This window comes from Lichenostomus cassidix, chromosome 4A (assembly GCF_008360975.1).
Source record: "Lichenostomus cassidix isolate B80296 chromosome 4A, HeHo_3.0, whole genome shotgun sequence".
Lineage (NCBI taxonomy): Eukaryota > Metazoa > Chordata > Aves > Passeriformes > Meliphagidae > Lichenostomus > Lichenostomus cassidix.
Window position 1 is genome coordinate 1,734,079 of NC_139485.1, and position 567,605 is coordinate 2,301,683.

The following is a 567,605-nucleotide window of genomic DNA, read 5'->3' on the forward strand; positions in this document are numbered from 1 at the left end:
CCAAACCCTCAGGAGCTGTTGGTAACACCAGGGGCTCTTCACAGGACCTGCCAGGTGTGCAGAGAGTTGCAAACCAACAGAAAGGTCATGATGGCTCCCTGTATGCCTGTGGAAACAGATAGTTCCAATAAATATCCGTGGCTGGGAGTGTTTCTGTCCAAACCTTGCAGAGGGGATCCTCCAGGTGGAACTGAGCATGGAGAACCTGCCAGCAAAGCCAACAGCAGCTCTGTCTGGCTGTGCTCGGGATGAGGAACAGGCAGGTTCCAGGCTGAGGGGCTGGGAAAAGCCTTGGCAACAAAGGCAAGGATTAATGGCATGGGAATGCTTGTCTAGGTAAAATATATGGAATTTTAAAATAATTGTTCCTCTTGACTTGTGGCTCGTAACAAATGAAAGCTGCTCTGGAAGTCTCGATTCTGTTTGGCTCCTAGTGCTGGAGCTGGGAGGGACTGGGCTGGGCTGGAAGGCTGAGGAGGTGGGATGGGGAGGCTGTGTCAGGGAATGTCACTCCAGGCCTGCTGGGATGAGGCTTTTCCATGGGATTTGGGGAGAACAGAGGAGCTCGGGGCTTCCAAACCAACCCAGGGATCACAAGGAGTGTGTGCAGAGATCCCAGGGCACTGCAGGGGACAGCTGGGGACACAGCACAGGGAAAGCCCCTCTGTGCCTCATTCCCACCTGGCTGGGTGTCCCCAAGAGCCACCCTGAGCTGGGCATGTGGGACAGAACAGTCAGCCCCTCTGAGGCAGCACCAGCAGTCCCACCCAGATGGTCCTGGATGATGGACACAGAGCAGCCCCAGGGAGCAGCTGGTGTCACACCAGTGTCACCTCAGCATGTCCCCAGCCCAGGCTGCTCCCCTGCCCCACAGCTCCCTGCCTCCTGCCCCACTGCTGTGCTCTCCAGCTGCTTTCCTGCTGTGCTTCCCTGTCCTTCATCCCCTCTGCCTGTCCCCCCTTGCTGCTCACCCAGCCCAAGCAGAGCCACCAAGCTCCACACAGAATCCTTTTTGCCATGGCTGGAAGAGAATGCTGGACTGGCCAAATTCCCATCTTTCCCTCTGCACCAGGCCCTGGCTGCAGCCACTGCCAGCCCCAACCCAGTGTTCCTGCAGAGCCTTCAAGGGGTCCTGCTCCCATCCTTCCCTTCTTTCCTTTCATTCTACCTTATCCTTTTCTTTGCACTCCTTGCTTTTCCTCTCTCTCTCTCATTTTCCTTCCTCTCCCTCCTTTCCTCTCTGCTTTTTTAAAATTTCCTTTTGTGTTTAATTCACTCCCTTCTTTCTTCCCAGACACATCTTCCTGGTACAGCTTGTTCAGCAAACACAGCCTTCTGCCATCCCCCTTTCCCTGCCCTGACCAGCACTGAGGGTCATAAATCCTTCATTAGGGAGGTGATCCACAACTCCTCTGCTCTCTGCTTGCGGTTTTTACCACGTGCTGCAACTTACAGGCAAAAATTCTTTTTTCTCATATGTGCCTGCTGATGACATTCCAGGAATGGAGCTCAGCATGTGCATTCATTTGTGACAAGGCTGTGGCTGTAATGTTGGCCATTGGCCATCAGTTCTGCAGGGGAAGGGCTGAAACCAACCCTGAGTGAGTTATTGAAACAGCAGCATTTCCTCCAAGTGCCATTAATTCCTGTTTTCCTGTGATGCTGCCTGGGACCCAGCACAGGCTGGGAAAGCTCTGCTTGGGCTCTGTGTGCTCATCCCTCACCCTTTGAATTTTAGTAATGAGGGAAATCAGCCCTTCAGCTGTCCTGACCCTGCCTGGCCCAGGATGTGTTTGTTATTCCCCCTTATCTCTCCCACCTCACCCATTTCCCAGCTGCTGAGATTCAACCTGAATCCTGGGCTAAGGACACCCCTAAATCCAGTTGTTTGGGTGCCAAGGTTTGATTCAAAGAGCAGTAAATGGCATCATTAGAGCTCTTTAAAAGTCCAGATGAGCCTTATGGAGCTCAGGTCTCAGCTGGCCAGGACATCCTGAAATGTCCAAGGGCACAGCAGTCATCCCAGATGTGTCCCAGATGTGTTCCAGATGTGTCACAAGCACTGTGAATTAGCAGGGAGCCAGGCACAGAGGTTAAAGCTGCTACTGCTGCTGCTGGGAAAAGGCACCATTCCCAGAGCTTGGAACCTGTGCCACTTTGGAAAAGTCACTTTTAGAGCTCCTGATCATGGAATTAAACCTGAACAGCACTGAGCAATCAGGCAGGAGCTATGAAACCAAAATTACAGCCGTGAGGGAAAATATGGATCTCAAAATAGGGAGCAGCAGGAACTCCCTTAGGAATTGTTTTAATGGGAGGAATGAGACTGAGCAAAGCTCTGTGAGGTGCTGAGAGCCAGCCAGACACAAATCACAGAATCATTGAGGGTGGAACAGACCTCTAAGATCAAATCCATGGCCTTGGCCCCTCTTTCCCATTCCTTGGCCTGCAGCAGTGTTTTCCCTCCATTTCTCCCATGGAAGGTTCCCATCAGCAATCCTGCCCAGCCACGTCTTGTGCTCAGGGGGAAATCCATGGATTAAACAGCTTCCCTGGCTGGGTAAGTGGCAAAGCCCAGTTATGCCTTTGGGAAAGGTGCTGGAGCTTTCCTCTCACCAGGCAAACCCCACTGGAGCTGAGCTGAGCCAAATCCGACAGAAACAGCACAGGGAACACTCACAGAAATCCTTGGGAATGAATGAGTGAATTAATTAATCAGCCACACATCAGGATGCAATCCCAGCACTTCTGTCCACATTGTAAACTCTGCTTTCAATTTCTTGACTCTTCTGCAGGAACCACCTGAGTGCTGAGTCTCTTTCCCTCTTTCCCTTTGCCAGGCTCTCCTCAGTCTCTCCCAGAGCCTGGAAAGCCATGCTGGGGATGCAGAGGGTTGGATCAGTGCTCAGCTCTGGGCTTCAGGATTCACTCAGGAAAGTGGGGAACAAGCAGGCAGTGGTGCCCTGGTTGGGTTTCTGAGGTGCTGAGGTGTGAGGAGCTGTGCCAGGGTTTGCTCTTGCTGGACACCTCCAGATTCCCAGTTTTAATCAAGATTATGCTGGCTACTCCCCTTTTCTCCTCACTTCTCCAGAGTCAGCCAGGGTTTTGCTGGGGACTTTCAGGATTTCAGCCTTTTCTCTGGAAACAAAGCTCCAGCCAAGCTCCACAAGCATTTCAGTGCAGCTTTGCTAGTTAAAAACTCACACTGCCCTAAATGCTCCAGCAAGAACAAGGCTGCTCAGGCAGCAGCATGGCTGCCTGGGAAGGAGGGGATCTCAAGGGCACTTTATTGAGCTAAAAATAAGTTTATTAAAGGAAAACAAAGTCCACATCCAGCAAAGATGCACGAGGATAATGGCGAAGAGATGAAGCCACAACAAACCAGGGGAAAGTCCCTTTTCCCAGACTTTGTGCTGCAGCCACAGAAAGGGTGAGGTTCTGCTGCTGAGAAAGAAAAGGCTGTTGGGAACTAAGTGTATGATAAATGATATCCCCAGGAAAGCCTGGAGTGCAGCAAAGCTCACATTAACAGGCAGAATTAAAGAAAGGCTCCATCATATGAGCCTTACTCATGGCTCTGCTGGCTTTTATACAATTAAACTCCGTGCTTGGGGCTGCTCCTCCAGCCTGTTCTTAACCAAAGCTGTCCCACTCTCACCCTGCAAGGCACATCTAAAATTAGCCACGTTGGCTGGGCAAGAATTGCACAAGCCAGCCACAAATTAGCAGATCCAGTGCATGATGCTTGACATTGTCCAAAAGTCCTTCGTTCCCACTGAAAAATAAAGCTGGTCTGGAGTCTGGGACTTGGCAGGGCAAGGGAAAGCTCAAAATAGACCGAGGCTGCCTGCTCTGGGTACGGAGAGTGCTGGCTAAACGGTTTAATTAGCTTGTGTTAATGAAAAGTAAATTTTGAATACTCTCTCCTCCAGATTTTCAGCTTGCCAAACGTTAAGATAATGCACTTTCAGATGGTTGAACTTTCCCTAAACCCCAAACAGTTGGAAGCTCCACAGGAGCAACAATCACACATGACAATCCATCCATCCCCATTGGGACAGGTTGTTCCCAGGGAAACACAAGTTGGAAAATCATGTCCAGCATAAAATACCTGAGAAGAGGCAGGAAAGGTAAATTCAGATTTTATTTCAGTGAGGGCAGCACCCATTGCCTGCTCAGCCTTGCTGCCATCAGGAGGAAGGGAGGACAAATCTCAACTCTGCATTTTACCAAAGCCCATCTTCACTGACAATGGGAGGAACAATAAAGTTTTCTCTTCCAAAATGAGCAACCTGCACTTTTATTTTCCTCTTCCTAAGAGCAGCAATTTTCACCTCTGGCTGTGGGTTAGAGGGAAAACAGAGGAAAAAGGGCTTTTCTCTCCGAGAGCAACAGAGCCTTTGGCTTAAGGGATCCAGGCAAAGATGCTGAGAAAGTGATGCCAAACCTCCTCCATTCCAAGGGTAATCTTTGAAGCTTTTCCCTCTGTCTGCTGCACTGCTGGTTTGATTTCTCCACTCTCCATCTGTGCTCAAAAAAACACCTGGAAAATGTTCTCCAGGGAAGCCTCCATGCCAGAGCAGGACCTGTGCTGGAGCCTGAGCCAGAAATCAATACAAAACCACAAAAAATCAGCACCACTGGAAGTGTTTCTGAGAGGAGACAACAACTCCATTTCATTTCTCTGTCCCTGTTGTCTCACTGGCTGTGATGTCTGACAGAAGATGGATGAGGGGGTTCTGACCATAAAATAAATCCATGGAGTTGGGCTGCTCCCTGTTCCTGGGTTCTGACGGCCCCTTCAGGGTTTGTTATTAATGGGGGGAAAAAAAGATTGGCCCTTTTCTTCTCCAAAGTGCTGGAAATGCAGAAAATTTGTATTTTTGATGCATCCCAAATTCAGCAGAACGGGGAAGAATTTGATTTTTGCTTTCAGGCAACGTTTGCTATATCAGTATTTCCATTTATTTGTGCAAGTGGCAGCCTCGTCTTCCCTGCTTCTGCTTTGTACTGGCAGTTCATAAAAAGCAGATAAGAGAAACTGCTTTTAGTGTCTGCAAACTAATTTTGTGAAATCAATTAACACGTTAATGAATTAAAGAGTGTTACCATTTTCACATTTCTTCTCCTTGATAATGCCAAACAGTGGAATTGGAGGGCAAAGATTTTCACGGTTTGTTATTGCTGGGAGCTCTGCTAATTATTTTTCCTGCGTTTCTGTCCCAGGAAATGCCATCAAACCAGGGTGAGGAGCAAAGGAACCAAGTAGGGCTCATTCCCCATGTGAAAAACACTCAAAAAAATCCAGGGAAAAGGCATTCCAGATGGAAACCAATAAACCAAAGCCCTTCTGGGCCTTGCACTGCCCAAAATGTGGGAGCAGGGAGGTTGCTGAGAAAAGGAGCTGAAGAGCAGGAGGGGAGGAAGGAGGATTGATTTGGGAGGAGAGGCAGAATATCTTTTCATTGCCATGGTAGTGAATCCTCCATGGAGCCAGGCAGGGGGGAAAGGGAGCTCAGCACAGGGAGAGCTCAGCAATTCCTGACCCAAACCCACCTCTTCCACCCAGTTTTCTCATGACAAGGCTGCAAAGCACCTGGGGAATTGTATTTCACTTTTCTCCTGACTCCACAGCCTCTCTGCAGGTATTTCCCCATTCAGGGGGAGCAGGAAAGCAGATTCACACGGGAAATTATTCCATCGTGGTTCTTATAGACCTGGGGGCTTGAGGTTTCTGAGGGAGAGGGGCATTTGTCTTACCACATTTACAATTGTAAATATATAAAAAACAACTATTTCAGTGCTTGGAAGAAAGTTGTTTCCATCCAGATACCCTGATCAAACCCATCCAGCAGAGCATCCACAAATGGAATTCAGCTGGCAGTAAGATGCCAAGGATCCAGAGGGATTTCATGGTGCAGCATTGTTTTCCTTTCAGTGGACACACACATCACATCCATCACCTGGGGAGAAGGATCCTCCTCTCCATGGCTTTCAGGGAGACAATTCCAAGTGCCAGAGGATAAACCCTGAGATGAACACCTTTACCATCACACCTTTGTCCATGCCAGGGTTGAGGATCAGAGCTGCACAAGCATAAAAGTGCCTGAATTCCCTTCTCCATCCAGACAATCCCTCAGGTCTCCCTTTTGCCAAGTTCCAGGCTCAGAGGGAGCCAGGAGCTGATATGGGAGAGGTGGGAGGTGGAGCAGAAAAATGCATGGGCAGGGGAGAAAGGGCAGAGTGGGGTTTGGTGGTGTTGAATTTCTTAATTAGGACTCTCCCAGTTTCTACTGCACTTCTTGGAAATGGTTTGGGAGCTGGGAATGGGGGAGATGAACCTTCCAGTAGCTGCTTCCTAAAAGATGCTGGCTCAGAAGAGCTGCCACTGGGGAATTTGGGTTGAAAAATCTGCGTGGCATCAGAGGTCTCACCCAAAATAACAAGAAGAAAACAAACACCCTCAGGTTATCAACAGTGACACAGCTGGTCTGGAATGCTTCCCAAAGCTCTGGGAATGGGACAGATTCCCTCCATGGCCAGGAAAATCCCTGCATTTGTCTTGCAGGACCCCCAGCCCTCACCAGCCCTGTACTATTTTATATTCTTCTCAGGATCTTCGCTTGCAAAATAAAACTTCAAAGTTTCACGTATCAAGAATATTGGCAAAAAGAATATCAGGATTTCATGCCAGAAACAACCATTAGAAGGTCACTATTTGCAACAGATGCCATTATTTTGTGCTACTGAGCTTGGAAAGCCAAAAATTGGGAATTTTTCCGGTCCATGCTGCAGCTATTTGTTGTTGCAGTGGTACAAAGAGCAGAGCAGGAGAGAGACACTGCCCATGAGGGAAATGAGAGGGGAGGGATGGGGCAGGAGGGAACAGAGCAGGGGTGGGCAGAGCCAGCACATTCCTGGCTGGGATGTTGAGGGGTGCAAGCTGAGAATCCTGCATGGTGCACAAGGCAGAACAAAGCTACAGAGAGAGCTGTAAATAGTGAAATATCATAAATGGAGAGACCAACAAAGGCAGGGTGCAGGAGCAGTTAGGGGTACAGCGCAGGGGCAGTCTGGCCACCTGCAGGGACAGCAGGGCTGGGCTGGGCTTTGGACCTGCTGGGCTCCAGATTTTGGGGTGCTGGGTGCCTTCCTGCAGCACCTGGGACACACTGCTGCATCCATCCCAGCCCTGTCACACACCAAGTCCTGGTCTATCCCATCCCATTATCCCATCCCATTATCCCATCCCATCCCATTATCCCATCCCATCCCATTATCCCATCCCATTATCCCATCCCATTATCCCATCCCATCCAATCCCATCCAATCCCATCCAATCCCATCCCATCCCATCCCATCCCATCCCATCCCATCCCACCCCATTATCCCATCCCATCCCATCCCATCCCATCCCATCCCATTATCCCATCCCATCCCATCCCAATATCCCATCCCATTATCCCATCCCATCCCAATATCCCATCCCATTATCCCATCCCATCCCATCCCATCCCATCCCATCATCCCATCCCATTATCCCATCCCACCCCGTTATCCCAGGGCAGCACTGCCTGCTCCCGTGGGAAGCTCCAAGGCAGCTCTGCAGGCAGTTGGGTGTCTCGAGTAACACCTCCCACGTGGCAAGGAGGCAGAGCTAACTCCCAGCTATTCCTGGCGCAGCAGCAGATGGAGCAGACAGGTTGTACTTTCCCAGGAAACACTCTGGGGCCATGCAGGAAGGGTGGGATCTTGGATTAGCAAGCTGTCCTGGAGCTGTGCAAACACAGGGAACCAGCAAGGCACCAATTTTTCCTTATCAAGGCTGGTTTTACTTATCATTGGCCACCCTGACCTTTCCAGGTGAGCTAACACCTGACTTCTGTCTCTTGAAGGGGTTGACATTCAACGGTTTAGCACATGAAACAGAAAATCAAGATAAAATCCTCGACAGCATTTCAGAAGGATTGGTGATCCATGGGATGGACTCGGCACTGCAGGGAGCAAATCAGGGAAAGCCTGCCCACATCCTGGGCTCAGGGCAGGTTTGGTCTGCCAAAAACCTTTTTGTTTTTCACAGAAAACATTGCAACCCCACCAGAAGGACTCCCAGAGACGTGGAATGTAATACATGTATACAAAATTGGATTAATGGGGAGGGGAAGGAACTGAGATGCTCCTTTGGTGGGGAGGACCACATGTGCAGAGATTTCTTCCTCTCCATCACCATCTTGGAAAACTAACTTAACATCATGCTCATCTGCTCCAAAACAGCATTTTATTTTACTGAGAAGTATAAAAATGTGAGCAATGGTTCATTACATTGAAATTTAATTCATTAACAATGAGCTGTGAAGGAAAACTGTGTCAATTATGCCCAACTTCCCATCAGGCTCAAAGCAGAGCATTGATGCTGCAGCCAGACAGGCACAGTGAGTCCAGGCCAGATCCTGCCCTTCCCTCCCAGCAGGAAAATGGGGCAGGAATTCCTTCCCACTCACAGGAACAGGGAATGGGAGCAGCAATGCCTCCCCTGTGGAGCAGACACCCCAGCAGGATTTGGGGTCCCACAGCAGGGAGCAGGGGCAATATTCCCTTTGGCTGAGCAGGAGTACATGGGTGACCCCAGGTTTGCCAGGATACCCCCAAAAAGGGAATCTTATTGTTTGAGTTCAAAATCGTTGAGTTCAATATTTAGCAAACATCCAAGAGAGGAAGGCTGTGCTGGGAAGGGCCACAAGTGACCCCAAAGGCTCCAAGTGCACCAAGCCCTGCTCACTGATGAGATAAAAAGGTACAGGGCATTCTCTGGGAGGAGGTTTCAGGGTCAGCTCTGAGGTTTTTTTCGTTTTTTCTCTTTTTTTTTGCCTGGCATGTGCTTTTTTTGCCGTTATCTCTCAGCAGCTCCTGTGTTGGATGTCAGCCCTGTTTCCACTCAGGGGGACAAGGACAGATCACAAGTCCAAAATGAACCCAGAGAAGAAATTTAAGCTCCAATCCAAAGCCCTCCAGACAAGACAAAGACTTCAGTCTCACCTTTGGAGAGGTTTAATTTCAAGTCTCACCTTTGGAGAGGTTTACTTTCTCTTTCCAGCCCCAAACCAACAACGTGGGTTTGCAGCTTTCACTACAGACTTTCAATCTTGCTTTTTAGCAGGTGAAATCTGCCTTTAGACAGGAAGGTCCACATTCCACAGGGTCCTTTTCCAGAGTTTCCTCCCAGTTGCCTGCAGGATGCCACATCCATTGTCAAGGCTCTCAGTCCTGAGCCAGCACTGCTCCATCCCAGCTTTTGTTATCTCACAGTCCCTCAGGGCTCATTAAGGTCGGAATTAGACTGTCCATGGCCCTAATTAGTCCTTCAGCTCTCTGGGAAGCAGCCAGGGCTTTTTTAACCAGCGCTCCTTACCTCCCTCCTGTGATCTGGAGCTGCAATCTTTGGAACTGAGCGAGACAGGCATCTCTCCCCTGCTGCTCTGCCCTGCTCTTAATTGTTATTAATTGTTACTAATTGCAATGGCCAGCACTGGGACAGGCCCAGGGAGGGTGTACTGCAGGACACGATGGAGATGCAGCTTGGACTTGCTTTGGGAGGCTGTTTGCCCAAAGGACAGAGGGAGGGTTTGGGTACAACCACCAAGTGTGGGGTTTTCTGAAGGGCAGGAAAGTTCCACACAAGGGAAGAGCCGTGGGTAGCTTGGAGCTGGAAGAGTGAGGTCAGGAAGCTCCCATGCTGAGATCTCCCAGGAAAAAGATGGACTGGGGAGCTCCAGGATCAGAGCCACCCTCTGTCCCCAGCCCTCAGCAACTCCAAGGACACAAGCAGCTCTGCTACTTAAAAGCTTTACCAGCTGATTCTTGGGAAAAGAGTCTTCCCATTCCCCTGGAGTGACAAAATCAGGAAGTGATCCCATTCCAGAGCCACAGAAAACCAACTGTGCACCCTTATTGCTGCCATGGAAAACCTGTGCCTTGCTGAGCACTGGGCCTGCACTGCCAGACAGCTCAGAAACCAGGCAAATATTCCAGGTTTCCACCATGAATTTCAGAAAAGCCCTGCTGCAAACACTGTTTCTGGAGGAAGAAGGCTGGTCCAAACTTGGTTTGCTTTTTTTTCTTCTTGACACAACTTTGTCACACCAGAAATTTGAACTGTCAGATGTGTGGTGCAGCTTTGGCACTGCTTATCCATGCCAGAGGCTGTTCAGACCCTGATGGGATCATCAAGTTCACCACGAAGTCTCAGTAACTTTTGTTCAATACCAGAAACAAGTCTGAACAGAGAGCTGCAAGTGCAGTCCCACTTTCTCCAGCAGCACTGAAAAATATTGGGAAATGATCCTGGAGAAGCACTTGGCTTCTCTCAGCTCTGTCCCCAGGGGGAAGAAAGCCACCCAAAGCAGAGGTGCAGCCCTGGTGCTGTCAGTGCTGGTACTCCTGCTGGCAGGTGCATTGACAGGGTCTCTGCACATCTGCCTTCAAAAGAAAATAGCTAATTTAAGTTTTGAAAATAGCCTTGGAGTCAAAGCTGTGTCCTGCAGAGGACACATCCCAGGAGCCCTGGATCCTCCAAGCAGGACACAAGATGCCTTTGCTGTGGATCTTATGGCATCTGCCCCATTTGCCTGGCAATCCCTCTTGCTTTCCCACTCCCTTGCAGGGACAGCTGCAGGTGGGGGCACTGCTAAGTAATGCCAATTGTCTGTGTCTCTCTGTTAACCCCCACCTTTGGCTCGTGCCCTCTCTGTCTCTTGCAGGAACTGCCCAGCCAGGCAGGGATTTCAGCACAGCACTCACAGGACTCAGAGGGTCAGAGCCCATCTGCACCCCCGGCTGGCAGGGCAGCTTTGGGATGCAGCTCTCAGCAGAGGCAGCCAGGGCTCACATTATGCAAACAGCTCTGATTAGCACCCCAGCCAAGGCCTGCTGCAATCAGGCCAGCTCATGGCTTTAGGCTTCCCACTCGAAATGAAGTTAAAAATAGTTGGCCTTTGTTTTACTGAAAGCCTGGGCAGTGGTGACCTTTTGTGTCTGTGCAGCCTCTCTGTAATGTGCCCCTTCACATTTCGAGGATGTGCTCGGCTCCAGGAGCTGCTCCTGCTCTGCTCCCTCCACTCCAATCCTTTTAGCTCCTGGTATTTTCCTGAGGAGCAGCCCTGCTGTGGAGCACTGAGCAATTCAGACAGATTTGGAGATATCAAACCATGCTGCCAGCAGGGAAATCCTCCTCTGGCACTCCCAGCTCTGGGCTCAGCCCCTGCACTGCCCCTGTGCTGCTCTCCACACCTCAAGCTGAGTTTGGCTCCCACTTTCTCCTTAGAAACTTGACTTTCCACCCTCTGCAGTGGAAAGAATTCCCAAGCATCCTTGTGGCTCCATTAGGGATAAGCTGAGCTCACATTGTGTCTGAAGAATCCACTCTCTGCACTCTCCCAGCACCATCCCTCAACCTCCCCACTGGGAATTTTCAGGCCTTTAAGGGGTGAACTGCCATGCAGAGACTATTCCTTCATGCAGGCTGGGAATATTTCAGGTTTGGCCAAAGACTGCTGCTAAACTCTCCTCCCAAGGAGCGTTGCAGCACATCAGATTTCACAAGCAAACCCAAACTTCTGGTGGCAGCACCAAAACAGGTGAGTTCTCCTATGGAGGCAGGCAGGAATAGCTTGTGGCCTCACACTTTGCAGGGAGCCACTGAGGATCTGATGGAGAACATGGATATGGACAGGAAGAAATGGAACCAAAATCTAAAAATCTGCTGGTTTACTGACCACAGGAAGTGAAGTGCAAAATACAAAGGCACAGCACAGACACTGCAAACCAACACCAGCCATGGCAGGAGCAGATGCCTCAATTTTGTCACTCTAAAATGTGTCTGTAGGAAGCATTTCCTCAAAGAATCCAAGTCAGAGAAGCATTTATGAAAGCAAAAAATGCAAGTCATCCTCGATACCTCCACCTACAATTTCCCACCAGGCTGGATCTTCTCCAAACATTAGGCAGCAGTGGAGACTGAGAGATGTGGAGGCTTCATGTCCCAGTCCATGGCTGAAGCTGGTCCTGCTTGGAGCAGAAGGATACACAAGTGAAGCTTCAGAGGTCTCTTCCAAGCTGACAACACTCAGTGACCTGGAGAGGCCCCTAGAAACTCCATCTTTTGCTATTTCAAAATGTTCTTCTTGCCCTGTGTTCTCCTGATTTTTCTGCTCTGCCCTAATGGTCATGCCAAGTCTTCTGGAATGTTGTTTCCAAGCAGTTTGTCTGCTTCTCCTGCCCTCTGTGGGAGGAGGTGGTGCTGAAGATCGTTGAGCTTCCCTGAGCCATTTTATTTGGGATCAAGTGTGCTGCAGAGCAGTTCACACAGTTTTTATTGCAGGTCATAGCCAAACAATTCTGTGTTATTAAATTATTTTTAAAAATCCCTATATCCTGTCCTTGAATGTGATTCTGATAACAGCAGTGGTGGAAATATATCAGCCATTTAAGATAATTCCTTTCAAAAAAAACAAGAGTCATTTCAGTTTCTGAAGCAAACACAGGAATAATTTTCTGTGGAAGAAAACAGACACAGATTATTTACTGTCATTGGTGCAGAAAAATTTCCTCAATTACTCCTGACGCATGTCAGGCATCAGCACAGGATGGATCTCAAGAGCAGCTCTAGCAGAACTTCTCTGAAGAAAGATCTCCAATTTTTCCCACTCTCAACTACTGAGAAAATATAAAAACAGGCAGTGTATCCACTAGAGAAAATAAGCAGAACATAATACGAGGAAAAGACACTTGATGGTGAAAACAGAAGATACTGAATTAATTTTGTAATGTACCAGTGCTGTTTTCCAGGAATCAGGGACGACTCAAGAGATACCCATTATTAGGACAAAGGTTAATGAGTTGCAAAGAATTTGCTCACTTTCCCTTCAGCACAATGAACAGTTACAGATGGGGCTGGAAGGATTTGTGGCCACTGATGCCCTGACCCATGGAAATGGCCAAGTGCTTCCCATAAGTGTCTGGCAATGCTGGAAGAGGAGCACTGTGTGATCCCATGGGATCCCTGAGTGTGAGAACTGCAGGGATCTGCTCCCTCCCAGGAGGGAGGACATCCCAGGGCTGGGAGGACATCCTCAGCCTTTGCTTTGGTGGCACCTGAGAGCCACCTCTGTGCCCCTCTTGGAAAAAACCTCCCAAGAGGTTTCCCAGCCCCTCTAGGTGACTCTTTGAGAAGCAAAAAGGTGACAGAATGGGAGGAAGGAGGGAGCTCCAATCCTCTTCAACTGCCTGAAAAAGCTTCCAGACCTTGAAAGGAGAACTGTGCCCCACAGTTTGTGCCCAAGTGGAGAACAACAAGGCATTGCAAGAGGAGTCACACACAAGAAAGGAGCAGGTGACAAGTTTTTAATCACTTCTGAGCACGGAAAAGCCCATGTGACAAAGGAGGAAAACCCCAAAATCAGGAGTTCCATTTGGTGATGCAGGGCAGTTCTCCACCAGCTGTGACTCAATCACTGCCACGGGGAGGAAAAGGAAGGAAAAAAAGAAAAGGACAAAGAAAAAGGCTTCTGACTTAGACTGCAATGCTGGGAAAAAAGAAAAGGACAGGGAAAAAGACTTAGACTGCAATGCTGAGTCTTGCCCAAAGACTGGCCCCAGACATTTTCTGAGGGAAGCTGAACTACTGGAAAACAGAATGCCTGAAGAGCCCCAATACACCTGGCAGGATCTATCCAACTACGCTGAGCCTGAACACAACCAACCTTGAGGGCCAAAGCATGAAGTTTTATGAAACCAGCTGGCAATGCCTAAAAAGAGCAAAGGTCCATGATCCTTCACATGCAGCACCCTCAGCAGCAGAGAGGGGTGGCCCCAGGATGGAGGTGACACCGTGTCCTGTCCCTGCAGGGACACATTTCCATAGGGACATGGCTGTAGGGCCAGGTTTGGGGCAGCCCCTCACACCCTTCACTCATTGCCCTATCAGTGAAGAGCTCGCTGTTGTTTTTAAGCCATTATTGATGTTTTGGAGGGGAGCAAGCAGTGAAAGAGCTGAGCTGGGAAAGCTCTGGGTGGCCAACACTACATTAAAACCCAAAAACCTCAGGCTCTGCCACGCACCACCAAACACCACTTTCTATTAAAATGAGCACTATTAGCTATTTCCTTCATCCTTGGTTACCTTCCAGAACAGCTGATTGCACAAATCAGCCCTGGAAACAACGAGCCTCCCGCAGCAAACAGAGATGTAGGGCTCAAGAGCAGTGAGAGGGGAAAAAGAAAAATCAAATCTCTTTATAGACATCCTCTGGAAAGTTTTAAGGTCAGTTTGCCCCACAGTTCCTTCAGGACAAAGTCCAAAAGAGAAATAGAGAATTGTGCTCCTAAAAATCCCCCTTCTTTCCACTGAAACATTTTTGTTCTGTCCACATCCACTCTCAGTTTACAAAGGTTTGCTCAGCTTACTCCAATTCCTGCCTTTCCGTAGGCATATATTGCCTGTTGCCTTGGGAATTCTTTCACACTTTATTTCCCAGAACAGGCCATGAGGTCGTCATGAAATTCACTCACAGGCTGGTAAATAGATTCATTTTTCTTCCTTTTATTTCCAAAGGTGGCTGATAAACACCCAGTTTGCTGAGCGAATTTCTTAATTCTGATGTGAAAACATGAAACCTTGGCTGGCTGAAGGCAATTCTCAGAATTTTGACTGCCGTTAGTCATTTTGCAGGATAAAAAGCTGTGCTCCCTCCTGCCCCTCCATGAAATTCTGTGCTAAGCAAGCAAAGAGCAACCACTGCACTGCAAGGTGGTCTCTGATTTACAGCGTTTTAATGATGAGCAGAAAGCAAGTGATTAAAATGGTAATACTGCATTCTTCTAGGAACACCTGAGAGAGGCAATCTCATGTTTGTTTAATTAATAATTTTTTGGGTCACATGCTGTTTATACATAGTCCACTCTGCACTTCATCTAGAGCAACAGATTAATTTTTTTTTACCACTGTCCACTTTTAAAAAAAATATTTCCCTCCTATGTGGATTAGCTTAAAATATAACTCAGAATCACAGCAGGTCTTTTCATTTCCATCATGGCCTCACCTTCTCTCTCCATTTTCTCAGCAGAGCAGGAGCCAAGCTGTCCTGAGAGCTGGGTGAGAGGCTGGATTGTTTTGCTCCAAGTGGGGCTGACAGTCATTCCACTTGGCATTAACAGAGATGGCTTTACACATCTCACTGCACTGCTTTTCCAAGAGGGGTAGCCATGGTTACAGCTGGATGGCAATGGTCATTTCAGGTTATCACTGCAATTCTCTCCTCCAAACCACCACAGTTTGCCATTCCAGCAGCACTTCCCTTGGCTTTGCTGTTGAAGGAGAGACAGGGCAAAGGAAATAAAAGATTTGGGGTTTTGTCTCCTTGTTCTGTGCTCTGATCCATCCCTGAGCAACGACACCACATTCTATGCTGCTCATTTCTCATCAGCAGCTGCTCCTTCCCAAAAAGCTTGGAAAACAAAGCTGGCCCAAGCTCTGGGTTTGCACCTGAGCTGTGCAGAAGGGGCTGGAGGGAGCAGCTCCTGCTGAGCTCCCTGTGGAGATCCTGCCCTGTGTGTGCTGACCAGAGGGCACAGCTGGTCATCAGCACCTTGACTTTGGAAATCTTCTGGAAAACAGGCCTGGCCAGTGAGTCACAAGCACTAATTCCGCTCCTCAGCCTTCAAACACATCCATTAATTCGAGAGCTGTTGGTTCTGCTCTGAACTCACCTCACCCTATCATTACTAAAGAAGATTTCTTGGAAAAATTCTCCAACACGTCACCAATTTGTTCTGCAATTTCCAGCTTGTAAACACAATAAAAATAGATGGTCCAGACCAGTTCGACCTACACAGTTCCACGCTCTCATATTTGTTAACATTTCCATGTCTTTTTCAATCAGGGCTTCAAGAAACTTCCTTGAACACAGTAAACAACCTAAAGCCCAAACTGAGCAGCCAGGCAGCTCATAAAGCTAAAAACAGGTTTACATGGACACCTGCACAGGCTTTTTTACACAGACACAGCTGAGCCATTCCTAAACGATTTTTGCATAAATCTGAATTGGTCTACTGGAGAAAACTACAAATAAAATAAAATAAAATAAAATAAAATTAAATTAAATTAAATTAAATTTAAAAAAAAAAAATTAAAGAACAACAAGCAGGGAGACAGCAAGTGCAGTGTAGCTGAAGAGCTCAGCTGGACACACCCTCCAGTGGGGTCTGGAGCAAACTGCCCCAGCACAGAGGTGACCACAAGTCCCCAAACCAATGTCCTCTGACCCACAAATCTCCTCCACGGTGTCTGTGGCTGATCCCTTCCCCCAGAGCAGATCCCAGTCCTTCCTGCAGCCTGGGCATCTCCTACAGCCTGGCTCTGTCTCCCAATCCTCCCCTCAGGTGTGGAATTCAAGCTAAAATTGTCCAACACTTTGTTTCCCACGGCTCAGAGGAGATTTTCTCTCATAAAGCAGTGTAGAGCTGTACTCTAAGTGCTCGTTATTTGTTGACTTTTGGATCAAGCACTGCAGCCTGCAATGTTCAGCATCTAAATTGAGGAGGAGAGAGCGAGGATTCTGAGAACCCCTGTGGAGACACACAGCCCCTGACATTTCCAGGCGCTGGGAGTGGATCTGGCATTCCACCTGGAGCCCTGAGTAAGAACAGGAAACCTCCTGAGCAGAAACATCTCCATTCCAAGTGGAGTTCATCCACTGATAGAGGAGAGCAAAATCTGGCTGTGAACGGAGGGGGAAGCAGCAGTGGGGCTTTTTAGGAGCCCCAGAGGGTCTAATTTGGGATCATTGGAGTTTAAATGGATATTTGTGCCTGTCAGTGGGATCCATGCTGAAAGAGGAGGAATGGGAACAAATCTCCTACACAAAATTGTAGAGTTGAGCCCAGATAAAATACAGAGGGTCAGGATGTATTTACAGGGATATAAAAATAGATTCCAGAGGCTGAAATGTGTCTGCTACAGTAATTTTTTTTTCCTGATAGGAAACTTTCTTCAACAAAATGCTGTCTGATATTTTTGGGGTATTTTTTTACTTCAAACAGGACTCATTTCACACAGATATGGATATCTAAGAAAAAGATTTTCAATCTAAGCTGGACATCTCAGCTTGCTCTGCACAGAGGGCAATGGCAAAGCAAAGTTCTAAGTTGAGAGACAGTTTCCAAGCACCGTCTCTAAATGTCACTTCAGTTTTTTGTATCCTCTGTTTTTAAAATTAGAACTGGGAACGTCGTACATCAAATATCTGCCACAGCAGCTCAGAACAGTGCTGAGGTCAATTAATATTTGTACACTTTCCTTTTAAATTCATTTTTGCCCAGCGCTGGAGATGGGCAGAAATTAGAGGGCGTTTGAAGTTAAGTCTGAGCTCAGAGTTGTGTGTATTTGCACTCAGTCAGAGAATAGAAATAGTAATGGGTGACCTAAGCCTCCCCTCAAGATTAGCCACTGCAGCAGAAAATCTAAATATAGAACTGAGCAAGGAAAGACTGAGAATTACTCATAAAACTTATCTGATGAATACCTGGCACCTCTCAGGAAAGAATGGGGCTATTGCAGAAAACTGGAAGCTGTTTAGAAGCTGCTCAGAAAACTTTTGTGAGCAGAAATGAAGAGGCAAAGTTACTGAGCAAATTATTCATTTGACTGAGGTTGCATTGTTTGAATCTCTGCAAAACTGTAGCCAGGTTTTAAGGAAATGTTAATTGTGGCCAATTTTGGAGCTTCGCTTTGCAGCTTGCTAAGAAATTAAATGTCACCATGTCCCTGAATGTGCTTTCTGAGAAATGAAGCTCTCTTGAAGTCTTTTAAATTCCTAATCTTATTGAGCTTAAATGTTGTTCCTTCAAGTGAAGGCATAATTTAATGAAGTACAGTGTATTTCTGTGTGGCACATCTGAGATGCCCATTTCTCCAGCCTTTTATCACATCAATTTTCTATTCTGCTCCGTTCTGAAATGCAGTGACCACAGAATGGTGCAGCTGAGATCCTTAGGGCAGCGAGGAGGGGGCACAGTGAGCTCTTTATCCTGGATTTCAGGAGAGGAGACTTTGGCCCCTGCAGGGAACTGCTGGCACAATCCCATGGGATAAAGCCCTGGAAGGAAGAGGGGTCTGGTTGATATTCCAGGATCAGCTTCTCCAAGCTCAGCAGTGGCACATCCCAGCAGGGAGAGCTCCAGCCACAGCCAGGTCACAGCAGGCAGAGGGACTGGGGACAGGAGGAGAAGCTCAGGAGAACACCCAAGGAACCTGGAGGTGCACAAATCCATGGAGCTGGTGAGATCCATCCACAGGTCCTGAGGGAACTGCTGGGTGAAGTGGCCAAGCCACCACTCCTTATGTCTAAGGAGTTGTGGTAATCCAGTGAAGTTCCCACTGCCTGGAAACGGGGAGCCACAACCCCATATTTAAATAGGGGGAAAGGAAGAGCTGGGAACTCCAGGCCAGTCAGTGTCACCTCTGTGCCTGGCAGGAGCATGGAGCAGATCCTCCTGGAAACCCTGCCAAGGCCAGGACACCTCCTACTACATTGGGTTGCTCAAAGTCCCATCCAGCCTGTTCTGGAACACTTCCACAGATGGGGCAAATATATGTATCCCCATTAAAATCCCTGTTACACTTAAAACCTTGATTGTAAACTGCCCACCTGCTTCCTGGGAATATTTCTGTGTTGTTCATATAGTGTCACATGGCTCATGATCAAGCCTGATTTGATTAATGGTGCAAGTACTTAAAATCGAAAAAAATAAAAACAAGGAACCATTTCCCCAATTTATCTCATTTTTTACATGTTTGTTTAAGCTGGAAAAATGAACCAAAGAAGAATGTCAGGGACCTGCCTCCAGCAACTCATTTTTACACTGCAATTTTTCCTCCCCCTCTCCCCTCTGCTCCTCAGGAGGGATCATTTCCCTGCAGTGCCAGGGGGCCAGACCAGCAATGCCACATTTCTCACTCAGAGAGAGCAATTCTTCCAGCCTGATGTGCTCCTCCCGAGCAGGGCCTGCTTTGCAGGTGGCACCAGATGGTTTGAGGACCCACATGGCACAGGGCGGTTCTGGGATTTATTCACCAGCTGCTCCACTCTGCTCCAGGTGCTCAGCAAACCTCAGCTTCCCCGCAGTATTTCCAGGGTAATTGGAGGTGTTCTGGAGTGGGGAAGCTGAGGCACAGAAGGCTTCAATCACCAGAGCTGACTGAGGAGAGCTGTGCTCTCCATGCACCACGTCCTGCTGGCTGGGTCGCTTTGGGGACAGCAGCAGCAGTGAGGAGACAGCAGGGAAGGTGCTGAGGAGTCCAAGATGAGCTCAAGGCAGTTTCCTAATGATGTGTGTCCTCCCTAGTGGTGAATTTCTGTGTCAGTGAGGTGCAGGGACAGGGAAGGGATCAATCCCTGGCATGGTGACAACCCCAGGAACAAACAGGGACCATCCTAGCCAGTGCCTGCAGGAGCAGGGAATCACTCGGGATGGAAACCACTCTGGCTGGAGAGCTCAGGGAGAGTAATCAGCCCTGAGAATTACTCACTGTTGCTATCTCACTCCGAGTTCCCACATCATTGTCACCATCGTCTGGGGGAAACGCTGGGTGTTCTTCAAGCGGGAGAAAATCACGAATAAATGTCATGAAAAGATTACAGAGCTGCACTGAGGCCTCTGGTGCTGTGTGAGTGTGTTACCCGTGGAAATCTGACCATGTTGCCATTCCTTAACCCTCGGGATTTGCACTGCCGGTCTTCAGGCTGAGGGAGGAGATGCTGCTGGGCAGGGTGGGCAGGGCAGGGTGGGCAGGGGCAGGAGGGCATCACAGAGCAGTCCCACCTCAGGGGCAGGACAGTGATGACCTTTCTGTTCCCGTTTAAGAGCTCAGGAAACTCTCTTCCAGCTGAGCTCTCTCCCTGGGCCTATGGCTCCCCTTTCCCCATCCGGTTCTCCCCGCATTTCCCCTTCCCTCACAGTGCCCATGGTGCCAGCAGAGTCCTCTCCCCACCCTGCCCTGCCCTGCCCTGCTTCCCCGTGGGTTCTGCAGGGTTCATCTGGCAAATATTCCACGCATTTTTCGGGTGAGGCTCCACCCCGGCCCCGTTTCCTGCAGAGCCCCGCCGGAGCCGTCCTGCAGGCCCTGGAAGGAAATTCAGCGTCACTGCGACGCTTTATCAGCCCCAGACACGGAAATATTGTCCCTTCAAACGTGACCTGCAGGCAGTTCCCACACCAGGCTGCTCAGGACCTCCGTCTCCTTCTCCATATCGATCCCGAGGTGTTTTGGGGCTCTCAGCCGCCCAAAAGGGGCATTTTCCCTGGCAGTGCAAAGCTGAGTGTAAGGCACAAACCTAACAAAAAATCCCTGCCCAGGGACTTATCCACCTGTAAATGAAAAGGGAAAATGTTGTGTGGTGAAATAGAGGTGAGCTAGATGTTAAATTCATCCCTAAATCTTAAATCCATGCCTAGATCCTAAATCCATGCCCAGAGCCTGTGCAGGTATTGCCAGGTCCATCCCGTGTCCTTGCCAGGAAAAGCAGCACTGAGGCTGGAGAAGGCTCGTGTTTCTATCCTCACCCCTCCTGTCTCACAACAGCAGCCAAATCTCAGCTCAAATGCAGTTTGTTTCCCCCCCTGGAAGCAGCACAGCCATGGCCATTTATTCCCAGATCATTCCTCGGCTCATTTTCTCCCCTGTCAAACAAAACCTGTGCTCCTTGAGCACCCAATTCCCTCAGACAAGGTGCTGCTTCCTGCTGGGGGACAGGGATGCTCTCTTCATAGACGCACAGGGATGGAAATTGCCACACAATTCTCATAATTTTCATCATCTGGCTCTACAAGCAGCACAGGTAGAGATATTCTTAAGCAATGATTTTATCATGATGGCATCAGTACCACAGATGTTTTTTTCCTGAGGCTAGACAGCAGAAAATGGAAGATATTGTGTTTCCTTGACTACCTTTCATCTGCTGTAAAAATATAATTTTCCTTTATTAGCTGGTTTCTTTGGTTATTGCAAGTAAAGTAACACATCCTGAGCCCTGTTAATAACTTGTATGTTGGTGGCCTCCCACCTTCTGTGTTTTCTCTCCACAGATTTCCTTGTTTCCTCCTCCTCCCCACACTCCTCTCCCCACATCTCCCTCCACATTTTGAACCAGGAAAAAATTTCTCATTTGTTCACAAGAAGGAGGGAGAAAACATTTAGCAAACGGGTGATGTGCAGGGATAGATTTTGACTAATTTCTATAAAAGCAATGATTTTATTTTAGCTGGAGCTGGGCTGGCCCTGAGGGGAGGTTGAACCAGGCTTAAATTGTTGATCATTGATCATGCCACCCCAAAAAGCCCCTCTGGCCCCACCCTGCCCATCTCCACCCACTGCCTACATGTGTCTGAGCATCCCAGGGAGCTTGGCTGGAAAACCTCCCATCACTTTAAGAGCTCTGGGGACCATGTTTTATGATTTTGACATTTCAGGGCTCTCACAGATGCCTGTGTCAGCATGGAAATACATCTCTGGGGGCTCTGTCTTCTTCCCCATTTTCTTCCATCTCCCCCAAAATGAAGGATTCGTTTGCATTCAGCCTCTCAATCCCCAGATCTTAGCCCATCTGACAGGCCCGGCTTGACTCCTGAAATCTGGTTGCTTTTGACATGAAAATCATCAACACCTGAAAAGCAAAGCTGTGGAAGGACTTGCCTCGAGGAGCCAAGTGTCCTCTGCCATCCCTGGGAACAGGAAAAGCACAGAAGAAGCAACGAGCTCTGTCTTGTTGACACATATCAAGTTAATTCAACGGGAATTTTGTCCAGATTGGAATTTAAAGATATCATCTATTTTTTTGTGCTGCTGTTTTAGATGCAGTAGTTTCAAATAAAGATTTTTATTGCCCTTAAATGATCATTATCTGACACAGAGCAAAGCTCCAGAAGAGTACAAGGGCCATTTAGGGAGTGAAAATGGGGAGATGAATCCATCCCAAGCTGCTGGCCAGGCACTGATCAAGCCTCTGGTCCAATCCAGATGTGTTGGGACCACAGCAAGGACAGCAGGGAAACTGCCACGAGACAGAGAATCCTTATTTTTGTCCTTCAGCCTGCAGGAGGACAATCTGCAGGTTCACTGAAAATTACTTTTCAGACAGTCAGGTCTTTCAGTGTCAAAATTTTTGATGGTTTGTCCGCTTGGAGGGGGGAAGCAAACACTGGATTTTGTCTGTGCTCTCTTAATCCCAGGCACTCTTTTCCTCTCCTGGCAATCTTGGGAAAATCAATTTCTGTCTTGAAAGATCTTTCCTGCAGCTGCTATCAGCTCCTGCAGTATTTCAGGTGGATCAGAAGGCACTGGCCATGCTGGCTCTTCCAGCCCTGTGCCCCTGGTGGTCCCTGCTCAAACAGGAGTGTTCCAGTCCATTGCTCTGAATAACTCCTGCAGCTCTTTGGCTCCAGGAGCTCCCACACCCTCTTTATTCCTGTAAATAACTAAAAAAAAGGTGCTGGTTTTTACACAATCTCTCCAGACTGACCAGGATCACACCAGTGATTCCCAGTATAATCTTACACTTGATGAGATATCTAAAAATATGATTATTTATAAACAACATGCAAATGTAGACATTTCTTAAATATTTGTTCCCAGATGAATTTGCCATCATTCCCCTTCCAGTGAGTGTCCAGAAAAGAACATGCTGCTGTTCCTGCTGGACAGAACATCCTCCTTGAATGGTAGCAATTTTTGGATGCAGAATCCCACTTGCCTGGCTGGGAAGGACAGCTTTTTCCAAAGGAAGGAAAGCCTTTTCTCCCACTGTCTGGGGGGCAGCTGAGAGGGGGACCCAGGGAGGCCAAGGCCAGCCAGAGCCACAGGTCCTGCCAGATTCTGTCTGGGAGCAATCCTTGGATGTTCACAGATTTGGGAGGTGGAATCCCACCTTCTGCACCAGGCTGGGAAGGATGGCTCTTTTCCACAGGAAGGAAACTCTTCCACCCCAAGGTCTCAGGGCAATCGAGAGGCATCCCCCAGGAGACCAAGGCCAACCAGAGCCATCAGCCCTGGCAGCTTTCATCTGGGAGAAATCCCTGGACATTTGCGGTTTTGGGAGGTGGAACCCCACATTCCTCCGTGGGCACCTGGCAGTGAAGGATGGCTTTTTCCCAAAGGGATGGCAGACTTCCACCCTGCCGTCCCAGGAGTAGATGAAAAGAGGACCCAAGAGTCCAAGGCCAACCAGAGCCATCAACCCAGGCAGCTTTCATCTGGGAGAAATCCCTGGACATTCACAGATTTGGGAGATGGAATCCCACTTTTCAGCCTGGCCATGATAGACTACTCTTTCTCACAGGAAGGAAAGCCTGTTGTGTCTTTGAAGACCTCATCTTCTCCCTTTATCTGCCAGGATCCACCAAGAGGGCAGGAAAATTGTTAGGATAATAAGATAGTTTTGGTTTTTTTCATGTGAGTGTTATACCTTATATTTCAGCTAAGATCCTTGAGCCAGGGTTCTGTTGATGGTTTTGTGCCCTGCTACAGAATGCAGACAACGACATGGATGGGAAGGAGAGCAGAAAGGAGCAGTGGTTCCACTTTCAGGAGCACCAGGGGCACACAATCCAGCTGGGCTGCACAGGGATGTGGGGATGCAGTCAGAGCAGGGACACTGCCTGGCTGGAGGTCCCACCTGGGGAAGCTTTGGGGTTCCCAGGATCAGCAGTGGTGTCTGAATCCTCTGCTCCTGCTCATTTATCCCTCCTTTCCACCACTCTTGTCCAGAGCATGTCATCCCATGGAATCCTTTGGCACTGTTCATATATGCAAGGAGAAGAGCTGCAGGAACAAATCACCACGTTTGGATGTGGATTTGCTCATCTTCAGCCTGAGAGTGCTTTAGAGTCAGAGGACTCTCCTCGAAGGCCTTCCTGGCACATTTTATACTTCTGTCAAAAGCACTTCATGCTGATTGGAGTAGCACTGAGATGGTTCCACAGAAATCACCAGGTTGGGGAGTTTTCCTTCATAATTCCAAACATGGTTATTATAAGCAAACGTGATGCAGACAAAACTGGAAGTAAACACCAGCAGGAGTCAAGCCCAAGGTGAAGGTCAAATACAGGCAGATGTCAGGCCAAAGGTGAAGGTCACTGAGGGAACTGCCATGGGGTTCTTTTTAATAAGCAACTTTTCCACTCAGGAAATCCTCAGGTACTCTGTGACTGAACACAGGGGTTGTGAAGGGCATTCCAGTTTGCATGGGACTGCATCAGCCTTGGACAGGAAGCAGATAAATGCAGATTATCTTGTTATAATTCAAAGATGTTGCAGCAAAATCACGCATTTGTTTTTCTCTTTTTAAGCTTCCTGAAATACTTTGTTGAGGCTTTATTGAAATGCTGTTCAGTTCCATCTGACCTCCTGCCACTGTATTGTCACAGAAACTGGGAATAAATCTGACACACAGTGCTCCAGAACTGCTTCTGCTTCCAGTTGCTGTGCAAGGGGAAAACCAACACACGGAATTTGTGAGCTCTCACCTGAGCTTTGCCCTTCAGCTGTGGTGAATGCAAACTTCACTGTCCCATGAGAACTGAGCCTCTCATGCAGCCCCCTCTCTGCAGGAACTGTCACCACCAGGCCAGCAGGACTGATCCTGACACCCTGCACCGAGACATCCTCGAGAGCAGTGTTCTTCCCAGAGAGTTCCACACTCAGGGTTAATAGGCCATGGAAGCAAACAGAAATGGAGAGGAGAAACCCCTGTCAGAGCTATGTTGGCCAGCCAGGTTTCTTCACTGGCTCTGCAGTTTCCCACATGCATTTGATGGGGTAAATCCCCTCTAATTTGGTGTTTTTCATTCCCAGGGGGCTGGGCTGTTGGCAGAAGGGCCAAGGCTGCTTTGGGAGGCCTTTTGCAGTTGCTGCACTGAACACACCTGAGCCAGTCCCATTCTCTTGTAAAAGCTCCCCTAAATCACCCCTCATGTTTGTTGTAGAGAGATAACACTCAGCTTTGGGCTGTTGATCTTCTCTGGGACCCCTTTAATTGCAATTTTCTGGCTGGCAGCCTCACTGCCAATCATCACAGAGGAAGTAATGGACAAAGAAGGAGGAAATCCATTCCTGTGGTGAGTGCAGAGGTAATGCAGCCAAAAGTTTTAAGTCCTCCTCCAAACTGTGCTATCCACACATTTCCTTTTGGCAGGGCAAACCGTTTAACCTCTTTACCTGTTTGTCCTCATCTCCAAAATGAGGAAGGCAGAACTGACCCAGTTCTTATTATAAGTCAAATGGTTTGAAAGCATTTTGAAGTCATTAAATGAAAGGCATTGCAGAAGGACGAGGCGTTGTTCCTGCCACGCTGCCACGGAACACATAACAAGAGGTAAAATGGGAAATCAAGGGAAAGCTGAAATCCCTCCTGAAGCTTATAAAGGTTCATGCTCTGCCTTCAGATTCCAGCGTGAGAAGTGTCCTGAGCATGCTACACATATTTAGGATGAAGAGGTAATTGAGCTGACAAAAAAGCAGCTGCCTGTCTCTCTGCTTGGAGAGGTTTTCACACCTTGATAGCAGCTCTGCCTTGGTGATAAACACACACAGGCTCGGAGGTAGGTCTGGTTCCTTCTCCAAAAGCTGCCTCAGGTAAAGATGTGGCTCAAGGTTTTGTTCTACTTTTCTTTTTCCTTCTTCTTGTACACCTGAATTTGTTACACCATAAAGCTATTAATGCTTCAGGAGGGAGAGTGGTGACTAAAAGCAGTCTCAGGGTACAGGGGGTGTAATTCAGCTCCTGGACAGCAGAGCAGAACTCACATGCACACCCTTTCTGGGGTGCTTGGCTGCTCCATCGTGCCCAGCCATGCTGGAAAAGGAACATTTAATGCTCCCCTACTGCTTCAGCCACTTCTGCCTGCATTTGTCTTAGAACAACGCATTGCTGATGCTGCTAGAAATTCATTTAGGGATGTGTGGGTGCTATTGAGGTCAGGATATGACACCTGGACTTGAGTGCACAAAACACCCTCAGAAGAGCTCATAGGAATTTCTAACTGGAAGAAGCTGGAAGAGCTCATAGGAGCTGGAGGAAGCTGAGAGAGACAATCCCAAGATCCAGGTTTTAACCTGAGAATGAAATGAAATGAAATGAATTTAAATTAAATTAAATTAAATTAAATTAAATGTTGTGTGATAAATCAAGACCCTGAAATTCAAGATCAAGAACCTCACAGATATTCACTGCAAGCCCTAGAAAGGAGAGAGTACAGAGACTTGGTGAAGCTGCTCTGGAAGCATTTCACAAGGGGAGAAAGGCAACCCTAAGATATGGAATTTGTTCCTGAAGACATCAGGGGTGACTTGGCTGTTATGGCATGCAGGAACTACAGCTGTGCCACTCGAGTCAGTCCAACACGTGCCAGCAGGGGCAGCAATGCCAGCCAGAGGAAAGCTGACAGGACTCTTGTTGGCTCTTTAAATACACCCAGGATTCAGCCCTGGCCACCCTGGCTCCACACCTTGCATATGGAATGAACTCATCTTGGCAAACTCAGCCACTCCAACTGAAGCCATTTCAGGTCCCCAGGCACAGCTCAGGGTCAGCTCAGCTCCAGGTGTGGGCAGCAGGTTTAGGATGTGTCCTGTTCCTTTTCTGGGCATCTCTCCCAGCCTGTGGTGTGAAGCTCCTGTCACTGCACACTCCTGCTCATCCCTAACAGAGCACAGTGATGTGAGATTTTATCTGGGGTCTGTCCTTTCCCTGCTCCCCTCTCTGCACAATCACTCCACACTTCCCATTAAACCCCCTGCTCGTGTCCTAAGCAGGGATGGATCCAAGATGTAGAGATTTTTAGTTGTTTTCCTAAGCTGACTTAAACCAAGTGGTCAGAGGAGGAGACTCATGACCAGCCTGGGTGTGTGAGGATGACACCAACATTTGGGACATAGGATTGAGTGTCCCAGGATCCTGGAATCCTGGGTACCTGGAGACCTCTCTCAGGGCTCAGAGCTGGCCAAGCTCTGTTCACTGTGTGGTTTGAATGAGAAGCAAAATCAACCCAACCTCTTCTGAATGCCCCAGACATTACCTGAGCATGATTTCCACATGGGCATGAGCCCCACATCTCCCCCTCTGGTCTCTGTAGAGCTGACCTGGTGTTTCTCAGTGCATTTATTTTGCTGGGATTTACATTTTTAATACAATTCCTTGCTCTCCTGATGGGATTTCCAGCGTTAAAGTGTTTATTGATCCCAGGGAAAACAACTGTCCATGACAGAGGAAAGAAAATTAAATGCAGCATTGATGCTGCTCATCTACAATTCCCCTGGAGGAACTGTGCCCATCCATCCTGTGAGCAGGGGGTGTGTTCTGGATTAAAATCCTACATCCAAGCCCAGGATTTCATTCTAGTGCTCCCTCCTTTCCCACTTCCCCTCTCCCATTATCAAGCAGCATCTCGGGTAGCAAAATATGTTTTATAGGTTTCATTTTTTTTTTATTCTCTTTTTTCGTCAGGGAGAGGAAGACAGTTATGACTGTCTATCCAAGATTAAAAGCTTTTCCTGTGTATTCCTGCATTTAGCTCACTGGAGGCTGTTTTGTTTAGGCTTTGGGTTTTTTTCCAGGATGTTCTGTCTGCCACCAGGGAACCTTGCAGAGCGTGCATCACGCAGTTTGGGTGCTCTGAAGGCTGACCTGGAGCCACTTGGTTCAGAGCAGGGGAGTTGCTTTATCCGCTGCTGGACGGATGTGGAATATATTTATAATCACTCTGTGCAGCAGCATCTCCACCCTGTTCCCATCAGTAAACATGGAACAAGGGCAGCTCACCAAACAGGGCCGGCCAGAAAATATCCACAGCCAGGAGTGACCTCAAAACTGGCTTTTCATGGGAATTTTGCCCAGGACTGGGGTCAGGGTCTGGGGTCACCCCTCTGTTACAAGTTCTGGAGAGCCTGTCTGAGGCAGGGCAGTGTTTGGAGCAGGGTGGAGAAGGAGCAGAGCCCAGGTTAGGCTGCAGCCTCAGAGGAGTTTCCTGCACAGCCTTACCCCATCTTCAAGATCACTTTGATGGACAGCCCTCTGGGGCTTTTTCAGCCCAAATGATTTCTAAATTGTTGAGATGAAGAGAGCCAAATACCTCAGATGACATTCCTGGGAACTGGGCAGCTGGGAATTTGGCTTCTTCCAGCTGGTGTCAAAGCCCAATATTTATTTAAAGCCAGGCTTTATAGTGCTCATTATTACATTTAAATGTTTTCTTTCAGTCCCAGGGAAGGAAGCTGCCAGCTCATCTTAGCCAAACGTGACTCCTGCAACCCAAAATGAATGCCTGATGCCACGGAGCCATTTCTGGGGGGCAGAATGAGGAGCACAGGAGAGATTTATACACTGCAGAGCCAGCCAGCTCTCAGCACAGGCTGAGTGAGGAGCTCAGTGCAGCAAAGATCCAAAGGATCCAATTCCATCCAAGGATTCCAAAGCCAAAATCAGGGCAGGGCTGCACCAAGGAACAGAAATGGCTTCATGACTCCCATGGGAGCCTGCCTGGGACACACAGGACACCCACAGGGGTTGGGAGCCAGGAGCTTGTCCCAGTGACCCCCACCCTGGGAAAAGGGAAGTGAGAATTCCAAATGCCACCATTCTGTGAAGGAGCTGGATTATTCCAGCTCTGCTCACCTGCCCAAACAGCCTTCTGATGGTTCAGTGCACCTGAGCCATCATTAATTCCAGGAATTGATTTACAAATCAATAAACAGCACCAGGGGTGGTGATCACATCCTCTTGGGGTCCTGGGGAAGGACCAGAGGACATTAGTGGGGAGACAGTGCTGAGGGACAGGAGGAACCAGCTCTCCGTGAGAAATTAAAGATTTTCACGAGGGATCAAACAGCTCTCCATGAGAGATTAGGGAGATTTCTGTGTGGGATCTAACAGCTCTTTGTATGGGATTAAAGAGATCTCCATGAGGGATCAAACTGCTCTCCATGAGGAATCAAACAGCTTTCCATGAGTGACTAAAGAGATCTCCCTGAAGGATCAAACAGCTCTCCCTGAGGGATCAAGCAACTCCCTGTGTGGGATTAAAGAGATCTCCATGAGGGATTGAACAGCAGCAGAGGTTGGTGGGTGAGGTGTGGGGGATCTCCCATTCCTGACAGCTGCCAATCAACCTGCAGAGCCTGCACTAGGAGCAGTGAGGAGCTCTTGGATAATTGCTTGATTATTGCTCTGTGATTAATGGGGAATGTCAGGAAAAGTAACCATGGGGCAGGAAGGGGAGGATGGAATATGTGAGTGGAAATGAATCCTGTCATATTTTTAGCTCAATACAGGCCTTGGAAGTCCTGTGAGCACTACAGACACATTCCATGTCTCCATACAAGCAAACAAACAAACAGGATATACTATGAAAATATCATGGAAATGTAATGCAGAAATTTATAAAAATACTAAATAAATAAAGTGCATCCTGTGGCCTTGAGAGATGTTCTGCAGCATTCAGGAGCAGTCCAAAGGCTGGTACAGCTCTAAGGGGTCTCTCTGTCCCCCTTCAGACCCTGCAGAGAGGACAGGCTTTGGAGAAGTCCCTCTTGCAACCAGGAGGCAGAGCATTGTGCACAGCAGCCCAAAACCTCACTGTCAGGAAGGCCAGAAAATCTGTGGCTGCTCTCCCAGCATGAAGAATAACATTTATTCTATTTCCTTCTTCCACATCAGTGATGAAGTTCTGCTACATTTTGGAAGGAAAAGCAATCCCATTTCCCTTTCCCATTTCCATTTCCCATTTCCATTTCCCATTTCCCAGCTCTTGTTGCTTGCACTCCACAGTCCCACATGGACATACAGAAGTTGGAATCTCCCTTGAAACAAACCCCAAAGCCTGACAGCAGCACCTGGCACTTCCATGTGATTCCCAGAGCCAGTCACCAACCTCAGCTCTCACACTCTGGTGTGAGCTCCCCACACCAGTCTGGGAGAGTCCAGGTCCTGGAACAGAAACACAGCCTGTCCTTCCCCTCGTGCTGGTGGGAAGCCTCCCAGCAGCTCCTGGGATGCAGCACATTTTCCCAGCTCCTGCTGAAGCCTTAGGGAGAGATCCCAGTGTGGAAGTTGGAGTTGGACCTCTTGCCATCACTATGCAAAGCAAAGGAAAGAAATCTGTATGCCCAGCTTATCCATAGAACTCATTCCCACAAAATCTCACCCCAACTGGGAGCCTGGCAGGGCTGGTCACACCAGGGGAGAGCGCAGGGTTGCACAGAACTCCATAAAAACCTGTAGGGATGAGGGAGTGTTCTGCTCCAAGGTGTCCATCACTTGGCTCAGGGAGAAAATACACCAACAAAGGCAGAACTCTGGGTTTGATCCTGATCTCAGCCATGGCAGGAATTCCTTTGTTTCTGTGTCTCCACAAGGATGGCTGTGTGTGTCATTTGAAGAATATCTGGTTTATTTATTTCCCATCTTTTCATCCCCACTCTCCATTTTTATGGATCTATTGGCATAGGAGCGAGATACTTCAGCAAATGAGGTTAACCTCTGACCATAAATTACTGCTCCCTCAGGAGGAAGTGGTCATAAAAAAGGAAACAGCCACAGCTCCAGCGGAGAGCAGCAAAGGCAGGGAGAGCAAGGGCTGCACAAATTACAAAACCACCAGCCTCTGAAACCCTCACCAGGGCTGGCCATGCAAATAACAAAGTGTGACATAAACACACACAAAACTGGACTCAGCTTGGCCAGAACAATCCCTCAGATGCCAAGAAAAATAAGCAGCTTTCCCATTTTCCCTGGAGTTTCCTATATCATGGCTCTCGGGGCCTCTGTCACATCAGGGACAACACGTGGCCAAAGACCACAGGCAGCTGAGGAGAGAAATGATCTAATAATCTCTAGCTCTGCTTTTAACTGTCAGATCCTGAGCAACAGAGGGGAGGATAGCCCTTGGGATGAGTGGCCAGGATAAAACCTGAGGGGTTTTTCACTCTGCTAAGAGTGAAAGCCCAGTCGGGTGCACTGTCAGAATTCCATCGTGATTTCCATAACAGAGTTATGGGCTCATCCCACACAGTCTGGGGCTGGGAATTACCTGGGGGAATTTACATGCCTGTCTTGAGAATGTTCAAAAGAATGAGAAAGAGATAAACACCTCCTTTGTTTCTAACTGACCACTGAGGCACCCCAGGCTGAGCTTCTGAGCATGGAGGGAGCCTAAAATCACTGCTGTTGGGGTGAAAGTTGCACAGCTCAGTTGGCAGAAGGGAAAGGAGAAAGGATGGAATTCTGCAGGGCTGAGGGAGATGGAGTTTCTGAGTGAGGGCTTCAGGCTCTGCTGGGGGCTGTGTGCACACATGGCTGCCTCAGGCATCCTGCAAAAGTGTGAGCATGGGTGAAAACCAAACCTGAGCCCAGCACAGGAATAACCAGAGCCAGGCACTTGGGAAATTTGTCTCCGAACCTCTCCCAAACAGCTTCAAGAGCGCTTTCTGCTCTCATTTTCCTGGCTGATAGGAAACTCCCTACAGTTCTCCTAGAATATATTCTGGGTTTATGGGGACAAAACCTTCTCCACATCAACTGACTGGCCAGCTCCATCACTCCTTGGGTTTTTTGTTCCATAGGTGCAGAGGAAGTAATTGGTTCTTTTATCAGCATCAAGTTAGAAACTCTACTGGAAAAAGTTAAAAAAAAAAAAGGTGATATGGAACAGCTTCAAGGCCAGCACTGGCTAATCAAACTGTAAGTTTCCAGTCTGAAAAATAGGGAGGAAGGTTGGGAATGATGGAGGTCTTTAAATTCAAGGAGGATGAAGAGGCAATGAGAGCTGCACTGAGAACCTTGAGGAGCAGCAAATGAAACCAGCAGGTGACACGGTGAAAAGAAGCCAAAGAGAGGTTTCTGTGTGCACCTGGCTCTGGAAAACCTTGCTGTGGGTATGAAAAGCATCACATGCCCTCAGAGGAGCAACAGGGAGGTCATGGAAAAGACACCAGGAGTTATGAAGCCAAAGTACAGCACCTCTCTGCCAGCTTGTGCCAGACAGTCCCAGGCTGGGAAACTGACCCTGGAAAAGACAATTTCCTCACTGCCTGCTTAAATGCTTTCAGTATGAGCCTCTGGCAGGCAGGATGATGGAGCAGATGAATCTCTGACGTGATACACTGTGGATGATTTTATGTTCTGAAATGGTTTTGTGCTGAATGGGGAATCTTACTGGAAGCTGCCTCTCCCTCACCCATTCCTTTGTGCTGTGCCCAACTGAGTCTTTATTTCTTGCTGGAATCCTTAGCTATTCCCTTCCTCTCCACAAGCATCCACAGGCAAGGTTTTAAACCTGCCTCTCCTCCCCTCCTGTGTGAAAACCAGGAGGAATGTGGGAGCCAGAGGGAAGATTTGCTGCCTTTCTGCTGGGAGCAGCTCAGCCTCTGAAGCCGGGCAGGACGGAGGCATATGGGGAGCTGGCTGCTCCCTTGCTCCTGCCTTTCCTCCCCATTTCCAGCTGCTAAAATTGCATTAAGAGAAGGCAGGAGTGGAACTGAATAACAGGACTTTTCAGTGGAAGCAACTGCTAGAGGTCCCAGAGGGATGTGGAAAGGAGGGAGCCAGAAACTCCCCTAAGGTAGGGAAGTGTTCTGTGCACCTTCACTATTAAAATGAGATCCATGCTTTCCCTCCTTGTCTAAACCATTTTCCCCATTTTGTTTCTGTGTTTGGTGAAGGTGGAGGAGTGACATCAGCTCTGCTGTGAGATTGAAGCAGTAAATAATTCTTTATCACCACAGCATTGCAAACCATTGCAAAATCTCTGCTGCTCTCCAGGCTAACACTTGTAATAAGCTACTGCCAAACTGGATGGCAAAAAGCAAATATTAGCAGCTGACCCTGGAATATTTTCCCTGTCATCCAGAGGCATTGCTGTCTTGATTCAAGGAAGAGGACAAAGAATAGTCAAATCACACAGAACTGAGCTGATATCAGAGCTGTAGGAATGCCATGACATTATTTGTCAAAGGGACTCCTAAAATTCAGCTTGGGTTTGCAGGGCGAGGAGGAGGGATTTGAAGGATGCTATTATTTTGTGGAGGATGCTATTATTTTATTACATGATTTTGTATCAGCAATAGTGTGGCCAGCAGGGAAGTGATCAATCAACCTCCAGTCCTGGGGCAGTTCTGGGCCCCTCAGTTTAGGAATGACATTGAGGGGCTGGAGTGTGTGCAGGGAATGGAATGGAATGGAATGGAATGGAGGGATTTAAAGCCATGTGAATGTGGCATTGGGGACGTGGGGCAGTGGTGGCCTTGGCAGTGCTGGGGAATGGTTGGACTCCATGGGCTCTGAGGGCTTTTCCAACCACAGTGACTCAAGGAATCTCTGATTCTGTGATTATTCAGCCATCAAGCTGCAGCACTGCTTTGATGTTCAGGGAACAAACAGAAAAACTCTTCTAGGAGAATGCTCAATGTTTTAACACAGGGTAATAACTTCAGTCCAATTTGGGACCAGACTCCAGCAGTCCATGGCAGACAACTCCTCTGTTGCTCCATTTTATGGCACAGACATTGTACAGCAGCAAAACTTCTGATTGCACCCATCTACACTAATAGAAAACACAGAAAATGATTATAATTTTAAAACAATTTCCATAAAACAGTGTTTGATTTCTACAGAATGCCAGTGCTTTCATGCCTATTCAATTTTAACACAGCAGATAAAATTGGCAGAAATTACCTTGTGAAATGCTCTTTGATCCATCTCTGTATCAGTCTCCATCTGCTAGATTCTGTACCTTGATTCATTTTGAAGAGTCCCTTACTCCTGAAATAGTGCCATGAAAGGGATGGGAGCACTTCAGTGTGCCTCTAATAGAGCAACAAAACCCTGCAGAAGTGCAGCAATAAATCCAGCACAGATGGGGAACAGAAATGTGCTAAACTGCACCCCCACAACTGAACACCCCCAATATTTATCTGTCTCCTTGGAAAGGAGACACGTGGTAGTTTTCAAATGCTGCACTTTGCCTTTTCCACATGAATTATCATCACCTTCATGAAGGAGAGGGGAGGGATATTTCCCACCACAAGTACAGGTGTGAAAGGAGCAGTGAAAAGGCTCTGTCAGTGTTGGTGTTCCTGACTGTTGGCTCCAGCAGGTGGAAATAGAAATCTTCCCTGAAGGAAGGACTCAAAGGACAAGGGGTTTCCTTAGTGCTCTGGGATAATGCTGGGAAGGAAGAGGCAGATCTTGGCCTTGGAACACCCTCGTCAACCCACGGGTGCTGGCAGGAGTCCTCAATGGCTCATTGCCTTCACAAGAAGCTGCCAGGTCAATCCCTCTGCAGGCTGGGGATGTCCGCAGGGAAATCTCACCTGCACAGTGCCAGTTGATGCATCCTGAGCAACCCAGGGAAGTTTGATCCTCTAAAAATCACTCCTGATCCTGTAGGGACATTCTGTGAGAGCAATACGGCATAGAGTAAGGGTGACACACTGTGTGGACACAGAGAAGTGCAAGTCCTCCCCTCCTTCCCAACTTTTTTTCCGAGATTTGGTCCTTTTTTTTTTGAAATCTGAGTGTTTTGAAATCTGAGTGTGAAGTCTGAGGCAAACCCAGAGCAGTCTCAGCAGAGATCCCCTTTGAGCCCCTCCTGAAAAAAAAGGCTGAGGCTGCACTTTCACACCAGTCTTGGATGCAGCCAGAGCAAGAGGCAATAAATCTGAGGATGTCCCAGGACTCTGGAGAAGAGAAAGATTTCTGTGACTTATTAATTGTTGCCACAAACCTGTGAGTAACAAGAGATATGCAGCACCAGAGCAAATGTGCCTTTAGCTGCAGCAAATCCCTCCAGCAGCCACTGTTCACTCAGCGCTGCCTGGGGAAGTGCAGCAAGGCTGGCTGGAGGAGTTAAAGCTCAGAGAAAAAAGGTGAAGCAGCAGTTTCATGCTTTGGTATCATTTTTAAACCAGACTGTGAGTGTAGCCCTTATCTGAAGGATGTACAAGCTTACACACAGCTAAAAAGGTTGATCACAACCCTCGCTGCCAAACACAGCAGCAGAGAGACTGAGACAAATGCTGGGACAAGGAGATGATAAGAGAGGGAAGCAGAGATGAGAAATGCACAAGCCAATCCTCAGAGCCCACCTTGCTGATTTTTAAATCCTTGTTTTCCCTCCTGAAAACCCTTGTTATTCCCACCCCTGTCATTTAGAGTAGGAAATCCCTGCAGTATTTTTGTTCTTCCTGATGCCCAGAAGACAAAGACCCTCTGTGCAGAAGAGCCTTGTGGCATTGTTAGGGCTACCAAGGCTTTTAAAAAATCACTGTTTGCTCTTTCAGTGCTGGTAACCAGGCTGGGAGATGGCAGGTGCCTGCAGAGAACACAGAGTCTGGGGTTTTGAAGAACAGAGGAGCAGCATTTTCTTCACTGTGAGCTTCACCCATTACTGAACAGCATGGGCAGGAGCAAGCAGGATTTCCTGCCATGGGATACTGGTTTGACTGGGCTGCAGCTCCAGTTCAGCTTGCCAGGACCAGCTGGGCTCACCCCATGCCATGGTGTCACGGGAGGCTGCAGGGACATCCTTCTCCTGTTTAATCCCAAAGCACATTCCCACCTTGCCAGGAAATCTGGGATCCTGCCAGGCTGAGAGTCCCTGTTCAGGATAAGCACAGTGGCTGTGGCACTGTAGATCTGGAGCACAACTCCCATGGGAACATGGATCCTTACCCTAGCTGGGCAGGAACAGGACACAGGGATGGAGTGGCTTTCCCAGGAGCACACAGGTGAGCTCTGGAGCAGCAGTTGGAATCACCCCACTGAGCCAGAGGCCATCCCTGCCAGGGAGATGGTTCCTCCCATCCCACTGAGTTTAAGAGGCTGCTGAGGGAGAAACCTGGAGAAGGAAAAGCACCAAATGGGAAGAACATCCCCAATTTCATTTACAGGACAAACAGCAGAATGCAGTTCCCCAGAACGACAAGGTCTCCCTGGCTTTTTCCTTGGGAAGCAGCATCCAAGAAATGCAAGCTTTATCTCAGGAATTCATGGGCAGAGTGTGCTGAAAGCAGGGCTGAGCTGGGCTCCCTGGCAGGGCTGGTGGCTCCTGGGAGACAAAGGAGAGCCTGTTGTCTCCAGCTCTGCAGCCAGGCTGCTCCTGAGCGCTATTCCTGGCCCTGCCCTGACTCACTCGCTGACCTTGCTGAGAAAGGCTCTCACATCCAGCTCTGCCTGCCTGCTAAAGCCATCATGGGCTCCTAAGATTGGATTCTATTCAAAGCAGAGATGATGAGCAAATATGAAATACTTCTGCCTTCCTTCAATACCCAACCCTGGGGGTGAGCAGGAACTGGCCAGATAAATGAATCCTGCTCTCCTCCTAGAAGCTCTCTTTGCATTTCCTTCCTAAATTTTCCAATTAACTGGGTCAATGTCTTGTTTTTGCAGTGCCCCAGGGCTGCACCAACTCCTTCCAGCAAGAGAGGGAAACACCACAGCCTTGAGACAGGTGCTTATTTTCCTGAAGCACTTTCAGTTTATATTCAGGGCTGCTCACAGCTGATTTTTTTCAGTGTGACACCTCCTCTCCAGGTTGTAGTGGCTGGTCTGGGTGGGAAGGGAAAAAGGAGGCTAGAAAAGGTGGTGGAGGCAGAACATGTTTGGGATTTCTGCTTTGAGGTTCCAGCCTGGTGGCTGCAGCTGCTGACCCATGTAAGCACAGCACTCCCAGCCCAGGCTTTCTATTCAGTGTGGGACACTGCAAAACATTTGGAAAAAACTGCACTGTAAACAGATTCCCTCTGTCACTCTACTAATTCCAGCCTGTCCTGTCAAAGGTGAAAGGATTTTTAGAATCTAGTGTATTCATTGCTAGTTATGCTTCTTCATGTAGGTTCAGAGCCAAAACTCATTAAAGGCAGTGGGAATCTCCCCATTCCCTCCTATTCACTTGCACTGGCTTCAGTTCAAGCTTTTATTCAGTCCCTCTTGGCGTGGACAATGCAGATCAGTGATGGCAGCTCCACTATCAGTGTCTTTGTGCCACCAGGCCTCGTCCCTCAAACCTTCAGCACAATGTCCACTTGTCCTCAGCAACTGCTTCCTTTCAGATTTCGAAAAGAAGTAAGTCCATGGAAGAAACATTTCTTTTGGCCCTGCGCTGGCTGAGAGCTCATTTGCAGACAGTTGAGTTTTGGGAGACAGTGTCTCTTTGACTCTCCCCATCCTCTCAGCTCACCAGCCTGCTATTTTTGCCTCACAGGCTCGGCTGGGCTGAGTCATGGAGCTCGTGCTGGTTTACTTTGGAGCCAGAGCACAAACCAGGGATGATCCCAGTGCTAGCCCTATGGAGACAAGGAACATTTACTTGTGGAATCTGACAGAGCCGTGGCAGCCCCATGAGAGGAGTGCTGGGCATGTTCTCGTGGTGTCTGCAACAGGGAGCAGAAATGATTAACAGCACTCAGATCCCTGCAGGAGCAGCAGAGCCTCTCCAGCCGGGCTGGGCAAGCTCTGTGGGGTGGGCAGTGGGACCTGTGGGGCTGAAGTGGCCTCTCCCCCTGGCCTGGCAGGGCAGGGCTGGAGGAACATCTGGCACTGTCCCAGAGGCTGCTCTGTGGTCACTGCAGTCACCAAGGGCTGGGCAACCAAGCCAGGAGGGCTGAGCCAAACCTCCCCCCAGTCTGCATGAGGGGCAGGAGGGGCTGCAGCATTTATAACGTGAGCTTTTCAAACCTTCACACTAAGCATCAGTCCACAGTAAGAGCTGAGGGACAAACTGGTGCCACTCAGGTGCCAAATTCAAGATTTTGCAGTGCAGGACTCCAGCTTTGTGCTGTTGGCTGAATCAACCCCAGCACTTCTGGGATCAGTGGGGATGGAGTTGCATTCATGCAGACCACTTGTGGTTCTCCTGCCTTGCCACTGTCAAGGCCTATCTGTGTTCTTCCTTCCTCTAGGGCTTCTCTCCCTGCATTCCCATTATTTGGATCAGTTCTCACTGGGATGGTGCCTTGGAGAAGTGAGCAGGAACCTTCAGTGGAAGGGGAATGTCTGCAGAAGCACACAAACCATGCTTCTCATTCTCAGTCTGAGTGGTAAGAAAATCCTGCTTTATCCCCACAGAGGGAGAAAGAGTAAGAAGGGAATTAGAATCCAAACTAAAATAAATAAAGTGAGCATTCTTGGTCGCTGGCTGGAACCCATTTTTTCTCACACTTTGAAGTTCGTACTCTGGCAAAGGAAAGGCCTGCACATGAAGTCTGGCCTCTGACTGAGGGAGGTCAGTGCAGGGAGAAGGTCTGGATGAAGGCACCTCAAAGGGTTGGAATATTTTCCTTACCTGAAATGCTGGATGAAACCTGGCTCAGGAATTTCTTCCCCATTAGGTGGATATCTTTGTCCTCCTGCCACAGACTCTGGCAGAACAGAGCAGCGATCAAACCCCGCGCCTGTCTGCTTTTGTTGATGGCTATTTATTTTCCTTACCATTGCCCTTGTTTTGTTCTCTTGGCTCACAAGTCTGGCTGCTGCTCCAAACCAGTTAATTCTCCCTAAGAGCTGCACGGGCCCAAGGCCTACATGATATTTATAAGCTGTAAGGATCTCCCCAGGCAGCCTCAGGAATAAAGGATTCCAGTCAAACAGCAACAAGGAGATGCTCCAAAACAACCTCGGAGAGGAGACACAAAGAGATGGAACATCAGCCATATCCCAAAGCTGAATTTTAAAGAGACACTACAGCTCCTGGAGCCATGGCATGGGAGGTGATTATTCTTTATCCTTTAATCCCCCATGTTTGCAGCACCAGGAGGAAATGTTCTGCTTTCCTCTGTTGTCTGAACATGGGTTTGAGGAGCTGTGCAGCCAGGTCCCCACTTGCAGTCAGTTTGATGGAGGGAAGAGCAGCAGGACAGGATGAGACTGGGGCTGGATGGCCATGGATGCAGCAGGGACAGGGAGGGAGGATGCCAGGATGTCAGGCAGGGATGGATAGAAGGTGACACCAGAGCAAAAGTCCTCATTCCTGATGGTTTTTAAACAAAAATAAAATTTCTTTAAATATTACTTTACCTACACTCTTGCTTCGTTGTTGCCTGTTGCTGACAGGCTTCTCCAGCTTTGCTCTACGGCTTTGAATGATTCATGAAACCCTTTTCTTGTTGTTTTCCCTTTTTGTACAAAGCAGGGAGGCTCTGTCAGTGCCTGTGTGTGCTTCCTGCCCTTCCCTGTGCCACTGTCACCCCACAGAGGACACCAGGAACGAGCCCATGGCTCTGCTGCTCCCACACCTCCTGGGATCCCATGGCCCAAGTGCTGCTCTGTGCCTGAACAAAGCTGGGCAGGAAATGTTTTTCCCAGCTAGAGAAACATTTTGTTCCCATTCTGTGCTTGAGCCAAATGGGGTTTTCTTGAGGCCTTTTTTTCTTTTTCTAAACAAAGGAATAAGTAAGCAAACATGTCTGCAAGGAGCTGATTGAAACAGCCAAAGCCCAGCCAGTGGACTTGCTGAGGACTTTGGCAAGATGTGAAAATGCAGTTTTCTGACCCAAATCGGGCTCATGACCTGAAACCAAGCCTTGCACACACAGGACATCACCTAGTTGCAGGCAATGCTGGGATGGGACTTTCTTTCCCTGGAAATTCCATCCCCAGCAGAAGTCACTCCAACCAGAGCACTCCCAAAGAAGGTTTCTGTTTTGATAATATACCATTTGCCAGGGAAAAATATTTTTATCTGAAAGCTCCCCACCCTGTTTGCCCACAGCCTGACAATGTTCCCTTGGATTTCCATCCCCAAGGGACTGGAGGATGTGTGTGCATGGAAATCAGCCTGCCTGGGCTGTGGGGAGAGGCACAGCCAGCTCTGCAGCTCTGCTGGGGATTAGGGCAGAGATGCTGGCAGTGCTGCTGTCCCTGCAAGGGGATGTGGCAAGGGGATGTGGCACTGGGGGTGGCTGTGTGCCCTGGAACTGATGGCTTTGCTCCTGTTGGTGGCTCAGGGACCATAACCTGTGTGGATCCAGCACCTTGCCTGTCCTGGAGGTCAGAAATGCCTCAAGGCACCTAGGCATAAAATAAATAACAGGTGAATTCATGGCACAGGCAGGCTTTTGTCCCACAATAATCCAGAGAACTGCAAGGCACCTTTGCAATGTCCTCCCTTCTTCCACCACCTCCTCCAGGGGCTTGAATGTACATCATGTGGGACACTGTCCATCCAGGAAGGGGACAAGGATCTGGAACTAAGATCACCAAGGTGGAAAAATGACTTTCAATCCATTGTCATGTTCTGCTTCTCTTTCTATAGGCACAGTTCAGCTCGGGGAGCCCACAGCAGTTCAGCCATGGCTGGGAGTTCCAGCTCTCTCCAGCTGCTCTGGAGCCCCTTTGGAGAGCAATTTCACCCTGCAGGACACTCCTCTGTCAGGATGCTGTGTGCAGCTGGCAGGAAAGGCAGCACAGTGCATCTATCTGGACACACAGAGCAGAACTACCCATCTGAAATTCAGGATCATGTGCTAAACTCGTCTCTTCCCTCCTTTGCTCAGGGAGGCAAACAGGCACCATCTCACTCCGTGCTGGTGCTCATCCCAAGCAGGGCAGAAGGGGACAGAGGGGATGGCTGTGGATGTGTTTGGAGACCAAACAGAGCCTGACTCTGCTGTCACTAAGCAGGGCAGCCTGGTAACACCCCAGAGCTGGAGAACTCCTTTTGGGTTAGAGCCATTTTCCCTTGAAGGCTAATAGCAAGGCTAAAGGCTGGATGCAATTCCAGACCCTGCTCAGATCCACAGCCATCACCTCAGTGTGGGATGAGCACCAGCAGAGGAACAAGATGAAGGGAAGGGTTTCCAGCTCTGGAATTGCTCCCTGCCAAGCTGACAGAGGGATGAACATGACCCATGGAATCCTCTGCCAGGAAGGACATACAGGATATATTCCAAGGGGAATGTCCTGGGGTCAGTCAGGTCTCACAGACTGCCCTGCCTTGATCCTCCAAAACACACAGTGCACATGGAGCATGCTCCACACCCTGCTATTCCAGCCAAACTCCTGCAGGTTGCTGCCTTCCATCCCAGCTGTCTGGGACACAGACACAGCAGCCTTCACTTCCTCGTGTTGGGATTATTTTTATTTAGTTATGGTCACACTTTGAGCCTTTGCAAAGCTCAGGGCACCTCATTAGGAAGGGAAATGACCTTTTCTAGCCCTGCTGCAGCTCCCCTGAGCATGGCGAGGCTGATATTTGTTAATATTTGTAAAGAGCTCGGAGTTCCTCAGATGGAATATCTGTCATGGAAAAATGAGCTGGATTATTACGAGGAGGTTCTGGCCCAGCTAGCAAATGGCTTTTCCCATCTGTGTGAACAGAGCAGGCTGCTGTGCCAGGGAACTCTGCTTTCCTTTGGAAAAGCTCTAACAGGTTGCTCCAGGCACAGGAAGGTGCTCAGGAACAAAATGTGCCCTTCTTGCAACTTTTATTTTGTGTATTTTGAGGGAGAAAATAGAATACTATAAACTACGGACTGCTTGACCAGGTTCTAATACTGAATTCCTTGTGAAACCACACTAGAGGCATTTAATCTCAATTAAAAGATCAATTAGGTTTATCAACAGATAAAAGATTATCTGGGGCATTACACAAATACAACACAATTTATTACCAGCTGGTGAGTAACCTCTAATGAATTTTTAAACACTTCCCCATAAATTACAAATAAACTACAGTCCTATAATTATGTTGGAGTTTTGATTCTCCAGTTAAGTTCCTATGAGATTGCTCTTTACTATTATCCATAATTATTTAGGATTCTGTTACTGTAACCCAGATCTGGGGAAAGTTGTATGTTCTAAAAATTAATTTTCAGCATAGAAAATGCATTTGTCATCTTAAGTATGATCTGGGCATTTGTATGAAGATCAGGTTGAGAAAAGCATTCTTGATTTAATGCTGTGCATGATCAATGAGGCTCCTTGTTCATAGACCTGGAAATATGTGAGGTCTGTGTTCAATTTCTTGTTGAATTTGGGACATTTCTACACCAGGTATCAATTGGGATCCCCTGAAGTGCCCATTTTCCCTTGGATTTGTAGCTCTCTGAACTGGACCTACAACTCCCTTTGCCGTATTTCATGGCAATGTAGAACTCAGAGCTGTTATGTGCATTAAGGATTTCAATTTTGGACTAAACTGAGGCATGGAAAGCTTCCTCAGGCCCTGAGCACAATTCAGTGTCACTGAACCTGCTGATCTCCATCCATAAAAGACCTAAAAAATAAAAGGTCTGAGGCACCTGCTGGCTCTGGCTCTTCTTTTGAAAACCAGCTGAGCAAAAGGAACATAAACCTGCAAACCAAACCCATCACTGAGCCCCAGGGACTGGCAGGGCTTTCCTGTAAGGCCCTAAAGGTGCTTTAACCCCAGTGTCCCAGTCTGTTGGGATTTTTGGGCAGGACAATCTCTATGGAGCTTCCACTACTCTCTCACTATCAGTGTCCTGTGTACATTAAAAGCCATATATCTGCTATGTGCATTGAAACAGCACAGAATAACTTCCTCCTGGTCACCTCAGTGCTGGCTGCGCTTCCAGAAGTGTCCCTTCCATGCTCTGGGACATCTCCTGGGACACTGGCACCAGATTGGAACCCTCCCAGCTGGGCTGTGCTGGCCCAGGAGGCACCTGAGGCTGGAGGAGCAGCCCTGAGCCAGGAACAGACTGTGATCTCCTGGGCTGCAGGGAAAAGGGAGAACATCCACATGGCTGGAGTGCCCATCCTGCTGAGATCCTGCCTGGCACTGCCAGAGCTAAGGCACAGCATGGGCTGGAAGCCTCCATGGATGGGTGGAGCTGTCTGCACCCAAGTGCCTGGAGATCATGCCCAGGTGAGAATCCCATGGCAGACCAGGGTGGCAGCCACGCAATGTAAATAACACCATGAAGTAATAAATGAATACTAATATCTTTGGGTTTCCCTGAAATATCCTATCCCTGAAATACCCCATCCAATTCCTGTGAGCCCCAGGAGCAAGGGAGGCCCAGTGGTGGCTGCCACAGGAGGGGAGGCAGCAGGGCAGGGAGAATGGAGGTGGCATTCCGGGAGGATGGAGGTGGCATTCCAGGGGGATGGAGGTGGCATTCCGGGAGGATGGAGGTGGCATTCCAAGAGGACAAAGGTGGCATTTCGGAAGGACACAGTGAGCAGCAGAAAGAGAGCCCCACAGTGCTGAATAACTGGGGAAAGGGAGGCACAGAGAGTGCGAGAGAGCCTGTTGCTCAGGTGCTGTGGCTCTGTGCTGCCCTTCCCGGTGTCCCGGAGCTCCCGGGCTGTCCCCTCTGCCTGCGGGAAGGTGTCACCACCTGATGGCTCCCGGAGCTCCGCAGGGCCAGGCGATGCTGGCAAGCAGCGGGAATTCATTTCTTTGCCCCATCTCAGGCAGCAGCAACAGGAAATCCAGGAACTCTGTGCAATGACAGGGAGGGAGAGAGTGAAGTCCCCTTGCCTCGGCTGGTGACGTCTCTCCTTCCTCCTTTTTTTTTTTTTTTCCTGTCCCTATAAAGAATCTCGGGCTCGCATCAAACTTCCCTGCGAAAGCCAAGGGAAGGCAGAGGGGTGGGGGAAAGGCAGAGAGCAGAGCCAGGCGGGCTCCGGCCATGCCCCAGCCCCGCTGCCCCGGGCGCTGCGCGGTGCCCCCGGGCAGGTAGAGCCAGGTGGCACCGGGGCAGCTCCTCCTGCCCGCCGGGGAGCTGAGATCCGCCTTCTCCCGATCCCCGCGGCACCTGCACCTCGCTGGAGAAACACATCTTTGCGGCTCGCCCACCTCATCCCAAACTCCGGGCAAAGCGCTGCCGGGAGCAGCCGCTCGCTGAGTGGAGGAAACTTTTCCCAAACTTTTTTCTGCTGGTTTTGCTTTGCTTTTCGAGCCCTTGAGTTACTCCGCACCAGCCGGGAGGGCTGGGGAAACTCCTGAGGCAGAGCAACTCTCCCCTCAGACACCCCAGGGTGGGGGGAAAAAGGAATAAGGTGATCGCAGAAAGGGGGTGAAGGAAAAACTCAGACCCTCGGGAGGAAAGGAAGGCAAGCACAACCCGCAGCCCCACGATGAAGCAGTGAATGGAAAGAACAATTTAACTGGGATCAACAAGTGGGAACTCCTGCGCGCCTCGTCCTTCCCCTCCCTCCCGCTCCAGCTTCCCCAAACTTCTCGCCGGGAAGGAAAACTCCTCCGGCGGACTCGCCTCGCCCGGGACACTCACCAGGCACCGAGCCGGGATGCTGCCCCGGCCGAGAGCCCTGCTGGCCCTCTGTGCCCTTCAGGGGCTGCTGCTGCTGCACGGTAAGAGCCGCGGGGACCGGGAGGGGACGGGGGTGACACGGGGAGGACGAGTCGCTGCCCCCGGCACGGTGCTGTCCCTGGGGAGAGCGCTCGGGGATGCTTTTTGGGGCTTTTTGGAAAAGCTTGTGTTGCTCTTCCGGAGCCCCTGCGCCGTGCCGGTGAGGTGTCACCTGGCGGTCCGTGAGGTGTCACCCTCCTGCGAGCCCCGGTGACAGCGGGCAGGTGCCACCGCTCCGCCTCCCAAGCCAGCTGGCGCCTCAGGTGTCACACCTCCATTCAAACTGATCTTTGGGAACAAAGGTAAAAAACTCAACCTCCTTGAAGGTGTCGCGCATAAAGGTCAGATTGTAATGGGTGTTCCCCCTCGAGGTTGGGCCACTCGGTTAAAAATAGCGAGTTGTGAGCGTTCGCCAGTTTGTGGCGTTTTTCCCTCGGTGTGGGAGGGTTCCTGGTTGTGTTTGAGCACTTGAGGCAGAGCTGAGGCTTTCGAAGGAGGAGCTGTCTGGGAGTGCCTGGGCTATCCCGCTGTCCTGGAGCTCACGATGGAGCTCTGGGCACAGGCATCACTGGCAAACCCTAATTCTCTTGGATATTCCAATTCTGATTCTTTGATATTTCAATTTTTATTCTCGTGGTGCTCCTTTGCTGCCTTCCCCTTCTCAGCCCAGGTGCCAGGTTAGATTCCCTGCTCTCCAAAACTCGTTTTCCTTCCCAACAAACTCCCTGTGCCCCCTGGATTTATTCCCAATTTTCACTGCTATCAGAAAAGGCAAGAGGCAGGTTAATGAGATTTGGGAGAGCTTTTCCATCTGCCGTATGACTTTTCATTATCTCATTAAGCATGAGGATTTTGCTGGATTACTGAGCTATTCATTCATGACGCTGCAAATTGTGTAAGGGAGATGGGCTCTGTTGTTTATTGGGGAATTCCTTCTGACAGAAAGGACTTTTTTAAAATTGTTTTTGGATGGTGGATGCATTGCACAGCACGAGGCTGTTGTTCTTCAGCACAGCATAATCTTTTCATAGCTAAGAGGATAGCTTCTGGAAACACTGCAGAGCATCACTGTCCTTGATTTTCTTGGATTCATTCAGGGATTTAATGTATTCCTTCTGCAGGAAGGGAGTGATGGGCAGGCAGAAGCCCCAGGGAATTTCACATCTTCCCCACAGTTACCTGCAGAATAAAAAGTTTGTGCTCCAAAGAGCTCGTCCAGCTTTTCCAGGAAAAGCTGAAGCAGCAAACCTGGCAGGTGGAAAGGAGCCCCTCGAGCAGGAATCCTCAGGATCCATGGTGTCTGTGCCAACCCCAGGGAATCAGGGAATCAGGGAATCAGCCTGTGCCAGGTCAGCCACCAGTGCCACACCTTGAGCTGCACCTGGAGCAGCACTGGAAGCTCTGCAGCCCAGGGAGGATTCCCAGGATTGCTCCAGCTGGCTGACACGTGCAGGAGCAGCCAGCTGCGTGTTTTGGGAGTTCTAACCCTTGAACAGGCTGGAAAAACTGCCTGAAATCCAGCGTGGATTTTCATGGATCAGGGAGTGTTTGGGAGATGGGAGCAAATGTGCTGTGCCCAAGTGTTCCTGAGGCTCCAGGGTGAGTTTGGGACTGAGGAGCTGGGGGAAAAGCCTGGCTGGAGATGCTGCCCACATTTCAGGGCTGCTCAGGTCCTTACTCACCAGGTTCCTTTCCTAATCATTTTGGCCCTAATAACTTTGGAATTCGGTCCAGATTCCTTTTGCCATCAGTGCCAGGCACAGAGGAGGCCAAGAGAAGGCAGAGTCTGTGACAGCGGGAGGAAGGCAGGACACTGACTGTCCCCACAGGCAAAAGCTGAGGAGGCACTTGGAAGCAGCACTGTGATGCCAGGGGCTTCATTAGGAGGAGATAACACATTAGCAGAGCCTCTGGGTGCCCTCATTAGGCTGGAAGCCAAAGGGAGAAGGGGCCAGCAAGTCTGAGGATTGGGAGAGCGCTGGTGTTGTTGAGGAATTAACTCCTCACCACCTTGCTCTCAGAGCATCTCCAGCCCTGAGCTCAGTGCAGCTCTGCTCGCCCTCCCCAAGCCTGGCTGTGTCCTTCAGCTGGAGGTTAAACCTTCCTGGGATTTGGTGAGGCAGAGCTGTGCAGAGGAGCAGAGGAGGCTGACTCTGATCCGAATCCAAACAATTCCATCTGCAATGCAGAGAGAAGGAAAGCCCTACAAGTGGGAAAGCTGCTCAGTGCCCAGGTATTGGCTCCTCAGCCACCTTCCCCCCAAAATTCTCCAGCAATGAACTCGATGCAATTCTGGCCATTACATTTATCCAGGTCTCCTCTGGAGAACTCCTCAGTTATTTGGGGCTTTCAGCAGGGGGAAGAGACCACACAAACATCATCCAAATGATTTCCCACCTTGCTCTAAAAAACACCTTTAAATACATCTTTAAATGCATCTTTAAATTCCCTAATTTAGTTCTCTGAGTATCATTACATTCCACTTTCCTTGTGCTCATTGCCCAGCTTCTTCTCAACCCCTCAGAGCACTGGTTGGGGTCTTGCTGCTCAGAAATTCCCACTGATGTGGCACTGATGGTGCAGATGCCAACAGCTGGCACAAGTTTTTGGTGTGGAGTGGGATGGTTCACAATCAGCCCTTGCAAAAATAACCTGCAAAGAAATCCTTACACCTTAAATTGTGCATGAAAAATTCAGTATGTTTTGCCCGCTGACACGATCACCAGAAAGCTTTTAATATCGAGCAATCCAAGCCACTTTTCAGGTATTGGAATAAACTCAGCCGTTTCAGTGGTTTAACACTGGAAGTTATTAAAGATTGAAGAATAAAAATTAGGTCCTGCCCGATCGCTTTGAAATTAAAGCGCGTTTGAAATGGATTTTTTTGGTGTTGTTTAATTTTGCAACGTCTTCTACAAATTGAATATCCTGGATGGGCAACGAAGCTTGTAAACACAGAGATTTCAATTAAACCATTTATCAGTGGATAAAAGCTTCAGGAGCTTGGATTCCTCCTGGTTTTCCAGCCAGTGTCCAGCAGGGTGAGTGTGGGCTCAGTGCTGTGCCAAGGCAGAGGCACTGAGGGGTTGCTTTCCCCCCCAAAAAATGTGTCTCTTAATTGGTGTTATTCCCAAACATTTGCTTTGCTGTGGGAAAATGTTCTAAAAAGCGGAGGAGCCTTTTTTAGGATGGTGATATATGAGCCTCCTGCTGAAGCTGCCACGTTCGAAACCAACTGGAAATCTCTTTATACCAATTCATCCATTTAAGGCAAGGAAAAAAATGTAAAGTATTTCTGAATACTCCCTGAACTTCTAAAAAACAGCATCGTGCCCGAAAGAATAGTGAGACAACCAACCAGGCTGTTTGTTGGAGGTTTCTGCTGTAAGAAGTTGCAGTATTTCCTTTAAAAGCTGTACAGCAGATTTATCTGTGCACATTGGTCTGCTCTGAGTAAGAGCAACAAGGTCCATTTGGGTAATCTCTGCCCTTTCACACATTCCCTAAACTGCTCATTTTATGGCAAATTATTTGTACCAAGCGATAGCTCAATCTGCAGCAGCTTGAATGAACACCTCGGCTTGGGCTGAAAACAGAATATTTACATTGTTAATAGGTTTATGCACAAGGTTTCCAAGACCAAAAGGAGATTTCTCAGGTGCAGCCAGGGGAAGGTGATCTGTGCTTTTTGGAGGTTTGCCTCCCAAATCTCCAGTGCAGTTTGAAGGAGGGTGAAAACCTCTCTATCCCATATTTATTGAGGGATGAGGAAAGGATCTTTTCCTTCCCGAGGCATCTGCAGAGTGCTGTGCAGGAAGGGCCACTTGATCTCCAGAAAAGGACAGGGGGCACAGAGAAGCTGCTTTTCAGTTTACACTGCAGTTTTGGGGGCAGCAGCAGCCACCTGCATTTTTTAAAGCTACCCAGGGAATTCCCAGGAGGCAGTGTTGGACTTTCCATGGGAGAACGAGGAGGACACTGAAGCAACAGCCCCATGGAGCTTCATGTGCTCAGTTTGGTATTTCCTCTGATCCACCTTTCCTTTTTTCTCCAAACCAGCCTGATGTCACTGGAATGGGAATTAGGAGTGGAAGTAATTAAGGGATATTGGAGCATCTAAACAGCAGCTAGGATTGAAATAAATGTGTCCCCAGTGCTTTCCTTCAGAAAGAGCTCTGATGACTGACAGGACATGAAGGCTCTGAGTGCCCATCAAGACATTCCTGTTCCTTCTTTGGGAAGAGCATCCAGCTGTCCTCAGTCACAACCCTCAGGACAAAATAAAATGTGTGTAAGAGAGAACTGAGCTCCCCTTTAGGCATTTCTTTAATTTTTCTTTTTAAGGCCACCGAGAAAAGAGTAGAAGCTGCCAAAACCCACCAGGCAAGGTTATTATCTGGAAATGGCATTTAATAGAAGTGCCTGCTTGAGGCTTGCCCCAGGGAGCAGAACTCCAGCAGCAGAGCTTGCAGCCATCAGGAGCGAGGCAGGGTTAGCACAAATCATGGGAATTGAGGTTTCTGCATGAGGTGAGAGCTCAAAGGCTCATCCAGGAGCTGCTTCCTTGGATGGGGAAGGAGGAAGGATCAGGATCAGCCTGATCTCGTGAGGAGCAAAACTGATGGGATTGTGCAAATTCCTCAGTGCCAAGTGCTGGACACACTTCCAAAGGCTGTGCCAATGTGAGCAGGGAATTCACCCACGGAGGGAGCTGAGCTGCTGCCCTGTGCCATGGTAAATTCTGGCTTAGGCTGTTGCTAGCAGTGTAACAGCTCTGCACTCTGATGGACAGGGAGGAATCTGGGAATACTTCGTGATGGAGAGTGAGTAAATCCTTGGGCATCTTTATGAATCACTCCAATACCCTCATCCCCAAGCCCTTGGATTAGGCTGTCTTTGCAGCACATTCTTTTTGTCCCCACTACATCCTACATCCCTCTCCTGCTCTCCCCCCCTTTCCTGGATGTCTCCTAAACTCCCCTCAGGGCTCAGGATTCCTTGAATTTTTACATTAGGAGAAGCCAAGAGGAATTTCTCAGCCCTTCCACAGCAGGGATCTGCACAGTCTCTCTTCTCTGTCCCAAAATGAATTTTGCCTTTACAATTTTTTCTGGTGCAGAGATTTCTGCAAAAACCAAAGTGGGACTGCTCAAGACCTGCAGCTGAATCTCTTGTTTTCTGCCAGCTCCTCACGTTCCTGCTGCAATGGATTTTTACAAGAAATCATTTTTGCAAGTCCCCCCAGTATCTGGAAATGCAGGAGAAAATCTCATTTATGGGATGTGTATAGTCACTGTTTTGTTTCGGCTCTAAGCAGGAAAGTTTTAGCATTGAGTCCTTGACTGGGCAGCAAGGAAAGAACCTCATCTAACCCTGCAGATGATGGAAATCTGAACAAGCCACTTTTCCTTTGTGCCCTGCGGGGAATGGCAAAAGCACATGGGCCCCCCAGATTTCAAAATTCAGCCAAAACCCTAAGTGAAGCCCAGAATGTAAAGGAAATATATGGACCAGCCTTCTATTTTCAGGCCACTTGCCTTTGTCTTCTGCATTTCCACATAGGTTTCCTTAGATCTTCCTGTGTTTTTCTGAACTGTGGGAACGTGATTGCCAAGGAAGTGGAGAGGGGAGTTTTCAGCCCTGCTGGGATTGTTCTTGATTTGAGGGTCAAGGAAGCCTGACCTAGTCATTACCTGTTCCATTTTTACAAAGTCACCACGAATCTCAACCACCTCAGCCAAAATGTTTGCTTCCTCAGAGCCCACAGCTCAGAAATTGCTCACCTGGAATTCTTCCTCACGGATACAGCAGGGTCAGCTTGCAGGAAAAGCACCAAACACCACCGGGGCTACTCTGCCCATTCCTCTAGAGCCCTGAGGAAAATGGGATTGCTCCCAGGGATACTCCACACACACAGAAACAGCTGAGCTGTGAGCCATTCATCCTGTTTGCTCTGAATTCAGAGCTCATTAGCTGAAATCAGGACTGAATACACTCATTTAGGAGTTAAAGCAATTTCCTCCCAGTCCCCAGAAGCTGCAGTGGGGACATGAGTGTGGGTTGTGCTCAGTTCTGCTCCTCAGCTCCCCCACAGCTACTGAAAAAGGCTCACTTTGGCCCCTTGTAGCTACAGGGATCATCCTGAAAGCTGATCCTGAGCCTGGATTTCCCCAGTTTTTGGGCTAGATAAGGTGTTCCAGACCTTTAATGTGCAGACACCTCTACAGAGTGTTCCCCCAGGAGCTGTAAAATGTGATTTTCCCCTCTGCTTCTCCACTCACTCTAGCAGCTGCCAGGAGCAGCTCCCCCAGGATCCATCACACATCCACACAGTAGCACTTGGAAGCCCTTGGAGTGGACAATCCTAATTCCAGGAGCCTCCATGCAGGAAAAGGCTGCTGGAAGAGATTGCCCAGAGCCCTTGGAGCAGGGAGGTGTGTGAGGCTGGGGTTGGAAGGAGGGGAGTAAAGCTCTGGGGATTTTCTGCTGCAAACCTCGAGGTCTCTCTGCCTTTCCTTGCAGGGAAATAAATCCCACAGGTGCCCTACTGGGTCACTGGTAGATCCCCTTTTTAGGGGGAATCCTTTTTAGGATTCCCTTTTACTTAGGGAAAGCTACTCTCTGCTGCTTCACTCCTCAATTGATGCTGATTTGCAAAGATAAGGGAAATTATTTCAGGAGCTTCCACTGCTTTGCTTCTTAACCCATGAGGAATGGCAGAAGAAATAATAAAATCAGAAGAAATCAAAAAAGCAGCTGTGGGGAGCAATGCTTTTCCCAGCTCCCTCTCTGAGGGAAGATCTCTTTTCTGGATGTGGATGAGGCAGGGAAGTGGTGTCAGCTCATGACACAGCAGGACTGAGCCTCGGCTGCTTGGAAGGGCTTTGGGACAATTAAAGGATGATTCAAGTCAATGCAAACAATGATGTCAGCCTGAGGACCTTTGGAACACAATTTAAGCTATTACATGGTGTGAAGCAGGGAGAATCAGGTAACCTCTTGGCCTGGCACATTTTTGCTCGGCAATGGATGATGTCTGGATTATTTTCATGTTCATGCACTCGGGGCAAGCTTTGCCTCTCACTCACACAGGTTTAAGGCTGTGCTTGGCTGAAGACAATAGCCTGTCTTGGAATTGTCCATTGTGTGCCTGAGAACATTTATTTTATTCTGGTTGTTTACACATTCTGTGGTCAAATCTGGGGGAGAAAAGGGCTGACTGAAAGCTGCTCCCTCCCTGCACACTTTATAAAGGTAGAGATCTTACTGATCCTGCTGGAAAATCCTGATTTGCTCCCCTGTGAGAAACCAAAATAACCTGTTTATTTTCTAGTGGCGAAGGGAAGCCAGAGTGTGGCTGAGCCTGCAGCAACCTCTGATGTGTGAGGCAGCATGAGAACCCTCCTGCTATTCTCAGTCACTCACCTAGCATAGATTTTGGCTGCACAGACCCTGTTCTGCACAGGCTCCTGGAGACTCCCATGCTTTAAACATCTTCCCTTCAGTCTGGGCAGATTTGCTGTCGAGTAAGGGCAGAGCAAAAGGGTTTGGCCCAAGAGGAATTCCCAGAGAGAGTGATTGATCCCCAAAATCCCATGTCAGCTTGAAGGGAGGGATTGCTGGGGCAGAGCCTCCTCTGCCTGGGAGCTCCCATCTCCCTCTGTTTTTCCCCATCCCACTCTTTGGGGACTTTTCCAAGGATAATGACAGCATGGATCTCTGGGAAAGCAAGACCAGGCATTACCACTAATGATTCTGTTAACAGTTTTATTACTTAATCCCCTGATCCATCAGCAAGGAGGCAAAGCAAGCCTGCAGCAGGGTGGATTTATAGGTTTGGAGTTGCTGTGGTGTTTCCAGGCTGTGCTCACATTTGGAATGTTCTCTCCTGGCTTTCCCAACCACACAAATAAACATGAGCTCAGTTTTCTGGGTCGGTTTGGGCAATACCAGCCCTGCTCTAATGAGAGAAGTGCAGGGTGAGATGACAGAGCCAGGATGGCACAACTGCTGGGATGGAGGGACTGCCTGGGAAGGGGAATTTGGGAAAACAGGAGGCTGCTGAGCAGGGCTTGGCCATCCAGCTCCAGACAGTGCTGTAAACCCCAGTCCCCATCAGAGTCATTATGTACACAAAGCTGATTTCTCCTTATTATTCCTGTGGAGCCATGGGATTGTTCTGATCTGTTTTATCTATTCTGATCTGTTGCATAAATCAGCCACTTCACCTTTTTTATTGTTTTCTCCTTTGTATGTGAAAAAGAATACTCAGACCCACTTGGTGAAATGCCATTGTTGATTTAATTCGATAAATCATGAAGTCATGGGCCTTCTTCTGGTTACTGAGGTTGTTCTCTATTGAACTTTGTGCGTAACTATGGTGGTTATACTATTATTATTATTATTAAAAATAAATTTACAGCCTTATTTCCTCCTGTTCTGTGGGGCATGTCAGGGCTGGTGCACAATGTCATGCAGGGCAGGCTCCCCACATAGGCACCACAGCATCCCACAAATCCACAAGCACAGCCTGCTGCTCCCAAGAGAAAGGGTTTCCTTCTCCCACCACAAGAATATGTGCAGAGTTTGTTTTAACCTTCTCCAGGACAGAATCTTGGGCTTTCTGGTGGGTTTCTGGCAGAAGGACAAACAAAGAGGAAAGGAGTTTTGTGCAGGTCTCAGTCTCAGTTTTCATTTGCCAAATCTGTCCTGCACTCAAGAGAAAATCAGGGCAGTGCAGATGAAAATTCTGTGCTCAGAGTGGGATTAGTGGAAAAGCTAAAGCCGAGCTGGTTTTGATTTCCACAGAGGAGATTTGGCACAGCCACTGTTCAAGGCCATTTGCTCTTCCACTGCACAAGATCTTTGTACTTTAAAATGAATGTAGACTTTGCAATCCTACCTGGTTTGTGGTCTGGCACTGAGCAGTGCAACTTTGAGCTTCTCCCTGTGTGCCTACCTGTGCCAATTGTAATCTTTAGTCCTGAGAGTCCAGTGCTGCACACTGTGAGGGAAACCCACAGCCTTTGTCCAGTGACCCTGGGACTGCTGTCACAGGTTCTGGACACTTCTGACAGAGTGGAAACTCCTTCCAAGCATTCATTTTGCAAGGGTCGATAATACTGACATCATAACTCCATCAGTGGTATGATTCAGGATAAACACCTGGGTCAATCACAGAGCAAAAGCCTTGCAGAGCCTCATTTTGGGCTGCTGGTTCTTGAATTCCCTGGCTGACCAATTGTCTGGAGTCACCAGAATCTCCTTCAGTTTAAAGCTAAACCAACCAGGCTTTAACAGAGGGAGGAGAGCCCAGGGCAGCCCAATTCCTTTAGTCATCTTTCCTGTTTGAAATTCTTTTGCTTATCTCAGTTCTGGTCTTGCCATCTGCTGCCAGTGAAAGCAGAGTGGTGACACTGGGGCGTGGTGGGATGAAGGGAGAGTATCTCAGACTCTGATCTTCTGCAGTGGAGATGATAACGGAATTCTCGGGATAAAGGAGCTGAGAGGAATTCTCAGCATCCACAGGGCAAAGGTCTCCCTCGTGCTCTTCATGTAATGGTTGCAGTGATGTCCTATAGGGTGCATTGTGCTGCCAGCCTTTCAAAGGCTGCCTGTTTGTTTGGATTCCATATTGTTCCAAGTTAAATGGTAGGAAAAGAGAAACTGCTGCCACCACAACATTCTCTTATAGGTCTATTCATTATAGATCCCCAGAGGAAACTGAGAGTTCCCCTGGACAATGGTCAGATATACAAACGAGCATACATTAACTTTCTGTGCTTCTATAGCTCATTTTGGCTGCATTTCCTTTGCATTCTTAGGAGCATGAATTCAGGCATCGACTGGTTTGATGTCTTGCTCTGCCTTGAACTGCTGCCTTGGCAGATATTCTGGGTGACAAGCAGCCTCTCTGGATCAGAGTCACAGTCACAGAGTCACAGAATCACAGAATCACAGAATCACAGTCACAAAGTCACAGAATCACAGAGTCATAAAATCACAGAGTCACAGTCACAGAGTCACAATCACAGAGTCACAGAATCACAGAACCACAGAACCACAGAGTCACAGAGTCACAGAGTCACAGAACCACAGAGTCACAGAGTCACAGAGTCACAGAGTCACAGAGTCACAGAGTCACAGTCACAGAATCAAAATCACAGAATCACAGAATCACAGAGTCACAGAATTACAGAGTTACAGTCACAGAATCACAGTCACAGAGTCACAGAGTCACAGATTCAGAACCACAGACTCACAGTCACAGAATCACGGAGGCACAGAATCACAGAGTCACAGTCACAGAGTCACAGAGTCACGGTCACAGAATCAAAATCACAGAATCACAGAGTCACAGAATTACAGAGTCACAGAGTTACAGAGTCACAGAATCACAGTCACAGAGTTACAGAGTCACAGAATAACAGTCACAGAGTCACAGAATCACAGAGTCACAGAATCACAGAACCACAGAATCACAGAACCACAGAATCACAGAGTCACAGAATCACAGAGTTACAGAGTCACAGAGTCACAGAATCAGAGTCACAGAGTCACAGAATCAGAGTCACAGAATCAGAGTCACAGAGTCACAGAGTCACAGAGTCACAGAGTCACAGAGTCACAGAATATGTTGAGTTGAAAGGGACCAACAAAGACCTCCTGTGCCCCCAATGCCACCCTGTGCATCCCTGAGAGTGTTGTACAAAGGCTTTTTGAGGAGAGCCATGGAAATGCTTTGGGCAGAAGTGCAGAAGCACTGAGGGAAGCTCTGGAATGGGAGCACTGGGAGCACTGGGAGCACTGGGAGCACTGGGAGCACTGGGAGCAGAGGGGACCAGGCCAGGTCTGGGGGGTCTGTCCCTGCTGGGTGGGGCTGCTGGCAGGGTATGTGCTCCAAACCAACAGAGCTCAGGTGAGGTTTCAGTGACCCAGCTCTGGTCTCCTGCCCTTCCAACAGCCAGGGCAGCTCCCTGAGGGCAGCAGCCACTCCAGCACAGGGGCTGCAGCAGGGGGGATGGAGGAACATCCAGAGTGTCCGGATGGGAAAAGGCTGATGAATCCCAGCCCTGTTCCCTGCACTGAGTGCTTTGCTCAGGCCCTGCACTGAAGTTTTCAGGTATCCCCTCTGGCCTCGAATTCCTCCTTGCAGCACAGGTTTGTTCCCTGCCTATGTGCCTCTGCTCTCCTTAAACCAGCAAGATTGGTCCTTCCCTTCCTCCGAGAAGGGATCAGAGATCAGTGTTTGGAAGAGAAAAAGCAGCTCAGGAACTGCATGTTTGCTTCACCTTTCACTTCCATTGCCAGACAAAAGCCCATCTGAGGGTGCTGGAGGTGTTTGAGGTTATAAGGAACAGGACAGGGATGCTGTGCCAGGTGTGGCCTGGATGGGCAGAACTCAGGGCAGGGACACTCCGGGCTTGCAAAGCTACATTTCTGTCTTGAATTTCTCCTACTGTGGTGCCTCCCTCAGCCCCCTGGTGTGAATAATGGAATACCCATGGCATCCCCACACACACCTGCACTGGGGCTGCAGCCACATCCCAAAGCCTCTTGCTTCTCATTCTGACTGCGTCTTCTGGCACAGAGGGGTTTGCAAAGGTAATTTCCAGCCCTGATCGAATGGATTCCCCTGCTGAGAGGCTGTTACAGTGAGAGGGTTCCAGACTGAGAGTTTGTTCTCATCTCCCCTGTGTACATCCACGCTGGAGGTGCTTTTTGGAGGGCTGGTGGTGAGCCTGGAGAGCAACCCAGGGCTGCTGGGGAGGTCAGGAGGAGCTTCCCCTCCTCCTCCTCCTCCTCATTGGAGGAAGGCAACCCTCTCACACCTACAGCCCCTTGCTGCCTTCAGCAGTAGGAATTGGGTGATTACAGGCATCAGACTGTGCAGAGGAATATTGGGAAAAGTTGAGAACCCAAAGGAGAAATCCCCCTTCTAGGAGTTCCCTTGTTCTGGAACTTGCACACTTTTGGGGAAGAGCAGAGAGATGCAGTTGAGCAGCATCCAGGCAGGGCTCAGAATCCAGCCTGAGTTCCTCCTTGCCCCTGGCAGACTGCTATTGTTGTTGTTTTCATTATTATTACTATTACTATTATTATTATTATTATTGCCATTTGGCAGTGTCCTTTCTCAGCCATGGCTGTTTCTCTACAACAGCTGCACCTCCCCAAACCTGCAGCCAAAGTTTGAGTATCAGCATCCACAAGTTTCAAGGTTTTAAGGTTTAAAGTTTTAAGAGTATCAACATCCACAACAAACATTCTCCCTTTTGGGCCCAGCCCATTGGATTTGCACCCTCAGAGGGTGGGCACAGCAGGAAACAAAAGGTGAGTAACACCCACATACAAACAAGACAACCTATTTACAGACCTGCTCAAAGCTCAATACTAAAGCTTTAATGCTTATATTAATATTTGTTAAGACTTTTTCTTGAGGAAGGGTGAGAAGAAAGACAAAACCAGACATTGTTCCTCCTTGGAAAGAGTTTTGTTTTTCCCAAGCAGCAGATCTCGAATATTTACTTTAAGAACACATTTTTGTGTCCTGTGGGTACAAAACATCTTGGGAGGACAGAGGACAAAAGGAGGCCAGGAGGGGTCAGTGCTGGAGCTGGGCAGGGTTAGGGTTGGGATTAGAGGCAGTGCCAGGGATGGATGGGTTTATCCATGACAATCATCAGCAATTCCTCACTTATCCTGCAGCAAAATTTCTGAAAGCAGCCCAGAAAGGCTCCTGAACTCTCAGCACTCCTTCAGCCACTGCTTTGCTTTTATGTGACCAATATTCTGTCTCTTCTCATCAGAAAATGATCCAATTATTTAAAGTCAGAAAGTTGATCTGCACATTCACTGATAGAAGTGCAATTGCTCAATCTCTTACCAAGCAGTTCCTCCCACTTAGAAGGGAGCAACAAAGCCAAATGCCAGGCTATCCTGGCCTTTTAATTAAGACGAAAATCCATAGGTAAAGCAAAATTCCTGGGCATTATCAGCTTTCCTGGCTATTATTCTCTCTGTCAGCTGGGGCAATCCATGTGCTGGGTGAGCTGCAGTGCTGAGGGTCGCTATCTTCGTGCTCAAAATCAGAATATTCCCAAGCATGTTGTCTTTGGCATGGCCTGTATTTTATCTGCCAGAGCCAATGTTAATGAAAAATTCCTGAAAAATTCCACATTTCAACGCGGCAATGCTCTGCTGGGAATAACAATCTCTTGTGACCTCGTTCAAAAGGAGATATGGGGCAGGATACAAAGCAGGGAGGGATTTCTGACCCTCCTTTCCTCGGGTTTGGGGACCTTGGGCTGAGTTGGAGGTGCTTGCCTGCCTTTTTGAGTGATCTCAGAGCTGGCAGGCTGTGAACTCCCCATGGATCTGTCCCCAAAATCAGGATTTCTCTGCTGTCAGAGCCATGGGGTTGATGACATTGAGAGCTCCTTGTGTGGCACAACAGCCCAGCTCTTCCAAACACAGCAATTTAGAGAGAAATGTCTGGGCAGGAGGGGTGTCCCCTTGTCCCCTTCTGGGACAGTGCTGGGGGTGTCCCTGCTGGAGTCCCTTGGACATAGGGCAGGGAAATTTGTGCTCCATCCCAGCAAAAGCAGCCTGGATGGATTGTCCCACATGGCTTCATCTCCTCGTGCAGCAGACTGGAAAGCTCAGCTCAGGCAAATCAAGCTGTGACAAAAATCCCAAGTCCTGAGTGAGGTGGCTTTAAATCACTGCCACCAACTGCAAAGTGACAGAGCAGGGACATGGGAGGGACTAATTCACCTGGATTTGCATGAACTGAGTTCTCACAGGTTGATTTCCCTCAGGATTTCTGACTTCTGAGCCAGGCCATCCTCCCTGCCCTGGCAAAGCTTCTTGTCCAGGCAGTTCCTGCCATGGGGCAGAACAGGGCTGTGGGAACTGGGGGAGATCCCAACACAGGAGAGAGAGGCTGTTCTCAGAACACCTTGCTCAGGGCCTGCTGGCTTTGTTCAGGTAGTGCAGGTCACTCAGGAAGTGGAGAAATAGGTGAAGAAAGCAAGAAAAAATGGATGGAGCCTCTCTACACCCTGTCCAGCCACGGATCCTTCCTGCCCCAAGCACCCTTGGTGGAGCACAGAGGGCAAAGGGAAATCAAGATTCCCAACTGCCAGCCCTCCAAATTCAGCATATTCCACACACATCCACACTGCCATAAGGCCAGGAGAGCAGGGGAATTCATCCCTCCCTGCAGTCAGAGCCATGGCAGCATTTGCTTTCACCTGTCTGTCACCCCCGGGATGGGCAGAGCCTGGCAGCCACAGATCACAGCTCAGATCAGAGTTAGACCCGTTAGATAAGACCAGCTGCTCGTTCATCCAGCACACAGTCTGGGTCAATGCTCAGCTCTCAGTCCCTCCAAGCTGCCCTCCTGCCCAAGTCCCTCCTTGGGACATTTGTTTTGGTGGCAGTGGCTCAGGAGAGCAGAGGACGTTTGTCCTGTGCAGAAAACATCTGTGCTGTGCTCAGAGTGCTGCCTGCATGTCAGCTCTGAGGGATGCAGAGGGAGGGACAGACTCTTGCCAACCACAGAATCGCCCAAATATTTATCTCTGCCGAGCACAGTTCAGTGGTGGATGTAGCCCAGGGCTGGTGCTGATGGGACACATCAAACATGATGTCCATGAAGCAGCGACAGCACATCTGGCACATCTGTGTGCTGGAGGAATGGAAATAAAAGAGCCAGAAAACTCCAGCTGGGGAGTTTTTTGTGATTTGTGGGCACCTGCACTCCTTTTTTGCATCAGGGGGCTGCAGACTGAGGGACTGTGAACCTTTTTTTGAGAAGGATTTGAAAGAGTGATGGGAAGAGTGGAGGGGCAAAGCAGGGCAGAGCTGCCAACATGCAGAACATTTCTCTGACATTTTATTTCTGGAAGTATCTGATGCAAATGTTCTTTTCCTGGAAAGATTCCTTCTCCTGCCTGCTTCCCCCGCCTCCCTCAGAACGCTGGTGCCAATATTTCTGTTGCAATTTCCTTGCTCCCAGGGGGTTTCCTGCTGGAGATTTCCCTCCCCTCTGTCCTGGAGCTGCTGGTCCAGGTTGGTCTGCACTGTTCAGTGGTCTGGAAGGAGGGTGATGCCTACAGCAGGGTTACCTGAAACAGAGACCAGACAGAGTTAGGAGAATAAAAAGCAGACAAATTTATTAAAGGCTTTTATTCAGGGCAAGCAAAGGTCCCTCATGAGGCTGCACCCAAAATTGGACACTGAGTCAACAGGTCTTCACATTTTATAAGTTCTGTCTTATTAGCATATTGGGCCTTAATTCTCCAATCACACCCTCAGGTGATGATAACAACCATCCCACCCCAATTCACTGTTATTTACGTGTTTTTGGGGCTCCGAGGCAGTGAAAGTGTCCTTGGATTTCCACTCAGGGGAAATGGTTTTGGCTAAAGGTGCTGGGAACAGAGGTTTTAGCATTTTATATGAAGCCCAGAACTACACCAAAGCTACAGATACATGAAGAATGAAAGCCAAAAATTCTTAAGGCATCATTCCCCCAGAATCAAATTCCTGATTGTGTCCATCAGCAGCTCTCACTCCATGCTCTGCTAATGGATAAAATAAATACAACCTTTAGCTGGGCAAAATCTGGCATGGAGGCATGGAAAGAAGCCATGGAGCTGAGGGTGCAAAACCTGCACTGCCCAAAGGATCATTTTGATCACTTTGAAACAAATCACAGTGCAGAGCAGCCCTGGAGAGAGGTTTATCACTTGAACTTCCCTGATTAGCCCAGGACACCAATTTTAGGCACTGTGAAAACAGTGGAGGTCAAATTTACTATGGAGGGCAAGGACCAGTGACTCAATTTTCCTTATTCTTTAGAGTCACTTTTCACCTTGAAGAACAAAAGGTCCCAAAGTCAGAGAACGTTTGTTCTCGAGTCTTGCCAAAGCCTTTTCTTTTTTAATAAACCATCATTAAAATCTGGGCCCGCTGCCTTGACAAAAGAAAAGAATATATTTGTGTACACTTAAGTGACAGGAAAGAGCCTGTGAGCCAGGCCTGGTCACAGATAAAGGAATTCCGGACATTATTCCTTGTGCTCCAAGGGGTTGTGACATGGGATTTCCTCTCCAAGTGGTAAATAGCCCTGCAGTTGTACAGCAGGGTGGGGCCAGCCCTGGTTCCTTTAAAACCAGGAGAGATGAAAGCAGTTAGGAGAAGAAAGAGGGGTTGGGTGCATGAGCACCATGAATCCTTGGGAATTCCTGGGGGGAAATCCACCTGCTCCAAACTGTGCCCCCAAAACCTTGCCAGGGGTTTGAGGTGCTGCCAGCTGGGCTGTGCTTGGGGAAGAACAGCTCCTGTCACAGGAAAAGACATTGAACTCCAAAGAGTGGCCCAAAATCCCAGCACTTTGCATGTTCCCCCTGGATCTGAGGGAGATAGGTGGAATTTGTAGGGAAATGGGTTTGTCTTGGCATCATTCTGGATCCTTCCTGCCTCCTCTGAAAGCTGACAGCCTCCCAGTGCAGGCTGTGGGACACTGAGTGCCCATCCTGGCCTGCAGTGGGGTCAGAGAGGGCACTGGGGGCACAATCCCATAGCTGGGAGCTCCTGGAGGAGCCTCCTGGAGGGATTTGGAACAAAAATGAGGCAGTCGAAGTCTTTTGGAACTGAAAGCACCTTTCTGTCTTTTGCTGAATCATGCCCAGGAGTGGGGAGAGCATTTTTGTACAAAAACAGGAGAGCTGCAGATTTTATCCTGTTCTCATTTTAAATCGAAAAACATCCAACTTTGGATGAATCCTTGCGTTGGGCTTTGCATGGAGAGCTCAGCAAAGTGCCCTGGGTTGGGTGCAGGCAGAAAGGGGAGGAACATGACTCCCTTGATGAGGGAGAAAAGAACATCAAGCTGATTTTATATTTGGATTTCCTATCCTCCCTCTTCCTGTGGCTGTCCTGGAAGGTCAGCAGAGCCTGCAGATCCCAAACCTCCCAGCTACAGCCAGGCTTGATGAGAAGAGGGAAGATTTGCGTGGTGCTGCTCTCCAAATGCTCAGGATTCAGGTCTTCAGTGACAAATGTTCACTTAGGGAATCATCCGTGGAACAGATAAATTAGCATTTTGCAGGAGTGTGCAAATGGAAGGTTCCTGCATGAGCCTTTTCATTGCCTTCTGGTTGAGTGTAGATATCTGAATTATTCTCCCTTTCCACTACAATGGGATCTCATGTCAGTACAGGGAGGCATGTGAGGAAATTGTAAAATCCCACTTGTGAAGTGGGCATGTGGGTGAGGCTGAACTGCTGCTTCCAGCTCCAGATCCAGTTTGGACGTGCTGGGAAGGATCTGCTTCCACTGGGGAAGGGCTGGGGAAGCCATGGCTGTGCCAATCCCCACTGCATCTCACTGGTTGAGACATTGATTCAAGGGGGTCGAAGTGGAAGACTCTATTCAAGTTCAGAACTGGAGAACTCCAAGGAAAAATGACAATTTTCCCTTCTTTCTCTGTGCCTCCTTACCAGCCTCCCACATTTTTCTGGAGACCAGGAAAAAGAGAAAGTTCCCCTGTTGCCTGCAGCAATAAAATACCACAGCTAAAATTCCTCCATGGCTGCTCTCAGGAACAACAAAGACACCGAGATGAATCATGCAGAGAATTACTCATTTCCAAACAGTAAACAGGTCATGCTTAGCATTGTTAACTCCGAATTTTGCCAGGCTGCTCAGTCCCCATGGCTGCTGTGGGTGTTTGGGGAGAGCAGGGAAAATCTGCCACTGCTCAGGAGCAAAATGATGGGAATCAGGCTGGAATTGCACCCAAAATTCACATTTCTGCCACGGGGGTGTGGGGCACATCAGGCTCACCATTAATTCCTGCTTTTCTGATATCCTGGTACAACCACATTCAATCTCTTCGTATGAACTGTATTTTCATGGCCAAAAGCCAAACAAACAAAACCGAAAAATGAGCAACTAGAACCCTTTTTGGAAAGAGTTATAAAAAGCTAAACACATCTAATGCTTGGGTTAGGAACTTGTAGGTTTTAAATAGCTCAAATGAATTAAGAATACCGACAGGGATCTGCTGTCCTTTTTCCTGTGGTGATGTGAGCACGGGAGAGTTTCTGTTTCATCACAGGGGAAACTGTGCCTTAATTTCAGTGCCTTTGCAGGGGGAACTGTCCCTTCATTTTGGTGTCATTTCAGGGGAAACTGTCCCTTAATTCCAGTGCCATCACAGGGGGAATTGTCCCTTCATTTCAGTGCCATTGCAAGTGAATCTGTCCCTTCATTTCAGTGCCATTGCAGGTGATTTTGTAATGACAATTGTAATGACAAATGTAATGACAATTTTGTAATGACAATTTCAGTGTCATTGCAGGGGGAATTGTCCCTTCATTTTGGTGCCACTGCCCCATGTCAGGATCTCTTTTGGTGCCTTGCCTGGGCTCAGAGGACTCTTCCCACTGCACAGATGTTCATACCAACACAGCAGCCCTTGTGAGCAAGCTCTGCAGGACTGGGGTTGATCTACAGCTCTTTTTACTCTCCAGCAGTGTTTTTCTCCTCCCAAAGCTGCTTCCACACTTTGACCTTGCTCTAGAGCCCAAAAGAAATGCCTCACAAGTCTCCCAAATGCTCTCTTTATTCCGGTGGCTCCTGTTTGAACCACTGCTATGCACTTAATGCTGCACAGTTGTTTCTACCCTGAGACCTTCCAGCCAAGGGTTTTACAATTTGGCATCTGAGGTCTCAGCCTGAAAATTCATCTCTGTTTTTGTACTTTCCCCCAAGAGCCTGTTTTAAATTGATATAAACATTTCGATAGCTTAGGAGTGCAACAAAATGCTGAGCCTCTCCTTCCAGCTGGAAGCCAGGAGTGTTCCTTTGACTCCAAGAACTGCTTGTTGTTGGCTGCACCAGGGACTCTCTGGGCTTGGCCATGCAGATCCAGGCAGCTCTGTGACCTCCTGGCACATCCAGGGAAAATTCAAAGCCATTTTGTTTGCTTTCCTGGTGCCTCTGTTTGCCCGCAGTGGGTGTTCTGCCCCCTCCTGCCCTGACACACATCCCAAACCCCCCCATGCTCAGCAAGGAGCACCAGGAACCTCTTGGCTCCCTTCAGCACAGAAATCCCTCAGAGCCACAGTTCACCCTGCCAGGCCAAAATCCATGTGCAGCACCCACAGTTTTAGTGGCTAAGCAAGACAAGAGGGAGCAGAACTCTGAAAGAGAAGCCCAGCAAGGGCTGGCTGTACCTAGATAAGCTGTTTGTTTATTCTGCAGGGTCTCAGATCTGGATTCCATTACTGGGATTAGTTCTCTGAATTCTTAGTGCAGCAAATCGAGGCTGGATGTGTGGATCTGGGATGGAAGGAACCTTTTTAATTGCCTGCATGGATTTGCATTTTTCTTTCATCTCCCACCTAGGTACTTTGCTCCTCCTGAATTCAAATGATGACATTTTTCTTTCTTGGTGACATTTTTCTTTCTTGGTGACATCCAGTTTTCTTTTTGCTTTCATTCGGTGCTCACTGAACTTTCATTATTCTCTTTTTTCTCAGACATTTTCATATAGTTCTGTATTCCTTACCAGGGCTTTGGATCCTCTACAAGAGCTCCAAACCCAGGAGCTGCTTTCCTCATTTAATTACTTTTAGAGTCATATTTGTTGATTTTATTCACTACCCAGCACACAAATTAATTTTCTTGTTCAAAGGGCAACTGCAAATTTGTCTGCCTATAGGAACTGCAATAAACTTTTGGGCTGAAGAGGTGAGATTTTTAGGAAAAGCAAACAGCAGTGTGGTTGCTTCTGCTCTGAAATCAATATTAAAACCAGAACCAGTCTGGGGTTTTATGTTTAAAAAATGGCTTTTCATTAGAAAATTACGCTGTGGCGAGAACGTGGCTGGGTTGGAAGCAGTTTGCCAGGCAAGGTTCTCCAGCCAGGATGGTGTTTCTGGTCACATCCCAACCATGCCATGACCTTGTTGTTGGGATGGAGGAGCAGGATGCTGGGGACACCACGTTCCTTGGTGGGATCCAGGCTCTGCATTCATCTCCCACTCCCGGGGGCTGCCCTAAATATCCGGCTATTTTTAGACCAGTCTTTTTCTGTTGCTGCTTTCCATAATAAGAAAAACCTTTGAAGGATTTGTGTTTTTATCCCTATGCACAAGAGGAATTAAAATAAATAAATAGGTCTTAAATATTTAGACATGAAGAGAGAAGAATTTCCTGCCCAGCTCTGGCGTAGGTGGCTTTAATGTGACCCGGGGCTGCTCCCGGTACCTGGCCCTGTTTGCTTTTCCTGGAAGCAGCTGCACTAAAGCACCTTTAAAATCAGGATCCCACCAAGCAAATCTGCTGTTTCCAGGTCACTGTGAAACCTCCTTCCCTGTGCCACAGTTTTTCCAGATGATGAACTGATGTGTTGCAGCTCAACCCTTTTGTTAGAGAGGGAATGGCTCCAGGCATGGTGGGGAGCCCTGGGAGGGTCTGAGCACCCCAAATCCACCCAAAAGGCAGGGGCTGGCACCAAACCAGCCAGCTTGGCTCTGGGCATCACACCTGGATTATCACCCACCCTCCTCTGGGCTGCTCCAGGCACCAGAAACTGCTGGAGCTGTGGGTCAAGTGAGCTCAGGCGGGAACCTGCAGGGGACAGCAGAAGGGGTTTTTGTCAACAGGCAGCCATGCTATGTGGACTTGATAAATATGTGCAGTGCTAATTCGAAGCAGATCCCTGCTTTGCCACGAGCAGAATTCCTCCAAAGGCTGCCATCACAAACATTATGTCACAGCTGTGGAGAAGCCTCACAAACAGGGGAGCAGCTGGGGTCACGTCAGGGTAAGAGTGCGGTGCAGGCTGCGAGGGAGCGATTGAAGCCTTGCTCCACGGCCTGATGGAGCTTGTCATTAAGAAGGATTTCACAAATGATTTGCAGCCAATTCCCTGGGTCTGATTGGTACTTTCCAGCTTAATGCAAACCAGGGAGGAAACCAGACCTAGTTAGGCCAAGCTGCCCAGGGAGGCTGCAGGCACAGGATAACAAAACATCGCCCGGGGCTGGGGAAATGTGACTGAGCCTGGGCTGGGGTTTAAGGAGATGGTCAGGTTCCCTCTCCCCATCTCAGCAAACAGCTTTTATGTTGTCTCCGAAAATAGCAACCTGCTATCCTTCAAAACAAACCAAGAAAAAATAGAAGAGGGAAAAACCTCGTGAGACAGGCACACAGAGCCGACAGAAGTGGAGCACGGAGCTGATCGAAAACAGATTCCAGCGTCAAGTCCAAAGTCAGCTCCAGCCCATTGCCTCCTAATGGGTAGAGCTAAGGAACTAAGAAAACAAAGTAATTACCCACCGAGCAGATTTCACTGACACTGAGCATTCACATGTTTCTGACACGTACAGCCCCTGTAGTTGTTCAAATCCATCTCTGTTTAGTGTGGCACATCCATTGACTTGACCTCAGTAAGCTCTGGCTCATTTGCTTGTGGATTTATGGCTCAGGGCAAGCTGGTGAAGCAATGCTAACAGGGGTGGGCTTTTGTTCTGCTTCACCCTGCCCATCCACCTTCCCTGCTCTGATTTCAGCTCTGTCCCTCCTGTGGCCTTCCCTTGGCCTGCTCCTTCTGCAGGTCAGTGATTCATCACACAGGAGGACACAGATGTTCTTTACAAAGGAGCCTTTCCATGCAGGCTCCTGTTTTTCTTAGAAAAGAGGGCTGAGGATGAGGAAAGAGATGGAGAGGAGGAATTCACCACTGTGCAAAAGGCCAGAGAGTGGGGATTGCCCATTTTGCACCAGAGTTTGTGTGGTGCTGCCTGTAGGACACAGCAGCACATCCAGGGAGCAGGGATCCCTGCTGGATCAGTGCTGTATCACTGCTGGATCACACCAGCAAGGCTCCAGGGAGGAAACCTTGGGGAATGTGGCCTGAGGAAAGCTGTGGTCTCTCTGAGCAGCTTTTCCATGATTATTTGGGGTTCCCTGGGCAGTCATCTTGCTCGATGGCAAACAAGATTTAGCTCTGGAGCACGGTGAGAGGTTGCTTTGCAGCAAGAACCTCATCTAAATTCCTCTGTCAGCTCTTGGAGTTCTTATCAAACATCCCCAGTGCTCTCTCAGGTCTGGTCTGGGACACTCTGGAGCCCAAAGCTGAGAACATCCACTCTGCCTCTGAGGGAGTACAGAAGAATTTTGGGAGGGGAAGAGCCCTGTGCCCCAAGCCAGGCACTGCTCGGCCACTCAGCAGAACATCAGACACTGCCCACAGGTTTCTGTGCAGAGCTGGAGCTCTCAGAGGTTATTCCATGTGGGTCACCAGTAAATGTTTGCTGAAGGACATCTCCCAACACTTTATCCTGTCTAATTTTAAATATTCCTAAAGATAGGGCTGGCATCCTTGCTTCCCCTGGGAGATGAATTACACAGGCTGATGTAACTCAACCTTGGGAAGATTTTCTTTCCTCTCCCCAGATTTCTGCCAAAGGAAAAAGCAGATAAAGGGTTGCCCTTGGTATCAGATCTGCCATGATTCCAACTTCTCCTGTTTTTACAACAGGTTTATTATTGTAGCAGCTAAAGGCTCACATGTGATCCAATCCTGGTAATTCTCGTCAGCTGGGCTTAAAATATCTTATTTTATTGCTGATCTTATAAAGTGCATACTGTACAGGGCTGAAGGATATGGTATAGGCAATCCCAGGGGTTCCCACCACCCTCATGTGCCAGTGGGTGATGGAAACAGGAAGAAGGATTTGGGAATTGTGGATTTAGTCTGCAGACGCTGGAGGAGGGATGTGTGTGAGCATCCTCCTGAGCTGATACACCCAGGCAGAGGCTGAGTGCTGCCAGAGACCATGGAATGCTTTCAAAGAAATGCACCTTTTGCTAAACCACAGTGTCAGGGGTTTTGTAACCTCTCTCTCTTCTTCTCTGGCCATTTTAGTGTCCCTCCAGGGGATCCATCCCACAGTTTCCCAAAGCCTTGTGCTTAGGATGAATTACCATCACACTTGAATATCAAAGGAGGAGCTGACTTCCAGGACAATGATTTAGCTGGCTGGGTATTTGGAAATGCTGTACTCTCACTGCTGTTGCCTCATGGTACATGGGAAATGCTCCATGGAATTCTATACACAGAACATTCGTAATGACTGTTCTGAGAACTGAAATAGCCAGGCCAGGTGAAGTTCAGAGTCAGCACCCCTCGAGTGGGATGGGTTTGGAGTTAATGCTGGGCAGTGCTCTGGTTTGTGTGCTGTAGCCCAGTGAAGCTTCATTTACTGAGAAACTTCCATTTTCATCCATTTGCTGTGGATTTATAGGAGTGTTGCTATCCAAGCCCCAAAGCTGTGGTTCCAAACCAAGTCTGACTGCCCTAAATTACTGCTAGCAGTTGTTTCCTGGTTAAAGATGTCAAGGCTTCCTACAACCACACACCAGGACAGATTTTCCCCATGTGGGAAACCAATTGTTGGATTGAACTCTGGCAAAAATTTCAGTTCCAAACTGACAGCAACTTGCACAGAACCCTGAGGGAAATCCCTCTTTAATATCTTCTGGTGCCAGTTTAAATCCTGACCTCTGCTGGCAGCTGGGCTCAGTTAGGAGCTGTGCCTGCCTGGGTTATTGCACTGCCTCTGAAACACTGAATTAAGGTATTTTTTAACCTACAGAAAGATAAACCCTGCCTGAAATCTCTCTGTATCCTGCCTGACCCACCTGCAGCTCCAGGGCTCTTGGTGCACCTTGTGGTGGAGGAACCACCACAGACATTTCCAGGCTGCCAATACCTGTGCACTGATGTGATTAACAAGTAAAAATTAACAGTAACTGATCATAGCCACACAGAAAAAGGAAATAATTGAGGTTCTTTTACGCTGATTTCTTGTCACTTCAAAAGGGAATTATGAAAAAGTGTTTAGAAAACATATTGAAAACTTCTCTGCTACAGCTCTAACTTAAAAAAAAAGTCCATTCTCCTCAACAAAACATCCACCCTGGAGAGCCTGACTCTTCTCAGAGTGTAGGCACCCCTTTATTCCACGTTAAAAAGTCTAGTGCAAAGAGTAAACTGGGTAGGAACAAGAGGGAAATGACTGGTGAATCAATAGAGATTTACTGCTTGTTTTTGCATGGGAGGACCTGGCTCATCTCAGGATGGATTTCAAGAGTGACTGATCCTCTCTGTGCACATGAGTAGGTTGGGGAATAGTTCTTGGAACTGAGTCAGCCCAACAATTGCTTTCATTATTTGCAGCTGTACAAAACAAATAAGTTTGAGGGAAATTTAGAGAGGTGCCAAGTGCAATCCCAGTGATGTGTGAGTGAACAGAGCGTTTAGCTGCACACATGAAACCCATGAATTACTGCTGGTGACTCCTCAGCCTCACCTGTCACCTTTGATAAATGAGCAGATCTGATGATCCTCCTCAAAATAACAAAGTAATTAAACTAAAAGTGTTTTAAAGTGCTCCTTCCTCAGCATCCACAACTTTATAAGTAACTACTCACCATGTACAAATTACCTGCAGAGAGGATTCTGATTGGGTTAAAGGCAGCTCAGTGCAAGGTTTGGACAAGCTGGAACCACAGCTTGGCCCAGGTTTGGGGTCTGGAGCTGTGAGGAACTCTTGGGCTGAGAAGCCATAAAAATCTCCAGCTCCATCCATCAGTACTCTCAGAAACCCCCAGGAGTCCACCTTGGTGACAATTCTGAGCTGGCACAGGGACACAGGGAAGCCTGGAAAGGGCTCAGAGGAGGCTGGACTGGATCAGGGAATATCCTGAGCTGGAAGAGACACACAGGATCATCCAGTGCAACTCCTGGCCCTGCACAGACACCCAACAATCCCACCCTGGGCATCCCTGGCAGGGCTGTCCAAACCCTCCTGGAGCTCTGGCAGCCTCAGGCTGTGCCCATTCCCTGGGCAGCCTGGGCAGTGCCAGCACCCTCTGGGGGAAGAACCTTTCCCTGAGATCCAAACTGACCTGACCTGCCCTGGCAGAGCTCCAGCCGATCCCTCTGCTCCCCCTTCTGAGGAACCCTTCCCCTTCCCATTGTCCTGCCCAGTGCTCTGGGGAAAGGGGAGAAATCCTGGCTGGGTTCACTTCCAGTTAAATGCTGGATTGGCTCTGGAGTGCAGGAAGTGCTCCCTGAGCCCTTGGGAGAGGTGCAGGGCTGGGATGGGCAGTGGGAGCTCAGGGGGATCCAAAGCCACCCAAGGGAGGTGTGTCCAGCTCCAGCCAGGGACATCCTGGACCCCCTGGGTGTCCTTGCTCCTCCTCACTCCCAGCCCGGCCTGAGGAATGTGCCCTGGCCTGGGGATGGCTGAGCAGGGAAGAAGGAAAGCTATGTCTGGAGTGCTGATGAAGTCATCCTGTCTGGGAATCGTTGGGAACTCTCACATCTGCAGCCCTTGAGCTTTTCTCAGGAGACCACGCTGGGGGCAGAGGCAAAGACAGCTTCATACCTCACATTTTTTGATTTTTTTCCTCCCCCCAGAGTCTTTAGGGCTCCTTTTTTGTGCATCTCGTTCCCACTGGGTCTGCATATTTCCTAATCATGGAGAAGTGCCAGCTCTTCTCTTTCCCAGAGGAATTGCCGTAATTTGGATCAAGAAATAACAACATTCCCAGCCTTTTTTCCATCGGCATGAGATTACCACATTTCCTAAATACTTCAAATTGTGCTCGAGTGCCTGGCAGATGACTGCAGATGTTGCCACCTCCTTTCCCAGGTTCCATGTTTGTTTTCCATGTAGTTCTGAGTTCCTGGCTTATCACCCAGCCCACAGCAAGGCTGTGTCCCCTCACTCCACAGCTCACCAGCAGCACGGGGTGGGGACATCCCTGTCCCTCCTCGGGGCTCTGTAGTGTCAGAGGGAAAACAAAGGCTCTGATTAATGAGCTGCTGCTGCCCAAGACCAAACAATCCTGACCTGGAGCTGCTTTCTGTGACCTCTTTCCATAAATCCGCGACTGATTCCCGCTGCAGACCATGGGCAGCCAGGAAAGGCCATGGCACTGCAGCTCCAGGGGCTGCACTGGAGCAGGTGAAGCCCAAAGGTGATGTTTTGATGGCACAAACCCCAAAGTGAGCTGACACAGGGTGTTTGTCAGCACCCAGGGCCATCAGGTGGCCTTGCTGATTGCAGGAGGAAGGCAGGGTGACCTGTGCCACCTCAGCAGGAAATGCTGCTGCATCCATGGCTGAGGAAAAGCCTTGCAGGACAAATCCCAAAAGCTGGGCCAAAGCCTTATCTTATCTCCAAACACTTTCCCTACTTAGCAGTTGTTTTTACTGTGCTGTTGTTGACGTCTCCCTGCTCCAGCCTAATGATTTAATTTCTCCTTGTTGTCACTTAGGATCATTTACACCCCAACCACTGCCTCTGACCGAGCTGCACACAACTTCCATCTGCAGCAGGGATGGGTGGGAATTGCTCCCCTCTCTCATGACTCAGCTGAGCAAACACTGCCTTCCCTGGCTGGGAACACAAATGGAAACAGGAATCCTGTTGCTTTGCCAGAGATACTCCGGGGTTAACGCTTGCATTTGAATATCCTGGAGGAATCTTTGCCATCTCTCCTGATGAGTTTGTGATTGCTAATTTAATTTTTGGATGGATTTCGTCAGCTTCTGTAGGAAGGGAAGCGCTGGCTCTGGCCTGGAGGTTGTTAGCCCTGTGCCCACGCTGGGGTTTCCTGGTTTTTTTGCGGTGGAAAACCACAGTAAGAGAGGCTTCTAGTAACTATTGCCCCTAATGAGTGAGCTGAACCCCTGCTCACCTCCTCCTCCAGGAAAAGTGGTTTAGCACAGTGGAGGTGCACAGGAGAAGATGAAGGGTTTAAATCTTCACAGACAAATTATGATCCTCAATGGACACGTGGAGAATTGAGAGAGCAAATAACCTGACCAAAACCAGTTCCCTGGGCAAGAGCTGGGAGAGAGACACTCAAACCACATTAGGTTGGAGGGGAAGTTTCCCCAAAAAAATTCTGACCTACACATTGCCCACCTGCAGCCCATTATGGGGCCTGTGCCCTCTGTACTGACTCAGTTCCCATCAGAGCTCACCAGCCAGCAGAAAAGACAGAATTTGAGAGTTTTATCTCTGACTGACAGCCAAGATCTTCCCCACAAGAGCCTCCCTTCTCCTCTGCTGGGGAAGTCAATGGTAGCAATAACATTTCATTTAGAAGATGCTGCATTGTGAATAGAGAGCACAAAACGTTTCATTAATGTCTAGGAGAATCAAAAATCCTATGGCCAAATTCACAACAAAAAAAAGGGGTGGAGATGGTTCTCTTTAGTTATTTGCTGCTGTCTTTTTAAGCCTTTAAAATAATAGAAAATCACTTGAGTGTTATAAGGGAAAGCTGATTCCAGGAGCTGGAGACTCAATAAACACACCAAATATTGCAAGGCTTGTGATCCAATAATGCTGGCAGGGCTGTGGTGCTTCTCTTTTCAAGGGGTAACCTTGAAATAAATCCTAAGATGATTACAGGCCATCAGTTTAAACACACACAGCTTTGCAGTGAATCCTTGGGCTCTCCAACTCCAGCACAAATAGATTTCCTTGGGGATAAAAGCATGAAAATTCCCTTTCAAACAGGCACCTGCTCAGTCTGAGGTGTGCTCACACTGTGGGCTTGTGCTGAGGGGTCCTGGCAGCTCGGAGGGGAGCACACTGGCATTTATTTGGTGGTTTTCATTTATTTGGTGGTTTTCATTTATTTGGTGTCATTCATTTATTTGGTGTCATTCACTGCTGGAGTCCTTGGAGGGTCTGCCTTGCCCAGGTTCCCATGGCAGGAGGGGAGGGCACAGCTCTGCCTCTGCACACCCCAGCTCCTGGTGTCACCTCTCACAGGGCAAGCTGTGGTGCCTGTGCAGCCCCTGGTGATTCCAGAATGATTCCAGATTCCATTGGAGCTCCTGCTCCAGGCTCTGCCAGGCAAGCACAGCTCACAGCAGCATCCTCAGCCAGGACAAAACACATTGTCTATGTCACCCTCCTTCCCTGACTGAAATCAGCTCCAAAGCTCTGCCTTCCAGTCCCTTCCAAGGGGCCCTGGGACCCAGCTCTGCACAAGGGTGACTTTACACACATCAACAGCCCCTGGAGCTCAACCATATGCACTAACCTCTTTGTGTGCCCAAGCCCTGGTGGAATCCTCCTCTCACCTCCCTGGTTTCACTGCCAGCACAGCAATCTCTGCTCTGCCCAGCAATTATCTCCTTGTCACCTGAAGCACAGGCTGTGTGGCTGTGTCCCCTCAGCTTGCCCCGTGCCCAGAAGGGATCCCTGGATCCCTCAGTCAGGTCCCACACCCCCTGAGCTGTCACTGAGTGACACTGAGGCCTCTCAGCCATCTGTGAGGGCTCTGCCAGGGAGAGCTGCAGTGCCCAGAGGATGCCTGAAGGAAGGCTGTTACAATAAGGAACAGAGATTAAAAATACTTTTATCCATGCTCGCTGCTGGGCCCAGCATGGAGCATCAGGCTGTGCGTGGGAGGGATCTCCCTGTGCCAAGTGAGATGGAGCTGGAAACCATCTGACAGAGAGGTGAGGAGGTCACCCATTACCCTCTGCCTGGGGAGCCTCCCGGGTTTCATGCTGGCCATGCTGCAAAATCAGATTATCCCAGGAAAAGCAGTTTTCAATGTATTTTTCTCCCCTGGATAATGTATCAGTCAACCTTTCACATTTCACTCCCGAGGATTTGTGGTTGTGCTGTGTTTGCGGTTTTTGCCGCCGAGAGCAGAATGTGAAAGCCTGAGCTGAAGGTAGGAATAAAGTCCCAGAGTCAGAAATGGTGCAGTGAGGCTCTGGACAGAGGCTCTGTCCTCACCTGGGGCTCTTTCCAGCCTGGAGATGCTGCTCTGCTCTTGCTGGAGCCAAACTGTGAGCCGAGAGCCAAGGGAGGGCAGGAATGCCATGGGATGTGTCACTCCCAGGAGGAGCCTTCCCTCCCCTCGGTCTGCAGAGGGAATGCTGTGCTCAGAGCTGTTTGCAGCTCTGCAGGAGGCAGCAATGCCAACCCTGCAGGGTTATCTGATCCCAATCCACACTGGGGGATCCAGGGAAGGATGCTGCACCAGGAGCACACAGGGAGCAGGGCAGCTCTACAGGGAATGCAGGGACAGCTGTGGCACTGGGGACTCTGCTTGTGGCTCTCACAAGGAGCTTTGCCATGGTCATGACACAGGAATGACCACTTGCTTTTCGTGTCCCCTGAATCCCTAGGGCAGGACCAAAGTTATTGAACAGGGAGAAGGGGAAGATGTTCTTCGAGGCCTGGGCATTGTACTTTGAGCTGTGCAATCAGAGCAGGACTTGGCCCAGCAGGGCACCCAGCCCTCCCTGGGCAGGCTGTGGGTTTAGGGACAGAGGTGGGGAGCAGGGCTGTAGGAAAGGAGGGGATGCACTGCCAGAACCTCACCTGGTTCTCCCTTGCAGCATCCCAAAGCCTTGGTGGAGCAGATCCCTTTTGTCATCCAGCACACCCCAGGACTGTCCCCAGCTTTGCCCCCAAAATCTCAAGTCTAGGTCTCATGGACCAGGGGAGGTCAAGGATATTGTGAGATCTCACTCTGCCAGTTTGGCATTGTCCTGCCCTCACACAGCCTGACTTGGTCCCCCACTGCTCTCTCTGTTTTCCCCTCCAAATATTCCTTTCTCAGCCCACTCAGCTCTGGTGTGGCAGGAAGGGCACAGGCTGTGTTTATATGAACCCTCTGTCACCTGCCAGCAGAGCCCAGATGTGTGTGTGGCACAGGAACTTCTCCTCCTGTTCTCTGTGGGGTAGAAAAGCACTGAAATTATACTTTGCTTATTCTGTTCCTCAGCTCCCAAAGCCAAAACAAACTTTGGGCAAGAAGTAACTCAGAAGCAAAAAGAATAATCAAAACTTATTAAAGAATACTTTTCTTTCTTTTAGCAAAAACATTGTCAAATATTGTAAAAGCCCCAAGACTCTACAGTCAGAACAGAGTTCAGGTGTCAGGCTGTGACTCTGACAGTGCCACACTTGCTCATGAGAGCTACAATTCAGTCAGAAGCCCAGCTCAGGACATGAGCTGAGCCCCTCTGAGCCCTAAGAACAACTGAAGGCACAAGAGCAGAGAAATAATCTTGTTTCAAACCCCAGGATTCTCGGTGGAAGCAGCACCTGGCTGAAGTCACAGCATCAACAGCCCAGAGCAAATCCTGGCAGAGGCAGTGTCCTGGGAGAGCTGCAGGGACCCAAACCCCCTCAGCTGGCAAATTAATGGCACTTGACAGACACATTTGGAGCTGTTGGCCATATTTTGGGTCATTTTTGCAGAGCTCAGCACATTCAGTCTGAAGGGGCTGAGAAATATCTCAGCACCATGAAAGGACCTTTGCCAAAGCTCAGCCCATTCCCGGTGGGAACTGGCTCTGTCTGGAGAGCAGAGGGGACTCAGAGCCAAGTGCAGGGATGGGATTGCCTGGCAGTGCCTCCTCCTGAGAGTTTGGGGCTGTTCTGTTGGTTCTCAGCTCAGGGTGATGCTGCTGCCTGCATGTGCCATCCTGAGGGGGTTTAGGAACAGCAGGCTAATCCCTAAAAGAAATGGGAAGGGCAGGGCTGGAACCCCCTGGGTGCTCTGCTTCCCCAGCATTCCAGGGAATGGCAGTTTGGAGGTGCTAAATAATGTCCCACAGAGGCACTGGAGGGAGTTTGTGTTGGCCAAACTCCAACTCCTTACTCTGCAAAGGGCTTTGGGGACAGAGCTGCAGTGCCAGCGCAGGGCAGTGGGATGGGTCTGGCTCTGGTGGCCAGCACGGGACCAGCACGGGTCCAAAGGCTCAGCCAGGGTCTCTAGGAAGGGTCAGTGGCTCCAAGGGTGTCCAGCACTGTCCAAGGTCCCCTCTGGAAGGACTCTGTGGTGCCAGGAGATCACTTGGCCTCCTCTGAGTGACTGATGGGAACTCCAAGGCTGGTGGAAGCAGCCAGAGGCTCCAAAGTGGGAGTGAATCACTCCCTGTGCTGAGGCAAAGAGCAGCTTACTGAAATCAAGAGATGAGAGCCGAGAGGTGGGGTCAGGAAAATCACTGTTTCATGCAGTTGAAAAGTTAAAGCCGAGTGTTTCTCTCTCTGGCAGATATGTTATCTCCCTTCTGTGCTGCACATAATGCCTGTGCTGGGAGCCCAGCTGAGCATTGCTGCCTTATCGAGTGCCAGGCAAAGGAGAAGAGAGATTTGGAGAGCAGGAGGGGAAAGAAAACACGGCTTTAATGTCAGAGCTGTGGAAGTGGAGATCCTTATCCGAGCCTGGCTTCTCCTCTCCTTGATTGTGTTACTTTGGATTGGGACAAAGAAGCCAGCCTGGCCAACCTCCACTGCTGGTTCTTCTCAGTTTCACTTTCTGAGCATTGCCTCATTGTGGATGTGCACTCAGATCCTCCCTGGGGACACTTCCACCGGCAGAAGACATGTCCTGGGCCAGGAGATGATGAGAGAGACTTTGTCACTGCTGTCCCTTAGTGCCCCTTGTCACCAGAGACCTGACAAAGCTCAGAGTCACAGACTGCCCTGCAAGCATTGCAGCAACCACAGTGCCCTGAGCCTGGGCTTCAGCTCCCAGGCAGGATTTGGGGATGGTGGTTTGGGAATTGGTGGTTTGGGAATTGATTGTTTGGGAATGGTGATTTGGAAATCACCACGCTTCTGATTTGCCTTTAATATCACAGGAGCTCCCCAGAATTCTTGTTTTCTCTTCTCCCGTTGATTAAAATGCAGTGTATGAGCTCACCCATCAAATTACTTCCCAAGGACCTGACTCCTTCCACTTTCACAGGCATGTCAAATCCTTTTGACACAGATCTGTTCTCCTCAATCTGCAATAATTCAGCAATAAAGCAGAGAGATACAATTGGCACAAACGCAGGTGCTCGGTGTCAGAAAAGAAAGAGAGGAATAAAGGAATCAAAAACCATCTGAGGGCATCTCCCAGCTGAGCTGCACCAGGATAAATGCCAGCGCTGTGTGGGCCCCCAAATTAGGGACTATTTACAAAACAAAGAGTGCCTCGAGTGCATTGTGCTGCTCTGAGCCAGTGAATGGCCCGGCTGAACTAATGATGGTTTCTCCTTTATTTGGGTCAGGTCTCGCCGAGGAAGGGCTTCTGCAGAAACCCAGGCTGAGCATCACAAAGGACCACGTTGTCATCTCACCAGGAGACACCCTAAAAATAAAATGCTGGTAAGGATTGCTCCAGAATGCTGCCTTTCCGTCCTGGTGTTGATGAGCTTGGCCAGCAGAGCTCCTGGTGCTCTGCCAGCTGGGAGAGGTTGGATGGGCTGGGACAGAGCAGGGAGAGGTCTGGGGTCAGCCTGGCCGAATTTTGTGCTCTAAAAGGGCCCAGCAAAGCCCTGAGTCAGCACAGGGGAGAGCTCATGGGATGTGCTGTGCTTGAGGGAAAACCCCCTCTGGAAACAGGGGCAGATTCAGCTCCTCTGCAGCCCAAATCTCTCCTTTGCTCCCTGTCCATGAGGCAGTGACAAACGAGGTCACCAGGAACTGCCACCTAGCCCATAATGTGAGGCTGGAATAAGCAGCAGTCACTGTCTGCACATGCAAAGACCCAGCCTGTTTAAACATAACATGTGCTTGAAATCAGATTTAACCCGGACTTGTGAAGAACCAAAGTGCTGATGCTGTAAATCAGGGCAGCTCCCCAGTCCTGGCACAATGTGTGCCACCAGCCCTGCAAGGAGCAGCAGGATTTTGGTGATGACAGGGAGAGGAGGCTCTGGGAATGGGGATGGAGCTGACACATGAGGATGAAGCAAACCCAGAGCACTCTGCTCTGCCAGAACACACAGCAGCTGCTGGCTCCACCAAGGGCCTCAGACTGAGCTGGATGGAGGTGTTACTTGTTCTGAGTGGGATTTTCACACTTAACTACTGCCAGAGGTGGTTTTGCAGCTTTTTTTCTGAGTGTGGTAGGAGGGAAGGCTGAAGGTAACACAAACTCTCACAGTTTCTCTCTCTCACACACACACAGTTTTTACACCTTCTTGAAAGGTCCCCTCAACTGGAGCCACTACAGGGATGGTTTCCTGCAACACAAGTTACTGAAAACAGTAAGAAAAGCAGTGGGAAGGTGAATTTAAGCTCTAGTGTACACTGACATGTCCCCTCTGATTTTTGTCCCACACTATTTAATTCTGTGTATGGTGAAAGGTGGATTGACTCAGACTGTGTCAATTTGGGATGCCTTCTGCAGGGCAAGGCAGCTTTTTTCCAAATACCTCCAGCTTGCCATGAGGCTGACGAGGTCAGAACAACCTCCCAGTGGTATTTTTAGCTTGGCAAACAGCAAACAAGATGGCAATAAAGTCTAAGCAGTCCTTTAACATCTCGATGGTGCACTCCATAAAACTTGTGTGGACATGAGGTCCCTGGAGTGCCCCAGGCCAATTAAACCAACACTTCCCAGCTCTCCATCCACTGCCTTTCTAATCTGGAGGAACACCCTGCTCTTCTCCTATCAGCAGGTGAATAAATAGTTGAAGGAGTTATTAGCACTTCAGTCCCACATTGCTTTACAGATGCAGAGCAATAAATCCCCATGGCTGGTCTGAGAAACACAAAAATATGTGAGCATGGGGTGGAACACAGAACCAGGGCCTGGAGCAGTCCAGCTCCTTGGCTCAGGCTGTGCAAAACCTGGGAATAGAAGGCAAGTGTGGTTTCTGGATGCAAGATTGCCTGGATCAACCCCTCAGTGGATGTCTGCCCTCCTCCTCTGCCACAGCAGCCCCTGCACATTCACAGGTCAGCTCCTGGCCCAAGGGGAGCTCTGGAATTCTTGGTGCTTCCAGGGGCACTGTGTGGGGCACAGCACAAGGCAGCAGCCCCAGCAGGTTTGTGGGATCATCCCTTCTCCCTTCAGCTCCAGGCCTTTGAGGTCCTTGGCCAAGATTTCCTGGTTCGTGGTGGCCTGGCCAGAGCTGCTGCTGCCACTGCCCTGTGCCAGGGGTGTGAAAATCCCAAAGCAACAGCCAAAGCCTTCACTTTGCACTGGGATAAAGATTTAGATTATAGATTTAGATTGATAGATTTAAGGAAGCCCAGGTGTGAAATTGCAGTGCTGTCCTGCAGAGCCACCAGAGCAGATCTCCAGCACAGATGGACCCCAGAGTGGTGTGGGTGAGGAGGGGCAGGGACATGGTGAGGTGCTGGGAGCTGGGTGTCCATGTGGACTGGCACTGTTCCCTGTCCCAGGCCAGGAGCCACTGGACAGCTCTGGAGTCACTGCTGACGTTGGTGAGGTGGGACAGAGTGCTCAGAAGGACGGGAAGCTGCTCTGACGTGGGCTGGGGCTGTCCAACCACCAGAACACCCACAACCGAGGGCGAGGCTGCTCAGCAGAGAGGATATTCCCACTTTTCCCAGTGTTTTCCTTCAGCCTTGTGCTGGGAATATCCTCAAGAGCTCAGCTCCATGTCTGCCTCCTGTCCAGGAAGGCGGCAGAGGGACGGGCAGGAGCGATGGCCAAGAGGATGTTTGTGTGTCTGTGTGTCACTGGATGTCCTAGCCAGCAGCTCTGCCTGCAACCCACTGCACCCTGCAGGCCCTGGAGCAGGGAGAGCAGCTGGAGTTACTGGATAACTGGGAATTTCACACAGAGACGCACTTTGGGTATCACCATCTTGGTCCTGGATGTCCAGACTGGATTTCTCGCTGGCAGCACTGAGCTGGGGAAATCCAGGGTTCCCACTCCTTCCTCAGCTCAGCAAATGCCAGTGGGAATTCACTGAGGGAGAGGGAGAGCCAAGCCCCTGTTCTCAGGGGGAAGAGTGGTTTCTCTCTGCAAACACAGACAGAGCTCCCTCTCTCCAATACCAACTTCTTCTCCAGAAAAATCCATGGGTGGTCACCCCCAAACCCCCAATTAACAGTTTTGTACAAAAAAGCACCATAACCTTCATCTCATGGGTGTCTCTGGTCCATCCCAGAGAGCTCTGAGAGCTCCTGCTGCCATGGCCTGATGCTCCCAGCACATGCAGTGGGACTGGGATCAGCTGGGAGCTCTGGTCCTGCAGCAGGTGACACCCAGGCCCTGCTTTTCATCCTGAGCTCCATGGAATTGCATTTGCCACGAGCTGTGCTCAGAGAGCAGCAGGTAGGGCAGGTGGGTGGAATGTGCATCCTCTGCCCTCCTGGCTCTGTGTTCTGGCTGCTGTCATGAGGGGAATTGGAAAAAATGTGTCCTGAGCAGATATTCCCAGATTGGTAATCTGATTCATTTCAGGCCTTTCACAAAAACTAAGACTGAGTCACTGCTGATTAAGCAAGAAAGGTGATGCGAAATTACATAAATATTCTCCTCTGTCCATGCAGCCTCAGTGCAAGAAAATAGGCATTAATTTAGCTGTTAAAATATGCAAAGTCCTCCGCCAGGAACAAACATATAATTTTATCTGCTGCTTTCCAATGTTTGAAGTGGCTAAAATACGGTGTTACAAAAACAAACCCGCACTCAGGCAGTGCGTTAGAAGGGAATTTCAGCTTTTCTCCAGGAGCTTGCTGCAGTTCCCACAGAGCCTTTCAGGAATGTCCCCTGCTCTGGGGGACAGCGTGGGGTGACCCAGCTCCATCTCTGATGGCTGGCAGTGCAAACACCCAGTGAACTCCACCATTTCTTTGGGAATGACACGGGTGGGAGTGCTGGGAACAGCTGGCTGGGAAGAAACCCCAATTTTGCCAGAATGCTGAGTGATCTGTGTGTGTTGTGTTGGCAGGGGAGCCCCGTCGGTGAGCTGGCAGCTGAGGGGTGACAACCCGCGGGTTCACGCCAGCAGCTGCCGTGACGTCCCCGGGCTGAGCTGCAGCCAGCTTGTCCTCAGGAAAGCCACAGCCAATGACACTGGAGAGCTCAGCTGTGCCCTCAGCAGCTCCCCCGGGCACCAGGGGCTCGTGGCCAGCATCTATGTCTTTGTTCAAGGTGAGAATTCTGCTTTTTGTCCTTGCTAGCGGCAGCGTGGGGCTGTGGGATCTGCGTGAGGCAGAAGCAGCAATTCAGGGTGTCCAGCTCCCCCTGGCACAGGAGGAGCAGCAGCTCTGACACTCTGGACACCACACAGATCATGGCAGCTGGGTTTTCATGCCAGCTGAATTCTCAGGGAGATGAGTTGCAGAGATTATCCATCCTGTTCAATTCCAGAGCTGCAGGCTGGGTTGTCCCATTAGTTTAGTTTCCCAAGGAACTGATAAACCAACTTCCTTAAACATCCTTTCCTTTAATTCTAAGTTCTTTAATCCTGAAGGGTTTTGCTGTCACAGTGCTCTTCCAAAGCTTCATCCTGGATGCCCAAGCCCTCTCTCTTTCCCTTCCTCCCCAGGCATGAAGCTTCCCAACAGGATTCTTTGTAATTCCTCCCCTCCTACACATTTGTGTGCTGCTCTGTCCTTACATCTGTGAGACATTCTCAGCAGAGCTGGGTGACCACGCTGGACATATTTTATTGTAAAAAAATGTCCCATTGCTCATTTTCCTTCCCTTTGAGCTGCCTCTCCCCCACGTGTCAGAATCACTGATTTCCCACCCAAGAATCAATGGAAGCAGGAACTTCAGAGGAGCGTGGTCCTCTGTGATTAACTGAATGCAAACTACTGAACAAACATTCCAATAATGGGAATTTTTGTTAGCATATTCCCTCAAAACGCTGGTTTTCCTTCAATCTACTTGACCAATGCATTACTAAACACTGAATCATCTTGGATCTTCCAAGCTGAGATTATGAATCCTCAGATGAAGGAGCTGACTTTTACTGTCTTGAATGGGGATGACACAAACTCCTCTGGTGCTGAATAAGCTCAGCCTTCTCCTTCCCACAAACACTCACGGGGATGAATTAATTTCATTTTCCTAGTAAATGCTAAAATGTGGTTCTTTGAATCCTCTTACTCAAGCAAACGCTGCAGAGGCAGTGAGTTAGTCTGCTGGTATTTGAATCATGCTGCAAACCCACACTTACAGCAAACACCAATCTTTGCTGGGCAGCTCTGCCAGCCCCAGGGTGTTGCTAATGATGGTGAACTCACACGAGGAGCGACTTCCATCCCCAGGGGACTCTGACATGCCCACACAGCTAAATCCAGCTTTTGCACCACCAGGTGAACCCACCTGCTCCATTCATGTGGCTGACACTTTCCTGCCTGTTGAAAATAGTCCCTTTCTACCCTTATCCTGCTTTCCCAGCAAGTTTTCCTCTAATTGGAAAGTGGCTTTTTGGCGTTACTCCTTAGTTCCTGAAGTAATTTTTTTCTCCCTTTCTATTTCCTTTCTCTGTTTTTTTCTTGGTGCTCTGAGCCCTGGTTGCTTTATCCACCCTGGCTCTTGTGCTGAGCTGTTTCCTTTCCCCAGTACACCCCAGGTCCAACATTGTTAACCCAGCCCATCCCACGCTCCAGGAAACCCAATTCTCTCTCCTGACTCAGTGCCCTGGCTGCCTACCCAGCCCTTCTTGCTCTGTGGCAGGAGCACGTGCAGGAAATGTTGTGGATCTTTTGGGACTGCCTGAGCACTTTCCTGAAGAAAATGTCCCCAATTATGAAATGTCTCGCCGGGGATGCTCTTGGAACGGAGCTGAGCTGAAAAAATGGCAGGATGTCCTCCTGCCTGCCTCAGACTGCTGTGCCAAGGTTCTCCTGACAAACAGCACCAAATCACCCCCTCAGGTGCATTTGAATTGTCCTGTGTCCTCCTTGCTTTAAAAGATCTCACTCAGACTTGTGTGCTTTAAAAATTATGGAAGGAAAAGTGGGTGGGAAATGCTCCAGCCTGTCCTGTGCACCCCAAAGCAGCAGCTCTGTCTGGAAGCTGCAGGTTCCTGCTGGGATCTGTCCTGCCAGGCTGAGGAAGCTGAAGTGGAGCTATTTATACCCCGGCATGGAGCTGTCCTCAGGGCACGCTCTTCCTGCCATTCAGTTCCTGGGGAGATCTGCTGGAGGCCAGCAGGCAGTCCTGGGGACAAGGAAACTGCTCTGCAGCCAGGGCTCTGCGGGCTGGGGACTTCAGCAAGGAGTTCAGAGCACCCCTAGGGCTTTGCTCGATATTTCAACGTGCCTTTTGAAGGAAATTGCTGTGACAGTGTCTGGGCACTGCTGAGAAACCCATCAGCTGTCTCCAAGGGAGGGAACTCACAGGTCCCTGGGAGTGCCAGACAGCAGAGAGGTCCAAAGCTCATCCCGGTGGATGTTTTGTGCAGAGAGCTCCGTGGGGTGTTCGTGAGCCCGAGCCAGGTGGAGGGAGAAAATGTGGAGCCAGCCCCTGAAGGCTGGAGATTCCTCTGAGGTTACAAGCCATTATTGCCAAAAAAGGCAGGAGAATGGTGTTTTCCCCTCATTCTGGGCCTGCTGCTCCGCACCGAAATGAGAACATGATTGCATCGGAAGCCCTGCTTATTGGCCATGATTTCCTGTGCTGGCTCCTGTTTTTCCAGCCTCCCTGGTGGGGTTTGGGAGCTCTGTCAGGAGCTGGCACCATCAGCTCTCCCTGCTGGGGTGGTGGAGCTGTGACTCTGCCCAGCCGTGGGCTCAGGAGGGACCTGGGGGTGACAGAGGGATCTGCCAGCCTCAGCTGTGCCCCAGCACTGCAGGGAGGCACAGGAATTAATTGTTCCCAAGGCCTTCTCTGCTTCCCCCTGCAGCTGCAAGTCCCAAGGATCATCATTAAAGAGGAAGAGAACCCCTTTTTCCTGCTGCCCATCTCCTTGCTGGAAATGCAGAGTAGCCCAGGGCTGGGACAGAAATAGCTGGGAGTTGTTAACTGTGTGAGTTCCATCCCAGGTCTGAGGGATAATCCCTGCAGGGAAAGGCAGTGTCTGGTCCAACACTGGATGGGCAGAGCAGCTCTGTGGCAATGGAAATGCTGCCACAGCCCCCCAGACACTGCCTCTGCTTCCCTCTGCCTCCTGCAGTGACCTTCCCAGCCAGGGGAGCCTCCCTGCCAGGAACAGACATTTATTCCAGCCTTTGGGATCCCTGGGCAAGGGAAAGGGCTGGGTGAAAATCCAGACAGTGCTCTTGACAATGGCCCCTCAGTGTCTTATCAACTTTATTCTCATATTAAATCCAAAACACAGTGTTATTCCAGATACTAAGCAGAAAACTACCCCAGCCAAAACCAGGTCAGCATCCACCCCTTAGTCCATATCTGTTACACCATGCCAGGTCCCACATCCCACATTTTCCACTACCCCACTGCCTTTCCTGTCTCATATATACACACAGATATCATTCCCAGCTGAAATCAGGACACTGGGACACATATAAAATTTAACATGGCTTAGAGAAGGAGGAAAAAAATGACAAATCAAGCAGAGATTCATTCCACCTTCCCAAAGGGCTACCCCAGGCTCCAGTCTAGACAGGAGTCAGGACTTGCAGCTCTCAGCTATTTGAAATTCTGTCAGTGTCAGCACAGTCACAGTCCTGGGGGTGTCAGCTGGAAGAGCTCCTGCCTCAAATCCTGCCTCAGCTCCGAGCTCCCCCGGCAGCTCCTGGGTCACAGTCAAGGATTTGCTGCACATTTTGTGCCTCTCAGCCAGTGATCAGAGCAAGGAACGAGTGTGCTCAGCTCTGCTGCCTCCACCTTGTGTGACTTCAGTGCTGAGGGGACTGGGGCTGAGCACATCCTGCCAGGGAGGCTCTGGAAAAGCTCAGCCAGGTTTCCCAGCTGGGATTCCTGCCCACCCCAATGGCATTTGCTTTTCCAGACCTGTAGGGCTGGAAGAGGCACCCCCTCAATGTATGGGGCCAGCAGCACACATCCTTCAGCATCTTTTATGCAAAGCAGGGCTGTTATTCTATTTCCTGAAATAATCATGGCCTTGATAGAGCTGATTCTCAAACAATTGCTTCAGGAACACCAGTCCCACCTGCTCTGACTGCAGCTGGCACAAAATGCTGTGTGTGCCCTGTGCTGGCTGCCCAGCAGGGTCTGGGCACAGTGGGGTGGATCCCCAACTCCTGCTTGTCCCCATGTGGTCTCTCTGAGCACACAAACATTTGAACAGTGACCATTTGGACAGTGAGTGCCAACCAGAGCCAGCAGCTGCTGGGCTTTCACCACCTCAGGGCTGGTGTGAGTTGGGAACACAGCAGCACTGAGGGAGGCATTTTCTTCCACCCATTTGGTTCTGAGCACTGATGTTCACAGGAGCACAGTAAACCCACAGTAAATCCACAAGATGCCCCTGCAGCAAATTTGAGTTGTGGCTCTTTCTAAAGCTCGTTGGGCACCATGGAGGCAACAGCCCCAGTGCAGCTCTGCCAGAGCACAAGGACCACAAACCAAATTTGAAGCAAGACATGTTTATGGGAGCACAAATCCTGCTGAGGCCATTCCAGAGGGAAATAGGGGATGCATCTACCTGTCCTGCTGGAGCATCTCCCAGCTGGTCAGCTCCAGAGCAGGGCAGGAGTTCTGCAAGGGGTCCCAGTGTGCCCCAGAGTGAGGTCACTGCAGCCACAGCCCAGGGATGTGCAGCGCCATCATCCTCTGCCCTTTCCCACCACCAGAAATCCAGAGGGTGGAAGTGCATGGAAGCAACACCCACATGAGCTCATACTCTGCTTCTGATCTTCTTTGAAGCTGATTTCTGCCTCCTCAATCCTCTTGACAGTTCACAGAGATAATGCAAAAGTGAGAAGCAGAACTGCAGGGCCAGGGTGACAGCTTTGGGCTTTGGCTGGCTTTTCCCAAGATATTACCAGTGGGAACGGAGCTGGAGCTGCTCTCTTCTTTCTCCCAGAGCCAGGGCCAGCTGGGACAGGCAGATCTGAGTTTCTGCCCAGCAGAGGAGTGGCAGAGCAGTGCTGGGAGGCCCTGGCTGCCCATCAGTTCCATGGAGCACATGGAATCCAGGCTGTGTCCTGTGCAGGAGCCTTGCTGCTGCCCCTGCAGGGTTAAGGGCTGCATCTGAGGGAAGAGCAGGATGCTTTTAGTTCTGAATCAAGGCGTTCAGTATCTTCAAATCATCTCCTAAAGGGTCTCACTGTAAAGCTGAGGAGCCTTGTAGGCTGCCATGAGTGAGCAGCAGTTCTGGCACTGTCAGGGTGTCAGTGACAGCTCCTGACAGCCCAGCAACAATCACAGATCACAGATCCAGTTCCTCATGGATCAAGAATTTCTAAATGAAAGCCCAAAGGCCAAAATCACATGCACTTCCCCCAACTTCTTCCTTCCTATTTTTATCCACTCAGTAGTTGTTAATTGCTGAGCCTTCCCCAAGGTGGGAGACCTGTCTTAATGGAACTTCTGATAAAGCAGGGGAACATTTTCTACAAAGCCAAAGCCTGCCTAAAGTCTGGTGGGGGAGTGAGAATTTATGAATTCTTCTGTTGCTTGAAACATAATTCCAGACAAAGCATGGAGGCTTCTTTTTTCTGTGGTGTTTGGTTGGGATTTTTTAAAATAAATCTTTCCATTTTGCCTTTATTTGCTTGGCAGTGAGAAGCATTTTGTTTCTACAATTTTTGAAGTAACACTTTTTAAAGTAATATTTTTTCCTCTACAAATATTCCTGTGTTTCTAACAGTAATCTCCAGGGGAAGAATGCATTTCATTTGACCAAAACAGAATGCTTCATGTTGACTCAGAATGGCTTCTGGGGGTTTTGCAGTCACTTTTGTTTTGCCTAAAGAGAAAATATTCTGCTTTCTGTTTAATCTAAACATTCCACCACCAATTCTTTTCATTGGCCTGCCAAACGGAAAGGTCTTTTATTTTCAAAGATCCAGTTTCAAAACAAGTGCCTTTATAGGAGTCACTCCTGTACCTCGAGGCAGCTTTGATGGCTGAGCAAGGGGAATTCAGCAGCCCAGGCTGTTTCCTTGTGAACTTCCCAAAAAACTGCTCTGCCCCAAGTGCCACCGCGCTGCTAATGCTGCTATTACTGTAAAGAACAGGTTAGAAACCTCCTCTCAGTGCTTTCGACCTTGATGAAGACAAACTTCATGGGGATTATGTCAAAACATGAACTTAAAGGACCTGTGAAACTCTGCCCAGGCTCCCCAGCTTAGCGATGGCTGAGTGAAGAAAATAAATGGTGAGGGCGAGAGAATTATCTCGAGCTGGAACAAAGTGAGAGGCGAAATGAGAATGTGGAGGAATTTCACGGCCATGCACAGCCGTGAATGACTGTCCTCAAAGGCCATTTAGTGCTTATCATCCTCTGGGCTGACAGCACCTGCAGGGAGAGGCGATGTCAACGCCGGGGCTCGGGATGGGAGACAAATACCTCGAGACAAATTGCTGTCACGGTGCAGGAGACACGGGCAGCAGCGAAAAGCACCCAAAATCCTGTCTAAAATCCTCTGTGTGTGTGTATGTGAGGAGGATGTTTGAGAGGCACAGGTGGGGGGTGCAGTGCTGGGAAGTAAAGAGCCGTAGGAGACATTGAATTGACAATTCTGAGCACTTGAGTCCCTCAGCTTCAGGCAGGACAAACCCTCTGGGAGGGGATTTGAGTGAGCACAACACAATTACAGCCTCCCCCAGCCCCTGGAGAGAGGCTCCTGTTCTGCAGGTGACACTGAACAAGAGCAGGTGGCACAGGGAGTCCTCGATCTGTGTCCTGGTCCTGTGTCCTGGTCCTGTGTCCTGGACCTGTCCTGGATTTGTGTCCCAGACTTGTGTCCTGGCCCTGTCCCCTGGCCCTGTGTCCTGCTGTCACTGCAAAGGTGTGAGGGGACAGCAGAGATTCCCCAGCTGAGCTGGAAGAGACTCTCCCAAAGCTCCTCTGGAGCAGCAATTCATCTCCTCCTGGACAGAATGAGCAGCTGGACATGAAGGGCTTCACTGCCTGAAGGAAACCAATGTTCTTGTAGCCACTTGACCTCTGAGCTGCTTTTGTGTGTTCCCTGCTTGGTTCCCAGCCTGGCTGTCCCCAAGCCTGGACAGTCCCTTCCCTGCTCCATCCCCTGGCTCCTCCTGAGCCCTGCTGGGCAAACAGCAGCAGCCTGGCCTGCCTGGGCTTCCTGCAAACTTCCCCTGCCCTGGGCAGCCAGACATCCAGGCAGAGCAGGGGAAGGAGCCCTGCCCTCTCCTCGGAGCTGATAAATCCTCAGCTCTTGTCTTTCCTCACACATAATGAGCTTTGCAGCCCACAGTATATAATTTTTTTTACTTCTCCTCTGGGAATTGCTGGGTGTTTCTTTCTGGGTAAGATTCCTAGGGCATTTCACCTTCCCAGCTCAGGAGGAACAGATGTGCCAAACTACAGGGAAATGCTCTGTTGTCATCGAGGGTTTCTTTGCTGAGAAATTTCCCCTCTGAGTTCAGTGCTGGTGGCTGTGGAGAGGACAACACCTGCCTTTCCCAAGCCACAGCTCTCCAGATTGCAACACTTGAGTGCCACTGATTTACACCACCTGGAATTGGAGATCTTCCTCGAGGCTGAGGTTATCATTTTTAAAGAAAAGTGACCCTGTCCCTTTTGTTTCACAAAGTTCTGTCTCTGAGAGACTTTTTTACAAGGAGTTAACTGATTGCTGCTGGACTGGAGGTGGTGAGCATGTCTGTAAAGCTGGCAGTGACACTCCTGATGTGCCAGCAGATCATTTTTCCACGCCACGGTCAGTCTGAACCACTGAGGGCCTTCATGAAGGATCCATTTTTTGTCTGCACAGACCATAACAAAGGTATCAGCTGGCAGTTGATTAGCTCAGAATTTATTCTTTGTCATTCTGTTAAGCCCCAGAGCTGAGCCACTTTACATTTGCTTATCTGCTAAGTGAGCAGTCCAGCTGCCTGGAGATGCTGGGAAGCCTCTCCTTCCCAATGGCACTCAGGAGGGGGTTTGGAGCAGAGCAGGACACAGGAGGTTTGAGCTGTTCTCTGTGTCCTGGGGCTCTTTAGTGCTTGATGACTGAGAAACTTGTGGCTGCCCCTGGATCCCTGGAGGTGTCCAAGGCCAGGTTGGACAGGGTTTGGAGCAGCCTGGGACAGTGGAAGGTGTCAGGGTTGGAACTGGATGAGCTTTAAGGTTCCAACCCAGACCATTTTGGGGTTCCATGACATTGTTTTTTCCTCTTGCACCGAGTTCCACAGTCAGGGAGGAAAATAAAGCCTCCCTGGGACATACCCAGGTGCTTGACCTTCCCCTGCAGCTGCCTGGCCCTGTCACTGTGTCACTGCAGGGTCACTGTCCCCTGAAGGCCAAAGCTCACCTCCTGCCTGAGCTCTCATGTCACACCTGCAGCAGGGCAGCTCCACAAGCTGCTGCCTTAATTCCACCCTCACTGCAGGAGCTGAAATCACAGAATATTCCAGGTTGGAAGGGAACCCCAGGGATCATCAGGTCCAACCTGTAAGGGAATTGATGCCTTAAATCACTAGTAAAAAATTTTTAGACGCAGACACACAGTATAGGAAAGGGGTTTTACCTTGGTTTAATAGGATCCCAGATGCACACCGACGAAAAAGCCCCGACGATATTCCTGTATACAATTTATGGACAGCCTAGATTAGCATACCTATCTAAAAGTCTCCAATAAGAAGTCTAACAAATGAAGTAATTGCCCCCTTATTAAAATTGCCCCCCCCCCAAAAGATTACTACTTAGTTTACAAAAAACATGTCTCAGTGATGGGGGCTCTGTTCAAGGTTGTGCGTCATGCTTTTGAGACTGTGGGGATGTTTCGTCTTCCCCAAAGGATTCTGAGCAGGGCAAGGGTACTAGGGTGATAAACATGTAGGGTTAAAATACAGGGACTAAAAAGTACAGGAATGGGGAAGAGTAAAAGGTTATATATAAAGGATATATATAAAGAGAGTATAAAAGTAAAATAAAAAGGACAAAAACCCATCAGGCATCAGAATGGCCCAGATGGGGATCAAAACCACAATCTTGGCTTTATTAGCACTGTGCTCTGACCAGCTGGGCCAATCCCAGTGGCTCCCTCAGGTATCCCCCACAGCTATCCCATGGGTTTAGGGGCTCTGATATTGCAGATGGAAACAGGGAGGGAAAATCCCTTTCACAGGCAGAGAACTCTGCAGGCTTGGGTATGAACTGGACAAAGCAGTGAGATAACACAAATCACAGCCATCTGCTCCAGGACTCCTCCCTGGCTTAGCAAAGAGGAGTACCCATAAAATAGAAAACCTTTTTCTCTTTTTTTTTCCAAAACACGGTGAGAATGATGCCCATGAGACCTGACAGCCCTGAGTGATGAACAATCAGTGCAGCTGAAGCCATCCCTTCCTTTTTCCAATCTTTACAGCCCAGAAACTGCCTCTTGCTGCTGTTAAGTGCACAGTGATTTTAAGATACCATCAAGATTTCAAACAGTGATGGTGGAAGGCCAGATTTATCTATTTTGGCTTCCAGTTCAGGTTGTAGCTTATCTGGGATAGTTTATCTCCAGCCCCTGGTTGGACATATGGCAATTCAGGAGCAGGATGCTATTAAAAATCAATTAGGACTGAAATACAGCTTCTGTCACACACCCTGTAAATCCCTGCTTCCTTAGGTGAGTCAGGAGCACCAGATCTGTCCTATTTGCAGCTGAAAAAAAGGGAAGTTAATTCTAGGTCTTTTGTGAGTCTGAGAATTTGGTAGAGATGAGTCTTGGGGGTAGGGAGAGGTGGTGGAGGAGAATGGAGTGAAATAATGATGTTTTGTCCTGAACAAGAAATATTTTTGAGACATTTTATTCTGTTTTGAGTAGGATGCATCAATCATTGAACAGTTCACTGTTTTATTACATTTTAGGATTACTTAATATTTGCTTAGCTGCCTTCTTTTGATTTATGTTACTCTTCAAACAAACAGTGCTATTCTGAAATTCTTTCTAAAAATACTGGCAGGAATATTTTTAAATTCAGTGCTCCCATCTTTTCAGCCAAAATCTGATGCAGAATTGTGAATAGTTTGGTATCAGGAAGCTCTTTTTTTCCCCAGCAAGTTTCCTCTTGGCCTATATCTTTGTCCATCCATCCCATACCCTTTTCCATCCATCCTATACCTTTGTCCATCCCTGTCATGTGGCTCATTCCTTGTTCTCTCCTTTTCTCCACAGGACAAGAAATAATTGTGATTATATTTCCCCGGACACTTTTTTGCACTTTGCTGCAAATACACAAAAATCTTTCTCTGCTTTTTTCCTTTTACAAATAACCCAAGGATGTCCTTTTAATTATCCAGTGTCCTTTTTTAAAGTAGCATAAAAATAAAAATATTGTCCCATTTGATACCTCCCAGGGTGGTTCAGCTGGAGAACAAGACTGCAGAGGGATTAAGCAGCTCAGGGACAAACACTAAACACATTTTCATAATGTGGCTCAACAGGAGAATTTAGTATTTTTGGGAAAGTGCACAAGACAGTGGACTGAGTATAAATATTTCCTATTAGTTTTGGGGTTTGGACCAAGCTACAAAGTTGTGGTTCAAAGATCATGTTTCTCAGCTCAAGGCTTGATTAGAACCAGCGCCTGCCTGACCAGAAAGGTCAGATGTGTATCTGAAACTTCCCCATTGTGGGGAGATTTCAGCTCTGAATTTTAATTCCAATTAATCTCCCTCACACAGTATTTCTTACAATCCCTTACTCCAAAGCACAGCCAGAATAAACCAACGGCATGGAAGGAAAGTTGGCATGAAAAGACAGTCCTAGAAATCAGAGAAATCATCCAGATCCTTGATTTTTATCTGCCTCCTGTTCAGTGCTCCTCATCCCAGCTCCCACATGGATCCCCAATATTTGCAGTGCCCCAAGTGCCTTTTTTCAAACACCACCATCACCCCATGTGTCCTCTCTGTCCCACACCACACAGCTCCAACCAGCACTTGCTCTCTTTGTGGTGAAGCCCACAGTTCATTTCCTCTACTAAGGACAAAATTCCCACTTCTCAGAGCTCCAGTGGAGCTCCAAACCCCACAAAGGCAGCAGTGCCACTCACTGTGACCATCCCTGCCTTGGGGGGTTTGGGAGGGAGACTGGGCTGGCTGTGGAGCAAAGGAGCTCCAGCTCTGCACTGAGCTGGTTCTCTGAGGGTTCATTCCAAGGGATTTCCATGATATTCCTTAACAAACCCTTTTGTCCTCAGTCAAGAAACACACATTGATATCCCCAGATGAAGGACAGGAGGACTCCCAGGCTCTAGAAGCAACACTGGCAACTTCAGTTGGTAGCCCATGAAGTTTTCCATGTGTCTGCACAGAAATGTCCCATTCTGGGCAATTTCTGGATTGGCTAAATCCAAGGAATTGTCATTGGCTCTGATGTGACAGTGGCACACAAGCAGGATGTCACTGGATGTCCTGACCCTGAGGGAGCTTTTCTGGGCAGTTCAGTGCTCCCATTCAGCTCAGTGGCTGAGCAGTTTTCCAAATCCAAATTCCAAAATGCAAATCTTTTCCCTGCAGACTACAGGAATCCCTTTGTGGAGATGCACTCGGAGCATCCCGAGATCATCTACATCGTGGATGACAAGAAGACTGTGGTGATCCCATGCCGAGTGACCTCGCCAGACATCAGGCCCAAGCTCACCCAGGTGAGACATGGCTTCAGAGCTCACTTCAAGGTCTGGGCTGCCAGCACAGTGGGTAAAAACACAAATTAGGATGTGTAAAGCTGGGTAAATTCAAGGAAAAATAGTAAAGACGCTGAAAATCCAGATAAAGGGTCCTGCTTTTGCAGTGTGTTACACTTGAGCTGGGCACAAAGGTTTTTTGGGCTGAGTTTATCACATATTTTTCTCACCTTGTGGCTTGATGTTACCCCATGAATTGGCAAAGGTAGATGACAAAGCACTATTTTCCTTCAAAATTCTTTCTACAACACCTGGCTCTCTGTGAAAGCTTTTATACCTTGAACCTGCTCAGAACTGTTGCCCATTTTTCCTTCATTTCATCAATTTGAACCGAGTTCCAGCCTTGGGAATAAAAGGCTCCTGCATCCATCCCTTTGGCAGCAGTTACACCTGAATGTCAAGGTTACAGCACAGTCTGGGGAGGCCAAGGCTGTTTGGGATAATACAAATGGAAATTTAAGGTCTGGGGCCTGAGCAGTAATGGAGTCACTCATTCAAAGGGCTTCAGAGCAGCCTGCATGGAGTGAGGAACAGCACAGAGCTCTCCTGGCTCCAATCCTGCATTTTATGGCAGGAATTCTGTGCCTCTCCATTCCCCTGCCAGGCTCGGGAAATCCTCCTGGGAATGGGAGCTCATCCTGTGCCCTTTCCCAGCCTGTTCTGCAGGGCTGTGGGCATGAGGCTGTTCTGGGCATGGCAGAGAGGCTCTGAGCACCTCTGCTCCTCGTGGGAGGGACAGCAGGGCTCTTCCTGCTTTGGAGAGCTCGATTTTGAAATGCTGCCAGCAGGGATTACAGGGGGAATGAAGCTCCTCTCCAGATATCACTTCAGGCTGGACAAGTGTTATCACCTTCCCACCTTGGCTATAAAAATGAAACATCCCCAGCTGATTTTAGCCTGCTCCCATCAAATTCCTGGCTGGAGCAGTGCTGCTGACCTTGGCAGAGTCACCTGAGCCCTGGGATGCCCTTGGAATTCCCCTCTCCACAATTATCTCCTTATTCACAGGCAGCCCAGGTCTTCCTGCTGGCCAGCTCAACCCTCTCCCAGTCACTTCTCCAAACACAACCTCAGCCTTGCTGCTGGAATGAGATCTCCACAGAAATCTCTCCCACAAAAAGTCCTCCCCAAAAGCCTTTCCCCTCCAAGGTGGGAGCAGAGGGCAGAGGGGGCAGAGGGTGAGCACAGATCCCAAAGGAGCATTCCGGGGGGACATCACACCTCGGGAAGCTCCAGGATCCAGCCAGGGATGGGCACCGCTGGATTCCCTGCCTGGGAATCCCACAGCTCTGGAGGAAGCAGGGCAGGAGGGGGGCGGAGGGGAGGATGGGGAGGAGAGGTGAGTGAGGCCGTCAGACGGATTTAGAACATCCTCTCCTTCCCAATTTAATCTCCAGGAGACAACGCGCTTCAAAGGGAGGAAAGGCACTGTGATTTCCTTCAGAGCAGCCCTGACGCTGTTTGTTTGATTGTTTAAATAGATATTTGGGAATATTTCATGAAGATGTGGGCTCTGTGTGTGCTGTTGGAAAGGCCTCTTGAGCAGGGTTATTTTTCCTTCCCCCTTCCTCCAGCCATCGGGGAGCAGAGCTGCCAAACACTGAGGTTCAGCTTTATCACATTTTATTATTCTTGTAGAAAATGGACTTTTTGCCACCGTAAATTAAGTTCCTTATGTTACCATTATACTTTAAAATCATTGCACTTCCTTCAACATGCACAGAGAAAGGTACCTCTTGCTAATACTAAGCAGATCCCAGCTAACTCAATATATCATATTTGTAATTAAGAAACTCATGCTAAGGCACACAACTCAGGCTCTTAATTTTGCTTAACGCGATTTTAATTCAGGGCAAAAAAATAAGCATTTTCAGTCTTGTCAGATCTGTTTAGTCACTCATCTGGTCCAGTGTGCATTTGCCACTTCCAGCTTTGACCTTCATGAGTGCTAAAGCATGATGGAGCCTCAGGACTCAGATCTCTTTGTGTAATTTGTCTTGTTTCTCCTCATGGCTCCAAACAGAGATGCCACAGCTTGATTATTTCAAAAGCATTCACAAGAAATCCTTTTTTCCTGCCACTGGTAGAAGAGACAAAACGTCTCTTCAAAAGACAGTGACTGTCTGGCTGTCCATCCTTCCCCACACAGCATCCCCAGCCAGAATTCCTTTGCTTTTGGTCCATGTTGGAATTGTAACAAGTGACTTTCCTGCTGGGAAAGCCAGAGCTCACTGTGCTTCCTCTGCCCCACCTGCAAACACCTGAAATGGGGCATTTCCATGAGCTCTCTTTTCCTTTCACATTGTTGTTTTCTACATTATAATCCAGCATTTTCAACATTTTTGGAAAGTAAATTACATTCTCTCTAGCAAATAGAGGATTTCTCTGGGTGTTAATAGTAACAATTAACTAATTATTCCCACCAACAAAAGCCAACCTGCTCAACACTGGTGCTGTCCAAGGGTAGGCAGAGGAGGGTTCATTCTCATTAAATGAATTTTTGTTCTAGCTTATTTGCCACATTTGCCTTTTCTAGTCTCCCTTCTTCCTCATAAGCAGAATTTATAGTGTTTTTTCCAAGAATCTCAGAATGTTACAAGTATTTATAAATTTAGGACAAAAAATGCCTGAGTCCCCTTATTTCTGCTATCCTGTGATTTAATCCTGTAAGTTCCCCAGGCTGCTTCCATGGAAATCCATGGGGTGCTCTGAGTGTTTCCCCCCTTTCTGTGTTGTAGAGAGACTCTGACGAGTGGCCACAGAGCAGAGCTTGTAGGTAACTGCAGTCAGGTCAGTTAGTGAATAATTCTGATTTGGGGGGTGTCTAACTTCACACATATTTTTAAAGTCCTGTGAGATGCCAGGAAATCACATGGGATTGGGAGAAAACACCTCCAAAAAGATTACCCCCAAAATTCCTATAAGATGGGCATAAAGATTCGCAGAGAAGGGATGAGGGAAGTGGGTGACACATCGGAGAGGGCTGGGGCTCCTGGATGAAAAACCCCATTAGGATGCCCAAGTTCTGGGTTTCAAAGACACTCCTACCTCAGGGAGGGCTTTTCAGGTGGCTCAGGTTGCTGCAGCTTCAGATCCATGTGGGATTGAGACCACCAAGCCCTCGGGAAGGCTAAGCCCTGCCCTGGCTCTGAGTGGAACAGGAATGCTCACTCCTTGTCTGTTCCCTTCCAGTACCCTTCTTCTGCAGAGATCAGCTTCAAGAGGATGCAGTGGGACCCCAGGAAGGGCTTTGTCATCCCCTCCCACTCCTTTGTGCACTCTGGAATCCTCACCTGCTCAGCCCACCTCAACGGCTCTGTCTTCAACTCCTATTACCTGGCGCAGAGACTGGGTGAGTGCCCAGGGACCCCCCAGAGCCTCTGTGGCACTGGGATTGTTCCTTGGGGGATTATAATCCTGGGGATCATCCCTTGGTTAGCCTCAGTGATATCTGATAGATCTCACTGCTCTGGAGCTGTAGCAAGTCCGAGCTGGAATGCTAAAAGTAAATTCCTCCTTCCTTTTTTTCCCTATTCAATAGAAATTGGATTGGAGCCACTCCTGGATTTGAAAAATGACCAAGTGCTGAGGTGGTACAAACCAGGAGTGTTTTATTCAAACCCCACCAAGGCTTTGTTTGCTTGGATTGAGCTGTATTTACATTAAAACAACTGCTGGTTCAGGATAAACTCAACAGCAGCTTTCTTTTTGCTTCTGGTCATTAAACACGTGTGATCATCAAATAAAAACCTCATTATGCTGCTAATTCATATCTTCACTTTTTTATAGATTTTCTCTTGGTGATTTACTACACCATTTCCCTTGGATTTACAGCTGAGCTTCAGCTCATAATTAAAATCTGAATTCGAAGCAACTAAACATTAAATTTTTGAGTGCTGGGCATTTATATGAAACCAATTAGAATTTATTTTTCTTTTGTTTTCCATGTATGTTTTTTATCTCCTCATATATCTTACATTTACTGGGACTTCATTCCCATTAGCTCATGTCATCCTTCTATACAATCAGCACTCAGCTTTGAACAACAGGCTTGTAAATTTGTGTGGCAGCCAAATAAAAGTCCTGTAAATCTCTCTCTTCCCCTTTTTTTTTCCCCTTGTTGGAGTAATTTTTTACTAAAAAGATGAATGCAAACTTAGAAAACCTCTTAGGTCATCCCAAAAGGACCAGGAAAAAGGACCCTGGAAATCACTTTCTCTGTTGTGATGCTGTCAGTGGTCAGGTGTGTGTTCAGGGCACCAGAAACTGAGGAAACTTCAGAGCTGGTGTGTTCAAGGCACTGATAAATGTGTAAGACCAGGATTTGGGGATCCCATTCAGGAAGGAAAGGGAGCTGGGCAGCAGAGGGAGATGTGGGTGATTATGATGGGGCAGGAGAAACACATCTCATGTCCCACAGAAGTGGATCCTCTCAGGTTGAAGCCCTCAGAAGGATGAGCCTCCTCTGGAAACTCTTACGTGGAGCTGATTAGGGAGGTTGGAACCAAACACAGCAAATGGGAGAGCAGACATTCCTGACTGATGGTGTCCGTGGGATCAGGGATCAGATCCCACCAGCCATCCCAGACTGATAGTGTCCATGGGATCAGCTGATGGATCCCAGCAGCCATTCCATGGTGTCCATGGGATCAGGGATAGCTGATGGATCCCAGCAGCCATTCCTGACTGATGCTGTCCATGGGACCAGGGATCAGATCCCAGCAGCCATTCCTGACTGATTCCATCCATGGGATCAGGGATCAGATCCCAGCAGCCATTCCTGACTCATGGTGCCCATGGGATCAGGGATGAGATCCCAGCAGCCACTCCTGCCTGATGGTGCCCATGGGATCAGGGATAGCTGATGGATCCCACCCTGCTGGGGGCTCTGCAGGAGTGCTGTGCTCACAGCTGTGTCTCTCCACTGCAGAGGGCAGGATCCAGAACCTGGCTCTGAAGGCAACTCCCAAGAAGCTGCTGGTTGGAGAAACTCTGCACCTGGAGTGCAAAGCAGAGACCTTCATCAACGGGCGCGTCGAGTTCATCTGGACGTGTCCTCGGGGCAGAGTGAGTGCATGGAGCTCCTGTGTTCCTCCCTTCCCAAAATTCACAGAGAAAAAACCAAGTTCTTACTTATTCTGAAATTATCCACCCATTTATAAGCTTATCATTGATGGCATTTTTTTGTTTAAATGATCTTAAAACATCTCTCCCCTTCTCGAGCCTGCAGATTAAACTGCAAACCTCATGCTGAATAAACCTGGCAAGAAAAGCCAGGAATGTTTGGTTTTTTTGGGGAAGAAAAACCTCCCTCATTCCTTCTGTCCTGTCTGTCTCACAGTGACAAGTCTGAAATGCAGGTTGTAAGTTGTCAATCTCTCCATCTATTTTGGTATTTATGAGGTAGGAAAAAGCAAAGCAAAACACAACCAAACCTGTGGAAATCAGCCCCAAAAAATAGAATTTAAATTCTGAGTGTGGGGTCTTGAGCCTTCTGTGGATACAATACAGAAGTGCCAAATTTGAAGTAGAAACAAGTAAAAGACTGAGCATTGGAGGTATAAAACCCTCTCAGTTCTCCTAAATAAACCCAAAAAACAACAGAGTGGGATAATTTCCCTAATCAGTTAATTTATCTGAGATTCTACTCATGGGTCTTTTTGGTGCTGAGGATTAAAATTATTGGGTTTTTTTCTTTTTAACTCAGCAAAATAAAGTATCTCTTATAAAATGTGATTCCTAAAAACCGATTAATTCTGATTTAATTTGTTTCCTTAAAGAAAGAATGGGTGGGTTTGTTTTGGTGAGGAAACTACAGAAAATGTAACATAGAATTCATAGAAGTGCAAGCACTACAGTGTTACTGAATTTGTTTCCTGAACCCCATATGGTGGGAAAGAGTTGTTTTTCCTATGAACTCTCCTTATATTTCTAACATTATAAATGTAAAACTTCTTGGCCAAATCTCTGAGATCAAAACTCCTATCAAAATGACAATGCTTTCTAAAATTCTCCAGGAATTTGCATTGGCACTTGGCTGTCACAATATATTATATTTCTGTCATAATAGATTTCTTTTAGAAAGCAGGAGGTTTTTAATACAGAAAAAATACTGACTGTGACCAAAATAAATTTAAAAAACCCTCAAAACCAAAACCTCAGAGCACAGCTCTGACCCTGCAGCAGTTTTCCCTGAGATCTTTGGGATTTGCTCCTGGAGAAGGGCAGGGCTGGGCTGCATCCCCTTATTTCCCTGCCTGCCCAGATTTCAGTACAAAGTGCCACATTTCCACTCTGTTTCTCTCTCTTATTAAACCTGATAATGAAACTTCACACAGGAGCTCTTCCTGCTGATTTTTGCCTTTTATATTATTTATTTCAGTGCTGGGGAGATGTGAAAATTTTGACACAAATCACTGCTTTTCTTTACTGGCAGCATTTGAGAGGGTGAGCACAATAATCCAGTTTTTGCTGCTTTTTGACCCTCTATTTTTATGACTTCCCAGCACCCTCACCCCAGAAGAACCATGGACCTGAGTGATGTGGTGTACAAAGCTGGCAGCAGCCTGACCATTGAAAATGTCACCATGGAGGATGGGGGGCTGTACATCTGCAGGACATTCAATGTCACCAGGCTGGAGGCCAATGTCACAGTCACAGTGTATGGTGAGTGCTGCAGCCACACCACGATGGAGCAGGACCAGCACTGCTAAATGCTGAAAGGACAATGCCAGGCTGCTAAATCCGGGGATGGAAAGGGCATTAGGGAGAAATTCAACCAATTAAAACCTCCATTGATCATCTATAACTTCTGATTAGGCAATGAAAGTCAGCTCCCATGCCTTCAGACAAGTTCAGGAGATACATTTAGATGGGATGTTGGGAAGGAATTTCTCCCTGTGAGGGTGAGGGCACAGAGTGCCCAGAGAAGCTGTGGCTGCCCCATAATCCTTGGAAGTGCCCAAGGCTAGGCTGGAGCAACCTGGGACAGTGGAAGGTGTCCCTGCCATGGCAGGGGTGGCACTGGATGGGCTTTAAGGTCTCTCTCAACCCAAACCAGTATGGGATTCTGGGATGTCTGAGGGAGCTGAATGGTTTTGACAAGGCTGGCATCAAATGTGGTTGCTGAGCCTCTGGAAAATCCATCCTGCTGGCTCCACATGGACAAGAGATGCCCCAAGCATTTCCCACACCACTCCAGGGGCAGTGCAGTGCATATCCTGTTTTCCATGTGAATTCCTTCCCATGGGAACAGCCCTTCCTGGGCTGCACAGGGGAGCTGCAGGACCAGCCTGTTCCATTTGGTTCCCCACAGCTCTGCAGGTCTGTCTTGGAAAAAATCCCATGTGGGAACAGAGCAATTCACAGGGGTGAGCTCTGTCCTGTGGCTGAGCTGCCATTCCATGTCTCCCTGCTCCTTTCTCTTCCCAGAAAAGCCTTACATCACAGTCTCACACAAGAAAGGGCCTTACTACGAGATCACCTCAGGCCACAAGTCCCTCAAACTGGCTGCCAAGGTGGATGCCTTTCCTCGGCCCATTGTCACCTGGTGAGTACCCAGCAGCAGCAGGAATGCCTGACCTCCTGCAGGAATCCTGTCTGGAACAGATGATCACCATTCCTCACAGCCAGGGCAGAGCTGGGAATGCTCAGAGCTGTGGGCTGAGCTCAGCTGAGCAGCTGTGGCTCTGCTCTGGGCTGCCTGAGCTCTGGGAAGTTGGGCAAGCCATCCCTCATTCCCAGGCTAGTTTTCTCTCCTAGCCATGCAAAAAAGGTCCCTCCAGGAAAAATGTGTGTTTCATTTTCCCTGGACACAGAATTATTTGGGAGATTCCAGGAGAAAGCTCTTGGGGAAGGTTTACCCCCAGCAGTTTACCTGTTTACCCCCAGCAGTTTACCTGTTTGCCCCCAGCAGTGGTGGTCAGTCTGCAAGGGGGAAGGGGATAATAGAAAAAGGACATATTTCAACATGAGAAATTGTTTCCCTTCACAACTTTTCAGTAATTTCCTCCAGTCCTGTAGCAGCAGATCCTTGCAGACAGGGCAGTGAATCTTCCTGAGCAAACTAAAGGCTCCACCAGGATTGCAATGGATCTGCTAAACAGGACGGGAAACACAGCAGCAACTCCAGGAGACATTTGAGTCTCTCTTTACTTTTTCATCCCTTGTCCTCTCCCCTGCTCCATCTCTAACAACCCCACCCAGTGCCTTTTACATCTTTAACTGCATTCAGTCCCATGGGACAGCTGGCAGGGGTGTCTGTCCTGGCAGAGAAGGTGGCATTTCCCTGGAGCACCAAGCCATTGCAGGCAGCAAAATGTCACTCAGGGCTGGCCTTGCTGCATTTTATTAGCATTGAAATAATATGAAATCCTCTAATATCAGTGGAATCAGTGGCAGGAGGTGTTTTTAATTGCTGCTGTTATTTAGGGATGGGGATGTTTTGGGACTGAAGTGGGGTCTGACCCCTTCTCCCTGCCGAGGCTTTGTTCCTGGCCCAGTGTGGAGCTCTTTGGTGGCTGCCTGGGACCACCAGAGCTGCCTTCCCTCGCAGCCCCAGCTGTGGCTGTTGGAGGTCTGTCAGGAAGGTTGTTTTAAGGACTGCAGAGGAAGTTTCCAGCATCCTCAGGCAGTGGGAGATGCCCCAGTGTCCTTCCAGCCAGCCCAAAGCTCTGTGTGTGGCAAGGCTTGGCCTCTTTGCTGATCCCAAACCTGCAGGTGGGGTTAGCAGTGGGGAGCACCCTGCTTGTGCAGGTGCTGCTTTCCCACCCTGAGGGAATATTCCAGGCTGGGAATTCCTCACTGACCTCCCTATGGACCAACCTTCTCCAGGTCACAGAATTTAACTTTCTCAGAAACAGTAAAGGTTCACATAGACATCCTAAGAAACAATTCTGTTTAATGAATCTCTTCCTTTAAAACTGGTGACACACATTTTGCTAATCCATGATTTCCCACACTTGGAGTTTCCCATCCAGCTTAATTTGGGTGTGTTGAGGTCCTAGCTGAGCATGTGAGAGGCAATGTTCACTCAGATCCAGTAGAATATCTTTTTCCTGTGTGGAATGAATCCATCCCACAGCACTGGAGATGCAAATCAGTTTTAGTGTGGAAGGATGATAGGGATAACTATCCAATGCAAGCAGTGATTCCAGACCTGCATTTCCCCTGCTGAGATGACCCTTTAGCCCCCCTAATGTGGGTGACAGGATTTCTCAGGGATAACAGGGCTGTGATGGATTTCCCAAACAGGTACAAGGATGGCAAACTGATCAAGGATAACCACACGTGCTACGAGCCAGATCCTCTGAAATACAGGCTGGGAATACGAGATGTGAGACCCAAACACGCAGGGAACTACACCATGGTGCTGAGCAACCCCAAATACGGCCTCTACAAGAACCTCACCATGCAGCTGGTGGTGACAGGTAAGGACTCCATGTGTGTCATTCCTTCTCCTGGGTTATTTCTTCTGGTTTGTGTCATCCTGCTGTGCCAGCCGGCAGGAATGGGTGGCATTTCTCAGGGTTTGGCACTGCACAGAGATCACCACCTCACTCAGGAAGCACTGACCAGTCATTGCAGCTGCTCTGAGGAGTTAGGTGACACTGGGTCATTGAAGTCCCCTCCCCTGGGACACTGCACTGGGACAGCAGCTCCACACAGGGAAGAGAAAATGCCTGCAAAGTGCACAAACTTCCCCTTTGGATAGGTGCTTGGGAGGATATCGAGTAGAGAGGGCTTAGAACTAGGGGCAGAGTTTCCCAAGAGAAGGGCTGGAAGTTTTATCCCCTGAGATTTCAAACCAGCTTGGGCTGAGCACTGGAGAACATCTGCTGGGACAGGAAGAGTCGCAGTGGGGCTGGCGGAAGGAACTGGAGAAGCTGCCCTGGCTTTTCTGTCTGTCCATCATCCTGCTCCAGAGCCACTCTCCCACTCTGTGCTTTCTGTTCTGTCACTTCTCTGCTGGCAGCACTTGAGGGACAGGTTCATTTCCAGGGGGATCTGGAGAAAACCATGGTGTGCACTGAAGTGGCTTCACTTGCCTGAGAGGGAAAATAGATATTGGAATGCCATTTATTAACCTCCCTCACTGGGATCATGGAGGACAGAGCCACTTGGTCTCTTTGTACATCCACTGCCTCTTTTTTGAATTTGGCAATAGAGGTTGAAGTAGGAGTTGAGCAAAAGTTAGCTCTGCTGCCCTTTAAATTTCCCAAGGATCACTTGGGCAGTGAGGTAGATAAAGTTATTGAGACAGGTTTGCTTTCTTTTCCTGGTGAATTCTTCTCTCCTTACCCTCTTTACTCCTAAAAATATTCTCAATTGTCCAATTTTTACATACTTAAGTATTGTTGCACCATGTCACTTCCAGCTGTTGTGTCTTTCTCATTTCACCTTTCCCAAAGCAATAATGCCTTAAAAATGGAGAACGTGTCACTTGGGCACATCTGGCCTATTAAAAATGTTAAATCAGCTATGGTAGGTTAAAAAACCTTAAATAAGACATAGATTAATGTGTGATCTAGGAGTTGAGGGAGCCAAGAACATGTTCACAGTCAGGTCCTGCAGCTCAGCTGAGGAGGAGGAACGTGTCAAGCTGCAGAACTTGTCCACTTGAGATTGTTTTTCCACACAATGGTTTTGCCTCTTCAGAGAACGGAAACGTTCAAAGGAAGAGAAAATTAAGAATGATAATAAACTATCTTGTCAAGGTAAATATTGGTGTTTGCGTGCAGAAGAGAACGTTTCCTTGAGGAGCCGCCGTTCCCCAAATAGGAACCACAAACAAACAGAGCTTTTTTCTAGCAGCAAGATGCTATTTCAGGATTCAGCCAGCCCAGGCTCACCAGTGCAGCACAAGCCTTTCATCTCCAGGCTGTGGCCAAGCCTGGGCCATCCCACCCCTCACAGTGCTGCTCATCCTCAGCCTTGCCAGGGCTCAGCCTAGCAAATCAGCAATAATTATTAATTGCAAACCCCCCGTTTCCCAAAGTCCAGCAGCTGCAGGAGTGTTCCCAACTGTCCTGTGGTGGAGCACAGGAAAACCACACAGCAAGTCACTTTTGTGGGGACAGAAGGTCAAGGAAGGAGAGCAGCCCAGGGGAAGCCCTGCCCAGGGGTGCCTGGAGGCTGCAGGCACAGAGGCTTTGCTTGGCTGGACTGCCACACAACACCAGAATTCTGCCATCCTGGCCAGGCTCCTCCCTGCAGCAGCTCCCTGATGTGCTGGGTGTGAAGCTCTCAGCCCACGAGAGAGGCATTTCACTGAGATTCATGTGGGTAGAGACCAAAAGGGCAAATTTAGCTCCTGAAGCTTCTCCAAACTGCCCTTGCTCTTGTGTTTCCATCAGAGTGCAGAGACAGCTCTGTCAGATCTGGACAGCCTTTGGTTTGCTTTCAAGTGCACTCTGAAGCTCCAAATTGAAAAGCAGACTGGAATTTTCCCCTTAACTCTGCACAAATAACCTGGCCCTCTATCTCCAGCCATCAGGACTGATACCTTGCTATCACATCTGAACAGATTAAATTGCTGGGAGTTTCAGCAGACTCCTAGACAAGAGGAGACCAAAACACACTTTGTAGCCCCTTTCTGCAGGGATTACCTTGCCCAGCACTGAAAGAAACCTCCTCTGAGCTGGAGGTGTGATTAATGTCCCTGCTCAGAGCCACAGGCAGTCCACAATTGCTGGAGCTGGACTTTGAACACAGGGATTAGTGGAGTTGATGGAAAAAATCCTCTTGGGCTTCAAGTGGTTGAAGTATCAGTTTTGCATCGTGTCCCAAAGGTGGAGCCTGCAGCAGTTCAGCACCTGATAAACCTCCTGCTGAGTAATAACCACGTACCCTGAGAGCCAGGAGCAATTTCTGTGTGAATAACAGCACTGCTCCCGAAATCCAGGGCCAGCCTTTCATTTCAGAGGGGCATCTGCCAAAGAGAGCGAGTTCTGATCCACGCTGGTAAAGAAAAGAGAGAAAATTACATAACCAGACCTTGGAATGAGGAGATAAATGTCATTTGAATGTTTTCTGTTGCTGCAAGGGGCCACTGCAGTGCAGAAATGATCAGTAATCACACAGCCCCCTCTTCTGAGAGTCTCTTCACAATAATCCATCAGAGATGTGCCACAGGTCCTCAGCTGGCACTCAGCGTGCTGTGACAAAGCCATCAGCTGCACATTTGGGCTGGGTGTAGAGGAAGTTTAAAGTTAATTTTGTTGTGAATTGTTTTTCACAAACAAAGTACAAACAGCAGCAGGGCTTGTCCCTCAGACTGCACTGGAATCATTTTGGTAGAGTGTTTTATCCCCAATAATGGCAGCAGAGGAGAGCCCTTTAAGCAGGATGAGTAGAAGATCAGAAATGCCCTGCCTAGCCCTGTGGGAAGTGTCTCTCCTGACCTGCAGGTTTCCTTGGAGTCACCTCCTCGGTGTTTCATTGGGAGCAATCCCAGAGTTCTGCCCCACTGCGAGCACAGGGTGTTCCACTCCATGGCAATGAGTAAAACATTAGGAGCTCCTTCCCCCAAAGTTCCATTTGGCCACAAAACTGAGGAATAGCTGCATAGGGATAGGTGGAGAGGGAGCAAACTGGGCAAATAACTGCAGAGCTGCAGGCTGGGAACTGAGAGAACAAGGTGCAGCAAGGAGCTCCCTGGCCCAGAGGGAAGAGAATTGTGCTGCTATTCCAAAAATTCCTCTTTAAGAAGTGGCTTAGCTGTGCCTCTGGTCACCCCTGCTCCCACTGCAGCTGGAATTTAATCTTGCAGGAGCACATATCTCCGTGTGGAGTCACCTTGGCTCATTGTAGGACTCAAGTCCCCAGGAGGTAGCTGATTGCATTTTCAAAACACTCCTTCTTTACATATTTACACATCAAACACTGTCCAAGAAGCGGCGGGTTGCTGTGGTTTTGTTTTGTTTGATTAAATTCTTATTGAGAAAAGCTGCAAGAAAATAATGTCCTGAAGAATTTGGAAGGGAGGGAGCAAGGAGAAGGAACAATCCTAGTGAACAGCTGGTGGCTGAAAATCTGAGCTGGCCAAGAAGGAGAAATGTGGGAGAAAAAAAGTTATTCCGGGCTGGAGTGCAAAGCAGAACAAAACACAAACAACCCCCTCAGATCTATTTCTGGGCAGGCAGACTGTGTCTCATCCTCACCCTTGTCCAAGTCATCTGCGTCCACCAGGGATCCTGCTGAGCCTTTTGGAGCAGCCAGAGTGCTCTGGCCACCACCTGGGGAGTGAGCAGTGTACTGAGGCAGCAGCTCATTCAAAAATGGCATGAATAAGCTCCTTCACCGCTTTGCCTTTCTTCTCTGTCCCAAAGTTTCTCTCCTGTGCTCCCTCAAGGCTCTTCCAGCAAACATTGCTTTGGCTTCCAGCTGCTCCAGCCAAGTGAAGTTACATTCCCTCGTAGAGTCCTTGATCCCCCAAGCTTGTGCTCTATCTGTAAGAAAAGCAGGATTAAGTGCTGGAAATAACCTCCATGGTGGGCAGCAGAAACTCAGGATCCCATGAATTCCCCCTCTCCTGGGAAGGACTGGAATGAAGGGGATGCCTGGTCCTGGCTATGCCTCGATTTGTTACCAGGCAGAAGCAGCTCCCCAGCACTGAATGATGCCCTGCTCTGCAGCCAGGCCAGCTCGTCATATTTTGGTTTATAAATCAAAGGCAGTTCTGAGCCTGAGCTTCCTTGGCTTGCAGGGGATGAGTGGACATCAAAGGAGTCCCCAGTGATCTCCACAAACGCCAGGAAATACGTGGTGATCCATGTGAACAAAAGCCCATCACCTCCCCTGGAGCCAGAGAGGGCTGGAGAGGAAAGGAGCATTGAGGACGAGGGGAGTGCTTGTGTGTGGAAGGGTCTCTGAAATCCCTGAGAAAGAAGAATTTCTCTGGATTGTTCCAGAAATCCAGCTGATGTTTAGGCTGAGGATTCACACAAAGGCTTCCCTCTCCTGCACACCCCAGTGTCCTGCCAGGGCTGGGTTTCCTCTGTGCAGCACATCCAGCTCCTGCCCAGCTCCTTGGAGGATGCTCCACTCAGGAAAAGTCAAAACAGAAAACAGAATTTTCCACCTCCTGGGCCAGCCGAGCAAACTAGAAATCCCCAAATAAAAGCCATCCAGCCATTGTTCCAATGTGTTCCTCCCCAAGTCCAAGGCTTTGCTTTCCTCCTGGATTCTGGAAGCAATGGATGCAGGACAGGTGCTCCAATCCATGCTGCCAGCCTCAGTTATCAGGCACAGACAGGAGAGAAACAATGTTTTCTGGGGGATTCATGAAAGAAAAGAAAAAACGCAGCAGCACAAGGAGCACAAGGAGGCTGCAGTTACCTTTTCCCGCACACTGAGTATGACCAAATCCTGAAGAGTTTTCTCCCTGACATCATCCAAACCCTGCACACTTGCAGCTCCCAGGAGAGCCCCTAATGGCAAAGTCAGATGAGTTATTTTCATTTTGCTGGAAGTGGCCAGAGCAATTTTAGGAAGAGGAAGGTGGGGGCCTGCTGGAGGTGGCCAGAAAGATCCAAAGCATTCCACTCACGTCTTTGCAGCAGCAATCTCTGTCTGACAGCCCCTGAAACCCCCAGTGAGGGGAAATGGCAGCACCTGCTGTCCATGCTGTCCCTCAGCCAAGCCTGCAGGTACATTCCCTGATTCTCCTCCTTTGGAAAGCAGGAAAAGGGGACTGAGAGAAAAATCCTAGAAAACAGCCTGCTCTGCTTAAAGCGAATTAGTTCATCATCACCCATTTGCTTCTGAACTCTTACCTTACAGAATATTCACTTGTGTTTCCATTAAGTGCTGTACAAACATCAGATGGAAGGCTCCCAAGTGCAAATATTTTTTGATTTTTGGGAAAGAGGAAAGAGAAATAGAAAACAACTTGCAACCCCATCAATGGTTTTAATGAAGCCCCATGTCCAGCAAAGTACATGAAGTTGAGACTAATGCTTCACTGGCCTCTCTATGTTATTTTAATGATGTGCTTAATGTGAAAAGTTTTTCTGAAGCCAGTTTAAATGGTAGTGGGGAAGGTGCAGAAACAGCAGTTCAGTCAGAGGTCACTGAAAGGAAAGCAGAGTTTCTCTAAAAGAGGCAGAGAAACTTTCTCCTTGCTGTCCTCTGTACTTGGATGCTCCTCTGGGTGACAGCTATCCAACCCATCGTGGCATCTGCAAGGAATTTAGGGAGACAAGAGTCTTGCAGAGGGGTTAATGTCCTAATCCTTGTCCATATTATCTGCTCCTCATGCCACCAACTGGAGCTAACAGCAGCCAGGAAGGTGAGATTTGCATAATGCTGATCAATTTGAAGCCTACAGAAAGCAGAAGTGCTTTTTGATTGCATTTCCCAGTGCAGCAGCAGGCAGGTCTTTAGTTATTCAGGTCAGCTCTCACAGCAGCAATTGCACCTCTGCAAGGCCAGCTGGGGATACAATCACACTTCAGCCAGGGAGGACGAAAACCCATTTATTTGGCTACATTTAAAGCCATCTGCACTGCCTGCCTTCCCCATGCAGCCAGGGAGCTGAGAGCTTTTAAGGTTTGTTTGGCTTCTGCTTGAGAAAGCTCAGCCTGGGGAGGGCCATGGGCAGGGGTGGGAGCTGAGGCTGGGAGGGAGCAGCAGATCCTGGGGAGGAGGGAATGGGAGGCACAAGTGGGAGAGAGAAGGAAGGAAAGGTGTGGAAAGATGTGCTCTGGCAGTGCTTGCAGAGGGATTTGTACCCTGAGCCTTCCCTGCATGGGCAGGGCAGAGAGTTGGAGCAGAACCCACTGTGCTGCTGAGTGAGCAGAGGTGAGAGGGAGAGCAGAGCTCTGGCTGCAGGGGGAGAGTTTCCTGAGGAGCTCTGCTGGGTGATCCTCAGCAATCCCAGTTTTGGGCTCCAAACCCCTCCCAGGCTGGTGAGAGAGCCTGGCCACAGGGGATTTGTGAAGCCTTGAGGAACCAGCCAGTCTGGGCACCTCTGAAGGGCCAGTGCCACCACAGAAACCAGCCAAGGTGTTCCCATCACCTGTGGAGACAACTGCAGAAAGAGGATTTGCCCCAGCAGTGGCAATGGCAAAGCTTCAGCTGCCTGCAGGGACACAGTCAGGGTGAAATGGCCACGGCAGTGGGCAGAGGGTTGGGAAGTTTTTATCCCAGGAAATATCCCCACAGGAGGACCCCAATTTCCCCAGCACATCCTGCAGGGCCAGGGAGCACCGTGTCAGTGTGGGAGGGTCCTGTCCCCATTGTGTCACCTGCAGGTGACAACACCTCCATCCCCACCTCTGAGGGGAAAGAGACACTGGGGAATGTGCTTCACTCTCAGAGATGGTGCCACAATCAGCCACCACCCCACATTCTGCTGTCAGGCACTGGGAAAGAACAGACAGGGAGGTGTTTTTAGCCAACCCCTCAAACCTTCAAAAAATAATGGCTTGATCATAAATAATGGTTGTTTCAATTGATGAATCATTTTGACTCACTTCAGGGCTCAAGTCATATTTAATAGTGCCATAATTGTGGTGTGAAGGATTTGTTCCTCACTCGTGTATGTTCTTATTAGAATTGGAGCAAGTTGAAGTTATTATTTCTTTTTTAGAAGGACAATTTAAATGACAGCCAACCAAGAATACAGAAAAAATCTCCTGATATTAAAAAGTTGTGATCAACCCTTGTCTCCCCCATACTCTTCAATTTCACACACACAAACAGCAGTCCCCCTGCCCAAGTGTGTAAAATTTTGTTTTTCCAGCTCAAAAAACATAACACAGGAGTAACCTTTCTCATAACACTTGTGTAACCTTTCACACTGAACTTAGTCTTTCTCCAAGTGCAAATCACGCCTTTGAGGTCAGTCCAGACATGTCAAACACAGGATTTGAGACTGAAAAGAAAAACGTCCGAGATAATAAAAAATGTGCTTCTCCCTCCAGGGACAATTTACAGAATTATTTTTATGATCAGAAATAATTTATTGATGGGAAATGAGATGCCAGTTTAGGAAATTCACCATTAGTCCCAACAGTTAGTGAATTGCTCAGGAATCTCCAAGCACTTGGAATTGCCACACCAAACAGGGGTCAGCATTTGGGTTTCTCAGGGGAAATGCTAATCAGGACCTACTGAAGGTCCTTTCCACAGCCAGTGTTTTATGACAGGATGGGATATGGCTGAACCTGCTCCAGTCAATACTCCTTCCATGGGGTGGAGAAGGAAATACTGATGTGTTTTCAGGCAATGCTGAGGTCAGAAGAGCTTTCAGAGCCTGGCCATGAGAAATGCCAAGTGAGTCCCACCAAGACACGGGATCAGCCTGGTCAGTGCTCTCCTAAGAGGGCTGGAAGGAAAAAAAAAGTCTATTTAAAAAAAGAGGGAAAGGGCTCAAGATTGATGAGGTGGGCAGTGGCTCGTATTTACATATCTGGGGCCTCCTTGACAGCAGAAAAAATAAGTGAACCCAAAAAATAGAAATCTAATCTCCATTCACTTCCCAGCTTGTCAGGAGGGCTCTGTGCAGAGCAGCCTCCCTTGGCTGCACAGGGGTGTCCCACGGAGGGACCCACCAATAAATCTGTTTGATTTCCTGTTATGAGAAGCAGACAAAGAGCCACGGCCAGGGATGGGCAGAGCTGTCTGCACAAGGGAAGAGCCTGTGCTCTCACCCCAAACCCAACCCCAAACCCACCCTCTGTGAGGTTAGGGAAAGTTCAGTTCACTTTGGGGCTTTTTTCCCGTTATTTCTCCTTTCCGTGCCTTCCCGTGGGAGCTGGAAGGAGAAGGACAAAGCATTTCTTTCCTGCTGGCAACGAGCAGCCCTGAAAGTGTCACAAAAAGTCTGCTCTGGAGAGATTTCCAGTCCGAGGGTGTGATCTTGCAACCCCTCCAGATGTGAGTAATGCAGTGACATTTTTAATGGGTCTGTGGTTGGTGAGAATTTCTTGGCATTTCTCTCCAAGTGTTTGCTCCACACCACTCCTTCCTTGCTTTCTTCTCCCCTCCATCCAGGGCACATTGCACACACACAGAAAAGGAAGGATTTCACATGAAAAGGCCTTTTTCCCCAAAGCCCTGAGGAGTCACAATGGTGACTGCATTGCTGCCTGATAAGGTTCCTCTCGGGAGGTGACATCAGCACTCCAATCCCATTTTGCCCATGGACTGATCCTGATCCTGCAGCCCCTGGCCAAGAGATGCTCCATTGCATGAATTTTCCACAAGCCCAGCAGGTCCCCACCAACATTTGAAAGGAATTAGGATGAATGTGGCAGCATTGCAATGTGTTTTGTGAAATGCCACGACCAACACCCATGTTTCTGTGAAGGAATATTTTCAGAACTGCTGGGAATTCCCCCACAGCATCAGGAGCCTCACTGGATCATCACTTCTCCCAGCAAAACGTTTCAAAACCTTCACTAGAAACATCACCATGGATGTAAATTTGCTCATTTGCATTTTTGTGGTTTAATTTTTTTTTCTTTAGAGAGACCCAAGATCTATGAAAAGGAAACAGATTTTGATACGATTGTGCGGGTGGAATTGAGAAGCAAACAGAAAATCCAGTGCACAGCAAGTGGGAATCCTGAGCCGAGGATTGAGTGGAAGTGGCAGCCCTGCAACCTCACAGGCACCCTGTAAGTGGCATCCCTAGGGATGAACTTCTTCCTGAATTGTTGGGGAGTTTCAAGTCAGGTTTTCTTCCCACTCCATTCTATTTATCTGAGCTAGAATCACAAGCAGAGGAAAGATCTCCAGGGCTCTGAGCCCAGCTCTGGTTGTATTTGTGCATCTTGGGTATGGCCTGACCTGTCAAATAAGCTTAAAGTGACTAAAGATCACTGAATTTCCTTTACCTTGACCAGCAATGTCCCTCTGACTTTCCCAGACCTTTCCCTAGCCCTGCTGAATGCTGTGAATGTTTGACAAAGGAAAACCATCAGGATTTGTGGGCAGAGCTAACACAGCAGACAAACCTGCTGAAGGCTTGGCTTCCTTTAGTTCCCATATGGATTGATGGCACTTCCCAAGGGCTGTCTGCACTCTGCACACTGAGCACAGCTCCTGTGACAGCATCTGTGTGCCAGAGCCTGGAACAGAGAATTGTGTCTTCCTGGGAACCCTTCTGTGCAGGAGGCTGAGGTGTGAACACACAGCAGTCACTGGGGCAGAGCTGCCAGAGGGGAGGGAGGCCAGGGAAAAGCCAGGAAGCCTTTGGAGATTGGCCTGAAAGAGACATTCCCTTTGCTCCTGCAGTTCCCTGAGCAGAACTCAGGGTCTGCAGAGGGAGGCTCTGGCTGAGCCCCAATTGCTGCCCTGGTAGCCCCAGGGAGCATGCAGGAGCCAGGTCCTGCGCAATTCTGACCTCTTCAGCTCCTCCCTGCCATGAGAGGGATGAAATCAGGTGTTCCATCCATTAAAAAATGAAGACAGGTCTAGAAAGCAAGAGAGAAAATCAATCGCTGGATAGTTCCTTACTTTGTCACCAGTTACTGCTGGGAATGACAAGCCATGAGACAGGGGAAAGCCACAGAGAAGTCCTGTCTCAGGTCCAGTGCTGCAGCACAGGGATGTTGGGTGATCAGTCTCAGGCTGGGATGCCCTGGTGTGCTGCCCGAGGGAGATATCCCATGGTTACCTCTCCTGTGGGAATAAACACAGGGATTTGGTGGCTTTGGTGGCACTGCAGGGCAGCAGGAGCACAGGGGAGGGGCTCAGCAAGGGCAGAGTGGAAACACCACATGGAAACAGCTTCTGCATCCTCTAGGAAAGCCACAGAGATGACCCCAAATCTTTTCCAGCCCTTTCTGTCTGGGGCAGAGAATTGGCCATGAGTGCCGAATTAAACCAGACCCAAACCAGTGACCTGGTGGCAAAGGACCTCACATAACCCTGGCTGCAGCTCTCTGGCTCTCTGATCTTATCCATTTAAATACAATTGCAGAGTGCCTCTACCTCTGCTGGCCCCAGGGGCAGCCTTATCTTTCTGCAGCAGAGGCTGGAGGAGGATTCCTGTGGGAAATGACACAGCCCCCGTTTCCTTCTGTTGTCTGACTTCCTCTCTCTCTCTTTCTCTCCCCCCACTCTGCCTCAGCAGTGCCCTTTGAATCCCTGAGCAGCACCATTGTTCCTCAGAGCTGGGATGTGATTGACTTCCTTTGAGCTTTGTCCCTTCATCCTCGGCACAGGATTGTGCCTCGCAGGAAGTCCCTCAAGACATCTTCTAATGAATCCCTTCTGAGAGCCCTAAAGCCTCCCTGACCAGGGTGGTGCCCCTGTGCTTTGGGTGGGTTTGGCTGATTTCTGGAGGAGTTTCCTGCAGCCTCAGCTCTTGGTCAGCACCTATAAAATTTGATTTTACCTCCTGAAACCCTGTGGTGAGCCCAGAGCCCAGAGCATTTCTAGGAGTGAGCAGGGCTGTGTCTCTGCTTAGTTTTTGCAAGTTAAGGAAGCCTGGAAAGCCTTTTTCCCTGGATGGGGCAGATGGACCTTCCCACATGACGTGTTACACGCGCTGCTCCTTGCCCATGTTCCAAAATGAAGATTGATAACTGTCTTCTGAGGAATGTGCAGCATTAATGGAGCCTTCTGCTCCCTTCTGCTGTTCTGTCCCAGCATTTATCCATTCTACTCCCTCAGCCCACACTTCCTGTTGGGAGCTGAGCAGAGACACTCAGCAACATCCACCTCGCCGTGGTTTGGAGTGACTGGCATTTTGAATTTGGAAATATAACTCATATTAGGCAGATTAAACTCACATGATTTAATTAGCTGTCCAGGATTTTCCATTTTCAATCTTTGGAGAGTTTGGGGGGTTCATTGCTGGTCATGGTCTGATCTTTCTTAGCTTCTGTGAAGGTGCTTTGAAAATAATTTTGAAATGTTGAGCTGAAGGATGGAGGAATTTCATAAAGAAGTAACAGACTACAGCAGAAACAGCTTTTAGGACCTAAGACTATTGGTGTTAGGGATTTTAAGACCTAAAATTATTGTCTAAGACTCTCACTCCAATAATCCCTGCTTACCTTGAACACCCCTCTGCTTTTCTACCTCCAGGTGCAATCCCGAGGGACAGAAAGTTGTGGTTCAGGAGAACACAGTCCTGGGGAACAGGATCAGGAGCATCGAGAACATCCCCATGAGGCAGGGGGAGAAGACAAAGGTATGTGTGGGATGGCCTGGGGATGATGTCAGGGGATGCTCACCCCCAGCTCGTGCTTCCCAAGCTGCTGAGGATTCTTAGCATGCTTGGAATTCCCCAGCGCTGGGATCATCTCACAGCTCTGCTGTTTACAAATGCCGGGATAATGGCAATGATGTCACACACCCTGCTTGAAACTCTCCCAGGACTTTGGGGTCAAAATCCTCTGTGTCTCCCTCAGTCCTGAGAAAGTGTGAGAGCAGTTTGGTGTGAGGGTGCTGGGATATGAACGCTGATAAGGACTCTGAGCTCATTAAACACTGGAGAGCTCTTTTTGCTGCCCCTCTCTGCCCACCAGGTGTGTGATGGGGAGCCCTGCAGGTCTCTGCTCTGATTTCTAGAGTGTGCAGGTCTTGGGCTGCCAACCACCATCTCTGGCACAGGGAAGGAGGGAATCCCTTCCTCCTCCACTTCCCTGTTCACCTTCCAGCAGCACTGGGATGCACTGCCTGTGTGAACTGCAGATATCCCAGCTGGGAATGACCTGTTCAGTGTCCCCCAGGTGCCAGGGGTGGCACTGGGTGATGTTCCACACATCCATGCTGGGAATCTGCTGTGGATCCCCAACCTCCTGGCTCTGCTGGGCTCTGCTGGGCTCTGCCTTGGACACTGGCATTTCCTGGGCTTGGTGGCTTCAGGGGTGGCTTTGCAGCTCCAGATTTGGACATGGATGCTCCAGATGGTTCAGTGCCTAATCCTGCAAGGTGCTGGGCGCTGCAGTTCCAATGCTGCTGTACCTCTGAGCATGGGATAACTCTTGAGTTACTCCTGTGCTCAAAGTTAAGCACAAAGCTAAAGTGCTCTTCTGGATTGGGTCCAGACTAAATCAGCATCTGGCAGGATCAGTGCCTCAGCCATCTGCTCTTTCTCAGGGAGACTTTCCAGTTCTAAACATAATCCAAAGCAGAGCTCTGAAAACATGGAGCTTGGGCTGGGAAGGAGAAAATCAGTGTTCATCTCTCATTCCCGAGTTTTTCCATTGCTGGGAGATATTTATAAATTGGATTTATTTAGATGGCATAGTGCCCCTTAAGCTCTGGTTTTAATGTATTCTTTAAGAATTTTAGATCTTAGGTAAAAGCAACTCCCTACAAAGTGCTAATTATTTAAAAAATTGAGGTTGGTGACATTTACCTGCATAGTTTCTTCTTTTTCTAAGACTTTCTGGTTGCTGCAAAGGCTGACAAGAGCTTTGAGACTGACAGGGCTACCATGTCTCTCCATATATATATATAGACATATATATAGAGAGACAGTCTGTCTAAATATATGATCTGGTGTCCCAGGGCTTAGTTTAAAAGTCTTATGATCAATCTTCAAGCTTTTACGTATTTCATGATTAAAGTTACCAGCTACAGAATTTTACAATTTAGTATATTCATTATTTTATCTCCCTGGCTGGAAACACTGTCTGAGGACTTGTCTATTAATTTTTATGTCCTGATTAAGATTTATTCCAATTAATATAACTGAATTATAGGAATCTCAGGTTTCAGCACTTGGTCTCTCTGCTTACATTAGCAGACAATTCCTCTCCTTCCCTCTTTCTGAGGTCCAAGGCTTGTGTTAATTGGAGTCTTTATATTATAGATTATAATTTCTAAAAAAGAGACTGATGAAAATGTTTTCAGACTTTTCCTTGGGATTTATCAGTTGTTATTCCTACCAGGAATGGAACAGGCTGTTTGCCCAATCCCTTCCCACCCTGTCCCAGCAAGAAATTAATCTGCATTGACCAAGCAGATGGAAAACTAAAGATGTTGGAATCTGAGCTTTCAGGGACTATGTTAGGAACCTGGAATTATCTGAGGCTGGGGATTTTCCTGTGGGATTTCAGCCTGTGCTGACCACCAAGAACAGAAGGTGGAATTCACCTGGGCTCTAGGATTTCTCAGCACCCCCAGAGTTCACCCTTGGGAGCTGCAGCAGCAAATGCTGGTCCAGCCACGTGTGAAAACATGAATTAACTGTTTAGAGCTGCTAAAAATGTGGGAATAACTCCCATGGAATCCAGAAACTTGCCCAAGGCAGGCTGGCAGGGCAGCAAGCAGGGCTTTTCCAGCAAACCCCTGGTGCCCTTTGATCACATGAAGCTCTTCAGACATCTCCTGACAGAAGTGCCATGTAAAATTGAGCTCTCTTGTCATCGTGTTCATAATGATTATTCCGTGAGTATTCTGCAGATGGAGAAGTGAATTTCACCTCTTCCTGCCTTCTCAGGGCTGAGTCTCATTCCTGAGGAAAAGCATGTGGATATTAAGGTTGAGGTTATGATGGACTTCACTGAAGTTTTGTCAGATTGTGGTTGAGGCTGTTGCCTTGTGATAGTTTCATTTTCCCAGTGGTTTTGAGTCCAACTTTTCACTTTGAGACTTAAAGCACTGCATGGCTCCTCTGAATCCTGCTTTTTCCCACCAGGTGTAACACCTGTGATTGCAGGAATTGCCTGACTTTTCAAGTCACAAGGAGCTGGGTTGCTATTTTATTTTCTTTCCTGTTTGCAAAATAACAAACTGGCCTGAGCTTGCGACCAGCAGAAGAGAATAGCAATACTCATGCATAATTCAGGCCTCACTGGGGGGTTCTTTTCATCTCTTTTCTCCCTTTCATGTCTATATGAGAGTGGCCGGGCCACGTGGGTGTTTCTGCTGCTGAAATTCACAACCACTCAAGAAAACTGACCCAAAAATGCCAAGTTTAGACCTCCTGAAGGAACAAAAAGGCTCCATTAGAGCAGTGGGATGTGTGTGGTGCAAAGTGTGTGAGCAGCTCAGCTGGGCTGTTTGGATCTGTCCCTTCAGGGAGCTCCTGCAGCCCTGTCACACCAGGGCAGGGGGACAGTCACACTGCAGGGTTTGGGACACTCCCTGGAGGACAGCCCAGTGTTTCAGGCACTGCCCAGGCACAGGAGCACATGGCACTGTCCCTGGTGGGGCTGGGGAGAGCCTAATTAGGGACAGTAGGAATGGCCCTTTGTCTCCCCTGTCCTCCCAAATTCATCATCTGCAGTCACTGAGGAAATTGCAGGGGGTGGGACTTGCTCAGGACCAGCCAGGATTGCTCCAAGCCAGAGGGTGGCCAGTCCATCCACACTCCAGTTCCTCCAGAGGCACCTCACACCTCCAGTTTTTCCCAATTCCAGCCCAGCCCAGCACCTTGCCTGACCAGCAGCTCTGCCCACTCTGAGGAAGACACTGGGGGAGAAACTCTCCCTGCCAGAGAGGGGAGCAAAGCTGGAAGTTCTCAGCCAACTCCCAGACTTCTCTTATCACTCCCCCTCAGTCCATCCTTTAGCATGTTTTGAGCGAATGAACCCAAATCATGGATCAGCATTGTCAGGCCATGAAAACAAGTGTCCTTCGGTGCCATTCAAGTAGACAGATTAGGAGTGAGCTGAATGTTTTCTGTGCAGGGTCCCTGGTGGAGTTCCTGTAATTCCACCTCCCTGCAGCCACCTCCAGCCCAGCTCTGCCAGAGTCAGACAGCTGAGAAGTTTTCCACCCACGTTTCCCACTCCTCACTGTCGCCCACGGAGAGCTAACGAAGTGAAAGAGAAAGGATGGTTAACTGAAGCTCTCGGAGGGAGGGATTAGACAAGGAAAGAGAAAGCAAGGAATAACAAGAGATATTAATTCGTGCTGGCTCCAGCTTAAAAAAAAAGGTCTTGTTGCTCTGTCCTTACTACAAGATGTCTTGAAACACTCACAGTGCACGGCTGGGGAATGTTCTTTGGCTGCTTCTAAAATAACTTATTTTTATCAGTTTGGGAACATTACAGTGCAGGACATATGGACTTTATTGAACTATTCCATTAGGAGTTTTCCCAGCAGCAAGCTCTATTTACTTGTCAGAGCTGTTCTTCAGACATCAGTCATTTTATTCCTTCTCTTATTGAGTTTTAAACTTAGTTTATTCTTTCCTAGTAATTATTTATTAGCTAATAATCCCTCCTCGGGGCTCGCAGTATTGGGTGGCCCTTGGGTTAAGTAATAGGAAATGGAGCCCTTAATTCCAAATGCAACACAGGCAATGCAGACTGGGCTGTGTGGTGTTTGGTATGCAGGGAACTGCCAGGATCCCATCCAGCTCCCACTAGGAAGATGTCTAGACACTACATGCCAATAATTTGTTATTAATTAGCACCGTCCCAGTGCTGCCTGCACAGGAGCTGAGGGTGGGACAGACCCTGTTGGCAGCTGGGAAAGTGTCCCTGCTCCTCACTAGGACAGGCAGTGGAAGGGAAGCTGGAAACTGCCTATTTCCAGCCTGTAAATAGCTCATTAATGACATTTTCAGTGCAGAGACACAAAATTTGAAGGCAATTAGAGGTTTCACATCAGCACCATTATTGAGGCTTAGCAGAGAGTGCTGCACTTGGGGTTTCTGAAAGGCAGGAGAAGCAGCTGTGGAGTGAGCTCTGCCTTGGGTCAGGGAATCCCAGAGGGGTTTGGGGTGTGAGGGACTTGGAGCTCATCCAGTGCCACCCCTGCCATGGCAGGGACACCTTCCACTGTTCCAGGTTGCTCCAACCTGGCTTTGGACACTTCCAGGGATCCAGGGGCAGCCACAGCTTCTCTGGGCACCCTGTGCCAGGGCCTGCCCACCCTCACAGGGAACAATTCCTTCCCAATATCCCATCTCTCCCTGCCCTCTGGCAGTGGGAAGCCATTCCCTGTGTCCTGTCCCTCCATCCCTTGTCCCCAGTCCCTCTCCAGCTCTCCTGGATCCCCTCTAGGCCCTGGCAGGAGCTCTGAGCTCTCCCTGGATCCTTCTCCTCTCCAGGTGAACATTCCCAGCTCTCCCAGCCTGGCTCCAGAGGGGCTCCAGCACTTAGAGCAGCTCCGTGGCCTCCTCTGGACTCTCTCCAGCATGTCTCAAGCTTTTCTATCCTGGCTCTGATTTCATAAGTAGAAAATACTTCTCCAGGTGCATGGACTGAGCACACATAGGGATTATCCCCTCAGAATTTCTCCACTCACTACTAAAGGTCTCCAGGTTCTGGGATTCTGCCCTACAGAGAGCACACAGGAGCACACAGCTGGAGGGAAAGGCTGATATGCAATGATTTCAATTGATTCATCCTACTACAAGAAAATCACTCAAAATCCTGGATTGCCAGCCCTGAGATCACAGGGAGATCTCTGCTGGATGCTGCTGGTTTGAAAGTCCCACTTTGGAGGGCTCTGGGAGGTGACAGTTCTGGGCCAAATCAGGAAAGTGCCTTGGTCAGGTGCTCAGGTGTGTCACTAGCTGCTGTCCAAGTGCACAACCACTGGAGCATCCAAACAAGAAAATTACTTTCCCTCTATTCCTCAGTAGTTTTTTTTTCCCCAAGAATTTGTCCCCAGATTGTTTCCCACCATCATTTACCATCTTTTTCACCTTCATATCTAGACACAGCTGAGATTAGCTCCAATGAGGTCTCAGGATTGCTATTTGCTCTTTTTTTGTGTGTTTTCCCACCGCCCTGCCAGACTTCTCCTGAGTTATGGAGTTGGAGATGTCAGCATCTGTCTGTGTGTGTATGCTCATCAGCATGTGCCTCTGGGCCACCAAACAGCTTGAGGCATTGCATCAGCGCTCAGAAGAGCCACAGTGTCACCCCTAACACTTTGGACACGTTCCAAAATGGATATTTTTATGATTTTGACTGGCTCTGCAGCGTTATCCTCCACTTCCCATCTAGAGCTGTCACTTAGGAAGACTAATTGCTGTTAAAAAGCTGTCCAAATGTATCCCCTCCTGTCCTCAGCACGTACATTTATATTGGCTTTCGCTATTCCCAAACACAAAACGCTCAGCTCCAGCAGTGATGAGAAGAAAGAGGTTGGTCCTGATTCAGCAGGAATTCCAAAGGCAGTGCTGCTGCTCGGGGCTCTGAACATGTGCTTGTTAACAGCCCGTGGCTCTGGGCCACTGCTCCAGGACAGCACAAGAGGAGGAGGAGCTGCTCTCATATCCAGGCTGGTTTTATAGCCAAGGCAGAGCTATTTGCACATCATAAATCACTCATAGCTGCTCAGCTCTTTCTTTGGTGGACACCAGAGGGAGCTGGGTTTGCTGCTCTCCTTTTTCACCCCTAAATTTGGGGCTTCCCCATTCTTGTGTTCTTGTTTCACCCCATGAAAAGGAAAGACTTCTCCACTCACCCCTTATTCAGCTGAAAATGTTCTCCATTAGAATGTCAAATGCACGTGGGATCAAAACTTTTGGAACTAATTTCCCTGCAGGATTTCAAGTGCCAGATCTCAGCAAACCTTAAATAACTCAGAAAATCCATCCCACACAGCTCTAGACACACTCACAGGACAGCTTTAGGAGGGGTAAAGGAATGTCGTGTGTGAGTTTAGTTTAGGATATTAAAAAGAAAGTCCAGAGATGCTTCTGTGCACTTCAAAGATCTCTCTGGAGATAAGGACAAAGGGCCAGAGGGTGTTATAAGTTTTGATTCTCAAAGGCCCCAGAAGGATGGCAAAGAAAGTGATATTTGTTCCAAATGTGAGGGCTCAGAGCTCCTCAGGTGAATGGCTGCAGGGGAAGCAGAGGAATCCTGCAAAAACAGCTCTGTCTTGGTGGATCAGGCTCTGTTTTCCTGCTCCCAGTCCAGAGGAACACAAGGAATAATGGAAGCCACACTCATTATAGGATATTCAGGATATTCCTGTGGGAGTCTGAGGTTGCACTGTGCCAGGGACATGGCAGTGCCACACGGCTGGGCCTCACCAAGGGGAGCCTGGGGAGCTTTAAGGGGCACAGGTTCTCAAGGACATGTCAGAGTTCAGCCCCAGGAGGAGCAGAACCATTCCTTTCCAATGGGTGAAGCTCAGGACAAGTGTTCTTCCTTCTCCATGATCCTCCCTTGCTGCTTTTGCCAAGAGCTGCAGCACTGGCAGCTTCTCCAGAGCTTCCTTCCTCTCTGAGAGTCCTCTGTATCTCCCAGGAAGGAACCAAGGGGCTCCCAGGCCCAAAGGGGCCACATCCTTCCCTCCCTTCTCTGAGGAGAAAAGCAAAATTCTCCTTGTACCACATCCACATGAATTACCTGCTTCCCATGAAAATGTGGATTCACCCACGGCTGCAAAGCAGGAAGGAGGATAGGTGGATGTGGGACTGCATTCAGATGAATCCTCCAGCTCCTTCTCTTCAGCCTTTTGCTGTTGTCACACAAAGCCCTTGGCAGTGTCTCGAAGGAAGACCCTGTTTTTCATGGATGAGACAGGAATAAAAGGAAGGGGAAGGTTTAGGAATGAAGAGGGAAGAGAATCAGCTGGGCTGAAGATGATGAGAGACCGAAATTCAAACAGGAGCATTTTCTGTCTGTGACCTTCACTTGTTATCAACCAGAAACAACTTCCTTAACAGTTTTTCTACCCTAACACACTCTGTGCCAAGGCTACCCCACCCTCTGAGCCTTTCTTGTTTCCTCTTGCTCTGCAGATTGTGAGCACCCTGACCACGGAGAGCAGCAGTGCCTCAGGGATCTACTACTGCCTGGCTTCCAACAAGGTGGGCGAGGAGGAGCGCAGCATCGAGTTCTACGTGTCAGGTAAGAGCACAGACATCACCCCAAAGGCTGGTGCTGCTGCTCTGATCTCCCTGGGAGTTCTCTGTGGCTGCTGGCCCTGTGTGCTGTGTTTTCAGAGCACTCCCACTGGATCCAGCTCAGCTGGACATGTCCAGCATCAGACCCCATGTCCCTGTTGCCCTTTCCAGCTGCAGCCCCAAATCCCTCTCTGTGTCTCTCTGGTGACATTTAAACACTGTCCTCAGGAAACCTCTGGCAAAGCCTCCTTTGTGCTCTTGCAGAGGCCTGGAGCCTCTCCCTGGCTCAGAGACAGGTTGGTGTCCAAGCAGTCAGACCCAGCAAAGGTGAGGCAGGCCAGGGTGCAGCCCCAGCCCAGGCTGACAGCACTGGGAGGTTGGAGCCCTGCCTGGGCACTTGGCCTTTGCAGTGCCCTTTGTGCAGGGAGGAGGTTCTCCAAAGAACACAAATCCAAACAAATATCTGCATAACCTTTCAACACAGGCATTCTTTAGCAGTGAGATCAAGTTCTACAGAATGCTTTCAGGAGAGATGGCAATTCAAAAAGAGAGGAGAGTCCAGGGACAGCCTTGTTCAAGTGCTCACCCAGAACAAACCAGAAACACTTCTGTGCTCACTTTCCGGATGAGTGGATGTTGGCTGGCAGGATTTGCATCAAAATATCGATTTTTAGAACAAGGAGTGCAGAAGTGTCCTGGAAAGTAAATGTCTGATTCTCACTGCTTGGTTCTTTGCCTGTGAAGCAAGTTGGGAGGGCAGAGCTTGCTCATGGCAGGGATCTGCACTCCTCTCTTCCCTCCATTGCTCCAAAGGAATCCAGCACCTTTCAAACCCTGCTGTCCAAAAAAGGGCTCACCTAACACTGTTCCCATTGGTGTTACACAGAAGTGCCAACAGGAAAAATGCCATCCAGCAATAATGGAGCTGGTGCCATACAGGGAAAGATTTCATCCCCATCAGAGCTCCTCTGTGCTGCTCCAATGGAGACAGGAGAGGATTTCAGCCTCCAAAAGATATTTGCCAAAGCTCTAATTCTTATTTCCTCAGGAAAATGCCCTTCAAGGTGCACTTTTGGGAGCTAAACTTGGTTTTAAGAGATCCCTAAGATGTCCAAGGCAGGCTGAAGAGCAGCTATTAATTTCACACCTCACCACTTCCAAGTGTTGAGTGCCCACATGGGCTGGTCCTGCTGGGAGTTCTGCCAGCTGTGACATTTGGGTGGGTAACCCACAGCCATGTGTTCCCAAGCCATTCACAGAACTGCCAGCTGGGTGACTAAACCCAAAGCTGCAGCAACTAAATAAACCACGAGCACAAGGTCAGATCCAAAGGTTGGATCATCCCGTGCACCTTTCACAACACTGGTTTGTTTTAATAATGAAGTTATGTAGGGGTTTTTTTCCACCCACAGTGAGCTAATATTTCAAATTTTTTATTTTAAGATCAATGTAGCAATGTTTTGAGACACAAGTGTTTTAATAATGCAGTTTTAATTACGAAGGAAATGAATCACTGGGCGAAATCACTGACAGCGGTTCTGGTGGGAATGTTTCCACCACAGCAGACCAGGAGGGGAACAGGGCTTGGCAAGACAGATTTATTCCAGCCTGTGAAGGGAAAACTGGGAGTCTGTGCCATTCTGGGGAAGAGGCAGATGCTGACCGAGCATGACTGGCTTTTAGAAGTGCTGGATTTAAAAATAGTGGTGTTTATGGATTAGAAAGGAATGAAAACTTTCTAAATGTGGCCATCCTGCTGCTAAAGTGGGTCATGCTGCAGCAGCAGAGCAGCAGCACTGCCCTGCTCCTGGCTCCCTCCACCGAGGCTCCTCTCAGTGTGGATCCAGCAGGGCAGTGGGGAGAGCTCTGCAGGTTGTCCTCACAGCTGGAACAGCTGGAGCAGGCTCCAGGTTACTGTCCCCAGGAGTTTCATCCTGTCCCAGTGCTGAGGGACACTCAGGGACGGCCTGGGAGGCTCCAAGCAGAGGAAGCCCAACAGCACAAGGCTCTGAAGTGGTCACTTGATGATCATGAGGGCATTCATTCTGGGCAGGTTGAACCTAAAGGCTGAGCTGAAGGCCTGGGCAGAGCCTGACAGCAACAGGTGGGACTTTGGGACATCTGGGCAATGTTTGTGGCATTTCACAGCTCTCTGCAAAGCAGCTGCAAGTGGTGGCACCCCACAATTCATTCAGCAATTTGTTGATTTTAGAGACCTGCTCTCCCATTATCTCCTGCCAGCAAACAAGCTGCTGCTCCCTGAGCTGTTTTCAAGGCTTTAGGCTGAATTGAGCTTAACTCACTTGTCCCTGGTAAGAAATGTGGAAATGACAGAGAGGTTAACTCCCTCAAAGCCCAGTCCCCCTGGGGCAGGGTTGAGATGTTTTCCCAGGACATGGCAGAGTGTTCCAGGGACACTTCCTCAGGTGTTGTCCTGCCTGCTCTCTGGGGATGTGCTCACTCCAGTCTTGTTTTCATCACCACCACGTCCATTGCAGAAAAATTAATTTATCCCAACGGAATAGTTGTCAGCAACCATTTTGCTCTTCCACTGCAAAGCCCCCACAAAAACTCCCACGGACACCAGAAATAGCCATGGGCTCTATTTTTAAACCATTTCTCTGCCAGCAGAGTTCATTTCATGAAGGGTCAGCAGGGTTTGGAGATCACTCAGAATCCAAACCTTATAAGGGGTCCAACGTGATGAGGATCTCATGCTGCAGTGACAGCCCCTCCTGCAGATGTCCTGACTGTCACTGTCCCTCTGCAGCCCTCTGGAGTGTCTCCTAAAGGGATTAGTTATCCATTGTGTCCTGGCCTAACTCTCATTCCAGGATTTTTGTTTTGTGTCAATCCAATCCAGATCTGTCCCCTGCCTGCCTTTCCCACCTCTGTTCTGACTCCAGAGTTCCCATTTAAGCCTTGGCTGAGCCATCAGATGCTCAGAAATGTCATTGTCCAGCTCCAAAGGACATTCCAGGCAGGCTGCAAGCTCCCAGTGCAGAGAAAAGCTACACTGGTGTCTCCTGGAGGGATTCTCTGCCATGGACAAGTGTTATTTACCTTCTAATCTCTGCTCTGCACCTTGGAAAGGGCAGCTCTGCAGAGCTGTAGGTCCAGAGTCAATCACATTCCAGCCTTTGTCTGGCTGCACTACATTCAGCAGAATGGGATCCCACCCATCTGAAACCCCCAAATGTTCTGGGAATAGAAATGAATTATGATAAGAATAACAAATAATAACCAAAGCCCTTTTTCCAAGGGTTTATCTGATTGCCAAAACAACTGAGAAAAATGGAGTTAAAGATTTCTACCCGAAAGAAAATATTGCATTTCCAGCAGGAGATAAGAATCTGCTCTCAGATAGCAGAACAATGGATGAGCTGGGCTGTTCTAGGATTTTGTGCCACTCCAAAGTGCTCATTCCCGACGTGCTGACAGCATTTCTGACAAGCAGCACCGTGTCAGACAGTGGGGCTCACCCTTCCCTCCATCCCCATCCCCATGGCAGCTCCACCCTGCCAGGCACAGGGCTGGAATTTGGGTAAGAGCAGAAGTTTTGAATTACACAGATGATTGTGCAAAGCGCAGGAAATGAAAAAACAATTAATTCCTTGTAAATACAAATGGAGCCAGACTTGCCTTTGATTTATGGCGCCTTTTTGCCTCCCCCCTGATGGCTTCTTTCCCTCTTTAGCCACGGAATCCCACACGGTGGAGAGGGAAATTCGCAGCTACTACCCTGTAACACAACACCAAAGCCAAACGTTTGGTGACTGCTGATAAAAGGGAAAAGGCCCCACGGTGCATTCTTTTAGCCAACTTATGAGGAGCCTTCTAAAACAGTGGATCTGCTCAGAGAAAGGAAGTGAACACTGCTCAGGTGCAGGATTATGTAAGCAAGGCAGGCTGAGGGATGAACTGACTTCTAATGTGCTCTCCAAGCTGCACTCACTCCCCAGATAATCCAGGGAGGAGGAGAAAAGAGAGAGAGAGCATGAAAAGAGAGAGGAGAGCAATTTTTTTTTCCTTTCTTTTTTCCTTCCACTGCAATGAAAATCAATGAATATTCTATTGGAGCTGAAAGAGCTGCTTGAAAGGCAAACAAGATGGGAGAGAACAGCACAGGTTCCAGCTAAAAATATTCAAAATGCTAAATAAAAAATGTCAGGAGAAGGAATGATAAGAAAAACAAGCCAGGCCTCTGCTCCCAGAATGTTAAGTTGGTAGAAAAAAAACCCTGGCAACTTTCGAGTCCAGCAGCAAAGCAAAACTCTGGAGCATCCTTCAAAACTCAGGGTTTGGGAATGGACACATGCCATTGATTGGGAATTTGCACCAAAATGCTGCAGCCCAAGGCAGTGCCTGATACCAAGGGATGTAGCACTTCTCCCCTGTTTTGGTTTGAGAGATTCAGGAGAGATGGGAAATCCTATTGTGCCACATCCCAGTGTTTTCACCATCTCTCCATTTTCCCCTTTGGAGAGGCTTTGGTGGCCTCAGACATTCCCCCCGTGTTGCTAAGCAGCATTTTGGCCATCAGGAGTGAGCAGTGGATGTGTTACACAGGGCAGCCTGAGCACACAGCTGGCACCCAGAGAGAGCAACTGAGCCTGACAACACCCTGCAGAGAGCAAACTGGAATCCCAGCACAAGGAGACAAGAGAAAAATGACAATCTCCACAGCTGTGGCCTCGGGGGGTCTCTTCTCTTTTTGGATCTTCCGTGAAGTATTTCTGGTGCCAGTCTTTAAAAACCATGAGGCAAAAGCTCATGGGTCCTAGTCCAGATGACTCGTGTAGAAGAGAGAGTTTTAATCATATCTGAGAGCTCCTCTGGGGCTCTGTATTCTCTGGAATATGTGGTTTATTATAAGGCAGATTGGTTATTTTGACAGCCCCATTATTTCTGCTCAGCTGTAGCTTCTGCAGAGCCTTTTGCAGTGGGAGCCCCAGGCAGATTCCATGTGGGATTTGCAGCTGGCAGGAGCAGTGCACACTTGTTCTGCTTTAGCTGCTGTCCCTCTAAAGCACCACCCAGCTCATCCTGCCCTGAGAGAGCATCTCACCAACAGCCTGGGATGGAATCACCTCTCAGATTTAGGGCAAACCTGGTCCTGTTCACAAGGTGGCCCAGAGTGAGTCCTCCCAAGATTCCCATCCTGGTAACATTGATAGAAGAGGTTCCTCATAACTCTCAGCTGCTTCAAAATCCTGATCTAACAGACAGCAGAAGAATTCCAGGTCACTGTGGTTATCCAGGCACTTTCATTCAGGTGGATAGATACCTAAAATTAACAGAATCAAAAGGGAATAAAGTATCTTCCAGCCCCAATCTACTTGCAGGTGTCTGGCAGCTACTGCAGGCTCTGGCCTTCCACTCAGCTTTTCTTGTTTTCAAATGGATTCAGTTCGCCACTTCAAGAAAATTGATTTTTTTTTTTTTTCTGGAGTGAAAAGTTACTAAAAATATAGCAAGAAACAGCTCACTCTTTTGTGGCTAGGTTGGAGTCATGACTCAGAGTGTTTCTCTGCTAAATATAAGGGCCTTAAGGACTTGGACATCATTAGATCAGTTAATCCGTCAGTGATCAAGTAAATATCCACCGAGGCACATGTGAGGAAAATAAATATTGGCACACTTGGAATAAGGGAGAATTGAGGAGACTCTTCAGTGGTGAAGAGGGTGTTGCTCCTGAGGGATGGCAATGGGTTTTATTCCTCTGCAATTAATACTTTCCAGCCCTGACTGCAGGAAAAAGGGAAGAGCTCACAAACACATTTGCTTGCCTGGCTAGAAACAGCCCTTGATTAAACTCTCTCAGTCCATTATCTCCTCCTGTTTATAAGCTTTCAATTCATTAGTTGCAAATGGGATGATTTAGAATGCTGAGGGCTGGACTAGCCCAGGTCAGCACTGGGCAGGGAGAGGAGCCTTCTCTTCCCAAATTCCAGCTCCAGAGCCCGTTTCCACCTGCAGGCATGGCCTCACTAAACCTGACTCATTCATTACTGCTGGGAATCTGACCACCAAGTAGCAACCAGGCAGCCAAAGATCTCCTCAGCTGGCATTTCATTCCAACCATGTTTTCCTTCCTCCTAGATGTGCCATCTGGGCTGCAAACAGCCTCCCAGGTCACAGCCATCGTGGGCACTGATGTCCAGCTGACCTGCAGAGCCTCCAAGTACATCTACACCCACCTGGGCTGGTACTACCCCTCCTCAGAGCTGGCTCCAGAGCACTCAGTGCTCAGGAAAACAGACAGATATTCCATCTCCCTCACTCTGCTCATTCCCAACGTCACGAGGGAGCAGAGTGGCCTCTACAAGTGCCGAGCCCAGAACCAGCACAACAGCACTGACACGCTGGAGCAGCACTCCCAGCTCCTGGTCAGAGGTATGTGACAGGCAGAGTGGCAGTGGGACATGTCCTGAGACCAACTTTATGTTCTGCTTTGGTTTGATTTTGTTATTTATTCCATGTGGATTGACAGCCTGACATGCACAGCACTCACCCAGCTGCTGCTGGGCTTGGATAAAATGTTTGCCTCAGACATAGAGGTGATTTCAGCAGCATTTCATCTTCCCAGCTCCACGCTGGGTGCAGATTTAGAGTTGAGAGAGGACAAAAGGTGTCACCCACCAAGTTAGTGACAGCACAGCTGTAATTTGGGATGCTCACCCCAGATCTGTGTGACTTTGGGACAGCTGCCAGGATGAGATACCTGAATAGATTTGGACCCAGCAGATCCCAAATGTCCCTGGGAAGTGTAAACTCAAGTGACATGTGCCATTTATTGTGGGTAAGTGGGAAGCACTTTGTTGCAATAACAGGATTTTCTTACTTACAGCCAAGCCCCCAACTCCTTTATTTCACTAAGACCCTGCAGCCAGTTCTGTTTGCTGTGGGAAGACAAAGGACACTTCTGCCAGTAGAAAGTCACTGAAAATTTGTGAAGTTTCTTCTGCTTCAGAGTGAAGAAAGTGGGTGATCATCTCTGAGCCTCCTCAGAAGGAAAAGGGCTTCTGGAATGGGCAATGGGTAGATTTATTAAGCATCTCCCAATGGTGAAGAAAAGCTCCTAGCACAGAACTGGAGCAGAACAGAGACACCCAGCAGCAAGTCAGGGGCAGGAGGCAGAGTCCTTCAGCAGCTGAATGAGACAGAGATTTCCAAACTGGCTTCCCTGGCTGGTGAGACCCTGCAGGGACAGAGGTGCCACGAGCATGTGGCACTCAGGGACAGCCCAGGGCTGCCTCCATCCTTGCTGGGGTGAACGAGCACATTCCCTGGGCTGCCTCCCAGTTCCTTCCCTCCACACACAAGCACACACAGATCCTCACCCACAGCTCTGATCCAGAGTGGGAATGATTGATTTCCAGACACACATGAGCTCCTGCCCCTTCCTGAGGTGGGAGGAAGGGAAGGAATCTCCCCAGATATTGGGCAGTGCTGATGGTCTGGCTGATCCCCACAGCACCAGAGCCACCTGTGAGTGTCACCTGCTGAGGCACTGGCCTTGCTCTGCACTCTGCATTCAGGCACTTCCCTTTCCTCTCCCCTGGCAGATATTTTTATTCACTCAGTCAGATTTCCACCTACACACACACCTACACAGCTTGGCTATGGGAAAAACACAGCTAGACTGGGAATGAATGCATCCATGGAGAGCTGGAGTGATGATCACGTTCTGCTGAGAATGACTGGGGTCTGTTATTTGTCTGGCACATGTCAGACAATTCTTGTGGAGAGCACACATGGAAATGCCCCTCCAAACCAGCCTTCCTTCCCCTAGTCAAATATTTTCTGTGTTCTAATCCCCCTCATCTTCTGTCCTTAGTGCAGCTTTGGGGTACTTTTTATGCTGTGCTTGTGATTTTATTCATTGCTGTCCTGCAGCTTTTATAAATGAACATAAAGTGGGAGTTACTGTGGTTGTAGTAAAGAGAAAACTGCACTCCTGGTGGAGGACATAAAACCTTTAGAACTATTTCCTCTTTTCCTCCTCCTTTCTCTTTTTTTGTCTTCACTCTGCATGTGCACAACCCACTCCCTGTCCTCTGTTTGCTTCAGAGGATGAGGAGTTCGAGCTGCAGCCAAACCCTAGTGTGAAAATAAACCAAATAAGCACACCCACTCCTCCCAGAACCTGTTGGGGGATTTTTGATCAACCAAATCTTTGCCACAGCCAGCCCAGAGAGGCCATGCAGGGAGAGGAGGTGAGGTTGCTGACTGGGGGCTCTTTTTCCTTTGTGGCTGCAGCCAAGGCAGCGCCCTACGTGATCCAGAACCTGACGGACCTGGAGGTCAACATCAGCGGCAAGATCCTGCTGGAGTGCAAGGTCAGCGGGACTCCAGAGCCCCAGGTGACCTGGAGGAAGAATGGCTACCCCATCTCAGCAGCCTCAGGTGAGCTCCTGCCCCCCAGAGCGTGTGGGATGGGGGATCAGGAGTGGCAGGGTCAGCACAGCTCAGGATTGCCTGTGACAGTGCCATGGCCTTGGGGACACACAGATCCAGGGATGGCAGAGCACTGCAGGGGCTGCAGCTTGGAGGCTGAGGCAGGGAGTGGGAGCTCCTTCTTCTGAGCCAAGGGCTCCTTCCCAGCTCTATGCCACAGAATGATGGAATATCCTGAGCTGGAAAGGACCCACCAGGACCATCCAGTCTAACTCCTGGTCCTGCACAGACACCCAACAATCCCACCCTGTGCATCCCTGGCAGGGCTGTCCAAACACTCCTGGAGCTCTGGCAGCCTCAGGCTGTGTCCATTCCCTGGGCAGCCTGGGCAGTGCCAGCACCCTCTGGGGGAAGAACCTTTCCCTGAGATCCAACCTGACCCTGCCCTGACACAGCTCCAGGCCATTCCCTTGGTCCTGTCACTCTCACAAGTGAAGAGATCAGAGACCTTCTGGAGGATGTCAAAGACCTCAGTGAGGTCTCCCCTCAGTCTCCTCCAGCTGAACAAACCAAGTGTCCTCAGTGGCTCCTCAAACAGCTCCTCCAGACCTTTCCCCAGCTTTGTGGCCTCCTTTGGATGCTCTCCAATGGCTTCATGTATTTTTTATATTCTGGTGCCCAGAACTGTCCCAGAACTCAAGGTGAGGCCACCCCAGTGAGTATGTCCTGAGTCCTGCCATAAATCATGGAGAATCCCATGTCAGCAGCTGCTCCTGTGACTTTAATTTTGCGACTTGGGCTAGGTAGGAAATCTAGGATCATCCATAATTCAGATCAGAATGTTCTGAGAGAAACTCTTTATAGCTACTGAAATTTTATAAATAATTCTAGAGGGACAAGCATGTAACTCATCCAACCAATGGAAACATAAATAAAATATTTGGAAAAAACACCTCAGGGTAAATATTTCAGCACAGTGCATGGCAAGTTGTGCATTACTCTTGTTAACAACAATGGGATTCACAGGCAGAACACCCAGAAATTCAAAATGTCCCTCCCTTTTGGATTCCAAGCCTGACCCATTTCCCTATTTCCACCCCAATCATTCCCTCAGTGAAACAGGAGCTCTCAGTGCAGTGCTACAAATCAGGAAAAAATTAAATTGGGAAAATGAAATGTAGAAAAGTCTCTCATAGGTCATATCTAGGCAACCTCTTCTCTTCCCACTCCACCTCCAGCCCCTGGCCTGTGAATGCAGGACTGCTCCACACAGTCATTTTTCCAGGGATCTGCCTAACTTGAGTTCCATATTCCACATGTTAGAAGTCCCATCCCTTCCCACAGCCCCAAATAATTCCATCCAGTTCCATGTCGCTGTTGAGCAGCTAGCAGAGTAATGAAGGCACCAGTTCTCAGTGGCAAGAAGGAAGGACCTTTATTGTTTTGATTTCATCATATATATATAATTTTCAAAAGTCACCCAGATTGGTCAGTCAGAAGCCTTCCCCCAGGCCTGATTGGCCAGGCCTGCACTGTCCAAGTTCTGGGACACTGTTCCAATAACATCCAAACTTTATCTTTATTTATAAAACACAAGAAAAATTCTCGTGGGAAAAACCTGTGCTAGCCACAGTTCCCATTTTCCCTAGTGCATCTTCTTGCTATCAGACAACCAGTCCTCCCTTCCCTCCACTAACTCCAGAGAAGCTCTGCCCACTCTAGATTAACAACCACATTTGCTGTTGGTTAAATGATTCCCAAGCCATTTATCCAGGTGTTGAAGAGAAAAAAATAGTCAGGGAAAGGTTGTTGCCAGAGCACAACGAGGAGCACAGGATTAAAATCCCCCTAACAGCAGCACTTGCATGGATGGGAGCTGAGCTTCAGCTCTGTCTCCTGAAAGCCTTTTTGGCAGGGAGGTTAATGTGGTAATGCCTTCAACCAGGAATTTCCATGGAAAACAACACGCTGGTGATTGAGAGGGTGAAGAAGGACGACGAGGGGCTCTACGAGTGCCAGGCGACCAACGACCTGGGCCAGGACAGCACCTCAGCCTTCATCAGAATCCAAGGTGAGCCCAGCCTCAGGGAATGCAGATACTCCAGGGGGATCAGTCACGGCCTCTGGGCACATTCCTAGTCTGGCTGGACATTTCCCTGCAGGTTCTGAGGAGAAATCCAACATCGAGGTGATCATCCTGGTGTGCACTGGGCTGGCTGCCACTCTCTTCTGGCTCCTGCTGACCCTCTTCATCCGCAAGCTGAGGAAGGTGAGAGAGATCCCACCCTGCAGATCCTGAGGATCTGCCTCAGCTCAGTGCAACAGCAGGGTTTAGGGACAATTGTTTGGGACAGGTGGTACAAACACTGGGAAAATGTCCCTATAAAATTCAGTGGTTTCTGTTGGCTTCTCCAGAGATCCCTTGCACTTGTGGCGTTCTCATCCACTTCTGTGGATGTAAAAATGCTGAGAGGTACAAACATCCCCCCTGAGACCCTCATAAATCAGGCTCCTTCCTCTTTATGAGTCAGACTTGCTTGTGAGAATACCAAAAAAAATCCCCTAAATCCTCCAAAACAAGGGCTTGGTTTCAGAACTTGTCTCTATAAGACATTAAAGAAAGATCTGGAGCTGCCTGCTCCAGAAATGAGCTCAAACCACACAGCTGATTTTGTCTCCAGGCCTTGCTCTTTTTTTCACCTCCCTTTTGTGACTCAAAAAAGTAAACTTGCAGTGAAGTTCCAAGGAATTCAGGCCTGTTTTTCCTGAAACAAACAGCAAACAGAAAAGCCAGCACAGCTCTTTGCTCTGCTCTCACCAAGCTGCAGTCCCAGTGCTGTTCTCCAATATTTGAGTAAAATTTCCCCTCCTCTTGCAAATACACTGATTAAATTCACATTTTCCTCCTTGACCTCAGTTTAACAGAGCTGTGGATAACACTGAATTTCCTCTTGCCCTTCACACCTGTTCCAGGCTGCTCACAGAATTCACCCAGCCACAAATTCTCACTTTAGCAGCATCAGACATAGCAATTTCCACCCGTTTTAAATTGCAGTAAGTCATAGCATGAAGTGGGGAACTGTGGAGAACCAAGCCTGCAGAACAAAATGTGGTGAAAATGCCAAAATAGGCTCCAGGAAGTGCAGCTCCTGGAGTTCCCATGGAAAAGCAGTGATTTCCTTTGGCTGATCCAGGTGGAAGACAGCGATAGATGTGTCCTGGGAGTGTTTGCCAGCATCAGTCAGTGCCTCTCCCAAGGGTCTCGAGTGGCAGCCACACACCAACATTTGTGGCTCAGATGGAGAGCAGAGAGAGGCAGGAGGCTGCAGTGAGGCATTCCTGGTCCAGAATAAATTGGCCTGGAAGGCAGGGAACTCCCCAGGCTGCCAGGCAGCTCCCTCCCTTTGGAATTGCAGTGTAAATTCCGGGAATAATTTCTCCCCGCCCTGTTTTTAGCCCGATGCCACAGACATTAAAACAGGATACCTGTCAATTATCATGGATCCCGAGGAGATGCCTCTGGACGAGCAGTGTGATCGCCTCCCCTACGACAGCAGCAAGTGGGAGTTCCCCAGGGACAGGCTGCGCCTGGGTGAGTGCTTTGGGGATTCCAGCTGGGGGCAAAGAGGATTCCAAAGGCTTCCCAATGGCAGTGGATGTGCTGGATAAGCCAGGAGGAGCCTATGGCAGTGCCAGGGTAGTGCCACCTGTGGATCTGGGATCACAGAGGTCAGGTCAGCCTGAATGGAGGGGGAAAGGAGGGATTTGGAAATGCTCTGTCAAAATAGCTACCACCTCTTTTCCTTGGAAAAGGGAAGCCAAACTTGGCAGGGAAGAAAGGTGCCTCCAGGTACTGTCCCTGCCAAAAGTGTGATTTCATTCCCACAGAGGAAAAGGGAAAGTGAATTTGCTTTTGAAGAAACCTATCAATTCATCAAATAATCACTTCCTTATCAACCATCAGAGCTCAGCTTTGAGTTGTAAAGAGCTCTCATGAAAAATGAGCCACGTTTCACTGAACAGCTCAGTTCATTGGCTGATGGAATAAGGAAATGTGAAAAGCTGGCTGTGTTTGTACAGTGAAACTGTAACATCTGTGTGCACTGAGGAGTGCAGGGAAAATATCTGTATTTGTGTGTGCTCTCAGTGCTGCAGCTGGAAAACGTGGAAGGAGAAAACAGGCAAAAATCACAAAATCTGAGATGAGGGTGAGAGAGAGTCAAACTGGCAGAACCAAAAAGCCAGACTCTGGGTCAGAGCATACCAGGTAATACAGGAAAGGGAAAATAAAGAAAGGTTATAATCTTCAATTCCACTTGGTGTAGCTTTTCCATCAAATCAATGTCAGTAACTGAAGGGTTACAGGGTTGTGAGGCCCTGAGTGCTCTGCTGGCTCTCCAAGATTCTGGAGAGATCAAGGTGCCACAATTAACCCAAACTCTGACTTCTCTGGGCTCCAGGACAGCCCCAGGTAGCATTTCTCCCCCCAGTCAAGGTGTAGGTGTCAGCCCTGCCCCCAGTGAGCACAGACTGATTGATCTCCTCTGCTCTCTCCCGTGCTGTATCGCATCCAGGCCATATGGATCCAACCCCCTGGCTATCCATATGCTGCAGGATGGGATACAGGCCCCTGTGACTGTCTGTGCCTGCGTTGTGCCTGGTTGCATGTCCCCTCCTGGCTGAAGCAGCCTGCCCTGGTGCCCCTGGGCTCACTCTTGACTCTTGCTTCTCTAGGTAAAACACTGGGTCATGGTGCTTTTGGGAAGGTGGTGGAGGCGTCTGCTTTTGGCATTGATAAATCGTCAACCTGCAAAACAGTTGCCGTAAAAATGCTGAAAGGTACAACCATCCCCCTGAGGCTGCTCAGGGAACCTGGGGCAGGGAGGTTTGCAGGGCTCAGCTCCCCTCAGTGCCAGGCTCAGGAGGGAGTGGGATTCCATGTGGGATTCCATGTGGGATTCCATGTGGGAGCAATTAGTCATCCTGGATGGATGGAAGGAAGGAAGGAAGGGGAGGGAAAGAGGAGCGAGCTCCGTGCTGCTGCTGAAGCCTTGTATTCTTCGAGGAGGAAAGCAGCAGCTTCCAGGGCTGTGGGGTGAGGAGGGAAGCAGATTACAGAGTGTAATTCCACGAGATAGCCTGGAATTGGAGCTGAGCCTCCCGTCGCTGCCTGGCCAGATGTAGAGCAGGTCGAGGGCTTGGGAAAAGCCCCAGTGCCAGGGGAGGAAATTAGAGACATCTTGCTTGCAGTTATTGAAATGAAGGAGAGTTTTTCCCACTAGGAGATGGGAAGGAGGGAGCTCAGAGTCTGTTCTTCCACGCTGGGTTTGCACAGAGCCTCTGCAGCACTGGCAAGGAGTGCATCAGCCTCACGCTGCTCAGGGCTGTCGCTGCCCCTGAGGTGATTCCAAAGGCACAGCCCATGCTCCCATGGCTCCATCGCTGCTGCATGTCACCATTAACCCCTGCAATGCCACCAGCCACCGACTGCTGCCACGGCATTTGGCTTCTGCAATGCCACCAGCTGCCTCTTCTGGTGCTCTGCTACTCCCATCTCTCTGGAATCTCAAAAACACCCATTTATCACCTCTCTGGACCTCCTTCAGGTCTGGTTCACCCTCTCTATTTTCATCTTTCAGCTCATCTTCTGTCCCACTGTTGTATCTTCTGTTCCATGCCCATCTCCAGATCCCTGGAATATCCTAGAAGCCCCTGATCCAGACATACTCCCATCTCCATCCCAAACTGACTGCCCTGGCCAGCTCTGGGGTTTCATTCCCATCCATGCTGTGCTTCCCAACTGATCCTCATGTCAGCTCTGCCGTGCCACCACATATTCAGCAATATTTGACAGATTCTCCATCGTTTTACACCTCCCTCCCCCAGTGGGGGCAGCTGCCTCCTGCTCTAGTCTGCCCCTCCCCAGCTAACATGCCCATAATTCATCACTTTCATGAATAAAGCAGATTCTCTAGTATCAGCCAACCCACCCAGGGAATTAAAAAGTCTCTGGAGATGCCTGCTTGTCTGCCATCCCAGCACTGTGTGTCATTTCCATGCAGTAGGCTGGGATCTGGTCTGGACTGAAGGCTAAAATTCAATGTACAAGATTGTCTGAGGCACTTCTGAGCTGGCTGTGTGTTCCAGCATGTGCCAGGGGAAATCAGAGTGACACCACCCGTGGACACACCCAGCTCCAGACACTGCTGACTGAAGGAATCTTGGAATAGCTCCTTATTTATGTCACAGTTTGGACAAAAATGATGGGGAATTCTACAAACAGATAAAAGAGGTTGCACCTGTCACACCAAATGAGCTGTTGTGCAACTGTTTCTTCATATTTAAATCTTACATGGTGCAAAGGCAAGGCCAGAGGAAACAGGGCACAGCCTCTCCTGTTCAAATACATCATCCAAGTTTTGGAGAGAAGGCTGGGAAGATAAAGCAGCACCTGAACTGAGGGTGCCTGCCTTAAGTCAGTGGCATTGGCCAGCCAGGGCTGCCCCTGTCAGCTTCATGGCTCTTGCACAGGTATTGGAAAATGCATTTCTTAGACCTTAAAGGGCTGAGCTTTAGCAAAGCTGTGTATTCCATGACACATTTTGGGACACAACCTCCAGCTCTGTGGATTCCCCATCAGCTGCAGTGGAGAGTTGCTCTGTGCTGTGGAAAAACTTGTTCTGAGGTATCATAACCAAGCCCTGCTGAAGTGCCCAGCCCAGCAGAGAGCAAGGGACACATCCCATGTGCTGGGGGGGGCTTGGCTTTGCTAAGCTTGCAGAAGTGAGTCCTGGCAAAGGCTCTGTGGGATCAGGTCTGGGGGAAGGACAGTAACCCTCCATAACCCATGCTCAAGAAAGGAAGAGTCACCCCCAAGATAAAGTGTTATCCCACTTCAGAAAGGTCAGCAGACAATGAAACGGATGAATTATTATCTGGGTGAGAGTCTGAAAAGCCAAGATACTGCAAGTAAGCTGGGTGGGTTTTGTTTCAAAGTATAAACAGGATCTTGCTGTGTCCTGTTAAAAATATCCTGTTGTGTAAAGATGATTTTTTTCCTGTTTATCTCAAGCAGAATGTGCAACTACTAATGAATGCAAGGCTTTAATGTCTGAGCTGAAGATCCTCATCCATATAGGACATCACCTGAATGTGGTCAACCTGCTGGGAGCCTGCACCAAAGCTGGAGGTGAGGAGTCCTCAGGAGATCAGGAGCAAAAAAGAAGCACTTTTCAGATGCTTTTGGGCTGTTTGGATGTGCCTGTGGTGCAGTTAATTCACATACAGCCATTTCCAGCTCACAGGAGAGCTCCTGTGTGATGTGGCCTCATCCCATCCAGAGCTCCTGACCTGTCCCAGCCGTGGTGTCACTGCCCTGCTTTCCCTGGAAAGCTGTTCCCAGGAGGGATCCTGCACTGAAGGGAGGAGGGTTGCAATGAGGTGCCCAACTCCTCCCCGTGGGCACCACTGCTCATTCCCAGGCTTCTCTTCCCTCTCCCTCCCTGCCTTATCAGGAGGATGCACCAGGCTGAGCACTCAGCTCCCTGAGCCTCCTCCTTTCCCAGCCCTTCACCCTCTCCAGGCAAACAGCAGTTTTTGCTCCGTGTGCAGGAAGCTGGGGCAGCCCTGGGGCAGCAGGAGCAGGGAATTCACGGGGCTGAGCTGGGACAAGTGGCTCTGCATCACATAAAGTGCACTCTGACAAAGGGCACCATAAATCTCAGCCCTTTGTCACTAAACATCCCTTCCCACCCTACCAGGCAGAGAATCCACGGCTCTTACTGGGCTTTAACTTCAGGGGAAAAGCTCTCAAGGATGGCAATTCACTGCTGACCTTCAAATCCTTCAAAACCACCCCCAAAGGACAGATTTAGGTGACCTCAGGGCAAGGGAAACCCCAGAGTGAAATAAATGAAGGGGGGAAAGTGAAAGAGATGATGCACAGGTCTCTTGTCATCTGAGACCCAAAACCTTCTCTTTCCCAAAGTTGGTGTCCAGTCACGAGGGAGAAGGAAAACTTCAGTGAGGTAGATGTTGGGGGATGCCAGGGAAGAGATCTTCTCTCCAGCAAGGTGGTTGCAGGAGACAGCAACAAGCAGCCATGGATACTGCTGGAATCTGGGAGCCAGGGATGGGGAACTCCCAGGAACTGTAGCACTCCAGACCCCAAAAGCTTGTACAGGGGCATGGGCAGCTCCAGCTGGGAGGATTTAGGGTTCAGAAGGAGCCAGGAGCCTGCTTGGGAGTGTGACAGAGGGACAGGAGCACTGGGAATGCTGTGATCCTCCTGTGCCGCCAAGTCCCTGAGGTGGCTCAGGACAAACAGGTACCAAACCTGGCAGCAGCACCAAGGCTCAGCAGTTCCCAACCAAAGCAGCCCCAGAGTTCTGCTTGCACTGCAAGAGACACCTGAGGAACTGATCAAAGGCTCTGTTTGTCCGATTTCTGAGAAAGCTTTTCTCCCTGGAGTCCCCCAGCTTGCCATCCTGCAGCCTGCTCCATCCTGGGTGGGAGCTGACCCTCCCTGCTCCCTGCCCAATGCTGGGTGTCTTTGGGGAGCAGTGTGGAGCACGGGGGAGCAGCAGGACCTGCCGGGGCACAGAGCAGCCTCGGGGCAGACACTGCTTTGTTTTCCTCGGAGCACTGCGAGCACAGACTGAAGGAAAACAGCCTTGAGCTCCAGAGGCAGCCGCGGATCCGAGTTCCTCTGGAATTGCGGTGCAGAGCTCAGCGCTCTCCCCTCCCCTGCTCGGCTTTATGTAACCGTGTATTCCTGATGGAGACTGATGTTGAGTATGCACATACATTACTTTAACAAGGTAGCAAATAACAGATTTTAACGCTTTGCCGGAGTGTCTGATGTTCAGCAGTCAGAGTCATGCACGGGGTGTGCTTAACAATGAGGGAACAAAATACGGGGAGGCCACGGCTAGGAAGCATTTCAAAACCATGAATAAATCACCGAGCAGAGCTTTAAAGCTGCTCTGGAATCTGCGTTTCCCCAGGGCATCCATGAGGGACATTGGATTTTGGGTTCTGCAAAGCCAAATCTCTCAAGCACAGCCAGATCACTGGTGCCCTGAGCCCTGCTGAGCAGAGCTCTGGGGTCTGCACTGGAACCAGTGGGATATGGGGCTGTGGGGATTTGGGATTGGTGCTTTTGCAGCCACTTCGAGGTTTTCAGGCTTGTTCCAGCTGCAAGAAGAGGGGTTTGGGGTCCTGGAGAGCCCCAAAGTGTGCACTCAGGGTGGCAGTGCCATAGGGCTGGGGGAGAACAGAGCCTGGCAGGAACCACAGAGAACACCACGGGCTTGGTTCTGCCTGCAGGGATTCCCCATCTCCCTTCTAATGGCACCACGAGCTCCCAGAGGTGCTCCTCTCCCTGTCTCATGCTGTCCCAGGGTCACTGTTCCCTCCTGGCTGCTCTCTCCACTCCTGTGCCCAGGAGGATGCAGCCTGGCAGGAATCCTGCAGAGCTCTTGCCCCAAGGCCAAGTGCAGCTCTCAGCACTTTCCCTTTGAAGTTCAAACTCCTACGTCTGAACCGCAGACCTTCTCCAGGGAAAAAGGTTCTGGACATGAAAGTCTTGCTGTTTGGGATTGATAATAATCCATATTTATCCACATCCCAGTCCCATGAATTCACCTTACCTTACATTTGATGATTACAAAAAACAAAGGTGCAGAATGCAGCTTTTCCCTTCCCTAACATCTCATATTGCAATATAAAAGCATTTCAAGCAGATCTTAAAAAGCTGCAGAATTGTATAAAAGCAGCAATTGCACTGGATCTGCTGTAGTTTGCACAGAAATAAGCAAGGCAGGGACTGACAGCATTTTCCAGGCTTTCAAAACCTTCAGATGAAGTATTTTTGCAACTTTTGATGTAGATCTGTCTATGGCCCTGCATACTTTGATTTCCTCTAGTGGCGTCAGCTCCACCCAAAACAAACAGTTGTGAAGCCAGCAGAGAAAATGAAAACTGTTCCATGCTAGGGACAGAGCAAACCAACCTTAACAGCATTTGGGATTGGGCTGATCAGCCTGAATTGTCCTTGTTTATAAACAAGGAATAAATACCAATTGTTAAATATCAATTCTTGACATCCCATGGGGAAAACTAAGGATGTGTTCCCTTCTTCTCCACATCCCTACTGCTTGTGTCCTTCTGGAGTGTCACTCCTCTGTTTCCTCATTTTTCGCATCTGTATAATAGCAATGTCACTTTTTTTGAAGGGGATTTGGGAGGATAAATTAGAATTACGTGCTGCTTTGCAGTGCTTCAAAACTCATTTGACTTTCACTGTCTTTTTTAGGCCCTTTAATGGTCATAGTGGAATACTGCAAGTATGGAAATCTGTCCAACTACCTAAGAGGCAAACGAGGAGATTTCATTGCATACAAGGTAAGAAAATGAGATTTTTTGTAGTCACAAGGGAGGGAATCAGCAGCCACTGACAAAAGCTGGATTTTCTCTGCATTGGCACTCAGGCAGTTGGGTTTTTCTATGGGCACTTTATTTTCTCACCACATTTCAGTTTGCACAAGCAAGAAAAGGGTTTTTTTCCCCTGCAGGATCTCACTGCTATCCTCTTCTAGCACCTCCTAAAGAATTAGTGCAAATACCCAAACACTGCAGTGCACTTGAGAGAGAGGAAATTATCTGTGAGATACTTCCCAGCACAAGGGGAACAGCAGAGCAGCAGTGAAAAACCAACATTAACTGAACTAGGAAGGTGAAGCCTCCCAAAATACAAACCTGCTTTGGGGATTTTTGTTTCCAGGCCCACCCCCCAAGGGGAGCTCATCCTCCCACCTTCTGCTCATTGCCATCCTCTGTCCCTCCCCTGGGCCAGCCCTGAGGTCTGTTCTATAACAACAGCCTGGATCATGGATCTTGTGCATCAAAACCAGCCACGTGGTTTGGTTCCCAAACAGTTCACTCCATCCAAACATCTGTGCCAGCACAGACCAGGCTGGGACAGCAGCAGGAAGCAGGAGGCAGAAATCAGTGCTGGAAAGGGATGGGAGTGACTCCTCCTCATGAGTATCCAGCATGGAACAGGCTCTGTGCTCCCAGCCCTGCCACAAACTGCAGCCTCACCCAGATTATTTTCCCAGATGATTCCATTATTACTATTATAATTATTAAAGCCATTGTGTGCAGGCAGCAAACTACGTGAGGGACTTGGTGTGAGTGAAGGAGATTTTCCTGGTGCAGTCACTGGGAATTACTTTCTCACCATTGTTCCCAGGAGCTGAGGGCTGGTTGTGCCTCACTCCAGGACAGACACATGTCAGTGCCCATCATGCACCCACCTTGGGGGATTTTAACATGCTTTCCTAAGGCAGAGGAGGCACAGAATTACTGTCTGTCTCTGCTCATCTCTCAGTCTCACCCAGCCAGCTTTCAGCTAACTCTGATGTGAAATCTTGCTCTCAGTGAAAGGGGAATAATAAATAGGAACAAGCCAGGCTTTATTAGTCTGCTCTTCAGGAACATCATGTTCAAATGTATTTAAGCTCATCTTCAGAGACCCTTCCTCCTTATGCCATTCTGCCACGTATTTTGAATCCTTAAAGCTAAAAATCAGGTTTGTGCCATTTCTAGTCCCAGGAAAGCTCTGACCAAGCAGAGAAAAGCCTGAACGAGTCCAACAGTGATTTGACTGAACTGATCAAGAGGCGCCTGGAGAGTGTGGCCAGCACAGGCAGCTCTGCCAGCTCAGGATTTATTGAAGATAAGAGTTACAGCGACTCAGAAGATGATGAAGAAGGTAAAAGAAACCTACCTCACCCCAAATCATTTATTGGGAAGATTTCTGCCACTTGGCTAGTGCCACACACACTGTCACACCCTTCACAAGCCTTACACGGCTTGGCTTGTTCCTGAAATCCCAAATTCTTTCTCTTGCCTGCTCCCCACTCCAAGTTTCTCACAAAGACATTGGCAGCACTGTACTGAGTACAAAAGCTGCTCCTGTTGTGTGAGAGGAGAAATAGGAATGTTTTGCCAGAAGGTTTGTGAGGCCACTCTGTCCCCAGGCTCCTCACTCACTCTCTATAAAATTTCCTTCACTCCCATCCCCAGGAGTTGTCTTCCCCATAGCTAACTGAGTGACTAATGGGTGAGGGAACTTTATTAATCCTCTGATTTTCTGCCTCTGGGTCAGATGTTCCTCACCCAGAGCTGTAACCCAGCAGAGATCTCACATCCAGCACTCAGGGTGGGGCTGGGGCCACCAGCACACGAGTGGCACCAAGGTTTGGAGCTGCTGCTGAGGAGTTTTGCCATGACTCTGATCTCTCCTAGATGCTGAGGATCTGTACAAGAGGCCCCTGACTCTGGAGGATCTGATTTGCTACAGCTTCCAGGTGGCCAAAGGCATGGAGTTCCTCGCCTCCCGAAAAGTGAGCTCATTCAGACTTCTTGCACAGAGTATCTGATGTGAAAAAATCCAAACACGCTTTTGAACCTGAGTAATCTGCTTTTTGCTCTTACATGAGAGTGTTGGAGATCACGTTAGCTGTGGTGGTTAATCAGTAATTAGCACTGGGGGGGCTGTGAGGGAACATCCCTCATGTTCTTGCTGCAGGGACTGGCATCTGCAACAGGAGGGTTTGGACAGAAGGAGTGAATTCAGATTGGGAGACACTTTGTGGAGCTGCCTCATAAATAAATGCAGAAAGGACCCACAGAGAAAGCTCCTTTCAGAGTGGAGAACAGCAGCACTAGTGAAAAATGAGGAGGGCATATCCAGCTATTCCTTTACCTCTTTTGGGTACCACAGGAATTAGTTTGTACTTTGGAACACCTTTCCAAGTAAATGCAGTGTAATCCACGTGCCACAGTGTGCACACAGCTGTGAGTTTGCACTTACCCCACCTCACACCCTCCTGGACCTGCAGTGCCAAATGCAGCTGCAGCTGCTTTTTTGCCTCTCCTAAATCTCCCAGTGATCAGCTAACTAGAAATAGAGCTCCCTTCCCCTTGTTGTAGCTGCAAAGTTATTTCAGACAGAAAAATCAGAAATCTGACTGTAACATTGGCTTGTTCCCTGAGTTATTCTCTCTTTTGCACATGCCAGTTTATTCAGAGCAGATTCCCACTCCCATTCCCCTTCTCCAACGTGCTCCCCACAGCAGTTCATTTAATTCCCCAGTCCCAAGGAAGCTCTGCTGCTGCCAGCTCCAGCAGGGCTCCTTGTCCAGCCTCCCTCTGACCCTGTGTCCTTCCCTGGCAGTGCATCCACCGGGATTTGGCAGCCAGGAACATCCTCCTCTCCGAGAACAACGTGGTCAAGATCTGTGACTTTGGCCTGGCCAGGGATATTTATAAAGACCCCGACTATGTCCGCAAGGGAGATGTGAGTGCAAGGAGCTTGAATTGTTACTCTCAGGTTGTTCCCTGGGGGTTTGGGCAGATCAATTACAGCAGCTCTGGCAACCTGTTGTGTCTCTGGCTTTTAGGCACGACTTCCACTCAAGTGGATGGCTCCAGAAGCTATTTTTGACAAAATTTACACCACGCAGAGCGACGTGTGGTCTTTCGGAGTGCTGCTGTGGGAAATATTTTCTCTAGGTAAGAATGGTTTGAAACCCTTTTTCCCCCCTAATTCATGGGTGCTTTGCTAAGAAAAGCTTTTAACAAAAGGGGTAATGCGAGGCAGTGTTTCTGTTTCACTTAGGACAAGTGCACAGTGCAGATCAGGTGTGAAATAAAGCCAATTTCAATGACAGCTCCACCTGACAAAGTACATGAAACCACTGGGGAGGAGGGAGCAAAAATCCCAAACCCTGGACCTGACATTTGTACCAAGTGAAAGCAACAGAGCCTAGAGATAAATTGCAAGTCTCTGCTGCTGGGGAGGGAGAGATTTCTTGGAGAGCAATGCAGAAGTTTCCCATCAGATCATATCTGCTCCAGGGAACCCCAGAGCTCCCAGGCTGCAGAGCTCACCTGCTGAGGGCACAGTGGCTGCTGCTGCTGGCTGCCCATGCAGCTCAAGCCCACACAATGTTTTATCCCAGCTTAATTATCCACCCCCAAAATCGAAGTTTTCCTAAGTAAGAAAAATCTGTTGTTGGTTTGCTCCAAGAACCAGTGCAGGGCTCAGCCTGAACCCTTCTGGCAGCAGACCAAAGGTAGAACGTGGGCTCTTCTGGCTACATCATTTGTGAGCCACAACAGTTCTGAAAGAATAATAATGATGTTCTATATGTACTCAAGATTTCATGCCAGGGTGCTGTTAGAAATCTCAGCCTCCCTGAGATCTGGTTAGTGTCCAGCAGATAAAGCTGTGAAACTCAGACAAGCAGCCCCACAGACACTTGGACTTGCTGCTCTCAGATTCTCCTAGCAGAGTGGCAGGTTTTGTTTTCCTGAGGGAATTTAGGAATGTCAGCTCTGGCTTTTTAATCAGCATTTGCAGACAAAAGAAAACAAGAAGCATTGTCAACTTAAGCTGCTGGATTTTAAGCAAAACTCTAATCTCCTTCTATCTTTAGTTCATGGATCAGTTGAAATTAATGATTGGGCTCAAGATGCCAAGTGAAAATGCAAAGTCTGGAGCTCTTTCTCTCCTAATCTTTATTTAGGGCTGGCTGCAAAATCATAGTCTGCTCTCAGTCCAAGTCTTTGATTTGGACTTTTCCCTCATCCACATCTGCACACCAAGCAGAAAGTTCACACTCAAGTGGTTAAAACAAGTGGCAACTCCTGCTTTCCCTGGGGCTCAGCCCTGTTGATTTAGGGTGTTGTTATTTGGGGTGACAGCTGCATGGCTCTGGAACAGCATCACCTGCTGCAGGTGTTTGGGAAGACCCCAGAAAGGCAAGCTCCAGAATCACCAGGAATGCCCCAGTTTTGGCAGATTATCCAGGAAGGTGCTTTAGCATCAGCCAAGCTCAGGGGGACAGGCTCTCCCCTGGGCACCAAGGGAATGGAATGCTGGTGAATCCAAGGGACACTGCAGGAACAAACTTTGTATCATTCCCCAAGGTCCTGACAGAGTTTAACACATGGGAATTTCAGGTCATTTGGCCTTTAATACTGAACACTTTTACAAATTCAAATCCAGGCACTGAAATTCATCTCTATTTTAATCTATTTAAAAAAAAAACAATTTCTCTGGGTGCTTTCAGCCCCTTTTCTAGATGCAGGTGCTTGCTTGGCACTGTCCCCTTCTGCATTTGGAATCTCTCAAATTGCTGCAGGGTTTGCCACCCGTGCACAGTCTCTGCCCTGGCTGTGACGTAGATCACAAACTGCTTTTTCAGTCGGTGGCACAGGCTCAAAAGGAGTCATTTTCTCTCCGAGGGTTTTTCATCCAGCTCATCCAGGCATGCCTGTGGTTTGGCACTGCTCACATCTGCAGCTCAAACGATAAATATTTAATTAAGGATTTGTGTCACTGATTGAATTCGCTCCTATAAAAGTTTTACAGATCATTGAGAGCCAAGAGATGGAAGTTATTTGTTGGTGCCACGGGGTGTGTTTTGGCTCCCATTTACAGCTGCTGATCTCACTAGGTCCCACAGACTTAGCACTCCCTAAAAAAAGGGAAAAACACTGATTAGGAAAATGCAGAGTTTAGTTTGGGTCCTTGCAGGGTCAGAAGCTGAGTGAAGGACAAAAGGCTTTCTCCAGAAAGGCTGGCAGACTGGATCTGCTGTGGTGTTACACAGGGAAATCAGGACTTGAGGGAATATTAATTTCCATCTGGGGCTGAGTGTGCAATGAGCTTTAAATTATTCAAATGGGGTCAGCACACCTCGTGTCAGGTGGTGCCAGCAGTGTTTAATCCATGCTGAAATCACTCCTGGTGCAGAATGTCGGTGTCTCCTGGAATTGCAATGTGCACTGCTCCAAAAGCAATCAGAGATAATTATGTAAACAAGCAGCGCCTGGTAGTAACAGCAGCATCTTATTATCCCCCTAAAATAGAACCAGGATCAAAAGAGGCTCCCATATCCAATGCATGCCACATCTTTGAGCATCTTGGAAGAGATTTCCCCTAAGGAAAACATCATGTGTAGACCTTACACCATATGTTCCAGCCTACATTTCTCTCAAGCTGTCTTAGCATTCCAAATCCAAGTTATTTGACTTATCACATAGTCCAGATGAAGGACATGCTGAGTGGAAGTGGGAAAAGGAGTGTTCCTTGCTTTTATGATCAGGGCTGCCTCCAGCTGGTAGGAGGCCAGCTCTGGTCAAAATATCAACTTCCAAAAGCTCCTGCAATCAAAAATGAATCACAGAATGATGGAATGTTAAGGAGTTGGAATGGAGCTTGAAGATGATCTGCCTGTCCATGGGCAGGGCACCTCCCACTATCCCAGGTAGCTCAAGGCCTTGTCCAACCTGGCCTTGAAAGCTTCCAGGGATGGTGCAGCCACAGTCTCCCTGGGCACCCTGTGCCAGTGCCTTATCACCCCACAGTAAAATATTTCATCCTAAAATTTAACTTCAATTTCCCCTCTTTCTATTTGTCCCCCTTACTCCTTGTCCTGTCACTGTTACTCTTTGCCTTCCTAGTATTTGCTCTCACCAACACCTTGCAGTTGATATGATCAGTGCTGTGATCAAAGAGAGAACTCAGATGGTGAGACCAAGTGGAATTCTCCATCTGTGAGAGGAGCAGTTAGTTACCAGGTTATTCCAGGCATAATGACAGGCCAAAGGCCAGGCTAGGAAGGAAAATCCAGGTCTGAAGCAGGAATGATGTACTGACTATCACCAACTTACATAACTCCAGGAAACACTGTCAGTCCTGTGCTCTGCTACTTGCACACCCAGGGAATTCAGCTGTGCTGTGGCTCAGCAGCCCTGAGCTTTGGATGTCCTGGGAACCCATTTGTGCTGAGATGTCCTTTTAGGAAATTCTGGGATCTCAGCTCCCCAGGGCAAGGTTCTGCACACTGAGCAGCCAGACTCACAGAGGAGAATAATTCTGGAAGCAGCCACGTTTTGGCACCCTCCTCACTGCTTTATCCAAAAGATTTCTGCTGTTCTTGTTGTGCCCCCAAGTGCACTGCACATGGTGGTGTTTCCAAAGGGGGAAATATGCAGGAATGTTATAGACAGTAAATCATCCACTGATTCCTCCAGGGCTGGATACAGATTCCACTCAATCCCCTATGTTAAGACTTGATTAAATTGTTTCCAAGTCCATCATCCAGCCTCTGGAATGCCAGAATGTCCAAGACAAGGGTTGTGCTGCACAGGAAGCCTTTACTGAGGAAGGAGGGAGGGAGGGAAGGAGGGAAGTTACAAATCTTTTATTTCTATCACAGTAGGTTCAGTAACATTTCAAACTTCAGCTTAGATTTCTCCTGAATTTCACCTGTGAGGTCTGGATTACTCAGATGCCAAAGCTCTTTCCCAAACTTTTGTGGGAGTTAACACAAAGCTCCCAGCCCTTCACAGTGCTCAACTTCCCAAAAGCAGTTCCAGTTGCCACCAAGCTGTCCTCCCAGGGTTCAGCTAACACTTGAGTGGCACTCGAGCTCAACAGCACTGAACACACAGTCAGGAAAGGGAACAAGGCTGAAAAGCTGCCAGGTCACTGTCAAGGGAGTTTTCCCTTTAGGATAATGCATATCCAATAGTTGGGGAGGGAGGAGGAGGAGGAGAGGAGGGCTGTAATTCCACATGTGGGGTTGAACTGAGCTTCTGGCAGGAGCCAGGTGCCCACAGCCCCCTCTGCAGTTACTCACAGGAGTTCCAAGGCCATGGAGGATAAGCAGGAATTACTCCATGTTTATCCACATCAGGCTGACAGTTGGAAAACACCAAGTATCCCCTTGAATGAGGTGGAACTTTTCTGCCACTGACCAAGAGACCATTTAAAGCCTCAAACTAAGAAAGTTTATTTCTCCTCCCTGTTTTACCTTGGAGTGGTCCTGACTGTATCACAAATGCAGAGGAGACAGCATGATTGAAATCTCTGAAGAGACAGAGTGAGTTTGTGACAGAGACATTTCCAAATAAAAACTGTAGATTGTGAGTGACTAAATTGTAGATTTACTGAGCTCCTGTCATCGCCAGACTCTGGGTAACCTCAGCAGAGATCTGCACCTCCCTGGGCGGGGAGACAGGGACTGTGCCATCCTGAAGGCTCCTCCTCTCTCCCCAGGTGCCTCTCCATACCCCGGAGTGCAGATAGATGAGGATTTCTGCCGCCGGCTCAAGGAAGGGACCCGGATGAGATCTCCAGAGTATTCCACTCCTGAAGTGTAAGAGCTGCTGGGTTGGTGTTGGGAGCTGATGGTGTTGAAGTGGGGAGGGGGAAGGAGCCCCCAGCTGTGTGTTTGATTTCCTGTAAAGCTGTGGCTGTGTACATTTGGGGTGTCTGATAGCTCAGATTGATGCTCAGGATGGCCCAAGTCAGCCTGAGCTTTGCCAACAAGAAGATGACCAGATGCCCTGTGCCAGCTGTACTTCCTGGGGCTCAGGCTTCAGATTCTGGGACAGAAACCCAGAATCCATAGCCAGGACTTACTTCAGCAATATCAGCATGCCCCAGCAGCCAGACTTTAGGTTAGGTGAAAACCAAGAGCCTGCAGACTCAGCTGAGGCAGGACCATGGAAGCAAAAAGCTTTCCACATGGAAAGTAAAACAGAATTTCAGCATGTGCAGATCTGAACCTGTCTTAATCCCAAGCTATCCAAAGGCTGGCCAAACCAAGCAGCAGTGGAATGAAACAGTTTGGAAGCAAAGCTCCAATCCTTTCCCATTCTTAATCCCTGTTTTTTTCCCCCAGCTACCAGACAATGCTGGATTGCTGGCATGGAGTTCCCACAGAGAGGCCAACTTTCACCGAGCTTGTGGAGCGCCTGGGGGATCTTCTGCAGGCCAATGTGCAGCAGGTACAGCAGGGACAGCCTTTCTTCAGGAAATGGGGACATTTGCATGTGCAGAGGTGAAGGTTATGCTGAGCACTAATATGAAATTTCACTTCCTACCAAAGCCCACAAGCAAAATACCCACTGGGATGAGTAAAGACAATGTTAACTACTCAAATGTTAATTTTGCTTCTGATTTTCTCCACCTCCTGAACTTTCTCCCTCATTTCCAAGTTTATGTTCACCAGTGCTCTTAGGAGCTTTACAATTATGCAGCTTCAAGCACAGAAAGTCAGTCATACCATTATTAATTTCATAACAGTTAAACCAGTTGTTTTCTTCTTCAGTAAAAACAACCAGACCAGTTATGCAATTGTCAATTTAATTGAAGAAGAAATCAAACACTCTCCTCCAGCTCCTTCCTGTTTGTAAACAAATTTAGTGGAGCTGAGTTGAAGAGGGCCCAGTCTGCAATATGAAGAGCTTGTGAGTTTGATTCTATAACCAAAGTAAATTAAGGAGACATAAAAATGGTAAGGAAATAAGGCACTTAACTGCCTCTCAAAATTAAAAACAAACAAAAAAAAAAGAAGCACAGGGAAATTTGGACAAGTAGTTTCAGGAGCTCAAGGCAGAGTCATTCCTGAGGATTACTGCAGGGGGGTAATGATAATGCAGAGCTCATTAGCATGAGCAGCAGCAGTTCCTGGGGAGGACAAGAAATTCAATCCTTTCAGGCTCCCATTTGAAGGCTTGGCTCTTCCCAAGCTACAGCTCCTGAAGCTGAGCAAACCCAAGCAGTCTGTCCATGCTGTACATGGGCAATTGCTTGTGACCACGACTGGAGTATCCCAGTCCATGTCCAGCCATTCCACATCACAGCATTCCCAGTTTCCCCACACAGAGCCTCCTGTGCAGTAACTCTTGGATCATTCTAAGTTCTAACTCTTGTGCATTCTAAGTTCCACAACTTCCACAGGGTGTGAGGAACATCACAATCACCTCAAACACACATCACAGAGTGAAGTTAAAACAAAACCTGGTCCCCTGTCAGCACAAAGCTCTGAGTGATACAATAACCTCTTATATGTGAGATGTGGCACAAAATGAACTTTACCAGCTTTGTGCTCTTTTCTGTTATTAATTTTACAGGATGGCAAAGACTATATTCCACTGAACATCACCTTGGGTCCAGATGGAGAATCCAACTCCAAAACCTGCCCTGTGGAAGAAAACTTGAACAATGGAGTGAATCGCTGGAGTGCAGTGGAAACTGGGTGAGAAAAACAGACACAGGATGGGGGGAAAGAAACGTTTCACTGTCTGATGTCCTCTCTTAATCTGGCTGGTTAAAAAATCAGGCAAATTCATCAGGGTGTTGGTTATTGGATACAAGAGGTGAAAAAAGAGAAGTGTTCCAGGCAAGTGGGCTGTGTGAGGATGGAACTGAACTCCAACTGGTGCAGCATCTGCCTGGCTTTATGCTGACCCCTCCATTGCCTCTTTCAGCAGCAACAGCAAGATGAGACCCCTGAGTGTGAAGACATTTGATGAGGTGCCAGTGGAAAAGGAGAAAGTGATGCATGAGGTAAGAGAGGTGACTGCATCCTTCCCCTCCAGGTTCACAGATCACTCGTCAGCAGCACCAGAAACACTCACTGGAGCTTTTCAAATCTGTTTGGTAGGAGAGAGCTTTAAATCAGGCAGGAGATTTGGCCCTGGCATCTCACACAGGGGGCTGGGTGACAGCAAAGAGGGACCTGCATTTCTCTTAACAAACAATTTCAGAGAACTCATGTGTGATTGCCCTGGCTTTGATCAGGCTAAGGGGCTTTGTATTACATATTTCAAGATGGTTTCCCACCATAAGAAAGTGGCAGCTCATTGAAATGAAGCTCTTTGAGGGGAATGTGTCCAGAACAGATTCTGGCTGGCAGAGACAGCCAGTCACTTGGTGAGGGTGAAAGGGTTCAGTTCTGGGTAGACAAGACCAAAATTCAAGAGCCTAGTCTTGATTCACACAAAGGGCTTTAACCCTGGATTTTCCTCACTCCAAGTGAATGTATTTATTGCTAGTTTAATGCCATTGCAGGGTGGGAGAGTATTAAAGGGTTTCATTATCTGTCCAGGGCAAAACAAATTCATTACAGAATGATGGTTCTGCTTGCTGGCTTCCTCTGAAATTACAGCTTGGGTTTGCTGATTTAAAACAATCAAAGAGCTCCCCAAGAACAACTCCTGAATTCCCTCTGTGCTTCAGGCACTCCCTGGCTGCAGCTCCATGTCCCCACCTGCTGCCCCAGTGGCACCTTCTGTGTCCCCAAGGAGGGACCTTTGCAATGCCAAATGCTCCAGGTGGATCAAAGTTCAGGGAAGATGTTTAAATCCCTCAGGAAAGCTCCTGACAAAGGAGGAGAAGCCTCAGGGGGTGAGGAGCAGCTAAAGGAAAGGCTCCAGCTAAGTCCCTCTTGGACAGAGCCATTCCTCAGACCTGCTCCTAGGGAAGTCTCCAGCTCCAGCTTCTCCTGGAAATATTTCATGTCCTTGACAAATGCAGTGTGTTTCTCATTTGTTCTCTGCTGAGCACAAATTGAGGCCCATTATTGCCTCACATTTTACCAGATGGAATTCCTGTCTCTTTATCGGTGCATCTCAGGGATTAGAAGGCTTAGAAATTTCCCTGGCTCCTGCATCTTCCCTCTTGCAGGATAAAAATCTGTCCCTGTGAATCACACGAAGACATTTGCTAGATCAATCCAGTCTCAGTGAGAGATTATTGCTGCCAGCATGAGCATTACCTGCCTAAGTGCTCCCTGTTCATGGCATTTGAAAATAAGCCTTTACATGAGGGGTAAAGTTTCACAAAAAGGTGATAATACATCAAGAGATCAGAAATAAACGTGATATTTCAAGGAGGATCTTTTAAATCAAAATCATTGTCTGATCTGCTTTTGGACAAAGCAAGAGCACTTGGGCTATTAAAGTTTTCTTAATGATCAAGCCCTGAATAGTCATTAGGTCATTATTTCAAAGAGCTGCCCGGGAGCTGTCCAAGTGCTCCAGCACACCTTCCTGCCATTGTGGCACTTATCTGCAATCTCTGGGGAGATTCTTTTACCAGAGAGTGTCAGCAGACTGCAGAGCAGCCCTCAGATAAACTGTCCTGGGCCACATGTTGGAAAGGGAAACAGTGGAGATAAAAACCAGAGACACCCTGGGTCTTACTGAGGGTTTGACACACCTCATGAATTCAGGATTTCACTGTATAAACTCATTTATAAACCGATCTTTTTAACAACTGATAGATGACCAAAGCATGTGTAAAAAGGCTTTTGCTTGTTATTTTTGTTTGATGAGATGATTTTTTAGATCTCCATCAGTTTGACTGGTAAAATAAGACTAAACAGAGTTTCACTTGTGTGTTGAGGGCAACAGCAGACTGTCTTGCTTTTCACAAATGCACATGTGCAACTTTCATGTGCAACTTTCCAGCATCACAAAATATTTCAAATGCAAAGGAACCCCCAGACCATTTCATATTTTAAAATTGCTTTTAATGAGGGCTGTCATGTCTGTCTGCTTGTATAAACTTAGCACCAAAAGCTTGATTTAGCTGCAACCTCGAGACTCAGCTTTCAGTGCAGCAGCATCACAACCCCAACTTTAACACCAATCCAGACACTTGTGTTGGACAGCTCATAAAAAACCCCATAAAGGCCAGGGCTGTAAATCTTTGCAAAGCACTTGCATTTGCAAAATGCTACTGAACTTCCACTTCCCTCAAATCCCAGTGTTTCTAATAGTGTATTTCCAGTAGGTATTTAGGGAGCTTTTCCTCGGAGGAGCCCAGCCAGAATTATTGGATATATTCTTTATGAATCTCAGTCTATTCATATCTCAGCTATCCTACGTACATGGTGCCCATATGCCATGCTTAATATCAGCTTCGAGTTTGAAAATGTCAAATTATTTTCTGATACGTTCATGTTAAGGGTGCTCTTTGGAAATACAGCTCCAAAAGTTTCCTCTCACAAAACCAAGGGAAATGTTCCCAGGCTCCAGAGCAGCATTATCAGGAACAGAGGGACAAAACTTGATAACACAGGCCTTGATAAGAGAATATCCTGAAGGACTGGTGGCTCCTACACCAAGCCCAGCACACAGATTCCATTTTTCCCTGATGTTCCCTTCCTTTTGCTCCTCAGGAGTCAGACAGTGGGATGGTGCTGACATCAGATGAGATCAAAAGCCCCAAGAGGTTGGAAATCCGTTCCTGGCCCTATGGGATCATGGCTCTGGCGTGAGTACTCCGGGGGATTTCTTTTTCAGACAGTTCTTCCAGTCAGAGGAATGCTTTGGAAATTTGCAATTTTGTTTCTGATGCCAAAGGGAAAACTGCAGGATATCCAGGCAAGTTGAAAGGAGATGAACTCTGAGTTTCAGTCCCATAACCAAGAGACCTTGGCTAATGTGGTTTGAGATCAGGGGGCAGCAGATTATGCAAATGGGAAACAATAGGAGGAAAAAATGAGAATATACAGGTCTAATTTAGCTGTATGTCCACTCCCTCCCCAGTGTTCTCTCCCAGGGATGGAACAAAGTTTGAAGAACTCGATTTATTAATCCAAAACCTGACATTTGTAATTGTACCAGTGGGTATATTTAACTCAGACAGAAGGAGTGGCATCTTTGCAGCTCATGAGATGTGAGTCAAGTTAAAAGGCCTCTAAAGAGCAGCCTGGGCTCTGCCAGCAGTGCCTTTCCCAAAACCCTGCTTGCTGCATCTGCTTTATCATCACTCTGAGACAGTCCTGCAGAGAATTCCCTCAATCCCAGCACCTCCCTGAGCCCTGGCTGGTATTGTTCACACCTGCTTTACAAACAGAGCCTGGGACAGGGTTTGCTGGGTTTTTATCCATTCATAGGACAAGCACTGAAGAGTCAAAGCAGACTTTTAGCTTTTTGCTCACAGTTCTCTGTATTTCCGCAACAACCACACAGGCAGAGAGGTGAGCCAAGAGTGAAATAGGCTTTCTCCACCTTCCTAACAACAGGAACCCATTTTACTGATTCAAATGTCAACATGTGGAATTTCAAAGAATAGCTGCCCAAAATATTAAACAACATAGTGATGAATTCTTTGTCTATTAATTAAGCTAATTACTGACTTGCCTAGAGTTTCCTCTGAAATCTACTGAGATTTGTATGAGTTTTCTCTGTACTGAGGAACTCCATGACCTTTCCCAGCAGAGCTTGTTCTACACCATGTCACCCCTTTACTGCATTGAAGAGCAATAAGGGAAGAGAATAAGCCTGGTGCACTTCTGGAAATTCTGGGAGAATTCCCAGGAGAGGGCATGGTCAGAGTATGGCAGTGGTTTGGAGGAGTTGTCTCTCACTCAGAGAGAAAAGCAGATGCAAGGGGCTTGCCTTGTCTTTTCAGCCCTTAAAAGCCTCCAAAAAATGATTGGAGAGAGGGGAGAAAGTTTCATAAGGAAGGGAAGACAACACTAACAGGGAGCATGAGAATGCTTGGATTGTGCTGGACAGGAGTGTGACCTCAGGAATGTTGTTGTCCAGCAGTATTTTCCTGCAGGGCTGGAGCTGGTGAGATTAGCAGAGATCCTCATGCAGTTCCATGTTTTCATCCTCTGCACACACCCAGAGCATCCCTGCCAGCACAGCCCATCACCATGGAGACCAAATGGCAGCAGCTCTAAAAACAGGAGCTGTGTGACTGTGATGCTTTACCTGGGCTGATTCCCCTCTTTCCTGCATGATGTCACACTGACACAAATCCAACTCACACACACAATCCTATCCCTGATAGGATTTATCCTTCTGAGGGTTTCTGTCAATCACCCCTGACAGCTTTTCTCTGTGGCATTTCTCCTGTTTGGATAAAGGGTTGGCAGAGGAAGGTTGCCTCTCTGCCCCTTCTAGGCTTTCTCCTCAAAATCTGAGAAGTCAACATCCAGCCAGATGTAGAAACACAAGAATTCCCTCCTGTTCTTTAGAGATTTCCAGGAAAACCTTCTGAACTGCTACCAGGCCCCCTGGGAATGGATGTGAGGCTCTGTGGGATCACTGAATCCCTGCCTGACCTCACCATCTGGGCTCTCCCCACTTCCAGTCCACACTTCCATAGGGACTCCATCCAGCATGAGATTCCTGAGCCTTTCAGTGCCAGGCAGACCCTGCCAGAGCATCCCAGCAGAGCCTGCACAAGCTGGGCTTGTTACCTCCTGATTCCCAGGCCCCTGGCGACCATGGCATGGACAGAGCTGTGGTTTTGCTTGGCCACATCCTTCCCTGAGTGTTTGAGGTCCAGCTGAGAAAGCTTTTTTACCAGCTGCCTTTTTATTTTGTGAATCTTGCAGAGCCTGATTGGCACAAAGAGCAGCTTTACCAGTGCAGAGCACCCCAAAGCCTCTTGTTTGAGGACAGGACACCCCTGGGTGTTCCTGCACTGACAACTGGACAAACAAGCCTCCAAAGGCTGTGGAATAATCTAGAGAGGTCAGAAGGGAGTGTGGGTTTAACAGGGGAGATAAAGTCACCCATGGTAATTGTGTATCTCTCTCTATCAAAAACATTTACCCTGGATGCTTTTCAAAGTCTTTCTTTTCTAAAACAAAACTGTTCAAAGGCTTAGCATGTTTTCTAAACCAGGGTGGCTGCATTTATTATTTTTGCCAAAATCTCAGTGTTTATTTATCCTGCATTCATTCCTCTGTTGAGTTTAAAATTTGCCAACAGCACACACCATGGAGTGTCAGTGTCAAGAGTTTAGTGAGGATAAATCTGATACTCTGGCCTGGGCTCACTGTTAGGCTGGACTAAGCAGTCCTGAGCATTTCCTGCTGCTAAAACAGAGCAGGAAAGTTCTGAGCATTTGATGCTGCTGAAGTAGAAAGTCACAGCAGTAGCTATAGTGAGAGATGGAGAGATTGCCTGGGATAACAGCACTGGAATCAGCATTCAGGGAAGCACAGAGGGGATTTAATGATGGGATGGCTCTGGTGTCAGGTTCCATCTCACAATATTATCAGCCTACTGCCAAGCATTGCTTTAAAATTCTCCCAGAGACTCTATAATCAAGTTATTGTTTGAAATGACAAAAGGTTCGATATCTGCTCAGTTGTCCTCCCCCAGCCCTTCCCCTTCTCCCCCCCAAACCCAATTATCCTCTGTTGCTAGGATGTGAAATTCCTGATCTGGTTCTGGCCCAGGTGCACGACATCAGCTGAGGCTCAGCTGATGCCTCTGGGCTCTGGATGCTTCATCCCCATCCCAGCTCTGAGGGCTCTGCCTTTGCCAAAGCCAAGCTGGGCCTGAGGCAAGGCAGGAATATTGAATTGCTGGATTTTGCTCAGGAACATCAGGCATTGGTGTCCAAACACAGGGTGCACAGCAAAAATACAGCCAGCATTGGGCTGGAATCCTTTTGCACCTTCTCAGTGAAATGAGGCATGGCAACATGTTTGCTCCAGGGCAGAATGCAGTTCAGAAAATCAGAAATGTATTTATTGTTGTGTCTTCATGCAGCACCTTGCACTGTGACCTGACCTGAGCTCTCCAAACACAAACTTGGAATGAGCAATGAGTAGCTACTCAGGAGTTATGTAAACCACTTTTTCTTCAAGGATTAAGCTCTGTGCTTCCAGTAGTGAGGACTGGAAGGGGAATTGTGAAAGGCTGTGGGTTTGACTGCAGTGTTTTCCATGCTATTGCTTTTGCCCAGGGGCAGCTGAGCAGCCTGGCCACACTGTGAGGGGACACCAGGGTGGCTTTGGCCTGGGAAAACTTTGTCACCTGCACTTTGTGTTTTGAAGTGGTTTCAGACAGTGAATTCCTGAGCCAAACCCCTCAAACTCTCCTTGCCAGCAGACTGCTGCTGCACTGGTACTGCCAGAGGGGAGCCCAGGATGAAATTCCTACTGCACAGCACTCAGTTGAAAATGGATTAAAGCAAGCTGTGAGTCAGTCATAGCTACCAGAAGGGGAAAAAATAACCCTTTTATTTCTTTAATTGCTGAAAAAGTTAAAATGAAAAAAATAACCAGTCTTACTCTGAGCCTCATTAAACACCTTTGAAAGCTCCTACAAAGCCCTGAAGCTCCTACATGTTATTAGGAGATGTAGTCATGAGCCAAACTGCTCCACTTGGCAGCAATCAGCCCAATTTCTCATCTTTCCCTAAACACAGTGTCTGAACACGGCCAGGTTTCCTACATGGACAGCAAAGTCTATTAGTTTTTCCTACTGAGGGCAAAATCCTTGGGTTTCTGATTGCAGAGCACTGGAGGGAGTGCTGCACTTGGGGCTGGAATTCCTCCCTGCTCAGGAGGATTTTCCTGCACTCATCTCTTTCTCCACACTCCTCTTCAAGTCATTGACCCCAAAATTTAGATTAACAGAGACTGGCTCCTTCTCACATAAAATAAACAGCTCTGGTAATGATTTCCCAGCTCTTTGATGATTTCAGTATTTTTCTACCTCCAAAATCTCTGGTTCATACAGTAGGAAGAAAAAGCCTCAGTAGGTCACTCAGGCCTTCAAGCTATTGCAGGATTATCCTCTGTGGTGTCTTCTAAACAACTCTGGCACCTTCAGAAACCTTTAAAAAGTTGGTGGAAGATTACTTAATACTCAGACTGTGTTCCCAAATGGGACACCTTGTGCAAGGACAAACAAGTTCTCAGGGTGGTCACTGCAAAATGGGACAAGTTTGGGCCAGTGGCAACTGAATTGCAGCTGAATATTGTGGTGTTCCCACCCTGACCCTCAGTGCTGTGCCATGGTGGGAACACTGACAAGGGAACCTGGGCTGGGGCAGTCCCAGCTCTGAGCACATTTATCAACACTGAGCAGCACTGTGGGGTCAGGCAGAGGCAAAGCAGTGAGGAAATACCTCGTGGGCAGTGCAGTGCCAGCCCAGGAGAGGCACTGAACCAAGTCATGGCCAGCTTTTAATGAATTCATTTCATTACAGAACCATTATTAACTTCTGGAGCTGCAGAACTGTGTGATTGATCACACCTAACACCTCCAGTCAGGGATTGTTTTTGGGGGGCTCAGGCAGAAGGTACAAGTGGCCCAGGACATCCTGCTGTCCCCTGGAGCCCCAGGCACTGAGCACAGCTGAGGCAAGGCTGAGCTCTGAGGGGCTGTGGAAGTGTCTGAGGAGCAAATGAGATGCCAAGGCCAGCTGGAAAAGGGATGCTGCAGCCTCATCCCCAGGAGCAGCCTGTGCACAGGCAGAGCAGACACAAGTGTCAGCAACAGCAGCATGAAAGGGGAAAATGCACAGCCCCTCGGAGAGCTTGAATTGGGAAGTGCATTTGGATGAAAGGAACAGTATTGGAAGTTAATTGCATTTTGGTCTGCCATTAGATAGCAAATGACACAACTTCCCTCTGCCCTAACTCATCAGCTTGCTGCCTTTGGAGCAGATAGGAGATATCAGCCTTTAGGAGTCCTTCAAAGCCCAGCCTGATTTCAGCCAGAGGCAGAGTTATCCCCAGATATCCAATCTCCTGACCCACAGGGGCAGGAAACCAACAGGAACACTTGCTGGGAGTCTACAGGGGGCTGAAAATTTCCCATTTTGTGGCCAAAGTAAACCCTAATAACTCAGAGATATGCAAGCTGGGGGCCAAGTTAAACAGATCTTTTCAAGCTTCTCCCTGTCGCCAGTGACAACTTTAATACCTGGCAAATTGGAAGCCAGAGCATCCATGGGATTGTCTGACACGAGTCAATGGAAGTGAGCAGCAAAAAGAGAATTACATAAATAAACAGTGAGGCAAAGCTGTGGTTCCACTGCTCACGTCAGGGAGGAATTTATCTGCAGACAAACTGTGTGTAGAGAATGGACAGCTGCCAAATGTATAGATGCATAAGGAGTTTCCACTCATGTTTTGATCTGGACAATGAGGAAATACTGAGTCCTGAAAGCAGAGGGTGCTACATTTTTGTTGAAGTTCTCAGGCTTATTATTTATTTTAGGATTTCTGCTCTGCCACTCCACAGGTTTGGTTTCAATGCCTTGTGCAGGTCTGAAAGCACAGGAGCAGCAGCTTTGCTGTATAAACTCTGCCTCTGCAGAAATCACAGAACCCAGGTTCATCCCAGCCATGCAGGACATGGTGGGTTGGCTCTTCAGCTCAGCTTCACTCCCCAAAGCTGGAGATGCAAATACCCCATGGAAAGGCAGCAGAGCACACCGAAATCAGACCCAAAAATCCAACAGCCCGTGTCCCATTGCAGCTGCAGCCATGAGTTATGTCTGAATTTGGCTGCACAAGAGCTTTGTGGCTGATGTACAGAACATCACCACACATTCCCCTGCAGCAGAGAACTGCAGGGGTAGGTAATTCACAGATGGAGCCTACAGGCTGCTCATGTGGCTGTGCACAGAGGAGAAACCAGGGTTCTGCTCCAGCCAGTGCTCTGAACACCTGGGATCTTTTCTGAACCAGAAACAATTTTAATTATTTTAAGACACTGACTCAGTCAGTGACAATATCTGCAGCTTGTGGGAAATCTGAAGCTCCTGATGGGTTCCAGATCCCCTAAACATGACACACACATAGCTCCTGTCCTGGAGCTGCTACTTTCTACTCATGGCTTTTGCTCCCCTCCCTGCAGTTGCTGGGTCTGGTTTGTTCCCTGGAGCAGGAACTGCCTTTGCTTTTATTCCTAAAGCACACCAGTGAGCCCACGAGCAGCTGCTGGGGACTGGAAGCACTGCAGAAGTGCCAATAAAATGAGTGTAATGAATTCTACAATTATTTGATGAGCTGTTGACTATTCAGATTTGCTTTAGGGTCATTAAAATGTAACTTTATCCTACTTTAAACTCATATGAAATACACACACCAAGTGCTTGGGCATGGCTTGATTTTTAATTCTCCCAGGCAGATTCATGTCATTCTGAGCTGGGACTTGAGCAGAGCTGTAATGAGTCTGTGATTGAGGTTCCTTCCCAAGAGCTGCAGTTAAAGGGTCCTGAGCAAAGTGCAGCAGCTCCAAAGCCATTGTCACACTGGGATCCTTTGGAGAATCACCTCTAAATTATCCAGGCCTCTTCCAATGAATTGCTCAGATGGCAGAAACCAAGGTTGACAAACATTATTTTTAAGGCAGTCTAAGTCTAAGTCTAAGGCAGACAGAAATAACCTGTTTAGTTCTCCACAAGCCTTGCTGTTCCTCAAGGTCACCTTGTGACACAAATCTTCTCAGGATTCTCCTGCTTTTAACCCTCAGGTTGCTGCCTGTGATGGAAGTTGCTCTGTCCCACACCTCCATCACCTGGAACAAGGGAAGACAGGAGATGAAAGCAGCTGGAATGCTGCAAAGAGCTGTCCTTCAGCAGCCCTTGCTCAGGAATGTTAAAGGGCTGGGGAATATAAAAGGGATTTTACCCTGCCCTGCCTGAGCGTGTTCAACGCACACTCTTGCTTTCAGTATCGTTTTAAATTAGAGTCTGTCAGAGATTATTCAGGGTTTCATCCCTTATTATACTTCAAGAAAAGTCATAGCCTTCAGTTGTGCTTTCAGAAAAGTCAAATTTTTACTGACCTGTGTCAGAACAATGAGGGAGGATATTACTGTATGGACAGGACAGGTGCCTTTACAAGTAAGAGATCTGTAGTGCACTGAAATGTGCTGAGCTGAAAGGACAGGGCAACAGAGCTCCTCCATTTACTCCTAAATCTACTTTTAAAACATGGAGTTGTTTAAAATATCGATCTCAGTTAAATGTCACTGCCCTACAGGGTGCCACAGAGGTAAATTGAGACTTTTATGTATTTACTTTTTAATTTTGACCGTTCATTATGGAGGCAGGGTGGATATACCCCAATGTCTGTTCCCAACAGGAGGAGAGCTGTCAGCAGGAGCAAGGAATCCATCCTATCCGACCACGAGACAGTCAAGTACCAGCCAGCAGTGCAGGTGGAAGAGGACACCATGGACTTATCTCTGGAAGACTCTGTCCTGCTCCCCATGGATCCCAACCTGGAATGCCACAGCCCTCCTCCGGATTACAACTCCGTCATGCACTACTCAGCCCCCCCAGTGTAACCAGTGCCCCCAGCACGGGTTGCACCTCTCAGCCTTGCCAGGTTCCTGTGCCTCCAGGGAGCCTGGAAACAGAAGGGAATTCTGCCAGGATCATGCTTCACCTGTTTCTTCAGGCACATCTCGGATGTGATTAGAAACTATTTAAGAGCATCTTCTCTCTTATCTTTTAAAGCCTATTGCAAGACCTGCAGTAAATTAATAACATTCTGTCTATCAGAGTTGTAGGTAGGAGCTGTAGCCCCAAACTGCTGCCCCTCTTTCCCCCTGGCTGGGGCTGTTCTTTGGCACTTGCAGATCCACAGATTCCTGCATTCCCATTTCACTCCATAAGGGTCTTGCCAAGCTGCTTGGGAACACAAGATTCCAGCTCCTGGCTCTGCACACACCCTGCAGGGATTGGTTTTCAAAATATCTTGAATTTGATTTCAAAATATCTTGAAATCCAAGATATTTTGGTTGTACAATACAATTTGGATGTAATAATTTCCACTGCCCAGAGGATGCACTCCTAAAGATGGCATGGCCCAGGGAAAGCTGGTAGCACGGGTGTTCCTGCTCTTTTGGGCCAGTTAAATCTGATTCCCTGGGCTTTCCCCTTGTTCAAACAGCAGTTTAGTTAGCAGACATGCAATAGGGAGCCTTGCTGGAGATGCATCTGTAATGATTGCTAGGCAAAACCACTGCCTTAAGTAAGAACCTCGTCAACCAGAAGTTCCAGCTCACATGCACACATTGGTGTGAATGTGCATAAAACACTGACCAACAGCACAAGAGTTACACAGAAACTCACACACAGCCTTGAGGCACCAGCAGGGCAGCAGCATTTTTATGTTTCCTCTCTGCAACAGGCTATTTACTAAAACAACACACACAACAAAAACAGCATTTCCTCTGGATTCTGTGGTGGGTGCCCAAGGGTTTGACCCTGGAAATACTCGCCTGTGTGACACACATTTATCTCTGGCTGCCTTGCCAAGGTAAATACTGGTATCATATGCAAAGCCCTCTGCATCTGAACCTTCCAGGGTTCAGGGTAATTCAAAGCTTTGTTGCAGCAGGACTGAAAGGATCACAAATTCTCACGTGTGAGAGATTCTCAGTGGGTTTCCCCGTGGCCCACAGCTGGGTGTGGCAGGGACTGTCACAAGTGTGCCCAGGTGCCCTGTGTGCCCTGTGCATCATCACAGCAGCCTCAAAAATCAGCAAATAATCCTTATCCTTTCACGGGCTCTGTAACAATCAGAGTTGGCTTTACAAATTTAGGAAGGGAAAGGTCTCTAGGTTGCAAATAGAAAAAGCCAGGATGAGCAAGATGTTCATTGACAGCGAGGGCTGTAACCTCCCGAGTTACAAACTGATCTATCAATGGCTCCCTGGGCAGTTTCCTCCAAGCTTTGCACAACCTTTTCCTTTTCTTCCTTGATTTGACTTCTTTGGCAAAAAAAGGAATTTTTCTTCATGATTCAAGCTAGAGGGGGGTGAAATCCAACCCTTGCAAAACGATGATGTTCCCTTGGCAAAGACAGCTGCACAGCCTGGCAGCAGCACAGGAAGCTTTTCTGGATGAGTGCTTGCAGTGGGCTACGCTGAAGGAATCACAAACAAGCCTCAGGTATTATCAAAGGGGAAAGCAAATCTCCAAACCCCACACCATGTTAACTGTGAATGCTCAAGCATCTGAAGGATGGGCTCTGGGGAACTGCACTGCTCCTTCTCCTTGACTTCAGAGGTGATTAGTAATCACCTGCAGTCTCTCCAGAGCCCCCTGCTCATAGTGCACCTGCCAGCTAGGGGTGGGCTGTAGTTGCTTGGTGGTCATTTTGCACTGCTTTGTGTTTTAGTACCTATGTATTGCATAGAGCTGGTCAGAGAAGAGAAGAAACTACTGGGAAAGAATTCATCTGGTGAGCCCCAGGAAGCTCATCGGATCGGCTTTGTTTCAAACAGTAATTAGCTATCTATAGCTCTGATCAAGTAATCAATCACTGCTTGTGGAAATAAATTATTGATGAGGCAAAAGGCAGAGAAGGTGCAGACAGGGTGTGTGGCTCTGCTGTTGATGGCCTCAGCTGGAGATGTTTGTTACTCACCTTGAGCTGCAGGGTGAGGAAACAGCATTGAAAAACTTTTGCTTATGGACTTTACCATGTAGGAACAAAAGCTGTGCTCTGTGTTCTGAGGAAGAATGGGGAACTCTGCTGGGTGAGCTGAGCATGTGGCCTCCCTCTGCAGGATGAGCTGCAGGGTTTCTCAGAGAGCAGAGGCACACAGAGGCTCTCAGGAACACATCAGCCTTTCTGTGGCACCTGAGATGAGCTGAACAGAGCCCAGGCTGCAGGGCTCGAGGTGTTCAAACCCCTGCTTGCACTGACAGCCCCCAAAACCGAGAGCTCCTCTGCAGTGGCAGAATTGAGAACATCCTGAGCAGACCCTGTGGCCACTTCCCCTCCGAGTGTTCCCCAAACTGAGGTTTGGGCAGCTGTTTCCAATGTTTATTTTGAGTGGAAGATGTTATTCCTCCTTATAGTAAAATGTAACAAGCAAAAGTATTGCCTGAAAAGTATTATTGAACATATTGTCTTCTATTTTATTTACTAATATTTTGTTTGTCCTTCTCTCTCCTCCCTTAATTTAATTATTGTTCTCTTCTTCCAATTATGTATATAGTGTACCCTGTAGCAACAAATATAGGATTCATTTATATGGTAAAATTTGTAACATTTTAGTCCAAAGAGCAAGAGATACCCAGATGTAACAGAGTTAAGGATTGTACTAAACATTTCACTAATGCTTGCAGGCCAGGCTCCAGTTTACAGTGCCCCACTAGTGCCATGGCACAGCAGCTCTCTGGGCTGTGAGTGTCTCTGCCTCTCACTTCTTCTCCACATTACTTAGTTTCAGTTAGGAAACAGGAATCTGGAGGAATTTGGCAGGTTTATCTCATTCCTGGAAGTGTCACCGTGTGCAGCTCATGTTCAAGGTGAGGGATTTCCACTGCCTGGGTTTTAATTGGAGGCTGGTGGATTGGCAAGAGGATCAGGAGGGGGAAATTGTTTAAATGATGTGATGTTTATTATTTTGTCAGACTTCTCAGGGATTCTTACTCAACTCCTGTCTGCCAGCTGCTTTCTCTAACCTGAGCTCAGTGGGATCTGTGCTAACATGTCCCTTTGTTCCCTTTGATGGTGCTCTCTCCTGCTGCTTTTGTGCTCTTGGAAGCCCAGAGAATCAGGGCAGAGGAGCTCAGAGCTCTCCGTGGAATTGTGTTTTCTCCCCTCCTACAGTCACCTCTCACTGAGGTGTCCAAGTGCCTTCACCTGCATGTTCTTGTTCAGGCTGGTGTTTGGAACAATCTCCTGTCTCCTCTTTTCTCTCATCTATTTCTTGGTATTTGCGCTCCCATTCCCCTTGGATTGCTTTGCTCTGCCTTTCCCTAAGATCAGCTATAGGATCATTTCACTCTGCTGTTTATCCTGTGCTTGCAGAGGCTGAATAGATCATCTAAAGCGAGCTTTTTCCCATTAAATTTTCAATATATAGCCAAGGAAAAGTCGTTTATATTAGCTTGTCTGGAAGCCTCTTTGTGTCCTTCCCTGAATGGGAGAAGCTTTTTAATCTACTGATTTTTCAATATTGATGTCTGGAGCAGAATGAAGGCTGGTGACTGTGTGCATCTGATCTTTCCCAGAGTCCTTTCCTCACACAATGAGGTTTCTGTAAGGTTATCCTCACAAGAAGGAGGTCCCAAGCAGGCTGCTGAGCCCACAGGATCTGCTTGGGATCTCAAGGAAGGTCAGATAAAGCTCCAAGTCTGAGTGATGTGTCAAACAAACCCCCTGAGTGCTGAAGGTGAACACACCTGGGGCTCCTGCAGACCTCAGCTGCTCTGCTTGACATCCCCCTGACACAAACCGTCTCTCCTGCTCAGAGAATGCCCAAGATAACCCAGAGTATCCTTGGATTTGCTCTCTTTTATACTGCAGGGGTTGCCATGTAAGCCTGGAACCAACCAGTTAGCAGTTTATGATTTATTATCCTTCCCGTCCTGCCTGCCTTTGCAGATTCCAGCTGGCCTCTCCCAGCTCTGGGGATGTGGGATGTGCTCCAGGCTCCCTAAATCCCACCACACCAACTGGACACACCAGGAATTGCTGGCAAGCAAATAGCTACAGAACAAGATAAGCATTATCAGGTTTTCCTGAACGCAGGAGTTGCTCAGGATCACTATCATACTCACAGATCAGCCTGGAGGTTTTTTTCTTATCACACAGTGAATGAAAACCACAAAAGGCAGCAATAATTCTTTTGTCCCTCCCTGAAAATGTAATGGCCAAACGCTGGGATCCATTTTTCCAGGTGTTTACTGCACCACAAAAAAACCCATAAAGAATTTTGCCAAAGTCATGACCCCAACACCACCTTACCCAGGTAGAATTCAGGGAGGAGTTTGGGATTTGACCCTCTCAGGAGTCAGCAGTGTTCAGGGACTATGGAAGTGTTGAGCCCAAGCACTGGGTGGTTTGTTTGACAGTGTTATTTCCATATTTTGGGAACATAGAACAGAAAACTTGCTGGCCTGGGTCAGTCAGGACCACAAGGGCTGTGGTTACAGGAAGAACAGTGTGGGATGCACTGAGCAGTTCTCCTGGTAGAACTCAACTCAGTTTTCCTTAGACCTTGAGTTGTCAAAGCAGCTACTGAAAACTGGGGAAAAAACCAGTAACTTGGGACCTACAGAAATAAACCAAGGAAAACTGGGAAAAGCCAGGAACTTGGGACTTCCAGAAATAAACCAAGGAAAACTGGGAAAAGCCAGGAACTTGGGACTTCCAGAAATAAACCAAGTGCCATGTAATACCCAAACCACCAAGGAATGTTTGTCTGCCATGTTCCTGTCTGTCTGAAGAATGTATGCACTGAAAACAATGCTTTCTTATGTAGTCAAAAATTGTACTGTATCTATTAATCAAAAAAATAAAAAGACTCTATATTTATACAGCCCAGGGCTCCTTTGTGTCATCTCTTGGTTTGAAGAGCATTGTCCTTGAAGCAGAATAAAAATAAATAATTCAACAGTTTTGAGAGGTTTTTGCAAGGCATAGATCTCACCCAAATTTCTACAGGGGGCTCCAAAGTTAGGATGGAGGCTGCCACACTCTCCCTGCTCAGAGGGAACTGCCCACTGCATTTGCTTAAATAATTCACAGACCTCCAAAAAAAATGGGCAATTTGCTGGAGAAATGCACCAAACCAGCTGCTGCCAGGAACAGTCCATGGAACACACACACTGCTGTCTGGGTCCTTCTAAAATATCTCAATAAATGGGGCTGAGAGAGAAGAGAGAATCCCAGCTCTGCCTTCTAAGGACAGCCTGTGGTCAGCAAAGCGTGTAAGTCTGTGAAGGTAATCTGCAGAACATGAGGGCATGTGAGGCTTGTTCTGCCTCAAAATTCCAGAAATGGTGTTGGATTTGGCTTACCATAATATCCTAAAAAGAACACAATGAAATAAATGCTTCCCGATACCATGATGATGCTGTTGAATTCTCATTTCAATAAACTCTGCACTGCTGAAATACAGAATATTCCATGCTGTCTTTTTGTAGGGAAGGTTTAACATTCAAAATGCCAAAGGGAAAAACCTCCCAGCTCCATCCAAGTGCAGCAGACCTGCTGCCATCTTCCTCCCCAGCTGGCTGGTTTCTCTGGAATACCATTTCCCATTCCTCTTTCCACTTTGGTGGCACAGCGGGTAACTACCAGCAGAAAAAAATGAGATTTTTTTTTACAGACTGACAAATAACAGTTTCTACTCATGGCTTAAAATAAATACTGGTATTAGGAAAGAAAAAAAAGAAGTGTGTTAGAGTTTCAGAGCCATTCTTCCATTAGCAGCCTTAAAAGTTATAGGGCTGTGTATTTTGCCAGTCACATTAAAAACTATGAAGCACTCAAGTCACTTCAAACATTTTAGTGTCTCTTCATTCCCCGTTCCAAACAGTCCTAGAAATAAGTGTCTAAATTATACATGTCATTTGAAATGCAGCAATCTCCTTTCATCCCCATAATGAGCCAGAACATTCTTCTCTGTAAACTAAAGAATGTTTTAGTTCCTTATATAAGGCATGAGTCACGGCGAGCTCGGCGCTCCGCAGCCTCCTCTCCACGGAAACCCATGGATTAAAGAGAGGAAGCAAAATATACAAAATTAACTCTGATTTGCTTTTAGCGCTAAATGTGAATTATTAATCACATCCAGCTTGAGTTACACTTGTGGAAGGGGCCTTGTTACGGCAGAGGCTCGGAAAAGAATTTGGGGGGAAAAAAGGCCAATGTTGGGAATGCAGAAAAGGAAGCTTTACTCTGAGGTCTTGGCCAGGGGATGGAACTTCTCCATCCCTTATTTTTGCTGTATGGGATGGAAAAGATCTTTGTTTTTACAGCAGCAGCACGTAGAGGGGCCAGATCAGAAAATCTCAGCCTAAAGTATTGAAGCTTGGTGGCTTTGGGTGATAAGAATCCCAGGAGAAAATAGAGACTTGCAAGAGAAAGATTTAGGATTAAGATAAAGAGATTTGGTGGTGGTGACATTAGAAAGCTGAGGAGAGAATGCAGCTGATTTCCAGTCAGGTCTTTATTCCTTCCTCCCACAATCAGACTTAACTTGAGAGGCTTTATAAAGTGCAAAGGACTCGAAAGAGCAGGAAATGCTGCTCATTTCCAGTGCTTTGGGCACACTGAGGCCATCAGCAGTAGATGATAATGTTGTCTGAACCTTTGCAGTGTCCCACAGCTGTCAGAGGATCCCAGCACACGTTCCACGGCCAGCTTGTGGTGGCACACGGAATGTCCCCTGCTGGCTGCACTGGGATGAGGTGGCTTTGTGTGGAGAGTGGCAGAAGCCCTACAAGGGCCACAAAACACCCATTCTTTTGTCAGCACTGCAGTCAGTGATGAGTGGCAGGTGTTCCTGCAGCCTGATGAGATTCATTAGAACTCTGAGAGGAGAAACTGCTCTGTCCAAACTGCTCCAGGGGCTCGGGAAGCAGAACTGAATCCCAGGGCATGCCAGCTGGGGCAGTTCACCTCTCCATGTGCACTGAGGCACACAGGGAGATCTGGCTGTTTCTCTCCTCTCTGCAGACAGTGAGGACTTTACTCCACATCTGCACCAACCACAGGGACAGAGGAATGTGGCTTCTAAATGCTCCTGTCCATCTTTCCTTAAGGAGCCTTTCAGAGAGGGCTGTGGCTCCCAGGAAGTAACAGGACTGAAGCTGTCATAATATCAAATGCCAAATGTCAGGATAATGAAATAAATGAGGAGAGCCTCCCATATTCTTCCTCTGAGTTTGTCACTCATGATGCTCACCCTGAGCACTGATCCACACACAATCCCTGGGGCTCATTCCAGCCTCTTCTTCACGGAGCAGAAATAACACCCAGTAAAGAAGAAATGTTTCCTCTGAGCTTTAAGCTGTTCACCTCTTGAGTCCAGAGATTTTTCTTCAGAGTGTGAGTTCACCACAGAGGAGATAAAGAGGTGGAGTTATTCTGTCAGTCCTTCCCAGGCCTGTGAGCACACAGGAGTAGCTTTAGTTAAAATGAGAACCTCCAACACTCTGTGAAAAACGAGTAATGCTTGTAAACCCAGAGTAGGGAAGGGTAGGAATGGATGTCCACAGGGTGCTCTTGGCTAAATCCATGGTAAGGATACTACAGGATTAAGTCCATCCCTTGCATCGTTTGAGGGCAAACTGCAGCCCCACGGGTGGTTTACTCAGCTGAGTGATTTCACTCACAGTAGGATGTGACCCATCCAAACAAAGGCATAAAAATCCTCTTTTCAATATTAACAGTGACATTAAGAACCTTATGACATTCACTGAGGCCAAACCCTGCACTTGAGAAGGACTAAACCCTCTCTGTGACACATTTTGGGACTGACTGCAGGGCCAGACCCTGCTCTGAGCAGGAGGGTTGAGTTCAGACCTCCTGAGGTCCCTTCCAGCCTGAATATCCCAACAGCCAGGATGAGTTATTGTTTCATCCTCCCATGCAGTGAAATCACCAGGATAACCCCAATCCCCACAGGGCTGTCCTTTCCAAACAGCAGAGATGGGCTTGGTGACTCACCTGGAGCCTCAGCACAGCTCTGGGAACCATGGAAAGACTATTATCTGCTAATAATTCATGACTTTTTGTCTGCATCCAAACAAGAGATGTGGCAGCACTGATCTCACGTAGCAAAGGGAAACAAAACAAATGACATCCTTCTTGTAAAGACAAGCCTAAGTTGGCTTTTCTAAGAAAACTCCCAGGCAATTTTATCTTACAGATACTTCGTAGATACTCTTGTGCCTTTTGTTTTTTCTTCCTGCTCCTCTGCTTCTCTCGTCAGATAACACTCCGTGTTCTCTCATGCCAAAATTGATGCATTTCTCAGACCTAAATGGAGGTATTAAACATTAGCTAATCATGTCCACTGTGCTAATTGCAATCTGTCCACTTCTCTGAATCTCTTTGAGGGAAAAGATTCACAATGCCATCATCCTCTGGCAGGACAAGTCTCCAAAATCAAATCAAATTTCTGAAATCATTACAGAATGTTTTCAAAACCCTGAGTCTCTCCATTGCAGATGAAGCAGGAATATCCTCTGATGTCATGTGGGGGAAAGAGGCCCAAGCACCTGTCAGTAACACACTGATCCTTGTCTGAGTCAGACCTGATGAGTGTTTCTCCTTTTACCACAATTTTTTTATGTTCGCTGTTGTTACTGTGAAAACTTTGCAATTTCCAGCTTTTCCCTCTTGTCTTTCTTTCTTTCTTTCTTCCCCTGTAACATTGTTAAAGAAAAATTCAAGCCTGACAGCAGGCAGGATCAAAGATATCAGGAGCATAATGAAGTCCTTGTTTTCCCACTCAAGAAAACTTAGCCCTGCAACTCCCCCATGTAAGGCTGTGCCTGCTGCCCTTCAGGAGGAGCAATATTAGCATGGCTTTTTAAAGCCAGGACTACACACTCAGTGATCCTCAGGGCCAACACAACAAACCTGGCATCTCTGGACACTCATCGTGGAGCAGCAGTTGTTATTTTTAAACTGGACCATTGTCACAGTGAATTCCTCAAAATCCCAAAGGTTAATTTGTTTTTCATAACTATGCATTAAAAAAACCAAAACAACAACAGAAAAAAAAAAATAAAACAACAACCAACCAAGAACTTTATTATTTCCTGTGAGAGTTTTGACCTTTTATTCATGTATATTTTTCAAAGGCAGCCTTGCACTGTTTACGCCCCAAGCCAGAATGTCACAAGCCATCTTAGCAGGGAGCAGAGCCACAAAGACAAGCAGGGTAAGGCAAGGAGAGCAGGTGGAAGGGGGTGAGAGTCAGCAATGTGGGGGATCAAGGTGATGGGTTCCTCAATCTCATCTGCTGAAACATGTGGGATGCACAGATTTACACTTCTGTCTCTCCCCAGAGCCTCTGAAAACCAAAGCCCCTCGTGATGAGGCCAAGATGAAAGTGTAACACACTTTAGAGCCCATGAGAGAAGGACAGGAGGGTGGAGTGGAGCCAAAGCCTCATCTCCTCAAGCACTGCAGGAGCAGGATCCAGATCTGGCCTGCCTGATGGATTGGCTCTGAAGCCAAACAGCACTGGAGGTTAGGCAGCAATTCCTCCTACTGTCAGCATGACTCATGGACAGCTCAGACACTGAGACCTATTGACTCAGCATCCCTCCTCTGCTGAATGATCTCCTCTGTGCTGCTGGAACACTCCTGGGCCTTGATGTTAATCTCTGAATCTGTGAGATCCCAGGTGCCTTCAGGATGTTGTAATAAAGGGGATGTGCCAACAGATTGCAAAGAAAAGCGAGGCTGTCTTCTTCTTCTTCTTTGCATTTGGACATGATTTCCTTCCAGGAAGGAAAAGTCAGAAGCTGAGGAGAAAGCAGGTGCTGTTCTTCAGATGATGCTGCAGAGCTGGCCAAGGTGCATTGCTCCTCTCTGGGAGCAAAGATCTGCATCTCACCAGAGCCAAGTCCTGCATCAAATCTCCTCACAGAGCCACAGAGCAGCACTGACCTCACAGCTCTGTGTCTCTGAGAGCAGATATTCATCCCAGTCAAGAAAAGAAAAAATCTCCACTTGATAAAGACAGAAAATCAGGTTCCAGATGTAGCCAAGAACAAATTTTACCTATTTGAAATACAGGCAGAAATTTTCTCTGGGCTCAAGCAGACCACAGCTCTCTAAAGGAAAAATGTAATCTCATACTGCCCTAAATCATGCTCAGTAATTCCCTCCTCACATTATCCCAAGGCTGGGACAATTAACAATAATCTGTTTATTAAGAGTTCTTTTAGCACACAGGTGTCAGGGAGTTCTTTAGTTCAGCAAGACTAACACTCACTCAATGGGGTTTTGAGTTTAACCCCATTCAATAAAGAGCAATATTTTAATGGGTTTAAACACTAATTACTCACTGAGTAGTTTGTGAGTGAAGAACAGTGGAACAGAGAATGCACATCCTGTTCATGCTGCCCTTCTCCAGCCTATACAATGGGAAAAGACCTGGAAAAGGAAAGTAAGTGCTCCTGGGAGCTTCAAAATCCGTGCAAGGCAGCAGGATCTCAGTCCTGTGACATGAATAAATTTTGCCACATGCAGGATTTAGTGAAGTCCCCTGACACCCAGCAGACAGAGCTGCACTGCTCTCTGGATCAGTGCACAGTGCACAGTGGATTCCCTCAGACAGAGTGCACAGTTTGTCCTTCAGAGCATTCCCTCCTTCCCTGGTTCCCTGCAAAGTGCCTAAGGAATGGTACTGCAGCAGGATTCTCATCTGGAGTGAAAATCCAAAACAGCTCCCACAAAGGCAGCAAACCACAGCAGCCCATCACACCATGGCCTGCCTTTCTAGTTTTTCCTTATTTTAGCTCCCCTCCACGTGTCTGGGGACTGGGAAATTTAGAAAAGCCAACCCAAATGACAATGTGGGGAAGCAGATCCAATTTTCTTGAAAGGCAGGCAAAGGCTGCAAAACATTCTGTGAGCACAGCACAAGTTATCTCAAAAAAAAATTAAAAATGCCAATAAAGGACAGTATAAATCCCAAGATGGACTCATGAGCCTTCAATGAAATCTGGGAAGAAACACTGCATTGGCTGCTGGGGTTGACATTCCCACACTCCAGATCCACCTCACCATTCCCAGTTACTCCATTGGGTTGGGATAGCTCTTTACTATTGATCTGGAAGGATCAAAGGTATTTCTGGTTATTACGGATAACTAAAATATTCTCTCCTAAAAAAAACCCAAAAAACCCAGGTGCAGAAAAGTTTAGGAGATCAGGGCTGGCCTAGACCAAAGAGAGGCACAGGTGGTCTTTGGAACAGCTTTTAAATTTTAGGCAGCTGGTTAATTCCTCTCCCCATCTTCAAACGGGATTGGGAAGTCATACCAGGATGAAATTAGGAAAATGATCCTTCAAGAAGACAATTGGAATCAAGTTGGCAAAACCAGATCTTATACATAGAAATTAAAAGGTCTAAACTCAAATTTTTGCCATGAAGGAAGATTTCTTTTCTCCAGCATGATTCTGTACTTCAGAAGAAATGAGCACAAGATATATTCCAGATAAAGGAAAACTCCCATAAAAGGAAGAACTAGTATTGAACTTTTATTTTAAAATCCACATCCTCAAAAGAGACATGAAGCATCATATGAAGCATTTCTGGTGTGAAGTTGAAAGAAAACCACTTCCCAGGAGAAGGTTGTCACACATGCCTGGGAAAAATGCTTGTTAGGACTCTATTTTAATGAGGGATGAAAGGGATTGCAAAGAGAGTCGATGAAATTTTAACACAGCTTCAATATTTACATTTGCTGGTGAACATAAATTGCTCACAGAACGATTGAAAAATGTTATAATGACACTTCATATTTCAATATTGTTGTTTGCCACACAGATAAAAATGTGTATACATTTGCAAAATATTTCAAGGGTTTGTCACTGGTTCATGTGTCTTACAGAGCTGAGAAAACGTGTAGAAACTTAAAAAAATCAGTAAAATATCAACTTTGATCAATTTGGAGTAGACATTACTTGTAAAGTGAGGCACTCATCTTCACAGGACGGAGAAATTACCATAGCTCTTGCCTGGAAAAGTTATGGATTTTGGGTATGGATTTATTAAATTGCTCAGAGTTTTGTAGGTTTTTTAGACAAAAGAGCCTGTGGAGGGGAAGGTTTGTTTTGTGTTAAATGATGTCTGCAGAGGAAAAGTCCTTTAAAGAAGGTTTGCAGAAGGCAAATAAGAACAGGCTGGATTTTTCGAGAAGAAGATGTTAAAATCTTGAAGTTTTTAGGATTGAATATCCATACAGAGAATGGAATAACTGACTTTTTTAGGGAGAAGTGTAAGGTTTCATCTCAGCCACTTCAGTGCACATCTAAAGGGAGAGGAGAGTCCCTTTGCAGCACTTCAGTTGAACTCTGCCTCTGACAAGCCAGACTCAAACCCTCCACACAAAACCAGCTGAGAAATTCCAGCACCAGAGCTGGGAGCCCTGAGAAATGCTGAAATCCAACTCCCTCCCTGTCAGACTCTTTTGAGTGCTAATGGAAAGCTTTGAAGGCATTAAAACTGTCATCTGCCTTGGTCTCTTCCCCATGGCTCCTGCCACAGATGCTGACAATTCCTCCCTGAATTTCCAGCTGGAACTAAAGAAGTCATTGCAGACTGGGATAAATTCAGTCTGATAAATTCAGTCTGATAAATTCAGTCTCAGCTCTATATATAACATTATTGATCCAGGATATATCACCTTTCTGGAAGTTCCTCCCTAAAATCTGATTTCCCTCAGATCTATTAGCTTGCTTTTTAGTATCTGAACAGCTTTTGGTCATTTATAAACAGTTTTTGCTGCAACAAGGCCATGGCAAAGATGAATCCAAGAGACAACTGCAGTGTAAAAGAATATTTCAAAATTCCACTGAACCACCCCAAAATATCCTGATTCCTGTTATTTTGTGTTAATTATGAAGCAGCATGGGACATTCACCCATTTAACTTTGACTTCCATTTTCAGGCAAAGATTGGGGAATATTTATATAAGTAGGGAACCTTACACACCTGAGGAATAAAAGGCAAAACAGTATCAGTGTTCTCAATGTCTGTTTCTTAAGGAAAAGGAGAGATGGAATATCACAAATACCCACAAGCAGACATGCCAAAATTCATCCCCCATCTACAACATGCTGAAGCCAGAGCAGAAATCCACCCTCCAACACATTAGTCCTGCTTTGGCCATTATTCAAACAGGATGCTGGAGGTTTGTCCATCACTGTATCCCTGTTGCACCAACACAGGTAAGGTGGCTCAGGATACAGAACCCACTGTAAAAGGGATTTAATTCCTGGAACACACCTGGGAGTTTATCTGGGACATGCCAAGAGTGAGAATGTTCTTTCAGCCCTTCCACATGAGTGATGCAGAGGACAGAGAAGGAGCTGATCCAAACCTTTCAGGGAGATTGATTCCAAGGGGTGTTAAATACTGGTTAAGATTGCAAACCAGCCCAGCCTCAAACAGTGGGATGCACAGAACAAGGATCTTGGCAGACATCACTGGGGGCTCACTGACAGCTCTCAATTCCCTGATCCAGATGTGAAAGCATTGGCAGAGACAGCTGGAAAGAGGCAGCTCACTGATTCTGCATTAAGATGCTGCAGCATCTCCAGGACACAACCCAGGCGTTGCTGAGGCTCATTTTGCTTTCTCTCCACGGAGCCCCAGGAATTGATATCTGTGGATCCTCACAGCTGCCAAGGGAAGCAGGGGCGGCACAGCCAGCGCTGGGAACACACTGACATTGTGCCAAAAGTCAACCCAGAAGTGCATGGAGAAAGTTTCAGGGGTTTATGGGGTGGAAAAGGGTGATTAGGGTGGGAAAAAGAGAATGTATGATGTCCCAAAGGGAACAAGCAAGTGGCAGCAGGCAGGGACAGAGTGACCAGGGACAGCAACAAATCTCACACACTGAGGTGCAAACACCCAGACAGGATTCTGGGGCAGCCTGGAGATTTGGGAGTTCTGAGGTTACTGAGGGTGGGGAGTACAAAGAACTCTCTTTTCACCCAACACCTGACTGTGCTCCATTCCTAAGGCAGAGGTTAATACAAAGAGTTTAACTTTTCCCATATTGTTTCCTTAAAGGATTTGCCCATCTTTACTCCCCAGTGTCTAAGAAAAAAGCACTCTGAACTCACAGGGATGCTGTGGGAATCACTGGTGACATCAGCATTGCTTTTCCCACCACCCAAGGACAAGGCAAGGTTTGTTACCAATCAGCTCTAACCACAACAAGTTCTTTACAAAATGCAAGCTTTGCTATCACAGCTAGAAAATTTCAAAAATTCCAATAAATCACCACCAAAATATCCTGATTACTTGACTGGTTAGTCCACCTGACTAAGCAGTCAGACTCTGGAAAGGCAAGAGGGAAGTGAAGAAGAAACTGGAAGACTGGACGAGGGTAAAAGACTGAACAAACCTCTAGTTAGTCTGTAGAGGGGACAATATGTATTCTAAAAGTGTCAAGTATCTTCAAAATATTAATTTTGGAAATAGGAGGAACTGGAGTTTTGCACTATTTTGCTAAGTTAAGTTTGTTAATTAAGTCATCATTTCTGATGACGTGTGCAATGCTCTACCAGGTGTCTCAGGATGCCACCCACAGCACACAAACATCAAACCAAAAATACCTTTCTGAACTGTTTATCTGAGTATTCTCTGACAAACTGTGACAAAAAGCACCTCTCAGTTCCAGACTGCAGTTGGAATGGGGAAAGGGAAGGCAGGAATAGCTGAACCCACCTTTGCATTGTCCATCAGTGCAGACCAACCTCTGATTGCTGATTTCCTCCTGAGCCAGATTAGCAGATTTAGATGTTGCATCTTCCCTCTGAAGACAGAAGCCAGCAATAGATAATCCCCAAGAATGGCTGGCATGGAGCAGGCAGCAATCCTGGCCTTTCTCAGGATTCCCAAAATGCCAGCAATGTTGAGATGAGTCTGGGGATTCCTGGTTTTTATAAGAGTTTTTGTGCACAGAAAAAACACCTTTAATTCATAAACTCTGAAGGCTGTTGTCCACGAAGCAAGAATGGATGGATGCAAAGGAATTCCATTCTTTTCCTTCTCTTCCACAGTACTTCCAAAGTGTCCTTGCTTGAAATCTTCTTGCTGGCAATGCTTTTGTGAGGGTGCCTGGAGGCTTTTGTGCAGGCAACAGCAGTTTGTCATTTCAGCATCCACTCCTGCCCTTGGAAATTATTAAAATCCAGTACATCTTTGGAATGAGAAATGAAATGTGTTCTCCAACAAGCCCTAAAACTGCTCATGTTGCTGGCAGCTATGTTAAAACAAGGGTGTTCAAATAAAATTCCTATTAAAAAAAATTGAATTGAACTTTTCAATGGAATTAGATTTTCCTGAAATTTTATTAGCTGGCAGGTTCATAAACTACAACAGAAACAAAGCAGGAAAACCAAATCATTCTTTATGAGCTATAAAAAGATAGCAGAGGGGACAAAAAAGGGGAATCTTTTGAAATATTAAGTCTTCAAATGGGAGTTTTATCTTTCTGACAGTAAATGGCTCCTGCAGATTTGTTAAGGTTATAAGCTCATAAACTGTGGAGTAAAATGAGGTCTCAGGTAAATCCCAGCAGCATTCCCAGCTCCATTCCCATCCCAGTGCAGGAGGGGATTAACAAACCCCACAAGCCATCCATACTCAGGCACTGGCTTTTCCCAGGATTCCCAGAATGGCAGAGTGATCCCAGCAAAGTGCTCTGGGAACAGCAGAGCTGGCATCAGCTGTGCTCAGCAAATATTCCCCTGGGGAAGGAGGTTGTGCCTCAGCCATGGCTTTGCACACTCCATTCCTGCACATCCCAGCTCTCCCTGCTCCTGGCTATTCCCTGCTGGAGCCCAGCCTGGCCAATGAACTCCACCTGGAATATCCTCAGCTCTGTCACACACCAAAACAGCCTCCATGATCTAAAGGTCCGTCCTGGCCTTGCAGCTCACAAACAAGCAAATAAGTCTAGGCTGACTTCAAAGAATTTCCTTTTGCCCCTTGCAGGATTCAATCCTAAGGGATTATTTTACTTTCCCTCCTCCTTCAACTCATTTCCAGTTAAAAGCATTTGCTTCACCTGTTCTCCTCAAAGTGCCACTCAGTAATTCAAACCACACTGCTCTCTAGAAGAGACTGCATTCCAGAGCAGGGAAAATCACCCAGTTTTCTATAAGGAATTTTGTAGAGAAGAGTGCTTCAGTCTGAAAAGCACTGGAAAAATAGATTGTTTTCAAAGACTTAATTGAAACTACTTTTGAAGGGCAAAACCCAATTCACTGCCACCCTCAGTGCACACACTTCTCATCCCTCCAGGATCACAGGTTGGAAACACTTTAAATTGCTGCTCAGCAGGTGAATCCATTGGACTTATAGGAATATACTAAATATAAACAGCAGCTTCTCTTTATCAGCTTTGGTTCCGTGGCTCTGGACTTACTCAGCAAAATAATCCAAACAATGGCTTTGCCTTTGGGAATTGGTTGCCATAAACAGACAAAGGAGAAATTAAACAGTCTGAGGTCAGGCAGTCCTTTGACCAGGGCACAGGATTCAAATGTGTCTAAAAAAACTCTGTGTCCCTAAATAACCACGAGCATCTCTGAAGCAGTGTCTGCATTGTTTGGGAATGAAGGGAGCAGCTCCTAGTGGAAGCTGGGGATTATGGAAGAGGATAAGTGGTCATTCAGCAGGGTTTACATCCTCTTATCTTAGTCTTATATGGTAGAGATAACGTTAAAAGCTTCTTGCTGTGCCCTCATTAATAATATCATTAACAATATCATTAACACTAATACAGATTAATACTTTTACCAGGACAATCTTCCAGAACAGTTTGATTGTGTTTGAGGAGTAATTTCAAGCCAATCCTGTGTTTTCCCTGATCTTATGAAAGGTTCTGACTCTGCACCAGCTCCACCTGCAGCCTTCCAGGAGCAGATCTGGGCAGAGGAAAACCAGCAGGGCACGAGAGGTACAAACACACTGCTGGTTGCTGTTCCTACCCAGTAAATGCATTTATAATTCCAGATAATGACAAAATTGCATGAGGCCAGTGAGGGGAAGGGTTGCTGTGAAATAACCTCTCCAAAGAGAGCACGGAACGTTGTTGTGCTGAAGCTGAGGGTCAGACTGTCCTAACTCCCAACACTTGTGCATATTCAGCAGTGACTCATGGAATTATGAGCCAGGGCTGGTGACCTGCAGGAATGCAGGAAGAGCCAAAAGAGAGCTGAACGTTTCTGTGGGTAATTAGAACGTCCACATTTAGAAGGGGTCAAAGGAATACAATATTAGAGGAGAAATAACAACCCACTGGGATGCAAAGTCAGAAAACATGAGAAAAAAAATCCCAAAAGTGGCCTATTACATTTTCATCTGGTTGGCAAATCTTTGCACCTTTCTCTGGGACTTGTGGTCCTAGAAAATGCTGGGTATTAAATTGTCCTAGGTTGCAATATAGATGTAGTTAAGTATTCTATTACCACCAGCTGTGGGCCGTTAGCTGCTATCACCTGCTAATGACCCACCCCTGATGACAGGCAATGGGCCATCCGTTAGCTATTATCAGCTGCTAATGACCCACCCCGCATGATAGGCAATGGGCCATCAGGGACCCACCGTGTGACTCATGGACTTATCTCATCTCATTGTGAAATGCTCTGCCCAGGAGGGAGGAGCCAGGTGTTCCCACCTGGATATAACCTGGCCTTGGAACTGCCTGAGCTAGCCCTGTCTACTGGGTTCCCAGAGGACCAGAGCTACCACTGGATCTTCAGCTGGAGACTAGACCTTCACAGGATCACCACTTCAACTGGACTACTTCAGTTGGACTGCTACCACCACCCTAACAGGGTGTTAGGTTGTATCTGACTTTGTCAGTGCTTTTCCTTGTATTATTTCACTTATTTTTAATTTCAATCTTGACTTGTGATCTCCCACTGGTTTGTTTTCAAACCAAGACATAAATGCAGCAGCAGCTGGGACAAGGAGTTTTTTTGGACAGGTTTGAATCCTCTGTTCTCATGTAACAAGTTCAAAATATTCACTGTGAACTGAGAACTAACTACACATCCTGACAGTGAAGAAATAACTTTCTCAGAAGCATCTGGGAGTGCTCCAGTCTGGACAGTGAGGGTTCTTGTACAACCTAGGATAATCCAGACCCAGCCCTGATCTGGAACACTCAAGGAGAATTTGCAGATCCCAACCCAATGCCCTCCCTTTTCCCTGTATTCCCACACAGATTCACACCTGGATTTAAGAACCTGACTCCTTAAAACTGAAGGCCACCCTTTTATCATGGAAGAGCAAAAGCAGGAGCACTGGGAATACATCCTTGATGACACAAATCCCACCCCTAAGGCTTTTTCTCTGATTGAATTCTTTCTTCCCTGGTATTGAAGTCAAGCAGACAAATGGAAGAGCTGCACTGAGGAAAAAAATCTCATCTGCATAGAGAAAGACTCACAAATGCATTTAAATATCATCTACTCTGCCATTCCTCCAGCTTGGTACCAACTCAGGACTATTTCTCCAGGCACAGCTCGGCTTTGCTCTCAAAATCCAGGTGAGCAGTCATGGAAGGGTTTGGGTTGGAAAAGCCCCTAAAGATCAGCTGGTTCCACAGGCAGGGATAACACCCAAACCCAGACACAGTCCTGCTGTTCCAGTATTTCCCTGCCTCTCCCAGCACCCAGACCTAAGAGTTTGCTGTTTCCCACACCCAAAGGCCAGCAGAGAAGGCAATGCCTGGAAATATTGGATTATTGAAGCCATTTTGTTCATTGTCCCAAGAAGCTGAGTATTCATTTGCAGCTTCCCAGGAACATTGATGCAGAAATTACCCCAACTGTGCATGGTCTAACTGCAAGGTGGTGCTGCTCTGCAGATCAGCTTCCTGATGGGTTTGGAGTTTTCATCTTTTCTGGGGGACAAGAAGCCATTGAGGAAATGGCTGTGATTAATGTCTTGTACACTGCCTTTTGAGGAAGGGATCAATACATGTCATTCAGGAAATCTCAACACCATGGAATCATGGAATATCCCAAGCTGGAAGGGACCCCAAGGATCATCCAGCCCAACCCCAGCCCTGCACAGACACCCAACAATCCCACCCTGGGCATCCCTGGCAGTGCTGTCCAAACCCTCCTGGAGCTCTGGCAGCCTCAGGCTGTGTCCATTCCCTGGGCAGCCTGGGCAGTGCCAGCACCCTCTGGGGGAAGAACCTTTCCCAAAATCCAACCTGAGCCTGTCCTGGCCCAGCTTGGGTAAGGGAATGGTGTGAACAGCACCCATCAGGGGGATTTCACATAATTAAGGCAGCACACACTGTGTGATAATTCAATGTCCAAAACTTCTCATATTGCCTTCATTAAAGACACTTCATTCCTGGGTTCTTTTCTGACTTCAAATACTTTTGAAAATAACAAATTCACTGAGCTAAAATAGAGTTTATGGACTCTCTGAAGTCTGTAAGAAATGGCAATGTGATTTCCTCTCACATCACTGTAAATCAGTATGAGCCAACCAAATAGTTGCTCACACAAAAAAAGGGAACCAGACCCTCATTTTAGGTTTCCTGACCATTTGTGAACCCTGTTTGCAAGACCAACAATACATAACTGGGCTTCAGGCATTCTAATCGAGCCAGGCTTTTCTTTTTTATCTTAATTTATTCAGCACCCATAAAGTCTTCCTGTGGTTAATTAGAGAACTCACTGAAGCCTGTCTGAAGGTTTTATAAATATGAACACATTATCTCTTCTTGTATCTCCTTTTCCTGCCTATTAATCTCACAACAATTAAAGTAAATGCTTCTTCAAGGAAAAAAGCTTCTAGGAAACTCCATGCTGAAAGGCATTAAATATTCTCAAGTTCATTAGTAAAGGAAGGAATAACCCTAAATGCTACAAAACCAGTGAAAAAGTAGAAGAGAGAGAACATGTTTGAGAACAAGCTGCTGATTTTACAGCAGGATGTGATGTTACACCAGTATGATCATTAACTGTAACTGGAAAGAGATGAAATCCTACCTTGGATAAATTATTTGAAAACCCCACAACACTGAGGAGCTCCTTTAACTTTGCTCTTTGTGCACCCAAGGTCTAAGGAAGCAGAACAGATCCTGGAAAAAACTGGAACCAAAATAATTCATGGCTTTTCCTGGAGATGAATTTGATTTTCCAATAACTGAGCTCTAGTGAGAAAAAGTTCAAGTTCAAAGCTTCTACACCTCAAAACAGAATTAAAAAATCAAGGGAATTTTTGGGTAGATAAAAATCTTTGCTTATCCTGCACTGGCCCTGAGACCTTCAAAGGCACCTGGCAAAGGAAATGCTCTGCAAAACAAATCAATCCCTGCTGGACCAAAGCAATCCTGGTTAAAGCTGTAGGGAGGATCCCATGCTATGGCCCAGCACTGCCACTGCTGATAGGAACTGGAATATTTCTGAGATAAACACTCTCCAAAAATTGGCACAGGGGTTCTGAGGGATGCTCCTTCACCAGCACATTTTGTTGCCTGCTTGAAGGAGGTGTTTGAGACAGGAACAGGGGAGGGGATATGGAAAAGACCCATTATCAACATTTACTTGCTCTTCCACAATTCAGTGGAGCAGCACAAAGTAAATTTAGCTCTGAGAGAAGGCTTCATACAGAATCCTGCAGAACTCAGTTCCTCTCAACAATATTGAAGGTCAAACGTCCTTGGGAATCAAGAACTGCTGTATTACTAAGGATAAAGATCAAACACAGCTAATAGTCAATCTCTAGAACATAATCACAGACAGTGGTTGACTTGATTAAACAACTTCTCTGGTCAATTCTGATTTTGTGCATTTAAAAAACTGCACTTTAAAAAATTCCACAGACAAGTCAAACAGATTCAAGAGGAATGGCCCTGAAAATTGCTCCTTGTGTAACTGAATGTTGCTTCTGCAAAATTCCCTTGTGGTTTTATGTGGAGACAGAATCCTTCAGCACTTCCTCATCTCAACTGCTCAACAGAGGGATTTTTTCAAGCACTGCTGTGCTCCACTTCATCAACACCATTAAAAGGCAGAATTCTTGCATAACCCTGTCTATCCATAGACTTCCCCTCACTGGGGAAGGAAGTTTATTCTTCCAGGTAAAATTGGCACTTTTACAATGAGGCTGGATGAAAATGCATCCAAAAAGAGAACCCTCACTTCTCTTCTTGATTTTTTGTGGTGTATTGAATTTACCTGATCAGTCCAAAGCATGCAGTTGGCTGGCAACCTGCTCAAGTTCATTTTTTCCCCAGTGCAGAATGAAGATTTCTACAACACAAATAGTCCTCTTACTTCTGGGAGCTCAGCTAGATTAGATTTAAAATCTTGGGAAAGAAAATGAGCTTCAGACACAATCTTGACAGCAAAATAACAATGTCTGAGTTTATGTCGGCTGTTCAGAGGCCACAAAATAAACACTGGCCTAATAATCTCATTAGGCACTAATTCCATGAGCTGCCCATGCCGGGGATGACCTCACTGATAAACAATTCCAAGTATTTCTTACAGCCTCCTTGGACTGTACACTGGAAATATCAGATGAAAAAGGGAAAGGATAGGTTTGAATTACAGTGGCATAAGTAAGTTCTGCTGCTGTAATCCTACTTCTCTGCTATTTTTATAATCACAGGAGTGTTCTATTTCATTTTCCCCAAGGTGAATGGCACAAAGGCATATGGAATAAAATGAATTTGCCTTCTTTAGGACTATTTTATCATCTTACTTTACCAGACGGATAATATAAATCTCTTATCTCCTGCACAGCAAATCTTTGTAGCCTTTATTCTACATTTTTGTGTATGTAGCCATATACACAGTCTCATACATACAAATTTAAACAGTGAGAACACTATTTGAAGAACCAAAGAGCAAAAAAAATGAGGAGGGTTATATAAAAATAGTCCTGATTACAAAGGCAAACAGCAACATTACCATAAGGGCAAGATTGCCTCGCAATGTGCATTTATATTAACTCTTTTTAATAGATATTTCCTCCCATTTTCTTTCATTTCAAAAGCTGAATTTGAATTTGTTCTCTGTATTTGCTCATAGAATAAAAATTTGTCAGAGTTGTCACTCACTCTGTCACCACTCTAGAGAGAAACTGAAGTCATTACTGAACCAAGAGCTGACCTGGAACCAATGATTCATTTTTTAAATTTACATAACCCTTCCCAGCTGATAAATCATTACAGAAACAAACACAGATTCAGAATATCCAGATAAACCATTCAAGAGATTTGTTTCAGTGAGAAGAGAGTGAATGCAATTCTGGGATGGGAAGCTGAATCCCAAAATCTGTCACTGCAGCAGAACATTCACCTGGCAGGACTCTGTCAGGGTTTGAGGACTTTTGGCAAAGCACAGCCTCAGCAGGGAGAGGTGAAAGTTCCTGAGGTTCTGTGGGCAAAGGGAATCTCTCTGGTCCCAAACCCTTGGCAAACTGCAGGAATGACCAGAGGTGGGAATGACAATGACCAGAGGTTTGTCCCCCACACCTCAGGGATGTCCCCAGAGGCACGAGGCTCAGGAGCAGCCCTGCAATAGCTCCAGCGCCAGAGAACAAAGCAAATCTCTGCCAAACGTGATCCCAAATCCTGGCCAGAGCCCTTCTCTTCTCTCTGATGAGCAAGTCCTGCCTCTCCCTGCACTCGGGGCAATCCCTGTGTGCGACAAACTCAGCCCAGGTGAACTCCAGCTCCTCCCCCAAAGGTGCTTGGGTCCTATTTCCAAAATAAATACACTTCGACTTGCTGTTTTTAGGGCATCAAGGAGACAAACGTGAATTAACTTTAAGCAAAGCAACATTTCTTGAACAGAGGATTCTCTGCACCTGGGATGAAATTTTGGGAACACCTGGGACAAGTTCGCTGCTTCCCAGCCGCACGGGGGGAAGGAATCAGGAATCCTCCTAGTCCTGGTCCCTTCCCCGGAGCCCAGCTGAGCTCCCCGAGGGTGTCCCGAGTTTCCAGCAGGGCCAGGGTGCGGGAATGCCGCAGTGCTGCCCGCCAGGAGCGGCTGGAGCAGCGCCGGTCTCTCAGGGACATCTAACGGTGGGATTGGGAAAGTCAGAGCATCCTGCATCCCGGGCAGAGCTCTCGCTGCGGCACTAACCCGGGAGAGCTCCCTCGGGATACAGGAATCGCTGCTACTGGGATGTGACAGGCAGAGTTCTGCAGCTGGAGCATCGCTTGGGTCCGAAAAAATCCAAATCAAAAGCCCAGGAGCACATTTGAGAAGAGGCTGCTGAACAGCCAGGAATGCCCAAATTCCGGGCTAGATTTGCATGTTTCATTAAATTGATGCTGTTTGTTTGTGTGACCCCATGGAGGCTTCTTCCCGAGTGTCTGAGCAGCCTTTGGAAGCTTTGGAAGCACTCGGGCGCTGCTCAGGCAGCGATTCAGAGGTGACAATTCTCTCTCCCCAGGAGTCCCTGTGATCCACACCCGAGATTGGTGTCTGGCAGCTCAAAGGGACAAGCTGACAGACGATGCCCCTTCCTGATTCACAGGAAGGCTTCAAATGAGCAAAGAGAAAAGGATGGGAAATCAGGGAAACACGAGAAACCTATAGCTTATCCACCCTCCTTCCTTTACAGTACAGGTCTATTCAAGATACAATTTCTGAATGGAAAAGGTAAAAATAAATTATTAATAATAATTTTTTTAAAGGTAGAATTAAGAATTTTAGCCTGATCTGGAGCAGCCCAAGCTCAAGCCCTGTCCTTTCTGTTCCTCAGCCCTCATTTCACAAATTGAGCTCCCTGGCACTGAAGCTGTGCAGCCTCTGCTCCCACAGCCTGGCAAGCTGGGCTTGGACATTGCATCCCAAAGGAGCTTTGTGCCTCTCTCTTTCTGAACTTTTGTGCAAACAAGTGGGAATGAATTCAAAGGCTTATCAATACCTTACTTGCCATTTTTTGGTGAATCATTAGAAAGCCCAGCTCCCTTCCTCCAGGAAAACCCAGTTTTGCCAGGCCAGGGGCTTTGCCTTTCTCCTGCAGAGCCAGGGTGGGTGGAGTGTTCTCAATATTCCATTACCCAGCAACTTTAATGATCCCTTTCTATCTATGGTTAAATGTCCTTCTTCAAGACTGCAGGTGCTTTTGTTACCGTGGACAAACACAAAGTTTTAAAAGACAACCTCATCCCTCACTTTTGTTAACCCCTAGGAGAGGTGATGGAGGGGGAGAGAAGCAGGAAAGCTTTGAGCTTGTAGGAAATAATTTTTCATTCGGATCTTTATGTTTAAAAGACTGGAGTTTTTTGTCATGAAGTATTATAAAATGCCAAACTCCCCAAACAGTGATTATATTTAATGAAAAGCAGGCTACTGTGACCTGGGACTTACCTCAGTATCTAATAATTAAGTTAATTTTAAAACATTGGCTCAAGATAAACCTGCAGCTTCAAAGGGAAATGAGAAGTAGATGAGAAAGTTGTTGGAGCAGCATCACTACTGTAAATAGGGAGGTCCAAAATGGGCTGAATGCAAAAACTCACATGGAATGGCATATAAATAATGTTTGAGGCCCTGAAGTCACAGGGAACTTTAATATTTTGGGGTCTGGGTTGAGTTTTCTTCAAAATTGTCTTCTGAACTGCAGAAGACTGATGAGTAATATTTAATCTCCATGTTCTGAGGTGGGATTTAAAAGTGCCCTCTGGACTGGAACTAATTCAGTGTAACACAAGCACAGTCAAAGCAATGGAAATTCTGTCCTGACACTGCCAAACTGGCTGGGGGAGAGTTCAGGTGGAAACTGCACCTTCTCTGCTGTACAATGGGCTTCTTTATTTCAGTTTCCAAACTTCTGTGGCCAGGGCTTTGAAGACAAAGGCTGTTAATTGAGGTCTAGGGGGTTGGAAAGAAAAAAACAGCAAGAAGACTCCAAATTTACTTTATCAAAATGTTACGGAGTAAAATGAAATGTAATTAAAGTAAAATGGCCTGAATAATTTTGCTAATAGTCAATGCCTTTCTTTATGGGACAGCTGGTGCTTTCTTTTAGCTACTATTCTAATATTTTCTGCTCTCATAATCACCTAGCTCAGCTAAGGCCTGCACTGGTGATACATGAGGTATCTCTTTGTATTTTGGGTCCTTGTAATAAGTGAAAAGGTTTTAAAATCCTAAGGAATTCACTCATGCAACAGGCAGAGTAGTTCAAAAGGGAGCTCACTGTGTTTCATCTCTGTGCAACTCCAAATTTCTCCTCAAAGATGGAATGACTTCAAATAGACCTTGAGCAAAGCAGAGCAACTGAAGTTCCCTGAGATAAATATTGCCCATCTGGAATTTTGAGCTGCAATGGGCCTCAGAGGCTGGAAATGAAATTCCTCCCCCTGGAGAGGACAACATGTGCTGGAGCCTCATCCATTCCCAGCTGGAATGTTAAAGTGATCTGCTGGGGGCACTCTGGACTGACGTTGCAGAAATGGTTTTTAATCTCAGGGACAAACCAACCACAGGCTGAGATGTGTCCCATTCCTTGTACACAGCAAGTTTCCCCATTCCTTCCCGGAACAGCCATTTCCATGAAGATCCCTTGGAGCCATGAAAGCTGATGTTATCTGCTTTCCCCTGGGTTGGGTTTGGTCACAGGGATTTTATCTGTTCTTTCAGACACAGCTGCTGTGGACTGAGCCCAGGATTTATTCTGGGGTAGGACTGAGCACTGCAACTTCCACCCAAACCTTCTGCCAACACCTGCAGCCTGCAGGGGACAGGAGCTGCTCCAGGATTGAATGTAGCACCTGTAGATCTCAGATTTACTGCTCTTCAAATACAAGATTTCTATGGAGCACCACAAGCCTTTAAAGGAGCCTTTAAAACTGTTGGAGAATGAGGAATTGTTAAAGGCACTGATCTTAACTCATGAGAAGTGCACAAGGGCCATCTCAGCCTTTGCCTCCACCCCTCTCCTGTTCAAAGAATTTCACTCTGTCCAGGTGGAAATACTCCTGACTTTGCCATTTAGCTTTGCTGGGCACCAGCTAGAGAATGTTGTCAAGCTTAGCCCTAATCTCCTAAGAAAAGCTGCCCTGATCACCTGTGAGGAACTGTTCTACCAGTGTGATGTGGAGTTACATCTGAGCCAAGTTCTTAGAGGTAACAAAATCCAGTTGGGTTCATTGTGCTCTCCTGGCTGTTAAATAAATCCCTGGTCAGCCTTCCTCTCTAAATATGCAATTCCACTGCACATCATCTGTGCCTGAGGGAGCAGCCAGAGGGTTTGGGTATGTGCAAAGTGCTTCTGTCCAGCAGGGCTGACACTCCTCTGCCAGTTTGAAGTCAAGTGATGTCCCCTGGTTAAGGCACACAAACAGACCTGACAGGTCAGGTGCTAAACTCACAACTGCTCTGCTCTGCACAGCTTGAGTTGGCACTGATTACTTGCTCACCTCTCAGTACTTGTCTATTTTTTTTTTTAATAATCTGGATCCTTGTTCTTAAATTGTCTTAGAGGGAAATTTTTGCTTTCTAGACTTATTGTAACCTATTGGCTAATTGGGATGTCAGGTTTGTCATTGCTTCAGGCTGTGCCCTCCCAGGCCTTGACACAATCTCATTCCAAATAGTTCAGATAATCAATGTTTCCAGATTCTATAAGTTCACAAACATTCTTGCTTCTGATCTCTTCTGGTGAAGAGCAGCAGTGCATTTACAAATGCACACAAACCAGTCCACAAAACATTTTTTGATACCTTGGTATTAAAACTACCCTTGGTAGTTCATGAAACATTGCAACCTGACTGTAAGGATTCCACTTGTATTATTAGCTGGTAAAAAATGAAAAATAAGATTATCCACTGCATCTGACTGATTGACTTTAAAAATATTTGGAAGGAGTTTTGTCTACAGTTTGTTATTGATATTACACTAATTACATTCTTCCAACAAAGAAGACATGAAAATAAGAAGAAATCCCTCCTTTCATCACAATTCCTCAGACTCCATCAATGCTTTTGGTGGCAGCAGAGGATGATTGCTGGTGCTTAAGCCCTCGGTGGGTCTGAACAAATTTCATGAAAACTTGGATCTGTTGTAGATTTTCTGCCTGAAATTGGCCTCCTGTCATTTAACAAGTAACAAAATTGAGAATAGCTTAAAACTTCATTGAGCAGAGAGAGAAGGTCTCCTGTATAGGAACTGAATTGTATTTTGAGGATCTGTGGATTAGAGTTCGCTAACAGGATGGTTTGTCTCTTCCAGGTGAATATTCCAGTGCAGTTTGCAGTGGTTAATGCTTTGTCCTTTGGCACCACCGCTGCACTTCAGCTGTCTGACTTCCCCATTTAAATGCAAATACCCTCCTTGAAAAGGCAATGCCATAAGTTTAGCAGAATCTCCAGCTGCTCCCATTGTGATGCCTCTTAATCAGGAAGAGTCCTGCACAAAGGTGACTGACAAGGCAACTCCTTCATCCCCTGGTGACATCAAAATAGGTCACTCCATAATTCCAGAATGGTTCCAGGCACTGAGTTCAACAAGGGCTTGTCAATGAGATAATTCAGCCAATTCTGCAGCTCCCCTAGTTCAAGATAAATGTGTTCCTTTATCTGCAGGTTTTTTACTATTACTCTTCTTAATGACCTGAATTACTTCTCCAGTTTTAAAGATGTACATTTTAAGCGACCTGGCAGATTTCACATCCTCCCACTTCATCCTTTGGATCATTTTTGCCTCAGATTCAGCCAGGTGTTTCTGTACTGGGTACAGCCTTTGCTCTTGGTTGTGCCCACAGGGAAAGGATAGGGAGATAGAATGGAGAAAAACTTAAAGTATCTATTTCTGCCCATGAACCCAGAATATTTAAAATAATTGACTTGATCAGTGTCACTCTTAATTGTGTGTCCCTTCTGTGCACATATCCTTTGACTAACTTCAGAGCAGGGACACTCCTTTGTAAGGGCAAATGGATCCTGACCCTACCATGTTGTTCAAAATTAAATAAATGCTGTCTTACATGGTAAAACTTAGTAAGAATCAAAAATATTTTCTTCTCCACTGAATGTACCTAATGTCCCCATTAGAAGATGCAGTGCCAGGTAATGGATCAAATTCCCTCTTGGATACAGCAAGGAACAGTGGTTATTCTACTGCTTATACACATGCAGGTTTAAGTCCTAATGCCTTCTCTCAAGGTCCCAGCCTTCACACAGAGAGAACAGGTTATCAGGATATTTATCTTGGGTTTATTCCCTCTCTAACTCTGGCCTAAGCAGGTCTGGGCCTTGGAATCCTGGAGAGAAAGAGGCCAAATTCATGAGGTGTCATTTATCCGAGGCTGAAGAAGGTGAAGGGGAGAGAATAAATCAGAAGTTTGGTGTTAACCATGTAATTTTCAAAGGTAACTTCACTTTGAATTGCCAATGCCAGCTCCTGGCACAAAAAGTTTGGATGTGGATGTTTGACTTGGGCAGCACAATCACCTGTAGTATCTCCTGAGTAAGGAGGCACATCATTGCCTGCAGGATTTCAAACACCATTGCCTGCAGGATTTGGAACATCACTGCCTGCAGGATTTGTAACACAGTATGGCTGTTTTGCTTCCTACTTCAGACTCAGTGAGTTGTTTCTGCATAACACATTGAAATTCCTTTTAGATTAGCTATTTGTGTGTTCATCAAACATTTATTCAAAGTGATCAGGAGAAACTATTTCCTTATCCCTGGACGCACCACAAACACTGAGCTAAATCTGTGAGGAACAAGCTGTTGCTGCCACTGAATCACTCCCTAGCTGCTGCTACTCAAGCCCTCCCAGAGGCAAACTAAACCAATTCCCAGATGCTCCCAGATTCCAGCATCTGAATGAACTTCATTCCAAGATGTAGTTTATTTTCCATGGTTAGGTTGAGGCTTGATGTAGTAAAGATTTTAGCAATGCACTGAGTCATGCTGGACTCTAAAACCTCTCTGGGGTGCTCTGTTGGTCCCTAAACTGATAAGCCAGGGTGACTTTATCATCTCTGAATCCTGCTCCAGGAGTTTGGGATTCAGGACTCACAGAGAGAGAGGCAGGGACAAAACTAATCTTCTCAAGTGCAGACAGAGAGGATGCAGGAGGAAAGCAGAGGACACACAGAGGTAATTTCGTCCCAAACAGAGATTTCAATCATTCTAATTTGGCCCCACTAATTACTCCAGTACAAGGTTTATTTTGAAATACAGGATGAAGGGATGCCCCATGAAAAGGAGAGGCTTTGCAGATATTACTGACCAAAGAGATGTGACAGAGCTGCTTGAACATTAGCATCATTCACAAATTACTTCTGAGGCTTGAAATACATATTTGTTTTCTATGGGGATGTAAGAAACTGTGACTATAACTGTGTTAACCTTCTGCTGCTCCAACTGCAGTCTCCTGAAAGGCACAACTCTCCCTCAAGTAAGGCAAAATGTGGATTTAAATATTTATCCGTGGAATGAACTGCATTAGTTTAAACTTAGAGGAGGTGGGAGAGGATGGACACTGCAGAGCTGGAGGTGGGACAGGATGGACACAGCAGAACAGGAGGTGGGACAGGATGGACACTGCAGAACCAGAGGTGGGACAGGATGGACACAGACTCCTGTGGCTGACAATCCAAGAAGGGAACTGCCCCACCCACCACAGCACTGCTGCCTTTTGCTAACAACAACCTCCAGAGACCCAGGAGGCCAAAATGAGGTGCAGCAGCTCAGCTGACCCCCGGAGATACCATCAGTGTGCAGCAGGCAGCTCTATATTTAGTGACAGGTTAACGTCACTTGTCACACATGGGGATGCACTTTACCTCCATGGTGTGTTGGAGAGGCAGATAAGCTTTGCCTCCACACCCCTCATTCTGTGTTTGTGAAGAGTTCTCTGGGCTCAGCTGCATTCCTCATCCAGCAGCAGAGGAAGACTGGAGGATTTCAAGCTGGAGAGTGCAACAGGACTTTCCTGCAGTCTCTTGTTTCTTCCCTCCTCATCCAGGAGCTCTAACTCCCCTTGGCAGCTGTGGGGCCAGGGACTCATTTCCCTGGAGCAGGGCAGCTGCAGCTCAGTGGGACAAAGTCAAAAGCATGGATGGTGTTTAGCCTGTGTAAAATAAGCCAGAGGCCTTGAGGTTAAGCCTTCTCACCACAGCAACACCTCTGCCAGGGCCCAGGAAAGGCTGGCTGTGAGTCCTTTATCCCCACTGCTGCATTTCTTAAACAAAGACAACCAAGTGATGCTCATTCCCCACAACCCTCTCTCCTAAGCTGGCTTGTCAGGTCTGTGCTTGCTGCAGTGCCCACTGTGGGGAATCACTTGCTTCAAATCCTTTGATTCAGAGTGTTCCTGCAGCTCCTTCAATCAGAGCACTCTGCTGGCTTTTGTCCTTGCTGATCCATGCCAAGCGGGGCCTGAAACCAGCACCAAACTACCCAGGGCTGTGCATTGTGCCACAGCAAAATGGATGGCTTTTCACCCAAGCAATATCCAGGCACCAATTGCTCAAAAGAAAGGTTTATTTTTTAATATGGAAGAAGATGTTGGCATTCTGGAGCAATTAGAAGGGAAGGGCACACGAGGGAGGGAGTCAGATCAGCAGGCACAGATTTCACCATGGCAAGGTTGTTAAACGAAATGTGAGAACTGAGGATGGAAAAGGGGAAGAAATGTCAGAATTTAACAGCATTTACTCAGATACACTCAATAATCTGATAAAAAGTCATGCAAATGCTCAGTCCTCTCACCTACAGAGTGATCCAATGTACTGCCTGGTGTTTATGTTTACTCTCCCACTGAGAGGACTAAGCACTGTTCCAAACCTCTGGAATCTCTGTTCTTTTAGGGGGATTTACTGGCTGGGCCAATGGCTTAGGATTTAATGCCTTGGGAATTCTGTTCTTTGTTGTATTCCTGTTCTTGCTGTGTAGTTTCTAAATGAAGGTTACTAATGCAGTTCTTACTCTGGAGAAGTACCAAACATATTTTCACTAGAAAGGATGGCAAACACTGCAAATAACTCCACCTACAATATATCTGGCAGTTGCTATTGTCAACCTTAAACAAATGTTTCTCCAAAAGACATTATGTAGATCTCTTTATGTATAGAGCTGCATAAATTAGTGACCAAAATTAGCTCAAGTAGCTGATAGAGAAAAATATTTCTTGCAGGCAGGGTCAGCATTTGACTAGGCTGAGTTCCAAATAAGCTTAAGCAACTCATTTAATAGGAATAACTCATTTAATAGGAATAAGTACACACTGGAAACAAACCAGCTGAGAGCTTTTGCTGTGTGGCACAGACACATCCAACAGTATTTTTGTCCTGCACTTCCCACAGTGGATCTGCTGTTTCTCACACGATGATTGTGTCCATCTCTCAGCTGCAAACAGGCAGGGACAGACTTGACTTGGCTGAACTGTCAGGCCCTGTAAGAAAAACTCCTCCAGATCTCAGCTATGTCTCAGATGTACCCAGCTTCCCAGGCATGAGTTTTGCAGTGCTGATGGTTTCCAGCTAAAAACAGAGATGAAATGTGGGGTTTGCTTTAAAAATGGATCGAAGGTACTGAAATAAAACACCTTCTTGTCTCCGAGCTGTGACTTGGAGAGTTGTGGCTGTCTGGGACCTGCTCAGAATGCAGTGTTTCAGTGTGCTTCTGGCTGTGGGGGAGTTCTGAACTCTGTAATGCCCAAACAATTGAGGGACTGGGATTTCCACAGCAAGACTTTGAAGAGGAGAAAGAAAATAAAGTGTTTGATTCACACTTGGAGGCAGGGACTTGTGGACTATCAGTCGCTGGGGTCCTTCATGCCCCAAAGCCAAACCCACAAATGGATTCTGTTTTCTGCTCTGAGCATGAAGAACAGCTCTTTCTTTTAGATGGTCAAAAAAAGCTGTGAAATGAGGGATATGAAAAAGGAGAACACAGCGTCTCAAGTCCAGGATGCTTCTCATCCCTGCAGCAGCACAGCTACAGATGGGAAGAAGCACAAGATGTTGGCCAAGATGCCTTAGAGCTGGCAAACTCCATGGGAGTAGAAGTTCAGAAGGAATATGACTCAGGTTCTGCAGAGAAAAGCATGAAAGGAAGATTATGTGGAACAAAATGATGCTGGGAAGGTGGAGTGGATGATGGGGATGAAGTGGAACACTACAGTCAGCTGAAGAAGCACTCATGCAGGACAAACAGTGAACAAAAAATGGTAAAAACATCAGAAATCTCTCTCTGCTACAATTTAATTTCTTCCCTGTTTGGTGGTGGGAGTTCAAAGCAAGCCATGGGCCAGGCAGTGCTGCTCCCTGGTGCTGGTGCCAGGCTGTCCATGGGCTGCAGACACAGTCTGAAGGCACTGCTCTGGGATTTTAATGTGCTCTCTCCCTCCACTAATAGGTGCTGACAAAGTGAAGCAAGCCAGAAGCTGAATAATGAAAAGTAACATAATATTGAAAATATGTAACTTATTTTCTGCCTGTTCCTTAATATCAAGCTAAAATAGAGCCAATTTTCTCAAAATGTACTCCGATGTACCATCATGTCCCCAGAAGTTAGTGGGCTTTGTGGTTTTGCTTTTTTTGGATGTTTTTTATTTGGGTAGTTTGTGGGGTGATATTTTATTGTGTTTGATGGGATTTTTTTTGTTTGTTTTGGATTTTTTGGTTTTGTTTGTTGGGGTTTATTTACCGAGGAATTATAAAGAAGCTTCTTCCACAGAGATGTTGGAATTTCTCCCAAAGCCATTCTCCTGTCGCAGAACTCAACATTCACAACCCATAGAAATGTCACACAGATCCACTGTGAACATGACTCCAAATGCTTTATGAGGATATCTGCTGAAAACAGATTTTGCTGGTCAGACTGCTCTGCTCAGCTGAGTTACTCAGCCAGGGGTAAGTGGTACCAGCAGAGTGATTTAAATCCAAGTATTCTGATTTGCTTCTCCTAATCTGGATCTTCAATTGAAATGTCCAGTGGGAGAGTAGCTGGGAGTCAGGTGGGTTTGCAGAAGTTGCATATTGTCTGGAAATTATGAGGGAATGCAGCCATTCCTGGAGGCTTTGTGGGCTCAATGAGACTTAATCCCTGCTGGAGACTTTACTTTTGTTTCCTAAACACCTTCATTTCCTTTCAGAGGAATCAAAATTAACTAAATATCACAGTTTGAACTGAGCTTTTCCACTGAGCAATCTTTTGGGACAGGGGAGCACCGAGTTTGTGGCTCATCCATCTGTATCCTCAAGGAACAGCTGCAGGAAAATCTGTAAATCACAGATACAGCCTGGGAGGCTTTCCTATGTCCCCAACTGCAGTGATCCCAGACACCCCTGCAGGACTGGGGACAAACCAGGGGTGAATATTCCTGCTGAGCTCCTCCATGTCTGACCATTCCTGCTGAGCTCCTCCCTGTCTGACCATTCCTGCAGAGTTCCCCCATCTCTGACCATTCCTGCTGTTCCTCCATGTCTGACCATTCCTGCTGTTCCTCCATGTCTGACCATTCCTGCTGGGTTCCTCCATGTCTGACCATTCCTGCAGAGTTCCTCCATGTCTGACCATTCCTGCTGTTCCTCCATGTCTGACCATTCCTGCTGTTCCTCCATGTCTGACCATTCCTGCTGGGTTCCTCCATGTCTGACCATTGCTGCTGAGCTCCTCCATGTCTGACCATTCCTGCTATGTTCTTTCATGTCTGACCATTCCTGTTGAGCTCCTCCATGTCTGACCATTCCTGCTGAGCTCCTCCCTGTCTGACCATTCCTGCAGAGTTCCTCCATGTCTGACCATTCCTGCTGTTTCTCCATCTCTGACCATTCCTGCTGAGTTCCTCCATGTCTGACCATTCCTGCTGAGCTCCTCCATGTCTGCCATGCCACAGGCATGTCCCTGCACTCTGCAGCATCCATGTGACACACTCCATGGCCCTGCAGGCACAGAATTCCTCCTGGGAGCCTCTCAGCAGCTCTGCTGCCACATCAGGTCAGCTCGAGGGACAGACAGGAGTTGGGGCACAGCAGCATCTCCCCTCTCACTCCTCCCAAACACCTTCCCAGAACTGTAGTGAAACACTTTGTGCATGTGGGGAGTGGCTGTGGGAGTTAGGTCCTCACTTCCAATGCTATCCAGGGGAGAAGAAAGGCAACTCTCTTGGGAAACCCCCCAAAAAGGGAGTCTGGGCCTTGTCAGGCTGTGTAAAGTGCAAAGGGTGAGTTCCTCAGGCACAATGCTCCTGGCAATTCCCTTTTCCTCTCTCCCAGAGCTTCTCCAAGTGCTGCTCCACTGCTGTGACATCTGACTTTGAAGCAGCAGAGTCATGAGTGACACAGGTCCTTACAGCCCCTGACATGGACATTGCCATTATGTAATCTGTGTGCCAGCCCAAGTTTATTTTTACAAGCATTTCTGTGCCCTCTGTAAGCACTTGGCAATTACTGGTGACACATGCTCCACGATTTGGGGACATGGGATTGAAAAGGACATCACTGGTCCACAGAGTGCAGCCTCCTGCATATAATTCTGTTAATGAGTTAATCAAGCTTTAATTTAGGACTAGGGACAGTCTGCCTCTGCTGCTCCTGCTGAATTCCATTCTGGAGCCCATTCCTGAGTTAACAGGAGAGGTGTTGAGGTGAGGAGATGGACACTGAAGTTGTTCTGACAGTTTTGTTCTTACTTCATAACTTTTCTTCATTCTCTTCTTCAGGTTCAGAATTGATCAGAACAATTCTCCCTGGAAATTTGATTTTCATGGATTATTTTCTACTTTGTATCAATTTAATTAAATACTGACTTAAAAACTTTAAAACATTAATCTTGAATCATTTCAAGTCTAAAAACTGAAGGGCTTTTTTACTCTTCTGTTTATTTTTACATGATTTCTTATCTCAACAAGACTGTTGCTAAGAATAACAGATGCAAAGTGGGAAGGTGTCTCAGTATGCAAGAAGAAAGCATCTTGCTCTAGAAAAAAAGAAAATCATCAAAATAAGCAGCACACTTTGCTTAATCATTGTTTCTTTGTTGCAGATCAGTTTAGTTATAGGGTTATTAAAAAAAATAAAATAAAAAAACTACCCAGCCAGACCTTCAGCTTATACATCTGCAGGTAAACTTATTTTGTATTTGCAATCAGTGTTCAGGGACAGTCCTTTGTGCAGGTTGATTTCTCCTCACCTGACCCCAGGAAGCCTGGTGTAGGCAAACATCAGGCTAAGGACTGTTTGCAGTCAGTGATTCCTTCTGATTCCAGCATTTTGGGGTTGCTGTTTGCTCATGTTCACCCAGCCCAGCCACCAAGAACCAGAGTGTGCAGAATACCAGGAATCTTGGTTTGCACTGAGGCCACAATTTGGTTTTCTGGAAACCAGGGAAGTATTTCATGACCACATCTAAATAGATGATGACTGCAACTATGCTCCCCTGCTATTTGGTAATAAAACTTACTATTTCTCATGTAGATGAACATCCATCTCATCCCCTACAAATTTAGAAATTCTTTTCTCTGGAAACACAACCTTTTAATGCAAAGGGAGGTTAGGAATAGGCATTTCCAGGAGTGTACCAGTATTTCCCAAGCTTTGTGGCACAGGTGTAAGGATATAAATAAAGCACATAAAGCAGCTCACAGCACTCAGTGACCATTTAGGAATAACTTTCCCTCTGGAGATGGAATATGGGTAAATAAAAGCTGCACTCACAGAACAAAATCCCTCAGTGTCCTCACTGCCCACAAGAGTTCAGAGACCCAGCAGTCCATCTCATCCCAAAGAGAGGCTGCTTCTATTGGATTTCCTGTTGAAAAGGCTGAGCATCCTTAACCTCACACAAATGATTGCTTTCTCTTTGATTCTCTTTGGAGATATAAGAGGATTTGATTTGAAAGCTTTGAAGGTCTGAGCTCTGCCCTGGACTGGCACTTTCTCTGTCCCCCCTCCAGCTGGTGATGTCCTTCCATCTCAGCTCTTAGGTGATGCTTCTGTTCTAACTCTACTGCTGTCTGATAATTGCTACTCAATCAATTATGTTCTCTCCCTTTTTTCCCTCCCACTTTTTGGCTGCACTATTAGACTGCGAGCTCTTTGGCAAGAGGAATGAGAGTTACCATCTGCCTGTGCAGTGAGGAGCCCTCTTAGACACAAAGAAAGAGAAATGCTTATGATAGCTCATCAAAAGATCAATTAATGGATGTTAAGGCAAAAAACATTGAAGAAAGGAATTCCCAACTTGTCCCAGCTAAAATTCCACTTTTGTCAGACAAATACCATCAAAAACTCCTCTGAATTACTGGGGACCCTTCTTGAAGCTGCCAAATGTTTGAGCTGCAACTGCAAATCTGGTAAATCTCTCAGTGGAAGGGCTGAGCACTGAGAGAAGCTGGTTCCTCTGTGAAAAGGCTGAGGGAGACACAAGAGTACAATTGAGAAACATCCTTTCAATCCTGGTAGCCAATTACCTCAGTAATTACACGGTAAATGTTCAGCAGAACCCCTACTCCCTACAACAAAAGCTACAAACGTTTCTCAGCACTCCACAGCAAGCTTAAGCCGTAAAATTTGTGACTGCAAAGCCACAAATCACAAATGTAAAGGTTCAGTTCCACAAGAGCACTGGATAAAATATTAAAAGCCACAATATATAATACAAGCTGTGTCTCCTGCTGCCTGTCAGTGAGAGGGTGTTACCAGGCACTTCTGCACACCCTTGCTACAGAATGAGACATCTGACTCCCCAGCAAGTGCTGCAGACTTTCAGATGCTGGCAATCAGTTTTATTCATTTTTACATGTCCCAAACTGCCAAGCTCTTGGAACAAAAGATGATGATAATAACAGATTAACTCTTCTCTCTTTTCTAGCTCAGTCCAGGGAGCTGGGGGTGGCTGTCACAACATGGTTTGCACAATATTCTTTAACAACCTGCAGTTAGAAAATCAAATATGTTTTTCAAATAATGATGGCAGTTGCTCAAAGGTAGATCTCTGAGTTTTTATAAAATAGCAATTCCCTTCTGCTAAATCCACACAGGTGAAAGGAGAAGAGAAGGAGCAGCAACATCTCATTGCTTCCCTCTCAAAGAAGCCTCAGCCAGCATTAGCACTGATCCTATCTACATACCCAGGCAATGAGATCCTGGGGACTCAAAACTGGAGTCCCTAAATTCTGAAAGAGGCAATTAGCTTTTCTGTGCCTAAATTTCTCCTCTTTTAAAAATGGGAATTAAATGCAATTGGTAAGGAACATGTGAAGATTAGAAAAGCTGACTTGCTGTAAAGAGTGGCAAACAACTACTCAGTACATAAAAAATAGGCTGGATTAATGGATTTGCTCTATAAGCAAATGCCTAGAAACTGCTCCTGCAAGTCAAATATCACAGCACTGCCACAGATTCTCCTTTCAAATTGAACACACTCCCTGTGCACTTGGTTATGGAGACACAGTTGGTCAATATGGACAAAATAGTCCCAAATGTACCATGAGAACCTGCTGCATTCATTAACTCATCAGGACAGCTTCAGGCATCCTCATTTCCTAGCAGAGGAGGATCTAACAGGATGAGGATTACAGTGGCACACTATTATCCAGCATAAACTTCCAGATGTGGGGGAAGTATTGCTGCCACTTCTGTCTCTGATGATCAGCAGGATCCCTGCTGGCTCCTCTTGGCCCTTAAGGACACGACTGGGAGGCTGTGCTCCCAAATAAGGGGGAGGACGCCCAAAATGCTGCCCAGGACTGGCAATTCCACCTGGGAAGCCCCAGAGGTGGCACTGCAGAGGGATCTGATGCCACAGCAATGCCTGGGGGACTGGAGCAATTTTATTTTCCACTCAGTTGGCACTGCTGTGGGATTCTACAGGGAAATGTTCCACTCTGGGGCTAAAGGCAGCCTCTGTCCAGCACTGCTGCTTGTTTTCCAGGGCATTCCCCAGTGGGGGAACCACAGCACCCACAGAGCCCAGGGTGGGGGAGACACCACCCAGGGGACACAGCAGGAGAGGAGCCTCCAGCCTGTCCTCCCCTCTGCTGTGAAATCAGGAGCTCCCAGCAGCCTGCAGCAGGTGGGATAGTGCCTGGCTGATCCCAGCATTCCGGGAAAACCAGGGGGTGGATGTGGAGGTGACTCAGCTCCAAGCAGCTCGGCTAAAGCTGAAATCCAACTCAGCCTGGAGCAGTCTCATTATGGTTTTTAAAGGACTTTTTCCATGATGTGAAAATACAGCCTAAGAAACTGCTTTGGCCAGTGTTTGTTCCAGGTAACCCCAACCCTCAGCCCCATTTCCTGGGCTTTGCTGGCTCCTCTTTTCTCTGCAGCTCTCCTGAGCACTGCTGGGACCTCCAGCCCTCATTCTGGACTTGGAAGATGTCATGGCTCAAAGCCATCCTGTCACCTGGACAGGTACCAATGTCCTTGTCCCCTCCAACAGCAACATGGAATGAGTTTGTTCCCTCCCCTCACCCAGAGCTCCAGATCTGGATCTGCTCCCAGCACCACTCCATGGCAGCTGCAACAGCAACCTGAGGCTCAGACTTACACTTCAAACTTCTCTGAGCTACCTGATTGTGAGGAGAGTGACCCAAAAAACTCCCCCCTCACAAACATAGCATGACAGGAAACGTAATAGCAAATGATTTTTTGCCAGTGCAGCAGAACTATTTCGAGCATTCGGTTTGGACTCCGGCAATCTTGACAAACCTTTTAAGGATTACCAAGCTCTGAAGTAGAAGTTTATTTTCTAAATACTGTGTTGCAAGAAGGGACCTGCAAGAGCCACTCTGTTCTGACTACTTTCCTAACAGTATCAACGCAAGGGAGCAAAAATATCTCCCATCTCCTCTATGACACAGCAAATGTGCAAGGAAAGCAGTTCTGCTGTCTCTTCATCCTCCTGTTGGGCTCCTCTAATCAAACAGAATGGAATGGAAAGGGTTTTTCCTAAAGGCCATTAGAGTTTGCTAATTATTGTGAAACGAAGATCAGTTCAAAATAATGTGCCTTTTTAAATTTGCTAATATTTACACCATCCCTTAGAGAAAAAAAAGAACAGAGTGGAAGAAAAAGAAAAAAGCAGTCTGCAAATGTTTCATTTTCTCTCTTCTATTCCGTTCAGCAGCATTGATATCAGCTGAAATTAGGAAGGAATATATTGAACTAATTCTTGCCCTCCCAGTCTGTTTCTGACTGGTGCACAGTGCAGGTGAGTTTGGGTGGAGATACCCCAGGGAGGACAACCTCACACCTCTCCTTGTCAGAGACCAGTCAAGCTCTTCTGTAGTTGAATTCCAATCTGTGCATTCCAGCTGTGTTTCTAAATTTTGAAATACCTTGATTTGACCAAAACACCACCCAGTACCTGTTTGTGCAGAATGTCTTTCTCCTCACACTGAGACACACCATCATATTAGGATTTCATCATGCAAAGTCATGGCCAAAGGAGTGCAGGAAGCAGCTCAGGCTGATTATTCTCAAAGACGCAACTGTTCTAAAATTCACTTCACAAGCTCAGAGACTCTATTGCAAAACAGTGTTTGCTTAAACCTTCAACTGATGGACCTGGCAACAGCAGGACTAAATAGTCTGTTCTATCGACACCAACAAACCCAGAGTTCATTCGTGACTTCCTCATTTAAAACATCATGGCTTGACTGCTGGTTTTATAATTACCTTCAAAGAATTTCGTGTTAACCACAGATTCAAAGAGTACATGGAGTTCAAAGAACCTACATCTCTTACAGTATCCTCTGGTCTAACACTTCTGGTCTAACACCTCCCTCTCCATTTTACAGAATAATTTATACATAAATCCTCTCCCTTTGCTGATTCACCAGATCTCCAAACAGACCTGCAGGTTTTTGTGCCTCAGCCTCTCTTCCCTGATCCATGAGGCCTGCAGGACCTGCAAAACCTCAGGGATCCTCTCCCATTTGTAATCTCATTTTAAAGCCAGCCCTTCATTTCCCATTATTCTTTGTAAATCTACATCATAAATGTGGTTCTTTCTATTTCTGGTGACATCCCAATAGAAGAAGTATTTCATTAACAAGCCTCCAGCAGGTCCTGTAAATACTGAAATCACCGAGACGGCATCATCTGGCAAGAACAACCTTCTGGATGGGGTTTGGATCAAAGCAGCCACTGCAGCCAGCCCAGAGTCCCTGTTGTCTCATAGCAACAGGATCATTTGCTGAGGAAGCAGCACTGATCACCAGCTGGAGCACTTTTTGTTGTGGCTTATTCATGAGGCAAAGTCAGATGCATCCGTGGCTCTGGAATATCACTGGGACATGCCTGGAAACCCAATTTCATCCCCTGTGGCTGATGCTCACAACTCAGCAGCTACAAACAGAACTAAGGGGCAGCTCTCCTCTTGTTTACCACAGCAATATGAGAAACACATTCAGGAATATCCATGGCACTGAGCCACAAGGAGAAGCTGCAGCTCTTCACTGGTCCTTCTCAGGGCTACCTAAACCTGTCAGAGTTTCTTTACTGCTTCCTTCCCAACAATTTTTGGAGCGAGGAAGATCTCACCATAGTGGATTTGTGTTGTGCTCTATCCAACAAGCAAAATCAAGTTTTTCCCTTAACAAGTACATAGATCTAAAAGAGACAACAAAACCCAAGGGAACAAAAATCTTGCAGAGATATTGCTATACCACAACCTGTTTGTTTGGTGTTGTGGGGATTTTTTTGTGGTATTTAAGCCCAGATTTTGCAAAACAAAGCTTTTTGGATGAGATAGGAGAAAATCCAAGTTGTAGCAACCTTTTGAAAAAATTTTACATGCAAGATTTGTTCATGAGATGAGGTTTGCAGTTACAAATGATAACCCAAATAGAGGGAAATGGCAATATTCTCATCATAAACTCCTGAGAAAGAAGGCTGCTGATAAGGACTATCCCTACTGCAAGGCAAGAAACCCCCAGATGTGTTCATTAGAGATCCATAGAGCTGTGCTGAGATGTATTTGTGTGCAGCCTGCAAGACAAGGATGTTTTCATCTCAGGCTGCAAAGCATGTCTGTGCTAATGGAGAAGCAACAATATATCAAATGTGATCCTTTGCCTCTGAGTTGAGGAGCCTGGGAATATTTGACCATGAAGGAATTTCTGTGGTTTAATAAAAACCTGGACAGTCTGTCCCTGTAACACCACATCCAGTATTTTGTGACTCCACACAACCAAACAAAGGCTTCGCCTCAGCTGAGATTTCCAAATGCTTTCAATGTTAAAATTGTTGCTGCATTATGAAAAATGATAGCACTTTGATAAAAAAGATACCACTTTGAACATATTTAAGGAATAGCTCTGCTAAGGAAGAGGCTGCTATTTTCCCCTGTTGATTTACAGAGCAAAACTGTGGTTCAGCAGATGGCTCATTAAATTTTTGCACCGTGACTGTAGTAGGAGAAGGAAAAAAAGGAACAAAAAAGAACAAAACCAAACCCCCACACCACAAACACAGGAATGAGATGCACTGGCTGCTTGCTGTGTAATAAAAACTTTTTTTAGCTTTTATTCATGCACTGATCAGCAGACATTATCTAAACCTGGTTTACAAGAGTTCTCCTCACGTTTACGAGCCAGTCCCTGTTTCAAGTGGCTTTGTTTGTGGAGAAGACATCTCTTTAGAGGAAAGACTGAAAATTCCATCTGACATTTCCTGCTGTAATTTCTTTTCCTGAAAAGCCTTTAAAAGGGAAGGTTCCTGTTCATGATTGGTAGACCTTCTGCTAAAATTTGAGTTCCAGGTTTGGACATCTCAGCAACAATCTTTATTGCCATCTATTCCATGGCCTGCCCTTCCTGTTTTCCAAAACCAAAATGCTGTATTTATTTTGAAAATGGGATATCCTGTTGGAAGGCTTTGAGAAAAGAAAAAGAACATACTGAGCCTGGGACCTCAAGGATTCCTTCCGGTGCCTTAAGAGAAATAAAGAAATAGTTCTAGTCAAGGAAAGGAAATATGGCAGGAAAAAACACTTGGGAGTTACAGTCAGAGCAATCCTAGAGAAATAAATAGTACAGAAATAGTTAGAATTACATAAAGGGTTCTTTTTCCATGTACACCCACAGTTCCATTCAGGGACTGCAAGGCAAGAGGACATGACAGGACATTAGGAAGGGATGTCCACACAGAAAGACACACACAGAAGAATTACTGACATTGAAACAATCATCATTATAATAGAATTCTATTAATTGGTGCTTCTAATGTTATATTTAATTAAATGTGGGATCCTATGCTCAGCAAACATTCTAAGAAATGTTGTTAGCCATGACTCTTTATTCTCAAAATGTCCTAACTCCATATAATTATGCCAAGTGAGTTCTAATTACTTCCTAGAAGTATCTATGCAGATAATCATCTACCCCCAGACTATCTCATGCTCAGCAGCCATGGAAGTCCCAGTGAAACAGATTAGATTTGAGCAGAAATATTTATCCCACTGCTAGAAGTACAAAGATAGAAAATATCTGCTAAAGACTTTGATCTCCTTGAATATCAGGCACTGTAAAAAGTATGAAATACCATTATATAGCTGTAAAAGTGGAAACAAGGATTGTTATGCAAAACGAATGCAGTGATGCATTTATTCAAGCATCCTGTATTCCAAATAATCAGATTTTAAACTCAGATACTTTAGAGAAAACTTCAGTACATCACACTCTACACAGACCTGGAAAACTACCCTGACAATTGTACCTTGAAGCCCAAGGATTGAGATTCTTTTTTCACTGTATTGCCTATGACTCATGCAATTATCACATCTTTATCCAACTCCTCCTGAGCTCTTTGTTCGGAATGATATCTTGCAGCACTAAATTGCACATGCCATTTGTTCTGGGCTAAAAACAACTGCCCCTCCCACTCAGCACCTCGGGAAGAAGAGCAGAGAGGAACATCTCTGCTTTTCCCTTTTGGAAAACATTTGCTGCTGTGCCTGCTTGGTGTAGCTCTCCTCAGGTTGTGAGGGACAGCTCAGCACAGCGAGCTCCCACCAAAGGGGCACTCACAGGTAATGTCACTTCCCAAATAAACACATTAAATGCCCACACATTCCTATTTTAAGCCCCTCTCTGGCTGCAGCATTGCAGGTGCTGTGCACTTCAAGCTCTACAGCCACAAACCTCCCACATAAGAGGCTTCAGAGCTTTTCTCAGGAAGTTTTGCTTTTAACACCAGACTCGAGTGTTTCCAACTCAAGAGTTTATACTGGGATTTGCAGAAATGCATTCAGCTAACCACTACAAGCGAACCCAAAGTATTTGATTTATTTTTAATAATCTCATCTGGTTCATAATGAATTTTTAACAATGGCAATCGCGAGCCTACTACTTAGAGTAGCTTCCCTCCAAAGGGCACAGCCAATATAAATAGCTGAAAGGCTCTTTCTGAGTTTACTGAGTAATTTTTGAACCCTAGAAACCACTCAGAGAACCATATGCAAGCTTAATGCTCAAAAACCCACATCTCAGCTGCTGAGCATGAACTTGTGTCCTCAACATGATGTTGGAAGAGACTCAGTCCAGTTCTCTCCATGATTTGATCTCATCTGTTTATAAATCATGGTGCAGAACAGGATTCTGCCATTGTACTCCTGAACAGATTCATTGCCATAAATTAAATAAATTAACGTGGCAACAGGAAAATGGATCTCGAGCTGTGCTAAACCCTGGCTCTAGGTTTCCTCAGCTGCTGTCCAGTATCTTTGTTGTTTCTGCTCTCACCAAACAGCTGCACTCTCCAAACTTTGGGCTGAGAAGCATCATCAGTAGCAGTGAGCAGTGAATTGGTTCTGAGGTGTGATGAGCCTGTGTCAGACAATACAGAACCAAATACTCCCAGTGCAATTTTCCCTTTGCACCTCCTATTTTTCTCCACGTCATTTCTTCCTTTGCCTGTTACTCCCACAGTCACTTATGTCCTTGCTTATGGCCTCTTTTATTCGTGCAAACTCCAAATTCCTGCACTGCTCTGAGCAGAGCCTTGAATAACAATGGGGACAGAGCTTAGGGAGTTGACACTTACCTGGACACTTCAAATAAAACCATAAAAATTGATTTTTTTAAACAACAGTATTATGTTTAATTTCCAGGGAAAGAAAATATTAGCTGGTTAGTTGAGGAAGTTTTTTTGTTTGTTTGTTTTGGGGTTTGGGGGTTTCTTTCTTTCTTCCTTTCTTTGGGGTTTGAGGGGTTTTTCTGTTTTTTGGGGTTTTTTGAGGTGGGAAGTTGGTGGGGCAGTGGAGAAAACTGGATGCCGGGATTTGGAGAGGGAATAATTTCTGTGCTAATGCTCTTTCACACGGCGTTGGGGGTGGGGATTTAATCAATGTTGGTATTACACGGAGCTGTGAAACTTGCTGCAGGCAGCACTACACTGATCCTTTTTTAGCTTGGTCAATCACCAAGTACAAATCCGAGCAGCAGCTCGCAGGTACTCGATCAGCCTGGGCTCTGTCTGTGCGGTGGATTCAAAGTGCCACCTAGTGGGAATTGTCACTTTGGAGAGGCCATTTCGGTGACTTGAATTCAGGAGTGACTCTACAGCTGTAAGGAAATGTACCTGTGCATCACTCACCTGTGCTGAGACACTCTCATATCCAGGGATATTTTCCATAATGACGAGGCGGGGGGGAACACATTTCCAAAAATTAAAATTAAAAATTCTTGATGTTAGTTAAGAATTCGATTAAAATAATCTGAGTGCTCAGCAGCCAAGTGCCCAAAACCAGAATGTGCTCCTAGAGCCAGGTGTTCCCAGAGCTTTCAGAGCCACCGCCTAAGGTAAAGAATTTCCCCAGACAGATTTGGCAGCACTAATATTAAAGAATAACACACTTTCCTTCAAAATTTCAAGGAGCTGCAGACAGATTTCCAGCAGCACAGTGTTAACCACAAAAACACAAAGACAAAATCCCCCGGATGGGAATGCTGGATCCCATTTTGCTGAAGTGCTGGTCACTCAGCCCACAGCAGGAATTCCCCTCAGGCTGGAGGCTGTGGGCTGTGGGCTGTGGGCAGGGACTGGAACCTCGTGCTGTGCACCAGGTGTGGTGTGAAGTGACCAAAGGGAGGTTTTTGTCTGTCGGTTGGTTTTTCTCCTGTTCCTGTGGGCAGCAGAGGTCCTGCCCTGTGAAACAGGCACTGAGCACAGGCTGTGGGTCTGTCTGCACTTCTTCTGGGAAGGTTATGGAGCAGAGCCCGCTGGTTTCCTCCCTGCTGTGGCAGGGAATGATCAGGTTAAGGCTGCCAGGATGTCACCACGTCCATCCCTGGTGCGTCAGGGCTGTGACTCACAGAGCCCAAGGAGATCCAGCGCATTGCAAGGTGTTCAAATTCAAGGCACAGAGAGTAACAGTGAGGTAAAGAGATGCTGTTTTTAGAGAACTAGCAATATTTTCTGAGTTTGCATGAGACAGCTGTTTAGCCATCCTAAAGGCTACACCTATGTCAACATATGTTAGCTGGAAGTTGGTGTCACTCTCCAAGAGCATATACACTGATTAACAAAGAAAATACATCTGAAGCACAGGTGCTCCCCAGAGAATACAAGATGAAGACATTACAGTCCTGCTCTTGGCTCCTCACTGGCATCACCTCCTGAGAGCATTCCCTGGTGTGCAGTGGCTGTGACATTCCAGCACTGTGGCTCCATGCCATGCTGGATGGCAGCAGTGTCCCAGCTCTGTCACAGCTCAGCAATCCCACTCTGGACTGCAGCACCTTTCTGACCTTCTTAGCCCTCGGTTAAACAGAAAATTCCTTGTAAAAGTTAATTTTTAAAAGCCTGCCATATTCCATAATAGTCCACTTGAGGTTTCAAAGGAGAGATGTTCCCATTAATCAAACAGCAGAGCAAAAATCCCTGCAACATATCCAGAATTCCAAGGCAGCACTCTTCGGGAGCTTTGCTGCTTCCTGCAGCTGCACATGTGACAGACACGAGTCCTGTTCCAAACAGAACAGAGCAGGCTGAGAACTTTGAAATCTGAATAAGGTCACAGTCGCTGCAAACCTGCAAAGGTCTCCTTGCCATGCAGGCAGCTGACCACCAGCTGTCCCCATTGCTTCACTGGAGCCAGGGATCAGGCTTGGAACGGGAACAGCCTCCAAAAATGGGTGCTGCTACTCTTTGGGGACCAAAAAGAAAAATAAAAGCTCGAAAAAATACAACAGAGCTACTGCAGTTCTGTCAGTCCATAGCTAAGAGAATGGGATGTGTAGGAGAAGGTCTGCATCCCAGGACAGGGATGTGGTTACATGAGACAGATGAGCTTGGAAACAAAGATATGGCCTTAGCAGATCCATGGCTTTGTGACATGACAAAGGAAAACTCTGGAGACTCATTCCTGTACACAGGAGGAACAATCCAAGTGGACTGGAGCATCCCAGCATTGCTGCCTGACCTCTGCTCACATCATCACCCTCTGATAAAAGCTCCTTCAGAGATGTTTTCCCAACCAGTATGTCTGGTGGACAACACTTCTCAACTTCAGAAGGTAGAAACTATTCAAATTCAGAACAGGAAAAATGCATTTCAGAGAGGCCCGAGGGTGAAGATGTTTTAGGCTCATCTCAAAACAAAAAAGAGTTCTTTTCTCTCTTGAGAATTTAGGGTGATATCTCATTTCCATTCACCTCTTGGCTTCTCAACGTGAGCCCAGAACACAGAATTGTCATTATATTTGTTAGATTTACAAGATGATGGACTTGGTCTCCACACAAATCAACTTGGGGAAATCTCATTTCATACTGATAATGTTTGAGATTTATTATCATGTAATAAATGGTATTAGGAAAGAAGAATAACCTTTCACAAGACAATTAATTCAACCTTTGGTGCTTTTTTAGACTTAGTGTCACTACTTACAAAAGAATGATGAAAGACTGCATATGTTTAATAAAATTTAAGTTGTGAATTTGGATTTAAAGATGAGAAGGGAAGGAAAGGTTGAGGTTACCAGATCATTCAAAATACAGTTATAAGGGAAATAAACTCAAGAAAGAGAAATTCCTGCTTTGTCACTCCAGGTTTCTGCTGTGTTTTCTACAGTCATTCCTGCAGGTCAAAGCACAATGCTCTAAACCAAAATGTTTGCTGAGAGCTTTATTCAGAACAGCAAAATGAAATTCAGACTTGTCAGTGCAGCATAATTAGCAAAATAATACAAGAAGTAAAATGCAAGTTCTAAATTTCACCAAGCTGGGGAGGAAGAGTTCAGAATTCAAAACACCTTAGCAATTTTCTTTGCAGTGGACTAAAATCCTGAACTGAAATTCCTCTCAGTTCAAAATCTTCAGTTCAGTTCTAAACTCTGAACTTTGCTATTGTATCAATGCACACAAACACTGGGTATCTGCTGTGCCACAGACTCCCTATTCAATGCCTGTGTGCAGGAAAATGTGTGTTTTTCCACACATGAATGCACTGTATTGGTCTATTCTTAAGCTTTATCCACCAGACTAAGTAGCTCCAAACACACCCAGGTGTAGTACTGTGTACAAACACTTCACAGATGTAATAACAGACTGGAGAAACTGCAGATTATTTTTCCAGAAGCAGTTCTGAGTGCAGAACAGCAGATTTATAAAGCACTGCATGTACCTGTAGACTGATGTCCCCAAGGAGACACCTGTAATTAATTTATATTCTTCCTAGAAAGCATGAAAAGCAACTCAAACCCAAATTTCTTTAGACTTTGCATTTGAGATCTTTTAGAAATGTTTCATTTTAAATTAACTATATTAATATATGATTATTCCCATAGAACTAGCAATTATAGTCTAATGGCTGTGGTTTAACTAATAGGTAAAATTCAGATGATATAAAATATAAAAACTGGGACTAACCAAACCCAAAGTACAGCTTGCTGAAGCCAGACCAACTTAGGGTACTGGGGAATGCAAAGGAAGCAGTTTCCTGCTTAGTGGGCACAGCATGTGGCCAGAGGAGCAAAGCATTGTCAGTGGAACATCCCAGATTGTAAAGTCCTTTCTTTAGGCAGTATGGAAGAGGAAAAATCTCCTTCCATGTCATTATATGCATGCATTATTGAAAGCATCAAAAGGTATTTCTATGTCATTTTTCTAACACAGAGGAATAATCACTATTTTACTGCTTTCAGTAGCTCCATGAGCCAAATGATATCATTGTGAAAAACTGATCAAAATGTGCCTCATGGAACAATGCTGCAGTGGGACAGAGAATGAATCCATGACTGGAGCATTCCTGAACACTGAACCAGGGCAGATCAGCCCTTCTGCAGAGCTCTGTGCTGTGGGTATATTAGACAAAGCCTGCAGGAAAAGTTTCATTGAATGAACGTAATTAGAACATTTTCCAGACAGCTGGAGGGCTCCAGCAAAGGAGCAAATGCTGCTTCTTCCTCTGGCTGATTTATTGCTACACCTGCACTCAGGAGAGGCACTGAAATGCCTGCAAGGAGCAAACTTCAACAGTTTGAAGAGGAAGAAAGGAAATGAAATCAAGTTACAACAAAAAGATGTAAAGATTTTCTTTGTAACTATTTCAACACAGTCTAAATTCGAGAGCTACTGAACAACCACAATGCTCTAAATTTGAGAAAGGGAGAAAGCCACTCAAGTTAAAAAATAAGGTCCCACTACATTGAAATCCCACTTATAGCTAACTGCAGACTGCCCAGAGACTCCTAATTAGACAACTGTGATTTATTTTGCTGATGCAGGAGAATGAAGCAGCTCAGATCCATGACACACTGATCACTGACTTCCCTGGGTCTGAGAAGCCCTCAGCAGCAGCTCTGCTGGGTAATTTTGAGTGGCCAGCTGTCACAGATGTGCAAATTGCAGCCGAGTCAGCTCACATATGCAAGCAGCAGAAACAGCTTCTGGCAACTTCCCGCCACCTAATGATTTTTAAAATACCTTTCACCAATTACGCCAGAAAAACATCATCCCCCAAAAACACAACACGCAAAAACCACAAATTTTACCCAAGTGCACAGCAGGAAGTTCTGAAATACTCCGAGCAGGTAGCTATGCTTCTGAAATTATCAGTCAATAAAGCTTTTTCCACAACCCCAGCGCCAAGGCACGTTGTGAGTGCAGCCTAAGGACATCATGCTCTCCCTAAAGGAAACAACAGTGTTGTCAGGTGTGCAAAGTGAGTCTTTCCTCCCGAGGACCTGGAAGTTTAAACGGTGTTAAAGTGCAAAAGACTCAGAGAAAAAATACACCTCTGAACAAAGAAAAACCTCATTATACTTTGCACCTGTTTAAGGAGAATCTCCTTTTAACAAGTCGGATCATTAATAAAGGTGCAATTAAGTATCACATCATTAGAGGAACAGGAATGAAAACAAGGTGCACTCCCATTAGGAGACAGTGCTAAGGTATCTATCTCGTTTAAAAAAAAGAAATCCACACTTTCTCTCCTTGCTGCTGGTTACAGATGATCACACAGGGATTTGTTACTCAAACATAAGATTGCTCCTTAAAGTTAGGAAACTGCTTGCCTGAGCTAAAAAGCTGTAATTTGTTCCCATATTTCCGAGAAAAGGTGTTACTTATTGTGAAAAAGCACAGCAATGAGAACAGAAAAACCTTCAGGGAAAACTATCACTCATTTCAATATCACAAACAAGACATAAGCACAGGGAAAGTGACAAATTCTGCATTCTCTCCATAACAGATTCCCTTTCTGTGAATGTTGGAGGTTAGAATAGAGGAACTTCAATCACCGAGGCAAGCAGCCAGCTCATGAATAGCTTGCTAACATCACCAAGACTATTCCTATGAACAAATGCTCAAAATGACTATGAGACTTCTTGGATATCCTTTGTAATGGTAAAATCACCAGGATTACTGGGGTTTCTAAGTGCTCTCCCACACAGACGAAGAGCTGAAGTCAAGAAGAGTGCTTGTGTGAGGAGCTCTGTAAGTGCTGCAGTTAAATACTGAACTGGTCCTTTGGTTTTAGTTTAAAAAAATCATAGAGCACATTGGAGCAGAACTACTACTGGACTAGAGACACCAGGCTTTGAGTAACTAACCGAGTGCCTGAAGTGAGATTCTGACATGCACTGCTCAAGAAAAATACAACTTCTACTGCCTGAACAGTTATGGTTAACTACGTACTCAGCTCTGCTTGAAGACCACGAGATTTCAAACCACATTCTCAAAGTAAAGAACGGGGCTGGCAATACATAAGGATCTGTGAGAAAGGAAGCACTGGAACTAGCAGCAAGGTGGGGTTGCCTGCTTGGGCAGCCCTTCATTTGAATGCAAATGTAATTTTGGGGCAGGCAGTTATCTGTGACATCAGGCAGGACCTTAGTAAACTGTTACCACCAGCACCTGGTAAAACCATTGTTAATCATGTGTAGTAAAGGGACATCAGGGCTAGCGTGAGTCATTTATAGAGCCAGGCCGGGCTAGAAAAGAGAGAAAGAAAGAGGAGGGGAAGGGAGATCAAACAACCCCTGCGAGGAGCAGGATGTCCCGGCAGGACAAAGCCGGGCTGTGAGCATCATGTACGTGAGCTATCTGTTGGATAAAGACACCAGCATGTATCCGGGATCCGCCAGGTGCACCAGCAACAACCTGCCCGTGCAAAACTTCGTGTCTGCTCCAGCCTACTCCGACTACATGGGATACCACCCGGTGCCAGCCCTGGACAGCCACGGGCAGCCGGCGCCAGCCTGGGGCTCCCACTATGGCCCGCAGCGGGAGGAGTGGAGCGCCTACGGCCCAGGCCCTTCCAGCGCCGCCGCTGCTGCCCACATCAATGGCTCGTCCCCTGGCCAGGGCTCCTACAGCTCTGCTGATTACAGCTCCCTGCACCCTGCTGCTGCTGCTGCTGCTGCTGCTGCGGGGTTACCTCCTGTCGATACCATTAATGCCCAGCAAATCTCTCCCAACAGCCAAAGGCACAGCTCTTATGAGTGGATGAGGAAAACGGTGCAATCCACGTCCACAGGTAGGAGGGAGTGGAGGTTTTATGCTGAGAAGAGGTTTTGTGTCCTTGTGGGTGTTTTGCCAGGTTTCCTGGTCAGAGAGAGGGAAGGATTCAGATTAATAAAGAAAGATCCTGATTGCTCTGAAGGATTCTCTTGCTAGCAGTTAAATATTGGTTCGATCATTGTATGCTGGGTTTGATCAGTTGACTATTTCTTATGTTTCTTGCTTTTATTTCTTACATTTCCCTTTATTCCTGTGGGAAATTAAAAGCAAGGTCCTTTTCACTTCAGATATGTTTAAAAAGTTTGTGATATCCAATAGTTGCTTTTAATAGGAGTCCCATAGCTTGGGATGAAGCAGAAAGGAATCATGATGAAAGTATTGTATTCACCAGCACCTCTACTTTGCTTACTTTCCTCAAGTTTTGGAGTACATAGGAAAAATTCAAGTGAAATATGCACAGCAGGGGGTTGGCAGGGAGGCTTTATACAGAACCAGCCCCTCCAAACCTCAGAACACTGAAATGAGATCTGCAAGATCAATCAATTAGTCAATGCTTTAAAAACAGGGATGATAAGGACAGGCTTGCTTCACTTTGTAGTAGTAGCTCTTGGAATATGCAGGAATACAAAGATCCATGGTAACACAGCCCGTTAATACAGCCACAGATCAGGCTCTGCTGCATGAGAGTCAAGGAGTACAAAACAATTCTTCAATTGTATTTAACCAGTAAATGTAAGCCATGGAGCATGTGGGAAAGGTTATGTTTGATTGGGATGAGGAACAAGAGAAAAAAAAATATAAACACTGAGCATCCCTAAACCAAAAATCTGTATCCTGTATGATGTGGAAAAAAAGTGAAACTATTTCAAGGGGGAGGAGGAAAAGGAAAAGAGGGAAAACTGCCTAAAAAGGACAGAAGCATAATCTGCTGTATGAAAGTGTCTGATCCTCTGAGGTGCTGAGCAGCTTTGACATGCACTGAGATCAGTAGAAATTAGGGATGCTCAATTCCTCCCCTAAAGAGATGCTCCCAGTATTTCAGTGTTGCATCCCAGGAAGGTTCCTTCCCTTTCCCTCCCTCCCACCCCAGCTCTGTTCCACACATGCCTGTAAATAAAAGTCTTCAAAGCAAGGACTGAATCAATCTCTGGTGGAAAAACAATTACTTAAAACAGACACTAGAGAATGAAAGCAACTGCATAGGAAAGTTGTTTGTATTAAATAATGCAGCTAATCTGTATGGGCAGAGTCATCCTCACTCCTGCGGAACACAACTTTAATTCATGAAGAGTCCACAGAATTCAACAGAACAATCAGAATAGGCTATTGCTCTGTGTGAATAAGAATTTTGGGGGGGGGAATTTGTATTTTTAAAATCATATTTGCTCTTCATTGAATATTATCAAAGAAAAAACAAAAGAGGGCCTGTTTTGAAAAAAACTTGCAGCTTACATTTGAGGAGTCCTTACAAGGGCAACAAAATTGCTCACCAGCTGTGTGATTTACAGATGGCAGAAGCCTTGCTCGAAAAAAAAAACACTGCTCCTCATCCCTTCCTTACCTGCTTTGTGCTCCTGTGGATTCCAATCACAGCCTCTGAGAGGGAGGCCTGATTTGTTGTGTCTGTGCTGTCCTTTGATAGTGGGGACACTGTGCTATATCAACCTAGCACACACACACATGTGTATATGTATATATACACACACACACACATATATATACATATATAGACATCCATATTATAAAATACCAGATTCTAATTGCTGCTTAAGAAGCACTTAGAGATTTCTAACATTCCAAATGTCAAGCCTGCAAGGGTCAGAGCATTCACAGGAGGAGCTGGGAGTGTCTCCTGTCTGGAATGGTCTAACAAGATATTGAGCATATCTGTGTCCAGGAGAACTGGAGAAATCAGCATGCCATAGAACATAGCCTCCCAAATGTCCATGGGCCAGTGGAAGGCTACATTTAAAAGCTACTGAGTCCTGCTTTAGGGGAAAATCCAGATAAGGAATTCTTCTGCTGCTTCTTTCCATTCTATATGTATTAGTTTTTCTGCTAGGCCAGGAAGGCTCAGTGCCAATAGTGCTTCATTGGAATTGGTTCTTTTTCATTCCTTCACTCTTTTCCCTCTGTCTTTTTCTGTTTAAAAGCAAGGCCACTACTGTTCTTCACAGTTTTCCAAAAAACAAAAGAACTTAAAAACATTTTCCCTCGCAGCAGTGTCAGCTCTAGGTAAGCACCTGAGTGAGTTTGGTTCTGTGCATGCAAATGTTGCAGTGATCTCAGGTGTGTGACCAGGCTAAGTGCAAATGCTGCTTGCTGGATCATCATCAAACCCCTCAGCATTTCCTTAGATGGAATTTAATTCTTTTACACCCTTAAAGCTGTGTGTGTTCACTGAGCATTATCCTTCTGTCTCTTTACACATTTACCCTTGGGAATTTCAGTAAAGCTTTGGTGTAGGCAAGAATGAAGGAATCACACCTATTATTTATTAGCTTTCCTTACTCCCTGTGAAATAGATACAAACCACTGTTCTGAAAGATGGCAAAAATGAGGCTCAGACTTACCTGAGGTGATCACAACAGAAATAATTTGGACAAATTAATTTTGTTATTTATTCATTACATGCCAAAATGCACTAATTATAATAATAATAATATTACACTATGAAAACAATAATTATTTAAGCAAGTGATTTTTGCAAGACATATTCAGAAGTGTGCACAAAATGTTCCTGTAATCTTATCCCTTTAAGACTGGGAGAGATTCTTGCCAAAAATTTACTCACTTTGAGTAGTCAGGCTTGGAGCAGCTACAGAAACAAGGCCCTGAACCCGTGGCATTTCCACCTCCAGAGATTTCATGGTTATCTTCTCTTCCTGGTGCTTTGTGGCCTCATGTCCTGACTGATGACAAACAAAACACTTTATTGCAAGTCCTACCACTGCCTCATGCCCTACAGGTCTTTTCTACTCTGTTATCTATACAAGTAACCTGCAACAAAGGAAGAAATTATTTCAAGTCTTACTCTGTAACTTTAAAACCAACATCAATATACAACTGTGTGTTCAACTGGTGTAAAGTGAGATTTATGAGGTTATGCTACCTGAAACCTCTGTTAGATGCCAGTACTTAATGTAAGATTATCATGCTAGTTTAATGCTAATAGAATGCCTTTCCTGCAGAAAAGATCTACTGAGGTCTTCATGCATTTTTCCCTCTGTGACTGAAGGATGGCTGAGTGTCTGCAGGGATTGGGATTTGATCCTCTGGCAGAGCACGTAGGATTCAGTGCCCTGTCTGCACTCCACTGAGTGCTGAGGATAAAGGAAAAAAACAATGTGTTTTGTCTCAGAACACTTGAAGGAGGAAGCACTGAGTAATCAGTATTTTCAAGCACAAACACTGAGAGAAAAGACTCTTCCCTAACCCTTACACTGCTCCTGTCTCCTCAGCTTCCCCTTGGAGAGGGTGAGCACAGCCAAGACAAGGAGCAATTGTAACACAGAACAAAACAAAGCCACAACTAGAAATGTGAGGTGTTCATTCCACACACACACAAGACATATTTACAGGCAAATTCTTTGATGGAAAGTAGAATAAAACCACCTTAGAAGAAGCTACAAATCTCGTCCTGTTGATTTCAGGATTTTTATGGAGCTGTGTCATCACTCACACAGGAGTAGACTTGACTTTATGGCTGTGTGAGAAAACAACACACACCTGTGGTAAAAGTGTGCCCAAAACACTGAGTTTGAGCAGTGAACTCCCAGAAGAAACTGCCCACAAAGCTGAAAGTGCACCTTAGGATCGGCACTTAGGTTACCATAAAACAGGGTGGGGACAAGTTTTGAAACTGAAAATTTTGAAATCGGTACACCAATTGTGAGCAGAGACTTTTCCTGTAGATGACAACTCTCCTATCATTTTTCCTCAATTAAAATTTACTCTGCAGACATAAGGACACTTTTTCTGCTCCTGCTGACAGGTACTGAGAGCATCATGACTAAATGCACTGTAAATGTATCACATTTAGTCTTTGAAGGAAGAAGTTTATTTCCTCAAATCTTAGGAAGAGTAACATGCCTTGCTAGAAGTCACTCCTGAAAAATGGTGAATGCCTAAAGAACATATAACACTTGGGAAAAGTCTCAGTTAATAACTTTTCTTTTAGTCTATACAGTCATTGGCAATGGGATTTCCCCTGATTTGCCTCTCAGAAATCCACCTGTATTTTCTGCAGGTTGGGTCCTTCTGTCTTTCCAGTCATTGCTTAAAGAGAATCAAAATTACTCTTCTTTGGATTCAATTCCTTCTGCATGATGAAGATGAATAGAAAAGTTTACACTAGCAAAGAGAAAGAGAAAATTTGGCCAATGAGCTTTATTTCAGAATAGCAGAACACATTCAAAATTGAAAGCAGAAGGGAAAATCTGAGTCTGTTGAAAGGTTCCAATTCTGTGATCCTATCCTGTTTTTTTCAGCATGAACAATCTGAGCATGTATAAAAGAACAAATGAGCAAGATACATCAGAAAATATAAACACAGAATTTCACTATGTTTCATGAACCTTTATGCATCTAACTTTGCAATAATGCACAGGACCAGGACACTACTCATGACACAAAGGCTTCTGGCAGGAATATTATTCAGGATTTGGATCTGTGTCACATTTTCTAATACAGTGGCAGTGTGTGGTGGTTTTGGGGTTTTTTTTAATATAACTTTACACAACATCATGTACAGCACAAAGTCTGTCTCCAAAATGTATTTAAAATTACTTTTGCTTCACAACTTCAATTAAGTCAGTGTAATTACTGACTCAAGTCAGGGGAAATTTGCCCCTTACTTTTCCTACACTTTTCAAGTACATAAGTAGTACATAGATAGTCCTAAACAAAACTCTGGGGCCTGATCTCTGTCAGTCCACCTTAATAAACTCAAAAATTAACATTAATTTCTTACTAGTAAAGCAACAGAGAGATGCAGGTTGGAATTGAGCATCTCCTCGGGCCAGAAGCTGCTTCCTGTTTCTGTGATGATTTAAGGTAACATCCAGTCACCAAGAACAGACATAACTTCCTCTGAAACAACGCTAAACCCTGGAATTCAGGTTGCAATGCTTTGTCAGTAATCCCACAGCAATCCCACACTACCCTACCCTAGGACATCTTCAGGCACCTTCTGGATTTTATGAAACATGCTGAAGAATATTCACTGCCTGAAGAATATTCCTGAAAAGTTAAGAGAGGAGGCTCTGAAAGAGGACCCAGGGCTGGTTCTAATGCTAATTTATTTTGCTTTGTAAACTAGTTGTGAGGTCCGATGGTGGGTTTGGTTTTTTTTTCCTTTCCTGGCCTACATTGTCTGAGGTTTTGAGGCCTATCTGTCATATTGAGGCAACAGACCCTTTTAACACTTCACTTTGCTTTGATATGCAGTCTTGTCTCTTCCTTCTCCCTCTTTTCTTCAGGAGTTATATTGCCGGAAAGGGTGATGATTTTCACAGCAAATAAAGAGGCCTTCTCCCAGCTTTATTGTCCTCAGAAGAAATGCTCTGTGAATTTTATGACCAATGGGAAAGCTGTGCCCTTCCCCCAGCTCAAAACTTGGCCAGTCACAAAAATTGCCAGAGTGGGTGTGATGGAACAGCATTGTTAAACTACATCCCATGAAAAGATTTCTAACTCTGAAATGTCTCATTTCTTGCTGGTCCAAAGGCACTCCTCAGTAGTCACTATTGCAAAAGAGGGTTTTGACAAAACTCCCTCTTCTTCAATTGCTCATTAAACCCAGGAAATCCACTCCCCCCAGCACAAAGGCAGGCAGACTGCAAAGGTAGCTGCTTCAAAGCCCTTTTGTTTCATTTCTCTTCCACCCAAGCACTAATAACCTCTCCAACCACAATTCCATAGTATAACTGTCCATGCCAGAACATATTTCCTATGGAACTGACGCTGTATTGCTGATTATAATTGTAATCTGTCACTAACAAAAGATGAATTAAGATGGTACAAAGTCAAATGTTGGCTGTTTCACTCACCTAAGTGAGGAAAATATGCAGGATTGCACTAAAGCATTGGATTAGTACATTCACTTTTAACATTGCATCATTTAATTCTGCCATTATCTCCTGAGAAGTGAAGAACATCCTCCTGCTGTCTATGGGGTGCATCCATTAGTCCCACCTCAAATTTTACTCAGGTAATATTTCTCCTTGCAATAAAATGCATCCCTGGAATTAAAACCAGTAGAAGGTCTGCAGAATGCAGTGGAGTGGATCTACCCTGTCTAACAGATGGAATTTAGAGGCTGAAGTCCCAAACTGTTTGGGGATAGTTGCTGTTGCTGCTGTTTGTTAACTTTGGCAAATAAAAGTGTACTTTGCCTTTGAAAGGAAATGCCATGTGCAGACTAATTCCAGCCCAGCATCCAACAAAGGCAGGAGGAAGACTCTCACTGACATCAAGGAGAGTAAAGGCCTAACAAACTAAAATTTAGTTCTGCCAGAGCTAAGAGTATCCTCTTGGAAGACTCTGGCAGATCTCAGCTCCCACTGTCTCTTGTCTCTCACAGACAGTATAACTCTACAAAGAAAAAAATCAAATTATTTAAAACAAGATTTCTGTGACAAATCAGAGAATTCTTCTCAGAGCATTTCTCATAATTTCCTTACTTTTGCTTTTCTACTTTTTAAATTATTTTCTTAACTTACTTTAAAGAAAGAAATTAGATGTCAAAGCTACCAATCTTCCTTCAAAAAGAAACCAGATATTATAATTTCTACTCAAAACAAACTGAGAGCTACTCAGGCAGAAATAAAGGATCTTATGGGAGAAAGTTCTATTTTCCCTGTACATTTAATTTCTTCTTCAGTTTACAAAAGAAAGAAAAAGCCAAAACACAACCCTCTCCTACTCAGGTAATAAGGGTTTAATCACTTAAAACCAGAAACAGGAAGGTTTTTCTTGAAGTTTACCACCTTGTTTTGGCAATAGAGGAACATTTGATATTTGTCTGTGCCTTCTGAATGAGAACAGAGGTAAAGATAAGATCACCTTGTTGCTCTTTTGTGTACTCCATCTTAACAACACAAAGGACACTAAAGAAACATGTTAAACATTTTGTCCCATAGAATGACCCCAAATTCTCATTTGAAGAGGAAAAAAAAAACCTTAACCAAACCAACAGTTAGAGAGATCAAAAGTCAAAAAATATCAAGTGAGGCACTAAGGCACCACAGGTGACCATATGTTAAACAAACAATTTACACATCCAGTGAAGGAAAACAAATGTCTTGGTATTTATGTGGACTGAACTGAATCACTGCTCTTCCTTAGAGACTCTAAAATTCTTACCTTAATGTTGAAAAATTAGCAGCACTTTTCACTTGATTATCAGGGTAAACGTCACTGGGCTAGTTCTGCTTTCACTGCAGTTTGGCAGTGGTAGAAATGACACTGAAATGAGAATCTTCTGTCCTTCCCCAGCCAAACAGCACCTTCACAGGCAAGTAAGAGATTAGAGGAAAGTAGTTTGGCTGCATGGATTGAGCAGAACAACCCCATAATTAATTTCTGTGGATTGAAATATTCCAGGTAATGGGGCTGATGGCCTTAAGAAGAGCTGGGAAATGCCCATAGCATTGTAAAGATGCTGTTGATGCTCTCACAGGGTTGAACACCATGGAAGCTGAAAGACCAAATTCCGATGCAGACTTAGTTCTACAAGTCTGGGGAGAGCCCTAGAGAACCCCTGTTCTGTAGGGTGAACCAGAACCATCCCCACCCAGGCTGAAACAGGATTTATTTACAGCACTGCACTGCCCAGGACTTCCAGTGCTCACCAACTCTGGATCTGGAATCTGTACAAACAGTACAGAGAGGAGTAGAGCCTAAAAAAACTTCTGATGTGAGCAGTGGGTTGGTGAGCCAAAAATTCTTAGAAGTAGCAAAATACTGACTGTCAAATGCTATGAGAGATAAAAGTGCTCTGGTTCTGAGGCCATGACCCTGTACAGTGTGCATGGCAAGTGGAAGGCAGTGCTGACTTTAAATATATTCCATAAAAAACAAAGGGACATTGTGTCTCCATCCACAGATGGGGAAGAAACATTAGCCAAACTCATTAATAAAGTGCAACAAGATTCTGCTATAGTTCTGCACCCTGAATTCTGATCTTTGGGTGCTACTGAAATTTCAAGCAGAGTGGGAAGGAGGGGCTGGGGAGGAATCAGGCCTTTGGCACCACTGAGAGATGACTCCTCCAGCTCCTCTCTCCAGCCAGGGGAAGGTTGGTGGCTCTGGTGCTCTGTGCCATCAGGATCTACTCAGACACTGAAATTTTACCAACTCCACGCCTGAAAGTCTATTTCATCCCATTCAAAATTAACTGCTCTTATTAGAGAGTAATTATTAGGAACTTGTGTGACCTGGGTTTTGAGGAGTTACAATCCCCACAGCCTTGTCAGAAAAAGCTCTGTAAGCAAACACAAGCTGCTGTGTGAAGCCACATGACACCTGCAGCAATAACAGAGAGGTATAACAAACACCTTGAGCTCTGTGCAGCACCTGGGAGAACCTGAACCTGAGGGGCTGTTCTGCTGCAGTGACCACTGGGGACACAGATTCACAACCTCCAGCACCACACAGCAAAAAAATACTGACTGAAAATAAATACATTGAAAATACATTGCCTGTCCCTGACAGTTCACAGCCTAAATATGCCTATGAGAGGAAATATAAATACAGACAGATATAAATGCAGACATAATACAAGAAGCATAAAAAATGGAAGGATTGTGGTCAGCAAAGATGGTTTAGCAAAAAGGTTTAACACTACAATGATCCAAACTGTCAAAATTGTGGGAAGACCTCAGGCTTTGGCTTTAAGCAGGTGTTGATATCCAATATATTGATTGCCTAATATGAGCATAAACCACAGAGGAAATGTGGGTGAGAAGGGAACCAGCAACAGCCTTTCCCATTCTCAGTTCTCCTTCACTGCAGCTGTCCTCAGAAATGACCCCACATGGAATCTATAAAATTTCAGCTCCTTGCATTTGTGTTCCCTGGCTCCTGTCATCTGGCATTGCCTTTTAATGCCCTGCCTGCTGCTGAGCCATGTCTGCTCCACTCAGCTGCACCCACAGCTGAAGAGAGGCAGCAGTGCTGCTCCCAAAAGAGCAGATGCTGCAGTTCCCTGCCCATTGTGAACTATTATTGCTTGCTTTTTCTCTTTTTTATGAACCGTCATCTGAAAATCTCTGTTACTTGTTCCCTGTGCTGTTATCAGGTTGTGGGCAGATTGTGCCAGACTTGATGGGGAAACACAACCTCCAAATTGCAGTGACAATCACAACATTGGAGGAATTTTACTAGCAACAAGAAGTGAGGAACTTTGGAAGCTCTCAGTATTTTCTGTGCAGTGAAATGTCGTTCACAACCTCTCTCTCAGGCAGGTAGCAGTGTGTCAGCTGTAGGGACAGAGAGACAAGCCATTTACACCAGGCAGGAAGCTTGCAGCAGAGCTGGGAACACAACCCAGGTTTCCTGGCTCCTTATTCTTACCAGGAATGCCTTCCCTTTCCCAAATGATAACACAGAGGTGATAAGGAATACGAGAAGCAGTTTATGATCTATTTACTAAGGAGCAAAGCTAATATCTGATGGTATGAACCTCTGGTGTTGTAAATCAAGACCAAGTCAAGGGAGTTACTCTGGGTAAGTGCATAGAGGATCAGGCCTAAAATCCCCACAGATATTTTCAAATGTAAAGCCAGATATTTTGTGTTACTAAAGTGAAAAACTTCTAGCTTGAAGCAATGTGTTCTTCTTTCAAAACAGGTAAAACAAGAACAAGAGAGAAGTACCGAGTGGTTTACACAGATCATCAGAGATTAGAATTAGAGAAGGAATTTCATTACAACAGATACATTACAATCAGGAGGAAGTCTGAACTTGCTGCAAACCTAAGACTTTCCGAGAGACAGGTAGAGTATGGATCACCCATCCAGGCTTTCCTTTGAATTTATGATTGCTGATGAGGAGATAACTGTGTGGTTAAGAACACAGAAATGTCAATGCCTCGAGTAACCAAACCATGGACTGAGTTCCCTTTGCAATAAAACACAAACCAGAGCTGTGCAATAACCAAGGAAATGCAAACACCAACTTTTTCCCATTCTGAGAAACACAAGTTAAACAACATCAACAAAATGCTGCCCAGGTTTCTCTCTGGGCAGCAGTAGCAGGGAGAAATGTTTGCTAACTTTCTGAAGCAGAAGTCCTGGTTCTGCTGAAGTCAATGGGAATTCCACAACCAAATCCAACAAGGTCAGTCTCAGTGGAGAGGGAAGTGATGAGCTCAAGTATGTTCGGGACACTTGAAGGGTTTTGCTTCCTTGGCTGCCTTGGACCTTTCGTTAAAGATTTCCTACATACGTGCTACTCCTCTCTCCTGCCCCATTTCCTCCCCTCCAAATTCCTCTTCTGTTCCCAGAAGATCAATCAAAGCACAATCCATAATTAGGCCTGATTCACTATTGTTTTATGGGCTCTACTGAGCAGGAATAGTCCCAAACCCCCCAGCTGTAGCACTGTCCATCCAACTTGACTCTGTCTCACACAGACACGCTGAGCTTACAGAAATGGAGAAGCAAACACCCATTTTGCAAATATTTCTCAATCTGCTGTTTAATGCCAGTATTTAATTATTGAAAATTTAAATTATTTCAGCCAGATATAAAAACACACCATGTGTCTTTTTGCTGGCTGTTAAATATTAATTATTTAATTACTGAACTTGATTATGCTGAATTTAAAAAATATTACTCTGCTTCTGTAAACAACCAGTGATATTTACTTGAAACTTCCTAGTTCAGTGACAATTCCTGATTAATGTTTTTGTTTGTATACTTGAAGAGGTGAAACAAAAGTATGTGATCTATTTCTTTGTCATATATTGGTGAAACATGGCAACAGCTTTTGCAATAATTGTTCTTCTTTATCATCAATGTATCAAGAACAAAATGAATTCCAGTTCATACAACCTACATCTCTGAAGTATTTTTTTAAAAATGTAAGATTAAGTAAAAAACACCTGATAGACTCCTAGCACCACCCTTTAGTACAAATCAAACAACTCCATCATATGAACATGATCGAACACACACTGTCTTATCCCAAGTTCCTCTGCACTCCACCTAAAACCTGAAATTATTTTCTGGAAAAGCTTTTTTCCTGCCTCTGCCAAAATCCTAAATTCCCTGGAAAGAGTATCTCAGAAGGACAAGGAACAATCATTTAAACAAGGAAGGAAATATACAATATCTAATTAAGAAAAAAAAAGGCAAAACGAAGTACCGTTAACATAGGAAGGACACAGAAAAAAGGAGATGAGGAGGATGAGAAAGAAGAGAGAAAATCAAACTTCAGGGGTGGAGATGTTTCCATGGAAAAAGGACTAGAAAGGAGGAAGGGCAACAGATGAAGAACAAGTCAGAGAGATGCTTTCAGTGTGACACTACAGATCTGTTCTGACTTGGACGTGTTTGGTAATTGGCACACAACCCTCAAGTGCCTACTGATTTCTCTCTGGATCTTTGCTGCAGATTTGCTTCCCTAGTTTAACAACAAACCAGAACAAAAACCTCAATTCACAGGCAGGTAAGAACACTGAAGCCAGTGTTCTGAAGCCAGAGGGTAGTTCTGGAATGTTGGTTTAGTTTTTAGACTGTTTCATATTTTCATATATTTTGGCAAATGTACAAGAGAAACTGGATTATCTCTGCGCAATCAGAATGCAAGAGATCTGAGAGGACTTGAGACTAGTTTAATGGAACATAATCTGGTACTGAAATGATATTCCAGAACTAGGGAACAAAAGGAACAGCCAAACATCTCAGATGGCAGCCTGGGACTTAAGAGACCTGGTTCAAATTTACACAGGCTTTGCATGCATTTGAATCCTTCAGCTGTAAAATGGAATAATGATGCCTCAAGGAGAAGCACACTGAGACTGTCATAGTCCTTAAGATGCTTTGTTGGAATTCAACAGTGGTTTTCTTTTAAAACACAACCTGATAGCCACAGGTGTTATCACCTGTCACTGTTTCACCTCCTTTTGAATCATTATTCTTTTTCCCTTCCTAGTTTCTAGCAAAAAAATAACTGAACAGATCAGTATTTCTCAGCAAAATATTGATTTTTTTCTTTGGGTTATAGAAAATGGTGACAGAAGTGTTTCCTTTGCTGTCTGAAGAAGAAAACACAACAAACCTGAATGAGGTAGCTTGACTTACTACACTGACTAGACATGATCCAGAGCCACTGCCAAGGATAAATAGCTGGAGTGCACAGCTTTAAATCCAACACTGGGGATTCACATCCAAAGCCAGTTCAGTTACCACAGAACATTTCACACCTCAACAATTTCTGCTGTATTTTCAACTGACCATTACTCACTTTCCACCTCACAAGTGACCATCCTCACTTGTTCCACCCCAATCAAGCTCCATCTTCAGCAGGTCCTTCATTCCTTCCTGAAGGTGACAATGTGCCTGTGACAGAGCAGGGACACTGTGGGAGGCAGTGGATTGTGTGGGAAGCAGCAAATTCTGGCTCCATCTATGCATGCAGTAGTCACTCAGCTCTTCAGGCACTGCTAATACAATACTTTGAATTAATGTTGTGTATCACTGCTGAAATTCTGCTCAGAAGTGAGTTTCCACTGGCTTCCACAGTGGAGCTCACCAATTAATGTGCAGCATCCAATCAGGAAAGCTTTTGTGCCTCAGTTTATAGGCCAGCAGCAGATTTTGGCTTGCCCTGACTAGGGCATATAGTTTTCAATGTAACAATACTCTTGCGTAATGTTGGCCATCATTATGACACACGACATTCTGTTCTGTTAGATTTCCTTTCAAAAGATGAGATAAATGAAAGCTCATTCCATAAAGAAATAACTCTGAACAAGTATCAGAAATCCGTTTTTATCAAGCTATTAAGAAATATTTTATTACCAGAGAGGAAAGATTACCTGTATGAAAATCAAGCAAGATTTTCAATCAAACAGCTCTGTTGTCTCAGTTTGCCACTGCCTTTCCCAGTGGTCCTCAAGCCACTGATTTTTCCTGGGATTCTGTGACTAAATACACAGAGGACCACACTGCACTCTATTAGCAACTGAAAACAATTTTCCTCTGCTCCTCTGCAGGTGAAAATCTGGTTCCAGAACCGCAGAGCCAAAGAAAGAAAACTAATGAAGAAGAAAATGACTCACTTTGACGGCAGCAATCTGGGCTCTCTGCAGAGTGACTCTGGCTCCGTGAGCCCCATGGCAGTTCCTGACCCACAGACTCATTCGGAAATGCCCAGCTCTTTATTCCCGGCGCCTCCTGCTCCCGCCGCGCTCCCCATGGGTGGCTTGCAGCACGGCGGGACCCTGCAGCAGGTGGTGGCCTCGCAGTGAGGCTGCTGGCAGCCGCGGTGGCACCGAGCCCTCGCACCGCCGGGACCGGAGCACTACAGGAGCCAGGGGTGTCCCCAGCGGGCCACAGCCTGGGGCACAGCAGCTTCACGGACAGCGACCCGAGAGCCCCTTGCCAGGTGCGCAGCGCAGCGCCCAAGGGCGATGGAACTGCCAGGAGCCCCTCGGGAAGGGGATGCCACAAGGCAAGGAGCCCTCCGGCCTGGGAGCGGCTGGGGAGGCACTGGGAAGGAGGGCCCAGGAGCAGACACGGCCACTTGTTCGCTGCAGACACACAAAAAAAGCACAAAACTTGCCCCAAGCAATCAATCCCAGGCTGCTGGGGATTACCAGCAGATACCCAAGTGTTTGTCCCTTGCCCCCAGGTAAAGAGAATATTCCTTCTCCTTTGATGTCCACACAGGTTCCACGTTCTGATCTCACTTGTGGATTTTACACGTGCATCTTGATCAATACAAACCTGGCTGATGTGTTTTGAGCCACTCGATGGAAAGCCTGGAGCAGGGTGGTTGCACTCAATACATGTTAAGGGCAAAGGTCAGGGATGAGCTTTTGGGATTTTTTTGGGTTTGACAGGTATGATTTCCAATGCTCCATACACTGGTATAAACAGGCACTCATCAATCTTGCTGTAAATGTTTAAAGCATTCTGGAATTGTGAATCTTGGCCCAAGTTCATTTTTGGACAGAGTAAATTCATGTCAGATTCATTCTGGATCCCAAAAGAAAGTGCAGAGGGGGGCAGAAATCCTTCTTAAAAGCGTAAGTATTTCAAAAAGTGACTGCATTTCATGAGACAGCAGAGCCCATGGATAAAGATGCAATAGTTGCATTCAACCAATTTTAAATCTGGTCCAGTTTTAAGAGTTATTGTGATACTAATAAAATTTGAGAAGGCAAATTAATAGAAGACAAAGCAAACAAAATACTTCACCTAAAATTAAGCTCTTGGCATTTTTCATGTGGGTCTCAATTCTTGAAGTGCCTTCCATACTAAGCAAACTTGGTAGGTAATCAGTACTTAAGAATAATCTGGATACTTTTTTCCTATTGTGACTCTAATATGTGCATAACTTTTGTCTGCAAAGGGAAAAATTTTAGAGCACATGAGTTGGGAATTTATACCCTCATTGTCCAAAGCAGTTTAGAAATTTAGGATGCCTATCCTCAGTAATGTCCATCAAGGTATCCCCTGAAATCCCTCTGTCACTGTTGCAAACAAGACTTAGGAGCATTAAGTCATTTAGGCACTACTTTCTTGGTTTTGTTCTTTAATTATAACAAATAGTACTATTAGAGTATCAAAGTGTTGGTAATGTGAAATTACTTTGTATATAAAGAATTAAAATAAATGACCTTTTTCATAACCATTTTGCAATGTGGTATGAGCTACTGTAGCAAGTGAACCTGCAGATTTTCATTATTAGTCTGTTTTTGAATTGCAATGTCAAATTTAGAAGAAGGGTGATGGTAAAAGAGCTTAGAAAAATTAGAGTATGGGAAGACCAGGGTGGCTCAGGGAGCTTTCACTATTTCTCAGTTTTATTTATCATTTTGTTTGCAAGAAGCACAGTGCTAAATAAAGGTGGAGTTTAACTTGAAATGTAGAAAATACACTGTAAAATTCCCACTCATTCCTGTCACAATGGCTCTCCATTTGCTGGCAACAGCACAGGTAACACAGGGCAGAGGAAGAAGCTGCAACTCAAAGTTCAGCAACAGAAAGTCTCCAACTGATTTCCACAAGGCAGGAAAAGAGGAACATGACAAAGAGCACGTGGGAACAAAAGGGATTTACCATCCGGGTCAATGAGCATTGCAACCAAACCAAAACCTTTCCCAAAAGAGAGAGCCATTGGATGTATCCAAAAGAGGAAGCCACTGGAAATACACAGCACAGCCATTGTGCTGACAGAGGGAAATGCTAGAGGTTTTATTCCCACAGACACATATATTTAGCTTAACAGACATTGGAAAAGCTTCAATGGGCAAAGCATCCTCCCATTGGCAAATTAAATGGAATTGTGCTTGCAGACTAGAGAAAAACCAATTGAAAAATCCAGATTTAGACTTTCAAAAGGTAAGAATATAGAGGGAAACTTTGTCTTTTGTACTGATATAGAATAAATTAAGACCTAGTTCTAGCTAAGTGATCAGAAGCCTGGCCCCAGGGTTCTGCAGAATCAAGTGCACAGCTACCTATTTTAATCTCATTTTCATGACACAGCTTAATTTTGCACGAACATTTCTAAAAGGATTGAAGTACTTCAAGGAAGAACCTTAAGAAATCTGTCTGAACACAACTTCTTTCTCTTTAAAATCATTTAAACATCATTCAAAGAGAGTGGGATCTGGCAGAACAACCTGGTTTATCTTGTTTACATGTAGAAGAGTTATTGAGGAAGATAAGTGACCACTTTGAAGATCTGCCTCATTTCTGCTCCAGTTTGCTGAAAGCATGCTGGCTATAGGTTGCTATGTGTTTCCAATCAGAAGTTGTTAAGTACACAAAATAAGGCTGGATTTTATTTGCAGAAGCACATGTTCAAAGGTTAAAATTTATTGCTCCAAAAGCAGTATCTATAAACCAGGGCAGTACCTAAGAGATTATTAACCTTCTAGTTATGCCAGTGGCTGTTTTAAGTAGTTCGATTTTTTTTTGGTAAGAATTCCCAGCAATCTCTCCAGTTAAGTATTTTCAATGGGCTCTAATCCTTTAAAGAGTTGCCCACCAAACCCCAAAGGAAGATATTTTTCTCTAAGAAGCTTGTGCAGTGCTGTTCACTTGCTGTACTCTGTCCAAATAAAAATAAGAGAGACAGAAAATTGCAGCCAAATCAACTGAAATTATTTGGGTCCTGCACTGTGGTTATGAAATACTGGTGCCATCCTGAGGATAATACTCACTTTCTTCCTGACTTTGGGTATATCAAATAACTCATCACTTTTATCACATCTGAAAACTCAGGCCACTGAAGCAGAGTACTGTGAAGATTGATTGGTTGTTAGGGAAGTGCCTTGAAGAAGAAAAGCATACCTTAGGCTACATCACAGCAATATCTAAGCCCTTAATCCTAATTGTGATTAAAAGAACTACCAAGGAATATCCAATTTGCAGAGGAATTCACTAACCTTTAAACCCCATTTTCCAGCAAGAATTGTGATCTAGATGGTACAAAAAAATCAAGCAGTAGAGCAAGCAGCACCTTCTACAAAACCTTCATGCAACTCAGCAAGAGATACAATTCAGAATGATATTTCTAAAACAAAATCTCCAATTATTGCTTAGAGTTTATGCAATCATTAAGGTACACAGGAGAGAGCATCAAGTATGTGCCAACCTCTGCCCAAGGAGCAGATTCAACAATATATTAATTGTGGGTGTCACCATACAAATGAAAAAGCAGGCTCCTGCTTTAGCTCCCTGACTGGGTTTGCTGGGGCAGTTCCAGGGGCACTGAAATGACACATCCCTGCAAGTGACTCACACAGCCACATTTCAGATGGCACTGGATGGGACTGGTTGGACACAACATTGTGCAAACTCACTAGGTGAAGAAATAGGCACAGATTTTATGATGAAAATGTTTGCCAGCTGTTTTCATACCCAAAGAGTACAAATGCTTTCTGCTCTCTAGAAAAATCTGTTCCTAGATGTCTCACAATAAATGGAGAGGATTAATTAAGGACCCTGTTGGTCATCTAAGCCACAAGAAACACAGTCCCTGTAAGGCAGGAGAGACTTTACCTGGACAATAATCCCAAATGTGTGGGACAGCAATGCCAGGCTGCCAGCACCAGAAAGCTGAGGATGGCAGCAAACAGGGAAGGCAATCGATTCCTTTGTTAACTCCTGCAAGAAAGCCCACACCAGATAAGGCCTGGAGGATTCTCAGGGAGCACCCAGCAGTCCCACCTGGCTGCACCTGGGCAGGAGGGATTAGTTCAGGACCTGGAGCCCTGCACTGCTCAGGAAGGAACCAAATCAATGGCAATAGAGGATTTGCTGTTCATTTTCGTGGTTCTGCTAAAGAATTGATTTACCCTGGGGTTCACACACAGGCTCTGTAACTCCTCCTGAATTCAAGCTGCTTGTGGAGCAGTAAGAAATGCTCTTATTTCTGTTAGTATTGATTTTGAGGCAGAATTTAAACTCTCTCGATTTCAGAATAGAAAGACCTTCCTTTAGCTTCAGACCATTCCTTCCTGGCAAAACTGATGCAGTTTATCCATGAAATATATTAATAAAACCCATTTTAACATTTTGAAATTAAAGGTAAGCCATTGTTAGCCGCAGTTAGAAAAACTCGAGTGGGGTAGACAGAAGGGTAAATACAATCAGCTCTCTACCAGCCACTTTTCATCATTTTTCAAAAGGATTTGTTAACAACCAAAACTTCAGAGCATTACATTAAACCCAAAAGCACTGAGGAAGGCTTCAAAGACAGCTGGCATCTTTATTTCTTCTGTTGCTCTCTTATGAAAAACAAATCCCCAGTAGGGACAAGAGACACAGGGCAGAACTGAAATTTGTGCTCTATCCCTTCTCCCTTTTCCCCAGAAGATTCAGTTCAGCAAGTGAGAACAGCTCAGTCAGCATTGTCATTCAGCTCTCTGGGCTGTGCCACATCTGCCATGTGCAACTTAGCACATGCTTGCATTTCAAGCCCTGAAAATGAGACCTAAATAGGGTTCTGTATATTAAAATGCCCAATTAAAAAAGGGAAAGAAAATTTCCAGAAGCTTTGTGTTTGTAGAAGTGTCAGTAAAACTGAAAGCTACCTGTTTAGCTGTGTTTTAAAATTTTAAAAACCCATCTGCCTTCCTTCATTTCTAGTTGGATTTTTCCCCAATGGCATTGCCCTCAGTTGACAGCAAACCATGTCCTGAGTGACCTTTCCTCAAGATTCATACAGCTGGCTGAGAATTTTAGGAGAAATGAATGTGCATGCAAAGCCCAGTTTGAATATAGGGTCAGTAACACCTGCAAAACACAGAATGAGAACTACCAGCAATACATAATTCTCTAACAAAGTCCTTAGGCAGCCATTCCTGTGAAATTCCAAGCATGCAGCTATAAAGGTATGGGCAAGAAGCATTCCTAAGCCAGCAGTGTTATTAGAGTGGTCATCTGGAGGCAGGAAAACAAACATCTATTCCTATCACCTGAGCCACAAAAGGGCACATTAACCTCACCTGCTTTTTGATTCTCCAAAACAAGAGACAGTTCGCATCATTTTCATGCTTCAAAGACAGACAGATTGTCTTCTTATCTCCATAAAAAAGGAAGAGTAATTTTATGAGTAAGGGTTCCTAATAAAAACTATCAGAGTTGTAAACACCTTTAATGTAAGTTATCGTTGTACAGGCAAGTTTGAAACTACCAGTAGCCCTGAAATTGCAGCTTTAATAGCTGTCATTAAAACACCTAATTGCACGTTTGTGATTATGTTATTATTACCATGTTGGAACTGCTCTCTAGAACAGCTCATATACAATAGTGCATCTCTGCTGCCTGTACAAACAAAACCTTTCGAGTTCCAGTGCTGAGCACCACATTTGGTATTATTGATAGCTTTTCATCAACCACTTGCTAGAAAACAAGAAAACTTTCTTCCCCAAAGATCTCAAAGTACATTTGATTTAGCACACATAAAACCTCACTTTAACAAGCACTGAGACAACTCCCATGGACGCTGGCTTAGTAGATAAATGACACCTGGCGTTTGGACAGGTGGAGAAAAAAACAACTTGGAGTTCCGTTTTCCTGGCAAAGCATCTCTCTGAAGTCTGCCAAGAGCCCAGCACTGCTGCTGCTGGTGCCACACAGATCTGCCCTGCTCTGCCTTCATCACCCCTGCAGAAAATGGTACAAATCCAAGACTCCACATGGCTGAGATTTCCAGATGTACAGCCCACTGCCTCAGAACTGCTTTCGCTTCCCCAGCACCCCAGAAAGTCTGGAGAGAGTCCATGTTCCACCAGCACTTTACACAGGCAGCACACTGAGCCCTCACTCTTCTCACTGCCATCCCCACACAGCCCAAGGCAATGGCAGTTCACTGTTTTCCCTTCTGTTTTGTACTCCCTGAAAGCCATGCCCACCAGAAACCTCCATGGAACTGCAGCCTAAGTTACTGCACTGAAGGTGCAGTGCCTCTGTGGCTCTGAAGCTGCTGACATGCTGGGCCTGAGCAGGAAGGAGCAGTGCATGGCCAAGAAATGATCCTTGGGAAGGCAAACTCGAATAACCAGTCTCAAAAAAATCAAAAGCTCTCAAAAAACATCTACCCCAAAATTTTGGTAGCCTCCAACTACAAGACAACACGCAAAGCTACTGCTCCTTTTCAGTATCTCCACCTTGTTCTATTACAGAAAGTAGGAGACATGAGTCAGGGTGCAGAAGATCATTTGGACATTGCAATTTTAGTTATCTTATTCTCACTTTGGTGTTAAAAATCTGCAGTCCTCTCCAGCAATCTTATCCTACTATGTAAATCTTTTTAAACAAAATGCCTTATTCAAAGCTTACTATTGTTAGCTGATATCAAATCAGTGTAGCAAATTGCCATCGGAGTATCTTGATCTAATTATGTTCTGGAAAGAATCGAAATAGATCTGAAGAAAATTCAGATAATGGAACAGGCAAAACAAGAAAGGGAAAGGAGGAGCATAAACAAAAGATAAAAGAAGAGCAGAGAATAAAGGATAAAGCTCTAAGATCCAAAAAATAGGATTAAGTGATACTGGAATTGTGAGGGGGTACGTGCAAAGATATCACATAAAGTAAGAGGAACCCCAAGGGATTAAAAATGTTACCATCATCTACTGCAGAATAAGAAATTACATCATTCACAGGGATTTCACATTTCAGGGATGTGAAAACGGTGTGTTTGGGGGAAGTCAAACAATGGGTCTGAGCTGAAATCTCTGAGCAACCAGTGTTCATGGATACCCTGCCAATGGATTGCAGATGCAGTCAGTGGAGACAAAACTTCCCCTCCTAGGGATGTGCCTATGACTGACAGCTCTGCACAACACTCAGCCATACATGGGAATGTAACTGGGGGTAAAATGCCCACAAACAGGCTAAAGATTCCATGGATCTACACATCTTCTTTCATTTGGATGATATTCAGTACAAAAAAGTCTGTGGGCTCTCAAAGATTGTGTTGCAATTCTTTGTCTTTCAAGATAAAGGGAATAAGAGTCTCTTTCCATTTATTTTTAATGTCTATTTTTATAAAGCTACCTCAGTTTTAAAAGGTCTTATTATTTCCATGTCCTATTCCATGATGCAACTTGCCTCAACATTCTGAGGATCCCAATGATTAATGCAGAATTCTGTAAATATAGCAAAATCAATTACAAAGATTTTACTACACTTCTCAGTAAAAATCCTTTCTCTAAAAAGCCCAGTCCCAAAGAGAAGAGGAACATCTTTCCTGTCTGTAGGTACACAGTTAGAATCCTTTAGTGCTGGAATTAGAAGGGATGTGTGAATACAAGTAGTGTCAAAATACAAAGGATTCTGAATGAAAACCCACACCTTTGTAAAGGGAAACAACTCATTGCAATTTGCACCTCTTTTGCAAGCATAGCCCTTACAAATAGCTCATTGCAAAGAAACCCATCCAAAATAAAAATACAGCGAATTCCCTCCACAAATTGCAGCTACACAACCCAGAGAGGCAATTCTAAAGTCCTAGGGTGTGGTTTAGCTCTCCGTGTTAATAACAAGCTCGTAGTAACAGGATATAAAGCCACTTTCAGAATCACTTTTCACAGAGGGACACGAACATTGACCCGGGGAGCACCCGTGTGTCACAGAGCAGCATCAGGGCACTTCTGATCCACAAACTTAACAGCCCAGATGTCTCTCCCTGCTGATCTCCCCGGCCCAAGCTGCCACCATGGAAAGCAGACTATAGACAGCAGCCTCAGAGGAAGGAACCAGCCTCCTTTCAGGCAGATAAAGCTTGTCTTGAAACAGAAGCCAACAATATTCCTGGGCCTAATCAAAGACTTTTTTCACTACTTTTCACAGTCATTTTCTTTGTACTTCTGGCACCATCTTTGTTAGGAAGATTTATTGTCTGCTTTTTTAAATTTATCAGTTTGCAATGGCCACCAGATGAAGGGATCTCTTAAATCACTCTGTAACAGGGAGAGTGTGAACATGTGTCTTACAGTCAGAGCTTTAAACTCGCCCATTCTGGAAAAGCACTTACAAACATCAACAATGAGAGGAACATTTTTGAGACAGTTATATTCAAGGTATGCTGTTTACAAGGTGCTCTGTATTTTGGAGTTATTGACTTACAATTATTCAAATTGACTGTATCCCTGAAAGACTAAAAACGAGGGGTTTTTTTTTTAGTATACGAGAAATTAAGAGAGTAAGAGATTTACTTGTTGATTGATAATACCTGACAAAATAAAGACAAGAATAATTTGAATGTTAAACATTGCTATTATAGTTACCACTATAATTCCTTCTAAAATGGTCTATTTACTTAACTATTTTAAGTTACAAATCCAAACAACTGTTGCATCATCTTACAGGACTGGGATCACTGTTGACTATCAGGGCAGGATAATAGGATAGATAAAAGTTCTCTAAAAGAGAAAGCACCAGAACCAGCAGCAAGGTGGGGTTGGTCAGCCCTTCATTTGAATGTAAATGTAATTATGAGGCAGGCAGTTGGGCTGACGTCAGACAAGATCTTGGTAAACCATTACCACCAGCACCTGGTAACACAGTTGATAATAAAAGAGGATGAAGTAGAAGATTCCAAGCAGAGTGGCATTATTAGAGAAAGCCAAACACAAATATTTTTGAGCAGTAAAAGAGGGCAGCGAGGAACAAGATGTTGTGACGACGGGTTTCCAGTCTGGGACAGCCATGTACGTGAGCTCGCTCTTGGATAAGGAGCCCAGCATGTACCCAGGATCTGCCAGGTGCACCAGCAACAACCTGCCCGTGCAAAACTTCGTGTCTGCTCCAGCCTACTCCGACTACATGGGATACCACCCGGTGCCAGCCCTGGACAGCCACGGGCAGCCGGCGCCAGCCTGGGGCTCCCACTATGGCCCGCAGCGGGAGGAGTGGAGCACCTACGGCCCAGGCCCTTCCAGCGCCGCCGCTGCTGCCCACATCAATGGCTCGTCCCCTGGCCAGGGCTCCTACAGCTCTGCTGATTACAGCTCCCTGCACCCTGCTGCTGCTGCTGCTGCTGCTGCGGGGTTACCTCCTGTCGATACCATTAATGCCCAGCAAATCTCTCCCAACAGCCAAAGGCACAGCTCTTATGAGTGGATGAGGAAAACGGTGCAAACCAACACTACTGGTGAGTCTATTCAACTTGCAACCTCAGAAAGCATCTCCTGCTATCACTGAGCTTAGAAATAATTAACTTTACTTGAAGCACATAGGTTGGTGGGTCATTTATGACATTTATTTAACCTACTGCTGTTTAATGCAGTTTTAACTAAATTTGCGTTAGTTTCACTTTCTCCCATAAAGGCTTTATGTGGTTGCTGTAGTGGAATGGCTGATGTGGTTAGACATGGCTGGAGCTCAGCTTCAGGAATCCCTGTTGGAACATTCTGTAAAGCATTTTGTGTGAAAAACATGATAATCTTGAAAGTGTTATGGAGCAACGAATGCAGCAACATTCAACAGTTACAGACAGAAAAACGACATGTTTATTTTGTGCTGCAGGGGAGATATCAATATATAATCAGGTTGATCTTTTTAAACCTTACAGACTTCTCAATAATTATAAACAAAATTATGTGCTCTGACTTAACTGCAGTGATTATGCAATTTTCTCATGTTTCATATTTTTCTACCCAGATTTATTAGGTGAGCAGAAATATTCCTAGACAAGCAATCTTACTCCAGCGACCATCATAGACTGTTTTGTTTGCAGATCACATAACTCCTCGGTTAATATTCCTTATCATTTACTTTCACATCAATTTTGCTTATTTTTCTTACATACCAAAAATTTTCAGCTCCCACAGTTACACAATTAAAAATCGCTTTCCTGTAAGTGCCACTCACTGATGCGTCTGCTCGTGCCACAAGCTGCCTGCCAGATGAACCTCTCCATGGATATTCCCAAGGTGGAGACTGGGTGTGGCAAGGCTTCCTAAATCTGTTATTAGGGTTAAAAGTAGTAAGAGTGTGTTAGGGAGCATCAAAGAAAATGCTCTCAAGAAAGCAGAGCAATTACAATTGGAGCAATCTTAGAAGACACGAAAATCAGCGCTGCTGCTCCAGACAGAATCCTCCTTCAAATGGTTATTACTCAGGAGCAAAATTAGCCTGGTAATTGTTTCTTAATTATAAAGCAGACACACATTGTTTTGCCTCTGTTACTAAATATAAAATGCCTGGTGAACGTTAGGATATCACAGTGCTGTCCTTCCACTTGGAGCCTCTACAAAGGCCTTCAAAGCCAGGCAGATTCAGTCTGCTTTCCCCCCTTCTGTATACTCATGTAAATCCCAGTAACTTCATTAACATCAGTGGAGATTGCCAGGTGTAGAAGTGATGCAAGAGTGTAGATCAAATTCAGCTGGGACTACTGAATGTCAATGAGGTGACCTTGTCTGTGTCAGGCTGGCACTGAATTTTCAATGTGTGCCATTCTTAAAGGATAACATTCTTAAAGAATAACGCAGACTTAAAAATCTAAATCCTTGCTTTACACTTACTGAACAGTCTTGGAAGATCCTGAAAGGTTTCTCGTATGCTTGTTCAAATTTACAAAATACGTTTGCAACTCAGAGACACAGTTTTGGGCCTAAATTCATCTGTAGTCTGAAAAGTGCTTACACAGAATTTACACATAAGCCAAAATACTTTATGAACCATTCGGGACAGGTGGAACAGGACTCATCAATAGCTGCATGTCCTGAGGCTGTGCATTCCTAGAACCCAATCCTTTGAAGTGTTAAAAACAGCTCAGGACTTCACAGAAGTGAGCTCAAGGCACCCATCCAGCTTAAAAAAAGATTGTGAGAGTAAATCACAAACGTGGCAATTGTGCAAAACAAGAAAAGTACCAAAGAGATTGGCTTTTCATTGGTGTTTTTATAATAATGGAAAACTTTAATCCTGACACACAAAAAATTGTGATAAATGGAAGGAAATTCAAATAAATTAAAAGGCTAAAATTATGCATGGAACTGCTCTGTATTAATTTATCAATGTTTTCTCCAGAAGAAAAACTACTTGATACCATTATAACTCCTCTGTGAAACACACATGCTGTTTTTCCTTATTGTCATAATATTATTTGTGTTATCAAAGTAGCTACTGGTTCCTCTCCTTCCATGTTATTGCTGCTTAATAAAGTTCATTGCCTTAAAATCCTACAATTACAGCCCTAAACTCTACAAATATATTTATATACATAAACATGTGTACGTCCTGAACTTCACCATTAACACACATCAATGTACATGAGCAGCACAGAATAACAGAAATCAAAAAACATCAAATTAGATGAGGGAGCTTCCAAAATACTGTCCTAAAGACAGTGGGAACTATTTTGTGTGAGGGCATGTCAGTAGGAATTATTTCCTCTCTGTTTAGACTCTATTAAATGCCCTACATCCTGATTCAATATTCTAATTTGACATTTGATTAAAAAAAAAAATCCACTGCAGGTAAAGTGAAATTAAAATTTACCTGATCAAGCCAATCTTCAGGATGAAACAACATCACAAAGACACAAGTACTCTGTCCTTTCAACAGATAAAATGTGATTTGAAATTATGTATCCTCTGACTAAAAGATAACTGTATATTCAGAACCAAACCTTTTATTTTAGTTCAAACACAAAGACATTGCAAATATATAAGGCAAAAGAAATTTAAAAAAAAAAAAAACAACCAAACATAGAAAGTGGGCTTTTAAATAGACCTTCCCTGTCAGGCTGTCCAAGTGAGAAAAAGAACATCTAAAGAATTCCTGACAATCTGATCCTGTTTTTACTGAAAACGTATGATAAAATCCACCATCAACTTCAATTATGCTGGAGCAGAACTTCAAATTAATTTCTAAACCCTGTGTAATCAACAAGGTAAGATGTGTATTTTCCAAAAGAAAGAGAACCTTCAAAGTGTAAAACTTTGGTATCTAAAGGACCTAGAAAAAGGTTTCAAAACTTCAGATGAAACTTCATCTGGGAGTGACTCTTTTCAGAAGGAGCAGAGACTTCAACATGACTAAACAAAAGGACAACATGATTTTCATATGTTACAAGCTCAGCCTCAGGATTTTTATTTTAACTATAGCAAACACATTTTATGTCTTTGTTTAAACAAGCAGTGATGTACAAGTAATTCAGATTATAGCACAGCAGAAACACAGCCAGAAAGCAAAACAGAAAAGCAGGAAAAAAAGCCAGGCCCCTGCTCTAATGCTAAGTTATTTTTCTTTGTAAACTAGTTGTGACATCTATTTTCCACTGGCCTACATTGTCTGAGGTTTTGAGGCCTATCTGTCATATTGAGGCAACAGACCCTTTTAACACTTCACTTTGCTTTGATATGCAGTCTTGTCTCTTCCTTCTCCCTCTTTTCTTCAGGAGTTATATTGCCGGAAAGGGTGATGATTTTCACAGCAAATAAAGAGGCCTTCTCCCAGCTTTATTGTCTTCAGAAGAAATGCTCCGTGAATTTTATGACCAAGGGGAATGGGGGAAACTACTCCTTTTCTCCACCCCCTCAAATCATGGTTATATTTGCTGATTATACTGAGGCCGGAATAACCTTGTTGAATTTTAACTTGTTTTCAAAGATTCCCTCTAAGCCCTCAGTTTACAAGGAACCTGAATATCTATACTATTGTTAGCATTAGAACTATAACTGAGGGCAAATATTTCAAAGCTAACGATTTGTACCATGAAAAAAGTAAACTTAATTTGATGATTTAATCCTGCAAATTTAGGCAGGAAAATCTTCTATGCTGGTGGTTGAAGTGGCATAGGTTTTGGGAAAATATCCCTAATTATGTGTATTTCAGCTATGTCTACCTCCAGATAAAAATATCCCAGTCTGTCCTCGGTGTTGGTCCAAAATGAAATGAAGAATAAAGAGAACTGAGGAAAAAATATTCCTTCATCTATTTCTGTCCCTTTTTCCTCTGCTAAGATGAAAGCGTCTGACATTTGTTTAGGGCTTGTAAATTCCAAACCAATTGGCTTGTGTTTCTGAATGTGAAAGGGGTTCTTGATAAGATCTCCTTGTCGCTCCTTTGTGTGGCGTGTGCTTCATCTTAACACCTCAATGGATTTTAGGGAACCACTTTAAAGGAGTCTTTGTCCTACAGTTTGTCCCAGAAAACTCACATCAAAAAAACTGGGAAGATCAGAAGAAAAAAGGAAAACTATCTAGTTGGCTGTTGAAAGTGCAAAGGAGAACAAATAAGTTGAAAACTGATCTCTCTGGATTATTATTACATGAAGAATTGTTTAAAAACCATATGAAATGAGAGATATATTCTAATCATTTAGTAATGCTTCTCTTACCAATATTTAATCAATATATCTAAGAATATTTCTTTCCTACATTAGAGAGAGGATGATCCTGATATCCTTTTACAAGTATTTTATTGCCTCATCTTACAAATTGTCAAGTGCCTCCAACTCCAAAGGGAAGCCCAACACAGAGTACCCCCAGGAATATCCTACAGGCACTCTGCACCTTGCAAGATGGACCTTTTGGAAAATGTTAATCGAATTATAATTGAACTTATAACTTGTCCTATGGCCACCCAAGAAAGGAAAATCATTTCTAGTAGGACATTTCTTTGTTCTAGAGAAACAATCTTTAAAAAGTCAGATAAAGAATTAGGCCACAGTACAACTGAACAAATTGTGACTCACGCTCAGTCTTGAAATCCTGGGTATTTATGCTCTCATAGACACAGAAGTCACTTCAATGAGCACTGAAATGAAACCCCTTTGAGATTAATATAGCCAGCACCAATCATGTACTGCTAGGAATTATTGAAGATGTTTTAGGGTGTTATCACTTATCATTTAAATGTATGTTTCCAGAGAGAGAGAAATAAAGAGGGAAAGACAGTTATGGTAACCAATACTCTCTTACTTCGCCCTGCACCTCATATTCCTCCTCTGTACCACAGCAAACAATCCCACAAAAGCATTCTGTAGTTTAAATAATGTCTGTGTAATGCCTGAGATATTTGAAAGCTGCTGTGGAAAATCCAACTCAACACATTAATAATATTTCTTTCCTAACCAGGTAAAACAAGAACAAAAGAAAAGTACCGAGTTGTTTACACAGATCACCAGAGACTGGAATTAGAGAAGGAATTTCACTGCAACAGATACATTACAATCAGGAGGAAGTCAGAACTGGCAGCAAACCTGGGACTCTCCGAAAGACAGGTACAGAGAGCACCCCTCAGGTGTACCCACAGTGCCCTGCCACTGCCACTGTCACTGCCAGGGGACACAACAGCAGCCACCTCCTGCACCTCTGCATTTGACACACAGAGAATGCACTACACTAACCCACAGTTATTCATAGGCTCATGGGACAGAACCCTCCAGTTATAGGTAACTCAACATTAGGAATTAATTTATACCTTAAAAAAGTACCTATTCTTGCATTCTAGCTTGCTGGACAGCTAGAATTTAAACAGTTCAGCTTAACAGGATCTTAGCTATGGTCCCAATAGTTATGACATTCACAATTTTCTTTCTTCTTGAAATCACACAAAATAATGGCCAGCAAAAAATGCAAAGCATTCAATATATTTCAGCTGGAAGCCAGGAAAATTAAAACTCAGCATTTAAGGTCAATCAAATGAGGTATCTATGGGGGTTTTGTTACAAATGTATTGCCAGTTGCCACAGGCCATATTCTTCCTCAGTCAGATTTTAGTATATTCAAGGGGGATTTGCAGCCTTGGATTTTCCAGTCAGGATCTCTTTTTTTCTACAGATGTGTAGACCAGACTATCCATTCAGGGAATGTTCAAGTGCATACTTAGATCCACTGCTTCCTTGGAAAGCAGCTCTGCATTCATTCATATCTAGTACATATTTAATCTGTGCCCTGGATAAAGCTGGTCTCCTGAGCAGGGCACAGCTACATTAGCTGTATTCATTCAATTCAGGATGAGAATTCCCTAAAATCCCTGGTTGGAGAGCACTGCCAGCAAGCACAGCTCTGCAGTCTGTGGATATAGGAACTGCTGGATCCAAGCCTCCAGCATTGCAATGGTTCTGCTACAGCTGGAGGATAAGGGCAGTGTTGGTGATACTGAATTAGTCATCTCATTTGAAAACCAGATTATTGCCTGCAGGTACATTTAAACTAGAGATCTTTCTTTTTAGAATTTTCCAAGCTTTTGTTCTTTCTAAATATACACATTCAGTTCTCTTAAAACTTTCCTCTTTCAGTAGCCTCCTCTGCTCCTGCACTAAGTCTGTGGAAGAGCTTGGAATAGAGAGAGACCGATGGAGGCTGGAAGTGTAGGAATGCAGAGACAATGGTATTTTAGGATCAAGCACTGGAATTTTATAAAGATATTTTAGTGCAGTGAGGTTCAATTCCAGACCCAAACAGTACAGAGAGTGCACTGCACAGATGGTGAGTGGTCCCAGACAGGAACAACGGAAACCAAGTTTATCATGGATGGACTGAAGTTTGTCACACAGCAGGATAGAGCTGCACTGGAAAATTTTCAGAGAACTGCAATTATGAAAGATTTGAAACCTCCACCTTAGCGTTATGCAAGCTGGCTGATTTAGAACACAGACATGCCTGGAGTCACCAGTGATCCTGCATAAGATCAGCAGTTTCCTTTTACAGAGCTGCTGCTGCTACACCTAATGCCACCCCATTTTTAACTGGTAAAGTTCCTTTAAGTATAATGTAGACAAAATACATCATTTATCTGCATTTCCACAGGACAGACAAAGCTAAATGCTTCTTCATGCCAATACCAGCAAGGCAATAAAAAGTAAATATAAAACACTGAGTTTTTTAATACAAAGCAAGGGTACACCTTTCTACATGGTATTCAACACACCTTAAAGGCTGTAACAAATACAAATTCTTTTGGTAATTACCAATAAGGAAAACACAAACAGAAGTTTCTACTCATTCACACTTTCACATAAGAAAATATAGGCACTTAAATAGATTTTAAACAGATAGGAGTCTTTCACCTGCACAATGAGCCTGGAAAATCGACTGTCATTAAGTAAAGCTGATATATCCATTTATACACATAAAAGTATATATGTTTCAGTAATAAAAGCAATCAAAACTTTTAAAATACACAAGCATACGTGCACACACAAAAATCACTCGCAACATAAATGAAGAAAAAGAACCCTCACTACTTGGCTTTGGATTAATCTGTAACACAGATAATAAAGAAATCTTCAAAATTAATCCATAATTGCATCTTCCTAAATTATGACACACACTGGCAAAGCTGAGATGATGAACTGTGTGGTCTCTGAGGTTCAATGAGTTCATTGATTTCTGTGTTCCTAAATATAACACAGCATGTTTACTTTACACCAGGCCCAAGAAAAAAGAAATCAAGAAAGAAAGAATCAATTTTCCATTGATTATTATGTAGGAAATGAATACAGAATAATACAAAACTTTTCACTGCACAAGTTCAGTATTTTTGGTTTTGGGGTGGCTTTAGCTTTGGGGCTTTTTTTCCCCGTGGTTTTTTGTTTGTTTGCTTTGGATTTTGGGTTTAATATTGGTTTTGAACTTACCTACATTTTCATTGCTATAATTACTGTAAAAAGTTGACCAGCACTTTGAATTAATCAGGTATCATTTATAACGCCCAGGTGAAAATTTGGTTCCAGAATCGCCGAGCAAAAGAAAGAAAAATGATCAAGAAGAAAATATCACAGTTTGATGGCAGTGGGGGCTCAACTCAGAGTGACTCTGGTTCACTCAGTCCAAATGAACTGTCAAATTCTCTGTTCCCACCACCACATGGAATAAATGGATTACAGCCTAATGACATTCATCAAGTCATGGTTTCAGAATGAGCAGAGGGGAAAAAAACAAAACAGGAAAAAAAGAAAAAGCAAGAATGGACTTCTCCACCACTGCCAACCCCCACCTTGGAAACTCAACTTTGAAAAGGACCATTTTCATTCAACTGCCTTCAGAGTGCTGATTTCTAAGTAGGAAATCTGGCCCTATTACCAAAATATTTTAATTATTGCAAAAATCTCAGGGACCTGGTGCTGCTAAGATTCATCTCTCGATACCTTTGCTAGCAGGTAATTTGCTTCAGACACTGATACAAAGAATGACACAGCTGAAGATTCAGTACCTGTAGTTCTAGTCTGATCACACATATACACAGAAAGTAAGAGAACTGCTTATAAAATAGAGTCCTATTGCAGAAAATATAAGAAGCTGGGTGTGTTTGGTTTGTTCCATTTATATAATTAGAGTGAACCGTAGATGTTAATAAATATTTACACTTAAATGGACTGAAAAGAATGCTACTTCTTGAAAACAGCAAAAGCATTTAAAAAGACATAAATGCTCAAGGGACATAATAGTGTTGCTATACCAACATATTGCATTTACTTAAATAACACAAATCATCTCTGCCCTACGGAATTGTATTCAAGTGATAGTTACAGATATAGAATATACCAAACCTGCCAAGGTTTGTTCCACTGAAAGAAATGCAGCAATTTCTCATGCACATTAGTAAATGCCAAATAATTTGGAAGATAAGTATTACCTCAATCTTCTATGGCTGCACATATTATTGCTCAAAAATATGAGCACAAATGGAATGGAAACAGAACTGTTACTACAAGCAAACCACCAAAAAGCAAATAAAGAATTTGCTTAATGTCTCTAAACATTTGAAGTGAAACAGGAGCAGTCTCAGACCACTGACTTTATCCCTGACACTTATTTTGGGCTGAAGGGAACAACTATCCAAAGTAGCTGAGAGGGTATTTTGAAGCTGTTATGTGCAGCTGAGCAGCCCCAAAGTGCAGTCACAAAAGGAATGTTCAGCTCATGGGCACTCCTGAAAGAGCACAAATTAAGGACATGATCACAGTGTGCTTTGCTTTAATTACTGCTCCATGTTGGCAGGTGACAAGGTAGCAATGGTATCTGAAAGAGAAGTGGTGAGTCTGGAGAAAGTAGAAAGAAAACCCGAAGCACTAAAAAAATCCCCAAATCCTTCAGTAGTATTATTCTTTGGAATTTCTTAATATGAGCTTTTTAATAGTGTATAAGTTAACAGCTCTATTGAGAAAATTTAATATTCCTGAAAATGTCAAGTGGAGCAGAGGTAATAAAAAGGGGAAAAAGCAGAAAACAAACAGAACATAGCATTATGAAAGTCATGCATCACTTATTTCAGCAACATCAAGCTCTTGCTGTCAGAAACAGCAGAATAAATTCTGCTTTCCCTCATGTCAATGAGCATTGATAACGCACTGAACAACACGGACAGAACTTGTCAAAGCTTTCATCATCTGGATTCAAAACACGAGATAACAAATTTGAATATATGCCTCACTACTCCCCATTTAGTTTTTAAAAACTCTGTTAGAGTAACTCCATGAAAGCAATTTTATTAGGAGTTACAAGAATAACACTCTTCCAAACTAAATGTTTGTAGACATAAATGTCTCAGACTAAACTAGGAAGAAATCCTGTAACACAGCTTAAGAACTTACTCACTGTAAATATTTTGTGGGTGGTTCCCCAATATATTTTCTAGTCATCTCCCATCACATGGTTCAAAGAAATGGGCGTATTTTAATGCAAACAAACTGTAAACAGAAAATCTTGTGTGTATAAATAGTTATAAAACTCAGCCCGATGAGAAATTGAGAGTACATCAGCATGGCTTTAGCTCAGGATCTCCTAAATCCGCTCCCTGATGTCCCAGTGGGATCACATGGACGTTTTAGGAGACAGAGCACGTTGTGGAACATGCACACATAGACCTGGTTCTGTTCAGTTTCACAGAAGTGCACATGTGACACACACATGTTGATCTGCTCGGCTTTTCAGTCAAATCCAGATCTTTTCTTTTCCTTGGGGAGGATGTTTCCCCACTTCCACCAGTCCCTCTGCCTGGGTTGCCCTTCAGTACATAAAGGATATAGAAGATGAAACAACCTCTCAGGAAACTCATACTTTAGATGTACAAGAAAAAAGGGAAGAGGACCTTTACCTCAAATCAGCAGAAGGGCCATTTCTATGGAAACCTGGTGAGGGCTTCTGTGAGGCTTAGCAGTGGCACAGAAATGGAGAGAGATACAACTTTTTCTAGTTTTCAGATTTTTTTTTGCTGTGAGCAGCTTTTATATCAACAAAGAAAAATTGGCAAGTACAGCCATACAACACATTATTCATTATATTTGTGTATTAGAAATGTATTGCTTCAGATTTCACTTCTCATTTATGGCAAAATTGAAATGAAACACAGTTATTTACCAGGTACACATTCAACATATTCAAAATCATCATCTTGCAGATTCTAACCAAGCTCCAGACAGTCAGGAAACACCACACTGCTCTGACAAACTGGGCAGAGGAGCCACTGAAGTCACTGCCTGCACTCAGAACAAGCAGAGTTAATAAAGGAATCATTCTAAATAAGCACATTTTAGATGGTTTTAGAGTTGAAATGGGATACAAAGCACCTCCAATGGTATGTTTAATATCAGTCTTGTCAATAAAAATTGTTTTCCTTTTTCATGATCTTTATCCCAAATTTTATCCATCAGATGTATTTTAAATGTATCCAAAGCATATGTTAATAAATATTTAGGGGAGAGTCTCTTTCATCCACTAGATAATGATCTCTAAGCCTACAAAATGTACCAGATTATCTTCTCTGGCTACAGTTAAGTCAAGTAAGAAGTTATTCCCCTTATCTTTTGCTGTGCCTAACTACCCCCAATATGGATCATAACATTCCTTTCAAACTAAGTGCAGTGGCACAGCTGTTTCTCAAAATAATCTAAGGAAAAACAAATTAGTAAACTCTTTTAGACTAATCAGGATAATTTTTAGTAAATTCGATCAGAGGGTGATTAACTGAGCAAGTCAGAGTACCAGCTCAGGAGGCTGGTAAGCCAGAGAGGGAAAAATGGCAAGCAGCTGAAAGAAAATTCTTACTCTGCCTCTGACAGCCTTGGACACTTCATCAGCCTGTAGCCTATGCCATGAGCCAGAAAACATCATCCCAAACGAAAATACAAACTGAGCACTTCATGCCAGCACATTTTAATAGCCCACTGAAGACTCCAGGACAGCCTGACAGGAGCCCATTCACAGTCATGTTCTGCCAGCATGGGAACACAAGGATCAGGATATGCGCTTGGGTGGAGGCAGCAGTCAAGGTCCTTGCAGTGCCATTATTTTCTGGGCAGCTGTGTTTGACTCTGCAGCATTGCTTCTGTGAAGGAGAAACTTCAGAAGATGTGATCAGCCTCTGTATTTAATTGTTGTATTTACATGGGTGAAACACTAAAGGCAATAAATAACATTTTTCAATATTTATCTTTCTTCCTTTGAAGACTTCTCCTGGGACTTTAGTTATACTCTCCCTTAACACTGTTAAACAATTAAAATAATAATAAATCAAATGCCATCCTTTGCACCCAGTGGGTCTCTTCCCCAAGTTCTCCAAGTTTCCTGTGTTTTTCACTGTATGTAAATACAAAACCATCAGACTGTTTGAATTCAGCTGATTGATTGGTGGTTTGAGTTTGCAGGGTAGCGAGCTCCTTTAACACCATGCTGATATCAAAAGGAAACTCTGCATCACACAACTGTCTAATTCCAGCAGCCAGCAAATCCCTTCTGACATTTATCTGAATCATCTCAATTCTTATGAGAATCCTGAGAGGTGCCAAAGCTTTGGAACAACTGCCCTCCTCAGTCCCACTGTCCATAAATACTTACTCAAGAAGGAACTCTTTGGCACAAACTGCTCCTGGTGACACTCAGTGTGGCACCACAGTGAATTAGCTTTATTGACTAACTTCTAAATATTGAGCTGGAGGAGTAAATAAAGAAAAATACAGATGTATCCTTAGTTACAGATAGTTTAGACTAGAAATGGGAAAGTACTTCATTGTAAGATATTTAAAATAGCAGTTTACAAAGAGAGCATAATTTAAACCCCAACTGGCTGTTTGTAGTAGTCATACTGGTCAAAAAAAACCCTGGATGAGAAACTTGAAAACCTCTTGAAACTTAGATTATTTTTGAAAACTGATCTACATCAGGCATTTTAAGTATAAGCAGCATAGAGATGCAGAACCCTATGTAAAGCTAATACCCTTTTAGACATAACATATTTGTATCACAAATCCAATTCCATTAAACCTCTCACACAACTTTCTTCAACAAATGGACATATTCAGGTTTGCCAAATGAGTTCCACATTTCTGTGTCTGAACAAAATAATGGGAACTTGCAGTGAGATGTAAATCAGCTTGGGAAAAGACTTTCATTAGTAGATCAAGAAGCACGAAGGTTTGTCCACCAGACTTAAAATACATTCTCCAAACTCCAAGAGTATATATGCCTATTATCCAACAACCTCTTCCTTTGCTGAAACACACAAGTCTGAAATGAGGGAATTCTAAGAGCCAACCTGGCATCACTTGTATATTCTTCCTCCTCAAGAATGCTTGTGTGGTGGTGATTTGTGTGGCACAAACAGGGAAAAAATACATTGGAAGAAGTCTCAGAATCTCTCAGGCCCACATTAGCATTCACTTTCCATATTCTCCCAACACTGTTTTTATTTAATACTGGGCTTTGGTTTAACTCCTGGCTTTTCTGTTCTCTAGTTTTCATGCTCTATATAAGAACACTTCTGATTCCAAGAAAGGAAGTGATTTGTGTGGATAAACATTGCCAGAGACCACCATCCCTCCACAAATCTTTCTGGTTTTATGGCATCATAGTTTCATTGAATAAACAGCATCCCGAAGAAGTACTGAAAATAAAGCTTCTAAATATTTCTGTGGAGCCATAAAGTTTGATAAATCATGCTGGAAAGATTCCCTGTAGTACTCACCTTTCAAACTCAATACTAAACAGACATTTTTTAAATACACACATGGGACACAAAAGGTGTTTTTTCTGAAATAGTATATTTTTACCCAGCTTGTCATTGTTCCTATAGGACAGAACACATACACATATTAAAAAAAGTCTACCGAAACTTCAGCTGAACTTTGACTTCAATCTATTATTTAACAGCACAAGATGTTAAATATGAAGCTGGTATAGGAAAGTACCTTTTGCAATTAAAATACTTCCTTTCTTGGTTTGTTACTACCTCAGACTCTCATTACAAAGAGGTCACATAGTAAGTTATGCTTCATTTTACACTCAGTTCAGCAAATTATTGCACCACCTGCTTTAGCACCTAATGGAGCTCATGCCTTAATGCCATCACATGTGTCCTTCTGGCACAGTGTCCATTTAAATGTCTGTAACATTGGCTTGTTTGTTAAATCCAGATCCAGGTTGCATTAAATGGAGGTTTTTGACTTAAACATGAGACTGTGCTGGATGTGTTCGTGTTTGCCACACCTTGCCCTAACACCTGAGTGTCACCACTGTCATATCTAATGTGACAGCTGTACATCCTTGCAGACAAGTACTTGGGGTTTATTTCACCCTCTAGCACACATTCTGTTTGTCCCTCGCTGTCTCATCCTGGTAGAATTTTCAAGACATTTTTATTGGAACAATGCTGAACACATGCAAGGAATGGGAAGCAGGCTTGGCTTTACAGAATCCAAGGGGGATCCCTAAGTGCTCTAAAAAAATCTAACCCAAATCTTCTTAAAGGGCTTGATCCACATCCCAAGTCAGTTCAGAAGTGCTTATCCCAGTGAAAGCTGCATCATGCCAGGCGGGCACAGTGTCACGGCCATGGGAAATCCCAGACTAAACCCCACAAGTTGCCTCTTTAGCTCTCATTTATTCACATGAGCAGGCTGGGGACTGCTCCTTAGCCACCTGGGACGGTCTGTCCCCAGAGTTTACCTTTCTTCCAGAGCAGTGAGCACACCTTGTCAGCACTGAAATAGATTTAACTCCTCTGCTTGCACAGCATGAAGCCAGTTTTGCCAAAAGTCAGTGAAACATCTCAAACTTCATCACTTGCTACCCCAACACATTTACTGTCATGTTGAACAGCACTTACGGCTCTTGGACTTCCTCGGACAGGAAGAGGTGAGCTCCTTGCTTAGAGTATCTGCAGGTCAGGAAACCCGATTTGGATGAATACCATCCAACACTTTATAGGAGCTACACCAATCCTAGAAAAGACAAACACACCCCTCATAATTTCATTTTTCATTCCACTATTGCAATTACAAACACCAGTAATTTTTTTTGCTATTTTCCATTTGCAGTAGATGTGTAATTAAGTGCTTATTACCTTAATAGTAGTTTACACCTGTGTGCTGGCAGAGGCATTCCCCTGAAGTATTCCGAGGGAATTTTTTCCCCAGTTTTGCTCTTCCTACGTGGATTTTCTTCCCTCTCTCCACCCCATTACTCTACACATAACTCACTTTCCAAACCCACCAACAAACCCCAGACAATCACCTACACAGCCCCCGAGCTCCCTTCACCTCATCCACCCCGGGGAGAGACACAACGGATACAAACGAGAGGGGAAGGGGAGGGAAAAGCGCTACCCGGCTGTTTTTATGAAAACCGCCACAGAAACACCTGGAAAACAGGTTTAAAGAGCAGGAGGATCAGCCTGTCCCCGCCTGCCCTCAGCAGCCCTCACGGCTCGCGGCGCCCTCTCGGGGGCGGGAAGGGGCGCGCGCACACCTCAGGGAGGCGCGCCGGGAAAGAGAGGGAGATTTTATAAATACCGTAACTTTAGTGCAGATATTCAGGTCCCATCTACACGGAAGGCTTAGAGGTGGTTGTTGAAAGCAAATTAAAATTCAGTACGTTTTTATTTTCCCGGCTTCCCTATAAGCAGCAAATTCAAACTCGCCTCGGTAGCCGCTGGCGCCGCTCCGTGAGCCTGGCGCACCTGAGGCGGGGCGGAGGGGAGGGAGGTCGGGGCAGTTATAGACGCTAACGATAGTGGAGGTATTTGTATCCCTTGTACACAGAAGGCTTAGAGGGAGTCTTTGAAAACAAGAGTTCAACGAGGTTATTCCCGCTTCGCTACAACCACCAACGGTAACTTCTCTGAGCAGCTCCCCGTGCCGGCTCGTTACCCGCCGCGAGGGAGCGGCGAGGGGCGCGATAGCGACGGCCGCCTCCGGTCAGTAACGCCGGCCGCAACTCGCTCCCACCACCTCCGCGAGAGGCAGCGGCTCCCGGGAGCGCGGGCAGCCCCCGCCGTGCCCCGCACAGCGCGGCTCGGGACGCGCCAACGCTCCCCTCAGCGCTCCCGCAGCCCGGCCGTGCCGCGCCGCGCCTGCGCGACACCCTCCAGCCGCCATGGCCGAGGCGCGGCCCCGCCTCCGCGCGCTTTGCGCAGGCGCGGCGGGAGGGCCGGCGATGAGCGTCCTGCTGCCCAATATGGCGGACTTCGACACGATCTACGAGCTGGAGGAGGAGGACGAGGAGGAGCAGGATGAGCCCGAGCCCGTGGTGCGGAGCCAGGAGCTGCCCCGGCCCCGCGACGCGCCCGATCCCGTAGCGGTACGGGGCGCCGGGCACATCACCGTGTAAGGAAGGAGCGGGGGCAGCGTGAGGGGCCGTGTGGCGGGGCGGAGGAGCCGGGCGGGAGCGCCGGGAGGGTGAGGGCAGCGGGAGTACCGTGCCCGGCCCTGTCGGCCCCAGCCCTGCGCCCCGCGGGGCCGAGAGCCGCAGCCCTGCGCCCCCATCACCCGCCCTGTGAGGGGAACCGTGCTTCTAACGTGGCTGCTTTCCGGTGGCTCGAGGAAACCCCCAGTCGTGCATGAGCAGCCGGAGTTGGCTGTTGGGTGCAGAGGCTGCAGCGCAGCCCTGGCAGCCCTCCCTGGTTGCTCCTCTTTATCCAAACAATTTGGTAGATAAAAAGCAAAGTCCACGCGATGCGAGGACGAACAGGCTGTTCAGCCCATCTCGCCGTGACCCTTGTGTGGCACAGCTGAGGCAGGAGCCCTCACACTGCAGTGCAGAGGAGGCTCGTACCGTGCTGTACTTCAGCTGCTCCAAACTTAGTTGGGAGTTTGCTTTAGATTGAGCGTTTTTATCACTGGAACACAGCGTGAGCCAGAATGTTTGATGCTCATTTGAGCAGTTGAACAGAAGATGAGCAAGCTGTGTTTCCTTATATGTAATGTTTACTCGTAGGGATTTTCTTAGTATTCCTGCTCCAGCAAGCTGGAGAATTAATAGAACCAAGTGCATCCTTAACAAGTTGTTGGTTGTCACATTAATTTTCATGGCAGGGAGGGAAGCATTGAAATTTATGTATTGCAGAGACCCAGCAAGCTTGTGCTGCTTTGGCTCTATGTTTGGATTGCATAAAATGCACATTTCTCTCTGTAAATAGGTGCAGTGTGATCTAACTCCCTGCAGCAAAAGCACTGGGTGGGGAAGGCTCTCTCATCCCACGGGGAGTAGTGTTGGATTTGATGCTGTGTCCTCATGGAAGTCTGGATCAGGCTTGCCTTGAGCTGGTGCCAGTGGAGAGTTGCTCTGCTGCACCGCAGTGCACTTGCTTGTGCTGATGGAATTTCTTTGTGTCCTCACCCCAGATAGCTCCTGGCCTGACTAAAGGAGAGGTGGAACACAAGCAAAATGCTCAAAATACCAAGTACCCACTTTATGAGTTACCTGATTTTAAGTGCTAAACTGGAAAAAACATTACACACTCATCTGCTTTGGTTTCTGTGATGCTTTTGGTGTGTTGGTGATGTTACTGACAGTTTCTTCTTGGCTCCAGCATCTTTTTGGGATGGGCAGGAGCATCTCCAAGAACTAGTGATGTCTACATCAAAAAAAGCACTCTTGTCAGTGATGTGAAAATCCTCAACTAGCTGCATGCCCTTGTAACTACCTGAGCTGAATCCCCATCCAACTTATTTTCCTTTTCTCCCATCCCTCTCAGCTTTCTTCCTGTAACAGGACCTACCTGCGTGGTAGGAGGCAACTTTTATCAGCTCATGATGTATTTTTAAATCTCCTTATACTAATGAAAGCAGATAGTGGATGTTACCAAGAAAATAAAAGTAAACCCTGGACACTAGAGTCCATAATCCTAACTTCCTATTAAATGGGAAGTGTTTTGCTTCCCAAAGAGTTTGTGTGTTGAAACTCTGTCACTTTTTGATCATACAGATGCTGCTGCTTTTGAAATCAGTTGGCTGCAGAAGCAGCCTGCTCCAGTTACTGAAGGGAGAGACGTCATCCAGGAAAACCTGGGTTTGTTTTCTGAACGTGCCTGGAACACTGCTAATAAAAATTTCTGTTCTGACAAGTCAGACATTATTTAAAAGAAAAAAAGAGAACCATTTACCTTTATAAAGCTGTTATTTTTCATGGATTTTTGATTCAGATGTCTCCTGTTCCTCAACTGACACTGGCCTTCTTGGATACTTTTGGTGTATAGAGAAGGGATAATTCTCAAATTCCAGGGTCATTTGCTTCAGGTTTTCATATTCATTTCTCCTATGAAACTCCCAAGTTGGTAGATTCAAACACTGTTAGTTTCTTTCATTTGAGTTTTTATTCTTATGACCTTGTCAGTGAGCTGCTCACTCTAACAGAGTTCCTATTCTGCAGGATCCAACAGTACTAAATATAAATTCCAAGAGTTTGCTGAGGGTATTTAGCAGGATCTTGCTTTTCCCACTTTACTTTTGCTAAGCTTTCTACCCTGTGCATGGTAAGAGTGACCATGTAAAGTGTATTTGTTTTATGTCAGTCAGAGAGGATGTGTGTAAAAATGGTTGGCAAAATTAATGCTCATCTTGTCCAGGATTATCTGAAAAAATTCTCTCGTATTTACTGTTTTTGAAAGCTTTTGAATTTTAGCACAGACAAATTACTAGGTCCTAGTGAATGCCTTTTCTTCTGAAATTCCATTTTGATGAGTTACAAACACCTTGTTTGCTGTTTCTCCCATAGTCAGTGTGACTGTGCTTGGTGTTTCCAAGTATCTCCACACAGACATTTGTGGTGAAGACTGAGTCATCTGCCTAGCAAAGCAAAGGGAATAACTTTCAAAAACAGAGCAGTAAACAAACTGTAACCTGGTTATAAGGTTTTGTTTATCTGGTGTGATTTTTCCATATCATTGAGTCCATGTGGATGGATGGTAATGAAATAGCCATTAAACATATTTTTGCCGTTGGTATCCAGCTTGTGACTCCTGCTCAAGTCTCCTTGCAAGCCTCCTAGTTTTGGCTAGAAGTTAATTTTTGGTATTCTATCCTGTTTTCTGTAGGAGTGCCCCAGGGACCCACAGTCCAGGTGCTGATGAAAAGCTAATTGTCATCAGTTGGGGAAGGGAGGGAAGAGCTGCTTGTGATGACATTTGATTATTATCTGGTATTACTCCATCTTCCACATATTTAAAACAGCAAATGACCTCAGCCTTCTACTCATTACCAAAAACTTCATTTTCCAAAACGTCATCCATGGGTAAGGACTCTCTTGGGTAGTTCTGTTGGCTCCCCAGGAAAGTGCCCTGAACTGGTAAGAGAAATGTTAAATGTTCAAGGAGATTTCAGCTCAGGGCTCTTGAGGAATGTCATCTTTACCCTCTAAAGCTGCACAAAGCTCAGCTGATACCTCATAAAGAGCAGTGTGGGATCTGAGCTCCCCTCTTGCAGAGAGGTTAAACATAACCTGGATTAGGTGTGGGGAAAGGAGCTGTGCTCAGAGGAGGTTGGGGAGCTTGACTAAACAGGTTTAACTTGTGCAGTCGAGTAAGGCTGATTACTATCTATAAATACAGTAGTGGGAGAAATGAGAATGAAGTAAGCTTTAAGTCAAAAGAAATAAAAAGGCAAAGCACCTGTAAATATTTCTCCTCTAGATGTGAGAAGGTGTTTCCAAAGTCTTCCTGTTTCAGTTCTGGGGACAGAAAACCTGAGCTTCTGCTTTGTAAACCAATAAACTTTATCTTGTACCTGTTGCAGGTGAGCTTTGCAACTGGTGGTTCAGGGTGTTCATTTCAGTCCTTGAGGGATTTACACATTTCTCTTATTATACCTCCTTGGGACAAGTTGTGTTCTCTGCCTGTGCAGATGGGGGGAAATGAGGTGATGGGACTTGCCTGCTGCCATCCATGAAAACAGGGAAAGGGACAGAACTGGCAAGTGAGGTCATCCTAGTTCTATTCCAGCCTATAGGAAGCAGTGCCTGGCTTTTAGAGGTGCTTGTCATGCAGCGAGAAAAGTGCTACCGAAGGATGTGGGTGACTGATCTGAATTTCTAAATGTTACACTTTGGGCAGCTTGCACTGAGGAGTCACAGAACTGGCCCAGAAATAAATCACCACCAACTGATGTTGTAAATCACTTAAAGGACAGGTACTGGAGTTGATGTTGTAGTGATTTTTAAATACACAGAATTTTAGAAGATTTCATAGGCCTACTCATGCTAGATAACTAGCTGTTATAAGAAGTCAAATTAATTACCTCTTGATCATGGCTTTAGATCTTAACTTCTTTTCATTAAAGATTCTAATAACACTTCAGTACTTTTACGAAGTTGCTTGCAAAGCTGTACAACTGTATAACATCCTGCTTCAATTTGTTTTGTTTTCTTTAGTTCTTGAGTCTAACTGCCCCATCTAACAGGAGTTAGAATAACCACAGAATAGTCTGTAAAACTTCTAGAGATACTTTAGTAAAACTGCTAAAGGCCATCAGTGATTCTGAGTAAACACAGTATTTAAAGTATAGTTAAAACATAAAGTTATATTATTTAGCCACTTACAGGTGTCCATATGAGGAATGCCTTTCTGTAACTCAGGTTTCTTGGATATGCTGCAACTGAAAGGAGTGTTTTGGCAACTGATAAAAATTTGGGGGTTTAAATACATTTCATGACATCAGCCTTGACATTTAACCCAAAACATATTGTGATCGTGCATTCTGAATCAGAAAGCACTAAGTTACCTTGTTTTTTATGGAAATTGGGGATGCCATGGGAATTTTAATGAGTATATTCAATGAGTGATCAATGAGATAAAAAGTGCTACCTGTGGCTTAGGAAGTGTTTGAACTCTGAATTGTTGAAGGTCAGAGGAGGGTTCTGGGGAACAGCTAGTACATGTTTGCTCTTTTAAATTTCTTCTGCTGTTTCCTAAGCATCTGCTCCTGGTACTGTATGAGTCAGTGTTCTGGACAAGATGGACTTTTGGCATGATTTAGTGGAATTGGTCTGTTATATGAGCAGAGTAAATAATTCCAAGCATTACCTGAATTTTCTTGTAGCTCTTTTTTGATGTTGTCTAAATTGCTCCTACTTTGTGATCATTTCTGGTTGTTCCATTGCTGATGTACAGAAAATTCTGTGCTCCTCAAAGCACACAAAGCTTGTGTATGTGCTTTATAAATTTCATCTCTTTTTTTTTTTTAAGACTGAAAAGACTGCTTCATTGCTCTCCAAGCTTCCTTAAAACTAAATATATAACATTACAAAACCTGGAAGATTGCAGCTTAAAAGGAAAAGGTACAAAATGTGGAGGCTGACTTGCCAGGTTACAAAGAGAATGGAAATGTGCTGTATTCATAACCTTTGTGCTTACCTAAAATCTTATTGTTTTTAGTGTTTGGGGGTTTTTGTAATGTTTTACACAAAAAGTGCCCTTTACAAGAGGCTCTGACTTAAATTATTCATTGGAGAACTGGATTGAACTTCACCAGTGCTGTTGCCAAACATTTCAATTACTGGATTTCTAGAGACAGCACAAGTTCTTCTGTTCTGCCTCTCTCTCCTTTAAGGTTGATTCGAGTTTTTTGCATACTTATGAACAGTTTCCGTCGTCAGTTTTGGATATCTGGGTTATTACACAGTGCACAGGAGTGTGGATACAGTGTTGGGCACTGATGTCCAGGGGAAGGTGTTGGAACCAGATGATCTTTAAGGTCGCTTTCAACCCAAATCATTCCATGATTCTGTGATATTTCAGCAATACTGGTGGCTGTACAAGGGACCAGTTTGGAGTATTGCAGGTGTCAGACTCAAAGCAAAGTTTGTTTCTAAAATAACTCCTACTATACAAATGTGTTTGTGCTCCTCTTTTGGGCAGGGATTCTTTCAGTTATTTTAATTTTTTTGAACACAGATAGTCAGGAGCTGACTTGATTTAACTTTACTAAGCTCTCATCAAACATACAGATTGTAGGTGAGGGCCAGCTGCTGCTTTATTTTGTTAAATTACTGAATTGTAAAGGCTCAGGAGTTTTGGAATTAATGGTAGCAGGTTTGCAAGCCAAGTCCAGCTCCCTGTAGCTTTCACTGATTATAATGAAAACCTTTTGCTCAAACCCCAAAACACTTCAGTGAAGAGTAGACACAGTGATACCCAAAACTTAATTTTCTCAAAGTTCATAGTTGTAAAACTGTCTTTTGTGTAGGCTCTTACATGTTTTGCATGAGGTAGCTTAACTCATCCCAAAGCAAGTTTTTAAAACCATATAGTTTTAATTGGTTATAATTTTAATATGGTTATAATTTTCTAAGATGATGATGATGAATGAGTTCCTTAAAACAAACTTCATCTGTTGCCTGTGGAGCAATTGCATGTGTAAGAAAGTAAAAGGATTATTGAACCTCATAAAACTGGGATTTCATAGCTGGAGGGTTTCTTTTCTTAAAGAAATCAAGGATTGAAACTTACTGCCATCCAATTGGAAAAGAATTTTTGCACTTTTGGAGGTACTGAAGGAAGGCACCAAGCTGTGTTTATCTGTAAATGACTTTATGAATGGTACACAATACCTTATATAAACATAGATCAAAAGCTCATGAAAGAATGTAAAGGCAAGAGAAATGAACAGTGGTTTCTTTTTAAAGTAAAAAAAATCTTATTACATTTTTGTTATTAAGGGAAACAAAATAAGTTAGGTGGAATATATTTTGTTTGTCTCTTTTGTTTTCAAGGTTTGGCTTGAGCAACAAGTTTGATACAGAATTTCCTTCTGTTCTGACAGGGAAGGTAAGTGTGAGCTTAAACTGTTCTTTTCAGTGGGAAGACCCAGTGCATCCAGTGGTTTCTGTGTTGGCTACATGAGCATGAATCCACCAAAGGCTGTTAGCTGTGCCCTGTGTGACCCAGCTGGTTGCTGCCCACTCCCTCAGTGTGGTTTGAAACAAGAAGGAAGGATTTGCAGTGATTGTTATCATTATTGACATTCCAAACACAGCAAAGCTCACCATGGATCTGACTGTTTCCATGCAGACGTGAAAGCAAGACTCACTTAACCTTGCTTTTTAAATACCTGCAGTTTGTGCTCCTTCCTGGGTGAATTAAATCAGTTCAAATACTGGACCTCTCTTTTGAATATGTCAGAGAAGCCTTGAGTTTATTTAGACAGATCTCTGGAAGTGAAACTGTTTTATCTAAATCTTTACAGAACTAAATATAGTCTTAAATCCACAAATTAAATAGGTTTTTAGTACATTTTCACAAATATTGTTTAGTTCTGAAAATTCGTGGTGACAAGTCTCTTGCTTTCTCTGGAGTCCTGTCATCTTACTAAATGCAAGGTTAAGAGAATGTCATTTGTACCTATTAATTCAATCTTCACAAAATTCTTAGCTAATTTTAAATTTATTTTCATAATTGTATTTTTTTAATCTTTTGTTTAATTGTTTTTCTTTTGCTTTTTTTTCTTCCTGTTGTTTCACTCTCTAGTGCTTTGCTTTTGCTTCTATTTCTATCCCCTTGTGCATCTTTTCCAGAATTTGTGAAGAAAAAAGTTTATTTGGCTCTTTCTACTTTATCTAATGTCATCCCATAGAGCTCCACTCCCTCTGCAGCCTCTTGCAGAGGTTGAGTCATACCAACAATACACTAAACACAGCTGGATGGTTGCTCCTGGTCCTGCCAAATCCATCTGGTCTTTTTCCTCCTTCATTTCCACCCCAGAGTACAATGAATAAAATCCTTGTGTTGAAATTGCCTGGCTGCTTTGCCAGCAGTACCCCTTAAAAGCAGGTTCTGCTTGGAGTTTTTGGGTGCTGAAAGTCAGCCTGGGAGTTGTGGCCTTGCTTTAGGATCTCACTGAGCTCAGGACAAGTCCTACTGATTCCAGTGTGACAGCTGGTGACAACACTCTGCATTTTCTGGGAAGCTCTTCCTGATCACTGAAAAGCCACAATACATTTTGGAAAAAGCAATTTTATGTTCTTTTACTGGGGTTGTAGTTTGTTATAAATAAGCCTAGGAAATCTCTAGGAAATCTCTAAAATCTCTAGGAAAAAACATTAAGACTTAATTTGATTAAATAATTTCATCTCGTTCTCTCTAAAATATATTTGGGTTATTAAAAAACCAACCCAAACCTGCAACCAGATCTACCCTTTTTAACACCAGCATCAACGGCTGTCACATTTGCCACTTGATTGTCCTCCTCTTGTTAAATAGACAGTGAACAAAAGCTTAATTTAAGGTTCAGTTGAGTGCTTGGACTTAATTTAGCAAAGAGAGGAAAGAGGAAGTTCTGCTTGGCATTTACCCTTCTTGTTCTGTAGATGTAATCAGTGCTGCAGGAGTGACAGGGGCAGGGATTTGCTGTATATAGGGATGCTTCTCTGGTGAGAATCTTGATATCCTGTTATCTTGTGGATTTGAGGGGCTTTCTGAGCAAGGAGACCTTGGAAGGAAATGAATTCCCTTTTGTCAGGGGAGAACACCAATCAAACAAGAGTAAACACATTTTTCTTCCTGCCTGCCACACACTGCCATGAAAGACATTAAAAACCACAGTTGTGGGTCTTTTGGTTTTTAATACTTTCATCAATTGCAAGAAATAAATAATCTGCTTCTTCCTCTGGCTGAGGCAGTCAATCATCTAAATCCCTATTGAAAATGAAAATTCAGTCATTTTTTGCAGTAAGAAGGTTTTCTTTAAATACCCTGTTAAATAATTCACAACCATCAGTAGTGTAGTCAATTGAGACACCACGTTAAGAACTTCTGTTGTTAAAAAGTAATTTTTTTGCTCTTTATGAAATCAAAATTCATGAATAACAGTGGCTGTTTATATTTACAAATGGTGATTAAAATGTTTACTCTGAACTTGCATTAGTCCTCAGCTACTCTAAGACAATGTCATAGTTTATTCTTATTGCCTGTGTAACATTAAATTTAATGGCTTTGCTGTGAATTGATATTAATAATATATCCCATCTGCTAATGGAGTGAAGAGATGAAGCCATTAGATGGATTTCTCAGTGGTGCTGGTTTTCTTTTGACTAAATACAGATGTAAAAGATGAAGGTTTTTAAAGCAGGATGAAAATCCTAATTAGAAAAAAACCTGTAGCTCCACCTTTCTCCCAGAAGCACAAACTTTTGGGATTTATGCCACACTCTTGTGTTAGTAATTTATTTAAGCTTCCTGCCCTCAGTTTGCTCATCCACATAATGATGCCAGCAAACCTGCTGATTTTCTTTTTCTGACATAGCCCTTCTTCATCCATTTCCTACCTCTGGGTCCCCCAGGTTTTACAGAGCTTGGATAGCTACTGTACATTAGCTTAGAGCTACATGCTTGTAATTACTTCTTCAGTGTAATTGAGCCTTAATTTGTTGCTTTTCTTGGGAGAAGTGAATGTGCACATTTGAGGCTAAAGCATAAACAATAAAATAATAAAGGAAAGGAAAATCCCAGGTAGGTCAGATGTTGGGCCCAGCTAATTCAGATGGATTAATATTTGTCTTGCAGGATGAGACACAAGCTCAGCTGGTTTGTAAATCCTGAGCCAGACTTATTTTCAATGGAACATTGCAAGAAAAGATTTGACTACACTTAATACGGAGGCAATATTTAACTTTTAATAATGTAATTGGACCTTGGCCTAAATTGAAATGGTGGTTAAATTTAAATTCTGTGTGCTACAGGTTTACAGGATTATTAATTCTCTTAAACAAGCTTTTACCAAAACACTCTTCATGATATGGAGCACAATAGCGCACACTGCTCCAGGTTACCAGAAAATGTTGGAGGCAGTGATGCTTAAGGGGAAAAGTGGAATTTCCTGCTCTGCTCTTGAAACAAAAGGGGTCCTGCCCGGAGAGGAGTGTGCAGTGCAGGGCAATGGAAGCCATAAAGTGAGGGCTGGCCATTGTGATCCCATTGCACCGTGTGATTGATAGGGTTGGGGATCATGATGATTGAAAGGGTTGGGGATCATGATGATTGAAGGAGAGAGATCAGGCCTGCTGGGCTTTACTTGCTCCCTTCCTGTGTTTGGAGATCCTCTGCATCCTGTTGTAAAATATTATGGCACCCCCTCCTTTCCTTTTATGTTTTTCTGTTTTTTCCCATCCTGAAAGGAGCTAACGTCCCTTCCCAAGGTGTTCAGCACAGCCAGGAGCAAAGTGCTTATCTCATTCTTTTCAAGAGCCAGACACAAACTTGCCAAGAGGTTTCCAGAATTACTCAAAACTAGGCTTTCTTAGGGAGCTGTCTTTGTGCAGGAGGAGCTGTTAATTCTTTCTTTGTTTGAAATACATCAGTCACTTCACATACACCTTTTAATAGCTGTACCTGCAAGAAAGGCGAGAGTTAAAATTGTGCCAGAAAATCAACAATTCTCTGGTGACTTTCATTTGGATACCATTTCATTATTAAATTGGAACAGCTATTTACAGGTATTTTGTTCTTAATCACTGTGTAACAATGCTTAACTGTTACTGAGCTGTAAACTGAGCAACAAAATTGTGCTTTCTTCTGTTTATCACAACATGAGGCTTATCTTGATCTCCAATTCCTTTAGTTTTAGATGATGTGTCTTAGTGACAGAAATATTTGTTGTGATTCCATTTGCTAAAGGCAGAAACAATCCAATTGTTTGGGTTAGTCAAAACCACTTTAAGTAATTTCATTTTATGTCGTAGACAAGAGATTAATCTTCACATGAAAATAGTTGGTGAGTTAGCGGTAGTGGTACTTTCATAATTTTCATAAACACTTTCATGTTTACTAAGGTAAACATCAGACCAAAATTCGGGAAATGGAAATTTTCTCTTTCTTAGTGGCATCCAGAGTTGGTTTATGGTTTAGCCATTTGCTCTGCAGGAAGGGGAGTACTTCAGCTTTGGTCTCACAACCCAGTATCAAACTGTTAACCTGATGTGAACAGTGACTCCCTAAAAATTGTCACAGGAACAGGGAATCTCTCTGTGCTTTCTTTTTAGGTCCCAAATTTTTCTGCCAGCTGTGATCTGACTCTGGTTGAGTTCTCTTCATTTTGGATGTTATGACAGAGAAGGGTTATTCTTTTTAAACTAAATTCTGGGCTATGCCATTCCATTGTCTTTGCTAGGTTTGTTCAGCTGGATTTGGAGGTTGGGCTGTTTTGTTGTCAAGGTCCAGGAAACTTTGTGTCTAAAGGAAAAGGAAACATTCTCTTTTCTTAGGGAATCTCATCACAAAAGTATAAATGGGGTCAAGAAAAAAACCCTACTCATTTTTATATTTCCAATAAACAGAACGTAAACTTCCAAAGGACTTAGCAAAGGAAGTGCCATTCGTAGATATTTAAATGTGAGGCACATGGAAACTTAACAGTTGAGAATGCCAATTAATGTAGGAGTCTGAGTTTACTTTGAGGCAGTGTGACTGCAGCAGCTGTCTGAGGTTACTGCAAACAACCAGCCCAGATGTTGTTTCCTACAAAACATTCTCCCACGTTGAAGATGAAATGGTTTTGGTCACGTGCATCTGGAATTTGTTATATCCCAACACCAGAGCTGGCACTGGCAAAGAAATCCATAAAACCTTGTTCCAGAGACATGCAAGTACAGGATACTTTGCCACATTACAAAGGGATTTTTTTTTCATTGCAGATGTCCCAGTGCAAAGAATCTCTGGGGGAGTTTTTTGCCTTTTTTTTTCCCTAAACTAAAACGTCTTGTAAAACAGACACATTTTTTTAGTTGCTCCATTTGTAGGTGTAAATGAAAACAGTCCATTTAATGTGGGAGGGGGGCAAAAGAATTAATTTCTGTGTATGTATTCATTTCTGCTATAAAGTAATCACACTTAAATTATGTTCTGATGTTATTAACTGTGGGCCTGGCTTGTGTGCAAGCCCAGCTGCCCCCTGACTCTGTAGTGCCTGGTGACCTGAATGGCCAGGAAACAGATGTTGTATTTATTTACTCCCTTTCCTGCAATGCTTTAAAGAATTCAGCTCTTGTCAATAGGCAGAGGCAGCAGCATCAGGTCCTCTCCATTTCCTGCCCCGTGGCTTTCCCCCTGGTGAAAAGGATCTTTGTCATTAAATGAACACTTTCGTCAGTGTTGCTGCCCTTGTTTGCAGAGCCAGATGAGCAGAGTTGGGCTTGCTTGGCTGGAGGGTTATGGAATAGTTGCACAGCTTTTTGTACAGACTCATTCTAGGGGTTTTTCATGGCAAGTAGGTAGGAAAGGTTTTTTAATTTTTATTTATTTATTGTTTTGAGTTATGCCTGCCTGGTCAAGTCTCTTGCAGTTGGTACTGATTTATTCTGCTTTTTGCATTTGATTGCTGGATTGTGTTGCAGTCAAGGGAGTCATCTTGGAGTCAGTGCATCAAATCCAGGGTTGACATGGCAGATGGAAGTGACTTGGATTCTGTAGGGAAATGAGGGATTTGGGGTATGTGAGTAGGTGAGAAATGGTGCTATTGAAGAAAAGAGCTTATTTCTGATAGAAAATGGGGGTTCCACAGTGACTCTGCAGTGGCAATATAGATATAAAATACTTATTCCTTAATTTAAAAAGCCAGTTTTCAACAGCTAGGCTTTATTCCTAACCCTACAAGATGCATTGCTCTGCCTTAAATACAATCCAGTTCATGTCTTTCTAGGCTTCCCTATTTCAGGAAGCAGCCACAAGGGAAGTTGTGGCTTCAGTATGGACCACTTCAGGAAGTTATTCATGGAAAGAGCCTTCACCCAGGCAGAGTGTAGACTTAGATTGGTATGACATTCATTTGGACAATATTCTCCCTTTCTGTGATACATATCTTTACTACAGAGCTCCCCACAGTCCCTTGGAAAGCAGAAGCTTTTTGCTCAGTGTAACCAGTGCATGTGTTACTCAGCTGTGTCCCAATTCTGATTTTGTCTGGGCCCACTGTGTTTCCAGGCCAATTGATTAATTACTGCTGCAATAAATAAGGATGAGGCTGTTCATCTCTGTGATGTTTGGCTTTTTAATCCAAGTTTGTGCAGCGCCAGCACCAGAGACAAATTAGTTGCAGGAAAGTGACTTTTCACGCTCACTGAGTTACCAATGCTTTAGACTATGGGGTGAAACTGTGTCATTTTACATTTCATTTTAACCTGTAGAGGCAATTTCTGAGAAAACCCCCCTGTGCTGGCTCTCCCTGAAGCTGAGCCCTTCTGTTGCAGGTGGCCCCCGAGGAATTCAAGACCAGCATCAGCCGAGTGAACGCCTGCCTGAGGAAGAACCTCCCTGTCAATGTGAAGTGGCTGCTCTGTGGCTGCCTGTGCTGCTGCTGCACTCTGGGCTGCAGCCTGTGGCCCGTGGTCTGTCTTAACAAAAGAGTGAGTGCATGCTTCAGCTTCTTATTCTATTGATTTTCTGATTATTGGTAGGATTAAATCACTTTTAATGATGTCATCCCCATTTCAAAACCATGGTTTGGTCTCACATTCAAAAGGTTATTCTGGTTTCTGCCTTAGAAAATAGAAAAAATACCAAATGGCACCAAATTACCAACTGAATCAATAGTCTTAGGAGTAGCTGATTCCATCTCAGTTCAAACAGGATGGAATATACAGTACCTTAAATTTCCAGGATTTCTCAAGGTTTAAGAATTGAGTTAAATGTGTGCAGAACTGGACATCAGCCTTCAAAGAGTGGCAGAATTAGACTGAAAAATCACTTTTCCTCTTCATATCCCCCACCCCACTCCTTCCACCCCCCCAAATAAATATTTTTTAAACTTAAAAATCACTTTTTGTGTGCAATAAGCACCATAACATTTCAGAGCTGTGGTTTATTTGCCATATTTTACTGTGCTGTTTCTGTTAGGAACAACCATAAATTTATTTTCTAAAGACTTCCCCCAGCAGAGAATTGGCCACTCCTGTAATCAGGTCCAAAATAGTAACTCTGAAAAGCGCTTTAGTAATATCAGGTAAACGTGACCTTAGTTACCTCTGTGGTTTATGTTTAGAATTGATTTATCACAGCAGTAAATGTTTAGGAAGTGCATTAATGTGTTAACTTGTTGAACTGCTCATCACTGAAGCTGCATCACAAAAAAGTTACAGGACTTGTTTTAGCTCCTCTTAACTGCCTTTATAAATGTAATTATTGCAGAGGAATATGCCTGAGCGATACAAATGGAGTATTTGCAGTTTTAAAACCATATTCAGTATTCTTGTGCCAGTGAAAATCTAAATAAATGCCCGTGGGGTGTTGTAGTATTAATGAAATTCTCAAGGCTACAGAGAATATGCACCAAGTGGGGGAAATGATGGCACTCTGTGGGGGTGTGAGGCTGATAATAATCATGCAGTGATTAAAATTAAATGTGACCCATGCAGGATCATCACAGTTGTCTTTTTGTGACCTTCAAAATCACTGAAACCTGAAAAAATCATCTCCTGTCCCACAACTGTGGAAAGAGCAGGACATGAAGGTCACGCTGGCTAGCAAGAGTTTAAAATACAAACACCAGTTGTTGTGAGCTGGAGCTTGGTGGTGATGAAGGCTTTTCTCAGAATTCACATCACAATTCCATTAGCAAAATCTGGGAATTACTTGTAGGGAAATGTGTGTTGTCAGCAGAACACCTGCAGTGAGTACAGGATTTGGCCAAGAGAATGTGTGAGTGTTTTTTGCCTTGGCTGTGGGAGGTAAAAACACTAAATTCAGAAGGATATCTTACTGATTAAATGAACTCTGGAAAAGTCACAGGCCTAAAATGGATTTGATCTTAGAAATTTTTCCAGCCTTAATGATTCTGAGTTAACAAAAAACCCATGAGTTTCTTTTTTGAAAAAGGATGAGTGGTGAGTTGAAGTGGCAAGATTTCCAGTTACAATCTCTCTTTTGCTTGGTTCTGCTTTTATAAATCTACCTTACTATAAATTAATCTGAGCCAGAAATGCAGTAGGGAGATTCTTCTGGATGAAACTGGCTGCTGAACCATTTCTATAACAGTTCTTACTTCCTTTCTAGACTAGAAGATCAATTCAGAAGTTATTAGAATGGGAAAATAACAGACTATATCATAAGGTAAGAAAAGTCACAGTGTTTGGTTTTTTCAGCTTTAAGAATATTGGCATGAAGGATTTTAGAGTCATGTCATAATTCCTTAGTTTATAGTGATCCTAAATAATAGATCCTAATAATTCACTATTGCCAATGCTTGTTACATTACTCATTCAAACAAAGCTGTGGCACATGCTAATCCCTTGTTAATTATTTCCTTAGCTTGGTTTGCACTGGAAGCTGAGTAAAAGGAAATGTGAAACTAGCAATATGATGGAATATGTGAGTATTGCTTCTGTTACTTACTGCTATTCAACAGAACTGTGATTTAATAGAGAAAATCCTTCATTTAGTGACCCTGTGCAAGAAAATCTCACACAAATGTGCAGTTTGGTCTGAGGGAGTTGGAAAGAGGGAGATCCACTGGGACTTTATAAATACATTGATTCCAATAATTTTTGCAGAAATACTGCATTTTTATAGTAGTGTGCCTTTTTGGCTGGACCTTTTTTGTTTGGGTTTTTTTTTCCTTGTTTTTTTCTTTTCCTTTTGCCAGCTCTAAATTTCACATGATTTAAACAAGACAGACCCGTTAAAAAAACAGAACTTCAAATATTTATGTGATCCTACTACTCCCCTATCCACTTGAACATATAGCTGTGAAGATTGTGTAGACTTTAGACAGAGAGCCACCCCAAAAAAGCCAAGTATCCAGAATCCCTCTATTTCAGAATGACTGCAATCTCTGCTTTGTTACCCTGGGGAACATTCCCTCCTCACAAACTATCTCAGATATATTTAGTGTTATGAATTAGCTAGTGTTGCATAGAAATTGTGCTGAAGCTTTGAACTTTTTGGTTACTGTGTTCTGTTCTTGTCTTTTTCCCTTCTTCAACAGGTAATATTAATAGAGTTCTTACCAAAATATCCCATATTTCGACCTGACTGAGGAACAGCATTGGTCTTTCATGTTACCTGTCATTTTCTACCCTTAGTGCCTTGTAGATGAATTTGGAAAGAAGATGGTCTACTTTGCTGTGACTTTAAAATGTTCTTCAGTAGAAATCTTCCTCGCTGTTACTTTCTTTTGTTAAGAAGAGAACAATTTGCACATTTTTTTATGTTAAACGAGGCTTCTATGTTGCACTCTGAATTTTTAACATTACCAATAACTGATAGAGTTGCCACTAGGGATCTTAACATCAGTGCTGCTTAAACTTGTTCTGAGCATGCTGCCTTATTAATTTCTCTCTTTGCTGTCCTCCAACCTGCATCCTAAAGCTGTGTCATCCTATATTTCATCCTAAGTGTTGCAATCCTAGAAACCTTCAGTAGGAATGTCCAGGTAAACTCCAGTAGTAATGATTTTAGTAGAACCTGCTTGCATAGGACTTGCAATCAACAGCACTGGTTTTGTCCTGCACTTTGCAAAATCATCATTTACATTAGGGGGGTTCATTAGTTTACCCACTATGGATTTGTAAATATTGACTCTTTGCGTAATGTAAAGTGTGGTATGCCAAGGTTTACAGAATGTATTATAGCTCTTATTCTATTGCCAACAGGCCCCCAGCATCTGTTCCATGTGCTCGTTCCCCTGGGATTGTACAGACCCATCCACACTGGTTTTATGGGAAAGCCATAAAGAGTTTGTACATATGTCAGATGTGTAGGGCTCAGTTGCACTTTGTTTAGTAAATGGATGAAAAATGCATAGCATTTCTGTCTTTATTTTTACAAGCATTTCAGGTGGTGTTTGCAGCACCTGAAATACAAAGCTGAAATCTGCTCACCTCTGAAAAAGCTGCATTTATGGGGTAGGTGGCAGCTGCTATTAACAAAATACCCTAAAGTCTCTTTTCAGTGAGGAATATGTGGATGTTAAATTCTATTTTGTTTTGAAGTCAGGAAAAATTAACTTTGAATCGGAGATCTTCATTGCAAAGGAGAAAAATTAGGAACAGCCAAATCAAAGTTGAAGTAGCACCTTTGTTACTTCTTGTGGTGTGGTTGTACTTCAGCATTTTCACAGTTAAGTGACACGATGTCCCTTCCGGTGGAAATAAGTTTTATCTCAGTCAAAGCAGAGTTTCAAAACGTGCTGAGGGGAGGAAGTGGAGCAGCTGAAAGGGCTCCTGAATATGTTTTGGCAGTCAGGCACTGTCTGGAGAGCCACGAATGCCTTGTGGAATTCAGTATTATTTTGGATTCTTCCCTGTTTGCCTGATCTCAGGAAGGGAAGTAATTGTAGAAAAACTTCCTCTAATGGCTGACCTAGGCAAGACCACTTGATAAAAGAAAGCAAATGGAATTGTTCCAAGTTCCCTGCCTTTCCTAACTAGAAATAGCAAAACCCTGCAGATAACTGAGTATCTGCAAGTTGTGGTGGATTTCATTATCAGTGTCCAGGCATTTCTTTGCAGCATCTTGACTCCCTGCAGCATCATCCCAAGTTGCTTTTTAGTTTCAGGGTGACTTGGGGTTTCCTCTGAATGTATTTGCATCTCTCCAGTTTGCAATATGCTATTACAATACAGTATTTGTAAGACCATTGCATCCTAATACCTGTAGTAGGTCAGATTCCTTGTACACAGTGTTTACAGAAGGCCAGTTTTATGCAAGTTGTTACTCAAAGGGAAGTTTGTGCTGTTCCCAGTCCCATACTGATGCTTCAGAGTCTGAAATCTGCACATTTCATGCAGAAACTTTGTTTGACTGGTAGATTGGTGACAACTAAATGTGTAATTGCATTTGGAATGTGAATAAAAACCTCCTGTGTTGTTTGAAATTATCATTAGCTACACCTTGCAAATCCGATTTCAGTTGCAGAACCAAGCAAAGTGTTGTCTCCAATTTATTTCTTTTTTTCTTCTTTTTTTTTTTTTTTTTTTTTTTTTGGGATGAGTGTTAACTGGAAGCAGAGAAAATAATGGCAGAAAAAGGCAGGGTAAACCAAAACTGAAATGGCACACCCAGTTCTTTGGGTTTCCCTGACAAATGAGTTTCTGGAGTAATTAACAGAACAATGGAAGTTTCTTACTGTTCTGCCAGAACTTTGTTGTGCAAAAAACTCAAGAAATCCCAGCAGGTTCTGATTTTCTTCTTCACTTGACTCTGTTTTCTCACTGTACTTGCCCAACTGGGAGAACAGGCACTTCCTGGGGGATCACAGAGTGGCTTGGTTGGAAAGGACCTAAAGCTCCTGTCATTCCACCCCCTGCCATGGGCAGGGACATTTTCCACCAGCCCAGGTTGCTCACAGCTCCATCCAAACTGGCCTTGAATGCTTAAGCACAGAATATTAGTTTTTAAAGTTTACATTTCAAGTACATAAATCCTATACATTTTAATTTGTCCTTAATTTTTAATTGTGCAGTCTTCAAACCATGAATGGGTCTTGTCTTTGTGTTTTAATTGACATTTAACTGTGTGGCCATAAAGCAACTGGTAAAGAACCAGAGCCAAACCTGCCATTTACAGTAAGCTCCACATTTTAATAAGTAGATAAATTTGCAATAAAATGCAAAACCAGCAGCAGTATTATATTTGCATGTGAAAGACACAGGATCCACAGCTCACTGAAGGGTGAAGGCAGCTGGCAGCACTGCTGTGAACTCTGGTCACAGGTTCTTTTTGCTTGGGCTGTCCTTTAATACAAAACCATCGCAGGTAATTCTGTCGCACAAGACTGGAAATGTCATTTGTGACACTAAATCATCATCAGTGTGAGGTGGTGAAGTGTTCATGGAGGATATTTGTCAGAATTTGTAGCAATGTAACAGATTCATGTCAGCAGAGTGAGTAGAAGTGGTAAAGAAAGTGCCTTGGCTGGTTCCAACACCATTGTGCAGAGAAGGAAGAAAGGGAACTGGTCCCTCTCAGGAGTGGGAGTTTGCAGCAGAATTTTAAAAGCAGCTACTGTCTACCAAATCAGTGTTTATTTCTTCACATAAACATGTTGACACTAATTTTGTTCCTAGATTTTATCCAGGAAATAGTTGGGTTTGTATCTAGAAAGTTTTGTATCTGGAGAGTATTGAAGGAATACAAAACAGTGGCAGAGCATCAAAGCTCTTCCTTAGTCATTCCCCACCTGCACCTGCAAAGGTGTTTTACCAGAGGAGGAACAAAAAATGTTCAAACACACACAACTCCAGGGAGTGTGGGTTCAGTTGTAAATGGGTGACTTTAAAACAAAAAAAAAAAATTTATTATATCTGGTGTGGTTTTGATAAATTAAAAAAAAAGTTCCTATGCTTTTCTTGATAGGTACAAAACTCCATATGCAAAACCATAAATGGATGTTTATTATTGTCCCACTGACAGTTTACTGCATTTTCTTGTCAACACACTACCATTGGAGCAATAAAAATGTCAAGCTATTAATATTCACCATAAATTATTTATCACTTTAGTAAGCATAATGTTATGTGATTCTTCTGCCATTCTTTTGTTTTCTGCTTTTGGTGTTCTTACAGTGTTGTAACATACTTGTATTGCTTCAGAAAAGTGGTTTTGTTTAAGCTGTATGAAACTGTGTTCTTAACACTTTTATTCTGTTTACAAGTGAACAGCCACTTTTTTAACAGGACCTCACATCTGGAGAGTTTTCTCTCTATTTTTTATTTTAAATGAAAAAAAAATTGTAACTGAGCTTGCTTTCTACAATTTACTGCACTGGCTTGTGCCATTGAAAGAAGCTGGAAGTCAGACATGCTTCATCACTTTGAGACATTTTTCTTTAATTAAATTCAGAGATGAAAACCTTGAATAGTGCAATGTGTTTCTGGAAAAAGAATAATGGAAGTGTTTTGCGTCTCCCCTGTAGAGGTGTTTCAGTGGGATGGCAGCAGTGGTGGGGTGTGTTTAAAGCAGACACATCTGATACAGCCAGACCAGGGGCTTGGCTGGTTTAAAGAACAAGACTTGGAAAGCTTAGGAAGGATTTCCAAAGAAGAAAACTGCAGAATTCTCATCATATCTAGTTTTCCTGGTGCTCCACCTTCCATCCAGGGCAGTAGTGGAGCCACCATCCCTGGAAGTGTTGAAAAAATGTGTGGATGTGGCACAGGAGGATGTGGTTTAGTGGTGACCATGGTGCTGCTGCTGGTTGATGGTTGCACTCGGTGATTTCAGAGGTCTTTCCAACCTTAACGATTCCATGATTTGGTGGATGGGCTCACTGTAAGGACTACTTGAAGGAATCTCTTCCTGAGCATTCCTCTCCAAATTGTAGAGGTTTTCTCCTGTGCTGTAGTCACACCTCAAAGGGAGCCAACCTGAGCACAGACAGCGTGTGAGGGTGAACAAATGCCTGGCTCCCAGAAGGGTTTGTGCCCAGCACAACGCTGCCCTTTGTGTGTGTGAACAGCCTGGATTTGGAGCTGTGAAAGCAGGACTTACAACTAAAGCCTTTGGCTCATCCCTGAGGGAAACATCTGCATTCCTGCAATGGGCACGTGCAGTGTTTTTGTTGGAAGTTGTTTTGGGCAAACCCAGGAGTGGCAGGGCTGATGGGCTGCTGGAACATGGAACTGATACTGGATGTTGGCTGAGAAACGGAGGGAATGTTACTGGGATGTTCAGCCAAAACGGGGATGAGGGGCTGAGTCAGGAGTTAATCCCCTCGGGGGGTTCAGATGTAATTGCCCAGACTTAGCAGCAAAGGGCTGTGCTAAGGATATTTGGGATTTGGCCCTGACTATTGGAAGGCAGTCTCAGACCTGTTGGTAGTGCAGCTTTGCTGTGGTGTCTCATTTATAATGCTGTGTCTGTCAGTTGAACTGTTCCAGCTGAGTTTATTTTTCTGGTTAAGCTCAGAGAGACTTCAACCCTTCATTTCTTAGACCAAATTAAATGTTAGCCTCCTCTCAAAAGCAAAGTTCTCTGTTCCTGTCCATCCAATTTGCATTTATTTGAATTCATTTTCCTTGAATAGGGGTTAACCAGAAGCAATAGTGCAGATAGTGTCTCATGACCAAAGCACCAGATATTTATTTCAGTGTTGATGGTTCCCTTTTTTCTCTGAAAAGAATGGGATCCATTAAATTTAAAGGGTCACATTTGTCTCCTTAGTGGCTGTATTGTATTTCTGATCCATAGCTGTTCTGTGATAAGTTTGGGACTATTTCTCTCCAGCCACTTGTAGTTTATCCAAGTTCCCTGCAGACACTCATCATCAGTCCAGACTCGGCATCTGACACTCTGTACTGGTGAATCTCTCAATATTTCCATTATTGTGTCCTCCCAGTCCTCCAGTTCTCCCTGTATATGTGCCCCCAGTCTCCCTGTAAAAAGTCTCTGTCATGGACTGATTCAGTCTGCAAAATTAACAAAAATTGGTTTACTAAAAAGATTAGTTCCAAGATTGATGCCTGCATTTTGCTCCTGATTTTCTAAATGCCCTTTTTACTTAGTCCCTGACCTGGTTTAAATATTTCTATTATTTCTGCATCTGACTGAATCAGTAATTTCCTTGTGGTTTATCTGGGGGATCGAATAAGCCTGGACTTGGTTTTCACCTGTTTATTTTGTAAACATGCAAACAGCAGATTTGGGCCTGGGCTAAACTGCTGAATTCTGCATTTTCTCTGATCACTGAATGTGGTCAGATAATGATCTTTTCAATATAGTCACAGTTTATTTCACATTCTTTGTGTAAACCTTATGATCCATAATATCCTTTATTGAGTAGTAAATTAGAATTTCTTCAGGAAATAGATTTCTATATTCAGTGGTAACAAATACAACCTGAGATTTTGGCTAGAAAAAAACCTGCTTCTTAGTAACAGACCTGGTCCCATGGGATGGGTAATAAAATTGGGAAGAGGAATTACAGTAGCTCTCAGAATAAGAAGAATTTAAAATTAAAAGGTAACTATTAATCAAAAGGTAATGACTGATCTGTATTTAGTGTAAATTATGTGATGTGGAAGCCTGAAGGAGTAATTGAAAACTTCTGGTTCTTCAGACAGTTTCTACAGGGCTCTCCTTGGACTTTTTTGACAGTGAAGTGTCTGAATAGAGCAACAGTCGAAAGGAATTCTGTGTTTATTGTACATGGGCAGCCATGTTGCAAATGGACAATGATGTTGGCCACTGCTGAGGCTTGTCAGAAGTGGCACTTCACCACCTCTGTCGGGTTAGGCTGAATCCAAGGGTGTAACCAGGGATCGCATCAACTCTGGGGGACCTCTGGGGGTCCCGTGGATGTCCGGTTCCTGTCCAGTTCCTACGGTGAGCATTCCTTCAGCATTCCCAATGCAGCAGCCAGCAGGGGACAAGGACAAGGAATGGACCACAGCCGCATCGGAGCCACGGGGGGAGAGGTAGCGTTTTAATCCGCGATTTTTCTGGTACTGTTAAGTGCATGGAAGAGGTAACTTGCTTTGGGATTCTCTGTAGTTGTAGTTAGCATTAGTGCTGAGAATCAGCTTGTTCGGAGTTTCTTGCTCGGTACTGAAGGAGTTAAGAGCTCCGAAGCGCCGTTGGGAAGGGTGATACTCCAACCGGGAGCTCCCAGATGGAGCTGCACGAGGAGCCTCAGGCGCTGCATCTCCAGGGTGTGAAGTTTAACATTCACCGAGGAGCTGCACAGCCACAACTGGGAGGTGTAAACCTCACCCAGAGAGTACCGAATGTGTCACCAGCCGCTCGGGAGCACCGCTGTACGGCCCGCAGTGACACAGAGCCGCGCTCCGTGCTCCCAGCCCCTTCCCAACACCTCCTCGGGAATCCTGCGGGACTCCTCGAGCCCTTCTCAGGGAGCTCCGAGCGGGAGGCACCACAGCGCCCGCTTAGGCTCTTTCTCCGCGCGCTGAGCTCCTTTCCGCAGCCGAAACTGCGGCGCTTCAGCCTTGCGAGACTCCCGGTGAGGGCTGAAAGGTCAAAATTCCGCTATTTTGGAGAAACCTACCGAGCGGTGCGGCGGGCAGGGCCGCGCTCCGGCCTCAGCGCATGCGCGCGCGGGATAGGCGGTTTGGCGGGCAGCGCGCTGAGGGGCGGGCGGCGCCAGGGCCCTGCGGGGCTGCTCGGGCGGCGCTAGGGCCCTGCGGGGCTGCTCGGGCGGCGCCAGGGCCCGGCGGGGCCGGGAGGGCGGCTCCGCGCTGCTGTGAGGCGGGCGGCTCCGGGGCCCCGCGCGGCTTTGCGGGAGGCACTAGGGCCCCGCGGGGCGGGCGGGAGGCGCTAGGGCCCGGCGGTGCGGGGCGGGCGGCTCTAGGGCCCTGCGCGCCCACGCCGGGGGTCTCGCCCCCCCTCCCGCCATAGCAGGAGCAATGGCGGCGCCGTAGCGCGGCCGCCGAACCCCCGCCCGAGCGCCGCGCCCGGGCCCGGCGGGAGCCGAGCGGGGCCGCCGCTCCTCCTCCTCCTCCCGCCGCCGCTCCCCGCAGCCCCGCGGCCGCCATGGCCACCGAGCTGGAGTCCCCGGCCGCCGGCGCCGTGTCGGGCGCGGCGCCGCTGGAGGCGGAGGAGGACGAGGAGCACTGGCTGTACGGGGGTAGGTACCGCCGGCCCGGGTCTGCGCGGGGCCCCGGCCGCCAGCGGGCCCGCCCCGCCTCAGGGCCGCCCCCGGTGCGGGGCCGTGCGGGAGCGGGGGCGGCCCCGCGGGAGGGAGGGACCGGCATCTCTCCCCGGGCCCAGACAGGGACCGGCCCTGCCCCCGGGCCCGGAGACGGACCAGCGTCCAGCCCAACCCCGCCTTCCCCTCGGGAGCGCCTGAGCGGCTCTCTCTGCGCGGGTGGCGGGGTGTGTTATTGTCCTTTTATCAATAACACTGATGCGGGGAGGTTAACGCGACGCTTTGTTAAGAGCTTCAGTTCCCTAATCACCCAAACCTTGTGAACCCCTGGGCTAACGGGCCGGGATAAACTACAGGACCTTACTGGAACGTCTTTGTCCTCCCCATGGGTTTTCCACATGAATGCCTGTATGTTTCTTCTTCCCTGGCACGTTAAAATTGTATATAAAGACCTTCATAGCTGACTTCAGATCCTATGTGGCATTTGTCTCTGTTCTGTGAGGGTTTGGATTTATATTTTGCATTTTGTTTGGTGTGAGACATCACCTCTGCAGATGGGTGGTGTTTGTTGGGTTTGGTTTATTTTTAGTTGCTCCATTTCTAGTTGAACTTTGTTGAAAAGAGAGCATTGGGGTTGTAATGCCTTGGCACCACTGGGTATTTCTGTACCTGTGATGCTTTTTGTGCTTAAATTTAGCTTTTTCCTTTCACTTGAATAATTCCTTTGTTCTTACTGTTGTTTTTGCAGATGACACCACTGGTAAGCAAGAAGATGGACCAATTCCTGGGTGAGTCCTGAGGCTGTTTATTCATCATAACAATACATGCTGTAGAGAAGCTGGAGCCTTGTTAAGCAGAGCTTCATGAGTGCTTTAGAGCAGTGCTGTTGCCAGGAACAGCAGCCTGTCCTTTCCCCATCCCATGGGATCTTCACACTGGGGTTGGTAGGCATTTATGGATGTGGAAGCTGAACTGGATCAGTGGACTGGTTTGATTTAAAACGAACTTTTAGCCCTTTTTTTCTCTCAGCAATTAGTTTTAAATCAGATCTGTTTTCCAGTTTAATTCCCAGGGAAGAATGATGCCCTGAGGATTGGCTTTGTGCTGCTCTGGTGTTGGTAAAACTGGCCTGTGCTTAAACCTGGGAAAGGTACAAACCTTGGGCTTGAGTTAAAATCTTGACATGGTCAAATCAGCACATTCTATGAGACCTTTCAAGTGGTGTGGGTAAGACTTAGAGATAAAACCAGTGATCAGTTTGGCTTTCTGTGTGTGGAAGGGATTGTCTGTCCTGGGTTGTAATTTCTCTCTATTTGTAGCTGTGTGTTTTGCACCAGCAGAGCTTGGTCTCAGCACAGTATTATAACCTGTTTGCCATTTTAAATTTTACATTTTTAGAAGGCCTGGTCTTCACTGGGCTTGTGTGTGCTCAGCCCCTTCCAAAGTTCTGTTTAGTGTTTGTTGTTATTGTGGGTTCAGTGTCTGGAATTTCTGAGGTTGTTACAGATACTGCCCTACTTCTGTGCTTAAGGAATATGAAAACTTGTTCAAATAAACAAGTGGTAAAAAACATGCTTAAAATGTTGCCTAAAAACATCAAGTGAGCCTTGTGAGAAGGAACAACTGTTAGACAGAAATTCACTGCTGATTTGCATAAATCTGTTGTTCCTTGTCACGTTCATCTGAATGTAATTTTACTTTACAAGCAGGACTAAAAATCTGAGTTTCCTGCAACTGTCTCCAATAACTGCAAAATGCAGGAAGGAAGAATATTAGTGGTCATGCTGGCTCTCTCTTTTTTTTTTTCTCTTTTTGCTTTTTTTCCCATATTTCTTTGTTGCACAATGAGAATCTCCCTAAATGAAGAGCTGTGGGGTGTTTTAAGAAAAATGACTCTTTGTTTGCTCTGCTGTCAACGGCTGCAGCTCCAGGGATGCACTGCTGGCTTGTCTGGAGTGTTTGTCCCTAGCCAGGAAGCAGAGATCAGCACAGTTTGGGATGCAGCATCCATTGACGTTCCCTAGCCTAAGGGAGGTGTTAAATACCAGCAGGATGCTGTTCTGGCAGCAGTGCCCAGGATTAGGTTGGCATTCTGGGGAAGTGAAATCTCTGCCATATTTTTCTGTGCCCAGAGGATGCTGGGGACCTGTCAGACAGTTCATTCCTGGGAAGCAGAGAGGTTAGGGAAAGGCTGCTGGTTACCAAGTGTCTCTCTGAACTCCAGTTCATACATTTTAATGCACACCCACAGGTGCTTCATGTGACTTGAAGCTGAAGGTAACTCTTGTCACTCTTCCTGAAGACAGCAACCTCAGATTTTTAAGGAAATTCAGGCATGGAGGTCAATGCTGAGTTGCTTGGATTGGGCAAAAAGTTTTGGATCCATCAGAGAGATTTTTTCCAGAGGTCCATGCTTTGGTCCTCATGTCACAGCCTGTGTCTGCAGCATGGAAATACCTGGAGGCTGGTTTTTCCCTCTGACATCCTGGCTGCCTTTTATACCTGGAAGTGTCTGCAGGTGTCACATCAGGAACTTGGCAGCCATGGGACCTGTGCTTGGTCAGCTGCCCAACCTTCAGCCCTCTTTTTGATCTCGGCTTGATGAATTTCTTAATATATGGGACTTGCCCAAAATGGGGCTTCAGTTACTGCCTAGATTGTTTGTTCTTTTTTTTTTTGCCCTCGACAACTACTGAGTTGTGTTACTTTGCCTTTCTTGTGAGCTGTCTCCTGTCACTCTGAAGTGGCTTTAATGTGACCAGGGTTTGGATTTTGTGAGATGTTACCTCTTTCTTTTTAAAGACAGTCCTGTGGATGTTTATTGTCCAATGTGGGGTTTTAAATTAATAGCAACATCTCTACAAAGCACTGGTGGAGAATTGGGTTTTCTTGGCCTAGGCTGTTCTAATTGTTTATCTTGAAAAAACTCAGAATTATTTTGAAGTTCTGTTAAGTTTTACTTATGACATTGGAGACAAATGACCTCTCTGTATTTTAGTTCTGGAACACTGGGCACTCTCTTTTCTAACATGTGTACACCAATTCCACTTTATTGCTTGGCCAGTGCAATAAACAATATTAACGTTTGTACGAACTCTTAAACTGGAGGCAAATCCAAACCTGACAATTGTTGCATTAGGACTAATTTGTAATGAGTGAGAAGAATGGGTGCATAATTATCTGACTTTTCCTCTTGGAATTTTAACTTCTCATTACTGTAAACGGTCTGTAGAAACACTAAAATCACTTTTTCCTTAATTTCTCTGGGACAGATGCCTGTGCTGCTGACTAAATGCATGTATAATTATTTGCATCCTTAAGGAGAAGGTGAAATTGTGCTTATTATGGTCTTATTCTTATCAGTTGTGATTGTGCCAAATCCGAGCTGAGCCAGCTGCCACTGAGCTGTTGAGTGCTGTCAGGTGCTCTCTGGATGTGTGAAACTGATTCTTCCCAGCAAAAGCAAAGCCAAGCCAGGAGGATGGATTTTTTTGTCAGGTAGTTGAGCAAATGCCAGCAGAACAAACACACAAGAGAATAAAGCATTGTGTGAAAGTCACCTGGGCCAAGGCTTTAGAACTGTTTGTAGGTGACCCCCTAGGTTGGGCTTGTCCACTTTGTTTTCTGTGTCATGGTCACTTTGTTTGCTCTGTCCCCTTCACCAGACACACAGAATCTGCTCACCCTCTGCAAGATGCTCCCCAGGAGAGCCGGCCTGTCAACAACGAGGACAGAGAGATGTCACAGCATGTGAGTGTCCCACTGCACACAGGGATTTCTGTGCTTCTCAGCACTGCTGGGGAAAAAATGGAAGTGTAAAGATCCTGGTACTGCCTAATACCTTGTGGTTGCAGTGTTGGGATGTACTGCCAGCCATCCCCAAAGCCAGCTCCAGCAGCAGGCTTGTCTTGTCACCCTGCCTTGAGTGGTGGGGAAGGAGCCCTGGTGCAGGCACTGCTCAGGCCCCCTCAGGAGGCACATCAGGGTCTCTGATGCTGCAGTCTGGCTGGAAAAGGAGAGCACAATGTGTTCCTGCTCAGTATTCAGTGTGACTTCTCAAGAACCAGTAAAATGTGGGAAACATTGGGATAGAAAGCCCAAAGTGCTGGGAATCAGTTTTGATTCAGTCTCAGACCTCTTAGAATGCAATCTAGTGGCTCAGTGCTGAAAGAGGAGGAGGAGAGTGGCTTCTCCCTTCCCCTCCTCTCCAGGTCTCTTTGATGGGTTTATTTTCTGCCACTGTTCTGCCACATCAAGAGGGTTCATAGAGAGTTCTGACAGACCTGTGTGCTGGGGAAAAAGGGGGAGGCCGAGGCACACCTTCCCCATGGCCTTGTGTAGGGTGAGGTGTTAATTCAGTTCCTGCATCTCGCAAAACTGCCCTTGATGGATATCTGGAAGACTTCCTTTACTATTCCTTTAAGTTCGTGCCCAGCACTGAGGCTGCACTGGAGTCAGTCTGTGAAGTGAAGTGACTTGGGGTTTGACTGTGCTAAATCAGCCAAGTCAATCTGCTCAGCAGCTCCCTACCACAGAAGTTGTGGTGAGAGAGTATTTGCCATGAGGTTCTTAGGCGAAGCCTGGTGAATGTATTTTGGTGGTTTTCATTTGTGGTTGTGTACTTCGACCATGGCCGCGTGAAGGAGGTGTGTCAGAAAAAACCCAACTCTTTCAAGAAGAGTGGGGCAGAGGAACTGAGGGACGTGGTGAAATTTTTTGAACTAAATTAAACCTTCCCCAGGTTCACAAATATTGCCCCAATTCTCATGTAGGGCCATGACTTCAAAGGACACAAGAGTTTCTGTGTGGGCAGCTGCTCGTTGTTGTTGAAGGCTGTTCAAGAAGCTTCCCAAGATTTGGCTGTCCTAGAAAATTATCAGTTGTGTGTATTGATGAGCTCCTGTGTGATTCTGCTGTTGCAGGCCCTTCCCAGTGGTGAGGATGATGAGGATGACAGTGACAGCGACAGTGATGACGATGACGTGAAGGTTACAATTGGCAACATCAAAACAGGAGCTCCGTCCTACATGTGGGTATTGCTGGGTGCGAGGGGATTTGGGGCTGAGGTATCCCAGCATGTTGGGATGGAAAGTGGGGATGAGAACTGCTCTGTCTCCTGGGAGCAATGGCCAGAACATGGGAAGGGGTTAGGAGCTAATGGACAGCTCTGTCCTGCAATTGCTTGTTGGAGAATCCATCTGTAAAATGGGAATGACAATCTGTGGGGCTGCTGCTGGAAAATTAACCTACTAATTACTGGGCTTCCTGGGGCAGAATCAGAGATGAGAAGTTACATTTAACTCATCTGTGAAAACTTCAAGAACCAAAATCTCTATTGCTAAGAATTTGCATAAGCTGTGAATTTACTAATTTCCAGTCTGATTTTTTTTGTGGTTCAGAAATGGTGAGGCTGGATTTGAGAAGCAAGAAATGATATTTTTTACAATTCTGCCTAATGTGCATTGAATAAAAATGACAGCACTTTAGCTTGCTGCTAGCAGCGTTCCTCTTACACAGACGACTTACCTGTGCTTTGCTGCATATTCTAATTTTTCCACTTTATGGATAATTTCCTTCTCTTGTAGAGGTGGTTTCACTCTGATGGATGACTCTGAATATGAAACCCAGGTGAACTAAAGCATCTCCTGAAGGGTGTCAGGGCTTGAATATATTTTGCATGAGAATCTTTAGCCAAGTAATTTGTTCAAATGCCAACGCAGTGATTCTTTTCCAATAGGGGAACTCCTATGAATCTAAACTTAAAAACGGGTAGAGGCTATGGAGCATCTGCTTCAGGTATTGCTGTTATTTTTATCCTTCACTTTTGCAATATTTCACCTACCTGGCACTGACAGCTGCAGCAGCTGCAAATTTTGCTCTTTTTGGAAGGATACAGAATTAGTGTAAACCAGGAATAGGAAGTGTATTTCCTAAAAATCAGTGCACCCAGCACAGTCTGAGGGCCCAGGATGCAATGGAGTGATTTAATTACCCATCACTGAGCTAGATGATTATAATTCTATTTAAACTAGGAAAAAATACATTGAACAATACTTTTATAGTAAAACCTCAGAATATTTCTAAACTATATTGTTGCACTGGGGCTGAGCATTACAGCCCTTGAGAATGACTGTAACTCAGTGTCCTGAGCTGCTTGCAGTGTAAGATACTAAAAGAAACAAATTCTGGCCTTGAGTATCAGCTGTTCATATTTGGTTGCTGCAATTTTCTTCACCATTCAGTTGTAATCTACTCTAATGTAAATTGAGTCTTGAATTCTGTCCTTTCACATATGTGAGACTGTCCTTTTGTGGGCTTCATCTACTTCCTTCCACTAATTGCTTTATCCAAATGAATTGTGTTCTGATTGAGAAAATAAGAGCAAATTCCTGTTGAAGGTTCAGTACCCAACAGATTTTGGCTGATCCCCACTATCTACTAAAGACTGATCCTGAAAAAGTCTCTCGTTATGAAAAAATGTCTCCATCTTGGGAGGGGAAAATAAATACTTTGCCTGAGGAGAAAATAATTTTATTTTCATTTGGGGTAAATTTCATGCATGTCCTAATGATTTACTCTGTCTGTAGTACCAATCTGGGTTGAATTTGCTTTTCTGCTGTTCAGCTGCAAGTGCTGCACACCCTGTTTGTTTATGGAGTGACTGAAGTCCTTTTTATTAAAAAGCTGACTGTGGTTACCTACCTGCTGTAAAGCTGGTGATTAATTCACTGCAATGCTTTGTTTTTGCTGGAATAATTTGCTGAGCAAATGAGTGGATTAAAGGCATTTCATTAAAAGTAGTAACAGTTCCTCTCTCCCCAAAGCCAAGTTGCAGCCCAAAGGTATTGACTTGGATGCCGCAGGGAATATAAATGGATTGCCTGTGATAGAAGTGGATTTGGATTCATTTGAAGACAAACCATGGAGGAAACCAGGTGGGGCCTCACAGTTCCTTGTGGTAAATATTTTCTGCAATACCAGTTGTCTCTCTCTATTTTCACATGTAATTTCTGCCCATTTATTGTTGCCAGGGAACAGGGAAGCTGGAACAATGTGTGTTGCTCAGCCTCTGATGCTTGGCTAGACAATCAATGGCATTTACTGATTGAACAACCATGCTCTACCTAAAATTGGGTTGCATTTATTCTAGTAATTGAACTTCCCTAAAGGGAACAGCTGGGTTTTTTTTTAAATGGTCTATTTTACTAATTCGCTGCTTCCAGAGAGCATTGCACTGATACCAATCCAATAATGTATGGCCTTAAAGGCAGCTGAGTGGGGTCAGGATTTGGGTGTTGATGTTGTTTGTTCTCCTCTTCCTGTGCAGGAGCTTGTTTTGTGTCCCCATGGTCCCTCCTCATTTGGGTCCTGGGACTGCCCACACTTACTTGTATGAGGGAGATTTCTGCTCTTACAGCTGTAGGATGCTAGAAATAAAGCTGCTGTTCTTTTCCTGATACAAAAGTAATTGAAGGAACAAGACATCCAAGTTTTGCTGTGCTACTCTCATAAAGCATGCTCTGATGAAATGTCAACTGAAACAAAAAGTCCACTTGCCTTTCCTCAGCAATCATTATTCTCCCTGCCAGCCCTTATATTTAATTTATCTTTCTGCAATATTGCTGTGCTGAGGAAATAGTGCTTTTCTGAGGTTGCTTGTGATGTGGTTTGGGTTTATGTGAAGGGCAGTCCAGTGCTAATAACTCCATGGACATGTCCAGGTATCAAACCAACACTGAAGCACCCTGCAGATAGTGCAGACAGAATGGAACAGAAGCTTTTCTTTTGCAGGGATTTCTCCTTGATTGCAAAGTGAGAAAGAGGGGAATGGGAAGAAAATTAGTTAGAGAGAATACAGTGAAGTTCAGAGATAAAGGATGGACATGGTTGTGGCCATGCTGACATTCCTGGACCAAAATAGAGCCAGCTGGCCCTAAAACAGTGCTGCAGTGCAATAGAGGGAGGATTTCTGCAGAGCTGTGTGGTCTGTGAGTTTATTTTAGATGGCAAGTAGCTCATTACTCAACAGCCTTTCAAGTTTATATCCTTTGCAGTTAATTGTTCAGCAGCTTGATATCTCTTTGAGTGAGGGAGAGGAAGAAGAAATCCTGTGTGAAAGAACTGATAGAGGTCTGAAATAGTGACAGATAAAATCAATAAGTAAATGTCATGTTGCTGAGTTGGTGTGGATGCAGTTTGCATGTTTGGGTGGTACAACAGGAAGAGTGGCCAGCCCTGGAGATAAACCTCACTGCTTAGACCTCACAGTTAAACCAAGCTCAGCATGGTCAGAGTTTTGCTTAGCTCTTGTATCAGCTCTTTGTTTTGGTCTGTGTAGGAATATCTTTGCATGGGGTATGTTTGAGGGACACCTCAGTGGGGCAGGAGGTGCTTTGTAGTGCTTCCTGCTGGGATGTGGGAGGTGGGAGGGATGGAATTCCTGCAGCTAGGATTGCTCCTCTGCATCTCTGCTTTCTTGGCAGGCAGTTTGTGGTCACCTCTGTTATTCAGCAGTGCTCGTGCTGAATTGGCACATTGCACAGGAGACTGGCAATGGTAGATAACACTCTGGGATGACTAATTAGGGTTGTGACTGAACTGTAATTACTTGTGTAGTCTAGGAGGTATCAATAAAAACCTTCCACTTCAGCTGTCCTTCACAAAATGGGTGAACCCCAGAATCTCTTCCCAAAACAGCAGTGATGGTCAGGAGGGGAATGTGTGGGCTTAGCTTTGCCAGGAAAAAGGTTCTGTGGCTCCACCCTATTTTTGTGGTGGGGGCAGGAACTGTCACTGCTGTGCTGTGCCCAGCACTCAGCTCATGTGGGCAATTAGAAGAAATCAGTCTGAAAAATTCAGGCTGGTGAGTAACTGATTGCAAGCAGCTCTCAATGGCCCATGGAGGTGCTGTCCTGTGTGTCCCAGAGGGTCCCACTGCTGTCCTGTGTGTCCCAGAGAGTCCCACTGCTCCTCAGGCCATGTCCCACTCCCACCCAAGGTGAATCACTGTCTCCTCTGTGGCACACACAGCTTTTTGACAGGGAAAGGCACAAGCTGGGCTCTCTGGAAGGCTTTTAGTACCTTAACCCTTCATATAAGCAGCTAAAGGACAGCTTGAGAATGCAAGTGTGCAAAACCTCTGGGTTAACTTCTGCTCCCTCTGCCAGGTGCTGATCTTTCTGATTACTTTAATTATGGATTCAATGAAGAAACATGGAAAGCTTATTGTGAAAAGCAGCGACGGCTTCAGCTGGGGCTGGACCCTGCTCCTCCCATCAGCACTGAGAACAAGATCACGGTGGGTGACGTGTGACTCCTGCTCCTGGCTCTGGGAAAACTGGGATTGTGTTTGTAATCACAGACATGAGGGTGTAAGAGCAGGAGACACCTGAGTTCTGAACTGTTCTGTGTCCTTTCAGTGAGGAGAAATACAAAAATGACTCTTTAAAGATTAAATCTCTGTTGAAATTTTTTTTCTGTATGGAAGGAATAGTTCCATTATCCTGGCAGGTTTGAACCACTACAGCAGCAAGACTGGAGTGAATTTCCAGTGGACTTTAGGGTTACCCAGCTCTGGGGCTGTCTGGTTGGAAACCCCTCTGGTTGAAAGAAGTGCAGAGAGGGGAGCTGGGCACCCAGGGCTGTTTTGCTCACTGCTGGTGCCTGCTGAAGTGGTGTGGTGCCTGTTGTGTTCACAGACTGCTCTGACCATCAACCTTTGCAGGAGTCCATGGTGGCCATCAGAACTTCAGCCAAATTGTCAGTACAGCAAATATTACTGGTTCCAGTTTTGACTTGGTGATCAATGAATTTAATAAACCTTTGGACTTCTAACAGGAGGCAGTGGACAGCAGGCTGGAGTGGCCAGTGTTTGACAGAAATGGTTGTGCCTTGACTGAAGAATAGGTTGTTGGCAAGAGCCCTGTGATTGTGCCTTTTCTTTTGCTGAGGGTTGATGTGTGGTGCTCCATTCAGGTGGAAGAAGGGCACTAAAGCTGTGTGTTATCTATTACCTTCTGTAGGTTCAGCAGGGAAGAACAGGAAATGCTGAAAAAGAGGTGGAAAACAACATCATCAAAACAGAGTTCAAAACAGACTTCCTGGCTCTGGTGGGAGGACGAATGAAGGCTGGACCTCCTCCCAATAGGTAAGAGAGGAGCATTTTCTTCATGGGGGCACCTGGGAATCACCTGGGCCACATCTGAGTCTCCTCAAGCCTCAAACAGAGGCTTTTAAACTTGGCAGGAAGCTGCTGTGGTCACTCATTCGGTGTCATCTCCAGCAGTGCACCCCTGCCTGCCCATTCCCCCTCCTTGGCACAGGGAGGGAATCCTGTATCCCAGCTAATGGGACACATCTCTGGGAGTGGAAGGAGCCAGGCAAACACCTCAGCTTTGAGGGCTCACACTGCTGACATTGCTTGTGCTTGCTTGGCTTATTCCTACTCCCACGATGTTAATCTTTGCCTCCTCAAGTGGAAGTGGATTACGAGTTTGGCAGAGGATAAGAGGAGCTGTTGGTTCCTGAGCCTGTGTGCGACGCTGCTGGATGTGTGGTAAAACAACTGAGTCATTCTGAGGGGCAGCCTCTGCTGGGGAAACCACTTGGCCCTTAGGAGATCGATGGGGTTTTATCAGAAGCTTCAGAAAAACACACCAGATGAGCCAGAGCTTTGGGCTCGGGGTGTTGCTTCATTCACAAAACAGCTTTTGCACACCTGCCTTGCAGAAAGCAGCCCTGCATCCCAACTTTACTCCTTGTCTAGGAACCAACTCGGTGCTTCAAGGATGAGAATTAAAGCTCTGCTCAGTCTGTTGGATTTGAGCACTTTGGGGGCATTTCTGTCCCGGTGTGTAATCCCTGTTTTTCTATCTATTTGTGGTGATCCTTTGGATCACATTTCTGGGCATCCAGGGAGACCAAACTCACCCCTGCTCAGAGGGGAAATTATTCAGGAATGCAAATAGGCTTCTCCTTGGCCTCTTGTCCATTTTGAGAGATGTTTCCCTGGTGGGAAAGGAAGCATGAGAGCAATCTGCTGACAGCAGGGGAATATTGCTTCTTCTGGTGCTTCTGAGCCTAAAAAGATGCCTGTGCTTTGTACCAGGAAGCTGGGTGGGACCATTGATGTGATCGGGGGCCAGGCGGGAACCATCCGCAGGGTGGAAGGAAGACGTCGAGATAAACACGCCTCGGAGGAAAATCCCATCCAGGTAAAGCTGCTGTGCTGCCTTGACAAATTTCTGATCTTATTGCACTTCTAGTGAACCTTGGGTAAATGTCTGTGTGTTCCTGACCTCCTGTGTGTGCCCCAGTTCCTGCCTGCATAGCAGCAAGTAATGCATTGACCCTGTTGAGGTGTGTGCATGTGGATTGATTGGTCCCTTCTGCAGGCTCAGTTAACTTCTGGCCTAAAAGTTTGGTCTTGCTAGGAGCCAGATTTGTCCTTTAAAGACCAGCTTTCCCTTTGGAATGGTAAGGCCTGGGTTCTTTCCTCATCAGCTCTCCCAAAGTATTCCTAGAAGTGTGTAGCTGGGAATCTCTTAGTGTGTTATTCTTTTCCCCTCCACTGTTGGGTTGGAATCTTCAGTTCTACAGTGGAGGGTTTGTACCTGGGGCTGGTGTTCCTCTGGACTTCAAAGTAACATTTAGTCTGAAATCATTTGGTGTGGCCCACACCTCAGACTGTGCCTGGGCCTGTGTTACTGGGTCTTGTCCCTTCTAAGAAATGGAAGCCTGGGTTTAAAGCTGGTCTCATCTCTGTTTGCCTGCCCAGTGTGTGACCATGATGTTCTGGTTGGCTTCTAGGCAGGCAGCTGCTGTGCAGGGTCAGAGGACCCTCTGCCAAACCCCCTTCTCTTAACCACAGTCTTCCTGCCAACCACTGCTAACTGACCAAAAAACCCCAAATATGGAACCTTTCCCTTTCTAGGTCCAATTCCTGGGTTTGTTTCTACTTGCAGTTCTGTGGTCTGTTTATTTTTTTAGTGGTCAGTTTTCCAGATTTTGCCAATATGCCAAAGGGACAGAATTTGCTGGGAAATGGTTGTTGTTCCTCCCCCTCACATACACTGACAGCTGCATTTCTAGGTCACCCTGGTGCCTCTGCATATTGGTCACTCTTCCCAGGCATGGCCATGTTTTGGTGATGCTGCCAGCACTGTGAGGTCCCTGCTGCAGGAGCAAAGGGATTAAAATGCTCTTTTCTCATTCCTGTGCCTCCTAAGGTCCTGGGAGACCATGGAAGTAAACCACAGCCCCCCCAGCAGCCCCAGCAGCCTTCCCAGCCCCAGCAGCCTCCTCAGCAGCAGCCGTTCGCTCCACCAGCAGGGCCTCCGCCTCCCCCACTTGCTGGGCCTCCTCCTCCACATTTCCTTCACCCTCCTCCTCCAGTGACTTCTGTTCCACCTCCCCTGCATCCTCCAGGTACGTGTTTACTCCACGAAATGTGAGTTGGGATGTCCCAGGCTTGGAGCAAATCGAAGATTTAATAGTTCAGTGCCATGGGAGGGTTGAGCAGTCAGGGAAACGGTCCTTACCAGGCTTTGTTTAGTCTCCATCAGCCTATTTAATACTTTCCTTGAATGCTGAATAATGGAAGCTGGTCCTTGAAAAAAACTCTGTGAGCTTTGTTTCCATGTGGGAACCTTCCAGTGCTACTGATCCCTTTGCTTTATCGATAAATGTAAAGAAGCAAGTTCCTGTTTCTCTGTGGAGGAAGATGAGGACTGTTGCTTCTGGCTTAAATATGCCAGGCAGAAGTGAGGGGGCACACTCTGGGCTTCTCCTGCTCCTGGAGCAGCAGCAGGCTCTGGAGAAGGCACCAGGAGCACTTCATGCAGAAACTCCTGGCTGAGGAGGATTCACTGCAGCACTCACTGGTTCTTTTCCTAGTAACTTTTCCATGGTGGCTTTTCCTACTGCCTTACATTAAAATGCTTGGCAAAATCAAGCAGGGCAGGACACACTGGGCAGGAGCCTGCAGCAGGTTCTCCTCTCCAGCTCCTTCAGTTGTTCTGAAGACCAAATGAATTGTTTATGTGTTGACACTTAGAAAAGGAATTCTCCAGTGTAGGAGAGCAGCTACATTTTAAATAACATAAAGGTAAAGAGATCATCATTTGGGAAAATTATATAATTTATAGACCAATTCCTGCTTAGTGGCACTAATTTTTCTGCTGCTCTGTTTGCTCCAATATATGAGAGTTATTCCATAGTGTGCTTTGAAGTTTAGCTTTGAGGTGCAGAGATGCCATGAGGTACAGAGATTCCATGCTTTCCCTGTTGTCCTCACTTGTTTTCCCTGCTTATTTCCACAGGCCTACCACCTCCAGGTCCAATTCCAGGTAGGTGTTACCTTGTTCTTAATAACAGCAGCAATAGTTTTGATCACACAGGTTCGGAGCATTTGGACTAAGTAACATGAGGTAGGATTGCACCAGTTTGGAGCACAGTTAATTTAAGACTAATAAACTCCAACTGAGCATTTTACTTGAGCTGCTTATCTTATATTCTGACATAAATCTGTAGGTCAGAATGTAACTTGATTGTTACATTCTGATCAGAATGCAATGTATCTGCATCTCAAGAAGCACTTTCCCTCCCTAGGGCTGTAAGGGTTAATTGTTACTCCTTGATGAAGCTTATGTTCAATGTATATAAACCAAAATAGAAGGTAGTTTTTCCTTTGTTTTTCTTCCCATAGCCCTACAGAACTAACAGAGCTTTAGGGTTTGAGTTTTGAGAGGAGATACTACCCTGAAGGAAAATTACTCCGTTTCAAAAAGGGCCTTGTTTAGAGCAAAAAGATGCTTTAATGGCTTTTAACTGTGAGCAGCACTTGTGAAGCTGTGAGATCTTGGTGCTGATTTACCCTTCTGTGTCTAGGGCTGTTCCCACCACCTCTGGCACCACCACCAGCTCTCCTCATCCCCACCTTGGATGGGTAAGACCACACCTGGGTAAGACCTCACCATGGGTGCAGCTCCTCTGCAGGGAGGGAGGAGACCAGGTCCAAAATCAGTGTTGGTGATGGATGGTCTGGTCTTGGCCTGGGGTGGGGGGTGAGAGCAGAGTCTGTCAGTAATCCCCTGTGCATTTCCCTGGATTTGTCATATTCAAGGCACAGGAAGGAGTCAATAAAACCTAGGCAAAGCCTAGAGTCGTTGATGGCATGATTTGTTACTCTGAAGATGCTCCAGGTAGTTTGTGAGCAGTGCTGTTTTCCCGGGGAGCCTGCCTGGGATGAACAGGGCAAACAGTGGGGTTGTGACAGGTTTGGCAAAACCCCTGCACCCCTGAGCATTTCTGGTAGTGGGTTTCCCATAAGGATGTTCTACAGGCCTCCAGGAAAACCAGGGTGAACTTGCAGCACAGCCAGAGCTGTGGGGGTCCCTGATGTCAGTAACTCACCCCCTTTTCTCTCCCAAAGGCAGCCAGCCAGCTACAACAACAGGCAGCCACCTCCCTTCGGCTACAACTCCGCAGGTGAGCGCTGGGCAGGACGCATCCAACTGCTGCTCTCTCTTGGCAGCCCAGGCTTTTCTGAGGCTGACAGATGTCATGTCTGCTCTGCCTCCAGGCTCTTGCTGTGTCCCAGACAATCCCAGTCAGGAGCACAGGCTGGGTTTGCTGCACTGAGTGTTGTGCAGGTGTGGTGATGCAGTTTGGTGGCTGAATGCTGAGGCTCAGGGGCCTGTTGCAGTGCAGATACAGAGAAGCTTCTCCAGTGCCTCAGCAGGGTGATCTGTGCCTGTTTGCACACACACGTGCTCACCCTCACTCACACTCTCCCTTTTCCCCACCCTCGGGGATGAGCACAGCCATCCACAACTACTGAGCTTGGCATCCCCTCCTTGAGCTTTTGAATCCCTCCTCCCCCACCTCACTCTCTCCCTTGCCTACAGGCACCATCTCCTGTGGTTTTGTAATGGGAGAGGCAGTGCCAGGATTTCAGCAGATTCCCTTCCCTGGTGCAGCCCTGGCAGTGCTGCGTTCTCTCCCGGTGCTGTGGTGCCCAGCTCAGAGTGGCTCCTCCTGGCTGTGCTGAGCAGGTGGAAGCACAGGCAGCTCTGCAGTGTCTCCCTGCAGGACAGGGTTGGAGGAGGTGGCAGTGCCAGCGCATCCCAAGGAGAGGAGCCTCCAGTGCTGCCAGATGTGGCACTGCTTTGGGATGTGACCTCACAGGTCCTATTGAGCAGGCCCAGCAGGCCACATCTGCCTGGGAAGTGCTGGTGGCTCTGGGCTCACCAGGTGCCATCCTCCATTAGCAGCTGGTGCTTCTGGCCCTCCCCAGGTGCCACCCTACACCAGAAGGTCCCTGCTGAGAGGTGGCACCTTGTATAGGTGACCAAGAGCCCAGGGCTGACAGACTGCAGCAGTGCCTGTAAATATCTGCCCTTGTGCCTTCCTTGGGGAAAAGGTGTTCCTGTTCTCAGCAAACTGCTGCAAGTGAAGGGGGAGGACAGGAGGGAGCTGGGCCATCATCTCCTTGGTTCCAGCTGTACTGCCAGGGGCAGCTTTGGAAAGGGAGGGACAGAGGGGATGCTGTGGATGCTCTGGGTGACAGAGGCTTCTGCTCTCTGGCCGCAGATTCAGGTTTCATCAGCTACCCCCCCATCTCCACGTCCCACACACCCTGGGTGACCACGGTGGACAAGGGCACGAGCAGCTCCAGCAGCAGCCACTGGGAATACTCAGGCTCCAGGCGGGACAGGGAGCGGGACCGTGAGCGGGACAGGGACAGGGAGCGAGACCGCGACCGCGACCGCACCCCGACCACCAGTGAATACAACAAGTGAGTGCTGCCCTGCCCTGCCCTGCCCTTCCACTGCTCACCCTTGCAGCCCTGGGGCACCTCGGGGTGTCTGGCCAAGGGTTGGGTTGTAGAGGACACCAGCTGAATTCTCTGAAATGCTGGGAAGAGCTCCTTTGGATCAATAACCACAGCACAGACCAGGCACTGTGTCGCTGGCTGATTTCCTGTGTCTGGGTTTGGGGGTTTTTGTTTAAATCCAGCAGAACCAGTTTCTCTTGCTCTCTCACGAGGCCAGTCAATGAAATAGCCCCTCTGTGTTTACTCAGTGTTTCACAGCTCAGTGTGAAGCACTGGCTGCAGGAGCTGCTGCTTCTTGTCTTCTAAATGTCACTGTCAGATCAAAGGACAAAACAGCCTGCTCTGCTCTGGTCTCCTGGGGGGCAGGGAGTGCCATTCCCTGGGAGAGAGCCAGGAAATGGGAGCAGAACTGGAGAGACCACCTTGGTGGGAGCTGCTGTGACCTGGGCTGACAGCAGTGCCAGGAGCACTTGGGAAAGGAAAGGAGGCTTGGAGCCTCCCTGTGTTGATCTAAGGTGGAGGCTGGGCTGCAAAGACTTCCCAAACCCATCCCTTTGGTGTTCAGTCACCAGCAGCGTCGGTGTTTTGCAGGCTCCAGGCTCAGAAATCCCAATAATCATTCAAAACATGATCAGAATGTGCATTCCTGGCACAGTGTGCTTCCTGCCTGGGAGCTTCCCAGCCCAGGGAGGGAGCAAACAGGGCAGTGTGCTCCTAATATTTTATTTTTTGCCTTTACAAGCTTGTGGGCACTGTGAATAGGAGGGGGGAAAGAGAACAGAAGACAAATTTGCTAGAATGGGAAGAGCTCAGACTCCCCCACTTCCTGATCCATGCTGAAGCCAAGGCCTGGGATCAGCACTCCTGAGCACATTGCTGACATTTCTGGGTGGTGTGGAGCACCCTGGTGCAGCTCAAAGCAGGGCAAGTGGCCATGCAGTCCTTTGGAGCACTCCCAGCTGATTGATCCTGGACATTTATTTGTCCAGCTTGTTTCCAGGAGTGTCAGAACAATATTTCTGACTTCCTTTCTCCCAAGTCTGGGTATTGTTTCCCACAGAGGGACTTGTTAACCCTTAGGATTTTGGCTTTCAGAAGTTGAAGAGGGAGGTGGAGAGGACAGTGTGGGATGTGTCTAACTTTAGGGTACACGATGCGCACTTGTGTGTGGGGATTGACTGAGATCCTTTGAGCAGATAGAGGTGCAGACAGAAAGCTGTGCTCACAGTGTGAGGTTTTGAGCTTGTGGGGAGGAGAACAGCCTCTTACACCAAAGGATTACAGGTCGTCTGGGGTGTCAGTGTGCTGAGGGAAACCCAGCAGCAGGGATGGAGAGCCATGAGAGAAGCGTGGCCATGTTGCATTCCTTGCAGGTGTTCCAGGAGCACCCCAGGCAGTAAGAGGCTGGTGAGAGGGGTTGCAGCACTGCCCAGTGGCTCAGGCCCACTGTCCCTTGTCCCCGTGCCCACTGTCCCTTGTCCCCGTGCCCACTGTCCCTTGTCCCCGTGCCCACTGTCCCTTGTCCCGCAGTGACGACGAGCGGTATCGCTACTACAGCCGCGAGCGCAGCTACGACTTTGAGCGCGATTACCGGCGCAGCCGCGACCGCAGCCGGGAGCGCGAGGAGAGGCACCGCGAGCGCCGCCACCGCGACAAGGACGACAGCAGCAAACACAAATCCTCCCGCAGGTGGGTGCTGGCCCTGGCAATTCCATGTTCTAGGGGTGAAAAGGCAGCCTGGATTGTCCCAAGTCCCTCTGGCCGAGATGGGACAGCCAGGCAAGGGAGAGCCTTGGGCAGGAGGAACCCTCTGTGATAGGGAAAGGAGACCTCAATGTTGTGAGTTCTCAGCTGGTAGTGAAGTTCTCAGCTGCTGGGTGAAGGAGGGATTGAGCTGGGCTCAACCTCCCACCAGACCTCGCATTCTAACAAAAGCACACCCAAAGAGAAGTGCAAAACCACGACAGAAGCATCAGTTTTTGGTCCTGCTGCCCCTGTGCACCAGGGCAGAGCTTTCAGAATCAGAGAACCACAGAATTTAGGTTGGCAAAGACCTTTAAGATCATCCAGATCTTTAAGATCATTAATGACCTTTAAGATCATTAAGAGTCCAAGCTATAACCCAACACCGCCTTGTCACCCAGACCATGGCACTGAGTGCCACATCCAGGCTTTTCTTAAATGTGACAACATCACCTCTGTGCACAGCCCATTCCAATGCCCAGTCACTCTTTGAAGAATTTTTTTCTGCCTGCACTCAGAAATTGCCTCTTAAGCAGGAGGAGCAGAGCTTTTGCCCAGAGCCTGATAGTGAGGGGGATGATTGTCTGCACAAAGATGAAACACTTCTGGGGCAGAGCAGGATCTGAAATCACAGCTTTTCTGCAGAAAATGGATTTGCAACAGATGATCTTCCTGGGAGAGCAATCTCCCAGCAAAGCAGCAGCTCTGCTCTCTGGGCTGAGGCAGTTTCTGTGCTCAGGCCACTTCACATCCCATTAATGACTTGAGCAGAACTGCTCTTGCTCTTTTCTTCTTGGTGCTTCACCTTCCTTCTTTTAGGTGAAATTCCTGTCAGCTCTGTAGGTAATTACCCTTATTTTGAAATTGGTATCAGAAAAACTCCTACATAGTCACTGGAGGTAAAAGGCTGTTTTTATCTTTAAGGAGATGAGTAAGTTTTCGAGGAAGGACTGATTGCTGAAGGGTTGGAAACAAAATGATGGGAAGAAAGGCCAAGACCATAATAAAAATAGAATACAGAACAACTGGAAGCTGAGCTGCTACCAGACAAACAAGTCATTGGCTTTAGGGTTATTTCTCAGCTTCCTCTCCTCAGAATTGAAACCTTGGAGTAGATCCCTCACTCTAGGAATCCCTGTCCATGATTGCCTGCTTGAGGCACACTGGGATTTGAGCCTGTTTGAGGCATCTGCAGGCAGATGAAAGGGTTTCATTTCCAGCTTCCTGCAAACTGAGCAGTCTGAAGGAAATCACTGACGCTGGTTTCAGTATTAAAGGACAGTCCCATTGTCCCAGCATAAACCACTGACACACTGGCCACGAGGTGGATGAAGGTGTTTTGTGGAGAGGCAACAGCCTTTTATTTTTTCCTTTTTTTCCCTTTAATGACTCTGAAACCATTTATTAAACCAGTCAGAAAATTACTTGAAGCCAAGAGCTTTTCAGCCAGGTTCAGCCAGTTCTGTATTTGCTGCTAAACTGGAATTCCAGCTGTGTTAGGAATTTGTCTCTACACCTGATGCTGTCTCTGCTCATGGAGCTGTGCCTGTCTAGTCACAGTTTATCCTGGGATAAATTTCTCTGCTTGTTCCTGTACTCTGGGCTGTGCTTTAACTCTGCCACCTTCACACCTCAGTCAGCTCCTGAGAACTCCCTGGGTTTGAACCTGGGAGAGAAGCAGCAGAAAATCTCCCAGGAATGGCCAAAGCAGAGCTCCCCCCTTTTCCTGGTGGGAGGCAGAGCTGCTCCTGGGGCACTGGGCTGTGTTGGATGCATAGAGCAGCTGGCAGGGCACAGCTCAGGCCTCCTTCTGCCTGGGAATGCTCCTGCATCCCAAAAATCCTGTGTAAACATTCCCAGCTATCCACCCACATCTCAAAACTGGCTGAGGAGATAAAGGAGTTCTACAGCACAGAGCCAGGGAAGGGCCAGGTCAGGTGTGAGTCAGCAGAAGTAGAAACAGGATCTGCCTCCCATGGGGAAATCCACATTTCTCTCAATTCACTGATCCCTTTGCTGCCACTAGCCCAGGGGTTTCCCCAAGATGCTTAGAGGAGTGAAAGTTTCAAACACTCTCAGGTTTAGGACTCCTTCTCCTCCTCTCAGCCTCGGTGCTGTGTCAGAATTGTTCGAAGTGTTGGAAATTGGAGTGGAAGGACACCAAGATGCTGCCTGTGGACACTGCCAGGAGTGGCTGTGGCAGTGTGACAGTGGCAGAGTGTGGCTGTGCTGATGCAGTCAGTGCCGTTTGCACAACCCTTCCTGCAGCAGCCACACACAATCAGATCCCCCCAAAAAACCCCACCATGCCCTGGGCACTGCTGAGGTGGCTGCTGTGGGTGAGGATCACAGCCCCTGTGCCCATCACCGCGTCCCTGCCATGCCAGTGTCTGATGTCACTTTGTCCCCTGCATTCCCCCCTCAGGAAGCAGCACGAGAGCGAGGAGGGGGAGAGCCACCGGCGCCACAAGCACAAAAAGAACAAGCGGAGCAAGGAGGAGAAGGAGGCCAGCGAGGATGGAGCCCAGGAGGGCGAGGAGCAGGACACCAAGGAGTGAGGCAGGCCCACCATCAGCCCTCGGCAGGAACTCACTCCTGTGCAACCAGCATGGCATTGGTGATGTTTTGGTTGGGGAGGTGATTTTTTTTTATTATTATTTTTTACTTTTTCCAAGGGAAGAGGCTGACTGGGCGAGCCATGGCACATCCAGCAGTGCTTTGAGAGCTGAGGCTGCACGTGCCCTTAAACTTCCTTTTTTTTGTTGGTTTGTTTTTGATACAAGACAATACAGCAGTACTAGTTACAAAGCACTGAGCTACTCTACTCATCCACATCCCTAGGGAGGACTTTGGTGTATCAGATCCTATGGTTTCTGATGGAAGATGGCTTCAGCTGAAACTAACGCAATTAGGTCATAGTTCTTGGTTCTTTTTTGTCATCATCATTCCTTTTTGAAAACTAGGACAGTAAGTGCAACTTGAAATTTATTGTCCAAAGAACAGTGTGACTTAGATTCCGGGAGCCAGCTTAGAGTCTGGTGTCTAGTAGTGAAAAGTCTCATCCCCGAATAAATTTCTTTATAGCTACAAAAACAGCTTCTGGTTTTTCATGGCCAGCTGGGCGTGTCAGGAGGAGCTGCAGGATCTGCTCTAGGTGGGCACAGGGCCTGCCTGGATGGGACAGCTTCCAGAAGCTGCTGAGAGCATTCACACAGCGTGTGCAGAGACTCCAAAACTGGCTTTTTTATCCATTGCAAAGGTAGTTCTGTCATGTTACACCTCTACGTGGGGAATCAACGAAGATCCATAGTAAGAGCATGAATTTGTCTTTAATTACTTTTGACTTAACTATTTTATTTCCTTTTTTTTTACTAAGAGTTGACTGAATAACCTAGAGTGCAGTAGACAACACCAAGTCCCAGTTAGCAGTTTGCCCTCATGGGGTTGGCGTTTCTATTTGGGTATCACCAACACTCCTGTCCAATGCATTCTTCCCCTTAGATCCCAAAATAAATTTAGTCAAATTCCAAAGTTTCTTTGGACTTAGTATTGGTTGGGGAAGGGGCAACAGATGTTTCTGGGTGGGAAGAACAGGGGAAATAATTTTGAGGGGTTTTGGTCTGTCTGGTCCTTAGGATCCTGCCCCTCTCTTCGTGTGAGTCCACATGTCTTGTTTTCCTTTTACTTGTTATTTAAAACTGTCTGAAATATTTGTCCTAAAATAATACGGTTCTGAAATGTTCTGTATTTTTTGGTATTGTGATCTTGGAAGTCTGAGTGTGCTGGGAAATGTTCAGTGTGTGCCAGGAGAGCCCTTTGGTGACGAGTTAAACATTGTGACAGTGCAGTGATGGGTTTGTAACTGCAGAGCCCAGGGGAGGAGGAGGACAGCTGGGGCTTCTGCTGGGTTTTGGTTTTCATGGAGCTTTTTTAATGTGCTTGGAGCTGTTGGGAAATGTGTGTGCACTGAGCCAGGGTTGGCTGGGATCAGGCTGCAGGGTGTTCCTCGCGCTGCAGCCATGCTGGAGCCCAGATTTAGGAATCTCTCACTGCTCCCCTGGGCAGCACAGCAAGCTGCAGCAATCCCAGCTCCTGGCACTGGGTGTGGAGCAAGGGAATCCTCCTGGCAGCTTCTGCTCAGGGCAGGGGCTCAGCTGGGAGTGCCCAAAAGCTTTCAGGAGCTTGGGATGAACTTGCTTCTACCCAGGGGAAACCCAAATCAGACTGGTGAGGAGGACTGAGGAGTGCTTGGTGTGTGCTCCCTGGCCCCACCCAGGACAGAGGTGCCTAATTCATGGTGATCACATCCAGGCTGCATCCCCTGCAGCCCCAATGGTGCTGTGGGAGCAGGGAGGGAGAATCCAGGATGGACTCAGTCAGTGCTGCACTTCCTCCTGTGTTACTTGAACAAGCTGGACCCAAGTCACACAATATGCTGAGGTGGAAAGGACCTTCACTAATGGGAGCAGGCTTTTGGGGCCAGGAGCAGCTATGAATTCAAGGGAGGGGTTTAAATTGGTTTATTTTCATTAAATAGAGGTACACTGTTTGCCTTTACTATCAGGGAAATGTAAAGGTGTGGGGAAATAGGCTTTACTTCCATCAGGAAGCTACTGCAGGTTTCCTGGTGTTGGGATGTGGGGTTTGCTGTTGCTGAGGGATTTTTCCCAGCTCCTTTCCTGGGAGAAGCAAAGACAATTACACTGTCTCCTGCCTCACAGGGTCAGGTTTTATGTTGAGGTGACCTGTTCTGGGGCATTAGCTGATATATGGAAAGAAAGGGTAAAGACCACACCTATAATCCATATTTTTTGGCATTACAATAATTTATAAAGGCATCAAAACAAATTCAACATCTATTAACAAGCTGATTTTGGAAACAAAATTTAAATTACGAGAACATTTTGGTGTAGTTGAAGGCACCTTGAAAGGAGACAGAGTAACAGTAAAAATGGTTCTGCAGCCTCCCCTCACTGCCACTGCCAACCCAGCAGCTGCACAGCTCTTCCCTCCTGCACTACACCCACATGTGGGGCAAACAGTGGGAATTGCCCTCTCTCTGTCCACAGCAGTATTTACTGTTCCAGGCACAGATTCTGCACATTGATTGGAAAGAGAGAAAAAATTGCTTCAGGTTTTTATGTCCCTTTGTGTCCCAGCGAGGTCAATGATGAGTTTTCCTTTGTGGATTATTTTGCTCTCAGCATTCAGTAGAACAGGACCAGCAGCTCAGGTAGGCCCAGCTGTGCTGTCAGAGTCTCCGGGGTGTTCATGAGGCAAACAAAGGCTGCTGTGAGGATGGATCCAGCTCCTGCTGTGCCCTGGGCTCTGAACAGGCCCTGCTGTCCTGCCAGGAGCTCCCAGCACAGGAAGTGAAGTCACTGTGTGTAAACAAGGCCCAGGGACAGCAAATGACAAACTGCCAGCCCAGGAGAAGCTTCAGCCAGGACTGGGCTCTTCCCTGCAGGGCTGCTACAAGGAATTAAACATTCATTCGAGGCAGCATTGGACAGGGGACAGACTCCTTAGATTCTTACAGAGCTGCTCCTGCAAAAGGTGCAGCAGAGGCAGCACAGGAGGAAAGATCTCTCAGTGCAACCAGGTTTTGAGAAATACCCATCATTTCTGCTGTTCATGAAGCTGCTAAAAAAGGGAATTGCTTCAGGTGGAATTTGCAAGTAGGAACTTTCACAGTGTCAGAGGTCAAACCAGCCTGCCTGGGCTTCAGTTCTTGAATTCTAAATTTTAACTGCACAGTGGGTTTGAACTGAAGCCAGGCTGGGCACAGTGTCCTTCTGGAGGTGACATTTCCAGCAGCTAAGGACCCCTTGAGCTTCCCCTGATCCCATGAGTTGGTATTTTGCTCCAGCTGCAAGAGGGAGAGGAACAGAACTGCAGGAGCAAATCTCACCTGGCTGACAGTGCAGGTGCTCCTGGCCCTGCCTGAACTCTGCTTCTGATCACTGGGAACAGATAAAAGGCAGGCAGGCAGCAGGCTGGGACAGGTGTGTCTGGTACCAGCCTGTTCACTTCCTCACCTGCTGGTGAGGGAAAAGCTGCTTTTATCAATCCTGAAACCTGCGTGCAATAGAGTGAGCCTTGCCCTTTGGTAAAATCACACTTTGCAACACTGTAATTCAATGAAACCACTCTTGCTGATAGCTTTACCAGTGGTTCTTGAAGCTGTTGAAATTGTCCCTTTGCAATAAATCCGTGGAGGTGGCAGGATCCTCAACCAGGATTTGTGACAGGACCCTCATACAGGTGACACAGCTCCACCAGGCTGAGCCAGCAGCTCTGAGGTACCATGGGCTTTTAATGTATTAACACATTCTTTGGGTTACTGAAACCTAAAAATATGAGGACTGGGAAATCTTGATAGATAAGAAATGCCTAATTGAGTCCCCATCCATCCTTACTGATTTATTGGCTGCTTTTAAAAGCCTCTGGTTTAACCCATTCAAGTACTCAATGGAAAGCAGAGCCCTGAAATCAAGGAAAGCCTCAGCAGCCTCCAAGGCAGGTTGTGGAGAAACACTGGGAAGAGCTTTCTCTGCACCACCAACCCTAAGGAGCTTTAGTTATCCTGGGAAGCTCCAACAACTGTTGGATTAACCCTTACTTTGAATTCAACATCCAGGTTTGTTGGTAAAATGTTTTCCACAAAAAGGAAACAGGGAGGAGTCTTCCAAGGCAATGCAGCAGCAGCAGGAGTCGAGCAGTCCCTGTTTCTCTGGCAGGTGCAGCTCTGCTGCTGTTGGACACCTGGAAGTGCTGGGGGTTAGCTGGAGCTCTCACACGAGGCTCCCTGGCCAGGACACCACGGTCAGGGTGACTTTGTTCCTCTGCTCCTTCAGCATTGGGATTAATTCCGAGTTGCTCATTCCTATTGCTGGCACTCCGTTCACTGCCACGATTTCATCTCCACACCTGCAAAGAGAGGAACCACGCTTGTCAGGATTGGGTTCATTATTAACGCTGCAGCCGTGGTCACCTTGAGCAAATCATCAACTCTTCCTTGGAAAAACTCCTTCCCTTGAGTCAGAGGGAAAGGGAAAAGGAGGACACTGCAGGTGCTTGAGTGACAGCAGTGAAGGGCACCGGGAGTGTGAGCAGCAGGGCAGGCAGCAGAGGGAGGAGTTACAGAAAAACTGATGCCCGAGGTCAGTCCTGCAGCTGCAGGCACTGAGCCGAAGTGCTCTCCAGGGCCCCACTGTCACCATCAGAGCTGTGAGAGGGACCTGCCCCCCTCTGGCACACCCAGCACCTTCTGAGGGTTGGAAGATCCTGATGGGAAAGCACAGCTCTGTCCCAGCACTCAAACAGCTCAGCTCCGGGAGCACAGCCCAGCTCCCTGCACCTAACTGTGTCCCCTCCCTTGTGCCTGTGACAGCCCTGCTTGCCCAGAGCAGCTCTTGGTTCCCAGAGATAGCTGTGGGGTCCTCCAGCCCCAGCCCTGCTCCTCCCACTGGGATTTGTCACCAACAGCCAGCAAAGCTCAAGTTCCAGTTCCTGCACGGGAGAGCTTTTGTTGCTTGTATTGGGATACTTCTCCTAATCCACGAGCTTCTATACTCTAATCTTGCAGGTTGCAATCTCGAACATCCCCTTTCTACTTTCACCTAATTACTCAATTAAAACCTTCACAGTTAGGTTTTAAAGGGCTGTAAATTCCACATCGTTGCACCTTTATGGAGAAACCAAAACACTGCTTAATGCAGGGCTTAGTTTGTTACAAGTTTGGCAACAGTATTAACTCACAAATGAGCGCAAAAATGAGTCATTAACTTGGAGCTGAGCTCCCCACAAGGGTCAGAGAGTCTTGGGAAATCCCCCCAGCACGGGTTGTGGTGATGATCCCCCGGGTACCTCACACCTACTTGAGTTTCCTGTCGCGGAATGCGGGAGTCCCCGGCACGATGGTTTTGATGAAGAAGGGTTGGTTTCCTTTGCTTTCCTCGAAGCCTCCCACGATGCTGAAGCCCCAGCTTTCCAGGTTTCCTTTACTAAGCACAATATCTTGACAGAAGTGAAGGTAGCTGTGTCAAAAACAGAGAGGTTATGAGGCAAATTGCTTGACCAGGAATTTATGTTTTCCCTCAAGGAAAGCACAGCTGTGCAACAGCCTCGTTTTCTTTTTTCTTGCAGGATTTGAGACACCCCAGTGCAGGGCATGTCACAGGGTTAATTTTCAAATGTGATTATGGCAGTCCTTTAGAAATCCTTCTCAGTGTTGTCAGCACTGGTTTAAGAGCTAACAGGAAATCACCCTGCTCTAAAGGGTTTGGGACCTGAAAGACTCCTGAATAACTTCATGAATTCTGCCAATGAACACACACATCACCAGTGGCAAACCCAAATTAACAGTGAGCAGCAGCTCCACCCCTGCAATTACTGGGAGTAGAGGGGTTTTTATTCCCTCTGACACTGCATTGGTCCAAGGAAGCCTTTCAGCAGCTGGGCAGCACTGGCAGCAAATGTGAGCTACAGCAGCCTCCCTTCAGCTGCCAGCTCAGAGCAGGGCAGGGCTTTCCTGCAGGATCCAGGATGTACAGCTCAGATATTGGGCTCCTTGGTGAGAGCTCCCAGGTTCTGGATGCCAGCCAGCGAGGTTTGTCTCCTCAGGGAGCCTGGGGAATGCGAGATGGAAGTGCCAGCAGCACTTGCTGCCCGAGCTGGTGGCACAGAGCCCTGCAAAGCCTTGGCGAGGTGACACAGAAGGTGTGGCAGGGGCAGCTCGTGTGCTCCCAGTCCGGTTCCATCCTGGCTCCAGCTCTGGTTACATCCTGGCACCGAGGAGCTGTGAAACTGCTGCTCATCATCACCCTGCTGAGCTATTCCAGCAGCTAAACTTTTCCTAATAAACGTTTTTGCCTCAAGGGCTTTGCTGGAGCAGTTTGCAGAGGAGTTTCAGATTTCAAAAGCCTTCTCAGTTAACTTCTCACCAGGAGAAAGATCCAATTATCTACTTTCGAACTGTAATTTACTTTTGTAGGAGTTTTTCACACATAAACACCAGGAGACCCAGCTCGAGCTTACAGATTCCTCCAGAGATTCCTTCCACAGGTACCACACAAGTGCAAACACACAGCTCTGAGCCAGGGCTGTGGCAGCTCCTGCAAATAAATAGCCCCAAGAGCAACAGTGGCGAGTGCTACCTCAGCAGAGACCATAAATAAAAACATCAGGCACATTCTCCAGGAGCTGGAAAGGGCTGTTTGCTAGGAATCAGTTTTCCATATTAAAAAGGGGATTTAGGAAGAGAAACTTTAATTTACTACAATCAAAAAAATGACTGTGGGAAAAGAATTTGAGAGTTTAGGGCAGGTCGAGGTGCAGGTTTTATGGTGCCAAGCACGCTGCTGAGTTGGCAGTTCCTGGTCCCTGCTGGAGTTTGGAGCTGCAGCAGGGCCAGGACTGGGAGTTCCACACAAACGGTGTGGGAAGAGCTCACACTTCAGGGAGACTGGAGGCAGATAAAGCCCAGGGAAGAAGGCAGGAGGAAAACTGCTTTCTCCCCCCAAGACTTATCCACACAGTGCACAGTGTTTTCAAGAGGGAAAAGAGAAATCAATCTGTAAACTTTTGTTTCTGGTACCTTTAGGATGCAGGGTGTGTTGAATTAGGATGTGGGCCTACTCCAAACCTGCTTTGGAGATGGTATTTTACACTATCTGTGGCTGGTATGGATTTAACGTAATGCTCCAAAGAAATCAAAGTTTCTATCTGACAGAAACAAACCACAGACACGGGAATCGAGGCCTGAATGAAGCACTGCAGGCTCAGGTGTTGCAAGGATCAAAATGCACTTCCCTAGCCCAGAGCACTCATTTCAATTCACATCTTTCAGCATCACATTTGGGTTCAAACTAGGAAGAAATACGTTCCTCTAAAAATAAAGGGATATTTCTGCTGGAGCAGAGGGATAACTGAGGAAAACCAAAGCTGAACAAACCCAAAACTGCACTTGCAATAAGCTCTGAGCTTTCACCCTGCAGAATGTTCCAACACACTGAGGCCAGGGCAGCCCAAAGGAACAGATCCCAGTGAAACAACTGGTGCTGAGGGCACAGGGTCCATTTTGGGCACGTTTGGGGTTTCTGCAGTGTAGTGTCAGTGTGGTGCACACAGGGTCTGTGCAATGGGCATTCCTCTGCAGCACTGAGGGTTTGGTCCTGTTTAAAAGGAAATCCAGTTTGGGTGGCTCAGGAGCTCTGCCGTGGGATCCAAGCACAGCACGTGAGGCACTGGGATCTCACTCCATCCCTGAGCCAGCCTGAAATGCCAGAGGCACCCTGAGCATTGCCAGGTGACAAACAGGGGCTCTGTGGGTGACCAGCTGGTTGCTACCAGGTCTCACTGGGAGCAGACTGGGAAGGAGTGAGGAAGCACAGGAATTACAGCTCTTTTCAGTGCTGGAAACGGGAGGAAGATTTAGTCAGATCCTGAAGTGGAATAACCTTGCTGTGTGCTTCCTACCAACCCTCACACCCAGAACTGCAGGCAAATTCCAAGGCCAGAATTCAGACTGGAATAAAAAAAAGTGAAGAGCAGAAAGGACACCTGGAATCACTTCTTGCTTCAGGAGTTAATCAAATGAAGGAAGGCAACATCAATAGCAGCAGCAAAGGAATTTCCAGCGATGCATTAAAGGGAGGTAATGTCAGGACACTCCTGAAAGGAAGGCAGGAGATCAAGGAGCAGAGAGGACTCCAATCCCTGCAGCACAAAGTGTGGGGAAGCTGCAAGTCACCTGACAGCCAGAAAAATGGGAAAAGGAAGAAAAGAAGTCCAGCCAAGTTCTGTCTGGAAATTCACTGCAGCAGGAGCAGCACGAGGAACAAACAGCAGGCAGCAGCTGAGGGTTGGTGCCCAGGTTTGGGCTCTCCAGCTGCAGCTCAGGGCCAGCTCATCCCACCTGCCTGAAGCAGCCAGGCCAACTCCCAGGAGAGCACAGGGAGCTGGGAGGAGAGTGCTGAGCACAGGCTAAGCACAGGAGACACAAAATTGCCTTTTATCTTGGGCTGCTTTGTTGAGCATTTACAGGCTGCTAAGTAACACAGCAGAGGCTTTGTTAGTGCTCCTTCTTTAGGTGTCTCAAGAAAGGAGGCTGTAAATAATCCAGGCTGCCCACAGCAGGTTTCCTGTTCCACAGGCAGATGCTCCTGCAGTCAGCTGGGATGACAACAGACTCTGCCTTTCAGTGGTTTAGTGTAACTGCCAAAGGGAGCCAGGGGTTCACCTCTCCAGGAAGGAGAAGGAAATTCAAGCTTTCACTAGAATTTACCAGGTTAAAATCTCTGCTAAGCCTGTGGTGCAAAGGTTTGCAGCAGGAAAACTCAACTGTGCAGAATTGTTTCTGCTTCATGCTAAAGATGACACAATTACAACAGCCAAGAAGAATTAGGCTGAAAGAATGTCTGCCCCTAAGTGAGATGATCAGATTAGAAACTCCTAAACAGCCCAGGTGTCTCCTGGCTTGTGTTAGGGGATGCAGAAAGAGCCAAAAGAGATTGCAATTTGTATTTTAGCAGGGACTGTATCTAACATTGACTACTTCTCTTTGCAAAAAGTGTTTCAGGAGCTTCTAAACCACGGTTGCTGTCCAACAGGAGCGTGGGAATGATGGGTCACTCCATAAAAACAGAATTAAGTTCCTTATGCATTCATTATTCCATGATCTCATTGGCAAATAAGGCTTTCCACTGCCTTACAGCTAAACAGGAACACCAGTAATGCTTCCAAGTTCATCAACAAAGTCATTAATTTCTAGTGTTTGAGTGAAAGTCAACCCTGTGATTAACAGCTCTCCGTCCAGCCCCTGACAAACTTACCTAGGCAATCCAAGCCACGTGATCCAGAGGGGAGACCAGCTGAATCCCTGCTCCCTGATGTCCAGGGATGGCTCTGGGGAGTTCAGTGAGATGATTTCCAAGGCTTTCAGTGTCACTGAGTGGGAAGCTGCATTGGATTTCAGTGCTGACACAGCTTCATAGTAGTTCAGATGAGTCAAATCAATGCCATTTATGCTCAAAAGTACATCCCCTGTTGATGAGATAAAATGGAATTATTACACACCTTTGGCTATGGAGCCCATTTCAGCCTCAAGGGGTCATGTGAACCCTGTTTCCAGCCTCTCTTTAGTGTCCAAGTCCAGCTTCCACTGAAAAACACCCCCAGTTCCTAAAGGATAAAGGTTCTGAGAGCCTCTCTTACCTCTTTTGATTCTGCCATCCCTGAAGAGGCATCCAATGGGCTGCACACTTGTCACATAGATGGGGAGCTTGTTTTTGTTATCCCTTCCACCTCCAATTGTGATTCCCAAAGACTCCTTTGGCTCCTTTTTTATTGCAACTGTCTTCTCGTGACTTACATATCCCTGAGGCAAATCCTACAAAGCAATGACAGTACAAAGTGCAGCTTCATTAATGCAATTAACAGGAGAAGCCCAGCTCTGGAAGACAACAACACAACATTTGTATCCTTAATCCAGAGCATTCCAGCAATGTTGCTGGATGGCAAAATCAGCTTCCCATGTCCTTGCTGTGGGTGGGAATACAGAGCAGCATTTCTAAGGTGAGGCACCAGAGCTGAGGCAGTGCTGTCCTACTGATCCCAAACCCATTTGCTGTAGGGAGATGCTCCTTCTGAGGAGGACAATTTTGCACTGAGGAACAAGCTATGAGCTCATCTCAGGGCTGTTCATGGCAAGCAATGAAGTTCTCCCTGATGAAATGTTTAGGTTGCAGTGAAGACACACATTAGAGCACAGGCTGTCCAAACAGGGTGTAAATGCTGCTCAGGGATTTAAATCCAGGAACCACACTGCAGCCCTGCAGGACAGCTACTCCCTGAGCTCCAGGGACATGCAACCACACTGCTCTGAGCAGCTGCAGCAGGTTTAGTCACTCAGCTGGAACACACACAGGGTCTCTCTGGGTTTACCATGCTGGGGGTTGTCCCCTCACTCCTGCTGCCTGTTGTGCCACACGAAGGGGTGGCAGACACACACTGCAGTCACAGCAGCACCACGGGCTCACCTGGGGCTTCTACTCCTGCACCATAAAGGCTCCACACCAGAACAACTTGGTGTCACTGCAACACCCTCGGTGTGTGAGGCTTGATGGATGTCAAGAAGCAAATCCCAAGTACCCCATGGATGGCAAATTTCCCATTGTCCTTTCCAGACTAAAAAGGATTAAACATCAGCTCTGCATCAACATCGAAGAAATTTTGACACCTTTTTCCCTTAAGATGATGTTTCCCTGTAGATGACAAAGTGGTTCTTCAGCACCAAAAGCCCCAAAGCTGCTCAAGCAGAAACGGAGCTGCTGATCAGCCTTCTGTGATAAACCACCATGACAGAGCAACATAATCCACCTGCTAGACTAGGAATAAGCAGCACCTTTTCCTCATTCCCCAGCCTCACCTTCTGGTAGTTGGATTTTCGTCTGTAGTGGTTCTGGTCTGGTCGCCTGCGATGGTGCACTGGGCTTCCCCCATTGCTGCTGCTGCTGCTACTGCTGTTGGAGGTGCTGCCATCCTCCACTGGCTCCCCCAGCTGCACCCCAGGCTGCCTCAGGATCACAAAGTTTACTCTGGACTCCGTGGTCTGCCCAGAGAAACAAGGAGTGCAAGTAAAACAGATTAAAAAATGGGTTAGAAATGAGGGACAGCCCTCATTGCCTTGGGGAGAGAGAAGGGTTGGCATCAGTTCCTACAGAGGTTCTCCAACAGCTCCTCAACATGATGCAAAGTCTTTTGTGAAGAGCCAGGGAATGTGATTGGAAAAAAAAAAGGGAATTAGCAAACGTGAGTCAGAAGGAACAGGAGTAGAGGCAGGCTTCACTCGTGCCTCCCTCCCCCACAAATGCCAAACAAGAGAAAGTGGAAAAGGATGATTAATTCCTGCACAAACAACCAAAATAGCATCTTGTGTTGTGCTACAGAATGAACAGAGCTGGAAGACTGACTGGTCCACACACAGTGACCATGACAAGCATTGGATGCTTTTATTGCACAAAGAGTTGTTAAAGTTCCCTCTCTCCCAGCTTTGTTCATCTATTGTTCACCATCTTCCATCCATTTTTTCCCCAGAGTACCTCTGGGCTGGAGTTGCTGCCAGTTAAACACTTTACCAGCTGCAAGTCTGGCCTTGGCAGGGCTACAGGGGAAGTGCTCACTATTGTTCCTGCTCTTCTCACTGGGTTTGTTCCTTCAGATCACCTGACAGAACCTTATTGTGAAGGACTCATTAGGGTAAGGCCTATGTGCTCCCTCGGGGCGTTTCCTGCCCTGGATGACAGAAATGTAGTTGCTGCTCTCACTCTTTGACACAGGACCCTATTTCTCTGGTGCCACAGTGAATTCCTTGGCCTTGGAAGAGCGACTCTAAGTTAAATTTAAAGAAGAACTTGAATTAGCCCACAGAGGAACAGATCACGTCTGGAAAACTGTCAGTTTTACACGAATGTCACTTCAAAAGAGGTTCAACCCCCAAACCTCATGAAGCCTGTTTTGACACTTTGGTTGCAGGTTCCAGTGGGATCAAAAGAGTTCCTCCTATGGGAGCTGTGTGTGCACATTGCAACAGGAATACAGCAGCACTTGTGGGATGCAAATCAATTCTAAGAGGCCATAGAACAGAAGCACAGGTACAATATAAAAAAGGATCTCAGTGCTAGAACTCTGCTCTTTCCCTTCTTTTCTCCTATGGCACTGCAATCCTCTGATAACTGTGCAGAGATCTGGCTCTGCCTCCTGCTGACCTCACATCCTTTCCTGGATATAAACAGCATGGGATGGGGCACATTGTGTCAGGATCTTTAGATAAGAACACACTCTGGGGGCACTCGCCTGGGGGATAAAGAATTTAAACTGATCTATGTGATATCTGTGGCATATGCAGCAATCCTTAATCCTTGAACCAAAATGCTTGCCCACTCCTTTCACCAAAATGTCTGGCATGCTGCAACAGGAGCACATTCCACAGACAGACCACCCCTCTTCTCCATTTACTGCCTTAGAATGCTTTTAGCCTGAGGTGCCCCACGTCATTTTCTAGCCTCTCATCCCAAATACAGGTAAAATGGGGAGAAAGGGCTTCAAATCAGTCCAAAGGGATCTGTTCTGTGCTGCCAGCCCATCCCATCTCCCAGCCAGCACCTTCAGTGTGACTGCTGGAAGCACAAGAGGCTGCCCTGATCCCTCCTTGTCTGCTGCATGAATTCACACAGTGCATACCAACATTCCCTCTGCAAGAGGACTGCAAACACCACACAGGAGAGCCAATCTCCTCAGATGAACTCGTGTGCCATGAGCCACTGCTTCCCTTCAGACCTGTCAGGGATGAGTCACCATGGATTCCCACTCTTCGTGTTTATCTTCATTTGGAAGTGGTGCTTCCCACACATCCACAGGGGAGTCACTTTCCATGGGAGACATTTGGGGGAATGCAGGTTGCCCTGGTGTGTTCTGCTGGCCCTGGCTCACAACAGGAGCCCTGCCATCAGCCACACAGAGCCATTTCTATACAATCTCTCCACGTCTGAACTCACCTGGATTATCTGGGCAGCAGCCTCAGGAGTTCCTTGCCTCAAATCCTGGCCGTTTATTGACAGGACTCTGTCATTCCGACTCAGCTTTCCATTCTTGGCTGCCAAGCCTCCCTCCAAGAGATCCAGAATAAAAATCCCTGCCTCGTCAGTCTTCCTGATCAGTTTGATTCCCAAGGGCTCGGATCGGTCTCTCTTTATCAAGGTGACGTGGATCACTTCCCGGTTGGTAGAAGTGGAATCCTGCTGTGCAGTCTTGTTGGAAAAGCCCTTCTCCTGCAGGACCATGAGGTGGAGAACAGGGCCTGGGTGGCGCAGGAAGGAGACAGCCTGGCAGTGAGTCACACTGCTGATGTTGACGCCATTCACCTACAGAGACAAACAAAGCACTCACTAATCAGAGCCCACATTAATTAGGCACTGTCCACAGTGTGGGGCATGGCCAGGCTGAAGCAGGATGGAAAACTCCCTGTGCAATCTCTGACTGAAGCAGCTGCTTCTGAGGCCCATCAGGGAGCAAAGTTTGCTAAAACAGAATGAAGGAAGCTGACGAAATTAGAATGTGATTGGTGAATAACTGAGGACAGGGACAAGACACGACAACCCACACAACCAACAAATCTGAAACTGCAAAATGGTCAATCACTCCTTCCATCCCATGCCAATGCAGCACTGCTTTTCCTTAACTTCCAGCATTCAGTACAGAGAGAAATCTCAAATTGGAAACTGCCCATGCTCACTTTTGAGTGGTCCATAGTCTAGTCTACAAGCTTCTGGAATCATCCATCCACTTGTGTTTTTACCGAGGTGACTCTGAGAAGGAAACGTTTTGCTTTTCCTGTTGTCACATAAAACTCTGCAGCCTTTTAGGATGTTAACAGGGCTCCTAAGTGTGGGTCCTGCCCTGTTTACAGCCCAGCTGAGACTGAGACATGGACAATCCAACTGGATCAAACCAGAGTCACTCCACTGCTCTACCTGAGAGATCAGCTCAGAGGTTATATCAGCCACTTGTGTGTGGGGAGCTGCCAGCCTTTCCTGCTGCCCAATCCCATGGCATAATGAGGTTTTCTGGCTTGTCAGCTCCTTGGGCAGCCATGGCTGGAGGTGCTAACAGTTGTCACCATGTGTACAAAGTGTCACCTTGGTCACCCAGGGCCACACAGCCCCAGCAATGTGGGCAGTGCCCCGGCCTGGGTCAGGCTGGGGCTGGAGCTCTGCATTACTCACATTTTGTAGCTGATACTCACTGCAAGTCAGCAGCTCTTGCTCTGGACCTGCCCATGGAGAATATGCAGCTTAAGCAACACAGGAGAGCAAGTAATTATGAGACTTCCTAGCTAGAGCAGAGCCCTTTGGAGAGAAATGGGGCTGCTGTTTGAGATGGATCAGGTAGGGATCTTTTATCCAAAATGGTCTAAAATGCAAAAAGCTGTCAAATATGCAAGGGAAATATGAGTCTGACTGGAAAAAATGCCAAAATTCTGTTCCTCAGCCCCAGCAGACACACAATGCTGCTGACATACAGGTTTGATCAGTGCTCTAAACCCCTCAGCTGCAGCTATTTCCCAGTTTTTCCAGGCACTATCCTCCTCCCCTAGTCAAGGTAAGCAATGAGACTACAAGTGGGCTTTTCCTACCTCAAGGATGTGATCCCCAGGTGCAATTCTTCCATCAGCAGCAATCACAGAGTCCCTCAGCACTTCCTGAACAACGATGTTCCCTAGAGGGGTGTCCTTACCCCCAACTATCCTCATCCCCAGCTCTTCCTCTGGGTCTTCCCGGTGGATTTCGATGGTGGTTGTTTCAGCCACAAGACTGGTTCTCTGAGGAAGGTCTGCTCATGGAAATTGAAGAGAAAAAACAACCCATTAACAGGATTTTCCTTTTCACAACACCCCAAGATTCAGACCCCTGGCAGGTTGTGTTCAGTGCAGCATCTGGAGGGAAAGCAGCTATCAAGAGACCTAAGGTCACACAAAAAGCTTAAAACCCCTCTGTTTCTTTACTGTTTCCCCAGAATTTTCCCCCATTTCTCCTAACTTACGATGAATTCAAATTCTTTATTGCTGTTGCTTGGGGTTTATTAAAGGGCATTCAGTATGTTTTGGCTATATTTAGAGATTTATTTTTCTCCTGTAACTGCTGGCCTGCTAGAATCACACACATAACAAATTCCAATTTCCATGATGCCCATGAGGGAAAGGGACTACCCAGCTGTAATTAGTGCTCTGCAACTTCCTTCCTCTAATTTCCTTTGCTCCTCTTTCCCCATCCCCCTGTAAAAACAGGAGGAATGTTTGGCTGTTTCACAGCACACTGGAGATTAATAATGCTGCACTTTGAAGATGAAAGTTGTTGTTAGCAAGCAGGATGAGGTCTCCCAGCCCTGGGACACTCAGGCAGGCCCAGCACTGCCTGTCAGGGTGAAGGGCAGGTGTCACACCAGAGATGCAAAACCTGCTCCAGGTGTGCTTTGGGGAAAAGCCAACAGGGAACTGAACTGACCTGTGAGTTACCTCTGTCCCAGGCACAGGGGTTGCCAGCTCCAGAGCCTGCACACTTAGAAGCTGAGCCTAACTTTTGAGACAAGGCACAGAGGTTTCCACGCTGCTGCCTCCTACCAAGCTGAGACAAGTGCTGCCACACTGAAGTGGAGATGGTTATTGGATCTGCAAGGCTTTCAGAGCTGGCTGTTAATCCAAAACCTAACTTCTGCTATAAAACACCAGGAGGGAGGTACTGACCACTCCAGGAAACTGCCTGTATATTTAGCTTTCCTAACAAGATTAAAAAGAACCTGGAACACTTCCTAGTTACTAATTATTTGGCTTCTGCAAGGGCTTTAAGTGCTCCACATTCACATTGACAGGGACTGCCTTTGTTTCTGCAAAGAATATTCACTGCAGTCCAGCAGTGATTCTCCAAATTGTTTTGCACAGTTTTGTGCTTGTGAGCAGACTCTGCCACCCCTGATGCACATGAACACATCTCAAGGGAAGAGATTCCTCTGATGGCTCCTAATGGCTGAGTAGCATTGAGGGTGTCCGAGAGTGCTGGGGACACTTTAACATTTAATTTTCTGAGATAATGACCTCATTTTTGTATTATGAAAGATAAATAAATAATTCCACTTCTGTACCAAACTCTCACCTTCTTCAGTCTCCTCAAAAGCTGGATTAACCAGTCCAGGCTCTGCAGTCCCCAGTGACACCACAGCAGCTCCAGAGCTTTCTGCCACAAGCGAGGAGCCTCCACTTGGGACCTCTGGATCCTTGGGTGTGTTTGTCTCCCCCCTGGCAGGAGGATCTTCCCTCCCTTTGGAAATGGGATTCTTTTTTCGCTGCAGTTCAGATTTGTATTTCTTAAACCCAGGACACCTGGAGAGAGATTGGCAATGACTGTCAGTGACCCAGCACATGAAATTCTGGCTGACAAACCTGTGGCAAGAAGCTTGTTCCAGATCTCACCAGTGCAGTGCTGGTATCTCAGATGCTAAAATTTAATCTCGTTTGACCTTCAGCTTCTACTTATACAAGTATCATCTTAAGAGCAGGCTTGTTATTTCACTGATTTCAAAATTATTAAGCAAATTATTTTAAAAATAAGAACGTAATAGGAACCGGAATCTCCCTTGCTAAATATTTACCTGGCAAACACTCCATGAAGAAAACAATCCTTTTTAAAATATAAGCAAATACTGAGCTCTGACGTTTTCGAGATCACAGTGAACTGTACCTTGATGCAAAGGAAGTGGCTCAAGTTTCAAGCTCAGCCTTGAATTAAGCTTTGTTTTAACACACCAGCTACACACTGGAGCAGCAAGGGAGGCTTGGGCATTTTCTGTTGTGGAATGAGACCTGACCCTGGACCTGGTTTACTCCCAGCTCCTGCAGGTGATGGGAACAATTTGGTTCCTTATCCCCCAACTGCTTCCTGTAGAGATCCCAGAGTTGGGATGGAATTGTACACACAAAATGTGCCCTGGATGTAGATACACCTCCACCAGCCTATCACAGCACTAATGGGTATTTACAAAAATACGACAGGTGAGGAGGTGATAAATGCAAAAACATCACTTACAGAGACATGAGTAATATTGGATGTTAACCAGTCACTTTTGAAATTAAAATTAACTGTTTCCATTCTGACTAAACAAATCTCATCTCAGTATTACTTCCTCTGGTTTATTCCCACTCATGTTTTCTCCAGACAGTAAAATAAGCCTGAACTTAATGACAGAAGCTGATTGATCCATTTGTGCACATGTCCCTCCCAAGCTGTCAAGACACAAATTCACTTGGCAAAAGGCAGGGAAATCTCCCAAGAAAGTAAGTTACCATGTACTTCTCATTCCCTTAAGTCTTCTCCTATCAGTTAATCTCACTTAAAACAAAAAAACACCTAAATCTCAGCGTAATTTTCTTATCTTTTAAGTTTTCTTCCCCATTCTTCAGTCTGACTGTGCCCAAAGCCCAGGTGAAATAGCCTCAAATCTCAGAATACACTGTCCCCAAGGAAGATACAAACAACTGTGAAATATATAAGAGAATGATACAGTTTCCAGGCAGGTCTCTAATGTAAACATTTAAGGTGCCTCCCTCCGCTGTGTGTAACTCCTGTGCCAGAGGGATTAACAAGTGACAGAAGTTTACTGATAGCAGGGCAGATTTGGAGGGCAGAGGAAGGCCCAGCCCTGGGGTGAGCCATGGCCCCAGCCCTGCAGCCTGAGCGCTCAGCCCAGCCTGATAACAAACAGACAGCACAAAGGCTGCTTCAACAAAAAGGAGATTATCAGCTTTCACTGACCAAAGGAAAGAGGCACACAAGCACCTTCCATCCCTTCCCCTGCCTCAACACAAGTTCTCAGATCAAGGGGACTGAAGACAAGCAAGAACCACAAGGATACATCCTTGGCTGGAACTGCAAAGGTATCCTAAGTGTAGCTGCTCCCTGGGTAGCTTATTTTTAAACTGTCATTGCCACAACAAACTACAACACAGCTGAAGGAAACAAGCTGGTGGCATTTCTGATTGCTGACAAAATACACCCTGCCAAGGAAGGTCTGTTCCACCTGCTTTGCACTTAGCTCCCTTCCCTGCAAATCATTAACCAGGTAGGAACAAGGGTTCTCCAAGCACCGTGGCAAAAGCTTTGTCACCTTCTCTTTTAAAGCAATAGTATTCTCCCTGCCAGCAGTTCAACCAGCAGTGGAAGCACCAAAAAGTCTCCCTTCCTCTGCACAAGAGGAACAAAAAAAAAAGGAATTTTCATTTGCTTCTCCTTCTTAGCAAAAGAATGAGAGAAGATAATGGAATTATAAGTAGGTGATTCAGTAACTGTATAATGTGCAGCTTGGAGGGACTTGCACTATTAGAATCAAAGACATGTATTGCACATCTTAATTGGACCAATTAAACTGGCAGCACTGCACAATCCCTTGCTTTCAGAGCATTGACTTGGTGCCTGTCTTTCTTCTCTGCGTAAGGGGAACAAGAATAAGCTTGTTTGTAACAACTCCAGAGCTGGTGCCCCAGATCAGGACCCACAAATGGCTGTGTATTTCACAGGTCTAGTGTCTGCAGACAACCTGACGGTGAGCAGCTCACCCTTCTCCTCCAGATCCCACACACAATTACACTGTCTTCACCCACCCACCTCTGCAGCCTCACCCTGGCAGCTCTGGTGTCCCACCTTGCCCCAGTTTAGGAGCTGCTCTGAGGATGGATGGTTCTGATGGAGCAATAAGAGGATGGAAAGGGGAATGCACCTGTTCTGCAGGTGAGCTTCCAGCTCACAGCGCTGCATGCTCTGCTGGCACTCAGCCTTGAAGGGACACAGCACAACCAGCTTATCCAGCAGGTTCCGGACCAGGAGGCTGGACTTGTGGCACTGCTGGAAGGAGAGCTTCTTCCGATCCATGGGACAGAAGTTGTACTCCTGCATGAAGTTCTCGAGGCACTTGAAACAGTATGTGTGGCCACAGGGAGTGTCCATGGGCTGCAGGAGGGGCTGCAGGCAGATGTGGCAGATAAGCTCATCGTCCACTTCGTCCTGGAAGTTGTACAGGTGATTGTCCAGCAAGAGGTGAGCCTGGCCACACTCACTGCACAGCTCAGGGGCTTGGGACACGTGTTCCTCTGCGACGGGGTCAGCCATGGCAGCCAGCACCAGGGAGGAGATTGTCACACAGCAGCTCTGCCAACACCTCTAGGGAAAGAGAGAGAGAGATTTCCAGCCAACTGCCCACTCTGGATCCAGCCAAGGAGAAATTAAACTGTATTCCTGCCTTGAGCTTCCTCCCCTGGAATGTGCACCCCACCTGCCCCCCCGTAGGGCTCTTCCTTCCAGAACCACCCTGTGAATGAACAACCCCGGGATGACAGGATGCAAGGACCTCATTCAGCACAACGGATGAACTGAAGCTTAAACTACTTCACACACAACACACCAGAGACACAGACTAAATAAACCCCTGCCCAACACAGGAACTAGAAAAGCTGAGACACAAGCTGCATGTTCTTGAGGCACAACAACCCAGAGAGGGAAGGGAAAGAAAGGATACACAAGACAGTGATTTTTAAACTGACAAAATTTTCTCTGGCTTTCCAGATTATACCAAATATTTTAAAGACATATGTGGTGAAAAGCCCATTTGGGGACTTCTGGTTGTTAGGATTTTTGTTTGGTATTTGGGGGGGTGGGGAGGATGAGGCAAAAGAAGAGGAAGAAATTTCAAAAGAAACTTAAATCTAAACCACATTTCCTTCCTTTCAAGCCCACTCCCTTCAAAAAAATTTGTTTTAACAAACAATGCATTGTTCCCCACTCATCCATGCCTAAGTTCCCCCATGGAAACAAATTTCCTATAAAAAGACTAAAGCTTCCTAAGTGGAAAAAACCTAAAGAATTGTCCACATCAGTCTGTTGTTATGTTGGGCAAAGGCTTGAGCTTCAGCTCCTTTCAGTCAGGAAGAGGAGGATGAGGGACAAAACAGAATCCTTTGTAGCTGCTGCTCTGATTTTAACAGAAATGTCTTCAGTCACATCCATTTTGAACCTTGCCTATTGTAATTAAATATAAAATTCACTTGCATTTCCTGGCAGATTACAGGCACAGGGATGACTGCAGGGAGGATTTTTTTAACCTGGCAGTTATTTTAATGAAGTAGGAAATGTGGTATTAAAGGAAGCAAACTGTATTACACGGTGGGGGGTTTGTGGTGATGAGATGTTTTGAGGCGTTTGCAGTCGGTGGGGCTTTTAAAGTAAAGAATCCCAGACTCTTTGAAAACAAAAAAAAAATTGCAAAACTGTGATGAAATGGAAAATTTTTGAACAGCTACGTGGCAAATACCTGAAAACAATGGCTTTATCTGGAACAGGTAAAAGCCCCAGCAAGAGGGAACACTGGTCTGCACCAGTGCCTGGAGGACATGGCTGGCACCAAGCAGAACTTGGGAGGAGGAGAGACAAGAACAATAAGATAGCAGGAACGGCAAGAAAAAATTAGTCATGGGTTTCTAACAAAAATCATACATCACTCCAATTAATTGTCAAGGTAAGTCAGCTATTTAATTAAAGGGAGAACGTATCACCAACAGAATCAGCCATTTCACAGGCGAATTTTTACTCAGCCATAGGAACTTATTCACTTCAAAAGATGAAAACATCACTGTCACAGTTCCAGGTGGGTACAACACGAGTTGTTTGCTTCTCTCTGCCCTGCTGCAGTGCCAGAAAGCATCTTCCCCTTGAGGGAAGCACTCAGGCTGGATGAACATCCCTAACTCTTGTGTTTGCATTCACCGCTTAACTCCTGCATGGCTGACTCGGTGCTCCCCAGCAAAACACAGCTCTCAGATGGCACACGTGGAAATTAAAGCAGATAATGCCCTCCTCTCCTAGAAATCCCCCTGCTGTTTGGTGCTTGCCTCCACCACAAACAGGCAGCCCTGCTGTTTGCCTTATTTGCCTTTTTGCCAGTCTTCAGCTGATATGGAATGATCTTACAGGTGAAAAAGGAACATTTCAACATCAGACCAGCACTTAGCATCACCTACCAATTCTAATCAATCAGCTCAGCACCAGCAGTTAATGAAAACACGAAGCTTCCAAGGCAAACACTACCAATCAGAAATACTTGTGCTTCGGGTTGGACTATTTGCATAAAACTTTGGCAGGTGATGAAACAATCGACTTTCTCAGCAAAAAACAAACCCCACAGTAATTTTGCTGATAAGCTACTTTTATAGGGGGGTTTTCAGATTATTTACCAAATTCATTCTGCTCTGTGCTTAAAGGTTACACAAGACGAATCCCATTGATGAGTAATTTCTGAGTAATAACTTGTGGAAGATAAAAGTGTCACCACAATTTTGCTGCTCTAAGCTGATCTGCTGTCTCACTTCTTAGATCCTTGAAAACAAGGGGTGAAGATTGCATTTAGAAGTGTCCAGGTGAATTTGTCTTTCCACCACTGTCCCTTCCAGAGGGAGGACACTCCTGCAGACACCAAGGAACCCAAAGCTGACACCTCAGTGATGAAACCAAGCCCAGAGCCCTTCGGCAAGGCAGGACTGAGTGAGCAGCACAGGGAGGGCAGCAGGCTCAAACAAGCCTCCCTTGCTCAGGGATTCGGGCACGGAGCAGAGCTTCTGCAAGGGCAGAATTGCTAAAATCTCATCCAGCACAGCCCAACAGGGCACAGTTGAAGTGTCTAGAAAAGCAGTGTCTCACCTTAAGAGGCCTGGCTCCCCTCAGCTTCAATGAGCCACTTTGAAGAGCCAGTCCAAGAGTCCACAAGATTCCAGCTTTGGAGGGGAGCTTTGACACAAACTCAGTCTTTGGCAATCCAATCTCGGCTCCTCGTTCTAACCCCCAAAGGTCAGACCAACCCAAGCAACTCCCTCCATCCCTGTGTTGCTTTTTAGTTACAGCATTCCCCACTCTCCAGCTTCCTTCCAACAATGCCACTGTGGTGGCACCTTCCCTGCTCCTGCTTTGCTCTGTAGCACTGGGATCTCTCCATGGGTTTTCTCTTCCACATGATGAGGGAATCACAACATCAGGATCCAGCTTGGTCCCACATTGACTACACGAAATTGTTAAAGCCTGACATGCACATGTGCTGCTCTAATGGACTCTGCTGTTCTATAAGTGTAATGCAAGGAATGCCTCTGGACTCAGAATTATTAAGAGAAACACATCCCATTCCTATAAATAACAAAGAATTGAAGGAAATAAACCGGCAGAAATCTATTTATATTTCTTCATTTCTCACCCAATAAGGATTTCTTTGGGATCACATTTATCTTTACTGCATTAAAAAAAATACAGTTAGAAAACCCCTGCTGGCTTTTTTTTTTTTAAAGTAGGATTCCTTGTACTGTAACTCTGACTCAAAGACTAGACTTTTTTTTTTAAGATGACTTATCAGGCAGTCTAATCTATATTCCTGCCAAAGCAAGACTATTCCTGACAATATTAGCACGTTGCCTATTCTTGTTTTAACTCTGCCAGGGCACAGAGCCTCAGATCTACACCCCCTGCACATCTCCACCACTGTTAATAGCTCTAGGAGGGGTCTGCCAAGAACCACACCAGCAGTGAACCCCTCGGCACCATTCCTGGTGGGCAAACTGCTCATTCCCTGCTCAGCACCCCAAACTTGGAAACAGAACTGATGACTCACTTGTAGAGCTTAAAAAAAACCAAACCTTTTTTTAAAAGCATGATTATCTAAGAAATCTTTCCAACCCCGTGCCTCCACTTGTGCTGTGACTGAGAAGGAACTGTGCCTGTGGTACCTGACTACCCCAAGAGCAGCATTCCAGCTTCCCAGCTTATCACCAGCATTTCCAAACACAGCTCTGGCTCCTGGATTTAAGGCATTTCACTGTGCCACTGTTAGTGTGCAGCATAAAGTAAGGCTCCATCCAATCCAGGCCTGTCTGCTCACACAGTTCCAACGTTTGGTACAAGTCCATTTTGGTCATGGATGTAGATCTACCTGAATTACATTCCTTTGAGGTCTAACATTGCTGCTATTCCCATTTGAAGACGGAGAAATTACATCCCCAGAGGCTAAAACAGACCCACAGAGGCACCAGCTCCTGGGAATTTAACACTTTGTTATGTCTCCCAAGGGACCTACCTAAGACCACATTGAAAGCTCCTGGCACAAAAAAAAAAAAACCCAACCAAACAACCCAAACAGAAAGCATAAAATGAAGCCTGTTTATATATGAACTAAATGATTTATAAACCCACAAATATGGTGAGTAAGCAGAACACATTCCATATGGCAAAACACTGAACCATGCAGCTGGTCTGCAGCAAGGACACAAAACAGAAGTGTAAAATTCTTTCTGAAGGATATGGATGACTAGAGAATGTCTCCAACAGCTTAAGTTAAAAAATAATTGGTTCTCAATATTAAAATCTAGCTGTGCCCTGGAAAACATTTTAGAAATGCCATGTTTATGCTTTTGGGCAGCTGTAGGTGAGCACTGGCATGTTGATACAGAAATATTGGGCTGAAAACTCAATACAAAAGCTGGTTTGGGGACTGCAGGGCACGTGCCCCATGTCTGCTGCTATGTAACGCTTCACTGCAATAATTATGTCAGTTATTATATTTATAACAACATTTTCCTGGGAGACTGGAAATGCAACATTCCAACTAAAGGCTAAACAATTAATTAATTTTTTTTTTGGATGGACCAAACAAAGCCTACACAATCTGGATGGACACGGCTGAGAGCACTGACCAAACCTAAAAGCAAGTTCCAGATGGACTGTAATGGAGCAAACCAAATCCTCTAGAAATAAACCATGAGAAAAAGGGGCAGAGCTTTACCTAAACTTGCTTCAAACAGTTTTCACTCAGTTAAGAAGTTTTGTGTTTCACAGAATTATGATTTTTTTTCCCCATTCCAGAGACAGAGAAAAGTGCTTTGCAAACATGTTCTGTAACAGGGTTTTTTTGCTGAATTTCATCACTCCTGTGAAGGAGTCATGAACTGAGACAGGTTTTATAGGACAGGCACTACAGTCCTGACTGAACGCTTCCAGTGTGTTGCCACAGTGTTTCACAACCGTCACTAAACTGTCCTTAGTTTACACCAGTGGCACAGAGGCGTTGAAATAGCAGAGGATTTTTATAAACAATATTGAAGTAGGTCAATTTTACAAAAAAACCCACAACACCAAACCCAAGAATGATTTTAGGGGTTGATACAATTTCCTACTATCGTTACGCCACTAAATGTAAAAGGAGGAAGTCAAATCTGTAAAGGTGAATTTATACAGCTGAACAAGAAGCAGTCCTTTCACTAACTGACCTTGCCTTGAAGCCACAGAGTTTCTAATGAGCCACCTTTGAGAGTAACTGCTCAGCTCTTGTGAGAATATTTTGACTGAAAAAGTCTGTCAAAGCTGCTTCACTGCAAACAGGAAAATGTAAATTTAAATTTCCATTGGCCCAATCATTTGTTATACCCATTCTTTAGCCATAAATGTGAAAAGAAGATGTATTTAACTCCCTGGTGTTTCTGTGCTCTTAAACAATTTGGTATTTTATCTGCTTGAGCTTCTGGGCAAGTATCTCTTTTCTCCACCAGAAAACAGAAAACCAATTGTATTTTCATTAATTCTAATCAGAATCATTATCCTGTTAGGCCAGAAAGGAGTTATTATCCCAGGAAACCCTATCCTTAGAGATGAGCTAAAAGACTTAAGTAGAGCACGACTATCCTAAGGAGTTTTCTGCTGAGCAACTTTTGCAGGATCAGCTCTGCAGCACTGGATGGATTTCCATTTTTCACATAACTCACTTCCAGACAGATTTACTTTCTTAAAAAAACCTGTCTGGTTAGTATATCTGAAAGTTCAACTCAAGGAAAGATTTATAAAAGCCAGTTTAAAAACCTTACTAGCAATCAGCAGCTTAAATTGCAAGAATCTTTAATTTTAGGGGAATAAAAAGCTGACATGAAAAGTTAAGAAGCTGGTACATATAATTTATTTCTCTCACTGCCATATGCTCAGAACATTTGCTCCTCACTCAGTTAATGATTGCACAGAACACTAACTGTCTCACAGGACCCAGAGTGTTAAAGTAGCAGGGCTACACAAATGTAACTTCACAAATGAATCCCAGTTCTTTCTGCAGAGCAGGAGATTCTGGTGTTATCATTCTGTTAATATTATCTGGGTAACAAGAGCAAATAAATTTCCTCTCTCCTCCCTTCTTTGGGAATTAAGCTTTCCACCTACACTTTGCTTCCTAAGGGGATCCAGGAGTGACTATTTTAACATACTGCTCAGAAAAAATGATACATTAAATGCCATCAAATTGAAGGCAAGTGCTGCAGAAAAAGCTGTTTATTGATATATTTCTTCCTGCTTTCTCACTTTTGCAAGATGCTTCCACTATATCCACCCTCCTTTTTACATCACACTCCACACAAACATTCCAGTTGCTCATTTTATGCTTGCAGGAATTCTTCAGTTATTGAAATCAATTTGCTTCTTTGCAGAATTTGACCCAAAGACTCCTACAGAAGTTTTACCACCACATCTGTGGATTGACTTTTTTTCTATTGCGCCTGCAACCATCTCTCTCCAGGAAATTAATACTCCCACCTCCACCCTCACCTACATTTTCAATTTGGCAGCTATCTGCAACTCCATCCCTGCAAATCAGTTTGATGTTGGTGGGAGAAGCTTTCTACAAAGAAAGAAGGAACCCAGTGCTATTATTAAAGGATTTAATCAGTAATTAATAACCAAAGCGTCTCCTGCAACTCAAACAAAAAGCCCAAAACCAAACAAAGAGGGATTAGGAGATGTGATGTTAAGATTTGGGCTCATCTGAATATGTGGGAGCACACTCACTTTCCAAAGAGCTGGGCTTGTGCCTGGGACAGGAGGTAAAGATCATGTGTTTAATGGATATAAATGAAATCAGATGCTCTCACCTCATCACTGCCTGTGTGTCTACCTACAAATTCCTTGTTTATAAAGTGATAAAAGAAAACCTGCACACCAGTGTCCATTTGTGATCTATATTTGTAACACAGATCAGAAAAGCAGCAATGCTGGCTCATCACAGAACTTCCGAAGGATGCAGGGGAAGAAGCAGACTGTGCATTGTATTTTATATAACTGGATGTTTTAAAAGTCCCACTTTGAATATCCTCACCAGGGTGGTCACATCAGAGACAGTTAAAAGTAATGTGAGAAGAGAGGAGGTGGGAAGAGAGAGGCTCTCGCTTTTGGGAGACAAAAGGTATTTCTGTAGCTCTAAGCATTGCCTGTCTTGTGAGAAACTCCTACAGAGCTTTAATCTTTATCACACTCTATCAAAGTGTTACTTTAAAATTAATTTCAGTTAAAAGAAACTCATCTTGGCTACTCTCAGCCTTAAGCATGAAAAAACTCATTTTCTAAGTTTGTTAAAACACAAACAAAGAACACTTGTTTTCTACAAAACTTTACCACAAGCAATCCAGCAGCATGAAAGCAGATTTGCACCTGGAGATGAAATATTTCCTACCAACAGATACAGTTTTTAACATCAGAAACACCAGATTAGGGCTTAGCTGCAGGATAAAGGAGCACAGAACTCCTCAATACCCAGTCCAAGTTTCAGTAGCAGTATTTTTTTAACGCTGCTCTGTTCAAAGTCAAAGGGCTTGGCACAACGTGTGACAGCCTCCCTTCCTATCAACAGGCACTTGGAATCTCAGCTCCACAAAATGAACCCATGGCTGAGAGTCACTCCAGAGGGAGCAGCACATTTCCCCTGGCCTGGCTCTCCTTTCCCAACAGCTCCTGTGCCTGATGCCATCAGTGACAGCAGGGTGACAGCAAGGTGACAGCAGGGCACATCACCCTGCTCAGGGCACAACACGCCAGACTTCCTTTCACGGGGCAAGAGGGCTTTTTATGCAAACTACTTTCTAGCCCAAGCTTGTTCGCACTGACTAAAAAAGGTGAATTAAGAGCTAATTAAGTCTGTAATTCCCCTTTACATTCCATCTCACTGTCAGATCCTGGTAAAGGGGAAAGAAAGAAAGAAAGAAAACAAGTTGCCTTCATTTAAACAAAACTAAACCTTCTCAAACTGTGGCTCCCCAGGGCAGCTGCAGCTGAGTTTGAAGTGAACTTAGACTCTGCCAGTGCCTCTGGGTAGGCAGAGCTGCTGAAATGCCCTTCACTACAGGTGACAGCTCCTAGGTAAACAATGAAACAGCAGAAATAAAAAAAAATAAAATAAAAATCTCTGGATTATGGATTACATTCCCCTACAGACAGTCAGATCAGAACTATATCTCATTTTTAAAAGACTAGAGACATATTCTGCTGCTTAAGGCATCTGTGTGAATGGTTCATGAGCTTAAGCACATGGAATTTAGGATGCTCTTTCACACAATTTCATACATTTTCTCCTGGTGTACCTTATGAACTTTAAACAACCCTCACAGCTGGGGAAAACAAAACTGCAAGAGGCATTTTATATCTGGGATTTGTTTCCTTCTTTTCAAATTTTATCCTGATTCAAGGCTGTGTCCAAGCTGGTACCAGCAACAGGACTTCAAAACCCATTGTTATCTTACCATATGGAGCACATATTTGCAACATGCATGAATTGATAATTGTATTTTCCCTTGTTCTAAAAATAATTTTTAAATGGGAGTGGTTGCCTCATCAGCTAAGGGAGCTGAAGCAACAGAGCAAAGTCCTTGAGCTGTTCCCAAACCAAAGCAAGAGCCACATTCCTCCCTAGCCAGCCGTGAACGACCAGTGCCGCCGCTGTGGGGAGGGAAGGGGGAGGAATCTCCTTTCTCCTCTCGGTTTTCTGCCCCAGGAGATCAGGACTAAAGCAGCCCCAGGTGCTGATCTCACAGGGAATCGGGTTTTGTCCTAAGGACAAAAAGGCCCAGGAGTGCCATTATGTTTATTTTTATGAATCCTCCTTGAAATAACCACGCGGCAATTTTTTGTTCCCGACCAGTTGAGATCCTGTAAAAGAGGAAATCCTCAGATCCAAGTTCCCAGGGGAGGGACTGCTGCCGTTATTGATTTGCTGTGTAGAGATCTGCAAGAGCATTTATTAGGTGAGAAGAATTTCTCTGTTATCAATCCCACACCCCCAGATAAGTCTGAGAACTTTACAAATAGGGCTGCTCCTGATTTACTGGGCTTTCAGCAACTGCCACACTGAACCCTCAGGGGAACAAGGCAAGTTTTATCTCAACTCCTTTTCAACTGTTGGAAAATCAGCTTTTAAAGAGACTCTGCTGTAGCTGTTTACAAAACTTGCATGATTTAAGGTAGAGGCAAAGAGTAGGCAAAGTTAGACAACACTTCTTAAAAACACTTAATCCCTTCTTGTGCTTCCCTTCCAGAATATTCCAAATAAGGAACACTACAGCCTCCAAACACAATTTGCACAGAGAGCCCCTAAACTCAGGATCACTATATCTATATATAAATAAGTGTTTGCCTGTAAGCTGCTGATTGTCTCTCCAAATTCCTCCAGCTTTAGTCCATTTCCCTCCTTTCCAGCCTTAAGTGCTTTTTCCTGGACCAGCACAGTAATTCCTACTACTCGTTCATCTAAATCCCCTCTAACCCTTTAGATGGCTTGTGAGATACTGACTCGTGGGCAATTTCTTATCATCTGAAATATCAGAAAAACTGCCAGATATTTTCATATTTTCAAACTTCATTCGTGTCAGGAAATTTCTAAGCCAAGAGCAACGTTTTATGTGGTATAAATCAGGGACCTTAAACTGATGAGGGACTGTCAAATACAATTCCTAACAACTGTATGAGCAGCACCACTAAAGTAAACTGAGAAGGAAAAGCCAAACAAGAGGGTTTTGTATTAAACCAGCAAAACATATTCAGGCCTGTGAGTAAGGCAACAGCTGCAACTCCTCTGGGGAGATCCACACGAGCAGAATGAAATGATGCAGCTTCATTTTCAAAGGGAAATCAATAGAGCTGTTGCAGCAGGATGGTTTTATTTTAATGCAGAAAATAAGATATATATGGCAATGAAAGAAGAAGAGAAAATACTGCAGGAGTGCTTTGCGAGCTACAGATATTTCATTATGCAGGGATACTTAATTCTTTTAGGTTCATTCTTACTATACTACGTAAGTCTAAGACTCTAAAATCTCATAAACGTGTAAATTCTTTTATTAACCACACTTAGGGAAGTACTACACTACCATAGTTTACAAACCCATTAATTACAATTTCTAGGAGTTACTGGAATTGCCATTCGAAGAGCACTAAGTTTATCCAGAATCATCCTCCACCTGTTTCATCAGGTATCTTTGGACTTCGTGGGGTTTTCTGGAGGTCATGTAAACAGGTCCCGTCTGGAGCTGTTTCTTCCACCTTTTCAAGCCCTCATTCCCCAGGCCATATGGTTGGGTTTGTTTCTTAACTCTTGCTCATTTCCCCCCATATTCATTTGGATAAAAACCTGAAATTTGTCGTTCAACAGATGTTCCTTTTTGCGGCACACCACAGGTCCTTCTCTCCCGTTCATCCCATGGGGTTTTATGTCATCCCCGTGCATCCCCGTTATTTAAATGAATTCCATCTGCACCAAGCTGGCATGCTAGCACTTAGCGAAGGTGTGGATTTCCAGCACAGCTGAGTTTTCCAGCTCGGGAGCCCCAGAGAAGGTTGGCCTCCTGTTTATCATTTCCCTGCTCCATCCCCAGCCATATGACCCCTTTGTTTTGCCCTGCACAAGCGCTGGTGCTGTTCTGACTCCATAAGCTGGTTCAGGGAGCAAATCCCTTCGGGGGAGGGAATAAATATTCCCACTGCCTTAGGCCCTTTCAGCAGCAGACACACTACATCTGCTTAGGGAAATCGTGAAAGACGACTCGCAGTGTGCAACTTCAGAGAAAGAAGTTTTGTTTTGAAGGAGCCATGTGTGCAATCTGCTCTCCCTTTGCTGGAGAGCTGCCAAAAGAGCTCCAGCATCAAGGACAAACGTCAGCGCCGTCCCTCAAAGGCACAGCACACAACTGGCCCTGCTGCAGGACAGCTCCAGTCCTCCACACCACCCAAACCCTGGGCTGCTTTAGCCTCCAAGGACTGAAGGATTACTCTGGACAATTCTGGGGTTGTGTGACAGTGACAGAAACTTCCCAGGGCTGCCAATTATCTCCACCGTGCCCCTGCTCTGACGCACCCTTTGCACAGCAGAGACATCCCCTACTGCTTGTATCTACACTTGAGCTGGAATCGTTTTTTCTACGGAGACTTTATGTTCTGGTCCTTTCACCTTGGCTAAAAAACTGGAGCAGAAGTTTAAATATGACCTCTTTTCGGGTTGGTAAGCAGCAGGGAAGCGCTCATTTTGCCTTCCTTACTTTCCCGAGGTAAAGTAGGTCCCAAAAGCCGCTCAAGGAGTTGAAAGTGCCGTTTCAAGCGGGACTTAAGGCAAACGAAGCCTGCAGTGCCACCGAAAGGGGCAATCCCGCTGTCCCTGTCACCTCCTGCGCTGGCATCAGCTGGCTGCTGCCTGGTCTGCTCCTTCTCCCTCAGATGTCTCTCCTGACATTATTCTCAGGATGCCAAGTGCACCCAGCCAAGCAGAGCGGGATCACCCCTTCAGCAGCACACAGCTTTACACTCCTCACAAAAATACCCCTCCTAAATTAAATAAACATCTTTCCAGACACATGGTTACTCTTTGGGTTCAACTAAGCCTTATCATCACTTGTGCTTCTTACCTTTAAAGCACTTCCAAAAGGTCCACATCCTCACTTTGCTGCGCTTTGCCTGCTTATCTCAACTTCTATTTATAGGCTTTCCCCCCTGCATTAATTGCCAGCCAACTCGCCGCCTTAGCCCCTCTCCGTCTCCTAGCAAAGACATTTTTGCCCCACACCCTCCCCGTGACCCCTGCAAGCAAAAAACCACCGTTTTGGGGGTCCTGCCCGGGGAAGAGCTGTGAAGAGTTAAGCCCCGGGGCCGGCAGCCTTCACCTGCGCTGCCCGTGTCGCTGATAAGGGACATTGGCTGCGGCCCCGCGCGGTCACGGCCGAGCGCGCTCCGCCGGGACAACGGGAGCTGCTGCCCTCGGCCGCCTCGGCAGGGATCCGCGACCCCCCGAGCTCAGCCCCGCCGGGACCCCCACAGCCTCAGGGCACCCCGCAAACCCGCAGGGACCCCGCTCCCCTCAGCCCGGCGGGATCCCCGCGCCCCTCAAGGAACCCTACATCCCCCCATGGACCCCCGCGCCCCCCAGGGCACCCCGCAAACCCTCAGTGACCCCCTCGGCCCGAAGGGACCTCAGCCCCGCGTCCCTCAGGGGACCTCAGCCCGCCGGGAGCCCCGCGCCTCTTAAGGGACTCCAATGTTCCCCAGTGCAGACAGGACCCCCTCACGCCCACCACACCAGCCCCGCTCACCTGCGGCCGCCGGGGGCGGGAAAGGGCTCGCTCGCCCCCGGGATGGGGAGGGAAGAGGCGCTGGAAGCCCAGCGCCAACCCGGCCTGCGACGGCGGCGAGCGCGGCGCCTCCACCAAGTTTCCGGGCGGGGAAGAAAGTCGAAACCTACGTGAGAGGAGGAGGAGGCAGCGCAGCCGCCCAGGTGTCACTCGCCCGCCCGCCCGGCACGGCTCAGCCCTGCCCTCCCCTCTCACCGCCGCGCTCTCCTCTCCCTCCGCCTCCTCCTCCTCCTCCTCCTCCGCCGCCTCCCGGGCCGCGCACACCCGGCGGCCTTGGCCCGCCCCGCCACAGGAGCCGCGGGGCTGGGGCACGGCGCGGGCCTGGGCTGCCGCGGCCCTCAGGACATCCCTGCTCCCCTCAGGGCATCCCTGCTCCCCTCAGGGCACGGCCCGAGCCTGGGCTGCCGCTGCCCTCACGGCATCCCTGCTCCCCTCAGGGCACGGCCCGAGCCTGGGCTGCCGCTGTCCTCAGGGCATCCCTGCTGCCCTCAGGTCAATTTCCCTTCCCTTCAGGGCATCCCCACTACCTTCAGGGCAATCCGTATCCCCTTGTGGCATCCCTGCTGCCCTCAGGTCAATTTCCCCTCCCTTCGGGACAATTCCCACGGCCCTCAGGGCAATTCCTGCTGCCCTCAGGACATGCCCGCTGCCCTCAGGGGCATCCCTGCTCCCCTCAGGTCCATTCCCGCTCCCCTCAGAGCAATCCCTATCCCCTTGAGGCATCTCTGCTTCTCTCAGGTCAGTTTCCCTTCCCTTCGGGGCAATTCCCACAGCCCTCAGGACATCCCCGCTCCCCTCAGGTCCACTCCTGCTCCCCTCAGAGCATTACCCATCCCTTTGGGGCATTCCTGCTTCCCTCCGGCCAATTTCCCTTCGGGACAATTGCTACAGCCCTCAGAGCATTCCCACTCCCCACAGAGATGGCACTGCATACAAGTGAGTGCTGATTTCCCTCTTGTTTCTATAAACTCCAAGTAGGTCCAGGTTCCAGTGTTCCTATTGAGGCAATGCCTGGGAGCTCTCCTTCTTCAAACTAGCAAAAAAAATGACGAGCCACACATGGGGTTTGAAAGCTTCCAAGCTGTGTTAGCACTACGTCCACGCTTGGAATTCCTCCCAAAGGAAGAGACCAACCCATCATAGTTTCTGGGTTATAACTTCTTTCTCATGTTCATCACACAGCCTTGGAAATGCTCTTTCTGCAGACAAGAGTGTCATGAAGTAATAAACAAGATGACGTTTCTAACAGTAAAGAAAAAAAATACAACTTCAAACCAGTGGTTTGGAGGAGGATTTATTAGGAAGGAAACCTTTGTACATTGAGAGGTAATGTAGTGCAGGTGGAACAAGCACATGCCTGTCTGCATTTGATCATTTAGGATATCCCAGAGCTGCTGATACAGACCCAAAGGAGAGAGGAGAAAGTCCTTTCCTCATCCTGAAAACACCTTCTCTGTGTTAATAGGGCTGGGGATCTGTGTTATTGCATAATATTCAGCAAATGTTATTAATTACTGAATTGAGAAGAGACCATCTTTTATTTGGGGACTGGAACTAAATGATCTTTAAGGTCCTTCCCAATCCAAGCCATTCTATGACTTTATATCAGTTTTTAATTCAGTTTGTCCTTTCTGTGTCAAATTTCCCATGGAGCTCTTCTGGTTGTTCGCTACCTCATTAATTCCTTCTCATTAATTCCGTGTTTTTGCCTGTTGAAGCCTTCAGTGAGGGTTGTGAGCTGTGCTTGTGAGTGAGGGATCTTTGTGTGGCACAGGTGAGACCATAGGAGATGCAAAACATACCAGAAAAGCAGCAAGGACCTTTCATAATTTTATTTAGATCATAGTTGGAAAACTAATGGAATCAAGGTGCACCAACAATCCGTCTTTGCTCACATGAGATCTGTTTCCACCAGATGTGAGGTGTAAGTTGTTTTTTGTAGGGCTCAGCCCAGAACTGTGACCCAGCTTTGTGAGCCCATCAATTTTGGTCAGACTAAATTAAATGTTTGATAGGATTTCCTCTGAAGCAGCGAGGCTGAGGAGGCTGGATAGCATCCATCAGATCATACAGAACAAAAATTATTTTAGGAATAAAGCTGGAAGTGCATTGCCAGGTCAGACATGAGCACCAGAGCCTGGTGCAGAGACATCAGACTGTGTCTGCACGGCACCCTCACATCTGAACTTGCACTCATTAATCCAGAACTCATTTATACTGAACAGTCTGGCCTGTAAACAGGCAAAGGCTTAAGCTGAGCTCTGTGGAGCTGGAGCACTCCTGAGGGGAGAGGTTTACACCTTAGCACAAACCTATTCCCTGCGCTGTGCAGCTCCGGGGTGAGGACAGGAAATGTGTGGGTGAACTTGGGGTATTGGGCAGACAAACCCCAGGGAAATTCCAAATGGATGCAAATCTTTCAAATGAGGAATTCTGTCTAGTTAGCACTCGCTGGAGATTTTAATCAGGTAATTCTGAGTGGACAGTGTGTCCATACATAATTAAGATCTGGTGAAAGTTTATTGTATAAGCGTGCTGGAATTTTGGTTTGGTTTTGTAATAAAGGAATCCCACTGAGTCATGGCTACTAAATGGACTCAGAGAGGACACAGATCTCTTCTGCAGAGCTAACACAAATGTAAGGAACTGAAATTAACTTGTTTTTTTTAGTCCAGGCAAAAGCAGCCACATCTTAAATAAGGCTTGGCTTGATGACACGAAGGCTTTGCTGTATTACTGGTTCCTACCAGTAACTGTTCCTGTTCCTGCCCTGGCAACAAGGCACACCAACCCTGAGCTCTGCACTGTGAACCAGATCAGGACACTGATCCAGCTGAAAAACAAACCAGGTGAAAACTGCTATAAATGTGTTTTATGTGAAATATATAAACACATTGAAATAGACACATGTATTTTTAAAACCAGATAGAGTTCCCCGATCTAATTGATCATTCAGAGGTGGAATGGATGGATGAGATTCTTCCCTAGAAATGCTAAGGAAGCAGTTAGAAGAGCAAAGTGGCTAAATATGAAACTGATCCTGATGAAAAAGGATCCCAGGCCACAGCTGAATATTCGGTTTGCAAAGTGTAAATTAATTGCTCCACTGGATTGTTGTGCTGGCAGTTAATGTGTTGTGTAAAGCTGAAGAGAAAGCTCAGATGTAAATGCTTTTTGTGGAAAACATCTCAATATTTGGGAGAGAAATAGTTTCTGGGGTAACACTCACTACTACCTTTGGTTAACTTAATGTTGGTGAGAATCTCAGTCAGCTCTGTCTTCTCTGGCACCTCTCACAAACCTGCTGGGCCTCACTACTGAGTTTGAAACACCAAAGTTCTGCACAACTTAAATAAAAACTCAAGGAGTTTTTATTTACCAGCAGTTCTGCTGAATTACTTGTGTAGCTTTTGAGGGCTGCAAAGACTCTCTGTCACAAAATCCAGCAATCTCGGGTTTTATCTGCTCTAACTGCTGGTAATTTCCTGTGTGTGATTTGTACAGTAACCACTGTGTGGGAAAGATGATGGGCCACTCACCCGTGCACTGCCTGTGTCAGGATTAAAATGCACCTTTCTGGCAAACAGAATTTAAAATATCAACTGAATATACTTGCATGTTTACAGATTATTAATTCTTCTATTTCACAGGAAGATTCAGACAGCTTTTTAATTTTGTTTTGTTTTAATCTGAAAATTGGTATTCAATAAGCAAAATAAAAGGAAGAATAACAGCCGGAAAATTGAATGAGAAAGCAAAATCAGATCACACAAAGATTTGTAGATTAGTTTAATCCCATTAAAATTGCATAAAACTTGGTAACTGTGTGTGTGGCTGTCCTCTTGTGGGAAGGTGCAAGGCATATATGACTGCACAGTATTAATTTGGGACTCAACTTTGATGTTTCATCACAAACAAACCGAAATTCCCAACCCACACACAAGAATGTAAACACAATTAAAAAACAAATCCCACAAACAAGGAGAGAGAGTCATCCCAGGAATTTATGATTAAATGGCCTGGAATCTCCCTTTTGTGGAAAGCAGAGCGATGGAAGCACGTGTGCATGAGGACACAGGGCATTCTGGTGAATCCAAGGCCCTGAGTGCATTGTTTGGATTCATTCTGCCAGATTCTATAACCCGTTTTTTGTTGCTTTTGCAGTATTTTGCTAAGTTTGCTGCAAATTATTGCTACCTGTGCATTGCATCCTGTATTTTATAGGCAGTAGTCAAAGTCCCAGTGTTTGGAATTTAACAATGGGACCAAACAGACTGTTAAGAAATATAACACAAGAATCTTGTATGTGTTAGTAATGATTTAGGACTATTTTACATCATCTTTCCTTGTGGTGTTTTATTAACAGTGGGCAGTTATTAACAGTGTTGGAGTACTTTATTTGATGGCTCTGTAGAATGTTTTCATTAGATGTAAACAGATTGATTCTCTGCTTCCAGAAAAGAGCCTGTTGGCAGATATGAAGAGGGCATCTGTTTTTTCTTAGGAGGGGAAAAACCCATCTGGCTTTTTGCAGTGGAGCAGATATGATAATATAAGGATTAAAATAAGTACACAAAGTAAATCACTTTCTGGGTTTGCTGTTGTGAATAATGTTGATGTCTATTCTTTAATTTTTAAATGATACTTGTGAAATGCTGCAGCTGCTTTGTAACCAACTCAGATTTCTTTTTCTCATAATGCTGCAGTATTTTCAATGAGAGTTCAGAAATACATCACCTACCAAGACAAATACTGTAGCCATAGATAAAAAAATATTTCATTAGGCCAATTTCAGGTTCCCCTGAATTCTCCATTATTGTTTTACAGGATTGGACTTGATCCTTGTGGTGCTTAGCCCAAAAGCCTAACTCCCTTCCTTATTAATTTATTGAAGAAAAGAGATAAGGTACCACCAAGTTTCCAGCAATTATTTCTGTAAAGCAAGTATGGTGCTCAATTTACTTTATAGCCTGTAATTGCAACACTCTTCTCTCAGTTAAAACTGATAACAGATACTAAGTAGACTTGATCCAATTCAAGAATATTATCTATACAGTTTTGTGCCTGGGAGGTACTGCTGCTCTCTGATACAGTTTGTAGTAAATAAAGTGCTCCAGCAGGGTTTAGCATTTGACCTCCAGCCACTTTTGTTCTGCTAACTGGTTAAAAACAAACCTGATTTTCTGTCTCTGTTTATGAGCATCTTGGGCAGCTGGGCCAGAGGAAAGGGCTGTGTGTGTCCAGGGGTGTTATCCTGTCCCTAACAGGAAACACTTCCCCTTGGAGCCCCAAGTGAGGCTGTGCAGCTGGCTGGGATCTTCCTGGAGAGGCAGGAGCCACGGGAAGGCTGCAGCACTGCTCCTGGTGGGGCACACTGCCTGCCACGAGGCTTTGGGAGCAGCAGCAGTGAGCATGGAACACAGAGCACAGTGTGCTACTTCTGGAGCACATTCAGGGCTTGCTCAGTCGCTATTTCAGGGTAACAGGGCACCTTTATTTCTCCAGCATAAATGCAAAATACTTGGTAGGTGTGAGTTTGGGGTTTTAATCACTTTTCATTTGGAGTTGTCTGCTAGAGGATAATCCTTGGGCCAGTCTTTTTACATGGTGCTCTCTGCTTCAGCAAGAGCTGTTTGACCATACAATGTGTTGAAGACAGCTCAATTTGGAAACCTAAACCAGAGATCCCCTTGGTTCATGCCACCACAATATCTTTCAAATCATTTGCAAGATCAGAATCTTTCAAAGTGTCTCTTTTTTGTGGTATTTCAGTCACACATTCACAGCCCACACCTGGGTTCAAGTAATGACTACCTCAGGTCCTATAGTGTCAGACCAGCCATCATCAGTGGGACCAGGTACTGTGACAGCTGTGCAAAGAATGTTCAAGGATAAAGATGAAGATCCTAAATTGCATAAAAACTGGCAGGTTCCTTTCATCAGTTCTTCATCCACGGCTTTCTGCAAGCCCTTCAGCACAGCAGGTGCCAAAGCAATTTAAATGTGCATGTAGAAAATATCTCCATAGGGATTACTCCTTTGGTGCCTGATTTTCACCCTCCTCTGGAGCAGAAGAGAGGCTCAGTGTCCATGTATTAGCGTTTAGCACCATCCTACAGCAGAGTGAAGAAGCATCTCAATATCAGAAGATGTTGAGATGTTTGTTAGAGAGGCAAAACGCCCTGAGATACTTTGACATTTCTTTTCTCCCTGGAGTTTTCAGTTACTAACGTTGCCCTGGAATACCTTAGGTATTTGCAAATCAATTTTTAAGAACAGCAATATAAATCCCAAAGGAATGTGGGATGGCTGCAAGTCTCATCAAGCTCTAACACAGATCTGGAGCCATACTAGTTAAATATGCTTTTCTTCAAAACTCTGCTCAGGCAAAGTGACATATTTCTAGTGAGACTGTTCAGTCTACACCAAAAAAATAGACATATCCTGAGGAAAAACAAGATCCATCCAAATAATTGCTATGTGCTGCAGCTGGAGCTCTGTTTCCAGAAAATAGCTAAATATAAACATTCCTAACTGGATGGGTGGCAAGCCAAGGCTGCCTAGAAGCAAAGACACCCACTAAATAGGATTACCTATTGACAAACTAATCCACAAGAATTCATTCTGCACTGAGAAAGAGAGCAGAGAAAGAAGCAATACAGCTGCTTAAAGTACAATTATGTAATTAATAGGACTTTTCTGAAAATGCCATGGAGGCATCTGCTGGGAGTTATTTCTCACATTCCTAGACCAAGCGACTTGATTTCCAAATCCAGAGGTTACATTTGGTTAGCTGTCAGTCAGGAACTCTGCACACCATCCCAGGGGAGCTGCAGCTCTGGTTTTGCTCTGCTTGCTGCAGTGCACTGGAGATGATGTGAGAAGGAGACACAACTTCGGTGGTGCTGTCCCAGATTCCAGCTTGGAAAGGACACTTCAACCCCAGCTCTAGGACTTTACATAATCTTTGGACTTGTACATCACTGCTGCTTTTATAGGTGACCTCTAAAATAAAAATCTGAAGTGTCACAACAAGAATACAGCTGTAAAAAATAGAATAAACCTTTCATAGGAATACTTTAACACAATTCTGCCACTACTTGGAACTGGGTTTTGGCAGAGTCAGTCACCAAGTCCTACATGTTTCTGTACCCTGTACTTTAAGCTCTTTTCTGGAGAAATGTAATTCTGTAGAGTTGCCACTTTAAATTCTGGACCAGATGCCACAGATTTTCTGAGAGTTTTCATGGATGCATTACATGTGTTTCTTGACCATAATTATGGATCTTTGCAGTAATGAAAGTCCTCTGTCCTGCTTCCCCATTAAACTGAATTCAGTTGCAAGGGATGGCGGTGAGTCCAGTTTAAAAAAAAAAGGTACTGCATGTGACACAGGACATTCCAACGCTAATTCTCTTCCTGCCAGCTCTCCCCCTCCCCAACACTCACCATCTTCGGAAAACAATGATTCTGTGCTTTTGTACACAAGACTATTTGCGGGTATTTTATAGGCCCATCGTTGTCAAAGGCTGAGAGCAGCCCTCAGAGACTGTTCTGACCAGTTTCAGCAGCCTGCCATGAATTTAAGCTATGCATGACTTAGGAAGAACGAGCTCGTTAAACACATTCCAGAGGTGACTTAACATAAGAAAAAAAACACACCTCTTCCGTGCAGTGTTAGCAAATGTGCTGCGAAGTCAGGTGGGGTTTGTCTGTGAATAATTTGCTTGGCTCAAGATTCTGCAGTCTGAACATAATAAGAGAGTTTGGGATAAGGCACGTCTGCCTCCAGCCCAGTCATCCAAACTTGTAAGAGCTTCAAAAAGCTGAAAGAAGTAAAAATAATTTGACTGGGGAAATGAAGGAGTCTGACTTTGGTGTGAAAGAGTTACTTTCAGAAATAGGAAATGTCTGTGACTGCAGTCAGATGTTTTAAATAGATCTTCATCAGAAGAGCCTTCATTTGTGTTTTGACCAAGGTGTTCCTATAATGGACCTGACTGGAAAGATTCTGCTCCATTTCAGCTCTCTCCTGGACTGGATTCATTCTGGCACAGTAAAACAAGAAATGTACTCAAGAAATTCCTTTAATAAGAATTTTAATAAAAACTCAAGGGATGTCAGGTGAAAGGGTACACAGATCTGTGATATAATATTCACTGAAGTACATAAATTAAAACTGCTCTTTTGGTCATAGCCCACTTTAACATTCGCTTTTGATTGAAATGTGGAGCTCAGCTCTGAATTCAGAAGAAATGCAACAGCTACACTGTTTGTCCTCCTCAGAGAAAGAGTATTTAGAAGCCAGCTGCCCTGGGAGTATCATCTGCTATGTCCCAGTGTGTTTTCTGACAGCAAGTGATTTGACATTATATCTACTCAACTATCAAAAGCAGAAATCAATGCTCACTTCTAGTATTATCCTTTGTACATTTTTATAGAAGACTCAATGATCAAAGTCATGATCATTACATATTAAAAACTGAAAAAAACCCCCAACCCAACCAAAACCCAACAAACCAAAAAAGCCAAACCCACAAAATCTCTGCTGAAGTGAGGAATATCCAAACTATTAATGTGCATACCAGGGTTTAACTAGTCAAGAACTTCTTCAGCTGTGGGACTGAAATATATCCCCAAAAATGAATTACCAAAACAATATTTCCAACTGCCTACTCCATCTCATAGATCCAGCAATTCCCTCCTGTGGCTGAAGATGCTTTTCTTTTGGTTTTGGAGCTCACAGGACGTCTTTTGATTTCTGCATTCCTCATCAGCCATGGAAATTCCCCTCTGCTGATGAGTCCACTGGTAAGATTGTCTTCTTTACTCATAACATTTGGTGCTTCTTAATTTCTTTTTCCCTAATCAAAAAGCACTTTGCAGATATTAATGTGCAGATCTGCCTGCTGGCAGAGTCCCAGTTTCCAGTTCACATTACTGATTTGGAAACCATAGTTTAGTCACTACAGCACAACAAAGAACGTGTTTAATAGAACTCAAGGAGCTGCTTTTATTCTTATTTACATCAGCTTGCATTCGTCTTTATTCTGTTGCTAATTGTGGAAATTAGCTCAGCACTCCTCTTGCTTTCCACAAAAAGGAAAGTTCCCTGAGTGGTTTAATTTGCTGCTGGGGAGAGTGTGTGGAATTTTTGGAGGAATTTGCCAGATAAGGCCCCAAGTCCAAGCCAGGCATGCTATTTTTATCTCTGATATGACTCTGAATTGCAGTAGTGATGTTACAGTAGCAGTTAATTTAGGGTTCTAAGCAAGGTAAAAGGCAACTTGATACTCAGTAATTTTGTGTTATTAAACACTGATTATGAAGTCCCTGGATGGCACCAAGCTCAGGTGGAAAAAGAGTCCTCCAGCCTTTGTCATGTGTGCTCAGAGCACAGCTAATTAAGCTGAAGCTACTCTAAACACTGCAGCTAAATTTTATGCTGGCCTTAAAGGAATAGATCATGTGGTAGCTCAGGCATGAACTTTTCTTGCTGCTCTCAAGCTGCCTTCATAATAAAAAAAAAAAAAATCTCAGTGTCTGATTTGCCTTTTCCCTGAGGAATGCTTGGTGTTTTTTGATTTCTGCTGAATATTCTGGCTACTCCTAGCCCAGCATGTTCCCTGTGGTGGAAGATGGAGAATGATCCCTACTGAAACCCCAGGTTTTGTAGTGGTTTCACTGCTTCAGCAAAGAGATTTCTGGGTTTATTTTTGTATCAATTAATGCCTACAAGCTTAGCAGGTAAAGTGCTTATATTCAGTTGTTTATTTCCCAATCTGCATTGCTATGAGCACATACACTGATAGTATTACTTACATTTGGATTTTTATTCCCTTACCTGTAACATTTTAGCTACAGAAGCATAAAAAATCCGTGAGGATAATTCCATGAACACAGCTGTTTGTAATAGTTGTGACCTTCTGCTTGTCCTGGAAGCCAGCAGGTCAAAGAGCAACTTTTTGGAAGCAACGTATAAATCATTGTCTTTGGCAACATTTGCAAAGTCTGATTTATGTTCTTTTCCTTGCCCCATTACTCAGGGCTGCTCCTAACGAAGCTCCTCAGTGCCAGGAGAGCTGGTGGCATCCCTTCGGTCACTTTGCTTGTTCCTGAGGCTCCCCTGCTGTCCCCCAGGCTGCCCCTCCCTCGGGAGCACAGCAGTGGTAAAGTAGGAGTTCCCTCTGCTGGCATGATTTGAGCTGGGATCTGTCCCACAGCTCTCCCGTCTGCTTCTGTTAGTCCACAGCACATTTCCCAGCTATCCCTGTCTCCCTTTTTTCGTAGATAGATTTCCCTTCAGAGGCGTTTTGATACTTTAGTAAGTTATAGTAAGTTTTACTATTCTACCTAAATTTTGTATTTTTTCATTTCTTTCCCTGCTTGGCTTTCAGGTCCTTGCCTTAAATATTTTCTCCAACAATGAGCACTTGGACAAGACATATTATAATTTGGTTTTAGGTGCTGATACACTTGATAGCACACATGTTTCATGGAATGCTGATGGTTTGCAGGGATCACAGATAGTGAGAGTCTTGAGGAAGAATCTGACAAGAGAAATTTAAGGGGGAGAAGAGTTTTGGTTTATTTACTACCACAAAAGTAAACAGCAAATAAGAATTGCTCTTCTGGGACTGGGAAATCAAAATTCTCTTGTTTAGCCACTCTTAGCTGGAATTCAGAGAGGAGACCCTGGGATCTGAGCCCTCTGGTGAGTCTGGACTACAATGGACATTTAGCTGCAAGTGAAGATTAGAAATCCTCTTGGGGCAAGGAAGAAGGAGCAGATTGTGCTGCCTGTGGTTTGCCCCAGGGCTGGTTCTGAGCATTCCCTCTCCCAAACACTCCAGTATCTCTTTAGGAAAGAAAAGCCCCAGTTCCCTCGGGCCCCTCATTGTCCTGCTGTTCTTAACCCTGCTGTCTGCCCATCCCTGGCACGGAGGAACCAACTGCCTGCTCTGGGGCCCCTCACAGATGCTTTGTAGGCTGCTTTATAACGGGGCAGCTGCTGTGCATGGATGGAAAGCCACATAAAACCATGGCAGTTGCTCTCAGAGCTTCTTTAGTGACAAGTGGCCCAAGCAAAACCTGGCACCTCTGCTTCTGTAATAACACCAGACCCATCTAGAACATTAAAGGTATCACTGAGCAAGCAACACAGAAGACATGACCCAATAACGCATGAGGCTGTGCAGAAAATAGTAAATTATTGTATTTACTTTCTGTGTTTACCTCAAATGATCCTATGGAGGTCTGAAACAAAAGCAAGGCAGTGCTCGGTAGGTGTCAATCCTTTGAGACTCATTCCACAGCTCCACCACCGCACCCATCCATTGGGTAACAGCTGAGCCGAGGAGAAAAACAGCACAGCTGGATTTCCTTTCCTGTCCTTGTCACCTGGGGGATTTCTGGTGACTGGCACGGCCCTGCTTGGATGTGTCACCTGGTGAGACAGCACTTCTTGGGGACAGCACCTTCCAGAGGTGTTGCATCAAGGAGGAATTCAGTGTTGAATCTCTGTGTTTCTATTGGATGGTATTGGCTACAAATTATTAGTCACAGCTTTGCAGTTTACACTGCAGCGCAGAATTCCCTTGTATTCCCAATTCTGTCAAAAAGAACAGTTTCTAAATGCTTTGACATCTGCTTTTCTGGAGCAATGGGATCTGCTTTCTTTCCCTGGTAGCTCTGACAAGCTGTGAAAAGTAGCTGTAAAATACCTGGTGGTTTACAAATCCAGCACAGTTGTGAGAGTTAGAAAGTCTGAAGCTGTGTGGTTGTTGCATATTGAGAAGTCTGTTAAACAAATAGATTTGGATTTTCATTTCTCTTTCCAGGAGGGAAGTTAGGCTTTGGTTCATATTTAGAGCCAGACCTAAGTATTGCTCACCTCAGCCCCTTCTTTCAGGGGTGCTCTTGGATTCAAAATCTTAGTGAGGCTGCAGATTTTTGACTCGAGATGATTTGGCTTCTTTTCTAGGGTCTTGTGATTTGAATGATTTGTTTTCGGGAAGCTTTATCTGTCTTTAAGGGTGTTTTGTAAACGGAGGAGCCAGATCCAGCTGAGATCAAAAGGTTCCCATCAGATTAAGGGAGAGAGGTAAATGAGACCCCTTGCAGAATTCAGACACAGACAGAGCTGTGTCATTAGCAAAGCAGACAGTGGGATTTCTCTTCTCCAGCCATAACTATTGCCCCTCTCACACTCCTATGTGTTTATCAAACATTGTAACATATTCTGATGTTGATATCTCACCCAGTATCCTGCTGTCAGTTATGCTGGATAATTGCAAATAACAGGGATTATGTTCATCTGAAGGACAGAAAACAGAAATGGGAAATACCTGTTAAGGTATTGGTCCAATAATGCATTCCTTAGGGGCTCATCAGAAAAGGGTAGAAAAAAGTTAGTGTTTCTTGGCTTGACACATTCTAAACCCTTCTTTCATCCCCCTCTTCCTCCTCATCCTCCCAAAACCAATCCTCTCATCGAAGTGCTCTGATTGAAAAATGTGCAATTTTGAAATACAGTTCCATGATTTTCACATCTGCATCCCCAAAACTCTCACTCAGATCACCTAAGCTGTTTCCTGAGTATGTGTGTTGAAAATGATACAACTTTTAAAATTTTATTTAAGTCATTTTAGTCATGGGTTTGTTTGCAGTTTCAATGACTTATACAGCTCCCCTTAAAGTGAATTTATTCTGCAAACATTCAGCAAATGTAGAGATTTGGGTCAACCTGCACTTTCCTGTCCTTGTAAAGAGCACGCTCAATATTTATCATTTTCAGCTCTCACAAGGCAGTCACAACATTTGCCCAACTTTTCGAAATGATGGGAAATCCTTCCGTGTGTTAAACCTACATAATAAATCCCTCATTTAGCTGGGTAAATGGTAATTGAAGTACGTATAATACGTGCATGGCATGGTGTCCGAGAGATTCCCGTGATCGCCCTGCCATCCCCAGGTATTCATCCGAGGCTGCAGCCGGGAGACAGCGAGCGTGTGTGTGTCTGCGAGAGGGTGGGGTGGAATATTCATGCCATTGAAAAGACTCATGTTGTTACTTAACAACTACATTAACCTCCTGTCACAAGTCATGACCTTGTGCTGACCCTGGCCAGCAAAGCTGCCCAGCTCTGAAGTACAAAACATGAAAGTGGCAGAAGGCAGGAGCAGAGGAGGAGTAAAGCTCGGCTCTCCATGGAAGAGGCTTCCAAAGCCATTCAGCCGGCCGCGGAACAAAAGCCGCCGTGCATAGGCCATCCCCACCCAGGCACTCACTCACTGCTGAGGCTTTGCCTGGGGAGTCTTTCAGAGCCAGCTGCAGCCCTGCACGACCTTTCAACTGCGAGCTTCCTTTGAATGTCAGGCGCTCTGGTAAAGCGAAGGGAAGCAGCCCGAGAGCACACAGACAGCAGCCTTTAGATCTCTTGTTTCTGTCCTGCTTTGCTTTGCAGCGCAGCCCTGTTTGCACGAGTGCTGATGGAAGCTCATCCCACCTGAATTTCAAAAATTCAGGGAAGGGAAAAACTTCACTAACCAAAGATGCTTTTTCTGTAGCTCTTTGGTCCCTGGAGTCGTTTTGGTAACAGTAATGGGAATTACAAACCCAACTCTGCAATGTCAGCATCAGGAAATGGGCAAGGTGACCCCAATTTTAAGCCAAAAGGAAGAAGGGCTCTGATTGGCATGGGTGGAAGGGCAACAGGAATTTGTTTTTCAAAGAACAGTTGGAAAAGTTCTGTGGGGCCTGTAGAAAGGTACTTTGAAGGCAGGCTGGGAGTCTCAGTGAGGGCTGTGGAGAGACATGAGAAATTCCTCTTAGTGAAGAGCTCTGAGGGGAAATGTCAACTCAGAAGCTCAGGCAAAGTGGTTTCTTCCTCTTATTTTCTAACAGAGGAGCAACAAAAGTGGTGACACCTCGGGATGGACAGGGGTGGCTTCAGTGAGCCTTGAGGAATTATTCACATTTTGCTGACCACAGGATTTGGTCAGCAGTCACCTCACTGCTCGGGGAAGTGCTGACCCATCTGACCAGTGGTTCATTTATTCATTTACCCTCTCCAGCAGAAGTCAGGACAGGATGTTTGAGAGGAATTTCCATCAAGAGCCTTTCTAAAATAACCTACTTCAAAAAGAGGCTCTTGGTGCAAGCAGAGATTGGCTTCTGTTCTGAAGCTTGAGGTTTATGAAAATCACTATTTCTCTTTGATTTTCCAGTAGTAAATAATTATAGGTTTGACATCCTCAAGCTTTTAAGTATCATGAGTCAGACATCCAGCTATGAGCTGGTTCATAAAATTGTCACTAACCTAAAAATAATAAACACTGGGTTATTTTTGCTTTCTTCCTGGATTTGCATCCTTTAAGGTTAGAGGTTTTGAGTTTTCTCCTGTGGCTGTTTAAAGTGTCCTCCTTATTCCAAAGGCTGAGGACTATATGTGCACAGCAAATTCCAGGCGTGAGGTCATCCAGAGAAGCTGGACAGCTCTCAAGAATCGCAACAAAACCCTGACAGCAGGCGAAGGAGCTCTGGCACAAAATCCTGTAGGGTAACCCTGTGCCAGGCCAGGAAGTTCCCAAATGTATAAAGCCATATATCCTCCAAGGGGCTGTATCTCCTGTTTGATCTCCAGGAGCCAGCAGCACAGAGCCCTTCCCGTTTGACAACAGCCAGGCCAGGCCAGCCAGGCCCTGCACCCCTCCCACTTCCCTCTGCAGATCCTGCTTCCAGCTCCAGGCTGCTGGCCCTGCTCGCTCTGTTTACATCTTCCCAAATTCAAGGAGGAAAAGGGAATATCAAACAGACCTGGGCTCGTTTGAAGTGGCTGCAGGATGCTATCAGGTCCAGGGGGTGTGGTGTGCCTTTGAGGCTTGTTTGTCTTTCCCTGCTCCTTGTGTGCAGGACTTTAACCATTCCAATCTCCAAAGCCATCCCAATCCCAAAGGAGCTTTCATCAGCCATTCCAATCTCCAAAGCCATCCTAATCCCAATGGAGTTTAAGCAGCCATTCCAATCTCCAAAGCCATTCCAATCTCCAAAGCCATCCCAATCCCAATGGAGTTTAACCAACCATTCCAATCCCAAAGCCATCCCAGTCCCAATGGAGTCTAACTAACAATTCCAATCCCAAAGCCATCCCAGTCCCAATGGAGTCTAACTAACAATTCCAGTCCCAAAGCCATCCCAGTCCCAATGGAGTCTAACTAACAATTCCAGTCCCAAAGCCATCCCAATTCCAATGGAGCAGCCCTGGCACCATAAGCAGGACTGGGATGGTCTGTGTTGAAACACTTTTCTGGATGGTTTTCAAATATGAAAGTTTCTTTATTCTTTTGAAATAAATGATTGGACCAAAATTAGTTCTTTTCTGCCAGGAAGAAAATCAGGGATTTAATTTGTTTTTTAAGTAGGAGGTTTTGTCCCTTGGTAGAGATCTTCCTGCTGTAATGTCAGCTGCAATCACTGCCGTTTGGAGGCCTTTGATCATACTCACACATCAGTAAATAATGGCATTAAAATCATCCTACTCCTTCTCCCAGCTTTAGCACTTAAACCAGGAGCTCGCTATGACTTTGGGCTGCATCCTCATATCCTTGTCCGCGCCTGCTCTCTCCTGGTCAGTGCCTGGAATTGCTACTTGAGCACTTCCTACCGTGTTGAAAAGAAAAACTCAAAGCACCTGGGATTTGTTGGGCTTTATTTTAGGACCATCTCCTTTTGCCAAATCTCCTTTAATGCGAAAAACCTTTTAGAAGTGAAAAAAGTGCTTTTGCTAGTTAGAAAGTAGCAGGCAAATAAAATTTTTGAAAGTTCAAATTCTTGAAATGAATTACAGTTTTGAATACCAATATCAGAAAAAAAAATATTTTCAGTTCATTACTAAGAGCTTTTTTAAATCCAGGATCTGATTCATCGAGTCTTTTTATAGGTTTTCCAAGAACTGGACTAAAAGCAGCTCAAACAGAATAATTTAATTTGGAAAAGACCCTTAAGATAATCAAGTCCAGCACTGCCAAGGCCACCACTACCCCATGTCCCCAAGTGCCACATTTAAACATCTTTTAAATCCCTTCAGGGATGGGGACTTCCCTGCACAGCCTGACACTTCTGACACTAAGCTGTGCTCTGGCCATATGCAGCCAGCAACAGGTTGAAATATCCTTACTTTCATTCCATGTGCTCCCATGTTATGTTACTTGCAAAAAATAAGAAGTTAAAATTTATTTAGAAAATGGTTTGAAAACCAAAATAATCAACAATCTCTTGAGGAAAAAAAAAAAAAAAGACAAAAACATTTCTCGACCCTTTTTTTTCCACTTAAAATATAAAAAATATCGATTCTGTTATGAATCAGTTTAGGTATTTTGGGGTTTTAGGCAGCTGCTTAACTGCCATTTCTGTTTGTATGTCAATTAGTTATGCCCTAAATGGAAAGGAGCAGGAATTTTTCATTCTTTGCTGTTCTAGTCAGTGAGTCCAGGTAAGCAGGAAGGGCAGAGCAGGGTTGAAGTTTTAGCAAGAGCTAGATTTTTTGTTATCTGGGCTTTAATCTTTCTGTGATCAGCCTTTTGTTCTCACCTCTCTAGGCCTGGTGAAGGCAAAGCTGGGTTCTACAACATCTTTCTTTGCTAGCCAAGTGTCTGAACACCTCTGCACAGCTTAGACAGCAGCAACATGGGGAAAGCATCTTCTCTCTTCAGCTAAAAGAATTTTTCACATCCCTTTCCTTACCTGGGAAGAGTTTCCTCTCTTGTTAAAAATCCCTGTTGGGTACCATTCAGATGGTGCAATTTTCAAAGGTTTGGTGATTGCACAGGGTGTCTATAACAGGCAAAGTCTGCAAGATTCAGATTAAAATGGTCAGAAATCTTGAGATCATTATGTCCTGGAATGGTTTGTTCTTAGATTTTGGTGTGTGATGCTGAGGAGAGAAGGTTGGAAGCAGCCTGAGATGTCCTGGCCAATCCTCCCTGGATGATATAGGGCAGCATGGACTGCTCTCTATTGAATCCCACCAAAAATACCTCCTGCAGATTGTTAGATTTTGTACTTGACTGGTTGTAAAGAATGGGCAGAGATTAAAGAGTAATCTTTAATTGGATGCCTTTTAAAGGTCCAAAAACGTTGTGTGGTTTTTTTTTTTCCTTCTAAGTATTGTTCTACTCCAAAATATTCTCCTTCCCTATCTCCTGTAATTTGTCATAAAATTGCTATCCTAGTCTTAGGGACATGGTGATAATTTCCATGACAACACAGAAAGCTTCCAGAAACAGAGATTTCTGACTAAATATATGAAGGTTGTTGAAAAGCACAACTGCAAGAATTCTGCCTACCCACTGTAAATAACAGACAGAAAAGTTAAGGTTACATGATCTCATCCTTTGAAACTGAAATGTTCTTCACATCCTGTTGATTTACTGAATGTTGGATTTATTGTAATTGGGTGAATAAGCATCTCTCCAAACAATAGCAATGAGCTTTTGATCCACAAAGCCTTGCTCTGTGTCACGGTCTTAAATAAAAATACACAGAACAAATACCCAGTGCTGAGGCTTTATGACAAGATGGCTGGAAATAATTGAAACACTTGTAATCCAGCCTTTGAGCTGAATGTAAAACTGTGTAAAAGTGTAAATGGAAATGCAAAACGTGCTCAGATCTCAGCCTGCAGTTTAACCCCGTGATAAACCAAGTCCTAAAGCCTCATGTTTGGAAGTGTTCGAAACCAAAGAGACTCCAACCCTGAGCTGTCATTTCCCTAGCTGGCTGATCTACATTTGATGGAGTTGTCTTGGTGTCAAATGGGTTTTTATAGCAGTTTTCCAGGATTGTATCCACCATTCCTTGTTTCATGAACATCACCAGTGTGTTTGGTGCAGGCTGAGACAAGGTTAAGCCAATCCTTCAGCAACTTAAAGAGAGAAGAGTTCACTGTCCCTTGCCCGGGGCTGCAGCAGGGTCAGTTCCATGCAGTTCCATGTCGGGGAAGGAGTTAACTTTTTAACAAATTGGTTTGTGGGTTTAGAAAAGCTCTCCCTGGAAGTGATGCTGATCATTGCCTGTGTGCTGCACCCACACTGCAGTGACTAACAGTTCCTAATTCACACTAATAACTTCCCACAGGAAAATGGGAATGCTTGGCCCTTCACCCTGCCTTGCTCTTTTATTGTGGTTCCTCTTTACAGCTCAACAAGCCGTGCAGTTTAACCTGCAGAGAGAACTGGCCATTCCCACCTTTCTGCTGCCTTGATAAATGCTCCATTTGCATGGACAATCATGCAAATCTGCTGTTGAATTTTTGTCTTACTTAATTGCAAAGCTGGTTGCTGCTCTGTGTAAACAAGCTGATGGTGTTTTGTTTGCTGACAGGAAAAAAAAGAATTGGGACAGTCTCTATTCGGCAATGCTTGGTTTTTGTGGGTGGCTTATGGCCTAATCCTGATGGAGACATTTGGTTCCTATTGTATGCTAGAAAATAACAAGATTTTAGAAAAAAATCCTGTCTCTTCTTGGTGTGAAGTGTTTGATTCAGCTCTGATCCATTTTTCCCCCTTCTGTTATATTAATAAAACTTGAAGTAGCAAATGAAAAGGGATTAATTGCATACTGGCATCCAGCAGCTTTGATTCTGTTTTCCCAATTTTTCTGTAGCTACTTTCATTGCTAAAAGGCTGTAAAGTGTCACGATGCTCTGTGGGTGAAATCTCATTTGTTTCCCCTTCCTTTGAAGAGGTAGAAATAATTCCAAAGGGGGAGGAAAGGGGACTTTTGCATGTTAATTTTTATTCTGTGTCAAGACTTGTGCCCTGAGGAAGTCCAGTAACTCTATTTCCCTGTATGTAGCAGCATCCAGGGACACCACCCCAGGTCAGGATTGGGGCTTGAGGGGAAAAAATCCCAGGAAAGGACTGGGGACTTGTGCTGCACTGTGTGAGGTGCTGGCCTTTGCCAAGCAGCCCCAGCTTCTCCAGAATCAATGCCCAGCTTTTCCTGGCTTGTTGTCACAGTGCAGCTCAGGATGCTCTGCTGTGCTGCCTCTAATCAGACTTTTCAGAGTTCCTTTGGAGGTGTCTGTCACATTGCAGGGCGTTATGCAATAAAAACCACCCTCATTTTCCCTGCAGCCTTTGTGTGTGTGTGAGATTCATGAGATGAATTCAGGAGTTTCCCATCTCCTGGTTATCCCAGACATGCACAGGGATGGGAATTGGGCACCTCTGCTTGGGTGCTTCAGGTCCTGATCCACAGACAAACACCTGGCTGGACAAGTATTGATGATAATGTGATTTTGGAGAAAAAGGAAATCCATCTTTTCTTACAGCAGACTTAAATTGGATCAGCCTCTCGGATTTCCAGTGATCCAAAGGACATTGGCTTAGCCTCATGACTCCTCATTCCATAATAGCCTGTGGTATTTTAGTGATAGGGAGCTGTGGGGAGCTACATAAGCCTTGTTGTTCTGGGCCAAAAATAGTTTCACAAGAAGTGACTCCTGCCAAAGAATTGGTTCTCTTAAGTCGCAGACTTTGGCCTCAAAGTGTTGTGGAATGCCATGAGCTCTAAATGCAGGAGGGAAAACATATTTGCAGGCAGAGTTTTCATTTGATTCTATCAGTGGGGACGCCGAGTAGTATAAATAAATGAATTTCAAGAACAGACTGTATTTAGCGCTAATTAAAGGAAGATTTCAAAAATTGCCAGATTAAGTAAATACTCTATTAGCTCTGTCTGTTACAGCCATGGCAAACCAGCCCATTTGGAAGCTGAATTGTTTCCTGGAGGCACATAAGAAGAGAGTGTGTTCTACGTGTTATTTTAGCACAGAAAGTTTGAGATGAGCAAAATGCTCCTTATGCCCAAATTAAGAGCCCAAATGCTGCTCTCAGCCTGTGATGGTTTTTCTGTGCTGAGCAGGAATTGCCCCTCAGTGACTGTAGTTACACAGCTCCCAGGAACATTTAATGCAAGGGAAAACTCCTGGGAACTGCTGTAGGAAGTTTCACCTCCAGCTCCTTTTGCCTCTGGCACCTCAACCAAGACAGACCCTGAACTGTGTAAGGATTTGACAGAAAAACAAGATAAATATGATGCAGCTGTGCCCTTCATCAAGCACTGGTGCTGCCACTGTGACAAATCCTTGGTACAGCCTCACCTGAGAGGTTTTGTGCCTCTGCAAGAGCTGCTGGGGGCTTTGGGTGCCCAGTCCTTGTGGGTGTTGTTTGACCCACTTGAGTTTTTCAAAGAGGGAAAGGAAAGCTTTAAAGTATGTGGGCTAATGAGACCATATCAAACCTATTTCAGCTGAAAATTTAATTTAAAAAAGCTGTAATCTCTTCATACGAGGAGCAGCAAGGCCTCTCTTTAGGTCTTTTCAGTCAAAGCTCATGCAATGTACAGCAAAGACTGATGCAAGAAAATCTCTCCTGTAACACGAAGGGAGAGCTCATTTCTTTACACTTAATATTTGCCACACCAGAGAGTTGTCCAGACTCTCTTTACAGGATCTTTTAGACAAGGTTTTTATATCTGTTGTGTAAAGTTGATATATATGGTGTCTCCATATAAGGGAAAAAGAGGTTCCTCTCTGAGGCACAATTCATCTCACCCTGCAGAGATATTTCCAGATGTCCAGGATAAGACAAAGTGTGCCCTTCAAGTGTTCATTTCTCCTGGTTGTAGAGAGAAGTTGGAACACTGGCCCTCAGATGTATTTATGTGTGCTCTGGAAATATCCAGAGGTACTGACATTAATCTGGGCTGTGTGTTCTTCAGGGATGCCAGCAGATAATCCCTCTGTCCAACTCTTTACCTATTAACAAATACAGAACATTCTCACCGTGGATTTTCTTTAATGCAAATGAATAATTTCCACTGTAACAATCTTAGAAATAACTTAGAAATCAAAAATACTTTAGGGAACTTTCATTATTTGTGCATGGCTGTAGTGTCACCCAGAAATATGTTATAAAAAAACAAGGGAGACAATTTAAAATCTGGGACAAATCTGAGGAATTCAGTAAGAAACTCTCAAGTGGGATTCCTGAGCCTAATTACTTTGCTTGGATTTCTCCTGTAATTTATGGCAGCCTGTCCAAGCAGAAACCATTCTGGCAGTGTTCCAGCAGACTGACAGGATACAGGTTAAAACCCATCCAACTCTCCAAATATATGGGTTCTCCCTTCCCACTCCCTTTCCTTCCACATTATTTCTTCAAAATGAGAAAGCCCAGTGCTAACTCTGAGCTGAGGATTGAGACTTTGCACAGTCTGGCCACATCTCCTGCCTTCCATTGCTTGATGAAGTGCTCAGTGCACCACCAGTCCACAGATTTGGTCAAAGTCTTCATCTTAAAGTGAGGAAAAAAGAGTGTTTTGAGGGAAATATTATTACTGGCTCTGAAACCTTCCAGTGTAGGGCCAACAACTCTTGTTTTCTTTTTCTGTCTGCATTATAGGACTGTTTTATTGGAAGTGCTATTTGCTTGGTATCACCAGTTCAGTGGTGATCTAGGTGTTACCAGACAAAGAGTGTAACCTTCCAAGGCTTTCAGAGATCAGCTCTGCCAAGGAGGGAGTTTATGGGTAACTCCTGTGCTGTAGGATAACAGAAGCACTAGTGTGGAAGTCCAGGAGTGGTCCAGGAGAGGTCCATGCCATCCACACGTGACTGGGCTGATGGAGAGGAGCACTGGGCTCCCAGTGCCCACACTGGGCACACACTGATGAATCCAACATGGATTATTCAGCTCACATCAGGAGATAAATTGTAAATGAGTGGTTCGAAAACGTGGCTAAGCAGAGCCCAGCTTCCTGCACTAGGATGTACAAAACCACTGTGGGGAACCTTGGTGCTGGAAAGCTGGGATAGAAAATAAATCTCCTGGAAGCAGGAAGATCTCTGGTTACCAGTAGGTGTCATTGCAGGTTTGCAGTCACTGGGGCTCCAACACTTGCACCCAAACCATGGCCCTGCTTCTTGCAACTTCACCTGCTGCCATGGGTAAAGCCAGCTTCTAATTCCCACACTGCTGGGAGTCCATGGCCACTTCCCTCAGTAATTCCTGCTCAGTGTTGTTCCTTAGCTAACCAGTATTCCTTCAGCACTCCAGTGGGTGTGTAGCAAGCAGCTTTGTTTCTTCTGGGCATACATTCCACACAGCCAAAGAGGGCACTTTTGGGAAGGCCTCTCTCTACAATGGAAATGCAACTTGGCCAAGATTCCCAAATCACCATGGATTGAGCCAATCTCAGATTTCAAAGAAGCCCGGGCATGCTTAACTGTCTGGAGGCTGGATCTAGAAAAATGTCCTTTTTATTGCTGCTGCATTGTTCTTTGGGTGGATCAGTTTTCTGCCTCCCTTGCCAGGTGGCTGTAGGATGTCTGTGCCAGTAGGGATGTGGGGCATAGAAGAAGCAGGTGGAGGTTGCAATGGGGCCCTAGCCCCAAACATCCAATCCACCTTAGCTCGTATTTCCACGTGCTATGTCACTTGGACGCAAAACCACATTTGTAGCCCACTCCAGGCTCTTTGGAGGGCAGAGATATAAAAATATAATCCCAGTTTCAGCCTCCTGTGATGTGACAGGTTTCCTGCCGTCAGTTACTCCTCTCCTACACTGGGTATGGGTGCTCAGGGCTGGGGCAGGACCAGAAAGGTCTCAGCCAGCCATAGAAGTGCCACACCCACCCCAGCTCTGCTGTAATTATTTTGCCCTCAGATCCCATTTCCTGTTTCAGAGCTGCAGCACAATGACATCTGTACATGCTGCTGTAATATACTCTGGCCTTTCTCTTCCTGTGTGGCTTCTGAGTGATTAGAGGAGAAATTCTTGTTCTCAGTCCCAAGGCATTTGTTCTTGCATCCCATTACCCTGATCCAATTCTCCAGAGGAATGCCATTCTTCCTGCAGGGCACTCGGAGCCTCCTGTATATTAATGGTGCCTCCCAGCCTTACAGCATCAGCAAGTTTCACTCACATGCTCTGACAGTCTGTGCCAGGGTCCTGCAGAAAAATGTTTTACCAGATTGGTTGCAAATCTGATCCTTCAGAAATTCAAGTAATGGGCCCATACCAGTTCAATCCTTCTTGGTCCATCTGTCTTCATTTGTTTTTTAAATAGTTTTCTATCTACTGCAAAATTCTTCCACCAAGTCTTGTTTTCTGTGGTTTAACTATGATGTCCCAGCTGATATTTTGCCAAATTCTACCCTGATGTCCACACAGATCAATTACACACCCATGGATATCTGGTGAGCTGCCATCCCCTTCCACTGAATCCCCAGATGCTTGTTTGGATGCCTGAATGGGAACAGTCAAAGCACATAGTTTGGGACCTCGGTAGTGGAAAATGTTGGCCCTGAAGTCTGGTGTAAAGAACACCCCTCCACACAGCCCTTCTGTCACTCACAAGTGGCACAACATAAACCTGACTGTTCAGTGACACAGAAAAGCCTCCATGGAAAATGTAGAGAGCATGTTAAAGAAATGAGGCACAAATGAAGAACTAAAAATAATAATAATTTATAATATCATTGGGTTAATAGAATGCAAAACTAACTTGCTGTTATCCTTCCTTTAAAGCCTAATCTAGTCTAGACTCCCAATTCCCAGATTTGTGGGACTGTAGAGTGCTTTTAGCCAAAAAAACGAGTACTGCCATGCACCTGCCCAGCATTTTCAGCTGAAAGTTTGAAAAAGACAGTGTGGTTCTGCTGGGCAGCTGCAGGTCTCTTCTCATGGCCTTGTAAGGTGTCAGTGATCTGGGAACCACAGCTGTAGCACCAGCCAATGTCCAAGCTCCGTTTTTCTCCTTCTTAGAATTCAGGTTAAAGTATCTTTCTTAAAAGAGGATGGAATTTCAGGGCAAAAATGTATTCCACAAGCTGATCCACTGAAATCCAGTGGAAAATCTCATGCTGACAGAAATACTAATAGGAAAACAGGTTGACAATGGCAAGGGGTTTTTTTGCTTTATAATTGCTTGAAATATGATGGTACTAAATTTATGTTTTTAAAATTTTTGGATGTCATGAAACTCACATAATGGACTAGGCCAAGTGGCTCCTCATAGTTAATTTTATTTCTTGCCCTCTTCTTCACAGGTAATGTTGATTTCTTTTTGGGGCATCTGGACTTTACTGCAACACTGAGAGGTAAATTTGGTGAGAAGAGTCAGCAGAGCACTCAGAGATCTTGGTGCTTTGTAGCTGCCTTCAGCATCAGAAACAACAGAGGGAGGGAAACACACCAAAGAAGGAACATACCCAGAAAACTGAATTTAAAATAGTATGACCCAAATTTTCCATGACTGGTTTCATCAGTATCTCCTCAGTTGCTTTTATGCCCTGCTAAATAACAGCCCAAGAGAGCCCTGTTTATTTTTATGTGAGAACTCCTTCTGAGACTGGGATTTCTGGGCAGGCACAGCTCCTGCCATCACTGATGTTGTAATAAATGAAGATGTTTGGTGAGCTGGGATGTTCCCAGGGCACTGCCTCATCTCCAACTCTCAGCACAGCAAGTGTGCAGCACTTGGAAAGCTGCTCATGGCAGAGAGCATCTTTTAAACACTGCTCAAACTTTAAGGGCAGGGAGATGATGCTGCTGATGCATTCAGGCTTTGTTTTGCTCCCTGAATTCTTGTGGTCAGATTATTTACTTTATTGTGCCATTCAAAAGCAGTGGGGAGGTAATTCTTTGTCTGTGTATTTTTCCATTGATGTTGAGCAGGGCTGGATGATTACATGGGTTGTGCTTTGTTAATTAGGAGCACTTAGAGAAAAATCCCATTGCATTGTTCCTGTGGCCTTTCCAGAACAAATTCCCAGCTGTGGAACTCCAAGGGCACGGCCACATCACACAGTGGAGCGTGGGGCAGTGAGTCCCCAGTGAATGCCAACCAAACCAGCTCCCAAAGTGTTAGCAGCAGGGCTGGCTCAGCACAGGGCTGCATTTTGCTGCAGGGATTGTTCATTAGATTGCAGCTTTCTGCTAAAGGAGCTCTGCTGCTTCCAGGGCTGGGCCTGACCTGGCTGCACTCCCTGGATGTACCAGCATGGCCAGTGGGACCCCACGACCTTCTGTACCATATAGAACCTATATGAACCTATAAATAATCCATTTGGCTGTTGCTGTGCTATCAGATTTGTTATGTGATAGTCCCACGGCCCACAGGTGGATCAGGACTCCCACATCCCTCAGAGCCATCTGTCACTGCACAAAAGGGAGTTGGATATCCTAAAGACATCAATCCCAGTCACCAGGAATTCTTGGGCCAGGATGAACCTCACTGGGCTATGTCTGGAAAGTGAATGCAAAATATACATGAGGAATTTAAAGCAAATCAGAGGGGCCACTAAACATGCAGAGCTTGTGTTTACACAGCTCCAAAACTTTTTCCTTGTGATTTCATGGAGACACCCAGAAGGCTCCAAGGCTCCCCAGCAAAGCTCTCCCTGCCATTGCAGATGTATCCTGGCTTTGGGAGATGGGTGCCCTGCTTCACCTGCAGATGTGGAACTGCCTTCCCAGCCTCAGAAATAGCTTTTGCTGGGGATGCTTTTCAGTCTGGGTTAAATCCTCAGCTAATAAAAGCCGACAGCTGGATTTCTTTTGATCCCCAAACTCTCATGGTGCTATGGCAATTTACACCACTCAAAAATGTGGCTTAGGGACATATTAAAAAACATCCCAGGCTGCAGAGAGCATTTGCTGCAGGAAACCCTGTGTCAGAGCAGTTATATTCCAGATCCCTCCCTTGGAGAATATTCACAAGGTGAAGAGGAGGCAGCCTGCCAGCCTGACCTTGTTTTAATTCAGCTCCCTGTGAGACATCAGTCTGGGTTTCTACTTCTGGGATTCACTTGCCTTAGAAACAGTTGCTCATTCCTTGGTTTATCCAGAAGCTGCAGAGCTCTTGTAGCTTTTGTTTGTAATTAGAGAGCAAAGTTTAATCCCCACTTCCTGCTCTATTAATAACAAACCATCAGCTCTTCTCCTGCACAAGGGAGCAGCAATTGAATATTGAAAACACTCTGACACCTGGCTTGCACAAGGAGTTTTAATCAATAGGTCTCAAAACACTTTGCAAAGGAAGGAAGCATCATTTTAATTTCGTTGGAACTGAAGCACAGGGGTGGGACAGCCTCTCTGCAGTGCTCCTGACCCCTGGGATTACATTGTCTTGCACCAGCAGCAAAACATGCCCAAGGGACAGGGAATGTGAATATATGGGATTAGAGGAAGTGGTAGTGTCCCATAGAGGACATTCCAAAATGGACAGAGTAGCACTGAAAAAGAGATTCAAATTAGGATCTTTCAGTTCTGTTCGAAGGCTGAAACTGGATGCTGAAAACTGGTAGATCTGGCCTAGGCAATTTTTATGTGGCCCATTTTAGAAATAGAATGTTTGGAGCTGTGGGCAGGAGTTTGGCCTTTTCCTAAATCACTCCTAAAAAGATTTCTAGAATCCTCCTGCATCTTTAGCCTGCATCTTTATCCTGAAAGCATTAGAACCCATGTCTGCCTTAAAAATAGGATTTGTACCTCTCAGCCCACAGAAATGCTCGCTGTCCAGCTTTTCTGGCTGTATCATTCACCACTCAAAATCCACTGTTAGCAGCTCTGTTATTTAAATCTTTCTGAATCCTGGTGACAAACTGGCCTGAGGATTTCCTGCCATGAAAGGAGTTTGTTTTTTTCATGCAGCTTAGGGACGAGTGGTGTTGAGCAAGAGGATTTGTCAGCTGATTCCCTTCAGACATTTGTTATCATTTGGTGGGAAGATGCAGAATTTAGTATTCTCAGCAGTAGGCTGATCTACCAAATTTTCCTGTGTTCCTGCCATGGTTTGGGGAGGGGGATGTCTTTATCTTTGCTTCCTGGGAGGAGTGTATTGGGTATAAATTATAGGGTTTATTGTACTGATGTGCAGCCAGCTAGTGCAGCCAAGGGCTGCAGAGGTGACCCCTGGGGGGAACCATGTGCCTGTCACACCCCATCACATGCCTTAACATCAGCCCCACAAAGGAGCACGTGGTACCCTTGCTCAGATGTGTTTAATGAAGAAAAACAAGGATTTGGGGTTGGCTGAGTAAGCCAGGGTGAAACAGGGAGGTCGAGGCTGTTGTGTTTGGCTGAAGAGGGAGGGTTTGTAATGCATTTAATTAAGTGTTTGTGCAATTGTTTATGTTTTCTTTTTCTCTCAGACCCTGTATCAGTGATTAGAAGTTTATGTTGATGGGCAAAAACTTCAATAATTCCCCAAATGAAAACTTCTGGCCACGGCAGAGGAGGTGAAAACTACAAGGAAATAGACAAATGTTATCTGTATATATGTGTGTCACTTATCTGTAGAAATGTATTTTGACATGGTGATAGCCATGAATGAGTGAGTGTTTTCTCCTTGTAGGAAGACCTGAAAATTAAATTAAACCAAGCCACTCTTGATGTAAGAAGTGATCTGAGATCAGATTGGTCCAAAAAAGCAAATGAATTTGAAATCTGTTTTAAATAGAAGTTTCCCGCCCTGGGTGGAGTGCTTTGGTGCATGGAATGGCTCTGGTTGCATAGGAAAAGATAAATTCCCCCACAGGAAGGGAAAATAAATCTAGCCAGCAGCATCCCCAAAGGAGTCTCACCTCCTGAGTGTGCAGGGTGCAGGAAGGACTTGAGCTGCACTCTGTGTCTGGGCAGAGCAACTGTGAGAAAGCATTTTGCAATGTGGCGTGGGAACTGTGCCTGGAGCAGAGCAGAACACATGGGACAAGCAGAGGGAGCCCGGAGCAGGAAGTCCTTAAAGTCACACACACTTGCCCATGGCTCCATCACGGCCATTCCAGCGGGGCTGAGGCTGCTGCAGAACACATCCTTTTTATTTCTCTGGCTCTCTGGATGTGTCTCTCTGGATTTAGCAGCTCACTGCTCCGTGCTCCCTCTCTCCTCTCCCCATCTCTCCCACACTTTGACCTCACACCATGAAACTGTCAGAGTGAGGAAACAGTTTGAGCTGAAGCATTCATTCCACATTACGTGATTCCAGATTAAAGGCAGGAAACATTTAACCCTTTGAGAGCCTTCTGCCCTCATCCTGGGACGCCTTGGCTTTCAAACTCCTTGCAAACCATGTAGAAGTGGGTGGTGAGCATTGATGCTCTTTAGATGTCTGTTCTTGTCTCACCAGTGGCTCTGACCAGAAGCCACAGCACAAGGATTCAGGAGTGTCTAGACTTTGCAAACTGAACATATCCTTTCAGTGATATGTTTGATATCAAACATATTGATTCTTCCAGTGTTGAGATGTATTTGCAGTGTGGGGGAAATGTGCATTTCCAAATGTATAAAGAGATGAACCTCTGGCTCCATGTGTTTCACTTCATTCCCCAGTTTGAGGTTCAGAAGTGCAAATGGCTAAAATTAAAACTACAAAAATAGACAAAATGAGGACTTTCAATGATTAGCACTCAGGATTTAGAAACAAAACTCCTTGCTTTCTTTAAAGCTGCCTAATAAATAACTCCCACAGAATAGCACTTACATATAAAATGTATCATTTCACAGGCCTGACACAAATATGTATTCTGGGCTTTAAAAGCTGCTCTTTTGGCAGATTAGGGCTCTCCTGAGAGCCAGCTCCTGCTCTCCAGCAGACTGATGAACACTTGTCAGATATATTTGGTATCTGGTGCTAACTCTTGGACTCTGCACTTCATAGGTGGTCTTGGCAGCTGAAAGGGTGGAGGAGAATGGCAACTCCAACCCTCCATTCCTTGCTGGAGCTGTCCCAGTGTTTGCAGTGGGAACAGCAGCACCAGTGCAGTCCTTCAGGAGCAGAAGTGACTTTGAGAGAGGCCTGGTGGAGCCACGTGGGCTGGAAGGGGATGAAGACTTGGGGGTTTCACCACTGCCCTGAACGGACAGGGATGGGAAACACTAATGGCTCCCCCAGGCCTGGATTCTGGGTTTCCATTTCAGCAAAGCATCTCCAGATGTGGAGTTCACAGAAACAGCACTTTGGTTCAACCTCAGAGAGTCCATAGTTTGCCAGTAACCCTTTTTTGTGCATTTGGGACATTCTTACAGATGCTGACCTCTGCCACCATTCCCAGATGGAGGGATTGGAGCACAGACCATTGAGGCAGAGTTACCATCATCACTTCCCATATCCAGCACTGCCACCAGCTTATTACTTTTCCCACAGCTTGAGAGAGGGTCAGTCTCTCTTACAAAGGCAGACAGGAGAGTAATTTAAAGATATTTTTTCCTTTTCCCTTCCCCAATCACACTGTTCTTTACTGATAGTCACAGAGCTGCTGGGGTGTATGAGTGTGCCTTGTCCTGTTGGATAAAGAATGAAGAATCTTGTTCTTTCAAAACCACAGAATGGAATGGTTTGGGATGAAAAGGACCTCAAAGGTCACCCCATTTCACCCCCTGCCATGAGCAGGGATACCTTCCATTATCCCAGGTTGCTCCAAGCCCATCCAACTGGGCCTTGAAAACTTCCAGGGATCCAGGGGCAGCCACAGCTTCTCTGGGCAGCCTCGTCAAACACCTTTGCTGACAGAGCATGAGAATGAGTTCAGGTCCCCAACAAATGCAAAACCATGATCTTCATCAAAAACAGGGCAGTGAGAGAATAGGCTGTTACATTATCCATATGATATTCCAAATTAGCTTTTTCATAATGGCATAAGAAAATACTAAGTTTTTACGTGAAATGCAAGTCAGAACACTGCAGAGTGGTGGCCTCTGCAAGCATCTGGAAACCTGGATCATAATCAAAAGTGATATAATTCAACTCTCTGAGAGTTCAAAGGCAACATCAGAAAAAAACCCAAACTTCTGCTTATCTGGTGAGCTTTCTAACCAGCAGAGAAGGTACAGAGTGTCTCCAGATTCAGCAAAAAACCCTTAATATCTTTTCCAAATGACCAGTTACTGATTGTGAGTGTTCTGCATTACTGCCCAGAGAGAAGAAAAACGTCCTTAGGAACAGTCTCCACAATCATCCCTCATAACAGCACAAGACATGCATAGTTTCACCCATCATCCTTGGAAAATGTGCAGCTTCCCCCTGACCTGCTGGAGGGGATGGGAAGTGTCTGTGTGACAAGATCCAGAGGCTCTGTCTTGAAACCCTTTTGGATAAGAGGGAAAATGTAAAAAATGTATCTTCTGAAGAAAAGAAGATTGGTGTGACAGCTCCTGAATGAATTGGATCCCAGACTTTACAGAGTCTATCAGCTCAGCTCTCTGCTTCATATTTGGTGTTTTTCCATCTGTAGGAAAAAGCATTATCATTTAGGATGAACTTTGTCCACTTCATGACAGATAAACATTGCACCAGCTACAGATGAAGGGAGACAAGAAGTGGGTTTGCTGCATCATTTTCCATGCTCCTCTTTATTCCAAAATCTTCAATAATGGGCTAAAATCTGACAGAGCAGAAAATCACCAGCTGTTCTGAGCTCCTTTACCACTGGCACAGCTGCTTAGAGAAGAGAAGCTGCCTGATTAAACCGAGGGGATTTCAGAGCAGAGCAGCAAAACTTAAGAACTAAACAGGTTTAAAGTAAGCAATGACTCTGCAACATTAATGAGCTCAACGTTGTAAGCACAAAACAAGGGGAGGAAATATTGGGCTAAGCCAGTGAGAGCACTTGGGAAGAAATGGCAGGAATTCAAAGCACAGAGTTGGAGCTGTGCTTTATAGTGCTTTAGGTAAATAAGGTCAAAATAGTAAGTAGACCCTCTTCTTTTGTTATAAACCATGGTTGGAGTTCAAATATTTGGAAATAAATTTTAAACTAACCAGCAAAAGTATGTTTCTAAGCCAGAGGAAGAAGAATTGAAGCAGTTTTTCTTGCTAGGTTAAAAGAGAACAAAGGCATGAATGGAGAGGGGCAAGGAGGGCAGAGCCAGTGAGAAATTGTCAGTCTTGCTTTGTCTCCGTTAGTGATAGATTGGGTCATCTTCTCCACCCCATTGTCTCTAGGTTTGAGGTTTTAAAGTGAAACTGGAGATCTTTTTTAACTTTAGTTCCACGACTTTCTCGTGTTAGCCCCAGAGGAGACAGGCACAGCTCAGAAGGGCTCCAAGAATCCATGAACATGAAATATTAGCAAGTATTTCATTGTGTTCTGCTGCCTCAGGGCTGTGTGCTAGCTCTGCAAACAGAGCAGTGTGATTTTGACCCCAAATCTACTTTGCCAGTGCCAGTGGGCACAGGAAATCCAGCAGGAACAGTCAGCTGGCAGTTTGCCTTGAAAAACAATTAGACAACTGTTTTATGGTCAAAGCATGTTCCTTTTGATGTCTCAGAAGGTAATTCTTTCTTCTTCATTTGCACACCTGACACAAATGCTGGGAGCAGCCAGGTACCCTGGGTACAAATATTTCTGTCTGAGCTGTTCCCTGAAATCAGGATCAGAATTTTCCTTTTCCATCCTTTGCTCTAGGTGTACATGTGGGATCCACACAACTGAGTTTTAAAGGAATGCAGAAGCAAGAGATGAGTTCAGATTGCATTTCAGCCATCCCTGTGCAAATGGGGACAATTCCTTTATTTCTCCTGGGTGATCTTGTCCCGTGGATGCTCAGATGTGTTACAGGTATCTACGACCTGTGGGCAGAGTCATTCACATTCTGAGATCAGACCAAGACCATCAGGCAAGGCAAGTCACAGAAAAAGTTAAAAATAAAATGTGATTTTCCCTTTTCCCAGGTCCCACTGCATTTCCACGGGGAACCAACGGAAATGTGCGAGAAATGCAGCTGACAGGAGCACAGGAAATAACCATGAACAAACCTCTTCAGTAACTCGCAGCCTGCCTTGGCGCTGCTGTAACTGGGTGGTGCCAGCCTGTCACTGAGCTTTTGCTCAGTTCCTAACACAGCTGTAGTTTAAGTAACTTTCCCACCTTTTAATTCCATTCCTGTGCGATACAACTCACTGTGCTCCGTGCATAGCTTGAGGGAGGTGTGTGGGCTGGGGGTTGTCATAAAGAGCTGAGAATTAATTACAAAGGACACAGGGTTGGAGTTCCTCTCGAGTACTTGCTCAGCTGTGTCACCTTGGGGCAAATCACTCAACTGCTTTGTGCCCAAGCAAACCCAGCTGTAAAACCATCTTGAAAACCAGATGGTGCACAAAGATTTAAAATGCTCAGGAGAATGATGAGGGATGAGAAAAAAAAAAATGGAAAAAAGGAAGTCTATAGCTCATTGCTGTTGGGATTGATTCCAGTGGAGTTAATCTGGAGTAAATCAATAGAACTGAGAAATTTCTTTGATATCCAAAAATCACCCCAGACTGTCAAATCTTTGTTTTTCCTTTCCCTCTCTTGACTTTATGGCAGTATTTTCTCTCCAGAGGGTTAATTTTAAACCTTCGGTAGAATACATGTTTTCCCCTGGCAGCCTGAAGTTTCTAATTCAGGATCAGGTTCGACATGACTAAACTTTGATCTTGTACATGATTATTTTTAGGCACTTCATTCTATAGCATTCTTTCCCCCCTGCTTTTTGTGCTGCCATTCAGCCTTGCCTCTGGGGCACAGTGATGTGTCCTGGGGTTCAACAACTGCACCCCAAATAAAAATACTGAGCTTTATTGGCTTCTGGAGATGGTTAGTCCTGGCTTAAGACCAGGATTTGTACTCCTAGTCAATGAACAAAGGAAATACTAAAGTTACTGCAGCAGAATAAATGTTTGCCACATGTTAGTACCTAACACTTAAATGTTTCAATATTTTTTTGCTTTAGCCAAAATGTAGATTTTTTTCCCCCCACAGGAATGTGAGAATACTTATTTGCATAAGGAATATTTCCTTACTTAAGGAATACTTCCAAAGCAGGGTGTCTTGGGCTGTAAGAAAGGAAAACAATGTATTTTAGTGTAAACAAGGAATATTTAAATATGTGACACCTAAAGGAGCCATTTTATTCACTACTCAGGAATAGTGAATTCAATACTCAGGAAAGACCTTGCATGTTTTTATTAATCACAAATGAAATCAAAACATTAACAGGTTTCAAATTTGGTGAGATTTCTTCCCAAATCAGAAAGGATTGGAGCTGAAGGAGGAAGTTACAAACAAATCTAACAAGCTGGAGCACAAATTCTCTTAGGCTTTCATGAAAACTAAGGTCAGCAAATTGCCTTCAGGAAATTTAGCCCTTGTTCTACAGTACTGGAGTGGTAAAATTGTCAATTGCTACTCAAATTTGGGCATCATTTCTTCAACAGAAAAATACTTCCATTTCTGTGTATCTTGCAAACTGCTCTATTTCATGTCATTGAATCTCTAGACTCAGTATTTGAGGCATTGAATCTCTACATTCAATATTTGAGCTATTGAATCTTTAGAGTCAATATTTGAGCTGTGCTATTACTAATTTAAAACACTGAAATTCCATGCCATAAATACCAAGGTGCCTGGAATGATTGATGACACTGCTCAAACACCAATTTTTTAATTAACCATAAACAAAAGTAGAAATTCCCTGATATAATTTGAGTCCCTCTTTGGATGATCCAACTTTTCCCCTCCTACTGCCACTCGAGACTGAATTCAAAAACAGGTGCAGGTCATTTGTGGGAATAAAAAACCATTAAATGAATCAGAACATGAGACATTCTCAGATGAGCAGCTGTGGAAAACAATAAATAAAACAGAAAGTGAGCTGGAGATAAGGCAAATCCAGGTGATAAAGAAAATCATGGCTAGAGCTGTCTAATAGAGGGACACAGAAAATTCAAAGTACATTTTAAAGCCCTGAGCCATACAGATACTCCTCAATTTCCATTTTTGCTGCTCCTAATGAGGAAAAGGTTGATTTAGCTCAGTCTTGCCAGATGAAAGTGCAGCTGGGAGTGTTTTTCCATATCCATCAAACTCGGCTTTCCCTCCTGTGTCCCTGAGAATAAATCACTGAGCTTGACTGCATTTCATGCTCCTCGAATTGCTCCTCTGCTCTGTTTGAAGAACAGGTTGGTGCATCATGAATTTTCCATGGTCCAAGCCTGTTCCTCCCCACTCTCACTGAGAACAGAGCTCTGGGTGCTCCATGGTGTCATTTTCGGTTCCATAAATCAGCTCATGGGATAAAACCTCCAATCCTTGGACATGCTGAGGCACAGCCAGACGCTGCCACTGGAATATGTCCTGACAGGCTGGGATGCTCTGGGAGCTGTTCAGGGCACTCTGGGTTTCACTCAAACAACAACATTCCCAAAGCCAAAATAATGAATTCCCAAAGCCAAAAATTTCAGGCATCATAAAGCATTTCCTTCTTAAAAAAAAACAAAAACAAAAAAATAAACACCAAAAAACAAACAACCGAATGATTTAAATATACTTCAGGTGAAGGCTTTGTTTCTTTAAAATAGCATTTTGAACTTGAAGCCTGACTAGTTTGGTAAAAAAAAAGTTAAACAGTTTTAGGTGACCTCCTTGCTCTTGATCAATGTAGTCCATTTTTGGCAGGTTTTCACCCACTCTGATCTGTTTTTCCCTTTTGCCATGTAAGAAACATTCAGAAAAATGAGAAATGCCACTGAGCAACTGACTACCAAATGCTGCTACAAATTTGTATTTTGCCCTAATAATCACTTTCAGAAGAAGTCAATGTGCTTTTAAGAAAAAGAATCTGTAAAAATAGTGATTTTTTAAAAAATCTCCCTTTAAAGAGACGCTGTAAGGCTAAAGCTTGCATATGAACTAATCTGTCCCCATTGCTAAGAACACTTTCTTTCAACTAGTACTTTTCACTGTTTATGCTCTTCATTTAAATGTATCAATTCATTTAGGTTTTGCCTTTATTTTCCACACCTGCAGCAAAGCAAATCTGGTACCTCTTGCTTGCTCAGTACAGCTCCTGTCGCTCTCCTCATGACCTGCTGTAGGTCATTGCCTCTGTTTGGGAATTCAACCATCCCCAAGGGGAGTCACACCTCTCAGAAGCAGGATTTCATTATTTTCATTAACAAAATCCTCTTTTTAACACTAAAATATTTGACTGCACCCTTTGCAAAAAAAAAAAAAAAAAAAGTAATTTGAGACAAGTGTTTTTTTTAAATCACAGTTTCCAAATTCCTGCCCCAGAGAGCAAATTCTGTGAGTTCCTTTGCTGAACGAGCAGGGGCTTTTTAAGGAAGACGTAAAGACAAAATGAAAGAATCTCTCATACAACCTGAGAGTCTCTCACACACCCTGACAGCTGAATTTCAGCGATGTCCCTCGTTCCTGGGGCTCTGGGAAACGATTCCCAGCGGCCTCATCAAAGCGTGGTGGCCGATTTGCCTTTGGAAGTCAGCGCCTGCTTCAGGCGTCTCTTCAAGTCCTGCATGTTGGGCGACTTGGGCCTCACGAGGTGGAGTCCTCTCCTCTTCTCGCCGTTGGCGCTGCCGATGCTGCGGCTGAGCTCCTGGCACAGCTGCTGGAAGGCCTCGTGCACTCCCTCGCCGTTCTCCCGCGCCGACACCTCGCAGTAGGGCCCTCCCAGCTCGCCGGCCAGCTGCAGCCCTTCCTTGGAGGACACCTGCCTGGCTCGCAGCAGGTCGCCCTTGTTGGCCATGAGCAGCAGGGGGATGTTGGCGTTGGGGTGGATCCTGCGGATGTGCTGGTGCAGCGGGCGCAGCACGCGGAAGCTCTCGTAGTCCGTGATGGAATAAACGAACACGAAGCCGTCGGCCCAGTAGATCGAGCGGTTTATCTGCTCCTGGCAGCAGATGCTGTCTGTGTCGTCCTGCAAAACATGATTTGGGCATCAGGAGCATCATCAGACCGGGGAGTGGGGAGAGCAAACAGCCCAGAGAGAGCTCAGAGCTCGGTTTGAATGTGGGGCTGTTTGTTAATGGACACCCAGAAACCTCTCTGAGTGCACCAGGGACAGGAGGAATTCCCAGTGCTGATAGTGCCATGCCAGGTTGTCCAGCCTGGACAAAGGGAGGAATCTTGTCAGGGGCAGTCCAGGGGATTCAAGGGGAGCCTCATCACTCCCTACAGCTCCCTGAAAGGAGGTTGTGGCCAAGTGTAGGTCAGGCTCTGCTCCCAGTGACAGAGCAAGAGGAAACAGCCTTGAGCTGTGCCAGGAGAGGTTTGGGTTGGATATCAGGAGGAATTTCCTCATGGAAAGGGTGGTCAGACATTGGAAGGAGGTGGTGGAGTCCCTGTCACTGGAGGTGTCCAAGGAATGATGACATTGCACTCAATGCTATGGTCTCATTGACAAGGTGGAAATTAGTCAATGACTGGACTTAGTCCTGGAGGTCCAACCTCACTGATTCCATCATTCTGTGATTCCATACTGCTGGTAAGCAGTAGTGAGGAGTGGAGAGGGATCAGAGCAAATTGGTTGAAGGGAAAAGCCAAAATACTGCTCTTGAAAAGTTAGTTCTGTATTCTCTTGTACCAAACCAGTCAGAAACTCAAATCTTATTGTGGATAGCACTGTGATGGGCACAGTAAGGGCATTATAAAACCCATCAGGTTTGTCACACTATGACAAGTGAACAGCTGTCCCTCAAGGTGACTTTTAGGGCTTTTTCCAATTCTTTATTTCATGTCTCCATGGACAGAGGTTCTCACTAACTCTGTTTGGGGAAGCCTGCCAGGTTTTCCTGCCTTACAGGTCTCCAGGCAGTCAAAAGCAAAGTTACTCTGAAAAAAAGCAATTTGTTACAAAGAACCAATTACTGGAACTGAAAATCAGGTGAAATCTCACTGGTAATTGGTAGAGCAGGGATGGGTTTATGTCAGTTTTTGCTGGTCACACATTTGTTGAGTCCTCAGCAGTCAGAGCCCCCACAACCACCAGCTCTGGGAATACAAAGCTGAATAGAGCACTGTGGGGCTTGAAAAGAGATCAGCTCACTTGTCAAGATGAAGCTATTTCCAGCTAATCCTCTCCTCTTTGTTATCCCTGCTGGGATCGAGATAATCCAGCTAGAGAGGGAGATCCCTGCTGCAGCCATGAGTGGTTTGGAAGAACTGACATTCCTGTCAGTATTACAGCATTACTGCAACGTTGTCATTGTTTTCATGTTCAAAAAGCATATTCTCTAAACAGCTCTTCATGCAGCTTATAGAAATTAGAGGCTGTTAGGTATTTAAAGGGGAGTTCAACATCACAAATACAGAGCTCAAATTTTTATTATTGTTGCTAAATTCTACCCAAGAAATTTTCATCAACTTCAGTAAGACTAATAGAGCACATGTTCCATAATCTATTAATCTGTAGAATACATATCTGTCATTCACATTAATTTTAATAGAATTCAGTGCTCAGCACTCTCCCCAGACAGATCACTTTTATTTAGACACCTAAATATGAATTCAGGAAGCAGAGGTGGAAGAGAATGAGTAAAACTGATCAGTTTTTTCTGGTAGATCAGACAGTAAAAGAAGAACTACTGACAAACTCTTCTGTGAGAAGAAGGAAGCAGAATTTCTGAAGAGTCAGAGTGTAAATTCAGCTTAACACTTTCCTCAGGACTCCTGCCAACCAAATGCCCTTTGTAAATATTTCAGTATTGCCCATAGAGACACTGGCTGATCACACCTTGAGGTTCTTTGCCCTTGCCAGCTCACAGCTAAATCCTGTAAGCAGTGAAATTGGTTATCAGATGCTCTTATCACTCCTCCCCAAACCCCTCAAACATGGGATGAGGAGGGATCTTCCCCAGCAGCCTTGTTGGAAAGGTTAATGAGAGTGAACTCCTGGCAGGCTGGGGCAGGCTGTGGGAAGAAGGGCAATTTGCACTCTTGGGGTCTGGGCTGTAGCCAGTCTGGGCATAATTAGCCACTCTCCGTGTCCTGGAAGCCTCTTTTCATCAGCAAAACCCTTTCACGGTAAAAAAAAAAAAAAAGGAACTAATTGCGCTGGCAAGCTTGGAAAATGGGTTTTGGAGAAGGTGCACATTCAGAGAGCCCTAATGAGCAGGAATTCTCTGTTACTCCAGCCAGGCCCACCCAGTAGTGAGAGGGATGGATAATCCCAAGCGGAATGCTTTAGTCACGAAAATCAAAGGCTAATGGGCTACTTTTTAAATGGAAATCTCTGCTCCAGAATGGATTTTGAAACACACAGTGTATAGGCCAAGCAGCAATGAATCACCCGACAAAAGCAGTCATCTGCTTCTGTTTCTCTCTTACACTTCCACATTTCTGGGGGCTTGAGTCCTGAGGGTTTCCACATGACTTCCTCCTGAAACACTGTACTCCACCTGCAGAGTGCAGGAAACTCTCTTCCTGAAGGATTTTAATAAAAAATCCAACCTTTTCTCAATCTTAACCTGTTCGGACACAGTCCCTTCAATGATTGCAGATAGAGCATTTGAAGCAAACAGATGCAGGGTGAGATAAGCGTGTCTGTGGGAGCTCTTGGAACAGCACAGACCTTGGACTGGGACAAAGAAAATTAAACTCCTTCCTAACTCAATTCAAATAATATCTGACCAGGAAACCTCAGCTGTTGGCTTGACAGAATTTTGTGCAGCTGTACAGTCACTGAACTACAGGGCACAGTATTAATTTTAACAGGAAAATAGCAACTATATGGTGTGAAAAAAGGAGTTAAATTATTCCACTCCCTCCTTTCTCCCTGGGATGGAGGAGAGAGGGGATTCCCTTTGTTAAGTGTTTATCAGGCAATCCCAGTGATGCCCAATCACCCCCCAGAGCTTCTCTCTGCAGGGCAAGCTGGCAAAGGCCTTTGTGCTGGTAAATCCCACTTGAATATTTGGAGGGCTTCCACTGCAGCTTTTGTTTGCTTTTGAGTGTCCAGAGCAAACGAGGGCTGCTGCCCTCTGCTCTGTGCAGCCCAGCACAGCTGAGAGGGGGACTGCATCAAAGCTTGCCACTTCAGGTTGTCAGAGAGGCTGGAAATGGGAACTGCAGGAGCTTTGCTTATCCTGTTCTGTCAGCTCAGGATAGAACAGTTCTGTGGCACAGAAATGCACTCAGGGCTCTGTGCAGGTAAAACAAGGGACAGGGACAGCCTGACACAGGAGGAGAGAAAGTGGAGATTAGATTTATTTATTTGGCCAAGTCTACGTTTAGACTGAGGTTAAGGCCACACCTAAAAGTTTAGGCTTGGTGGTTCAATGAGAATATCTAATTTTATAATGAAATCTCAGCTGTTCTATAGGAATTATTGCTTTGATGAGATTCCCACCATTCATGTAACCCCAAATTTCATTACATTTCCTGCTGCTTTGAGATATTTGCATTCTCCTGTTCTGCATGTGAAGCAGATCTTTGAGGAGAGACATCTTAATCTTAAATCCTGCTTGGAAAAGTATTTCTAGGAACAGGTTCCTGGTAGAATATTAAATCTAGATTATAATAGAATCATAGAATCATTCATATTGGAATATATCTTTAATATCATTGAGTCCAGCTATCTAAAACACTGACAGAAAATGGAATGTGATAAATGCTAACAACTTAAAAATAAGGAACTAATTACATTTAAAAACAGAGTATGAAAACCAGATAAAAGCACCACAGCTGGAAATGACAAATTCTGTAAGCCTGGCCCCTTGGAAAGAAATATTTTGCTAAATCTGAGAGACTTTGGGTGTGTAGGAAGGTCCAAGCTGAGCCAGCTGGGGCTCTGGGCAGGTGAGTTTTCTGCCCTGCAGGGACAGAAACCACGTGACAGAAAATAAAATAATCAAGGAGCAAGCCAGATTTTACTGCTGTTTAGTAAGTGTTGGAAAAAGATTTGTTTTAATTTTGACTTACTCCTGAAGGAGCCTGACTTAACACCTTCACAAGCTCATTCTGGTGGGGTTTCAGGTACCTTGACTAGCCTTGGGCTTGAGCCAGGTATTTTCTGCTGCTAAGTGGAGTTAATTACAGATGGAAGTGCTGGCAACAAACAGCAGACAAGAAGTGTGCTGAAAAGCACAGAGCAGGGGTGTTACCTCCAAGGAGACAAAGGGAGTGTCCTGCACCTGCAGAGAGATCTGCTCCCCATCGATGGTGAACTTCCTGGAGTACAGAGCACCTGGTGGAGAAGGAAGATGGTTAGGCAGGGGCTGTAAGAGGGAAGCAAAAGTACAAAGGAAAGGCAAAATGGGGCTGTTGAAACCCAGAGTTTTGAGGTTTAGGATGAGGAGCTGCCTACAGAAAAGGGAATGGCCCTGGAGTGGCTGTTTGCTCAGTAAAGTGGGGGTGTGTTTGCTGTGTGGGGACATGCTCTGAATGTCCAGCCAGGATGGGGGCTGGGAAAGGACCACTTGATATTGAATCCCATCCTCCAAGTGGGCACAGAAATCCCAGGCAAGTTCTCAATTCATATTTCTAACTTTAAATAGAATCGCAGTTCACATTTTCTAATCACAAAGTCATCCAGGTGGGATCTGTAAAAGGAATGAGCTGTTTCCTGCTGCATTTTTCTGAATGCCTTAAAAAAGGAAAGTGCCTTAGTTTTGGATACAGAGTGAGTGACTGTTGCTGTTGAGCAGCTAGCAGAGTAATGAATGCATCAGTTTTTAGTGGCAAGAAGGAATGACTTTTATTGTTTTGATTTCATCACATATATAGAGTTTTCAAAAGTCACCCAGATTGGTTAGTCAGAAGCCTTCCCCCAGGCCTGATTGGCCAGGCCTGCACTGCCCAAGTTCTGGGACACTGTTCCAACAACATCCAAACTTTATCTTTATTTACAAAACACAAGAAAACTTCTCATGGGAAAACCTGTGCTAGCCACAAGTGACTGTATATGAAACACCCAGGTGTCCTTCAGGGTTTGTGTGATTTTAGCAGAGTTGGGTTGAAATCCCCAAAGACTGGACACTTCAAACCTCACTTTGCTTGTTCTGGATGAAATATATTCACAGCCAAGTGCCAGTTCTACCCACCTAGGCCTGATCTAGCTGTGATCTAACCACTGCTATCCTGGGCTTGAACTTCATTTTGTTACTGCAGCATGAGTTACGTGACAATGAAAATTTAGTTCTTAACCCTGTGAACTCTCTGTGGTTGTGACAAGGACAGCTTCAGAGGTGGATGTCATCATCATTTTTCTTTAGAACTAAAGCAAGTCACGTGGCTGTGTGAAGAAATGCTAATCCCCAGCTGTTGTGTGCAGCCCTTCTGTCTTGTCCCAATACAATTGCCACTGCTGCCTCTAGAACAATGTCAAACGTGGAGAAATCCATCCACTGGAGAGTGAGGAATTCAGATTAACAGGGAGCCCAGCCAGTGACAATGGTGCCATCACTGCTGAAAATCCTCTTTGTTTCAAGGAAACCAGGGAAACCAGTGGAAAAGAGTCTGAGCTCATAGAACATTTTCAACACAAGGAAATTTAGCACTGATTCCAACATTATATCATGGTTTAATACTGTGAGGGGATCCAGCCCTGGTGGGATTTATTTTGTCTTTTAAATCAGATCAGATTTCAAGCTGTCAAGATGGTTTTATGGGAAGACCTACACCTCTGAACCAAGACCAGACAAGCCCTAATTGCCAGTGCACCATGCCCTGCAGAACAAAGAGCAGGTGCTGCCAGGCCCTGCCCTGCTCTGCCCGAGGATGCCCAGAGGAAGGGGAAGCATGGCTGTGAGATCCCAAAGGCACTGCCACCTGTTCTCTACTGCTGGCAGATTGACTCCTGCAGCAGGGCTGTGGGCCTGGGAGCTTAATGAGAAAAGCATGTGCTTCCCAGCACTGGCTCTGGCTGCAGTCCTCTGCACAGCTCCCAAGTCTCACTTGATGTACAGCCTCCCAGAGAAGAGGTGACAGAAAAGAAGGAGCAAAAGTGCAGCCAGCCGTCAGGGTTACTTGGGGTCAGAGAGGGGCAGCTGGGAGGAGGAGCTTTCAGGCTGTATTTCCTCAGATCAAAGGTGTCTTATGCTGCTCCCTCCTTCCCTGCTCCTCATCCTGAGCTCAGCAAGCATCTCCAAAGTGAAGCATTTTCTGAATCCTGCCTACCTTCACCCCAAACCTGTGAGGTGCCCAATGTGTGGGATGTGCAGTAGGTGTGAGCATGGGGCACATGGATCCATCCTACAAGGCTGGCCAAATCAGACCTTGGAACAGAGTCTGAACGAAACAATTCACACTCTCTGGATTAAACAAGAAATAAATGGTTGCTTTGCTTATCTTAGGGAGAGAAGGCTTCCATTTCAAAGTCTCCCTGGTTATAATAGCCCCTGCAAAAAGAAGGGAATGCACAGAAAAGGTTCTGAACTGCCTTTAACACCCCTTGGAATTCCTCTGGCTTCCCAGGGGTTGCAGGGAGAGCAGCATTGGGTTTCTGTGGTTTAGTTGATGTGTAGGTTGTTCCCTGAGCCTGTCTTTCAGCATAGGTATATCACCAAGCAAACCTTTTACTCTGATCCTTTTCCATCAACTTGGGAAAAAAAATAGCTGAAAGGATCATAAATAATGAGCCTTTGATTTATGGCTTTCATGGCTCGAGGCTATTAACTGAAAATATGCACCTTATGGACATCTAACACCACTTGGCTTTCCTCTAATGTGCACCAGTCACAAACCAGAGTGGATTTATTTCCCAGCTCTCTGCAGTGCTGCTGGGGAGAGCAGAACTCACCAGTGTTGGCTTCGTAGTCCCCAATAAATCTCTTGGTGAGAAAGCGCACGACCAGGGCTGTAAAACAACCAGAGAAAGATGGCTCCTTAATGAGAACCCAAATCCATCTTCACACAACACTCATAACATCTTCCTGCAGGAATGAGCCTCTCATGAAACCCAGTTCATCTTGAGATTGCTCACATGTTATTCTGCAAATGCTTCTCTCAACACTCGCAGACAGAGACCTGGGGCCAGGCTGGGATACCCAAGACAGAGATTTTCACAGCTTGTGCTGGAAAGGAGCCCTCAGATTGAGGGTGGCTGCTCAACGTGGGATAGGAAGGTTGTTTCCCTGTGCTTGCAGGTGAAACAATCTGTCCTTTGCCCTCAGATGATTTAGAAAAAGAGTAACAAGCCAGTAGACTGCAACTAATTAAAGCATTTAATGTCATGCAAGAAGCACGGCTGATGGACGAAATGGTTCTTTCCAGCCTTAAAACCCCTCCTGAAAGCCATTAGTGATAGCTAATCACACCCGGCAAACAAACTGCATGTGCTCTGCACACTCGGGGCGCCCTGCAGCACCCTGGGCTTTCTTATTCACCTTAACCTGTGCTGCTTTCTTCAACTCTTTGATTAGAACATTTGTTTTTTTTAATAAAACACTGCAATTCCATCGTGGCAACAGTAACTTATATTCCCATGGTGCTTTGATCTCAGCAGATTCCTAGTAACTTGCAAAAACACATAACTAAGGGTTAAATAAAATGGTTTCTTCTGCAAGCAACACTATTTTATAATAGACTTCATTTCAAACAATAACTTTTCTCAGTGATGCTGAGTTCACCCTTAGATGAAATTGCCTGTGCAGCTGCCTTCAACAAACCGTTTAAAAATAATATGGAGATGTGGCTGCTTCAGAGCCAAAACAATCAAACATTTTGCTGAATTCCATGGAACCACAGATGTAATAAATCAAATCTGCTCTTAATAATTCCTGAAATGACGGGCCATATATCCAAATGCACCTATGCTCTCTTTACCCTCTTTTCTTCCCCTCTCCTTTGGAGAATAATGGAGGAAGGCACATCTTGTATGCTGTGATTTGTCTGCAGTGCATAGAACATTTATAGCAGGAAGACAAAAGCCACCAGTCCCACTTTTGGGGTGTGGAAATTCAGTCACACTCAAAGAATTTGCACAAGACCAGGTAGAATCGTTTGTGAGTACAAAACTCGCTGCTGGCTCACATCGGCCGCTCCGCAAATCTGCCTCACGAATTATTCCGCGCATTTTCTCCAAAATAAAAGCAATTTGGAATAGTTAAGCTGCAACAAATTTGGGAGTTTTGAGCCTGTCTGAGGAGCTCGGGGGTGCAGCTGCAGGACAAAGCAGGGAGCACACCTGCCGCCTTACCTGTCTTGCCCACGCTGCTGCCGCCCAGCACCACCAGCTTGATGATCTTGTTGGGCGCGCAGTCCAGCACGGGGTACTCCGGAATGGGCAGCAGCAGGAAGTTGGTGGAGTACTGAGACATCGTATCCTCAGGGATGAGAAGCATGCCAGAAGGGATGGCTGCTCAGCCCGGCTCGGGGGAGAAAAGCAGGAAAAGGGCTCCGCGCCGCCTGTCCCTGGCTGCGCTTCCTTGGAGGGACAAACCTTCTCATCCCATTGAAGCAGTTTTCCCCAGGAATGCGGGAGCGCCCGGCCTCCTCCAGCCGATGCCTCGGCTCAGACAGCGACTTCGGAGAGCCAAAAGGACTTTTTGATCAGCCCCCGTGAAAACTGACTCCGGCATCCCGCAGCCAATCACAAGTGGCACCGGGACATTCCTGCCGCCGAGCTCCGAGCGAGCTGCGCCTGCATCCAGCGCTCCCAGCCCTTCAGCTCTCACCACCGCCTGCTTTATTTGCTGTCCCTTGGCTGGCTGCTAAAAACCCACTCCGGGGGGCTTTACAGCCGTCACGGCAGAGTTTCCAGCGCGGTACAGTCCCTCCCGCGCTCTGCTCTAATTCCACTTGGAATAATCCCGTTCTGCCTGTCCAGTTCCTTTGGCTTTTCAATCGGCTCCAGCTCCGCGCTCTGTTGTTCTCCCCGAGCTATTGTGTCCTTCCCCTCCAGAGCCCCGAAGCTGATGGGACTCTGCTCTTCAGGATAACAAACACATTTCCATCCCCCCCTCAGTTTGCAGGCAGCTGGGGGTTATTCCAAAATGCCAGCTGGCACAGGAATCCTGCAGGATACATTTGATCTGCTGCTCCGTGCATGCTGCTAGCCCTGCTGGCCTGCTGGAACGTGGGTCGGCTTTGGGGTGGGACACTGCAGTGTCTCCAAACATGGAAAAGGCAATGTCGGGCTGATGACAGACTTGGGAAGCTGAGGAAGGACTCGGTGTCTTTCAGTGGGGCGAGGCAGACAGAGGGAGTGAGGAGAGAACGGCTTCTCGAGGCAAACAGAGCAGGTTTGGGGACAGCTGGCGGCTGCAGGGGCTGCGGGATGACAGCCTGTGATGAGCACTGGCTACAATCAGCTCTCAGTTCTCTGGGATAACAGCGAGGGAAGAACACTGGGGAGGGAGTGACCCAGATAAAGTAAAACTGCAAATAATAGGGAACAGATGTAAATCAAACTAACAACCAAAAAAAATTTAGTTAGAGCATTCATCTTTGGAAAAGTTCTCTGAAGGGAGCTGCAGGAGCAGGGGCAAGGCTGGCTCATGGACTCTGTCAGGCTGTGTGGGAGATGTGGATGGGAATGGAGAGCAAGATAATTCCCCACAGGTCATGGAGACCTGGGGATGCAGTTTTCCTGTAGGGACAGGGTAAGCTTGGCTCTCTCTGGAGAAGCTGCAGCCACCCAAAAGCCTCTCTGTGCCCAGCCTCTTTCACAGCTCTGCTCTGACCCACAGCACACCTGAGCCCTCCCCAGCAGGGTCCAGAGCCAGGGAAGGGTTCCCAGAGGATGGGAAATCAGAGCAGGGCTCCAGATCACTGCTCCTTCCCAAAGCACTGATCCCAGTTTCCACACCAGCACCACAGAGGATGTGCTGAGTGTGACCTGCCCTTAGGAAAATCCAGCTTTGGGGCACTGCAGTGCAGTGAAATCAGCACAAGAACCCAGAGATTTACAGCCACGTCATTTTCCAAGGTTCTGTTTCCCCTCTAAAAACTCCTTGAGCAGCAGTATTAGTGCAGTGATGCTGTGCAAACTCCCAGTGTTGCTCCTTTGGCCATCCTGTCAGCTGATGGAGAGGTAGAAAAAATTGTCTGGAGGCTGATGCAGCTCATAGAAGTGGGAGGGAGCCGCTGGATCCTGTGTCTTTTGGGACATGGCTCCTATGGGAATGGTTTGCAAACCTGCCAGTGTAAACTTGTGTCCAGATTTTTGCAAAAACCCAAGCACTGAAAAAAGCCTCTTTTCCAGGAAATTTCATTACCAGGGTGCTTTAATCTCATGCAAGGTTTGCATGAACAGGCAAAATGAGAGGAGGAACAGGAAAAAAAGCCCCAAATCTTGTGGTCAGTTAAATAGGGCACTTTGAAATGTGTTATTGAGCTGAACACGTGATAGATTTGGGATTAGTTGGCAGCAGTAAGTCACTGTCTGCCTCTCTGAGTGCTGGAACCTTCGTTACCATTTGCTATTAAAAGCATATGTGAGTGAGGAATATAAAAACATTCATCACAATAGTCCTCCTCCAAAACCAAACAGTCATGGATCTGTCAGCTTCTAGGTGGCCAGAAGAGCTCCAGCCCAGGAAAACAAAAAAAAAAACCAAAAACCCCAGATAAGTTAAGAAAGATCATGAAGAATACTCTTTATGAGCAAAGACATTCCTAGAAGAAAAGAGCTCTGCTGGCTTGCTCCAAAAGGGAGGTACATTCAACTGAAACAAAATTTAAAGTCATTTTGGGGAACCAAATGTGGTGCTGAGGAACACAAAAGGGAGCCAGTCAGAGCCCCATGGAGTTGCAGGGTGAGCTTTGCCCTGGGTACATGTGAGGCAGACAAAAAGAATGCAAACTGTGCTCAAATGCTGCTGAGCTGGGATGTGGCACTCGAAACTCAGGAGTCCCAGCCACGGGCATGGAGCTGCTGCGGCGTGAGGAGGGACAGGGAAGCTGCTTGCCATGTGCTTGCAGGGATGGATCTGGTGCTGACATGGGACAGGGGATGTGTGGAGGCAGCAATGAGACAGCAGTGGCGGAGGAAATGTTGAACTGCTGCTTTTGGCAGCTCGGAGGGCTTCTGGTGCCTTAAAACAAATGTGAAAGCAGTTCCAGGCTGGATGTTGGAAGCAGACCAGTGGAGTTCCAGTTCTTTGGCTAATAAGGTTCAATCTGAATTTCTTCTGCAGCAGCCCAGGCTTCTTGTGCTTCTCCCCAAAGCTCCTTCCCCTGTGTGCACAAATCCCTGTGCAGAGAGAAGGGCTTTTAGTACAAATAAAAAAGCAACGTATTCTCCCAAAGTTTTAAATCTATTCTCAAGCTCCCCCCTCCTCACAATTTTCAGGCTCTGATAATTAAATGATTCAAATAAAATATAGAATCAAACCCAGAGGTTTACAAACCTGATCCTTATCTGACTTTCTAGATTGCCAAAACAGCCTTTTAACCGAGTGAAGCCATACAGAAGGATTCACACTCTCTGAGATTGTGTAACCCTTGGCATGTAGAATAACAATTGTTTTTAAAGGAGATTTTCATTATTTGTGCACAATGGACTTATATTTAGCTAAGAAAGCCATGTTTTAAATTCAAATTCTTTTGGAAAAACAATAGCTTAAATTAGAGGGGGAATGTTTGCAAAACTGAGAGTGACTTTGGAAACATTTGGATGGTTCTGGAGGTTTCATTTCACCACCCCTTGGGCTGGTCATGCAAAGATCTGTGCCTTTGCATGTTGCACAGAGATTGTTATTTCCACACCAAAATTTTTTACAGATTTATTTACTGCTCTGCGTTGCTTTTGGCACTGTTTGTTATAAGATTTTCTATTTATATTGTTGTTGGCCCTCCTACACATCTTCAGAGACGAAGCTTGCTAAAAATAAAAATATTTGCCATGACCATAGTGCCTGTCACAGGAGGATGTCAGAGTGCTTTTAAAACTGCTTGTAATTATTCCTCAGACATTGTGCAAAAGGGGTAAGAGATGAGCAAAGCCAGAGGGACCTTGCTAAGATCCCAACAAGTTGGGAAAAGGTTTCTCCTTCTGCCTAGCACTGGCAGAAATGATTTTTCCTCCAGAAGTCCATTTGTAATAGTTGCATTTGCCTCCAGTACATCTTTGACCCAGTACATTGATGTCAAGGGGACATGGGTGGAGAAACAGAGCTCTTTGCTCAGCAGAAATGGGAAATGTGGCTCTGGGGAAATGCCAGGGGCTTTGGCTGAGATAAAACTCGTGGTTTGTGCCTCGTGTGCTCATCCCTGAATTTACTCCAACCAACAGCACATCCATCCCTGCAGCTCTCTCTGCCCCTCTTCATGGCAAACTTGGGGCCCAAAGGTCACTTCTCACACTGCACTCAACAAAAATTGCCTTTTAAGCACCTTTTTACTCCCAGTAAGTGCGTACCTCAAAGCTGGGAAAGGCAGAAGAGGAGGAGATAAGAAAGGAACAGAAAGGAAGAGTGTGATGTGCTCGAGGAACCAGCCTTTGTCTGTGCACTCAGAATTCCACCTGGCTGGGTTTAAATGGATTAAAGGTGCATCTCTGTGCTCCTGCAGTGACCTCTGGAGACATCTGGGGACAAGACCACACTTTTAGGCTCACAGTTTTACTCAGCACCAAGTTGTTCCGATCCTGAGGCCAAAGGGCAAGGAAATGTCCTCAGATGCTGCTGTGACAGCTGTGACAAATCATCTTTGATTCTATTTCGGGATATAAGAGAGATGAACATTTAAATATATACTTCAATCTGGTAAAACTGTACAGATTCCACTATTTCTGCATTTCCTGTCCCTGATTTTAAAGCACTGCCGTTCATGGCAGCCCTGTGAGGAGCACGTGGCCCTTTTCACTTTTAGGCTGTTTTGCAAGGGGTTTTTGAATGTTCCTGAGGCCTCTCCCTGGGGAGCCTGTGGTAGCTGACGTGGGCAGTGCAGAGTGTGTACGAGAACATCGCTGCGGGCGAGCAGCTCACACAATGGAAACATCTTGGCCTCGTAAAAAAGGTTTTGCTTTGGAAACGGAACCATTCCCCCTTCCCCGCAGATATTCCCACAAGGTCAGGGCTGGAGTGTGGAAACAGCCGTGTTCCTGCAGTTCCTAATGAACAGCCCTATCTGGCTTCCCTGTAATCCCTTCAAACACTGCAAAGTGCTGGGGGGTTCCCCATGATCATCCAGTGCAGCCCCAGCCCTGCCCAGACACCCAGCAATCCCACCCTGGGCATCCCTGGCAGGGCTGTCCAAACGCTCCTGGAGCTGTGTCAGCCTCAGGCTGTGCCCATTCCCTGAGGAGCTGTTCCAGTGCCCGCTGGAAGCACTTCTTGCCACTTGAGGTGCCCCCGAGGGAATCCACACGGGCACAGCCCCTCCTGACTGCTGCAGCGAGTGCTCCCGCGGGGTCCTTCGTCCTGGGCTGTCCCACATCCTGGGTTATCCCACATCCCTGGGCTGTGTCACATCCCGGATTGCCCCTCATCCTGGGCTGTCCCACATGCTGGACTCTCCCGCCATCCCGGGGCTGTACCCCATCCCACAATGTCCCGCACGCCGGTCCTATTCCCCATCCCAGGCTGTCCCTCATCCTCCACTGTCCCCCATCCCGAGGCTGTCCCCTATGCCGGGACTGTTCCCCATGCCGCAGTGTACCCCATCCCGTTCCCAATCCCATTCCCGTTGCCATTCCCCATCCCATCCCTTTCCCCATCCCATTCCCATCCCATTCCCAATCCCGTTCCCATCCCGTTCCCGTTCCCATCCCGTTCCCATTCCCATCCCGTTCCAATCCCGTTCCAATCCCGTTCCCATCCCGTTCCCATCCCGTTCCCGTTCCCATCCCGTTCCCATCCCGTTCCCATCCCGTTCCCATCCCCATCCCACTCCCATTCCGTTCCCATCCCGTTCCCGTTCCCGTCCCGTTCCCAATCCCGTTCCCATCCCATTCCCAATCCCGTTCCCATCCCGTTCCCATCCCGTTCCCATTCCCATCCCGCTCCCATCCCATTCCCAATCCCATTCCCATCCCGTTCCCGTTCCCGTTCCCATCCCGTTCCCATCCCGTTCCCGTTCCCATCCCATTCCCATTCCGTTCCCATCCCGTTCCTAATCCCGTTCCCAATCCCGTTCCCATCCCGTTCCCATTCCCATCCCGTTCCCATCCCGTTCCCATTCCCATCCCGTTCCCATCCCGTTCCCGTTCCCATCCCGTTCCCATCCCGTTCCCATCCCGTTCCAATCCCGTTCCCATCCCGTTCCCATCCTATTCCCAATCCCGTTCCAATCCCGTTCCCATCCCGTTCCCATCCTATTCCCAATCCCATTCCCATCCCGTTCCCATCCCGTTCCAATCCCGTTCCCATCCTATTCCCAATCCCATTCCCATCCCGTTCCCATCCCGTTCCCATCCCGTTCCAATCCCGTTCCCATCCCGGGGCGCAGCAGGCACAGGGTGGGACCGTTCCGCCTCGGAACGCTGGTAGCGCGGTGCGGGCGGGGCCGTTTGCGCGGCGCACAGGCCGGGGCGGTTAGCGGGTGCGCAGCTGGCGCTGTCAGTCGCGGCCCAAGATGGCGGCGGCCGGGGGCGGATGGAGGCGCTGGTGACGGTGCGGAGACTCGCCGCCGTCTGTACCATGGTGAGAGCTCTGGCGGCCCGCCCGCCCCGCACAGCCGCCCCCGACCGGCCCCCGCCGGCGGGCTCCGCGCCCAGCGCCGGGGAAGGCCGGCCCGCCGCGTGCCGGCGCCGTGCGGGCAGCGAAAGCGGCTGGAGCCATGGCTGCGGGAGGCCCGGCGGCACCGGGGTCTGAGGGGCTCTGAGGGCTCTGAGGGGCTCTGAGGGCTCCGGGCTGTGCCGGGAAGGGCGCGGGCGGGCGGGGAGCCGAGGCGGGGTGCTGGCCGGGCTGGGCCGGGCTGGTGGGGATCTGGGCTGAGCGGCTGCAATCCGCCGGGAACGGTGTCGGGCGGCGCGGGGCTCGGCAGAAACGCGAGCTCGGCGCTCCCGGGGGTGTGTCTGCTGCCGCCTGCGCCCCGAAATGTTTTTCGGGCAGGTGGGTGCTGCCCTTTGGAGAGACAAAGAATTATTGAGCGGTAATTCTCCTTCTGGCTCGGGCTGTGGTCGGTTGTTGTGATAACGAAGTTCGTTTTAAAGGTTGTTCTACTCGTTTATCAGAGCTCTGCAATCATCCCACGTGGATGCACGGAACAGGGATCGTCCCTGCTGCCAGGGAGAGAGGCAGGCTGGTAATTGCATGATTATGCAGAATTTTTAATGAAGTTACGCTGCTGTGTAAATAGAGACCAGCAAGTGGTTGGGCTGGCGCTGGAGCACAGCTGACTCACAGTGAAATCTCGCAGGCTGTCAGTGAAACACCAAAAGCAGGGCACTGAGAACCTCCTGTGAGCAGCTCCCTCAGCCTGAGCTCTGACAGGGGCTGGAATGCCTCAGAGCCAGCAGAGGCTCAGCCTGGGGTGTCCACTGTGAGCAGTCTGGTTTCCACAAAAACCCCACGTTTTGATTGCTCCGAGGGCAGGTTTCCATCTCCTTGCTGCAGTTTGAGCAGGGGCTGTTGCACACTGATTTCCTGGCTCTGTTTTCACCTGGGTGCAAAAGGAGCAGGATTTTCCTGCTTCATTTCCATGCAGTGCTGATTCCCAGTGTAACTCCAGGCCAGTTGTGCTGAGCCCAGTGCAAAATGACCACTTGCAGTTTCACTGTAACCCCCTAACAAGAGAGATTAATCTTTTCAAATCCCTGGCCATGGAGACCTCACTGAAAGTCTTTAGGAGGAGACTTCCCAGAACTTTACACTTCCCCAATCTCACTAAATGTTTTTTCCCTACATTATTTGTATTTTTGAATTGCCCAGCAGACCCAGGTGAGATTGAGGCCATGAGAGGTGCCTGAGTCATGACTTTGCTGTGGAGTTCTGCAGCCCAGAGGCAAGAGATTGACTCAATCCATGGAATATTTTGGATGCATTCCTGAGACCAGCTGACTGAGGCTCAGATTGAAAGGGCAGATGGAAGACAGTGCTTTTTCCTGTGACTGTGCAGCCAGACCTGAGCCCATTCCAGTGGGATTTGTTTTTAGAGACTCTGGCTAAACCTAGCCAACCTTGCATTGATTTTGGCTCCTGAGCTTGCCTGGATTTTGCTTGGGATGGTGAATGGAAGCTGAGCAGGTGCTTGTTGCCTCCCAGCTCCCCTCCTGAAGTACTGGGAGTGTTTTTTTCCAAGAAACCTTTCTGTGTTGAAGCTTTGGGGAAGCAGATTCTCCTCACTTGTGTTTCAGGTGGAGAATTTGCTGTTTCAGTTCTGTGCAGAAATTGTAGAGCAGTGCTGGTAGCACTAAATAACTGCATGAAATTGGCTTACAAATTTCTTTATCAGTTATTTAATCAAATGCTGTGGAATCTGTCAACATCAGTGTTTTAGGTGCATGTGTAGCCTGGCTGAGCTTAATGCCAATATTACCATTTTTTCCCTCATCTAGACCAGGAAAATTAAGGTCTGGGTGCTGTATTTTAAAACTGGATCAGTTTATTTGCATGTCCAGTAAGTAAAAGTACTGTTTGCTTTGTCATAAAGGAATATGAAAAACCTGAGCCTTCTTTATAAAAACATTGAAATACATTAACAAAGTCCCTTTGGGAAACTGCACTCTCTTCAGGATTGTGCTAATCTGCAGTGATTGTACAGCACTTTACTTATTTTTTCCAGTAAAATATGCAATTTTCATCAGCACTTGCAGTCATAATTTATGCTCCAGGCTGGAAAAGTGAAACCCAGGTTTGTGACATTGTCAGACCCCTTGGCATCACAGGGCCTGCTGTTCCTGACTTTGCTTCTAAGACACCCCATTCCACTCCAGTATCTCTTTAAAAATGAAATCCATGGCCTGGACTCATTAGCAGGCAGTAATGAGGTTTAGCTGAAATCATCTCCCTGTGTTTCAGTGTGGATGGGCTGTGCTGTGCCTCAGGATGGCTCATTTCCTCGGGGTGAGCAGCATCCCTTCTCTGGGGTTTCATAACATTCGTGTGGCAACTCCAGCCTGGCAAGGGCTGGGAGCTGGGAGGGAAGCAGGGCTTCATTTGGATGTGATTCACTGCTTGGGCAGGCTGCTGACAAACATGGAAACACATCCATGGCCAGGAGCCACTGACCTGAGCTCTGCCTCCCTGCCACCACTTCTGTGTCCTGTTCCCTGCCACCACTTCTGTGTCCTGCTCCTTACCTTTGCTGGGGGCTCTGGGAGTTTGTCCTGTTTGCTAGCAACTGCAGAATTAAATGGGAAATGGAAACAGAGAGCACTGCTGAGGTGTTTTGCATAAAAAATCTACAGTTGCTGTTTGAGAAGTGTTTAAATGGGGATCTGTGATTCTGGGGGGACAGGTGGGAATCAGCTCTTGGCTGAGGAGGGCTGAATTCTGTGAACTGACTGCATCCTCTAGCCCAAAATGTCTTCTGTGCTCTGAGACAGTTGTAGACCCAAGTTTTTGAGTCAGAACTTGGGGGGTTTTGTTGAATTGACAGAACTTTTGGAGAAAGAAACCAGAACCTGAGAATGGAGCAAAGTGCAAAGCACAGACCTGTCCTTTCCCCCTCTGGCAGCTCATGAAAAGTCTGTAGTAAGCCAGGAGCAGAAATATTGTTTCTTGTAGGCAATTAGGGCCACTTCCTCTAGGTTCATGTCTCATTGTTTGTTAAACCAGTAGGACATGCCTGAAGAGCTCCAATCCAGGGTACAAATTGGGGCTAGTCTTACATACTGTGAATCAGGCCATAATTATTGACTTCAGTGCTAGAGGGGAGGTGGCTGCAGCATTTTTAAGTCACCCATTTCCATTTGCAACCTGAATAATTTACACTGGGCAGCTCAAGCAGGGCTGTGGTGTCCCTGGTGTGTAATGTCACCTCACTGCTGTCACCTGTAGCTGTAGGACTTTGGTTTAGCTTTATCAGAGAATTCACATTTATAGCGTTTATATTTATCCCTGAAAGAAGGGAGGGTAGAAGCAGTGCTGGCTAAGCAGATTTCTGTCTCCAGCAATGCTCTGCTTCTTGACTGATGGTTATTTTGTTTCTTGTTAAGCTCTAAGAAACAAAATAACCATCTTTGCCCTTAAAACCCAGCCTGAGAATACCCTGCTTTGTTTTAGGAGGGTAAAATACATAACCCTTTGCAAAGCAATGAGGAGGTCACTTCCTGCAAGGTTTTCCCACACAGTTGTACTCTGGTTTAATGCTGTGTGTCATGGGGGTTTATTCCTGCATTTTCCACATGTTGGGTTTGGGACAGTTTGGAGCTGGAAGGAAAGCCAGGCTGCATTCAGGTGGATCACACAGGGTTCCTTGGAATGAGCTTTAGGATTTTACACGAGTCCTGAAGTACCACATAAATGAGCTTTTCTGGTGTCTGCTTGGATTGTCTGCAAACATTTAAAATTTTGTGCTTTAATTGTCCTCAGGAAAATGAGAGGTCATGAGATATCCCAATTGTATTGTGCTGTGGAGTTGAGGAAACTGATTATGTTAGAGAACTTCTGCTTCAGAGCTGCTGCAATTTAAAAATGAAGTGTGAATACCCAGGGAAAGATGCTAAAATGACAGGGTGTAGCTTGTTCAAGAGGTGCTCCATATTATTGAATCTCTCTTGTTTCATTCTTTAATCAGGGCTTAGAGGAAATGCTTTTATTGCCTCGGACTCATCTGTGTTTACATGCACATCACTCAGTATCTTGTTGCTATTAAAAAAGAAATGGCTTTCAGTGCTCTAGCAGATGTCAGTTTGGGGGATTCCTACACTTGCTGCCAAAATAAAGGGCAGCACTGCAGATCATTATGGTTTGTTTCTGTAGCTCGTTATGGTTTGTTTCTGTGTTGTATTTTATATTTTCAGCTCCTTTTATGGTGGATACTTAAACTGGGCTTGTAAAACAGATGGGGATAAACTTTGTTATGAAAGGACAAGGGGGAATGGTTTTAAACTAAAAGTGGGTTGATTTAGACTAAGAAAGAAGGGATTTGATATGTTGAGGGTGGGCAGGCCCTGGCACAGGGTGCCCAGAGAAGCTGTGGCTGCTCCTGGATCCCTGCAAGTGTCCAAGGTCAGCTGGGTAAGGTTTGGAGAGACCTGGGATAGTGGAAGGTGTCTCTGCCATGGCAGGGAGTGGGATTGAATGGGCTTTAAGGTCCCTTCCAACCCAAACCATTCCATGATTTATCCACTTGACCTCTCATGCACTGAGTTGTGAATGTATTTCCCCATTCAGACCCATTGATTGACCCCACAGCTGAATTTTACTGCTCTGTGCCTGTGTAATGTCTGAAGTTACAACCTATTTATAAATGAAATATAAACCTATTTATAAATCTGCAGTGTTTGGCTTTGCCTTCCCTCAGCATCCACTTCCTCACTTCTCCCAGCATTGTCCCTGCACTGTTTGATGTGTGAGGCTGATGATAAAATCTCACTGCCAGCTCACAAAGGAACAATGCTGGTAAACACTGGGCCTTGCACAGCTGGGATCTGTTTGTGTTTGTTCTTTCAGAGCTCCCAAGAGCTGCAGAATCTCTGAGGGCTGTGCTGGCAGAGCATCCACTGCTATGTGTGTTACTGGGTCACTGGGAGAAGCCTTGTGGGGGGAGAAGTCAGGTGGATGCAGTGGGAGCAGTGGTGATGGTGATGGTGATGGCTGAGGAGGGCAGTGAGGTGCTGGTACAGGTCAGCACTGGTTCTGTTCTTGCTACCCTTTCTCCAGCATCCCTTCCACATGTTCTTTTCACTGGAGCCCAACTTTGCTATCTGATTGAAAGAGCATAGAAGGAGAGGCTTGCACAAGTGTGTGTGAAATCCCTGCTGTGCCTTTGGGAGGTGTGGATCCTGTGGACCTTGCAGGACCAGCTCCTGATGGAATAAACATGTGCTTGGAGGAGTTTACAAAGCACCCTGCTTTCATTTCGTTACAACCACTCCAATTAAGGCTTCACTGGAGTAAACTTCCTTTGAAATACAGCACTTTCTAGTTTCTCTGGGTGAGATTGCAGCAGTCAGGGTGCTCTGTGAGCTTTCCTCCCCACTGGAAATAGGCACAGCCTTTCCAGGAGGAAGATTCTGTGGCATTTGGAAGCGTGGAGCATTGGAAAGTCTGTGACACTGCTCTACCTGCTCCTTTGGAGATGATCACTTTGTTTGCAGTGCTTTTGCAGGCAGAGTGCTGCAATGAAAGGCTCAATTTACAGTAATTTGTTATGCCTGGAACGACAGCCTTCCTGGATACATGAAAAGGGATCCTTTCAAACCCTGAGCTGACAACTCTTTTTATCTGACTTCAGTGCTCTACAGCCAAGCAGGTTTAAAGGATGGGGAAAACAACATCTAATCTGTGTTTAGAAAACCATGGCAATGTGTTCTATAAACTTGCAGCAATACAACCCCAATTTGCTCCATTTCCACTTCCCCCCAGGGTAATTTGAATAGTCCTGAAGCTGGAACTATTATCTCAGCAAATACAGCAAGTGCAGGCAGACTTCTGCATCAGCTCATGCAGATTTCTTTCCTGAAAGGTTTTAACTAGCTCTGGCTTGGCCTACTTGTTCTTTTTTTTTCCTTTTTGTTTTGATTTGTTTATTCTCTCTTAAAACCACCCCTCAGCAGTGGATTTAAGCAGCTCCTCTAATCTGGAGGGCTGCACGATGATGGTGTCCCCTGGAGCTTCTCTGCACAACCTGAAAGCTGCTTCCCAGCTATTTTTTAATGCTGAATCTTCCCCTACCCTTATTTGCTAAAAGGAAACAGTCAAATGAGTAATTAGAGAGCAAGACTCGTGCACCAGGCATGTTCTGGACAGTGAAATCCCTTAGATATTTTTCCCTTTTTTGCCTTTTTAAAGAGAAATATCCTTTGCAGGCAGGTGCTCAGTGGGAAGCAGCTGGTTCCAGTGCAGGAGTTAGGATGGTGTGGAGTCCAAGCCAAAATATCCTAAGGGATTTTATTTCATCAGGCTGTTACTGCAGTGATGTTACACAGCTTCTGGGTGTGCATCCAGCTGCAGTGAAAGGTTAGAAGTACCCTGAGTTATGAGGCTTTCATTCCTTCATTTGCACTGAACCACATTCATTGCAAAGAGAGGAGGACAAATGTGTCAACATCAGGTAATGTGGAAATTAATATTTTGCACTGAGCTAAAAAAAATAGTAGTTATCCTTAAAGAAGGGCTGAATCTTCCAATTTTCATGGGCTGTATGGAAGGGCTCTAAATTAACTGATTGTCTTCAGCTCATTAAAAGTGATGTGATGGGATTAGTTTTAGAGAGGCCTAAAGCAGCTGAAGGATGTGGGCAAGCACAGGAAACTGCAGTTTGAACATGATACAGTGTACACATAGGAATTTTCCAGGAATTTTGGGAGTCACATCCAGATTTTAAGAGTTCTCTTCTGAAAATCTCCCACTGCCTACAAATGAACTGTAAGTGGAGCATCTCTTGGGATGTGTAAGTTGTGGAGAGCCTCAAAACAAGCACAGCAAATTTAAACAACAACAAAAAAATCATACAGATTTTGTCAGGATCAGTATTGATAAAAGACCAAACTGGAAGTTTGTAGTTGTATTTTTGAAAAGATGAGAAGGACTTCACAGCTGTAGTTAACTCCCTTGTACTTTAAGCAGTTGCTTCATCCCTTTTAAAAAAAAATGAATGGAAACCTCATGTAGCATTTGTTTGACAAGTGTACCAAGTCTTTCTAAACATCTGTCCTCCGGTGACACCAGAGAGATCTGGAGTGTTTTTTGTCATTCTGGTGATGGTTATGGAATGGTTCCAAAGCCATTGCAATTCCAAACCTGTACAGTCAGAGCCCCTCAGAGATAAATGCTGTGAACACTCAGGGCATTGGGCTCTCCCCACTCATGATTCTTTCCCTGCTTTGTGGGTTTTTCCCTCATTTTCCAGCTCTGTTCTCCCTGTTTGCTGAGCAGCAGCACAGCGTTGACCTGATTATTTTGACAAGAGCTCAGAAAAGCAGTGAGGATCCTGACCCAGTGTTGTGCTAATTTGGGTCCTTTTTTCCCTGAAGCTGCAGCAGCAGCTGTCTCATGCTCAAAGGTCTCCTCACAGCCTTCTTTCTCCCTGCTTTTCTAACCATCCCCACATGTGCACAGTTGCCTCCAGAGCAGCAGAAAGAGATCCTTGGGAAAGAAAATGTGAATTCCATCCAAGTGGGGAAGTGTTAGTTCAGGGTAAAAAATCGGGTTGTCTGTAATAACAGTCTACTAAATCTCAGCCAAGGGTTGTGGTTGGTCAGGATTTCAGTGAAACTTTGTAAAATTCATGTTGCTAAAAAGGGGAAAGGTTGTAACTTGAAGCAGGAGCCACGTGGATGCTGAAAATGTGGAGTTCTCAGCTGACTGCAGCTCCTGTACTGAGCTCTGTGGTTGGTATTAATCCCTCTCAGCTTTTATTCATCCACAGCTTCACCAAAACTCTTCAACTCTGAGGCTTATTCGAATTTCTACCATCAAGCTAATTAAATATAATATGCAGAGAACTGAGCACTCTTCTTCCTCTCTGATTCCTGCAGATAAGTGGATGCAACCTATGAGCCTTTTGTCTGTAAGCATAATTACAAATCCAATAAGTTAAAGGTCATCAAGTATTGAAGCCTCTGGAAACTCGATACATTTCCAGTTTCTTAACTCAGTTCAATCTAGGCCATGCAAAATACTCCTTTTCTTTGCAGGAATGGGGTATTTTTAGCTAAAAAGAGCCAATAATGCCTAAACATCCTTTTCTGTGATCTCCTTTTGGTGCTGCAGTGAGTTAGCACGGGCTAAGGAATAGAAGTCTGCTACTATTTTTTCCACTTTAATGGTGCATTGAACTGAAAATAAATCTTTAAGACTTCCCTACTGAGCAAAAATCACTCAGAGCTTGCAAGCTGGAAGAGTTGATAGATCTCCCTTCTGGTTTTGGTGGGTTCTTCAGTTAAAATTTCAGGAGCACTTTGGGATCAGTTCTTCAGAGATGCTTTGGTTAGACAGCTCCCTCAGGTAAGGAAGTTTGAAACTGCTCTTTTCACATCCCTTTTTGCTTTAAAAAACTCAACAAAACTTGCCTTGGCTGTTCTTTGGGTAAATATTCATTTACCCCCATCCTATTTTCTCTATATTTCATCCGGATCTGAGCACAGAATAGAATCCCAGAAACATTTAGGATGGAAAAAACCTCCAAGATCATGAGGTCCAACCTGACAATCCTCACCTTGTCACCAGCCTAGAGCACTGAGTGCCACATCCAGTCTTTTCTTAAATGTTTAAATCAGGATATTGGTGTGATGTCCTGATGTCCCTCACTGTGTTGGAATGAAGAAGTGAGGAAAACTTGAATATTAACAGTTCCCTGTGGTGTTACTTGGTATTTTAAAGTTTGGTAGATTCGATTTTTTGGAAGGTGTTTTGTCTTTTTTAAAGGTGTTTTTTGTCTTTAGTGAGCACAAATGTTCTTAGATAGATCCTTCTCTTAATTAGCTAATGTGCATGAAGTAAAATGACTGCAGCTATGACAGGAGCTATTTGATTGTTGGGTTTTGGGGGTTTCTTGGCCATTTTTAGCTGTGTGTATTCCTGTGAGCTGCTAAGGTGCTGAGAGCTGAGATGGGCCAGGCAGCTTTCCCTTTTCCTATTTGACTAATAATTCCAGACCTGTGGAAGCACAGCCAGTTCTGTGAGCAGGGGTGTGAACAGAAAAGGAGAGCTCTGAGACAACATTTGAAGTTCCAGAAATTTCTAGAAAATTGAAAATCCTGTTTTCAAGTGCTGAAACTTCTGTTGTCACCTCCCCCAGCCGTATGAAAGTGCTAAATTCACATCTCATTATGTAAGTAAATCACTATTACCACGTAGTTAAATTAGGGGGAGGTTTTCCTCCTTGATAATTGTGTGTTGTGTAAATTTGGGGTTTATTGCTGCTCCCAGAGCTGAGCACAGAGAGTTTGATGGTCCTGAACCAGAGCAGCAGAGCAGCTCCTTGAGAACCTTTCCCTGGACCTCCTGGAAGTCAAGGATGTACTTCTGGGGTTTTAAAACATGGATTTATTTGGCTTTTACTAGCAGTGAAAAGTCAGTTCTTATCTCCCGTGTTAACTTTTCTATTCAGCTGTATTTTAGTTTTTAGTGTTTGCTTAGCTGTTCTATGCCAAGCAAATTCAGTTGCTATGGACAAGGTATTGCTTTTCATGGCATTTTTTGTTGTTCCCACAGTATGTGACATAGTTTAGCAAAACTATACTGATTTTATTATGGTTGTAGATGTGCAAAGTACCACAAAATGCAGAACAGTTTGGCTGTGGCAGCCCAAAGAGATGCATTTCTTAATTCCCCAAATAATAATAATATAAATTCTCATACTATGGACACTCACCACTATGGACACTCTATACTGTGGACACTCACCACTTTGGTTAGATTTTAATTCTAGATAAGATGTGACTTTTGTGCTTCCAAAACGATGAAGTGTGGATTGTTTCTTGTAAGCAAATATTCCTGTGATGGAAAAGTCTTTCAGCTGGGGTGGGAAAAGGTGTGTGACACCCATCAGCATGAAAACAAATTGCTTCTTAGGCTTCCTTGCAGCAGGGCACGGTTCAGGCTGTCCCAGATTGCATCTCCACTGGCTTCATTTGCTAATTACTGAGTTGCAAAGATCCCTGACTGGGAGGAGCTGAACTTTGCCTGCAGTTCTGGACCTCACCCCAAACCGTGACCTCGTGAAACGTGACCAAGGCCAAGTGGTGCCCTCAGCAGAAATAAGTGGATTTTCCCCCCTGTATCCTTGTTGCCATGTTTAGTGCAGATCTCGTGGACATTGACTCCGTGGTGAATCATCTGTGCTTCTGCAAGGGAATTACTGCACCATGGAATGCTGGCCATTGCATTTCCTGGAGCTCCTTCAGTGTTTAATTGGCAAGTTTGCATCTTCAGAAGTATTTAAGACTAATTTGTGGTTCTGTTGATTCCTCCCACTAGTGCTTTGAGCCCCATTTTGGGTTTTTTGAATTATTTTATGAATTGAAAATGTTCTCTGGCAAGAAAGTTTGGAATTATCACAGAATTCCAGACTGGTTTGGGTGGGAATGGATCTTAAAGCTCATCCCACTCAAGGCCAGCCTGGCCTTGAACACTTCCAGGGATGAAGCATCTACAACTTCATTTGTAAATAATACATTCAATATAATTTCATTTAGGAAGGAATCCTTAATTTTATTAATGACCTCTGCAGTTAATTTACCCAAATCTATAGTTTGGGCAGTAGAGAAAGGGAAACACTTGGAAAAAAACCCACCTGCAACCTGTCAGGTTAAATGGAGAGGTGCAAGTGGCGTGGTTGAATTGCAGGCCTGATTTATGGTAGAATTTATTAAATTCTTTAGAGGATAGTTTTATTAAAAATTGCAGTTCTAATGGTTTTATTTCTTTGTTCAGATATTTATCCCATGTGTTTCTTTACCCACTGGAGTGTTTGGGCTGTATTTCACTAATTCTGTGAGGTTTACCTCCTTTAAAGGGCTTTTCTCCAGTGTTTCCCTAATTTAATGTTGGAGATTACAGAGGAGGCGAGGAAACTTCAGAGAAATTGAAACTGAACTTCACAGGCTTGCAGGATTTACACATCCTGCTCTCCCTGTCTCCAAACATGCAGCATGTGAGAGCCAAACAACCTCAGCAGGACTCAGTGCTGATTTCCGGGCTGAGAATTCTGGAATTTTCACCTCTTGTGCATTTCCGTGGAATTTTGATGATCATCTCCTATTACATCATTTCCCAAAGCCAGGGTGGATCAGAAGAGTGGAAATGAAGAGCTGAGGTAGCCCTTGGAGGGACTCCTATCAGCACATCTTCCTTGCTTATGGTTCTCCTTTTATTTAGGTTTGATTTGGGGTTTTGAGGGGGGAGATAGTGGAGGGAGAAATTGGAAAAATTCCATTCCTTGGCCCAGGGAATGGCTGCAGGGAAACAAATGACAGGAGCTGCTTGAACTGGCACAGAGACCTCAAAAATGTGTGTAATTGCTGCTTGAGCAGAGCTCTTCCTGTAAATCTGTCAGCAGCTAGGGAATGTTTTGTGGGGTTTGTAGAACCCAATTCTGCCTCGTTTTCTGTCTGTTTTGATAAATGGAGCTCACTGTAAATGTAAATCTGATGGGGGACATCCAACTACAGCTGTTAAACTAGATTATTTCTTGGTTTCTCTCCTGTTTCTTTAGAAAATGTTTAGTTATTTCTCTGTTAAAGACAATCTGGATGGAACTGTCCTTACAGTCTCTACTTGTGGTTTGTGTGAATAGGGAGAGGATTGAAATGTTTGCTCACCAATTAAAAACCTTTGGTACTTCAGGGGAATAAATTAATTGACTTTTGCTGGGCTGTAATTTTTGGTTTAGTGCTTTTCTGAGGTGTCTGAAGGTGCAGAAGGATTTCTGTTTGGACAAGGTTAGAGTTGGATATTTAAAACAGCATTAAGGATCCAAAGAGTTTGGATTCTGCATTAGATGAGCTCAGGGTTGTTGGAGCAGCAGCAGCAAGAAACTTAAAAAAACCAGGATGGAGTGGAATGAGGGAAAGTACCAAACCCCAAGTGAGAGCCACCCATCAGGTGGGCTGAAAATGGAAAGAGATGCATAAACCACTTTGAATATAAAGTGGACCAAGTCAAAATTCAAAATAAAGCATTGGAATGCTTTAGTTGTTGCTTTATGTGCCAAGGAAAGGCAGTGGTATTTGTCAATTGTATCTAAAATAGCAAATTCCATCCTCTTTGTATTGCTGGAAACTCAAGGATGTGTCAAAATGCACTGTGAGCTTAATACCTCACCCTGAAATTAAGGGCAGCAAAGCCAAAGCACTTCCAGGTGATCTGAGACTGTGATAAAACTCTTATTTCCATTCTTTTGGGGTTTTGTAATCACACTTCACTTGTCCATAGTAGTTTGCAAAATAAAGGCAGAAAAGTACAACATAAGTTTATTTTTTCTGTGTATTCTTGGCTAAATTTAAGGCACTGTTTCTAGGTCACTATGACTAACCTGGTGTTTTAAGTGAGAACAGCTGATTGTGTTAATTTTCAAATGAACTCAAATGCAGAAAACCCTTCTGTTAGATCAGATAACTAATTCTGGCTGAGGGAGCTGACATTTTAAATGAAACCATAATAAAGCATCATATTGATTTAATTCTGAAGAACACAGCAAAGACAAAGTGCTGCTTTTCGATGGAAGTAAATAATTTCCTGTGCTTTTTGTTTGTATAGCAGTGATCTGAAATCTGTTGATTTTTTTTTTTTTAGGAAATTTGTATTTTCTCTAACATAAACATTGTTTTTTTGTAGGGCGCCAATGCCTCTGCTTTGGAGAAAGAGATTGGTCCTGAGCAGTTCCCTGTGAATGAGCATTATTTTGGCTTGGTCAATGTAAGTGAATTTTCTCTCCTTGAAATGCAGGGTTTTAATTCATATCCTAATTTGGAGCTGAACAGGATTCTCTGTGAGAACTTGATTGATGAGCACGTCTCACTTCGAGTGGGACTGAGCCTAGACACCACATCCTGCAGTGTGGTTGTTAACCAAGAGACAATTTCATCTGAAACACAGAAAAATAAATGTATTTCTTGTAAAGGCTGTGACAGAACCCTTCCTACTCTGACACGTTTCTAATTCGAGCTTCTTAATATTTAGCTGGAAAGTGGGAACTAATAAAGTGTGTCCATTGTTCATATGCTCCTCTAGAGAAGATTTTCCACTGATGCTGCAGTGCAGGGGAGGTTTGAAGATGAAAATGTGTTACTTTTCTAAAAAAAAACCCTCTCGTGGGAGGACTGGAAGTTTTTATGCAAGAGATGAATGACATGGGCTGGGTCCATCATTTCCTTAGGTGTAGTAATACTCCTTTTGGATTTTTGACAGCCTGGTGTAGCCATGAACCCTCCAAAAATGTGTCACTTTGTGTGGCTTGGCTGTGGGGCAGCAGAGCTGTCTGCCTGCATTAATTGTGGAGAGAGGATGTTGATCCCAAGGTGGTTTATAGAAACAGTGGTTCTGTGGCATCTTATTTATGATGGGAAAATACAATTTGGGCATAACTCACTAGAAACAAAGATATTTCTGGGTGCTGCTTGTCAAGGTTTTGCCGAAAGCTGGGACATGCTCCATCTCTTCACACACCAAGTAAGGCCAGCTAAGTGGTATTTATTGAGCTCATTAGAGACCCAGTTAATTGACATAGTGTGGGTTTCTGGCAGTTTTTATTTCAGACACCCAGCTATCCAAGCACACAGAATTCTGTTCCTTAACTGTGGTGTTAATTGCCATTCCAAAGCTGCTGAGGTTGGTACCATAATGGGAGAAATGGAAGGCATCTCCAGTGGTAACAGAAACAGCAGAATGGTGTGAAGAGGAAAAACAACATCCTAAAAATAACCAGAATTATTAGAACCACATCCATTCTCTGTTTTGAAGGACAAAATATGACTAATGCTGTTGTGCTTCATTTCTAGCAGTCGGTTTCTTTAGCGTGGTTGTTTTCACGCCGTGCTTTTTCCAGAGTTATTTCTGGTTCTTTCATGATTTGAGATTAATGGGAGCATTTGAAAGAGGGCAGTTTCGTGGCTTCAGCATCACTGCTGTTAAATGTGTGGTTGCACTGTGAATAGAATCAGGTGTTGAACTCGTGGGCAGTGGAGGCTTCAGACTTGGGGTTGAATAGTTGTTTCTTTTTGAATCAGTGAGCTGAGTTAAACTGTGTCCAAAGCCTCTGCAGAATATGTGGGAGAAGGGGACAGCCTTTTAAAACAGTTTCTATGTACTGTAGTGCAAGAGGGATGGAACAATGGGGTCATTCCAGAATTTCACCTCAGTTTGCATTTTAAGAAGCTCCTGTCTTCAAATAAGTCTTCAAACTGAGGATGCCTGTTTTATGTTGTGTGCAAATTTATTTAGCATGGTGTTTCTTTGTTTGTCTAGGTCACTAACAAGGATGTGAGTGATTCTCTCCTGATTCATGTGTTTGTTTAGCTTCCATATTTATTTTCCTCATGTCAATAAGTTTTAACTGTTGTTCCCTGTTGTTTGCATATGGTATAAATCAATGTTACTGTAGCTATAATCTGTGACCTTTTGAGCTGTATGAATGAAGCTGTTCATTTTCTGTTTCAGCCAAAGTGATTATTAGCTTGAAACAGTTCTGCAACAGTAATCACACCAAATTTGAGTGAGCAGTGGCCATGTCTGAGCACCACTTCAGAAAAGTCTCTGTTCTGCAGGCAGATTTTTATGCTTCTTTGGTTTATTTAAAATGTGTTGCTCTCGGGATGCACAACCTCATTACCAGAATATTGAGGGGCTGGCAAATTTGTTTTCCTTTCTTGAAGCAAGAGCAGCAGCTCTGAACCCGTGGTGTGTTGCTGTGAGTGATAAGCTGCTGTCCCTTGTCCCTCCTTGCTCAGCCACGGGGAGCTGCCTCTGGCAGGCCTTATCTGTGCTCTGACACTGCCTTAAGGCAGGGCAGGGACCAACAGCTGCTCTGTGCATTGCCCTGCACCATGTGCTGCTCAAAACGCTCCATTGTGAGCAGGAAGTATTGATTGGATTCTGTTAGTAATTTATGATGTGTTTTACCACTGGGATTGGCTCAGCTGGTCTGAGCAGGGTGCTGATCATGCCAAGGTTGTGGGTTTGATCCCCATTTGGGTTGTTCACTTAGGGGTTGGACTCAGTGATCCTTGGGGGTTCCTTCCAACTCAGAACATCCTGTGAAATTCATTATTTCTTTATTTTGGGTCCTTGACACCTCTTCCCAGCAGGGTCTCCCCTCCTAGAATGAGTAGTGCTGTGTCTCCAGAAATTTTGATTCTGCGATTAGCTTTCATTTTATTTTCTGTTTATTTATTTATTTTCTGGGTATTCCCAGTATCCCTGTGACTGTTGTCTGCTCTCCCTTCCCTTACTGGTACAAGGCTCAGCCTTTCCCCCACTCCAACCAGTATTCCCCAGCAGATGAGCTCTGCCAGGTGACTTTCCCAGTTTCACTGTGTGACATTCTCAATGAACAACCTCTTCCTCTCGTTCCTTTTTGACAGCCCTAACCCAAAGCCCTTTGTTTTCCTTCTGTTCTGTTTTTCTGACCAGTTCGGCAATACCTGCTACTGCAACTCGGTCTTACAGGCACTTTATTTTTGTCGGCCATTTCGGGAAAAAGTTCTGGCATACAAGGTGCAGCCTCGAAAGAAGGAAAGCCTCCTGACCTGCCTCTCTGATCTCTTCAACAGTATTGCCACGCAAAAGAAGAAGGTGGGAGTCATCCCACCCAAGAAATTTATTTCCCGATTGAGGAAAGAAAACGGTAAATGAATCGATGAGTTTGGAATGCCTCTTTAAGCATGTGAAACATTAAACACAGCTTCCTTCTTGAGTCTGAATTGTCAGGTTTGAACAGGTTGCTCAGAGGTTTTTGCGGTGTGAATTTCACCACCTCTGTGCTTGTCCTGTGAGCTTGGCTTTATCTCAATATCTGTGTTTCTGGAGCTGCCTGGAGTGTGTGCACATGTGCAGATATTCCACCCTGGCATGGTGTTCCCTAGAGGAGCAAGTCAGCACACTCCAGGTCATTGCTCCAGGCTGTCAGGAGCTCTCAGAGGAGACTCAGCCACTCATAGCCTGTTCTCTGGCATTTGTGGCAGGATAAATTCCTTAGGATGAGCAGTGGTGGTTGTTTCCCAGGGCTGTTTGGTGAGGAGAAGTTCTGGCTGTTGATTTATCCTCTCTGCTTGAACTTGAAAAGATAACAAACTTCCAGTAGGGGATTTTTGCCCTTGATGCTGGACTTAATGAACTAATGGCCCAAGGCAATACATCTGAATTTCTTTATTTCTCTCCATCTCCAAAGAAAAGAAGAAAAAAGCTACAAAAAAACCCCAAACCAATCATGGTTTTCTTCAGTTCCGAGAAATCCCCAGTGAAGTTTCCTTAATGTTATTTTTCAGCTGTTTGCTTCTTGCAACCTGAGGATAACCAAACATCCATTGAGAGAACAACAAAGTGCCATTCTTCCCAAACTCACCAGCATAACCAGAGCTGTGTAACAGGGGAGAGGAGGGCAGGGAAAAAAAGCACAGTGAGCTGGTGTTGGGAAGTGTCTGTCGTTGTTCATTGTCCTCCCTCTCTTCCTTTCCAGAATTATTCGATAATTACATGCAGCAGGATGCACACGAATTCCTCAACTACCTACTGAACACTATTGCTGACTTACTCCAAGAGGAGAAAAAGCAGGAGAAGCAGAATGGGAAGCTCCAGAACGGCAGCATTGAGAGTGAAGAAGGAGACAAGGCTGATCTGACGTGGGTCCATGAAATCTTCCAAGGAACACTAACCAATGAAACCAGATGTCTTAACTGTGAGGCTGTACGTGCACAAGCAAACCACACCTCTTAGCTTTCTCTCAGCTTCTGGATTGTTTGCCCTAACACTAAGCACCCTTTCTCATTTATTAGGGTAGATGAAATTGCACTGTGTCTATTAAAATATGGAGCATAGCCTATTTTAGGACTGTATCAGCTCTATGTTCAAAGCAATGCTCATTAAGGTATGTTGCCCAGAAAAAGCGCAGTGTTTTCCCTGTTCTTCCTCCCTGTTTCCATCGAGGCAGCTGCACCTGGCTGATCCAAGCTGCCTTTTTGTCTCCATGTTATTCCCTGTGTCAGTGGTTGAGAGTTTCTGTTGTGTTTCTCCATGAGAGTTGCTCTTAATTGAACTCTGGGATGAACTGAGTTGCTCGAACTGAATTCTGTGCTTGGTCACAATTCTGTCTGTGGCCACTCTGTTTGAGAGCAAAAAAAGTGCCATGAAATCTAGAATTAGAACCACACCACCTTCAGCCCAGGGATTTGTAGTTAGTCATATGCTCTGATTTAATAGTGCTAAAAGAAAAAATTTAAAACCCAGATGGGGAGAGAAATAAAAAAAAGAAGTGATTACAACAGAAAAGGCTGTTCTTGGTGTTTGAAATCTAAAGTTATGGCTATGTGGTGAGGAAAAGCTCTGAAAATGACATTAATAGGATTCTGTCTCAAGGATTTTGCGATGAAATGTGACTGCTCCACAAATGGAAACATGGTTTTCCTCACTGCTAACCCATTTAATTGAAGAGCCATCTGCCTGGTTCTGCCTTGCCTCTAAGTATTGACTGTTACACCCTGAGATGCAGCAGAAAGCTGCATCAGGCTGCAGAGAAAATGGGATGTGGTTAAAGCTTCTCCACTGAGAGCTCTGAGTGGTTAAAACTCAGGTTTGCCAGCGAAATAATCAGATGTGTCTTAAAATCTCAGAGGAGAGAAATGTTTTATGAGAAAAGGTTTGGGGTTTTGTGCTTTTTTCCCCAGGGTTTTGGTTTTGTTTTATTGTTGTTAAATTGTTTTATTGGTTTTTTTCCCAATATTCCTCTTCAGATTTTAGTAACACATCAGATTATTTAGTCAGTCTTAGTTTACCTCAAGAAAAGGCCTCTGTGTGTGTGTGTCTGCATTTCTTTTTAATCACATTGCACCATTCAAGAAATGGTTAGAAGAAATCTGCCAGTTCTAAATTGTTATCAAATATCTCTTTTTCTTATTTTTTTTAAGGTTAGTAGCAAAGATGAGGACTTTCTGGACCTCTCGGTTGATGTGGAACAAAATACATCAATTACACATTGTCTAAGGTAAACAGAATTCTTGGGGAAAGGAAAAAAATACCAGAAGCAAAGAGCCTGGATTAGTTATTCTCTCGTGCAACAGTTGTAGGCTTTGATATGTGGTGAAATACTGTGAGTTTTGGAAGGTTTCTTAGTGGTTTTTAATACTTAATGAGTGTTAGTGATGGCTAAGATTGATTCTCACCTTCTTTTATGGGGATTTGAATTGGTTACATCACACAGCCAGGTTTTATCAAAAATAAACACACCGTGTTTGGTTTTGCAATAAACTGTTAATTATTTTAATATTGTCATTGAATTTCAGTTGCCTTCTCCTGATGTTTAGGGTCAGTTTTGCTTTTCCTCAGAGACATTTGCTCTGTGTGTTTGTCTGCTGGATCCAAGGCTTATCAGCTCTGCTTGGATACTGCAATTTGCATACAGCATCTGGCTCTTTAATAGCTGATAATGGATCTGTAATTGCTGGGAGCTGAAGGATAATCCAGACTCTGCTACTTAATGGCTGGAGATGTGAACATTTAATTTCTGACACGAAAGAAAACATGGAATGGCTACTGATGGAAACAAAACTCAGTCGCCTTATTGCTGTTTATTACCTTGCCTAGCCAGAAAATAGGGTGTAAATTCCAGATTTTTCCAGCTGAACATTGCTGCTGCATCCCAGGAGTGGCACAACTCCACCTCAGATGGGTCTGGGAGCACCATGAATGAAAGGAGCTTCATCCTCTGTGTGTTGTTTGGGGGTTTTTTTCAGCATTATCAGCAGTAGCTTTTACCTGGATGCTCTGGAATATCCCTGCTCATGCCACTCTCTGATTTCCACAGGGGATTTAGTAACACTGAAACTCTATGCAGTGAATACAAATACTATTGTGAGCAGTGCCGCAGCAAACAGGAGGCACAGAAGAGGTAAGGGCCAAACATTCAGGCTGAGGGAGATGTTCTCTTAAAATTTCTGGGGAAATACTCTTGGTGGATTGAGTAAGAAAAGGTAAGATTGTTTAGGTCTGTGTTTGATGAAGGAAGAGTGGAGAGACCAAGTGGCTTCATCATGAGGAGGTGAATTCTGTGTTTCTCCCAGAAGAGTTTCAGTCTGGTGATTACAGACATCCACATTTTCCCCAGTTGGCATTAATCAGCTTAAAGCCACTGGAAAACCTCCCATCTGCTTTGTCTGTGAGCTCCAGATACAAAAAAAATCCTATTTCTCACCTCAGACTTGGTCACAGCCAGAGCAGCAACACAGATTTATTCCAGCTCTGTCTTCCCATTGATTTGGGATAAAATTGATGTTCTCCTGCAGTTGTCCTGCATTCAGCTGTTAGTTGTGCTGTTAGAAATTGAGAATAAATATTACCTGTTCTCCCAATGTGAGAAAAAGCAGCGTTTTAAACATCTTCCCAATATTTTGGATGCCATGCTGAAGTTGTTCTTGAGCAAACCTTTACTTGGGGTGTTTTCCTAACCCTCCTCCTATATTCCATGTATTTCTCTGCTGCAGAATGAGGGTGAAGAAGCTGCCCATGATCCTGGCTCTGCACCTGAAGAGGTTCAAGTACATGGACCAGCTGCACCGCTACACCAAGCTGTCCTACAGGGTGGTGTTCCCCCTGGAGCTGCGGCTCTTCAACACCTCGGGGGATGCCACCAACCCTGACAGGATGTATGACCTGGTGGCCGTGGTGGTTCACTGTGGCAGGTACACCTTCTGTGCCTTTCTTGGGCATTTTACAGGAATTTCTCATCCCTGTGTTGTTTTACCACACTGCTTGGCAATGCAGGAGCTGCTGGCTGGCTGGAAGTATTTTTATTTTTTTTTTAAATTTCTACCTGTTTTACTACGTTTTTTGCTATTTTAAATTCTACTTTCAGGCTAAGATTTGTCATTTTATCAGCACAGTGGGACATCAGAAAAGTTCTTCCTTTGAACTGTAGCAAAGCTACATCTTTACATCTTAAATCTTTACATCTTAAAGCAAAATCTTTAAATAACCCCAAAACAAAAAAACCTCCTCCCACCCCTAACCCTGCTTTCCAAGAAATCTAAATGGAATAAAAATCTTGGAAAAACACCTACTAAAATAGAATTAAATTGTATTTTTCATGTGCTGCTGACTAATCCCTCGAAGTTTCTTTAGAAGCTGGTGCCATCATGTGGAATAAACTGTGCACTGCTGGGTTTTTAATATAACCTTATTTTCTTCATGAAATTTTTTTCAGAATGGCTTCAGTTCTGGTAATAAAAGCAAAGAGGAAAAAAATTTAAGCATTTTAGGAAAAAAAGCCCTCATGGGAGGGAAAAAATATTTATAACTGCCTTTGGGATGTGTGAGTCTTAATGTTATTACAGCAGAAAATTCTTTTGAAATATCTTTGTAAGGAGCAAAATGCTAATTATTTGTAAATTTAGTATAAATAAACTTTGCGTAATTCTGGGAGATTTTGTTGTGATGCAGATATACTGTTTATTTAATTTTTATCATATTAGGGTTTTATCCAATGCATTTTTTGGTGTGGTTTTTAACTTGTCATACCCATGCCTACACTTACATGTTTGGATTATGGTAATTAATAATTCAGATTATTAAATGGTTTTGCTTTTCCTTCTCAAACCCCTTATGTTTGCGAGGCTTTTAGGATTCCTGTGACTCATCTGCTCTCAATTCTTACTGGGAACTTACCAAAGGCTTGAGATAAATGAAATTTTCTAAATATTTTGAGTTCCCAGAACTTGTTTGAAATATTTTGCACTTAGAGTTTTACTTTCCATTTACTTGCCCTAAACAAATGAGTTCCTTTCTGTGTTGAATATTGTGTTTATCAATAATTCTGGAAGGACTGGAGACTTTCTTTGTCCTAAAACTGGTAAAAATATTGGGTTTTTAAAGCCTTACATAGATCCTAAAGGTGGGGAGAGGGAATATTTGTTCCCACTCTATCCCTGGGCTCTTTTCTCAGGATTTGAGGTCAGTAAATTATAATTTTCCATCCATTCATTGTCTCAAACCAGTCCCTTCCCAGGGCAGCCTGCCTGCCTTTACTCTTGGATTGAGGTCATTTTATTGGCCTTCCAGGTAAGTCTTTGGGATGTGGACAATGGGATTGGACTGAAACTTCCACCAGAAAAGTGGGAAGAGCAATGCCAGAAGGTCTGACTGTGGTCAGCCATGGGTTAAACCACAGTGAGAATTAAAGGAATTCCTCCTGTGATTTCAAATATTTCACACCTGATTTAATTCAAAACTTGACAATGGTCAAAATACTCAGCAGTGGTGAATACAACACCACAGTGCTTGAAATAACTAATTTTAATTTTGTTTTTGGAAATCTACGAATATGAAATATTTATAAAATTGTATATTTTGAATATTTTCTATTTTCAAATAGCCAAGAATGACATTTTAATTGAAACAATTTGGCAAAAATCTAAGAACTTAACCAGTGTTACGGAGCTGGGCCAGGCAGAGCTGCATCCTGGGAAGGGAAATGTCTCGTGGATAATATTTTTTATCCCATGTCAATTAATTTAATATTTTTTATCCATTTTAATTAATCCCTTTTTCCTGCAGTGGCCCAAACCGTGGGCATTACATCACCATTGTGAAGAGCCACGGCTTCTGGTTGCTGTTTGATGATGACATTGTAGAGGTGGGTAAGGAACATCAGAACTCCCAAAAACTCTGCTTTCAGCCCAGTTTTAGGCTCCTTTCCATTGCTATCTTGCATTTCATTGCTGCACTTAAGAGCCTCTCACTTGTCACCAACAAATTGGAGTGTAGAAAAACTGTAAAAAAATTATTTTTCGTGTTAATATTGAAACAGCTCAAGTAAATTTTTCCTTTTCTGCCAACATATCTGTAAAGGCTAATATCCACAATATTTCTATATCCATGGATTTCACATAATTATTAAGCAAATATCAAACAGTAGAACAAATGCCACAGCAGAGCTGCATTTTGTAAAGATGAAAATGCCTTGTTTGTCTTAGAGATCCTGTGGTCAAGGCCTGATTAAGTGTCTAAATAGCAAAATCCATGCTTGTGTTGAAATAAAAATGTAGGACATTCCTCATTTTTAATTTTTTTTTAATCTTTGCATAGCTTTGAGCATCAGGATGTGTGTGACTGTCAACAGTTTCCTTTCTCCCTTTTCATATTTTTGGGTTTATTTTCCTCTGCCTCTGTCTTAGGCTAAGTACAGAATTGACACCTAATTTTGGAAATCGTGTTCACCTCAGTATTTTAAAATGCAAATATTCTCTGTCTTTTCTGCGCAGGAGATGAACTTTGTAAAGTAACCCTCCTCTTATTCTGTACTTGTTTTCTGTCAGTCCCTTCTGTGTTGTAAGGTTGAAACCAAATTTCTGTTTATCTGCAGACGCTGTTGACACTTTTAGAGATGTGCCAAAACATGGCTTTTCAATAAGTGCTGCCTGTTCCTGGGCACTAAATCCAAGGAACTGTCACAAGCTGGAAGTAGTTCCTCTCTCCTGGAAAAAAACCACATTTTTTTTCCTTTAGGTCGCTTTTCTGTCCTTCTGTCTTTTTCAAGTTCATCTTCTTTTATAGAATTTCTTTAAAATGCTATAAAAATCAAGCTCTTTGGAAGGTTAACATTCCAGCTGTGGCTACCAAACAGGTATTAATTAACCAGCAGAGTTGAGAAGGTGAATGCAAAGCTCTTGTTTGCAGATGCTGCAGCAGAAAGAGAGCCCAGGAAAAGGCTTTTCGCCCTGAAATCCAAAAAGCTTTATTACATTTTTGGCAAGTGATAGGAATGAACAGCTCCAAACTGTCAGTAGGAAGTAGTTTGTCCTCATTACCCACTAAATGTCACTAAAAAGGCATATTTATCTGTCTGTTAGGATTTCATTGGAGGGCCAACTTTCAATTAAATTGGAGAGAGATGATCATCAACCATCCTGCAGCATATGTGGGAAAGCATCAAATGCAGGGGGCAGAGCAGTCCAAGTGGGATCCTGAGCCAGGCAAAAGGAATTGAGAGCCCTGAGTCAGTGATCTCTGGCTGATTTGACATGTTGTCACCAGAGCAGCCAGGGGATGACAGTGTTATCTGGAGCAGAGGGGAGAAAATCCATCCATGGAGCTCTCCAAACTGAGGGGAGGGAGAGAATGTGTCTCTGCTTAAAAAATAGCTCAGAGATTGGCAATTGAATGCTGGAAATGGGATTCCAGAATAGGATTTGGAGAGCTAGAATAGATGTCTGGAGATGAGCAAAGGGTGTGTAATCTCAGTTAACAAAAAACATGATTTTTAATGCCAGGTGAGGCTGCAGAATGCTAGAAGTTGCAGCTTTAGAGTATCAACCATCCACTGGTTTTTCCTCTAAAGCTGTAACTGGGTAAAACTATGTCTGGTCAAGTAAGAATGGGAAGAATAGAATCTATATAATCCCCTTTGAGTTCCACTCTGTTTTCTGTGGATAGTGAAATTAAAGAAGGAAGTCAGTTTTGCTGTGCTGCAACTAAAAATATCTGTGGGATGAATTAATGTGGCTCAAATGTTGGAGTTGCATTCAGAATGAGTAGTGGAAATAGGCTTGATTGCATGGCAAGTTGGTTGGCACTTAAAATAAAACATGTTTGACTTGTCTGCTAAATATATTGCAGGAGCTGAGGAGTGCTCTTGCACTATATTTCTGTTCAAATGTGCCTCTAACAGTTTGTAGTAACGTTATGTTAATAAATGGTGTGAAAATGCACCAACCTCAGGAGGGGATTTCAGCTTCCCCTCACTCCTGGAATGGAGAAAAGACAAAACATCTGTTTGGAGGGATTTTTTTCCTCTCTCTGTGTTTTTAACAGAAGGTGTTTAGTTAATGTCTTCAAGAGACAATTTCTGCAGTTGATGCATCTTCTGGAAACTCATGTCTGTTTTTTCTTTGGCTGGGAAAAGGCAGTTGTTGGCAGTGCCAGTGGAGAAGGCAGTGCTGCTGAGTGTGTGGTGATGCCAAAATCTGCTCAGTGAGCAGAGGTTTAACATTCTCCAGATGGCTTCTGCAGCTCAGGAGGCTCCTGGGGGAGGCACAGCAGGGTCCCTTTCTTTCCAGGTGTAATCACAGGTTGGTCTCTGCTCCTCCTGAGCAGGGCAGGTGTTGAACCCAAAGCTTGTTGTGTTTGGAGCATTCCTTTGCTTCCTCAGCTTTATTCCTTGGGAGTGAAAGGAAACTTGAAGCTCATCTCCTCAACAAATTCAAGCTCCCTCAGCCTCTCATTTCTGTAGCTCCAGAGTCCTAAAGGTATTAAAAAACTCCATCCCAGTGGAGGGATGAGCAGCACAGGTGCCTGGGAGGGCTTTATCCCAGTCTCTGGATTGCAGCACTCACTGATGGGAAGCAGCTAGATCAGGACATGTGGAACTTGAATCTTTAAAAACCCTTTAAAATGCCCTCCAGTTGTTGGTTGGAGTATGAGAGCAAAGCTGCTTTACTGCACATAGGTCACAACTTGAAATATATGCAGATTTTAATTCTATTAGTACAGCAAAGAATAATTTTTCTTAAGACACAAACCTTGTGATAATATTCCAGTAGGCTTTGCCAGGTAGGAAAGCTCTCATGACCAGATCATAATTAGATGAGATCCACAGAACTCATGGAGCACTTGCAGGACTTCTCTCCTTAAAAGGGTCACAATAACTTTGAAGTCTGGAGTTATTTTAGCTGAATTTTCAATCTATACAACATGTACTTGCAACTCTGCAAAAACCTTCCTCCTTGATGAGTGACTGGGTTTTTTATAATTAACATCATGAAATACTCAGGCAAGGTACCACCAGTCTGAGAACAGCAAATACAAAAATGTCATCTAGTCCTGTAAGGATACATTTTCATGGATCACTTGTTTTGTAGTCCAGCTGAAGAGTGCACCCCTTCTGAGAAGTTTATTATTTCATTTTCCTGTTTTTTCAACAGCCAATAAGTTACTAAGTGGGAAAAAAATGTTTTGTTGAATTGAATGATGTTGAAGTGTCACTGTGTCAACACCGCTTGGCTTTCCAGATCACCACCAAGAACTGGGAATAATGGTTTATGTGGGAAAAGGCTTTGAGGGTGGTGTTGTGATTGAAAGCTGATTAAAGCTTTTCCTTCATTTTCAGAAAATTGACGCCCAGGCCATTGAAGAATTCTATGGGTTAACATCAGACATTTCCAAAAACTCCGAATCTGGGTATATCCTCTTCTACCAGTCCAGGGACTGAGACAAGAGCCACAAAATGGACACAAGGAAAAAGGGATCAAGCTATGTCCGAGTGGGACATATTTGTGACAGCAGAAGCAGTTCCTCGTTGTTGCTGTAGGACCAGGACAGATCCAGGGGGGAGGAGAGAGGTCCCTCCCTGCCCTTTTTGGAGGATTAGTGCTGAACTGCCGGAACAAGAAGAGCTTTCGTTCCAGTTTTCTTTCTGGGCTTTTTTTTACGTGCTATCTTCCAAAATCTGTGTTACCTCTACTTGAAACCTGGCTGCTTATTTGTTCATGAACTGAAGAAGAGATTTCAAAGTAGCATTGTAGGATTTTTACCATTGCAAGTTGGCCTGAGGCTATACCTTGGTTTCTGCCATCGTTTTTCTGTATTTTAGCAGAACGATTTCAATATTCAGTGTCAGCTGAAGGCATATTTTAGGATATGAGCAGCAGCTGGTTGCTGGATATTTTTGGTGACTCAGACTTGAGAAGCAGTACAAAGCTAAGACATATTGGAAATGTCAAGTCTGTAATTTTTATAAAGAAAAAGCAGACGAACCCCTCTCTCAGCAGCATTGTAAACCTCCCCGTTCTGCATTCTCTTGGGTTTAGAGAACACTAACAGCGCTGCTTCTTTTTGTACTCTTATTTGTACTGTTCTGTTTCTTCTGCAGAAGGTAGAGAACTGTCTCCACATCCAGCCTCTCCTGCTGTGCATTTCCCTTTGGAAGCAGCAGTTTTGCCTCAAGGCCCCATTGCTGCAGGTTGCAGGGCAGCAGAGCAGCCCTTACCTGTCAAAGAGCATCTCTGCTGCAGAAAAGTTGGGAGTCCCAACCTTTCTTGGAGCTGTTGCATAAACCAAAAGTGCCCTCATTCTGAAGCAGGATCTGTTCCACATTTCACTCAATTCCAAGCAAACTGGTGCAAGTTTTGCATTTTGAATCTGTGCTAATCCACAGAAACAGCACTAATTGGGAAGGGTTAACCAAGGGAAGGGGGATTTAGGGAACTAATCCAGGCCTGCTGAGTCTTCAAGGTAATGAGCAGGTGGAGAAGGAAAACCAACCAACCAACCAAGCAGACATTACCTGGTCAGTGTTGCAGTTATCTGGTGGTGATGCTTATCTCCATCTGGGAATCAAAACACCCCTGAAATGCTTCTGATTGTTTTACCTCTCTAGGCCTTGCTTCCCAGGGGGAATTGTTGGTCTTTTGAAGACTGAAACGAAGCAATTCTCCGTTATGTGTGTATATGTCATAATCTCAAGGATAACTAGGAAGAAAAGACTTAAGGAAGGTGGTGAGATATCTCAGAAACCCTTGTGCAAGTTTCTTTTGGAGAAGTCCTGCTGCTGTGCCAAAGCTTGTCACAGCTGGCTCCAAACTCCCAGTGGGAATGAGTGTTTTGCTGTCCTCACCTGCTGGCTCCCTGAGCTGTGTGTCCTCAGTGTGGCTGTTCCCAGCACAGCCTTCATCTGTCCCCAGTGCTTGTTGTTCTTGAGGATCTTTAACTTATGCAATTCTGTGGCTTGTGCAGGATATTCAATACTTTACCAAAACACTGTCCTCAGGAAAGCAGCGTTTCACAGTTCCTTGTGCTGCCTGTGTCTGTTCCTTCCTCTCATGACCACAAACGTGATGTTTAGCAATTAACTCCTGCCTTCCAAATGCAGATGAACCATTGCCATTGTATTCCAGCTGGGTGCAGCTTCCATTCTCCTGGCACATCTCTTCCAGAAGATAAAAATACGGACATTGGGTTTTTTAATTATTTTTTATTATACAGAGTACTGTCATTTTAAGAGACACATTCGACAACAGCAAATGTTCTTGTCATCTTGTTCCTGTTGTGTGACAATTGTTCCTGGCTAAGAGTCTTCTCCCCTTCTCCACACACAAGCTGTGAGTCCTCTCCTGGTGATGCCACCAGAAGATTGTCATCACTAAGTCTTGCAAAAAAATGAAAAAAGAAAGAGAGCACTGAGTTAAAAATAATCTAAACAGTAAATACAAAAAGTAATGTAGTACACTAGACATGTATTTTGTATATCTGGTGATACCTTTTTACAAATGAAATACCTGACTGAGAGATAATATTGAAAGATATATACTATAGATTAAAAACTGTTAAAAGTGCACTTTTGCTACAGATTTATTAGGAGACTAAAAGGAATTAAATGGGAAGAGAATGGTGTGATGTTACTTCTGTATAATAAATGACCCCACCTGTCTCCAATAAAGGTCATTATGATCAAACCCACAGGGCCCAAAGGCTTTTCCTTGAATTTCACTCCTCAGCCTCCCCCACCCTGCTGGCTGTGTCTGCATCCCTGTAACCTGTGCAGAAGTGGGTTAGAGCAAGAGAATTGAATAATTCAGTGTCAGAGATGATAACTGCAGTGCTGGTGAAGCAAGGAGAGCTCACCCTTTCCCTGCCACCCATGCACTGCTCTGTTCTTCCATCAGCCCCTGCAGCTCTGCTGCTGCCTTTCCCTGGGATTTCTTCTCCCTCTTTCCCCCCCAGAGTTGGACTCCCTGAGACTTCCTTGCAAATATCATCTGACTGATCTGGAACAGAGACATTTAAAAGCAAAAATAGGAGTCACTGCTTGGAGCTGTTGAGGTTCATTGCAGGACAGGTCTTCATTTCTGTGTGGTTCACTGCAGCTCACCTTTATCCAGGGGAAATGGGATCAGTGGCTGCTCCCGGGAGTAGGAATTGATGGGAATAGAATGCAGTGGGAGCAAGGGAGGTTTGAAGTTGGCAGCTGCTCTGTAAAAACCAGGTTTTAAATCCCAAATGCTGCCTGGTCCTTGTCCTGCTGGGTCCCACCTTAGCAATAATAAATGGAGCTAATTTGAACTCCAGGGAATGTGAGTTGGACTTGTAGGAAGAGCATTCCCTGGAAATAACTTCATTGAGGGCAAACAACCAAAGTCAGAGGGGCTGAAAGCAGAGTGGTTTGGGCTTTGGGTGCCACTAGGGCAGGACTGATGCTGGGATTTGGCAGCTGGGATTGTCACTGCAGCTCTTCTCCAGAACCTGCACTGGAGCGAGGGTGGAGACCATCCCGTGGTTATTATTTCATTAAGAAATAATATTTTACTTCGAATTCCAGGCATCCTGCAGCGTTTGTGGAGAGGCTCTGCCCTCAGCTCTGCAGCACAGAGGTGGTTCCTGAGCTGCTGCTGGTGCTCAGCATGCTCTGAGTCCCAGCAGGAGCTGTTAAAGTCCCCCTGCCAGCTTGGTTAAGGAGATATTTAAAACAAATCCCATTTGATTGATGCAAGAAAGAAAATAGACTGACAAAGACCCCTGAGACAAGTCAGACCTTCCCATTGAGGGCTCAGCACTTAGCAAAAGGAAACAATCCCTGAAACGTAATTAATTCCCTACATGGAAAGTCCTGCTGGCGTTTGCTCTCGTTGCACTAATTAACCTCAGGGCTGCTTCTGCTCTGCTTCCCTCCTGCTCCTGCAAAGCCAGACCTGGCTGTGGAGTTTCTGTGGTCCCCAGAGCAGAGCTGGGCTGGGGTGAGGTGTCTGGGAGTGAGAGATCAGGGTAGGGAAGGTTGGACACGGAGCAGTGGCAGTGGGGTGGTGCCAGGGTCATCCTGGCCCTTTGTTGTGCAGCCAAAGCTGCAAAGGGAAATGCTTTGATCTTTACACATCATTTGGACCAGAATTGGGATGATCTTTATGGTCCTTTCCAATCCCTTCCCTCCCTGATGGTGCTTGTTTGGATCTGCTGGAGTGTGGGGGATGTTTGTGCACCCGGCAGGAGAGAGAAAGCTGGGAAGGGAAGGATGAATTAATCACACAGCAGCAGCAGCAGCCTGTTAAATATTTGAGTTGCTAATAATGAGCACGTTTAGTGGCTGTCAGTTGTTTTGAAAGCTCCTAAATACAAATAACAAACACAAATGCAAAGCACTGCGGTGGTTTCAGCACTTCAGCTTGTGTAAAATCAATTAAAAATTTCAAATAGTCCCGGCTGGGTCTTCCCTGGTGATTTCCAAGTCCCAGGCAGTGTGAAGGAAGGGCAGAAGGGCAAGGATGGGGGTTGAGAGCTGAATTTGGGGTTGGGAACATCCCAAATCTACCAGAGTTCATTTCATTTCCGAGGTGGTTTTTATCTGGAGCGAGCTGCTTGAGCAGAATGTGTTCTGTGAGGAGTTTTGAGGTGGAAAAGAGACATTTCCTTGGTTCTGAGGCCTGGAGTTGGACTGAAGCTGGGGCTGCTGCTGCCCCCAGCCCATGGGGAGGCTGAGCAGGAGGCAAATGCAGCTGAACTTTGTGTCCATGAAATAGCAGGTGGAGTTCAGCAGGAGCCAAATAACTTCGGTAGTGATTAATTACCCTAATTAGCGCTCTGGGAAGTGCATTTGTTTCCTTCTCTGAGAAGCAGCCACAGCTATTCCAACAAATTATTGCCAGGCAGAAAGTGGGGAAGTGCTGTGGAGGATGGGATGGGATGGGATAAAGGGATGGGATGGGATGGGATGGGATGGGATGGGATGGGATGGGATGGGATGGGATGGGATGGGATGGGATGGGATGGGATAAAGGGATGGGATGGGATGGGATGGGATGGGATGGGATGGGATGGGATGGGATGGGATGGGATGGGATGGGATAAAGGGATGGGATGGGATGGGATGGGATGGGATGGGATGGGATGGGATGGGATGGGATGATAGGATGGGATGATAGGATGGGATGATAGGATGGGATGGGATGGCCCAAAGGGAATTCCAGCTGTCAGTGCAGGACCAGCTGTGTCCAGAGGCAGTTGGGATCCTGGAGATCTCTGTGAACTAGACCCCAGTCACAGCCAGCAGGAAAAGTGTGTTTGGCCAGGAATGTCACATGGATGACACCATGGATTTCAGACTCCTTGTCTGGAGTCATTTGCTTCCCAGACCCCACAGTTTGGGTCTGTTGCTCCTGTCAGTGATGGTGATTTGGAATGCCCTGCCCAGCTCCACAGCAGGGTGCTTGCAGGTTGTGGGAACTCCACGGGAGCTGTGGGAGGTGGGAAGTTCCATCTCTGCATCCCAGAGAGTCCCTGGATGATGGAACCCTGTGGGTCCAACCCACACCTGTAAAGGTCCCCCTTCCCCACCACCTGGACAAAGCAAGGTAAAGCAGCTCAGTGCCAAAAAGTTGCTCCATCAGGAAACTTCTCCAGGTCCCTTTACTCCCACCCTCACCCTGACCTCCTCCTCAGCAAATCCACAGGGAATTGCACGAGACAGCACGTGGGGGTGATGAGGAAAAAAGGTTATTCGTGGCCATCCTTCCCGAGTCCTTTGCATTTTTCTTTTCTTTTAAACGTTAAACTGTTCATTTTCAGGTTTTGAGTCACAATATTTCTCCAAGCGAAAGGCCGCCAGTCTGGAGAAAATCCAGTTTATTCCTTCAGAATTCTCTGCCATCATTTCAGCACAGAAGAGCCAAACCAGAGCTGGGATCTGCTGCTGATGGGGATGGAGGGATCATCCCAACACATCCAGGGTGCTGAGGGTGCTCATCTCCTGCCAGAGCCTCCTGCCAGGTGTCCCTGGAATGTGGGGACAAATATGGGTATTTTAGGACCAGGAAGGGGCATTAAGGGATGTCTGAAGCCACCAGACAGAGCAAGATGGAATTATTTTCATTAACTCACACTAAGGAGTAGTAAAGTGAAAAGTTGAATGGAGATTTTCCCCTTTTTTCCCCCCTGATTTCTCATGGGTGGTATAAAACTGAACCTAAACCCAGGTTTAAATTGCTGGGGCCTCAGTTTCTTGAACCTCAGACCCAACAGAAAAGCCAAGCTTCGGTTTTAATAAAATTTCCCATTCCTCCCCCGCCGGAGGAGGTCGCTGGATTTGGGAAAATCCAATTTCTCCGCGCTGTTTCCGCACAGTTTGAGCCAAGTGCTCCGAGAGCAACGACTCGGGGACAGAAGGATTCCCGGGAGAGCTGGCAACCGCATTATCTGCTAAAAATATCTCCGCCAAAAGATCAAACCTCTCCGAAATAACCCGCGAAGGAGCGCGGGAGAGCTGCGGGGCAGAGCGGCAGGGCAGCAATTGGGGCGATGCTGCTCTGTCTGTCCTCGGAGCACAGAGGTGACAAAGCCAGGGTGACAAACGGGAGGCAAAGGTGATAAAAAGGCAAGAGCATCCTCTGTGGGGGTGGGGAAACGGGAAGGGAGGAACAAGGATGAGGTGAGTTTTTGTAGGGTCGCACGGCAGCCGCGGCTCCGGGATCCTGCTGATCCCAACTCCTGCCGTGGCTCCCAGTATCCGGTACTGGGAGGAGCCCTGGCTGACTGGGAGGTGACTCCTCATCCCTCCTCGAGCGCTGCCCAAGTGTGTTCTTCTCCCCGAGGCTGCAAAGTGGCTCCTCGAGTTGGTTTTTTTTTCCTTCCCAGGGAGGAAAGCAAATATTCGCTCTGCCCTGCACCTTCCCCGAGCGTGTTTGATCGCTTGCCTGTTAGTCATATCGCCAAGAAAAGCAAGCGCTGCGGGATGCTGAGTGACAGCTTCTGGAGAAGAGGCGCTAATTTTATCTCGGCTGAAAAAGAGAACAGGGCTGGTGAATGTGCAGGGAGGGAGGCGGCTTTGCTCCGAGTGTTCCTGGGAGAGGCTGGGCTGCCCCAAAACTGCGGAGCAGCCACTCTGTGAACCCATAGATCCCTCCTGCATCTCTCCGTTATCATCAGGGAATCGTCACAGGGTGGTTTGGATCGGGAGGGACCTTAAAGGTCGTCTTGTCCCACCTGTCCCTAGACCTGGTTGCTCCAAGCTCCATCCAACCACTTCCATGGACGTGGAGTCATCTTGCTTTGGGTTTCACCCCATCCATTTCCACCCTGATTTTCCTCCAAGCCTGCTGGGAGGTGTTTAGGGAGATCTCCCTTCCCTTTGTGCATTTTGGATGGATTTGAACTGAGCTTTGCCCCTTGGCAGCCAAAGCTCCCTGAGCTGGCACTGTCAGCTCTGCTGTCCCCACCTCTGCTCCAGGGGCATCACCTCTCCCTCGGATGCTGGGAAAAGCTGGGATTTTTCTTTTTGCACTGTTTCCATCACTTCAGCAACTCAGGGCTCTCAAACAACTCTCTCAAAAGCCATGCAGAGATGGAGGGATGGGCTGGCTGAGGAGTTTTCCAGCTACTCTTGTTGTGTATTAACTCTCTGTTAATTGTTCAGACCCAGGCCTGCTCCCCAGCAGGGTTTTGTCCCTTGCCAGGGTACCTGAGGTAGCCAAAACACCGAGTTTTGGGGTCATTTCTCCTGGCTGGGCCAGGGAGCAGCGCCCATGCCAGTGCAGGACACAGGGAAGGGGAGGCCTTGGCTCTGGGCTGTGCCACATTCCAGGTGCTGCTGTGGGTGCCACGGTTGTGACACCTTGAAAGGATGAAAATATTGTCATTAGGGGGCACAACCACCTCCCTGGATTGGCCTAGTCCAAGTGCAGTGACGGGGGGAGGAAAGGTGGTCACAGGGACACCTCGGGGTGCCCTGCTGGGGCTGCCGGATGGGCACAGGGACGAGTCCAGCCCATGGGGGATGCTGCGAACCCCAAACTGCCCCAGAGGGCTGAGCCAGGCTGCTGGGAGGGCTCTGGCTGTGCCCTGGGCTCGGGGCAGCCACAGCCCCACCTGCCCTGGGTGCTCTGCGAACCAACCCGCTGCCTCCCCTTCCCTGCCCTTCCCCACCCGCTAATTGAGCTGAGGCACTAATTAACGCCAGTGTGCTGGGAGGATGCTCTGATCTCCCTAATTCCGGTTTGGCAGAGCCAGGAAATGCCAACACTCTATGCCTCGGCGTGAAATCCCCCATATTTCCCTAGGGCTGGGGGTTGAGTCCCCAACACCCGCGAGTGCCAGAGGATGCAGGGATGCTCCACAGCGAGCACAGCGGCACTGCCAAGGACCCCGATTTGGGGTTTATTATTCCCAATATCCCAGCGCTGTTTTTCCTGGATGGGGTTTTGTTTTCTTCAAAAGCCAAGCAGCTAAAAATAGCGATGTGCTCGCTCGCCCGCGGTGTCCCGGCGTGAATCCGAGTGCCGAGCCGACCTTCAGCAGCTTCACCCCGGGAGCTTCTCTGGGCTGTTTGCAGAGCCTCTTCTGCCTCTTGTGTGCCTCGAGAAACACCTGACGGGGGAAAAACGGGATTTTTGCCTTGCTGAAAGAGCCACAGATCATCGTAGAGTGGATGATTTGGGGCTGGATTGAATGAAGCTGTAATAATTTAGTTGGATGGCCGTGGAGCATCTTCCCCCTTCCTGCTGGGGTTGTGCTCCTTGGGCTGCAGGGAGCCAGTGAGACAGGATTTGAGGGTCAGGGACTGGCTGAGGCAGGATCTGGGGGAGATGGAACCCAACAAGGTGGGATTTGGGATGCAGAGACCCAACAGTTCAGGATTTGGGGGACTCAGGCGCCCCAGTGGGACAGATTTAGGTACAGACACCCCATGAAGCAGATGAGGAGCTGCCAAACCCTTCCCGAAGGACAGAGCTTTGTGCTTTCCGGGCAATTTCAGTCCTGCCAGGCCTCCCGGCCCTGGGGACAGCGGCGGCTGCGCAGAGGGAGCACAGAAGGGCACAGGGGTGGCACCACACCGGCCTCAGATATGGGGTGTCACCATCGTCCCCTCCCCGAGCCATCGGCAAACGCTGCGGGGGCTGTGTGCACAGATTCCGTGTCCCGAGCAGAGGGGATGTCCCGGGTTTTTCCCGAGCAGAGGGAATGTCCCGGCTTTGTCCCGAGCAGAGGGACTGTCCCGGGTTTGTCCCGAGCGAAGGGACTGTCCCAGGTGTGCCACTCACCCCCCCCCAGCCTGGCGCGGGTGGCACGGGGTGGTGACAGCCGGGCTGGGCACCCCAGGAGAGCCGGACCCAGGGCCAGGGGAGCTGTGCCCATGGCAGCTGCAGGGCTCTCGCAGCCCTGTCGCACCCGCGGTGTCGCCGAGGGGACCCTGAGCCACGGAGCCACGCGAGTCACCCTGCGGCTCCCCGGCGCGGGCTGCAGTCCCATCACTGTTCCAAGCGAGCAGAGAGGCCGAGAGCCACCAGCCGGGACCCGGCGGGATGTCCCAGCGAGTCCCTGGAGCCAGTGGCACCACGAGCCACACGCGAGGATGACAGCAAACCGCGTGTGCCCCTGCTGGGGGTGACATTGTTGGGCAGAGGGGCTGGAGCCGCGTCGCTGTGGCTTCACCACTTGTGTTCTGTCCCCACTGCATCTCCTCCGGTGACAGCCAGTCCCCGCGATGTCCCCAACCCCGGAGCTGCTGCGGGACCTGCGGAGGTACAATTTTTTGGGGACACAGGGGGGTTCATGGAGCAGAGGTAATTCCAGTAATTCCCCCTCCACGGGCGTGGTGTAGCCACCGTGCAGAACTCCCAAAGCGCTCGGGGAGTTTGCCAGGTTGGGTTTGGTGAGGCCGTGATGGCTTGGAGAGGACAGAGATGGGGACAGAGCCTTGCCCAGGGCTGGCAATGCCACTGTGGCATCAGCGCACCCAAACCCGCGCTGCGCTGCGATGCCCCCGCAGAGGTTTGGGTCTCTCCCAGTGTCATCTTCTCATTTTTCCCACCTTTTGTTTTGCCCCGCGGATTTGTGAAGGGGAGAAGATGTTCCTCTCTGAAGCCCGGAGCTGCTGGGAGCACAATGAGGAGCTCTTCCAGCCCCTCTCGTGCGGGAGGAAACAAACACCAACACTTCTGCAGAGCCCAGCTGAAGGCTGGAGGTTTCCTCCCTCTCCTCCCCATCACGAAGAGACACCAAATCCTCCTGATCCGGAGGGAGAAGTGTGAGTGGGCAAACAGCATCCCCGTCAGGAGCTAAACTTAGCCCGCGAGCACAAAGCGGGAGAAACGCTGCGGTGAAACGGCATTAATGAACAATGGGGAGGTAATTAGCGGCTCCCTAATGAAGAGCTGCGGGTGTCCCGGGGGAGAGCAGCATCTCTGCCGAGCGTCACGCAGGGGCTGAGGGCTTACCGGGGGTCTGCAGGGACGGACCTGGCAGAATTCCGCCGCCGTGTCCCTGTAGAAGTGCCCGGAAGGCTCCTCGGGTGTGGATCGGGATAAACCGCCCGGGAGAGGGGAAGGTGAAACGAGGGGTGAAGAGAGGGAAAGGAGCACCCTGGGAGGGACCTGACTGCGGGATGAGGCAGTGAAACCCGAGGGGATAAAGGCTGGCGATCCCTGAGCCGGCAGGAGGTGCCTCACAGTGACCTTGGCCAGTGGCCTGGGTGACCCAGTGGCCTCATTTCCCACGGTGACAACAGCCGCAGCTCCCCCAGCACTGCCCACATCTCACCTTCCCACCAGGGCAGCAGCTCCGTTCCAGAGGGATCAGACACTCCCAGTGCTGTGCTTCCCTAGGAAAAGCCTTGAGGAGGAATGGGGTGACCGAGGCAGCAATGACAGCTCAGCAGGGTCTCCTTCTGTCACCCCAAACCCCCCGGAGCTCCCAGCCCCTCATGGAGCACAGTGCCCATCCACACCCCTCCCTGGGCTTTTCCCAGCCCTCTGATGTCCCCAGACTCCAGGATGTCTCCAAACTCAGGGCCATCCCTGCAGCTGGGACACTAAACAGTGCCGAACACGGTAAAGGGGAGTTTGGAATGGTTTGGGGTTGTTTTCTCTGCCATCAGGGTGAGGCAGGGATCCTCTCCCCTCTGCTGCCATCCCTATAGCAACCAGCAGCCTCTTCCTGTTAAACAAGTGACTCATCAAACACGATTACACTCTTATCAGGGACGGGGCTTGTGACTTCGAGCTCTGACAAGAGAGCTGACCTTTCAGGAGGAAAAAAAAAATTAAGAGAACCCCCAGGGAAAGTGCTCAAAACTGGGTGGGAAGGTGCAGTCCCGTGTTTCATCCTCCCCATCCATCCTGATGCCTTTGTCCTCCCCAAACGCCTCAAATTTGGCAGTTTTTAAGTACTTGGAGGGTTTTTCCCTGTTGCTGCTTTCCCCATTCCCTCTGCCAAGTGCCTTTGTGCCCTGAATTCCTCCGTGGGGTCTCGGGGGATGATATTTCTCAGCCAAGCCACCTCCAGAATCGCCCAGGGGAGAGATCCAGCACAGCTCTGGGGTGAAATCACCCGGCCAGAGGGAATTGCTGTGGGAATAGAGAACTTTCCTGCTTCAAACCCAGCGTGGAGCATGGAGAAGGCAGATTCCCAGGATATTTAGCAGCTCTCCACTCTGGCTGGGTGTTCCACTCCTGGAAATGTCTCTTTATTCCTGGGGGGAATGCCCAGGTGCTGAGAACCTGCTCTGGACAGCGGTGCTGAAGGAGAAATTGCAGTGCAGAGAGGGAAAAATACTTCCTTACATCCAAAATCCGGGTGGGTATGGCTCAGGCTGAAGGCTGGGAGGTGACCACGTTGCTGACAAGTCCCACTCATGGCTCTCTTTAACCCAAACTGATATTTCCCAAGCCAAGCGCTTGCTTTATACAAATTATCTCACTTCCAACAAGCAGCTGTGACCTTTTCTGGTGATGTCCTAACCCACCAGGGCTCTGGACCCAGCCTAATTCCCAGCCTAATTCCCAGCCTAATTCCCGGGAATGTGCCTGGGCTCAGGAGGAGATCCCGGCGCTGTGACTCCACAGAGGATCCTGTTTAAATGCCAGAAGCCCGAGCTGAAATCAATAAATAGAGAGGACTGGCTGTGCTCGGGCAACGGAGCTGCCTTGGGCTCCACTTCAAAGCTGAGAACTTGTTCCCCGGGATTTCTGGATCCCAACATCCTTCCTGCCCAGCGGGAGAGGCACTGAGGAGGCTGGAGGTGCTTCCAGTGCTGCCCCAGGGGGTTTCCCTGCGGGGAGGGTGAGCTGCCTGGTGTTCCCCCTGTGCCAGTCCCCCAGGAGGGATCATCAGGGGGTTTAGGGATTGGAAGGGAGCAGCCAATCCATCCCTGCCGGCACGCACTGCCTGTGGGCTCCTGGTGCTGCTGCATCCTTGGCTCAGGGCAGCAGAGGGCTTTCCACACAGACCATCCTGGGACCATCCTGCTCCTCGGAGCTGAATCCCTGCTGGGGCTCCAGAGCTTGGTGGTGCCGCTGTTCCTGCAGAGCAGCACATTCCAAGCCTGGTTCCAAGCCTGGAAAGCTGCCGGTGGTGGCAGCAGGTGGCAGGGATGCAGCAGGGAGGGGTGGCTGTCCAGCACTCAGCCGCAAAAACCTCCAGATTTTCTATTTTTTTCAGGATCTTTTCTATTTTTCCCCCTCCAAACCCCCAGGAAACCTTCCTTACCTCTGTGCCACATCAGATAAATTAGGTTATTGTTCATTATTAATTATCACTCTCACTTTCCCTAATATATTTTCTCTTTTCCTGCATGTTCCCAGCGTTCCCTGGCTGGATGAACGACAGTGTAGGGAAACACAGTCACCCCTGATGGAGCAGCACATACAGCCTGGGAGAAGGAGCAAAACACGGTGCAAAATCCCTTTATTTTGGGAAAAAAACCACTTCTCCCAGCAGCCCTGCTCGCTGACATATGGTGACACGGCGTGTGCCAGCAAAGGTGCTCCAAAGCGTGTTCCTCTGGCTCGGGAAAGGACTTGGAGCAAAGCCATTCGTGTGGGGATGATATCACTGATGGAAGGAGGAAAAAATGCTCCCCCTGGTTTGGCCTGAGGGTTTGTTTGGTGGGAATGGGGAGGGGAGGTTGGAGTGAGCCTTGGAAAGGCGCAGAGCTGCTCCTTCCCTCCTGGCACAGCAGGGCGTTGTCCCCCGAATGGGGAACGTTCCCTCCGTGTGTGACGGCAACAGGGTAGTGAGACACGCTGTCCCCTCTGTCCCCAAGCTGGACAACCAGAGAGAGCTCATTTGGGGACGGGAAAATGCTGGAAGTGATGCCTAAAGAGCCAACCATCCCCCCGTGGTTCTCCAAGAGGTAAAATCAGGGTTGCAGGGGGATGGCAGAGGTCACTTCTGCAAGGCAGGACCTGCAAGGGTCCATTCCAGCTACCTGCAAAGAGGGTTTTCAGGAAAATCAGCTGCTTTTCCACAGAGATGGCTGATTTTATGAGCCACACTCCTGCCTGCCACCCTCCAGCTCCTCCACTGCCTGGCTCTGGCATCAGCACCCAACCCAGCATGCAGCCCTGGCTCTTCCCACCCGCCTGGGATGCTGCAGGTGGAGCAGCACCAGCAGAAGTCCCATCTTTCCAGCGGCAGCAGTGAGAAAACAGCCTCATTTCCACCAAGAATTATGCAAAGCCCTGGAATGTAGGGCTTCACGCTCTCCCCCAGCAGCGTCAGCCCCCGACGGCCCCGTTTTGGGGAGGCTGGCGGGTTCTGAGCGCTTGTTTGCCACCCTGATTAGTCAGCACTGCTAATTATAGCTGTGCTTTTCCTTCTCGGAGCTCTTCAAGCACCGTTGGAGTAAGAGGGAACAACGGAGGTGCTGGAACAAGGCTGGATCCGCTCGCTGCGGGGAAAACGCCGGATAAATAAGTGAGGGAATGTTCCAGCAGCACGGCTTTGAGCCTGGCTGGGGGTCACACGGCAGTGAGCTCATGGATCTGTCAGCTCAGCCCCAGGATGCTCCCGCAGCAGTGGGAGCCAGGGTGGGAAAAGCTCATGGGCTGCTGGGAGGGGATGACGTTTCGCCAAGAATGAGATGTAAAGCTGATTTTAATACTTGAGGAGGTAAAGAGGATGGAGAATTGGAATTGTGGTTATTCCTCTGTACCACCGTTCAGCAGCAGACCTTGTTCCAGCTTTGGTTCCCAGTGGGCTGGGCATGGGACAGCCACGTCAGTAGTGATTGCTACCCCGGTTTTAGCTTGCCACCCATTTGTTTTAACAAAAAAATCACAATTTTTAGGGCAGGATGAGCCCCAGGTCAAACCCTGCTGTGGGCTGGGAGCACCTGACATCCTCAGGGGCAGTGCCATGGGAAAACCCATCTTGTTCAGCTTTCCACCGAGGGCCAAACACCAAGGAGGATGATGAGGAATGAACGTGGGAGACTTTCCACTCTGAACAGCATTTCCAGGTGAGGCTGGTGGCCTCTTGCTCTGTAATTACAGCGTCAGGCTTGTGTCTTTGCTTAGCTTGGATCTTTGCTCCTTGCTCTTGAGTCTGTAATTTAAATGTAGATAAAACATATCTAATATATTGATATTGTCAGAATGGTCTTGCAGCTACTCAGGGAGCTCAGAACATGACACACAACTTTAAAAAGTAGATTCTCAAACGTTCTCAATAATGTGTGTAGTGACACATCCTCTCATGTGCAACAGGGCAGCTCTGGCTTAACAGGGCCAGAAAATACAATTTTGGTCACCAGAAAATCTCAGCACTCTTGGGGTACCCAGTGGCCCTGGCACAGATAATGTCCCCATCAGACACAGACAGACACTACTGGAGCCAAGCAGGATAACACCTGCCAGGGATTGGTATTTCTGTAGGACATGGGAAAAACCTCCTGGGATTGTGGCAAACCTGTGGTGGGATGTCGAGGGGAGGAACTGCAGGTGAGGAGGAAGGAGCTGCTGTGGGGGTGCCGGGTGTCTGAGAGTGTCTCTGCAGGGACAGTGCAGGAAGGGTGGAGGGAGCAGGAGGTCCAAGGCAATTCCAGCGAGCCCATGGAGTTTGGGATCAGCTGGGACCCTCCGGAGTGTGTGTGTCCCTGCAAGGGGCAGCCCCAGGCGCCAGGATCCAAGGGCCAGACTGAGACAACTGGTGTCATCTCTCAGCGGTGCCCGGGGGCTGCAGCCACCGGCTGGGGACAGCAGGGACATCCCTGCTCGGCCTTGCAGCCGCTCGTGGCCCGTCCTGGGTGGGCTCCTGACCCCACACACCACCGGGCACTGCTGGCACATCCCCTCTGCCCAACCTCTCCTTCCAGCCCGTCTCCTGCACCCCGCTCCTGGCAGGCGCCGCTGCCGCCGGCAGTCAGGCAGAGCTCCCCTCCCGCCTCCCCGTTCCCGGGCGGTGCGTAATTACCGGGAGCGGGAGCGAATTCATTCAGCTCCTCGCCCGGCTTTCCTCCGCCCCTTCTGATGTCGCTCCTGTCACTCGGCTCACGGTCACGCGCCCGGCGGCCCCAGGTAGATGACGATTCAAGTCCCCTGGGATGGGACTTGGCCTGATTAGGAACCCAGATGCTCCGAATTGGGGCGGTCGGGTTCAGCCAAAATCACTGGTATTCACCTAAATATCTTTGCGCATCAGCAGCTGGAAATCCTTCCCAGCGCTGAGCTGGCTGCACCGCAGAGCTCCAGCCTGGAACAGAGAGGGGGATGAAAGAGGGAAGCTGGAGTGTTATGAAACGAGTAGGAGAAAGGGGAGAAGGTGTAGCTGAAATCCTATGGATCCAGGAGCTGAGCATCCCTGCTTTGATGATCCTGCTCCCCAGATGAATCACGGAGCCATTTATGGCTGGAAAAATAATCGTGTCTTTGGGATTTGTTCCTTTGCAGGCTGTTCCTTTCCCAAACAGACGGGAAGGAAGCTGTGGGGACGGGTGGGTGCTGGGGTGAGGGGGACAGATCCCCACACCAGCGTCCTCGGGCAGGTGCCGGGCTGGGCAAAGCTCCCAGGTGTGGATTCTCCTCACCGCAGCTTTTGGCTGGCTGGAGGGAAGCCCGTGTGGGGCAGAGGCTCTGGGGTGCGATGTTCCCCCGCGGAGGGACGCAGCCTGGCTGCACAGGACCCCCCGAGCTGCCGTGTCCTGGTGGCGCAGGGGCAGCGGCGCTGCCGTCCTGGCCATTGTCCTTGAAGAGCCGCGCCACGCCGGATCACCCCCTCCCTGCACATCCCCGCGTCCCTCGGCACAAGCGGTAAAAATAAACCTTGCCAGGCGCCGGGGCCTGGCTGGTGCCCAAGCTGCATCCGCAGGACGCAGGTGCAGCGAGCCCCGACCTTGGGGAGGTGCGTCGGGGCGGCGGGAGAGCTCATGAATGAACGATCGGCGGGGCGGGTGCGCGCACCCCCCGCGTGCCCGCGGGTGTGGATGGGGATGTGGAGCAGGGAGCCAGCCTTGTTGTTATTCTGATCACAGCGGCTCTGATTCACAGACTTGGATCATGAATATAAGTGAAGACTTTGACGTCAGAGTTGAGATTTATCAGCAGATCCAATGGGGCAGGAATATTAAGTGCAAGTCGATGCCAGCTCTCTGCCAACGCTATTAGCGATGCTCACCGAGGAATGAGGCTTCGCACCAAGGGCTGGAAGGACCGGGGAGGAAAAAAATAAAAACGGGGTGGGGGGAGCAAGCTGATCCTCGAGCATTGGAACCAGGTAAAACAACAACCCCCGGCGAGGCGGCTGCATGCGGGAAGGGGCGATGGTGGCGGCGGGGGATGGCAGCGGGCTGCGGGCACAGCCCCCGACCTTCACACCTCGGCTGCCCGCCCCGGGCGGGGGATTAATTCCGCCGAGCAGGGCAGGATGCTGCCGCCGGCTGGGAGCATCTCGCCTCAGCCTTTTCCAAAGGAGGGGAAGGCAGGGAGGAAGGAGAAAGTTAACGTAGGCTGTGCTGTCCCTTGCCGCTGCCTTCTCCTTCCATCAGCGGCTCCGCATACAGGCGCTGGCCTATTAATAGTGTTTATTTTTACTCACTGCACGCAAAAAAGAAAGGGCTGCGGGAGGGGGGGCTCAGGGGTTGCGCTATAAATAGGTAGCAAAGGTGGCCGTGCCCCGGGGAGGGGAGGAGGAGGGGGCGGCCGGTTCTTCACCGGGTGCGCAGTGGCTGCGGACCCTGCACGGAGCCGAGCGCACGGAGGCGGCTGCGGGCAGCGGGGTGATGAGTTGTGCTCGGCCTCAGCCCGTCGGGAGGAGCGGCAGATAGCGGCCAGGGGTGCGTGTGGGGCGGGGGGGACGGCGGAGCGGGGCCGGGGGGGCTCGATCGCGGGGAAACCGCAGTCGGGCTGGGGGGAGCGGTGGGGATGCGGCGGGCGGGGGCGGCCCGGTGCGGGGCGCGGTGTCCCGGGGCGGGGGGCTCCGGAGCGCGCTGCGGGGCTCGGGGCGGGGCGGGGGGCTCGGTGGGGGTCTCCCCGAGCTCGGCGCGGCTCTGGGTGCCGCTGGAGGCGAGGGCTCGGCGCGGCGCTCCCCGGGCTGAGTGCGGGGCTCTCCCGGGGCTCTCCGGGGGCTCTCCGGGGGCTCTCCCGGGGCTCTCGCGGGGACTCGGGGTCCGTCCCCGCCGCGCCGCCCCTCACCGCCCCCTTCTCCCTCTCTCCCCAGCGATGCTGCACGGCCCCGCCGCCATGGGGGAGCCGTGGCCGCCGCAGCCGCAGCAGCAGCGGCTCCCGGGGCTCGGCAACGCCTCGGAGCCCCCCGCCTGGCCCTCGGCGGCGGCAGGGCCGGGCACGGCGGCGCCGGGCGGAGGGGCAGCGGCCGCCGCGGGGTCCGTGAGCCCCTGGGACATCGCGCTGTGCGCCACGGGCACGGCGGTGGCGGGGGAGAACGCGCTGGTGCTGGCCGTGCTGTTCTACACGCCGAGCCTGCGGGCGCCCATGTTCCTGCTGATCGGCAGCCTGGCGCTGGCCGACCTGCTGGCCGGGCTGGGGCTGGTGGCCAACTTCGCCGTGCGCTACCTGCTGCGGCCGCCCAGCGAGGCGGCGGAGCTGGCGGCGGCGGGGCTGCTGCTGGCCGCCTTCTCCGCGTCCGTCTGCAGCCTGCTGGCCATCACGGTGGACCGCTACCTGTCGCTGTACAACGCGCTCACCTACCACAGCGAGCGCACGCTGGGCTTCACCTGCGCCATGGTGCTGCTGATGTGGCTGCTGTGCCTGGGCGTGGGGCTGCTGCCCCTCCTGGGCTGGAACTGCCTGCGGGACCAGAGCGCCTGCAGCATCCTGCGGCCCGTCACCAAGGACAACGCGGCCGTGCTGGCCGTCACCTTCCTGCTCCTCTTCGCCCTCATGATGCAGCTCTACCTGCAGATCTGCAAGATCGCCTTCCGGCACGCCCAGCAGATCGCCGTGCAGCACCAGTTCATCGCCACGGCGCAGGCCACCTCCACCCGCAAAGGGCTCTCCACGCTGTCGCTCATCCTCGGCACCTTCGCCCTGTGCTGGATCCCCTTCGCCATCTATTCCCTGGTGGCAGATTCCAGCTACCCCGCGGTGTACACCTACTCGCTGGCGCTGCCCGCCACCTGCAACTCGCTCATCAACCCCATCATTTACGCCTTCAGAAACCCAGACATCCAGAAGTCGCTCTGGCTGGCCTGCTGCGGGTGCATCCCTTCCACGCTCTCCTCCAGACCAAGGACATCCAGCGACGTGTGAGGACTGAGCGCGGAGCCGGAGGTGCTCCCCGGCTCTCCTCCTCCTTCTCTTTTTCCCCTCTGTCGTTATTGTTTCCTACCGGGAGGAGCCCCCACCCCGGTCAGCACATCTCGTTCCATGGAAAGATGGCCAAAAAGAGAAAAAAAAGGGAAAAAGAAAGGGGAAAGAAAGAGAGAGAGAGAGTAGAATGATAATGGTTTCCTTTAGAAATGTTATTTTCTTACACATTTTATTTTTTATTTAAAAACACAAAACACCAAAAAAAAAAAAAAAAAGGAAAAAAAAGAAAAAGAAAAAGGATCCTCGTACGATGGCGTTTGTCTGCTCTCGGGGTAAGGAGCCAGGGGAGCGGCAGGCTCCAGCCGGGTGGTCCCACGCCTCGGGGAGCATCCCATGGGAAGGCCACAGGAGCGGGGGCAGGGAGGGAGCTGTCGCGTCCCCCCCGGCGGGGCTGGTCCCCCTGCGGGGTGTCTGTGCCCATCCCCTGAAATCAGGGCCTGCGATGCTATGCAACAATGGGGAGGGCAGCGTTCAGCACCGCGGGGGAGGAGAGCTCCGGCCGGGGGACGGGAGGAGGGACAGGGGGACTCTCCGTGTCTCCGCGGGTGGAGAAGCACCTTGGGAAGCTGCGGGGGGAAAGACGCTCTCGGTGTGGGTTTTTGGGCTGTGGCAGGGATGGGGACACCCGGGGAATCCGTTCCCTCCTTCCCCATCCCCGACAGCGTGAGCGGGCAGGGCTGGTGGTGCGCTGGTGGGGAGGGCAGTGGGGTGCTCTGCACCCCAAATTCTGGAGGCCAAGGAAGGGCTCTCCTTGTCCCCCTGGGGCAGTGGGGTGCTACTGCCCCCCTTCACAGGGGTTGTTTACACGGGGTGGGATTTTCATCCAAAGAGGGGTTCGGGCTTGCTGGAGCCCCGAGAGGGAAGCTCTGTCACCACACGAGTCATTCCTGCTGCTGCCACTTTACCTTGCTTCCTTAGAGAAGCGCCAGCCCCCTGACATTCCTCTGCTGTGTGACGTGCTCTGTGGTGTTAGTGAGACCATGACGAAGTGTCCTTTATCCTGTGCTCGCTTCTGGCCGGGCGGTGGAATTGTGCATTTGCTGGAGAAGCCAGCAGGAACCCAAGCAAGCCCCGGAGAGGTGGCAGGGCTGCCACAGCCAGGGTGGCTCGGGGCAGGAGGAGGATGCTGCCCAGAGCCCTGGCATGGGCTTGGCAGAACCTCCAGCAGCTGAGTCTGATACCCAAACATTCCCTGCTTTAATTTAGAGAAATTGTTGTGATGTTGGAGAGGGACTTGGCAAGGGTGTGTGGTGACAGGACACAGGGAATGGCTTCCCACGGCCAGAGGGTGGGGTTAGGTGGCATTTTGGGAAGGAATTCCTGGCTGTGAGGGTGGGCAGACCCTGGCACAGGGTGCCCAGAGAAGCTGTGGCTGCCCCTGGATCCCTGGCAGTGTCCAAGGCCAGGCTGGACAGGGCTTGGAGCAGCCTGGGATGGTGGCAGGAATGTTCTTGCTGTGTGTGGCTGCAGAGGGTACAAAATCACTTTATGGCTGGATACAGATATATCCAAGTGGATTTTCTCTCTGGATCTGTGCAATGAATCTCCATTCAGAGGAAGCTCTGAATCTCCCAAGTGTGCCTGGGGCTTGGACTTATTGTCTACCTTTGAGAGGTGGCCAGTCTCAGAGTTGCTATTTTTTGTGGGTTTGGCTTTTTTTTCATTTCCTTTCTCTGATAAATACCTTGGAGAATGGGCAGTAGGCACAATGTGGAATCAATGTAAGTTTTAAAGTAATATATATATAAGAAAGACTAATATTTTTACAAACACTCTACTCACTCTATTTCTTCTAGTTTCTCAAGCGCAGCCAGGTCCTGGCAGCTCCTCAGTGTGAAAACTCAATAGGTTAAACCCCTTTTGAAACATTGTGAGCATTTGAAATGTTTCTACACAGCCACCCTGGCTAGAGGACAGGATTAGTTTCTCTGGGAAGCTCATTTTGTATCTTTAGATGAAAGGTAGTTTAACTAATCAGTCCTAGAGAAACCTTGACGAGAAAAAAGTTGCATTTTCTTGGCTTTCCAGTAAATCCCCTGTTGCTGAAGAGCTTGATTTTAACAATGCTCTTTTTGGAGTTTAGTTGTTTACTTAAAACACATCTCAGTTTGAGTGATACATTGATAAACTGTGCCAAAACCAAATAAGAATCAGTGGAAAACCATTTCTCCCTGTGGCCCTCTGCAGCAAGAGGAGAAAGATTTGGGATGTGAGGAGAGAAGGCTGGGGGTGAGAGTTGGGAATATCCTCCCTGGGACATGGGATGTTCACCCAAACACATCTACAGCAACTTTGGCAAAGCAAAACTCTGAATTCTGGTCCTTGGCTGCCCCAACCAAGCTCACAGTCAGTGTCAAGATGTGGTACAAGTCTACTCCATGCTCAGAATCAGTGTAAAATAATAATTAATGGGTTTTTTTCAAGTGATGGTCTAGCATCTTGCTCTTTGAGATGTTAAAGTGTCCATGGAAGTTGCTAAAAACACTTGGTAGGTTTCAGGAAAAGTGTCATGAAATCTCCTCTAAAAACCCCCCTGACTTTGACAAATTGGCATTTTTGCAGTCATCCCCCTCAACAAAAACAGTGCCATTTCTAGGTATTTTGGTTTGGTTCCTCTCCCCTTCATTATTTTTCCTCTCCCATTTTATCAGAGGAAAGGGGAGAAAACAAGGAGAATGAGGAAGAAGAAGAGGTTGAGGTTCACCTACCATGCATTGCCTTGTGGAAGCCTCTGATCATTTTACTCCACATTTGCTTCAGTTTTTTGTGTTGTTTTTGTTTTGTTTTCCGTAGAGAAAATCTTTTACTGGAAAACATTGGAGTGACAACCTTGGCCATCCGTGAGGATGTTGGATTTTGGAGCCTCCTTATGTTGAACACCAGGAGAGCTAATTAAAAACCTTAAATTACTTTTACCAAGTCAGCCTCGCTGTGCACAGGGTGGGAATGTCCTGGGGTTTGGGGTCGTTCAGGGCTGGTTTTGGGACGTGGTTATTATGGGATGCAGGGCCTTTGGATGAGGTTCCATTGCCAGGAACAGGGAGCAGCTCCCAGGAATGTAACAGTTTCCCATATGGATGGGACACCAACATAAGGGTAAACAAAATGGGGTTTCCAGCTGGTTTTCAGCACAATGAATCCTCTGTGGATTCACTGAGAAGCCAAAACTTGGTGCAAAGAGCCAAGCAGCCCCAGTCTGCCTCCTGGGCACCACCAGGAGGACACAGAGTGACTGGAGAACATCCCACTGCTCCCTGATTTCTGGGGTTGGATGCACTGGTAAGCCTCCTGCAGCTGGGATTCTGTATCACTGGTTAATTGAGGTCTCCAAAGCCACTGATCCAATGGCTGTGCTCTCAGCTGATACAAGGGACAGTGGCAGCCCTGCAAAGCACAGGGGCTTTGGCCTGTCAGAATTTTCTGGTGTCCTTTGATCTCCACCAAGTCTCCATGGCCACTAGAGGTGGAAACTGGACCTGCCTGGGGAGGGCTGGGGGTGTTGGGTTGGGAAGAACTCTCTGCCCTCACCCTGGCCAGGATCTTGTAGCTGTGTCTTCAAACACTGAGCTTTGCAAATAGCTTTTGATAAAGGATGAAGGGCCAGAGCTGGGCTGTGCTTGGATTCCTGTCCCTTCTGGGCTCTGCAGGAGCTGCTCTGCATCCACAGCAGCAGAAATGGGCAGAGAATTGGTCCTGAGTGATTACATGTGGTATCCAACCAGCCCTGAGCCTATGGCAGAGGTCAGCACAGCCAGGGAAATGAATCCACTGCTCATTTTTTGCTTTATTCACAGGTTTCTGGGTGCCTTTGGCTTTTCCACCATGAGCTGGTGGCCAGCAGAATGTAGATATGAAAAGCTTTGGGTGTTGGTGCTTGGCTGGTTGAGTTGGGGGATGAGGAAAGGGCGAGGAGGAGAAAGAAGGAGAAAACATTCCTGCAGTACACTGTGACAAGGCCAGGGCCACCGTGGGGTGGGACATAACCACAGCTGCCCTGAGGTTCATGGAGATGTGCCAGGGCTGGGGGGCAGCTTGTGCTTTTAGAACAAGCCCTTGTCCCTGTCCCAGCATGAGAAATTTAAAAAAAAACCCACAAAACAACCCCTATTGAAATGTACAGACTGCACCAACAAAGCTGCTTGGCTTTATTTTGCGGTTTTGTTCTCTTTTTCCTTTTCCATCTTGGTCAGTTTGGGACTTTGAGCAGTGCAAATGTGTCTCTTTAGCCAGCTTTGTGTCAGTAACCAGCAGGAGAGATCTCAAGGGCCTCAGTCCTGGTGTGGCAGCCCCAGATTGTCCATATCTGAGACTTTTAACTGAACCTCAAACGAACCCCCAAGAAACCATTACTGTTCTCACGAGGTGATGGGGTACCTCTTTCTTGTAGAAGCATCAAATTTGGGGTGGGGAGACCTTTGAAAAAGCCATTGGTAATCACTTGTATTGGTGTGTCCTGACCAGCATCGAGACTCACGGCATTGTTAACGACCAATTAACAGTTCACTTCTAATTGTCAGGAATAAGTGTTGAATGCACATGGTATTTCCTTGTAATTCCTCTCGTTCATGCTCAACCTTCCATCGTGGTGAGGTGAGGCAGCTTCACTTGGGCCATTTGTACCTCTTCTGTTGTCAGTGCAGCTGCCTACTGCAAAATCCCCCCAGAGCACCTTCCTGCTGCCCCTGTAATGAATGGAGCTTTCCCATTCCCGCTGGAAAACTGCACTACAGAGCAGTACTGAGATAAAATGGGGTTTTCAGCAGAGAAGGCCCAAGTCAGACAGGTGGCCCAAATCTCTTTGGTCCCTGACTTTGAGGGGTGTGAATGAACTGTCTCCAGCTCCAAGGGTAAGGGTTGCCTTCACCAGCTCCTCTCGCTGCCAGGTGTGGTTGTGTCCATCCCGAGGTGATCCCTTCCCAGCGGGAGGATGCTGATGTCTGACAGCACATTGTGCACTGCAATCACAAGCACAGGTTTATGGCCTTACTGGGGGCTCTGGGAGCTGGAAAACAGCTGGCTCATCCCAGGAGAAGCTTTTTGTCCAGCTGAGCAGTGTCTGGCTGAGGATGAGGAGCAGTGCTGGCTGCTCATCCTTCCCAGCCCGCTGCACCCTTGGCTCTGCCTTGCCTTTCCTCTGCTCCACGGGGACAAGACTGGGCTGGTGTCTGATGTCCCCTGGGAGCAGGTCAGGGCACATCAGCCCCCGGGACAACGAGCATCCTCCCAGGAAAGGGAATCCTCCTGCCTGGAGGCAGGGATGAGTTTCTGGTGGCAAAGCCCAGCGGGAAGTTCACCCAGAGGCAGAGCTCTGTGCTCACCCTGCTGGGCTCTGAACGCCAGGGCGTGCTGGCCAGGCTTCTGGAGTGCTGGCAGCAGCACAGACAGCCAGGCTGGGGATCAACCACCCCATTCCCTGCCTCCCATCCTACCTGATTCCCCAGCAACGAGGCCATTCCACAGCAATCAGGACAGCACCTTCTTTTGCTGTCAGGGTTGTCATGAGCCTTTTAACTTGACTGGGGAAGTTGATCTCGAAGCAAAATGTACAGTTATCATTCAATTACGGTTAAATCAAGCCCCTTCGATGCACTTTATGACCGAGTGAAAACAAATCAATGCTGTTATTGCACTGTATCTCTATTGTGTATAATATTATACATTCATCTGTAAGAGTAATTTATTTTTATTACTGTAAATAAAACTGTTAAAGTGATTTGTCAAGAGGATATCCAAAAACAGGGGGAGGGGGGGTTAAAATTAAAACCTTTGAAGATCTGGGCTCCTGTCCCAGCTATGTGCCATAGTGTGTGTGTCTGTGTTTTTATTTCAGAGTCCAGAGCAGCTCTCTGCTTTCCCTCACCCAGGCTCTGGGCTTCCCCTTGGATCAGGAGGAGCTGGATGAGCACAAGAACTGCTGGGGACAAGGAGGGGTTGGGAAGGAGCAGCTCCTGCTTTCCCATCAGCTTTCCCATCCTCTGCCCTCTGATCACCCAGGCAGTCAGGGATTAAACACCCTCGGGAATGAATTGATCTGTGAGGGTTTGATTCTCCAAAGGAAGGGTTTCAGAGAGATCACAGCTTTCTGCTGCTCCCTCTGTGCCCCAGCCTCCAACAGAGGAGGGAGCATCACAGGGCTGATTAACTCCCAGCAAAGGACGAGCTGACAAAGAGCCAAACCCAGATCTACTGTAACCTCTTAAAATCTTTATTAATTTTTTTTTTTTTTTTTTTTTTTTTTTTTTTTTTTTAGATTTAATTAGCACATGCATAAAGTGTCAACAGTTTGGGGTTAAGATGACATTTCTTGACCAAATGTAGTTACAAGCGGTGCCTCGGCTCGCTCCAGGTTTCCTCTCTACCCTGTACAGAAGGAACTCGTGCTGCCACCGCCGTCGTCCCTACCTTTCTGTCCTCGTGTCACCACAGGCAGAACCCACAACACTGGGGAGAAATACACTTGTTCACACGTAGCAACTTGGGTAGGGGAGGTCGGTACGGGCAGCAACATCTACTCACCTACTGACTAAGTGCACATGGTTAAAGACCCCACCAGACAGTGAGCATCTCCTTCCTTCATCTCAGCTTTGAAACAAAATAATGGCATCAGGCACAGGCTGGGATGGGGGGCTGTCCCTTGGGAAGGTGCCTGTCTGCCATGGGCTCCTTCCAGCAGGTGACAAATCGAAGGAGATACAGGAATTCTTCTGCTGTGGTTAAAAAATGAGCCTTTTGCAGGAGCATGAGAGCAGCCCCACTGATTCTGGGGTGGCTCTGTCCCCACAGATTCTGGGGTGGCTCTGTCTCTACTGATAATGGAGTGGCTCTGTCCTCACCAATGCTGGGGTGGCTCTGTCCCCTCTGATGCTGTGGTGGCTCTGTCCCTACTGATGCTGGAGTGGCCCTGTCTTTACTGATTCTGGGGTGGCTCTGTCCCTTCCATGCCACCCCTGCAGAGCTGGAGCCAACCTCCACCGAGAGCAGCCCAAGCCCTGGCTCCAGGCTCTGTGTGTGACCATTTGGTGCCAAAAGGGGAGAAAACTGATTACAGAATATCCAGCTGGAGCTGGCTGCTCCCTGACGCCCTGTTTTGGGAGGCTTGGTGCCCCAGTGCTCCAGGAGGTCCCCTGAGCTCAGGATTTGGGTGGTGGGCTTGTGGGGGCTTGTGGCTCTGAGGTGCCATGCAGCACAGGAGATGATCCTCACCTGCCTTCATTCCCCCCAAAACAACCCCTGGCCTCACCCAGAGGTGCTTTTACTCACTGGAGAAGGGATGGAAAACTGGAGCAGGATGGCTCCTGTCCTGCTGCAGCAGCTGGCATTGGCATTGTCCAGCAGCCCTGGGCTGGCACAGCAGGAGGAGGAGGAGGAGGAGGAGGAGGAGGAGGAGGAGGAGGAGGAGGAAGGCTCTCCCGAATGCTTGCCCCATGACAACAGCAACCCACAGCAAGGTGGTGACAGGGTTTGTCACCTCCCTGCATCCGCCGTGCCCCCTGGGGACTGTCCCCATGCAGGGGTGCAGCACTGCCATGCACAGCCAGGCTGCTGGAGCAGATTTCCTCGGGCTGGCCGAGAGGGGAGTGAAAACAGCTCCCTGAGCCACTCGTGGGGAAAGAAGAATCCCAGAGGATCCCTTGGGCTCTGGGCAGCTCCAGGTTTCCAGCCCAGGGGATCTCTGCCCGTTCCCAGCACAGCAACACCACCCAGCCCAGGAAGCCCCCTGGCAGTGCCAGAGGGACCTCCAGGAAAGGCACTTGTGTCCACAGGAGCTGCTGTCACCCCACTGTGTCCCCAGAGGGAATGCTGGATCCCAGCCCTCTGTGGGACAGGGCACATCCCACAGCAGAGGGGAGCAAGGTGCCAGCACAGCTCAGCACCACCCAAACCCCTGCTCCAGATCCGAGTCAAGCAGCCCCAAAAGGAAGGAAATCTATTAAGGTGAGGAGCCAGCAGCCCAAAAATATCCTAAAAATGCATTTTGAAGAAAAGGGTTTTTTTAATTGGTGGGAATTTGAGCAGGTTGGGTGTGACTTAGGGCAAGCTGGCCTCAGCAAAGGTGTCCCTGCTGATGGGAGAGGATGGAATGGGATGAACTTTAAGGTCCTTCCAACCCAAACCATTCTGGGATTCTATGACTTCCCGTCTTTTCCTGATCTGCTCTGATCTGACACAAAGACCACCACAAAGAGCAGCCCCAGACAGAGCTGAAACATCTCCATGTAAAATTGAATTTGGTGGGGGGCACTGAGGGAGGTGCTGATGCCCATGACCATGGGTTTTGGAGAGCTGGCAGGGCTGTGCCAAAGCTGCTCCTGCTGCCAGCAGGAATTCCCCAGCTCCTCCGTGGGCATCACAGGAATGTCACTCAGCTCAGAGCCCTCTGCCTTCTAACACAAGCCTTCCGTGGTTTTTCCATGGCAAGAAGTGATGTTCCATGGCCTCAGCATTCCCAGCTGAGGCATCAGGCTTGCTCCAGCACTGGGAAGAGGTGAAAATCAATGGGATTTGAGCTCAATCCCCACTGGAGCTGGGGAGGGGACCCTGGGGACAAAGCACCTCCTATGGTAGCAGGAGCCCCCTGTCCTTGCTGCCCTGAGGGGTGATGTGCTTATTGCTTTTCCTTAAATGCTGATTTCCTGGGATCTGATATTTGGAAGTGGTTCTGGTGCCACCTGCCTCACTGTGCTGCTGGCTGACTGGGAAGTGCTGCTGTGTCTGACCTTCCCTCGAGCTCTGAGGGGAGAAAAGGGAACAGTTTATCCTTCTGGAAATCACATGTGAGCTGTTTGTTTGCTTTGGAGTTTCCTGGGTGGGTTTGTTAGTTTGTTCGTTTATGTTTAGATTTTTTTTTAAATTTATTTTTAGATTTCTCATCTGAGCTACCCCAAATCAAAGGGTAAATTTTAAAATGTCCACCTTAGTGGTTTACTCACTACAGTCTGTGGGTCATGAATGGTCCAGAGGAGCTGCTGGAGCTGCTGCCTTTTAACTACTGAAACACAGCAGTACCAGCTGGACTGTGGTTTGTTCACATCCTTCCCTCTCAGGTGTTTATTCTGCAGCACATTTTATCTGTACTATTTTGGAGGGTCAACACCAACACCAAGGGGCAGCAAAAGCAGCTGCCAGGACAACTTTGGGGCTGTAACCCACCAGGACAGACCCACAGGGAGGGGATGAGGCAGAATTAGAACATGCCAGAAATGCCCTGTGGGCACCTCCACCACCCCCTGGCTGCACACAAAGTCATGAGCTCCCCTCTGGCTCCTCCAAGCCCTGCCATGGCACAGCCTCTGTGTCCTGAGTTTCTCCATCCTCACCTTGAGAAAGCTTTCCCTGAGATGTGACTCAGCTCCTTCCTGCCCCAGCTCAATCCCACACTGACCTGCAGAACAGATTTATTATTTATGTGGCTTTGCACAGTGTTTTACCCAACTGAGGTTTTCTCTGGGCAGGCTGATGGGAGCTTAACCAACCTAAAATGCTGGGCTGGTTTCTTTCTGCTTTGTTTTCTCCTCTCTGCACCCTTAACTTTACACAGAACCAAGTGCAGGAATCACCACTGAATGTCCCCTCAGGCCACCCCAGTCTCCTGGCAGTGCCACCGTGGGAAGGTGTGCAGGGAAAGGCTCCTTTCACACACACCTGGGCTCACAACAACCAGCAAGAGGTCTGAACCTGTTCCTGGGAAGAGTGAAAGGTTAGAGGCACCTCTGGAGGGTGGGAAGATCCCTACTGGGAGATGCCCACAGGAGGGTGAAGCATCAGTGCTCCAGAGCCTCAGGGTGCTGTCAGTCAGTAATTCAGACATCAATCTGGGCAATGTCACATCAACTCTGCCCTCAGGGGATGGGTGGCCAAGTATTTTCCATCCAGGGATTCCCCTCAGCAAGAGCCCATCCCTTGCTGCAGGCTCAGCCTGGTGACACCACCAGCACAGTGTCCCTCCTTGGGAACATCCCGTTGTCCTCCTGCCACCCTGCCTGTGGGCCTGGAGACAAACACCACACTGGAGTTCTTAACTGTGGGGTTTGCATTGTTTTTTCATTCACACCACCCCAGTTTTCACCCAGAGAAGGTGGAGCTCAAAAGAATGAGCCTAGAAAACCTGGGGTTTGTCCAGAAAAGATCAGATTCACAAACAACAAAACCTTTGATTCTCAAACAGGTTGAACTACTTCAAAGTCTGGGCTTGGGTTAAAAGTGTCTGAAAGAGGACATTTTCCAGAGGCTGTCACACGAGTGCTCCCAGGCACGATTCCCATCTCATCCATGGTCACCCCAGAGAGCACAGCTGCATGGGGCTGGGAAAGGCCATTCCCTAGGGCACAGGGACCCATCAGAGACAAACCCAGCGTGGCTTGGCTCTCCTGGACTTTGCTGAGGCACTTCTGCGTGGGGAGTGGAGGGGCAGGAGAGCCCCGCTGCTGTCACCAGCAGGGGACGTGGCTGTGGTGCTGGTCAGGGTCACCTAAGGAAGGGACAGCAGTCCCTGAGGTGCTGCTGCCCAGTGGAGGGTAAATTCATGGGTGAGTGAGCTTTTGAGGCTTCTAAAGTGCAGTGCAGGTTACATGGTCTTTGCTGTAGACTGTAAACTCCTCAGGACAGACTCTTTGCCCTTACTTGTATTTATTTTTATTTTTTTTTAATCTGTAAAGTGACATTCCAGCTGAGAAAACCTTACCCCTAAATAACTACTACTACAGGAAAAACAGGAATCTCGGCGAAAGGAACAGCCTGTGCTCCCCTGGCCAGCATCCCATCCTGGGGAGTGCTGCCCATGGCCTTCCATGGTCCATCCACAAGGAATTGGAACTGTGTTCCTGCCAGCCATGGAGCTCTGGAATGCACCCTCCAAAATGCCACCTCCAGTGCTACAACCTGCCTCCCTCCATGCAAAACTTCCATTTATCATTAAAGCTGAGGTGTTAATTCAGGCTCAGGGGAGTCTGCAAAGCTTCTGTTCAGGCTGCTGGGTGTCTGGAAAAGGAGACAGAGATGGGAAAGTTGCTGGGAGGAAATCTGAGGGTTCTTCTGTGGAAAGAGCTCTCTGAAGAAGCCAAGTTCAGCCTTCTGTTTGTCCCTGCAGTAAAACCTTCCCAAGAGAAAGCAGCTGCAAAAGCAGGAGCTCTCATGGGATGGGATGCTTGCTCTTCTCTAAGTGTCTTCCCAGGGTGGAAAATTAGAAACTGCCCTCCATTCTTCCTTCAGGACACTGACCCTCCAAGAGCCACCAGCTCCAGTGGTCACTCCAAACCAGGGAGACACTGAGTGCAATTCCAGGAGTGAGCAATGCCAGACTTCCACTAACCTTCAGAAACCTGAGCAGAACCTTCACACCTGGTGCAGCTTCCCAGGAGAACCACAGGCACAATGGTCCCCATAACATCCCTTTCTAGATCAATCTGGGATGTCCAAGAGGTCCCTGATGGACCTCCAGGACCACAGCCTTCCATTAATATCTCCAAGCAGAACCAAAATGGCTCATTTACTGTTCCACTGATTCCAGCCCAATCCATTTGTATGCACACAGGGTATTTTGCCCCTCGCTGACAGTCATATTTATTATTTTTAATCTATGCCCATAAATTGGCAAGTAGGGGGAAGCAGATAAAATGGGAAGAGGAACTCTCAGGAGATCAGTTGGGCTCATTAAATGTTTGGCACTCTGTGATTATCCGTTGGCAATGAAATGCCACTGCTATATTTTAACAGGGAACACGATACCTTAATGTACAGGAGAATCTCCTCAGCCCAATTCTGGTACTCTTGAGAGAGGAGAAATTCAATCATCTGTGACCTGGATTGTATTTTTTAACGTCTGCCAAGCTAGATAAAATATTTAAATATTCACTTTTATATCAGCCCACATGAGGATTTGAGCATTTCAGGTTGTGTAACACGGCCTGGCCTACTTTGGGGAGAATGTACAGAAATAGGCACATATGTACAAAATATTGAGTGTGCAGCATGTGGGGCAGACAGACAGTGTTAATTAGTGTGGCACAATCCCAGCAGCACCAGCCCCGAGCAGCCAAGGAATTGGTGTCACTTCTGGTGGATTGCAGAGGTCACCTGAGCAAAAACCAGGTGAATCTGCCTCAAATTAATCTGGTCAAGCGTGGCTGAGTCCCTCCAGTGAAGGCACTGAGGATGGAATGGCTGCCATGGGACTGGGGCTCTCAGTGCCACCATGTGGCATTAATGCTCCAGTTTGGTGATACTGGAGGTCTTCAACTGGAATGATTCCTGGTGCTTGCCTTCCTCGTGGGGCTCTTGGGAGAGCTGGGAAGAGCCATGGCCTGGCTCAGACCATCTCTGGTCTGAAACCTTTCTGCTTTGGACCAGGAATAGGTGTCTGCACCCACCCTGACCACAGAGGTTATCTCCCCACCAGATGCAGACATCTCTCTGGGATGAGGATGGAGGATCCCACTGCTGCTACCAAGACCCCTTAAGGGTTTCCAGAGCAGTTCAGACCCCTGGAAGAGGAGGATGGTGATGTTTCCAACCAGCTGGCAGTGCTGGGAGGTCATGGTGCTGCTGGCTTGCTTTGCAGTGGAGAATGGGAAATGGGTTTGTGTTATGGGGGATTTCCTTCAGCAGAACATGAAGGGTGAGGATGTGCTGGGATTGCTGGGACACCCCACAGGGAGAGGATGTGTGAGAACATAAAGGTGTGAGGAAATGGGGTGAGCCTCCCCTGCCCCCTGGGGCTCCCAGCTGTGTATCTGCTCTGCAGATGTGGTTGGTGCACTGGGCAGGCAGGGCCTGAGTGACCTCAATGACCTTTAGGGTCCTTGCAGCCCTCCTGTGATTGTCACACACTTTGCCAAGCAATGCCATCAACCTGACAGCAGCAAGCTAACTGATAGCTGCCAGTCCCAGTCCCAGCAGAGCTGCTGTGAGGTGCCAGGGCAGTGGCAGGCTCCAGGGACAGCCCTGCCCTGCCACACAGCAGTGCAGCCCTGTCCCAGTTTCCTCAGCCCCATGTGCCACAGAGCAACTGGTGCATGAAAAGAAGGGCCTTGATCTTTTAGGGGCACTCGGCTGCTCTCCAGCTCCCACCAGGACTGGCTCAGCTCTGCAGAACTGGGGCAGTCCCAGAGCCAAGGGATGAGCCATTCCTGTGTGTCCCTGAGCCTTTCCTGGGGCCAGAGGGACTCCTCAGCTGTGCTAGCTCCCCACAGTGACTCTGCAGCCCTTTGTCCCTTCTAACAGGTAAGAGCAGCTCCACCAGCCCCTGCTATCTTCTCTCTCTCACAGAGGGTTATTGGTCTTTCTAAATTATCTAAATAAGCCCAATTTCTTTTCTCTTACAAAGAATGGTGTGATTTTATCTATGTTGTTAACACTCCACCAGAAATATCAGTTTAAATGTTGCCCTAAATTTTCACATCATTTCCTCCTGAACCTACTCCAGGCCAAATCCTTTTCCCAAGGAAAGCATGTCCTGGGCATTGCAGGGGCTGTCTGTCTTGGCCAGCCTTTGGAAAAAAACCTCTTTCAGCCTTTTCCCTGCATCTCATAAGGTAAACATCAGAACTGAGAGCTCTCAGTGAACACCAGGAGTTTCCTGGCCACCTGCAGTGTCTCCCTGCCTCCTCTGGTCACTCCTGCCCCTTGGGTTTTGTATTCCATGCATCCTGTTGCTCTGCTGCTTCTTGCTTTGCCCTCTCCCACATCCCAAATCCATTCTGTCCCTCTGCTCAAGGCCACTCAGCACCACAGCTCCCAGCCCAGGTGAGGAGGTGGGGAAGGTGTCACTCCCAAGGGAAAAGAGACCATTTTGTGCCAGTCAAGAGAAGGGAGAGCTCCTGGGGACATTTCCCAGCAGCTGGGCAGAGCATTCACCACATCTGGCCACAGTTTGTCACCAGGGACAAACAAGCAGGTGTTTGGGACATTGCTCAACACCAGCATTTCCCAGGACACCAGCAGCCTGCTCTAGTGGAACTGTCCCTGTCCATGGCAGGGGGGTTGGAATGAGATAGTCCTTAAGGACCCTTTCATCCCAAACCATTCCAGGATTCTGTGAATTTAAGGATCAGCATTTGGGTCTCAGTCATGTCCTCTTGTCTCTTTTACAGGTCTGGTTGCTTCTACGTAGTCAAAACCCTGCTGTTGTAGCCACCACCTGCATGGCTACTGGGAAAAGCAGGGAACTGGGCACAGAGCCCAGCTTTCCCCATCCAGGGCCTCGTGGTTTAAGGGAACACAAGAGAGAGCCTGTGGGCACCACACTGGCAAATCCATGGCTGCTCCTGGCCCATTTTGCACAGGTGAGGAAGCTCTCCCTGCTCTCTGCAGGTTTTCACACCTGTGATATTTCCAGCATTCCCCACCCCTTTGCTCTGCCTCCCTGTGCCTCCTCCCTTCGCAGCTGTGTGAAAAGTCATCCATGAATCACTCTGTTTTGATGGGAAAACAGGTATTTTCAGTGCTGTCAGAGGGGCCTGGCTACCCAGCTGTGTCCAGCTGTGGGACAGGGGACGGAGCAGGATCAGGCAGGGGAATCAGTGCCTGGGTCTGAGCTGATCCCAATCGTACAGGCACAGTTTGTGGGGCTGCAAAGTGCAAATTGAGAGTTTACCTGAAAGCAGCAGATTGTCTGATTCACTTTTTCTCAAATAACACTGAGATGGTGTCATGCTATAAGGCCAAGGAGAGCTGGGCTTGGGGAAGCTCCCTGAACACCTCTACTCCCTTGCTGGAAAAGGAGAGACAAGCCTAGACAAGGCTGTGTCTCCCTCCAGCCTTCATATTCCCCCTTTTCTCCCAGAAAACCATTTCTAAGGATGGATACAGGCTCAGGTCACCAACACCTTGATCTTCTCATGCCCCTTGGTCTAGCAGAAGGTGTCCCAGCTCTAGCTGGACTAGATGGGCTTTAAAGATCCTTTCCAACCCAAACCATTCCATGATTTCCAGGGAATGACATCCCTACAGAACTGCAGCTCATGGTACATGGCTCTGTAAGGAAGGAGGCTCCTGCCCACATGCAGCCTCTGGAGCTGCCTGACTCCAAAACCACCGGCAGCAGAGTGTCCCCAAGCCCCCACGGCCACCCCTGTGCTCCCATGGTGGCACCAGCTGTGCAAACAAGGCTTCTTCTCCAGGAGCTTCTCATTATGACAATTAACACTTAGCTGGAAAAGCACTGCTGCCTCTGGGGCTCCCTTCTCTCGCAGAGCACGCTCAGGGCCAGTCTCCGCTCTTGCTCCAGGTGTAAATCTGGAGTAATCCTATTAACCTGCCTTCAGAGAATTTTGGAAGTCATTAACTGTGAAGGTGCTGCTAATTTCTGGTCTCACTGCCTCCGAGGTGCATCCTACCAGTGCTGTTGCTGCTGCTGCCCGAAGGGTTTTTGACATAGTGTAAAAGCAAAGCTCCTGCCCGAGCGGGGCCACCCGAGCCCGCTGGCAGCCACGTGGGGAAGGCGCCTATACACACCTGGAACGGAGCCGGGAGCTCCGAGCCAGCCCCGCCCAGCCCGGGGCCCCTCAGTCCGACCACTCGTTATCGTCCAGCTCCGAGTCGTCGTCAGACTCGCTGTACTCCACCGCGATGCGGCGCGACAGGATGGTCGCCACGTCATTGCCCACGGGCTCTTTTTTGGCCTCTTGTTCCCACTGCTCCTGGACTTTCCGGAGTTGGATTCCTATAGGAAAAGGGGGAAGGCTTTAGGGGCAAGGCACCCGTGAGTGCACCCAGTGTGCAGCGTTCTCTGATTACAAATATTGGCTGAAAGGAGCTAGCTGCTGCCCTGGGCAGGAGGATGCAGGTGATTATAAACTTGTATGAGCGATTTAGATTGGGTGTCAGGAAGAAATTCTTCCCTGTGAGGGTGGGGAGAAAGTGCCCAGAGAAGCTGTGGCTGTCCCTGTATCCCTGGCAGTGTCCAAAGCCAGGCTGGACAGGGCTTGGAGCAGCCTGGGATAATGGAAGGTGTCCCTGCCCATGGCAGGGATGGGATGGGATGAGCTTTAAGGTCTCTTCCAACCCAAACCATTTGAGGATTCTATAAATGTGTGTGATTACAAAGCTGTATCATAGAAAAAAGCTCCTCCTCTGCTTCCACTCAGCCAGAAGATATTGAACCTCATGGAAGGTTAAATTTACCATTTGACCTGAAGATGTGCAGGAAGGGGAAATGTGAGAGACCTTGGAGCACATCGTCCACTGCAGCCTGGATGGAAGCCACGTGCCTGAGGTCTGCCAGCTGTCTGTGGGGCTTCATTCCACCTCCAAAGATGGGTCCCCCACCCCTACACCGCATTTATTCCCCTCCCCCGGTCCCACCATCCTCCCCCATCACCTGGCCACCAGGGGCTCATCCTGCACTCAGGGGCCAATGCCACCCAGCTGTTGTGTCGCGGCGGTGGCAGCGGGGAGGACTCACCCCTGCGGATGGCTGCCAGCAGGTCGCTCCGGGCGTCGCTCATGGGCATCAGCGGGATCTGCGGCTTGCGCGGCTCCACGGCCGGGGCGGGCGGCGAGGCGGAGTGCGCCGGCGAGGCGGACACGGCCGGGGGCCCGGGCGGCGGCGGCGGGGGAGCCACCGGGGGTCCCATGGGGCCGGTCTGCGGCGGGGAGGCCGAGTAGGGCCCGGGGGGCGCGGGGGGCGGCGAGGGGGCGTAGGACGGGGGCGCGGCGGAGCCGGGGGCCAGCGCGGGGGGAGCCGAGATGGGGCTGTCGAAGGCTGTCTGCGCCGAGGGGATGACGGGCGGCGGCGGCGGCGGGGCTGGCGGCACGAAGTACTCGGCCATGGGCACCGGCTGCGGGCTGCGACAGGGACAGAGGGTCAGTGCCACCCGAACCGCTGAGCCGCGGCATGGGCTGAGTTGGAATGACCCGCGAGGATCAGCGGTCCAGCTCCTGGGCCTGCCCAGACACCCAGCAATCCCACCCTGGGCATCCCTGCAGCATTGTCCAAACGCTCTGGAGCTCTGGCAGCCTCAGGCTGTGCCCATTCCCTGTTCAGTGCCCAGCACCCTCTGGGAGAAGAGCCTTTCCCAAATATCCAACCTGAGCCTGCCCTGACACCACTTCAGTCCTTTCCATCGGGTCCTGTGACTGCTCACAGAGATCAGAGATCAGTGTCTGCCCTTCCTCTCCTGAGAAAGTTGTAGACAGCAATGAGGCCTGTCCTCATCTTCTCCAGTCTGAACAAACCAAATGTCCCCAGCTCCTCCTCACACGGCTTTCCCTCAAGGCCCTTCACCATCCTCATTGCCCTCTTTTGGAAACTCGAATTCCTTAATGCCCTTTTTATATTTTGGTGCCCAAAACTGCCCCCAGTATTCAAGGTAAGGCTGTTCCAGTGCAGAGCAGGGCAGGACAATCCTCTCCCTTGCCCAGCTGGCAATGCTGGCCTGGTCTGGTGGAAGGTGTTCCCCCCAGGACACAGCTGGCTCTCCTGGCTGCCAGGGCACTGCTGACTGAAGGGTGGCACCCATCACCCATCTCAGCATCACCACCTATCCCAGCACCCATCAGCCATCCCCACAGCCATCTCCCCTCCCAGCACCCAACTGGCTTTGCTCTGGTTTGGTTTGCTCTGAAGCCCCACCTAAGCTCTGACCCAGGGTCAGAGAGGAGCTATGTGGCATGCGGTGGTGGAAGGCAAGCAACGCCCCAGGGGAAAACCCTCCATCCATTGTGTCCCCTTCTCTGGGATGACATCACCCCAAAAGCACACCTGACTGGGTCTCACCAGCAGTTTTGGACCACGACAGCTGCAGAAGAGGGTTCTGCCCACCACATCAGCCCAGAAATGGAGGTTCAGACCCCCCCAGCCCTCCCTTCCCTCGGACACCCCTCCAGCGGCGAGCAGGCTGAAGCCCTACCCGTAATCCTTGACTAGGTGGGGTCTGGGCCCGTTGAGGACAGCCTCGGGGGGCGGCGGCACGTGAGGCTGCTGCAGGCGGGTCAGGCTGTTCTGCCGGCTGCCCGCGGCTGGCCGGAACACGTGCTCCGGGGGGTTGGTGGCCGCCAGCACCCCCTCCTTGTGCTCCGCCGGGGCCAGGTGGGACGCCGGGGCCAGCAGCTGCGCGGGGTGGTTGGGGCTGGCCGGGTACGAGTGGTCAGCAGCGTCCGACGCGTAGGATCTGCAGCACAGGAAAAGCTGGTTGTTGTACCCTTGGGAGGGAGCTCAGGGGATGTGGGGTTGGGAGAATTTGGAGGCTGAGACAACAAAACAGAAGAAGGTCACAAAAATACCGATGTACAGACAGCAGAGTGATAGCAGAGGGGAGGAGGACACGACAGAGCTGAACCACTCTCTTCCCTTAGCTGCGAAACGGAAAGTGCTCTGGTTTTATCCCAACACCAAGGCTGCTGCTGAGGTCCAGGATGACACCCTGGGGACACCAGCTACCCATGAAGCTACCACAGGCTTACAGCTTAGCAGCCCGACCCTGCTGTGGGCAACACGTCCCCCGCAACGACGGACAGGAAGAGCAAAGCAAAGGAGAGCCGTGAGCTGAAGGTGTAGGAGGAGGAACCTGCCTATTATCTGGGGACAGTGATCCTTCCGATGACGCCATGTGATAGGGGGATGGTGAGAACCTGTTATCGGGCCGGAACTCTTTATCATACGCCATCATGTTCCACTCCAGGCGCCGGTTGCGGGCTTTCCTCACTTTCTTCACCTCCCGGGTGGAGTCCTCCACCAGCCGCTGCTCCTGGGGGCACACAAAGCCATGGCTCCACCTCCAGCCCGTGTGGTACCCGGGGAGCATCACCCAACCCTGCGGGATGCACCCAGTGCAGGATGCACCAGGAGGTGACTGTCCCCAGACCCTGAGCACCCCCAGCCCCCTGTGTCCCCCACCTGCCCCCACCCACCTTCTGCCTGCGCTTCTCCTTCCTCTTGTCTTCTGTCGCCTGCAGCATCTTCTCCTTCCATAAGTTGAAGAAGTACGAGGGGTCAGTGTAGAATTTGAGGCCATCCTTCTTGTCATCCCTGGGGGTTGGGAAAGGAGGAGAGAGGGTTACCAGCCACAGGAGAAGACCCTCTGTTCCCCTGCCCAAGGGCTTTGGTACAACCATGACCATGAGCTGTTGCCCCACCATGAACACATCCAGCACAGTGGTCACTCCCTGCAGAGCGTGGAGAAATCCAGCTGCAAATTGCATCCATGCCTAACGCCTCTCTTAGAAAAGACCCCCAGGGACCCCTTTGGTGCCCCCAGGAAGCTCTGTGCCCCATACCTGTAGGGTGTGAGGATGTTGAGCGGCGGCGGTTTGTCGCAGCGCTGGTACATCTCCATCACCGGGTTGGGGATGGAGTTGCGGGACACAACCTGCTGGTTCTGCACCGTGGAGCTCTTGAAGGCTTTCCTCATGTTGATGTCCTGCAGCGAGACTGGGGGCACAGGAAGGACAAGGGATGCAGGGTGGCCTCAGGCCAAGGGATGCAGGGTGGCCTCAGCCCGCCAAGCAAGGCATGGTGGTCCAGTCTCCTGGACATCACCCCAAAACAGCCCCAGTCCCTCACCTTCCTCCACGGTGGAGTCCAGCTGCGTCACCTTGATGACCAGCAGGTCCACCCTCTCCTGCAGCGAGTTCATCCGCATGTAGAAGCTGTTGGCTTCATTGAACAGCTCTCCGAAGATGTCCTCAGCGTGCCTGCCTGGCAGGGGACAACGCCCTGTCACCGCAGCAGGTGGCTCACCCAGCCCAGCCCAGCCCCTGGACCACCCACCTCCCCACTGGCTCCATGGGGTTCTCTCCCCAGCCTGGATTTTTGGGACTCTGAGTCTCATCCTCTCCCAAAGCTCTGCAGAGAGGGAGGGGAGCACAAAGGAGCACCCTGTGCAGTGAGAGCAGTACCCATGGGGGCACAGAACATTCATGGTGCCCCAAAAAGCCTGTGGATCCACCAGGACAGATGTGCCAAAAGAATGACCACCATACAACAGGACCTGGGAAATTTAGCCCAGGGGGAAAACCAAGAGCAGGGCAGTGGAGAGAGTGCTAGAGCAGGGAGAATCTGCAATTTGTGTTACTTTATCTGTTATTTTCTTGCACCACTCAGTGCATCCCTACAGCAGCTCTTCATTAGGGTTATTCCTGTCACAGGAATAGTGTCTGGCAGAGCACTGCTGACACTCATAGGTTACAGCACCCATCCCATCCCATCCCATCCCATCCCATCCCATCTCATACCACAACCCCTACCACATCCCAGCACCCCAGATCCTCAGGGTTTACTCCAATCCCACCTATCAAACAGATCCTGAAATCAAGTCACTTCTAAAACCTTCCCAGACAATTCACCAGCTCAATCATATTTGATTCTCTTTTCCCTGGACTGGGAAGCCACAGCCTGAGCACAGGTGGGTGCTGCTCCTGTGAGCCACTGCACTGCCAGCAGCTCCCTAAACACTGGGTTTATTTTTCTGGGAGTATTTTAGAGAAGAATCTAGTTTTGAAGTGGGGGGGGAGCTGTGAATAGCTTCTCTCTCTATTTTAAGTGGATATTCAGCATGAAATATGTTGCCCCTGTTAAACCTTCACACTGATGTGTGCAGTGCTCCCATCTGCCCCTTTTCTGCTGAGATCAGTCCCAGGGCAGGAAGACAGCTCAGGATTTAGACCTTTGATAGAGTCCTCTCTTCCTCAAAAAGCTCCAACACTAAAAATAATAGCTTGGAGTATTTTAAATCTTCATCTGACCTTCCTATTTCTGGCCAAGTGGAGAAGCAAGGGGCTCCTGAAGGCTTTCTGTCCCCTCACTGCACAGACCAGCTGTGAGAGGAAAATGGGTCTTCAAATGTCACCAAGTCCCAAATTTGAGTTTCGCTGGATAATTCCCACTGAATTAGGAGTGGCTGCAGCCCACATAGCTCTCACACAGCCCATTTCTCTGTGAACTAGTGGAAGTGACTATGGCATCCCAGTGCCACCCCAGTGCCACTCCAGTGCCACCCCAGTGCCACCCCGGTGCCATCCCATGCCAGGGTTGCTGTGCTGTGACTTACTGAGGCTGCCCAGCTGCTTGATGATGGCAGCCAGGGTGCTGTTGGTGACACACTCCAGCTCACTGGTCACCCCATCGGGCAGAGCCCCCCGGCAGAGGTGCCGGGGCTCGATGTTCCTCTTCACCAGCGGCATGGTGAGCGCTCACGCCTCTCCTGGGAGAAGGAGGAAGAGAGGAAATCAAGAAAACACACAGCTTTTACCATTTGCCTGTTTCCCCCCACGCTCCTTTCCACCCAGGAGATTCATCCTGCCCACGCTGGGACATGGCAGGTGGCAGCAGGGCTTTTCCAAGCCCTGTGGGTGCAAACCTTGGGGTGCCAGGGTGGAGGTGAGGACCGTGGCCCTACCTGTTTGCTCTGCTGCTGAGCACTGTGTCCTTCCCCGCTAGCTTCCCAGAGCTGTGCTCAAAGCAGGAGCAAAGCCCCCGTGCTGCAGCCCTTCAGCCGGCCCCGAAAAGCCTCAGCCAGCCCAAACAGAAGCGAGGAAGCGCTTGTAATGCCATTATTTCCAGCTCACTGCAGCCTCTCCAGGGTTTTATTTGTGCACACACTACACTGAGACGAGCTGCTGTGGCCAGCTCATCCCAGCTCCCTGCATGGCCCCCCCAGCAGCCCTGGGTGCCCCCATAGCTCCTCTGTGTGCCCCCACAGCATCTCTGGTGCCCCCACAGCATCCCTGGCTGTCCCCCCAGCATTTCTGGGTGTCTCCTGTTCCACTGTCACCCCCTGAACTGGGGATGGCTCATTTTCTGCAGGGTTTAAGGAGATGTAGGCACATCCCCACATCCAAAGGCCTCATCTCCAGCGAGGGCACCCATGGGAGCTGCAGGGAAGGATGAAGGATGGAGGATAGAGGATGAAGGATGGAGGATGGAGGATGAAGGATGAAGGATGGAGGATGGAGGATGAAGGATGGAGGATGGAGGATGGAGGATGAAGGATGGAGGATGGAGGATGGAGGATGGAGGATGAAGGATGGAGGATGGAGGATGGAGGATGGAGGATGGAGGATGGAGGATGGAGGATGGAGGATGAAGGATGAAGGATGGAGGATGGAGGATGAAGGATGAAGGATGGAGGATGGAGGATGAAGGATGAAGGATGGGGTGTGGGGTGCTGGAGACAGGTTGCCCCAGCTGATGTAAAGGGTGAATGGTGGGAAGCAGGCTAGGAAAAGAGGCCAACAAGGAGCATTTATTATCCACAGTGGTGTCTGCTGGGGTGCTGCAGCCTGGGACTGGGACACGGGAATGGACCCTGGGACAGGGACAGGGACAGGGACAGGGACAGGGACAGGGACAGGGACAGGCAGTGACCCCACAGGCTCACACAACGGGGGTTTTTGGTGCCACGAGTGCACCCGGGCTCAGCTCAGCTCCCAATGGAAAGGCAAACTGATGGCTGGGCTGATAAGGAGCAGAGAGCACCACCAGCATTGCCAGAGGGCAGAATCTCCCCTGTTCCACATCCCCAACACTCCCCACCACCCCGTGTCTGACAAAACTTTGGCAGCGAAGGACAAGCAGCTTCCGTTGATCGCCGGGAGCAGAGCCGCCGGGCGCCGACACGGGAGCCAGCGATCCTGCCCGTGAGCGGAGCCAGCAATCTGCAGAGTGCACATTTTTTGGCCCCGGGAGCGTTGGGCGGAACAGTTTCCCATTGACAGCACCCGGCCAGTGCTCCCAGCACCAGCAGCTCCTCCGCTGTTTTCAAATGCAAATTTCAGCTCCCTCCACAGCGAGTCCAAAGCTTTTCCCGAGGGCTGGGCTGTGCCCCGGGGCACTCGGGGTGCCCTGAACCCCTGAACCCTCCGCAGGGTCGTGCGATGCTTCGGGCTCAGAGCACCCTCTGACTCCTCCAGTGCTTCCCAAAGTCGCTGCTTCTGGATGTGCTGTGGTCCCTGACTCCCCAAAACCAAGATTTCTGCCAGCTGTTTGCTCCTCTCTGGCAGCACTCGCAGGGGAGGCTCTGGATGTCTGCTCTGGCCGTGTCTAACCCCTTTCTGGGCACCCCCGAGCCCCCCAGGCTGTGCAAAGAGCTGAGCAACAGCGGCAGCTTCACCCCAAGCCGGTTGGATGTGTCACCCCAAAACCTGCTGGGAGGCTGAGCCCCGGCACGTCGCAGGGCTGCAGGGACCGCAGGGCACAGGGCAGAGCCCTTAACGAGCTGCCTGGGCCCAGCAATTAGCAGCAGGGAACAAAGAGCCATTCTCAGCATCCTTTGGGACACAGCCATGGGACACGGCCACTGGACACAGCCACTGCACCCGGGGCTTTTTGTCCCTGCACAGCAGAGCCAGGGGGAATTGGGGCCACCTGAGCCTGCAGCCCCCACGGGGATCCTGGAGCAGAATGAAGGAAAAAAGGGATTTGTGGTTTGAAATCTCCCAGCAGCGACAGATTTGAAGAGAGGCAGAAAGTGGGTGAGGGGTGTGATGGCAGCATTTGAGACTGTGCCATGGGGGAGCATCCCTGGAGGAGGAAAATCCCTTTAATCTCACCCCAAAAAGGCCCAACAAGACTCAGAGCTTGCAGCAGAAGGAACCAAGGAGGAGCTGGGCACTTCTTTATGCAAAGACAGCCTGGAAAGGCAACTTTGACAGAACCACAGCAGTGGGAGAAGCTGCTTTCCAAGCCCCCAGTTAATGGAACACAGGGATCAGAAACCCCTGCCAAGCCCTCCCCTGACAAGTGTTCTCTCAACCTGCTGCACCAACAGCACCAAACCTCTAACTTCTCCCCTGAAATCCCAACTTCTCACCTCAAACCTGTCACCTCCAGGCCTCTCCTGACTCGTGGGACCACAGTTCTCTGGGTGGGGATGGGCTGCAGGTGGATCCAGACATGCCAACCTCATTTCTATCCTCACTGGCACATCTTGCTCACACCCACCAAGAGTCTGCACACAAATCCTGAGCCCTGGTGACCTGCCCAGAGCCTAAGCAGAGGAATGCTGATATTTCAGGTAATTTCCAAGAATTTAAGGGGGTGATTTGGGGTGGCAGGTCCTCAAACCCTCAGGAAAAGGCTTCCAAAGGCAGGAATCTGCTAGGTGCAGGGGTGGCCAGCCTCTAGGATCACTTACATGGACTAAAACCCGTGGGATTTTGGTGTCCCCTGAGTGGAAGCAAGGAGCCCTCAGCAGGAGGTGGTGTCAGGATGGCAGAGGAGGAAAAAAGAGCCACAAACTCTGCAGGACTTTCCCAGAGCTGGAAGGGAGGAGGAATGGGACCAGCCAGGGGCTCCCCATGAGCTGCTGCCGTGGTTCAGGGGCACTGTGGGGGTTCTCCCATCACTCAGCTTCTCCCCACGACTGGAAAGAGTCAATAGCTCTAACTCTTGTGCTGGGAAATGCCACAGGATAGGGGAGAGACTCGTCAAATTCCCACCTGCTTCCCAAACCCAGTGACAGAGCTTGGAAGGGAACCACATGCAGCTCACTGTGCCCAAGCACAGATCAGCCGAGGGGAGCAGGCAGGGCAAAGGATGACACTGAAATGAGGTGTTTATTGTGCCCTCAGCAGCTGATTTCTCCCAAGGAACCAACTGCCAGCAGCATCCCAAACCCAGAGCTGCTGGTGCTGCTGAGGAGCAGCCCCTGCTCTGCCAGCCCAGGGAGTTCTGGGGAATAAGGACTGCCCCAGTGCCTGCAGACCAGACTGGGCGTGTGATTTGCAGCATTGGCCCACAGGTGACCCCTCCAGCTGCCTCCTTCCAGATGTTATCCTTCACCTCAGCAGCCACCAACATCTGGCAGCTCAGTTCTTGGGGTCTATCCAGGCAGAAAAGCAGCTCTCATTTTGTAACAGGGTCCAAAAAAGGAATTTCCTGTCCAGCCATTGCTCTTTATGGTCTTTGCAACAGCTTTTGATGTACAGAACTGTGCCCTCATCCCCTCTCTGCCCCTGAACCCACTCTCTCCCCCTGGGCTGTGATTCACAACCCTGCAGCCAGGTCCAAAATGGCCTGAAGGACTAGGTGTGCTCTGGGTGGCCCTTCAAGGAGGGACAGGCTGGTGAGCACAGGTTTCTCAGGTGCTGGTTAACCCCCTGGCAGAGGTTTGGGTTGGTCACTGCCTGATACCTGCAGCTCTGGGTTGTTTTATGTGGCAGGAGAGAGGAGGGACAAGTGTCCTGGGCCATGGTGGAGCAGAAAACAATTTTGGGGTTTGTTTTCTATGGCTGAGTGTTCCCTGCAGGAGAAACCTGGACTGAGAGAGGAGCCATGGCAGAGATGAGCAGCACTGGGGGGAAGGATGTCCCTGCTGCACATCAGCAGCTGCAAATCAAGGTGCCTCCAATATCTGTGATGGAATTGGATGAGGCAAGGAGCAGCAGGAATGAGGGAAACCTCCTTCACTGTGTGTCAGGCAGCCAAGGAAAACCCTGAGCTTGGATTTGGGGAGAACGTGGGTCAGTGTGGGGTGAACCAAACTCCTCAAGACTGGGAGTTTGGGTCAGCCCAGCACTAAGCTCAGCTCCAGACCAAGATTTGGTGCATTCTGTTTGCTCAGCCCTTGCAATCAAAGCTCTTTCCCAATCTGGGCTTCCCAGGGTCCTTCTGAGCCCTGAGGAGCAGATGCTGCCAGGAACTGGAGGCTTTTGCAAGGGAGCAAATCTTTAGTCAGATGCCAGGGGCCAGAGCAGAGCAAAAACCAAGTGATACATGGAAAAATCTATTAACCTTGAACAAAGAAGTTTATAAACGAATATTAAAACAAGCAAGAAGTGCCAGATCTCATGATGGCTGCTCAGGACCCTGTTTTGCTGCAGGACCTTTGGAATGGAGAGGTGCTGAAGGCTGAGGGCAGGAGGGAGGCACAGGGCAGTCCTGAAATACTGAAAGGAGCAACAAACCCCCTGACTCTGAAGTCAGGGAAAGGACAAGAGGCAGAGATGACACTCAGCTGCGCTTGTAGGTGCCTAAAAGAGCTCTTCCTATGGAGTTTGGCAGGGTGGATCTGGTACAGCAGAGGGCTGGGAAGGATCTGGGGGTGTGTGATGCTTCTGAACAGACAGAAATAGGTGGTAGGTGTGAAAGCAGCAGGTTCTCGAGGTGCTGATTTGTGGAGCTCTGCCACAGCATGCTGGCAACCAGCGTGGGATGGTTCAAAACAGCAACAGGACAAACCTGCAGAGGACAGAGAGGCCACCAGCAGCCACCTCATGGTTGTAGGGCAACCTCTGGCTCAAGTGACCCTAAACTCCTATTTTCCTTCCAGTGTGGGCCAAGGGGACAGCAGAGCCTGTAGCCTACAGGGGCTGAAGCTTTGTTGTCTCAATAAAAAAATCAGCCAGGAAAAACCTTGCAGGTGGCTGTTTGTGGTGCAGGGAAAAACCTGCCTGGGAGAGCTGGGCCAGATCTGCTGATTGCCTTCCCACGAAATGGAGCACAAGCTGCACCACAAGGACTCGTTGCTCTACTTTACCAAATGCATCTGCCACCACTTCTTCACTCCTTGCCAGCCCAAATGCCTGAGAACAGCAGCAGCATGGCAAATGTCCTGCTCTCTGTGCAGGTGAGCATTGCTCCAGAGCTGCTGTTCAAAGTTTCATTAAATATATTGAAACTGCATCTCAAGGGTTGCTTGAAACTGAGCAGAGGGCAGGTCTTGGGTGGGAATCAGTTCCCAGGGTGGCACTGGAGGCTGATGGGCATGGGAGAAGCAGAGCCACTGCCTGCCTGCTCACTGACACCCCTGCATCCCCAGGGAGTGTGGCTCTATGAATGGTCTGGGGCCATGGGGACATCCCAGACCCGCTGGAGGGTCAGCAAAGCGTCAGGTGGCAAAATGCCTGGCGGACTGAAAAGCCCCAGGATGTGGGGTGCCGTGTTTGTGGCCACCCCAGGCTATCAGCTCGGGGAGGCTGGAAGCCAGGGCTGTGGGCTCACTGCACACGCGTGGAACGAGAGGAGAGGTCTCAGCGCGGATCCCGGGGGCACAGAGGGGTTTTTGCCGCCGGCCAGGAGCAGCTTTGGGTGGAGCAGGGAAAGGGTCAGGCCCTGCTGCCAAGGCGGGGAGAGAGCAGTGTCCGGCTGGCCCCGGGGCACAGCTGCATGGCTCCCCGGCCGGGCTGGGCTGGGGCACTGCCCTGTGTCCCCCCCGCAAGGCGCTGCCCCCGCCGCTCCCCCGGCCCATCTGCGGCTCCTCTGCGAGCTCCGCCAAGCGCAGCTCCACCGCGGCAGCTGCCAGGAGGCTTCAGCGAGCGAGCACTGCACAGCGAAGTGCAGCACAACGTTAAAGCACGGCTAAAAATATTCCTCAAGAGCTTTATTAGTAAATGCCACAGTTGGTGGTTTGGTTGGGGTTTTTTTCCCCCCATTTCTACTGTAGAATGTTTCAGCTGTAGGAACAGCACTCCACTGAACTGTCTCTAAATCCCCATCACCTCCGAGGGTTGGGCTCTGCAGCACCAGCCCTGCTCCGGAGGATGCCATAAATGCAGCTTGCCTCGTTACCCTGGGGTGAGTGCAGAGCCCTCGTCCTGCTGAGAGCCTGGCTTAAAACAAACAGACTCCTGGATGGGTTTTACCTAAATGATGTCTATTTACAGGTAGGTGGGAGCAAATGCTGTAAATCAGAGTCACAGGAGGGTTTGGGTTGGAAGGGACCTTTAAGACGATCTTGTTCCACCCCCTGCCATGGCAGGGACACCTTCCACCATCCCAGGCTGCTCCAAGCCCTGTCCAACCTGGCCTTGGACACTTCCAGGGATTCAGGAGCAGCCACAGCTTCTCTGGGCAGCTGTGCCAGGGCCTGCCCACCCTCATAGCCAAGAATTTCTTTGTAACTTTTAATCTAAATCTCTCCTCTTTTGGTTTAAAACCATTCCCCATTGACCTATCACTATTTCCCCCTGTAAAATTCTTTCCATCCCTTTTATAACCCTCTTTATGCACTGGAAGAGGCTCTAAGGTCTCCCCAGAGCCTTCTCTTCTCCAGTCTGAACAACCCCATCTCTGGCAAGGGAATTTTCAGGCAGTAGCTTTCCTTGGAGTTTTGTTAACATGGAGTTTGGGTTCTCTTGTTTGATTTCTCAGAAATGGGGAACCCTCAGTGTCCTCCAGCACTGGTCATGGAGCTGAGGGCCACTTCACCAGTCCTTCCCATTCACCTTTCAGCTCTGTCTCTGCTACAGACACATACTAAATCCACGTGAAAAAAGATATCCATCCCAATACCCTCATGCTGAAGGGGAAAAGGAGGTGGAAAGTGGTGGATGAAACTCTGCATGACCCTCCTCCATCATCCTTTGGCTGCTCCAAGCCTGGTTCCTGCGCGAGGACTGCCCTGGAGCAGCGGCTCTGCCTTGATCTTCAGAGGAGGAGTCAGGGGCTGGGGCTGTGGGAACAGCACAGATCCCAGCTCTGTTTTGGCTGCAAAAGATCCCTGCCGGCCCAGGAATCATGTGTTGTTTTTAACGACTCTATCACCAAAGGAAAATCTTCAATGACGGCTTTTTTTCCCCTTTTGTGCCCAGCTCATTACCAGAAGGATCTCCCTCGCTCGCTGCCGGCTGCTGTGGGCAGGGCGCCGCTGAACAAGCCAGCCTTTTTCTCCCCAGCATAGAAGGCGCTTTGATAAACCCGGGAAACCCTCGGCCGGCAGCGAGGGGTTTTCTGGAAAGCCGGTGCTGCTGCCTTTGGGAACAGCCGCAGGACTGGCATCTCCAGCTACGGAGCAGAGCTCCCCGCCAGCTCCAGCGCTGCTCCCTGCGGGGCTCTGCTGTGCCTGCTGCTCCCCAGCGTGTCCGTGGGGGTTTTCCCACCAGAGCTGGGGGAACCCTACAAAAATCCAGGTGGATTTGGGGAAGTGGGGGCAGATGCCAGCCCGGAGCTGGCTGCAGCCTCTCTGCTCGGAGAGGTGCGAAATGCCGCGGCACTTGCCCGCGGGGTGCAGCTCAGAGGGAGCCTTTTTGGATGAGCAGCTCTGGAAAAAAAAAAAAAAAAAAAGAAAAGAAAAAAATGCCTTCTTGCTTTTCTTTTTTTATTTCTTAACACTTCTGGCTCGAGGGCTGTTGTTCGTAACTTGTCAAGATCTTGGCATCGGCGGCTGATTTGTCATCCGCCATAAAATGGAGGATGAGCATCTTTGGTTCAGAACTGGGCCAAGGGAGATGACAGCTCAAAGCAAAATATGCTTCATCTCGAGTTTTCTCCGTGGGCTTCAGCTCCCGGGAGAAGCAGCGGACATTTGGGGTCTGAGTTGCATCACAGCGTTCTGTGTAAGAGCTTCTCCTGCTCTGCGTTTGCGACAGCACAGCCCGGTGCACATTAACCCTCTGCCTGCCACAGCAGCCTGTGCTGGACTGATGCTGCCATCACCCTGCCCTTCTCACCCAGCTCTGCAACTTGTCACCCCTGGAGCTACTGAGACACTCAAATGCCACCAAGATAACATTTTTTTAAAAAAAAGAATGATACCAGCAATCTCTCTAAAAGCCAGGCAATGAGCTGCAGCGTGAGGGGTGTGCCTTGGCACGCTGAAGTTTGGCAGATGAATTATTAATCCTGCCATTGCCGAGCTGCCCGCACATCCCGGTGCTGCTCCCCTCCTGCGGCTCGTGTCCGGCAGCGTGTCCGGCCACCTCTCCCGTGAGCCGCGCAGGCAGAGCAGCCACAAACTCCGCTAAAAAGCACCTCAATCCGGCGGTATTTCATCGCGCTGACAGCGCCACGAGGCAGCAAGAACTCGAGTTGGAAGCGATAAAATTAAAGCTCCCTGCAAGTAGCTGAATCACTGAGCGTGGAGGCCCAGGCTCGGCAGCTCTGGGGGGCTCTGGGCCTCCCTGCAGCTCTGCCCCGGGGGGTGTCAGGGCTGGGGGGCACCAAGGGGCTCTGAGCCCAGCGGGGGTTCGAATCCAAATCCCAGGGAGGGCACCAGGCTGGGGGGGGAGGGCGGAGGGCCATGCGTGACAGGTGACAGCAGGTTGTGCCCTGCTCAGCGCTGTCCCCTCTGCACCCCCAGCCTCACACCGGGCTGCAGAGCCCCCCCGAGCCCCCCAGCCCCCAGCCCGGGGGTGACGAGCCCTGCCCTGCGCTGGCTGTGGGTGCACAGGTAGCCGTGGGCCCAGCTTATCCCCCACAGTGATGTAAAGCCGGAGGATCCTCCCTCCCCAGGATGCAAGGATGGCAAGTGAAGTCCCCCGCCCCCACCCCGCCCCCGTGCAAGGGTGCAGAGCAGCCAGGTCCCCCTCCCTCTCCACGCAGGAATGCAAAGTGACAGCACGCACACCCCCTCCCCAGCGCAAGGGTGCAGCGAGGCTCGGAGCACCGCGGTGCGAATGTACCAAGTGCTCCGGGGATCCTCCCCCCGCCATGGAAACGTGCAGAGCAGCCTGACCCCCTCCCCTCCGGGCAAAGGTGCAAAACCTAGAGGATTCCCACCCCCCCGGGAAGAGCTGCAAAGTGGAGGGACCCCCCTACGCAAGGAGCTTGGAGAGCCCCTTCCCAAAGCGAGGATGGGAAGGGATGGAGGACAGCCCCCCGCCCCCATGCACGGATGCAAAGCTGGGGGGGATGCAGCAATACGGGGATGCAGAGCGGCCCTCCTCCCCCCGCAAGGATGCGAAGGGATGGAGGAACTCCCCGTGCAAGGATGCAAAGGCACGGAGGATCCCCCCGCAAGGATGAAAAGGGATGGAGGACCCCCTCTGCCGCAAGGATGTAAAGAGATGGAGGATCCATCCCCCCCCAGAAAGGATGTAAAGCGGGATAGGACCACCCGACCCCCAGGCAAGGATGCAGGGGGTGGGGGATCCCCTCTACGCCACGATGCCCCCCTCAAAAGGATGCAAAGATATGGGGGACCCCCATAAAAAGGCTAAAAGCCCCCCGATGCCCCGCGAAGGGATGTCCCCCCATGCGCGCTCCCACCCGGGGGGACAGGGACCCCCACTTTCCCTGCGCCGCGTCATCCCCGCATCCCCTGCGCTCACCTCCGCCGGGTTCGGGGGCCGGGGTGTGTCTCGGCGCGGCGCGGCGGGGCCGTGCGGGGCCGTGCGGGGCCGTGCGGGGCTGCGGCCGCCGCCGCCGCTGCCCGCGCCCCGCGCCCCGCTCCGCTGGCGCTGCCCGCGCTGCCCGCGCCGCTCCGCAGTGCGCGCACGGCGCATGTGCCCCCGCGCCGCCCCCGCCCCGCTCCGCCCCGCTCCGCGCCGCCAGCCCGGGGCTCCCCGAGCGGCCCGGCACCCCGGAGCCGCCCCAGCAACTCCGCCCTGGGGCTTAATCAATCCCCAACCCCCGCGGCTTGCCAGCCTCTCGCCACGAGCTGCGGCTTGGAGCATCCCGCTGGAAATCCTGCCGCTGGCACCATCGGGACAAGGAGGGATGCTCCGGTGAGAGGGAATCGTGTTCTCCAGCTGTGCCATTGCCACCATCTTTTCCGTGCTTCCCTGTGGTGCTCCTGGGTGTCTCCCCATGGATAAGATCCATGCCAAGGTGATGCTTTGAAGGCATCGCTGAAGCCCCAAGCAAAGCATCGTCCTCCCCAGCTTGTCACTGTCACCAGCAGCTGGTGCCTGAGGGTTTGGGGTCCTCTCCTTGGCCATGCCATGGAGATACTCCAAGGGCTGGAGCAGCTCTGCTCTGGAGCCAGGCTGGGAGAGCTGGGGGTGCTCATGTGGAGAAGAAAAGGCTACAGGTAGACCTCAGAGCCCCTTCCAGTGCCTAAAGGGACTCCAGGAGAGCTGGTGACAAACTTTTTAGCAGGACCTGTTGTGATAGTACAGTAAGTAATGCTTTTAAAATAAAAGAGGGACGATTTAAACCAGATATGAGGAAGAAGTTTTTGCAATGAGGGTGGTAAAACACCAGCACAGGTTGTCCAGAGAAGCTGTGGCTACCCCATCTCTGGCAGTGTCCAAGGCCAGGTTGGACAGGGCTTGGAGCAGCCTGGGACAGTGAAAGGTGTCCCTGCCATGGCAGGGAGTTGGACTAGAAGACCTTTAAAGATCTCCTCCAAACCACAACATTCCATCATTCTGTGGCCCAGCACAAGGACTGGACCATCTACAGTACAAACATCTTCAGGGACTTCATCTCATTGTTTGGAGGTCTCACCTCATGGTTTGGGGTTGGAGGTCTGATGCTGCTCCCTCCAAATGAGCTCCCCTCTCTCCATAGCCCATGGGTGCTCCTTGGTCTCAGACCAGGTCAAAGCCTTCAGCTGGAGCTAACAAAATCCAAGTCTGGGTGTTCTAGAATCCCAGAATTGTTTGGGTTGGGAATGACCTCAATGACCATCCCATTCCAACACCCCTGCCATGGGCAGGGTCACCTCCCACTAGACCCCACCTCAGGGTTCTGCCCTTCTCAGGCCACTCCAGCCCACAACAAACCCATCCCAGGCTATATCCACACTCCAGCCCCAGTGACTGACAGGGATTTTCCAGGCTGGGTAAGGGACTCGCCGTTGCAGATGACTCGCTCAGGGACTTTGGGAAAACCACACAGCTCTGCCCAGGACAGCTGCACGTCCATGCCAGGGATGCCAGCAGAGCCAGGGCAGGCTCCAATGACCCCACAGCCCTTCCTCAAAGCCCTGGCCAGGGCAACCCAGGGCAGCTCAAGGCTGGAAGTTGGTGCTGCAGCACAACAAGGCACCCACAGAAACAGAACCTCACATCCTGGGGGCAGCTCTGGGCCTCTCACTTCAAGAAAGACATTGAGGTACTGGAATGCATCCAGGGAAGGGAACAGAGCTGGGAAGGGTCTGGAACACCAGGAGTGGCTTAGGGAGCTGAGAAAGGAGCTCAGCCTGGAGCAAAGGAGGCTCAGGGGGACCCTGTGGCTCTGCACAGCTGCTGACAGGAGGGGACAGCTGGGGGGGTCAGGCTGTGCTCCAGGGAACAGGGACAGGAGGAGAGGGAACAGCCTCACGCTGGGCCAGGGGAGTTTAGACTGGACGTTAAGGAAAATTTCTTCACCCAAGAGGCTGCCCAGCACCGGCACAGCTGCCCAGGGCAGCGATGGAGTCACAATCCCAGAAGGGGTTTAAAGGATATGTAAATGTGGCACTTAGGGACATAGGTGAGTGGCGGGTTTGGCAGTGCTGTGGGAATGGTTGGACTCAATGAGGGCTTTTCCACCCTAAGCAATTCCACGATTCCATGATTCTCTGACTGCTGTAAATCCAGCCGCTCCTAGAGGGCAGAGCGAGCAGGAGAGACAGGTGGCTGGAGCTGTGCGGGAGCTGCGATGTGGGAAACGTGTTTGCTTCCCTTTCCACCGAGGCATGTGGGGGAAGAAAGAACTTCAGCAGCACGAGGGATAATCTGTGACACGGTTTGAGGTTTGGAGGGAGATGACTCACGCTTTGATTTCTTTACGGAGCGCTCCAGGGCGGGATTAAGCCGTGTTTGTCAGGAAGGCGCCGCATCCAGCAGCGCGCAGGCAGCGGGGAGAAGCTCCTCACTCGCAGCACATCAGGCTGCTGCTCCCGGTGCTCGTCAGGAAGAGAAAACAGGCATGGGCGAATGGCGAGGGCACCCCAAAAGGGACAGCTGCCCTCTCCTGAGCACTCTCTAGGCTGGACTGGGGGGTCTGGCTGTGTCCCAGCCCAGAGCCCAGCTTTATTGCAGGCAGCTCTGTAAGGGCAGCTCTGTCATGCCCGGAGGTTCTCGGGCAGCTCTGCAGCTCACACCAGCCCCGGCTGATGAGCCCTCGCTCTAACCCTTCCTGCCAGAGTCCCCCGGGACCTTCCTCGAGTGGCCAGGGTGGCACAGACACCCCGGATGGACTCTTTGCATTCATCCTGGGCTGCCTTGGCCAGCTGTCCTGTCCCTGTGTTGGAGCACAAACTGGTGCTTCCAGAGGTGTTGTCACCTCAAAAACTGAAGTAAAAGTTTTCCCTGACCCAAACAGAGCCAAAGTGGAGCCGCTCAGGGTGAGAATGCTGATGTGGTTCAGGACCATGACAGCACCCGGCAGGGATTGGGGGGACTCACCTTTGGATGGAGGGGTGAGCAGCCCTCAAGGACAGAGCTGTCCCCTCCTGCCTGCAGCCCTCTGTGACCCCCAGCCCTTGCTTGGAGCAGCTCCGGAGCTCTCAGAGCTGGCAGGAGCAGTCAGCACATCCCAAACCCTGAAAGTGCCAGCAGCGAACCCAAAGGGTGGCAGGAGTAGTCAGCACATCCCAAACCCTGAAAGTGCCAGCAGCAAACCCGAAGGGTGGCAGGAGTAGTCAGCACATCCCAAACCCTGAAAGTGCCAGCAGCAAACCCAAAGGGTGGCAGAGCTGCCTCAGCCCCTGGAGCACCCAGAGCATCTCCTGCGGTGCTGGGTGCTCTCAGCCCACACACACCTGAGCTTGGGGGCACAGGCAGGGTGCTCCAGGTGTCTCACACAGCTCGGCCATCTGCTCACACCCTGAGGGGTGGGCAGGGAAAGGCAGGGAGCTGCTCCTGGAGCAGGCAGACGGGAACACAGGAGCCAGGGAGCACAAGAGACCTTTGCCAGCTTGTCACAGCCTCGGGGGGTGGCTGGGCCAAGGGGACATTTTGGCAGACGCTCTGCCAGCAGGAGGTCTTTGCAGAGCTTCTCTGCCTCTTTACTGGCTACAGGTTAGGAACGTCGCTTTCCAGGGCTGTGGGAGAAGATGGTTTTTGCCTGGGCTCTCCAGCTCGTGGAGATGTTCCAGGCTTGTCAGGAGCCAGCTTTGTGCCATGTTGGAGTTGGGCAGTGCCCCCACCCTCCGAGGTGAGGAGCTGATGGGGAATTCTCTCTTTCCCAAGGGAATTCACTCTGTCACTGGATAAACTATGCAAATCTCACTTAATAACAGTAAATTAATGAACCATAGGAAAAAGTCACCCTGGGGAAACATCCACAAACGTTTTGCCAGTGATGCCCTGAACCCCTCGGGGTGTTAAGCAGCTGAGGATCAACAGTGGCTCCCACATCAGTGGCACTGGGGGTAAACAGGCACAGCGGGGCCCAGGTGAGCACCCAGCCCCAAACCCCACGGCTCCACCACCCCTCCACTCAGTTCAGCAAACCAAACGCTGTACGTCTGGAATGGGATGCCAGGAGGCTGCCAGAGCTCTTGTTTTGGGCTGTGGCCCCCCGGCTGGCACGGGAGGAGGTGGCGGGTGCCGTGCCACCGCCGCACGCGCTCGCCTCCCGCGCAGGCTGCTGCGAGGGCTGAGGTAATCCCGGGTAATTCCTGACTTCCATGGAAATGCCTCCGGGCCGTGATGATTATCGCTGTAATTAGCCTCTCTGATTTTTCTTGGTGTTCTATAAAATATTAATTTACAGCTGGATCCTTGCCGCCTTTGTGTGCCGGCTCGAGCTCTTCCCATCAGCGCGGCATCTCTGGCACCTCTCTCTTGCCGAGGTCCCGTGGGGTTACACGGCAGCGCTGGGGCGGCCGCTGGTGGCTGCATCGTGGTTGGGGTTGGTGGGGCTGGGCAGGAACTTCCACTTCCCCATAGGAGCGTGCCCTTGTAGCTCCTGCTTCAAAGGAAATATGGAAAACTAGTGAAGCACGCTCAGAAAATGTCCTCCACACCTCTTCAGCTGGATGGTTGAAGGTGAGCAGGCAGCTACACTGCTCCAGAAGCACTTTTGTACAACATAGATCCGCCCTGTTCTATGTCTGGGCCAGAAATAGTGGTTTTGCTCAGCTGCATGGAAAATCAGGTAGGGCAGTGATGTCTGAGCAGCACCATGTTCCTCTCCCAGAATGGAGTCACTGGAGTGGACTCAGTGCCGTGATTTCCACTGCCAATATGAAGCCAAATGTGGGATTTGGTGGCACGTGGTGCCCTGAAAACTCACTGCTCACACCAGCGCTTTTAAGTTGCCTCATTTTTCAGCCAAGCTAAGTAGAATCGACTTTAATCTCGCTTAAAAAGTAGAAAATGCCACCTCTAATATTTTTGGTCCCAAACAATGGGAAGGTCAGGCAGAGGAAGGATGTTATGGTGTGCTGGTCCTCTCACTGCCTTCTCCCTGGGACAAGCCTTGGGCTCCAGACGCTGCATCCCAGCATCCCTGCCAGGGAGTGAGTGCTGCCAGGTCCCTAAGGCTGCCCCTGAGCTACTCACTCCTCTGGGACAGTGTCTCTGCCAGGCCAGATGTAGCAGCTCTGCTCCAATCTAGACAGCAATCTAAACAACAATCTAAACAACTCCAATCCAAAGAAAGGAGCATTACTAGTGATGGGAAGGGGCTGTGCTCAGCACTTGAATATCTCTGCTCACCACCAGAGATGTTTTCCCAGAGCTTTTGGCCAAGCAGTAGATGCTGTCACCATGTTTCACCCTCAGGACAACCCTCTTCCAGTCCCTGTGTTACTAAAACAAAGCCAGGCTGCAAAGCCGCCAGGAATTTGTATTCTCCAAGGCCATGTCCTCCCACAACAGTTTGCAAAGTGTTTGCACGGATGTTTCCATCGGGTCACTCCTCCCCTCCTGCAAAAGCAGCACACACTCTGTGCAGGTGCCAATCCCTTTGGCAGAGGCTGTGGCACCTCGGTTTAAAGCCAAGCACAGGCTGCAGACCTGGCTGGTGGCTCATCAGCCATGGCACCAGCCCTGCCAGCTCTCCAGGGATGCCAGGTGTGGATCTGGAGAGCCTGGCTGTGCTGCTGCCATCCACTGCATCCCTTAGCAAGCTGGCAGGCTCAGGGCTTTGAGGAAAACCATGTGACAGACACAGGAGGATGTTCTGGCATCGAGTTCAACCAGGGAAGAGCAGCTTTATCTGGTTTTTCTGTGTTTCCTCCATCATGTGGTTATGAAGCCGCAGAACCTCTGGGTGGGATGGTCTTACAGCAGGCAGAGCACTTCCTGCCTGAGCTTCCCAAAGCTTCCCAGGCTGCATCTCCCTCCTGGATGAATCCTCCACCATCTCACCCAGCCCAGACTTTGAACCCCCACTTTGTCAGCCCCCTCTGTGTTTTTACTCCCCAGTCTCACTGGTGTTGTCCAGTCCAGCCCAGTGGCACCTGTGCCAAAAAATATTCTGTCCAGTCACCATGCATCCAACATCCAGGAGAGATGCTGCACCCTGGCTTTTGTGTGTGGCTCAAGGTCCTCAGGAATATTAACCTCCTGCTTCCCACTCTGTGTGAGGTTTCTACATCTCTGGAGGGAAGAAGTCTCTGTGAGATGGAGGTGAAGTCTCCATTTCTATGGCAAAGGGCTCTCCCACCTCTCTCACTGCTGTTTTTAATTCAGCCTCCCTCTGCTGCTGTTGGGAATCAGCATTTTGGGGGGCAGCTTCCCTGTGCACCCACCGCGGTAACCCAGATCCCTTCTCTGTCAGCTTGCAAGGGCTTAACGAAACAAAACCAGCAGGCCAGGAACCTCAGCCGGCTTTCTGGTGATACGGATATTAAAATTGAGCTGCTCGTTGTGTCGGCAGAGGGCAGTGGAAGATGCTTCCAAACCTCCCAAGCCTCCCCCGGCCGCGCTGTGGAGATGGGGATCCGGGGAGGAGACTCCACCAGAGAGGAAGGGAAATAAAAATGCAGTTCCTCCAGCAGCGAGGCTGACCTGAGCGCGGCGTTACCGCCGGGCACCCCACCGGGCAGGGCCATTCGGGCTCATCCATCGGCGCGGCGCCCGAGCGGGAAGGCGAGGGGAGGAGACCGCGCTTCCCATCGGCGCATCCCTCCAGCTCGGGTCTCGCCGACGCTCACAGAGGCTGCTCAGAGCCAGCAGAGCCACCGCTCCTCATCCTCCGGCGGGGAGGAAGCGGATGGCGATGGAGCTGGCAGTGATTTGCCGGCGGGAGCAGGCGGGAAGGCCGAGGAGAGGTTTTCCCGGCTGTAGCCGTGCTCCAGAGGGGCTTCTCCTGGCCCGGCGAGGCGCAGCACGTAGACAACAGCCTTCCCAGCCTGCAGCCCGTAGCCGGGCGCTGCTCTCCGGCTGCGGGAGGAGCGGGGAGATGGTGCGGCCCTGCCGCCGCCTCCCTGCCGGCTCCGCACCCTGCCCTGTAATTAATATCCCTGGAGGTAAAGAAAGAGCAGCGGGAGGTTGGGATGTATTATTTTACTCTGATAGGAATCTGACACTGACACAGCCATTAGGGGAAAGAAAGAATAATAACTCAGACTTGGCATATATGAAAGTGCAAATACCTTCAGCGTGTGAAAAGACAGGCTTTAATATATTGGTGGGTTTGTAATTATTTATTGAAAGGAGAGAAACGCCAGAGCTTGCTGCAAAACAAGGCAGAGGCGAGGGAACAGCTCCCAGAATCACTGCGTTTGGGTGGCCGCTGCTATCCCGCCCGGGGAAGGCAGCGTGGGGTGACCCGTGGCCCCGGGAACAACCGCGCTGCCGGGGTGCTGCTGCGGTTCCCCCAGCAAGGAGCCGGGTCGGTGTCACAAAAACGCGTTCCAAACTTTTCGGGCACGCCAAAAATCCCACCGGGAACGCCGGCGTGGAAGGAAACCCATCCCCTGGCCGGCAGTTTTGCCACCTGCTCGGGCGGCTGCCGGGGCTCCGTGCGGGGCGGAGGGGAGCGGCAGCATCCCCCGCCGGGCCACCGAGAGACCCCCGGCCGCGCCCTCGCCATGTCCCCGCAGCCTGGGGTCTCTGCCGGGCCGGGGGGCAGCGGCGGCTCCCCCACGGCTCCCTGCCGCCCCCCGCTCCGCTCCGGGCCCCGCGGGGGCGGCGCTGGCGGGGACCCGCCCCGGGCCGGGCCCGCCGCAGGATGCGGCGGCGGGGGCGGTGCGGCGGCTCGGCGGGCGATGCGGGGCCGCGGCCGGGCCCGGGGCCGCCTTTGAGCCCCGCGGGGGGACGGGAGGGGCGGGCGGGCGGCCCCCACCGCAGGTAGGGACGAGGGGGCCGAGCGGCGCGATGGAGGAGGAGGAGGAGGATGGAGGCTGCGGAGGGGAGGCGGGGAGTGAGGCTGCGGCAGGAGGGGGCGGGCGGGGGAGCCGGCCGGGGGGGGCGGCGGGCATGTGGGACCGGCTGCGGGGCAGTCGGACGGCGGGCGGCGGCCGGAGCGCGGCCGCGATGGCGCAACGCGACGAGAAGGTGCCGGCGGCGGCGGGCGAGAGCGAGCCCGGGGCCGGGGCCGGGACTGGGGACGGGGCCGCGACTGGGGCCGCGGCTGAGCGGGGACCGAGCGGGGCCGCCGCGCCCTTCCAGCCCCCCGAGGGCGGCTTCGGCTGGGTGGTGGTCTTCGCCGCCGCCTGGTGCAACGGCTCCATCTTCGGCATCCACAACTCCTTCGGGATCCTCTACATGATGCTGCAGAGCGACCTGGGCGAGGGGGAGAAGGACCCGGCGCTAGAGTTTAAAACAGGTACGGGCTCTCCGGCCCCTTCCCCGGGCCGGGCAGGGCGGGCGGGGGGTGCCCGAGCGGAGCGGGGATGCCCGAGCGGAACGGGGGAAGGTGCGGCGGCGCGGCCGGCGCTGCCTCCCGGAGCTGGAAGCTCCTTCTCGGCCGTGTTGAGTCTCGATTGCTCCCTGCCCCCTCTATCCTCGTAGCCGTGGCTATATTTATCTCCGACAGCATCATGTGTTTCTAAGCTCCGATGTACTCAATTAAAAGTAATTCGGCTGAAAAACACGCCCTTAGCTTGTCCTGCCGGTGTGTCTTGGGGTAAGCAGAGCAGCGCCGGTGAATCAGCTGCTGGGTGTGAGCCACCCCCTCCAGTTTGCGTTATTATTGTTCTATTTTATGGGTTTTCAAGCTTTTTATCTGGCTGCCTCATTGGCCGGGGTTCGCTGCAGGAGCATCTGCCTGGCTGACACGCTGCCTCCCAGCCCTGTCCATTCAGTGGGAAAGCCGCGCCGGGCAGGGCTGGCAGCGCCGCCTGCCCGCTCACTGCGAGGGCGGCGCGGGGTCTCCAGCACTGAACATCCCTGAAAAGCAAGATCCGTGGACTGCACCCAGTTGTGTGTTTTGGTAGGACCTACAGGCCCGCCCAGGACGCAGACTGGGTAGTGTTAACATGGAGAAAAGGGACGTTTCGTGCTGCCGAGACCCTGCTGTTGAAGTAGACTTAGCAGGGGGACGCCGGCCTGCTGGGCTGGTGGTCCCAGCTGGACAGCGGTGTCGGAAGGCCCAGCCTTGTCCCAGGTCCTGCTATCCTCCCTGGAAGATCGTATTCATCCCTGAGAGGGACACCCTTGGCCGGGTGGAGACAAGCACTTGACGCTGAGGGAACCTGCTCGTGGTGCTGTCCTGACTCCGGACGGGATGTGGGCAGCAGCCAGAAACCAGGAGTGTGTTGGGGGCAGATGAGTGCCAGGGGTGCGTGAGGACCTCACAGCCTTGTTTTGGGGACCGGCATTGCCCGCATTCCCTCCCTTGGCTGGCGCACGGCCGGCGAGTGCGGCGGGGAGCGCGCCAGGATGAAATTCATTACGGGATCCACCACATCTACAGTCCCAAATTAACTCTGTGATACTCTTCCCAGGGAAACGATGCGACCATGTAATTACGGGCAGTAACGGAGTGCCACAGAGAGCTGCGGACGTGTGGCCAGTCGTAATTAGGGTGATTGATGGGCCGGCAGTGTGTGTGTGTTGTGTGTGCGCGCGTGTGATGCCCAGGAAGCTCATAGTGTAGCTCTGTGTTTCCTGCTGCCTGTGATTGTATCTAGAAAGCCTAAGGCAGGGCTCTAAAGGTAGAAGCGGTAACAAAAGAAATTAAATACTGCGAGTTCTGGTGGTTTGAAGGCTCTGTGCCCAAGACAGAGGTTGTAGGAGTCAGCATCTGCCTCTCGTTCCTGCCATCTATTTATTTAAGGCTATGACCGCACGGAGGCCTCGAAAAAGAAAGGCGTGTGGGTGTGCGAGGTGAACCCAGGCTCGGTAATTAAATTGCCTGGGTGACGAATATATGCATTCTGGTCTGGGTGCTTAATGAAGAGGCCGTTAATAACCCCTGCCGAGCCGTGGCTCCCAGGCTGCCGTGCCGAGGCTCCGGCGGCGGCGATGGAGCCCATCTGCGGCACCTCCGGGGCTGCAGCTGCACCGGCTGGGGCCGAGGGCAGCGGGGTGCAGCCTGGGGCCCCCCTGCAGCCCTTCCTCCCTCGCTCCCACCCCTCCCCGCTCAGCATTGCATAATTTCCCCGCGGCGCTCGTTTGCGTGCAAACATAATCAGGAAAATATTGTAGCTCCTTTCCAAGCGCTAAGTGATATGGCCTTCCTGAAAAGACCGGTGCTGTCTGTTTGTCCTGCGACGTCAGCCCGAGCCCGCCAGCTGCAAGCAACAGGCGGACCCCAGGGAGCCCCTCGTCCCCCGCCAACCGGGAGCAGGCTGGGAGGACGAGGATCCGCTCCCTGCTCCCACAGCAGCATCCAGCATGGCTGTGGGCATGGCTCAGCCTTTTGTCTCCTCTCCTAAACCTCCTCCAGGTCTCGGGGAGGTGGGTTTGTATCAAAGAGGGGGTTTGGAGGCAAAATGGGGAGTAATGCTGTCAGCTGGTCAGGCATCCCTTTAAAAATAGGGTTCTGTTTATGCTAAAGCGGGTGCTAGTCGGCACTGAACAATAGCCGCCCCGGCTATAATTATCAAGGTTTATTTCTTGTTTGCATTGGTCACGTTTTCTTGCGTTTGATCTTGAGAAACGCAGGATCCGTGGAGTTCAGGTCTGGGGTCAGGCTTTGAAAACAAACCCCGTGGCAGCAATGCATCGAATGCATAGGCTCCGCTCTTTAAAGAAATATACTGTGCAGCCTATGTCAACAAGCACGGCGGGCTGGGGCGGGCGGGCTGCTGCGACCACCGCGTGCCCCTTCCCCGCGGGACGCCAGCGCCGGGGCTTTTCAAGGCACACTCTGTGCTTTGGGTTTGTTTTCTTGCGGGGGGAGTGGAGGAATGCTGAGACCGGAATAAAAAAAAAATAATATACGTGCGAGCACTCGGCCAGGAAAAAAAAAATCCAGCTTTGCTGGAGAGGTGTTGAGTGATGCTTGAGGGTGTTTGCTGGGAGATGAGTGGTGACGTTTCCCTCCGGTTGTACAAGGCTCATTCCGGTGCTGAGGGATCCCTGGCTGTCGCTGTGCTGGTCCCACAGTGAGGGCTGACACTGAGCCAGGGGACAGACCAGCCATCCCAGCACACCCATCTTCCCCAGCTCCAGATGCCCTTCTGAGTGGCAGGACAGTCCTGGGGAGCATTAACTGGACATTGACCTTCTCACCTCCACGTCTGCTCTGTCACTGCTTGCATGCTGCCCCAGCCTTGGGAGAGGGGACATTGTCCCTCACCAGGGCTGTGCCCTCAGCCAGGAGGGTCCTGCTTGCACTTAGCTCCCCAGAGGTCCCAGAGGGGTGCTCCAGCTCCCTGGGGGAGCCAGGAGGGTGACACTTCTTGGTGTACCTTGTCCTTCCAAACACATCCTTGGTGCTGTGCCTGAGGTCTGGAAAGCCCCGGTGGGACAGACTGCAGAGACACATAGATTTTTTTGTTTTTTAAAAGGGTCTATTTATCTTTTTCTTCTCCCCCCCTCTTCATTGTGTCAATATCCCAGGTATAGATTAACTCTCTCCGCTTAATATTTAATGTTTTGGTCCCTGGAAATTGAACTGAAAGCACTGGGAGACATGGCCTGAGGAGCTGGTCTGGTTTGGCTGCAGCTCCTCTGAGTGCATCCCTGTGTCCATCAGTGTCCTCTAATGTGTGTGCAAGAATTTGGGGAGCAGCTTCCCCTCTTTAGCCCAGCTCCAGACAGGGAGCAGAGGCCACTGGAGCTCGCTGTGCTTAGGGACACTGGAATGATGTACAGACCACAGTACTTGACTGACCAGATCTTGAGGCCAAGGGAGAGCTGATGTCACATTTATTCCTGAATTCCCATCTGTTTTGCTGGGGAATTTCTTTGTGCTGATCTCACATCCTCAGGGCAGTTGAGCATAGGTGAAAATGGCTGGTTTTACTCTAGCGTTGTAATGAAGGTTTGGTAAGAATGAGTGAATTTGGGTTTTGGAGAAAATAAAGCATTTCAGTGCTAGTAGACAAATGAAAGAGAGAGAGAAGAAGCCATGCACTCCTCTCTGGGCTGAAGAAGATTCCCTGGGTGGGTGAGCATGGCTGGAGCTTTAGGAGCTGAGAAGAGAAGTTCCAAGGTGAGGGTAAATCACAGTAGTTTGGGTTGGGAGGGACCTTAAAGCCCATCCCATTCCACCCCTGCTATGGACAGGGACACCTACCACTGTCCCAGGTTGCTCCAAGCCCTGTCCAACCTGGCCTTGGACACTTGCAGGGATCCAGGGGCAGCCACAGCTTCTCTGGGCACCCTGTGCCAGGGCCTGCCCACCCTCACAGGGGACAATTCCTTCCCAATATCCCATCTATCCATGCCCTCTGGCAGTGGGAAACCATTCCCTGTGTCCTGTTCCTGTCCAGCTCCCTTGTAGCCCCTTTAGAGGAGGGGGAGAATCCCCTCCCTCAACCTGTTGCCCAAGTTACTTTTGATTGCAAGAGGTAATTCTTGGAAATGATCCCAACTGAACTATGATGGGGGTCATCATCCAGTGCTGGCACTTGGGAGGCTCCCATCTCCTGAAGGTGACAGTGTGGTTGTCACCTTCTTACCTAAATCTGAAGGCTTTGGAGCTTTTATGGATTACCAGGGCGCTGTCCTGGCCCCATTTCACAGATCTATTGGCTGAGGGTGCTGTGGAGCTCAGCATTCCTGGGGTCTTTCCCATGTCCATCTGGGTTTCCAACCTCCCTCTAACCCCACGGAGGGATGCCCTGACATGAACAATATTTACATAGGCCAGATGGGGATGTAAATCCAGCAAAAAGAGATAAAAAGGACGTTTTTATTACCCTGCCCTGCTAGCTGGGGAGTACAAAGAGCACCAGGGAGCTTTCCCAGATTTACTGGGGGTTTCCCATGGTGGGATGCCAAATACACCAGCACCAGGCTCTCCCCCAGCTCAGCTGCCTCTGTTTTGGGAGCTGGAATTTGTGATCACAGGGAAATAGTGGGGAGTTTTAGAGGAACTGGGGTTTTGCCTGCGCTGATTGCAAGGTGCTGTGTGAGATAAAGCAGCCTGAAAAGCAAACAAAGCCCAGTCATGTTGTTAAACCTGGTTCTTGGGGCTGTCGGGAGCGATTAAGGTTATTAGGAGGCCGGAGTGCTGTTTCTAAGGGAGGTTCTTGTTTTTCAAGACTGCAGGGGCCCTCTCAGCCAGCACATTTGCCATTTTAGTGGTTTTTAATTTATTTTTAAGTGTCCTCCACCAGCCAGCCGAGAAGATGAAGGGCTGTATTTCCTGGTGGCCATTGTCCTTGAGCAGTGGCAGGTCTTTTGACCTCGCTGTGGTGTATGAAGAAGTGGGACATGGAGATGTGCAGTTGGTTTGGAGGTTTTTGGTCCTTTTAGCTGCAACTAAATGAACAAAACCACCTCCACTTTGTGGGGTTTGGATTGTAGGTTAAACTTTGATGGGGCTGAGTTGCAGCTCCATCACTGAGACTAGGCTGGGAGCAGGAGGGGGAGGATGAGGAGGGATTGAAGGATGAAGGGGTCAGTGCTGCAGGTGACAGGGCTGGGATGGATGTGGAGGCACGAGGTGAGATAGGCTGTGATGCAGTGCAAGGCTGTGGGGCTGCAAAAAAACAGTATCATTTCCTGTTTTGGGGAGAAATCCACAAGTTTGACAAGTCACCCTTTAATTTCCTTTAAAACCCTCAGCAGCTGGAAGCAGACCATCAGCTGGGATGGTTCACATCCAACACCTTAAAATAGACCTGACCATCAGGTTGGGCCAAACCCCATAGCCGGGAGGCACCACTGACCTGGCTGGCAGTGCTGGGGGCAGACTGTGCATAGCTCACGTGGGCGTTGTCACTGCCCGTGTCCCTGGGACAGCTCCTCTGCTCCCTCCCTCCTCACCCAGCGTCTCCAGACACGTCTGTTCACAGGGATTATCCCACGTACGAGGCAGCACCATCAATCACCCCATCCCACCACATATCAGCCTTCCAAAAAATCCGGCGGTGTCACGGGGACCGTCGCTATCGGTGGATGCGGAGCCGGGGCTGCCAAATTCCCTGTAGGGCACTTTGGGGAAGGAGGAATTACATGGGTTTCCATCATCCCACGGCTGATTTTGTATCCCGTGGTGTGTGTGTGGGGAAATTCCCACTGGAGACAGGGTGGGAGCAAACTAGCACCGCTCCTGCTGTGCTGGCAGGGAGGTGACCCTGCTGGGATGGTGGCACCGGTAGCTGCTGTGACAGAGGGATTTGGCACCAGCTGGATACAAGCCCAGAGGAGCCTTTTGCTGTTATATCCCAGCCGCTCCTGGGGACCTCAGCCAGCGTGGCACATGCCAGCAGCAGGGGACAGCACAGCCGGATGAGGTGACACCCAGCTGTCGCGACATGGGCGGTGTTTGGGTGCTGCCACCTCACCTGCTGCTCCCAAAGCTGTTCCCCCTTGCTGGAAACAAATGAGGCTCCACCCTGACTCTGTACTCATGGAATAGGCTGGAAAAGGCCTCTAAGAGCACCACGGCCAGCCATACTGGGGTTCTGTTGGCTGGTGTCCGAGTGCCACACAGAATTTTCTGGCACATCACCAAACACCTCTGTCTCTCCCACACACTTTTTTTTGGAATGATCACCCCTCAGGCGTTACTTGTGAGTGGGTCAGAGCATGGAGGAGGATGTCAGCATTTCCCAGCTGAGGCAGAGGCCATGCACCCACATCTTGCAGCTGGTGCTTTCCCTGAGGAATCACTTCTCCTTGACTTTCCACCAGGGAGCCTCAAGCCTGTGCATCCCATGGCATCACCATGGCAATGGGCGGCAAGAGGACTGGACACCAGTACAGCACGTGTGCAAACATGCTGCTGCACCCATTACAGCAGGGATTTGTTGGGTTTTCCCTTCCTCTTCCTGGAAGGATTGATCATTTCCTATTGCCCGTGAAGGAGATGCTGCCTCTTGGCATTCAGCCCTGCGGAAAAAGGCCCGACGGAGGGCAGTGTGCCAGGCTGGGCATGGCCGGGGGCCGTGCCCGTCTCTCCCGCCGGGCGGTGCCGTGCCCGCCGCGGGCACCGGAGCGCTCGCTTCTCCGCGGGCCCTTTCGGCACATCCACCCCGAGACAGTTGGGGCGGTTGCAAAACCCACATGACGTGTGCTGGGAATTGCTGCAACACGCTCGCAGGAGCGAGCCATCCCAGCCTCTCCCCGGCACCTCGCGCAACAGGTCCTGCCAGCTCCGGGGCCGGCGGGACGCGGCGCTGCCCGGCCGGAGCTCCTGCCGCTGCCCCGGCCTCGCTCGGATGCGCCCCGCGGGCAGGGTGCCACAGCCCTGCATTCCAGCGGCACGTTTGCGGGGTTTTCCCCAGCCCCCGCCCTTGCCCTTGTAGTTGTAGATCCCTAAAAAATGTACCTGATGCAGGAGCTTGCCCCTGTCCGCAGCACATCCCTCGAGAGCTGGAGCGAGGTGAAACACCGGGGAAAACCCTCGGGAACGGCTGCCAGGTCACAGCCCTGAGCCCATGGCGAGTTGTTTTGCTGGAACTCCTCGTGGGCATGCTTGGCAGTCGTGTAGTGCCACGCCGTGCCATGCTGTCTGTGCCATGCCATGCCGTGCCACACTGCCCTCCGTGCAAAGAGCAGCCCAGCGTGCTCTGAGCAGCCTCACTGCCTCACGTGGGATCCCTGAGAGGACACTCTGGCAGGATGGCAGCCCCAGCACCCCTTTGCATCCCCCGGGGCTGCTCCACCGCGGGGATATCCCGCAGCTGCATGGCTGCATCCCGCAGGGCACAGGCAAGGAGCATTGCACCACGCTGCTGTAACGGGAGCTCCCGGCGTGTCCCGCTGCTGGCACCCCAGTGCCACTTGGGGAGCGTGCTTTGGGGTCAGTGCTGCCGACAGCATGGGCTGGGGAGAATCTGGTCTGCAAAACCTCACGCTGGAGGAGGTGAGCTCACCAAACCCTGCTCCTCTGCATCTATGGGACTCTTTTGGCTCTGAATTTGGATTTAGCAGCTCCGTGATGGGTTCTGGCTCGCTTTGCCAAGGCCGGGTTGGATGGGGCTTTGAGCAAGCTGGTCCAGAAGGTGTCCCTGTCCATGGCAGGGGGCTGGATACGGATGGTCTTTGCAGTCCCTTCCAACCCAAAGCATTCCACGATTCCCTGCAGAGAGCTGCCTCTCCCGGGACGGGAAGCCCCGCGTGCTCCGGAGCAGCTCAGGCACTCACGGCATGCGCTGACTTGTTGGGGTTCGCCCCGGGCAAACACCAGGGCCCTTCTCAGGGAGGAGAAACAACCCTACCACAGTGCCTGCAGCCAAGGAACCTGCTCTGAGCACCCACCCACCACCCCATCCCGGCCACCAGCTGGGCTGGGGACCCCAGGGCACACGGCGACCCTTCCCAGTGGCATCCCCAGAGGTTCTTTTCTTGGTCATTTCGCAGCAGGCACCAAAACAAAGCTTTTGTTTCAAGCTCTTGGCCTTAATCTGTCCACCCACTGATCCTGTGCGTAAAAGGGAGGCAAAATCCTTCCCTCTCAGGGGATGTGGGTGTTTTGCCAGGGAGCTGGGCATTGTGGCCAGAGGGTTTGTACAGACCCTGTGCAAAGCAGGGGGAGATCAGTGAGTAAACCTGGAGCCCACCGAGTTGGGAATCAATCTGGTGGCAGCTCCTTCAGTGAGGATTGTGCTTCGATTTCAGTCTGATGGAAAAGTATCTATGATTAAACATTGGCAGTAATTACATAATGGGTATGCACCAGATGATGCCCAGACAAGCTCCCTCCTGGGATTTCCCAACTTTTGGAGTGTTTGCAATCATCCTGAAGAGCTTCCTTCTACCATGGCGGGGGTAATTATTGATTTTGTGGCAGCACCCTGCACGAGGCTCAGCAGGAGCACTGTGGTCATCAGCACCAGGCTGTGGCCACCCTGCCCTGATAGCTCTGAGGCTCAGTCAGGCATGAGAGATGGACCTCCCCATTCTATCCCCAGCATTGCAATGGCAATGAAAATATAATAAAACAGGAGAGAATTAAAAAGAAAAAAATAAGAGAGTAAAGCTGCTTTTTGGGTCTGCTGGCAAAGCAAGCAGGGTGGTTGCAGCCATGTGCTTACGCTGTGAGCAGTGACGAAAAGGCAACGTCAGGATGTTCTTGATGGTGGGCCAGCTACTAATCCATGTATTTCAGCAAAACCCAGTTTGTTCCTTAAGATTTGTGGGAGTGGGGACAACTGGGGGTGTGGGGAGCTTGTCTGGGATTAAACCTGCCTGAGAGCCAAGCACGCCAAGCTCGCCAGCCCGGGGAGAGCTTAATTAAAGTCAACGGAGAAGCGTTTCCAAGAAAATTATATGGGGTATTTAAACGGGATCTTTGCGTTCTGGGCCCAGAACGTCTCCTTTTCCCTCCTCGGTGTCAGCTTTAATAAAACAAAATGAGATCTCCAAGAAAAACAAATTGGAGCTCTTAAAAGGCGCTGCGGAGATAAAAATCAGTAACAGTGTTGCTGGTAACACCTTGGGTTATTAAAACGGAAAGAATGCTAACGATGCAAATCGCATGGGCCTTTCTTGTGGCTGCTCCCCGGCGGGAGCTGCCCGCCCTGCGAGAGGGGCATGGGCACAGTGCCCCCTGCCATGGCCCTGGGCTGGAGCTGCAGGGCCACTGAGGCTTTGCCCACCAGCTTGGGGTGGGTTTGGGAAGTGGGGATTTTGGAGTTGTCTTTCCCAAGGCTCTGACGGCAGCTGCTGGGGTCAGGAGCAGTGCTGAGGTTAAATGCTAAAAGGCTTGGAAAAATGGCAAGAATCAGGATTCAGGGGACACCAGACTTAAAAACAGCTTCAATCCAGGCTGGTGGTGTTGGGAAGATGCCACAGCTCATCAGAGCTCTTTTAGAGGCTGAAGGGGTGGATGGAAATATCAAGCTGGGCTTTTTATGGCCTGAGAGTGGCTCTGCTCCCCATGCTGAGGCACTGGGCTGGAAAACTAGGCTCACCTCTTCTAGAAGCAGGGCCCCAGTCCCACTGGTGCAGCTGCATCCCCCACCCAAGGGCTGCTCTCCCAGTGCCCTGGCCCCTGGCAGGGCCCTTTTGGTCCCTCCACCATCTGATTCTGCCTTGCCGCAGCCAGAGGGGATTCAGAGCTACCCCTTCTGTTCTGTGTGTTCCCATCGTGTCTGGCTGTGCCCTGACTGGGACCTGGGGATGGGAGTGGGGCAGTGCACAGGCACAGGGGTGATGCTGCTGCCCCAAGTTTGGGGGCAGGAAGCTGCTGGAGGCTCCTGTCTGTCCATCTGTCCACAAAGCAGGAGAATCCTTTTGGACAGGGTGGCTGTGCAATGCCCAGGGTGATGCAGTCAAGGTCAGCTCCTGCTTTGCTGCCCTGCCCAGCTCCGTCAGATAAGGCAATTACAGCTTTATCACTTAATTACAAAGGTAATAACAGGAGTGGGATCGAGAGAGACTGTTGCCAAGGAGGGAATATTGGTGGTGTTGGGTCCTTTTCTTTTTTTCAATATAAGCTCATTGGATCCTCAGCACTGCTGGTTTGAGGTCTTTGTGAGGCTCCTCCTGCCGACTTCCCACCATTCCTCTGCCCAGGGGAAAACTCAGCATTAAATAAAAGTTGTGCTGAGTGCTCTGGTTCCAGGGAAGCTTCTTCACAGTTGGTGAGAAACCAGCCTGGGAGGGGAAGGGGTGAGGACTGACAGGGATGTTGTCAACCGCTCTGTGGACAGCTTTTCCCTGGCACCTTGGGAATGCGATTTCCATCCCTTGCAGGTTTTTCCTGTCCCACTCAGCAGGTGTGGGGTGCACACTCTCAGCTGCACGAGGGCATGGGGCTAATGCTGGGTGTCTGCATGGCCTCGGGAGGGACAGCTGGGAATGAATCCCAAAGCCCTTGCACCAGGCTTTTCCACCCTCGGCGTCACGTGTGAAATGCTTGATTGCTGCCCTGGAACCCACCCAGATGGGAAAATGAAAATTTTATATTTGGCAACTCTTTCGCAGCCTGCTGGGGTGGTGTGGGAGAGGTGAGAGACATTGGCTGCGATATCCAGAGCTCTGCTTGTCTCTGACTCATGTGGTCCCAGCTTTCCACTGTCCCTGTGGAACAGTTCCAAATCCAGCACCAGGATTTGGGGCATTTCCCCAGCAAAACTGGCCTGGCTGGTGCCTTTCTGCCCTGAAAATGGGGATTTTCAAGAGCCAGAGTGGGTTTCTCACCAAGAACTAAAGTTTTGCCTGGTTGTCCTGATGTCTGCAGGGTCAGGTGATAAACACGCAGGTGATGTGGGGACAAGGAATAGTGCTGCAGGCTTTTAACTGGAAGAGCAAAAACTCCCTTGGGATCTGCATTTTAGGAGAGGACCTTTATTAAGGGAGATTCATATAAAATCCAATGTGTTGCCCAAAGCTAAGAAATCATGGCAGGTTTTTTAAAGCTGTTAAACTCTGCCCTGCTTCAGTTCATCAACCAAAGCATGAACCGAAGAGCCTGGAGAGGAGGCACTTCAGGTCCTGGGCTGACCTCTGTGCCTGGCTGTTAACTCCTGCTGGCCCGTCCTAATCTCCCTCTGGAGATAAGATTAGCCCCACTGCAGTTTTTGGAGCTTGTTTCCCTCCCTTGGGACAGCCTCCTCCCAACCCCAGTGTTCCCAGCCCCACCATCTGCAGCCTTCCCCCACAATGGTTTGTGCTCCACTGGTCTCATAAACAAAAATGACGCAAAAAAAACCCCACAAAAAACAGTTTTTACAGCAGGGAGAGTTTTTCTACTGCACAAAGACGGTTGTTTAGATTTTTATGGCCGGATGAAGAAGGATGGAGATAAAAAAACAACCCTAAAAGCTGTTGGGAAGATGATGCAAGGCAGAGCAGCATGAAGAGCAATGTCTCTGAGGACTTTAATGTTTCCTCTGCTTCCGAATCAGGGATTGCCTATTGCAAAATGCCAGGCATTGCTGATTTCAGCCTCTGGCCACACGCCGACACTTTCTGCAGCAGATAACTCCTGCTTTATCACCTTTCTGCGCCGGGGCAGAGCTTCCCCTGAGCACTGGAGTTGGGAAGATGCTGAAGAACCGAGCAAGCAGGCTGTGGGGCTGGAGTGAAAGCAGCAGGTTGTTGGCTGGGTTCCCCATTAGTCAGGGCTGGTGACGAGTTGATCTCCTTTCTTTCCCATTTTCTTATGAATGAATCAGTTTTGGCTCAGCCCGATGGTCAGACTGGTTCAACGAGAAGCAGCTGGTATCAGTCTGAGCTGGGGAGACAAAAACCAGCCTCTCCCTGGCTCTGCAAACTCCGGGGGATCCCGACAGGTCTGCGGCTGCCGGCAGTGACAGCGGCACTGCTGGAGGTTCGGCTGCTCCATCGCCCCATTCTCTCCCTCCTCCGTGCCTCTCCCAGCTCCTGGGCACTCTGAGACTTCATGGACACATCAAACTGAGTGCTGGATGCACACAGGGACCTGCATCCCGAGCCTTCCGCTCTCCAGGGCATCAGTGCTGCAGCAGGGATATTTTGAGGGGACAATTCCAGCTCCAGGTTACCTGTGGTCACTCTGGGGAGCACAGCTCGGCTGTGTTTGCTGTTCCAGTCCCAAAGCAGCCCTAATTCAGAGTCAGTCCTTGGCCAGCAGAAGATGCTCGACATTTTGCCACAGCTTCAGCTGGAGCAGCTGGGATTTGGGAACCCTCCCTGCCAGGGGCAGCAGGGATCTGTGGCTGCCTCTGCTCAGCCCCATGGTGAGGATTTGCCGTGGTCTCACTGCTCTTCCCTTCACAGCTGGCACCCAGCAGCCCTGTACTGCTCTGCCTGTGCACAATGCCACCCCACAAGGCTGTGCCAGCTCCCGTGGGAAGGGACTGTCCCATGCCAGGATGGCTGCAGAGGCTGAGGAATGATGATGCCTCAAAAAGCAGCATCCCTGGCACTGTCACAGAGCAGGGCTGGGCTGCTGTCCCCCAGCACACCTCCATGGGGCTGGGGAGAGCGCAGGGTTAGAGCCACCCCACACTTCGGGCTTTGCATTTTAGGGCTGCCCGTGGCCCCCCAGATCCCTCCACACCCCAAAATCCTGGCAGGCTGCAGCTCTCGGCACCTGCTTCTCCCTTTGCCGTGAGCGTGGATGGGTGATGTTGGAGCTCAGGCAGCTGAAAACAAGCCTGGGGCTGTGGGGTGTGTTCCCTGCAGCAATCCCACCCAGGCACCTGCGGGGACAGGGATAGTTTCACAGGGACAGGGCAGTTTTGATTCCCACCCCAACCCAAAATGCTGTATTTCCACGGGGAGGAAGAGGAGGCTCGCTGGCCACAGAGATGGGGTGTGTGGCTCCTAACCCTGACTCGCAGCACCAAACCTCACCCAGGAGCTTACAGAAGCCTTCATTAACCTGCCCTGTTGTTTATTCTGATTTCAAAGCCCTTGATGCAGCAAAAAGCAAAGGCATTTCCTCAGGAAAGCACATTAATGTTTCACCTGCCTCCAGAGCCCTTTGCCACCGGGGCACTGCAGCGGTCGGGGCTGTCCCCAGTTCCCCTCGCCCTCGTTAAACATTGTGTGGCTCCGAGGGAGCTCTGCCCGGGGCTGTCGTGTGGGCTAAAGCCCTGGGGGTTTCATTTAGCTGGGTGTGTGGGTGTATGCACAGATCCTCACGGGCACACTGCTGTCTGTGGATCATGGGTTTGCACCCGAGGAGCTGCAGGGCTCGGGGCTGCATCCCTGCCGTGCCGAAGGGAAGCACAGGGCTCATCCCACACCGAACCCCAGCGCCTCTTCCCCTCCTGCCCGGAGCCCCAAAGGGCAGGGCAGCTCCTTCCCCAGAGCCACCCGGCGTCTGAAAAACTTTCAAATGAGAGCAGGTCAGCCAAAAGTGACAGCCCGTTGGCAAAGGGGTGTAACCTGCTTCTTGCTGGGCTGAAAAAAAATTAAAAAATTAAATAAAACGCTGCTGGTTTTCACTTTCCTTTAGTGATTGGATTTGCTTAATTACAGCCTGGTCTATTTTTCTGAGATATCCAGTTGTTTTCAAATGTGGTCTTTAATGTAAGGAGGCTCCAAGAGATTAGAATCACATGGATATTTTACCCTTCTTTCACCCTCTGGGTGTCTGGTTTAATGATGATACGCAAGTCTTGTGTCATCTGGGGATCTTTTTCCTGGTCCGTAGGCTCCAGGAGCCCCATTCAAAGGCATTGGTGTCTGTGCTGCAGACCAGGGGGAACTCTCCAGAATTAGGGGAAGAAATTCTTTCCCAATGGCCATCGAGATCAGAGCCCAGATGTTCCAGCACGGAGCTGTTTTGTCACACAGACCCTGTGCCAGCCCAGGGTGCTGCCCTGACTCTGTGCCTGCTCCAGGGCTCTGCTCAGCCTGCTTAGAAACAGCTTCCCTGAATTTATTTTGATTTTTAAGGATATTCTCTCAGCAGAGGAGGCTCCCCTCTGTGGTCAGCCATCACCTCGTGTCCCTCATGCCACAGGGGGTTTGGGCTGGGGCTGAGCCCTGGGGCAGTCTGGGGAGATGCTGGTAGGGCAGGAGAGCTGCGGTGCAAGAGGCTGTGGAAGGAGGTGTTGCATCCTTTGTGAGTGAACCCTGGGGGCAAAACAACTTGAAAAAGCCACCTGGCAGAGCCTGGAGAGGGGGCTGCCCTCGGAAAACACCTGGAGCAGCCACCACCATCTTCCCTCTCATATTTCCAGCCCCCTGCATAGTCAGGTATTGGGCAGACTTTGTCTGCAGGGAGATTTGGGCCGTGTTGGGTGGAAGCAAATAAGTAACATAACTGAAATATTTTGGTAATAGTGGGGTGGGAGGCTCTGCCTGGGTGCCATAGGGGAGGAATCCCAACCCTCTCCATTTCAGGGTGTTTGTCCAGCAGGGTTCAGGCTGAGGTTGCCACAGGTGGAGCTCAGAGGGCTCTGGTGGGTGGCAGGGGGTGGCTCTGGGGACAATACTGCAGGGCAAAGCCAGCAGTGCCAGCAGAGGTGTGGTTGGTAGTGGGAAAAACACAGGAATGCTTTCTTCCAACCCCACTTATCCTCGGGGTGCCCCAGCCTTGGCTGATGGGTGTTTGGGAGGTTTAGCTCTTCCCACACTTTCCCAGTCTCCATCCCCACCCTCATCCTCAGCCCATCTGATAGGATTACAGGATCACAGAATATCCCAAACTGCAAGGGACCCCCAGGGATCATCCAGTCCAACTCCTGGCACAGGAGACACCCTAACAATCCCACCCTGTGCAAGCATTCCTGGAGCTCTGGCAGCCTCAGGCTGTGCCCATTCCCTGGGGAGCCTGGGCAGTGCCAGCACCCTTTGGAGGAAAAACCTTTCCCTAAAATCCAACTTCACCCTGCCCTGACACAACTTCAGGCCATCTCCATCCCCATCTCCATCCCCATCCCTGTCCACCACACAACGGGAAAGGACTGGGCTGACTGGGAGATGTGGAGGAGAGGAGGGAGAATGTGCAGTGCTGAAACCTGGACTGGGGCTGTTCCTGAGGGAGGACAGAAGGTGCATCTCTCTTCAGCTCCCTAAAAAGTTGGAAAAACCAAGGTAGTTAATTGTGTTCTCTGTCCAGTGAGGGACAGGTTGCAAAGCGATGCTTGGAAATTTTGCAGCAAGGAAGGTGTTGGTTGGGAGAAATATTTGGAGTTCAGAAAGACCAGCCCTTGTCTAGGGGAAGGTGTAAAAAAAATATGTATAAAACACCCTGGAGGGATTGAAGAAATGTGTTCATGTCACACTTGGGGACATGGTTTAGTGGTGGGCTTGGCAGTGCTGGGTTAACAATAGGACTCAATGGTCTTAGAAGACTTTTCCAACCTAAACAGCTCAGTAATTCTATGATTCCAAGACTGGAGATGCCCACCCTCAGAGGGTTTGGAGGAAAGGCTGTGCAGAAATTTGCCAGGACTGAGAGAAGGCCGTAGATGTCCTGCAATGGCAATTATTTGTCTGCAAACCAGTGCCTGGGTGGGTGAGGAGCTGTGGCCAGGACTCCTGTTTGGTGTCCAGCCTGCTGGGACTCTCCCCTTAATGCTCAGGGCTGGCAAAGGGCTGGAAGTATTTTTCTTTCTGAGTATCCCTTAATTAGCTGAAAGGGAAGGCTGTCAAGTACCCAATTGGGAAGGAAAAAGATCTTCGTGAGCCTGTGACCAGCCCAACATTTCGCCTTCATTTATTTTCCCTGACTTCTTTGTTTTCCCCTTTGAAAAAAAGGGTGTTTTTCTCTTTCCTTTCATTTAACTGCTATTTATTCGCTCGTAAGTGGAAGGAATTCAGCTGGGATCAGCCTGGCTCCTGCCAGCGACTGGAGTTGAAAAGTTTCCGTGGGGGAGATGTAAGAGCAGAGCAGGGGGGTTGTTTTCCACCCGCCGCCGATCCTCGCTCCGCGGGTCCCTGGGTCACGGCCAGCCAGGTTGCATGGGTTTAATTCTCCTTTTTTTACTGGGATGTTACAAGTGCCCATGGGAGTTGCAGTGGGAGGAGCGTGGAGCTGGGCCGCGGGGTTTCTTCTTCTCCTCGCTGCTAATGGGAAACAGAAGATGGCTTGGGAGAAATTTGGCAAAGAGGGAAACTTTTCTGTCTCTTTCAGCTTGGAAAAAAGCATCCTTTCTCACCCCTGCCTCACGGCAGAGGGAGGAGGGTTCCCAAACACAGCCCAGGAGGGGTTGGCAGGAGGGGGACAGGGGAGGCACTGAGTGCCCAGTGATTTCACAAGGATGGAGCAGCCTTGGACCACCAGCTTTGTTTCGGGAGGGGAGCCCAACCTGCCTCCCATTGGGGGCCAGGAGCCATCCCATCTTCCCCCTGAGGTTGGGATGCCCCAGGTTCTGTCACCCTGGAGCAACCCTGAGGATTGTTGGGATGCTGTGTGTTGGGTACGATACCACTATGTAGGTGGAGATGCAGTGGTGGATCCCTCCTGGGCTCTGGATCCCGTAGGGATGCACATGGATTCTGTGCCCAGCTGGGAGATGAACCCCTGACCCTGGCATGAGGAGCTCTGGTGGCTTTACCCTTATCCCAGCCTGTGAGCTGGAGCTGCTTCACCATCTGCTCTGAGGTGCCTTGGCCTGGAGCCATGGCTCTGTGTGCTGGTGGATCCCAGGGCTGGATGAGCTGCTCCAGCCAGGAGCCACTGCTCCATATCCCAATAGATCACAGGGCTGGTCAGGCTGCTCTGGCCAGGAAAAGCCATGGCAGCCAAGCATGTGGGGCAGCTGGTAGGGCTGAGGTGCTCCCAGAGTCACCTACCTGCCTTTTAGGACTTCCAAGTGACCCCCACAAGTGGGGATCCAGCCTTCACCTGGATCACAGCTTGGGGAACGGTGGCTGACCGTGGCTGATCACATATCCCAGCACTGCTGGCCCACTCCTGGTGCTGGTGCTCATATCCTGGCAGGTGCCTTCTCCCTTCCATCCCTCCCTTCCCCCTTCCATCGTTCCCTGTCCCCTTCCATCCCTTCTGCCCTGTTTGTAAAAAGGTGATGAAGCCCTGGGGCAAATTCCCGAGGCTCTACCATCCCATTCCCCCAGCTGCACTGCTCTCCCAGTTGTCTGTGGCTACAGGAACTGGTTACCAGTTCTGCCAGTGCCATAAGGAGGCCATGGTGGTTTCAGAGGACATGACCCGTTCTGGGGCTGGGGAAGCAGAAGGGGATCACACCACACCGTTGGGGACAAGGGGTGAGTGCTGAGCTGTTCCCAGGCTTTGTGACCTTGTACCAGTGACTGGAGGAGGTTAATCATAGTCAAAGCCCAGTGAAGTTTGGCCAGGTCATGGCTTTTCCAAAGGCTGAGAGCTTTGGACGTCTGGGGCCACAGCTGACCCACAGTGTCCCACCAGAGTTAATCATTGCCATCAGCCATGGGACCTGCCTGGCTTCAGCAGTGGGAACTGTTTCCCAAAAACACAGGGTGAGGGGCCTGGAGGAACCTCCAACCCACCAGCATGTGTTGGGCTGGGGAGAGCCAGGTTCCCTCACCTTGAGCCTAAGCCAAACTCTAAGCCTGATCCAGACCTTAACCCTGATCCAGACCCCAACCAAAATGCTAATCACAACCCTGATGTTGCCCCTGATCCTGAACTTTTACCTCCCTTTTGTTTTATGAAGTGCATACTGTGTTTATCGCCCTGTTGGAAGTAGGACAACCTGGAGCAGCCACCAGCAGTCACTCAGGGCCCCTCTGGTCTCAGTGTCATCTGCCCTGGAGCTGGACAGAGGCGGAAGGATCTGGTCTGCTTTGGTCACCCTGTCCCAGCTGGGAGGTCCTGGGGGCTGCTGGTCCAGCCTCAAGCTACTGTGTTTGGAGATGTAGCTGCTATTTCTGGGAGAGTGTAAATCCCAAATCACTCCACACTAAGCCCAGGAATCCTAAAACTTGGGTTCTCCAAAATCTCCCTAAAACTCCCACTATTGAATCCTAAAACTCCCACTATTGAGGGCAAGTTCTCCAAAACGGAGCTATTGGTGGGTTCCCCGCGGTGCTTTGCCCACCCTCCCTCTTCGGATCTCCCATCCTTGGGTTGCATTGCAGGGGGACATTGTGGGGCATCACAGATGAGGAGAAAAACATGTGTTAAAGGGAAAGATGGGAAAAATCAGGAGTTCTGGTCTCGGCACCGTGTGTTTGGGAGAGCACCGGGATCCGGGGTGCAGCCGGACCCTGGGCTGGTGCCACCCTTACCACTGGTCTCCTGATGCTGGAAGGAGATTTTTATACATATACATAAAAAAATACTTTCTTCTCCCTGTGGGTGTGTTTTGAAAAGGGGCTTGGGAACAATGAGGATTAACAAGCAGATAGAGAATTAAATGCAGGGTTTGAGTCTTCAAATGTGTGCACATTTCAGAGAGTATGTTTGTGCCAAGATAAACTCCGTCAGGAATAAACATCGTTTTACATGAAAGGCTAATTACAGATTGGTGCTCCGCGGGTGGGAGGAGGGAATTTTCACCAATTAAAATGGAACTTTTCTGTTTTTCGTAAAATTGCTGGATGAAAATGCAGCCAAGGGCTGGCGAGGAGTTTGACAGCAGTTGAGGGGGGAGATGCTCATCCCCACAATTTGTTTTTTCCCCCCCAGTGCTAAGGAGTCTCTGCCAGTTCATTTGGGCAGAAGCTGCGGGAGGGCGCTGGTTTTGCCCAACAGCAGCTGAACGCCAAGACAGCCCCAGGCTCTCACCCAGGGAGATGGGACATGGCAAACATTGTCCAGCCCAGCATCCCTCAGACTCACACAGCACCAGGAGAGCTGGGAGTAACCAGATCCTCGGCCTCCTTGGGTGTGTAGGTCATGGAAAGCTGTCTGGATGGGACGCAGCCCATGTTGAGGAGCTGCTGCGACTGCGGCTCCTGTTTGTTGGGTAACTTTGGTGTGTGGTAGGTGAATCATCCCTCAAAAATTGCAAGCCAGAGGCGACGCGGAGAAGAAAAACCTTCCTGGCCTGTGGAGTGGAGTGCTGGGAAGAAAACTCCCGCCTGGGCACATGGTGGGTTTCAGCTGCAGAGCACATGCTGCCTTGTTGCTTTTGGATGGATTTCACAAGAATTTGCATTTCTGGACCGGCTCTGGAGCCTCCGAGGCTGAGGCTGTGGATGGGGAGGACGTGATGCAGCCCAGAAACCAGCTCTAACGCCATTTTGCTGTAGCCAGGGTCGGGTTTTATGGGTTTGGAACGAAATGGATGCAAAATGTGGCTGGGGCTGAATTTCTCGGGGATGTTGAGCGCAGGAACCCCAGGCAAACACTCTGTGCCTGCTGCTTGCCAAGCAAAACCACAGATGTGTCTCCATCTCTACTTAGTGTGGCCACAGGGCAGCCCATTTTGGGACTTTTCTCTCACATAAGCTGAGATCTGTCACTTAGTGGTCACAGGAGGTGGCCTGGGCATCGTCTCTTAAAAGTCCTCTGCATCCTTGAGAGAGGGGAGGCAGAGAGACACAATCAGGAGAGATGTGGTGGGGTTTTAAAAGCAAAGTATATTCCCAGCCTGCTCTGCTGCACTGCTCTGTGCCCCTGAACCAGTTCCAAATCAGTATTTTAAAACTCCCCTATGGCAAAGACTGGATTGACACTTGCTGGGTCAGATCCCTGGGATTGTTGCCTTATCCATGGCCATGGGATCACTGCACAACGACAGGAGCTTCCACTTCCACAACATCCACATATTTCCTCACCCAGTCCTAATACCACCATGAACAGGGCACTGAAAGGGTCTTTAGCCAGACCTGGCCTTGAATAATTCCCCTGAATAATTCCATTTATTCCAATTTTCAGGCAGTTGTGGAATTGTTTGCAAAAGAGTGGAGGGGGAGGGAGGAGAAGTCAGCCAAACCTGATAAAGGAGGACTTTGTTCTGAAGCTTTAGGGTATGGTACCAAGCAGGGCTTGCTATACAATTAATGAGTTTAGCTGGCTTTGAGCTGCACGTGATGCACTCTGGCTGCCACCACAATGCCCCACCACCACCTCCTTCTGACCAGAGGAGCCTGCCAGCTTCAGTTTGGTGCTCCCCAGCCTTGGTTTGGGGCTCCTCAGTATCAGTCTGGGGCTTCTCAATATCAGTTTGGGGCTCGCCAGCCTTGATATGGTGCTCCCCAGCCTTGGTCTGGGGCTCCTCAGTATCAGTTTGGGGTTCCTCAGCCTTGGTTTGGGGCTCCTAAGCTTTGGCTTTGGGCTCCACAGCTTCAGTTTGGGGCTTCTCAGCATCGTTTTGAGGCTCCTCAGCATCAGTTTGGTGTGTCCTGGTGTTGGTTTGGTGCCCCTCAGCTTCAGTTTGCAGCTCCTCAGCCACAGTTATGGGTTCCCCAGGTTCAGTTTGGTGCTCCCCAGGTTCAGTTTGGTGTTGTCCAGCCAACAGTTTGGTTGGTGTTGGTTGGGTGCTCCCCATCTTTGCTTTGTGGCTCTCAATTTCATGGTGTCCAGGTTCAGTTTGATGTTCCTCAGGTTTGGTTTGGGGTTCCCCAGCTTCGATTTGGTGCTCCCCATCTTCAGTTTGGGGCTCCACAGCTTTGGTTTGGTGCTTCTCAGCATCAGTTTGGAGCTCCACAACTCCATTTTGGTGCTCCTCAGCTTCAATTTGGTGCTCCCCAGGTTCAAACTGGTGCTCCCTAGGATCAAATTGGTGCTCCCCAGGGTCAATTTGGTGCTTCCCAGCTCCAGTTTGGTGCTCCCCAGGTTCAAATTGGTGCTTCCCAGCTTCAGTTTGATGCTCCCCAGGGTGGATTTGGGGTTCCCCATCTTTGGTTTCCAACTCCCCAGCTCCGTTTTGCTGCTCTCCAGCTCAGTTTCCCCATCCCGCCCGTGCATCGTGGTGGCTTCCTCAGCTGGGACTTTTGCATCTGCCTTTATTTAAGCCTTGACCATCCATCCCCGGGCCGGCTGAGCCCGCGGGGGGTGCTGAGCACATGGGGCTGAGCCGCAGGGAGCAGCTCAGGCTTCCCTGTGAGAACACAGGAGGATGACGCAAATGGCTCTTCAAGGGCACGAGATGAAACAGCTGCTTGGTTCTCACTCCAGATGTGTGGCAGGAGCCCCGCCGAGGGGGGCACTGCCGCCTGCCCCCCCCACAGCCCTTGCCTGGCAAGGTTGCCTGGGCTCCCAGGCCACCCAAAAATGCAGCCAGGTAGGGCTGGGGCGGGCTGTGAGGATGCGTGACGAGGTTTGTCACAGCAGCAGAGCTTCTCCGTCCCTGGAAAGAGTCAAAAACTGATTTATTCCTTGTAGGAGACACGCAGGATGTGCATCGCCTTCGGCTGCTTCATGTCCCCTCTGAGCAATGCCAGGTGCCTGGGGAAGGCGACCCTGAGCACCTTGTCCCCATCCCATCCCCGGCCGCCCTGTCGCAGCTGCGCGGCGCGAGTGGGAGAAGCCGCGGGAAGCGAGGGAAGACACTTCCTCCAGCGGCGGATCTGAGGTCACCTCCTGGCCCTTGATCCCTCCAGCCCAGGGTATTTGGGTCAGCGGGGAAGCACAGCTGAGAGCGACGTCCCTTCCTCCCCTCTCCCTGGAGATTCAGTTTTAAAGGAACAAATAGGTTTGGCTTCAAGTGCTGCAGTCTGATTTTTTAATGATGTTTTTTGGAACAATGAGCTAAATACCGGCGGGGTTTGGATCTGTGTCTCAGAGTGGTGAGATTTTCTTCCTTTCTCACCTTCCTGCTCCCACCTTGCTCTGCTCCCAGAAACCTTTTCTGTGTGGGAAAATGCCAGCAACAGGGGAGCTTGTCATCCTGTAGGATGGTCCTGCTGGAAAGAAAGCTGATCTGGTACCCAGGTGGGATCCACCTGCACTGACCCTGGAGGCTCTGCCCACCACGAGCACACAGACATGGTGCTCACAGCCCTCAGGGACCCCTCACCATCACCTGCCCCACTAGAGGGGGGACTGACCCCCTGATCCCCCCGTGCCCATCCTCCTCTGCCACAGGGTCGCCAGGAGCCTTGTCACCTCCTGGCAGGAGGAGGAGAAAGCACTCCTGGTCCCTCCTCCACCAAGCACAGCTTGGTGCTGTAGGGCTGGTGGGGAAATGGGTCACCTCCCCAGTTTCACTCTGCCCTGAACCCAGGGTGAGTGGTGTTGGGAAGGATGGATCATGCTGGCCATGCTGTTGCAACAGCTGCTAGTGTCCAAGGCCAGCCTGGAAGGGGCTTGGAGCAATCTGGGATGGAGGAAGGTGTTCCTACCCATGGCAGGGAGTGGAACTGGGTGATCCTTAAGGTCCCTTCCAACCCCAACCATTCTGATTCTATGATTCCATGATCTCCTACACCACTGAATCACTGCTCCCCTTGGAAATCTTCAGCCTCTGTATTCCCTGCCCATGCTGAAGGCCACATTGCTTTGGATCAGCCACAGACCACAAGCCTGGCTGCCTTTGTTAGGTCACGGTGTGAAGGAGCAATTTGTGGAGCTTTAGCTGGAGCTTTCCCCTTTGTGTGAGACCTGCTGGTGGAATGTTCTCCTTGGTCTACCACTCTGCTCCAGCAAAGCAGCACCAGCCCCACGCTGGGCTCTTCCCACACCCCAGACTACCCCCAGGAGTAGCAGGAATGTCCCATCAGCTTTATAGGTGGCTTGGGCTGGGGTGGCAGCTGGCAGGCGGTGCTGTCCCTCAGCCCCTGGAGCAGGGTGTGTGCCCTGGGGAGCTTTCAGGCTCCCCAGCTGCTGCTTCAATGCCTTCAGGAGGGGCTGTGGTGGGAGCAGCGTGGCATGGACAGCTCTGGTGTGGGGTTGACCCACACCTTGAGTCACCTCTAGTACCACCAACCCCCAAGTCAGAAATCATTTGCATTTCCCTCACCAAAAGCAGAGTGCTTTAATGCCTTTTTTTTCTATTTTTTTTTTATTTTAAAACTAAAAATGTGGTTTCTGAAGCCATTTGTGTTTCTGTCAAGGCATCCCTTGGAGAAAAAGGTTACCTGGCTATCATCAGCCAGATGCCCCCATGGCACCCAGCTCCAAACCCAACCCCTTCAGCTGGTATTCCCAGGAGCTGGTTGGACTCACAGCACCCTAAAACACAATCAAGTCTTAACCCGATTCCTGTCAAAGTTCTGGCAGCTTTTGAGCTCCTTCCAGCCCCATCCTCAGCTGGATTGTCTCCATCACTTTTTTCAGGACCTGCTTGATAAGGCTCCGTGCCTCTTGTGGGAGCTTGTCTGTGTGTTTCCATATCTCGCCCAGCTTATCAACCACAGAGGGTAGGAGGTGTGGCCAGGCTGGGAATTAACCATCTCATCCAAACCCCATGGAAATCAGAAGCAAAAAATCCCCCTTTTTTCTCCTGTGAGCTTCAAACCAAGCGGTAACTCCTCCAGCATTGGAGAAGCTGTAGGAGGGAAGGTGCTGAGAGGAAAGGCTGCCTCTGCCCTTCACATCCAGCTAAGTGCAGGAGAACCTTCACTACCACAGATTGCCAGAAATAAACCCTTCTTTCCCTGAAGCAGATCCAAGCACTTTGCCCAAAGGGGTGGGTTTGGAGCTTCACCTGAACTCCATTTCTCTCCTAACCCGCGCTTTCCTCCCATGACTTCCCTCCATCCATTCCCCAGCCCAGGTGAATGCAGATCACTGGGGATAAAACAGGGGGGAAAACTGTGCCCCCCACTCTGCGGGGGTGTTCTGGTGTGAGCCAGCCGGGCTCAGAGCCGGCACCGAGGCGGTTTGCTCCTGCCCCCAGATTTTGCCGAGGTTTCCTTCCAGCGCTGGAGCTCGCCCAGCCCTCCCGGCTTCCCGGGGCTTCGCTGGGAAGCGCTGGGAAGACAAAACCCTGCTCTGGAAGTGAGGCTATTGTTCTTACTAATTTTAACTGGATGTTCTTCCCCAAGCCTATTTTTATTCATTGCTTGTGGTAAGCCCTTTCTCTAAGGTAGAGCAATTTGCCACAGGACTTTTTTTTTTTTTTGGTGTGTTTACCAATTTTAATTGAGCGATATCTCCTTTCTGCAAACCCAGAGCTGGAGGAGCTTTTAAGCGCCTGTTGCTGAGCCTCCTGCCCTGGGTTTGCTTTGATCTCTGCAGGTGAGTGTGCGTTTTTGGGGCCAGAGATTGATCCTGCCTATTTGCATGTAAATCCCCGGGTTATTAAGATCAGAATCTGGCCCTTTAAATTTAATACTTCGCTTTATGCTTTTATTTCCGCGTTTCTTAAAGTAATTTCCAAAAATAACAAACTTCAAACATGACGGGGCCATCTAACGTTTTACTGCCTTGGCTGGAGTAGAAGGAACATTTCTGGAAGTATATTATCCAATTTAACGAGCCTTTCCCATCCTGGCGTGGCTCCCACCCCTCACCCCCTCTCAGAGTTGTTTTGGACGGCTCTCTGGACCTGTGCCACCTAATCCTATTAGAAGGACTTTCGTTACACTGTGCCTTGTGTTTATAACCAAGAAAATCAGCTGGAGAGGGGGGTCCTCTCCCTCTCCCTTTCCCTCTCCCTTCTTTTTGCCTGGAGTTGTGATGAGAGCCCAGCCAGTCCCACGAGGTTCCTGTGCAGCCCTTGCTTTTCATTTTATTGCTCCACTCTGCATTTATTAAGGAAGATTTCGAAGTAAATTGGGTCCTTGTGAACTTATAATTAATTTGGAAGGGTCAGCTCTTCCCAGCCTGGGGAGGGCTTCTTTGTGTGGTCCTTTTGTGAAAGGCAGAGGTTGGAGAGGCTTTTCTATAGCAGGGATTTGCTTTTAATAGGGACCTGGCTATTTTTTGAAGATCTCACGGCTCTGGAAGGACCATGAGGGGTTTTTTTTGTGCAGGGCTGTGCTGAAAACGTTTGCAGAGCCCTTGGCTTGGGTGCAAAAAAAACCACAAAAAAAACCCCTGAAAGAGGTACAAAAAGGTAAAAGGACCACATGTCCTGGCCAGCACCTGGAACTGGGAGATGTTCCAGGACATCACCCCACTTGGGGGCCAGGTAGGGCTGGGGGCCCCTTGTCCTTCTGTCCATCCTGCCCTGTCCCACACACCACTCAGGGGACCTCTTGCTTCTCCTCAGAGCTGGTAGAATTGAAATTCTTTTCCTTACCACATTGCTTTTCTTGAAATCCTGCCTTTCCTCCCCAAAATAGTCACATGAGGCATTAAAAGGAAAAGGTGGAGGGCAGGAATAAGACAGTGGACAAGAGGAAATGGCTTCAAGTTGTGCCAGGAGAGGTTTAGGTTGGATATTAGGAAAAACTTCTTCACTAAAAGGGTGGTCAAGCACTGGCACAAGCTGCTCAGGGCAGTGATGGAATCGTTGTCCCTGGAGGGAATTAAAAGCCATGTGGATGTGGCACTTGGGAACATGGGTTAGTGCTGGGCTTGGCAGAGCTGGGGGAATGGTTGGACTTGAGGATCTTGAAAGGCTTTTCTAACCTTAATGATTCTATGATGGGCTGAACAAATCTGTGAATAATTTAAGTTTCTGGAAAACAAGACAGACAGACAGTGGTTTTGTCCAGAGTGGGCTGGAAGGAGGCAGGGGATGATGGTCCCACTTGGGCATTGCCTGGCAGAGCCAGGGGTGGAAATTCATCTGGGATGACCATGTGCTTCCATCAGCTCAGCTGCAACGGGGAATCCTCACTGAACCTGGGGAGAGGGGAAGCTGAGGAGTCCTGTCTCTGGGTGAGGGTGGTCCCTGGGAATGCAGGGCTGTAACTCCAGACAGAAAACTCTTCCTAGCCCAAGCTGGGGAGCAAAGGGCTTGGAGGAGCTCAGGAGGCTTTTGTCTTGGAGCTTCCTGGTGGAAGTGGCATTGGTGGGGCAGCATGGCATGCACAGCAGAGGTTGTTTGGAAAAAGCCTTAGAACTCAGTCCTTCCCTGGGACACATGAACCCAGCAGAGAGGAATGCAAGGACAACTTGTCCATACTCCATCACTCTGCCTCATCTGTGGTGCCCTGTGTCATTTGTGAGCTGCACTGTTAATTACCAGCAGTTAACATTGTTAATTAACAGCATGGTGGGGCTGCCTCTCTGCCAAGACACCTTCAGAACAGGGGTCACTCCCTGGTTGTCCCCTCGCAGCCCCTGCTTGCTGTCCCACCCTGACCATCACCTTTCTTCTCTCTCTCCCCAGCATGGGTCGGCTCCCTGGCCATGGGAATGATTTTTTTCTGCTCTCCCATCGTCAGCATCTTCACCGACCGGCTTGGCTGCAGAACCACGGCAGCCTCAGGAGCTGCCATCGCCTTCATCGGGCTCCTCTCCAGCTCCTTCACCAAGTAAGGCTGTGCAGGGGACACCCAGCTCCTTGGAGAGCTCCTCTTCCTCCCTGTTCCCTGCAAACCCCCTGCCAACACATTGCTGCTGCCTTGGAGGGCAAAGCAGGTGGTTCCCATCCACAGGAGAGGTGTCCTGGCATCCCTACAGCCTAGTCTGCTCCTCTCCAAACTGACCCTTTTGTCCTCCAGATAAAGAGGGAGCAAATTTCCCCCCAGCAAGGGGCCGTGTTTTGTGGGATTTCAGCACTCAGGTCCCTCATTTGATCTTTAAAATGGCAGGAAAGGTTGGTGAGCAAAGGGACACTCACAGAGCAAACCATTCTCCTTTGCAACTATTCTCACGTTTGGTGCTGAAAGTAAATTAATGCTTAAAATAATATTTGGTGGATTACACCTAAGAGAGAGTTTCTGTGCAGGGCAGACAGGGAGGGGAAGGCAGACAGGGTTTGGAGCAGTTTGTGGTGTTCCTGCCCTGGCTCTGTGTCTGCAGCAGCTCAGGGCCACTGCTGCTCCTTGTTTCCCATGCCTGATCCCATGCCATGAATTTCTGTTGGCAGGCACTGGCCAGTGTGCATTTGGATGGAAGGTGTACCTTGTGTGTCTTTCCAACCCAGAAATCTCAGTTGGCACCCTTGAGGGAGCAAAAAGAGGTCACCTCTGGGGTAATTTATGTGACACTTATTAAACACAGCCTCAGAGGCTCCATGGAGACACCTCCAAAGCAGCATTTGCCCCACTTTTTCTGAATAAAAACATTGCTTTGGTTTGGATTTCACTTAAAATCAATATTGTTTTAATTAAAATGCTTCAAGGACTGGGTTTTTAAAGCAAATACACACCAGTTTTCCAGAGGGCGACTTGCCTGGGCTGTTCTCCTCCTGGTCAGTGAGACCCTTGTGCTTCCCAACCCTGTTTCCCTGGATCCCCATCCCCATAGTGGGAGCCTCCCCTTATGCTGGGAGTGAGGATCAGTTCTGGGTGTCCTGACAAAATCCCCAGGACTGGGGCTGACTGCAGATGGGATTTCTGGGATGCTAAAACCATCTCGGGCAGCAGCATGGAAAGAACCACCCTCTGCAACACCCAGCTCAGGTGGCACCCCTTTGTGTTTCCAAAGATAATGGTAAAAGGTTCAGTGGGTGCTGAAGGAAGCTGTGCCCTGGCATGCAGATCACAGGAGCCTCCCATGTAATCCTGCTTTCCTTCTAATCAAAGGAGCTTGGACTTTCCCCCCCCCAACTTTCTATTGTAAAATGTTTGTGCAAAAAATAAGGGCTCGTGGGACCACACTGCTGCGAGGGGCTTGTTGAGTTGGGCTTCAAAAAAAATAAAATAGTCAAACAGCACAGGCAGAGAGGAACATTATTTCCAGGAGAGCTACAGAACTGAAGTCCCCATTTCCTGCCTCTCGCTCTTGGACCACATTCCTCTGGCTGCCTTTTAAGGGAGAAAGGAGCCCCTTTGCAGCTGGACCCCAGCGAGGGAAGCTGCGGCGGCAGAGCCGAGCGGGGCTGGAGGAAGAGCAGGGAGGCTGTGGGATTTGGCAGTGCTCCACCCGGATGGTGAAGGCTGCTCCTCACATTCGGGGCTTGTGGCTCCTGCTCTGCCAGAACAATGGAAAGGCTTTTTTTTGGTCCCTCTTGCCAGATCCCCTCACTGCAGCTGGAGATGATCCCCCTGTGCTACAAGCACTGGACACAGCCTGGCTTTGCTGGGCTCAGCCAGAGCTGGATCAGGGCTCATCCCCCCTTTATCTCCTGGTTTCTCTAAAATGGGTTTGTTTGGTCCAAACAGAGGAGCAGCATTTCCCAACACCACACTGAGCTGCTCCAAAAACCCTCTGAGCCACCAAGCCAGTATGGCAAGACCCCAGCGGCCAGCTCAGTGTCTTCTGCTCTCCAAATATTGGGAATTTTGTATGAAAACCATTAGAGAAACAAAAAAGTGAAGCCTTGGGGAAGGCTGGATAGGGTCAAGGTGAAGGTTTTCCTCTCTGCTGCCTTGATCTGTGGTGTCTCTGCACTCCTAACCAGCTCAAGCCAACACAGACCTTGTGTGCTCTCAAGAAAAGAGAAATCCCAGGGAAGGCTTCAGCTTCCCTCCAGTGGGTTGGTTTAGCCTGAGGAATGGGAGGTGATGGCCAGCTCAGCAGGGCTCTCTTCACAAGCTCACAACACCCTCCCAGCTCTCCTCCTCTGCACTAAATGTTCTGTAGGGAGGGTTGAGTCCCTTTTCCTCTGCTTCTCCTTCCCCTCCACAATCTCTGCCCAGTTTCTCCTGCCCAGAGGAATCCCCCAAACTTCTGCCAGCAAGGACAGCAACCAGAGCTGCTCCCACTGAGAGCTGGAAGCAAGAGAAAGCCGATGGAGGGAGATCTCCTTGTCCCAAGAGACACAATTATCCATTGGCAACCTCATAATCCGAGGAGACAATGCCGCCCTTCCCACCAGGGAGCAGCTGGCTGATTCCCAGTGAGCAGGCTGGGAAATCCTGGCTAAGGAGCACGGCTGGAAGGAGCCCCTGCTCATGCAGGGCTGTCTGAGCATCACCAGGGAGCAGATGGGAGCTGTGGCATTTGTCTCCACTTATCTGACACGTCAGCTCAGCTGCAGCACTAGGGCTGCTGTGCCCAGGCCAGGGCTGGTGCGTGGGAGGTGGGACAGGACCCACATGGCCCAGCTGCTTGCCTGGCTCCCACAGAGGGGGCCTCTGATGTGGTTTTGTTCTGGAGTGGATGGAAATTGCCTTTCATGACAGTCATTTGTCTCGGAGCCGTTGGGCACGGCGAGAGTGTTCTGCTTTCTGCTTGGCAGGCCGGGGAGAGGAGCGTGTAATGGAAGGAATGATGTGCTTGTAAAGGTTTTCCCAACTTCCAGCTGCTCTCTTAGATGTGGGCTGCTGTCTCCTCACTTGCTGTGGGAGCAGAACTCAGGATTGCTCTGAGGGTTGGAGCAGACCCTGCTTGTACAACACCCTGAGCTGCCCAAGGTTTCCCTCACACTTTCCTCCCATGGCAGACCTCTGCAGCTGGATGTATTGCACAGGAATGAAGACAAAAAATCCTTCATCTGGGGACAAACAACAGGTTGTTTGTGCTGCCTAAACCCAGGCTCCTTTGTCAGCTGCTTCTGTTGGGAAAATTGGGCTGGCAATTGGGAAGCAGTTCCTTCCAAGGGCTCTCAGGACTCTCCATCTGCTCTGCAGAGCAGCCACTTCACTCCCTCCTTGAGTACAGCCACCAATGTAAGGTACAAATGAGATCTATTAACTGTCTAATTTAAGCTCCCAAAGGAGCTTAAAGAAGAAGAACTTAATTAACCAGCCTGGAGTCTGGGCAGAAGCACCACATTTCCTTCTTACGTGCCTAATAACCAGCAGGGTTGGTGCTTTCTGCTTTCAGACTCTGGGCGCAGAATGTTTTCAGTTAGTACTTTCAGTGGAAAAATAAAAAGGATTTCTAGCTAAAAATATCCCACCCTTCCTACCTTAGAAAATCTTGTTTGCTGTAATTTAAAAACCATTCAAGTAAGGTCAGCTTCCCAAGGAGGCCAGGTTGGCTGCTGCCTTCTCCTGGTTGCAGAAAGCACTTCCCAGCTACACTTCGTCCTCCTGAAGATTTCATGTGCCAGCTGTAAAGTGAGGATTATCCTTGCTTTGGTGAGGCAATAAGCTCCTCAAGGTCAGACTGTCTGTGCAGCACCTGCACTGTGGGAGACCTGCAGGGGGGGAGGAGGCTTCCTCACCTCTGCCTAACACCACCACTTCCATGTGTTTCATCCCCACCAGGGCAGGAGGCTTCCTCACCTCTGCCTAACACCACAATTTCCATGTTTCGTCCCCACCAGGTCTCTGGAAGTTCGCTATTTCACCTATGGGATTCTCTTTGGCTGTGGCAGCTCCTTCGCCTTCCAGCCCTCGCTGGTCATCCTCGGTCACTACTTCAAGCGCCGCCTGGGTCTGGCCAATGGCATCGTGGCCGGGGGCAGCTGCCTCATCTCCGTGCCACTCCCCTTCTTCCTGAAGATGGTTGGGGGTGCCATCGGCCTGGCACACACTTTCCAAGTACTCAGTGCCTTAATGCTCATCCAGATCTTCTTGTGCATGACCTACCGGCCCATCCTGCCGCCCTCCTGTGACTCTCAGCACGACGGGCGCGACAAGCTGGGCAGCCGGAGCATGAGGCAGCAGTGCTGGGCCCAGACACGCAAGTACTTCAACCTGAGGGTTTTCCGGAGAAAGACCTATCGGATTTGGGCTTTTGGGATCGCTACTGCTGTCCTGGGATACCTCGTACCTTACATGAACCTGGTAAGAGCTGTGGTTGGGGCTGGGAGTGGAGGGAGATCCCTTTGCCTGGAGGGAGGAGGAGGTGGGAAGGTGGGGATGGCAGTAGGGGCAGAGGCACCAGAAACCTTGAAGCCAAGAAACTGCTGCTGTAAACAGAAATAGAGATGGATGTGGTTTTGTGTGTCCTCTGTGCCAGGGTGGGCCAGGGTCACTTCCCACTGCTCCTAAGGACAAGCACCAGAAGCAGGAGAAGAGGGGCCTGTTGGGTATGGGGTGGGCAGGAGGATCAGGTCAGTGTGGTGTGGACATGAGGGTCACACAACCACCCCAAATCCATGAGCCCTCTGTAGGAAGACTCATCACTTTTGGAGAGATGAGAGGAATCAGCTTGCTGCAGCATCATGTCCTTGTGCCCTTCCCTCCATGCCAGGTCAAATACGTGGAGAAGCGATTTCAGGAAACCAAAAAGGACTGGATCCTCCTGGTTTGCCTCGGGGCCATGTCAGGGCTGGGGCGCTTGGTTTCGGGCCGCATTGGTGACTGCATTCCTGGGCTGAAGAAGATTTACCTGCAGGTACAGTGTGTCCAACCCTGGCCAGCACAGCAGGGCAGGGATGGCATCTCTGTGTCGGTGTCCACACTCTGCTTAATAACTGTCAATCACAAAACCTTTACCAACAACTGTCTGCTGTGAGGGAGGAAATTTACCACAGAAATGTGGAAGAAAAGTCACATACTTGATCTGAGGGATTGGTGTGTGCTCAGCGATCAAACTCCATGATAGCAACTCTTCCCAAACTACTGACACCCTTTCACCTCCTTGTGGTTTTTGAAGAACACACTGCTGAAATCTAGCAGCTAATCCAGCAGCTAATCCTTCTTAACCCTTCTTAAAAGGTTATTCTTAAGGGCCTCTCCAAGACAGGAGCAGCAGCTGGATGGCGTTGCTGGGTACAGTGGGGGGGACAAGTGACACTGACCTGCTCAGTGTCATCCTCACAACCCCTCCTGCTGCCCATCCCCACCCTCATGCCCACTTTTGTCTCCCCAGGTTGCATCCTTCATGCTCTTGGGCCTCCTGTGCATGATGATCCCGCAGTGCCGAGGCTTCGAGGGCGTCATTGTCATCTGCCTCTTCCTCGGCCTCTGCGACGGCCTCTTCACCACCATCATGGCCCCCATCGCCTTCGAGCTGGTGGGGCCCATGCAGGCATCCCAGGCCATAGGGTACCTCATGGGGCTGATGGCCGTGCCCATGACCGCGGGCACGCCCATAGCAGGTTGGTGACGCCACAGACCAGGAGCAGAGGTTGGGAGGGAGATGCTGGCAGAAACTTTCACCCATGGTGGTGATGGTGTGAGAACAGATGTGCTGGTTGGAGTTTTCTGGCACATCAGGTCATGTGGGGGTTGAAGAATGAGGGTGGCATCAGTCCATGTTACATCCTGTGGCATCTCAGGGCCTTTCTCCAGGTGGTGAAAGGTCATCTTTCACATTAAGTGATTTCTGTTTGAAGCTGAGCTAAACATTGGCAGATATCAATTTTCTAGAAGTACTTTAAGATGGAATTGAGGTTGGGGGTGGAGACACCTGAGTCTCCACAAGACCTAGGCCTGTGTTCCAGCGCAGCAATGACCCCAACATCCTTAACAGTGAGGGCTTTGCTAGAGCTGCCCTGAGCAGCAGGACAGGCATCAGCAGTGCTAAGCCAAAGCTGGATAAGCACCTCAGATCTCTCTGCTTCCGGCAGCAAAGTTCACCTTATCTCCCTGGGGGAGGAACATGGGGGTCACAGACACAAAGCTGGGAGGGTGCTGCACCAGGACCCCTGAGAGGGGCTTGCTGGGTGAGGGGACCCTTTGCTTTGGCCTAATCCCCAGGGAAGTGTCCACCCAGGAGACACTCAGAGGGATTTTCCAGTGCTGATCAATGCCTGGCTGTGTTGGAACTTGCCAGACAAATGCAGAACCTTGTTGGGTTTTAAGGGCTTGGCTATTGTTTGTAACTGGCGGAGTGTATTTCACAACTGGGGAGATAAAACATCCACAAGGGAAGGGCTTCCAAATGGAGACAATGGGCAGAGGAACATCCCTTGCCCACTTTTCCCATTGCCCCGTGGCTGGAAGCCTCTGGGAAGAGCCACCTTGAGTGGAGCAGGTCTCAGCCTGCTTTTGGGATTGTCTGGGATGTGTCCGAGTGTGTCCTGCTCTGGAGAAACAGGAAGGATGGCTGAGGCTTTCCTTCTCGACTCCCTTGGTACACAATGTTGGCTGCACACCTCCCTTAATCCAGGGTGTAAAAACCCCAAGAAATGCGACGGAAAAAAAGATTATTTTAAAAACCCAAATCTGGTGAGTGACGCAAACCTCACTCGAAGGAGGAAACAAGCAGGTGATTAGACTAACGAGCTCATTAGACTGACGGGGCTCTAACCTCCACCTCTCTTCTCCTCCAGGATACCTCAATGATTATTTTGGGAATTACGACGCGGCCTTTTACTTCGCGGGCGTGCCGCCCATCATCGGCGGCCTGGTGCTCTCCGTGGTGCCGCTGGTCCACCAGAGGATGCTGAAGAAGCAGCGCCTGGATTCTGGCAAAGACAAGATGCTGGTGTCAGAGGCCATGGTGAACGGGGAGCTGCTGCCGGGCTGCCCAGCCTCCGAAGCGCACATGTGACACCCCTGCCGGCGCTCCCGGGACACCAGCAGCCTCTCCGGATCCCAGCACGGGCCCTTTCCCAGACGGACTGTAATTCCCAGTGATCGCAGATGCACTATGTTTGTAAAGGAGAAAACGCAAGAAGTTCTTCTAGTTAAAGGCTTTTAACTAGCAGAAACGATCTTTTTTTGGGACAGTTTTGATTTCAAAGCCACCTTTTTTTTTTTTTTCCTCCCCTCTAACCATTTTTCTGAGGAGAACTCTCACCAGGATTCAAACTTGATCGAGCTCCTGCTCCTCTCCCCGGTTTTCTATACGTCACGACAGAGGTTTACAGCTAATAAATGCCTTTTTCAAGCAGGCCACGGATGGAACTTGTTGAACCTTGCAGCTGTCCATCCTCCTCCGGTGTCACTCGGGTGTCACATCCAAGTGAGACAGCCCCCTCCCCGTCCAGCACCTGGGGCTGTTTTGGAGCCAGAGATCCGAAGGAGGAAACGCTGCTTTAGTCTGATGCACAAACCAAATAAATGTCAGCGAGTCCCGCTTTCATCTTCTTCTTTCCTCCTTCCCTGCTGCTCTCCCACACCCCCAGGGAGCTGCAGCTGGGATGACAGGGAGCTCAGCTGGCTCCGGCCATCGGAGTCACGCGGGAGCAAACCCTTCCTGCAAAATATGCCTTAAAAATCCATGGATGAGACCAGCAGGTCCCTTGGCCGCTTTCCACCTCCGTTTTCTCTCCCAACGATTAATGATTGGGCTTTGGAGCTGCAAAAGAGAGGGGCAGCTCCTGCTCAGCCCATGGTGCCTGGCTCTGTGGGGCCGAATCCATGGGATCACCATCAAAATGGGCACTTGGTGGCTTTGAGGCACACGGGGTTGGGACAGAGCCCCTGTGCCATGGAGCAGCTCCGTGCTGGGAGGTGACTTCCCTGCTGGGCACAGGGCCACCCACGGGTGTGGGGATGCTGCTGGCTCAGGGCACAGGGTGCCACTGCTCTTTTTGGGGGCCAGTTGTGTATTATGCAGCAATAAGCGCGAGTCAGTAGAGGTAGGGAATCCGGGTTTTCCAGGGGGTTTGATTGCCCCAGTAGCATTTAACTTGTAGCCTGTGTGTTGCCACTGAGCTGGTGCAGGGTCAGTGCTGATCCAGGGGAGAGGGAGAGAGAGCCAGGGAATCACAGCCAGTGGGTATTCACCACACCGAGGGGCAGCAGAGCTCAGCTTCGGGCAGAAATCCATCGCTGCCCACAGAAAATTGTAAGAATTCAAATTGCCCAGAGAAGCTGTGGCTGTCCCTGGATCCCTGGAAGTGTTCCAGGCCAAGTTGGACAGGGCTGGGAGCAACCTGGGCTAGTGGGAGGTGTCCCTGCCCATGGCAAGGGGTTGGAATGAGGCGAGCTTTAAGGTCCATTCCAACCCAAACCATTCCATGACTCTATGATCACCTCCAGGCATTGCTAACGAGCGTGGCTGATGAGCGAGAAGGGAATTGTGCCCCAGTGGGTCCCTGTGTGAACAAGGAGCCAGCTGGGACTGGGGTCCCTTTTCCTGGGAGAGAGCAAGAACCAAACTCATATTTACCCTGACTGCAAATCCATCCTTCATTAGATTTTCATTTCGTTCACCTGCCATTAAAAACCTGAGCTGTCTGAAGAGGGATGTGTGTCATGGGAGTCAACCCTTGGTTTCCGGGCAAGCATGGGGTTTTGTGCCACCAGGATTTGTCTTTGCTGTGGAAATTTGGGTTCAGTGGAGTCCCCCTCCCACGGGCAGTGGTGGAACTTTTGTACATAATAGGCTCAGGACCCTGCATGTCCCTCTGGCCCTGTTTCTAACGTGTGTTGGCTGATGCATTGTAAGGTCTTGTGGTCTTGTGGCCCTTCTGTCCCCAAACGAGCTGAAAAATTACCTGGTGTGTTGTGACGTGTCTGTTTATGATATAAAATGAGATGTCTGCTTGTCTCTTTCTTGGATACACTTTTCCATGACTGTTCTTACCCTTCACACCCTGTATTGCATGCTCTGCTATGGCTCTGCTGAGCCATCGCTCCATTTTGGGAGCCAGGGGAGGCAGCTGGAGCTGCAGAGCTAGGCAGAGCTTGAACCATGGAACCCTAGCTCCAGCTGGGATCTGCCAGACTTAGCCCAGGGCAGGGTATTAATGTGATAGTTTTTGGGTGGGAGCCTTGGCAGTGGGGCAGCTTCAAAGCCCTCTGACAGCTGAAGGAAATCAGTAACTCCTCATTGTAACTCCTTCTGCGAGGTTTGGGGCATTAATTCACATCGGAGTTGGATGAAGTTCATTACATCATCTTTTGGACCTTAATGGTCCCCAAAGGAGGGCTTATGAGGGATTTAAATTCCAGAAGTAGCTTCTTCAGAGCAAGCAGAGGATGAGCAGAGCTGTCTCCAAACCCCATCTGGGCTGAGGGAGCAGCTGCAGGGCAGAGCCCACTGATGGCTGCACCCAGACTTTGTGTGACAAAGCCTCCCTGGCTCACAAGGTGATTTATGGTTCAAATCCCAAATTCCTACACAATTCCACTTGAGAATTAAGAATTCTTAAGTGCTCCATGTGCCTGCAAAGGTCCTTGCCCTGGGAGGAGCCTGTACTCAGTTCTTAGCACTGCAGTGGCATCAGAGGAGATGTGTCAGCCAGGAGCTCTGCCCATGAGGGCTGCTGGGACCCACATCTGTCCCCCCTACATTTTGATCTGTCCATGGCTTTTATTACTGACCCTCTGGGAGACCTGGAGTGATGAGGTTCTTCCTTGGCCACCCCAGTTTGGTCAGAGGAAGCCACCCCTCATCCTATCCCAGCCCCATGTCTGGTACCAGCCTCCCAAAACCACACTCAGCATCTTTGTCTGGTCGAAATCCTGCCCTTGGTGGACACAAGGGCCAATTGTGCAGCAGGGGAGGCAGGTTTGGACAACAGCAATGAAAGGTGTCCTCGTCAGCAAACACAGATGGGAATGGGAAGGGCAAAGGTTGGAGCAGTGTCAACATGCAGGGGCTGTTTGGGGTTTGTTTGTCAGATTGCTGCTGCTGCTGTGGGTCTGGTTTGGCCCTTTTGAACATCAGGCACTTTGCAAGGATTTCTGCAGACTGGTGGCCTGAGAGAGGTGGGACAGTGTGATTGGAGCATCTGTGGACAGGGAGGAATTGCTCTGCTCTCAAAACATCCCTTTAACCTGTGGTGGTCTGAGGTGTGGTGCCAAATGGGTCCCTACCTGTTGCAAAAAGCTTCATCCCAAAGCCCCTTCTCTTCCATCAGGATCATCTCATCCTGGCCCAGCACATCCCCATCCTCCTTGGGGCTGCTTTTGACTCAGTTTTCTAACTAAAAACCCAACTTTCTCGCTGCCCTGTGAGTGCCAGGCTGTGATTCCTGCCCCTCTCCCCTGCTCCGGGAAGGGCAGGGGGAGCCCAGCACTGCAGAGTGGGCAGCTTTGGGAGCCTGCAAGGCAAGGGGAGGGGGCTGAGCCCCTGGGGTGGGAAAGGGGTGGAAGGGAGCAGGGAGGGCCCCACTTCACCCCGTGGCCAGGCTGTTTGCAGAGCTGCAGAGCTTTATGTAATTGTGCAGCGAGTGCAGGACATGTCCCAGCAGCGCCTGCTCGGGGCTGGGCTGGGGCTGCCTCTTAAATCTTTACCTTGAGGGTGTTCAAAACCAACTTGTTGTCTTTTCTTCTTCTTTTTTTTTTTCTTTTTTTTTTATTCTACTGCAGAGTGAGGCATTGGGTTTAACTCCTCTCTCTCTGGCTGAGGGATGCAGTGGGACAACCAAGCTGGAAGGGCTCCAGGGATGGTTGTATTTGTGATGGGAAGGGTAGCAGGGCTTTGGGAGCTGCCCAAGAAGTGCCATGATTCATGGCTTAGAGCTTTTTTCAGTTTTGGAACAATATGTATGAGCTGCTTCACTGCAGCTTGCCCTGCCCTGAGGTCCTGCAGCCAGGCAAACATGAGCTTTGAAGTCGCAGAGCTTAAGTTTAACAAATTCTGGCCTCTCTCCGGCTGGGCTTGAGGTTTCCTAACATTTCCCTGCTGTGGGAGCTGTGGGAAGGCCACATCCTAGCCAGCCAAGCCTGAGGGCTCTTGCAGCTCTGCTGTGGTACCGCGGGGTTTGGAGACCCCCAATTTTGGGAGGTTTTGGCTCTGCCTCCCTCCAAGGTGGTGCTTTGGGGCTTCCCCTCAAGGAGCTTCATCCCCGCCCTGGGCTCAGCTGCCTGGAGGAGCCAGGAGGGAGGTGGCCTGCAGCTGGGCAAGGACATTGCTGTCCTTCCCTGGCAGTGCTGTGGGAATGCTCTGCATGCCCTCAGAGGGTCTCTTTGGTACGTGGGTGCCAGGAGCAGTTTGCTCTGGGCAGCCTGACTTGGTGCTGAGGGTCTCACCTGCTCTGCATTAGAAGCCTGGCTGACACCTGCATCTCTGTGTGGCCACATGATCCCCACCTAGGGAAAGGTGAGCTTGGACCAAATCCTCTGGATGCAGGGGGACAGATCCAGCTGAGACCCTTCCTGTCCCTCCATCCTTCACTGCAAACCATCCCCAGCTTTTGTGTGTTCCTGCACCTCAGAGTTTACTTTGGGGCTCCCCTTGGTTATTTTAGCTTCAATTATTTCCACGCTGGCAGAGTTTCCTTCCCCCTTTCCAGCTGGCAGCAGAAAGTTGGAATGACTTTGAAAGGCAAGGCAAGCAGAGCAGCCCCCTCCCTCCACCTTCATGCCACCAAACGTGGACTTGAGCAGCTCCTTTGGCTGCTTACAAGCCACCCCTGTGACTCTGGGGACAACGATGGGGTTGACAAGAGCTTCTTAAATACTCCTCCAAGTGCTCTGAGCAGCACCAGCACAGAACTGGCACAGAGAGGGGCACCATGGGCAAGTAACAAACCAAAATAAAGCTGTTTCCCTGCTTTTTGAGAGCCCTTGACAGCAAAGCAAGCCCAGGGCTGGCTGGAGCTCTGAGAGGGCTTTGGAGTCCCAGGGGCTGCAGAGGTGACCCTGTGGCATTGCTCCAGGTCCTTTATCTGCCTGGCACGGCCACTGCATGGACTTCAGCCCTGGTGACAGGGAGGTTATCACTGGGCTGTGTGGAACCACCTGCACAGCCCTGTCGGGGGAGCTTTGGAGTTGGATTTTTGCAAATATTTTGCTGTGCCCTCAGGGCTCTCTCAAGGCCAGGCAGTGTCCCTGCATCCCCTCTTCCCACGCACCGCAGTGGCGAAACCCTGCAGGTGCAGGGCTGGGATCCGCCTTCCCAGCCGAGAGGAAAGACACAAAATCCCTCCTGTTTGCTGCAAAACACGGCTTTGAAGGAGGCTTTGTACCTGCGAAGTTTCTCCTGGTTTTGTACCCTACTCCCCCAGGCTCACCCACCTCCACCCGCCCGGCAAGCGCAGCCCTTCCCGTAGCGTTAGAGACAAGATTGGGCTCTGTTTTCCCGAGGAATTCAGCTCTGCTTTTGCCCTTTTTGTACATTTTTCATTGTGCTGTGAGATGAGTTGTTTACTGGAGCAGGTTTCCGCGCTGGGGTGATGCTCCTGTCCTGGTGGGCGATGGCCAAATCGCCTGAACCCGGCTGGGATTTGGCTGCCGAGTGCTTTCAACCCAATCCTTTCGGGAAAGAGCACGACTTCCCCAGGCCTCAACTTTCCCAGCAGATCCTGTTTCAGCCATTCGAACCCGTTAGAGCCAGAGGCAGGATTTTTCTGGGGAGGCTGAGGGCAATTAGGAAATTACCCTGCTCCCCCTTCCCCTGCCCTGAAATCCAGCAGGATGAAGCCAAATATTTGCTTTCGGATGGGTGGATTTCGGAGCTGGCTCCACATGAGAGCACCGGGGTGGAGGCTTGAATTTTGGCCGTTTCGGGTAATTGTTTTTGAAGCAGGACCTCCAAGACTGCTGCCATCACCCTGCTCAGCAGATTCCAGCTCCATACCCTGTCACAGCTGGCATTTGCTCCGTTGGTGATGGAAAACAGGCTGCCCGTGGGTTTTTGGGGTGGGATGCACCCTCTTCATGTCTGTACCCACTAGAAAGACTCAATCAAAGGCTGCACCACCATCAGTAGCTTTGCAATCCTGCTTTTTTTCCTGCTGTGCTCCAGGCTCTGGCACAGCAGGAGCTGTGTGTGGCTCTGAAATTGGTCCTGGGAGGTGCCCAGGCCTGCTGGGCACCCTGGGCAGACCAGCAGTCCAGAAGCAGCTGCTCAATTCAATGCTGCAATCAGATGCTGAAGCTTAAAATTATTCCTTTTTTTACATCTGCTCCTTGTAAGTGATTTATATAACCCCTCAAATTTTTTTGTATCTGGAAGTAAAGTGAATGTGTCTCTTAAAAGTATGCCTATCCTTTCAAAATGTGAATTTCTGATTGTTGGAATAAAAAGAAAAAACATGAAAAAGAAAGAAACCTACCCCCATATTAGCACATTTTTGTAATTAATGTTTTATGAATGTTGTTTCAAGAAATTGTGTAGAATAAACCAGTTTAAAAAGAAAATTTCCTTGTGTTTTGCCAGATCTCTCCTCATGGCTGGTCATGGGCTCTTAGCATCTTTCCCACATTCTGCCACTTCTCCAGAGGGGCTGGAGAGGCAAAGGTTTATCCTGGGAATTATTTTTATGAAGTGTTTGATGCACTTTGAGGAAAGGCTGCTCCAAGGTCCTGGTGCCAAACAAGGGAGATGTTCCCGTGAGCTGAAGGGTGACAGCTGCAAGTGACATCACTGGGAGGGTGGTCCTTTTCCCTTCAAGGCATTTAAAAGTAAAAATTGTTTAAAAAACCCACCCCTGAGAGCCAGTGGGTGCTCAGAGAGGTGTCAGTGCTCAGGATGAGCAGCTGGGTTGTTTTCCCCTGGGAGCAGCTTTGGGTCTGGATTTTAGCACTCAGGGGCTAAAATCTTAGGGGCTGCAGAATCTTCACCCCACTGGGGTTCTCACACAGCCACAGCACCAGGGCTGTTTTTAAGCATTGTTAGTATTATTTCTTCCATTTGGCAGTGGTTGAGGGTCACAAGGAGGCCTTCCAGGTACCTCCTGGTCACAGGAGGATTAATCATTTTTTGTCAATAAGAGAAGTTTTGGGAGGGCTGGGAAAGATCAGGGATGATAATTCATGAGTGAGGCTACAGAGGCAGTGAGACACTGCAAACACAGCTTTCATCTAGGATTTTATATTAATTATTTGTTTATGTGAGGTTCCTTAATTGCCATTAGATGAAAGCTGACACGTGCACTCATTTTATGTAATTCAGGGGTTTTTTTTTAAATGTGCACCTCAACCCTTTTTCAAGTTGGGGATATTTACTGCAAATAGTGTTTAAAAAAAAAAAGCCCTATCAGGAGATAAGAGTTGGTAAACAGAGATGCAAAGGAAATGAGACTGCAGCAATCCAGAGGACTCCGTGCTGTGCGTGCAGAGCCAGAGCAGGAGAGGGAATGCTGCATCCCTGAGAGAGGGAAGAGCAGCACTGCACTTACAGGCAGCAAAAAAAGGGGAATTTTAGCTTGATACCCAAGTTATCTTCTTGGGATGGCTGGAAAGTTGGGAGGGATTTGGGAGGGTGCTGGGCTGTGGGGTGAGAGTGGGATGTGCATCCATGGGGACACCTGGAGCAGTGACTGAGGAAACACCCTGTCCTGCTGCTCCAGCACCCCCAGGAGCTGCAGCTCATCACAGCCCATCCCCACAAATTCCATATAAATAAATAGACATACCCATGTATAAATATCTATGTAAATATGTATATGTGTGTCTCCAGAGGTGTGTTTGTGCATGGGCCCACTGGAAATCCCCTCTCAGCCTGGCTGAGCACAGGGCATGGAGCACCAGTCACCTCCTGCTCTGCCAGGCTGCTGGATTTGGCCCTAATTCACAGGAAAAAATGGGGGGAAAAGCATTTTACATCAGAGGAAACCCTGGGTTTCTCCACGAAAAGGCTGAGAATGAGAAAAAACCCAAACCACAACAAAAAAAAAGGATATTTTCATTACTATAACACAGTAGTTCAGTATTTAGATATCTAGTCATACATTAAAATTGAGCTACCACTGATGAAACCAAATTAATTATATATAATAGCTGACATTTGTGCTACAAAACACATGTGTGTTTTATATATTAACTACATCTAATGACAAATATGTTTTACATATCAAATATGAGCCACATGTCAATGTTTTGTATTAATTTCATAGTTTTAAATTACATGTGATTCAGACCAACATGTGCAAGTGGCATCTATCTCTCTAGATATTGATTTTTTTAAATGAATACACAAATATATCTCTCTGCAGATTGCACTGTGTACACGAGCTGTAAGTGATTCCTGGGTAGTGCTGAGCTCGGCCACTCTGCTCCGGGCTTGGGCTGGGCTTGTTTGCTTTCATTGTCTTCTCCATCTGTTTTCTTTTTGCAGGACTTAAGTATTATAATCCTTGAGAAAAAAAAAAAAAAAAGCAAAAAGCAAAAACCCCATTTGCAAGCGCCTTTGAAGGACTTGAAGGATGCAGCGAGGAGTGGCAGGAGATTTTTTTTTTTGTTGTTTTAATCATCTCCGCGTTGAAATGCAAATCTTCCCCAGAGCCGTTGCTTCGCTGTCGTTATTCAAAGCAATAATTCGGGAAAGATCCCTTCCCGAGGCTGTTCAGCCGCGCCCAGGCTCGGCAGGGTGCAGGGGCTGGGCTGTCGGGGTCCCTCTGCCCCGGGAGGAGATACCAATCCCCAAATATCGCCCGGGGCAAGGAGAACACCCAGGGGAGCGCCGGGGTGAGCTCGGGCTGCGCCTCTTCCCTTCGGGATGGGATTAGGGGCTTTTGGAATGAACCGCTTCGTCCTGGCAGCGGGGCAAAGGCAGGCAGGGAAAGCTGATCCTGGCTGCGATCTGGGGCGAGCACGGCACGGGAGAAGGGAGAGGAGCGGGAATGAGAGAGAGGTGATGCTCGGGAGACAGCCGAGATCCCCCGGAGCGGGAGCAGAAATCCCTCGGGATGCGAGGAGAGGGGATTGCCTTGGAGCGGAGCGTTCTCCCGGCCGGGCTGGGGCTGGGCTGCCTTGGGCTGTGTTCAGCTCTGAATTTTGGCACAGGAGCGCACTGAACAAACCTCTCGCCATCACCTGCGGCCCCGCTCGGCACACTCGAGCAGCGTCCGGAGCTTTGGGCAGGGTTTGCAAGCAGCCCCTCCCGGAGCTTTGGGGAAAGGTTTGCGAGCAGCCCCTCCCGGAGCTTTGGGGAAAGGTTTGCGAGCAGCCCCTCCCGGGCCCCTGTCCCCCCCGCCGCCCTGGCAGGCTCCAGCTATTTTTCTGGCACGCTCCCCTTCCGCCAGCATCGCCGTTCGGGGCTCACAGGAGTGCTCTCGGCTCATCTGGAGCATCGCTCAGCCGGCCCGGCCCCGGTGTACGTGGCGGAGTCCGCATCGCCCCGGCAGCGCCTGGCGCCCTCCTGCCACCCCCCGGGAGCCGGACTGTCCCCGAGCCCCTCCCGGCCCTGCCCTGCATCCTCCCCGCCGCGCATCTCCGCGGCTTGGCTCCCACCCGTTTCCTCCTTCCACCTGTGTTGATGTTTTACCAGCCCCACTCAGACGAGCACAGTTCAAAAGCCTTTTTTTTAGCCTTTAGTTTTCCTTTGGTTTAATTCCCCTCCTCTTTCCCTCCCCCATCCTCTGTCCTTCATCCCTTTCCATGGTTTCCCACCCTCACCTTCCCCCCTGGCCATGTCACACGTGCAGGGAAGATGGACAACTAGCACTGCTGGATGCCAGTTGGCAGCAAGTGGCTCTCCAGGCATTTCCCAGCTTCTTCCCTCCCACAAATATTTCAATTTATTTAGATGCATCTTTACAAATTAACACACAGCCATCCATAAGGTGCCAGTAGTGAAGGCTGAGTCATTTCCAAGATTATTTAGGACTTATTCCAGTCCTTCACCTGCATGAGCAAGTGGTGCTCAGGGCAGGCACACAGTGGTTCCACCTCCATTCCATAAATCCCTGGGCTGGAGAGGAACACTGTGGGCTCTGGAAATTAAGCTTTTTCAAGAGTCTAGACCCCAATAAACCTGCTGGTACCTCCAAACCCACTGGTCAGCCAAGGGCTGGCTCTGCAGACTCAGGGCAAACCCTGGGGAGGTGCTAGGGCTGTTTTCACTGCAGTGAAAGGAAAGATTAGAGCAGGTATTTAAGCCAAGAAACCAAACCAGGCACCAGGAAACAACAGCCAAAACTGCTGCTCCAGAGCTAAAACCGACCAGCCTCAAACTTCCAACCTGGAGAAATCACATTCTGCAAATGCATCCTGAGAAATCAAACCACTGAAAACAAATCCCTGCTGGACCCAGGAGCCTGGCTGGCTCCTCTCCTGGCTCTGCCAGGGCCACAGAGAATGTGCTGCAGCCCAGCATCCCCATCACCATCACAGGGGTACCATCTTGAAACCCTTCTCCTAGAAATCCCTGCTGGCATAGGGTGCAAGAGCTGAAGGAACCCTCAGAAAATGTGGGATGACTCCTGTTGGATGAAGTAATCCCTGTTGAGGGGACCTGACGCCTGGATTTAAACATGCTTGGCTTAGCAGGGGATTTATTCAGGGGAACAGTTGGAGCATGTGGCAGCAGCATCTCATTAGTGTCACAGACAATGCCCCGCCAGCTCAAGACTAAAAGTGGGGTTAGTTTTCCCTACATAAATTTGTAGTAAGAGTTTAGGGAGCCACAACACAGCTGGGTTTAGATTCATTATGTTAAAAGTCCCCAGACAGGTTCAATCACACTTGAAACAGCTGGGAAGGGCAAGGAGGAGCAGCCAGCCTGTGCTGTTCTACTCACCCTTCTCCAAACACTCCATCCCACTCCTCAGCGGCCAGAAAAGAGGAGAAGTCCCCAAAAGGATGGCTATTCCTGCACCCCATCACTCTGGGGAGCAAAGGGTCACCAAACACAACCTTTCTCCTCCCACCCAGCAGCACAACCAGCGAAATGGCCAAACACATTCCCCTGGGAAGGTCTGGATGTACCATGGAAATAAATCCTGAAGGGAGGAGTAAGACAGCGTAAAAGGTTACAGAGTTTAAGCACCAAGAGGGAGGAACAAGGTTATATAAAGTTTTACAGGTCAGGACAAAGACCTCAAATATATTAAAGAAAATAAACAGAGGGATGAAGTCAGCCACACACGAGTGCCAGGGTTGGCTTGGGCTCTTTATGCAATTCAGGGGTTGATCAGGAGTTTTTAGGGAATAAATAGGATTACCCAAACCAAAGGAGTTCCTACAGGAAAACGAGGGGCTGGAGACAGTGACCAAAGAGCTCCTGATACACAGTGTGGGAGTTGCTTCATGTATAAAGTCACTGAAATCAAAGCCAACACCTGTGTTCAAGACCCTGTTTCAGACTGAACTGAACACTCGAAGAGCAAGAAGCCTGTGAGAATGGGGGAAAAAACCCTTATCCAAGAGCTGTCCCTGTGAAGAGGGAGGCTGGAGCAGAATCCTTGTACATCCCTGGAGCAGCCCACGGCTTCTCCTTGCTGGACAAGAGCATCACTTGCAGTGCTGAGGAGCATCAGCCCAGCTGTGACACTGAGCCCCTGCCCTGGCACCCAAAATGTCCATTTTCAGGGACACAGCACCTTCCTGTCCCTCCTTTTGTATCCCTGCCACCACGCTCCCCTCAGGGAGCAGCTCCCACTTCCGACTCGAGGAACGGGATTGAGGTGAGGGAAGCAGGGATAATAAATACAGCTTCCCACACCCTAAAAAACTTCCTTCCCACTCAAGGAAGTGCTTGCACATACCTCAGCTGCTAATTTTAGGATGGAGCTTTTAGCCACATGTGAGATTCTCCTGGAATGGTGACTGGATTTGCAGGGAGACTCAGCCCTGCCAGCCCTGCATGGGGTCTGGTTCTGATGGGCACATGGAGCCACAGCTACCCCTTAGAAGACACTGTGGAGATGTTGCTTTTGTATCCTACATTGTCCCCTGCTAGATTTACAAAGTCTGGGACATAGCCAGATTTATTGCTTCAGTTTTCTGTACTGAATTCTCCTGAGATATCAACTCTGTGCCATTGCAGCTCCTTCCCTTCTGCCCAGCCTCAAGGGGAAAGGTGTATGGAGGAAATAAATTCCTACCACATCCACCACCCTGCACCCCAGTGCGTTCCCACTGTAAGAATAAACCCGAGGAGTGATGATTCAGCACAAAATGAACACTTCATGCATTTTATTGAGTCTATTTAAATTTGCATTATAACATCTTACATAGGGAACAAACTCCTCCTAAGTGTTAGCTGGCAAACCTGGTCAAACTGTGTCCAACAACCTCTGAGTACCAGTTTGTATTAAACAAGTCCAGTATAAACAAATGTAAAGCACTGTACAAAGAAAAAAATTAAGGAAAAAATAATAAAGAAAAGTGTTACATTCACAGTGGAATTCAGGGCTTCCCAACCAACAGCCTTACCAGCAGAGAGTGAAATTCAGGAAAGGGGCTCAAATAGTTTATCTTAAGGGAATAAAACCAGATCTAAAATAAATCAAACCAAATTCAATGGTATGTTTCCCCATAAGAAAAAAGAGCCACAGCCTAAGAGACTGGGAAGCCCTGGTATAACAGATGCAAACCTCCTTTTTAACACACCACCACTTATTTGTACTTTGGGTCTGTTACCATTAATTGTGTCTCTTCAGCCTCCCGCTTCCCCCCCAGTCGAGGGTAAACAAAAAGCCTACTGTGCATAAGGGCTGGAAATATTTCTGAAGTTGTTATAAATTCCCTCCATGTGGCTCCAAGCCAACCTTCACCCAAAGCTCCTCCTCCCGGGAGAAGGCAGAGGAGCAGGCAGACATTTCTGACAGCACTGGGCTCCTCATCAGCTCCTCGCCTGCTCACACAGACCCTTTCCCAGGACAGCAATTCCAACGATCCCAAATCAAGGATGAGAGCAGGGATGGAGGTTTGTGCTGCAGTGTGAAGGTGAAGATCACTGTGGGAGGTTCAGAACCCACCTCAAAGCCTGACTCAGTGCTCAGCCTCACCTGCACCTCTTCCCACCCTCACATTATCCATCCCCTCATTACTGTGAAGAGACCACTGGGTTGTGCAGGCAACTGTTTATCCCTACAGATCCACCCGGGAAAGGGGCCTTTGGAGTCCCACATTTGCATAACCCAGACAAGTGACAGGAAACTGGGATGACAGTCATTATGGTCCATTGTGCCAGCTCTGGTGGGAAACCCCTTCGTCTGCAAGTCGGCACAATGGACAATTACAGCTCCTTCAAACCCGGTGGGTGTCGTGTCCTGCAGCTGCTGAGCCGGCACAGCAGAGCTTCCTACAAAAGGCCTTTAAAATTCCCTGATTTCTATGCGTGAAGTACCTACACAATCAAATCGTGTTTAAAACAACTCAACTGCCTCCAAGTTCTCTGCAACAAACCCAACTTGTTCGAAGTAAAAAAAAAAAAAAAAAGCACATGAAAGGGAAATCCAGCCGGCACCAGGAATTCAGTCTTTTCACAGATAAAATTCCAAAATAAATTTTAAAAAGTGAGCGCCCACAACTGTGTGTCGGTCCACAATGCGAGTTAGACAGTAACTCTTAACTAATGTAATTATTAGAACTGTTTATCACAAGGGTTTAGCCTGCTCCTGTCATTGCTGTGGGTGGGGGTCTGTCCTGTCAGGAAGGAACGAAGCTCACACACCAGGTATTCCCAGCATTTGGACATTTGGGAAAAACCCCTTGGTAACTATTGAGGGGCAATGACAAGGAGAATCCTTCGAAACCAAACTAAAAGCTGCTGATCCTGCAAGGAATCCCGCTGGTGCTGAAGGCAGATCCCACACGGTGGCACTGTGACCCAGGCCACCGGAGCACTGCCTTCCCAAAGCCACCATGCCTGCACAACCAGCGTGACAAAACTCGCACTTTTAACCCTTCATAGCGCTCCAGGCACGAGTGAAGATGCTGTGTCCCTCCAGAAATATCAAAAAAACGGAGGGAAGTGCTAAACGCACATACTCACTATGTATGTTAGTCTAATTGTTCAAGTGTTTCATATTTGTAAGCAACTGCAATGTTCATATTGGCTTTTCCTAACCCAATCTAAATTTAGAGAAACAGAAAATTAATTACCTTAATTAACTGAGCTACATAAGGAAGCTTTTGCTGCAGACACTGAGGCCCCAGCCCCTTTACACACTCATTGCTGGGAAAGGCACAGAAAACACGGAGAACATTCAGTATCTCCCAGACTGAGATTAAATTATTTGCTCTTGGTACTGTTTGGGAAACCTCCAAGACTTTATTAGTTGCTCTTGTTACAGAAATAAAATGTTAAGACATGCTATAAGCTATAACAAAACGGTAAGGGTGATTTACCAAGGTGGAAATTCCTGGAAAAGGTGGGATGACAGGTACCACAGCTGTGTTTTGCGTGGATTTGGGATAGTGGGCTCCCTGCCTGGTGGTCACCAGCTCGAGTCTGAGATGAACATCTCTGACTTTCAACATCTAACATGGTACTCATGTAGAGAGGGGTATTTTTCCTTCTCATCCCATACTCTGTAAATCAGTAAAGCTACTGGAAACTGCAAACGAGAGCGAGTTTTTGCTCTGTGAAATTCTGAAGTGTTATTTTGCTGTGAAATTTTGGCACAGAGAACCCAGCACCTGGAATCAACAGCCAACTTCAATTTTACAGTGATGCGTGTCCAAGGAAAAAAATCAAACCCATGAGCTTAGTGATTGTTCTGTTCCCAAAGAATCCTCATGTTCCCTCTGTGTCCCACCAGGAGGAAAGTGAGCCCAACAGCCAGTCAGGGTTTCCCACTGAACCAACAGCACAAAATGCACACATAGGAAAAAAAAAAAAAAAAGAAATTTTGGGATGCTGTGGAATCCTTAACTAGCTGATGAGATGTTAAAATGGCTTAGAGCAGCGATTATAGTTTATGCACCCACCACTATAAAACACCAAAAATGTGTTTTAATTAGGAAAAAAAGAGATAGGCCAGCTTTGGTTTTGTCATCTGAGGAACAAGCAACACTTCCCATACAGCCAGCAAGAGCAGCTCATATCCCTTCAGAACTACTGCCCTGGAGTGGACATAATTATAACTACTTTCCCTTTGCACCTGTAAGCCAGGAAAACCCCAAAACCTTAGAGAATAAAGAAGGGGCCACTGAGGGTGAAGGATGTTTCCCCACAAACACAGTCTGAGGAGAGTTGAGGTACATTCTCCAATTCTCAATTGCAACACATCACGTCCATAATTTTAAACGTAAATTCAATTAATTTTCATTCTGTCCAATAAGAATTCAAAGAGCTTTTGGGGTTTTTTTATTGTTATTCTCAAGAATCTGCTACACATTTAAGTGCACTCATTTTTAAATGTAGCCCAATACTAATAATGTGCTTTCCAGTTAATGCTGAATTACTCCCTGTGGCACTTGCACCACTGGTTACCAACACCAGATTTATCAGCAGGACCACTCAACACACCCAGAGGTTCCCAATACAGTTGAAGCTGGTGGAGAACCAAAAAAAACCAACCTGGCCATACTTATCTGCTGAAGTTACAGAGTTCCCTCAAAAATTGAGAGTAAAAGCTGATAGGAAAAATTGGGCACAAACCTCAGTGAACAAACCAGTACACATGGGTTTGTATTATTCCACATCTGCAACCACACCAAGAAATAACCAGCCGTTAAAGCAGTTTCTAATTTTTATCCTTTTTTTTTTTTTTTTGTGGCATTACTGAGCCAAAACACTGCAATTATAACATTTAATTTCTGGGTTTTTTAATGCAATTAAATGTCTAACCCAACTGTTTTTATGTTACAGTAGCTGTTCATATAAATAGTACAGATATGTACTGCTCTTGACAGGTACACAGTCACAAAAGCAGCTCTCTCGTGTTCAGTTTGCTCTCTGTGTGGTGGGGCCTGTATGAAAAGCATTTTAGATTTCTAAGCATGGTACAATTTTAATTCTTAATGCGTTAGTACAACAGTGCATTGGAAAAGTACTGAGCTTCTACAAAAAAGCTTTACAATTTTAAAACAGATTTGTTTTTTTTTTCCTTTATTTAAACAAGCATAGGCAATTCTTATATTTCCACAACAAGATAAATATCCCAATTAAGCTAACAGCTCATCCTACAGCGTGCCATAGTGATGGGGAAAGGGCTAACATTAGTGTTATTTACACAGACATGTCCAATATTAACCCAGGAGGAAAATTAAAAGTATGTTCAAGTGTGCAATTAAATTCACGTTATTTTTTCAGAGAGTTGGATTTCTTGCAAAAATTCCTCTACGACTCATGGACACTGAGCTGAGCTAACTTCTCAAAGAATTCCTCAGAAGCACAATCTTGAGGACAAACTGTTAATTGGACTAGGATGGCAAGGGCTGGGCAGGAGAAAGAACTTAATAACTCTTCACAAAGAAAAAAAACGTTGTGAAGTGGGGAGATGTCTTTGGACAAGTGAAATTGAACACCCAAACTGACTAGAACTCGAAAAACCTAATTAAAGAAATTTTCCAAATTCCCAAAGCTTGAATCCAGAGAAAATGTTTTAATGAGGGAAGGTTCACTCCGAGTCATTACTATACATTGAGGTACCACTCAAAAAGTGGCCATAAAGGAAGTGACTTCTTTGCCCATCACTATCACACTGGCTGCCTGGCCATCACCTCCGCTCTCCCTTAGACAACACTCTCTCTGTTCCCAGAAGCTAAGACTGCCCTGCGGCAGATGGGGCAGGTGGAGTTCTCCGAGAGCCAGCGGTCGATGCAGTGCACGTGGTACTCGTGCGAGCACGGCAGCTTGCGCAGCTTGTTGCCCTCCGTGTACTCCGTGATGCACACGCTGCAGGTTTTCAGAGCGTCGCTCTCACCAAAATTCCTCATGGCTAGGTTGTCAATTTGTTCTTTGGTGAGTCCTCTCGGTTGGTCATCATCATCTTCGTTGAGTAGGAAAAATTGTGCAAGGCTAAGGAATGGTAGAGAACCGCTTTCTTCAAAAGTGACCGATCCCCTGGTATTCCGGCCTTCCCGCCTGGCACCAGATGTTGAGCTAGCCTCATGCCCACCCTCATACACCTCCCCTGAGCTAACATCTGCATTCTCATTGCCCGAGGTGCCCCCACCTCCGCTCTGCGGCTCCGAAGTCTCCACGTTCTGACTGGGAGCTGGCCCACTGGGATCCGCATCGCTATCGCTGTACATGAAATAACTGAGCTCCCCGAAGCCTGTCATGATCTGCCTCAGCATGGTCTGGATGGCGACTGAAGTGGTCTCGCTCAGGCCCGTGTTTAAGATCCTACGGATGGGAATCCTAATGGTGCTGACGTAAGTTCTCACTCCGGCGCGCTCGGAGCGGGAGAAGGTGCGCCGGAAGCCGCCGCGTTCACTCTCGTAGGTGACCGTGTTGTTGGGGGTCTGCGAGCGGGAGCGCGTCCTGTTGGCTATGCTGTCCCTTTGCCGGTACTCTCCCGGCCGAACTCTTCTCACCTGCAGGTCAAGCACTATGGTGGGAGGCCTCTGCCCAGGAGCCGTGGACTCACTGGTACCGGTAGTTTCTGAAGAACCTGCCGCTTGAGGAGCAGGCCTCGTTTCGGGGGGGGAGAACAGAACTGCATTTTCACTTGGCACCTCAGTCCCCACTGTGTGCTGCCTTAACGTCACGTGCTGCCTAGTTCTAGAGCTGCCCTCAGCCTCGCTCGCTGAGGAGTGGTCAAGTGTTTGAGATGAGGTGTTGTGGTGAGACCTGCGAGGGGCCTCGCTCACTGCATTAATAGGTGACCTACTTCTATCAGTCCTAGCCCGCGTCCGCCGCTGTTCTGGACTCCTACTCCTGGCTCTCCTCTGCCCTCTAGGAGGGGAAGCCTCCTCAGCCGTCAGCTCCTCCGCAGCGCTCCTTTCTGATCCAGGCTGCCTTACAGACGGTGATTCAGACCTTGGAATTTCAGAGTCACTTTGGCTGTTTTCCAAATCCTCCCCACTGGAAGGCTCTACAGATGGCTCATTCTCAGTTTCTGGATTTGTGTTCCCATTATTACGGTTGACGTTTATTTCCAAACTGAATCTAAAGTCTCCACTATTTGGGTTAGTCCGGCTCACTGCTCTCCAGGACTGGTTTCCTCGCTGCCCACTTCGTGTTGTATTTCCAGTCTGTCGGACTGAATTAAGCCAGTCTATTATAGAATCTCCATTTGAAACATCTTCTGCGGACTCTGCACCTGTGAAAAAGACAGGGAACTACCAAAATTAGAGTACTGAGCTAATTTTGGAGCCATCTTTTCCAAGAACATAATTGCTTAGCTTAACAAGTGACAATTTAGAAGTGCTGAATCCTACCAAGTGCTACTGTGGTTTCACAGGCAGTGTGACAATTCTGTAACTACCAGAGCTCTTCTAAAGGAGCAGGAGTGGATATTGCTCTAATATGGACAGATAGGCTGCAACCATCACAGAGCAAACAAGTCATCAAAAGAACATGTATTTTCTATCATAAGTAAATGGAAAGTCACATGTCAGGTGCCATAACACATCAATATTCTGTGTTTTCCTTTCCAAACAATTAAGTGATCTATCGACCGTGAAACAGAGAATTAAGTTTGTCCTGAGCCTTCACCTGCAGAGCTTTACAACAGATCTGTCTCACTGAAGAATGAACCCCAGTGGCCAGCTCTGAGCATCCCCCACCAATCTCTACAGAAGGGTCACAATAAAAGCAATGCAGCATCTTTTAAAGGGAAGGATGGTGAACTAAAGAAGAGGGATTGCCAGAAAGCATCCCAGAAGGGAGCAGACAGAAAGGCAATCTTAAAAAAAAATGAAACAAAACCCAAATTAACCTAAATGAAACTTTATCTTGATAGAAGTAACAGATGTGTTATGAATGAAATCTGTCCCAAACTGACCTCTGCAGCAGATATCAGACATAAGGTTCACTGAGTTTTGAAACAAAGCTCACCTCACACCTGCCTAGGCTTAACTCGTTCCACTCCTGCACTCAAGTTAAGGTCCGTACGGGGTGCTAAAGTTAAGAGTTTGCACAAATACTGTATATACCTCTATTCTCATCATTGTTTTGCTGTGGCGGACCTTCTTTAACTTGGTGTAGCCTTCTCAGCAACTCTTCTTCAGTAATTTCACCTTAGAAAATAAGCAAAATTTTCCAAAAATATTTCCAAATCATATATGTATGGCAAGCATTATCAAAAGCTTCTAAAGAAGGTATAAGCCACTGCTTGTGTTTTGTCTAATTAAATCCTGCCATAATGGCACTGCCAAGCAGGTTGCTAAGGGGAACTTCAGACACTTTAGCACTGCTGTCCCAGGTAAGTTTTGCTGAAGCTGAAATATCCAACAGTTCCATCCTATTCAAGACAGATGTGCTCTCTGGTTCTGTAAGCTCTACAACTGAGCAGCAATTCTTGTCTACACCCATTAAATGGCTGTCCAGAGTGAAATATTTGAGATAACACTTCCACAAGCATGAAAAGAAGGTTTAAATTAGTTGAATCATGGTTTGAATTAGGTATCATCCTATAAAGAGGAAATGTAACAAGTTGATTGAGAACTGACAAGAAAATGCCCATGCAGAATTTCATACCAGACTACTTACCCTAGTTACAGACTCTTAACCTCACCAGCACAAAGTCTGCACTCAGACACTTAAGGGAGATTTTTTCCATCTAAGCTTTGTAACTGGAATTGAGTAGAATCCAGGTGTTCCTGCCAAGTTGTGCAAACACCAGACTTTTGTATCTGATGAATCCACACCATCCTAACTTTGTCTCTACAAGTCAAGGGACCACTCAAATTTGAGTTGTGCACAGACTACCAAGAAGCTACTTCCTACCATGGAACACAACTGCAGCACACAAACAGGTGAAACAGCTTCAGGAGAACAGAAAATGACACAAATTGCCTACAAGCAATTCTAGCAGGATGGACACAGGCAAGCATTACCTACCTGGTGTTCCTAGCAAATTGTTATCTCTCATAAGCCTGTAGTCCTCTTCACTCAGGTTGTTCACAAACTGATAGAAAGCTTCCTCTCGATCTAACCGATCCAGCTGGCTCTGACGTTGGGCTTCTGATTGATCAATACTTCCTTTATCACTAGAATCTGAGCTTTCCATCTTGATGAGTGGAAGAGTACCTAAAAAAGGAAAGAACAAACCCTTCATTGAGTGCACTGAAACATGACATGGAATTTGGGGATGTTTACAATGCAGAGTGAAGTACAGGTTAAAGCAGTTTGCTAATGAAGCTTTAGTTAACATCAGGTTCATCACCACAGGGATCAAAAACAAAACCTTTCTCAAAGCATGAACATCTTCAAGAAGTACAATCAAAACTGATGCCCATCATTACCAAATATTCAACAAAGCAGCAAGTATGAACACTGGGAATATCATCTGCCATAAGCCTTAGTCCATCTTTACACTCACACAGCTGACTAGGTATCTGTGATTAGCTGCTTTTTGCACAAAATATTCCTAATATCACAACTGCCCCTCCAAGCAGCTTTACAGTAGTGTAGTACAAGGCATAAGCCACCCTTGATCATGCTCTCTGAGCACAGGATTATATGTTCCTTGCTTTTTCCTGCCTGCTACAGAAACACCCTCTTCACCATCCAAGTGAATTTTAACAGAATGAAAGAATGAATTGGTTATGAAGAATTCAAATGAAGAAGTGGAACACTATGTGCACCAAAAAAAAGGAAAGGCTCTTACTCCCTCAAAAAATAAAAAGGGTTTGTAAAATCAACTTCATAGTTTTACATTAAGAGAGGAATACACTTTCAAGTTTCAGCATTTACTGAATTACTGATGTTGATGAGCAAAATTTCCAAGACAAAACTCCAGCATATACCAGGTACACCACTGCTTTAAAGAGCTGTCTTCTATGCTGCATATTTTTAAATATAACCTTCTCATACTGTTTTTCATTCGGATGAAATACTTGACAACGTCTCCCTTTCAAGGAAAATAATCAATGAATGCCATGTCTGTATCTGATAAATATTATAAGGAACACATGCAAATGCAGGAGACATTCTGGCACTGGCTGTGCCATGCAAATACATCAAATGAAGATAAAATAACCAGTTTCCTTGATCACTCTGCCTCCCTATTCACAGCATCAAGAGTTTTCCTGTACAACTGGTAGAATCTAGTTACTCAGAGAGGTGATTAACAAGCTAATCCTCTGCATGCTAAAAAGCTCTGCAATAACATTCCCCATCAGAAAACATTCCTTTCATTTAAACCATACTTCATATGACATGGAAATACTGGAAGAATAAAGCTTTTCTGCTTCTCACTGGAAAATTTCCAACACTTCGACATCTGTCTAGTGCAAAAAGCATCTTTTTTTGGTTTGTCAGCACAGCTGTCAAGTCAAGACTGCCCACAGTTTACATTAGTGCTTCTCCAGAAAAGCAGCACTGCATGATCTCCACAGGCACTTTATTTCAGCTGCTATGGTGAAAATTAAAGTGCGCTGACAACCTCAGTGTGTAGCACCAGAAAAATTCCACAGGATAGGACATCCCATTATTGTAAACGTGCAAATTATGAAACTGCTGCTCTGACCCTCTTTGTCTTCAGTTCTGATGCAGTGGAATTTGAGTTTAAGTTAGTGATATTAACTTGCTGCCACTCAGGCCTACTGGTGCCGTTCGGTTCTGTGAAGTTCTGCCATTTTTCCAAAGCAATGACACCATTTTTTCAGGAACCAGGAAGCAGCAGCGATCAGCAGGGTCACTAGTGAGTCAGATGAAGCCTATCAGCTTTCTCTGCATTTCTAAATCCCTGGTGCAATCTGAAGACTGCAGACTTGCATGTGACGTGTGGCGTCCTGTGACGTGCTTGCTGTTAACCAGCGATAAATGACCCCATTCACAGGACAGTTGAGCAACAGCTCCTGCAGGTGTGTTCAGCTCTGAGCAGGAGCACTTAGGAAATCTCTGTGCCCTTCACACGCCAGGCACGTACTGCTAATGAGAACACAGCTTCAATCAACTTTTTTACAAGCTTTCTGGAGCAGAATTATTACTCCAAGTAGCATTACTTAAAGGCATTCTGGAGAAGATACTTTTAAAAGGAGCTGTTAGTTCAGGTAATGTCTGAAAAAAAGCCTCAAGTAGAACAAGAGACTTGCATTCAAAATAAAAACTTGAAAGATGTGTTAGTTCTTTGGGAATACACATCGAACTCTAACCAGCATTCCCTTTTTCAGGGTAACAATGAAACAAAAGTCAACAATAAGATTAAAAAAATAAGGACAAGTAATAAGATGCTAAAGGACAGGAGTGGTACAATGTTTTGTAAAATATTTTACCCCGAATGACTGCCATGGGATTTACTTTGAAACACATGGAATGTCTCCAGAAAGATGGCAATATTAACACCCTTGTAAGCATTAGACTAATTCTACAACAGCTTTTAAAAAAGAAAGCTGAGCTATGCATACAAAATATGACATTTGTTTACTACTTCTTTTCCTTTTAACTGAAAATTCCACTGCTTGCAGGCACCTTGGCTATATAATGCCTATGTGACTCAAAGATATTTGCCTATTCCATTTCAGAAAATGAAGGGGCACCATTGGTGGTTAGGAAAAAGGGAGAGTCAAAACAAGTCAAGTGGAGGGGAAAAGAAATTTAAAAATCTCTTCTATACCAGCAGACTGATGGTAGTGGTTCAACAGGTGATTCTTTAGGAAATGCTTGGTGTAAGTCAGTCACTTATTTTTAGGTTTGCTCCTCTTTTTTTCTCCATCACCTCTTATCTTCCCTTCTAAACCATAAAATTAGCTAATGGTCAAGGCTGAATAAAGTTTACTGCTAAGAAAAAAGCCTCAGAGGTGGGATCTTGAATAAAGGATTTAATTTACATGAGAACTATTTCTGCTAGTGACAAACTCACTGTTTTTTCCTATTGCAAGCTACTAACAGGTTACATCAGTCCCCTGAATCCCAATTTCATGATCCCAGAAATGCTGAGAATCTCTATGGGATGTTTACACTGATGGAAATAAAGATGGCACAGAAACACACAGCAACACGTTCTCCCTACCTGACTGCTGACAGTGAACAAGCTGATCCTCTTCAAACCAGAGCTCTGCTATTAAAACCAGCAAATGAAAAACAGGATTTCTCCCCCAAGGCTTCTGCTGCTTTCTATCTCCTCCCTGTCCACTCAGCTCATTGTGCACATTGTCCAACCAAGCCTCACCTCCCAGCCCTGCAGAGCACTCCATGGCCAGACTGAACTTACTGGAATGTTTAGACTACTCCTGCCTCAGCACAGCTCCATAGGGCCCATCTGGCTGCACAGCACGATTTCCACGGTGGGAATTACCACAGCACCACACTCCTGTCACAGCAGCGCAGAGAGGCAGAAAGAACTTGAAAATCTGCCCCTCAGGATGCTGCTCTCAGCTCACACCCTGCAGACAATTAAGATGGGCTTAAGGAAGCCAGTAACACAGGGAAACCTGATGAGGGAAAACCAACAGGTGTACTATTAACTCACAACAAAATAACCAACATTTGATTATCTAATAAGCAGGTATGCTTCAGCTCTGCTTCTCTTTCTTCCAGTGTAAGACTTTGTTCTTATCCAAGCTAAAAGACTCAGAATTTCCTCTTTTAGAGTCCTTCCTTGTCAGTTGACAAAGGGTGGGGAAGGTCACAGCTATGAGCAGGAAGTTCAGATCTGCTGGTTATTGCCAACTTCAGCTGAGATACCCAGATATGAAAATGTCTTTATGGGGAAGTGAGGGGGTGACCACCTAAAGATTGCACAAAGCAAAAGAATCAGAGATAGGATAAACAATTTTCTCCTCTAAAAAAATAAAAAGAAGGAAGTATTCTTCAGCAGCTGAATATCCAGACACAATAACTACAGTGAATTCTTAACTGGTGTTCCCATCCTGCCACAAATCAGAAAAGTATCTTCCCTGCAGTTACACTTCAACAGCCTCAGAGATTTCCGAGCACAAATGACTGCCTGTCTCTCCACTGCTGCTCCAGACTGCAGTAAGCCCACAAAAGCTATTGTTTGTTACATTCTTTTATTCAAGAGGAAGTAATACTATGTTCTTTTGGATAGGAACAATTTAAGAGTACTGGATATTCCCTCAATAATGCAAAGTTATCATTCTTACAGCATAAGAAATATTTCATGTTTTCTTTTACGCCACGTTGTGTGCAAACTAAATCCAGTCAGGAATGTGCTACTGCCTCAAATCCAGTGAGACAGCAAGCAGGGATAACTTATGTGTGTCACCCATTTACCTTCAACAATATCACAGTCTATATCCATATCACTTAGCACTTGTGGACTACAGAATTCTTCCCAGAAAAAGTACTAATGGACCATGAGGCACAGTAATAAATCTCTATTTCTTCCTCCTTCAATAATGTGTAACATCGCCTGTGACAGGATGTGTAGTATCATCTACACTTATTAAAACAACGCTTTTCACATATAAGTGGAAAATAGAATTAGTTATCTGTATTGAATACCAAGACACTACCATAGCCTGCATCTTTGGGGTTTTTTATATTTAAAAGAAATCTCACAAAATATTAGAACTCTCACTAAACCAACCAGGCATAACTTAGAAAATCTGACAAACTCAAGAATCACTCATTGGCAGGGTTAAATGAAAAAGCGATACCTTAACATTAAAACTGTTAGATTTATGGGGCAAGCCTCAAATTTTAACAGGACAAGGCATGGAATTAATAAAACTGAAGAAACAACTTGGCTGCTCACAAGTCAGGTGTGCAACAAGGAGTTCCTCTGGAACTCCCCCATGTCGGTGTTACCGGTATTTCAACCTCACCTGAGAATCCCTCGAGCCCTGTATGGCAGGAATGTTTCCTGAGTTACCTCACGTCCCAGCAACACAGTTAATACCTCTGTATAAACAAAAAAAAAAAAAAAAGAGGATGGCAGTGTGGGTGTTCCAGAGATGTCCTCAGCAGAAGGCCAACTTCTCATTTATGATTCATACCCTCATCTTAATTAGGTACTTCAACCGGTAGAGCACCTTGCTTACTTCCACAGTCTGCAGAAATTATCAAACCCTTGGACAAAAGGAGTGACTCAGGATGGAAGCCAGAAACACTGATTTGTTTGCTTTGGGTCGTAAGAGGCTATTTTCCCTGCCCAGCTTGCAGTGAACATGCCTCAAAGACACTTCAGCTCGAGAGAAGCACAGCACAGCTGCATGTCCAAGCGCTTTCCACGAACTGTGACTTCAGCAGCTCTGACGTGCCATGGCAGCACAGCCCCAGCCAGCCCTCTCTCCAATTCCATGGCTCAAATGACACAGAACAGCAGCTAGAACAGGCAGTCCTGTAACCCCGGCTTCTTCAAGCACAAACAGAACCCACTTCACACACAGCACTCATCCAACCCACCCCACCTCATTTTCCTAGAAGAATTTAAAGTTGAAAAACAGTTTCCATGCCAGTCAGTATCCAATTTCTCAACATTCAAAGCTAGCTGGAAGTAAGACATAACAGAAACTACATTTTCATCTTAAATATTTCATCACTCAAGTCCGCAAGCTCAAAAGCAGAAGCAAAAACTGTCAGTGAATCCCATCATTAAAGGAAAAAGACACCCTAAGACAGTGAAATGAAAGTCATCTATTTGCATTATACGTGGAGCTTCATTATGTCAAGTTTGTTTGGGTTTTTCTTTTTGTGCAGGTGCACAAGTTTCCTTTTGTGATCACACCGTAGACTTTGATACCACAGCTCCAATACACTCATCCATCTTAGTAAAAAGGAACAAACTTTTCTAGTTTTCAAAGTTGCATCATGAATTTTGAGGTTTTTTCCCTGCTACTCTTTTTATTTCCACTGTGATGAACTGCAGATTGAAGTTCTTATAGTGGGTTTAATAAAAATCTAATAAGTTTGAAAATCAAGAATTCCCTGTGTCCTCTTTAACTCAAAAATTATCACAGAACACGCAGCACTCTTGGAAAGCTGGAAGAAAGTTTTGTGTTCTATGGAAGTGTTCTGTGTAAAGTGCTGTAAAATTTAAGTGCCAGTTTAACAAGGAGTGTTAAACATTGATTCAGCTTTTTCACTACCCCAGTGTGTTTCAAAGCAAAGGCCCTCAAACAAGATGTCACTCTGAACATACATTTTAAACAATAGGAAGCAAATGAATACCTTTGCAGAACAGTGGCAGAAAGTTCCACAGAATTAAAAAAAAAACCAACAAAAAAAACCAGAGAGGAAAAACACTTCAACTGAACCAACTGTTGAGCTAAAGAGAAACACTAACAACTCCTGATAAGTCAGAAAGAAGTGAGGAAATCAGGGCAGAGCTTAGCAATTCCAGAACACTGAGAGCATGTGGAACCAAGATGGAGCTCTGAAAATAAAACGTGGTAATAACTGCCAAAATGCTGGGCTTTGCCTTTTATCATCTGCACTTACTAAAACCACACTTTTCACATACAAGTGGAAAACAAAATTAAGATAACACTGCCTTTGCCATCAAACTTGGATAGCACAGAAGAGAAAACTTGGGGTTTCTTGTGGATGCACTAAGCCAATCAAAACTCACCGAATTTCAACTAAAAAAGAAAACCCCATCTTTAAATTCACTGCTGAATCTTGGTGTCTTCACACAAGTGCTGCTAATACAGGCACTGCTAATAGCAAATGGGCAACAAGCAGAGAATCACTGCAACCACAAGCCACAGAGGAATTCCGATACGTGCGTTCCTGTGCTCGTTGATATCCGGTGCCCAACAAACACAGAAGTGGGAAACAAAACGAAGCCAAATTTATCTGAATTTAAATTGGCACCTGTATCATGTGAATTCCACTTCTGATGCCATCCCAAGGCATGGAAGCTCCAGCATTTTAACAAGACTATGTGCACATACACCTTGCACATAGAAACGCAGAGTGCTCTGAGCAAGAGCATTTTAAATTACTAAACTAAGATAAAATGTGTGCTGGCTTTTCCTCCATTCCATAATCATTAGGTGGTTTCACCAGACCATATGACTGCAGACCTCCTCGAGTCAAAAGCTGAGCTTCTACAGTGCACAGCAGCCAAAAGTTGCTAACAAGTACCTCATTAATACAAACCTGAGCAGTCTGAAGGAGACACAGACTGGTATTTATGATCTTACCTGCAGCCAAAACCTGTGCAAAGGCAAAACCAGTCCCTGGGATGCTCCTGGCTATCCCTGCTCACCACACAAAGCTCCTGACTAAGTAAGGACACTGCTACACTCTTTAGAAGTTTTGGTTTTGGGAAGCACAAGACTCTCACAAAAATATCTTGAAGCCAGAAATGTTCACATTTGGTTTCATCGCTTCATGAATAATTTTTGCAAGCTCAGCAGCTGGTAAGTTTTCACCGAGACTGAGATTAAACCACAAAACCTTAGATAAACACTCAACAATCATGTTTGGACTCAAGTGCTTTAATACATGAAAACTGAAGTTCTCTATAAAAAAAACTTAAGACTGCCCAGTTATGTGTTAAGCTACATTAGACTGGACTTAAATGCAATGTTTAAGCTCAAGTCTATGAAGTCACAACACGTTACATTATGCTATGATTGTTAAAAAAAAAAAAAGCACAACACCTCCACTGCAACTGGAACCATTCTGCTAAAATCAAGAGATTTATTTTGATACATCCCCATAGAGAGGAGGAATAAAGGAACAAGCAAGGCAGGTATATTGATAGAGCTGTTTTGGAAACACTTCCATCTAAGGATCGCACTCTCCATTCCTCTAAAAAACCCAAATACACAGCCTGGAGAACAGACACTAGCAACACTCTTGCCCAGTACACCCTGGCATGCCCAGGAACTCAGTAATATGGAAAATAAATCAGTTACAGATGACAACCACTACAGGCTTGAAAAATACTGGTGTGGTTATTTCAGTGACAAACGTTTACCCAGCCACAGCTGCTGCTGAAGGGAACACTGCAGTTGTTGTGCCTCAGTGGTCTAACAGAGCAAGAAACCCTTCATTTTATAATGTGTGGTGTGTTTCCCCTTCCCAGGACATAATTCCATAAATCCAAGCTATCATTATTTTAATTCCAAAATGGTAAACCTGTAGAGGGAAAAGAGTCAGTTTAAGTGCTAGTTGCCCACTATAACAAAACTAAATACCTGACCCTCAATTAAGATAATTAACTGCTCAAGAAGCAGCCAATTGTTTATTTGTTTTAGGGAGATTTGACATGCCACTGCAATTAAGATTCAGGGACAAGTTAGTATCAGAAATTCTTCTGAACATTTTGACAACTATTTTCAAGCTGAAATTACCCAACACTGCCAATATGGACAGGAAAATAAATGTGATGTGTGATGATACTATTGGGTATTATCAAGTTCAAATTCTTGTTTTGGAGCTTCTCTGTATCAAGGCTCCACCTTCCTCAGAAACAGCAAAATAATACTACTGTAAAGAAAAAAAATCAGTATTTTTAGGTGTGAAACCTTTTGTCAGGCTCCTACTGCACACTAAAATCAAGACACAACAAATCTTATGAACAAACCTTAATCACTACATTATATAAATATATATATACACACTATTATAGACAACCTAATATTGCTCCTCAATTAAAGCAGATCACTTACAATACATACATACAGCTGGACTTGACAAAGGTGTTGAAACAGAGAAACAGAAACCTTAAATGCCAACAAACAGCTTCAAAAGGGGCAGGGAAAAAACCTGTACAGGAAGCTAAGGTGACAGAGCAAAGATGACGTGATTAACTGGGGAGAAACTCAGCCCAGGAATAGCAAACACCACAGGTCTGAACAGGTCACAAGCTGATCCCGAGCCTTACACAGCGGGATTGGAGGAGCTGCTCTCGCCTGTCTCCCACAACAGGGCTTCTTGCCTCAACTCACGGGGAGCACGGCCTGAACACAGGGCCCTGAAAAGCTGCGATTCCCTCAGCAGGCACTGAACTGCGGACGAGGCCCAGAACAGTGGCTATAACCACCCCTTCACTCCACCCCTCCCAAAAGGAGCTTGTTCCAATCCTCCCCAGCCCAGCCGGACACCCGGAGGGTGCCAGGCCCGGCTGCCCTCCCCGGGGGGAGCGCACACGCCGCTCCAGCCCCCAGCGGAGGATGAGGGTGGCGGCGGGAGGCCCGGCCGGGAGAATGCCGGGGTGACGGAGCGCGGCCCATCCGGGCACACCCGCGCTCGGCCCGCCATCACCGCCCCCCGCGCCCTCACGGCACCGCCGATGGAGCCTCCCGCGCCCCGCCGAGCCGCCCCGCCATCCCCGCGCGGGAACCGAGGGGCCCCGCGCCCACCTCCCGCTCCGGGCGGAGGCCGCCGCCACCTCCCCCGAGCCCGGGCCTCTCCCTTCCCCGGGCCATTTTGAGAGCCCGCCCCCGCCCCGCTGCTCACCGCCCGCCGCCGCCGCCCGCCGCCGCCCCCCCGGCTGTGGGTGCGCCGCTGCCCGCGCCGCTCGGGGCTGGGTGCCGGCTCTCCGCGCTCCGCCCGTGCCGCTCCGCCGCCGCGCCGCCTCCTGCCCGCTCAGGCGGCCATTTTCTGCTCCATTGTTACCAAGGAACGGGGGGCCGGAAACGGCCGCCGGCAGCCGGAAGTGGAGGCGCGCGCGCCCCCGCGCAGGCGCGGCCCGGGAGGGCAGCCCCGCCCAGCGCGGCCCGGCCCTCAGGGCTCCGCCATTTTGGAGCGGGGCGAGGGCTGAGGGTGGGGCGGGGAGGGGCTGGGCTGCCATGGCCACTCCTCAGATACCCGTTCCCGGGGCCTGTGGAGAGACCTGGGGTCGGTGGTGCCCGCCCGCGGTGCGGTGCAGCAGGAGGGTCCGTGTCCCCGCGGTTCCCTAAGTGTGGGGCTGTTGTGTGTCACCTCAGGTGTGTATGCGCTGGGCAGAGGTGACTCCGTGCAAGGCCGATGGTGGCTAACAGTGTCAAAAAAAGAATAAATATTGGCAGTACGGTGAGGATATTCACCAGCCTCTCCCTTCTAACCATGGGCAATGCTCTGCTCTAACCATGGATATCTCTCCTCTCTAACCACTGACATTCCTCCACCTCCACTTCTAACCACGGACATTCCTCCCCTCTGACTATGGTCATTCCTCCAGTTTAACCATGGACATTCCTCCACCTCTAACCATGGACATTCCTCCACCTCTAACCATGGCCATTCCTCCACCTCTAACCATGGACATTCCTCCACCTCTAAGCATGGACAAGTGGCTGGAGAAACTGTAATCCCCCAAAGAGATCCGGTGGCTGAGTGTGGAGGCACACTTTTATATTTGACAATCACCTTTGAACCTGGCAAAAAATCCTTTCCATTGTCCAATGTGGATAATTCTGAGAGCAGAGATGGGCACACAATTGATGAGGCAGCCACCAGTGTATTGGCAATTAGCACAGCAGCAGGACATTCCTCAGTGTCACCTCTGAGGAAACTGGAGGTGAGGGCACTGCCACAGACTGATTGTGCATGAAAGTGAGCCCTGCCTTTTCTCCCCACCTTTTCTGGACACCAGGCGAGGACAGGGCAGGATAAAAGTGGCTTTGTTAGACACCAGTAACCTAAGCAGCAAAATTGTTAGGGATTATTGAGCAAATGGGAGGTGGAGCATCTTCTGTTTGAATGGAGGGATGATTGTTTATGCTCCTGGAACAGCCTCTTGGTGTTTTATGCCATCTGACAAGTCCTTTTGTTTGTCTCTTTCTTTCCCCCTCAACAAAATACGTTGACTTGATTAACCATACCACAAGTCTTGAAAATCATCAAATGGCAAAGCAACGGAGGAATAAAACATTATTCACATCTGTGGGTGAGCTCAGGCTCTTCAGACAGACATTTGCCAGTTTGCTGGGAGATGAACACCCGCGAGGAGCAGAGATGGCAGCTGGATCCTGCTGATTCACACCTTCCTCAGTGGTAAAAACTTGGAGCTGAGGTCCAGGGCAGACAGCTGGGGAAAGGTCTCTCCCTCAGTGTGATTTGGTGGATTGGTTTGCAAATGCCCTCACAGAGTCGATCAGGTACAGAATAAGCTCTGATTTTTCAAAACCACTTAATGGATTTCAGTATCCACTTGACATTAATAACAATTAATGACCTGTGCACACACATCTCCTTAACAGCTTTGACAAAATTGGGATCAGTGTAGCAGCATATTTCAAAAAGCTTGTAAGGGAAAATATATTTGCATAGAGAGCTTTGCAGTATGGGGGAAAATCCAAAATCTACAGCAAAAGCATGGTGTAATTCCTGCTTAAGTGTTTTCAATTTGCTACTGTATGTATAGAGGAAGAGAATTGCAACACTTTTCCATGGTAAGTTTAATGTCGTTTCCTTCAATGAGGGTAAATAAATTTGCTTTAAATCCCCAAGGGTTTTAAAAACTGCTTATTAGGTATGCAGTGATAGATGAAAAAAATGCTGGTTTATTTTTTTTTTCTAAAAAGATATTAAAATAACTTATTCACAATATAGCTAAGTAATAATCCAAATGCAGTGAGGTGAGGAAAATCTGAATCTCTTGGGAGCTTCTAAACCTGAGCAAAAAAAATTAAAAATGAAAGATCCACCAAACTCAGATCCTTGTATGCTCAAAGCAGAGGCAGAGCCAGGAACTGAGCAGGCAGATGAAGCCAACTGGGCAGTGTAAATGCAGGAATTCTGATTTTCTCCAGCTACCTGGGCTTAAAGCTGGGCTGCTGATTACTCTTGAAATTGAATTTGTCTTTCTGTAGCTTCTGACAGAAAGTTACATACAAAGTCTGTGATAAATGCAGGATGTGTGAACTTCTGTCGAATATGCTAAATCCCAAAGGATTCTTCTCATTTTTACTGTCAGTACCTAGTTAGGTGCTAGAAATCCAGTTGTATCCAAAATATTCAGGCTATAGAACACTAAATATTTAAAGCAGAGTGTGGCAATTTACAGAACCCCAACATGGAGATTCTTGTTCACATCTGCAGAGTGCTTTGTCACTGTACCTGATTCCTTTTCAGGCCAGAACTAACTTAAGTCAAGTGTTTCCCCTTTGGCCAAAAAGGTTTTTAAACATGCTCTCTCTCAGCTCCACAGTCATAAAATATAGAAAAACCCTCCTGCAATGCCACAGAGTCATGTCCAGTTGTTCCAAGAGTGTCAGTCTGTCCCAAAATACTTCTGTCCAAAGTGTGTTGGTGCAACAGGATGCACTTCTGTAGTTAAAATGGTGATTTCTGGGAATTCCTGGATGATGGATTTGGCACCTTTGGAGAGGTGCCAAAGGTCTCAATTTGCTGTAAGTGAGGAGAACAGGTTGAGCAGGATAATAACACTTGGCTGCACCCTATGTTCTACAAGCACCTTGACAACCTCAGTGACATAGGAGGTCCTATTTTTCCCCATAGGAGGGGGAAAAGTGAGATTTTATTTTTCCTTCTGGTTGACAAATTTGTCCTAGGCCATCTGAGAATATCCATGTGCAATTGAATGATGATTCTGTCCTTTCTGTCTGGAAAACTCTCACCTCTGCAATTGTAGATAACTTGTCTCCTGATGAAGGAACTTCATCTCTGTTCTGAGAAAGCCAACTCTGCCAGGTTTTAAGCACAGAAGTTGGTGGATTTTATTAAAACCCCGAGGCAAGAAAGTTCATCTAAAATAGTCAAATGGAAATTAAAAGCTCCGCAGGTAGGACAGAATAAAATCCTAGACTGGAAAACTTACCTCATCTCAATAAACTCCTTACCATACTTACCAGATTAACTTTTTTTTTGTTAGCATTAACTTTATTTAATTTTAAAGTAATTTATCTCTAGGATTGTAATATTAGTCCAAAAATATCTTTCAGTAATGCGAGAAAAAAACTGTTTGAGTCTTTTCTCATGGCAAAACTTAAAGAATTAAATTGACATCAAGTCTTAATCTTCAGCCTTTCTCCCAAACACAGCCATGCCCAAACAATTTGCTCTGCATTCCCTCTGGTGCAGCTGAGTAATGTGTGTCCTGGCACAGCCTGATAAATTCCCTCCTGTCACCTGTGTCCTGGCACAGCCTGATAAATTCCCTCCTCTGTCACCTAAACCAAGCAGAAAACCCAATCAAAGCCCCTGAAATTTGGAAATTTTCCCTTCAATGCAGGCTCTCAGTGTCCAGAGCAGTCTGGCTGTCCGTGCTGGTGGCAAACACTCACTCAGGATTGGATACATGAGCAGCACTTTCCTCCTGTAGATGTCTGGGGGGAACTTGGCGTAGTAGACTTTGGCTCGCTGGGTCTCCTCGTCGCTCTGGATGAGGATTTTCCCGATGCGAATGGATCTGCAGCAATCCCGCAGGCCTTGCTCCATGGCCTCTCCTCCAAGGAGCACAAACACAGCAGCAAAGAGAGGGCTGAGAAGGGGCTCAGGGGCAAGAGAGTGCAGGGAAAGGGACAGTCCCCAAATGGACAGTCCCAAAAGGAACAGTCCCCAAATGGGACAGTCCCCAAATGGACAGTCCCAAAAGGAACAGTCCCCAAGTGGGCACGCCCCAAATGGACAGTCCCCAAGTGGGCAGGCCCCAAACAGACAGTGCCCAAATGGACAGTCCCCAAGTGGACAGGCCCCAGATGGACAGGCCCCAAAGGGACAGTCCCCAGATGGACAGTCCCCAAAGGGACAGTCCCACCCCTGTGCTGGTGAACAGTTCTGAGCATTAAAACACTTGAAGCTCTTTCCCTTTTCCCTCTGTTTCCAGCAAACAGAGTCTCCTCAGTGTCCCAAAGCCCCTGGGTTTGCTGTTCCCACCCAGCTGTGCTGAGCTCTCACAGCAGAGAGCTGGAAACACCAGAATGGGTAGGTGGGGTTTGGGATCATCCCGGTGACAGAGACTAGGGCAGAGCTGTGGGGTCACTGGATGTGACAGCACAGATCCAAGGGTTTGCACAGCACTGGGCAATAACAGGGACTCTCTGCCACCACAGAGCATGGCTGGGGTGAGGCCCTGGCTCTGGGCACAAGTGGGAACCAGGGGAGGTACTTGGCCCCTGACAGGGAACAGCTGCCAGGGAAGAGGCCACAGGAAATCTGCTCCAGCCATTTGTCTCCTAAAATGTTAATGAGAGATATTCCTGGACATTCTGTATTCAAGGATACCTAAGAAAGAATAACAACTTATAAGTAATAAGGCAATAAATAATTTCAAGAAGATACTTTAGCATTATGAACAGTAGGATTTGTCCTGTTAACCAGGTGTTTTCCTCAATGTCATAGTTTACAGTAGCAGAGCTGATAAAAGAAACCTTCAGCCAGTGAGACACCAGATCTTGTCTTTCACTGCATTTTGACTGAGAAAGAGGAATGATATGTCAATATGACAAATATTAATTGAATTGAAAACTAACTGATAGGTCTCCATGTAATTGTAAGCAGAACACTGAACACGGCAGAGCTCCCTTCCCGTGGATCTTAACCCCACACCACTTAACGTGTGATCACTGACCTGCAAGAAAATGCCAAATCATTATTGGTGATCTGCAGCTGCACAGAGGTTGGGGCAGGTCGAGGATACCAAGCCTAATCTGGATCACTTAATGAGCTGAGTTTAAATAAACAACATGTTTTTCGTGCCACCAGATGTAAAGTCGTTAGCCTAAGAATAGAGCAGCAGCTGGACTAAGGGGTGGGTGACAAAGTCACAAAAAGCAATGACTCAGAAGAGGAATAATCAGCTGAAGATGAGCTCTAATAAATGCTCTGAGGAGCTGGTGCTTCCAAGGAACCAGAAAAGGGGGCACCAGGGAAGACAAGGGAGGTTTTATCATCTCTGTGTGAGCTCGAGGAAGACTTCCTTGAGGGCTGGAAAACACACCTTGATGAGAAAACACCCAAGGAACACAGCTTACTAAGAAATAAAACGTGAAGGGACATTTTAAATGCAGTCTCTGGGAAGGCACATGCCAGTTTTAACCCCAAAGGGTTGTGAGGCCCTGGCACAGCCTGAGAGGCTGTGGCTGCCCCTGGATCCCTGGAATTGTTCAGGGCCAGGTTGGATGGGGCTTGAAGCAACCTGATCTAGTGGAAGATGTCCCTGCCCTGGCAGGGGGTGGAATGGGATGAGCTTTAAGGTCCCTTCCAACCCGAAGCATTCTGTGATTCCATGATTTATCTGGCAAAGTGGTATTTGGTACATCAGTACAGGTCACTGTGTATTTTTAGGACTGGGGAAAGCTGTCTGCTGGAACAATCCACCTGCAAATTGCCGACTGTGGCAGAGTGCCTGTCACTGAAGAATCACTGGAAATACTTAATGAGATAATTTTTTTCCAAAGGAAACACTCTAGTTTGAACAAGCATTAATTCAGAGGAATCCGGTGGCCTTCATTAGGCAGGAATTGGGAGCAGGTTATGAGAACAGCTCCTGCTAGATTTGTTCTGAATAAATACAGAAACCCTGTAGCTACAGGCGGGGGTGAAGGGAGGGGCGAACCAGGCAGCACAACCTGCACACTTCCTTGACTGAGCTGCCTGTGTGCTCTCAGGGAGGTGAAAAGGCTATTTTTACCTAACCTATCCCCCCTTCCCAGGTCCAGTCCATATTCCACACCATTTTTTTTTTGCATTATTAACATTATCAGTGTGAACCCTGGCTGCCCTCAGCTGCACCAGCCGCAGGGCAATCAGCATTTGCAAACAGCCACCAAAACGTGCCTCAGACAATTCATTGCCAAGCCTTTTGCTGTAACTCTGGCCTGTAAGAGCACCATCAGCCACCGGGAAACTTAAACACATTACAGAGTGACAATACAATCAAGCAGCATCAGCTTTATTGCTGTCCCTTGGCATTTGGAAAGTGTCGGGTTCCCACTGGGTCTTAGTTGTTGTTTAGGGGAAGCAAGGACTCTGGGCAGGCTTTATTGTTTCATTCATTTGTGCAGAGAAACCAGAATGGAGTTAAAATCCTTCAGTGAAAAACGCGTGAAAGAAAAAGTGGGAAACACAGAAGGCTGGAGGAAGAGAGAGATTTCCAAGATTTTTTTCTTATTCAGCGTTGATGGTCACCCTCTTACTTACATCCAGAACAGAGTTTTGATGGTCACTTATCAATCCTTATCTTGGGGTGTGATTTCTGACCTCTCATGTGCAGTTTGAGAGTGTGTCAGTGACTGGGTGCTGCTGCCTGCTTAATCCCAGGGAGAGCAGGGGGGACCCGGAGTGCCTTCTGCCTGTTCTCTTTGGCAGCTGTTTCAACGGCAAATGCTGATTCCTCTCTCAATGTTTTGCTCTTTCTGGGAATTTAAAAATAACTTGCCTAATGAAGCAGTGCTGAGCAGCTCATATGTCCAGACAGATAGGAGTGAAATGCTTCTGTTCAGAAAGCAAAGTCGTCCGTGGTGGCAGTGCCTTTGAACAAGTCCCCCAAGGCCCTTTTTTCAAATAATCCCAGGACTGGCTGAAATTAATGCTGGAAGAAATTCAGAGAAAGGGGGGAGAATCATGTCAAAGAGCCTGGGACTTGGGAAGACATTTCTGGGTGAGCTGTAATCAGGCCCATCCTCTGACATCCCTTTAGCAGTGCCATTTAATTACTCCTTTACGGACAGGGTTTGATGTATGTGTGCTATAGCAGGGACATCCAGAACATGAAAGAAAAACGTGGCACTTACTGAAGGCTTTTCAAAGATCAGTGGAGCTCCTTGTCCCTTGTTAGAGCAACAAGAAGCTGAGCACAGAGTGACAAAACTGCCTGTCCAAGGGCAGCCACCAAAGCACAAGCAGAGACAATTACAGGCTATGGCAATTTCCAGTTTCTCTCTCAAAAGCACCTTGTTTTGTTACACATCTTTGATTTTCAATCTTCTGCACCTGGAGATCACCATCCCTGTTTAAGTTTACCCTGCAAAGAGCTCATCTGCCTCAACAGAAGAGGACATGTGAGAACCCTGAAGGGGGAACATCCAACAGGAGCTGGAGGAATGGTCACAAAAGGAGCTGGGCATGATATGCTGGGAGGCAAAATTGCTATGGAAAAGCAGGCATTCGGGTCAGGGAGATATGTGGCTTCTTCCTTTGGGCCTGACTCCAGAAGACTGGAGTCAGAAAACCTTTTCCTCCCCACTTCAAGCCACCTTATCCACTTGCATTGATTTGCAGCATTTTTGTTTTCTTGTTCTTTAGAACTGAGTCATTTCTACTGTGATAATACTTATCAGAGTATAAATGCTAGTCTTTCTAACATTTCAGTGATAAAATCCTATTTTTCCCCAGCTAGATGAATGATCATTACATTCTTCAAATCAATTCTTATTTTACTTTAATTGCTTCTGATGCCCTTGGCACTGTTGAGTGAGAGGGTCTGCTCTCCAGCCTAGGAGGCTGCTGGGGGAACTCAGCAATGTCCTCATCTCCGCAAGAGGAGGTTATTGATCCTAAAAACCTGGTGGTTTTATTTGGGGCAGAAAGGATGAGGAAAGCATCCATCAGAAGAGTTTTCCAGGCAGAGACTTGTGGGACAGTCCTATGTTAACCCTACAAAGACCATAAATCTGTGTCATATACAGCATGTCCTTGTGTTTTTATTGAATTGTTCTTAGAGTGCAATTCATCATTCCCTGGAGTTGTGCATCAAGTATGCCATGCTGTAAAAGGATGAAATGAAGCCGAAACACAAGGATCATGTGTTACTTTGCTCTGTGCTCGTGCCAGGGAAATCAAGGACTTCTACCACTGGGATTCAACTGCTAAAACCCAGGAGCTTCTATCACTCTGTACAGAATAATGCATTTCAGCATCATCTTTCCTTCATCCTTCAACCAAGAATGTGGCCTGTGTGATGTCCAGGGCAGTTCAGGCAATGGCACATTTCCTTTTTTGTACTGGAATCATGACCTAATTCATAACTGTAGCCCTAAAATTAAACTGGTGATTGCTCCCTGCCTGGCCACCCAACACCATTCTCCATAACTAACACGAGTCTCCACCTCAGCATGTTCCCTGTAGGACAGCAGACTTCTCACTCTTGGCAGTAATTGAGAGCTCTGCACCTTTCTGCTCTCAAACCCAACCCTAACTTCAAACAACCGTGGCCAAAGCTGGGCAGTGACTGCCTCACTTGCACCAGGAGCTTTTTGGAGCTCTTGGATTCAGGAAAAAGATTGACTCTTCAGCTCTTGGTTTCTGTCATCTTAGTGCCATAACCCCAGCAGATACTGAAGAATCACAGAGGGGTCATGCCAAGCACCCACCTTGGAACAGAGCCAGGGCCAAATCCAGCAGGTGCCTCCAGCCCAGGATCTACTGTGTAGGCAGAGCCACACCATGTCCTCCAGGGACTTGGGGTGATGCTAAATCCCTCTGGGCACAGGGACAACTCCAGGCACTGCTGGACAGGTTCCCCTCACTGAACAGCACACCAGGGGCTCATTTCAGCAAGAAAGATCCTAAATAGTCTCCAGAGCCAATGCCAGCATTTTGCAGCATTAACTGATGGAAGATGAAGAAAGGATATATTCCTTAAAAATAATCCTCCTGGTGTTAAATAATGTGATTAAGCAGGCTGTGTAATTCTCCCCCTTATTAAACTGTCCTGTTTATCCCTGGCTGCAGCTCTGCCCCTGTCCCTGCCCTGCCCTGTGCCCCCTCCTCTGCTGCAGCACAGGGCTGGTGTGACATAGCCCTGTTTTAGCAGCTGCCTGCTGTAAAAATGTGCCCTTATCTCTCAGACTGCAGTTTATGCTCAGTCTCTTTATTTCCCTTCATGTAATCATCAGACATTTCTGCGTTTTGTCGTGATAAATACCAGACTGTTGAATCTCTGGGGCTGCCAAGAAATGCATCTCAGCATAGCACAAATAGAGCTGCTATTTTTTTTTTCATTCCTTCCTTTAGTTTAACATTTATTCCTGCTATTGTTGTCCTTAGAAGGATAAAGCAGGCTGCATCTCACTAGCCAGTTGCTCCAAATACATTAGATTAAAGATTAAATAACATGATAACCGAAGGCTATGAAGACTATATTAATATATTCTATTGAGATAGTCAAGCAAAGATGTGATAATGTGCTATTCATTATACAGGTGCGCCAGTGCTCACTACAGGATAAAATTAGATTGACTCATCTGCAGGTCATGTACCTTCTACAGCTCAGGACTGGCAGAGCTTTGCTTCTCTCTGCACTGAGACAGGAGCATGTCAGTCACAGCCCTGCCCTGCACAAAAGGTGTCTGTGCTCACACCACACTGCAGTGTACAAGGCATGAAGGATCCTGGTCACCACGGCCTTGGCACCATGGTTCAGCACATCTTTCCCATTCCCACTCTTTAAATGCCATAGAGGTTTCTCTTTCCCCTGCTCCCAGAGAAGACAAGATGTGCAAAAAGGTCGTGATGCTGAGCAACTGTTGGAAGTGATGATACTCTGAGAGGTGAAACCAGCTCCCACAGTCACTGCCAGACTGAACAGGCAGCATGGCTCTGTGTTCCCTATTTTCCTTGTTATCCACATCCCAGCTTCCAGCCACCCTTCTTGAGACACGTCTGCCACACACCTGAGCTGTAAAACACCTCATGCTGCAGAGAACACATCGTGTTAAGTACTTGCCTCTCAGCAAGTGGATTTGCTGTCTGGAACTGCCTTTATCACCACTCACCCCTATTGTTATTTCCATTAAAAGGTTGGAAGCCTAATCTTGCATAATCATGTAGTTTGAGATCTCTAAATGGAATCTGAGGATAAGGAAAAAAGAGGTGCAGGTACAAAGAGAAGCGTCTCTTATGCTTTTTTGTGGAAAACAAGGAGATGCAAGATGTAAAATTCCACAGAAACTCATTTATGTTTGTTAAAGGGATCAATAAGTGCCTGCAATGTCATTTTGGCTACCTGGGTTATCTCCCTGGGTGGTTCATCTGCAGGAAATGCTCTCTAATGGGTGCCCTGTAAGTGTATCTGCTGGCTGATCTCTCTGGATGACAATCACTTCCCCTTCTGCATTTTAAGTTGGCTCAGTATATAAATTTTAAAAGAAGAATACAGCCAGGCATTGTGATACCTTGTGGTATCACACAAAAAGACAAAACCCCTTCAGTTTTAGCACTGGCAAGAAAATGAACTCCATCCCACCCCAAACCAGCACACTGTCCCAGTCCTGGCATGGGGAAGGCTCTGCAGTGACAGCAAATGCTACTGGGGAAACAGAAACCCAGACACTTGTTTTGCATTCAGCTTCTTGGAGTTTGGTATCTTTGGAGTCCTTTCTTGGTTTTTTTTCCTCAATTAAATGAAATTTGTCACAGAGTTCAAAAGTTATGGAAATGGTCCAAAAGACAGGCTGGTGATGCAATTGCAGAAAGTCTCTTTCCTTAGGAAATCAACTTAAACCCCCTAATGACTGGAGAAATGATGCCACAGCCCATTAGTTGGTGGCCATTTACATTCCAAGGTCACTGTCACTGATGAGAGGGAGAGGATGGCTGAACCCTTTTTTTCTCATAATTAAAGCTCATGAGCTGGAGACTCATTTCTAAGGTGCTCCTTTCTATTGATCTGTAATGCCACTTTAGAGGTTCTAACTAATAATATTAGATTTTCATCAACTCAGATTTGGTCGTGGATGCTGCTTTCAGCTGAAAGAATCAAGTTAACTGCCTCTTGCCTTTTTCCTATTTATATTTTAACTGCATTGTGTGAGAATAATGTAACACCTTCATTCAGACAGAATTAGTCACTGACTTTATGTCGAAATCTTCAGCTTGTAGTAATCTCACCCACATTCAGCCAAGCAGGTAAGCACATACTGAAGTCTACAATTAAAATCCTTAATTAAATCCTTAAATTAAGCACATACTTAAATGCCTTGCTAAAGAGGGATATAATCTCCAACATTCTTAAGATAAAGTGTATGTTTAAGTGCTTTATTGAACCAGTGCTTTTGCTGCAGCACAAAGTACATTTGGCAAGCAAAAGCTACTCCTATAGGTGTCATTCCATAAAAACTGGTGGGTGGGGGAGCCTGTGGGCATTTATCAACATAAACCACATGGCACCTGTCCTGACATATCACACCTGGAATTTTGTGAGGTGTAAGAATTTTGTGAGAAGCTTCTGGAATGGGATGGTGCCAGTGGGTCAGCTGTGCTGGGGCTGCAGCAGTGCCAGCAGCAGCTGGACTGTGCAGGAGGAAGGACAGGCACAGCTTGGATGGCTGCTGGGGTTTGCATGTCTTGAGGGCTTAGATCTGAGATTTGGGGCAGGTTTGGGCTCTGTGTTGACTTTGGGGGACTTAAATATATTTCTAAGTTTGAAATATATTTAAGAAAAGTACTTACAGATACCCCAGACAAAGAAATTATCTTTTTTTTTTTTTCTGTTGAGTTTCTTGCATGAAAAGAGACAAATACATCCACAATTTAAAGTCATTACCTGACACCTTCTAGTGGCCCCCAGCCTGCAAATGCTGCAGGTGTTCTAAACTATCCTATGGAATGGTCTATAAAATCCTATGGCTGCTTCAGGATACAGTGAAGGCCACTAACCAACCCCAGAGCCACTGAGGAAAGGCTGGTGTCACCCAGGGCAGCTGTGTCCCCAGCCAAACTCTCCCCAGAGACAGCAGCACCCCCTGGCAAGACAGAGAAGCTGGAGATATTAAATTACATCCCAGTTAAAATCTGACTCTGCTTTCACTCACAGGCAGTGAAAGGAGAAGCCACTGGGCTGTGCACAGACATGGATGATGGTTCATCCAGAAGTTACAAATGTTTTAATGATATGTGATATAATTTTATATAGTAGAAATACAAAATAAGGTAAACACAAACCCATTTCACAGGCCCTTTCTGTAGCATTACTCTGCTGAATGAGGGCTCTGCTTGTTTAATTAAATGTGTTTTGGTACCACTCATGCAGAATGTGGACCCACCAGCACGGGGATTGTGTCAGTGTCAGAAAGCACAAGATTGACCAGGGCCCCCAAAGGAAGTTTTTGAGCAACAACCCCCTGATTTTGGAAGCAATGTGCAGTAATAGCTCAGAGAAACAGCAGCCTTGCAGGTTGCTCCAAGCTCCATCTAACCCAGCCTTGCACACTTCCAGGCACTGGAGCAGCCACAGCTTCCCTGTGCACCCTGTGCCAGGGCCTCACCACCCTCAGTGTAAAAAATTTCTTCCTTAGCTTTAGTCTGCATCTACCCTCTCTCAGTTAAAACCATCAGCCCATGTCCTGTGGCAGCAGGACCTGCTAAGACTTGCATGAAGGAGTTAGAACTATTCCCAGTCTGTGGGTCTCAGGATTGATCCCACATAGGACAGACCCAGTAGTTTTGGTGGCCATAGGCTTGGCCCAGTCCTTCTGTGTCTTTTATTTATTGGAGAACAAATCCTTCTAGTGTCAGACTGGGCTCAGCCCGTCTCACAGCTGAGCTGCTGCTGGGCTTCCCTGGATGGCAGCCCTGCTCCAGCACTGCCCTGCTCCCTGCTCCGGGCACCAGGATCCACATGAGCAGAAGCACTGAAATCCCTCCCGTGCCCCATTTTGCTCATCTGAAACCCCTCTGTGAACACAGGCAGCTTGTAGAGCTAGCAGCTCTGCCTTTGGGGATCATTTCCCAGCCCCTTGCCAAGGGATCCAGCCGCTGAACAGTGTTCATGTCCTGCTTTCTGCTCCCAGGACTGGCAATGAGCAGTGCCCCCTACTCCAATGTTCCTATCTAGTGCTAATAAAAGGAGCTGTCATTTTTAAACCACGTAATTTCTATTCCTTTTCCCCAAGAAGTTGAAGACACTGGCATTTCACTGCACACACCTGCTCCTTCCCAGGAAAAGTGGACTGGGAAGAGCCTCCCCTCCCTCCCGGCAAGCCCAGCCCCACCTCTGCACCCGCAGAAGGAAAAACGTGAACTGTGTTGACTTGGTGTTTCCATTTCTCTATTAAACACAGCCCCACCTTACAGCAGAAGTGATCCAAGCATTTTTGCTCACTTTTCCCCATCCACAGCCACACCTCTGTCCCAGATGTGCTTCACACTAATGAGCATCAACCCAATTAAGCCGTGGTGGGGCATGGAGTGCCCTGGGAGGGGCAGCCAGACAGATCCTCATCTATAGCAGCGATTTGGTTAAAGAAACAATTCCTAATATTCAATAAATGGCAGTTTTAATTTCTTCTTCATACATGATCTTAAAATGAGATTTTTAATTTTTTTATTTATTCCATAAACAATATAACAAAACTCAGCAAGTTAACAATATGACGTTTTCACCATACAGAGTCAGTCACAAATATTTAAAACCTTTGCAACAAGAACAACAAAACCCAAAATATTACAAGAATAATTTACAAGAGGATCTATAAAACAGCAAAGCGCTCACAAATTTTCCAGTTTCCTTTACACAATATCACTACACTCTTTCACAACATTTCTTTTTATTACAAAATTCCCAACAAAAGTTTAATTTTTTTCTTTGTATTTTGGTTTTTAAAACCAGAAACTTTTAAGTATACATCCTTTTATTAACACCCGTAGGTGCAAAAAAAGGGAAACCTCACACATACAAACACTTCACAGCACTTTTCTAAGAAAAATATACACTTACAAAATATTTTACAAATTGGCACACTTAAAAATATACAAGATTTTGTAGGCGTCTTAGAGTGATCCTTAAGAATTATACTTCAATTGACTCTACAGAATATTTATAAAGCTTATTCTAAAAGAAAAAAGGCAAATCATTTCCAAACATGTTAAAATTGCAGTGTAAAATGTGGAACAGAAATGGATATGTTACATTCATAAAAAGGGCCATTTAATAGTTCTTAAATGCTCAAGGGGGGGATAAAAGTTTTCTTTAGCACCATAAAACAGGAGCAACTTCCTAACGAGGTGCCTCTAGTTCTATGGAAGGGAACTCAAGGAGCAGTACATTCACATCTCTGGAGGCAGCAGTCGAAGCGCCCGGCCGGCGCCGGGGCAGCGGAACAGAGCAGCTCCTTGGATTTCTACCCTGCTTCCCACCGGGAGTAAGAGACAAAAGGAGTTTCACTGGTACCTTGGTTTTGTGTATGTGTGGTTTAGTCTAGGTTTAAGTCTTCCCTTTGTGCTTTAGAAATGGACGTCTGTCTGTCTGTCTGTCTGTCTAGCTAGCGAAGGGTAGTGAAAAGACCAATTTAATTTCTCGTTTCCTTTTGCACCAAGTGTTTAAAGGCTCAGTAAACGTGTCTGGCAACCCAAGCGTCCTGCGAGATGGAGGGAATCCTCCTGCTTCAGATCCCAATTCCCTTAGATGGCTGTTACTCCACTGTCATTAGTGTCACTTGTTTACCTGAGAAACAGATTTGAAAAGCCTTGCTTCTACCACAGACATTGTACTTGGTTTATATATTTCTTCTTTTTTTTCTTTTTTTTTTTTTTTGCATTATTTCACACGCTGAAGAGATAAAGAGGCACATTCTCCAATAGATGTCAGCAGTTTGAACCATGCAACCTCCACTGGACCCCCTGGGAGCTGCACAGGCAAAGTCCAACACACTGAGTTGAGAAAGTAAAGCCTGAGGGCCTGATCCTGCACCAACCCAAATCCACACACCTGATCCTCTTCCCACTTACCCTGACTGCAGGGGAGATTTTCCTGGGACTTGGCATCACTGGCTGGGAAAGCACTTGGGGAATGTGAGTGAGATCCCACCTAAGTGCCTGACTAGATCTGGAGCTTAGGGAAACAACATGGTCCAGCAGGTAAAGGATGACAATGCTTAAAACATCTTTATTTTGGTTCGTGGCTTGTTTGGGCCATAATGCCAAAAAAATGAACAGCAATCCTGATTTTTTAAAAGAGAAAATGGTGCAGCATTCTCAAAGGTTTCTCAAAGCAACCACCAGCCAGCCTTGGCTTCTCCTCTCCCAACAGACCCAGCCTCTGCAGGATGGCACAGTGTGGCAAGGACAGCCCTGAGGCTGCCCCTGTCCTCTTCCTCCTCCTCCCAAAATGCCTGGCTACCTCTGGTCCACAAGTCATTATTCTCAAGATGTTTTTCAAAAACATCCACCCTCCTATACTTAAAAAAAAGAAAAGCAAGATGTAAACCTGGTAAGATTTATTTTGTAATAAAAACCCTATAGGTTTTTATTGGATCCCCATCATGGATATTTTTCTATTTACAAAACCTCTAAATGCAAATGTTTTTAGCAAACTATGGCCATGGGGTGGGCTGGCTCCTGCTGGGTTGCTGCAGGATTCCTTTCTGCAGGACATCTCTCCTATCCCTATGCCATGGGAGACCCATGCTCCTTTGGGAGAGTGGCAAGTGCCACCTTGCCCTGTGTAATTAATTCCCCTCTCAGATGGATTTTACAATCTTTGGAAATGGCCAGTTTCTGCTTTCTAATGCCAATGCCATGTTTCTAAGTCACCCAGGCCACGGTGACATTGTGGCTCGGCAGCACTGCTGGCACCATCCTCCTATCCTGCACTGGAGTAGGAGTGGAACAAGATGAAGTAGAAAAGACATTGTAAGGGATGCTGCAGAATAAACACCTTTTGTGTGGCTTGGCTTCATTGCTCCCAAGAGCCAGGAGCCCAACGAGATGTGAGAGGAGGATGGAAGTTGCTCTGGGCAAGAGGATGGGCAAGCTGGGAGCAGCACAAGTAGGTGCAGGGAGCCCTGGGGGTGTGGGTGGTGGGCAGGGATGGGTGGAACCTACATCCCAGTCCTCCCACAGCTGTGAGCAGTGCCACAGAAACCAAAAATGCGTATGGATAACAAGAACTTGTGTGGTGAGGGATGAGGCAAAGGTGGGAAGTGAAAACCTTGAGGTAGTGATAGGCAGGTGGAGATGAATCCTAGGCAAGTCAAGTGCCAGCTCTTCAAGGAGTTAGTCAATAGGATCCCCTGGGAAACTGCCCTCGGGGATGAGGGAGCAGAACAGAGCTGGCATATCTTTCAGGCTGCTTTTCATAGAGAGCAAGAACTCTTGATCCCCAGGTGTAAGAAATCAGGCAAGGATGGCAAGAAATTGGCACGGCTGAGTAGGGACCTGCTGGTCAGGCTGAAGGGCAAGAGATGCACAGGCAGTGGGAGCGGGGCCAGGTATCCTGGGAAGAGTAGAGATGGGGTGAGGAAGGCCAAGGTGCAGATGGAGCTAACTTAGCAAGAGACAAAAAATAACAAGGGCCTCTACAGGTGTGTGTCAGCATGAAAAGGGACAAAGCAGGTGTGACACAACTGGCAAACTGGTAACAACAGATGAGAAGATTGAGGCAACCTCTCCTTCCATCTCCCTTGAGTGGAGAAACCGCAGGATAGGGACTGGAGGAGTGAAGTCCCTCCCACTGTAAGAGAAGATCAAATTTTGACCACCTGAGGAACCTGACCATACCTAAAATCTATGGAACCTGATGAGATGCATCCCAGAGTCCAGAGGGAATTGGCTGATATAGCTGCCAAATAACTCTTGACGGTATCTGAAAAGTCCTGGCAGTCAGGTGAAGTCCTGGATGTCTGGGAAAATTAAAACATTCCACCAATTTTTAACAAGGAGGATCCTGGGAGCCACTGCCCTGTCAGCCTCCCCTGTGCCTGGGAATACCATGGAACAGACCCTCCTAGAAACTCTGCTGAGGCTCATGGGGGACATGGAGGCGACTCAGGACAGCCAGCATGGCTTCAGCAAGGGTAAGGCTTGCCTGGCCAACCCAGTGACCTTTAGGATGGAGTGACTACATCCTACAAGGGAAGGGTTACAGGTGTCATTTGTCTGGACTTGTGTAAAGCCTTTGACACGCTCCCCCACAACACCCTTCTGAACTGAAGAGAGATGGATTGGATGGATGGACTGTTCAGCAGATGAAGAATTGGTTAGGCAGTCACATCCAGAGGGTTGTGGTCAACAGCTCAGTGTCCAGATGGACATCAGTGGTGAGTGCTGTCCCTCAGGGGTCTGTACTGGGACCAGCATGGTGGAATATCTTCACCAATGATGCAACACTGGGATTGAGTCCCCTCAGCAGGTTTGCAGATGACACCAAACTCAGTGGTGAGGCTGACATGCCTGAGGGACAGAGTGACATCCACAGGGACATGGACAAGCTCAAGAAGTGGACCTGGGGGAACCTCATAAGGTTCAACAAGGCCAAATGCAAGGTGCTGCACCTGGGAATGAAGGGATTGAGAGCAGCCCTGCCAAGAAAGACTTGAGAAAGGTATTTTTTATGAGGGTGGTGAAATGCTGGCACAGGTTGCCCAGAGAGGTGGTGGCTGCCCCATCCCTGGAAACATTCAAAGTCAGGTTGGACAGGGCTCTGAGCAACCTGCTCTAGTAGATGTCCCTGCTCTTTGGAGGGGAGTTGGACTAAATAGCTTTCAAAGGTCTCTTCCAACCCGAACACTCTATAAAGATCAAAAGGGAGGAGGTCAAATAGTTGGCTCAAGGCAATTTCTGAATTTTGGGGTCAAGCAGCAGAACAATGACCTCTTCAGACACAGGGAAGGGCCAGTACTCCACACCATGAGAGACCCAGGCCCTTTAACACCTCCCCAGTCAGAGATTTTTGGAGGACAATGGATGACCACCAAAGCTGTCAGCAAATGGAGTGGTAGAAGGACTGGAGGAGAGCGACAAGGCAGCTGGAATTTGTGATTAACACCGTTCTGAAACACCCAGCTGGGTATTCATGGATAAAACAGTCGATATGTTTTACGCCTGATCTTCATGCCCTATTGCACATTCCTCAAATGCAGTAAGTATTGCTATCCTGTCCAGTACAAAGGGTTTTACTGTGGGTCCCATATTCATAACATTAAGCACAAGGAGCACAATGCAGGCCAGGTGAAATGTGCTTTCAGATGATGGTTCTGGGTCAGCAAGGTCTGTGCCACATCCCAGCCCTGGGCCTGACCTGTCTGTGTCAGAGCTGCAGCCAGAACACCCAAAAGAAGGGAGCTGCCAGCCCCTCTCCTACAGCACATGGGGGGAATGCTGGAAAACTGGGATATGCCAACACCACAGCAGTGGTTGGAGCTTGTGGGATCTGATGAGCCTACAAACAGAAAAGGGAGCTGCTGGGGATGCAGGGAGAGCATGGTGGCTGCAGGGCAGCCTGGCACCCAGGGATGGAGCCCTACCACAGCTCTTGCCTCCGGAAGAAATCCTGAGCATCTTCTGGATCTCCCTCCTGGTGCCAGAGCTGGGGTAGGACACTGCATCCCATGGGGCACCAGAGACCACTCTCATCCAGAGCAGCTCACTCCAGGCAATGCCAGCATTTATTCCATGAAAAAATGAACTTACAGGATGTTTTCTGTAACTACTATTTTTTTTCAGTTTGTCCTTTCACTTGTCCACCCTTTCCCTTTCACCTATTAAAAAGAACAAAATGCAACTAGCTGTTCTCTCTGGGATGGCAGAGCTGAGCTGCACTGCACCTGAAGATCTGTAAGCACTGAGAACATGATTCTAAACTAACACTCTGCATCTCACTTTGATTTTAAGTGATCACTCTGCTTTTCTGCTAAATTAACTTAAACCAATTCTGCTGCTTTGCCTGGTGCGTGGGTGGAAAAAAACCAACTTGGGAGGAAACCTGAGCCCAGTCTTGCCCTCTGTGTGACACCACCTCTATGCCTGTGGCCTTATCAGCAACATGATCTGTCCCCTGCTAGAAAGGCTCCTCTTCCTCACTGCCTGCTATTGCATAACGTCTCCAAGCCTCGCATCCCTCTGCTCCCAACTGCTCCCAGGGCTCTTGCATATCAAGGTTTTTCATGAGAAATCAGCAGCAAAACGCACAGGCTCTCAGTTGCACAAGGAAAATAGATCTTTGTTGGGTTGGTTATTCTCGTGAAGGGCGAGGGTGTGGTGAGGAGGGTTACAAATAAGGCCTTTTGAGAATACATTTAGCATTCAATACTTAATGCTGTCTTAATAAAGTCCAGTCATGATCCGGCCCTGATCGGTGAGATCACAAATAGCTCCGTTGGTTGGTTTTGTTTCGTGAACTGAATCAAAGAAAAGGTTCGGAGTTGTATTGAAAATGAATGACTCTGCTTTTGAAAGTTCAAACTATATTGGCATCGCAAGGTTAGACATGGAGGAAACACCAAAGCTATGATGGGAGAGCGCTTCTGACAGGCTCTGCATCGAAAATGTTTAAGAAACTACTCAAAGGAAAAGTAAATAGCACTCAACGTATGAAATGTATTAGTTCTGTTTTTATACCTATTTTAGAATTTATCCCAGGTTCTTATAAAATATATAAAACTGAGATACAAAGAATTAGCAATGTAACTTTGCATTTCAAATGATCTTCAGCTACAGGTTTTGCTTTAAGAAAACAGACACTTGAAAAGCAGCTGTTCTGTAGTCTCTAGATGCAGACACTTGAGTTCCTGGCAAACTTACCGTCAGTGGTTTTCTGAACTCCTCCACCATTGCAACTCTCTCCTATAATGAAACTCAACATTTCACCATTAAGTTTTTCTGCTCGTGGTTTCAAAGAGAGGACGTTACCATTTCCCAGCATCGGTTTCAAAGTTCCTTTTTTTTTCTTTTTTTTTCCCCCCTTTTTTTTTTCCTTTTTCTCTTTTTTTTTTTTTCTTTTTTCCCTTTATGAGCTTTAAACCACAGGGTGAATCCATGAAATGAGGTAAGTAAATTTGGCACACTTTTAGTCATGTCCATAAAACTTTTGGTAAGTTGTATCAGTGAACAATACCGTTTTTGTCGTGAGTTACAGGTGCTTTCGAAGGGGGGTGGTTAGTACTTAACAACTGGAATGTTTCTAGTAAAACCAAAAGGCATAGCTGCAGAAAACACTCACAACCCAATGTTGATAGAGAAGTAAAAATATATACAATACAGTCACTTGTTCATAGTTTGGCACAATTTTTTGTTGTTGTGGGTAATAGTGCATAAACTACTGTACAACAGTATGACTTTTAAAACAGTCTTTCACAGAGAATACCAGATTAGGTTTGCTTTCAAATAATAAAATTCCCACAATTTCAAACTCTTCATTTCAGCACTTACATTTCAACAGACCACAAGGCAGATTTCGAAAAGGAACCGATGGGGAAAAAAAAGAAAAAACAACCGAAAAAAACGGTAAGAAAAGAACCAAACATCAACCGTCTTTCTAGAAAAGGGAGTCTCTTCTTCAAATACAGGAAAACCCAAAAATGCTGTTTCTGCTTTAAGAAGAATGGAGTCTGATTCCCTGCAGGAAAAAATCAAACATTTGATGCCATCTTAGTTAGCTCGTCTGGAGTCACCACGACGGAGCGAACGCGCTAAAGGCGGGCGGGTAGAGAAGATGCAGCTTTAGATGATGCAGGTTAGGAGACACAACAGCAGAGGGGGCCAGAAAGCACTCAAAAATTGCCACGTGAAGCTCAATTAGGAACGAGTTCTCATTTGCAAAGTAAAGAGCCTTTAAGTTTCAAGATCTTGGCTTTTGGATGCAGAACCTCTTTTTTTTTTTTTTGTGGTTTATTTTTTACAAAATGTTCCAAAAAAAAAAAAAAGTCTTTCCTCGTCAAAATCATTAAAAAGAGCGTGTAATCATGGTTTGTATTTTTTTTGAGTTTTTGTTTTTGTTTTTCCCCCAATAAATAAGTAATTAAAAACTGAAGAAGCCAAACAGCAGAAAAGAGTAGCCTTGTTAGTTTTTTTAACCCCAGCCAAGCCAGAAAATTGGTCATTCTTTTAGGTAGCTTGCAAGTCATAAGTATTTTCATGCATTTAAAAATAATAATTAAAAAAACCAACCAAACAAAAAAAGAAACCAACCCCAAAACCAAAACCAACCAAAACTGTAAAAGGGGAATGTCTTTTTTTTTTTTTTCATGCAAACTTTTGCTTTCAGGAAGGAAAAACTGAGGAACAGCGGGCCTAGCAGGTGGGAGGGAGGTTAGGGGCATTCCAGCCAGTTTGGTGCAGCATTACCTCAGTTTCTCAAAAGCAGCTGTCACGGGTGGGTCCTTGTGGGGCTGTTCGCGGTCCGTCCGCTTGATTTTACAGTTCTCATCCCTCAGTGATTTCGAACTGGATTTGTGACGGTAGAGTTTTTTATGGGTAGGTCCATTATTGCCTAAAGTGCTCAGGTTACTATAGTTTTTATCAAAAAAGGGAGCGTGAATGTCCGTGGTGAACCCGGTGGAGCAGTTGGGGCGCCCAGGGTCGCAGGTCACGGCTTTGCTGTTTTTGCTTGAGCCCTTGTTGTTTGACTTGTGGTTCTTCGCCGCCCCCGGCGAGCCACCGTTCGCCTTCTTCTTCGACTCTTGGGACGTCCCTGCCAAAATTTTAAGAGTTTTCAGTTTCAGGCTGTTGGACTCTGGCGACCGGAATATGTCTGGAACGCTGTTGTGGCTGACAGGCCCCCACAAGGGCTCGATGGAGGCCATCATAAACCTCTGGACATCGGCCATTCCCGACGCGATGTTGGACAGGATGTTGGAAGGTTCCTCGAACTCCCTCTGGTCGTCGTCCAGGAGGCTGGTGGCATTGCCCAGACTGGGTTCCGACCAGCCCGTGCCCCCCTCTTTTCCCAGTGCCCACTCTCCGGACAGCCCATTGTGCTTGCCTAGCTTCACCCCGGCCGGGCCGCAGTGCTGAGTGCCCTCGGCCACGCCCTTGGTGGCTGTGGCCATGGTGCCCAGCTGAGTGACCGCCCTGCCACCAATGGCTGGAGCCTTCTCGCCGTTGACTCCCGCCGTGTTTTTCCCTTTCCTGGTGGATTTGGGTGCCTGCCTGGAGTTTTTCCCTTGCGGCTTATCGGTTCCTTTGTTGGTTTTGGGCGATTTTTTCCGGGTGGCTTTCTGGGAAGAGCTTTGGTTTGTACCCACATTCTTGCTGGATGAACTTTTCCTCTTCGATTTTGACACTTTGCTATTGGTGCTAATTTGACCAGATGGCTCATTAAATGTTGACAAGCATGGACTCTTTTCGAGAAGGCTGACAGAATCTTCATCGTTGAACATATGGAACTGGAACTGGTGATTATTTAAAGCAAACCCATTATCTGCCTGATCCTCGGTCTGCAGGACCCCACAGTTCCACTTGACCTTCTCGGAGCTGTTGAGGGCGGCCTGGGGGCTCTCCTGAAAGCCCTTCAGGGCGCCCAAAGGCTTGGCATCGGAGCCAGCTATCTGCGGGGACAGGTTGGGAGTGTCTGGAGGGGACATCTCCGAAAGCGACGACTGGCGGAACCTATCAGGCGTGAAGTTGGAAATGTCTAAAAGGTCCGTGGACTCCTTCAAAGGGGTGATTTCATCTATGCTCTGCTGGATCACTAGCTTGGGACTGCAGTGGGCCAAGAAATCATCATTAATATCATCCTCGCCATCCTTTTCACAAGACTTTAAACTTAAAGAACTGTAATTGCTAGAACTAACTGACAATGAACCCACTGAATCAAAACTAATGAGCCTGCCATCATCCGTACTGAGTGTACCTCGTTGGAAATGAAAGCGCCCCTCTCCATTATTGAAATGACATGACTGATAAGAATCATCAGACTGCACTTGTTGGCTATCCGGCATGTAATTTTTTTGGTATAGCAATTTGCCGCTATTCAGATTGACTTGAGTGTATCCAGAGGCGGGGAGGCCGTCCGTGCCCGGCGCGAACTCGCTCGGCATTCCGGCCGCCTCCGGCACGTCTCCGGGGAAATCCTGGTGCTCGCTGCCCTTGCTGGCCGGCCACATGCTGCCGAAGCCACCCTGCTCCATCTCCAAGTGGCCAGGCGACTGCTGCAGCTCCGACTCGGAAGGCGGGGAGAGCACGCAGCTCTGTGCCGGCTGCAGGGATGGGAAGGGCTTTTCTGGCGGGATGATGCTGGGGAGAGGGTGCTGCTGCTGCTCTGAGGGGTGCTGGGCGAAGTACGGGATGCCGGTGTTGCTCGACAGATCCGAAGCATCTAACAACGTCTGCAGATACCCTCCGGGGATCAGGGGTACATTGGTGGTGATATTAGCAGATGGCAGAGGCTTGTCTGAAGAGGAGGTGGATGGTAGGAAAGGAGAATTTTTAGCAACCTTATCCTCGTGGCACTCTGGGAGATGGGAGCTGTCTGAAGCACAGGGACTGTTTTCGTCCTTCAGACGCGCTGCAGAGTCCTGGTTTTCCAGTGCTGGGGACTCCTCCGCCGTACTGGTGGCAGCTTTGATCTTCTTGCACTTCAACCTGGCTTCACTTTTGAATTTGATTCTGCGGAGTACTTTCCTCTCTGTCCCCTTGTGCTCCCGTTCCTGTGGTTTGCATTTCACGGTGATGCCCGCGATGTCGTGGACGTGTAATCCGTTGGCACAGCTGGGGGTGGCGATGGCTAACGCCGGCAGCCCTTTCAGGCCCACGTCCTCCTTACTGCTGCAAGGCTGCTTGTGATCAGAGGAGCAAGAGCCCAGCTTGTTCACTGACTGCTCGATGGCTTTAATTCTTTGAATCCGGTGCCTGTTTGCTAGCTTGCATTTTCGCTTCCGTGGGTGAGGGAGGAACGAAGCATCTGAGCCGTTAAGATAGAAATTCTGCTTGTGGTAGAGAGACGATCTGAGCAAATCCAGCCGGCTCTGCTGCCTCTCCTGCCAGAAGCCCTTCAGTGGGGCCAGCTTCTTGTATTTGCTGAGCAGCTCCTCGTTCAGAGTAACAGTTGTCTCGTTGGCATCCACTTTGCTGAGCTTCACCAGCATATGCTTCTCCCCTTTAAACCTGTTAATGATGATGTACTTGATGATCACGGGGGGCTCCTTGCGAGAGACTTTTCGCCGTTTCTTGGGGCACCACTCATCGTCATCCTCCTCCTTGGGCCCGTCCGGGAGCCACTCCTTCTTGTCCAGGATCTTCTCGTTCTCGATGGAGTCCACATCGTACAGGTAGTCGTCGCTGTATCGCACTTTCCTCTTTGCCCGCAGCCCATAGTTCTGCTGGATGAAGGAGCCGGAGTGATCCCGGGCCAGGTACCGGCTGCAGTCCTTGATGTCCCGCAGCACGTCGTAGGAGGACTCCGTGCAAGTGCTGTCATCGCTGAACTCGCCGGAGTCCTCTGTGGAATTCACCGAGTCCAAGAAGTGGCTCCTCTTGGAGCCCACATACTGCACCATCTCTGTGCTGTTGCAAGATTTATTTAAGGCAGCTTTCTCCTCCTCCTCGCCATCCTCTTCCTCGCCATCCTCCTCCTCCTCCCCCCAAATGATGCCTTCCTCAGATTTGAATTGAGAAGGGTCGGTGGCACCACTGGGCCCCCTTTTCAGGGTGCTCCTGCTGTCCCTTTTGGTGCAGTTGCTGAACACGCTGGGGAAGAAGTTGAACTGGGCATCCTCTTGTAGGGTGGTGGTCTTCTCCCGCACATTGTCCTGGAAAGATTCATATCTAATCTTTAGGGAGCAGACATCACTTCCCAAGGTGGAATCATCATCATCGAACATGTAATTATCCACGTCTTCCTCAGAAAACAGATTTACAGAAAGCTCATTTTTGGAGCAGAGGTCAAGCAGCTCAATTTTACTTTCACTAATGAAAGATTCAAAATAGCCCCATTCCTGGTTGGGATTTGTTAGTAAAGGTTCCTCACCATTGCATTTGTCTAATAGTAATCCCTCGTAATAATTTTTTTGAGTGGGGTCCTCTGAATCACTGTCAGATTTTTCTGCATCTCTTTTGTCCGCTGCCCTCGATTTATGCATAGGGAAGCTTAAAAGCTGGTCTGAAAGCAGTTGATCCCCATATCTCATGGTTTCTCCTGTGCTCATGCAGTGAATCCCTATATCAGAGACCGAACAGGTGTCATAATCCCTATTTATATCCCCCACTTTCAAGCTTATTCCCGGCTCCGCATCAATGCCGTCCTTGGATTCAATAAAGCAGCCCAGACAGGTCCGGCTCGGCTGCATCAGGCAGTCTCCCGTCAGCGCCGACATCCCCCCGGGCTCCATCATGGTGAAAGGAGCCTTCTCGCAGTCGCCCGGCAGCGACCAGGAGCTCATGCCCTTGGTCACGCAGGACGTGAGGGAGATGGCGTGGGCGGAGGAGTCATCCGAGGCGTGCTCGGGGACATCCGTGAGGCGCAGCGGCGACGGGGGGCTCAGCAGGCAGGGCTTCTTGGCCGTCGGGGCGCGGTGGCACGCGGGGCTCTCCTTGGGAGCCGCGCTCAGCGCCGGGAGAGGCGCCGCGGCCTCGGCGGTGCTGCAGGGCCTCTCATCGCCGTCCAGGGCGTGCGACTCTGCGGGCAGCGGGGAAAGGGAGGGAGGGAGGGAAGGAAATAAAACAGAGAGGGGTTACCACCCTTGTAGGTCTCCTCAGGCTTGCCACCCCGCTCCCCTTCTCCCACGGTTTTCCCAACTGCCCCTTTGGGAAGCCCTTCCCGGCAATCCTTCCCGCCTGGATCCAATTAACGTGGCGATGTGCATGGAAGGCAGAGGTAAACACGTTGCTCCCTGCAGCCAGCTGGAAGAGGTACAAGAGTACGTTTAAAACACGCAACCCATCCGCTCTTCCCTCCTCATATCCATATGGTTACCTGGAAACTGCCTCTCAAACCTCACAATGTTATTAAAAAAACAAAACAAGACTAATAAAAAAATGTTCTCATTAACATTGAAAAAATTAACAGAAAAATAAGATTCTTAAAGAAACAAAGCATTCCCCCTGCAGGGTCTGAGCTTGCACACACCTGAGCTGCTTTACTGCTCCGGAGTCAGGAAGTGATGGCTGATTTTAAAAACCCAGCGGTCTTTTTGTCACTGTCCACGCCAGGGGAAGGCAGAAGATAACACAGAGTTTAAAGCAATTATTGTTAGAATTATTGTGGGGTTTGCCATTCTTCCCTAATCGCTAAAAATGCCTTTTTAGTCACGTAAGGATTTTTTAACCTAAGGATTTTTTTAGTTTTACCTCGTTGCGCTTCTTTTATGGCAGAAAAAAGTTATGAATGTACTTTTATCTAACTCCTGGCTCAACGGACGATATGACCCTTGAAATTTAAATACGATGTCTTTTCATCCATGAACATGCTCTGATATCTCTGCATTAAAAAAAAATATATTCCAATGAGCGCATTCATCCCAGCCAGAGAGCTCTGCCGACTCGGAGCCTTTGTCATGGCTCAGGTCTTTCCTTTTTGGTGGCTCCACTGAAGGCAGAGGGGCGAGAGCAGAAGCATTCCAAGGAGTGCTTTAACACACAACCAGAGCACCAGGATGTGGCATTAAATGGGGCATCCAAAGGGATTCATTTGGCTGCAACCTTCCACAAGTGCTTTTATTCCAAACTGATAGGAAAGTGAGTCTCCTGCATCCTTGGCAGCCTGGGGACGGGAGGTTTGTGCTGGCACAGGTACAGGATGCCATGGAAGGAGTGAGATGCCTGCCTGTGCCGAGGAGGAGATCAAAATCCCTCTAATTTCATCCCAAACACTCCCATCAGCTCTGTGCTACAGGAGCCTTAGGGATGGAGCCATCAGTGAAGTCTGAACCAAGTACAAACTGCAGTTGGAGCCTCACCACACTCCCAGGACTTTAAACCTTTCCCCAAAGACTCACTAACTCCAACCAGAAGTGCAATGCAATGCCTGTCAGCATCTTCAACATGCACAACTTGGAAAAGGCCAGACTGGCTTGCTTGAAAAGGGTTAAAAAAAGGAAATAAATAAAAAAGCTGCTTTTTGAGTCCCTCCCACCAGTCTTCAGATCAGAAATGCAGAGGTGGTATCTTTTTCCTTAAGCACCAAAACAAATTAACCAGTGCAGTTCCACTTCAGAAGTAAAATAAAATAAAAATCAGCTTGGAGCTGACAGGAAGCATGGCAAATTTGAGGATAAAAGAAGAATGTCTGTGAATGCTCAAAGAAGACTCAAAGAAGGGGGAGGCAGAAAGCTGAAATTCAATCTCAAAAGCTGCATTCAATAGGCAAAGCTGCTATTATATAAAATAAACTGTCTCTGGGCGTTTCTTTAGGTTTATACTTGTGTGAGTGAACTTAACTCTTGTGAAATACAAATGCCAAAACCTGATTTTCTGGGGTTCTGTATCAGCCTCAAATCAGGCGTCTGTTCAACTGATGCTCCAAGGGAGTGCAATTCACACAGAAAAGGCTGGAGAAGCAAAACCCCTTTTCCCAGTTTCACTCAGCATCCACCCAGCAGCACATGGGCAAGGGGAGGTGGTGGCACCAGAGCTCCCTGCTGGCTCCTGGCCTTGGATTCAGCAGCAACTCCCACATACCACTGTTCCAACTGGAAGTTTAAACTGACAGAGGGGAGGCTGAGATGGGATATGGGGAAGGAATTCTTCCCTGTGAAGGTGGGCAGGCCCTGGCACAGGGTGCCCAGAGAAGGTGTGGCTGCCCCTGGATCCCTGGAAGTGTCCCAGGCCAGGATGGACAGGGTTTGGAGCAACCTGGGATAGTGGAAGGTGTCCCTGCCATGGCAGGGGGTGGCACTGGATGGGCTTTAAGGTCTCTTCTACCTTAAACCACTCCATAATACTATGTCTAACTCAAGTACTTTTCCAGGCCTGGTTAACTGAATTCCATGGAAGTGCCTTGAGGTTCTAGGAATCCCCCTCCTTACTGAGTAGGGCAGCACTGGTTTTGTTGTCCACTGGATCAGACAAGGGGCCATGGCTACAAAATCCCCTTGCAGCTCCAGCAGCTGCAGCTTCACCCTGTGTGGTCAGGAAAGAGACGGGCTGACAGGGACAGACACCTCCCAAATGACATCCCAACAACAAATGTGAGCATGTGCCCCACCTGCCACCAGCATGAGCTGCAGGGTCCTCATGGGCACCCACATGGCTGGAGTTGCTTCAAGGTTTTGGTAAAGAACAAGAACATTTGTCTCTACCACCTTGTTTGGTGCTGACACAAAGACCTGAACATGTAAGATGTCAGAGGACCAAGTCCTTGATATCTAACAGGATCAAATTTATATATAAATAAAATATATCTATGTCAAGATTTATAGGCCGATACAAAATGCAAAAAGCCATGAAATTAAACATAAAACACCTTGAAGAATGAAAGCATCAGGCTCTGCCTCCCCTCTGCATTTACTGTGGCCAGACACTATAGCCCAAATGACCTCAGAAAATGCTCAGGGGCTTATTTATTTCAATCAGGGTTTCAGACAGCTGAGCACTGTTTCTCCTAATTAGTTATTCTGAAAGCAAATATGGAATCGATGAAATAGATAAAGACAAAGTTGGCTGTTTTGGGAGGCTGCTGGAAGGGGCTGATCCTTCCCCACCAATGTTGGCGGCAGCTGGAATGACCTGGTGGCTCCCAGGAGCAAAACTTGTCCATGCAGAAGAAGGACTACAGGATGGGAATCCCACGTGGTGACTGATGGGACACAGGCAAGAAGAAGCCCACAAATCCAACCTCCCCTTCCCACTAATCCTTTGTCTTTCCTCCTACCCAATCTCTAATTTCCCCCCAGTTTGCAGGGACTCAGTATTCTTCAGCCACATTTTGCTAATATTGGCTAATGGGTTCATAATGCTAAGAGAGGGAAAGATTCCCAACAAACAGAGAGGCTACAAAGTCCTGTGTGACATTTTCTTCCCCTAAAAAACCGAACTCAAATCTCTAATTCAAACTGCATGTGCACACAAACATTTCCAGCCATGCCCATGCACTAATAAAAGCCGTTCTTGCTAAGGCTTCTAAAAAGGTGTAGATTCATGGCTGGAGTGATTCCTGTGCAGAAAACACCCATTTACCTGCCTGCTCCACATTGCAGAGATACCCACAAACTGCTAATATTAAATGCACAGAAGGAATTAGGAAAATAAGTTGGCTTCCAAGTTGTCGCTGCTCCCTCATGTACCATAATTAAGTTCCTTACCATTTTCTTTCACCCCATTAATCAGGATAGTTTCTTGGTCTTCTGAGGCACAATCCTGCTCTTGTTGGTCATCCATCAATTTAACCTCTTTCTGTTCACTCCATGCCCCACTGCATCTGGCCAACCTGCACATTTCCAGAAACACAACCACAGTCAGTGCAATCCCCAGGATCAGCTCAAGGAACCGTGAATAAAAAATAACAACAATAAAACACCCCCGCACAGCCTCACACGCTGCCTGCTCCCTCCTTAAGAGGACAAATCCAATTTATTTAGGCTCTCAGCTTGTCACTTTTCCACTCCAAGAGCCAAGTCCCGTGCATTTCAGCAAGGTGAAAATGTTGTGTATCAGCGTTTCCTTCTACGAAGTCCTGCTCTGGGAGGTGGAGAGGTGCTCAGCACCTCGGCAGGACCCTCCACATCACCCCAAACTGCTGGGCAAAGGCAGGTTAGCCATGGCCAGCCAGGAAAGCTTATCCATCTCCAGGCAGATCAGTGGAGAATTGAAGAGGAGAGGATTCATCCCACTTCATCAACAGCAACTCTGCAGTGGAGTTAGAAAAAATACAGATACTGGACTGACAGCTTCTCACCCTCTCTATCAGCTACTGCCCTTCCAAGTGCTGGCAGGTGTGAAAAACTTCCCCAAAAAAGCAGTATTTTGTGGAAAATTATCTCCAGTCTCACTGTCCCCCATGAGAGCTCCATCCTTGGAAGCCTCATTCCCCACAGCCTCTGACTGCTCCCACTGTCCCCATGGGTGAAGCTGCACCTCCAGGGAGTGATGAGCAGTGGGGCTGTGCTGAGCAATGAACCTGAGGTGAGGATCCAGCCCAGATCTGCTCACTTCCAGCCCAGATCTGCTCCCTTCCTCCTCTGAAGATCCTCCACCCTTTAAAGCCACCACCTGCCACAGAGAGGGAGTGATGTGGCTGAAACCTGGCCATGGGTGGCACTGGAAACCCACAGCAATGCTCCTTGTGGACAGAATTTCATCTCTTTGAGTGCAAATTCAAGTTAAAATCTATTTTATTCCCTTCTGGCAACTTGAACTCAATTTTTTTCTCTGTCACAGAACAGGTACTAGATTGCAGCATTGGTTTAGGTGTTTTTCTTAGGGTTTTTTTGTTTGTTTGTTTGTTTTGTTTGGCTTTTTGTTTTTCACATCAACATTTGTCAATGTCTGCTGTTCCCACAGCACTCACTGCCCTGGGGTTCAGCAGCCAAACTTCATTCATATTCAGATTTGCAGTGGAGTCCTCTTAATTAACGTGAAATCTTTACAACCGCCTTAGTAAGTGAAACCTTCACCCAACTTAAAGATGTTGTGACACCGAGAGGAAGATAAGAATAACAAGCATCAGTAACTCCATTCCTTTGCATATTTAGAGGAATATTTAACTAACCCCGAGAGTTTTCCTTTGATGCAAATCCCCATCTCAAAGCTCTCCAAGGCTGGTTGGCTGTGGTGAGACCCCTCTGCTGCCAGCACCCTCCCCACACCCTGAGCTCCCTCCGTGGCCTTTCAGCACTGACATCTTGGAGCAGCAGAGACTCCAAAAGCCAGAGCAGAGTTATTTTTCCATGAAGGAGATTAATGTCTGAGTGTGGAAGCTGCTCTGCATCTGCCACTGACAGGCCTCAGCTTCGTGCCTCCTGGATAATATCTCCTGCCTGTTAAATGTGCCTTAATTAATAGAAGTATTAATAAATTAAGGTTTTTTTCAAATATCTCTTAATGAAAATATTAATAAAATATCTTCAGCCTCGGGAGAAGCAGAGGGTTCTCAGGAGATCAGAGAAGCACCACTGGCCCCACACATGGGTTAGTGTGGCTGCTGGGGAGGGGCTGAGGTATCACAGAATGGTTTGGGTCAGAAAGGACCTTAAAGACCATCCTGTTCCACCCCTGTCATGGCAGGGACACCTTCCACCATCCCAGGGTGATCCAAGCTCTGTCCAACCTGGCTTTGGACACTTCCAGAGATCCAGGGGCAGCCACAGCTTCTCTGGGCACACTGTGCCAGGACCTGCCCACCCTGCCAGGGAACAATTCCTTCCCAATATCCCATCTCTCCCTGCCCTCTGGCAGTGGGAAGCCATTCCCTGTGTCCTGTCCCTCCAGCCCTTGTCCCAAGTCCCTCTCCAGCCCTCCTGGAGCTCCTTTAGGCCCTGGAAGTGGCTCCAAAGTCTCCCTGGAGCCATGCAGAGCAAAAAGGGAAAGGTCCTGCCAGGAAAACAGGCTCAGTTCTTGAAAGGACTTAGAGTATGACCATCATTTAAGTATTTTATGAGATTTATATTCACAGGAGAATCACGGCAGCATTTCAAGGTATCCGAGTACATGACCCAAAGAAGGACACTATGGAAATTTTCCTCTCTGTTCAATATTTAACCCCCAGGATGCAGATTGAGGTAAGAGCTGGTCCAGGGTTCTGTGGGAAGGTTCATCCTGCAAGTCAAGTCTGTTTATGGGTGTGATGAGCTGAGCTTTTCCTTGCAGCTCTGAGCTCAGGAGCATCTTTGATGACCTGATTTTCCCTGGCTGTCCTTGGTTTACAGGGATTTGGTGTAAAATGCCACCCAGAACACCCCAGAACACCATCACACCGTGTTACAGTCGTGGCCTGCAATGAACAAAACACAGGACAAAAGGAGCAACAGTAATTCCCCAACACTGCAAATTTTTCACTTCCAGCACACAAAACATCCCCAGGGAGGAAACAACACCACGGACACAAAACAGCAGAGAGCTCCCCAAGGAAGAGCCCAGGCATCCTAAAGGATGTGACAGGGCCATCCATCTCCTGCTGGGATTTCCAGGGCGGCAGGAAGGAGCAGGATCCCACCCTTAATCTCCTGGTATTAAGATTTTTGGGATGTGTGTGCATAAGGAGGAGGGAAACACACAAGGGATGTTCCCAGTGGATGAGATCCAAAGCCTGGAGGAGACAATGAAATGCAAGAACAAAGGGGATGTGCTTGTGGACAACACTTCCTCAACTGCAGTGGCCCAGAGGGCAGAGCTGAGCTCCAGAAATGAGCTGGAAAGAACTGAGAAGGATCCAGATGGGGGATCTTCCTGCAGGGTCAGACACAGATCAAGTACAAATGGGACAGACAATCCAGGTTTGCTGAGACCTGCTGAACAAGGGGACCTTTGGGACCAGTGTGACCAGGAAAGGTGAGATCCCACGAGGGACAGGGAGAAACAGCAGCAAGTGGGAAAGAAAAGCTGACAAAGGGGCAGGACGTGATGCAGAACAGGAAGAAACAGAAGGCTGGGGATAACAAAGAGAAGGAGAACAGCTGGGTCCCAGGGAAGAAAAACGAAACCAGGAGAGGTGTGGGGGATAAAGGCAGTGGGCAGAGAATACACTGGGTAGCAGGAGAGCACAGAACAGAGTCATCTGCAGACTGAAGCATAAAAGGGAGAGAATATAGATTTCAGATGGTGTCAGCCCATTGAAGAGAGGCACGGCTGGGGTCAGCCTATTATGGAGAGCTGGCAGGAGGAAAATCAGGCACCAGCTTGAAGTTTCTGAACTTGAGTGGAGCCAGAGTGGATGGAGGAAGAGGATGGAGGTCAGAAGGCGATGGGCAAAGGCGTGGGGTCAGAGGAACTGCAGCTCTCTGGAGGAGAGGGACAGGAGCACAGAGGGGCTGGCTGTGCTGCAAGGACAGGCACAGCACGACCAGTGCCAGGGAAGAATTCAGAAGGACTTTGGCTGATTGCACCATGGACTCCAGGGCATCAGCCTGCTAAGATCACAGCTGGCACCACAGAGAGGCACCAGCTAGCAAAGGAGATGCAGGGGAAGAAGGCATGGAAAGCGAGCAGTGGAGCTTAACAGGAATCCAACTAGTTTTGAGCACAAGATGGACAAATTAATGGACAGAAGGATAGGATGCAGAGCTGTGGTGCCAATACCCAGGGCTCAGTGACCTGGAGAAAGCCCTTTCAGCCGCATAACACAGGTCAGGTGAAAGACTGCAAGTGCCTCAGAAAACCCTCAGCATCAGGGCTCAGGAAATTCCCCATTCCTCACAATTCCTGTCAATTTTCCCATTTCTAGTGCTAGCAGGGCCATACAAAACCTGTCAGTGACCACCCCACGTGCACACATCTGGGAGAGCACAAACACAGCAGTGCAATGAACCCTCTGCCACAAACCTCCTGCTGCCTTCCTGCAGCTCCTTCAGCCCAGGTGGCCAACAAACCCAAAGGATGTTTTTGGTCTCTTTCTAAAAACCTCCTGAGACACTCAAGAGGTTTTATGGGTCTTGGTGTTGCTGGAGTGGAGGCAAATGTGGTTGGAAAATGATGTCCTAGCTGAGGCCCCAGCAGCTCCCTCTGCTCCCAACACAGAGTGAGATCCTGGTGGAATTTCCCTTGGAAATTCCTTGGAGTAAAACTGGATTATTTCTTCTTCTGTAAATTCACAAAATCACAGAATCCCAGAACGATCAGGGTTGGAAGGAACCCTTGAACAGAGAAGGAAACACTCGAATTGCAAAGCTAAAAATCCTGGACATGTCCCCACATTCACCTCCAATCACATAAATGATGCACCAGATGTTTACTTAAACCCATCCAAACTTCTGGATTGAAGCAGGTTCCTATTAGCACTAATTTGACAAAGGCAAAAGGGGAAATGCCACCCTTTTATACAACCAAAAAAATGCATCTGCTCAATGGCTGCCCTCTACTAAGAGAGCAACAAGTTGCTTTGCTTCTCTGTCAGCCAGAAAATGCCCATTTTTCTCTAGTATTGGTGCAGCTTTTCTGCATGGATGATTACAAAGTGCACAGGTCCATCACTTCACCCTGTCAGAGGTGCCATGGGGAGGTGACATCCCCTTCAGTGTCCTCAGCTCCACAGATGCCAACCCAAGGAGGAATTGTGCTGAGGGACCTGCTGGAGAGATTTCCTCCCCTCAAGGACTCCCTGCAGACTCTTCCTTGGGAAGCAGCACTGATCTGGTTCATGGCATTTCCAGCAGAATCAGGGATGGTCACAGTGATGCCCTGGATGCATTTACAGGGGATAAAGCAAACAAGCTGGCCAGGATTGCCACAGAATCCAGTGCTTGGCCACTTAAATCTATGTATCTGTATCTCTGTATTTCTATAAAAATACAGATATTTACCCACTGCAGTCAAACATCACCTCATTTGTATTTCCTGGGCACCACCATTACACCTAGAGCTCTAACCTCCTCCCAGGCAGAGGAAGGAAAAAATACCTACCAGGTAAAAATAAAAACCAGTCCAGGAGCCTGACTGAAAGCCCAGCTCCACATGTGGGAATTCCATGAGATGGACACCATTCTGAGTTAGGGAAGGCTGCTCTGGAATTAAAGTTGCAGGAGTGTTTCAGCTTCCAGCTGAATAAACCAAAGGTCACTCACACCCAGCCAAAACCCAACATGCCAGCTCTTACTTACACCCAGCTTTTCCATCCTGAGTGTTGTAGCTCACAAGGTACATGGAGAGGGAGTATCCAAAGTGAAGCAGAATCTTTTTATGGAGAAGTGGGGGAAGAAAGCGAAGAAGAAGAAGCTGTGGCTTTTTTCTTCTGCAGAATTGTGAATAAGTGCAGGTGTTCTATATATGCAGTTGTATCTTTCAAAAAAAGAGCTTTAGAGAAATTAATTACATGTCAGAGCCTCTGACAGGTCTTTTAAGAATTGTGATACTTTTGAATGAAAACATTATATACTTAAAAAGAAATACCATGTAAATGTCTCCGAGATATTTACAGTCAGTGGAGTAATAGTAGGAGAGGATTCAGCTCTCCCCGTGGATGGGTGGGTGCTGAACACACCATGCTCCTCCTGACAATGTCTCCTGCCTGTGCAGGAGCTCAGAGCAGAGTTCAGGGCCAGGAATTGGCTGGGAACAGGAGCCAGGCTGTCCCCAAAATCCTGAGCCACCTCTCTGTCCCCTCCAGGCTCCATCCCTGAGCACCCAGCTCCTCTCAGCACCAAGGACATCACACCTCCTCCTGTGCTGCCATGGGCTGCTGCACCTCTGCACAGGACAATATCCAAGTGGTTTTCTGCTTGGTTGGCTTCTTCTTGGCTTCTTTCCCCCCTTTATTTTCTCTTTAGTCCCAAGGCAGGCACAGGACAGAACCTCCCATGGACAAAGTGTGGTTGGGCAGCCCCAGAAACCACAGCAGTGCCAGGCTGCTCGTTCCCTGACCTAAAGGATGCTGTTTTCCTAACAGATTCTGAAATTCCCTGGCCCTTTTTATTCCAGGAATTCCATTTGATCCTTGTTTTTTCACTGTAATTTCAGAACTGGTGGATAATGTGCTCCAAATTTTCACTTGCTAGCAAATGGGGGTATAGTTTAATACTAAGCACAACACCTCTCTGAGCAAAGCTCTGCTTCCATGAATTTACATTTCTACTTAGGCCAAGGGTCTCTGAATTTTGCCCATGATAAGGAAAAAATTCAGAGTCCCTAGAGGTTTCCAGAACTGACAGGTTGGAAAGGTGAAGCTCCTAAGGAAAGGAATTCCTCCCTCTCTGCCCACTAGGAAATGCTGCTCCAGTCCATGGAAAGGATGTTGGACTTGAGGCTTCTGGTTTCAAAGCTGTTTTCCCAGGAAAATCTCACAAGGAAATTGCATCTCCCAGCAGTTCCCTGGGCTTTTCCTATCAATGATGAGAGAAAAGGCCAAATAAAGGAGGAACAGGAAACAAGGAAGGGTTTTGTGGGTCAATCCCAGCAGTGAGACATCTAAAACCCTACAAGAAGGTAAGGCCTGATGGAGCCAATGTTAGCTGAGAATATGCTCAGGTATAAATACACATAAAAGCCTCCAATTAGCAAAAAATCTGGGGGGGAAATAAAATTGATTAAAAAAAGGAGTTTGCAGCGAAAATGGAGAACACAAAAACCACGAAAAGAGGAAACAATTTCAGAACTGGTGTGTTCCCAGAAGGTGTAAAGGATGGATGAGCTGTTAATATTCATAGCAAGCCTCCACTTTTCCTCAGCTGAAAGCAGATGCAACAATTACTGCCGAGCCCAAGCCCCAACTCCAGCAGACCCCCAGATATGATATTAAGAACAGGCTATTAAAGCCAGCTCTGAAAGAAATGACAGTTTCTGACCTTACTCTGGGAGGACATAAGGTGTGAGTGTTTCAAGACCTGTCACAAACAACTTGAAGGCAAAAGGAAGGAAGTGAACAAAATTACAGCCTTCCTGACAAAGCACACGTTAAATACCAAAGGAGCTTTCTCTGTAAATGTATTCTCAGACATCAAGAGCAGCAGTGTATCACAAAGGGAAAAAGGTGGCAATTAAAATCCTGGAGAAGCTGAAACGCATGAGGGAACGTCTGAAATGTGGAGTATTTCAGCATAATGCTGTCCCGAGTTAGGGAAGGCAGAGCTGCCAAAGCTGAGAGAGGAAAGCTCCAAAATGCAAAGTAAGAAAGGGAAGAGTCAGGGAAGAATCACTGCAGAGAAGGGGAAGCTTATGGGAAAATGGAGAGCAGAGAGACTGAGCAAATGGAAGGGAAAAGGATGGTCCAAGGCCACAAAGAGGGCTTGTTGGCTTCAGATGAGCACAGCTCCACTCCTCATCCCCACAGCAGCCATCCAGAGCCTGAGGAAACCTTGAAGATCCAGGTAAGGAAAAAACAAAGATCCCTTTTCACCAAGTGTGGGATGAATTCACATCTAGGGCTGGGTAAATATTCCCCTGGGAATAATGAGGGTGAGGAAATGAGGTGGATTCATGAGGGTTTCAGTGAGCTGCACCCAGTTTTGAGGCTGAGAAGCATAAAGAGAATTCCTGCCTACCAAGAGCAAGGGAGGATGATTAAGAAGAGTTGCTGGGTTGGTTGGGGTTTTGTTTTTTTTTTTTGGGTCATTCTCTCATATGTTATAGAAGTGGAAGGAAATGAAGCAATAATTAGTGTCAGCAGCTGCATAGTTTTGAAAAGCACTGGCAAGTGAGGGGGAGATTTTCATCTCCTGAAAATGAGCAACGACACAAACTTTGGTTGAACTGTGATGGCCAGAAGTAAAAACATTTCTAATTCATAGAATCCCACAATGGATTGGAAGGGATCTTTAAAGATGGCCAAAGACAGCTCACAATGTTGCTTTTTGCCTTTCCTCCTTAAAAGTAGCTGTATTCCAAACATGTCGTTTTCATTCCATCCCCGGATATAAAGTTAAGAGAAATCAGAAATGTTAAGGGCCTGGATTTCTGAGAAAATTAGAGTGGAATTATTAAAAACTCCAACTCTCATAAATCTGCAGAGGTTGAAAATTCAGCAGGATCCTGGGGTATTAACCTCACAAAAACACGAGGACTCTCCAAAGCTAATTATACATCAGTCTGCTCTAAAATAACAAAAGCCATTAAAGAATAGTTTGGGATGGAGATTTCTTGATGGGCAGAATTGCTCCATTTAAATGAACTTATTACCCAGATTCTCTTTCTGCTGCTGTATTTAGGGATCCATTGACAAAGCAGCCTCTGAGAAGCTTAACAAACTCTTCCTATGAACCTCATCAGGAAATAGGAGAGCCCAAGGTCAAGTGCATTAAGATTACAGCAGCTGATGAAGAAAGGGGATGTTTCAGAGTCCCTTACACACTGGGTATTATCAACTAACTCAGCTGAAGAAGGGTGTGTAAAATGTTGTTTAGAGACATGGATTCATGCAGAGCCAAACCAGCACAAAGAGTTGGATTTCACAGGGATGTGCTGAAGAAAAGACTCAGTCCTAAACTTTACCATTGCCTCTTTCCCTAGCAGAAATATTCTCTCCTTTTCCTTGTTAAAAAAAAAGGTTTAAAAAAAGAACACCGGGTTTAAAAAAAGAAGGATGAAAAGAAGATTTTTTTTTTCTGTATGAATTTGTAATATATTAAAGTTTGGACTAAGGAGGGTAATTAGGCTGGTGCCGGAGGAGGAAGTGAAAGCTCATCAGGATATTTGCAGTAACCCTAGTGGGGTAAACATTTCTCTTTTCTAATATCTTCAAATTAGAAATTTTATAGGAAAAAAAGAAATTTTAACGAATCTCGTTTGTCTCTTATTAGCAATTAGCCAACGTGGACTCTGGATAAAAAGTGTTAATTTCTAAAGTACACATAATTTTCATAAAAGCACAGAGAGGAAACCAAACAACAGAGTGCTTGGCTTAGGCACAGGAAGGAATGAAGCTGAGCAAGGGGAGGAAGGGCTCATTCCTTCTGTGTTTTACACAAAAAACTGGCTCAGGGAGTGTTTGCTGCTGTTCCCTTACTACAGGACATGGAATCCCAGAATCCCAGAATTGTTTGGGAAAAGACTTTAAAGCTCCTCTTGTTCCCATGGGCAGGACCATGCCATGGGCTAAATCCTGGGCCATCATCAGCTTCAAGAAACTCAGGTTTGCCAGAAAAGAGGCAACGGCGAGAAATCCCAAAAAAACAAGGGTGATGCTCCACAGGGATGTGGAAGACAAGAATCCCTTAGACATTATATCCACGTTTCTAGGCAGATCCTTTGAATATTCCTGAACAACTCCCAAATTTCATGAGGATTTTTCCTTTCTATGTACATATAAATGACTGCATTGATAGCAGATGGGCCCTTCCATACGATTTCCTTTTTAAACTCCCAACTTCATGCAATTCCTCGTGCTCGGAAAGGAAAGCCTGTGCTTTTAGCTCCGGAGCACAAAGCTGGGGTTACTTCTGCTCATTTGCTTTTGCTTTTAAAACCTTTAATTACACAAGCAGGCAGCAACTCTTAAATACATCTGCATTATCATCATCATTTCTCCCTCAGACCACCTCGGTGCAGTGGCTCTGCCTGGCAAGGTGAGCCTGAAAGGGACTGAGGGAAAATATGCAGCACCCACAGACTCAGGTTTATTTTCCTGAGTACCTTCCCACAGCTGGCACAGCTGGACCACAGATTTTACAGGTAAAAGAGCTTCCCAGTCTCATCCCGTGATGTGCATCCGAAGGAGCGAATGCTCCTGACTGTAAAGGGAATCAGGGGAGGTAGGAAAAGGAAATGATCAAAACACTTATCACACCGAGAAAAGAACTTATTAGGCCCGATAAGGAGTCGGAATTGATGACAATTATAAGATACCATCCATTTTTAGCTAATAATTCAGAAAATGGATGAATTATTTGAGGAATAATATGTGATCATTTATTTAAAGACTTATACTAATGTATACGCTGGAGGAAGCAGAGCTGAGGTTGTGGGAACACTTTAACACTTCCATTCCTGGATGGTTCTCCCTTTCCACTCAAATGCAGAGATTTCATAGCACTGTTTTAGGGTCTTAGGGCCCCTACAGAAAACCTCAAGCCATTTTCCAAGGCTGTTTTATACACAACCTACTTCTCCTCCACTTTCCTATTCACATTTAAGAATCCACCAACATTTTGCCTTTGAGAAATGGTTCATTTATTCAAAATTCCCAAACAACGCCATCCCCACTCCACAGGCCTTAGCAGATCACACAATTAGACAGAAGCAACAATTGAATCTCAAGCCACAGCTCTTAATTTTACTGGGAAAGATTTCGGGTTCCGCTGAACATCGGAGGAGATTTCTGAAGGCAAAATCCCACATTAAGAGAGAGATTGCATCTCCTAAGATATCAGTCCAAATCTCCATCCGTATCCAGGTAACAATCTGGAATGCTGATATTTAAGAGGAAAAATATCTGGACAGCTGCCCCAGCTCCCTGGGAAGCAATGTTTAGTTAAAGTCTTGGATATCAGTGAAAGAAGATGTGGAGATGTCACACTGAGGCTGAAGCATTTTTTCAAGTGCTGAATTATTCACCCGTGAATCTCAGATGTGAAATCCAAATGCTCCGGTACTGCCCCGGCTTTAGACAATGGCTAATTCCTTTCTGTGCCACTGCAGGGTCTCTTCATCAGCTTTCTTTCATCTATAATCACAGCCAGGTCATGGATTATTAGTCATATTCAGTGCAGAATTCAAACCCTGCTACACCAATCAGTCAGCCTGGGACTCCCCCAGCGTTGAAACACCACAGCTCTCAGAGGATCTGACTGCTCCTGGCACAGCCTCCCAGGGGCACCAAGAGGGACAAACACAGCAGCCATTTGCCCAAGGCAAGAGGGAGGAAGCCCTGAGCTGGGAGAGGACATGGAACAGCCTGGAGCTGCCATGGATCTGCCCCAAGATCCCACCAGCAGCACCAGGCACGGCCCAGGGGAGCACAGATCATGGGCTGGTTTGGGTTGGAAAGGATCATAAAGCTCATCCAGTCCCACCTCTGCCACAGGCAGGGACACCTTCCACTGTCCTAGGGTGATCCAGCCTGGCTTTGGACACTTCCAGGGATCCAGGGGCAGCCACAGCTTCTCTGGGCACCCTGTGCCAGGGCCTCCCCACCCTGCCAGGGAACAATTCCTTCCCAATATCCCATCTCTCCCTGCCCTCTGGCAGTGGGAAGCCATTCCCTGGGTCCTGTCCCTCCATCCCTTGTCCCCAGTCCCTCTACAGCTCTCCTGGAGCCCCTTTAGGCCCTGGCAGGAGCTCTGAGCTCTCCCTGGATCCTTCTCTTCTCCAGATGAACACCCCCAGCTCTCCCAGCCTGGCTCCAGAGCAGAGGAAGTCAATACATTTCCCTTCAATGTGAACATAGTGGGAAGAAAAAAAATCACAAAGCCAGGCATTTATCAGCCTTTGCTGGAGGTGTTACTTTGCATATGAAGCCATGAGGATGCAATTGTTTCATTAGGACTTTGCTGGTGTCTGTAACATTTAATGAGTCTTGGAGAACAGAGGAAGAAAACACCACGGGCGCTGCTGCAGCCAAGACAAATAGGGAAACATGCCCTGCCTGACATCAGTGAATACATCACAGCTCTGCTCACTCAGGGCAGCCATGAAATCAATTCCTCAGGAAAAATAAAAAACTCGCACCCAAATCTGTGCTCACAATGTGAGCGAGGCAAGGGACGATGTGAAGGGAGGAAAATCTCGCCTTGGCTGGATGCTCCAGGCCTCTCTTTGTCTTCACCTCGTGCCAAGCCCTGCTGAGGGGCTTTGCTTTCCACAAAAGATGGGCTTTGTCATTTTTCCTCAAAATAAACAATCAGGCTTTTTCAAAACTTCCTCAGGAGTCAGCAGCGATGTGTTCCCAGCCTCTCAAGGACACTTCATTGTCAGTTCTAAAGTACCCCAGATAAATTGAGAGCAATGATGGAACTGCTAAGAAAAAGGAAAACCAAACAAAAACCCCAATTTCTTTTTGGCAAAGCTAAAAAATATTTTACATCAGTTCAAATCCCATCTTATTTTTGGATATACTTCTGAGCCTCCCACTGTAAAGAGTGAGACTTCAACAAAGTCAAAACCCAACTGAAAACAGATTAAATGCCAGCTGAAGGATGAATTCATGGTTTTGTACCAATTTCCCTGGAAAACCAGGACCAGATTCCAGATGATACTCAGGCTGCACCTTGATGTTTCCCCCTGGGTGGGCTTTGCTCATATCCCCTCTGTCACCCCTGTGTCACCCTGACCCTCAAACACACACCAAGATTTAAGGGATGACCACCCTGTATGTTCACCCAAGGGGCAGCACAGCTCAGTTTCCAAGGGAAAGATGGATGTGATGGATGGGGCACCCAGAGCTCCCCAACCCAAAATCTCCACCCCCCTAACTGGCTGACATCCTTCCCTGACCCCTGCAAACAGCAAGGAGAGGGGAAGTACAAAGGAAAATGGAACCCATGGGCTCTGGCTTGGCAGCAGAAACACCATCAGGGAGGAACAGTGTCGTGGATGTGGCTGCACGGTGCCATCTGTGCCCTGTGGTGCTCCAGCTCCAGCAGCCACTGCCAACGCTATTGGCCTGAGCTGGACAAAATCCAGCTCATTCCACCCTCAAAGGCAGTGCTAGTGCATGGCCAGGGTGCACATTTATTATCTGAAGGAGGGGAAAGTGGCTTCTCCTCTAAACCTTACCTCTAAAGCTCCTAAAGCCAGCCCTACTGCTGGGATAAAAGGAGGTGGGAGGGATGTGACCTTGGCATCCCATGGCAGCACAGGGAGACACAGCCACCTCTGAGGGATTTAACAAAATCCCTGCCACACCTCATTCCCTTTCAGCCTTAACGATCTTGTTCTTCACTCTGCAATTAAAAGGGGTGCAAGGCAGGAGCTTGGGGATCCTGCACGTCACGGAGGCACCTCGAATCCTGCTCAGACTTTACAAACCACTCAGGGCTTTTTTTGGGCAGCAGCCGTCGATTCCGCAGCAGCTTCCGTCTATTTTGGGCTCCAATTGATTGGCAATTTTGAAGAACGCGCTGCAAATTGCTCTGCTAATCACAGCAACTCCAGCCATGGAACTGTATTAAAATAACATCAGTGCTGAGACAGAGAGCTGAGATCAGCCAGGGAATGTTGAGCTGAGGTTGCCTGCTCTGGAGCCATGATTTTGCCTGCCTGGAATGCTGCAGCCTCCCCAGTTTCTCCCTGCTCCGCAGAGATTCCAGATTCCAGATGGCTGCTCGCATCAATTCAGCAACACCACCGCTTAGGATTTCAGGATTTTCAGAAAAACAAGTGGTTTTGTGGTGGCCATGGCCTTTCCCAGGCTGCAGGTGCCTTCCCAGTGCCACCCATGTTGGCACACATGGATCACACTGCAGCTCTGCATCTTCAGCACGCTGAGGGTCAGCCATACGTAGGAAAGGCCATCCTTCCAGCTGAAAAATAAGGTATCTCTGCAAGGAAACACTGACAGACACAAAAGATGGAGAAGATTCCTCTTATGCCAAGTTGCCTCTAAATCCTTTTACTGGAGAAGGGAGAGATGGGGCTTTGCAAGAAGGGGGCAAAGGGTCTGCCCCGAGCATGTGGGTGCCACTGTCTGACCTCAAACCCTGCCCAGCTCTACACCAACAGAGCCCCAGGGAGCATCCTCTGCTTCCTAACAGCCTGCAAGGAGATGAGAATGGATAGATCCCTCCCTTCTGCACCATCAGGTGAGATCCCAGCACCTCCCACCAGGGTCTGGAGCACTTAGGGCACCAACTCCCACTCCTAGCAAGCAATCTCCCACCATGGAGATGCAATGACACTGTGTTACTGTGTGGACACTGTGTTGTCCTATTTTCCAATTCCTCAGTTGATTTCTAATAAAATAAAATTAAAAAGTTTCAGTTGGATAAACCTAAAATCCTCCTTCAGACTCCAAGCAGGGACACACACCCAAGGGTGGCCCTGGTCACTGCCATGGACTGTTTGGATTCAGTGTGTGGTGCAAACAGCTCTTCAGGACATGTGGATTAAAACCCTTCTGGCAGAAGAGTGAGCCTCCCACGTGCCAAAGGATGTTCCAGCCACTGACTGTCCTGAACAACTGATAAAGAGGGAAGGGGAACAATGGCCTCTCTGCTGGCTGGCAAACACAAAGGTGCAGACAGAAGGATAAATCACCCAGCTCCCCCTTCCACCATTTCCCTTCCACTGGTGAAATATCCCCGACAATGGATGGAATCAAAGTCCATCGCCAAGTTCAAGAACACATTTAATGCAGATCTATTCACTTCAAGGAGTGTCTGCACAATGGAGAGCTTTCCCCTTCAAAAATTATTCCAAACTGCATGCTTGCTTTTCATTCTTCTGCATCTTAACATTTAAAAAATACAGCGTATTTGTAACGAAGACACACATTGTATAAACCACAGCCTGCTCTAAAAAGTAGATTTCACAAAGACTTGCCATGGTACAGGGACAAGGACCACTTGTTGATAAATTACTTTCACTCAGAGAGTGGAAAAGTTGTATTTGTACATACCATAAGTGGTGCTATTGTTGGGCAATTTGATGGAAGTCCAGCAGAACACGTTGTGCAGGCTTTATTTAACCACATTTAAATCAAATTTACTGACTGAGATGGTTAGGGACAAAGCAGAGCCCTGCACCAAAGTGTGTCCCTGAGTGCCATGTCCAGTCTTTTCTTACACACCTCCAGGGATGGGGACTCCACCACCTCCCTGGGCAGCCCCTCCCAATGTCTAATCACCTTAATTGCAAACAATTTCTTCCTGATGTCCAGCCTGAACCAGAGAAGCTTTATGATCCTTCCCAACCCAAACCATTCTATGATTCCATGATTTGCTGCCAGAAAGATTTGGTACCACGGCGAGATCTGCAGGTTGACATATACTTAAAAAAGGAAATAACAGCAAAATCCCCCTGACCATAAAGCCAGCGTAGGACCAGAGCTGAAAGTGAAGAGATTCCAACCAAACAACAAGCTTTTAAAATCAAAGACAGGGGTAAAGAGTGCACTGGGTAACTGCTGCCCAGGGAAAGAGCTTGGGGTTTGCTCCTCCTGAGCCCCAGGGGAAACACCACATCCACCCCAAAATGAGAAAGTTCATTTGGAAGATTTAGACTCTCGGAAATTAGTGCAGAGCTCCAGATCACAGAGATAAGAGGCTGCCTAAAACTGACCTGGGATTTCATTAGAGCTGATAATGGTGGGGAAAAAAACCTTCCCAAATGTGCATTACAAATTCAGTCTGTAGAAACTTTCAAAGGTATCTCGGTTAAAGCAAATGATGTGCAGGCGTTTGATTTGCAGCAAATCAGGGATTCTGCCTCTCGGAGCAGTGTCAGGAGCAGCAGCTGGTGGGGATGAAGGCTGCAGGGAAGGTGGGGCTGAGCCTTTGTCGGGAGGGACAAGAAGGAATCGAAACCTTTGTCCTGGCCCTGGACCTCTGATGAACTCCACCTGCTAAATTCCAAAGCAGCAATTGATCAATTGATTTTTTTTGCTGAAAAAAAATCCAGTTGGGACACGGGAGATTTGTGAACTCCAGCCTGGAGGGTGAGCATGGTGGGATGAACAGTGGTGGGCAGTAGGCAGGGATGTCACACAGAGCAAGTCACTGTCACCACAGTCTTTCTGCTGATGCAATGGAAGTATTTTCCTGATTGAAGAATAGGAAAGGAAATCCCTCAAGGTCTGGGAGACACCAGCACAGACTCATAGAATAATAAAATGGTTTGGGTTGGAAAGGACCTTAAAGATCATTTTGTTCCACCCCCCAGTCATGGGCAGGGACACCTTCCATTGTCCCAGGTTGCTCCAAGCCCTGTCCAGTCTGGCCTTGGACACTTCCAGGGATCCAGGGGCAGCCACAGCTTCTCTGGGCACTCTGTGCCAGGGCCTGCCCACCCTCACAGGGAACAATTCCTTCTCAATATCCCACGTATCACTTCCCTCTGGCAGTAGCAAGCCATTCCCTGTGTCCTGTTCCTCCATCCCTTGTCCCCAGTCCCTCTCCAGCTCTCCTCGAGGCTTTAGGCAGTAGAAAGGGCTCTGAGGTCTCCCTGAGCCTTTCCTCACAGGACAGGAGTTACGTCACTTCCATCCCCTTTTTGGCCTCCTCTGGACTCTCTCCAGCAGCTCCATGTCCTTCCTGTGCTGGGGACACCCCAGAGCTGGAGGTGGCTCTGCAGTGGGGTCTCACATGAGCCATCACTGTGAAAAATCAATCCTTTGTCTCAGCAAGAAAGACAAGAGCAACAACCACTGAATAAACATCAGAGCAAGGCATAAATTAAGTCCTAAACTAGTCCTCTAGCTGTGCCCATGGCTCTTGTTTAAGGAAAAGGCATTAGCACAGCATCTTAAAGTCACTTAGAGGATTCCTGGATATTACCATGGCGAGGTGACGCCGTGAATGATGCTGCAGGCAGAGCCTGTTTTCCCAGCCTGGATCTTAAAAACAGGGATTGGCATGTCCAAGTATATTTAAAGCGCAGGGGACAGGCTGCTTTCCCAGCAGGACAAGGCCTGCAGCAATCCAAAGTGATGGCTTTTGGCTCGCCACGCTGCAGAGGTTAATGGGGAAGGTGCCGGATGGCGTCTCCCGGCCTGTTTGCTAAACCCACATGATATCCCTGCTAAAAACCTCTGAGCAGGAGCTGATAAATGGGCTGTGCTGAGCTCAGGGCTGCACAGCTCACACTGCACCCCAAGAAATGTGAGTGCTTTCAAAAAGAGCCAATTTAGCCTGGGCACGGCGAGGTGGAAGCTGTCAGTGCCTGAGTGAGAACAGGAGCTGTCGGCCCCAGCCAGCCCCTGGCGCTGTTGCCAAGGCTTGGGCTCTGCTCTGAAAGGTTTGTTTGCAAGTTTGTCGATATTTAAAAACATTTGGAGGCTGGAATGTATCCAGGGAAGGGAATGGAGGTGGGGAAGAGGCTGGAGCACCAGGAGGGGCTGAGGGAGCTGGGAAAGGAGCTCAGCCTGGAGCAAAGGAGGCTCAGGGGGACTTTCTGCTCCCAGGGAACAGGGACAGGAGGAAAGAGAATGGCCTCAAGCTCTGCCAGGAGAGGTTTAGATTGGAAATTCCCAAAGGGCTGTCCAGCCTTGGCATAGCTGCCCAGGGCAGTGGCAGAGCCCCATTCCTGGACGGATTTAAAAGCCATGTGGATGTGGCACTTGGGGACATGGGTGAGTGGACCTTGGCAGTGCTGGAGAATGGTTGGACCTGACAGTCTCAGAGGGATTTTCCAGCCTGAATGATCCTGTGATTCCATGAGTGTGTAGGAAAACCAAAGCAGCACCCTGAGAGCTACAGCCTGGCTCACCCCTGGCTTAAAACAATTTGTGGTATGGATGAGGTGTTTCAGGGCTTCTGCTTTGGGTTCACCCTCACCTGAAAAACACAAAGGTCTTGCCAGAGGAGTGACTTATCCCAGCAAGAATTAAATGCTGTAGAAAAGAAGCAATTAAACCACTCACAGTGATTCAGTCCATAAAACATTTTCACCGCTATTTGTCTGGGAATAACTTGCTCGAAATGACAGACCCCACTTATGTGTAATGGGTTTTGGAAGAGGTGGGAATCCCCTGGGACAAGACACCAGGCACCCAGGCATCCTGTAGGGCTCTGATTCTGCACCCAGCCCCAGCCAGGGCCCACAGAGGTTGTGCTGACACCCTG

General features: G+C 47.5%; 13 protein-coding genes and 6 long non-coding RNA genes across 32 annotated transcripts in view; 11 read left to right on the forward strand and 8 right to left on the reverse strand.

The window, feature by feature from the left end:
* Positions 1-43,604: 43,604 nt before the first annotated feature.
* LOC146437261 (vascular endothelial growth factor receptor kdr-like) lies at positions 43,605-162,742 on the forward strand. Of its 4 annotated transcripts, none has more exons than XM_085060028.1 (30): positions 43,605-44,379; positions 76,518-76,614; positions 80,163-80,365; positions 91,797-91,924; positions 95,156-95,315; positions 96,894-97,030; positions 98,470-98,629; positions 99,395-99,512; positions 101,216-101,391; positions 110,436-110,586; positions 113,006-113,111; positions 120,588-120,696; positions 126,795-127,088; positions 128,955-129,101; positions 131,038-131,163; positions 131,255-131,361; positions 132,549-132,684; positions 133,827-133,931; positions 136,165-136,281; positions 139,408-139,496; positions 140,703-140,868; positions 141,405-141,502; positions 142,336-142,458; positions 142,562-142,673; positions 147,232-147,331; positions 147,860-147,965; positions 149,094-149,218; positions 149,451-149,529; positions 152,147-152,241; positions 159,827-162,742. In XM_085060028.1, the coding sequence occupies exons 1-30, from the start codon at positions 44,316-44,318 to the stop codon at positions 160,029-160,031; spliced, it is 3,939 nt and encodes a 1,312-aa protein (XP_084916154.1). In that variant the 5' UTR covers positions 43,605-44,315; the 3' UTR covers positions 160,032-162,742. The 4 variants fall into 4 exon arrangements, with proteins under 4 accessions (XP_084916154.1, XP_084916156.1, XP_084916155.1 ...); XM_085060030.1 differs by having other exon boundaries at positions 149,454-149,529; XM_085060029.1 differs by having other exon boundaries at positions 136,168-136,281.
* On the reverse strand, positions 51,521-54,323 carry LOC146437262 (uncharacterized). Its single transcript, XR_014852325.1, has 3 exons — positions 53,280-54,323; positions 51,803-51,896; positions 51,521-51,675 (listed from the first exon to the last, which is right to left on the reverse strand). It is a non-coding gene; the product is annotated as an uncharacterized LOC146437262 (long non-coding RNA).
* On the reverse strand, positions 159,121-249,101 carry LOC146437263 (uncharacterized). The gene is made up of 3 exons (XR_014852163.1): positions 248,407-249,101; positions 247,874-247,924; positions 159,121-159,257 (listed from the first exon to the last, which is right to left on the reverse strand). It is a non-coding gene; the product is annotated as an uncharacterized LOC146437263 (long non-coding RNA).
* Positions 164,051-165,029, forward strand: LOC146437264 (uncharacterized). The gene is made up of 2 exons (XR_014852162.1): positions 164,051-164,750; positions 164,800-165,029. It is a non-coding gene; the product is annotated as an uncharacterized LOC146437264 (long non-coding RNA).
* On the forward strand, positions 210,690-224,598 carry LOC146437265 (homeobox protein CDX-1-like). The gene is made up of 3 exons (XM_085060860.1): positions 210,690-211,137; positions 220,974-221,119; positions 224,344-224,598. The coding sequence occupies exons 1-3, from the start codon at positions 210,690-210,692 to the stop codon at positions 224,596-224,598; spliced, it is 849 nt and encodes a 282-aa protein (XP_084916986.1).
* LOC146437266 (homeobox protein CDX-4-like) lies at positions 233,268-245,302 on the forward strand. Of its 2 annotated transcripts, none has more exons than XM_085060027.1 (3): positions 233,268-233,966; positions 238,903-239,048; positions 240,069-241,445. In XM_085060027.1, the coding sequence occupies exons 1-3, from the start codon at positions 233,522-233,524 to the stop codon at positions 240,069-240,071; spliced, it is 594 nt and encodes a 197-aa protein (XP_084916153.1). In that variant the 5' UTR covers positions 233,268-233,521; the 3' UTR covers positions 240,072-241,445. The 2 variants fall into 2 exon arrangements, with proteins under 2 accessions (XP_084916153.1, XP_084916152.1); XM_085060026.1 differs by lacking the exon at positions 240,069-241,445 and adding an exon at positions 241,488-245,302 and having other exon boundaries at positions 233,276-233,966.
* On the forward strand, positions 248,939-268,820 carry CHIC1 (cysteine rich hydrophobic domain 1). The gene is made up of 6 exons (XM_085060036.1): positions 248,939-249,371; positions 255,751-255,805; positions 262,216-262,371; positions 264,017-264,073; positions 264,272-264,331; positions 264,948-268,820. The coding sequence occupies exons 1-6, from the start codon at positions 249,142-249,144 to the stop codon at positions 264,996-264,998; spliced, it is 609 nt and encodes a 202-aa protein (XP_084916162.1). The 5' UTR covers positions 248,939-249,141; the 3' UTR covers positions 264,999-268,820.
* Positions 268,821-272,117: 3,297 nt separating this feature from the next.
* LOC146437268 (uncharacterized) lies at positions 272,118-293,673 on the forward strand. Of its 2 annotated transcripts, XM_085060035.1 has the most exons (17): positions 272,462-272,543; positions 273,313-273,352; positions 275,928-276,062; positions 276,230-276,314; positions 277,487-277,593; positions 278,302-278,360; positions 279,389-279,499; positions 281,732-281,862; positions 282,587-282,711; positions 283,672-283,777; positions 284,792-284,990; positions 285,884-285,910; positions 286,452-286,509; positions 286,996-287,051; positions 288,156-288,360; positions 289,930-290,088; positions 292,568-293,673. In XM_085060035.1, exons 3-17 carry the CDS (start codon positions 275,998-276,000, stop codon positions 292,698-292,700), a joined length of 1,626 nt encoding a protein of 541 aa, XP_084916161.1. In that variant the 5' UTR covers positions 272,462-272,543; positions 273,313-273,352; positions 275,928-275,997; the 3' UTR covers positions 292,701-293,673. The 2 variants fall into 2 exon arrangements, with proteins under 2 accessions (XP_084916160.1, XP_084916161.1); XM_085060034.1 differs by lacking the exon at positions 275,928-276,062 and having other exon boundaries at positions 272,118-272,543.
* Positions 293,674-294,980: 1,307 nt separating this feature from the next.
* LOC146437269 (ligand of Numb protein X 2-like) lies at positions 294,981-324,287 on the reverse strand. The gene is made up of 10 exons (XM_085060032.1): positions 324,152-324,287; positions 311,467-311,906; positions 308,850-309,076; positions 307,337-307,533; positions 305,700-306,065; positions 303,572-303,754; positions 302,359-302,533; positions 301,977-302,187; positions 298,023-298,181; positions 294,981-297,072 (listed from the first exon to the last, which is right to left on the reverse strand). The coding sequence occupies exons 2-10, from the start codon at positions 311,853-311,855 to the stop codon at positions 296,937-296,939; spliced, it is 2,043 nt and encodes a 680-aa protein (XP_084916158.1). The 5' UTR covers positions 311,856-311,906; positions 324,152-324,287; the 3' UTR covers positions 294,981-296,936.
* On the forward strand, positions 324,204-327,196 carry LOC146437270 (uncharacterized). The gene is made up of 3 exons (XR_014852164.1): positions 324,204-324,333; positions 325,373-325,516; positions 326,861-327,196. It is a non-coding gene; the product is annotated as an uncharacterized LOC146437270 (long non-coding RNA).
* Positions 327,197-357,187: 29,991 nt separating this feature from the next.
* Positions 357,188-369,020, reverse strand: LOC146437271 (ras-like protein family member 11A-like). Its single transcript, XM_085060037.1, has 4 exons — positions 368,172-369,020; positions 366,774-366,830; positions 364,138-364,220; positions 357,188-359,954 (listed from the first exon to the last, which is right to left on the reverse strand). Exons 1-4 carry the CDS (start codon positions 368,314-368,316, stop codon positions 359,487-359,489), a joined length of 753 nt encoding a protein of 250 aa, XP_084916163.1. The 5' UTR covers positions 368,317-369,020; the 3' UTR covers positions 357,188-359,486.
* Positions 369,021-374,436: 5,416 nt separating this feature from the next.
* On the forward strand, positions 374,437-402,126 carry LOC146437272 (ubiquitin carboxyl-terminal hydrolase 12-like). The gene is made up of 9 exons (XM_085060038.1): positions 374,437-374,559; positions 387,307-387,387; positions 390,100-390,313; positions 391,145-391,371; positions 392,589-392,665; positions 393,485-393,568; positions 394,161-394,358; positions 396,229-396,307; positions 399,779-402,126. Exons 1-9 carry the CDS (start codon positions 374,512-374,514, stop codon positions 399,878-399,880), a joined length of 1,110 nt encoding a protein of 369 aa, XP_084916164.1. The 5' UTR covers positions 374,437-374,511; the 3' UTR covers positions 399,881-402,126.
* Positions 402,127-414,850: 12,724 nt separating this feature from the next.
* LOC146437273 (G-protein coupled receptor 12-like) lies at positions 414,851-423,989 on the forward strand. Of its 2 annotated transcripts, none has more exons than XM_085060043.1 (2): positions 414,851-416,698; positions 417,082-423,989. In XM_085060043.1, the coding sequence occupies exon 2, from the start codon at positions 417,084-417,086 to the stop codon at positions 418,128-418,130; it is 1,047 nt and encodes a 348-aa protein (XP_084916169.1). In that variant the 5' UTR covers positions 414,851-416,698; positions 417,082-417,083; the 3' UTR covers positions 418,131-423,989. The 2 variants fall into 2 exon arrangements, with proteins under 2 accessions (XP_084916169.1, XP_084916168.1); XM_085060042.1 differs by having other exon boundaries at positions 414,852-416,139.
* Positions 423,990-431,681: 7,692 nt separating this feature from the next.
* LOC146437274 (actin-binding protein WASF3-like) lies at positions 431,682-449,243 on the reverse strand. 2 transcript variants are annotated; one of them, XM_085060041.1, is made up of 9 exons: positions 449,112-449,243; positions 439,175-439,327; positions 437,689-437,823; positions 437,403-437,556; positions 437,037-437,154; positions 436,758-436,873; positions 436,037-436,297; positions 434,590-434,972; positions 431,682-433,848 (listed from the first exon to the last, which is right to left on the reverse strand). In XM_085060041.1, exons 2-9 carry the CDS (start codon positions 439,305-439,307, stop codon positions 433,691-433,693), a joined length of 1,458 nt encoding a protein of 485 aa, XP_084916167.1. In that variant the 5' UTR covers positions 439,308-439,327; positions 449,112-449,243; the 3' UTR covers positions 431,682-433,690. The 2 variants fall into 2 exon arrangements, with proteins under 2 accessions (XP_084916167.1, XP_084916166.1); XM_085060040.1 differs by having other exon boundaries at positions 436,698-436,873.
* Positions 449,244-457,070: 7,827 nt separating this feature from the next.
* Positions 457,071-492,737, forward strand: SLC16A2 (solute carrier family 16 member 2). The gene is made up of 6 exons (XM_085060044.1): positions 457,071-457,434; positions 483,671-483,815; positions 487,661-488,123; positions 488,533-488,676; positions 489,154-489,382; positions 490,559-492,737. Exons 1-6 carry the CDS (start codon positions 457,086-457,088, stop codon positions 490,777-490,779), a joined length of 1,551 nt encoding a protein of 516 aa, XP_084916170.1. The 5' UTR covers positions 457,071-457,085; the 3' UTR covers positions 490,780-492,737.
* Positions 487,453-487,751, reverse strand: LOC146437276 (uncharacterized). Its single transcript, XR_014852165.1, has 2 exons — positions 487,636-487,751; positions 487,453-487,576 (listed from the first exon to the last, which is right to left on the reverse strand). It is a non-coding gene; the product is annotated as an uncharacterized LOC146437276 (long non-coding RNA).
* A 10,233-nt stretch (positions 492,738-502,970) lies between the features above and the next one.
* RLIM (ring finger protein, LIM domain interacting) lies at positions 502,971-520,426 on the reverse strand. Of its 5 annotated transcripts, none has more exons than XM_085060049.1 (4): positions 520,234-520,426; positions 510,754-510,942; positions 509,847-509,930; positions 502,971-509,011 (listed from the first exon to the last, which is right to left on the reverse strand). In XM_085060049.1, exons 2-4 carry the CDS (start codon positions 510,920-510,922, stop codon positions 507,477-507,479), a joined length of 1,788 nt encoding a protein of 595 aa, XP_084916175.1. In that variant the 5' UTR covers positions 510,923-510,942; positions 520,234-520,426; the 3' UTR covers positions 502,971-507,476. The 5 variants fall into 5 exon arrangements, with proteins under 5 accessions (XP_084916175.1, XP_084916177.1, XP_084916178.1 ...); XM_085060051.1 differs by lacking the exon at positions 520,234-520,426 and adding an exon at positions 520,137-520,209; XM_085060052.1 differs by lacking the exon at positions 520,234-520,426 and adding an exon at positions 515,646-515,721.
* A 59-nt stretch (positions 520,427-520,485) lies between these two features.
* On the forward strand, positions 520,486-530,462 carry LOC146437278 (uncharacterized). The gene is made up of 3 exons (XR_014852166.1): positions 520,486-520,703; positions 521,586-521,855; positions 529,863-530,462. It is a non-coding gene; the product is annotated as an uncharacterized LOC146437278 (long non-coding RNA).
* A 3,504-nt stretch (positions 530,463-533,966) lies between these two features.
* NEXMIF (neurite extension and migration factor) overlaps positions 533,967-567,605 on the reverse strand; it is a 161,693-nt gene continuing 128,054 nt past the window's right edge. The window contains exons 3-5 of one of the 3 annotated variants that reach the window (XM_085060045.1): positions 549,612-549,736; positions 541,720-545,989; positions 533,967-540,991 (exon numbers count right to left, since the gene is read on the reverse strand). In XM_085060045.1, coding sequence (XP_084916171.1) covers positions 540,808-540,991; positions 541,720-545,989; positions 549,612-549,687 — 4,530 coding nt within the window. In that variant the 5' untranslated portion in view covers positions 549,688-549,736 and the 3' untranslated portion in view covers positions 533,967-540,807. Of the gene's footprint in view, positions 540,992-541,218; positions 545,990-549,611; positions 549,737-567,605 lie in introns of those variants that run through there. The other 2 variants (XM_085060048.1, XM_085060046.1) reach the window with 2 other exon arrangements.

What these genes read in the sequence shown, in the direction of transcription:
- LOC146437261 (XM_085060028.1), top strand. Translation starts at nt 44,316, where the DNA reads ATGCTGCCCCGGCCGAGAGCCCTGCTGGCCCTCTGTGCCCTTCAGGGG. An exon ending in GGACGTGTCCTCGGGGCAGA is followed by an intron (nt 97,031 to 98,469) that starts GTGAGTGCATGG and finishes ATGACTTCCCAG; the next exon opens with CACCCTCACCCCAGAAGAAC. An exon ending in AGCCTGCACCAAAGCTGGAG is followed by an intron (nt 136,282 to 139,407) that starts GTGAGGAGTCCT and finishes TGTCTTTTTTAG; the next exon opens with GCCCTTTAATGGTCATAGTG.
- LOC146437265 (XM_085060860.1), top strand. Translation starts at nt 210,690, where the DNA reads ATGTACGTGAGCTATCTGTTGGATAAAGACACCAGCATGTATCCGGGA. An exon ending in GGTGCAATCCACGTCCACAG is followed by an intron (nt 211,138 to 220,973) that starts GTAGGAGGGAGT and finishes CTTTCAAAACAG; the next exon opens with GTAAAACAAGAACAAGAGAG. An exon ending in TAAGACTTTCCGAGAGACAG is followed by an intron (nt 221,120 to 224,343) that starts GTAGAGTATGGA and finishes GCTCCTCTGCAG; the next exon opens with GTGAAAATCTGGTTCCAGAA.
- LOC146437266 (XM_085060026.1), top strand. Translation starts at nt 233,522, where the DNA reads ATGTACGTGAGCTCGCTCTTGGATAAGGAGCCCAGCATGTACCCAGGA. An exon ending in GGTGCAAACCAACACTACTG is followed by an intron (nt 233,967 to 238,902) that starts GTGAGTCTATTC and finishes TTTCCTAACCAG; the next exon opens with GTAAAACAAGAACAAAAGAA. An exon ending in TGGGACTCTCCGAAAGACAG is followed by an intron (nt 239,049 to 241,487) that starts GTACAGAGAGCA and finishes TATAACGCCCAG; the next exon opens with GTGAAAATTTGGTTCCAGAA.
- CHIC1 (XM_085060036.1), top strand. Translation starts at nt 249,142, where the DNA reads ATGGCCGAGGCGCGGCCCCGCCTCCGCGCGCTTTGCGCAGGCGCGGCG. An exon ending in CTTCTGTTCTGACAGGGAAG is followed by an intron (nt 255,806 to 262,215) that starts GTAAGTGTGAGC and finishes CTTCTGTTGCAG; the next exon opens with GTGGCCCCCGAGGAATTCAA. An exon ending in TGGTCTGTCTTAACAAAAGA is followed by an intron (nt 262,372 to 264,016) that starts GTGAGTGCATGC and finishes CTTCCTTTCTAG; the next exon opens with ACTAGAAGATCAATTCAGAA.
- LOC146437268 (XM_085060034.1), top strand. Translation starts at nt 272,450, where the DNA reads ATGGCCACCGAGCTGGAGTCCCCGGCCGCCGGCGCCGTGTCGGGCGCG. An exon ending in CTTCGGCTACAACTCCGCAG is followed by an intron (nt 287,052 to 288,155) that starts GTGAGCGCTGGG and finishes CTCTGGCCGCAG; the next exon opens with ATTCAGGTTTCATCAGCTAC. An exon ending in AAACACAAATCCTCCCGCAG is followed by an intron (nt 290,089 to 292,567) that starts GTGGGTGCTGGC and finishes TTCCCCCCTCAG; the next exon opens with GAAGCAGCACGAGAGCGAGG.
- LOC146437269 (XM_085060032.1), bottom strand. Translation starts at nt 311,855, where the DNA reads ATGGCTGACCCCGTCGCAGAGGAACACGTGTCCCAAGCCCCTGAGCTG. An exon ending in CTGGGGATCACATCCTTGAG is followed by an intron (nt 306,066 to 307,336) that starts GTAGGAAAAGCC and finishes TTGTCTCTGTAG; the next exon opens with GTGAATGGCGTCAACATCAG. An exon ending in ACGTGGCTTGGATTGCCTAG is followed by an intron (nt 298,182 to 301,976) that starts GTAAGTTTGTCA and finishes TTTTTGACACAG; the next exon opens with CTACCTTCACTTCTGTCAAG.
- LOC146437271 (XM_085060037.1), bottom strand. Translation starts at nt 368,316, where the DNA reads ATGCTTCTCATCCCTGAGGATACGATGTCTCAGTACTCCACCAACTTC. An exon ending in CAGCAGCGTGGGCAAGACAG is followed by an intron (nt 366,831 to 368,171) that starts GTAAGGCGGCAG and finishes GTTGTTTTACAG; the next exon opens with CCCTGGTCGTGCGCTTTCTC. An exon ending in GGACTACGAAGCCAACACTG is followed by an intron (nt 364,221 to 366,773) that starts GTGAGTTCTGCT and finishes CTTCTCCACCAG; the next exon opens with GTGCTCTGTACTCCAGGAAG.
- LOC146437272 (XM_085060038.1), top strand. Translation starts at nt 374,512, where the DNA reads ATGGAGGCGCTGGTGACGGTGCGGAGACTCGCCGCCGTCTGTACCATG. An exon ending in CCGATTGAGGAAAGAAAACG is followed by an intron (nt 390,314 to 391,144) that starts GTAAATGAATCG and finishes CTTCCTTTCCAG; the next exon opens with AATTATTCGATAATTACATG. An exon ending in GATGTCTTAACTGTGAGGCT is followed by an intron (nt 391,372 to 392,588) that starts GTACGTGCACAA and finishes ATTTTTTTTAAG; the next exon opens with GTTAGTAGCAAAGATGAGGA.
- LOC146437273 (XM_085060043.1), top strand. Translation starts at nt 417,084, where the DNA reads ATGCTGCACGGCCCCGCCGCCATGGGGGAGCCGTGGCCGCCGCAGCCG.
- LOC146437274 (XM_085060040.1), bottom strand. Translation starts at nt 439,307, where the DNA reads ATGCCGCTGGTGAAGAGGAACATCGAGCCCCGGCACCTCTGCCGGGGG. An exon ending in CACCTAGTCAAGGATTACGG is followed by an intron (nt 434,973 to 436,036) that starts GTAGGGCTTCAG and finishes TCCCTGTCGCAG; the next exon opens with CCCGCAGCCGGTGCCCATGG. An exon ending in GCTGGCAGCCATCCGCAGGG is followed by an intron (nt 433,849 to 434,589) that starts GTGAGTCCTCCC and finishes CTTTTCCTATAG; the next exon opens with GAATCCAACTCCGGAAAGTC.
- SLC16A2 (XM_085060044.1), top strand. Translation starts at nt 457,086, where the DNA reads ATGTGGGACCGGCTGCGGGGCAGTCGGACGGCGGGCGGCGGCCGGAGC. An exon ending in CTCTCCAGCTCCTTCACCAA is followed by an intron (nt 483,816 to 487,660) that starts GTAAGGCTGTGC and finishes CGTCCCCACCAG; the next exon opens with GTCTCTGGAAGTTCGCTATT. An exon ending in TGAAGAAGATTTACCTGCAG is followed by an intron (nt 488,677 to 489,153) that starts GTACAGTGTGTC and finishes TTGTCTCCCCAG; the next exon opens with GTTGCATCCTTCATGCTCTT.
- RLIM (XM_085060049.1), bottom strand. Translation starts at nt 510,922, where the DNA reads ATGGAAAGCTCAGATTCTAGTGATAAAGGAAGTATTGATCAATCAGAA. An exon ending in CAATTTGCTAGGAACACCAG is followed by an intron (nt 509,931 to 510,753) that starts GTAGGTAATGCT and finishes TTATTTTCTAAG; the next exon opens with GTGAAATTACTGAAGAAGAG. An exon ending in AAACAATGATGAGAATAGAG is followed by an intron (nt 509,012 to 509,846) that starts GTATATACAGTA and finishes TCTTTTTCACAG; the next exon opens with GTGCAGAGTCCGCAGAAGAT.